Source organism: Diceros bicornis, chromosome 21 (genome assembly GCF_020826845.1).
Source record: "Diceros bicornis minor isolate mBicDic1 chromosome 21, mDicBic1.mat.cur, whole genome shotgun sequence".
Lineage (NCBI taxonomy): Eukaryota > Metazoa > Chordata > Mammalia > Perissodactyla > Rhinocerotidae > Diceros > Diceros bicornis.
Genome location: NC_080760.1, coordinates 5818918 through 6395633, shown reverse-complemented (window position 1 = coordinate 6395633; position 576716 = coordinate 5818918). Strand labels below are relative to the sequence as shown.

The window sequence follows — 576716 nt, the reverse complement described above, 5'->3', positions numbered from 1 at the left end:
AAACACTGTATATCAAGTTTGTCTTCTTATACAAGTGTTTTATTACAGAAAATTTCTGTTTTATTACAGAACAATATCTGAGAGCATTCTGCTCTGTGGATGCCAGAAAAATTTAAACAATATACAAAAAAACAAAATAGCATAGTAGGCCCATCACCCAGCTTCAACAACTACTAATCATCTGCCATTTTTGTTTCATCCACACTCCATCCCATTCCCACCTCACTTTATTATTTTTTTAGTCTTTTGTGTGTGTGTGGAGGTAAGATGTACAGTGAAAGGCACAAATCTCAATTCTACAGTTTTGGCAAATAAACATGCCCATATAACCTTCACCCCTTTAAGAATAGAATGTTTCCAACACCCCCAGAAAACTCCTTCCTGTTCATTCTCAGGCAATTTTTTCCTTCCCCTGAGGCAACCACTGTTCTGGTTTTTTCACCATAGGTTCATCTTGGCTGAAATCATCCCACGTGTATTGTTTTCTGTCCAGCTTGCCTCCCTCGGCACGAGGTTGATGAGACTCACCCAGCATGTGTGTGTCAGCGTTTGCTCCTTGGCACGGCTTAGGGCGTTCTGCTCTGTGGATGCCCCGCAGTGTGCTCGTCTTCCTCCTGGGGACTTGCAGGTCATCTCCTGCGAATATTCTTGTACAAAAGCTTTTTGTATGCTGTTTGATTCCTTTATTAGCATTTAAGTGACACACATTTTGCACTTTTTAGTGGTTGTTCCAGATTACAATATACATCTTTAACATATCACAGCCTACCTAGACTTAATAGTGCACCAATTTAATCAATGTAAAATATAGAAGCCTTGCTACAGAACAGTTCCACTTAACTCTGTCTGACCTTTGTGCTATTGTTTTCATAAATTTTACATCTACTCATGTTATAAATCCCACAATACAGTGTTATAATTTTTGCTTTAAATAGTCATAGGACTTTTAAATAAATTAAGAGAAAAAAGTTAAGTATTTGGAGGTAGATGCTTTGAGGTTCTGCAAATGTACTGTTTCTTCTTTAAGTTTCACGCACAGTTTTTGCATTCACCAGTCAGTCTTGCCCACAGTAATTATTACTGTGGTGTTCTAGTGGCAATTTTCTATTTCACGCTATCCAGCTGCGGTTATTATTTGGAATTCTGTGAGGAAGATTCCCCTCCTCCCTCTCCCTTCCTCCTTCCTCTCTTTCTCTCTTTCTTTCATTCTTTTTTTCCCCCTTTTTTCTTTCTTTCTTATTTAATCTTTTTTATATCAGTATAGACTCATGGATATTTATTTTATTCTCTGGGTAATAATCCAATGCTACCATTATTTATTTTGTTGCTCACAGTTTTCCAACTTGAGCCATTGGGAAGTCTTTCAGATTCATTACTTTTGACACATCTCATCATTTTCTGTGTTTTTTTTTTAAAGCACTTTCAGACTTCCTGACACTACAAGATGCTCCAGGCTTATCTTGTATTTTCCATCTCCAGCCCTAGAAGTACCCATTTCTCCAAGAAAACCTGCTTATTTTTATTGGAAAATGATATTTAGAAACCAAGATCTAGGAGCTAGGTGTGCTCATTGATACTAGGGTGTCACTGCTTCTAGACCCTCTCAGCAGAGCTTGGAAATGTATGTATGAATATAAACTCAGGTATACACATCTATCAATCGATCTATCAGTCTATCTATCAATCTGTCTATCTGGATAGATATATTAAAAGAGACATGGATTCATACTGATAATTCCAACTCCAATCCAGCATCACAGAGTTTATTCTAGCATTCTCCTTTTGCTTATTTGTAACTTCTTTCACCAACAGTGAGAAACTTAACTCCAGTTAGCTACAATATATTTACTAATGTGTCAATTACTTTCAGAATTGCTAATCCATACCCTTATGAAAAACAAACTTACCACCTAGAGTACAGTGTTTGTGTCGAGTACATTAGTTTTACAGTATCCCGTCAAAACATTGTCTTCCACAGTTACTCAGGTCAGGACCTTTCATCTCCACACCTTCAGTGTGGTTATGTCACATGCTTATAATACAGTGAGATTCATTTGTCACTTCATTCCATCTGAGTTCCCTAGCATCCTGATTGATTTTTAAAATTTGCAGAGTAAAATTCACTCTTTGTGGTGTACAGTTCTATGGATTTTGACAACTTTATGGTCGTATATCCACCCCCACAGTACCATACAGAGCTGTTTTATTCACCCCCAAATTTCTCTCATGCTGTCACTTTGTAGTCAACCCCTTCCCCCACTCCATCCCTTGGCAACCACTGATCATTTTCCATCCCTGTATTTCTGCCTTTGATAGAATGTCATATAAATGGAATCATATACTATATAGCCTTTTGAATCTGGCTTCCTTCCCTTAGAGAAATGCATCCAAGATTCATCCATGTTGTTGTGTGAATTAAGAGTTTATCCTTTTTATTGCCAAGTAGTATTCTAATGTACCGATGCACCAAAGTTTCTTTCTCCATTCACCTTATGAAGGACATTTAGTTTGTTTCCATCTTTGACAGTTATGAATAAAATGGCTATGAAGATTTACACAAGGATTTTTCCTTAAACATTAGTTTTCAATTTGTTTCACTAAATACTTAGGTGTGGGATATCTGTCATATAATAAGTATATGTTTAACTTTATAAGAACCTGCTAAACTGTTGTCTGAATGCAACTATCATGTTGCATTCCCAGTTCTAGTTGCTCCTAGTCCTCACCAGCACTTTGTAGTTGCAATTTTATTGGTATTTGCAATTTTATTTTTTTATTTTAGCCATCTAATTGGTGTGTGGTATCTTGTTGTGGCTTCTGCTTCCTTTATGAAAGTGAGTTCTGCTAAATATAGGATCCTGTGTTGACTTTTGGGTTTTCTTTCTGTACTTGAAAGATGTGAATTTGTTGTTGATTTGTCTATTTTTTTTTTTATAATATATCATCCTTCATTCACGTTATTTCTCCTTCTATGTAATGTCTTCCCTGGTATGTATGTATTTCCCTGAATGCTTTCAGGATTTTCTTTTTATCTTTGGATTTTAACAGCTTGACTATCATGTGCCAAGGTATGGTTTTATTTTGTATTTTATTTTGTGGGTTTGTTGACTTTCTTAGATCTAAAATTTTAGATTTTCCACCAAATTTTGGAAGTTTTATGTTATTACTTATTGATTTGCCTTTCTGTCTCATTTAATTTTCCTGTCATTCCTCTCTCTGCTGGGGACTCAATCATCTCACAGGTTGTAAGGCTCTCTTCATTTTCCTTCAAAAATTTTACATTCTTTTCTTCAGACTGGATAATTTCTATTGCTCTGTCTTCATGTTTCTTCTACTGTTTCTAATCTACTGGTAAACTCATAAGTACTTTTTTTAATTTCATCTTCCTATTTGGTTCGTTTTTATAATTCCCATTTCTCTGCTGAGTTTCCACATCTGTTCATTCATTATGAGAATATTTTTCTTTACCACCATTATCATCTTTATAAAAGCTAATTTCTTATCCTTGTCTGCTAATTGCAACAACTTGGGGATAGTTTCTACTGCCTGCTTTTGGTCATATATGGATTACATTTTCCTATTTCTTCAAATCTCATGCTTTTTTAAATTGTGTACTGGAAATCATGTATGATAGTTATAGAGACTTTGGATTCTATTGTATTCCTCTAAAGAATGTTGTTATTTTTCTAGCAGGGAGTTAACTTGGCTGGACTGAAACTCCAATCCTATCTCCTTTACAGTGGGCATAGCTGAAATCTTCAATCAGATCTTTCATCTTCCAACTGTTGTTTTTACAATAGTCCCTCTGGGACCTACCCTGCATGTGTGTTGTTCAAAGATCTGCCAATTTGGTGTGTGTGGGGGGGAGACTTTCATACATATTTTGAGATTTTCCTCTTAGTGGCTCCCTCCTTTCCAGAATTTCTCCCCTAACTTTCCAGCTACTCTGGCAGCCCCAAAATACATCCTCTAACATTACAAGTAAGACTGTATTTTCTCCCCTGTCTGGGCCACGTACAGATTTTGGAATGCTTTGAGTTAAAAGCCTCAAGCTTGCAAATATCTCCTGGTGCAATTCCCATCATTCAAGGGAAGACTCCCTCTCAGTTCTGCTTGCTTTGGAAGAGATTTATACATACACACATATACACATTTATTGTATGTGTATTACATATAGATACATGAGTCTATGTAAATATATATATATAAAGTATATATATATACTATATATATACAATATGTATATACTATATATATATACACAATATGTATATACAATAAATATATAAAATATTTTATGCAGATTTCATCACTGTTATCTGTGAGAGTGTTAGTTCAACAAGCTACTCCACCATTACTGGAAGCCAGACCTCAGTTTTGTTTCTTTTTTGGATTTTATATAAATGGAATTATACAATATATAGCCTTTTGAATATAATTTCTTTTATGTATCATTATGGTTGTGATATTCATCCATGCTATTGCATGTAGCTAGTGTTCGTTCATTTGTTGAAAATAATTAATTATTTAATGGTCATAAAATATGCATAACATAAAATTGACCATTTTAACCATTTTTATGTGTACAGTTCAGTGATATTCAGTACATTCACATTATTGTGTAGCCATAACTTCCAACCATCCACAGAACTATTTTCACCTTGCACTGAAACTCTGTGCCCATTAAGCAACAACTCCCTGTTATCCCTCCCTCTTGCCCCTGGGAACCACCATTGTCCTCTCTATTCCTATGAATTTGACTTCTCTAAGTACCTTATATGAGCGGAATCATACAGTATTTTTCCTTTTGTGGCTGGCTTTATTTCACTTAGAATAAAGTCTTCAAGGTTCATCCATGTCATAGCATACGTCAGAATTCCTTCCTTTTTTTTTTGTTTTTTGGTGAGGACTATCGGCCCTGAGTTAACATCTGCCAATCCTCCTCTTTTTGCTGAGGAAGACTGGCCGTGGACTAACATCCATGTCCATCTTCCTCCACTTTATATGGGAAGCCGCCACAGCATGGCTTGCCAAGCAGTGCATCAGTGCGTGTCCATTATCCGAACCGGTGAACCCCTGGCCACCGCAGCAGAGCGCACGCACTTAACCGCATGCACAACCGGGCCGGACCCAGAATTCCTTCCTTTTTAAGGGTGATTGGTATTCCATTATGTTATAAACCACATTTTTTTTTTTTGTCAATTCATCCTTTGATGGACACCTGGCTTACTTCAAGCTTCTGGTTATTTTGAGTAATGCTGTTAAGAACACGGGTGTACATATATGTCTTTATACCTCTGCATTCACTTCTTTTGGATGTATACCCATAAATGGTGTTTGAGATTCATTTTTTCACATGGGGGAGGGTTCCCCACACCTCCAACAAGAAATACTTGGAATGGCAGCTGGTCGTCAGATAATTCAACTCAATTTGATGCTGTCAACCCAGAGATACATCCGATTCCACAGGTTGAGGGCTCAGTCCTATAAGACTGCACACCCACCCAACCTCACTTCAACTTCATATGTTAGTTAGAAGCCCAGGCTGTTTCCTGTACATCTGACTGACTGGCTGTAAACCAGAGCTTCCCACAATCTCCTCCTTGGGTTTGATTAATTTGCTAGAGTGGCTCACAAAACTCAGAGAAACATTTACTAGATCACCAGTTTATTATACAAGGATATAACTCAAGAATAGCCTGATGGAAGTGGTACATAGGGAAAGGTATGTGAGAAGGGACACAGAGCTTTCATGCAATCTCCAGATGCACCACTCTCCAAGCACTCCTTGTCATTGTCAACCTGGAAGCTCTCTGAACCTCCTTCTATTGGGATTTTTATGGAGGCTCCCTCACGTAGGCGTGATCAATTATTAACTCAGTTTCCAGCCCCTCTCCCCTCTCTGGAGGATAAGGGGTAGGGCTAAAAATTCCAAACTTCTAATGAGGGCTTGGTCTTTCTGGTGACCAGCCCCCATCCAAGAGCCCACCCAGAGTTGCCTCAATAGAACAAAAGATTCTCCTAGTGTTCTTATCACTTAGGAAATTACAAGAGTTTTAGGAGCTCTGTGTCAGGGAATGGGTCAAAGACAAATATTAGAACAAGAGATGCTCTTAGTGTTCTTATTGTTTAGGAAAGTAAAAGGTTTTCAGTAGCTCTGTGCCAGGAATTGGAGGCAGACATCAATAAATATATTTTCTATTATTTCAGAACCCATAAGTGGAAATTCTAGATCATATGGTAATTCTATTTTTAATTTTTGAAGGAACTGCCATACTGTTTTCCAGTTTTATATTCTCACCATCAAAGTATAAGGGTTCCAATTTCTCAACATCCTTACCAACACATGTTATTTTCTTATTTTGTGATAGTAACTATCCTAATGGGTGTGAAGAGGTATCTCATTGTGGTTTTATTTTTGCATTTTCCTGATACTTTGTGATGTTGAGCATCTTTTCATGTGTTTATTGGCCATTTTATATCTTCTTTGGAGAAATGTGTATTCAAGTCCTTTGTGCATTTTTAAATTGGTTTTTTTTTATTGTTGAGTTGTAGGAGTTCTTTATATATTCTAGTTATTAATCCCTTATCAGATATGTGATTTGCAAATATTTTCAGCCATTCTGTGTGTTGCCTTTTTACTCTGTTGATTTTATCTTGTGATACAGAAAACCTTTGCATTTTAATGAAGTCCAATTTGTTTTTTTGTTGTTGCTTATGTCTTTGGTGTCATATTGAAGAAATCATTGTTGGCAATGGCATTTGGACCCAATGACATGCAGCTTTTTCTCTGTGTTTTCTTCTAAAGATTTTATAGCTTCAACTGTAACATTTATATCTTTGATCCATTTTGAGTTAATTTTTAGATATCGTGTGAGATAAGGGTCCAACCTCATTCTTTTGCATGTGGGTATCCAGTTTTCCCAGCACCATTTGTTGAAAAACTTATCCTTTCTCCAGTGAATAGTCTTTGCACTCTTGTCAAAAATCATTTGACCGTATATGTAAAAGTTTATTTCAGGGCTCTGTATACTACTTCGTTAGTATATTGTGTTTATTTATGCGAGTACTACACTGTTTTGATTACTTTGTAGTAAGTTTTGAAATCAGAAAGTGCGAGTTCTCCAAATTTGTTCTTCTTTTTCTAGATTGTTTTGTCTATTCAGGGTCCCTTGAGAGTCCATATGAATTTTAGGATAGATTTTTCTATTTTTGTAAAAAACATCATTGGAATTTTTACCTCCTTGTGTAAGTTGATTCTTAAGTATTTTACTCTTTCTGATGCTATTGTAAATAAAAATATAATGATTGTAAATTTCTTTTTCAGATTACTTATTATTAATGTATAGAAGAACAACTATTTTTTTCATGTTGATTTTGTGTTCCACTAGTCTGCAGAATTTATTAGTTCTAACAATTTTTTTTGTGGAATTTTTAGGGGTTTCAACGTATATTATTTGTAAACAAATATAATATTACTTCTTCCTTTCCAATTTGGATGTTATTTCTTTTTTTATCTTGCCTAATTGCTTTGGCTAGATCTTCTAATATCATGTTGAATAGAAGTGGTGAAAGTGGGCATTCTTGCCTTTTTCCTGATCTTAGAGAAAAAGCTTTCAGTCTTTCACCCATGAGTTCGATGTTATCTGTGGATTTCTATATATGGTTTTTATTATGTTGAAGTAACTTCCTTTTACTCTGAGGGTTTTCTAGTGTTTTTAACATGAAAGCGTGTTTACTTTTGTCAAACACTTTTTCTGCATCCATCGAGATGATCAGGTGTTTTTTTCCTTCATTCTGTTAATGTGGTTTATTACATTGATTCATTTTCATATATTGAAACATCCTTGCATTCCAGGAATAAATCTCACTTCAAAATGATGTATAATCCTTTCAATATGCTGCTGAATTTGGTTTGCTAATGTTTTATTGAGGATTTTTGTATCACTATTCATCAAAGATATTGACATGTAGTTTTCTTTTCTCTTAGTGTCTTTGGCTTTGATATCAGGGTAGTGCTAACACCCTAGGGTGACTTTAGAAGCATTCTCTCTTCTTCAACTTTTTGGCATAGTTTGAAAAGGATTGGTGTTAGTGAATTAAAAGAAAGTCTTTGGGCCCAGGAATAAATTCAACATAAAGTAATATAAATAAATATTTTTTTAATGTGAAAAATTTTTTTCCTAAAAAAAATTAAAAATTAAGCAAGAACATCACTTATCACTTTATTTCTAAAAAGATTTCTTAACCTAATAGTAAGCATAAACAAATCGTTAGAATTAAAATGACTCAAGTGTTAATTTTCTTCATTGCAAATTTTCTGACAGGAGTATATGATGCCATCATGTATGACGTCTTTTACGAAAAAATGGTCATTTTTTTGTAGTATTTGAGAACACTATGAATTTTCCCAGTGGCCTCTGACAATACTCTGATATGCAAAGTTATCTTTTCAACATGTCATATCATCATCCTTACCAAATTAACAAACTCTGTCAGGTGGTAATTAATCAACTACTTTTCATATGATTCAGGTTCTCTGCCATCAACTTCCCTAACCAACCAGGAAATTCTACAACTTCTGCAAGATTAACAATTTCAGCTTACACTGTATTTGTCTCATATTGTTTAAAACATCCAAAAATCATTGATAAACTGACCCTGCCCAAACTAATGCATGGTGAATTATAAAAGATGGTCTCTGTTAAGTGGGGAGGGATTTCAGGTTGAACTTAATTTTATAAGTGGTCAATTTATGACAGTGTATTGTTCTGTTATGTATTTCACTTTTTTAAAAAGAGTGATAGGGCCGGCCCCGTGGCTCAGCGGTTAAGTGCGCGCGTTCCACTGCTGGCGGCCCGGGTTTGGATCCTGGGCGCGCGCCAACGCACCGCTTCTCCGGCCATGCTGAGGCCGCGTCCCACGTGCAGCGACTAGAGGGATGTGCGGCTATGACATACAACTATCTACTGGGTCTTTGGGGGGAAAAATAAATAAATAAAATTATTAAAAAAAAGAGTGATAGTTGAGGCCACTTAGATAATCAAAAGTTGAGAAAATAAGGAACTGATATACTCTGTAAGCTTCAAATATTTTCAAGCATAAGATACAATAAGAACTAAAACTAACAAAATGGTAGAGGAGATAGAGATAAGAGGATGAAATTGCAAAACTGAATCTATGATAATATCACAATGGCTAGCGTTGCGGTGCCAAGAAGGTGGTGAAGTCAAAGAACTCGTAAAGATGATAATAAACAGACTGCAAAGAAAAAGACTAAAATTTTTATAGAGAGAATTTTACAGCGATATTACAGATAGAGAACAGGGAAGAGAAGTTGGATTAAGAGACAATCTGCTTCTTAAATTACTTCCACAGTAGAGAACAAAAAATCAATTTGCTGAAATACTTATTCCCCTCTATGACCCTATCTTTATCTGCAAAATCTCAGCCCTGGATCAATGTCACAATCCTCCTTTTCCATACTTGGGGAACAGAGCAATTAAGCTCATCTGAAACTTCAACTGCCCAGCCTGTGAAATAAGGCCGGCCATCCATTCTCACAGAGAAGCCAACTGGAGGTAGGATTTTTGCTTCTGAATTCAGCTAAACATCTTCAAAGAATTGTATCTGGCCTTCCTTATCCAGGGCTATCAGTGAAGGGCTGGCTGGCTTTCAGAGAAGAGCAATTCACAGTCAGCTGAGACATTTTCTGGTGAGCTCTCCAGAGAAGGCTGCGGGGCTTGTCAGTAAGAGTTGATTTCTATACAGGTTATAATTTTTATTTATTCAGAGATTAATAAAGAAATTTACATGATAAGTATTACTTGTTATCAAGAACCAATATTGTCTATTCTCTGGTCAGTTATGCAAAATCCTCCTCTCAGGGTCCACCCATGGACAAAGCCCAGATTTAATCTCCAACTGTCTGCCAGGCACTCTGTGGTCCGTGGGAAGCCCTCAAGTTGGCAGCCTCTTCCCTTGTGTCCTGTGCTGGTGTTTAATCTTCCATCTCTTCAGGGTGCAACTAGACAGAGGCCTATCAGATCCTCAAGGGACTTGACATTGGAGAAAGGTACTTTTCATTATCTTTAGATTTCTACACTTTTCAAAAAGTCTTTCAGCATTTCCAGTAATTGTGCAGCAGTTTACCCAACACTAAGGTTCTCACTATTGAAAATTAAAATAAATAAATTTTGTAAAGCAAAAAAATGATCTTTGCAATTTTGTACAGAATCTATGTAATGGGTGCATCCTTATAAATGGAGGAAAGATAACAAATTTAACTATTTTGGTTAGTTAACACAGTAAGTAATATACTTTATATATTATCAATTTTGAGATTATTTGTATTTAAAAATACTGCTTCAAACCCCTAAATCATTGTAAGTGGTAGAGTCTGCCATCTGCTTTGGCTGAACAGTTATATACAACAAGTCAGCCAAAATTCCTCCATTCCTGTATAATCTTATATATGGGTGGTAATGGTTAGTTCTTATAGATTGTTCGAACAAGTGCATACCACAAAACACAAGTGGCCATTAAAAATTAAAATATTCACCAAATACAAGGTTATCTGATTCCCAGAAAAAGAAAATATTACTGTAACATTAAGGCTAAAACTGTCAAAAAGGAAGCCAAGATACACTCAAGTCAAGCTTTTGCTGAAAAGTTAATTGTCTCATCTTTGAAACTTTATCATGTTTATTATGTAAGCAAGATATTTTCAGAGCTTAGAATATAGAAAGTCATTATTGGTAAGTCAACATTGTGATCATTTATTTTGTAAATGTTAATGTGAGAGATGTAATTCATTTTCCACTATATTAGGATTATCAAGTTCCGCTAAATCTAAAGCCACGTTACTGGCAAGTTGGGATACCTCTAGACATCTGAAAAATATGAGTCCTACACAGAAGCTTATACATTCTCTATTCATCAGGTTCTAAATTCTAAAACCTTCTAAGGTTTTGGAACAAACCAATGGCATTCCAAATTGACAGTAGGGCATACATGATCCTATAGGAAGAGAAATTCAGATTTTGTTTTTTTTTAAATTTTATTTATTTATTCATTTTTCCCCCAAAGCCCAAGTAGATAGTTGTATATCATGGCTGCACATCCTTCCAGTTGCTGCATGTGGGAAGCAGCATCAGCATGGCCGGACAAGTGGTGTGTCGGTGTGCACCTGGGATCAGAACCTGGGCCACCAGCAGCAGAACACGTGCACTTAACTGCTAAGACACGGGGCCGGCCCAAAAATCCAGATTTTAAATAGAGGAGCTTGTGCACAAAAATAAAGTACGTATTCAAGTCTGAAAGGGGATTTCAAGAAGGAAGGGACTCTCAGAACATGTGGTAAGTGATAAATAACTTACCAAGGGCTCTCTAAAGGAGAACATATTGTGAACAAAACAGCTTCACAGGCAGAGAGCTAAAATGGCATCTCTGGAACCCTTAAAATGAAACAGACGCTAAACTATTTTTTCCTAAAACTTAAAATGCGTCTTATCCTCCAAACAAATACCACCTCCCTGCCTTGCGGCTTACCTGGGCATGGTGACGTGTTGGAATCATTTCTTTAATTCCCTGGCTCTTAAACTTGATGGGCACCAGAAGCACTGGGAGGCCTTGTTGAAACCCAGATTGCCAGGCCCCACCCCAGAGTTTCCAGTTCAGAAGGTCTGCAGCAGCACCTGAGATTTTGCATTTCTACCCAGTTCCCAGGTGATGCTAATGCTGCTGGTCCAGCGACCCCACTTTGAGAACCACAGCCTAACTTACACCCTATATATGGTTACCAAATCCATTATTTCATCCTTTGGCTGCTACTTTTCATTTATCACATCAACACCTTAGCTCTGAATCTCCTCACCTAACAATGGGAATACTTGGAGAGTTTCACAGCTGGTTCTCCTTTCTGGCTCAGTTCTCCCTCTTCCTCTCAATACTACATTCTCTTGCCAGGTAATTGTTCCTTAAACATCAGTTCATCATAGTTCTTCCTTGCTCAAAAACTCATGGCTAGGGGCCAGCCCCATGGCGTAGCAGTTAAGTGCTCACGCTCTGCTGCTGGCAGCCCAGGTTCGGATCCCAGGTGCACACCAATGCACCACTTGTCAGGCCATGCTGTGGCGGCGTCCCATATAAAATGGAGGAAGATAGGCACAGATGTTAACTCAGGGTCAGTCTTCCTCAGCAAAAAGAGGAGGATTGGTCATAGATGTTAGCACAGGGCTGATCTTCCTAACCAAAAAAAAAAGAAAAAATTCATGGCTCTTATGGTGAGCACAAGACATTTTAAATTCTCTACTTGGCTCATAAGGTCTTTAATAGCCTTACTTGAATAGTAAAATGTGGACACCCTGTTCCCTACCTATCTACTATAAAGGAGTATGTGAGGATTACATAAGATACAGTCAGTTTTCATTATGCACAGTGTGACATTCTATAAATTCACTGTGAACACTGAATCAGTGAATATGCTCCTACGGGAACACTGCTCCTACGGGAAATGCAGGGTTAGGTTCCTGCAAGCTTTAGTCACATTTTCTTCAACTGATCAATACATAACTTTGTTTTCTGTGTTTCTCTTTAAAGTCACCTTATTTAATATATATTGTTGATATATTAACATTGAACTCACACCAACAGCACTGTAACTCGTGACTGAAAGAAGCTTGTCTAACACACATACTTTCTCTGTAAAGGCACGTCACAGCCTCTTGCCCTGAGGAACACCAGGCAGCATTGCAGCACTACACATGGGGGACATATTAAACAGCAAAGTCACCAACACAACGCACAAAAAGATAAGAAATGGGGCACTAAATAGACTGCAAGAAGGACACTTGTTTACAGTATGGGCTGAAACAAGAGGGCAGAGCGTCACCTTGTTCCCCTCAGCTGGGAACATGCACGTCGAGTGAATCAAATTTTTCAACACATTGTGCATATCTACAAATGGACATGAAAGCCCTGAGAGTGTTGATTTGGGGGCTGCCAGTTCATTTTAGCTAGTGGGCAAGTGTGCAAACCCGGAATCCACAGATAATGAGGATCAACTATATTATGAAAGCATCTTTTCAAAACCAGAGTATTGCTCAGAAATAAGAGCAATAATGATAACATAACAGCTAACATTTAAGTGCCTACTATGTGCCAGGAGCTCTTCTAAGCACTTTATATTAGTTAATGCATTTCAATCTCACTAAAACCCTATGAGACAGGAGTTATCAGTAGCCCCATTTTATAGATGAGGAAACTAACGCTCAGAGAGTAAATATTTTGCACAGATTCCCCAGTTAAAAGTGGAATAACTGGGATTGGTGCCCAGACAAACTAGTCCAAAGCCCACAGCCTCAACTACTATGGTAGGAATGTGAGTGAATTTTCTACCACTCCCCAAAAAAGCCCCTTCTGCTCCACCAAGTGTGGTCTCCCACATACTTATTCACTCATCAAACATTTTCTGAGTGCCCCAAATGTGTCAGGTACTGTGTTTAGATACTGGAGGGACAAATAGAATGTCAATGCAAATAATCTATAACCAATATATAAATCAAAATTGGGTTGAGTTTATTATGAGCCAACCTTTGAGAACCATACAGCCCGGGGGAGTCCTTTCATGAAGAATGGGAGCACTCCAAAGAAGTGGGGTGTACAGAGTGCTTATATACCATCAAAGAGCATGTACCACATGTGATTGCAATGTCCCTTTTACAATAGCCACGACATTGACCTGTTGGCACGTTGATTGATGGACACAGTGGGTATCAGGTCTGCTGTCTCCATGGGCGTGGCTGTTGTCTCAAGTTGGGTGGTCACAAGATGAGCACAGCAATCAAATCCTAGCCTAGGGAGAAATGCTTATCCTTAAGGAAATGCCAATGTGGGGGAAGTTGCATTTACATCTTAAGGGCATTGTTCTTGTCTTTGGGACATGTTAATTGCTTAAAGTGGGTATATAATGGATGAACAGAGGCTACAGGCCCCTTTTGGAAAAAAAAAAATGGTCAAGCCCAAATAGTTTTACACCAAATTGTTTCCTCATGTGCTCCAATATATCCTATCACTGGCCATTTATTTATCATTTTCCCCCTTTTGATGTATAATCTTTCAACAGAAAGCATTGATGATCAAAATATTGTCCCTCAGAGCCAGGGTGGTTCCTGCATGCCCTGGGTCTATCATGTCCCTCAGTGCCAGGCTTTTATCTCGTCTATTTGCCCAGTTGTTCACGTTGGGTGGAATTAGTTGGATATTGTGGACAAGCAAAGAGGTATATATATATATATATATATATATATATATATATATCTATATATATAAACAGAGGAAGCATTTCATGGGTTTTGGATTAATTTTAGGTTGTTGCACAAACATTGTATGTGCACTTTTTTTATATTTTACATTATATTTATTTTTATTTTATATTAAAAAAATATATTTTTAAATATATATAGCCCCTTATGTTACATTGTGCACAATTATATAACAAGTACGGTAACAATGATAATAATTAAACATTTTTTTAAAAGATTAGTTTAAAATGAGTTTTTAGGCATAGTCCTTATCAGAAAAGGAAATTTGTCCAGGGTTATAAGATTGATTGGCCATCTCAAGTCACTGAGCCACCATTACTCTAGTTTGCATGCCAGTCTTACAACACTAAGTAAAGAAAACAATAATCAGTTTGAATATTATGATTAGTACAAGAATTCCAAGAAGTAATAGAAATAGGAATTGCAATCCAGTTCAAAAAAGGGAACCAATACCAGGAGGGAGCCAACCAAACAAATCAAGGCTGGGTATAGGATCGCTTAAAGCATTCACCTGTTTTTTCATGTGCTTTAGTAGAGATGACGCATTGGAAGACTCGTCAGGTATAAACATACAGCATTCAGTTTGAATGATCGCACGTGTACCACCTTGGGTTGCTGTAAGAATATCTAAGGCCATTCTATTTTGAAGGACGGCTTTTCTCATTAAAGACATTTCAGTATATAAGAAAGCTATTCTTGCCTGACTATGGTTAAGGACTTGTTGAGTAAATTTTGTCAGAGCCTCTATATGTGATATGACGTCTTCCAGCCCCAAGGAAGGAGCAAATATAGCTGCTAGGTGGTCATACCAGTGGAACACTGAACGAGCCCATCTGGCCTTAAGGAAAGGCAGATTGGCCACAGATATTAGCTCTGGTCGAATCTTTCCCTGTATCCAAGAGAAGCCAAGAGTGCAGCGCCCAAGCCATCCTGGTGGCAGCCAAGGCTAGAGATTTGTTCCACATAACCATTGAGTTCCATTAGGAGCCATCCAATAGATGCCTGGTCTTCGAGACCAGTCTGTTCCAAACCAATCACTTTTTTTATGTATAATAGTATTCTGACATTACTCGGGGGATATCCAGCCCATCTTTAGAGTGTAATTTGGTAGATTTTGTTTGGAATGATTTCTCTGTTCCCAACATAAAGGTGCTGGTATGTTTAAAGATCCATGGCTAGGAGTAAGCCAAACATACCCATCCAAATTTGTGTGAAACCTTCCATAGTTTTTACTGTAATGTCTGGTTTCTTTTGTTTATCTGCAATTTGTTCGGATAATTGAATGGTTTGAGTAACAGAAAAAGAATAACCGTGTCCTGTATTATTAATAGTATGGGCTATTGACCATGTTTCAGGATCATAATTAGTAATATCAGATGAACTGTGAACATTAGAACTAGATCTTTCTATCACAATAAATTGCTTTAGAGCTTTCCAATCTGTGCCTTGAAAGGGAAAGACCCACCAAGGCAACCCAGAGGTGTTAGAAAGCGGAAGTTGGCCACATAGCCAACAATTGGACTGATTTTTGTGAGTAGCAAAGAAATGTGCCCATTGCAGAAAAACATTGCCATCAGAGGTCCATTCAGATGTAGACTAGAAAAACAAAGCATTAGGGAAACCTTGAATGGCATTTTTTTTTTTTGTAATCAACAAAAGGTTTTGTAATTAGGTTCTGATCTATCTTATAAAGTTGAAGGGTAAAGCATTGGTGTAGGAAAATGGTAAGGCAATCTAGAAATTGATTATTTTAGCAATTACATAAAGCTTAAACACTACAAGGGTTTAAATGAGGAGATATAAGGTTAGGAATACGGGCCTGGTCCAGAGTCTCGGGACAGCTGTCTTCAACAGATGTCATCTTCTTCTCATCATGGTTTGGAGATATTCGTCTTGGTCAGTCGAAGTTGGGTGTCAGAGACTGGAGTTGAAGTCCATTCAGGTGGAGAAGACTATGTTAAATGAGAAATGTGAATCCATGAGTCTACACCTTTTAATTTTGCAGCACATGGATTGGTTAAAAGCACCTGACATGGTCCTTTCCAACGGGGCTGCAAAGAGTCCTTTATCAGGTGTCTTTTCCAATAAAGAAAATCTCCAGGTTGTAATCCATGATCCTTAAGGTCTTCGTCTCCCGGGAGCTTACTGTGAAAAGAATTAGCTACAGTTTCTCATTTCTTTTAAGACCCTCAATGAGACCTTGACAATAATGTAAAATATCTCCTTTAAGTAAAGTTGGTTCATACATTTCTTCATCTAATTGCATAGGTCGTCCAGTTATTATTTCGAAAGGAGACAGTCGATATTTAACAAATGATGTAGATCTAAGACTGAGGAGAACTAACGGAAGACCTTTTGACCATGAGAGATTAAATGCTTCTGAAAGCTTTGCCAATTGAAGTTTGATCCTGCTATTAGTTCTTTCCACCAATCCTGAGGATTGGGGATGGTAAACACAGTGGAAATGCTGCATTATTGGCCAAATATTACAAATAGATTTAATTATTTGTCCGGTGAAATGAGTTCCCTTGTCACTATGTAACTCGGTAGGAATTCCTCAAGCAGGAATTATTCTCTCTAATAGTAATTTACCTACTGTTAGAGCCGTTGCTCTTCTGCAAGGAAGGGCCTCAACCCAATGTGAGAACATACAGATCATTACCAAGATGTATTTATATCCTTGAGGTGGTGGCATTTAGACAAAGTCCAATTGCCATACCTCAAAGGGTCCCTTAGGAAGGGGAAAGTGACCTTGTGACCCATGAAGTGGTTTCCCTGGATTCTGCTTTGGGCATATAACACAACGAATATAAGTTGTATGGGCCACTGTGGGAGAAAGTTTCCAAAAGTATTGTTTTCCCCATAAAATCATCTTTTCAGGTGCCCAGTGGGTTAGTTGGTGTATATGTTGGAGCAGGGGCAATTGTGCTCCAACAGGTACTATGGGTTTCCTATTGGGCCCAAACCACATCTGTGAGGGGGGTCTAAAATTCCCCCTTTTGACTGCCATATCTGTTTTTCTTCTTCCGTGGCCACTTCTTGGGCCTGTAGAAGGAAGTCTTTTCCTGGGTTAGCAGAGTTACTAGGAAGCAGCAGGCATTCTCGAGGCTGGGTAGGGCAAGCCTTCAAGGCTGCTTGTTTAGCAGCTGCATCAGCAAGCCGGTTTCCTTTAGCTTCCAAAGTATCAGATTTGGAATGCCCTAGTATTTTAATAATCGCTAGTTGTCTCGGCAGCTGTATAGAATGTAATAATTCTGCAACCTGTTTCTCCGTCTTTATAGGCTGATCTGAAGAGGTTAAAAACCCTCGTTGTTTCCACAGCATTCCAAAGTCATGTGCTACTCCGAAAGCATAACGGCTGTCAGTGTCGATATTTGCTACCTGATCTCTGGCCAATTGACAAGCTCGAGTTAAAGCAATTGACTCGCCTTGCTGTGCTGACTTTATCTCTGGTAAATTACGTCTACTGAGGACGTTACTGCATATCCAGCCCGATAACACCCTTGTTCATCCTTTGAGTAAGATCCATCTGTAAACCAAATTAGATCAGCATTATCAATGGGAGTTTCTTGCAAATCATTCCTAGGAGTAAGTAGGTAATTAGTTAATAAATGTAGTAGTGGGCATCTTCTTCTTGTGATGCTGGAAGTAAAGTTGCAGGGTTAAGATTATTACACCGGGCTAAGGTAATATTAGGAGCAGAGAGCAACAGAGCTTCATAGGAGGCTAGTCAGCTGACAGAGTAATGCTGAGTGTGATGAGATTTTAGGAGAGATTAGACTGAGTGAGGAACATAGATAGTCAAAGGAGACCCCATCACTATTTCTTCAGTGGTCTTGCATAAGAGCGCTGCTGCTGAAATGGCTCTCATACAAGGCGGAAGCCCTTTTGCCACTGAGTCTAACTGCTGACTATAATACCCTATAGGTAGACGTCGACCTCCGTGTTTTTGAGTTAAGATACCTAAAACATTTCCTTTATCTTCATGTACGAAGAGGAAAAATGGCAAGCTGTAATTAGGATGTCCTAAGGCTGGTGCTTGGGCCAAAACAGACTTAAAGGTAGTTACTGCCTTCTCTCCTTCTGGTGTCCATTCAATTACATCAGGCTGGTCAGACTTTAGTAATGTATATAAGGGCTGGGCAATAATTGAAAAGTTAGGTACCCAGTTCCTGCAATATCCAGTTAGTCCTAGGAATCCTCAACTGTTTCTTTGTCTTAGGGAGAGAAAAAGCCAGGATTCCTTTAATCCTTTCAAAATCAATCAACAGTCCATCCTTAGATATCAAGTGTCCTAGATATTTTACAACAGGCAGGCAAAAATGCAATTTGTCCTTGGACACTTTATGCCCCTTAGATGCTAGCTGTTGCAGCAGATAAATTGTGTCCTTCTCAGAATCCAACTTAGTGTTTGAACACAAGAGAAATCATCCACATATTGAATTAAAGTGGAGTCATTAGGGAATTCTATATTCACTAAATCAGCCTGGCGTATCCGGGAAAAATAAGTGGGCATCTCAGTATAGCCCTGTGGCATAACTGTCTAGGTATCCTGACGATCTTCCCACGTGAAGGCAAAAAGATATTGACTATTATTTTCTACGGGAATGTTGAAGAAGGCACTGCATAAATCAGTGACTGAGAAATAGCAGCTGTTAGTTGGAATGGCCTAGAGCAAAGTGTGTGGGTTAGGAACCACAGGATGTCGGGGAATCACGATGTTATTTATAGCTCTGGGATCTTGAACAAATCTCCAGCCTTTCCCATTTGGCTTTTTACAGGCAAGATAGGTGTATTACAGGGACTAGTACAAGGAATTATATGTCTCTTTTCAAGAAATCCTGAATGATAGGGTTTATCCCATTTAATGCCTCTGGTCTAAGTGGATATTGCCGAATATTAGATAGAGGCTTAGGGTTGTCAACAGTCACCTTAATAGGAGTGGCTGATTTAATTTTCCCAATATCTGAAGAGGATGATGACCATAATTCTCTAGGCACTTGTAATAACAGGTCATCAATTTTCTCTTTTATTTGAGTCATTGATTTCACAATCATCAACCTTTCAGCAATTACAGTCTGGTCAGCATCCCGATTTTCTGAATCTAGAATCATTTTGCCCTTTCGTGAAAAGGCAATATGGACGTTGTATGGTTCTAGAAGATCTCGTCCAATCAAATGAATTGGAGCACATTTAACCAGGAGAAACACATTTTTACTGTGATGGTTCTTAATTGAAAAATTATTGGTTCTGATTTAAAAACCTACATTGGAAAATTCGAAACCTCTACCATTTCAACGGCCCGTTTACTCCGAGGGAGAGGGCAATGAATAAGGGTAGGGTTGAGGACAGATAAGGTAGCCCCGGTATCTACAAGGACCTTTAAAGTTTCTCCTCCATTATTTATCTAATTTCCCCTAAGGCATTTGTGAGGAGGAGGGGAAATGCCCTCTCGTAATCCTTGGAGCAGCCCTATTCCTGTGTTTTGTTGTCACCCCCTAAATCCCATTTGAGTTTATGGCAGTCTTGTTTGAAATGACCGGGATTTTTGCAATAGTAACAAACACGGTGATTTCGTTTCTGGTCAGATTTTAAAAGGATGGCGTTTGTTGGGCCACTAAGCTGTTGTAGCTGTATACTCATAACCTCAGTGGCCTTTTTTTTTTGCTGGAGGGTTTTAAAGATTTTATTTATTTATTTTTTCCCTCCAAAGCCCCAGTAGATAGTTTATGTCATAGCTGCACATCCTTCCAGTTGCTGTATGTGGGATGCATCTCCAGCATGTTCCGGAGAAGTGGTGCGCGCCTGGGATCCGAACCCGGGCTGCCAGCAGCGGAGCGCGTGCCCTTAACCTCTAAGCCACGGGGCCGGCCCTCTGGAGGGTTTTAGATAGTTTATCTGTAATAGTGACAAGAGCACTAGTGTGCATTAAAGTCCAATCCAGTTCATGTCTCTTAACTAATTTTGCTAATTCCTCATCTAATCCTTCCAAGGAAATTGAATTGAAAATTGAATCATTTTAATGATTCTCAGAACATTCAGGAGCCGCCCCAGAGTGCTGTTTGAAGGCTTTCTCAAGCCTTTCGAAATAATCAAAGATAGAGTCCTCGGATCTATGCTTACATTGATGGACTTTAGCCCAATCTATCCTCCTGGGAAAAACTACTGGAATGGCTTTGTGTAAGTTTCGAGCAATATTCCTACACTCCTTAAGGTGGTGAGGCTCATGCTTATGGAAATCCTCCAGGGGGTCTCTCCAATCTGCCTCTTTTATCCATTCATTTGCTTTGTTCTCAGACACCAGCAAATGCACATGCTGATATAAATCTGAATATCCTGTGCATATGTTCTAACAATAAAATCAAATTCTTGAGCAAACTCTAAAGGATCTTGCAAAGGGCCTGGGAAGTCCTTCGTCAAATTCTTAAATTCAGTTCTAGTCCAAGGAGTATACACAAGAGCAGGCTCACCTCACCCAGTAACAGTTTTCTCCTTAAAGGCAGCCACTATAACTTTAGGACTTTCAGTATCTGCTCCCTGAGAGTTACTTCTTGTTTTCTCTAGGGGTGGAGGAGGAGGGGAAGGTGAAGGAGGAGGAGGAGGAGAGGGAGGAGTAGAGGGAGGAAGAGGAGTTGAGGGAGGAGGAGGAGGTGAAGGAGGAGGAGAAGGTGAAGGAGGAGGAGTAGGTGAGGGAGGAGGAGGAGAGGAAGGAGGAGGAGGTGTGGGAGGAGAGAGAGGAGGAGGAGGTGAGGGAGGAGGAGGAGGTGAGGGAGGAGGAGGAGGTGAGGAAGGAGGAGGAGGTGAGGGAGGAGGAGGAGGTGAAGGAGGAGGAGGTGAGGGAGGAGGAGGAGGTGAAGGAGGAGGAGGAGGAGGTGAAGGAGGAGGACGAGGAGTTGAGGCAGGAGGAGGTGAAGGAGAAGGAGGAGGTAAGGGAGGAGGAGGAGAGGTAGGAGGAGGAGGAGAGGGAGGAGGAGAGGGAGGAGGAGAAGGAGGTGAAAGAGGAGGAAGAGGTGAATTAGGAGGAGCAGGTGAGGGAGGAGGAGGAGAGGAAGGAGGAGGAGGTGTGGGAGGAGGAGGAGGTGAGGGAGGAGGAGGTGAGAGAGGAGGAGGAGGTGAGGGAGGAGGTGAAGGAGGAGGAGGACAGAGAGGAGGAGGAGGTGAGGGAGGAGGAGGAGGTGAGGGAGGAGGAGGAGGTGAGGGAGGAGGAGGAGGTGAGGGAGGAGGAGGAGGTGAGGGAGGAGGAGGTGAAGTGGATAGGTCAGGGTACGGAAGCTCAGAAAGGAAAGGATACACGGGTGCTGAGGGAGAAGGAGATGAGCTCTGAGGTGCTGAAAGCGGCGGTGGTGGAGGAGGTAGAGGAGGTGAGGGGGGTGGACAGCTTCTGACTTCTTATCTCTCTTTAATTCAGAAATGGTCTCAGTCAGTTTACGGTTAGTCTCCTGTAAAGAGGTCATTTTATCATTATTACACTTTGAAGCCTCTAAATGCCAATCGTAATAATCTTCCCCTTCTTTTGTTTTGGTTTTATTGCCGGCTTTTTCAACATGGGCGCGCAAATACAGTAGTTTTCAGAGGTCAAACGTTCACCATTTTGGCCATTTACGACCTAAGTCATCCTTAGTTAAACTTTCCCATTTAGTTAAATACTTGCAAGCATTGTTTCCGTCTGCAGTATACGTGAAACCAGCGGGAGTCCCCGTCGGGGGTTGTCCATCTGGAAGCCAGCAGGCTTTTGAAGCACAGTTTCCCATTTTTAGTTCTGTTTGTTCGTTTGTTTTTTCTAAAGTCTGAACAACTTCTCGAACTGTGTAGTGGGTCACAAGTGTGCTGCTTTGAGTGTTATTCCCTAAAGGAATGTCGTAATCACTGTCTTATTTGTCTAGGTTTCTCCCCCTGGCAGTCTAGGACCACTGTGGCGGTTCGGAGCGCGGGTGACCAACCCTCATGTGCGCATCCCCGGACGAAGCTATAATTAATTAACGTGAATGATAATGGAATGCCTTATAGGACGGCTACACATCGTGAGGTTCACCTCTGACACGCCTACTGAGGTTTTTCAGTCACGTGTAAAACGCCTTTTCAGCCGGGAGGAGCCATGTCTCTTTTCTTCATAGCTGAACAAGTTCAGACTCTCATTTCTCTATCAAGCAGTTTTATTCAGACCTTATAAACATAATTCTTTCCAATTTTAAAGCCAAATTAAAAGGACAACCAACCCAGTTTACTCCAAGCTTCCCCTAAGGTTTCTTGGCCTGGAAAATTCCCCCTAGGTTTTTCTCCACCTAGGAAATGTACTGGTACCCCTCAAAGCCTCTAGTCTTAATATCTTAAAACAGCTCAAATAAACTCTTGGACCATCAACTTAAAATAAAGAGGTCCAGGATTCAGGAGAACTCACCAGGGTCACCTGAAGAATGCAGTGATCCGGGTGGGGCTCAAAGTGCCCCTGCGGTACCAACTGTCGGTTCAGTGTAGAATCCAGGTGGTATCCGGTGGGTTTCTCTGAAATCCTGCCGCAATTACACCAAGAAATGTCGATGCAAATAACCCATAACCAATCTATAACTCAAAATTGGGGTGAGTTTCTTACAAGCCAACCTTTGAAGACCATATAGCCCAGGAGAGTCCTTTGATGAAGAAATGGAGCACTCCGAAGATGTGGGGTGTACACAGTGGTTATATACTATCAAAGAGCATGTATCACATGTGATTGCAACGTCCCTTTTACAATAGCCACGACATTGACCTGTCAGCACCTCGATTGACGGACACAGTGGGTATCAGGTCTGCTGTCTCCATGGGCGTGGCTGTTGTCTCGAGTTGGGTGGTCACAGGATGAGCACAGCAATCAAATCCTAGCCTAGGGAAAAATGCTTATCCTCAAGGAAATGCCAATGTGGGGGAAGTTGCATTTACATCTTAAGGGCATTGTTCTTGTCTTTGGGACATGTTAATTGCTTAAAGTGGATGTACAATGGATGAACAGAGTCTACAGGCCCCTTTTGGAAAAAAATTATAAAAAACTAGGTCAGGCCCAATTAGGTTTACACCAAATGGCTTCCTCATATGCTCCAATGTATCCCACTGCTTGCCATTTATTTATCAAGAAGAAGGATAGTCTCAGCATGAAGGAGCTCACTGTCTATGAGACATGAATAAAACAACAGTTATGTAAAAGTAGATAAGTACAAGGTCCCAGAGTGGGGACATCAAAAGGAGTCTCTAGATGGAGACCTCTCAGGAAAAGTGTCCAAGAGGAAGGAACATTTGACATGAGTTTAGATTAAGAAATAGGAATTAAGTTGATTAAACAATGGGTAGGAATGCAGTAGACACACATAAAAAAGGCAGATATAAAGGATGCTAAAGCTTTCAGAATATGGGGGTATTTTTAAGGCTGGAACAAAGCGAACATGTAGCAAACAGTGGGTGATGAGGCTAAAGATGGGGACAGCAAGGGAAAGCCTGCATGTGCAGCTCAGGAGTCTGAATGTTCTCTCCAATGCTCTGAGCAGTCATTGAAATAGTATAAGCAGATGTCACATTTAAACAAATTTAGATTCTAGAAGGTAACTCTGGAGGCATTGTGGAGGAAAGATTAGAAGAAATTAAGACTGGAAGTAAAGGGACCTGTTGGGAGATTAGGCAGTGATCCAGATAAGATAGGCCTTGGCTCAGGCGGGGGGTCTGCAGGTGGAGGAGGCCAGGAGGTGGGAAGCAGTGCTTGGCTCCTGGAGGAGGAAGCTGAGCTGCCTCTCAGTCACGGGAAGACTGTGCCTGTCATGGCCTCTCCACCCCCATGCCCAAACGCCATGTTCCTTTCTACGTCTGTACCTTTCCTCTCTTCCCCCATCTGAAATCCTCACATTTTCTTCCCTCCACCTGCCCAAAAGTGGTCCCTTTGAGGACTTGATGTAGTCCACCTCTCCTAAGAAGCTGTCCTTGATTACAATTTCTCCATAACATTCCCATTTTTTTTAGGTTCTCTAATACAACATACACTAAATACCTTGGCAGAATCAAGTGACATCTTGCAAGCCATGTCATGTATGTGGAGGAGCTTGGAACCTTATAATTCTTTGTATTTCCTTCAATACCTACCACAAATACCTTGCACTTATAGGTTATGCCTTTAGATTAGCTCCTTGAACCATTTGTCTTTCTCCGCAGGTCAACAGTGTTGCCCAGAACAAATGAATTTTACACCTTCTCAAACTCAATAGAGCCAAGATGGAATTTCATTCCCCCTGCAAGCCTTACTGCCCTAGAGAAAAGCAAAAACAACTGTGACATCTAATTCTTTCTCCACATTCTTATCTCAAATTGCAACTGTTTTCCAGATGCTAACTGGTTTTCGTTCTTAAAACTGACAGAAAATTTTCTCATTATTTCCTTTTCTTTCTTTTTTTGTGAGGAAGATCAGCCCTGAGCTAATTTCTGATGCCAACATTCCTCTTTTTGCTGAGGGAGATTGGCCCTGGATTAACATCTGTGCCCACCTCCCTCTAATTTATATGGGATGTTACCACAGCATGGTTTGACAAGCGGTATGTCGATGCGCACCAGGATCCGAACCTGTGAACTGGGGCTGTCACAGTGGAGCACGGGCACTTAACCACTGTGCCACAGGGCTGGCCTCTCTCTTTATTTCTAAAGCTGAAATGTCTCAATCTTTCCCTGGGCTAGTTGGAATTTCCATAAAATGAAAATGTACATTCCAGAAAAATCCTTAACTTTCCAGAATAATCCTTAATATATTATGGTAAACATCTTGGCAAAATGTCACTGATTTTCAATGTCAGTGCCTCCACAAGGGTATCCTCGCATTGTCTCCCTTCCCAACCCCCTCTCACTTTGCCCCTCCCCAGGCTCATGGGCTCAAAGTGTTTACTGAGCACTAAGAATGATCAGACTCTGAGGGAGACTTCAAGGATGACTAAGCCATGTTTTCTGACCCCAACCATCTCTCTCCATCTCTCCTTTAACCTCTATTTTTCTTATTCTGGTTTCTACTTTAGTTGTTTACTTGTCTTGTGAATTGTTGTTTTGTGGTTTATAATTACCATGTAAATTCATATTACTTTTTGCCTTAGAGTTTAGAAAGAACTTACATTAAACAAGGTTTTCTCCCAGCCCTTTGATGTGTCTAATACCTTCCAATGCAATTCAAGTGGCTTCTTGTTTTTACGTTTCCATAATTATCCCTTCAGAATTGTGTTCACCCCACACTTTTGATCTGACCAATGCTGCTTTACTCTTTAAATTTTTCTATGCTGAGACTCACGTGAAGAATCCCTCAAGCACCTTCAACTAGGCTACCCCACATTCCTCACATCTGTTTCCTTGATTTGTTCCTAAATAAAGATATTTCTCTTTTTTTGTGAGGAAGATCAGCCCTGAGCTAACATCCATGCTAATCCTCCTCTTTTTTTTTGCTGAGGAAGACCAGATCTGAGCTAACATCTATTGCCAATCCTCCTCCTTTTTTTCCCCCCAAAGCCCCAGTAGATAGTTGTAAGTCATAGTTGCACATCCTTCTAGGTGCTGTATGTGGGACGCAGCCTCAGCATGGCCAGAGAAGCGGTACGTCAGTGCGCGCCCGAGATCAGAACTCAGGCTGCCAGTAGCGCAACGCGCACACTTAACCACTAAGCCACAAGGCCGGCCCAAGATGTTTCTGAAACTAATAATAAATTGTACCGAGTGGTCATTGTATAAAAAGCACTATCACAGATACCTTAAAGAGAACAAATGGAAAAGAATATTCAATTCCTCAGATAGGTTTGCAATCAAATGAGACATTGAGGGGACCAGGGCGCACTGATCAGAGCAGGATCCTAAGATAAGAGTTTTAAGTCAATTTCAAATGAGGTTAAAACTGGAATGAGATAGTATTTTACCAGTTAGCTGAAATCATAAGCATTTTCCTGACCTTTGAGAGTTTATTTGCATATAAACTCTGCATGTGGGGTAAGAGAAGGCTGATATTGTTTAATTTCTTTTTATTATTCAGCTCTTTGTAATAGATGTGGCTATTCACAATTAATAAATATCATAATGTGGAGAGACCCAACTTTCAACTGCCTGATATTATCAATTCTTACACAACGCTAGAGTTTTAAAGATCAAATTTCATTCTAGTTACCTGTCAACTAGTCTATTTATATCAGAAAGTTGCTGAGTTTTAGGAAAATACTTCACAACACAAATTTTATATGTAATTTCAAAAGCAAAAAATTAGTTAAAAACTGGGTGGTAACCAGTTTTGCTATCATATATTAATCTTTAACATGGGAGCAAACATTTTTAGAGAATATAATTGATATTTGCCTGTTTGTATATTGTAGAATGTTAAAGGAGTTACAGTTTTAATAGTATTTCAAATACCAGAGAATAAAAAACAGAATTGTTTCAGTTTTATGAAATAGTTTCTTAGACATAGCAGATTTTCACAGCATATTACTTGAAAATAAAATAATCGGTTAGTGAGGTTTAAGCAATGTGGTTTTATTTTAAACTTGCTCATTCCATAGGAGCATCAATAAAAGCCCTCCAGGAGTAGCTGACGCTCTTTCCCTCCACATGAGCACCAGCTGCGTTTGCTTTAAGCATCAGACTCTCGGGCAGCACCATAGCCCTCAACACCATTTAGTTGAGAAAAGGCTTTATGAGTCGTGTGTTTTTTCTAGGGGTATGGATCTCCCAGACTTATTAACTACAGGGAGAGAGTAAGAGTCAGAACGCATTCAATAAACTCCAGTGTGCTCAGGCGAGAGGGTAAGTGCCTGAACTCACATCTGAAGAAGAACTTAGAGGATGCTTTCTCACTCTGCTTCGTGCCCCTGACTGAGCAGTCCTGGACATCCCCGTTACGGCCACGGAATAACACAGGCCGCCTTGATGGACCAGAAATCCTCCTATGTCCATCATTTGTACAGAGCAAACTGGCTTAAGACCTCTCGTTTCCTGCTGCAGTGGTAATTTACAGACATACAGAACTGCCATCTAGTGACTAAGAAGAAAACAGCAAGGTGCTTTACATGGAAAATGAAATTGTGTTTTAAAAAAGAACAGTGAAGCACTAAAGTTGGTAAAGTTGACACAAAGTTGACACAATGTGGCACAACAAAGTTATAATAAAACTGAAAAATGTGTAGGTGAAGTAATCAGTTGTTCTCTATGCCTCTAAAATATGACTTGACATTTGACTCATAAATAGTACAGTTTAAATATAATAGAATAACTTTGGAAGTAAACTTCTCATCTCATCTCATCCAATGATGTTGGCAGGAGCTGGTATTAAATAGCCAGATGGTGAGTACCCATGTTGAAGCACTGTTTTTATCACAGTGGAGAGAATAGGGGGCATAAAACCCAACATACTGATGTTCAGATCTTCCCTCTTACCCTTGATCAATTTTGTAAACATGGTCTTTTTTATTTTTTTTTTGTGAGGAAGATCAGCCCTGTGCTAACTTCTGCCAATCCTCATCTTTTTTTGCTGAGAAAGACTGACCCTGGGCTAACATCCGTGCCCATCTTCCTCCACTTTATACGGGACGCCACCACAGCATGTCTTGCCAAGCAGTGCATTGGCGCGCGCCCAGGATCAGAACCGGTGAACCCCAGGCTGGCGCAGCGGAGTGCGTGTGCTTAACCACTTTCGCCACAGGGCAGGCCCCTAAACGTGGTTTTGTTTATCAGTTAAATATGAATTATAATAGTTACTTTAAAGGATTACTGTAAGAATTGCATGAGGTAATATAGTAAAGGAACTGGTGTAGAGTGATAGTTAATTCTCCTGCCCTGTCTCTCTTCTATGAAACATACACAAATCATTCAAGGAGAGAACTCGTCTATACAATAAACTTATGACAAAGAGTCAATGGCTCCAGAAGTAAGGGCCACCATTGTTGAGGGCTTAACCTCAACTGCTTCCAAATACTCTTAACTCTCAATTAATTTTATGTGTTTTCGGTCTTCCAGACACTTCACTGGCTACAAGGAAAGCAGAAGGTGTGATATTTAAATTGATCTATTTCAATCTTGATTGGCCAAGCTGTAACATCAGGTGTTTTAAATCAGCTAGTTCATCAGGTTTTCTGCTTATTACCATATATTTTACCATGGTTCATGGCCTGAGAAAAATAGAAAATCATTATAATTTTACACACATGAATATATATCTTAACTATTACAGCTGGAATCTTAATATATAGAGCAACGTCGTACATGTTTTGTCCTTGTTGATAGTACAGAATACTTTTGTCCAGGTCTTCTTTGGCATTATCATATTTAATGAAGAACTCAGTAATATACGCCCTGGAGATAAGGATTTAGAAAAATCTAACATACTATCCTAGTTATGCCTCAAAAAAAATGCTATAAAAATAATGAGAGGATATTTTGAAGGCACTATTTTTCCTAATTATTTCCAACTTTATGTCCCTTTACTTCTTTTTAATCATTCTGCATCTTATTTGCTATTGGCTAATCATCTCACAGTAATTAAATAACCCTCAGCTGGGTCCACCATGCCTCTTCAAGTGCCCCAGGCTGATGTCGGTCTCATCTCTGACAAAAAGAAGCTGGGAAAACCCGTTGTGTGGCAATATTCTCAAGGATATCTTTACTCTTACAATAATAGTTATATTTTTGAAAGGCCCCAGTGGATTATAAAATCAAGTACTCGACCAATGTTGTATCCTCATTTTCCCTCCAGGGGGAGCACAACTTTCATGTGTAATGCAGGGCTGCTGCTTCATTGTTTTTCCTTTCAAGATATCACTTGTAAAACATGTCGACGTAAATAATCTATAATCAATCTATAAATCAAAATTGGGGTGAGTTTATTATGAGCCAACTTTTGAGGACCATGGCTCAGGGCCTTCTTTCCCTAAAGAAGTAAGGACACCAAAGAAGTGGAGTGTACAGAGTGGTTATATACCATCAAAGAGCATGTATCACATCAGATTGCAATGTCCCTTTCAAAATAGCCACAAGATCGCCCTGCCAGGTTGCTCTGCCAGAATAGCTATTGATGGACACAGTGGGGAGGGCGTGGCTGGTGTCAGGTCTGTTGTCTCCAGCTGGGTGGTCACAGGATCAGTGCAGCAGTCAAATCCCAGCCTAGGGAGAAATGCTTATCCTTAAGGAAATGCCAAGGAGGGGGAAGTTGCATCCTTATCTTAAGGACATTTATTCTCTTTGGGACATGGCAAAGCAGATACACGATGCAGGCGACAGGCCCTTCTGGAAAAACAAACCCAGGCCAAATTTGTTTTACCCCAAACGGCTTCCTCATATGTTCCAATATATCCTATTGCTTGCCATTTATTTATCATTTTCTCCCTTTTGATCTATAATCTTTTGATAGAAAGCATTGATGATCAAAATATTGTCCCTCGGCCCCAGAGTGGTTGCTGCCTGCCCTGGGTCCCTCATGTCCCTCCGTGCCAGGCTTTTATCTCATTTATCTGCCCAATTGTCCACCTTGGGGGGAATTAATTGGATATTGTGGACAAGCAAAGAGGGATATATATATATTAATAGAGGAAGCATTTCATGGGTTTTGGATTAATTTTAGGTTGTTGCACAAATATTGTATATGTGCTTTTTATGAATCCTTGTATTTACGCTATTCACAATTATAGAACAAGTACAGTAACAATGATAATAATTTAACATCTTTGAAAAGATTAGTGTAAAATGAGTCCTTATCAAAAAAGGAAGTTTGTCCAAGGTTATAAGCTCAATCGACCACCTCAGCTTTCATTACTCCAGCTTACATGACAGTCTCACAGCACTGAGTAAAGAAAACAGCAATTAGTTTAAATATTATGGCTAGTACAAGATTTCCAAGAAGTAATAGAAATAGGAATTGCAATCCAGATGGAAAAAGGGAGCCAATACCAGAAGGGAGCCAACCGAACAACTCAAGACCGGGTGCAGGCTCGCTTCAGGCATTCACCTGCTTTTTCATGGGCTTTAGCAGAGACGACACATTAGAAGACTCGTCAGGTATAAAAACACAGCATTCAGTTTGAATGATTGTACATGTACCACCTTGGGATGTAGTTAAAATATCTAAGGCCATTCTATTTTGAAGGACAGTCTTTTTATTAAAGACATTTTAGTATTTAATAAGGCAATTCCTGCTTGACTGTCATTAAGGGCTTCTGTATGTGATGTGACATCCTTTAGCCCTAAAAAAGGAACAAATATAGCTAGCTGCTCGTTGGTCATACCAGGGGAACACTGAATGAGCCCGTCTGGCCTTAAGCAGTGGCAGGTTGGCAGCAATTGTCACTGTGAATCCTTCGCTGCATTTACGGGAAGATCGGGTGCAGTGTTTTAGCCATCAGGCCAGTAGTCAAGGCCAGAGATTTGTTCTATACAACCATTAAGTTATATTAGGAGCCACCCGATAAATGCCTGGACTTTAAGACCAGTCTGTTCCAAATCAATCACTTTCCTTAAGTATGATAGTATTCTGAAAATCTTAAATGTAACAATTATAAAATAGGTATACAGTTTAAACAAAGGTTTAAATTAGTTGATGTAAAGTTGGGAATACAGTCCTGGTCTGGAGTCTTGGGACAGCTGTCTACAACTGATGTTGTCTTCTTCTCATCCTATTTTGGAGATATTTGCTCTCTTCCTATAAGGAGGAAGATACTAAACTTATTAGGCTTACTCAGTATGTTAAACTACATGGGAAGCATTGTCAGACAAGTGATGATAAACCTGCTTAGGTGGTAGTTTGTGGGCAAATGTTATTGATATAGGCATTTTAAAATTGTATAACATTACTGAAATTCTGATCTGTCCTGGTTATCAGTCATAACTCTGGTTATTATTATTTTAAAGTGTCGTATGTCACAAAATTAACCAAATTTCTTTGTCAATTGCCATTTTGAGGTCTTGTTTGCAGACTTATTTCTTTGCTCTAATGCTTTTGCAAAATGTTTCAACTTCAGAAAAATTCATGGAAAGGACTGTGACAGTTACACTGGAGTACAGGCTTCTGATAAACTTGCTGATCATAAAACTGAACTGGGTAAGAAATTACAGAAATCTGATGGAGAAACTGATGACTTCATGAAGCCACTAACAAAAAGATTGGGATCAAAAATGGATTACACAAGACTGAATGAACTGATAAGGATGATTATAATTTTTATGATTTTTTATTTGAAGTATTGTGGAATTTTTAATGTTTTGTTTTTTCAGATTTAAGGAAAACTTTTTCTCTTTTCTCCTGAGCTAGCTATGACTTATAGCAATTTGCTAAATGATACTTTTGTAAGCAATATTAAAATATTTCTCTTTTTCTCTCTACCTGATCCCTCCAGAATTTAAAAACTCTTAGTAAGTAAGTATTGTTGTTTTCATGGCAATATAGTTATTTGCATAAGTTCAATAAGAATCTGTTCTCCTCATAACAGGACACAATTGGAAACACTGGTTATATTACCAAGGTTGTGACTGAAACATCATATTTGCGATATAGCCATACAGATTAGAGGAATGAAGATTGGACTTTATGGAATAAAGCCATGTGGAAATATTGGCCTGGTACCTTATGTTCAATGTTCCAAGCAGCATTTACTGGATAAGTAAAGAATGTCACTTATGTAGCAGGTACAAGGAAACTCGAAATATTTTGGGGGAATCTCGGAAGAGAGGAATTCACCCAAATGTGCAGGTATTGCAGGTGTGGGGAGAGAGGGAGAATCCCCCTCTGCCCTTTTCCTTAAGGATGTTATGGCTGCCCAAATACTCAACAAGACAGGTTAGCAGGAGAAAATAATACCAAGTTTAATAACATGTATACATGGGAGAAAGCAGGGACACTGCGTTTCTCAACACAATAGCAGAAATTCTCGTCTTAAATACCATGTTGAGCTAATGACAAAGGAGGATGTTGGGGGTGGGGGGAGTCAGTTACAGGAGATTACCACTAAAGCACAGTAAACAAGAGTAAGGCTGTTATGCAGATTTAAGGCCTCACTTTTCACATTGATAAGTTTCTAGGAATGAGGTCATCCCCCCTCTTCCCAAATACAGAGAGGGAGATACCTTTACAAATGGAGATTTCCCCTATAAATGTAAATGTCTGTCTGGCAACTCCTTGCAGGGCCATCCAAAGAGTGTGGCCGGAGACAGAACTTTTGATAAGATGGGCTTGTTGGCGCCTTTTCTATTGTAACATCTATTTTACATTATATTACAGCCATCAGACAGAAGATCTGTTCCAGGAAGGAGTTACTACGTCAAATTCTTTAGGCAGTTAGTGGGGGAGGTCAAATGTCTTCAGAGAAAACAACCAAGGTAAAGAGATAGATTTCAGGGTGGCCAAATCTTGATCTCTCACATTATGAACTATAGTCCCTAGATTAAGGGTCACTCTTTATGTTGTACAGTTCCATGGGTTTTGACACACATATAGTGACATGTAGCCACCATTATGTACAGAACAATCTCATCAACCTAAAAATCCTCTGAGCATCAGATGAGCTCTTACTGGCTTTTTAAAATATTAACAGTTGTCAGAATGATGTAAATTTTTACGACGAAAAATGTTCCACAGGTGCTAAGTTTTGTTAGTCTCACTATTATGATCACTATTAGAAATAATGAAAAAAATGAACCCCTATATAAATAGCAAAAATCACAGAATTTTAAAAATAAAAAAGATCTGGAAGTTTAGGAAATCCTACATTCTTCAAGACCCTGCCCTCCAGTCTCTCAACTTTCTGTGTCATTTATCTGCTGACTCCGCTGAGCAGAAAGAAAGAAATCAATAAAGAAAAACAAAGCAAAAAACAAATTTTGGTCCTAAGTAGTCCTCTTGAGCCCAAGTTAATCAAGCGTGGATTCTTTTTTACTTCCTGTTTGCATCAGGAACATAATTACTAGCTAGAGCCTAATTTGAGAATATTCATTAGAAATGAAAGATGTCATATTTAAGAACAGAATGGAATTCACTGAGGCTTTATTCTTGGGATATTTGTAGGATTAAGTCAGGACATGCTGTGAGAGTGACAAATAAGTTCTATATATTTTTCTTCTCCAAGACCATGGATTTCAGACACATTTTATACCCGTGTACTTTACAACAATGAAAAACAATTAAACACTGACCTTGAATATTTTGCCCTCAGATTCATTAGTCTTTAAAATATAAATTGAGAAATTTTATCTAGATGAGTGAAAGACTATGGAGACTTCTGGAATGTCACGTTAGGTTCTTTAGAAGTGAAGAATTGACTTTGTCAGGGGAAGAGGGAGAATCTCCCTCTGCCCTTTCCCTTAAGGTTCTTCTGGCTGGCCAAATAATTAACAAGACAGGTTAGCAGGAGAAAATAATACCAAGTTTAATAACATGTATACATGGGAGAAACTCAGAAATGAGCAACTCGTCCCTCTGTCTAAGCTGCTTGCTTAAGTATTGCAGCTAAAGGCGAGGAGCGTGTTGGGGGTGGGTAGTGGTCTGGGACTTCAGAGGGCAGGAGGACAATTCTTTTTCGGGTCATCTATAGATAATGTGGTCAGGGAGAGATAGAGTTTTTTTTGATAAAAGGGGCTTGGTGCCCCTCCTATTGTAACATCTATTTTACATTATCTTTATAACCGTCATGATAGAAGATCTGTTCCAGGAAGGAGCCACCATGTCAAATTCTTTAGGCAGTTAGTGGGGGAGGTCAAATGTCCTTCAGAGAAAACAATCAAGGTAAAGAGATATGTTTCAGGGTGGCCAAATCTTGATCTCCCACAACTTTATAAAGTATTTCTATTCCTTCTCATACTTTAACAGTACTGCTACTGTGACTCTGTTTTAAAGAGGATAATGGCAGGCTTTAGTTTGATTTGCACCTTTTTGTTTTAAGTACATTTACTTAACATTTCTCAGCCTCTTTAAAAGTTTATCATTAAGCTCAACCTTCATTTAAATCACCAGACCTATTTGATGAAGGCGACGTGAATATTTACTTGCAAACTCCTCAGAAATTACTAATTTAACCTTACTTCAGATGATCCATTGTAGAACTCAAACTGGATTTCCCAGGCCCCTCAAAACGGCTCATAACTGTGTGTTTGTACATTTATCTGGGAAGATATTATCCAAGGGTAATTGTTCTTCCCAAATGCTTTCTTTACCTCAAACAGCAATACTTCCAAAGTTTTAATGAAAACGTGGCCAATTTGGTGAAAACCAAGTGACTTGTTTGTTTTAGCATGACAATGAGATTAAGAAAATAAGTATTTTAACTATTGTTATTGATTACAAAAATCAGAAATTAAGAAAACAAACTTCTTTGTCCAAAGACATTTCTGCAAGTGAAATCGTTGGAAAAACTGACAGCTAGCCTCCCATTTTAACCACTCAACCATGAGAAATGTAATATGGTGGGCAAACATGTGAGTGTTGTCACCTGCACGAGTCCCCGACGCTGTGGCCCCATCACGGCCACAGATCAGGGGAAGGAGCCGGCAGAGGGGAGACAGCTGTGCCCTCAGTGTCCTTCCTTCCTATGTCAGAACTCAGCCCCAGCTGCTCACTGTCTAGTCTTCTGGGGAAGCAGAGAATTCTTCTGGGGACACGACACATCAGGTGTTAAGGATGTCATTGTTATTTTTTAAACAAATGTTAGATCATGTAACATGCTTCTCAGGACAGGAGGAGCCGCCTCAAGGGAAGGCAGATCTTCTCCAGGAACTGATGGTCATCCAGGGAGAGCAGAGTCAAGGACTGCAGAGAGCCAGCCCGCTCCCGCTCTCCCTCTCAGGGACACCTTGGACCCCACACCCCCAACCCCCTCCCGGTGCCCCCCAGAGTTTCCCATTGTAGCCTTGGAGGCCCGCACATGCGCAGGACTGGCTCTCAGAGCTGCAGAGGGGTTGGCGAGCTGGAGAGCCCCGGGGAGCGTGCACTGGAGGCGGGGCCCCTGGTGCGGAGGTGGCTGCCTCGGAGGTTTGTGTGGGGGGATGGGCGGTTTCTGGATCCTTCCTCCAGGATTTTCAGCGCTGGGGAGCTCTCCTTTCTGCAGTGTGGAGGAGCGCTGGGCAGGAGGCGGCGCTGAGGTAGGCGGTGGACGGTGGGCTCGGCGTGGAGATCTCCGCCGCAGATGGCGGGAGCGCGGTGGGGGGGTTGGCGGATGGGGCCGGGGGACGGGGTTGCTGGCGGGCTGCCCCAGGCGGGGGAGCCCAACTCTGTCCCTTGGAGGAGCAGAGGAGCGCCGCCTGGCCAGCGGGTCCCTCTGCCTTGGCGGGGCTCCACCCCGGCGGGGCCTCCTGCCCACCCAGCGGAGGTGCAGGGGGCGGCAGGGAGTCGCCTGCCCTCTGCGCGAGCCCTTGAGTTCGTGCCCCCGGGGGCCCGTCTAGGCCAGGTCTCGACATCCCTGGGTGAACACTTTCCTTCAGAAGATGGACTGTGGTCAGCGCTCCTCTGCCTGACTCCGCGCAGGCTATTGGGCTCCTCATTGCGTTCTTGAAACAAATAAGCGTTCCTACTTCCTTGGGACCACCTTTATAGAAAAGCCTAATCCCATTAATGGTTTCTGATAATTGACTGTATATTTGCAAGGGGAACTTTGAAGCCTGTGAATTGTTGTAAACTGCATTTAATGAAAGGAGCTTTAAACAGTCTTTGGTGAAAATTATGTAGCTTCCTAATAATAACTCACCTTCTGTTAACATAGACTGATGACTGATCAATTGGTGATTGACATAATGTGTACGGAATTTTGGTTTCAGTGGAAAGGTTTTTCTTGGCAGTTGGTGCTAAATTTAAAATCGGATAAGGAGGAGGTTTTTAGAAGTAGTATGTAGTGTGTGTTTTGTCTCCATACTCATTTAGAATTGTAAGAATTTAGATTTGGAGAGCTCATAGAATAAGAATTTTCAAATTTTGATTTGACTGAGAGAGTGAAAGGTTAAAAGGCCAAATACGGTAGGATTTCATTTATATGATATTCTAGAGAAGATAAACTATAGGGAAAGACAACAGATCGTTAGTTGCCATTAGTTTTAATATTTAGTTAATCATTTAGTTTATAGTTTAATCATTAGTTTTAATATTTCTGATTAAAAAAATACATTTTATTGATAGTATCCTAATTATAGTTTTGGATGATACCAGAATTTAACTACCTATTAAATTCTGCAGGAGGAACAAATGACATGTTGGTTATTGGTGTCTTTGAAGTGTAAGTATTGTTGGTAATGAATCTAAATAAGCATTTTTGGATTGTGAACTACTGATTTTTTACTAGATCCTGTTGGACATGGCATATTACAAGTTTCAAAAGGCTCTTTAAATTATTGTAGCAGGCTGAAGCTATTAAATTGTAATGTAAGATCTTTATAGGTGAAACAGGCAAAAATACAAAAAGCCATTTATCATTTTATCTTTGTTAAAAAATGAAGTAAATCTTACCATATACATGAATGACTTTTGGCTAGACAGACCTGAACTTGACAAGATGGACTCATTAGTATGATGAATTTGTTTTGGAATGTTAAAATGGGAGAGGACATATGTTTTACCTGAGGGTGACCCAAGTCAATATGGTAGGTTTCACTGTTTATACACTCTTTCTGAGTTACGATCTTGATTAAACAGCTTGTCATAGACGTACCAAGAAATTTGAGCCATTTTATGTATCAATATTTTAAGATATCCTATTTCCCTGATAGTTTCTAATTTCAGGATGTCTGGGAAAAACAGTTTCTGAACATAAGTACTTTGGAACATAATTTTTGATTGTTGACTTATTGAATCATAGAATTGTGGAGTTGGAAATAATTTTAGTGGTTGTAGAGCCTAAACTCTTCATTTTCTAGGAAATGGAAAGTGAGGTTTCTCAAGTTAAGTCATCCATAGTCTCACTGCTACTTAGTGGCAGAGTTGGAACTAAATGCTCAGATGCTTGTCTCCAGATTCCTAGTATAGTGCTCTCTGTGCTACGTACTATTCAGCAGACAAACCAGTGAGTTACCTTCCCAGATCATATATGTAGCCAGCAGGGTTCATTCTTACCCATATGCATTTTTTCCTTTCTTTTTTAAATAACTACTAACCACAATTAATTCATTCCCATACCATGTTTAATGACTATACTTGTGTGTGTCTCCTCTAGCACATGTGGATTCCCTAGAATGGACACCTGCCTGTGAGTGGATTGCTGGACCAGAGGCTGATGTGCATCTGCAACTTGACGAGCTGCAGCCAAATCACCCTCTGAAGTTTTAACAATTTCCATTTCCGCCAACAGTGTCTGAGTCATCCTTGCCCTGGGAATTGTCAGATCGGCATTGTCAGATTTTTAAAGTTTTGCCAATCTGATGCCTTAGAAATGATGTATTTGTTTTCCTCTTTGTACATCTGTTTTGACAAATGCATAAAGCTGTGCCACTACCAAAATCAAGATACAGAACAGTTCCAGCACCCAGAACTCCCTTCAGCTGCTCTTTTGTAGTCAACTCTTTCCGCATCCTTAGCCCCTGGCAACTAATGATCTGTTGTCTTTCCCTATGGCTTGTCTTTTCTAGAATATCATATAAATGGAATCCTACAGTATTTGGGCTTTTGAGTCTGGTTTCTTTCATTTAGCAAAATACATTGATTTGAGTGTTCATCCATGTTGTTGACTGTATCAGCAGTTCCTTCTGTTTTTTTGTTTGTTACTTATTTATTTTTCCCCCCAAAGCCCCAGTACATAGTTGTATGTCATAGCTGCACATCCTTCTAGTTGCTGTACGTGGGATGCGGCCTCAGCATGGCCGGAGAAGCGGTGCGTTGGTGCGCACCCGGGATCCGAACCCGGGACGCCAGCAGCAGAGCGCGCGCACTTAACCTCTAAGCCACGGGGCCGGTCCCAGTTCCTTCTGTTTTATTGCTGAATGTAGTATCCATTGTGTGACTGTACCACAGTTTATCCATCCACCAGTTGAAGGACATTTGAGTTATTTTCAGTTTTGTCTTTTTTGACTATGAATAAAGCTGCTATAAATCTTTGCAAAAAAGTTTTTGTGTGAGCATTAGTCTTCTTCTCTTGGGTAAGCACCTAGAAGTGGAATTGCTGGGTCACATGGTATGTGTATGTTTAACTTTATTTTAAAAACTCTTTGTGGTAGTAAAGTCATGGCCCAGAAAGATGTCCTAATCCCTGGAACCTGGGAATACATTAGTTTACTTGGCAAAGGTGAATTAAATTTGCAGATGTAATTAAGGTTGCTGATCAACTGACTTTAAAATAGGGAGATTATCCTGGATTATCCAGGTGGGCCCAGTGCATCACAAAGGCCCTTAAAAGGGAAAGAGAAGCAGGCAAGTAGAAAAAAGATGCAACAAGGGAAGCAGGGCCAGAGAGATGCAGAGTTCTTGGTTTTGAGGGTGAAGGAGGGGGGCCATAAGCTAAGGAATGTTGTGGTCTCTAGAAGCTGGAAAAGGCTAAGAAATGGATTAACCTTTAGAGTCCCCCCAAAAGAACCTAGCTCTGCCAACATCTTGATTTTAGCCCAAGGAGACCCATGTCAGACTGCTAACCTACAGAACTGTAAAACAATAAATCTGAGTTGTTTTAAGCCATGAAATTTGTGTTAATTTGTTACAGCAGCATAACAAACTCCACTTTAAAACTGTTTTCCAGGGGCCATCCCTGTTGCTTAGCGGTTAAATGCGTCCGCTCCACTACGGGAGACCCGGCTTCAGATCCCGGGCGTGCACCGATGCACCGCTTCTCTGGCCATGCTGAGGCCGTGACCCACATACAGCAACTATAAAGATGTGCAACTATGACATACAACTATCTACTGGGGCTTTGGGGAAAAAAAAAAAGGAGGAGGATTGGCATGGATGTTAGCTCAGGGTTGATCTTCCTCAATAAATAAATAAATAAATACATACATACATACATACATACTGTTTTCCAAAGAGGCTGAACCACTTTGTGTTCCCACCGGCAATGTAGGAGTGTTCCAGTTACTTTCCATCCTCATTAACACTTGGTATGGTCATCCTCTTTAATTCTAGTCATTCCAATAGGTACGTAGCAGTATCTCAATGTGGTTTTTATGTGCATTTTTCTCACGATTAATGACTTCAAGCATCTTTAGATGTGCTTATTTGCCATCTGTGTATCTTCTTTGGTGAAGTGTCCAAATCTGTTGCCCATTTTAAACTTGGATTTTCTTATTGCTGAGTTTTGAGAGTTCTTTATAGTCCTGTCAGATATGTGATTTGCAAAGGTCTTCTCCCAGTCTGTGGCTTGCCTTCTCCATCCTCTCACCAGTGTCTTTGGAAGGTCTGTTTTACATAACTCAAGAGGTTCCACATGACCTTATTTTCCTTTGTTGAGAAACAGAGTGAGGTTGGAGAGCCTGAGTCCAATCAGACATTGATCAGAGTTGGGGCTGGGTCTCACTTTTAGTAAACCCAGCCCTTCCACTTTCCCCCTGTTCCTGTTTGCTCTGCTCCCCTCCCCTGCACAGGGGTCTGGTTCTAAGTCTGGTAGATCTCTGTCTCTTCAGATTTGGGAGCCCATAGAAAATTCAGCTACGCCCTTCAGATATCTCAGCGCAGCTCTCCAGCCTCCTACCTTACATGGCTTCAAAATATGGCAAATTCCCTGAAGGTCAGACTAGCAGTATGTTGGACTCAGCCCACTTCCACCACTTCTGGAGGTTTCACTTTGGTTTGTGGAAGCTTGTGGCCTAGTTCCCCAGATTCCTGTGTGGCACCAAAACTTAGCACAGGTGCTGTGATAAGAGCAGTTGTGTGTTTGCAAGCCCTCAGGTTTCCTCTGCCACACCAGTCCTGCAGAATCACTACAAGTTTGGCTAGTTTCTCTTTTCCCTAGCCGAGGCTCTGACTGAGCAAGCCAGATCCTCAGCAGGCACCCAGAATCAGAAAACGCCTGCAGGAGAAACAAAGATAAAAATCCTTGCTCACATAAAAGACTTTTTCTTCTTTCTGGAATTTTAGTTGGTTGATTCTGAAGTTCTCTCACGCTCTAAAAATATATTTATGATTTATCTGGCTTTGTCCAGTTTTGCAGCAAGAATGCTTTCCTGTCCTAGTCTCCTCTAAAACAGAAGTTCCCTTGTCATTAGTTTTTAACTGCATCAGTTATACATTGTCAATATTATTATTGTTTCATAAAGTCATGCTTTCAATGATTTATTCAGATGTTTACCTTTTTTTATCCTCACGATCCGAATTACCTCTTAGCATTTCTTCTTCTATCAGTTTCTTTCTTCTTAAAGTACATTCTTTTTTACTTTTTAAGTTTTTTCCTTGAGGAAGATTAGCCCTGGTCTAACATCTGTGCCAATCATCCTCTATTTTGTATGTGGGGCACCACCATGGCATGGCTGATGAGTGGTGTAGATCCACACCTGGGATCCAAACCCACGAACCCAGGCCTTGGAAGCGGAGTGTGCTGAACTTAAACCACTACACCAGGTGGCTGGCCCCCTTAAAGTACATTCTTTAGAAGTTCCTTAATGAGCATTTGTTGGTGGTAATACTCTTAGTAAATGTTTGCATAAAAATATCTTTAAGTCACCCTAGTTCTGGAGATATGGTTTGATTGGATATACACTGAAAGTTATTTTCTCTCTGTACCTTGAAGATTTAATCCAACTCTCTCTTGTCTTCCATTGTTAAGAAATGTATCATAGGTCTAAATGTAAGTCTCCGTAAGTGTTCTGTTCCTCTGTGGGGCTTTGAATATCTTCTTTTGTATTTAGTGTTCTTTGGTTTCCCTGGATGGATCTGGCTCTAGAATTTTTTTTTTTTTAATTGTACTTGAGATGTATTCAGCTGCCTGAATCTAGAGTAGAAGTCTTTTATCAATTCTGTGAATTTCTGTTATTATGTCTGAATATTCCTTTAAATCATATACATATATTTATATTATTTAATTCAAATATATATAAACATACACATTCATTATATATTCATTAAAAATATATTTATATTATTTAATTCAATATATTATATTACTCAATATAGTGATTTGTATTATTCAAAAAATATACATATCTTATTTATATATATAGTTTCCTGTACTTGACCAATCTCAAGGCAGGCTTCTTTGAGCCCTATTCCTGTCTAGGCCTCGATCTTGGCCTATAATAACTACAGCCTCTCAGCACAAATGATTTCACCCCCACACACACACATTATAAGACTTAAACACTGACATAGTTTCTAACAGCTCACATCCACATCCCTAGGATGACCCCTGCCCCCTTAAAGTGCCTGCCTGAGAAAGCTCAAGGCAGCCAAAAGAATTGACTGTTCTGGCCAACACTCGATCCTTGGCCCCAGACATCCCTTTCTTAGAGCATTTACCCAAAAGTGCTTACAACTGTGAATCTTTCCTCTGTCCTTTTGAGTTGTATGTGTGTCTCCTCTAACTCAGGAGTGCATTTCTCAAGGTCCTGAGAGCCATTCCTTGAGCCGAGGACAGGGTGTCTGTCTCCCAGACTCTGTGAGAGGAGAGAAGTGAAACCTGGATCATTTCCAACTAGTAGACATAATTGGCCAGATCACGCTGCACTGACCAAAACTCTGCAACTTTTCCCTCCCTGAGTCTACTGAGCCCCTGCTCACCCCTCTGTCTGCTCCCTCATTCTCCCTTCCAAATGCCCAGTCATCTCTGTACAAATCAAATTGAGTTCAGTTCACCCTATTCCCTCTTCCCTATTGCAGTGGTATATGCCTGATTAAAATCTGTCCTGACCACTTTAACTAGAGTCTGGCTTTGTGTATACTCTACATTTAACACACATACAGATAATCTCATGCATATGCATAGATGTGCGTATACCAACTTAACCATGGGCCCTCCAGGACCAGTTCAACTGACCCCATCTTATCAACAGAGTAGTTAAGAGTTTTTTTCCGGGAACTGAGGCACCTCGTCCAGTTCAGACTAGTGGAGACCACCAACTCATCAACTGGGAGTTCACAAATGCTTTGTATGTGGCCTTTTTGACATCAAGGAGCTAAAAACTCCAATCTCCGATCATGGTAACACTGCCAATTTGTGAACGCACATCCGATGAAGAGCCATGCAGCTTGACTTTGCTTGCACAGATCATCAGTTACCTCACTTCTCCTCACTTCCAATCATGTACTTCCACACTTCAGACTACCCTTCCCTTCATCCCATAAATTGTGCCCCAAGACCTGGATCAGGGAGACAGATCTGAGACAGACACATGCCCCCTGTCTCCTTGTAGATCAATCTCACAAAATATAGCTACACTTCATTTCCCAAAAGCTGATGCCAGAATAATTGGCTTTTTTAATGTGCATTGGGCAAGAGAACCCCAATATTGTGCCGTAACATCAATACATATATATATACACTTACTGGTTGTTTTATCTTTTTTATTTTCTTTGCTGAAGAGGATTCCCCCTGAGCTAACATCTGTTGCCAATCTTCTTATTTTGCTGGGGAAGATTCACCCTGAGCTAACATCTGTGTCAGCCTTCCTCTATTTTGTATGTGAGTTGCCACCACAGCCTGGCCACTGATGAGTGGTGTAGGTCCACTTGCAGGAACTGCACCTGGACCACTGAAGTGGAGTTCTTTGAACTTAATCATCAGGCCATGGGACCGGCACATCTCTAAATGTTTTGAAGATGTTACTAGATATGCAGTTGAAGTTTCACTATGATCTCTGGATTTCCCTGCTGCTCCTTTAGTCCCTCACTTCAGTGTATGTGTTTCTTGCTCCATCTTTCATGCTAGAGGAATTGCTCAAATATCAACTGGTCCTTGACTACCTGTTCATATTTCTGTGATGGGAAGAAAACAGCTGAGTAGGATCTCTGTGGGCCTGATGGGGCCTGTGAATGTCTGGACTCAATGTTTCTTCAGGGGTGTTGAGTGTTGAACTAGTAACAGGCAACCAATGTTGGTGCCCACACTGATCTCTAACAACATACTTATTCCACACATTCCCACAATAACAGACATCCTCTGAACACGTGGAAATGCTGACAACACACACCCACACTCACATACATACTATTTGCAAATGACCATCCGCATTCAGACTGTAAACTACACATGATAATGCACACTGATACTCAGAACATACACACAAACTCACACACACATACAGACTACTCACTGTCTCAGAGCCCACAGTGACTTGAACTCTCTAAACACACACATGTCAACAAAACACACCTTCACATAGATGCCATAATAGCCATGCACCCTGTGGCCATACAGAATTGCTGAACACACACACATCCACACAACAAGGAACGTGGTCATGCACGTGTGGGCTTGATCAGGAGGTTTTTCACACCTCAGCATCAACATGGACACCCCGGGGCGAGAGGGAAAGGCAGAGGGCACAGGGACAAAATGTGGGGAGCAGTCAGGAGGCACTTGCAGGGCCAGCCCCGTGGCTTAGCGGTTAAGTGCGCGCACTCCTCTGCTGGCAGCCCGGGTTCGCATACCCGGCGCGCAACGACGCACTGCTTCTCCGGCCATGCTAAGGCCACGTCCCACATACAATAACTAGAAGGATGTGCAGTTATGACATACAACTATCTATTGGGGCTTTGGGGGAAAAAATAAATAAATAAAATTAAAAAAAAAGAAAGAAGGCACTTGCATAAAGCAAATAGGATACCTGCAAGGCTGGTTGCTAAGTGACATATGACTCAAGGGTATGAAGAGCCAAGAGGATCTGAAATGGTACAAAGAAGGTGACTGTAGATAGTTGTATGTCATAGTTGCACATCTTTCTAGTTGCTGTATGTGGGACGAGGCCTCAGCATGGCCGGAGAAGCGGTGTGTCGGTGCATGCCCAGGATCCGAACCTGGGCCGCCAGTGGTGGAAGGCGCACACTTAACCGCTAAGCCCAGGGGCCGGCCCCGACCAGGAGCTTTCAAAGGGTTACAATGCGACATTTTGAACCTCATCCCTTGGGAACACCCTGTAAGAAAAAGGCCAGATGAATCGCTTGGCACTTGTGAGTTATCCTCTCCTTTCTGATGGCTGCGAGTGTCACCCAGACACACAGGCTGGACTCTGCCAGGGAGACCTTCTCAGGAGAGCCAGAAGCTGAGGATGAGTCCTGGTTCCCAGCATCCCAGGCCCTTCCTGACACGGGACCGCCATGCAACAAAGAACAGAAAAATGCAGATCTAGAAGTAGATATCTTATTTGAGAACATAGACATAAAAGCGCTTTTGAAACAGTATTTTGGAATCTATTGAATATTACACAAAAGGATTATCCACTTTAAGTAGGTTTTACTGTGACTCTGAGGGCAAAACTTGAATCATCCCATGACATTGATGACTCCCTGCTGACTTTAAAGTACAAATAAATAATGTGCATAGTAAAGGAAAAGGAGAGAACAGCATGAAAAAGGAAGATCTCCCTTTTCTCCTCACCTGAAACCCAACATTTCACCTCAGAAAGAAACCTCTATCTATATTTTCTATGTCATGCAGCGGAGTTCAATGAAAGAAAAGTATTGGTATATTTTAAAGTTTCAAGAGCTCAAAGCAAGGAAACATTAGGGACGCTGCAAAGAGACCTCAGTGAGGTGCCTGCTCCATTTCATCTGCTCTCTGGACGTCATTCTTGGCCCCTCACTTTCTCTGCCTCGCTAGCAAGTCTGTCCGCCATCAGTGCTATCACCAGTCTCTCTCCTGTGCTCCTCACTGCCCTTTCCTCCTTCCTGATACCTTCCTCAGTCGCCAGAAATTGTTGGCAGTGGAGCTGTGGAATGCCCAGCTCGGCTCCTGGAATCATCTCTGCCAAATCTGAAAACCGGCAGGAGTGGGCATGGGACCTGGAGTGCAGACCACCTGCGAGCACACCTGGCAGGGATTCACCTGTGTGACTAGGTGCAAGTTTTTACAACATCGAAAGGACTTACTAGTTGTCCTGCACTGCTGCAGGCCTGGAGTCCTTGCGGTCTCTTGGACCAGCAGGCTTTGTGGGGCTGGTCCAAGATGTCCGCCCAGAGACCTGTCACTGCCAGGATGGGATGGGATTCTACTAACCGGCCTCTTGAATATGTCACTGGACATCCTCAAAGGGATGAAGATGCTTAAACCAGGCTTTGGTTTGGACTGGTTCCCACAGTCACGCTGCTTCCTCTGTGAAGACGTGGCTATCATCCTTCTTTTCCTCTTACCCTACAAAAATAAATCATGAAATTGGGTCAAATGATAAAGGAAGCCTGACTTTTTAGGACAATTATCCTGGCTGTTTTGTACTTCCACCCCCCCCATCCTCTGGGGATAGATCTGACCTGTGTCCTGGGATGTCATCAGGCAGATTAGCATCAAGAACAGAAAGCTCAAGGTGAAAACTCAAGGCTACTCCAGATCATTTCCCCCTCCATCTTGTTAACACCCCTCCTTGTTTGAGTGTGATTCTATTCTTTTCTTACCTTTGTCACTTTCAACCGCACAAGTCCTGGCACTCCCTCTCAGGACAGTCGGTCCCCAGTCCTTTACTAAATCCCAAATCCTACCATTTCTGTGTTTTCTGACTACTCATTTGCTTAATCCATTGACCACTTTGAGTTCATAGAAGTTAAATCAATAGTGACATTATCAACCACCTCCTTTCAGCGACTTACTCCCATGTCCCGGATGTTCACATAATCCAAGTGGTTATGTTCAAAAGTAAATAATTCAGAAAACATATTCACCCACCACAATTTCCTGATCTCTAATATTTTTATTCAAACACTCATGCAGTAGATATCTGTCCCTCAAGATCAGAAGTAATGCCAGATCACCAACCCTCACCTTAATTTCCTCCTACACCTACCAATCCTGGATTCCATGGACTATGATCTCAATAATTTCCTTGGAATAATAAAAAATGCCCTACCACTAATTTATGTTGTACACCTCTAAACCCAGAAGATCCTGATCATCTGCCATGTCTCAGCTACTGCTGGTCTTATAACAAGCTGAAGAAAAAGCACGAAACATGATCTTTTGGTACCACTGTAAATACAAAACCATCTGTATTAACTGGGAAGCACCCATAATGCCTGGAAATTTTGTTCTCTTTTTTTGTGTTGGCTCAATAGGAAAAAGACAAATCAATTTAAAAAATGGGCAAGGGACCAGAATAGACTTTTTCCAATGAAGACATACAGGGGCCAACAGGTGTATGAAAAGGTGTTTGGCATCACTAATCATCAGGGAACGCAAATCAAAACCACAATGAGCTATCACTTCACACCTGTTAAGATGGTGATTATCCAAATAACTAAAGATGACAAATATTGGTGAGGATGTGGACAAAAGGAACCCTTGTGGGAATGTAAACTAGTACAGCCATTATGGAAAACAGTATGGAGGTTCCTCCAAAAATTAAAACTAGCATGTGATCCAGCAATCCCACTTCTCGTATATACCCACAGGAATTGAAATCAGGGTCTCGAAGAGATACCTGCACTCTAATGTTCATTGCAGCTAATTCACAATAACCAAGATACGGAACTAACCTAAATGTCACTGATGGATGAAGCATAAAGAAATGGAATATTAGTCAACCTTGAAAAAAGAAGGAATTCTTGCCATTTATGACAACATGGATGGACCTAGAAGACATTATGCTAAGTGAAATAAGGCAGACAGAGAAAGGCAAATACTCATTTGTATATGGAATCTTAAATAGTCAAACTCATACAAGCAGAGGTTAGAATGGTGGTTGCCAGGGGCTGGGGGATGGAGAAATGGGGAGCTGATGGTCAAAGGATACAAAGTTTCAGTTATCAAGATAAATAAGTTCTGGAGATCTAGGATACGGCATAGTGCCTACAGCTAACAAGACTGTATTGCACACATCACATTTGCTAATAGAGTAGATATTATGTTAAGAGTTCTTACCACAGAATAATAGTAATAAAGGAGGTGAGAGAAAACTTTGGGAGGTGATGGATATGTTTGTGGCCTTGATGGTGGTGACAGTCTCAAGCGTGTATACTTATGTCCAAACTCATTAAGCTGTATATGGAAAAGTATGACATCATCGTTGATTCTTCTGCACCTTGAAATACGCCATGTCCTCATCACAAGAGAAAAAAAATTGTAACTGTGTATGGGGATGGATGTTAACCGGACTTATTATGGTGATCATTTCAACATATATACAAACATTGAATCATCATGTTGTACCCCTGAAACTAATATAATGTTGTATGTCAACTTTACCTTAATAAAAAAAACACAACAGACAAAACCATTTGAATATTGTAAATGAGTTCAGTGAATCCCTGAAACTGCCCCATTCCTATATGGGAGTGACAGGAAGCAGAGAGGATGAAGTAAGATGGAAGAAAGTTGTACAAAACAGTATCCAAATTAAAATCATTTAAGTTGCTATCAGCTCCTTGTGGCAGAGTTCTGTGAGCACTGATCTTCTTTCACATTTTTCCTGGAAAAGCATACTTTCAGATCCAACCCATAATAGTTTCATCGTTGGCTCTAATGAGAAAATTTCAACTTAATAAATAAAACCAAAAGCACCCCTTATGTATGAATAAAGTTAGTGAACTTTACAGAGAAAAGAGCCTATTTGCACAATCTCAATAAAAGAAACAGAAAAACTGAATGATGATCGAGTCTCATTCAAGCTTATCTTTGAAAGCCAGTAAGACCAGGTTATCTTTTCAAGGATGTGTGTAGAGCTGTCAGCCTTGGAAGATAGAAATAGTGGCCTCCTCTGGAGCAAAGGGCAGGCTTGCTTACTGCCCAGTATAATAAAACTAACACCCCCCCCCGCCCCGGGGCAAAGTTCAGCAGATTTCCTGCCCGTTATCAAAGATTTGAGTTCCTTCAGCTCTGAGTTCTTGCAACCCTCTGCATGTCACCTTGCCCACTGTGTATCACCCTGTAGGAAGTGGGACTTAGTGAACTGGTGCAAATGCTGATACTCTGGCCACTGCCATTGCTGTGTCATTAAGTCCTTTGTCTCTGACCCATGGGTCTCATGTCTTTTGCCAGCATCTATAAGACCATGGTAGGCTAACTTATTGGTTTGCAGGCAAGGGAAAATATCAGGCCTTTACAGCTCCTGACAAGCCCTTAAAGTAACTAGTAGTCTTAGGAACAGAGAGCTATCCAGAACTTATGCATGGGTGGTCTTCATAGAAGACTTCATAAGTCTCTGAAACTTCAGTAAGTCTCTCTGACCTCCTTTATTTTGACCCCAAGTAGAAGGAAAGGCACCAAGCTATTACAGACCTAGGGCTTGTGCAAGCCACCTGGAGACCTAGTGACCAGAAACTTCCCATGGGGAGCAAAGACAGATGGGCATATTTCCAAATTGACCCATGTGCCTGTCATCCACCAGATAGTACATTATCTTAATTTATGATGATTTGATTCATTAAAATCTTGTGATGGGCCAAAGATACACTTCTAAGAGGAGTGAGGCACATGGCAATTGTAAGCAGATTAACACATTTGATGAATATCCAACTCTGAAGTAAACTTAGTGTTCTAATCAATTAAATGGTACCACAAATTTAATTAGCTCAATTAAATGATATTTAATGGTATGCCTGATTATTACTCTGCAATAATGAACAAGCAGCTCATATAAATAACTATAATTGGTCTTTAAAATATGATAGTCAAGACTGTTTGAGATAAGCTGGAGAGAAGGAAGGGGAGAAATAGATAAAAGTTAGCTGCTCTGACGCCACTCTCAAGACCCCTGGATCTACATGTAACCCAGGAGATCGAGGCAGATGGCTGTGTGCCTAGATCCTCCTGCACTGTGGTTCTCAAGGATGTCACGGGGCTGAAGCAGCTTCCTGAATCGTGGTTACACGTCCATGTGTACAATACCTCTGACCATGGGGGTGAACCACCATTCAATCATCACTTACACCCCTCTAATTAACAATTAGATTTCAGAATCATTGTATCACTACATGATAATTTATTCTTCAAACCTGTAGGGTGCCGAGCTAAAAGAAAATCAAATTTCAATGGCTTCTTTTCTTTGAAGGACCAAGATGTTCTTTCACACTTGGAATCCGGATTAGAGGATAAATCCATCAAATCAATGGAAACAACTTAAGAAATGGACAAAGGGATATTTCATTCATATGTATACAGTTTGCACTGTGGCAAAAGTAGAGTTATATTTTAAAAAATTAGAATTTTTTGAAATTTTATTGATATTAAAGACTTTGTTCTGCTTATACTCTTTGGTTTACCAAATCAAACTCACTCATTAACAGGCATTTCTAGCATTGAGTGCTAATAACAGCAGCTTTTTAAAATTCTTAAATTTCCCAGGTCAAAGACCAAGGGCAGAGGTCGTCGAGAGGTCAAGTCTAATCTACCTATGGATGTGGCAGCCTTAACTATGGATGTTCAAGCCAGACATTGCCAGCAGAGCCACATCTCATCACCCACAGGTGAGTTTTTACTAGTAATCACAGATACTTGAGGATATCAAAGGAAATTCTTTATTAAGAACCAAAGGTATAGATTCCTATCTTGGGTTCATTACTTTGAATTTCTGACCCAAATCATATATATCGATTAGACCATGTTCAATTCTATGATCTTTAGAAAATGCAGCCTACAGCTGAAGAGAAACAGATACGACACCAATATCTTATCCTCTCCGAAGCCCAACTGAGAGCCCCTGGAGTCAGAAGTTTTCAAGACAAGAAAAAGTCATCCTTCTACGGAACAGAGAGAGTAGAGGCTAGTCAAACATTCAACTTTAAATTGTTAACATGACTTGTTAGAATGTGATGGAACAAGCAGAATACCTTCTAAGTTTCATGATTTTTCTCCAGAATACTGAGATGGATGACTTTGAAGGCCAGTTTCCCTATAAATGTCTTTATTCAGTGAAAAAATTAATTTCCCTATAAAGTAATTCCCATAAAAATGTTGAAAATATCATAGTCTCTGACTAAAAGGAAACAAAACAAATTGAGCAGTTGAATAGCAGTGTAAAAAATTCCATATAAGGATCTTACTGCAGCATTATGTATAATAGTGAAACTGGATGTAATCTCAACTCTATCTAAGAAGAAATAAACAGATCATGGTATTCCTGTTCTTTGGAGTACCTCTAAAACATCTAAAAAGCTAAGTTAGAGTGACGTGCACGGATAAGGAGAGACATCTATGATATATGGTTTGAGAAACAGGAAATTGCAAAACAATGTAGTTATGTAATTTATGTTAAAAAAAACTTTGTGTATTTATAAATTCATAGGAAATGTCCAGAAGAATAAGCTGCAACCTCTTAACAATATTTCCTTCTGAGTAGAGGAGTTTGCAGGGAAGGGGATGGAAGGGGAAGGTTTCACTTTACTCTACATAGATCTGTGTAATTTGACTTTTTTTACAGTATGTATTTCTTTCATAATTAGAAAAATGAGTGATGTGACCATTTGGTGCAGGGCAACAATATTATGTTCACCAGTCTCTGTACTGTATGTTACTGCACAGCATGGACTATAGGAGAAGCCCAGAGGAGCAATGAAGACAAAGAAGACAGGACACCTGCAAAAAGTCAGTGGAGTATTTCTAAGTAACAAACCTTCCAGGTGAATGACGGTCAGTATCTTCCACTGCTCCAGCTCTCACAATAAACCTAGAACCTGCCCAGGGTAAGCTGGAGGACCACGGCCCACTAGTCCACTCCCTGCCCAGAGCCTGTTTGTGCAGGGTGACTTCCATCAAGCAGACAATGGACTCAGGATGGGGCATGTGCCTTTGGAGAGGCTGGCAGAGAGGCGCAAAGTGGAACACCAGCCAAGTGCACACACCTGAGAGGCAGAGTTCCAGGAGGAGACTCAAAATGTACCAAGAAACTGTGTGAAGTGAAGGAAGCTACTCGACCTCTCTGAACCTCAGTGTCCTCCCCTGTAAAATGGGTGTCACAGGCCTACTTCACAGAGCTGTTGGGAAAGACACATAAAAGTGCCTGTGACAGCCAGTGTCCACATTATTAACAAAGTCGTATCCGACTTCAGAATAATGGATGAAAAGAATAATGTTGATGAGACCAAAGATGAGATACCCAGCTTCGTAAGCAGCCCCAGCAGCATGAGAATGAGAGGACCTCTGAGTAAGCAGGGTTCTTCACAGCTCCACTGGAGGGGACGAACACAGGCTACAACAGTATACGTGGGTGTTGTGTAGTGACTCGTTTAGAGATCGTGGGTCCCTAAAGACACTGTGAAATACAGTTACACACAGTGGCTCCTAGGAAACAACTACAAAGCAATGAATGAAACAGATAGGAATGGGAAGGGGGTGAGCAGAGGAGGGTCAGAGGCACAAAATATGATGGAAGACACTGAACCACGATGAACGCCCAGCTCTCAACAGCTGCTGTGGTTGCGCCAGGAGATCAAACGTCTGAGACAGCCATTGTGGGGACTGCTGGGAGCACAGTGGTCACTGCAGCCACACCCCAACAGCAGTGCATCAGAGCACACAGACCCTGAGACTTTGCTCTATATTAATCCTTGTTTCAAGATGATGAATATCCTCATGTTACAATGTCTCCTTCCAACCCTTGTGGAGGAGCGTCATCAGAACCCCCTGAAGAGGGCACAGGCCAGAGTAGGATGCAACACTGGGGACTGGGGGAGCGGCGCTGCACCTGACTACACGGACTATCACCTGGGCCTATTGAACATGAGAGAAGAACCCGAGGATGTGGTCTAACGAGACTTCCCCGTCTTGCCACGTTCAGAGACACTACAGAGTTTCTTGTCCTTTCTTTACAAAAATAGTAAGGAATTCATGTGTCATTAATTCATGAAGAGGCAAATTCTTGACAAAGTGACAGAGTCCAGTTTCCACGACCAGGTTTTTCAGTTGTTTTGATAATATCCCACATTCAGGAATTGGAAATGTAACCTATTGGGACATGTAATATAAACAAGGATTTTTCTCATGTGGATCAACGCCCAGATTTTTAGAGACGACATAAATCATGAAAGCTGCTAACCATTCCTCCACAGGTTTCAATAAAACTTTTAAGTTAGTTTATTGATCTCAGGAAAAGAGAATTTGGCAATTCAAGTTTTCTGATTCTGCATTCAAACATACAGTACAGCCAAGAGAATGAGCAGAAAAAAATTAACAGGAAAGTCTTGCTTGCATTTTATCTTTTGCAAATAAGCAAGATATTTTATGCTCTGTTCCTTTCACTACTCTAATCAATTTTTAAAGAAATATGGTACAACTGACTATCCCTAGGTGTGTTTATCCTGGAACCTTGCCAGAATCCAAAGCAGAGGTGTTAAAGCTGACGGGTTTCAAATGCTGGCCAAGTGCTGTCTACTTTGAACATCCCTCTCCCAAAGCTGGACCACTGGTCTCTTCCTGAGGGATCAGAGTCACCATCTGTGTCCCTGAGAGACTGGCCACTCACACCTGGGCTGAGATTAGGCAATCAATCTAAAGGGCAAAATACTTAAGCTATTATCATCTTAAGGTTGCTGTTTCGGAGGCCTCTGCACTGGAATGGGTTGGTGAAAACAGCCTACTAGATACTTGCCTGGGAATTGGGCCATTCTTCTCTGCTCTCAGTGGCTCCTGGGGAAACCAATCATTAACATCAGGGATGCCTCAACTTCCACATCTGCGAAAAAGGCAAGCAACAGCCAATGATACCACCCTGCAAAGCTCTTAAGTTGTGCTAGCAAGAGGGGCCACAGGAGCGAATTTCTCCCAGAGGCTGATGAAATGATGGCACTTTGGCTGGAGAAGGCAGAGGGCAACAGGCAAAGTGGAAAGTTTCTGGGATGTCAAACCAGTTCCCATAAGCAGTTTAGAGAAGTACCTGGCCCTGGACTAGGTAGGAGGCTGTGGAAAGACCCACAGGCACGCAGGTGGGAGGAAGAATCAAGCAGAGGAGGGAGTAGGTGGGGAAGAGGCACGAGCCCGGCTTCAATTTTGGACAAAAGCAGTTGCACGCTGCACGCCCGCAGCTGCCCATGCAGCCACCACACCCTCCTAACTCTCTGGTCCCCGTGTGCCCGTCACATCCCTCCGGGACTCAGTCCACGTGGAGCGGTGCAGGACCAGAGTCCCGAGTCAAGGGCGGTTTGGCCCTCGGCCAAGCGCACACCGCCCTTTTCCTCCCCCCAGGGCTAGGCATCGCCCCGTGCCCAGGGCATCCTGGGAGTTGTAGTCCTCCAGCCCTGCGGGCTGCCAGCTGTGAGTGGTTAAGAGACAACAGGTGCGGTCCCAGCATGTGCAGCGAGGGGCCCCGCCTCCCGCCACTTCGCCCCTTCTCTCCACCACGCCCACTTTCCACGCCCTGCCCCGCCCCCCCGGGCCGGGCTGCGCAAGTTGAGGCTGGCACCTAGGTGGGGCTAGCCAGCCTAGTGGAAGCCCACGTAGAAACTCCCTGGCCGGTCTGTGAAAGGTAAGTTCACGACCTAAAATGGAAATCCTGGGTGCCTGGGAACCTGGATCTTGCCTTCTCAAAGCCACCTGTCTCGCCATCCCCTCCATCCCTCTGGCTGCCAAGATCCTCCCTCTGGACCCCGTGGTCAGGGTCGCTGCAGAGCGCCTCTTGGAGCCTGCCCGCCTGAAGCGCCCATACTTTGGTCAGGCCTCTTAGCCATGACATTCATTTATTTGCTGTTGTTTTCCTAGTTTCCTAAAATGGAAGCTTAGATTATTGATTTTAGATCTTTCCTGTTGTCTAATACATGCATTCAATCTTACAGATGTCCATCTTAGCCCACCTTTGGCTGCATCCCACACATTTTGATAAGCTGCGTTTTAATTTTTATTTATTCAAAACATTTTAAAATTTTTATTGAAATTTCTTCTTTGACTTGTGTTATTTATATGTGTGGGGTTTTTTTTGGGGGGGGGTCGCAGAGGTCAGCAAACTTTCTGGAAAGGGCCAATGAGTAAATATTTTAGGTTCGAGAGTGATGTGGTCTCTGTCTTTACCACCCAGCTCTGACACTAGCACAAAAGCAGCCATAGAGAATATTTAAATGAATGAGCATAGCTGTGTTGCTCTAAAACGTTATTTAGGGATGCTGAAATAGTCTTCCTCTTTTGCTTTTTTCTTCCAACTATTTAAAACTGTAAAAACCATTCTTAGCTTGGGGCCATACAAAAACAGGCAGCAGGCCAGATTTGGCACTGGGCAGAATGTAGTTTGAGAGAAAAAAAAACTCTGTTGTTTAATCTCCAAGTATTTTGGGATTTTCCGGCTATCTTTCTTTTATTGATTTTTAGGTTAATTCCATTGCAGTCGGAGAGCAAATATTGCATGATTTCTATTCTTTTAAATTTCTTCAGGGTATGTTTTATAGTGTCTATCCTGGTCAGTGTCCTAGGTGAGTTGAGAAGAATGTGTAATCTGTTGTTATTGGAGGACTTAGTCCATAGATGTCAACTGTGTCCAGTTGCTGTCCATGTTGCTGTTGATCCAGCTGTGTCCTCACTGCCTTCTGCCTGCTGGATCTGTCCATTTCTGTTAAAGGTGTGCTCAAGTTTTCAACTGTGATACTGGACTCATCTATTTCTCTTTGCAGTTCTATCAGGCTTTGCCTCACCTTGTTGTCAGGCATGTACCCATTTAGGCTATCCACGTCTTCTTTGAGCATGGACCCCTTTATCATTACATAATGTTCCCCTTTATCCCTGATAGATTTCCTTGCTCTGGAGTCTACTCTGTCTGAAACTAATATAGCTACTCCTACTTTCCTTTGATTAGTGTTAGCATGGTATATCTTTCTCTATACCTTTACTTTTAATCTATATGTGTCTTTATATTTAAAGTGGGTTTCTTGTAGACAACATATAGCTGGGTCTTGTTTTTTGATCCACTCTGACAATCTCTGTCTTTTAATTAGTGTATTTTGACCATTGACATTTACAATGATTATTGATATGGTTGGATTAATACCTGTCATATTTGTTACCATTTTCTATTTGTTGCCCTTGTATTTTGTTCCTATTTTCATATTTGACACTTTTTCTGACTTGTGGTTTTAACTGAGCATTTTATGAGATTCCATTTTGTCTTATTTCTTAGCATATCAATTATATATATTTTTTAAACATGTTAGTGGTGCTATAATGTTTGCTTTATACATTTACAACTAATCTAAGTCCGTGTTCAAATAACACTATAATGTTAGACAGGTAGTGCAAATACCTCATAACAACAAATATTCTTAATTCCGTCCTCCTGTCTTTTTTTTTTAATAAATTTTTATTTATTTATTTATTTTCCCCCAAAGCACCAGTAGATAGTTGTATGTTGTAGTTGCACAGCCTTCTAGTTGCTGTATGTGGGACGCGGCCTCAGCATGGAACTCTTCTAGTGAATTTTTCAATTCAATTATTATATTCTTCAGTTCCAGAATTTCTGTTTGGTTCTTTTTTATAGTTTTTATCTCCTTTTTGATATTTTTCACTTTGTTCATGTATCATTTTCCTGATTTTCTTAGTTGTCTGTCTTCTCTTTTACCTTGTTCATCATTTTTAAGATGGTTATTTTGAATTCCTTGTCAGGTAATCCCTTGTTCTCTGTTTCTTTAGGGTCAATTTCTGGAAATTTGTTTTGGTCTCTTGATTGGGCCATGTTTCCCTATTTCTTTGTATGCCTTGTGATCTTTTGTTGAGACATTGCCATTTGAAAAACAGCCACCTCTTCTAGTCTTTATAGACTGGCTTCATGTAGGGGAAGACTTTCACCAGTCAGCCCACTAGAGATTCTGGGACCTCTCAGAATTTCTCTGGGACGTGTCTTCTCTGGGCTTGTGCATGTGATTTCCCAGTTAAATAGGCTTGCCCCCGTTTCTTCTCACGAGCCTGTCCTCTCTCTTTCCCTGGTGTCTGAGATACTGCAGTCTCCCTGCTGCTGCAGCATCTTGACGCCTCACTTTGTTCTCAGTGGCCCCCAACCTGGCAAGCAACTATGCCACCGGTTCTCCTCAGCACTCTTAGTCAAGTGAGACAGAATATTCCCTCAGGGAGCCCCACAAAAACTTGTTCCACTCTTCTCTTTTCTTCCTGCAGGAGAAGCTGGGCATTGGGAGTTTTCTCCCAACCGCGACATGCTACGGGGAATGGGGGGGAAAGCTAGAGCAGGCAAAATGCAACAAGCTTTTCTACCTGCTTCAATGTGGCTCTCTTGGCTTTGTATTAGCCTGGGTGCTGCAGCCTCTTAACTGGTTTCTGGAAGTCTGACAAAGGCAATTTGGTCTGTATGTTGTTAAGTTGGTGTCTCTATGGGGCAACAAGGGCCTGGGTCTTCCTATTCTGATATCTTGCTGATGTCCCACCCTCTAAAGCTCTATTTTTAAATGTAATACACTATACTCCTTTGAACCGAGAACTGATTTTTCTGACTTTGCTGCAACTGAAAATTTACTTAACCATTTCAATTGCAAATAAGTGTTTGAATTGGGATATTGTCATTCAGCTTCACAGTGGTCATGAAAAGTCATTATCTTAATACTAAAGATACACTAAGAAAAATCCAAGGGGACAAAGCGTATAGTCCTATGTCTGTGTTGTTGTTGCTGCTGCTGTTTTACAGTCATTTAGACTGTGAGCACAGACTCCATAGTCAGACTTCCTGGGCTTTTATCCAAGCTCTACCACTTACTAGCTGAATGTCCTTGAGCAGGTCATGTAATCTCTCCTGCCACAGCTTCCTCCTCTACAAAAAGGGAAGAACAAAATTACCTACCTTATAGGGTTGAGGATTAAATTATATGCTTAGAAAAGTACCTGACAGAGGGCAAATACTTGTTATTGTTGTTCCTACTATTGTTTTGATTCACACAGAAAAAAATCATTACCTGAGAAAATGAATTTAAAATTGATTTTTAACTTGGCGAGAAAAAAAATGAGAATTTATGAAATCCACTGTTGTTCTTTTCTCATGAATTCTTCGTTTCCCATTCATATTAACAGAAGGAATAATAGTATAAATAGAATAGTAAAGCATCTGTGAATACCCAATTATATTTTATTTAAGCTAATCTTGAAGTTAGTTTACTTTGCTTAGTATAGGTCAGTGGAATGGATTAGCCAAACACGATGTGTGGCAGGGAAGGAAGTGGATGGGTCAGATGGTGTGAAACACTGGTTGCAAATTGGCAGATGTTAATAACTGTTGACATCCATTGGGTGTTCAGTCACTGCTCTAAGCACTTCACTTGTAGTTACTCTTTCAAGTCTGACAACACATTCAGGAGTAGATATTAGTATTATCTCCATTCTGAGGTGAAGAAACTGAGGCCCTGAGTGGGTAAACAACTTGTCCAAGATCATACAACTAGTCATTGGCAGAACCAGAATAATCCACGCATGTATCATTGAGAATTAACTTTACATGGTGAAGAAAATAAGAATGTCATTAAATATCATATAATCTTAATTTGAAGGAATTTACATATAATCTCTTTGAATCACTAGGATATTGGTGCCAATTTGATATCAGATGATATTTTTCTTAAAGTTCAAGTACATAAATAACTGTATGTGTAAAATTAATGCAGAACTATTTCAAAGAGTGTTTTTTTTACATGGTATGGTTTTTTCCCCCCAGAACTCAGTTAATATTGTCAAGATAACTAGCCATTTTTCTGGAAATTGAGGCACATAGTCCTACTTCTTAAATTAGTCTCTCCTTTGAATTGATGTGTTACTAGTAATTTAGCATTTGAATGATATGATCTATCTCTTGTAAGAGTCCCTGTAATTGTTTCTTAAGAGTCTTAACTTTGTGTGTGTTGTTCTCAACTGGGGACAGTCCCCTCACCCAGGGAATACCAGGCAGTGTCTGGAGACATTTTTGATCATCACAACTTGGAGGAGAGTGAGGTGCTACTGGCATTTAGTGGGTTGAGGCCAGAGATGCTGCTAAACCTCCTACAGTGCACAGTAAGCAAAGAATGTTAATAGTATCAAGGTTGAGAAACCCTGGTGTGTGTGTGTGTCTATCAATGTCATTCTAAAACATAGGGATACAAAAAGAAATTAATTTTTAGATGGTACTTTGTTATCAAATGCAAATGTTTATTCTTTATCATTCAGTTATAATTGATCACTTCCAAACAACTGTCACTTGATAAGATTCTATAAATGTGTATTGAGCACTTCTTCTTTGCCAGGCACCATGCTAGACACTAGAGGTAGACACCATTCCCGCCAGCATGAATCTTAGTATATCCTTCTAAAGGGACCTGAACATTAAGTTTTGTATCAGCTTAGATTAGACTATTTCACAGTATGATATTTTCCCAAAAAAGAAGAAAGGAAATTGGCTGTTGACTTTCTCAACTCAAGATAGAAATATAAAAGTAAATTAAATGAAAATAAATGGAATCAATGAAACTGGTCATTGTTGGCTTGAGTAAGTTGATGGAAAGTGTTGGCGATGTCAAACCACTGATTTTTCTTTCTTTCTTTTTTTTTTTTAATTTTATTTATTTATTTATTTTCCCCCCAAAGTCCCAGTAGATAGTTGTATGTCATAGCTGCACATTCATCTAGTTGCTGTATGTGGGACACGGCCAGAAGTGGTACATCTGTGCACGCCCGGGATCCGAACCCCGGGCCGCCAGCAGCGGAGTGCACACACTTAACCGCTAAGCCACGGGGCAGGCCCAAACCACTGATTTTTCTTCTGTCCTTTAGGGAGTAAAGTTTCACAGATACCATTGCTCTTACTAAAAGGAGCTGTCTCTTAGGACATAGTGAAAATGACATTTGGAATTTTTAAAATGGTCTCTTCTAGTCCTACTCTTCCTGTTTAGTGACACTGTTAGTGTTATGCATAATCTGGCAGAGCTAACTTTATGCAGGAATGAAATGAGTATAGCCACGTAAAAGCACTCAAAATATTTATCCCCATTATGCCTGAAATTGCAGCACTTGAGAATAATTCCTTTGGGCAGGCATTATGTCTTCAAGAGTTTTGTATTAAAATGCAGATACTCCAGAGAGAAAAAGAGGGAGAACATAACAAAAAGTAAAGTTTGTGAAAGATTTTATTTTAAATTTTCCTACTTTGGGGATTTAGAAAAGATACTAACTTGGAAAAATCCGAGGGGAGAAAAGCAGATTACAATTTACAAAATAGCAGGTACAATGTAAGATACGTATTATACGCTTCGTGTATAATATGTGACATATAATACACTCTCAGTGGTGTGATTGTAGGGGATTTTTATTATTTACTTGTTCACACACACACATATTTTGTTTCTTTTCCAGTTAACGTGTCCTATTTATGTCAGTTTTTTATAAAGTTAATTATTTAGGTCAAAAAGAAAGCACTGAGTCCTCAGGTAGGTTTAAGCTCAAACTACACAAAGTGTTCTGGAGATCTGGAGGGGGTGGGGCACATTTGGGCACACGAGAACATGTGCAGTCCATGAAGGACCTGGGATGGAATCGCAGAGATCTAACTCTTGACACAGCTCCTGTCGAAGTTGAGCATGTTTCCACTGAGCAGGCCATTGAGCTTACACAGGATATAACGCACACTGGAGACCGCGGTGTGACTTTGTCTTGGGTCGGGAAGGGATGAGAATATTTCCTTGGCAGTTTACAGTTACATTCTGCTCAGCGTGAGCTGTAAAGACACAAGCCCTTTTTCAAAATCTGTGACACACTGACAAGATTTCATGCTCAACATAAGCAACCAAACCAAATGCACAGACTTGTGCCAAACAGTCTGCCACCATCCTCAAAGGAAGGCTGCAGACAGACACACTTCTAACTAAACCACCACATCTAATGGCTGAGAATTCTGCTAATGACATAGTTGATTCAAAGAAATGCAATATCAGAACTTCAGAATATAGAAGTGTTTAAGTTACAGCCAGTGTTTGCAGGTTAACAGCTTGTAAAATACTCTGAAATCAACAGTGAAGATTGTTCTCTGTTGCAGTGTGATTATGTGCAATGTTTCCATTTGTTTCACCAAGCATATGTTGAATACCCGCTGTGTTTCATCTGTGCTAAGTTTGAAGCTAGAAAGATGAATAAGCTATGATCTGTGCACACAGGGCTTAGAGTTCAGTGAGGGGCACCAGCCCGTATGGTGTGTGTATGATGCCATGGAGCACAGAGGAGGGATGCTGGGGGCATGGGGGTGCTGGGAAGGTTTGGGAGGAGATGATGCTGGAACTGAGCCTTGCCAGACAGACAGGGTGGAAAGGAAAGAAGTTTCGAACTGACATAAAAGCACAGAGACATGCAAGAGCCCAGAGTTCTAAAAATCTGCAAATAGGGGCTGGCCAGTGGCGTAGTGGTTAAGTGAGCACACTCTATTTCGGTGGCGCGGGGTTCACAGGTTCGGATCCCAGGCACGCACCGATGCACCGCTTGTAAAGCCATGCTGTGGCAGCGTCCCATATAAAGTAGAGGAAGATGGGCACCAATGTTAGCCCAGGGCCAATCTTCCTCAGCAAAAAAAGAGGAAGATTAGCATCGGATGTTACCTCAGGGCTAATCTTCCTCACACACACACACACACACACACACAAGAAAATGGCAAGTAGTTCCAAAAGATTGAATTGTACTTCCACTTCTGGCCAAGATGGAGTAACATGGACTGGGTTTACCCTCCCATCAGAAACAACTTAAAAAACAGGCACAATGTAGAAAACTCTTGTTTTCAGACCCTGCACACCAGGCAGTGAGGACAGTGACCCCTGAGAGAGGGGAAACCAATGAGGGGAGCCCTGTGGTCATCCTAGCTCACTGCCTAGAGAGAGTCTCCAGGGTGCAGCTTAGAGAGTGGGAGCCCATGTGGAGCCTGAGTGTCCGGGGAGGCCATGGCATCTTCAGTTCTCAGGAAGAGAAGCAGGGAGGGGAGCGCTGCACAGGGAGAGAGCTCCAGAGACCCGCAGAGGCCCCCAGAGTCTTCAGGGGAGTACTGATCACCTGAGGGTGGGGGAGCTACCCGAGGCTCAAGAAAGAACCGTTGGATAGGAGCAGAGGGAATAGTCCTTGAATGAAAAACCTGGTAATTCACAGGGCATCAGATAGAGTATTTAAAGAACATTGCTTCAGTAGTGTGGCAAAATTAGCTCTAGAATAAAGGCCACTCTCATCCTGCCTATCAAAGCTTAAAAGAAGCTTCAAAAAGATGACACTGTTTCCAAGTTTTTTTAACTGCTTCCCAGAAGAAAGCTCAAGAAAATATTTATAGGAATAGAAAAATATCCAGCACCTAAGACGGTAAAATTCACAATGTCTGGTATCCAGTGAAAAATGACAAGGTGTCCAAACACGCAGGAAAATACGATGAATAATGAGGAGAAAAATCAGTCAATAGAAACATACCCAGAAATGACACAGACATTAAATTAGACAAAGATAGAATTAGTAGATAAAGACATTAAACAGTTATTATAACTATATTCCATTTCTTTAAGAATCTAAAGGAAAGATTGAGCATATTAAGTAAAGAAATGGAAGATATTAATAAACAAACTGAACTTGTGGACATAAAAAATACAATATCTATGGTGAAAAATATACTGGATGGGATTAACAGCAGATTAGACACAATAGAAGAAAAGAATAGTAAAGTTGAATGTGTAGCAGTAGAAACTATCCAAAATGAAACACACAGAGAACAAAAGTTTAAAGCAAAATGAGCAGAGCGCCAGTGAGCTATGGGACTTCAAGTTGCTTACACTGTAACCCTGTACCTGAGGCCAAAGCTGATTGATTTATAGGTGGACACCTTGACCATGGCTGGGCCCGTGACTTTCTTCCTTGGGACTGTGAATTTAGGACCCAGAGAGAATCAAGCCAGTGTCACTCTGTGTGACTGAAGCAGGAACACAGAAATCTCCATTGTTTCCCACCAGGTAGACTGAGAAGCAGAAGAAGTTAGTCTATAACAATGGGAGGAAAGAAACAGACATATAGAGGAAAGTAGAGGTGTGATATGGAGGGAGGAATCATGGAGTTTTCCAGGTCCTGGTTCCAGTTGCTTCTGAGCTTAATTGTACCCCTGTCCTGTTCAGCTTCTTCTTAGAGTCCATGAAATATGGTTTTTTGTCACATATAATGAAAAAGGCCTTAAATTATATAGAGGTGATGCTTTTGATTTTGGACTCATGATGGGAGTGTTTATGGGATATCAACATGGAAATGTCCAATAGGCAGGTGAACAGACCTCTCTGAAGTTCAGAGAACAAGTATGCACCCCAAATTTACATTTTTATTCTATCCATCTATAGAATAAATAGACTCCCTAAATCTGTAGGAGTATATGAAATTGACAATGGAGAAGGTATAGAGGAAAACAAAAATAAAGCCAAGGATGGGACCTGGAAAACAGCCACATTAAAGAGGCAAAAAGTGTATCCAGAGAAAGACTGAGAAGGAACATTTATCAAGGTAGGATGAGAGCATAAAGTTGAGGAAATCAAAAGAAGGCAGAATCTAAAGAAAAGGGAAATTGATAATATTGTCAAATTCCTAAAGGACCTAAGACATTCCTAAGCTTTGATTGGCAACCACCAACTTCCTATATTTCTAAGCTTACTTCCTTTTTTCTGCCCATATTTACCATACTTGAGTTTATATTTCCGTTTCTCATCTCAACGTGCTAAGATAACCATAGTTATTCATCTCTTTAGGATAGTTTGACTTTGGCAATCTTAACCCTACATTATTTACAATACCTGACAAGGATCCGATCAAAGCAGATCCACAGAGAAGAGCTGAGCCCTTCTCACCAGAAAAACAATTGCATGCCAGTAGGATTGGGGGAGGCAAGGAAGGAGCTGGAGGAGAGCGTATGGTTTCCATAAGAGGAAATCAGACCTCATCAATCTATGAAAGCTCTTTTGGGAGGCATATATGCATATGGACAAAAGCCCATCAATGGTGTCTATTTAGATTTCCAAAAAGCCTTTCACAAAGTTCCACACAAAAGGCCATTTTAAAAATGGAGTTATCCTGGTATGATGGAGACTGGTGCAGTGCACAGGGAGGTTGCTTAGAGACAAGAAACAATGGTTTAGGATAAAAGGGCACTTCTTGGAGGAAGAAGCGTGAACACGGGCATTCCCCTATGACTACCTTTGTTTAGTATTTTTATGACTTATTTGCAGGAGAGAAGGCACAATGAAAAGCCCAAGGATATGGGAATAAATTGATGTTAGTATGAGGCTATGTGAGAAGGCAGAAAATATTGAATTGTTCTTTATAGGGGCAAAAATAAAATATTGAACTTAGGGAAAAATAATCTCAAGTATACTTAGAAGTTTCTTTACTCATTCATTCATTACACAGTTATTGAGGATCCACTATGTGGCCAGATATTGTGCTACAAGTTGGAGAGAAAATAATTGAGAAGGGGTTTCTCCCTGCTGTGAGAGAGCTTAAATGGAACAAGAAGATATTTCTGAATCTTGAGAAAAGTAAATTAAAGGTGAATAAAAGGATGTAGCTCACAGAATAGGAAACACATGGAGCTTAGTTTTCTAAGAGTTAAGCTAAGGTTGCAAAATGTAAATATACTCAAAATATTTAGATAATTCCTAAAAGGCACTGATATGCTAGCTCTGTTAAGGGAAGCTAGAATATTTGGGGCTGCATCCATAATATCTCTATACATCAGGACCATTTTTTGTTGCAAGGGACAAAAACCCAATTCAAAACCAACTGAAAAAGAGGTAAGCCTGACTTCAGGCATAGCTGGGTGTGGAGAGGCAGGAGATGTCAGGAGAGCCTGGTGTGGCTCCCTCGCTCTCCAACTCTCAGCTCTCTGTTATTCTATGTGGGTTTCATTCTAAGAGTTTTTTCACAGGGAGTAAAGGCGGCTTACATATGGGTATGGAAGGTGGAAAAAATTCCAGTTTTCTGTGTTGCACAGCACCTGTGACCCTTTTTTTCCCAGCACCCACGTCAATTCCTGAAAAAGGACAGTGAATGGCCCAGCCCTGAACCACTCACTGTGGCCAGAAAGTTGAAGTATCATTACTGGCCAGGCCAGGGACAGCACAGCTGCCAACCCGAAGAGCCAGGGCGAGGGGGAGCAGTCAGCCTCCCAGAACCACAGACTGAGAATGAGGAAGAAGTCATTTCCCAAGTAGATGGTCGGCAGACAAGAAGTAAGAGAGAACAACTATCTGCTTCCTCTCTATAAGTCATCATAGACTGATTATGGTTGGGGGAGGAGCCTCTAAGATAATCCCCCTCTCATTCCTGCCTCCTGCTATTCACACCCCTGTATAATCCCCTCCCTTTCAAGGTGGGGGATTTAGTGACTCACTTCTTTTTTTTTTTTTAATGATTTTATTTATTTATTTATTCCCCCCCCCAAAGCCCCAGTAGATAGTTGTACGTCATAACTGCACATCCTTCTAGTTGCTGTATGTGGGACGCGGCCTCAGCATGGCCGGAGAAGCGGTGCGTCAGTGCACTCCCGGGATCCGAACCCGGGCCGCCAGCAGCGGAGCGCGCGCTCTCAACCGCTAAGCCACGGGGCCGGCCCTTAGTGACTCACTTCTAAAGAAAAGAATGTGGTAGAAGCATGGAACGTCACTTCTGAGATTCGGTTATAAAAGACTGGGCGTTCCAGGGGCCAGCCCCATGGCCTAGTGGTTGAGTTCAGTGTGCTCCGCTTTGGTGGCCTGGGTTCACAGGTTTGGATCCCAGGCGTGGACCTACACCACTTGTCAGCTATGCTGTGGCAGCATCCCAGATACAAAATAGAGGAAGATTGGCACAGATGTTAGCTCAGGGCCAATCTTCCTCAAGCGAAAAAAGAGGAAGATTAGCTCAGGGTGAATCTTCCTTGGCAAAAAAAAAAAAAAAAAAAAAGACTGCAGGTTCCATCTTGGATGCCCTCTTTCTAGCTCTCTCTTGGATTGTTCACTCTGGGGCAGCCAGCTACCATGCTGTGAGTCAGTCCTATGCAGAGGCCCAGCTAAATGAGCTTGGAAGTGGACTTTCTGAGACTGATAATAACCAGGTTTATGAGCTTGGAAGTGGATCCCCCCCACGCCAGTCTTTAGATGAGACTGCAGACCTGGCTGACAGCTCAACTGCAGCCCCATGAGAGAATTGGAGCCAGAGGCACCCAGCTAAGCTGTCCCCAGATTCCTGACCCAGAGAAACTGAGAGATCATACATTTTTATCATTATAAGCCACTAAGCTTTGGGACAATTCATTAAACATCAATAAATAACTAATACACTGGGGTTGGTACTGTCGGGGGAAGAGGGAGAATCTCCCTCTGCCCTTTCCCTTAAGGTTCTTCTGGCTGGCCAAATAATCAACAAGACAGGTTAGCAGGAGAAAATAATACCAAGTTTAATAACATGTATACATGGGAGAAAGCAGGGACACTGCGTTTCTCAACACAATAGCAGAAATTCTCGTCTTAAATATCATTTTCAGCCAATGACAAAGGAGGATTTTGGGGGTGGGGGGAGTCAGTTACAGGAGATTACCACTAAAGCACAGTAAACAAGAGTAAGGTTTATTATACAGCCCCAAGGCCTCATCTTCCACATTGATAAGTTACTAGAAATGAGCTCACCCCCCCCTTTTTCTCAATACAGAGAGGGAGATACCTTTACAAATGGAGACTTTCCTTGTAAATGATTGTCTGACAACTCCTCGCAGGGCCATCCAAAGAATGTGGCCAGAGAGACAGGACTCCCGATAAGATGGGCTTGTTGGTGCCTTTTCTATTGTAACCTCTATCCTAAATTATCTTTTATAGCAGTCATGATAATAACCCCTTCCTAAAACAGATTTTTTGGTTTTAAATTCTTTAGGCAGTTTGGGAGGGGAAACTCAAATATTTTTCCTGAGCTCTCTCTCTGAGTCCTTATTGTCTTCAGCTCGAAATAATCCGCATACCAGAGTGGTGCTTCCTGGGGCAGCTTGCCCTGAGCACCATCAGTTCCCTCCTCTGAAACTTCCCTAGAAGTTTCACATATTAAAAGTTGAGCTGGTGACTGTGGAGAGAGAAATCGTGTTAGTACCCGGGTGATAAGAAGTCTGCAAAGAGAGAAAAGAACATAGATTAGAATGAGGATGAACAGGCAGAAAAGAACAAATCGGAGGACATTTCCCCACACTCCATTAAACCAGTCCCCCAATCCTGGAAATAAGTCAGTCCAATAAAATGTGTGAGCTTCGTTTATCTGATGAAAAATGTCAATCTTCTCTTTTAATAGATTTAAGTTAGATATTACTTGACCTGTTTGATTCACATAAAAGCAACATTTTTCTCCAATGATTGCACATGCTCTTCCTTGCTGGGCAGTGAGTACATCCAGAGCACGTCGATTTTGGAGCACCACAGATGCTAGGCTGTTAATCTCTGACTGGAGTATGTTTAAGGTTTGCATGGTGGTGTTGAACTCTTGTTCCATTACCATAGAGAGATTTAATATTGCTTTTTCCAACTCATAATCTCCAAAGCCGGGGAATAGGACTCTCAAGGCTGAAAAGAACTTGGAGTTGTGATACACAAGTGGATTTTCCACGATTTCTCGACTGGCACGTTTATGTGGCACAATCTTATGAACAAACGAACCCAAGTTTGTAATTTGGCTAGCATTTAAGGTGGAGTGTTTGGTGACAGAAGGAGCCAGGTATCCAAGTCCGCGTCGTCCTGACCAATTAGGTGGGAATCCTTTATACACTTTGTTGCCGCATAAAATGAAAAGACCAGTGTAGTTTAAAGACAAGGTTAGAATTGAGTCTGTAGTTCCCAGGATCTGGACTATTTCATGATCTGTGCCACTTGCACTGTTACTACCTAAACATCTCCATTTCCCATGAGCTCCTGTCAGTCTGCGAGAACAGAATAGATTGCGGAATAGCTGGTACAGGAGGCCTGCAGTCTGATTTTGGCAGCTATAAAGCCTGGTCTTGTCACCTGACCAGGTGAGTCCAGATTTTTGATCCACCCATATATAGTCTGTGGCATTGGGCAGCTTAACCATGCGGATAGCTGCTATACCCCAAGTTGCACACGGGTGGCTCGTAAGCCATCCAGAGCACTTGGTGATTTGGCAAATGTTTGTGCCAGAGGGAGTCACTTACAATTTCCTTGAGAGTTCTGAAGATGCCACCTGCAGAATCAAACCACAGCGTTTGACGGCAATATTGTCTCGGTATATCACCCAGGAAAGGTCCAGTGCCATGTTTACTTTCAATGCAGAGGGAAAAACTTTCACTTATTGTTTGTGCTTGGGCAAGGGACAGTCCTTGACATTCTAAGTAATCTTTCTGGGGCCCAAGTGACTCACCAGGAGAAGAAGCAGAGTGAAGTTTCCCTTGTTGCGGATACCATACTCTGTTATTTATCCATTTTCCATACTTAGTCTACCAGGTGTTCATATCAGCAGGAACAAAGACTAGTTCAGGTTCTTTTGCACTATCTAGCTGTTGACATAACCAACAGTCAGATTGATTAGTTAGCGTGGCTAGGGCTTGGTAAACTGGCATAAGGGGGTGTTTGGTCTGTGCCTGGCCTGTTGAAAAGGAGAGAGTTAGTAAAAGCAAGACACAGATTGGAAAAGAGCCCATAGCGGAGACTTAGAGAGGGGAAGAGGGACAGATAGAGACCAGGACTCTCCAGTCAGCTTTCTATTAAATGATTAAAAAAAAAAAAATATATATATATATATATATATCCACTAATAGTTTGTGTGTGTGAGTGTGTATATATATAGGGAGTTTTGAAGCAAGGGGGAGGAAATGGGTCAAAGTAGGTTTTCTTGATCCGTGATCTTGGGAAAAGCTGTCTACTTCGTGATGTCGGCTGCTTCTGGGGCCTGGGTTTTGGCCCTGGAAATCCTTAGTTTAAGGTCTCCTGTGGGGATTATCTCCCAGTTGTCTTGAGAGCGATGTTCTGGGTCTATTTTGGCGTGGCTCGCATGGATCCAGGAAAATTTTTCCTTTATTTTGATGGCAGTGCAGGTCATCAGTAAGACTTCATAAGGTCCTTCCCAGCGAGGTGACAGTGCGTGTTTTCTTCTAAAGACCTTGATGTACACCAGGTCTCCTGGTCGAAAGGGATGGCAAGGCTTGTCAGAAGGTGGTGGCCATGCCTCTTTTACCTGTTGACGATATGCTTCAAGTATACTAGTTAATTTTTGTATATAACAAGTCATAGCATCAAATTGTTCACTTAAGTTCCCATAATATTCATTTACTCCAGGAATTGAAGGTTTAGAGACGCCAGTAGGCATCGGACGTCCAAAAACTATTTCAAGAGGAGTCAGACCATGCCTTCTATTTGGAGTATTTTGAATCTTCATAAGGGCCAAGGGCAGAGCCTCTGGCCATTTAAGTCCAGTTTCTTGACAGACTTTTCCTAGAGTTCTTTTTATATCTAGATTTTTACGTTCCACTTGCCCTGATGACTGAGGGTGATATGGGGTATGAAATTTTAATGAATACCCCAGAGTTTTTGCAAGCAAGTGGTTTATCTCTGCTGTAAAATGAGTTCCTTGGTCTGATTCAATCCATAAAGGAATGCCAAAGCGAGGAATAACTTCAGTTATTAATTTCTTTACCACTGTTGTGGCATCTGCATGTCTGGTCGGATAGCATTCAGTCCATCCACTAAACATGCAGACAATAACCAAACAGTGAGAGTAACCTAAAGCTGAAGGCATGTCTATAAAATCCATTTGGAGTGCCGCAAAAGGCAGCGTGGGCCTGGGAGGACTTCCTGGATCACACTGATTTCTCCCAGAGACTTGGTAAGATTTGCAAGTTGTGCACTGGGAGGGGATTTGGTCAGAAATTTTATGGATGCCAGGGCAAAACCAATTGTCTTTTAGTTCCTTAACTATCCCCCTTTTGCACATATGTCCCATTTGGTGGGAGATAAGTGCAAGCCAAAAAGTCAAAAGAAAAGGAGCTACTGGAAGTCCATTTGGTCCAATGTATAATCCATCTGATAATTGTTTGGCACCCTTTTGTATCCAATTGTCTTTTTCAGATTGTGGGGCATTTGCCTGATAGTTAATAACATCAGTCAGGGATAAAGGCAGGTTTAAGAATTGGGTGGAAAATGGATAAGGGGGTCCATAGTGAGCTGCATGTTTAGCAGCTCTGTCAGCCCTGTCATTCCCTAAAGATATGACATCAGTCTCCTTAGTATGGGCTGAACAATGAACAATGGCAATTTTTGAAGGAAGGTGAATAGCTTGTAATAAGGCTGCAATTAAGTGTCCATTAGCAATAGGAGTTCCTGCAGAAGTTAAGAATCCACGGGATTTCCAAATTGTGCCAACAGCATGGCAGACTCCAGAAGCATATTTGTGTAAACGAAAGAAAAACAAGATTAATGGTTAGAGCAAATTGTAAACCAGTTTTTGAGTTCAGAGGACAGCCAGTGAAGAAGAATTTTAGATGTCAGCGTCAAAGTATCTTTTGCAGTTTAAAATGTCTCTGATGGTGTCGTCAGGTCATCTCTTAAGTTTATATCAAGTTCATCAGCTTCAGTTTGTAAGGCTTCAGGAAAAAGGGCAGGTTTAGTTCTCAGTGATTTTAAATGAAAATGATGGAAAAAATCAAAAACGTTAGTTTGGACATCTGTAGCCAGATATTTTAGGAGACTAGAAGAAATCAGGATCCAGTCCAGTCAACAGATATAAAACAAAAACCTCAAAAGACAACAAAACTAGGATCTAATATCTGCAAACTTATACTGAAATAGTTTTTACTGAAATATAATTTTTCTCTCTAAAATCACCCTCATTTTTATTAAGATAGCAAAATTAAAACTAGTTTGCAAAATAAATCTAGTTCCAATAGAGTTGGCCCAATTATTTACATAGGTACAGCAAGAATAGCAGTTGATCACATAGGCTCTTTTAAATCTGCTTTGCTGGAACTTTTTATAAGGAATCTCAGATTGAACTTTAAAGGTCTCTCGAGGCCAGGAAAGCCAAGCCAAGGATTTTGTCATCAGACTTTGCCTGTAATACCTACAGATTTGGGTGAATCCCTCTCTTCCGAGGTTCCCCCCAAATATTTCGAGGTTCCTTGTACCTGCCAGATAAGTGACATTCTTTACTTATCCTGGTAAGTGCTGCTTGGAACATAAGGTACCAGGCCAATATTTCCACGTGGCTTTATTCCATAAAGTCCAATCTTCATTTTTTAAAAGCTGTATGGTTATATGGCAAATATGATGTTCCAGTCACAACCTTGGTAATATAACCAGTGTTTTCAATTGTGTCCTGTTATAAGGAGAACAGATTTTTACCGAACTTATGCAAATAATTATATTGCCATGAAAACAACAATACTCACTTACTAAGAGTTTCCAAATCCTGGAGGGATCAGGTAGAGAGAAAAAGATAAATATTTCCATTTTACTTACAAAAGTATCATTTACCAAATTGCTATAAGTCATAGCTATCTCGGGAGAAAAGAGAAAAAGTTTTCCTTAAATCTGAAAAAACAAAACATTAAAAATTCAGCAATACTTCAAATGAAAAATCATAAAAATTATAATCATCCTTATCAGTTGGTTCAGTCCTGTGTAATCCATTCTTGATCCCAATCTTTTTGTTAGCAGCTTTATGAAGTTATCAGTCTCTCCATCAGATTTTTATAATTTTTTACCCAGTTCAGTTTTATGATCAGAAAGTTTGTCAGAAACCTGTACAGTTCCAGTGTAAATGTCAGAGTCCTTTCCATGAATTTTTTTGAAGTCGAAACATTTTGCAAAAGCATTAGAGCAAAGAAATAAGTCTGTAAACAACAAGACCTCAAAATGGCAATTGACAAGGAAATTTGGTTAATTTTGTGACATACAACACTTTAAAATAATAATAACCAGAATTATGACTGATAACCAGGACAGATCAGAATTTCAGTAATGTTATACAATTTTAAAACACCTATGTCAATAACATTTGCCCACATAATAGCACCTAAGCAGGCTTATCATCACTGTTCTGACAATGCTTTCCATGTAATTGAACATATTGAATAAGCCTAATAAGTTTAGTATCTTTCCCCTTATAGGAAGAGAGCAAATTTCTTTGAGAAGTTTCAGGGCCCTTTGAAAATTCCCAAAGAAATAAAAGTTAAAAAAAAGACTTTAAGATATGAATTTTGGGGGAGCTTGTCAAAAATATGAACAATCAAAGCAAACAGAGCATTAACAGTCCAAAAGTCTTAATAGAGAGACCTCAGTCTTTTGAACGTAGGAAATTATTTTAACAGTTTTTTTTTTTTTCTGTCTTTTAGGTAGACTTACTCAAAGGTAAAGAAAAATCTTTTGTAACCTCTTTATCAAGTTTAAGCAAATTATCCTTTTAAGAGACAGAAGACCAAATTTTAATTTTGCACCAGCTTATTTCTGCTATTAAAACTCATTTACTTAATTAAATTCATTTCAATCTTAGCCAATTTGACCATGCATAAAACTTTTTTTCCAGAATTCCTCTTCCACAAACATTCTATAACTTTCTTTTAACATTCAGAATTTGTCCCATGTCTTTCTTTTCCCTCCTAGTACTTGAGGACAAATTTATCTTTCTTAACCAAACAAAATATTTCCATTCTTTGTACCTTTATACATCTTACTTTCCTTGTACACAGACATATTTTTTTTAATTTTTTTAGTAGCTTCAATCACATATATTAATTAGAAATTTTAACCCTTAGAAACCTTAATTTGTAAGTAAAAACTAAACAATTATAAACTTTCTTTTATATTAGTATCTTGTGGCTTGGAAAATTTATAAACACTTCATAACTTCTAGAAACATGTTACTTTATAGTACAATCTTTTAATAAAACACATGTTTACCAATAGAGCCAAAACACCTTTTAGTTTTCCTGTAATGAAAAGCCAAAAGTAGACAAATGTACATTTAGCAATCAAAGTCTAATATCTTATCTTATTTGGAAATGATGATACTCAGAGAATTTTTATCACAAAACTTATCAAAACTCTCAAGTTTTAAGTCACCAAAAAGAGTTTGGAAGCTGTAACCACCATAACACATAATTATTGTTTAAAGTTCATCCAACATTCATCTTCTTTACAACTATTTAGTTACTTATTCCCAATAACTATTTAGATTGCCTATAAGACTTCATAAGACTTCAGATAAAATTAGCCATCATTTAAATTACTATTTTTGTGAACCAGTTCTGTAATAGAAATAACATCAGTTTTTTTCTTACAAAATTTCATGTAAATTTCATCACCTCTTATACCTTTAAACATAGTTATCATTAAAATTTTTATCAATAGGTCTTGGTCTTCTAATTTTGGACAAGGGAAGCATTCCCAGTCAGACATTTTAAAACATACTCAGGCAAAGTTGATGTAACCTCTTTATATAAAATTAGCTCAAACATTCTAACCTTTATAATCTTATTAACACTTACACTTTTACATGTTCTCACTTCAATTGTAACCTGAGTCAAGGTCTTAAGGCTAGTCAAATTTTTCCCTTCCTTTTTCTGGTCTTTTTTTAGGTACCAAATAAATAATTATGTGAGAGCTCTCAAAACATTTTTTTTTTTTTCCCAATTTAGAAGTTTTTCCAATTCAAAGGATCCGTTGTCTGGCCATTGACGAGTAGGATCTTCACTTGTATATTTATTCCAATAGTGACTCGAACCAATAAGCCTTTTTAAGGAAAGACCCGGAGGTAACTTTCCACGCTTAGAATAAATCTTCACCGTGGACGCAAGAGGCGTCCCTGGTGATGGCGCAGATGATGTAGCCCCCATGATCCACAGAATTCACTCCCAAAGATATTCAGAGAAAGTAAAGACCTTCATTGCACAGGCGGTAAGGATCTCCGGTCTCCCATAATAGTGTGGGACGCCTCCAGTCACAGACCCGCTAATCTGTGACACCGGGCGGGCGATACTGGAATGGGATTTTTCCAGCACTAACAAGCAACAAAGGTTAAGACGACAAAAGCCCTTATGGACTGGGCCCTTTATGACAAACTCCCCTGAGAGCTTGGCACAGCCGGACAAAGAGATAGTTCAGAACCCCAGTCTACTCGACTGGCCACCAAGGTGCACCCCGGTAAATGCACCTTCCGTATGGTGGAGACCAAGGAGAATATTCTCACTGGTCACAAAGCCAAGTTTTCTCAGGACACAGACAAGACAGAAGGAAAAACTTCATCCGGTTTTTTTTTTTTTTTTTATGTGCACAATGACAGCTTTAGTCACGCCTTAGGTCTTTTGGAGCCAGAATAATACCTGGGGGGGAGGTGCCGCAGGGTTGGGGACTGTGTGCTTTACAGAGTACCTCGTCGTTGCACGGACATTTTCTTGCAGTTGGCGGGGGACCTGTGTCATCTACCCCGTTCCGTGATCCAACTTATCCTGTCACGGGAGTCTTCTGAAAGTGGCGAGCGCCCTAATGGCTCTTAACTGCTCGACCCGCGCCCACTTAAATTTGCGGCCTTTTTGGCTTCCAAGATGCCCTTGGCAATGACCTTCACTTCATGTGCATAATAACCCACAGCAAAGTTTGTAGACGCAGGTCTGGTGAGACCCGCAAACTCACCAGTCTGTGGGGCCGGCCCGGACAGCAGGCTTATAGGGCCTATGCCTGTGTCCTACCCTATGGTATTTCCTTCTTATGACAAAAGACACAGACAAAAGAGAAAAACAGAGACTATCTCTGGGAGGAAAAGGAATCAAGATCAAAAACCAAGAGTACTCTACCAAATTTAAACCAAGAGTCACTAAAAGCCCAAGATACTAGTTTCCCAAATATTTTCTCCTGCCAATCTAAATTTAGAAAGAGAAAAAATTCTCACCACTTCCTTCCGCCGGACTCCGCAGATAGAGATTCCGGGAGGCTGACGTGGTAAGAAGTCTTACCTTTTGCCGGCTTTCGTCAGGCGTTCCCGGATCTCATCATCTGCAGTAGTCCAGGGAGAAGGCAGGTCTTCCAGCCAGAGAAGGCAACTTACCAGCCAGTGCTTCTCCTGGCTGGCTCGCCAAAACTGTCGGGGGAAGAGGGAGAATCTCCCTCTGCCCTTTCCCTTAAGGTTCTTCTGGCTGGCCAAATAATCAACAAGACAGGTTAGCAGGAGAAAATAATAGCAAGTTTATTAACATGTATACATGGGAGAAAGCAGGGACACTGCGTTTCTCAACACAATAGCAGAAATTCTCGTCTTAAATATCATTTTCAGCCAATGACAAAGGAGGATTTTGGGGGTGGGGGGAGTCAGTTACAGGAGATTACCACTAAAGCACAGTAAACAAGAGTAAGGTTTATTATACAGCCCCAAGGCCTCATCTTCCACATTGATAAGTTACTAGAAATGAGCTCACCCCCCCTTTTTCTCAATACAGAGAGGGAGATACCTTTACAAATGGAGACTTTCTTTGTAAATGATTGACAACTCCTCGCAGGGCCATCCAAAGAATGTGGCCAGAGAGACAGGACTCCCGATAAGATGGGCTTGTTGGTGCCTTTTCTATTGTAACCTCTATCCTAAATTATCTTTTATAGCAGTCATGATAATAACCCCTTCCTAAAACAGATTTTTGGTTTTAAATTCTTTAGGCAGTTTGGGAGGGAAAACTCAAATATTTTTCCTGAGCTCTCTCTCTGAGTCCTTATTGTCTTCAGCTCGAAATAATCCACATACCAGAGTGGTGCTTCCTGGGGCAGCTTGCCCTGAGCACCATCAGTACAATAAGGTAATATTTATGTTCTTATGTGCAAATGACCAAAAATAGGTAAATACATACAAGATCAGATAAACAAATCTGTTAAAATATCATATGTGATTCTGTCATGTTTGAATATTTTCTGTGTTGAATGTGAAGAAAATGAACTTTTCCCCCATAGATGAAACTATTGGGTATTATTTTTATCAATAAATAGACTGAATATATAGCAGCTGCATTGTATCTTATTAAATACAAATCTTAAATCAAGATACAGTAATTACAGCATTCTGTAGCTAGTTAAAGTCTAGACTACATTATTTGGCTGTGTTCTGGACTGTTCCTCTAATTTTTTTGTGGTTCCAATGAGATTTTCAATTGTAATTGGAGGTTAAAAAGAATCATTTTGCCAAGTTTCCTTTGACTCCTTGTTTAAAAGATCTGACACGGATCACCATGAGGGAAAGGTCCGTATGAGGTCAATATGACTTTGTCTTTGAGATCTGTTTACGTCTTCGTGTTGGTAGTTACCTAAGTACCTCTTCCTGATGAAAAGTCTAAAAAAATCTCAAGGGAAAAAGAAAGAGGACTGAGTCCAATATCAAAAGGATGTTTATTAAAGCCAATTTTCTTTAGCAGCAGCCTTGCAATAAAATAAAATATATTTTTAAATGTATAAATTCATAAGCCTGGGTATAAACCTAGACTGATGTAGTTCCATAAAAATTATCAAGTTGTAACCTCTAAAAGCTAAGTAGGTAATAGAACTGTTGATTAACCTCAACTGAAGTGCTTATACCTGCTACTATATTCAGAAGTTAATAGCTACCCAGGGGCATTTTTAACTTACATGTGATGTTGAGTAGGGTTTTCCTCTGATGATCGCCCTAGTATTTCAGAAAATTCTAATTAGCAACTAATTACCATTGCACCCTGTCATTACACAACCCTCATGTTGCTGCTGTAACTTTATTTCTTCAAATAAGACAGAGGGAGGCTCCAACAAGTTCTGAAGCTGCTTTTGATAATTATATAACACAGAGAACAACACTACCTTTGCTATTATTTCTGTAAGATATAACTGTCTCCAGACAACCAGTGCACTCAATGTAGAGCCAAAACAATGTTGGTCTGCTTGTGTATTTGGGAGACCAGTGTCTCACAGTGAGCCTGTTATATGTTTCCCACCGTCTCATAGGGAAAGTTATATGTCTTCAGGTTTTCTTGCAAGGCACTGGAAGCAGGGCCCTTTACTTGGGATTCATTGGAATTCAATGAATACTTAGAATTCATTACTCATTACCAGTTAACTCATTTTATGGTGCAAATTTCTTCATCCTAACCAATTCTCACTCACGTGCATAGAAAATTCCATGTTTTAACATATAGTATTACATTTGGTTGAGTTTTTTTTTTCTTTTCCTTCCTTATATAACTTTCAACTACTGTAGAGGACTGTTTTGAAACTATTTAATTGTTGTTGTTCAGTCCTCTGAAGCTTAATGAGGAAAGTCGTATGAATATACACATAGTAATGCAAACATACTCCCTTATTGCCTAGGTGCTAGGTAATGCCCAAAGTTATTGAGCCCAAGGAACTGAAGTCGTGTTTGTGATGATGGATGCTTTGCAGAGAGCCAAGTCTATAGAAGCTGGAGAAGAAACAGAACTGATGGTTCCATCTTCTCTTCCAGAGACAAGAACTTCGACACCCCAGGGCCCTGAGAGGTTTAGATCACCCTGGAGCTGTTGCAAAGCTAATCTGGTGCCATTATGTGGAAATGGAGGGATTCTGTGCACCACCACCCTGATTTCACATTGGAAAGCCAAGGGTTTTTTATTCCAACTCCAGACAATTCCACAGAGAAGTGGTTATTATGTATGATTATTTGTCTACTTAAACTATAAAAGTTTTCTATATATAATAGCAAAGAAAAAAACCATAAAGGAAAGACTGATAGATTTTGCTACAAAAAAGGGAAAACATTTCCAAGTAAAAAAAAAAAAAATACAGTAAATAAAACTAAAAGGCAAATGAAAATAATGGAAGGTATTGGCAAAATGTATGACAAAGGATTAGGGCTAATGTTTTTAATACACAGTTCTTTTTAATCTCTATAAATACAATTAAGTTTCTTTTTCTTTTCCTTTTCTGGGGATAGTGTCTAGAGGCATTCAAAATGGTCCAGCACTTGACATACTGTTGTAGGCTATCTTACAATACAGCTTCCAGCAATGCCAGGCTGTCCTGAGCCCCTGGTATTAGAATTGTCTATCTTTATACCAAGAAGGGAGGGACAACACCAGAATCCACATGTCGCGTGTGCCCAGGTCAGCTTCAAGGAGTTCATGCCATGAGACCTAAAGTTCTTATGAGATTGTCTAAAACAAAAAAACTTATCATCTGGGCCTGTGGTGCCTCCATGGTTGCTAAATGTGTCTGTGACAGGATCAAGTATGCTTTTCTAAAGGAGGAACAGAAAATCATTGTGAAAGTGTCGACGGCACAAGCACAGTCAGAAAGCTAGATTTAAAAATGGAGATTTTTTTGAATAATAAAAATAAAATCAAAAGCCTTCTAAAAATTTAAGTTTCTTCTGTTCCTACATCATGGGAAAATGGATGGGCATATTTTCACCAAATTGGGAGATATATTTGGGGTGACCTGACTTAAAATATAGCCTATGTGTTGTACAAGAGGTCCATTTGGGAGGACCCTGGGGAAAACCAAGGGAGTTGGGCAGTGCTGCGTTAGAGCAGCTGGACCTGAGGCTCAAAGCAAGGTCCTTGGGAGTGTCCATTGGGTCAGACATACTAGCTGAAGTATCAATGGTATTAACACTGGCTAAAGCATAGAGTGTTATGAGGACTCAATGAGATCATCCATGTAAAGTGCTGAACTCAATGCCTGGCACATTCACTCACTGATTCATTTGCTCAGTAAATTTTTATTGAGTGACTGCTGTAAACCAGGTGCTCTGTTGGGTGCTAGGGATACAGCAGTGATCAAAACAGACAGCCATCTCCATCCTCTTGGGGCTTACATTCTGCTTAGGTTCCTTTTTTTCTAAATTATCCAATTTGCTGGCATGTAATTGTTCATAGCAGTCTCTGATAATCCTGTGTATTTCTGTGATATCAGTTGTAATGCCTCCTTTTTAGTTTAAATTTTACCTATTTGAGTCTTGTCTCTTTTCTTGGTTAGTCTAGCTAAAGGTCTGTCTATTTTATCTTTTCAAAAAACCAACTCGTATTTTTGGTGATCTTTTCTATTGTCTTTCTAGGCTCTATTTCATTTATTTATGCTCTAATCTTTATTATTTCTTTCCTTCTGCTAACCTTTGGGTTCGTTTGTTCTCCTTTTTCTAGTTTTTATAGCTTCTTGAGGCATAAAGCTAGGTTGTTTGAGATTTCTTTTTTCTTAGTGTAGCCATTTGTCACTTTATATTTCCCTCTTAGAACTATTTTTGCTGCATCCCATACGTTTTTGTATGTTGTGTTTCCATTTTCTTTGACTCAAGGTATTTTTTGATATCTTCTTTAAACTATTGATCGTTCAGAAGTATGTTGTGTAATTTCCACATATTTGTGAATTTTCCAGTTTTCCTCCTGTTATTGTTTTCTCGTTTCACACCTTTGTGTTTGGAAAAGATAGCTGGGATGATTTCAGTTTTTTAAAATTTGTTAAGATTTGTTTTGTGGCCCAACATTTTGTCTATCCTGGAGAATCATCCATGTGTAAGGAAGGAAAAGAAAAATGTGTATTGTGCTGCTCTTGGATGGGATGTTCTAGACAAGACTTGTGGTTCCTTTTGGTCAATAGTGTTTTTTCACTTCTGCTGTGTCCTCACTGATTTTCTGTCTCAATGATCTATCCATTGTTGATAGTGGGGGAATGAAGTCCCCTCCTACTATTTTATTACTCTCGATTTCTCCTCTCATTTCTGTTAATTTTTACTTTATATAGTTAGGTGCTCCGATGTTGAGTGCAGTATATTTACAGTTTTTATGTCCTCTTGATGAACTGCCCCTGTATCAATATATAGTGACCTCCTTGTCTTTGGTGAACAGATTTTGACTGAAAGATTATTTTGTCTGACATAAGTATAGCCACTCCTGCTCTCTTTTGGTTACCATTTGCATGTTATTTAGTTCAATTCCTTCATTATTACTCTATGTATGTCCTAAAAGCTAAAATCAGTCTTTCGTATGTAGTACAATGTTATATCTTGTTTATTTTGTCTGTTCAGCCATCCTGTGTCTTTGATTGGAGAATTTAATCCATTTACCATTAAAGTAGTTATTGGCGGGTTAGGACTTACTATTGCCCTTTTGTGTGTGTGTGTGTGAAGATCAGCCCTGAGTTGACACCTGCTGCCAATCCTCCTCTTTTTTACTGAGGAAGATTGGCCCTGGGCTAACATCCGTGCCATCTTCCTCTACTTTATGTGGGATGTCTGCCACAGCGTGGCTTGATGAGCAGTGTGTAGGTCCACGCCCAGGATCTGAACCTGCTAACCCCGGGCCACCAGAAGCAGAGTACACGAACTTAACCACTACGCCACCAGGCCAGCTCCACTATTGCTCTTTTTTGGATTTTCTGGTGGTTTTGTAGTTTCTTTCTTCCTCTCGCTGTCGTCTCTTGTGATTTGTTGATTTTTTTGTAGTTCTATGATTTGATTCTTTTCTCATTATCTATTGTGTATCTACTAGAGAATTTTTCTTTGTGGTTTCCATGAGGCTTATGTAAAATATCTCCTACCTATAGAAGTCCAACTTAAAGTGATAACAACTTGACTTTAATTGCATACAAATCTGTATACTTTTATTTCTCCCCTCATTCACATTTTATGCTATTGATGTCACATTTTACATATTATTATATTGTGTATCCACTAACAATAGCTATAGTTATTTTAATATTTTTGCTTTTAACATTCATACCATAGTTAAAAGTGTTATGCACCATCATTACAGTGTTGGAATATTCTCAATTTAACTATATGTTACCTTTACCAGTTAGATTTATACTTTCATATGCTTTCATGTTGCTACTTAGTGTTTTTTCATTCAACTTGAAGAACTCCCTTGAGAATGTCTTGTAAGGCAGGTCTTGTATTGATGAATTCCCTCAGCTTTTGTTGGTCTGGGAATGTCTTCATCTTATCTTCATTTCCGAAGGACAGCTTTACTGAATAAGGTGTTCTTGATTTGCAGTGCTTTTCTTTCAGCACTTGGGATAGGTCACCCCACTCCCTCCTGGCCTGCAAGGTTTCTGCTGGGAAAACTACAACCCCTTTAAATGTGATGAGTCACTTCTCTCTTGCTGATTTCAAAATTTTCTTTTTGTTTTTGACTTATGACGATTTGATTATAATGTGTCTTGGGGTAATATGCATCATATTGAACTTGGTGGGGTCCTTTGAGCTTCAAGAACCTGAATATCTATATCCCTCCCGAGATTTAGGAACTTTTCAGTCATTATTTCTTTAAATAAGCTTTCTGCCCATCTCGCTCTCTCTCTTCTCCCTCTGGGACTTCCTAGTATGCATATTCCTTCCCATGGTGGTGTCCCATAGATCTCATACACTTTTTCACTCTTTTTCATTATTTTTTCTTTTTGATCTCCTAACTGGATGATTTCAAATGATGTTTTTGAGTTTGCTTATTTTTTCTTCTGCATGATAAAATCTGCTGTTGAAGCTCTCTCGAATTTTTGGTGTTGTCATTATACTAGGATTTCTGTTTGATTCTTGTTTATGATTTCTATTTCTCTATTAATCACCTCATTTTGTTCATTCATTATTCTCCTGCATTTGTTTAGTTGTCTGTCTGTGTTCTCTTGCATCTTATTCAGCTTCTTTAAGATGACTATTTTGAATTTTTTGTCAGGCAGTTTGTAGATCTCCATTTCTTTGAGTTAGGTTACTGGAACTTTGTTACTTTTGATGGTGTCATGTTTTCCTGATTCTTTATGATCTGTGTAGCTCTGTACTGTTGTTAGTACATGTGAAGAAGCAAATACTTCTTCAAGCCTTACAGACTGGGTTCCACTGGTAAAAATTCTTCTCCTGTCAGGTCCGTGGTCTGATGAGTTTGCCTCCAAGGTCACAGTCAAGCCTACTGGAGATGGGTCACGTGGTTGTGGCTGGGTCCACAGTGGTGTCCATGATTTGTGGGCCTGTTACTAGGGGCTTGGGCAAGCTGAATCCTGTCTGGCCCCTCAGTGGATAGGACTGCATCCAGGACCTTGGTCAATAGGGCTGGCTGGGACAAAGGTTCACTTCAGGGTTCACATTTGAGTCTGCAGAAGGTGGACCTGTTTCCAGGTGTGTGGATGGTTAAATGGTAAATCTCTTGTCAGATTCCTGGGATGGCCCCACCAGGACACTAGGTGGATCCCTGGGTGGCAGGACTAGCCCAGTGCCACAGCTTAGAGGTGTTCTAAATAAGTCACAGGGCTCCTTCGGATCTGCAGCCAGATTGAGGTCTGCAGGTCCTCCTTAGAAGGCACAGATGGGGTGCCTCCTACCAGGTCCCTGGGTGGGCATGTCTGCTCCCTCACTGCTGCTGAGAGGGGCTGGCGCCACGTTACAGGACTGCTTCAGAACCCATGGTTGGACCTAGGTTAGTGGACCTGCCTCCAGGGGCACAGATGGGCGTGTCTCCCAGCAGGTCCCTGGACAGGCATAACTGCTACTGGAGTGTGGCTTGGATGGATGGGAGCCAGGTTACAGGGCTGATTCAAGATCCACTTTTGGAATGATGTCCGTGGGCCATCCTCTGGGGACATGGATGTGTGTGTCTCCCACTGGGTCTCTGTAGAAACTTGTCTGCTCCTGGAACGTGGCTGAGAGAAGCTGTAGCTTGGTCATAGGCCACTTCAGGGTCCACAGCAAGGACCAAGGCAGACAGGCCTGTTACCTAAGACACAGAGAGGCGTAACTCCCTCTGGGTCTCTTGGTGGTTGGTGCTGATGGCAGGACCAAAGCCAAATGGGGCTGTAGCCAATTCAACAAGGAAACGAGGCTTTTAACATGGCTGCAGCCAGGGATATGGTCAGCAAGCCTGAGACCTGGCTGTGGGGTTGCCTTCTCAAAGAAAAGTCCCTCCCCGGTCTTGGGCTCCACCAGTGTTTCACAGCTGCCTACTTGGATCTCGAAGCTCCCAAAAAGGCACTTTTGTCCGTAGATGGCTGCCAAATTATTGTTCCTATGGGGAGACAAGAGGAGGAAACGTCCTATCCACTGTCTTGCTGTCATCCCCATAGGTATGATCCTTTCGGTTACTGTGGGGATTACATAAAACATCTTACACTGATAACAATCTATTCTAAATGGATAACAACTTAACTTCAATTGCATACAAAAACATTACTCCCTTACATTTCCACCACACACTTTATGTTATCACTTTCAAAGTGACAAAAAATAAAAAAAAAATATTTTTATATTTTGTATCTATTAACATAGTTTTATTGTTATAGTTACCCTCTGTGCTTTTACCTTTTAAATGGTATGCGAGAATTTTAAGTGATTTTTGTTACCGTTATCACAGGATTCTGTATTTGTCTATATGTTTACCCTACCAGAGAGCTTTCTATTTTCATGTTTTCATTTTGGTTTCTAGTGTCCTTGTGTTTCAAGATGAAGGACTCTTTTACAATTCTCGTAAGGCAGTTCTGTTGGTGATGCTCTTCCTCAGGTTTGTTTATCTGGGGAGGTCTTTATCAAGCCTTCATTTTTGAAGGACAGTTCTGCTTGATATAGTATGCTTGGTTGGCAGGGTTTTTAAAATCTGACTGCACTTTGAATATATCATCCCACTCCCCTCTGGCAGGCCTGTAATGCTCCTGCTGAGAAATTGCAGATAGTTTTATAGGTCTTCGCTTGTATCTGATAGGTCCCTTTCATGCTGCTTTCAAGATTCTCTCTCGTCTGGGACCTTTGTCAGTTTGACTATAACTTGTTTAGCTGGAGCCTTTTAAGCTTCTTGAGTTTGGATGTTCATTTCCTTCTTCAGATTTGGGAAGATTTCAGCCATTATTTCTGCAAAGAAGCTCTCTTCCCCTTTCTCTCTCTTTTCTCTTTCTGGGACTCCCATATGTGTATTGATCTGATTGATGAAGTTGCAAAAATCCCTTATGCTTTCTTCATTTTTCTTTATTCTTTTTGTTCCTGTGACTCAAGGATTTCAAATGACTTACCTTCAAGTTCACTGATTATTTCTTCTGCTTGATGAACTCTGGTGTCCAACCACACTTGTGAATTGTCCAACTCAGTTATTATATTGTTCAACACAAGAATTTTTTGAGGTAATTTTTTATTTCTTTACTTGTTGGATATTCTGATTTTGTTCATGAATCATTTTCTTGATTTAATTTGTGTCTTTCTATGTTCTGATGTAGCATGTTGAACTTCTTTAAGGCAATTATTTTGAATTTTTGGTCAGGCAATTCATAGATCCCTGTTTCTTTAGGATCAGTTTCTGGAGATTTATTTTATTACTTTAATTGGGCTTTTTCCTGCAGCCAAACCTGGACACAGTTCACAAGCAGAAGCCTTGTGCTCTCTTTAACAGTTAGGGGCAAAGGAGGGAATGTGGAATTGTAGGGTTTCCACTTCAGCTGTCTGTCTGTGCTGGCCCTTCATCCTTGGCAGGTTCCTAGGTGTGATTTATGGTCTCTGAGAGAGGGTGGGACAGAGCTTCAGGAGTGGGTTCTGGAGCCAGACTGCCTGCCAGACTTCCAAATCCCGGCCCCACCCATTAGAGCACTGTGACCATGCATAAACTCACTCATCATCTAGGAACCTTGCAAATAATTGTGCTACTTCAAAGAGGAAACAATACTACTTGGCAGATGGTAATTCTTTCTGATTCATTCATTCAAAGCCATTCACTCATTGAGCAAGCAATATGAGGATAAAGAGATGTCTCCATAGGACGTGCTGTGACAAGCTCACAGTCACTGGAGCCACAGACACAGACATGTAGACTCCAGAGGGTGTGAAAAGATTATAGGAGAAACACAAATAATGAGGAAGGAGAGGCAGGGTGGTGGATGAGAAGCAGGAGGTAACTCAACTGCAGATGGGACATTTGGGCTGAGGTCAGTAGGATGGTAGGATTGCTACAGTTAGAGATGAGGAGAGAGCCCCCACTGTGCAGATGAAGACAGGAAGGCAGGGCATGTTAGAAGAAGAGAGGGGATCTAATATGGTGGCCATGTAGTGGCCTTAGATGATCAGGGGCAGGGAGTGGGCACAAAGCAACAAGGCCAGATCAGCCCCTCTGTAAGAGGACCCATAAACTAAGGATAAAATTTGGGCTTTTATCCCATAGGCAACAGGATACCATGTGATCAGGTGGTCATTTGGGAAGTTTCCTCTGGAGGACTTGAGCAGTTCCAGCTGGGGGCAGGTCACTGTTACAACACACAGTGGGAAAGCCACAGTCTTTATAACAACAAAACCAGCTGTAACCACGTGAGATTTCTTATTGTACAAGAAACTTCAAAACCCAAGGATCCCAAGATATGTTACAGTCCCTGCTAACATTTGTCCTGCTTAGCACCCTCTACACTGTGTCTGAGTCGGTCCTCACACCAGTGCTGTGAGGTGGGGACAATCAGCTCCTGCTTAGAGCACGAGGTCACACAGCTAGGATATGGGACAGTTAGGATTTGAGCACTAGTCTGGGGAGGTCCTGAGCCGGCCTGCCTCGCCGTCTTCTCATAAGAAAGGGTGCTGCCCCTTCACAGGAAAGTGTTCCACAGCTGCAACTACTTCGCATTCTACAGCGTGCTGCTGGGCCTGGGCGCCTGCCTCTCCAGGCTGCTCAGCAGCTGCCTCGAGGGCACGTGGCTGACTGCCCGCCTAGACAAGGCCATCATGCAGAATGGCTGTGAGGGAGCAGACGTGGGTAAGTGGCCCATCCCAACTGGCCACACGTCTGGGGAGGGCTGGTCTTGCACCTTTGTAGAAGCTGCCTGGAGGTCAGGTATCAGCAGTTCACAGTTCACACTCTTCACTTGTGCTCAGAGCTTATCTTCCCGTGGAGGCTATAAAGCTGAGTGGGAAAAACATTCAACCCAGTGGTTAGAAGGGAGTTTAAGTCTACTAAGTAACCAGCACTTTTGACAGACCTTTGAAGTGTAATGGAGGGCAGAGAGAGGTAGCGGGATTCTATCTGAACAATTAGAAGTTTAATTTATGGATGCATGGCTTAGAAATTTTTGAGAAAGAATGCCTCTTAGATTTAATGGTGTCAGTTGGAAACTTATTTAGTCAAGAAAAATGGTCTGTTCAGTTGAAATACTTCAAAATCAGCCATTTCTGTGCAGCAAAAGGTAGTTTTTCTACTTCGGGCCCACGTCTATTCATGCAGTCATCCATTTGTCATGTGACTGATGCCTTCTCTCTATTAGCCACAGCAGCTCCCAGCCCCTTTGAGATTCAAATTCCTCACAAGATGGATGGACTAGAATGTGATCTCTATGAGCCCTTCCAGCTTTTTGTACCTCATTTTCTAGATTCTCAGCAAAGACACAGGCACCATTTAGGAACAAATTGATGCTGGGCCAGCCTGTGACCTACTGCCTGGCTTGACTTGCCTTTGGGATTTTGGGGGCTCTATGTGGACCATTATCACACCAACCCATGCTCATCAGCTTTTCTCGCATCCTGACCACAGGCCACAGGCTGTCAAATACTGGGGCCTAAATCAGTCAGCAGTAATGCCTGCTGTTTGAATCCACACTGGGGTTGAACTCCAGGACACAAGCACGCTGACTTCCCTGGTATCCCTGAGATGCTTCAGGTTCCCCCTCCCCTGCCCCCTTTCTCCACACTCCACGCCCTGGGAGCCCTTCTACCTGGGAGATCAGGAGGCTTAGCCCCCTGTCAGCCTGGCCATGGGACCCCTGAAGCCTTGTGTCCTTGCCCTTCCAAATAGGCCCTTCTCTTTTTCCTGGAAATGAACTCTACCTCTGCTAGCTGAGTCCTCCATCCCCCATTTCTTGGAGTCTCTGTCCATATTCCAGGCTGCAGGCCTGCTGCCCTCCAAGATGGGGCTCAGTTTTGCCTAATCTGCCCTGTTGCTCACCAGAAGCTCTCTAGGTCACCAACTCCTGCCCCCTCAAGGCTCTATACTGTCTACTCCCACCCCTTCCACCCCTATTCCTCTGCTCTGACTTCTCCTTGGAAGCCCATAGCCATGTCTTATCTGTGGACATTCAGTGCCAGTCAGGACTCAGCTCATTTCTGTTCCTAACACTGTAGATACCCAGCTCTGTGGGACAACCTCAGATCCCTCCAGCCTTCTTCATGTCCCCGGGAGTCCTGGTCCAGCTTCTCCTTTCACATGTCACACCACCCAGAAAGCTTTTCCAACAGCCTCTGAGAAGAACAGAGACAAGCTGCCCCTTCCCCTGGTCCATCTACTCTGATTCTATCTTAGGTTCCTGCCTCTCAGCTAGGTCCAGGATGAGGTGGCTCCTGCTGCAGACTTTGATCCATAACCCTAGACTGGTCATCCTCAGAAAATCAAAACCAGGCCATGGTTCCTGTGAATTTACCCAGATTCTGCAGACATGGTTCAAGAGTTGACACTGTCCTCCAGCATCTGCTCCAAGGCCACTCCAGGATGTCTGCCCCCTAGAGAAGATGCAGACTACCCAGAAGTTGTCCCCTGCAGTGTGATAGAACGGCACAACCACTGTCCATGCAGATGGCATACAGCACTGACTACTCGGGGCTGGCCACGAGCTGAGCTCAGCTGGGCTGAGTGATCAAGTCTTAGGTCTATTTCACTCCCTTGGCAAAAAGATCAGTACTAGTGAAGAGTTCTGTTGATCAAACTTTGCCCAATGATTTCCACCATTCATGGGTAGGAGCAGCCTCAGGGAGTTGCATGTTAAGAAGCACTTAGTTTGACTACATGGCAGAACTTTGTTTTACTGAAGAAGGTGATAAATTATCTACATCAGGGCCTTTTAACTGTGTGGCTCTATTTTTCTCTGGAAGAAGTATGGCCTCAACCCAACAAGATTCCCATTGCTTCCTCCTTTCTATGTCTTATAGTGCATGGGATAGAACATAATTTATGATCCCATCCTCCAATCTGGTAGGGCAAGCAGGAATACACTGAGCTCTCTCTCCCTTTGCCATTGGGATGATGAAAGGATCAGAAGTGACCTGGCCTTGGTCACGTGGAAGACACACAGATTCTCTCTGACAGGGTGGAGTCACCTAGGAAATCCACCTGTCTGAGGAGGCAGAGATGGGGTGGATAGGCATTCTATGTGGGGGACAAGAAGAGCAGAGGTGTGGGAGGAGGAAAGCCCTGGGCATGTTTGAGGAGGGTGATCCATCTGGTGTGTTGAGTTTAAGAGTGTTGGAGGCTGGTTAGGCCATTCTGAGAAGGCCAGAATGCCAGGCTGGGAGGCCCAGGGCTTACCCAAATTCTTCACATTTCAAGCATAAGGTCTGTGATGTCCTGGGACCTGTTCAATGTCTGACCATTCAAAGTCACTCACAAAGCTTGCGCAAGAGCTATGAGGACCCACCAACACGATGAGGGAAGTCCTGTCCACCTCGTGAGTCCCACAGCCACTGAAATTCAGTAATCATTAGTGAGCACCTATTGTAAACTCAGTCGTGTTGCTAGGTGTGTTTTCCTCTTTTAACTTAATCCGCACAACTAAGCTTTGTCATTCTGCTTTCAGAAACTGAGGAAACTGGGACTCAGAGTGTTGGGATCCCCACACCACCAATTTCTAGTTGTGTGACATCCGCCAAACTACTTTGCCTTTCTGTGCTCCTTTTACCATATATATAAATAGGGAGTGATACCTACCACATCCAAAATTCTTCTGAGGACAAAACGAGTTTATGCATTCAAACACTGTCAATCTAGTATGTGACATGTCCTACACTCCCCATAAATATCAGTTATTGTTTTTTGTAATGTGACACTTTGTGGTGATCTGATGACTGTCTTCGCACCTCTCACTGTTCTCCCAGATCCATGAAGAAAGAGGCCTTCTCCAGTTTTACTCACCATTACCAAGTACGTGCCTGTAACGTGGTAAGATCTTGGAATGAGTAAAAGAACAAGGCTATGATGAATGAGTCTTTCAGCCATGAATTCAATACTGAAATCACTACTGGCATCACGGACAAGTGAGAACGAGAAGAAGATCAGGAACACGAGGTTCTGGTCTGAGCTCTGCCACTAGCACAAATCTCAGTTTCCCTGAATGAGAACTAGTGCTGCCATCACAGTCAGTGCTCCTCACTTGCATCCAGCCAGTGCTTACTGAGCACGTGCTACATGCATTTGCCATTCCAGGGACACAGGACACCTAAGGAGATGAGGTCCTGCTGCAGCACGTGGCACAGGCCTCTCTTGCAGCTCCTGCTGTGATGGTCTCTCAGTCTCTTCCCTGGACTGCTTGTGAGTTCCTCAAGGGAAGCGATCAGGTCTCTCTCATTCATGATGGCATTATGTATTGATAAAAGGTACAATCCATCAAGACGATGTCACAATTTTAAACACACATATCTAACAGCAGAGCTCCCAAAACATATGAAGCAAAATCGACAGAATTGAAAGGAGAAATAGACGGTTCTCCAACAATAATGGAGATTTCAATACTCCACTTTCAAAAAAGGATATTACAACCAGACAGAAAATCACTAAGGAAATAAAGAACTTGAACAACACCATAATCTACTAGACTTAACCTTCCACCCAAAACAGCAGAATATGTATTCTTCTCAAGTGCATATGGAACATTCCCCAGGATAGACCATATTTTAGGCCCCCAAACAAGTCTTAGCAAATTTTTAAAACATTGAAATCAAATAAAATATAATTTCTAATCACAGTGGGGTGAAATTAGAAATCAAGAACAGGAAGAAAACTGGAAAAAATCATAAATACATAAAAATTAAACAATACAGCATTAACACCCAGTGGATGAAAGTTGAAAATATGAGGGACACTAGAAAACACCTTGAATAAAATGAAAATGAAAATACAACCTACCAAACTCATGGGATGCAGAAAAAGAAACGCTCACCGGGAAATTTATAGTTGTAAATGCCTACATTAGAAGAAGAAAGATCTCAAAACCATAACCTAACTTTACACCTTGAAGAGTAGAAAATGAAGAGTAAACCAACCCTGAAACCAGCAAAAAGAGGCTTATAATAAATATAAGAGCAGAGGTGAAATAAAGAACAGGAAAACAAGAGGGAAAATCAGTCAAATCAAAAGTGTTTTCTAGGAAAAAAGCAATAAAATTGGCAAACTTTTAGCTAGACTAACCAGCAAAAAAGAAAATGGATAAAATTATTATAACCAGAAATGAAAGTTGGATATTACTACCGACTCTATGGGAATAAAAATGATTATAAGATTGTACAGTCTTCTTTGCCAACAAAGAAGCCCTCCCAGCCCTGCGTGAGGGGGTGAACTGTGCTTTTCCTAAGGACTCGGTAATGGTCTCCCCTGGGAAGCTGCGTTGCAAGTACTGCTGATTCTCCTGAGGACCTACACCCACCAGCCCCATTTGCTACTAGACCTAGTAGCCTCAATTCCCAGCATGTCCCAGAGACTGAAGTGTAAAATATGACCCATGAGGAGTTGTGCTACGTTCCAAAATAGCTGCATCCTTTCCCCAGTGTATACAGAAACAAATCTAGGAAAACGGTGTGCAAATGGCTATTAAGGGGTTTGGATAATGGTGGAAGGAACATAAAGTTGGATCCGGTCTAATTTATTGATATGGGCCCACTAAGCAGAGATTCTCTACTCTTTGCTGTGTCTTGAGAGGGCACAAAGAGTTCCAGCAGTGTCATTGGTTACCGGGAATACACTAAGTGAGGCTGACCTTCCTTGGTCTCCTATAGAAGAAGGTATCCAAGGCTTAGGTGATTGGAACGTTAGCGTGTATTTATCATGTAAGACATGCCTACCCACCCCAACAGGGTCCAGAGGACACACTTGCACTACTACTGTGGAAATAAATTCATGAGGGCAGCCCCAGAGTCCGTGAAGAGCTCTGTGGCCACTCTCCTCTTTAGGGCAGACATTACAGTGGAACTGCTGCCAGTGACCTGGGATCTTGATATGCAGTGAGGACACTTGGATCCCGGGGCAGCAGAGACCAAGCAGAGGCACTGAATCTCAAGAGACAAGGTGGTTATGGTTTCTGTAATGGATAGTGGAGTCAAGGCAATAATGAGAATCCATTTGACTCACAGAAACCTATGGTGGTAGCTAGTTGATCTGAGTGTCTGTAGAGGGAAAGAGAAGGCAGTCGATGAAATTCTTGATCTGTGTAAGAATGGTTCTAGATCAAGTGAACAGAAGTCTAACTTGAATCACTGAAACAGTCATGGCCCTTCAATCATTTCCCACCCCTGAGCCACTTGACAGATACAGGATCCCTGGTGTGAAGGGGAGGCTGATTCCCTTGAGTAAGGATCTAGATATACTATTTAAAATTAAAACGGTTAATCTCTTCCCAACCTTCCCCCAAAGGATGTACAGCCTTTTGTGATGGTGACCATACATTAGGGAAAAGGAAATAATCAGAATTATAGGGATTATTGAATACAGGTTCTGAAGTGACACACTAATTCCAGGAGACCCAAAACATCACTGTGCTCCATGAATCAGAGTAGGGCTTATAGGATCAGGTGATCAATGTAGGTTAACCCAGATCTGTCTCATAGTGGGTCCAGTGGGTCCCTGAGCCCATCCTATAGCTTTTCCCCCAGTCTCAGAATGCTTAGTGGTAATTGACACAGTCAGCAAATGGCAGAATCATGAGACTGGTTCCCTGACCGGTGGAGTGAGGGCAATTACGGTAGGGAAGGCCAAATGGAACCCACTAGAACTGCCTCTACTTAGGAGAATAGTAAAATAAGAGAAATACCGCATTCCTGGAGGGGCTGCAGAGATTAGGACCACCACCGAGGACTGAAGGACGCAGAGGTGATGAATCCCACTATATCTGCATTCAGGTCATCTCATGGCTTGTGTATAAAACAGATGAATCTTGGAGAAGGATGGAGGATTGTCATAACTTAACCAGATGGTGACTACAACTACAGCTGCTTTCCCACATATACTTTCATTACTTGAGTCCTGATACCTCGTATGCAGCTTTTGATCTGGTAAATGGTATTTTCTTTATCTGTTAGGAAAGACATTAGAAATAGTTTGCTTTGGCCTGTCAAGGCCAGCAATAAACCTTCAATGTCCCACCTCAGGGTGTAGCAGCTCTCAAGCTCTATGTCATAACTTAGTCTACAGGGACCTTGATCACCTTTCTCTTCCATGAGGCATAACACTGTTCTGTTACTTTTCTGTTTTTTGGAAGCTTTTTTGGTGAGGAATATTGGCCCTGAGCTAACATCTGCGCTCATCTTCCTCTATTTTATATGTGGGATGCCATCACAGCATGGCTTGATGACCAGTGCGTAGGTCCACATCCGGGATCCGAACCCGCAAACCCCAGGCCAGCAAAGCGGAGTGCGTGAACTTAACCACCCACCACCAGGCCAGCCCCTGTTCCGTGACATTTTTGACATCATGCTCATTCAACCTAGTCAGCAAAAGTAGCAGCTGTTTTATTGGAAGACACTTGCATGTCAGAAGGTGGGAAATAAATGAAATGAATCAGGGGCCTCTCGCCTCTGTGACACGTCTGCGAGTCTAGTGGTGTCAGGCATTTTGAGGTGTCACTTTTAGGGTTAAAGATAAGTTGCGGCATCTGGCCCTTCCTACAAATGAAGAAGAGGCATACTGCCTAGTGCGCCTTTGTGTATTCTGGAGGCAACATATTGCTTATTTTGGTGGGCAACTCCGGCTCTTTTACCGCATGATCCAAAAAGCTGCTAGTTTTGAACAGGGCGCAGAGCAAAGAAGGCCCTGGGGCAGGTGCAGGCTGCTATGTAAGCTACTCTGGCAATAGGGCCGTGTGATCCAGCAGATCCAATGGTGATTGAAGTGTTGGTGGCATTTGGAGATGTTGTTTGGTGCCTTTAACAGCCCCCTAAGATGAATCACAGCACAGACCCTTAGGATTTTGGAGCAAAGCCCTACTGTCCACTGAAGACAACTGCTCAGCTTTTGGCTTGCTGCTGAGCGCTAGGAGAACTGAATGCATAACCATGGGCCACCAACTTACCCCGTGACCTGGGATGCCCGTCATGAACTAGGTGAGGCAGCACCCCACCGTCCCATGAAGTGGTGTCTACGAGGTCAGGCTGGAGCAGGGCCTCAGGCACAATCAAGTCACATGAGTGTGTGTACCCAATGTCCGTGACCCCAGCCCTGACACATTCCCTTCACTCTCCCAGACCACATCTATGGCCTCACGGAGAATACCTACAATAAGTTGACTGAGGAAGAGAAGACTCAGGTCTGCTTTATATATGGTTCTATGTGATAGGCAGGCACCACCCAAAAGTGGACAGCTGAAGCATTACAGTGTCTGTGTGGGACATCCCTGAAAGAAAGTGACAAGCTACAATCCTCCCAGGGGGCCCAGACTTAAGCAATGCACCTGGTGGTTTATTTTGCTTGGAGGGAGAAATGGCCAGAGATAACGAGTCAATTTCAGTTCACAGAGGCACGATTTGGCTGGCTGGTCAAGAGCTTGGAAGGAATGTGAGAGGAACATTGGTGGCAAGGAGGTGTGGAGAAGAGGCATGTGCCTATACTTCTCTGAATGGGCAAAAAAGGTGAATTTCTTTGTTTCCTATAAGAATGCGCACCAAAGGGTAACCTCAGCAGAGGAGGATTCTAATAGTCAAGTGGACAAGATGACCTGTTGTGTGGGTACTGCCCAGCTTCTCTTCCCAGCCACTCCTGTCGGCGCCCAAGGGGGCCATGAACAAAGTGGCTGAGAGGCAGGAATGGAGGTTATGCATGGGTTTAGCATCGTGGACTTCCACTCATCGAGGCTGATCTGTCCACAGCCACTGCTGAGTGCCAAATCTGCCAGGAGCCTAGACCAAAACAGGGTCCCTGATAGGGCACTATTCCCCAGGGTGATCAGAAAGCAACCAGCTGGCAGGTGATTACAATGCAGCTCTTCTACCATAGAAGGGGCAGTGTTTTGCTCTTAGTGTGTTAGACACCTACGCTGATACAGATTTGCCTTCCCTTCACACAATGTTCCTGTTAACTACCATCTGTAGACTCACAGAATGCCTTATCCACCACCTTGGTATTCCACTCAGCATGGCTTCTGATTAAGGAACTCACTGCCCATAAATGAAGTGCAGCAGTGGACCCATGCTCATGGAATTCACTGGTCTTTTCCTGTTCCCCACCATCTGAAGCCGCTGACTTGAGAGAAGAATAGGCGTGGGAAGACGGAGTTACAGTACTACTACCTAGGTGGCAATATCTTGCAGGTTTGGGGCGGTGTTCCCCAGGAAGCTGCTTATGCTCTAAATCAGCGTCCATTATATAGCACTGATTTTCTCATAGCCGGGATTCACAAGTCCAGCAATCAGGGGTGGAAATGCGAGGGGCACCGTTCACTACTACCACTGTTACCCCTCATGATCCACTAGCATAATTTTTTTTCATGTTCATGTGACCTTATGCTCTACTGGTTTAGGGATCTTCATTCCAAAGGGAGAAAACACATTGATTTCATTGGACTGGAAATTAAGACTGCCACCCAGCCCCTTACGGCTCCCCTTGCCTCTGACTCTACAGGCAAAAGGAAGAGAGTTTCCATGCAGGCCGCGGTGATTGATCCTGATTACCAAGAGGAAACTGGACTGCTGCTCCACAATGGAGGTAAGGAATACAGGAGATTCCTTAGGGTTTTCTTAGTATCACATGCCCTGTGATTAACGTCAATGGAAAACTACAAGAAACCAGTCCAGGCAGGACTAGGAATGGCTGTGACCCTTCAGGAATGAAGGTCAGGTTCTACCACTGAAATTGAAAAGGGTTTGCAAAGAACCACAACCAGCTGAGGTGCTTGCTGAGGCAAAGGGAATATGAAGTGGGTAATGGAAGAAGGTAGTTATAAATACCAGCTATGAAAGGGTGACTACCTGCAAAAACATGGAGTGATTGTTATATTTCTTCCTTATTCAGGTATGAATAAGTTTGAGTACTTTTGTGTATTTTGTACATTAGTTAAATTTACATAAGTTTAAAAAAGCAGTAAAAGATTGAGTGATATGTACCATTGTGCAAACGTGATTCTCTTATGGATGACTGTAAGTGCACTTTTGACAAATGGATGCCCAAAGGTGCAATAAATTGTCGCCCTTCTGCTATATCATTGGGCACAAGGGTTATTAAATGTTGCTACATGCAGGATCAGTTCTCAGGAGCCTCATAGTCCTGCAGTAGAAACCCTGCGGGCACCCTTGACTACCTCCTCATCCTGATTAGACATGGGAGCTGGCGCTTCTCTTTCTATTTGGAGGTAAAGTATAGTCTTCCCTATCTTTCCTTTAGCAAATCACTTTCCTGGATGGCTGTGCCATGTCAGGAAGGGCCTGGGCTGCTGGGAACCAGGATGTATGCTCAACACCAGCTTGCACTGTAAAGGCCTCCCTGGCAGAGTCCAGCCTGCTGTGTGTCTGAAGGACAATTGCAGCCTTCTGATGGAGGAGGATAGCTCAGAACTGCCAAGCAGTTCATCTGGGCCTTGTCTTACAGGGTGTTTCCAGACGTGATGTTCAAAAAGCCACGTGGGAACCCTTTAGTTCCTGGTCATGGGGTGGGTTCTCAGGGTGAGCTCAGAGCAGTGTCTGTTCACCACCAGATGGGAAGCACTTCAGTATTTTGATTGGTAAGACTGTGTCCATTCATGGCCATGGATCATCAGTGTGGTGGCATTCCCTCAATGGACCTGCCTACACCCTCCCCTCTCATGCCTCATCTTTCAAAGCTCCCAACAGGAAAGGTTCACAGCCCCCATGACACATAACCACAGCACAAGGCTGTGGAAAATAACACAGCCATCCCAGGGGGCTACAAAATCTATGGGTTCAGGCCCATCTAGCCCTTTAGGACACGTCAGTAAAATCATGACTGAGTGTGTAAACTGGCGAATGTCAGAGACCATGGACTTCAGAACCACACAAACCCAGAAGTCACCTTGGCATGCAACGGAGAGGGTGGCAGTTTTCTGTGGCCAAATAGAGGGACCCATAGCCTGGGAAATGAAAACCCGTCCCTGATCCACCAGATCAACTCCCTCAGGGAAGAGTGGCCACAATGTACCTGACAGAGGCTGGGGCCTCCAGGACATTTCCTCCTGAAACAGCATTACATAAGTACGTGCAGGGATACTGGAGAGCCTAGTGTGTAGGCAGCATAGACATGATGGAAGGAGGCCCAGATGTAGCCTTAAAAGCTGCATCACAAATCTTCGCCTGTGGATAGAAAACAAGCAGGAAAAGGAAGTCAGAGACCTGGACAAGGATCCCAGGAGGATTCAAATCTAGGTCAGGGGTGAACACGGAGCCCCTAGAGGGGCCTGAGGAGGGAATGTCCTGCCTGCCTTTAGACCATTTACAAGTGACCTTCCTCGGGTCTTGTCCTCTCCCCGTGCACGTTTGTCTTGACATGAGTACAGCCATGTTTGGCCGCTCCATTGATCTATAGCCACCAGCACACAAAGAAATACAAAGCTGCTTTCTGTGCGGTGGGAACTGGCCTTTTCCCGGGAACTGGCCTTTCTCCCACGGAGGGAGTTGCAAGTTGTAACAGTTCAAGGCTCTTGGAGCGTCGTAGCACGGGAGGGACTGGCCATCTGTGCCGGGCTAAGACGATAACCAAAGAAAACAATGCACGTACACAACCACTGGGCTGGGACGTTAGCCAAGGGGCTCAGTGCACGTACGCCACTGATAACTGTTTTGTGCATGGGAACACTAGATGCTTGCTCTGTAAACTCTGTAACTGCTTATATAAATTGCTGGAAGCTGAGACCTGGTGAGCGTTCCACCTGTGGAAGTGACGCCTTGCCCAGGATGTGTGATCCTTGCCCAGCCGTGTCGATTGACAGGACTCTCCCGGCAGTGGGGCGTGGATGTTGTGAGTAATTGATTTACTGTGAAGTAACTGATTTGATGTGTTCTCTTTTCGGTCAACCTGGTGTTTCTCTTTCCGGTTGATTTGTGTCATTTCCCTTCAGTCGATCTGGTGTTTCCCTTTCCGATCGATCTGATGTTTTTCCCTCTTATTATATGACCTATTCGGATCTGCTGCTATCTCAGCCGATGTGGATGTTTTCCCTTTCCAGTCGAGCTGGTGTTTTTTCCCTCTTATTATTTGACCTATTGGGATCTGTTTGCGGACTATCGCCTTTACTATCCTCTATATAATAAAATATACCTTCAGTCCATTTGTTTGGAGTGGAAAGTGTCTTTTACGTCTCCGATCTAATCCCCGAACCTCTCATAACATAATTGGCGCTGTGAGCAGGATTCGATTAAGGAGATGCCTTTCCTATTCAAACGAAAGGTAACTGAAGCCAAGGTGGAAGAAATTCCAGGATGGGAGGACCCTCCCTTTTGCACTCTGGCTGGGGAGTGGGCTCGCAGGTCAGGGTTATGTGAAGCTTGGGATGCTCGTCTGAGACGATTTGAACCGTTGGATGTGACCAAAGCTTTGCAGATGGTGGAAAGGAAAAAGAAAGATGATGTTTCTTTTTTGGCACGGCGAGGTTGGTGTTTGCTGACTGCTTATCGTCGGGCTATAGAAGATAGGGATAAGATACAGAAAGAGAAGGCACTCTTGGAAAAAGAAAATTCAGATTTGCAGTTTTGCTTGGCTATGATTCAATGTCAATATCATGCACTGGGAGATCAGGCTCGTAACTACCAAGCTATAGCAGAAAAGGCTGCTGTAAGAGTTGCCAAATATAAATATAGAAAGAGGAGAGGAAAGGTAAATGAACGAAAAGTTCATATGGCCATAGCATCGGCCGGTCCTAAGTGGGACCCGGACACATGGGATGGTGATATCTGGGATGATGATTCTGAAACTGATTATGAGGAAGAGGAAAAACCGCCCAAACGCACAGAGGCACGTCCTCTTCGCCGTCGGCGGATGGAAATGGATGGTAATCATTCTGTAAGGAAAGATGTGATTGAGGATTTTAACCAACAAGAAATTTCTGATATTTTAGCCCGGGCTACACAAAAGCCTGGAGAAGCCATTATAACCTGGCTTGTTCGCCTATATGATATGGGCGCTACAGGAATTAATCTGGATGCAGGAGATGCTTTTAAATTTGTAATTTTGTCCAATGATCCAGTAATACGGGGAGCTTCCAGAGATTGGAGCATGAATGCTCACTCCCCAAATGATCGTGGACAAGGCACTGATGGTACAACTTTATTGGCTCTTGCAGTAAAAGGAGCTCAAGATAAATACCCCACGGAGGATATGTGGCCAGACACTAATAGATCGTGGTATACTTTAAAATATTGTGTCCAAAAGATGAGAGAAGAAACCATGAAACGGGCTGTGTTTCTGGGGTGTGGTGAAGCTTTAAATGAAATGACTTTAAGTGTCCAGGTGCGACACAAGTTAATAAAAACTGCACCTCCGGCATACAAGCAAATACTTACAACCCTTCTCATAAATGAAACTGAAAACCCTATAGCAACACTAGCAGATAAGATTATGCAGCTAGCAGACTTGGGAGACTGGCAGACAACTGAAAACTCTCCAGGAAGGGAAAAAAGGAAAACATTCTTTAAAAAGGATAAAATGACTTGAGGTGATATGTTTTTGGCCCTACTCCGGGCAGGAGTACCCAAAGACCAGATTGATGGAGTTGACACTAAAGAATTATGGAAACTATATAAAGAAAAAGGGCTGAATGTAAAACAAGTGAACAGAGGGGACAGTATAAAGAATGCTTCCAACCCAGTGCCTGCTGCACCTAGTGCACTGCCTCCTCCCTCGGATCCTCTTTTTGCTGACTTATGTGATTGAGGGGAAGGCCAAACCTCTGTATCGATTAGTGCCACTATAAGAAAAGATATTAGACCACATGTACCAATTAAAATATTTTGGAAGAATGGATCTACAACTAGTGTGCAGGCACTTATAGATACAGGGGCGGAGGCCACCCTTATCTATGGGAATCCAACTAAGTTTCAAGATACATCAATTCTGATAACTGGATTGAGAGGAAAAGAAATCCAGGCAGTTACCACTAATCTTTCTATGCAAATTGGGCAACTACCCCGGCGCACATATCTAGTTATGATTGTGCCAATACCAGAATATGTAATTGGGATTGATATTCTGAAAGGATTGACATTAAATTTGGCTGATGGACAATACCAATTTGCTATTAGAGCTTTGTCTTTTCATATTAATGCTGTAATTGTGGGATGTTTGCATCATGAAGTAGAAATTCCACCTGCCACGCAAGTGGTCAATCAAAGACAATATCGCATCCCTGGAGGACAACAAGAAATATCTGAGACCACAGAAGATTATTTGGCTGTAAAAGTCCTTCGCAGAGTAACTACAGCCTGGAATAATCCTATCTGGCCTGTTAAAAAAGGTGATGGGACATGGAGAATGACTGTAGATTACAGAGAGCTAAACAAAGTGACTCCGGCTATTCAAGCGGCCGTCCCTGATTTGATTACTGATATAACAGAATCTCCTGTTAAATGGGGTGTCTCATATGACCAATTGACTGAAAAACAACAAAAACATACCTGGTTTATGGATGGTTCTGCCAAAATGATATCGGGCTCACGGAAATGGAAAGCAGTTGCCTATAACCCATCCACCCAACAAACAATTGTCACCACCGGAGATAATATGAGTAGCCAATATGCTGAACTTTATGCTGTGTATCAGGCACTTCAACAAGAACAGGGCCAACAATGTCATATATATACTGATTCATGGGCAGTGGCACAAGGTTTGGCAACGTGGATGCCACAATGGAAAAAATATGATGGGAAAATTAATGATAAAGAAATATGGGGAAAGAAATTATGGGAAGACATATGGTTATGGTGTCAAAACACAATTGTTACTGTATTTCATGTTGATGCTCACAGTTCTTTAATTTCTGCAGAACGAAAGCATAATTCTCATGCTGATGAGCTGGTGCAGATTCGTGCAACGCACAACCCAGGCTTAGCACAATGGGTCCACGAAAAGAGTGGACAATTGGGAGAACAAGCTTCATACAGGTGGGCACAACAAAGGGGAATCCTTGTCACCCATGATGATATTGCCACTGCAGTACAACAATGTCAGTTATGCCAACAATTAAAAAAACAGGGAGTTCCACATCCCTACCAAGGTCATATCCAAAAGGGATTATTTCCCGCCCATACCTGGCAAATAGATTTTATTGGACCATTGCCAAATTCTTGTGGATATACTTATGTCTGCACTGCTGTTGATACATATTCTGGTTATTTATTGGCTATGCCAGCTAAAGTGGCCACCCAACAGAGTGCCATAAAATTATTAGATACAATTAAGTTATATTATGAAACACCAAGGCAAATTCAGAGTGACAATGGTTCCCACTTTACAGGTAAGTTGATTCAAACCTATACCAAGGAAAATTATATAGAATGGATTTATCATATACCTTATTACCCCCAAGCTGCAGGCCTCATAAAACGAATGAATGGATTGCTTAAACAACAATTGAGGAAACTTGGTCATGGCTCATTAAAGGGGTGGCACAACCATCTAAGTACTGCTCTAAATATGTTAAATAACAGGCCACTAGGCCCTAATGAGACTCCTCTGTCAAGGTTGTTACCAGCAAAGATTACAGAAGTGGCAGCCGCCACCCATGAGCTTATGACCTTAACCTATTGGCCCCTGACGCAGTCTGCTAAACCGCCTTTTCGTGCCACGGCCGAAGCGGCTGGATTGGATTTATCTACTGTTCATTCTATTCAATTGCCCCCTAAGAAGCAGTCTATAGTCCCTACTGGGATAGGGGTACAATTTCCCAAAAATACCTTTGGTTTGTTAAAAGGACGCTCTGGACTGGCAGCAAAAGGTATTGATGTACTGGGAGGAGTCATTGATCCAGATTACCAAGGAGAAATAAAATTTATATTATATAATGGTAGTGACACAGTACTAACTGTAGAGTCTGGGGAACGAGTGGGACAATTATTGGTGCTTCCCCTCTTGACTCCAAATGTGTCACAAGGACAGCCTCCAAGTGAATTAACTAAAAGAGGAATGCAAGGATTTGGGTCTACAGATGGATGGAAATCTGGAGCAAAGGTGTGGGTGACACATCCACCCAATGTGGCTCCCCATGCCGCAGAAGTAGTGGCCCAAGGGCCCACTGCAACACTCATAGTTATGTATCCAGGAAATGAACAGTTATATCATGTTCCTAAAGATTCTGTTTCTTTGCGTAAATAGATATTCCTGCTGTGTTCACTATGCTGTGCTGCACCTCCATGTCTGCTGCAGACCTACACACCAACTAATGCCTCTGTAGGACAACCTTTGACCCTCTACTGTTAGACCAACTGCTCTACACCAGTGGGACCTATAACCTGGACTATGAATGGCCGAGAAATTTGGTCTCAGAAACATCAAACAATCTCTCGGTACAAGCCTATATCTGATCAGTCACACAAAACTAGTTATAATTTCTCTATTACCCTGCCTTCTGTTACCCTCCGTGATGGGGGCTGGTCTGGACTTCTGCAAGCTAGTTTGTTATGCCTAAGTGTTACCTTATCTAATGTTATCTTTGATGCTGTATATGATTTGCAAGATCAAGTTAATAACATTTCATATTCTAAGGGGTTATTTGATTGGCTACCTTGGGGTTTGGGTCCTTTATTGCGAGATAGTTTTATAATTGTTGTAGTCATTGGATTTTGGATTCTTGGATGTGCCTTATGTGCTTGTGTACAAAGTTCATTGTCTGTGCATATGGTGTCTTATGGTTAATGGAGACGGCCACGGCCGAATATATCTTGACATGAGTACAGCCATGTTTGGCCGCTCAATTGACCTACAGCCACCAGCACACAAAAAAATACAAAGCTGCTTTCTGTGTGGTGGGAACTGGCCTTTTCCCGGGAACTGGCCTTTCTCCCATGGAGGGAGTTGCAAGTTGTAACAGTTCAAGGCTCTTGGAGCGTTGTAGCACGGGATGGACTGGCCATCTGTGCCGGGCTAAGATGATAACCAAAGAAAACAACGCACGTACACAACTACTGGGCTGGGATGTTAGCCAAGGGGCTCAGTGCACATATGCCACTGATAACCATTTGTGCAGGGGAACACTAGATGCTTGCTCTGTAAACTCTGTAACTGCTTATATAAACTGCTGGAAGCTGAGACCTGGTGAGCGTTCCACTTGTGGAAGGGACGCCTTGCCCAGGATGTGTGATCCTTGCCCAGCCGTGTCGATTGACAGGACTCTCCCGGCAGTGGGGTGTGGATGTTGTGAGTAATTGATTTACTGTGAAGTAACTGATTTGATGTGTTCTCTTTTCGGTCAATCTGGTGTTTCTCTTTCCGGTTGATTTGTGTCATTTCCCTTCAGTCGATCTGGTGTTTCCCTTTCCGATCGATCTGATGTTTTCCCCTCTTATTATATGACCTATTCAGATCTGCTGCTATCTCAGCCGATGTGGATGTTTTCCCTTTCCAGTCGAGCTGGTGTTTTTTCCCTCTTATTATTTGACCTATTGGGATCTGTTTGCGGACTATCGCCTTTGCTATCCTCCATATAATAAAATATACCTTCAGTCCATTTGTTTGGAGTGGAAAATGTCTTTTACATCTCTGATCGAATCCCCGAACCTCTCATAACAACGTTTTGATATTTTTACATCGTTTTCCCCACTTACAGCTGATGCAATTCCAGAGGTTGAACTAGAAAACTACAAGTTCCTAAAATATGATCAAAAGAAACCTCACAAGAGAATCAGAAACTATTCCCTCTTCCTCCAGAATGTAGAAAGGCAGCCCCTGCCTGTGGCACGACATGGTCCTGGGTAGTGCTGTTTTAAAGACACCCACATTTCAGTGGTTGTTGCTCTGCCTATGAAAGTACCTTCAACCTTTAAATCCCAAGAGAATGGGCAGCGGGCCGTGTCTGCTCCTGGAGCAGCTCAATGATACTGAAATGAACTTGTCCTCTGACTTAGGGGGACTTGGGAGTGTCCCCACTGGCCAGGGAAGGGGCTGGTCCTTCTCCCACATACAATAAGCTGATGACCCAGAAGAGTTCTTGATTCAAGGAGAAATGTGAGATTCTATGCCTCCCTTACATGCCTACAGAAAGCGACAGAACCACACCACAACTCCCAGGCTATTAAAGGGAACAGGACTTTAATATAATATTCAAATATGGCATTTATTATTTACAACATATAACTACTGTCCCTCCCCAATGGGTGACTAGATGCTGGGGTAGACATGTCAGGGAGCTGGGGGGGGGGTCGTCCCCGCTCTCTTGGGCTTCACGGGGCCCCAGGAATCAGCTTGCAATGCTCCCCTACCCATCAGGTGGGAGGAGCCGGCCCGGTGCATCGCAAGCGTCCCAGCTGTGTCCTCGCTGCTGAGGATGCGGCTGTGATTGGCTACTGGTACGGGGCTCGGTGTTGGGGCCTGGGGGCTGAGTAGAAGAGTCGGGTTATCTTGGGGTCCTCCCTCAGAACCATGGCGCCACACCCTGTCCCCACTGCACTGGGTGCTCCAGTCCCTGTGCTCAGTGCTGTCAGCCACCAGTACCCCATTTGTCCCTGTCACATGAGCGATCATTTAGTATCACCTATTTTATAGAGGAGGAAACAGAGTCTCAGGAAGCTGGAGAGAGTCACCCCAGTCACAGGACTGCTCAGTAGTGGAGCTGGGATCCCAGTGCCAGCTGTCCGACTCCCAAAGGCCACGCTTAGCCCGAAGCTTTACTGAACCCCTAGGAGTCAGTCACCCCGGCCCAGACACTCACTCACCCCTGACCTTGATGATAGCCGGTTCTTCTTGGCCTTGAGTATTCTGCTGGCCAATTAGGCCTGGGGCCATAGCTGGCAGGACAGGCTGTAGCTACAGGACACAGAAGCACCTGTGAGCCTACCAGGAGCCACACCACAGGTGACCCCCCACTGCCTGCCCAGCAGCTGGAGTCTGGGTGTCCCAGAGGTTGCAACACGATAAGGCCTGGGGCTGACCAGGGGGCCACGGAGACAGGCTCTCTGGAGGGAGGGTCCACCTCTGCCCTCAGCCAACTCCTGCCCGGCCTCACCTATCATTCTCATTGAGCAGCTCCATGTCCTGGAACCAGGCCCCAAATCGCTCCTCGGGCTCTAGGTTGTAATTCTTTGCAGCCACCTGGAGCAGCAGGATCTCCCTCATGACTCGGTATTCCTGGGGCCAGAGGGAAGGAGAGGATGCAGACAGGGCCTGTGGGGGATGCTGCAGCGGCCTTGTCGGGGGTGAGAAGTGGGGCAGGGGACCAGTCCTGGGAACCCTCCTTCCCTCCAGTCGCATCCAGGCTCTACCTGTTCTCAGAATGGGAATAATCAGCCCCTCCTCCAGGAAGTTTTCCTTGACGCCATCCTCCCCTCAACCCACCCGCCAATTGGATGGCTCTCCCTTTTCTCTGTTATCAAACTCTTCCTCTCAATCTAAGATACAGGGGGGTGGAGCCAGGGACTGTTCTGCCCAGAGGGTCTCTGATTTCCACCTCCTTCCCCTCCCCTGCAGGGAGTGCCACAGCTGCTCACCTCAGTCCTTTTCTGAAGGTTGATCTCATTCCCCTGGAAGGCAGACAGCCAGAGTCCATCAGACAGAGCCCCCCCAGCCTGACTAGCCCTCTATGCCCACCCCTTCTCATGGTGCACGACTGCCAGGTCCCCAGAGGGGCCGGGCATGCAGAGAAAACAGGACTTGGACCTAGGCTGGGCTCTGGGCTCCAGAGGAGGAGGACAGGGGGGTGAGGCTGAGGGACCTGGCAGCACAACCCTCTCTGATGACAGACTTGGAGGCTGAGGCCTCAGGCAGAGGGAACTGCTCAGCCACTTATGTGCTGCCTGACTTGGGGGGACCCGACTCCTCTCTCCCTCCATGGGCAGCATGGGAGTTAGAGGCTGAATCCAGCTCAGATAAAACTTCACGCAGCTGTGCCATCAGGCAGCTCTGAGCTTCCCCAGCCTGGGGAACCAGAATGAGTGTCTCAGGCGGAGCCTGTGTTCACTCATCCCTAAGATGGGCCTGCTGCCCCAGCTCCCAGGGGCGGCTGCGAGGCTCTCATGAGAGATGTGCCAAGTGCTGAGAGCTCAGAGGTTAGTTCGGGGGCTCCTGCATCCCCAGGCTCAGGATCCTGGTCTTCCCTGCCTGGTCCCCATGTTCACCCACCTCGAGATAATCACCCATCGCCAGGTGCAGCATCAGCAGGTCACCGAGGAAAGTGCCAAGATAGGGGACGACACCCTGTCACGTGGGGGTTTGGGTGAGATGAGCCCTTGCTCTCAAGTCGTCCCTGTGCAGACCCTCCCCTGAAAAGTCCTCAACCTCAGCCTCCTGGCCCACCCCAGGGTTCCCACGGGGAGCAGCCTAGGACCCTCAATTCCTCCTCCCTTCACACCGCAAGAACACCCACACTCCTCCTCCTCACCTCCCAGGGCTGGCTTCTGGCAAATCACAGGGTGTGCGGTCCCTGGCCCTCCCCACAACCCATCCTGCACCAGCTCTTCCAGGGCCCCCTCCTGGTCACTTCTACTGGGGGACTCAAGCACTGTGGCACCAGGAGGAAGGGCCCTCCTCTCTTGATTTGAGGCCTCCAGCTGGGAGGGCAGAGCCCCTCCCGCACAGGCACACTCACCTGCTGCTGCTGCTGCTGCTGCTGCTGCTGCTGCTTCTCCTGCACTCTCTGGGGGATGATCTCCGGGGGGGCAAACGTGGAGGGCCCCTCCTGCCAGGGTCGATGACAGTGTCAGCGGGCCATACTCCCCTCACCCCATTTCTCTCCAGCACCACTGGCCTCTGACCCTGGACATCTGACTCGAGTCAACTGGTACAATTGCCACTCCATCCTCCAAGGTCTTGTGATTCTAGAACAAACCCAGCTCCAACTCACACTCTAGGTGTGAGCTTGGGCCTGTGGCCTGGCCTCCTCGAGCCTGTTTCCTCATCTGGAAAGTGTGAGAACTCCAGCTACGTCAGAGGTTCTCCTGAGGACTCAGTGACATATGACTGTCATCGTTGTCCTCGCCCTCACCCCTCCGTGTGGAGCAGGCAGAAAGCTCCCACATTCCTTTCCTCCCTCTTATCTCATCACCACCGTATGAGGCCTGCACCACACAATCACCATCCCTCCACTTCCGTGATGAGGAGGCAGAGGCCCAAACAGGGGCAGTGAGTTGCTCAGGGGCCCACAGAGGAGAGGCCACTTGCCCCTCCCAGCCAGAGGCCCTGTTCCAATGTCCTCACCTAACCCCCGCCCCACCACTGACCACAGTACTGTCCCCTGAGCTCTCAAAGCATGGTCCTGGGCCGAGCTGTGGATGGAGAAGACGAGGTGTCTTGGGAGTCCGGTTGAGTGGCTCTTGCCTGCCCCAGTCCCATGGAGTGTCTGGCCCCCAGGTTGGGACAGAGGCCGTGCCAAAGCCTACTCCTCCCCAAGGAAGCCCTCAGGACATTCCCCTGCAATGAACTCTTTCTTTATCCACTCAGGAACTGGACCGCCAAGGTGCCACCTCCAATCAACAAGGAAGGGGGTGACAGGATGCTTTGCTTCCTCGTTTACATGAAGCTTCCAAGGTCCTTTCAGAAAGATCCACTAAGAATCCGTCAGTTGCCTAGACGCTTCACATAAGCCACCTGGGGCATATGTCATTGCCAACCGGGCACTCAGGTGAGACTCCTGTGGTTGGCTCCAGTGACTGCTCTAGGGGTTCGGGGGGGGGTCCCAGAATGCACACACATCTGTCTCTGGTCCAGACGTTCAGAACCAAGGCTGAGCAGCCTGTTGGTCCACCTGGGCCACGGGAATCCCCTGCCATGCCCGAACCTGGGGCAGGCAGGGTGGCCTCCCCTTGGAGACATGGTGAAGACAGAAGGAGCGGCAGGGGCCTGGCTTCTTGAGGACAGGTTTAGGCTGAGGGCTAAACCCACCCCAACCACCCAACAGCCTGGAAGAAGCTACATCCAGCAGGATGGACGTGCTTGGAAGCCAGAGACCTGCTGATGGTGCCAGCTCGGCAACTCCTCCTGGAACAGCCCAGCCAACACCACCGAGTCCCAGGAGCACGGCCTCATGCCCACAAACGGCACCCCACCCGCCCGTGGAGGAAACAGATCCCTCTGCTTGTTAATCTGGACAAGACAGACGGGAATGTTTCAGAGAACGTTCAAGTGAGAAACTATCAAAACCACAGCCTGCCCAGTCCCCCTTTCCCCCTCGCCCCTCCTCTCTTTCCAGACCCCCAGCCTCCACTCTACCTTGGTCATCAATTCTCTTCTCAAGGACTTGTCATGGCTACAGAGCTCCTTAAGTTTTTCTGAGCTCTCCCTGAGGGGAGTGGAAAGAAGGAAGGATAAATTGGGGGATAAAGTGAGGGGTCTGAGTGCAAATCCCTTTTCTTTGCAAACCCAAGAGATGCAACCTGCCTGGAGGAGTGTTCTCACTGGACTCCTCTGAGCGCTAAGGTCTCGTGGGACTGGGCGGGGGCTCTCCTGTTGGTCACTGGGGTCTCCATTCCCCAGCTCTACAGAGCACCTCTGTTTTGACCACTTTGAGTTTCAACTGGGTGTAGATTTCTGTTGCCATAAACATTTGAAAATCTCCAATGTGGCTCAACCCTGGCATTTAGGGAAACTGAGTCCTGAAGCAGAACTGGTGCACTAAGGACCCAGGGAGGCTTAGAGACCCCCCACCGAGGCCCAGGCCCTGTCCCCAGCATTTGCTGCCTCCCAGGAGTTCCCACGTGACTGAGGGAGCAACGGCAGACATACGAGAGATCCCCCATCCACCTTGATCCTCCTATGGAGAGGGGCCTACCCACCAGGAAACATCCGCCCACGTGTTCTTCAGGTGGCTTATGGAGGTTTTCTGCAGAGCAGAGATGACAGCACGGAGCGAGGAGAAGTTCTTCAGGATCTCGCACTCCTGGGGAAGGGAAGAGAATGAGCTGTGAGGTGGGGCACTGGAGACCCGCTTGCTCTAGCTTCAGTCCCCTTCTATTTAAATCTTCCCTCCTGGATGAGACAGATGCTCAGGGAGCCCCAGAAGGGCACATTTAGGACCCAGAGAATAACACTCACAGGGAGGAGGATTTTAGCTCAACCCAGGGAAGGAGCCAGGGAGGAAGTGAGCATCCTCCCACTGGGACCTGGAGTCAAGGTCAGCGGGCCCCTGGCAGGAAGGGCCTAGGGACTGTGCAGGGGCTTAGACTACACACTGCAATCCTGGGAGCTGATAAAGGTGGAGAGGCGGTTCCCAAGGCTCCAGAGAGGGGCTCCACTGGGCCTCCCGCAGCACACCTGGGCCACCTGGATCCAGTGCTCCACCACCCTCGCCCTGTCCTGGGCTGCCATGCTCGGGTCCCCGAGGCAGGTGGTGACGACGAGGCTGACCACCCTTCTGAAGTGGTCGACAGTGGCCTGGACGGTGGGTGCCAGGTGCTCATTGCCGGGCTTGTTCCTCTTGCCCCAGGTGGAGCCCAGGCACTGAGAGGGCACCACTTTCCGGAAGAGCTCCTGGGGAACAGGGGGAGTGTCACCCAGCCCTGCCACACCCCAGCTCCGTGTCTACTGCCCCCAAAGTGCCGCACAGGGGTCACGGTTTAGAGCTGGAGCTCAGGAAGCTCAGGATGTGGTCTGAGCCTTGTGAGAGTCCCTGGGTTTTCTTCTCTGTCCACTGCGGACACCCAGCACAGGATGACCCAGAACCCAATACTGGCAGGGAAGGGAGGGGGCATTTGCACCCAGCCCGTCCTGGCTAACTCCAAGCTCCAGATGGTGGCTCAACTAGGCTTATCCCAAGGGGGCATCTTCCACCACCCTGATGCCCGCTCTGGTCCCACTCCGATTCTGATGCACATTCCCCTGTGGCAGCTACAACCACAGGCTCTGTCTGTCTCCCTTGTAGTGAAGTACACATCAGGTCTCTAATAAATGCTGAGGCTGTTGAGCCTCCTGAGCAGTCGGTTGGGCCACCAGGGACCTGGCTGCACACAGTGAGTTCCCCTCCCCCACTGATGGGCCAGGCCCCACGCAGCTTTCTGTCTCTTCTACCTCATGGAGCCGGCACAGCCACTCTGTGCAGCAGGTCCTGTTAGTGTCCACCTCTACCCTCTGCAGGTGGACAGCAAAGCCTTGGGGGTTCAGAAAGTTGCCCAGGTCGTACGGTTGGTAAGGGGGAGCGCCAGGATTTGGGCCCAGGTCATAGGAGTCCGGATCAGGTCTGGGGCACTGATGGCAGAGGGAAGGCCTGCCCCTCCGCCCTGAGAGCCCAGCTGCTCACCGCATCCATCACGGTCAACTGCTCCGCCACCAGCTTAGGAGGGAAGGCCGTGAGGTTAGGCTTCTTCTCACCCTCCTTAATGGCCACAGGTGGAGATGGACTTCCCACTAGAAGTGATGGTCCAGGTGACTCCAGCTCAGCAGCTCCCACTCCTGCTGCAGCCGACGTGGGCCCTTGCTCCAGCTCCAACACTGCTGAGGGAGGGGACGCTGGCTCCAGCGCTAGAGGGGGTGGTATTGACAGAGCTGGAGCCAGCTCTACCTCCACCACTGTCCACTGCCCTGCTTCTGCCGCCGGCTGGAGCTCTGCAGCTGGCGCTGCAGCGGGATAAAGGGAAAGGTTCACCCACATAGCTGACTTTCCACGTGTCCTTCCAAACACAGGAAAGATCCCACTTCCCTTCCGGGAATACCCAGCCTGCAGGCCGCCTTACCCTCTGGCTCTGCCTCAGTGGCCTCCAGAAGCTCACACCGGGCAAGGGAAAGAGGGTCACGGCAGCTCAGCTCCGAACCAGGCAAGGTGACCTGCATGTACATCCCCTTTAGCTTGAAAAAGGGACAGCCCCAGCCTGGTCCCGCCCTAGTTCTGGTCCCAGCCCGGCGTCTCAAGGTCCTGAGTGTGGAGACCCTCTGCTCCTGCTCTCATCTCAGAGCAGCACTGGATGGTGCGGGTGGGCTCGTGCACCTGCCCCTTGTCTAGTGAGTTGGTGGAGTCGAAACCATTGGGCAGCTCCTCGACCACCTCCTGAGAGGAGTTCTGCAAAGACTGCCCGGGAGCTGGGCCAGAAGGAATCAGGGGCTGCCTGCACACTGCCACTGGGGCCGACGCCCAAGAGAAAGTCTGCTCCTCAGTTCAGGCACAGAGGGGCATCCCTGCAAAGAACTGTGGTCAAGGAGGGAAAGAGATGAAACCTCTAGGGCTCCGTAACATATGAGTAGAGGAGCTCACCTTCTCACGCTGCCAGCCATGACCCTGTATGAACATGACAGACCCACCAGGCTTCCGACACCTAACTACCAGCTCCTGCCTAGGAATGACTCACCCCTCATGCCCTGCCTTCCCCCCTCCACACAGACACATGCGCGCGCACACACACACACACACACACACACACACGAAGAGGGGCAAGGAGTGTGGGGCTGATCAGGTGGGATCACAGTTGTGTCCTGGCCTGCACTAGCCTTTCCTGGGCTGCCCCGTTGTTACCTTTCGCTGCCTCCTGCCAGATGCCCAGAGGCATCGGGGATGAGGGCTGAGCCAACGTCGGCAATGACGAAAAAGATTCTCTTTCTGGGCTTTCTTGAGCCCAGATCTTCCAAAAATCGGGACACAACAACTAAACATCTTTGTCTGTTGACCGTCGCCAGTCAAGTGAGCTGGATGGGGGTCTGTGGGTGCCTGGTTACCAGAGTTCTAAGATCTGTTGAGGTCTATGACCAAAGAAGTGAGGTCATTTTTCAAGATTCCATTACCTGGGTCCCTTCCCTCAATCAGACTTGCCCAGAGCTGCTCCCTGCCCCTGGGCTGCTCACCCTCCTCCCCCATGTCATCTCCTGAACTGTACACAAGGAGCCCACACAGCCCTAGCCACAGCTCCCTGGAAACCTCACTAGGGTCCTAGCTTTGAGGAGACAGAGATGAATGCAGACCTTCTTTTTCTTACCAGTTCTGCATCCTGGGAAAGTCACTGTGCCTCTCAGGTCCTCCCCAGTCTCCAAACCTGTACCATGGGGATCAGGCTAGAATCTACTTCCTAGGGACGTCACCCAGTGTATATGAGATAATATCTATTACCCCTGTGGGCTGGTGTCACATGTACCTAAGGCCCAAACTTAGAGATGGAAGAATAATAATGAGGGGTGACACGCAGCACAGAACACCACTCAAAACAGGCCTGGGTTCCAGGAATGTGATTTTGGGACAGTCACATCCAACTTGGCCTCATTTTCAGGTCAGCATCATGAGGGGGTTGAAACTAATGGAAATTCAGATATTGCCATACTGTGGCATAAAACCATTCAATTGTTTGCTGCTTTATGTAGAATCAGACCCAAGTGCCTCATCTTGGCCTATGAGGTGGATAGCCTCCACAGGGGTACCCAGTAAGCCCCACCCATGTTATACACCTCCCCGTGGAACCACTAAGTGGTTAGTCACTGGCTTCTGAACATAATAACAGCCAAGGTGACAGGATGTCTTGTCTAGATTTTAACTAAAAAAGTCTCTCACTTCCTCTTACTCCGTGTCTCTCTCTCACTCTGTCGAATCCCTGGAACTGAGGAATCAAATACTGGTGTTTTGGGGCTGCCCAATGTGGAGGCCCATCGAGGAGAGAAACAAGGGAGTGCCCAGGCCAACAGACAGAAGGGAACTCAGGCTCTCAGTCCAAACTGAACCCTGAAGGCTGAGAGTGAACTTGGGGGCCAGTCCTTCCCCCGTTGAGCCTCAGTTGAGGCCACAGCCCCAACCTGTTAAACTCATTGAGGCAGAGGCGCCCAGCTAAAACGTGCCTGATTGCTGATCCACACAAATTGTGAGATAGTCAACGTTTGTAGTTTTGAAATGCAAGGTTGGGGCAATGAAGTCAGAGAGGGAAAGGTAACTGACACAGCCCACCAGGCCCTGGCCCTACCTTCCACCCCAGCTCCTGTTCTCTCCTCCCAGCCTCCCTCCAGCCACACTGGCCACCTTTCTAACCTCTTCCGGCCAAACTCACTCTTGCCTGCAAGACTCTGCATCAGTCGCACCTTCTCCCTGACACACTGCTACCAGGCTCGTGCAGGGCTGGCTCCCCCCTGTCATTCTGGTCCCAGCAAATGTCACCCCAGTGAGGCCTTTCAGACCCTCCTACCAGTGACCCCCAGCCCTCCCTCACAACCCCCTGCTGTGTTTCTCTACAGCACTTGCTCTTTTCTTTCTCATGTCTTTGCTTTTGTCTCTTTCCCCTCTAGATTGTGAGCTCCTGGCGGGCAGGGACCACTTGGTCATTTTCATCCTGCACTTCGGCCCACCAGGGCACCCGGCACAGGGTGAGGGCTCAGTGCACAGCTGCTGAATGAGTACATGGGAAGCTCTTGCACCCCTCCCCCTGCTTATGACCAACTTTGATTGTGGAGATGAACACTAGTAAGAGGAGGTACAAGTTGTTTCTGAGGCAGGGGGACAGCCAGAAAGACCTCTGCTTGACTCTTCGCTGCTCCAGGTGCTCAAGAAAAGTTCAGTGGACACTGTGTAAATTCCAGGTTTACAGCAGAATGACTTGATATATATATTATGTAATGGTTACCAAAATAAGGTTAGTTAACATCCATCACGACACAGAAATAAAAGCTTTTATCCTGGTGATGAGAAATTTTAGGATCTACTCTCTTGGCAACTTTCAAATATACCACACAGCAGTGTTAACTTGCACAGTGCTGTATATCAAGTATGTCTCAGTAGACCTGAAAAAACATAAAAACAAAAACTCACTGGCAACCACTGACACAAGAGGCTGCCCGCCCCCTGGTGGCCAGCACTAGTGCTGCAGCCCTTGCCAAAACTCCACCCAACAGAAACGAACTTTTCTTCAGGTGTCCTCAAGGCAGAGGCTCTCCAGGGTCCCAGGGGTAAAGGAGCAGGACCTGTTGGCTTCGAGGGAGTGGGAGCAATCTCGGAAGCCTACCTTTCCCCCCATCTTGCTGTCCTGCACCAGGTGTCCTCTTCACTCCTGAGGCATCCAACCTCAACCAGGACAATGAATCTCCCCTCCCTCCAGATGAGGGCCCCGACGGTCCAACAAGGACTGGTCTTCTCCCTGGACTCTGGACTTGGTGTCCAGTGCTCTAGCATCTTCTTCCTTATACCCAGTTCTCATCCACCCAAGCCCCCAAGCCTCCTCAGTTCTAAAGGATCTCCAGGGGGTGGAAAGCATTTTCTCAGCATTGATGACAGTAGGTCATCGACAGAGAACCCAGTCCAACAGACATGTTGCAAGCACATGGAACGCTTGGAGTCACCTGCTGGATGCACTCCACTTTATATAGAAGGACCCTCACTGAGGTCTTCTCTCCTGCTCCCACTGCCTACACTAGGGGAGGATGGGCTCATCACAGTTCTCGGTGCCCACAGAGGTGGACTGCAGGACCCCAGTCCTGTGCTCCCCAGGCTGGGCCAGGGATGGGTCTGGAACAGGTAGACACCTAGGAACCTTAGGGATTCCTCTGCCCATCTCTGCGCCCCTGGACACGTATCTAGGAGAACGGATGTTACTGCCCCGTGGGAGAGCTGCCTGCAACCTCTCTCCCTCCTGCCTCTTGTCACTTCCCTGGTGTCGGCTCTTTCTTGACTGCACCTCCGTGGTCCCCACATGAGAAGTCAGTGAGAGTGGGTGTGCCAGTGCACATGCGATGATGAGGGGAAAATGACCCGATATGGAGGGGGTGGGCAGCAATCCCCTAGAATCTTAATGCCTCTCATTGCCAAAGGAAACCTGAGGGAAGGGGTGGAGCCTTGGCCAAGGAAGCTGGAGCTCTCTATAGTCTTCGGGACCCTGACCACCTCCTGTGGTCTGGGCCAGTACCTGCCTCTTCCTGGGCCAGTTTACCAACTGTACAGTGAGGGGTAAGATGTGCAACAGCACAAGCATGTGCTCGGCCAGGACAAGTCATCAGGCCCCATAGATACATTAAGTATGCTTTAAGTGTATTGAAGACATTAATATTGCTGTGCAATCATCACCATGATCCATCTTCAGAACTCTTCTCATCTTGCAAAACTGAAACTCTATACCCATTCATGAATAACCCCCCATTCCTCCCCCTCCCAGCCCCTGGCAAACACCATTCTACTTTCTGTCTCTCTGAATCTAGCGATTTCAGGAACCTCATAGAAGGGAAATCACACAAGGTTGTATTTTTGTGAATGGCTTATTTCATTTAGAGTAATATCATGAAGGTTCATCCACCGTGTGCTGTATCTTAGAATTTCCTTCCTTTTTTAAGGATGAATAATATGCCATTGTATGTATATTCCACATTTTGCTTATCCATACAACCCTGGACAGAAACCATAACTGGGCCCAAAAGCAAGCCCAAAATAAAATGGGGCCCCAGCCAGATTTTTATCAACTGTCCCCTGGAGACTCCTTTCTTAAGCCACGTCTCATATGATGTTTACTAAGGATCTAATCTTGGGCCGTGAGTTGTTTTTCAGAAACTCTGTTTTTGCTCCTTGAGCAAGTTTCAACTGGTTTGAGCCAATGAGACCACAAGATGGCTGGCAAGACTCAAACCACGAGTGTACAAGTGACTGGAGAATGACCTGGGGGACCAAGAACTCCCCTGTTGATGATGTTAAGGACACCACCTTTTGAACGGGGGATGTGTGACAGAACATGAAAATCTTCTGCGCTTGCAGAAAATGCCTAGGACTGCCCCCAACCTTCCTGCACCTGCTGCTTTGCCCTTAAAAAGCCCTTTTCAACAGCCCATCGGGGAGAAAGATTTAACCTTTGTCTCCTGTCTCCTTGCTGGCCAACCACGTAATAAAGCTTTTTCCCTTCTACAAGAGTGGGTATCCCATGTTTGGCTTAAGGGGTGCATTGTGCAGCGAGCCCTTCTTCGGTTACAATACTTGGGTGGCTTCCATGTTTTAGCTGTTGTGAATAATGATGCTATGAACATGGGTGCTGAAATATGTCCTTGAGAACATGCTTTCAACTGTTTTGGGCGGGGGTATATGCCCACAAGTGGAATTGCTGGATCCTATATATTTTTAATTTTTTTTAGGAATTGTTATACTGATTTTTACTGCAACTATATATTTTATATTCCTACCACAGTGCACAAGGGTTCCAACTTCTCCACATCTTGGCCAACACTGGTTCTACTCTTTTTCTTCTTTTTTTGATAGATATCATCCTAATGAATGTGAGGTGGTCTCTCACTGTGTTTCTGCTTTGCATTTCCCTAATGATTACTGATGTTGGGCATCTTTTCATATGCTTATCGGTCACTTGCAGATCTTCTTTGAGGAAATGTCTATTCAAGTACTTTGTTCATTTCTGATTTGTGTTGTTTGTTTTTTATTGTTGAGTTTAGGAGTTCCCTATTTATTCTGGATAGTAAGCCCTTGTCAGATACATGGTTTGCAAATATGGTCTCCCATCCTGTGGCTTGTGCTTTTACTCTGTTGATAATGTCTTTTGAGGCACAAAACATTTTAATATTCATGAAGTCCAGCATGTGTATCTTCTTATTTTATTGCCTGCTCCTTGGGTGTCATATCCATGAAATCATTGCCAAATCCTATTTTGTCAAGTTTTGTCTTATGTTTTCTTCTAAGGCTATTATAGTCTTACATTTAGGTCTTTGATCCACTGGGAATTAAGCTTTGTATATGGTGTTAGATAAGGGTCCAAGTTGATTCTTTTGCATGTAGATATCCACTTTTTCCAGCACAAGTTGTTGAAAAGACTGTCTTTTCCCCATTGAATAATCTTCGCACCCTTGTCAAACATCATTTGGTCATATGGGTGAGGGTTAATTTCTGGGCTCTCAATTCTGTTTCCATTGGTCAACATGTCTGTCTTTATGCCATGACAATGTTGTTTCGATATTGTAGATTTGTAGTAAGTTTTCAATCAGGAAAGAATGAGTCCTCCAACTTAGTACCTCCTTTCAAGATTGTTTTGGGTATCTGGACTTACTTGAGATTCCATAAGAATTTTTGGATGGGTTTTTTTCTATTTCAGCACAAAATGTCCTTGAGATTTTGATAAGGACTGCACTGCACTTGTTGATCTCTCTGGATAATGTTGACACCATCACAATAAGGAGTCTTCCAATCCATGGTGATGGGATGTCTTTCAGTTCTGGTAGTGCCGGGCGGTTGTTCAGGTTGACGAGTGCTCGAGGTAGTCATGCAGAAACCCACAATTCCACCATTTCCTTAGAACCCATCGACAGTCAACAGAAGGCAAAATGCATGTAAAATGCACGTGGGAAGTTTTCAAGGACTGGGTGTGCATGGAGCACACATTTCTTCCACTCCTCTCCATTAGCAAGAACCACGGACTGAACTAGCAGACCCTAACACAAGGGGCCAGCAGACTCAACCAGCAGACCCCAACAAATGGGGACTGTGGACTAACCAAGGGCTAAGACTGATGCTCTCTTAGAGCATCTTGTCAGTCTAGACTGACCCATTGACCCTGGACTGGAAAGCCAGTTAGATCGGGAGCTCAACACAAAGACAGTGGATCTCAGATCCGAGAAGAACTTACTCACGGCCCTCAGAAACAGCGAAAAAGATGGAGAACTCAAAGGTTTTGTGGGTACCAATGCCTGTGTTTCTCATCTCCGAAGCCATCAGATGAGTCCTTTGAATCCCACTGCTGCCACCAAACTGTTACAAAACAAAATTTGAGTAAATTTTAAACATCTTATTGGCTTTATTCAACAATTCATGAATCAGGCAGCATCCAGTCTAGCAGAGAGAAAGGAGCGCCAAGGAGGTGGACAACATGAAAGACTTTTATAGGCAGAAGGGAGCAGGAACAAGGAAGTTACACTAGACACAACAGCGGGTTGGTTACTGCAAGGTTACCTTCCTTTAGGGGATGGCAGGGCTCCATCAGGAAGATGACCTACCTGCTGCTCATCAGGCGATTCCCCACTGACTGGTTTAAGATTCCATTCCTGGGAGGGCCAAAAGTCTAATTAAGTCTCAGCTTGTTGACATGGGGCTTAGCCTAAGCGGCTCCATTTGGGCCTGGTGTCTTGTTTTAAACACATGACTTCTGCTGGTCCCTGCTTTCCCCAGTTACCCCCTGGCTGTCCCCTCACTGACCATTGTTGGTCACACACCCACTGCACCTGCCTCCAGTCCTTCCCCCTCAACACCGTAATCTCACACACAGCTCCTCCCGACAGTATTATGACGTCTCCCACGACACGTCCCCTATACCTTCCACACTGCCAGCAAGATGCTTCAGAAACACCACCACCATTTATGTCCAATGGGCTGAGAGGGCTGCCCGTGCACTGGGAATCAGGAGTCGCAGGGTCTGTCACTTGGCCTCCAATCACCTATTGTACCCCAGCTGAAGTGCTTACCCTGCGGAGAGACTCAGTTGTAGCCAACTCCATCGAACAACATCATCTTTGCCCCAGGCTTTCTTCAAAATGCTCCACCCACTTTCTGCCCCAACTGCTCCTTGAGGGGTCATTTTGGGGTAGCCTTCGAGGCCACCTTGGGGATTTTGTGCCCAGGCACAAACATCCCTCGGCCCACAAACACTTTAACCATACCCCCTGAAATCATATAGCACAGGTAACCAGTCAATGGACGCAAATTACTGGTTTTACCTCCAAGACCGCTAATGAATATTTGACACCAGGAGCATCCACTTTTGGGTTTCACTGTGGGCTGATATCACAAGGCTCTCACTCAGTGAGCGTCTCTCTTCCCCAGCCCTCTGAGCAGCTTGCTCCAGGCTGTATTCTGCAATGCATCACTGTCTCTCTTTCAACCTGCTTCCCTCAGGTCGCAGGAAACTTCCCCTGAGTTTCCTGCCCTGACTGGCTACCACCAACCCATATAGACACTGTCAGTCCTATAGCACTGGGTGTTCAGTTCTACTAGGACTGACTGACTGGACTGGGCACAGGTGCGGTGGCCCTACCCACACAAAATCAGGTAACTGAGGCAACCAAGAAGTATCGACAACCTTAACCCAACATGGACAACAACTCCGTAAGACCCTATCCTAGCCCTTGTACAACAGTCTCATGAGTCTCTTGCCTAAATGGTTTTAGAAAACGGCCTGGCTCTAGAGTGTCTATACCAGCTAAGGAAGGAGGGGTTTGTGCCTTTCCTGGAACCACTTGCTGAATGTACATCAATACACAAGTCCAAACCTACCACCACCAGATGGCCCAAGAGGTTAAAATATTGCATAATATTACCCACATCTTGAACAGATACCCAAGGCCCCTGAGATCACTGACCTACTTTCATGGCTGGTCTCTCCAAGTTGGGGACAATGGAAACGGACTGGATTTTAGACTGTTGCTTGTACAATTATAGGACTTGTTTCTATAGCCCTCATGGGATGTTTACTCTCTTGGCTACAAGATGCCCTACCCCTAATAACTCCATTAATTACCCTTATTAAATATCCCAACCAACTTAAAATTAACTAAATTAAAATTAATCAATACCCTGATTAATTTAAAAACTTTAAAATTTTTATCGAGGAAAATCTGCTTAACACAGAATACACCGTCGAGAGCATTTTAAAGTATACAGTTCAGTGGCTTTTAGTACAATGATTATGTCATGTGGCTATCCCCACTATCTAAATCCAGAACATTTTCAACACCCCCAAACAAACCCATACTCATTCGCACTATTTTCTCCTAACCCAAGCCCATGGAAACAACTCATCTGTTTTCTCCCCCTATGGATTTGCCTATTCTGGACAGTGCATTCAAATGGCATCATGCTATCTGTGGCCTTTGTGGATGGCTTCAGTGAGCACACGTTTCAAGGTTCATCCATGGCTGAGCATGTAGCAGTACCTTATTCCTTTCTATGGCTCTATAATATCCTATATTATGAATAGGCCACATTTGGTTTATGCAGTCATAACTGGATAGAAATTTGGGTTTGTTTCACCTTTGGACCATTGTGAATAATGTTGCTTTGAATGTCCATGGACAAGTTTTTCTTTGAACATATGTTTCCAATGCTCTTTTGGACATACCTACCATGTGACTCTCCAGGTTAATGGTAATTCTAGGTTTAAGATTTTAAAAAATGCCAAGCTGTTTTCTGCAGTGGCTGCATCATTTTACTTTCCCACCAGTAATGTTATGTGGGTTTCCCTTTCTCCACATCTTTATCAACACTTGTTATTTTCCACTATGTTGAGTATAGCCTTCATTTTGAGTGTGAAATAGTATCATACTATGCTTTGAATTTGCGTTTTCCTAATAATTTATGATACTGAACATCTACCTAGTGCTTATGGGCCATCTGTGTATCTCCTAGAGACATGTCTATTCCAGTTGGTTACCCATTTTCATTGGCTTCTTTGTTTCTTATAATTGAGTTCTAAGAGATCTTTATATAGTCTCAATATTAGAGCCTTCTCAGTTACATAACTTGCAAATAGAGGACACATCAGTACTCCACTTTTAACAATGGATAGAATATCCAGACAGAAAATCAGGAAACAGCAGACATGAAAACACTAATGGACCTATCAGACATACACAGAACATTTTACTGAACAGCAACAAAATGCACTCTCTTCTCAAGGGCACACGGACTATTTTCCAGAACAGATCAAGTGTTAGGTCACAAAACAAGTCTTAACAAAATTAAGAAGACTGAAACCATACCGAGTAACTTTTCCAAATACAATGGCATGAAACTAGAAGTCAGTAACAGAAGGAAAACTGGAATATTCATAATGCATGGAAATTCAACAACAAACTCTTAAACAGCCACTAGATCAAAGAAGAAATCAAAAGGGACATTAGAAAATAGCTCCAGACATACAAAAAGAAAAAATAAAAACACCAAAACTTACAGGATGCAGCAAAAGTAGTACTAAGAGCCAAGTTTGTAGTGATAATCTTGTACATTACAAGAGAAGAAAGATGTCAAAGAAACAACCTGACTTACAACGCACAGCATTAGACAAAGAAAAAATGAAAGCCAAAGTTAGCAGAAGGATGGAAGTCACGAAGAAGAGAGAGGGAAAAAATGAAAGAGAGTATGAAAGATCAATAAAAGTAAGAGTTGATTTTTTGAAAAAAAAATAAAATTGACAAACCCTTAGATAGAATATCGAGGAAAAAGAAGAGAGATGACTCAAATAAAGTAAATCAGAAATGAAAGAGGAGGCATTACAACTGATGCTTCAGAAAGAAAAAGATCAGAAGAGACTATTCTGAACTACTGTACATTCACAAATTGGGTAACCTAGACAAAATAGATAAATTCCTAGAAACAACCTATGAAGGCTAAATCAAGGAGAAACAGAAATCTTGAACAGACCAGTAACAAACAAGCAGACTGAATCAGTAATCAAACACCTCCCAACGAGAGGAGTGTAAAGTGAATGCCTGACTTCACCACAGACCCCTGAGCCAGCCTGCCCCAGCCCCAGGCTGACTCCCATGGACCTAGCTGGCTCCCTGCAGGCTTCTGCAAATCCAGGCCCCTGGCTCACCCTGGAGCATGCCAGCTCTGGCGGCCCCAAGCAGCATCCCTGACACCAGGCTCCCACCAGGCTCCTGGGAACCCAGGCCCCATCTCAGCCTAGGGGCTGCCATCTTCAGCAGCCCAAGGTGGTTCCTGTGACCTCAAGTGGTGTCCTTGGCACCAGGCTCCTGGTGGGCTCTGGTGAATCCAGACCCTGGCTCACCCAAGGTCCTGCCTACTCCAGGCAGCCACAGGCAGCACCCACAGCCAGAGGCAGCTTCCGCAACAGGGCACGCAGTGGGCTCCCACAAACCCAGGACCCCAGGTCACTGCAGCACTTACCGGCTCCAGCAACCCAGGTAGATTCCATGGCATCAGGCTCTCTCGGGGCTACTGGAAACTCAGGCCCATGGCTCACCACACCACCTGCCAGTTCCAGCAGCTGTAGACAGCTCTCATGGAACCAGGCTCCTGGCAGGCTCCCACAAAACCAGGCCCCCCGCTCACCCAGGTGCTTGCTGACTCAGGCAGCCCTAGGCAGCTCCCATGGCACCAGGCACCAGCAGGCTCCCATGAACCCAGGCTTCCATCTTGACCCAGCACCTGCTGGCTCCTGCAGCCTCAGGCAGCTCCTGTGGCCCCAGGCCCCCAGCAGGCTCCCAGGAATCCAGACTTCTGGCCTACCTCAGCACAAGCTGTCTCTCATGGCGCCAGGGTCCTGGCAGGCTCCCGTGAACCAAGGCTCTTAGCTCATCCCAGCACTGGCCAACTCCCATGGCCCTGGATGACTCCTGTGGCTGCAGGCTCTCAATCAGGACCTGCCAAACCAGGCGCCAGTGGAGCTACTCATGAACTCAGGGTCCCAGCTGTGCCCAGGGCCAGACACAATACCGTGGACCCAAGCTCTCCGCTCACCCCAGTACCAGGCTGCCCAAGGACTCCAGCAGCAAGCCTGCCCCTGGACACCACCAGATGGCCTACCCAGGACCCCTAGATGGGCTGACTGTGAAGGCTTTGGTTTGCTAAAGCCAGTCTGTAAAGAGTGGAAGAGATGCCTACTTCTTCAAATTTGCAGACACCAATGGAGGCCACAAGGATCATGAATACTCAAAGACCCATGACACCACCAAAGAAAAAGAATAAAACTCCAATGACCGACCAAGAAATGGAGATATAGGAACTATGTGACAAAGGCTTCAGAACAACCCTCTTTGAGAAATTCATAAAACTATAAGGAAACACAGATAGACTACTAAATGAAATAAGGAAACAGTGCATGAGCAAGTGAGAAGTTCAACACAGAAACAGAAATCTTTAAGGAAAAACAAACAGAAATTCTAGAGTTGAAGAACACAATGACTGAACTGAAAAATTCAATAGCAAGCTTCGAAATCAGATTCAACCACGTACAAGAAATAATTAGTGAACTAGAAGATGTGTCATTTGAAATCATCCAGTCAAAGAAGCAAAAAGTAAAAAAGGAATGGATGGGAACGGGGAAAGGCAGTGTGAATTACGGGATACCGTGAAAAGAAACAGATAAGCATTATTAAAGTACCAGAGGAGAAGACAGGGAGAAAGGAAAAGAAAGTTTACTTAAAAAAATAGCAGCTGGGCCGGCCCCAGGGCTTAGCGGTTAAATGCGTGTGCTCTGCTACCGGTGGCCCAGGTTCGGATCCCGGGTGCGCATCGACACACCGTTTGTCCGGCCATGCTGAGGCCGCGTCCCACATACAGCAACTAGAAGGATGTGCAATTATGACATGCAACTATCTACTGGGGCATTGGGGAAAAAAAGGAGGAGGATTGGCAATAGATGTTAGCTCAGAGCCAGTCTTCCTCAGCAAAAAAAGAGTAGGATTAGCCCGGATGTTAGCTCAGGGCTGATCTTCCTCACAAAAAAAAAAAAAAAAAAGATCTAAAACAAACAAAAAAAAATAGCAGCTGACATCTTCTCAAATCTGGAGAGAGATTTAGACATCCAAGGTCCTGAAGTCGATCTGTCACCCTAAAATTTCAAACTAAAACTTTCTTCTCCAAGACACATTATAACAAAACTATCTAAACTCAAAAAAAGGGTCAAACAACACGATCAAGTTCAACATGATGCAAATCAATGAATGTGACACACCGCATTAATAGAATGAAAGATAAAAATCATAAAATAATCTCAGTCGATGCAGAAAAAGCAGTTTGACAAAATTCAACACCCCTTCATGATAAAAACTCTCAATCAAGGGTTACAGAAGGAACATAATAAAAGGTTTACATGACAAACCCACAGCTAACATCATATTGAACAGTGAAAGGCTGAAAGCTTTCTTGCTAAGACAAAGAACAAGACAAGAGTGCCCAGTCTCAATACCACTCTTCAACATACTCCTACAAGTCTTAACCAGAGACATTTGGCCAGAGAAAGAAATATAATGCATCCAAATTGGAAAGGGAGAAACAAAGTGGTCTCTGTTTGCAGATGATATGATTTTATATAGAGAAATACCTAAGGACTCTCCCCCAAACTGTTAGGACTAATAAACAAATTCACTCAAGCTGCAGGAGACAAAATCAACATATAGAAATCTGTTGCCTTTCTGTACACTAACAATGAACTATTTAAAAAAGATATAAAGAAAAAAATCCTATTTACAATAGCGTCAAAAACAGTAAAATACTCATAAATAAATTTAACCAAGAAGGTGAAAGGTCTACACACTGATAACTATAAGACATTGATGAAAGAAACCAAAGGCACAAAGAAATGAAAAGATATCTTATGTTCGTGGATCAGAAGAATTAATACTGTTAAAATGTCCATGCTACCCAATGCCATCTCAAGATTCAATGCAATTCCTATTAAAATTCCCATGGCTTTTTTCACAGAAATAGGACAAACAATGCTAACATTCATATGGATCCACAAAAGACCTCAAATAACCAATGCAACGCTGAGAAAGAAAAAGCTGAAGGCATCACAATTGCATTTCAAACTTTATTACAAATCTATAGTAATAAAAACGGTATGATACAGGTATAAAAAGAGACACATAGACCAAGAGAACAGAATCAAGGGCCCAGAAATAAAACCACACACATACAGTTTGCTAACAATTGACGAGTCAGCTAAGAAGATTCCATGGGGAATGGATAGTTTCTACAATAAATGTTGTTGGGAAAACTGGATAACCACATGCAGACAAATGAAATTGGATCCCTATTTTACACCACTCTAAAAATGATACCAAATTGAATAAAAGACTTAAATGTAAGACAGCAAATATGAAACAACTAAAAGAAAATATAGAGAAAAAAACCCCATGAAACCGGTCTTGACAATGATTTTTTTGGATGTAACATCAAAAGTGCAAGCAACAAGTGCAAAACTTAACAAGTGGGATGACATCAATCTAAAAAGCTTCTGCACAGCAAAAGAAACAATCGGCAAACTAAAGGGGTTAATATCCACAATATATAAGAAACTCTTACAACTCAAAAGCAAAGAAACCAAGGAAACAATGCGAAAATGGTCAAAGACCTGAATAGATACTTTTCCAAAGAAGACATAAAACTGGTCAAGAGGTACATGAGAAGATGCTCGTAATCACTCATCATCAGGGAAACAAAATCAAAACTACAATGAGATATCACCTCACACCTGCTAGAATGGGTATTCTCAAAGAGACAACAGACAACAAGTGTTGGCGAGGCTGTGTAGAAAAGAGAACCCTGTGCACTTTTGGTATGAATGTAAATTGCTACAGTCACTATGGAAAAAATATGGAATTTTCTCAAAAAAATAAAAACAGAAATACTACATAAATGAGCAATTCCACTTCTGGTTGTATATCCAAAGGAATTGAAATCACTATTCTGAAGAGATATCTGCACCCCCATGTTCATTTCAGCATTATTCACAAACTGAGGACATAGAAACAATCCATGTGTCCATCAATGGATAAACAGATAAAGAAAATGTGAGATATATGTATATATACACGAAATATATAATGGAACATTATTTAGCCACGCGAGAGAATGAAATCCTGCATTTTGCGACAACATAGATGGACCTTGAGGCATTATGCTAAGTAATATAAGTTAGACAGAGAAAGATAAATACTATATGTTCTCACACATATGTGAAATCTAAAAAAGCCCAACTCAAAGGAATAGAGACTCGGGGCCGCCCGGTGGCACAGCGGTTAACTGCACGCGCTCTGCTGCGGCGGCCCGGGGTTTGCAGGTTCGGATTCCGGGCATGCACCGACGCGCCGCTTGTTAAGGCATGCTGTGGCGGCGTCCCATATAAAGTAGAGGAAGATGGGCACGGATGTTAGCCCAGGGCCAGTCTTCCTCAAGAAAAAAGGGGAGGATTGGCATCGGATGTTAGCTCAGGGCTAGTCCTCCTCACAAAAAAAAAAAAAAAAAGGAATAGAGACTAGAATGGTGTTTGCCAGGGCCTCGCGGGTGGGGAAAATGGGGAGATGTGAGTCAAAGTGTGCAAATTTCTAACTGTGAAATGAATAAGTTCTGGGGATCTAATGTATAGCATGATGACCATAATTAACAAGACTATATTATATACTCAAGAGTTGTTAAGAGAGTAGATCTTAAAAGTAATGACTAGACGGGGGCCAGCCCCGTCGCCTGGCGAGTAAGTGCATGTGCTCCGCTACTGGCAGCCCGGGTTCTGATCCCAGGCGCGCACGACGCACCGCTAGTCTGGCCATGCTGAGGCGGCGTCCCACATACAGCAACTAGAGGGATGTGCAACTATGATGTACAACTATCTACTGGGGCTTTGGGGAGAAAAGGGGAAAAAAAACCAAAAAGAAAAAAAGGGATGACTAGAAGAAAGAAGTTAATTATGGGAGGGAATGGAGGTGCTAACTCACCGTACTGTGGTAATCCTTTCACAAATCATCATCTTGAACACGAAAACTTACATATGTTATATGTCACTAATATTTCAAGAAATCTAAAAAAAAATCTCTCAACAAAGTACAACCCAGGACCAGATGACTGCACTGGTGAATTCTACCAAACATATAAAGAAGTATTAAAAACAAGCCTTCTTACGCTCTGTCAAATGTTGAAAAAGAGGGAACACTTCCAAACTCATTTTACGATGCCAGCATTACCCTGATACCAACACTAGACAAGGACACTAAAAGAAAATAAAATTACAGACCATTACACCCAATGAATATAGATGCAAAAATCCTCAACAAAGTACTAGCAAACTGAATGGAACCGCGTATTAAAAGAATTATACACTACGACCAAGTGAAATTTATTCCTGGTATACAACGGGAGTTCAACATACAAAAATTGATCAGTGTAATATGCCACATCAATAAAATGAAGGGGAAAAAAACATGACCATCTCAATGGATGCAGAAAAACCATTTGACATAATTCAACACCCTTTCATGATAAAACACTCAACAAACTAGAAAAGGAGAAAAGTGCCTCACCATAATAAAAGCCATATATGAAAAACACACAGCAAACATAATACTCAATGACGGAAGGCTGAAAGCTTTTCCTCTAAGATCAGGAACAAGGCAAGGATGCCCACTTTCACCATTTCTATTCAACACAGTACTGAAAGTTCAAGCCAGAACCATGAGGCAATAAAAATAAATAAATAAAAGGCTTCCAAATTGGAAAGAAAAAAGTAAAATGGTCTCTGTTGGAAGACGATATCATCTCATATGTAGAAAACACGAAAGACTCCACAAAAAAGCCGTTTGACCTAACACGAATTCAGGAAAGTAGCAGGATACAAAGTCAACACAAAAATCAGTTGCATTTCTATACACGAACCATGAGCTCTCTGAAAAGGAAATTACAAAAACAATTCATTTATAATAGTATCAGAAAGAATAACATGCTTAGGAATTAACTTAACCAAGGAGGTGAAAGGCTTGCACCATAGAAACTACAAAACATTTCAGAAAGAAATTAAAGAAGACATACATAAATGGACACATATCCCATGTTCATGGATTGGAAGGCTTACTATTGGTAAAGTGTCAATATTACCCAAAGCAATCTACAGATTCAATGTAATCCCTATCCAAATCCTAATGATGTATTTTGCAGAAATAGAAAAACCCATCCTAAAATTCACATGAAATCTCAAGGGACTCATAATAGCCAAAACAATCCTGAAAAAGAACAAAACTGGAGGACTCACACTTCCTGATTTCAAAACTTACTACAAAGCTACAGTAATCAACAGTATGGTATTGGCGTAAAGACAGACATAGAGACCAATGGCATAGAATAGGGAGCCGAGCAACAAAGCCTCACATATACGGTCAAGTGATTTTTCACAAGGGTGCCAAGACCACGCAACAGAGAAAGGTTTCTTTTCAACAAATGGTGCTGGGAAAACTGGATATCTGCATGCAAAAGATTGAAGCTGGACCCCATCCAACACCATATACAAAAATTAACTGAAAATGGATCAAGGACATAAATGTAAGACCTCAAACACGAAAACTCTTAGAAGAACACATAGGACAAAATCTTCACGACACCGGACTTGGCAATGATTTCTTGGATATGACACCAAAGGCACAGGTAACGAAAGAAAAACAATGGACAAATTGGACTCCATGAAAATTTTATAAGTTGGTACATCAAGAGGCACTGTCCACAGAGTAAAAAGGCAACCCAAGAGAGGGAGAAAATATTTGCAAATCATGTTTCTGACAAGAGACTGATATCCAGAATATACAGAGAAGTCCTAAAACTAAACAACTAAAAAACAAGCCAATTCAAATATGGGCAAAGGACTTGAAGAGACATTTCTCCAAAGAAGACTTACAAATGGCATATAAGCACATGAAAAGATGCTCAACACCACTAATTATTAGGGAAATGAAAATCAAAACCACAATGAGACACCACCTCACACCCACTAAGATGAGTGCTATGGAAAAGACAGAAAACAACAAGTGTTGGCCAGGGTGCGGCAAAATTGGAAACCTGGTACACTGTTGACAGGAACCTAAAATGGTGCAGCCGCTATGGAAAACAATATGGACGTTCCTCAAAAAATTGAACATAGAATTATCACGTGATCCAGCAATTCCACTTCTGGAGATACATCCAAAAGATCTGAAAGCACAGCCTTGAAGAGATATTTGTACATCCATGTTCATAGCAGTATTGTTCACAATAGAAAACGTGGAAGCAACCCAAGTGTCCACTGACGCATGAATGGATACACAAAATGTAGTATATCCACACAATGGAATATTATTCAGCCTTAAAAAGGAAGCAAATTCTGCAATATCCCACACATGGATTAACCTTGGGGACATTATGCTAACAGAAATAAGCCAGTCACAAAAAGACAAATACTGTATGATTCCACTTACACGAGGAACTGAGAGTAGTCAAAATCATAAGAGATGCAAAGTGGAATGGTGGCTGCCAAGGGCTGGGGGGAGGGGAGAAGGGAGAGTTATTGTTTAATAGGTATAGAGTTTTATAAGATTTATAAGAGTTATGGGGATGAATGGTGGTGATGACTGTACAATAGTGTAAATGTATTTAACGCCACTGAAGTGTACACTTAAAAATGGTTAAGATGGCACACTTTTTTGTTATGTATATTTTAACTCAATATACAAAAAGGGGAAAAAAAAAAAGAAATGAGCTATTGGGCCACAAAAAGACATAGTGGACCCTTAAATACATATTGATAAGTGAAAGAAGCCAACCTGAAAAGGATATATACTCTGTTCCATAGTTTTCATGTATTCCAATTACACGACATTCTAGAAAAGGCAAAAGTATGGAAACACTATAAAGATCAGTGTTGCCAGGAGTTGGGAGGCAAGGGACGAAAAGGTAGAGCACAGGGATTTTTAGGGCAATCCAACTCTTCTGTAGGATACTGTCGTGGTGGACACATGAGATTATGCATTTGTCAAAATCCAAGTACATGACAGCGAGACAGCGAACCTTAACGTAAACTACGGACTTGGTTACAAACACTGTAGCAGCATCAGCTCCTCACCTGTGAGCAATGAACCGCACTACCACAGGTGGTCATGCAAGATGTTAACAGTAGGGGAAACTGCGGGGGAGGAGGGAGAAATGCTCTGCACTATCTGCTGAATTTCTCTGTCCATCTAAAACTTTCCTAAAAAACAATCTATTAATTAAAAATTAATCAATGGAAAGTACGGAGTGGGTAGAAATAGGGATGAAACAAGAATATCTGAATATTGACAAATGTTGAAGCTGGGTAATAGGGACATGGGGGGCTATCACACTTTTCTGTTTAATTTGTGAATGTTCAAGGTTTTCCACAATAAAACATTTTTTTTTATTGATGTTTTAATGGTTTCTAACATTGTGAAATTTTAGGTTGTACATTTTTGTTTGTCCATCACCACATATATGACTCCCTTCACCCCTTGTGCCCGCCCCCCACCCCCACTGCCCAGGTAACCACAGTCCAGTTTTCTCTGTCCATGTGTTGGTTTATATTCCACATATGAGTGAGATCATACAGTGTTTGTCTTTCTCTTTCTGGCTTATTTCACTTAACGTAATACCTTCCAGGTCCATCCATGTTGTTGCAAATGGGACGGTTTTGTCTTTTTTTATGGCTGAGTAGTATTCCATTGTATATGTATACCACATTTTCTTAATCCAATCGACAGTCGAGGGACACTTAGGTTGCTTCCACTTCTTGGCTATGGTGAATAATGCTGCAATGAACATAGGGGTGCATAAGCCTCTTTGGATTGTTGATTTCAGGTGCATTGGATAGATTCCCAGTAGTGGGATGGCTGGGTCATAGGGCACCTCTATTTTTAATTCTTTGAGGAATCTCCATACCGTTTTCCATAGAGGCTGCACCAGTTTGCATTCCCGCCAGCTGTGTATGAGGGTTCCTGTTTCTCCACATCCTCTCCAACATTTGTTGTTTTTGTCTTGGTGATTATAGCCATTCTAACGGGTGTGAGGTGATATCTTAGTGTTGTTCTGATTTGCATTTCCCTGATGATTAGTGATGTTGAACATCTTTTCATGTGCCTGTTGGCCATCTGTATATCGTCTTTGGAGAAGTGTCTGTTCATTTCCTCTGCCCATTTTTTGATCGGGTTGTTTGTTTTTTTGGTGTTCAGTTGTGTGAGTTCTTTATATATTATGGAGATCAACCCCTTGTCAGATGTATGTTTTGCAAATATTCTCTCCCAGCTGGTGGGTTGTCTGTTCATCTTGATTCTGGTTTCGTTTGTCTTGTAGAAGCTCTTTAATCTGATCAAGTCCCACTTGTTTATTTTTTCTTTAGTTTCCCTAGTCTGGGTAGGCATGTCATCCAAAAAGATTCCTCTATGACCAATGTCAAATAGTGTGTTCCCTATATTTTCTTCTGCGAGTTTTATAGTTTCAGGTCTCACCTTCAGGTCTTTGATCCATTTTGAGTTAATTTTTGTGAATGGCAATAGCAGATGGTCCACTTTCATTCTTTTGCATGTGGCTGTCCAGTTTTCCCAACACCATTTATTGAAGAGACTTTCCTTTCTACATTGTATGTTCTTAGCTCCTTTGTCGAAAATTAGCTGTCCATATATGTGTGGTTTTATTTCTGTGCTTTCAATTCTGTTCCATTGATCTGTGTGTCTGTTTTTGTACCAGTACCATGCTGTTTTGATTACTATTGCTTTGTAGCATGTTTTGAAGTCAGGGATTGTGATGCCTCCTGCTCACAATAAAACATTTTTAAAGCTCCAGATTAAATCTAGATTATATATACAAGGAATCAAAGAATGTGAAGAAAGCAGATATTTTTGAAGCAAGTATTCAAGGGGTACACTGAGGGAACGTGCAATCACACTGGATAGAGAGTGAATGTCCTGGTTCCACCAGGAAGGTTTGGAGCTCAGTGAGCAAGGCAGGCGACAGCACAGTCAGGGAAGTGACTGATAATGAACACGGAAAATGTTCGCCCTCACTGGTCACAGAAATGCCAACGATGGGCCCTGACAGAACTGCCCCAGGATTTACAACGTCGAGACACCCAGAGTTAGAGCGGGCTCAGGGACAGAGCACCACGTCCTGTGAGAATGCCAATCAGCACCGGCTTTCTGGAGGGCAAACCCCCCGAACCCTGGAACCCGCAGGCCACTGGCCCGGCTGCTCTGTTGTACGGACTCTGTCCAAAAACAAAGTGATTGGGTAAAGATGATGGACTGAATAAACATATGTAGAGCCCCTTTGACATAAAATCCCTAAAAAATGACCCAAAGATTCCTTCATTGATGAACAAATTCATAATAGCCCTGGGAACCATCAAGAGAGCCGACATTTTGAGGAAGACATCAAAGAGAGACAACAGCTGGTGACCGGGGACGCCAGTGGGGGGCTCCGGGTGGGCCATGGAGACCCAGCCAGGGCGCCCTCTCTTCCTCCCCCTCTTCCCCCTGCCGCTCACCTAACACTTCCTGCATCGCTCCTCCACTCCCAGCCACTGCCCACCTCACGCTCCAGTAATACAGGAGCAGAGGCGCAGGGCGCCCTTTCCACCAGCACAGCTGTCCTCTTGCTCTCTGCGCCTCCCCAGGCAGCGGAGCCCAGCCCTGCACCTCCTCAGGGCCCAGCACGCTCCTCCCGGGCCCTCAGCCTCCTCCTCTCCATCTGGTCCTCCCTGCAGCACCTGCTAGATCATCTCCACCTTACAAACAAACTCTCCCTTGGACCCATGCTCCCTTTTGGCTACTGTCCACTTGCCCGACTCCCCTTCATGGCGAAACCTCTTAAGTAAAGTGCCTCATCCCTACTGCCCTCCCATGGCTCCCCTTCCCCCACTCCAGACCCAGCTTCATTCCCACCCTCTCAAGGAGACTGAGGTCACCAGTGATCCCACGTGGCCGAGTCCAGCCATCTTCTCTCCATTCTGATCGGAGCTGTATCCCACCCAGCTGAGCACCCCTCCTTTCTGCAATACCCTTTTCCCCTCGTGGCTCCTGCAACCTCATGCTCCACCATTTCAGTCCCCTTTCCTGGACCCTCTTCAGCTACACCTCTGCAAACACTGCCTGCTCCTAGGCTGGGCCAGGGGCCCTTCCACAGATGCAGTGTCTCCAGGAAACCTCATTCAATTCCACGTTTTTAAACATCTCTGACCTTATCCTCACTCTGCAGACACACCGATGCAACTTTAAGAGCTTAGGTGCTAGCTCCCCAGCATCGGCACCTAAGAAGTATCTCAGACTCGATTCCTCTCAAAATTTCACTGTCATATGAGTTCCAAAATAGCATCAAATATTTCCAAAACGGAGGAAAAATTTGCATACAATAAATAGTGGTGAACAAAGTAACCGATAAAACGTATACTTACATCCAATCGTGGTTGCTTGATGGGGAAAATAAGAACACAGAACTGAGATCAGACAGTCTCAAGCTGGGGAGTGGAAGGTGAGGAGCTGAGAGTGTAGAACACAGGAACTGATCAACTCTAAGCATTTCCAGAAAGAAAGGCAGAAACTGTTGTTCCTAAAAGCTGAAAGACACCCACTAGAAGAATAGAAAAACCATGAGAAAGCCTAACAAATTAAAAATTAAATTAAATGGTAGACTCAACTTCCAATTTATCAATAATCACAATTGTGAATGGATGAAATTGCTCTATAAAAAGACGAAGGCTCTCAAGTTGAGTTGAAATATAGTTATAAAATAAAGGGATATAATGTGGTTGAAAATGAGGAGATAAAGAAATAAGACTTTAAACAGACAAAAAGGGGTTTTCTGTGTTGATAACTGTCAGGAACACTTATGCACCTAACAATATGGTCTTGAAACATAAAGCAAAACTGGACAAACAAGAAGACACAGGCACCTCCAGAATCACAGGGAAACCTACCTTACCTCTCTTAGAAATCCACAGGTCATGGGGCGGCCCCATGGCTTAGCGGTTAAGTGCGCGCGCTCCGCTGCTGGCGGCCCAGGTTCGGATCCCGGGCGCGCACCGACGCACCGCTTCTCCGGCCATGCTGAGGCCATGTCCCACATGCAGCAACTAGAAGGATGTGCAGCTATGACATACAACTATCTACTGGGGCTTTGGGGGAAAAAGAAATAAATAAAATTAAAAAAAAAAAAGAAATCCACAGGTCAAGTGATACAGTAAGTTAGGAAACAGATCTGCTGATGAACACAAAAAAGCTAGATCTGGCCTCAGCCCGAGGGACAACAACGTAAGCAACTAGTGGAGAGGATGCATTCTCCTCAAACCACAATGAAACAATCACCACAATGGACTGTGTGCTAAGCCACAATGAAATCTCTAAATTGTCCACAAAGCAGAAATCTATAAGTGACCATATTACTGGACCTTCAAGCAATAAAAGTAAAAAATAATCACAAAATATTGGCTCCCCTCCCCCAACCTATCCACTTGAAAATCTGTCCACACTCTTCTAAATCTCTCAGGTTAAAGGGGGGATCCACGCAGACAGACAAACTCTTTAGAAATGAACAGCAAGGAGAGCAGCATGAGGCAAATCCATGGTGTGGGGACAAAGGGACAGACGAAGGGACACAGCCTCCACTGCAGGTATCAGGGAATATCACCTGTACACAAAGAAGCTCAGCAGTTCCCTCCAGGAGCCAGAACAACACCACAATAAAACCAAAGACAGAAGAACGAAGCGAGGATTCACGAGGCAGGAACAACAACGTAGACCTGAGCAATGGAGTCAAGGGCTGGCTGTCTGGAAAGACCTGTAACACTGAGAAACCTTCACAGTCTGACCAAGAGGAACAGACAAAGGCACCAAACTGTACCATCAGGTACGACAAATTACAGAAACAGCTTTAACGTGATAGGAGACCATAGCAGATAACTCTGACCAGGACATCAGCGGTCCTCAGCTGGAGCTGTCCTTACCCCAGGATGCATCTGGAAACACGCGGGATGGGTTTTGTTTCTTGCTTTGTCTTGTCTTAATGGTTGTTGCCCCGGGGGTCCAGGAGGTCCTGAACAACCTGTCACATAGAGCCATTTCCCACCTGAAGTGTTACTGACATCTGGAAAGACAAGCACTGATCCAGATTAAATGAACAATGTGGCTGAGCGGCCCAGTGGCGTAGGGGTTAAGTGCACGCACTCTGCTGTGGTGGCCTGGGGTTCGGATCCCGGGCGCGCACCGACGCACTGCTTATCAAGCCATGCTGTGGTGGCATCCCATATAAAGTGGAGGAACATGGGCATGGATGTTTGCCCAGGGCCAGTCTTCCTCAGCAAAAAGAGGAGGATTGACAGATGTTAGCAAAAAAACAAAGAAAGAAAGAAACAAACAAATGAATAAATAAATAAACAATGTGGTAGGGAAATGTTTTCCATGGATGTATAACAGGCAAAAGATGGTACCCTCAGTATGTAAGGAATATCGAGAAACCAATGTTTACAACTACTAAACTGTAAAAGAGCTGGAAAATCAGAAACATAGCCAATAAATACACCAAAAATATATCCAACCTATTTGTACAGGTGGAGAAATATGTATGTAAAGCACAGGAAACAGTCTAGGAGATGACACACCAAATTTTACCATGGACAAGGACAAAAGTTGGGAGATAGGTGAGAAATAGGAGTTTTTACACTTCATAGTTTATATATTTCTGTAGTTTTAATTTTTACAAAAGTGAACGTATTCTACTCAAACAGATATTTAAAATTTTAAAGAAATTATTAAAATATTCAAAATGACTTCAGTTCAAGGATATTCATTAAAACATGAATGGGAGGAGTGACGTCAGCGTCACGGCAGAGTGAGCTTTCCCATAAACTCTTCCCCCGATAAGATACAACAAAAGGAACAGTCACAGACCAACAACAGAATCCTAGACAATGAAAAGCAAGATCAGAAAGATCCACTGCTGCACATCTGAGAGAGGAACGTGCTAGGCCCCCCGAGGAAGTGAGGAGAGGTAAGGAGAACTCCTCTCCCTCCCCATCAGATCAGCGATCCCAGTCCACATGGCTGCCAGTGAGGGGGTAGGGGCGGCCCTCTGCGGGGAAACCATAGCCCTTCCGGCTCTCTCCACCAATGGGAAACTCCCACACAGAGCACTCAGAACTGCTACGGGGTACCATCAACATCTGAGCACCCCAGGAGAGCGGATACCGAGGGGCGAACGAGAAGCCCCCCACGCCACGGACCCAGCGGGCAAAAGAGAGAGCACCTCCCCCGCCCACAAGCCGGACCCTGCGGATCACAGCAAACAGCTAGGGCAGAGTGCAGGGGGCACAGATTACACAGCCCTTTACCCCCACACAGTGGCGGCGGGTGGAAATTGCAACCAGATATTTCCAGGATGAGGAAAAACAAAGCCAATACAGGAACCACAATGCAATGGTACATGAAATCACCAGACCAGAAGGAAAATGACAAGCACCCAGAAACCAACGCTGAAGACACAGAAATCCATAACCTAAACGACAGAGATTTCAAAATAGCTATCATTAAAAAACTCAATGAAATACAAGACAGCACAAACAATTCAATAAGATTAGGAGTTTCTTCACAAGAGAGATTGAAATAATAAAGAAAAACCAATCAGTGCTGATGGAGATGAAGAACACAATGGAGGAGATAAAGGAGAACCTGGAATCTTTAAAGAACAGAGCTGACAACATGGAGGAAAGAATTAGCATTATAGAGGATAGGAATACAGATATGCTCCAGATGGAAGAGGAGAGAGAACTAAGACTAAAAAGAAATGAAGAAAGTCTCCGAGGAATATCTGACTCTATTAGGAAATGTAACATAAAAATTATAGGCATTCCTGAGGGAGAAGAGAGGGAAAGAGGAAGAGAGCCTATTCAAGGAAATAATAGCTGAGAACTTCCCAAATCTGGGGAAGAAGCACGAAATACCAGTAAGCGAAGCCAACAGATTACCTAAATACGTCAACAGGCAAAGGCCCACTCCACGATATCTAGTGGTAAGGCTAGCCAGAGTCAATGACAAAGAAACAATATTAAGGGCAGCTAGACAAAAACAAAAGATAACGTACAAAGGAACTCCCATCAGGCTCTCAGCAGATTTCTCAACAGAAACTTTACAGGCTAGGAGAGACTGGAATGATATATTCAAAATACTGAAAAACAAATACTTTCAGCCAAGAATACTCTTATCCAGCAAAAATATCCTTCAAATATGATGGAGAAACAGTAACTTTCCCAGATAAACAAAAGCTAAGGGAGTTCATGGCCACGAGACCCCCCCACTACAAGAAATACTCAAGAAGGCCCTCAGGCCTGAAAAAAAAAAGAGAAAGGGAATACAAAGCTTGGAGCAAGGAGAAAAATAGGTAGACAAACTCAGAAAAATAGTAGATCTTTACCGGAATAGGTTAGCAACCACTTAAACACCAAAATCAAAGATCAAAGGAAGGAATTCACCAAAAATAAATTTAACCTTATCACTGTAAACACACACCCACAACACAAGATAGAATAAGGTATAACAAGAACGACTTAGAAGGCAAAGAGGAAAGTGATTGAATTGACTTAGTATAAGGAAATAGGAGGCTATCAGATAATGGACTATCTCATACACAAGATTTTTTATACAAACCTCAAGGTAACCACTAAACAAATAATCAACACAAAATCACATATGATAAACAATGAGAAAACTAGAAGAGTCATAAGACAGAAGAACCAAACTGAATTGGCAGTCCGAAACAAATGGGACAAGAAACAAAGGAAATGCAAAAGAACCAGAGAATAAGTGACAAAACAGCAACACTAAGCCCTCATATATCAATAATTACTCTAAATGTAAATAGACTGAACTCTCCAATCAAAAGATACAGAGTGGCAGGATGGTTTAAAAAGCAAGACCCAACAATATGCTGCCTCCAGGAAACACATCTCAGCTCTAAAGACAAGCACAGGCTCAGAGTGAAAGGATGGAAGACAATAATCCAAGCTAATGACAAACGAAAGCAGGTGTTGCCATACTCATATCAGAGAAAGTAGACTTCAAGATAAAACAGGTTAAGAGAGACAAAGAAGGGAAATATATAATGATAAAAGGGACACTCCACCAAGAAGACATATCACTTATAAATATATATGCACCCAACATAGGAGCACCAATGTACATAAAGCAACTATTAACAAACCCAAAAGGAGACACTAACAACAACACAATAATAGGAGGGGATCTTAATACCCCACTTACATCAATGGATAGATCATCCAGACAAAAAGTCAATAAAGAAATAGTAGACTTAAATGAAAAACTGGATGAGATGGACCTAGTAGACATATACAGAGCACTCCATCCAAAAACAGCTGACTACACATTCTACTCCAGCGCGCATGGAACATTCTCAAGGATAGACCATATGTTGGGAAACAAAGCAAGCCTCAATAAATTTAAGAAGATTGAAATCATAACAAGCATCTTTTCAGACAATAATGCTATGAAACTGGAAATCAACCATGAAAAAAAAACTGGGAAAGTGACAAAAATGTGGAGATTAAACAACATGCTACTGAACAACCAATGGATCATTGATGAAACTAAAGGAGAAATCAAAAAATATCTGGAAACAAAGGAAAATGAAAATATGCCATACCAAACCATATGGGATGCAGCAAAAGCGGTCCTGAGAGGGAAACTCATAGCGATACAAGCCCACCTTAACAAACAAGAAAAAGCCCAAATAAGCAACCTTAAATTGAACTAGAAAAAGAACAAAGCCCAAAGTCAGCAGAAGGAGAGAAATAATAAAAATCAGAGCAGAAATAAATGAAATTGAGACCAAAAAAACAGTAGAAAGGATTAATGAAACAAAGAGTTGGTTCTTTGAGAAGATAAACAAAATCGACAAACCCTTAGCCAGGCTTACTAAGAAAAAAAGAGAAAGGGCTCAAGTAAATAAAATTAGAAATGAAAGAGGAGAAATTACAATGGATACCACGGAAATACAGAGGATTATAAGAGAATACTATGAGAAATTATATGCCAACAAATTGGACAATCCAGAAGAAATGGATAAATTCTTAGACTCATACAACCTCCCAAAACTGAACCAAGAGGAAATGGAGAATCTGAATAGACCAATCACAAGTAAAGAGACTGAAATAGTAATCAAAAACCTCCCAAAAAATAAAAGTCCAGGACCAGATGGCTTCTCCGGTGAATTTTACCAAACATTCAAAGAAGATTTAATACCCATCCTTCTCAAACTACTCCAAAAAATAGAGGAAGATGGAACACTTCCTAAATCATTCTACGAGGCCAACATCACCCTGATACCAAAGCCAGACAAAGACAATACAAAGAAGGAAAATTACAGGCCAATATCGCTGATGAACATAGACGCAAAAATCCTCAACAAAATATTGGCAAACAGAATACAGCAATACATTGAAAAGATCATACACCATGATCAAGTAGGATTTATACCAGGGACGCAGGGATGGTTCAACAACCACAAATCAATCAACGTGATACATCACATCAACAAAACAAAGAATAAAAACCACATGGTCATCTCAATAGACGCAGAGAAGGCATTTGACAAGATAAAACATCCATTTATGATAAAAACTCGCAACAAAATGGGTGTAGAAGGAAAGTACCTCAACATAATAAAGTCTATTTATGACAAACCCACAGTCAACATCATACTCAATGGGGAAAGACTGAAAGCCGTTCCTCTGAGAACAGGACTGAGGCAGGGCTGCCCACTCTCACCACTCCTATTCAACATCGTACTGGAGGTTTTGGCCAGAGAAATTAGGCAAGAAAAAGGAATAAAAGGAATCCAAATAGGTTACAAAGAAGTGAAACTCTCACTACTTGCAGATGACATGATTTTATATATAGAAAACCCTAAAGAATCCATTGGAAAACTATTAGAAATAATCAACAACTACAGCAAAGTTGCAGGGTACAAAATCAATCTACAAAAATCTGTTGCATTTCTGTATGCTAATAATGAACTAACAGAAAGAGAATTCAAAAAGATGATACCATTTACAATTGCATCAAAAAGAATAAAATACCTAGGAATAAATCTTACCAACGAGGTGAAAGACCTATACAATGAGAACTACAAGACATTATTGAAAGAAATCGATAACGACATAAAGAAATGGAAAGATATCCCATGCACGTGGACTGGAAGAATAGACATAGTTAAAATGTCTATATTACCTAAAGCAATCCACAAATTCAATGCAATCCCAATCAGAATCCCAATGACATTCTTCACGGAAATAGAAAAAAGAATACTAAAATTCATATGGGGCAACAAAAGACGCGAATAGCTAAAGCAATCCTAAGAAAAAAGAACAAAGCTGGAGCCATCACAATCCCTGACTTCAAAATATACTACAAAGCAATAGTAATCAAAACAGCATGGTACTGGTACAAAAACAGACACACAGATCAATGGAACAGAATTGAAAGCACAGAAATAAAACCACACATATATGGACAGCTAATTTTCGACAAAGGAGCTAAGAACATACAATGTAGAAAGGAAAGTCTCTTCAATAAATGGTGTTGGGAAAACTGGACAGCCACATGCAAAAGAATGAAAGTGGACCATCTGCTATTGCCATTCACAAAAATTAACTCAAAATGGATCAAAGACCTGAAGGTGAGACCTGAAACTATAAAACTCGCAGAAGAAAATATAGGGAACACACTATTTGACATTGGTCATAGAGGAATCTTTTTGGATGACATGCCTACCCAGACTAGGGAAACTAAAGAAAAAATAAACAAGTGGGACTTGATCAGATTAAAGAGCTTCTACAAGACAAACGAAACCAGAATCAAGATGAACAGACAACCCACCAGCTGGGAGAGAATATTTGCAAAACATACATCTGACAAGGGGTTGATCTCCATAATATATAAAGAACTCACACAACTGAACACCAAAAAAACAAACAACCCGATCAAAAAATGGGCAGAGGAAATGAACAGACACTTCTCCAAAGACGATATACAGATGGCCAACAGGCACATGAAAAGATGTTCAACATCACTAATCATCAGGGAAATGCAAATCAGAACAACACTAAGATATCACCTCACACCCGTTAGAATGGCTATAATCACCAAGACAAAAACAACAAATGTTGGAGAGGATGTGGAGAAACAGGAACCCTCATACACAGCTGGCGGGAATGCAAACTGGTGCAGCCTCTATGGAAAACGGTATGGAGATTCCTCAAAGAATTAAAAATAGAGGTGCCCTATGACCCAGCCATCCCACTACTGGGAATCTATCCAACGAACCTGAAATCAACAATCCAAAGAGGCTTATGCACCCCTATGTTCACTGCAGCATTATTCACCATAGCCAAGAAGTGGAAGCAACCTAAGTGTCCCTCGACTGTCGATTGGATTAAGAAAATGTGGTATATATATACAACGGAATACTACTCAGCCATAAAAAAAGACAAAACCGTCCCATTTGCAACAACATGGATGGACCTGGAAGGTATTATGTTAAGTGAAATAAGCCAGAAAGAGAAAGACAAACACTGTATGATCTCACTCATATGTGGAATATAAACCAACACATGGTTTATTGTGTTACCAGGGGCAATGGGGGTGGGGGGTGGGCACAAGGGGTGAAGGGAGACATATATATGGTGATGGACAAACAAAAATGTACAACCCCAAACTTCACAATGTTATAAACTATTAAAACATCAATAAAATAAATTAATTAATTAAAAACATGAATGGAAAGAACCTCCCCATCACTTTAAGAGTCTCCTATAACTTTTCTAATAGTTTATTATGTCGATATTATTTCACATTTAGATCCTAACTCACTGGAATTTACATTTGCGTGAGAGATGCAACAGAAGCTGACTTCCTCCTGTTCAAGTGGAAAACCAACCATCCAGGCACCATTCATTGGGTAGGTCTGGCTTTCACAGCTGACCTGCAATGCCTCCTTCCTCACCTGCTAAACCCCGACAGCTACCGCTGCCTCTCGAGTGCCCTAGAGCGAGCCGGGTGAGCTCTGCAACCTGGGCTCCCTGTCTGCGAGGGGCGGCTACCAGCAGAGCCTTCTCCCAAGACAGCAGCAGGCATGCTGCACACACAAGTGCTCAGGGGCCGTCTGCTGCGGAGCAGGAAACCCCTCATGATGAGCAGGCAGTGGGGGAGCCCCGAGCCCTGGGACTGACCTTGGCTGGGGGCAGCAGGCTGCTAAGGCAGGGAGCCCCCTCCCTTCAGCTCGTCCAGCTCCTCCTGCAGCATGTGCACCTGGCTGTCGGCGGCTGCCCCTCTTCAGCTCGCTGTCCTTCTCCACCTGCTCCTGCAGGTGGCACCCGTGCTCCTGTTCCCCCGGGAGCAGAAGCAGTAGGAGTGCAGCGAGTCGAGGAGATCTTGGGCCCCCAGTGCTGACAGGATGAGCCCGCTGAGGGACGTGGGGCCGGTGTCGCTGTGCTCGCCCTGCACAGCTTCTGCAGCTGGCTTCGGGGTGACGTCTGTTGGAGTGGAGGGGCTCTGGGAGGGTTTCTGAGGCATCATTGTGAATGATGAACTTGGGGGCTCTGGGCCAAGCCCTCGTCAGGCCTCAGGCTGGTCCCACTGCAGCTGGGCTCCACATCTCTCTTCAGCCTCCTTCGCTTGACAAGCTCTGGGGGACAGATGGCCTCTCTCGAGTGTACACTGAGGAGAAACTGTAAGAAGGAAACCAGCCAATAAATCTGCACGCCCCAGATCCTGGGGGTAAAGTCACCCACGGAAATGCCACTCTTACCCAGCAGCCCCTCGCTGGGAAGAGGGTGTTTCATCGCCAGCATCTACAGCAGACGTGTTTGCATCTCCCTGGCTGCCTGATGCTGTGGAGGCCACACTGTCTCCTGGGGTTCCTTCCAGAGACTCTGCGCCCAATCCTGACTGGCGGCTTCCTGGGCAGCCCTGGCTGCGGGTTCACCCTGCAGAGGGGCTCGCTTCAACTTGCGGGACCCCGGCTAGGCCCTCAGGTTTTCCCTCGAGGACAACGATGAACCTGCAGCTCTTTTCCCATCTGCCTCACTCGCATGTTCCCTCAGGTCCCCGGCGGCCTTCCTGGTGTCCTTCCTCTTGGGGCGGCCAGGGCCTTCAGCCCCCTCTTCTCAGTCAGGTGGAAGATGGAGGGCACGGCCGCGGGTTTGAGCACGTAGTACTGATCCTCCAGCCTTTCCGAGAGCTTTTTTTTGGTGAAATGTTCACTACAGATGAAAGAATGCTTAGTGGGGTCCAGTCATCCCTGTGAACAGCTTTTAACCACTGGACCACACATTTTGAGCTCTTTATGCAAAGCCTGCAAGGATAAAGGAAAAGTAATTAGAAAGAAAGAATTAAATGTCTCGCCCTAAAATGATCAACTATAAAAGCAAAACAAGTGTTTCTGCGGACACCCAAACCTGTAGCAACTTTGCCCATTAAACCTTTAGTAAAGATTTAAGGAATCTTTAGTAAAGATTAAGGCACCTTCTGCTTGCAAGTTATTACTGGAATAGAAAGATGAAAGACCTACTGTCTACCTTAAGGAGCTCACCGTCTGTAGGGCAGAGAAGAAAGGAAGGGGAGGACCTCCTCCCAGGCTGTGGTAAGTGCCCTGTAGGGACACAGACGCTCGGGCAGAGAGCACAGGATGGCATCAAGACAACAGGAAAGGCTTCAGGAAGCCCCGGACATAGTTCCCAGAAGCTCATGGCTGCCCAACCCTCCTGCTGTCCCTGGGATGCAGGACTTGGGGTGTTAAAACAGAGACGGTTGGTCCCCCCATTTCAAAGCCAGGCCAGGTGTTGGCCAGCAGAGCCTCCCAGGCACTCAGCAGGGCGCCTGGCCCCAGCTCTGCGCAAGCAGCTGAGGATGCAAGACCGCCACCAAGAGGAGGTCAGCCCCAAGAGCTGCAGTTCCGTGTTCCTCCTGTCCTTCCACTACCAGGAGAAAAGCTGCTCCCTGTACAAAGCAAGCAGCCCCTGCAAGACACCGACCAAGACACTTCATCATCTCTTCTCATTAAGGTAAAATCTCTATTTAGACCAAACTGTGCACATGGGCGGGGGCGGGGGAGGGTGGAGGGGGTCTCTCCCGAGGGCTGTCTGCTCCACCTGAGGTCATCTAGCCCCCTGAGGCCGCTGTGGACCAGACCAGGTGGATACTAGGTCCTCAGGGAGTTTCAAGCAACATGACCTTCTAACCTTTCTCAATGCTTTGTGACTAGTTACCAAAGGACCCCCACCTCCTTTGCCCCCAGACCACGTTAGACCACCACACGTGCCAAGAGCAGCCTTCTCTGCAGTGCTTTGCCTCATTCTCAAAAACAGTAACAAAACTTTTGGGACACAGGCTCTGAAGGAAACTGTCAAGAAAGCATGGTGGCTGACCTCTGAAACAAGCTCATGTTACTAGTTCTTTGGATAGATTGTAACAACTTCCGACTTAGAACAAACCACTGTAAACTTTCAATAAGATTACAGACAACAAGTGCCATTCAAGTCTTTCAAACTTCAATAACAACCTGCAACACGAAACAAAAGGATCTGCCAGGAGGTTTTCAAAGTAGAATGTCTTCAGTGCACTGTTCTGGGACCTCCAGTGTGGAGTCCAAAGGACTCGCTGAACTGGCTGAATTCCAGAAGCCCTCCTGAAGGGAGTCAGGCCAGGGGGAAGGCAAACCCCTCACCCCGCTGTGGGAGCCCAAGGAAGACAGTGGAGAGAGAAGCCCCTTCCCTGAGCCCCCAGGGTAAGTCTCCCTGTGAGGAGTGGGCTGCGCCCGGCTCTACCCAGGATGCTGTCAGATGCCCAGTCTGCAGGGTCAGCCTCCCCGTAAGGAGTGGGCCGCGCCCTCCTCCACCCAGGATGCTGTCAGACGCTGAGTCCGAGTCCGCATGGTCAGCCTCCCCGCGAGGAGTGGGCTGCGCCCTGCTCCACCCAGGATGCTGTCACATGCAGAGTCCGAGTCCACAGGGTCAGCCTGGCCTGCAGGGTCAGCCTTCCCGTGAGGAGTGGGCAGTGCCCTCCTCCACCCAGGATGCTGTCACATGCAGAGTCCCAGTCCACAGGGTCAGCCTGGCCAGCAGGGTCAGCCTCCCCTTGAGGAGTGGGCTGCGCCCTGCTCCACCCAGGATGCTGTCAGATGCCTCTCCAGGACTCACCTCCAGCACAGAGTCACCTTTCCCTGCACTGCCAGGACCCTTCTAGCAACAGAGCGTCTGGGAGGCACGTCCATCAAAGAGGCACAAGCTGCATTTGCTCAGCCGCATTCCTGATCGCAGAGATCAAGGCAGGCTCCATGCCATCAGAAGAGCAGAAAAGTCACAGCAAATGCAAAAAGATAGTGACCTAAGGAAGAACGTTTCCAGAACACCCTGTTTCTCGACATTGTTGGCCCCAGCCCGAATCAGTGGAGACCAGGGTGGCCGCGGGGTAGGGGTGAGAGGGTGGTGGAGGCCATAAAGTGGGCGCCAGTGGCCGTGGTGGCCCGAGGCGCCCGGACTAGAGATGGTGGCACAGACAAGGCCACACAGCGCCCGGCGCTGACTCACGCGCTGGACCGGCCCGAGGACAAAGTGCCGCACGCCTCGAGCTGGACCGCGCGGCGGTGCTGACTGGGCGGCAGCTGCGGGTTACCTGTGGAAGGAGACGGCGGTTTATCCTGCTGCCCGGCGATGGGAGCAGTTCGCGGCCGCGCAGCGATCACCATCCCGGGCCTCAGACTATCGCGCCGCCATGCTCCGGCCCCCTCCTCGCCACCCCACAGCGGGACCGCCACAAGGGTAAGGGCTCCCGGCGACACTCTGTGGGACGTGGAGCTGATCCCCGCGGCCTGCAGGACGGCAAGATGGCGGCGCGCGCCTGCCCGTCGGCCGCAAAGCAAGATGGCTGCGCCCATGAGCCTAGGCAAAATGCCGGCCGACGCGCCCGCCCAGGGTCGCGCTGCCCAAACGCGTCTGTTCCGCTGCCCCGATGGGTCGCTGCTGCGGTGATCGGAGCGAACGACCCAGACCGCGGGGGAGCTGACTGTGCGGGCAGGCCCTCTGCGCAGGGACCCGCCGTACGCCAAGATGGCGACCCACGCACTTCTGCCTGCACTTCCGGCCTGGCCCGCGTTGCTCGGCCGGATTGGCCCCAGCGGCTGCCCGTCGCGTGGCGCTCATTCTCCCGGGCAGCGGAAAGAAGAACGCGGGTGAGGGCGTGCCTGGGCGGGGCGGCCTGGGAGGCTGCGCTCGCCTGGGCCCTCGGCCGCCAGGACTGGCCGGCGCGGTTTGGGGCAGGGCCGCGGGGCGGAGCATGGTCCTCGAGCGGAGAGGGTGGCGGCGCCTGTGGTGAGACCGGCGCCTCTGACAGCTCGCTCCCTGCGGGTCTGGACGCTCTTCCGCTCCGCTCGCTGTGCTCGGGCGCCGGCCTGACAGGCCAAGGCCGCTGGGGCGTGGGGGGCGGCGGGGGGCAGCGGGGCGTTGGGGAGGGCAGCGGAGGGGAGGGGGTGCGCCGGTGGGGCTGGGGCGCCGGCCTGACAGGCCAAGGCCGCTGGGGCGTGCGGGGGGGGCGGGGGCAGCGGGGCGTTGGGGAGGGGAGGGGGTGCGCCGGCGGGGCTGGGGCGGGGGCAGCGGGGCGTTGGGGAGGGGAGGGGAGGGGTGCGCTGACGGGGCTGGGGCGCCGGCCTGACAGGCCAAGGCCGCTGGGGCAGAGGGCAGCGGGGCGTTGGGGAGGGGAGGGGGTGCGCTGGCGGGGGTGGGGCGTCGGTCTGACAGGCCAAGGCCGCTGGCGCGTGGTGGGGGCGGGGGCAGCGGGGCATTGGGGAGGGGAGCGGAGGGGTGCGCTGGCGGGGCTGGGGCGCTGGCCACTGGAGCAGGGGGCAGTGGGGCGTTGGGGAGGGGAGGGGAGGGGGTGCGCTGGCGGGAGGTGGGGCGCCGGCCTGACAGGCCAAGGCAGCTGGGGCGTGGGGGGGGCGGGGGCAGGGGGGCGTTGGGGAGGGGAGGGGGTGCGCTGGCGGGGCTGGGGCGCCGGCCTGACAGGCCAAGGCCCCTGGGGCTTGGGGGGCGGCGGGGGGCAGCGGGCTGTTGGGGAGTCTGTGGCTCTTTTCCGCAAGAAGAGAGCAGAGAATGGCTGCCTGGAATCCTTCGTATGAAATCCCTGAGCCCCTCCCAGGTTCTCTTCTGGCACAGACATCCTATGGAAGGCCTTGGAGTGGAGGTTCCTCTGTGCAATCTTTCTTGGGTGTTCTGGCCTGTCAGCACTGCCCCTCCCTGGGTTTGTCACCTTGAAAAGATTTACTCACTTAGTGGAGCCTCAGGTTTTCAAAAGTTAAAGTTTATATAATCAGTGGCCTTGAAAAGCAGTATAAAATATTTCCAGAGGCAAGAAATAGGTACTTCAGAAAAAAAGATTCTAATATTACATTGAATGTGTTAAAAATTCTTGTTTCCCCCTTGAGAGTGTGTAGTCCTGTTCTGAGGTCAGTTCTTTTCTTTGGGATGGGGTGTTCCAAATGGAATTCCAGAGCTTACATTTGAACAGCAAAAGTGTTAAGTATGATTAATTGTTTATAAAACAGTGTTTTGCCATGGAAATAACAATTAATTAATATTATTTTCTGAAAGTAATAATTACATGTGGTTTTTCTCATTGTACCAGAAAAATGCTTTATAACTTTCTTCCCTCCTTTCCACATAAACTGGGTTTGTGTGACTTTGCTGGATTCTTCAAACACTGGGTTGTGCCATTTACAAGATCACTGTGGTCCAAAGCGACGTGACTGGGAGCAGAAGCCTGGGGTCAGGGTCTCTAAGCTAAGCCCCTTTGAGCCTGCACAGGGAAGTACTTGAGGGCCCACTCGTTCTTCCTGGGTGTCCTCCTTGGTCATACCCACTGCAGAAGGAGCCTTTCTGCTGAGAGAAGCTGCAGAGCCCTGGAAAGCTGGGAAGGCACCTGCACAGGGGGAGGGAGTTGCTGCCCTTCGTGAGGTTGTCCCTGTGCTCCCCTTGGGCCTGTGTCTACACGTAGGGTGGAGTTTTGCACCCACAGTGCAGGTGCCTGCAGAGGGTAATTTATGCACATTGGGAAAGTCTGTGAAATCAGGAGTTCTGTGTCTGGATTAGGGTTTATGAATTTAGGGTTCATTTGGGTCACGACCTTAACTGCATCCTGCCGAGAGTCTCCTCACTTGTGAGAGTGGAAGCTGAGAGAGGGAGCCCTTCTCTTCCTCCCCCGGCAGAGGAGGGTGTGTGAGCTCCCAGAGTCCATTCCTGTGGCTGCTCAGGTTTCCCCACCCTCCTGCACCAGGAACTGACCGACTCAGGGCTTCTGTCCCCACCAGGAGAGTTTAGAATGTGTAACTTTCTGAATGTGGCTTTCCTTCTGTCCCTGGGAAGCAGGCTGCTTATCTGTGCTGATTCCAATATTTGTGTTTCTTTGCTTTCGATTCCTGTATCGATTGAACAGTGCAGCCCTGTGCCTCTGGTTTCCCTTAGCACCTTGTAATTTTATTTCCTGTATAACAAATAACATTTCGAGTTTCTTGGGCTTAAAAATGTGAATTGATGGAGAGATCTAACGTCAGTAAGGCAAGAAAATTGTGGAACTAAATAGAATTTTTGTCCCTTTTAGGCAAGAGACTCTCAAGATGTGAAATGAATGTGTTGAAGTTTTCAGGTGCAGTTCTCATCTTTACATCAGTGTTTGCGTGTGCATGTCCCTAGAGAACACTGAGATTTAAAAAGCTAAAGCAATGGAATTTGTATTTTAATTGATGTGAAAAAAACTAATCAAACTAATCCTACTATGTTTAAGGAGCTAAACCCAAACCCCTGTTGCGTTATAATATGCCACTGATTCCTGAAAATACTGCCTGTGTGAGATACAGTGGAAGGACAAACTAGGATGCACCTTGCCCTTTTAGTTAGCAAGCGATATGAAATTTCATTTCCTCTGGTTTACTCTTTTGTAACCGTTAGTGTGCTAAAGGAATTAAATCTTAGAATGGTTTCCTATGTACAAAAGTTAAAATTAAAGAAAAACTATTAAATGGGAAAACATGGTATGTGTAAATTTCTGTTTATATTAGATAAATCTGTAAGATAGAAAAGTCTAACTTCAGAAGAGTCACTGCCAATACTTCTGGGTCCCCTCCAGCACTGTTACTCCAGCCACCCCCAGTACACAGTTCTGATCATTCTTGAGCTTCCTGTTGGTGTTTCTTTATATAAAAACAAGCCATTGTGAATGCTTATATGAAAACCAAAAAAAATGTTTATATAAAAACAAGCCATTGAGAATGCATATTTTTGTACGCATGTTAGTCCTTGTAATGAGCGGTCAGACTCCACACGTTTTGATGTGTGCTGACAGCTTACGCCTCTCCTCTCCCTCTTCCCCTCGTGTCCACACCTGGACAAGCTGAGGAGAAAGTCCAGAGGCTCCCTTCTCTGGCATTGGCTTTGGATCCAACCACACAATCCCCTGTCTGTGTGCAGAACTCTTGCCCTGGTCTCACCCCTGGCAAAGATTTCTTGCTTTGACCAAACTTTAGTCAGGCTCCTGAACCTTCTTGTAGGCCTGTCTGTGCACTTCCTTGTAAAATCCAGTTTTAGCAAGAACCTTGCTAAGTCAGTTTAACCAGAACACCCACCCGTATGTCTGATCACCATCGAGATCTGCTCAGGCTCCTCCTCCATCTCCACCATCCCTCAGGTGGTGTCTGATCACTCTGGCCTCTCTTTGGTAAGAATCCTGTTAGGTCAGGTTAGCCAGTAACCCAACACTTGTTTTTTCTCTTAGTAATTTTCCATCCTCTGACCCCCACCATGCTGCCTCCGCCGTGAATTCCCACTCGCCCATGCTGCATTCAGAGTCGAGCCCAATCTCGTTTCTCCCCCACTGTAAATCCCATCATGGTGGTCTCTACGTATCACAGTGGTTCTGAATAAAATATGCCTTACCATCTTTGACAAATGTCATTGAATATTTTTCTTTAAAACCCCCAACCACAATAAAAACCCAGGCCAGGCTCCTTTCCTTGCTCCCTCAAGCCATTTCAGAGCTGCTTGAGATTCTGGACCTGCTCTCCTCGGAGACCTCTATTATGTGAGTCATAAGACGTTTCCTAACTTCTGTGTGTGTGGAGGGGGGCGCACACCAGCATCAGTCTCTACATGGGAACCACAGCACTTGCCAGTGAGCAGTCATATTTTGAAAGGAAGCTCTTTCTCTGAGTGGTAGGTCTCAACAGTGGGCTCAAAGTATTCAGTGAACCATGTTATAAACAGATGTCCTGTCATCCAGGCTTTGTTGTTCCATTTGAGCATTGACTTTAACTTAAAGTCATCAGATGCATCACACCTAACAAGAGAATAAGCCTGTAGAAAGGCCCGGGGTGGGGGTAGGGGGTGGATTGGAGGGGGAGGGGAGAGAACAGGATCAGTTAGAGGACCAGAGGTCAGAATGTGAGACAGGAGTTGGAGAAGGGGCCAGAGCAGTCGGTAACAGCACAGCAGCCAGGTCAAGGCCCTGTGCACCATGTCTGGGAGTCAGGACCATCTCCTAATTGCAGTCAGTGGGGGAGCCCCATTTCTGGTTGGATCCCTGGGGGACAAGAAGGCAGTGTCTTACCACGTCTGTCTGTCCACAGCTCCCAGACCCTGGCCAGGGAGCATGAAGCACTGATGCAGAAGTACCTGCACCTGCTGCACATTGTGGAGACGGAGAAGACAGTGGCCAAGCAGCTACGGCAGCAGATGGAGGATGGGGAGATCAATATCAAGCGGCTGAAGGCAGAGGTGACTGCTGGCTAGGGGTGCAGAGGAGGCTGGCCAGGGGGCCCAGGGCACAGGCCCAACACCTCGCACTCCAGGCTCCTGCAGGATCGGGGGGGGCACATGACAGGCAGTGGGACCAGCTTCCAGTCACAGCTAGGCCAGCCTCCAAACTTAAAGTTAGTGATGCTGGCAGAGTGGGAAGGGCCTTAGTCAGATCTGAGTTCAGATCCTACCTCTGCCACTTGACAGTTGCAACCTGGAGTAGGTCCCCCCATCCTCTGTGCCTCCATTCCTTCATCTATAAAACAGCCTTTCTCTGCTTGCCTGACAAGAGTATGAGGATTGAGTGAGGTTATTTATGGGCGAGCTTTTAGTTACTCTGCTGATGACCACATTGACTAAGCATTCCCACATTATCAGCTGAAGTGTCCGAGGACACAGGGTCCTGGTAGGTCATCATAATGTGGGCTCCTGGCTCAGTTCCAAGCAGTCGTTCCCTCTGCCTGTTGTAAGAGCTCCTACAAGGGCTCCCCGGACATCAGTCTGGAGGCCACACTGTTGCTAGGTTAAGCCTTCTAGAACTTCACTACTCAAAATGTGGCCCATGAAGCAAGGGCATGTTAGAAATGCAGAATCTCAGGCCCTGCCCAGACCTCCAGAATCAGAATCTGCACTTTCACAACATCCCAGTTGATTGCCATTTACATTAAAGCTTGGGAGGTGCTGGCTCTCTGTCCCTTAGACGCCCCTCACCAGCTGTCTACCCCAGCACCGAATGATCTGATTGCCTCTCCCGCCTCATCTCACCATGCTCACCAGATGCTCAGAGCCATTTGGCCATGTCACACGAGGACCGTGGATGCTGAGCTGAGGACGGGAAAATGGAAACATAGATTTTAACCAGGTTCAGCTGCATGATTTGTAGGGCCTGAGGCAAGGGAAAAATGCAAGGCCCTGGGTGGAGTCAGGGAAGTCGACCTCCCCTTCTCACAGCCCACCAACCCACCCATGGCAGACAGGCGACCCCCCAATATCAACCTCCAACCTCCTCTAACCTCTGTGCCATGATACACTTGGTACCTAGATGAGGGGTGGGCAAGATGCCCATGCTGAGTCACCCACCTAGTGCCCAGGTATTGTCTCCTCCCCCTGCTCTGAGACAGCATTGGGTGTGCACTGCACCCACCCTTTCTGCACCTACCCCGAGGCCCCTGCAGAGGGTGGAGGGTGACTCACGGTGGGATGTGAGTCTTCCTGGCTGACTCAACCCATTTGCTCCCAGACAGAGGGTAGAGGAGGTCATGGGTTCTGGGGTGCCAGCATGTGGGGAGCGAGCAGCTGAGAAACAATCCCAGGGAGGCAGCAGGAGGCAGGAACACATGAAGGCTGAGTCCCACTACCCTGGGGCGTGCTCAATTGTTCCATCAGATGTTACTCCTGAAACAAATTCAAAGAGAAATGGTTAAGAACTTCAAGGTGGCAACCGCAGAACTTGAAGCCCCAAGCATGGGGCCTTCTGAGCATAGGACCCCATCACACGCCCTTGAAGCCAGCTCTGCCTGGAATGTTCGAAGATCTGAAATTGCCAATTCCACCTTATGGTGCCGCTGCCAAGCTCTGAACTATGGTCACATTAGCTTGGAACTTGAGGTTGAACAATAGTTTCAGATTGCACACACCTCTTCTACTCTGCACCAGGCTCTGTCAGACATACTTCCTTAGTCAGTCCCCACAACCATCCTCATAGGATCGAACGAGGAAGCAGGCTCAGAGAACTCAAGTCACCTGCCCAAGCTCACACAGCTGGGAGGTGGCAGAGGCAGGACTAGAACCCAGGTCTGCGTGTCTACTTGCCAGTCTTCCCACTCTACTTGTAGCCTCTTCCCACATGGCTCCTGGGATGGGGGCTTGTCCCATGTCTAAACCATCTGGTTCATTCTGAGATCTAGCCTAGCCCTACACATATCCCTGAAACCAAGCTGAGTCCTTGCTAGGGACCAGGGAATAGGTCTAGGGACCAGTATCAAGTTAGTGGCTTCATGATCAAGGGTGTTATTCACTCACTCACTTGTTCACTAACTGCCTAAGATCAGCTGACCACTGCCTAATCCTGTTCCCCAGGCTCCTCTTCCCTCATCACTCGGGGCTCCAGCCAGTGATCCCTGGTCATGAGCTGAGCACCTCTTGGCCTTTGCATATGGTGGGGCTTCTGTTTGGAGTGCCCCTGCCATCCCTAGGCTTCCCTGCCTAGTGGAATCCTACCAAGCTCGAATGCCTCCTCCTGGGGACTCTCATCCCAGAATGTGCTCCATGCCCCCTGCTCCAATGGCTTTCCCACTCTAAGCATGCCACATCAAAGCCAGCTCCTTGGGTTTCTGTACCCCACCAGGCATGGTGGGACCTCCATGAAGGCAGAGTCATTTATCACTCTGTTCCTTCTGCCTCGCACATAGTGGGTACTCTGTAAGGGCTTGATGAATGAATGGACATCAGGCTCTGTGGTAGACAGTAAAGAGATGGAAGTTTCTACCCTTAAGGTCTGATTGTGGTAGAGTGTGCTTGGTGACATATTAGAGCTTGAGGTGTGAATCCAGGTAGATAATGAGTCATTTTATGGCCAAAGAGGGTATGGGTTCATGTCGCGTATGGCCTTGAAAGATTTTGGGGGTTGGTAGGCCAGAGAAGGGGTGGGTGCAAAGGGCAGGGCCCTCTCTGGTGCTGGGGAGCACAAAACTGGTCAGTTTTGACTGAAAGTGTGTGTGTGCGTGTGTGTGTGTTTGTCAGTGTGGCAGCAGAGGCCTGTTTGGTGGGAATTTGGAGCAATGTTTCCAACTAAGTGCATTACTCTCCAGGGCAAATAAATTTTTTAAAGAAGACTTTGAAAGATCAGCTTGGTAAAGCTTTCTGGCTGTAGTCTGTCTCTCCCTCCCTCCTTCCCTCCTTTTCTCTCTTTGTCTCTCTGTCTCTCTCTCACACACACACACAGAGACATATCCTGCAGGGCAGAGGGCACCTGTGTGCTCTGGAGGGGCTCCAGGATGGTGAAACAGAGCCCATTTGCCAGGAAGTAGGCCATCAGGTAGTCAGGAGGCGCTGATGAGCCAAGTAAGTGAGGAGTGATGCCCGTGACAAAGACAGAGGGTCTTAGAACGTCAGAGCTGGGAGGGATCTGAGAACTCTGAGGTCCACAGAAGAGGAAGGGACTTATGTAAGGTCACTCTAAGGTCACTTCCAGCACTGGAATCCAGGCTTAACCTTGGGTCTCCTGGTGTAGATCCTTGGCCTGTGGCTGACCCACAACTTATTCCTTTCTTGCTGGGGAGACGGGCCAGATAAAAGGTGCATGTTCGGGAACCACTGTGTCACCTGGATGGCTTCAATCTCTCTTGGGCCACATTTCCTCTGATAGCCAGAAAAATTCCTCAGGCACCATCCCACATATTCCTGAGGATTTTCTAGGGTCTTCCATTTTCCTGGCCACATCTGGCTTCCAATTCTACTCTCCTGACTTCTTGTATCACTTCTCACAATGGCTGTCTTCTCTCAGTCTTGACTGCTCCTTACCCCCGTGTGGTCACTCCATGTGTCCGTCAGGTGGAGCTAGATTCTACTGCAATTACAAACAACCCCCAAGTCTCAGTGGTTTAAAACAACAAAGATTGCTTTCTCTCTCACACTGTGTTCATTGTGGGTTCTGCTCCACAACATTCTCAGAGACAGGGACACAGGCTGACGGGGCTCCACCATCAGGAAATTCACTAATCCCATGGCAGGGGAAGCAATGTGGCAAATGGTGCCTGACAGCTCTGCTCACATTTCATTGGACAAAGCGAGTCACATGACCACACCCGACTTCAGGGTCCTGGGCAGTACAGTCCTGCCCTGTCCCAGGAGGAGAACCAGAGTATCCACGAAAGCCCTAATGACATCCGACTGGCTCCTCCTTCAGTCCCCAAGACCCCGACACTGGCAAGTATGGACCAGACTCTCTGAAAGGCTTAGATACAGTAGAGGGGGTTTCCAGTACTGAAACAGAAAATGGCTTACAGGTGAATAGAAGTCATCCTTGCCCTCCTGTGTCACTCAGCCTTTCCTGCTACAGGGATTTCTTGCTGACCTCCTCTCCTCACACTGGCCTCTCTCCACATGCTTCCAACTGCCATTTTATTGGTGGTGGGGGTGTTCATAATCCCTTTATCTGCCAAGACCCTCGCCCCCATCCAGTGATGTGCCAGAGCTGGCTCATACCAACTTGCAAGTTGGTTGTGAAGTTTTCAAGAATCTTGCAAGCTTGTTATTCACCCTTTGGTAGCTTAAAATGGGCCAAGGTAAGAATGTTTACACCATGGAAATTGGCCAGTGCTACCAGTCAGAGTTTTTCTTTCAGAGAGCTGGTCCTTAATCCTTTACCAATATACCCTTGTCTACACCTTTTTTCAGGACCAACTAAATACTTTGCTGGGCCCAGTGCAAAATGAAAATGCAGGGCTCTTAAGAATTTCAAGGCAACAACAGCAGAGCCCTAAACCAGGCATTAGGCCCTTCTAAGCAGGCTGTGCACAGGTCACCCATCGAGGACACTGGCCCTGTCTCTACTCCTTCTATACTCTCCACCTCCAGAGCCCCCACCCGCAGCCATCTCTCCCTAGAGGTAACGGGAGATCACACCCAAACAAAAGTCTGCACAAAATTTATTAAGCAAAACTATCCAGCTCTGTTCAGTCTCTTCTCTCCCATCTAAACAGCCCTCTTGGGCCCCATCCTTGGTAATCAAAAAGCTCCAAGGACCATCTAAAACAACGGGAGCATCCTCCTCTAGGAAGACTCCTCCGCTTCTCTAGAATCCTCAGTTTGCCACCATTTCATTGTTTTAATAGCTATTTTTCTCCCATTTATGATTGGAAGTAAGTTGGGATGGCTTAGGCAGCCCTAAAGGGCAGGGTAGGAGTTTAGAGACGGTCGTGGTATTTTCCTGGCTTGGGAGCACTCAGAATCCTGGAAGGCTGACTCTGCAATAAACTGCAGAGATCTTAATTCATGGTTTAAGGTAAAACTGTAGCCATGGAATCAGGGTTGCAAACCAACTTTGACATAGAGAGGTCCGCCTTGACCCCTTCCGAGGCAGCCCCTCTGCAGGGCCCACTCTATGCCTTGAGTCCTGTTTCCCATGTTCCTCCTGCCATCCACACCCCTGCTGCCCTGCACTCAACACCCTGTCATACCCTGCATCTTTGTTCACACCATCCCCTCTGCTCCAATTCCTTCCATCCTATAGCACACCTATTGGGCACCTTTTTTTTTTTTTGTGAGGAAGATCAGCCCTGAGCTAACATCCATGCCAATCCTCCTCTTTTTGCTGAGGAAGACTGGCCCTGGGCTAACATCTGTGCCCATCTTCCTCCACTTTATATGGGACGCCACCACAGCATGGCCCGACAAGCGGTGCATCGGTGCAGGCCCGGGATCCAAACCTGGGCCGCCAGCAGCGGAGCGTGTGCACTTAACTTCTACACCACGGGTCCAGCCCAGTTGGGCTCCTTTTTTGTCCTGCAAAACCTCTGGGTAGCGCTTGTGGCTTCCATGGTGAGACCCTCCCACTGCAGTAGGAGCACACCTCTATTCTGGCCTCACCTTGTTGGAGTATAAGTTACCTCTGTGGGTATCTGACACCCTTCTTAGGCTGGAAGCTCCTCCAGGGAAGGGATCTGACATCCACCTCCGGCTGTGTCTCACCCATGCCCAACATGGTGCCCACCACAGAGACTCCATCAGGACATGCTGACAGGATTGACACAAAGGGAGACAGAGATGGGCATCTCTTAGGCTTGGAAGAGGCCAGAGGGAATGGAGAATGAAGGAGAGAGAACTGAGTTGTGTGGCAGCTGTTGGAAAAGCAAGAAGTACAGAGATCTTTAGCAAAACCTTGACTGCTAACAAACAAGAGAAAACCCTGGACTAATTCCCCCATCAATGACTGCACTGACTAAATGCATTCTGGATTAAAGACACTGTCTCCAGAGAGGGGACTGGGGTGTGGCAGGAGCCAATGAGCAGTGCTGCTAATGGGTGTGGCAAACGAGGATTTGCCTCTGATGGGCCAAGAAGGCCAGACTGTTGGATGGTAAGTGGGCAGGGCTCAGCTGAGATGCCAGGCATTGAGCCAGGTTGGGTAGCCAGAGCTGGACTCTAGCAGGCGAGTTGGGGTGTAAGCCCGAGTCCCAACTCTCCATCGCCATCGTTGACAAGGGTCAACTGAACCGGCCTTGGACGTCAGCCAAGCCAACCCGGATCCAAAGCAAATGCATCCCCAGAAGGGACCTGCAGGGTAAGAGAAAGGCAGCCCCTGCGAGCCCAGCAGGGCTGGGGCTCTTGCCTCCATCCTGACACTGGTTCATAGCAGGGATGGGCTGTGGCCCAAGGCTTCTGCAGGGTCCCCAGGCTCACAGCTCTCCAGAGCTTTGCCCACCTGGCCCGATCTTTAAATCCAACTCCCAGACTACTGGTGTTGCCTGTGCAGGGAGCAGAGCGCCTGACCTGACTGTGTCTGGTTTTTGCTCTGGTCCCTGGGGAGTAGATGTCCTGTAGATGTCTCTGAGAAGAGCGCCATCAGTTTTACATACAGACTACTTTTACCCACACACACACACACACCCCACCTAAAGAGAAAAGGATACCACGTGCAAATCCCAGAACTGGCAAAGAGAGCAGACTGGCATGGGGGTGATGACATCAGGGCAGTGAGGGTGCTGACTGGGCATCCACATGTCTCTGAGCTCTGCACAAGCCTGTGTGTGTAAGTCTCTTAGCTCTTTAGAGGTCAGATCCAACAACAGCCATTATTTCATGTGCCAAGGTTCTCAGAGAATCGAAAAAATAGAAAAGCCTGCATCGGCCCTGAATATTTCTCCATTAAATATTTTCAGCCGCTCTTCAAGCACAGGCTGGGGTAGTTTTAGCAACCCGGAAGTGGAGAGCGGGTAACTGTCCCATTTTGCTTTTAAAGTGCTCCATTCGCTCAATTGTCAGAGCCCATTCATCCTGCGGTTCAGCAAGTGGCCTTGAGGAGACAAAGCCACATGCCCTGAAAAGGGAGCAGAGCTGGCTCTGTGGCACATTTGTGATTTCCTGAGCTACTATCTTTGGATGTATGCCACTTAGCTCAGAGGTGTCTCTGCGCCCACTCAGCACTTTCCACCCCCTGCTCTTGTTGTACTGAGCGAGTGAGACCCCAAGGTGGGGGTTTGCCCTCAGGGCACAAACTGCTGGGAGAGGGCACAGCCCCCTGTGACAGCTCCCCTTGGAGGACAACACTAGGGGCCTCCAACAGCCAAAGTGCTGAGTTATCACAGAGAGATGGAACAGAGAGCACACATGGAGAATGGGACCAGGGAGGGGCATCTGATGTGGCAGAGAAAGACAGAGACCACTGCAGGGAGATGGGGACAGGCTCCTAGGCTGGGGCTACCCTGACTCCTGGAGGGGTTCACTCTTTCTCTCTGGGCCTGTTTTCCTGTCCACAAATGGAGTGCATGACAGAGTCCCTTTGGCTTCCCCTCTGTCATTCAGCTCAAACCCCAGACACATTGGGGAGGTTCCCAGGTCTCCAGGGTGGTAGGAGCTGGGAGTGATGAGCAGGGGCAGAGGAGGAACAGTTGGGAGGGGAAGGGGCTGCAGGAAGTAGCAGAAGTCTCTCTGGCATCCTTACAGCTCATCCTGGGAGAGGAGACTCGGGCTGTGTTCTGGAGCTGGCTGGCTGGGGAGTATGGGCGGGGAAGAGGATGCTGGGAGGGGAGCCATGGCAAATGTGGCTGCCAGGGGTGCTCAGGGGCCCCTTACCCAGCCTGGTGCTAAACTGACAGTGAGAAGGCATGTTCCCCAGGGCTCTTTAGGTGGTGACAGAGCAGGTGCTTGGGAGAATCCGGGTGTTTTTGCTTTTCTAAGTTTCCCCCCAAAAGGGAGTGGTGGAGAGCTAGCATTTACCGAGCACCTCCTCTGCACCAGGCCCTGTTTTGAGAGGTTCAGGGGATTCGATTGGAGATGTAAAAGAAACTTGTCACTCCAAACAAATGCACTGAAGGTATATTTTATTATACAGAAGAGAGTAAAGGCGATAGTCCGCAAACAGATCCGAATAGGTCAAATAATAAGAGGGAAAAACACTAGCTCAATTGGAAAGGGAAACATCGACATCGACTGAAGGGAAATGACACAAATCAATCAGAAATTCAGACACCAGGTTGACTGAAAAGAGTACACATCAGATTGGTTACTCACAACATCCACGCCCCACTGCTGGGAGAGTGCCTTCAATTGACATGGCTGGGCGGGAATCCAATCATCAAAGGTCCTGGGCCAGGTGTCCCCTTCACAGGTGAGACTCTCACCAGGCCTCAGTCTCCAGCGGTTTATATAGCGTCAGTAGTTTTCAGAGTAAACAGTTACAGAGTTTACAGAGCAAGCATTCAGTGTTCCCATGCACAAATGGTTATCAGTGGCATATGTGCACTGAGCCTCCTGGTTATTGTCCCAGCCTGGCAGTTGTGCACGTGCATTTTTCCCTGGTTATGGTCCCAGCCCAGCACAGATGGCCAGTCTGTCCCAGGCTACAATGCCCAAAGGACCTTGAGATGTTACAAATTGCAACTATCTCCGTGGGAGAAAGGCCAGTTCCCACCACACAGAAAGCAGCTTTATATTTCTTTGTGTGCTGGTGGCTGTAGGTCAATGGAGCGGCCAAACATGGCTGCACTCATGTCAAGACAGGCCCTCAAATTGTCCCATTACTTGCAGGAGTGACCTCATTTCACTTTCATATTTTACAGAAAAGAGGTTTTCTGAGGTTTAGACATGTTAGGCATCTTGCTAGAGGTCACACAGCTGAGAAGCAGCTGCAGAAGCAGAAGCAGCATAGGGCAGATTTGAGCCTGCTCTGTGTGGGTCTCAAGCCCTAGCTCTTTTCACATCATCAGTGGCATTTACTCTGAATTCTCCAGAGCCCTGAGTTCCTCTAAGATCCCTCAGGGTCACCCTAGCAGGTGGGCACTGAGGGTGCCAGGAAGGCTGGCAGTGAGAGCAGCTCCTGTCCTCTGCCAGCTTCTGGGGCGTGTGACCATGTTTAGAAAAGCTTGTGTTTGGTTTAGTGCTCTGCTGTCACCATCTTGAAATTTTGTCATTTTTTAAAAAGGGGTCCTGCTTATTTGCTCTGCACTGGACCCCACAAGTTACATAGTGTATCCCGCTGATGGAGTTTTCACATAAGGTGTCACATGAGAAAGACATTTGCTGCTAGAGTCCCACGGGTGGTGGCAACCCCTGCCCTCTCCCTGGGCCCCTCAGCTCTGCTGGACTTGGGGGAGGGGGACCCTTGGAGGGGCAGGAACTCCATGGCCGGAGCTTACCCTGTGCCTCCTCTGTCAGTGAGGCCATCGTGTGTTTGCACCAGATCTCTACCAAGGCCTGAAGGCCTGCATCTCCAGCTGGCCCACTGGGGCCTGGGTGAGCAGGAAGCCTTGGCAGAGGTCCCCAGCCCCACCTGCACCCAAATCCACCTGAGAAGTCCCTCTCCAGGGCCCACTCCTCCAGGCTGGCGGCACTTCCATCCTCCAGGGGTGTAACAGCGGCCCCTTAAAAACACACAGAATCCCTCAGAGGGAGCAGAAGAGAAAAGACAAGTTGGCAAGCTGTTTTTCTAGGACGAAGCGAGATATTTTTAGTTTCTTATCTACTTTTCCCCTTTTAAAAATTATATATATGAAGCCATTTGAGAAAATTTGACAATCTAGAAAAGCAGAAAATGTTAAAAGCTATAACAGCCATAGTTCTGCTTCCCAAAGATAACCACTGTAAAGACTTTGGTGTGTTTTCTTCAAAATTTTTTCTGTGCACAGGTCTTGGGGTTTTTACCCCCATTTTATTTACATAATGTCACAGGGGCCGGCCCGGTGGCGCAAGTGGTTAAGTGCATGCACTCTGCTGCGGTGGCCTGGGGTTCGCTGGTTCGGATCACGGGTGCGCACCGACTCACCGCTTGTCGAGCCATGCTGTGGCGGCATCCCATATAAAGTGGAGGAAGATGGGCATGGATGTTACCCCAGGGCCAGTCTTCCTCAGCAAAAAAAGAAAAAAAAAAGAGGATTGGCAGATGATAGCTCAGGGCTGATCTTCCTCACACACACAAAAAAATAATAATAATGTCACACATGAATATTGAATTTGAATCTTGATGTGTTTTTTTTTACTTAACATTATAGCACAAATGTTTTCTCATGCTGAAAGTATGCTTTTTGATGGCTGTATGATGCTCCAGTACCTGTGAGCATGCCCTCATCCATGCAGCCATCTCCCATCATTGGCTCTTAACGTTGTTGCAACTTCTTGCTACTAGAAACACTCATCTCTGCATCTGAAATGTTCATATGAGAGAGCATCTCCTTGGGACAGGTTTCCAAAAGTAGAATGACTGAAACAAAAGGTAGAAGCACAGTCAAGGCTCCCACTCCGTCCACCCTGTGTCACTGCTCTCCGAGCTGGCTGTACCGCCATGACAGCCCCGAGGGCTGCACAGCAGGACCCCTGCATCGCGCCTCTCCCATACTGAGTGTGACATTTTGTTGTTCACTTCCCTAAGTCAGAGAGCCCCGCTTTTCCCCAAGGTCACAATGAGAAGAGGCCCTAGAAAGACGAGGTCTGCACTTCCTGTAGTTGCGTGGTTGAAGGTGCTGTCCCTTGGGTAGTGGAATGCCCTATGTAAGCTCCCACTTAGAGTTCATCGCAAAGAAAGCACATTTTTCTTTTTTAATGGAGTTTATAAGCAGAGGTTTCAGTGGGTCCATCCCTGTCAATCAAATACTGAAGGGCAGGTTTGGGGAGATTGGCTGGTGTTTCAGGGGCTGGAAGGCAGGGTGTTGTGTATCCAGGAGATTGGGACAGAGCAGGCCAGCAGCAGACCCAAGTTGCTGAACCTGGGGAGGCATGGAAGGACAGGGACACATGGATAAAGGGACAGACAGCTGAAGGGACGTGACTCGGGAGGGCATGTCATATGGGGGAAGCCCTGGAATGGCGGACTCAGGAGACCTGGTTCCAGACCAGCTACTGACTCGCCTTATGACCACGGATGGGTCACTTCTGTCACTGGTGGGGCACTCTGGGAGGGAGGCCTCTTGGGAGAGCCAGGGCCAAGGGGGATGTGGAGCTGCAATTCAGTTACCACAGAGGCCTCAGCCGAACCCCCAAAGCTCCAGAGCTGGGTGGCCCTTCAGACCCTCAGGCGGCGAGGCACACCACAGCACCCACAACAGCCCTCTCTGACCTTCCAATACACAGGTGTTGGACTAGACAGGGCCCCATCTCTATAAAGATCTGTGACTCTGATGTTGTCCTGATGCCTGGGGCCACCTATCTGGCCTTGGATAGGGCAGTGGTGCCAGAGTCATCCACAAAGGCAAGGGTGTCTCTGGGTGGGAGCTCTGAACCTGGACCTGACCTCCGTGGGTGGGGCTGGGTGACCGAGGGCTTGTGGGGCATCTCCCGAGCAGGCCCGTTGGCCATCCTGCTGCCGATGGTCAATTTCTATCAGGAGTTGGTCTCCAGCCACCAGTACAGCCTGCAGATCCTGACCCACTGCAAGCAGAACAGTGACTTTGACAAGCTGCTGAAGCACTATGACGCCAAACTGACTGCAAGGAGAGGGTGCTGGAGGCCTTCCTCACTGACCCCATGTTCCAGCTGGCACCTAGCCCTGTCCTTGAGGGCGCATGCCTGGGGAGCCTACTGGGGACCATGGCAGTGAGGGCCCCAGCTGGGAGGAAGCCACACCTGGGGGCACCAGGGGGCCATGGCCGGGACAGCCCAGGCCCTAACAGGCCCCAGCTCTGGGCTGCCTGGAGAATGAGGTTAGAGCCAGACCCTGACCCAGCGGATGGCAGGCCTGTCCAGCTCCACAGAGCAGGCAGTGTGGGAAGGTGAGGGGGAGCTCCTGGTCCTGAGCCCACTTCCAGGCCCTTCCTACTGCTATCTTAGAGCCTCAAGCTCTGGGCTCTTGGCCCAGACAAGACCCTGGAAGAGGCTCCACGTTAGAGTCTGAGATCAAAAATGCTGTGGGTGTCTATCCTCAGCCCTGCTGGTGGGAGTGCTGGGAGCTGAGAGAACCATTCTCTGTCTCCTTTGTCTCTCTCTCCCTCGCTACGTTGCTGCTCTGTCTCTCACTTGCTTCATCACTGTCTCTCTCCTTGCCTCTGTCTCCCTGTCCCTCTGTCCTTCCCCATCCTTGCCTCTGTCCCTGACCCCTGCCTCTCCCTGCTGCAGATTCCCAACACATTCTGACACTGCACGAGCTCCTGGCCCACTTTTCACAAGCACATCGAGCCAACAGCCTGGACGACGCCAGGGCTAAACTGGGGGGGCTGTCTGGGTGAGCCCGGCTCCCAGGTGCCCCCACCAGTGGACAGGCCAGGACTGAGGATGCTCCCCAGTGGGAGTTTGCTGAGCCCCAGGTGGTAAAAATCTCATGTTCAGGTTAGGATCCCAAGGGGTGGTGGTTGGGGGACCCCCAGCCTGCCCCACCTGGAAGCAGGGCCCCTGGAGCAATCTGAGGAGTTCACAGCTCAAGCCCAGGGGAAAGTTGGTGGGATGGTGTGGGTGGTGTGCTGTCCCTGGCACAGATGGGGTTCGAGGAAGGGCCCTGGGCACTCACGTGGGCCCATCTGCCAGGACAGGGATCCGCCCAGTGACTCGCAGGCACTCTGCCAACTTCCCCTGTTCTCCAGTGTCAGTGTGTCACAACGTGTGGTATAGGAGCCCCAGAGGGGGGCCTGGGTGATGGGCCTTCATGTAGCCAAGGCTGCAGTCAACAGCATGCAGTGTCATGGGTGGACAAGCCAATGACTTGTCCAGTGTCAGAGGCCCCAGCCCTCTGGTCAAGGCCCCTCTGCTGCCCCTCTTTCTGTTTCCAAAGCCCAGGGGGAACCTTCCTCTGCCAGGGCAGAAATAGAGGGACCAGGGAGGAGGGGCCTACAACAGCCCAGGCAGCAGCTGACGGTGGCCTGCACCAGGTGGTGGCAGTGGAGGTGAGGAGGAGGTTCAGATTCTGGGTGTGTTTTGAAGATGGAACCAACAGGAGTTTCTGATGCATTAGATGTGAGGAGAGAGAAGATGGGACTCAAGGGTGATTCCAGAGTTTTTGGCTGAGCAAGTAGAAGGTTGGAGTTGCTGCTAACCGAGATGGAAAAACTGGCAGGATGGGCAGGTGTGGAGGGGGAGTCTTTCTTGCTTCACTGGAGCTTGACTGGGGGCATGTTGAACTTGAGATGGACAACAGTGCTGGAGAGGACAAGAAGGGAGGAGGGTGTTTGAGTCTGGAGTGTAAGGGAGCGAGCCATTTGGGAGCCATCAGCTCGGAGATGGTATTTAAAGTCATAAGACTGGTGAGATCACCAGAGGAGTGAGTTTAGGCAGGATTGAGATGTGTACCAAGAGCTGAGCCCTGGGGTCTCCACTTTGTGCAAGCCAAGAGATGATGAGCAACCTTGTAGTCAGTGATGGGCTGCCAGAAGCTGCAAAGGAGGGTCGGTCTGCAGCATGTGGGGTCTAGTCCCCAGCCTTGCCAACCACTCAGTGCCCTAAATGGCTTCCTGAGTCCAGCAAAAGGCAGCCAGTAGGGCCACATCTCCCAGCTGGGCAGAGGGAGGACCAGGCTGGACCAGGGCAGGGCACAGGCCCCAGAGTGGAGGTTCATTCAGGGAGCAGATGTAATCAGAGCGTGATTGCAGACTAAAAAAAGCATTGTGGGGTGGGGACCCCAGTCCTCTCGTGCCCCAAGGAGCCAAATCCTGTACACTTCCCCAAGGAGAAGACTTGGGGCTCCAACGAGGCTCCTTGTCCCTGCGGGATGCCCTATCCCGGTGTGGGCAGTGGTGAAGAAGGCACATGGGTGCCAAGACGTTTGTCCCAAGACCCTGATCCCCTTTCCAGAAGCCTACTCGTCTTTTGTCCCACCTGATCACCTGCACCTGGCCTGAACACAGCCCTAGTGGCACAGAAGGGGGTTTTCCTGTCGCCCTGACAGCAGCCCTTTCATCCTCCTCTCTCCCTCCCTTGGGGGACTTAGGAAAGCTCCCAGCCCAGCAGGAAGCCATCAGATAACAAACCCTCCCTGGCTCTGCTCAGAAACACTCCTCCTCTGGGGCTGACTCTCTCCTACCTCTGTCCTTTGTCCCGCTTTTTCTCCTGAACCTCATCTCTTGGGCTCACTGTAACCCAGGTCGTCAATTCCAGCTCCGCCGGCAGACTGCGGCCCTGGGCACTCCTCCCCAGCTGCGGTAACAGTGTGGCTCTCAGCACAAACCCCAGCCGGGGCTGGCAGCAGTCCTGAGCAGCTACATCTGGCACTTGTCTAACAGTGAAACTCGTGTTGCTACTGTGGGATCGCCCCCTTGTTTGTAGCAAATACAGCCCTCCTCAGCAAAATCCCCACCCTTGTCAAAAGAAATGGTTCTGCTTACCTTTGCTAACCTGCAAAAATGAGTCCATATCCAGGGAACTAGCATATCCTTGAAAGGTGGCTCCCTGTACCCTGTCCCTTCCAGAAGAGTGCTAGGGCCTGGGCTGCTGAGAAGAGAATTGCTGGGATGGAGGGACTGAGGCTCCTAAGAAAGAGACCCCATCTCCATGCTTCAGTCTGATAACCAGAAAACAACGATAATAGTAGTGTTATAATGACACCTTTGCAACCAGTGATACTAGAAACAGTGATCACTGCCCTTTACTCAAGCACCTGCCATATGCTGGGCCTGAGGTCAGCACGTGAAATGCATTCTCTTCCATCCTCACTCCGACCTTCTACAGATGAGCAAACTGAGGGTCAGAAGGGCCCAGTCATTTGCTCATCACGCTGAGTTCGTTAATCACAGATCCAGCTCGACCAGTGTCATCTCTCATTGCTGGGAGAGTTAAGTTGGACAGTGTCTACTAGAGAACTTCGTAAGCCACGCATATTAACCAGCCCTCTTGGTGATCTGGTCGTGGTTGTAGAATTTGAGGCATCAGTAGACAAATAAGGGGTTTTGTACTTTTCTTGGAGTAGGTGGAGTACTTTTTCCAGACGCTCCTCCCACCAAAGTTACTAACTTCCTAAGACTCCTGAAAACCCATCAAGGCTCTTAGCAAAGTTGGCAACTCAAACGCCTCTTTTCCCAGCAATGCTAGTTTTAAAAAGCAGTTAAATGGCGCCACCTTCTGGAGGAGGGGTGTTGTGGCAGTCAGAAGATGACAAATAAGAGTGTTGTCATTATTCTCAGATTGAGGGGCAAGGTGTGTCCTCCTCCCCCCAGACGTGCTGGAGCCTACTGGAGTCAGTCTTTCTGTGAGCCAGTGGGATTGCCAGGTGTTCCAAAACTAAGCCATTCCAGGGCCTGAACATTAAGGAAGCAACTGTATAAAGTGCATTGGGGGAGGGATGGAGACAGTAAGTGCAAAGGCCCTGAGGCAGGATGGGTGGGTGGAGTTCTATGGATGGAGATAAGGCCAGTAGTGGTGTGGGGGGCAGAATAGTGAAAAAAGGTTCTTTCCTCTACTCCGGTCCTCCTCCTAGTTTTTCCATCTCTGTTCCACGTGGTTTAGACTTTTAAATCAGACCTGTTTTCTAGCTATTAATCTCCATTTCCTTCACTCTGAAATAAGAACACCTTTCTCTTTGGGCTGTCAGAAGGATGATGTGAGCTCATGCCCATAGAGTGCCCAGCACAGTGGGCATTCAATATGCATTCTCTCTCCCTCTTCGTGACCACAGGCTCCACCTGAGAATCCTGGGTGCCAGGCCTTCTTCCTAGGTCTGGCCAGAGGCCCGGCATTCCCTTCTCCCTGAGAGACGGGGGCAGCCTGTCTCTGACTTATTTTCTGTCCCCACAGGATAATGCACAATGAAGTAAAGGAGACAGAGAGCATCCAGGAAAACATAGCCATGGAGGGCATGATTGTCGAAGACTGTGAGACCCTCCTGGACACTGGCCAGACTTTTGTGAGATGGGGCATGGCACCCTGCCTCCCCCGAACATCAAGGTAGGCCCCAGCAGTGGTGGCATTCGGGGACACCACCAGTTGGTTTGGCTCCCATGTGCCAAAACCTGCCAGCGTGATTATGGAGTATTCCGGGGCTGCTGGAGGAACGTGACAGCTGTATGTAGATGTCGGTATCTGCACACATGGATGCAGATATTACTGGTTTTCACAGTTCCCTTCTCTCCAGATGTACACATGATTCTTCCCAGATGCCCTTGCTGTGTCTGTGGATGTCATAGTAAACACTGACATGTCCTTTTGGGGAGAGAGGAGTGGAGGATGAAGACAGATACTAATTGGCCCCATGAATCACAAGCATGTTCAGCATCTGAGGGGAAGTCGTGTGGGTCAGTCCCTCTGTCCCTTGCACATCATCCTTGGCCCCTTGCAGGAGGCTGTGATCACAGCGGTTCTCACGGGTAGGAGGTTGCCTTCACCCTCAGCCTCCACTCTCCTTGGGAGCGGTGTTTGAGAGGCACATCCCTGTGAGGGGGCAGCTAGAGGCTGTGACTGAGGGGACTGACTTCCAACTCGGAGACGTTAGAGCTGCAAGACATTTGAGGGTCACCTCTTCAGATTCCACTTGCTGTGGGACCCTCAGCTTCTGCTTGCATGCCCCCGAGGTGACCACCTCAGATGGGCCTCCTGAGTTCCTTCTATCCAGCCCTGGGACTCTCTGAGCAGATGAAAGGCTCAAAGGCTGTGCAGCTGCCTTTGGCCCCTGCTGCCCTTAGCAAGGGTATCGTCGACTTGAAGTTTTGTCCTGAACCCCTGTGTGTGGCCCCCTGTGCCTTTTCCCTAGGCCGACCCTGTGACCTGCTGGGCCCAGAGCCAGCCTCCCTGTGTCCTGGCTCTCCCTGAGCTGCATTGGGCCTAAGCTGGATGTGACCAAAGAATGACCTCTCCTGGGGTGGGCAGTGTCACCACAGTCTAGGAATCTGCTCCATTGCCCTGAACCTAAGCATTTCCTCCCCTCCTGATGGGCTGGGCTGGATGTGGATAACAGACAAGGGAGCCCACAAGGTGCCAGGCAGTGATGGACGTGGGCAGAAGGCAGAGTGGTGGCTCAGAGCAGGCCTGGGGAGATGGAGCGTCAGGGAGGGCTTCCCGAGGAGGCATCACTGGAGTCGAGTCTTGAAAGGTAAGTAGGAGTGCACAGGGTGGATGGGGTGAAGGAAGGGCCCTTCCAGGCCAAAGAGCAGCACTCAGGAGCCACAGGTAACTTGCCCTGGAACTAGAGTGGAAGCAGAGAGGGGAGGCAATGGTAAGGAAGGAGAAGTGCTGGAGCAGCCTGCTGGCGGCTTGAAGGCCTGAGTCCCAAGGACAGTGAGGAGCTGGCAGAGTAAGTGGGGAGAGGAGGCCTGGAGCACGTCTTAGGGGAGCTGGGCCGGCAAATGGGTTCATCACAGTCCCCTGCTCTGCCCGCGAGTGGCTTCGGAGTGCACATTGTCGAGGACTGGGGGCTCTGCAGCCCAGCACGTCGTGACTGATTGGTGATGTCTGCTGCGTCTGTGTGTGGCAACAGGTGCCCTGTGTCTCTTGCTCATCCCTCTGGGACAGAGCCAGGTCCACACTTGTTCAGCCTCCTGCTCACCCCGACCCAGCCCTAAAGAGGTACAGCCTTTTAGATACAGGATACAACCTTCCTTAGAGAGGGAGTACAAACAATACCCTAGTTGGCCTAAATTCAGCTACAAATTAAGAAAGCCTTCAGGTTCAACAATATACTTATCTTAATTTCAATCACAGAAACTAACTCCTAATCTAATGCTGCATTAATCTATTAATTCATAAAAGTAGTACTGTTACTATGAGGAACAAGAATTATTTCTCCTTGCATAATCTTATATCAGAACAGATAATCACCGAAAGTTGACAATAAAATAAATTCAACCCAATAATTATTTATTACATTAATCGTTAACCCAACACAGGTAGGCATTCAAGGAAAGATTTCAAAAAGTAAGAGAAATTCGGCAAACACAGCCCCCACCTGTTTACCAAAAGCATCTCCTCTGGCATTTCTGGTGTTACAGGCACTGCTTGCCCAGTGACACGGTGTAAAGGCCGCAGTGACTGGACCCTGCAAAGGCAGCATCATCATTTGTTGTCTAAATGAGGGCTTGTATGAACGGCCACTCGAGGGTTTTACTCTCTCTTACTTTTAATCAGTGATATTGACCTTTCCCTGAAGAGGCGGGAATGAGAAAATAAGAAGAGAAGACCCTATGGAGCTTCAATTAATTAAAAAAAAAAAAAAAGGTAAGCCAAATCAAGGGATAACAAAACTTAAATGGACTAACAATTTTGGTTGGGGTGACCTCAGAGAAGAAAATAACCTCTGAGCCATTAAAATCTAGACGAGCTAATCAAAATATTTTATCACTTATTGTTCCAAAATGTTGATCAACAGAACAAGTTACCCTCGGGATAACAGAACAATCCTATTCTAGAGTCCATATCCACAATAGGGTGTATGACCGCGATGTTGCATCAGGAAATCCCAGTGGTGTAGCCACTATTACTCGCTCATTTGTTGAACGATTCAAGCCCTACGTGATCTGAATTCAGACCAGAGTAATCCAGTCGGTTTCTATCTATTCCATATTTCTCCCAGTACGAAAGTGCAAGAGAAACAAGGCGTACTTTTAAAAAGCACATTCAAACTAATAGATGATGTAATCTTAATCTAATATATATGTGTATATAGCCCTGCCTATGAACGGGGTTTGTTAGGGTGGTTGATTAATTGCATAAAACGTAAACCTTTATAGCCTTTATGTGTATATAGCCCTGCCTATGAATGGGGTTTGTTAGGGTGCCTGATTAATTGCATAAAATGTAAACCTTTATAGCCAGAGGTTCAATATTTCTCCCTAAGAACATGTTCAGAATCAATCTTCTTTTATTAATTGTCCCCAATCTACTTTCCATAGCATTCCTTACACTAATTGAATGAAAAGTATTAGTTTATATATGACTCTGTAAAGGACCACATCATTGGCCCCATGATCTGTGGAGACACCAGTATTTACATCAGTGTCACAAGGCCATCAGCTGGAGTTCACATTGGAAAATGTACCCAGGAAGACACCCTACAAAGGACCCACTAGCACACAACAGAACAAGTAATGTGGACTTTTGTCAATGAGCATGTGAAAACGTACCCGGGAAGGCACCCTACAAAGGACCCACTAGCACACAACTTAACGAGTAATGTGTACTTTTGTTGATGACCATGTGAAAATGTACCTAGGAAGACACCCTACAAAGGACCCACTAGCACACAACTGAACAAGTCATGTGGACTTTTGTCGATGACCTAGTATTTAAAATGGTAGGATAAAGATGCAGGACTCTAAAGTGTTCATGGAAATGCTGAATGCACAATTCAGAAACAAAGAATAATCAACAAGGCAAACCAACTACAATAGATTTATAATTGCTTACATGTACACAGTAAGAGATTTTGCTGAACAATTAAGTATTCAGGAATTTGTCTTGATGAAAACGTGAAACTTTATGTTGAATAAAAATGGGCCATTTTCCTGTATTAGTACATTACCACTCATCACTTAGCCAGTTGCTATAGTTAATGGAGTTATAAACATAATTACAAAGGCATGTATCTATCTGGAAATTGTAGGGCCAAAAATAATGTTTTCAATATTATGTATTAGAATATGTATATACATAACAAGGATGAGAGAAAACTTTGATTAAAGCAGATTAAAATGTAATCTAATCTTAAAAGAGTAAAAAGGGTCTCAGTCCTGGGAGACTGGGGATAGGCAGTAAAATTTCATAGAATTCTGAGACTGGAAATGGGCTATTCCCTACTTTCATTTTTTTGTTGTCATTGCCAAGGGAATTTTTCCACCAAGAACAGAGAGATGGAGGGGAAAGAGGACATGGAAGGATATTGCAGACATGGGAAGGATTCCATTTTCAGGACACCTTAGAGCAGCCGGCTGTCCATATTCATTCTTTCTTTCTTTCTTTCTTTTCTTTTCTTCTCTTCTCTTCTCTTCTCTTTTCTTTTCTTTCTTTCTTTCTTTCTCTCTTTCTTTCTTTCTCTCTTTCTTTCTTTCTCTCTTTCTCTCTCTCTTTCTCTCTCTCTTTCTCTCTCTCTTTCTCTTTCTTTCTTTCTCTCTTTCTCTCTCTCTTTCTTTCTCTCTCTCTCTTTCTCTCTCTCTCTCTCTCTCTTTCTTTCTTTTCTTTCTTTTCTTTCTTTATCTATCTATCTATCTATCTATCTATCTATCTATCTATCTATCTATCTATCTATTTTTGTGAGGAAGATCAGCCCTGACCTAACATCCATGCTAATTCTCCTCTTTTTGCTGAGGAAGACCAGCTCTGAGCTAACATTTATGGCCAATCCTCCTCCTTTTTTTCCCGCAAAGCCCCAGTGGATAGTTGTATGTCATAGTTGCACATCCTTCTAGTTGCTGTATGTGGGACGCGGCCTCAGCATGGCCAGAGAAGTGGTGTGTTGGTGCGCGCCCGGGACCTGAACCCTGGCTGCTGATAGTGGAGCGTGCACGTAACCACTAAGCCAGGAGGCCGGCCCAGGTTATCCATATTCTAGGTCATGTAACCACAAAGAATTTCCCCTGGGAGGTGCCGTCTGTAGTTCTTCCCTCCCAATTTCCACTCATTGCTCTTGGTGAGATCATCCTAAATGAGAACAGGCTGGGAGGAAGACAGAGCTGCCTGGAGGAAAGCCCATCTTGTAAATTGACCCTGCTCTGGAGCTGGCTGGGCAGAGGACAGGAGCTGCATGATGGATACCGGCCCCTCTTCAGTTCAGGGACTTTCCTTTATTGCCCAAAGCACTGGCTGTTAACACTGAGGTTCACTGAAGGCTAATGGGATGAGGTGTGAGACTAAGGTGTCAATAAATCACTTGATGCAACATGTTTTCATGTGTATCAATATGTGCATAACTACAAAGAAGGGCCCTAATGTCTTCATGATCCTTAAGTGAAATCTGACTCACACCCATTCAGGAATCATTGGCAATAATGCGTCATGTAGAAGAAGGATCGTCAATCTAAATGAACTTATCCACACACTCAGTGTCCTAGTCAGTATGAGATGCTGTAACAAAAATACCATAGACTGGGTACTTTATTTTTTTTGCTGAGGAAGATTCACCATGAGCTAACATCTGTGCCAGTCTTCCTCTATTTTGTATGTGAGTCACCCCCACAGCATGGCTGCTGATGTTGGTGTAGGTCTGTGTCCAGGAACCAAACCCAGGCTACCGAAGAGGAGCTCACTGAACTTAACCACTAGGCAGTGGGGCAGGCCCCTAGACTGGGCACTTTTGGGGTTTTTCTTTTTTTTTTGTGAGGAAGCTCAGCCCTGAGCTAAGATCCGATGCCAATCCTCCTCCTTTTGCTAAGGAAGATTGGCCCTGGGCTAACATCTGTGCCCATTTTCCTCTACTTTTTATATGGGATTCCACCACAGCATGGCTTGACAAGCGGTGCGTCAGTGTGCATCCGGAATCCAAACCTGTGAACCCTCTGGCTGCCAAAGTGGAGCATGCACACTTAGCCACTGAGCCACGGGGCCGTCCCTAGACTGGGCATTTTTAACAACAGAAATGCATTCCTCACAATTCTGAAGACTGGAATGTTCAAGATCTAGGTTCAAGCTGATTTGTTTTTGGCGAGAGCTTTCTTCCTTTTTTGCAGAAGGACAGCTTCTTGCTCTACCCTCATCTGGCAGAGAGAGCTCTGGCCCTCCATCTCCTTGTAAGGGCACTAATCCCATCATGGGGGCTTCACACTCATGGCCTCATCTAAGCTAATTAACTCCCAAAGGCCCCAATTCCAAATACCCTCACATCGAGGATTAGGATTTTAACGTATGAAATTGGGTTACATAGACATTCAGTCCATAGCATTCATGAAACCAACAATTAACAAATATTTATAGAAGTCATACAGCCCCAACTGAAGAATGTTCTGGAGATCATGTGGCAAATGATACAATGGCCTTCCCTTCACAGAGTCTTCTAGTGGAGGCAATAAAAATTAACATCCAAACAAAGCTTGTGACATTAAAAAGCTAACATAGATCAATTATGACAGATTATACTTTTAATTGTTTTTCTGGGAAGACAGGTTTCATTATCAGAGTCCAGATTAAGCAAATTCCCCTGGGTGAGGGCATGTGTGGCAATCTCACCTAAAAAGGCTCTTCCCTTTTTGAAATTTTATTTCATATAGTCCTGTTTGCTTCCACATCCCTTTGGTGTTTTCAAACATACAGTATTTATTAAATCAATGTTTAACTGTTGCTCTGCCTTTACCACATCTGACTGGAAGCAGAAGTTACTGGACTTGGCTGGAACCAAATTTCAATTCATTTTTCCTCCTTTTTCTGCTCAGACTCTCTTCTCTCGCTGTGGAAATAGCAAATGCCTTAGGGGAGAAGCTGCATGGAGCTGGTGCTCACAATCTTGTGCTTCCCTCGTCTCAGAGATTATAGACCCCCAAGTCCTGTCTGCACAGGATGTTCTCTGACCCTTCACACAGCTGTTCTGTGTGCTTTGTCCTGCTTTTCTAGCTGCCCAAGGAAAGCTACTCAGTAAAAGTGGAACCTGCAGTTATTTTACCCTGAAATGTTTTAAATGTTTTAAACCAATGAATATTTGTCATTTTTCAATGAGTATTTCTATAATTTTATAAGAAACATTTAAATAGGAATTTTAACAGCAGTATGGCTGTTCTTTGGCCAGAATTCCATGTCATTCATTGTTTGGAATTATATCTAAGCTTTGATGGACTCTCCTCAGTGCCTTTTAAAATATCACTGTTCCTTACATTTAAATATCTTGTGATGGGTTTGTATCAGTCACCTCCTTTGTACCATTTCAGATCCTCTTGGGTCCTCATAGCCTTGAGTCACACGTCATTTAGCAACCAGCTTTACAGTTATCATATTTGCTTTAGGCAGTTGTCTCTTGACTGCTCCCCACATTTTGTCCCTGTACCCTCTGCCTCTCCATCTCGCCCCGGGGTGTCCATGTTGATGCTGAGGTGTGAAAAACCTCCTGATCAAGCCCATACGTGCACAGCCACGTTCCTTGTTGTGTGGATGTGTGTGTGTTCAGCAATTCTGTATGGTCACAGGGTGCATGTCTATTATGACGTCCATGTGAAGGTGTGTTTTGTTGATGTCTGTGTGTGTTTAGAGAGTTCAAGTCACTGTGGGCTCTGAGACAGTGAGTGGTCTGTATGTGTGTGTGTTTGTGTATATGTTCTGAGTATCAGTGTGCATTATCAGGTGTAGTTTACAGTCTGAATGCTGCTGGTCATTTGCGAATAGTGTGTATGTGGGTGTGGGTGTGTGTTATCAGCATTTCCACGTGTTCAGAGGATGTCTGTCATTGTGGGAATGTGTGGAATAAGTATGTTTTTAGAGATCAGTGTGGGCTCCAACACTGTTTGCCTGTTAATAGTTCAACACTCTACACCACTGAGGAAACACTGAATCCAGACAGACACAGGCCCCATCAGGCCCACAGAGATCCTACTCAGCTGTTTTCCTCCCCATCACAGAAATATGAATGGGTAGCCAAGGACCACTTGATATTTGAGGAATTCCTCTAGCATGAAAGATGGAGCAAGAAACACATACACTGAAGTGAGGGACTAAAAGAGCAGCAAGGAAATCCAGAGATCATAGTGAAACTTCAACTGCATATCTAGTAACATCTTCAAAACAATTAGAGATGGACCAGTCCCATGGCCTAGTGGTTAAGTTCAGAGAACTCCACTTCAGCAGCCCAGGTTCAGTTCCTGGGCATGGACCTACACCACTCATCAGTGGCCAGGCTGTGCCGGCAACCCACATACAAAGTAGAGGAAGACTGACACAGATGTTAGCTCAAGGTGAATCTTCCTTAGCAAAAAGAAGCAGCTTGGCAACAGATGTTAGCTCAGGGTGACTCCTCCTCAACAAAGAAAAAAAAAAAGATAAAACATCCATTAAGTGTATATATATGTATTGATGTTACCACACAATATCGAGGTTCTCTTGCCCAATGCACATTAAAATAGCCAATTATTCTGGCATCAGCTTTTGGGAAAAGAATTGTAGTTTTATTTTGTGAGATTGATCTGTAAGGAAACAGGGGGCATGTGTCTGTCTCAGATCTGTCTCCCCGATCCAGGGCTTGGGGCACAATTTATGGGATGAAGGGCAGGGTGATCTGACATGTGGAGGTAGATGATTGGAAGTAAGGAGAAGTGAGGTAATTGATTTTCTTTTTTTACAATGTATTAAGATTTATTATAAAGCAGTTTAATCAAATATTAAGATATTGGCTTAGGGGTGAAGGTATTTTTTTGTTTGTTTTTTTAATTTTTTGTTTATTTCAGCAACATTGGTTTATAACATTGTATAAATTTCAGGTGTACATCATTATACTTCTATGTCTGCATAGATTACATCATGTTCACCACCCAAATACTAATTACAACCCATCACCACACACATGTGCCGAATTATCCCTTTAGCCCTCCCTCCTCCCCTTTCCCCTCTGGTAACCACCAATCCAATCTCTGTCTCTATGTGTTTGTTTGTTGTTATTATCTACTACTTAATGAGTGAGATCACACGGTATTTGACTTTTGCCCTCTGACTTATTTCACTTTGCATAATACCCTCAATGTCCATCCATGTTGTCACAAATGGCTGGATTTCATCTTTTCTCATGGCTCAGTAGTATTCCATTGTGTATATATACCACATCTTTATCCATTCATCCCTTGATGGGCACTTAGGTTGCTTCCAAGTCTTGGCTATTGTGAATAATGCTTCAGTGAACACAAGGGTGCATGTATCTTTACGCATTGGTGTTTTCAAGTTCTTTGGATAAATACCCAGCAGTGGAATAGCTGGATCATATGGTAGTTCTATCCTTAACTTTTTGAGGAATCTCCACACTGTTTTCCATAGTGGCCGCATCACTTTGCACTCCCGCCAGCAGTGTATGAGAGTTCCCTTCTCTCCACATCCTCTCCAACACATGTTGTTTCCTGTCTTGTTAATTATAACCATTCTGACGGGAGTGAGGTGATATCTCATTGTAGTTTTGATTTGCATTTCCCTGGTAGTTAATGATGTTGAACATGTTTTCATGTGCCTGTTGGCCATCTGTATATCTTCTTTGGAGAAATGTCTGTTCAGGTCTTTTGCCCATTTTTTAATTGGGTTGTTAGTTTTTTTGTTGTTGCGATGCATGAGTTCTTTATATATTTTGGAGATTAACCCCTTATCAGATGTATGGTTTGCAAATATCTTCTCTCAATTTTTAGGTTGTCTTTTCGTTTTGTTGATGCTTTCCTTTGCTGTGCAGAAGCTTTTTAGTTTGATGTAGTCCCATTTGTTTATTTTTTCTATTGTTTCTCTTGCCCCGTCAGACATGGTGCTTGAAAATATGTTGCTAAGACTGATGTCAAAGAACGTACTGCCTATGTTTTCTTCTAGAAGTTTCATAGTTTCAGGTCTTACATTTAAGTCTTTAATCCATTTTGAGTTAATTTTTGTGTACAGTGTAAGGTAATGGTCTACTTTCATTTTTTTGCATGTGGCTGTCCAGTTTTCCCAACACCATTTGTTGAAGAGACTTTCTTTTCTCCATTGTATGTTCTTGGCTCCTTTGTTGAAGATTAGCTGTCCATAGATGTGTGGGTTTATTTCTGGGTTTTCGATTCTATTCCATTAATCAATGTGTCTGTTTTTGTGCCAGTACCATGCTGTTTTGGTTACTATAGCTTTGTAGTATATTTTGAAATCAGAGAGTGTGATACCAGAAGTGAGGTAATTGATGATCTGTGCAAGCATAGTCAAGGTTCATGGCTCTTCATTGGATAAGTGTTCACAAATTGATAGCGTTACCATGATCTGAGGATGGAGTTTTTAGCTCCCTGATGTTAAAGAGGTCACTTATCAAGCATTTGTGCAGGCCCAGTTGATAGGTTGGTGGTCTCAACGGGCCTGAACTGGATGAGGGATCTCAGTTCCTGAAAGAAAACTCTTAACTACTCTGTTTATAAGATGAGGTCAGTTGAACTCGTCCTGGAGGGCCCATGGTTACGTTGGTATATGCGTATATATGCATATGCATGACATTATCTGTATATGTGTTAACTGTAGAGTATACACAAAGCCAGACTGTAGTTAAAGTGGTCAGGACAGATTTTAGTCAGTAATATACCACTGCAATAGGGAAGAGGGAACAGGGTGAACTGAACTCAATTTTGTTGTACAGAGGTGACTGAGCATTTGAAAGGGAGAGTGAGGGAGCAGGCAGGGGGTGAGCATGGGCTCAGAAGAGCCAGGGAGGGAAAAGTTACAGAGTGTTGGTCAGTGCAGTGTGATCTGGCCAGTTGTGTCTGCTAGTTGGAAATGATCAAAGTTTCACTTCTCTCCTCTCACTGAGTCTGGGAGACAGACACCCTGTCCTCTTCTCAAGGAATGGCTTTCAGGACCTTGAGAAATGCAGTTATAGGAGACACATATACAACTCGAAAGGAGAGAGGAAAGATTCACAGTTGTAAGCACTTTTGGGTAAATGCTTTAAGAAAGGGATGGCAGGGGCCAATGATCAAGTGTTGGCCAGAACAGTCAATTCTTTTTGCTGCCTTGAGCATTCTCAGGCAGGCACTTTAAGGCGGCAGGGGTCATCCTAGGGATGTGGATTTGAGGTGTTAGAGACTATGTCAGTGTTTAAGTCTTATAATGTGTATGTGTGGTGAAATCATTTGTGCTGAGAGGTCGTAGTTATTATAGGCCAAGATTGAGGCCTAGTCAAGAAGAGGGCTCAAAGGAGCCTGGCTTGAGTTTGGTCAAGTACAGGATCATATATATAAATAAGATATGTATATTTTTTGAATAATATAAATCTTTATATTGAGTAATATAATATATTGAATTAAATAATATAAATATATATGTAATGAATATATATTGAATGTGTACAAATAACATAAGTATGTGTATATATATTTGAATTAAATAATATAAATATATATATGATTTAAGGAATATTCAGACATAATAACAGAAATTTCCAGAATTAATAAAAGAATCCTATTCTGGATTCAGGCAGCTGAATACATCTCAAGCACAATTAAAAAAACAATCTAGAGCCAGATCCATACAGGGAAAGCAAAGAACACTAAATACAAAAGAAGATATTCAAAGCCCCACAGAGGAACAGAACACTTATGGAGACTTACATTTAGAGTATGATACATTTCTTAACAATGGAAGGCAAGAGAGTGTTGGATTAAATCTTCGAGGTACAGAGAGAAAATAACTTTCAGTGTATACCCAATCAAACCATATCTCAAGATCTGGGGTGAATTAAAGATATTTTTATGCAAACATTTACTAAGAGTATTACCACCAACAAATGTTCATTAAGGATCTTCTGAAGAATGTACTTTAAGGGGGCCAGCCACCTGGTGTAGTGGTTTAAGTTCAGCACATTCCACTTCAGACGCCTGGGTTTGTGGGTTTGGATCCCAGGCGTGGACCTACACCACTCATCAGCCATGCCATGGTGGTGACCCACATACAAAATAGAGGAAGACTGGCACAGAAGTTAGCCCAGGGCTAATATTCTTTGAGGAAAAAACTTAAAAAGTAAAAAAGAATGTACTTTAAATAGAAAAAAATTGATAGAAGAAAAAATGCTAAGATGTAAAAATGGATTGTGAGGATAAAAAAGGGTAAACATCTGAATAAATCATTGAAAGCATGACTTTACCAAATAATAATAATATTGACAATGTATAACTGATGGAGTTAAAAACTAATGACAAGGGAACTTCTGTTTTAGAGGAGACGAGGACAGGAAAGCACTCTTTCTGCACAACTGGACAAAGACAGATAAATTATATGTTTAGAGCATCAGAGAACTTCAGAATCAACCAACTAAAATTCCAGAAAGAAGAAAAACTCTTTTATGTGAGCAAGAGTTTTTATCTTTCTTTCCCCTGCAGGCGTTTTCTAATTCTGGGTGCTTGCCAAGGATCTGGCTTGCTCAGTCAGAGCCTCGGCTAGGGAAAAGAGAAACTAACCAAACTTGTAGTGATTCAGCAGGACTGGTGTGGCAGAGGAAACCTGAGGGCTTTCAGACACACAGCTGCTCTTCCTCACAGCACCTGTGCTACGTTTTGGTGCCACACAGGAATCTGGGGAACTAGGCCAAAAGCTTCCACAAAGCAAAGTGAAACGTCCAGAAGTGGTGGAAGTGGCCTAAGTCAAACATACTGCTAGTCTGACCTTCAGGGAATTGGCCATATTAAGGTAGGAGGCTGGAGAGCTGCGCTGAGATATCTGAAGGGCGTAGCTGAATTTTCTGTGGGCTCCTAAACTTGAGGAGACAGAGATCTACCAGACTTAGAACCAGACACCTGTGCGGGGGAAGGGAGCCCAGCAAACAGGAACAGGGGGAAAGCGGAAGGGCTGGGTTTACTAAAAGTGAGACCCGGCCCCAACTCTGATCAAGGTCTGATTGGACTCAGGTGCTCCAACCTCACTCTGTTTCTCAACGAAGGAAGACAAGGTCATGTGGAGCCTCTCGAGTTACATTACACAGACCTTCCAAAGACACTGGTGAGAGAATGGAAAAGGCAAGCCACAGACTGGGAGAAGACCTTTGCAAATCATATATCTGACAGAACTATAAAGAACTCTCAAAACTCAGCATAAGAAACTCCAAGTTTAAAATGGGCACAGATTTGGATACTTCACCAAAGAAGATACACAGATGGCAAATAAGCACATGTAAAGATGCTCAACATCATTAATCTTGAGAAAAATGTACATAAAAACCACATTGAGATACTGCTACGTACCTATTGGAATGACTAGAATTAAAGAGGATGACCATACCAAGTGTTAATGAGGGTGGAAAGTAACTGGAACACTCCTACATTGCTGGTGGGAACACAAAGTGGTTCAGCCTCTTTGGAAAACAGTTTTAAAGTGTAGTTTGTTATGCTGCTAACAAATTAGCACAAATTTCATGGCTTAAAACAACTCAGATTTATTGTTTTACAGTTCTGTAGGTTAGCAGTCTGACATGGGTCTCCTTCAGCTAAAATCAAGGTGTTGGCAGAGCTAGGTTCTTTTGGGGGGACTCTAAAGGTTAATCCATTTCCTAGACTTTTCAAGCTTCTAGAGACCACCACATTCCTTAGGCTGTGGCCCCCCTCCTCTACCCTCAAAACCAAGAACTCGACATCTCTCTGGCCCTGCTTCCCTTGTTGCATCTTTTTTCTACTCTACTGCTTCTCTTTCCCTTTTAATGTGCTTTGTGATGCACTGGGCCCCTTGGATAATCCAGGATAATCTCCCTATTTTAAAGTCAGTTGATTAGCAACCTTAATTTCATCTGCAAATTTAATTCACCTTTGCCAAGTAAACTAATGTATTCCCAGGTTCCAGGGATTAAGACATCGTTGTGGGCCATGACTTTGCTACCACAAACAGTTTTTAAAATAAAGTTAAACATACACATACCATGTGACCCAGCAATTCCACTTCTAGGTGCTTACTCAAGACAGGAAGACCTATGTTTACACAAAAACTTGTTTGCAAAGATTTATAGCAGCTTTATTCATAGTCAAAAAAGACAAAACTGAAAATAACTCAAATGTCCTTCAACTGCTGGGTGGATAAACTGTGGTACAGTCACACAATAGATACTACATTCAGCAATAAAACAGAAGGAACTGCTGATACAGGCAACAACATGGATGAACACTCAAATCAATGTATTGTGCTAAATGAAAGAATCCAGACTCAAAAGGCCAAATACTGTAGGATTCCATTTATATGATATTCTACAAAAGACAAACCATAGGGAAAGACAACAGATCATTAGTCACCAGGGGTTAAGGGTGGGGGAAGAGATGACTACAAAAGAGCAGCTGAAGGGAGTTCTGGGTGCTGGAACTGTTCTGTATCTCAATTTTGGTAGTTGCACAGCTCTATGAATTTGTCAAAACAGTTGTACAAAGAGGAAAACAAATACATCATTTCTCACTCATCAGATTGGCAAAACTTTAAAAATCTGACAATGCTGACCTGACAATTCCCAGGGCAAGGATGACTCAGACACTGTTGGCGGGAATGGAAATTGTTAAAACTTCAGAGGATGATTTGGCTGCAGCTCGTCAAGTTTCAGATGCACGTCAGCCTCTGGCCCAGCAATCCACTCAGAGGCAGGTGTCCATTCTAGGGAGTCCTCCACACGTGTGCTTGAGGAGACACGCACAAGGATAGTCATTAAATATGCTAGGGGAATCAATTAATTGTGGTTAGTAGTTATTTAAAAAAGAAAGGAAAAAACACATATGGGAAAGAATCAACCCTGCTGGCTACATATATGATTTGAGAAGGTAACTCACTGCTTTGTCTCCTTAATAGTATATAGCACAGACAACATTGTACTAGGAATCCTGAGACAAGCATCTGAGCATTTAGTTCCAACTCTGCCACTACATAGCATTCAGACTATGGACAACTTAACTCGAGAAACCTCACTTTCCATTTCCTGGAAAATGAAGAGTTTAGACTCTACAACCACTAAAATTATTTCCAACTCAACAATTCTATGATTCAATAAGTCAACAATCAAAAATTATATTCCAAAGTACCTATGTTGAGAAACTGTTTTTCCCAGACACCCTGAAATCAGAAACTATCAGAGAAATAGGACATCTTAATATATTGATACATAAAATGGTCCAAATTTCTTGGTATGTCTATGATGAGCGTTTTAATCAAGATCGTAACTCAGAAAGAGCGTATAAACAGCTAAACCCACCATATTGACTTGGGTCACCCTCAGGTAAAACTTATATATCCTCTCCCACTTTAACATTCCAAAACAAATTCAGCATACTAATGAGTCTATCTTGTCAAGTTCAGGTCTGTCTAGCCAAAAGTCATTCATGTATATGGTAAGATATTAACAAAGATAAAATGATGAAGGGCTTTTTGTATTTTTGCCTGTTTCATCTATAAAGATCTTACATTATAATTTAATAGCTTCAGCCTGCTACAATAATTTAAAGAGCCTTTTGAAACTTGTAATATGCCATGTCCAACAGGATCTAGTAAAAAAAATCAGTAGTTCAGAATACAAAAAAGCTTATTTAAAAATTTCATTACTGCCAATACTTACACTTCAAAGACACCAATAACCAACATGTCATTTCTTCCTACTGCAGAATTTAATAGGTTATTAACTTCTGGTATCATCCAAAAGCATAATTAGGATGGTATCATTAAAATGTATTTTTTAAATCAGAAATATTAAAACTAATGATTAAACTATTAAACTAAATGATTAACTAAATATTAAAACTAATGACAACTAACAATCTGTTGTCTTTCCCTATGGTTTATCTTGTCTAGACTATCATATAAATGATAGCCTTCCGTATTTGACCTTTTGACTTTCACCTTGTCAGTCAAATCAAAATTTCAAAATTCTTTTTCCTTGGGCTTTCCAAATCTAAATTCTTACATCTAAATGACTACGGAGACAAAACACACACTACACACTACTTCTAAAATCCTCCTCCTGATCCGATTTTAATTTTAGCACCAACTGCCTAGAAAATCCTTTTGACTGAAACCAAAATTCCGTACACATTATGTCAATCATCAATTGATCAGTCATCAGTCTATGTTAACAGAAGGTGAGTTATTAGGAAGTTACATAATTTGCACCAAAGATTGTTTAAAGCTTCTTTCATTAAATGCAGTTTACAACAATTCACAGGCTTCAAAGTTCGCCTTGCAAATATAGAGTCAATTATCAGAAACCATTAATGCCATTAGGCTTTTCTATAAAAGTGGTCCCAAGGAAGTAGGAACGTTTATTTGTTTAATGAAGGCAATGAGGAGCCCAATAGCCTGAGCCAGAGTTGGGCTCCCACCGCCTGGGGCAGCCTGCCAGGAGCCCCGTGGCCCGCCCCCGACACCGCGCTCCCGCCGTCAGCGGCGGAGATCTCCAAACCGAGCCCGCCGTCCACCACCTACCTCAGCGCTGCCTCCTGCCCAGCGCTCCTCCACACTGTAGAAAGGAGAGCTCCCCAGCGCTGAAAATCCTGGAGAAAGGATCCAGAAACCGCCAATTCCCACCACACAAACCCCTGCAGCACCACCTCCCCACCAGGGACCCCGCCTCCAGTGCGCGCGCCTGGGGCTCTCCAGCTCGCTGGCGCCTCTGCTGCTATGAGCGCCGGTCCTGCGCATGCGCGGGCCTCCGAGGATACAATGGGAACCGCTGGGGGCCAGCCGGGAGGGGGAGAGGGGTTGGAGACCGACTTGTCCCTGAGATGGAGAGCAGTGGCGCTCTGCAGCCCTAGACTCTGCTCTCCTTGGATGAACTTCAGCTCCTGGAGAAGATCTGTCTTCCCTTGAGGCGGCTCCTCCTGTCCTGAGAAGCACGTCACGTGATCTAAAATTTGTTTAAAAAAGGACAATGACATCCTTAACACCCGATGTGTGTTGTGTCCCCAGAAGAATTCTCTGCTTCCCCAGAAGACTAGACAGCGAGCAGCTGGGACCAAGTTCTGACCCGGGAAGGAAGGATGCTGAGTGCGCAGCTGTCTCCCCTACCCTGACTCCTTCCCCTGATCTGTGGCCCTGATGGTGTTGGGGGTGCGTGTAGGTGATGACTCTCAAGTGTTTGCCCATGGTATTACATTTCTTATGGTTTAGTGGTTAAAACGGGAGGCTAGCTGTCAGTTTCTCAGAGGATTTCACTTGCAGAAATGTCTTTGGACAAAGTTTGTTTTCTTCATTTCTGATTTTTAAATTCAATAATAATCAAAATACTTATTTTCTTAATTTCATTGGCATGCTAAAACAAACTTAAGTCATTTAGTTTTCACCAAATTGCCCACATTTTCCTTAAAATTTTGGAAGTATTGCTGTTTGAGGTAAAGAAAGTGTTTGGGAAGAACAATTACCCTCAGATAATATCTTCCCAGGTAAAGGTACAAACACATAGTTAAGAGCCATTTTGAGGTGGCTGACGAATACATCCAGTTTGAGTTCTACAATGGATCGTCCAAAGTAAAGGTTAAATTAGTAATTTTCTGAGGAGTTTGCAAGTAAATGTTCATGTCGCCTTCACCTAATAGGTCTGCTGATTTAAATGAAGGTTGAGCTTAATGATAAAAGTTTTCAAGAGACTGAGAAATATTAAGTAAATGTACTTTAAAAAGAAAAAGTACAAATTAAAGTAATGCCCGCCATTATCCTCTTTAAAACAGAGTCACAGTAGCACTATTGTCAAGGTATGAGAAGGAATAGAAATGCTTTATAAAGTCAATTCTTCACTTCTAAAGGACCTAATGTGATATTCTAGAAGTCTCCATAGTCTTTTAGTCATCTACATTTAAATTGCTCAATTTATGTTTTAAAGACTAATGAATCTGAGGGCAAAATATTCAAGGTCAGTGTTTAATTGTTTTTCGTTGTTGCAAAGTACATGGGTATAAAGTGTGGCTGAAATCCATGGTCTTGGAGAAGAAAAATATACAGAACTTATTTATTACTCTCACAGTGTGTCCTGACTTAATCCTACAAATGTCCCAAGAATAAAGCCTCAGTGAATTCCATTCTGTTCTTAGATATGACATCTTTCATTCGTAATGAATAGTCTCAAATTAGGCTCTAGCTAGTAATTATGTTCCTGATGCAAATAGGCAATAAAAAAGAAGCCGTGCTTGATTAAATTGGGCTCAAGAGGAATACTTAGAACCAATATTTGTTTTTGGCTTTGTTTTTCTTTATCAATTTCTTTCTCCTCAGCAGAGTCAGCAGATAAATGACACAGAAAGCTGAGAGACTGGAGGGCAGGGTCTTGAGGAATATGAGATTTCCTAATCTTCAAGATCCTTTTTATCTTTAAAATTCTATGGTTTTTGCTATTTATGTAGGGGTTCATTTTTTTCATTATTTCTAATAGTGATCATAATAGTGAGACTAACACAACTTAGCACCTGTGGAACACTTTTCAACGTAAAAATTTAAGTTATTCTGACAATTGTTAATATTTTAAAAAGCTGTTAAGAGCTAATCTGATGCTCAGAGGATTTTTAGCGTAGTGAGACTGTTCTGCACGTAATAGTGGCTACATGTCACTATATGTGTGTCAAAACCCATGGAACTGTACAATACAAAGAGTCCTTAAACTAGGGACTGTAGTTCATAATAATGTATTAATAGTATGTCAACAGAAAATAACTTTAAGCAAGGGGCATTGACTGATGGAATTGTGGACTTAAATTTAGTTATACAGATAGCCAACAGGCACATGAAAAGATGTTCAACATCAATAACTGTCAGGGAAATGCAAATCAAAACTACAATGAAATATCACCTCACACCTATCAGAATGGCTATAATTAACAACACAGGAAACAAGTGTTGGAGAGGATGTTAAGAGAAGGGAACTCTCGTACACGGCTGGTGGGAGTGCAAATTAGTGCAGCCACTATGGAAAACAGTATGGAGATTGTTCGAAAAATTAAGACTAGAACTACCATACAATCCAGCTCTTCCACTGCTGCGTATTTATCCAAAGAACATGAAAAAACTAATGTGTAAAGATACATGCATTCATTCATTGTGGGTTTCTGCACTACTACCTCAAGGAGTGCCGCCCCCTCAACCTGAACAGCCACCTGGCACTACTAGAAATGAAAGACATCCCTTCACCATGGATTGGAGGACTCCTTATTCTGACGATGTCAACATTATCCAAAGAGATCAACAAATCCAGTGCAGTCCTTATCAAAATCCCAAGGACATTTTGTGCTAAAATAGAAAAAAACCCATCCTAAGATTCTTATGGAATCTCAAGTAAGCCCAGATACCAAAAATAATCTTGAAAGGAGGTAGTAAGTTGGAGGACTGATTCTTCCTAATTGAAAACTTACTACAAATCTACTGTATCAAAACAGCATTGTCATGGCATAAAGACAGACATATTGACCAATGGAAACAGAATTGAGAGCCCAGACATTAACCCTCACCCATGCGATCAAATTATGTTTGACAAGGGTGACAAGATTATTCAATGGGGAAAAGTCTTTTCAACAAGTTGTACTGGAAAAAGTGGATATCTACATGCAAAAGAATCAACTTGGACCCTTACCTAACACTGTATACAAAACTTTATTCCCAGTGAATCAAAGACCTAAAGGTAAGAGCTAACACTATAATACCCTTAGAAGAAAACATAAGACAAAACATTACAAGATAGGACTTGGTAATGATTTCATGGATATGACACCCAAGGAGCAGGCAATAAAATAAGAAAATACACATGCTGGACTTCATGGATATTAAAAAGTTTTGTGCCTCAAAAGTCATTATCAACAGAGTAAAAGCACAGCCCACAGGATGGGAGACCATATTTGCAAACCATGTATCTGACAAGGGCTTAATATCCAGAATAGATAGAGAACTCCTAAACTCAACAACAAACAACAATCTAAATAAAAATTGAACAAAGTACATGAATAGACATTTCCTCAAAGAAGATCTGCAAATGACCAATAAGCATATGAAAAGACACTCAACATCAGTAATCATTAGGGACATGCAAATCAGAAACATAGCGAGAGACCACCTCACCTTCATTAGGATGGCATTTATCCAAAAAAAAAAGAAGAAGAAAAATACTAGGACCAATGTTGGCCAAGATGTGGACAAAAAGGAACCCTTGTGCACTGTGGAGGGAATATATAATATATAGTTGATGTAGAAATCAATATAACAATTCCTAAAAAAAAAATTTAAAATATAATTATATAGGATCAAGCAATTCCAATTCTGGGTATATACCCCCCAAAGAGTAGAAAGCATGTTCTCAAAGGCGTAGTTCAACACTCATGTTCATAACATCATTATTCATAATAGCTAAAACATGGAAACCACACAAGTATTGTAACTGACGAAGGGCTCACTGCCCAAACACCCCTTAAGCCAACCATGGGCTACCCACTCTTTGTAATAAAGGGAAAAATCTTTATTAAGAAGTTGGCCAGCAAGGAGACAGGAGACAAAGGTTAAATCGTTCTCCCCGATGGGCTGTTGAAAAGGTCTTTTTAAGGAAAAAGGAGCGGGTGCGTGAAGGTTGGGGGCAGTCCTAGGCATTTTGTGCAAGTGCAGAAGATTTTAATGTTCTGTCATACATCCTATGTTCAAAAGGTGGTGTTCTTAACATGATCGGCAGGGGAGTTCTTGGTCTCCCAGGTTATCCGCCAGTCACTTGTGCAGTAGCGGTTTGAGTCTTGCCAGCTGTCTTGTAGTCTCACTGGCTCAGAGCTGTTGAAATTTGCTCAAGGAGGAAAAACGGAGTTTCTGAAAAACAACTCACGGCCCAAGATTAGATCCTTAGTAAATATCACATGGGACATGGTTTAAGAAAGTAGTCTCCAGGAGACCGTTGATAAAAATCTGGCTGGGGCCCCATTTTATTTTGGGCTTGGTTTTGAGCCTGGCTATGGTATCAGTCCAGGCATGTATGGATGAGCAAAATGTGGAATATACATACAATGGCATATTATTCATTATTAACAAAGGAAGGAAATTCTAAGATATGGCACACCGTAGATGAACCTTCATGATATTACTCTAAATGAAATAAGCCAGTCACAAAAATACAACCTTGTGTGATTTCCCTTCTATGAGATTCCTGAAATTGCCAGATTCAGAGAGACAGAAAGTAGAATGGTGTTTGTCAGAGGCTGGGGCGAGGCGGAATGGGGAGTTTTTCATGAATGAGTGTAGAGTTTCAGTTTTGCAAGATGAGAAGAGTTCTGAAGATGGATCGTGGTGATGATTGCACAGCAATATTAATGTCTTCAATACACTTAAAACGTACTTAATGTATCTATGGGGCCTGATGACTTGTCGTGGCCAAGCACATGCTTGTACTGTTGCACATTTTACCCTTCACTGTACAGTTGGCAAACTGGCCCAGAAAGAGGCAAGTACTGTCCCAGACCACAGGAGGTGGTCAGAGTCCTGAAGACTAGAGAGATCTCCAGCTTCCTTGGCCAAGGCTCCACCCCTTCCCTCAGGTTTCCTTTGGCAATGAGAGGCATTAAGATCCTAGGGGATTGCTGCCCACCCCTCTCCATATGGGGTCATTTTCCTCTCCTCATCATCGAATGTGCACAAGCACACCCACTCTCACTGACTTCTCATGTGGGGACCACGGAGGTGCAGTCAAGAAAGAGCCAACACCGGGGAAGTGACAAGAGGCAGGAGGGAGAGAAGTTGCAGGCAACTCTCCCACGGGGCAGTAACATCTGTTCTCCTAGATTCGTGTGCAGGGGCCCAGAGATGGGCAGAGGAATCCCTAAGGTTCCTAGGTGTCTACCTGTTCCAGACCCATCCCTGGCCCAGCCTGGGGAGCACAGGACTGGGGTCCTGCAGTCCACCTCTGTGGTCACCCAGAACTGTGATGAGCCCATCCTCCCCCTTGTGTAGGCATTGGGAAGAGGAGAGAAGACCTCAGTGAGGGTCCTCCTGTATAAAGTGGAGTGCATCCAGTGGGTGACTCCAAGTGTTCCATGCACTCACAACATGTCTGTTGGACTGGGTTCTCTGTCGATGACCTACTGTGCTCTGAAACCCTGAGTAAATGCTTTCCACCCCCTGGAGATCCTTTAGAACTGAGGCGGCTTGGGGGCTTGGATACATGAGAACTGGGGATAAGGAAGAAGATGCCAGAGCACTGGACACCAAGTCCAGAGTCCAGGGAGAAGAGTAATTCTTGTGGGAACCTCAGGGTCCTCATCTGGAGGTAGGGGGAATCATTGTCCTGGGGGAGGTTAGGATGCCTCAGGAGTGAAGAGGACACCTGGTGGGGGACAGCAAGAGTGGGGGAAAGTAGGATCCCGAGATTGCTCCCACTCTCTCGAAGCCAACAGGTCCTGCTCCTTTAACCCTGGGACCCTGGAGAGCCTCTGCTTTGAGGATACCTGAAGAAAGGTTCCTTTCTGTTTGGTGGAGTTCCTCCCTGGGTTGCAGTGGTAGTGCTGGACACCAGGGGGTGGGCAGCCTCTTGTGTCAGTGGTGGCCAGTGAGTTTTTTGATTTTTTTCTTTTCCGGTTGTATTGAGATATACTTGATATACAGCACTGTGCAAGTTAACACTGCTGTGTGGTATATTTGAAAGTTGCTAAAAGAATAGATGCTAAAACTTCTCATCCCCAAGAAAAAATGTTTTATTTCTGTTTGGTGATTGATGTGAACTAAACTTATTTTGGTAACCATTGCATAATATATATACATCAAGTCCTTCTGCTGTAAACCTGGAATTTACACGGTGTCCACTGAACTTTGCTAGAGCTCCTGGAGCAGTGATGAGTCAAACAGAAGTCTTTCTGGCTGTTCCCCTGCCTCAGAAACAACTTGTACCTCCTCTTACTAGTGTTCATCTCCACAATCAAAGTTGGTCATAAGCAGGGGGAGGGGTGCAAGATGTTCCCATGTACTCATTCAGCAGCTGTGCACTGAACAGTCACCCTGTGCCAGGTGCCCTGGTGGGGTGAAGTGTAAGATGAAAATGACCAAGTGGTCCCTGCCTGCCAAGAGCTCACAGTCTAGAGGGGAAAGGGACAAAAACAAAGACATGAGAAAGAAAAGAGCAAGTGCTGTAGAGAAACACAGCAGGGGGCTGTGAGGGATGGCTGGGGGTCACTGGGTAGGAGGATCTGAAAGGCCTCACTGGGGTGACATATGATGGGACAAGAATGACAAGAGGGAGCCAGCTCTGCATGAGTCTGGGAGCAGTGTGTCACGGAGATGGCACCACTGGTCCTAAGTCTCACAGGCAGAAGTGAGTTTGGCCAGAAGAAGTTAGAAAGATGGCCAGTGCGGCTGGAGGGAGGCTGAGAGGAGAGAACAGGAGCTGGGGTGGAAGGTAGGGCCAGGTCCTGGTAGGCTGTGTCAGTTACCTTTCTCTTTCTGACTTTATTGCCCCTAACCTTGCATTTCAAAACTACAAATGTTGACTATCTCACAATTTGTGTGGATCAGCAATCAGGCATTTTAGCTGCGCGCCTCTGCTTCAATGAGTTTAACAGGTTGGGGCAGTGGCCTCAACTGAGGCTTGACTAGAGGAAGACTGGCCCCCAAGGTCACTCTCAGCCTTCAGGGTTCAGTTTGGACTGAGAGCCTGAGTTTCTTTCTGTCTGTTGGCCTGGGCACTCCCTTGCTTCTCCCCTCTATAGACCTCCACATTGGGCAGCACCAAAACACCAGTATTTGATTCCTCACTTCCAGGGATTCGAAAGAGTGAGAGAGAGAGAGAGATGGAACATGAGAGAGGGAGTAAAAGGAAGTGAGAGACATTTTTAGTTAAAATTTAGATGAAACATCCCATCACTTTGGTTGTTATTATGTTCAGAAGCCAGTTACTAACCACCTAGTGGTTCCACAGGGATGGCTATATCATAGGTGGGGCTTACTGGGTACCACTGTGGAGGCTGCCCAACTCATAAGCCAAGATGAGGCACTTGGCTCTCATTCTACGTAAAGCAGCAAACGATTGAATGGTTTTATGCCACAGTATGGCAATATCTGAATTTCCATTAGTATTAAACCCCTCATGATGCTGACCTGAAAATGAGGCCAAGCTGGAAGTCACTGTCCCAATATCACATTCCTGGAACCCAGGCCTATTTTGAGTGGTGTTCTGTGCTATCTCCCGCCCCTCCTTGTTATTCTTCCATCTCTAAGTTTGGGCCTTAGGTACATGTGACACCAGCCCAAAGGGGTAACAGATATTATCTCATATACACTGGGTGACGCCCCTAGGAAATAGATTTTGCCTGATCCCCATGGTGCCGATTTGGAGACTCAGGAGGACCTGAGAGACACAGTGACTTTCCCAGGATGCAGAACTGGTAAGAAAAAGGAGATCTGCATTCATCTCTGTCTCCTTAAAGCTAGGACCCTAGTGAGGTTTCCAGGGAGCTGTGGCTAGGGCTGTGTGGGCTTCTTGTGTACAGTTCAGGAGATGACATGGGGGAGGAGGGTGAGCAGACTGGGGGCAGGGGGCAGCTCTGGACAAGTCTGATTGAGGGAAGTGGCCCAGGTAATGGAATCTTGAAAAATGACCTCACTTCCTTGGTCATAGACCTCAACAGATCTTAGAACTCTGATAACCAGGCACCCACAGACCCCCATCCAGCCCACTTGACTGGAGACAGTCAACAGACAAAGATGTTTTGTTGTTGTATCCGAACTTTTGGAGGAGCTGGGCTCAAAAAAGCCCAGAAAGAGAATCTTTTTCGTCATTGCCGACGTTGGCTCAGCCCTCATCCCCGATACCTCTGGGCATCTGGCAGGAGGCAGCGAAAGGTAACAACGGGGCAGCCCAGGAAAGGCTAGTGCAGGCCAGGACACAACTGTGATCCCACCTGATCAGCCCCACACTCCTTGCCCCTCTTTGTGTGTGTGTGCGTGTGTGTGTGTGTGCATGTGTCTGTGTGGAGGGGGGAAGGCAGGGCATGAGGGGTGGGTCATTCCTAGGCAGGAGCTGGCAGTTAGGTGTCGGAAGCCTGGTGGGTCTGTCATGTTCATACAGGGTCATGGCTGGCAGTGTGAGAAGGTGAGCTCTTCTACTCATATGTTACGGAGCCCTAGAGGTTTCATCTCTTTCCCTCCCTGACCACAGTTCTTTGCAGGGATGCCCCTCTGTGCCTGAACTGAGGAGCAGACTTTCTCTTGGGGGTCAGCCCCAGTGGCAGTGTGCAGGCAGCCCCTGATTCCTTCTGGCCAAGCTCCCGGGCTTTGCAGAACTCCTCTCAGGAGGTGGTCGAGGAGCTGCCCAATGGTTTCGACTCCACCAACTCACTAGACAAGGGGCAGGTGCACGAGCCCACCCGCACCATCCAGTGCTGCTCTGAGATGAGAGCAGGAGCAGAGGGTCTCCACACTCAGGACCTTGAGACGCCGGGCTGGGACCAGAACTAGGGCGGGACCAGGCTGGGGCTGTCACTTTTTCAAGCTAAAGGGGATGTACATGCAGGTCACCTTGCCTGGTTCGGAGCTGAGCTGCCGTGACCCTCTTTCCCTTGCCCGGTGTGAGCTTCTGGAGGCCACTGAGGCAGAGCCAGAGGGTAAGGCGGCCTGCAGGCTGGGTATTCCCGGAAGGGAAGTGGGATCTTTCCTGTGTTTGGAAGGACACGTGGAAAGTCAGCTATGTGGGTGAACCTTTCCCTTTATCCCGCTGCAGCGCCAGCTGCAGAGCTCCAGCCGGCGGCAGAAGCAGGGCAGTGGACAGTGGTGGAGGTAGAGCTGGCTCCAGCTCCGTCAATACCACCCCCTCTAGCGCTGGAGCCAGCGTCCCCTCCCTCAGCAGTGTTGGAGCTGGAGCAAGGGCCCACGTCGGCTGCAGCAGGAGTGGGAGCTGCTGAGCTGGAGTCACCTGGACCATCACTTCTAGTGGGAAGTCCATCTCCACCTGTGGCCATTAAGGAGGGTGAGAAGAAGCCTAACCTCACGGCCTTCCCTCCTAAGCTGGTGGCGGAGCAGTTGACCGTGATGGATGCGGTGAGCAGCTGGGCTCTCAGGGCGGAGGGGCAGGCCTTCCCTCTGCCATTAGTGCCCCAGACCTGATCCGGACTCCTATGACCTGGGCCCAAATCCTGGCGCTCCCCCTTACCAACCGTACGACCTGGGCAACTTTCTGAACCCCCAAGGCTTTGCTGTCCACCTGCAGAGGGTAGAGATGGACACTAACAGGACCTGCTGCACAGAGTGGCTGTGCCGGCTCCATGAGGTAGAAGAGACGGAAAGCTGCGTGGGGCCTGGCCCATCAGTGGGGGAGGGGAACTCACTGTGTGCAGCCAGGTCCCTGGTGGCCCAACCGGCTGCTCAGGAGGCTCAACAGCCTCAGCATTTATTAGAGACCTGATGTGTACTTCACTACAAGGGAGACAGACAGAGCCTGTGGTTGTAGCTGCCGCAGGGGAATGTGCATCAGAATCGGAGTGGGACCAGAGCGGGCATCAGGGTGGTGGAAGATGCCCCCTTGGGATGAGCCTAGTTGAGCCACCGTCTGGAGCTTGGAGTTAGCCAGGACGGGCTGGGTGCAAATGCCCCCTCCCTTCCCTGCCAGTATTGGGTTCTGGGTCATCCTGTGCTGGGTGCCCACAGTGGACAGAGAAGAAAACCCAGGGACTCTCACAAGGCTCAGACCACATCCTGAGCTTCCTGAGCTCCAGCTCTAAACCGTGACCCCTGTGCGGCACTTTGGGGGTGGTAGACACGGAGCTGGGGTGTGGCAGGGCTGGATGACACTCCCCCTGTTCCCCAGGAGCTCTTCCGGAAGGTGGTGCCCTCTCAGTGCCTGGGCTCCACCTGGGGCAAGAGGAACAAGCCCGGCAATGAGCACCTGGCACCCACCGTCCAGGCCACCGTCGACCACTTCAGAAGGGTGGTCAGCCTCGTCGTCACCACCTGCCTCGGGGACCCGAACATGACAGCCCAGGACAGGGCGAGGGTGGTGGAGCACTGGATCTAGGTGGCCCAGGTGTGCTGCGGGAGGCCCAGTGGAGCCCTTCTCTGGAGCCTTGGGAACCGCCTCTCCACCTTTATCAGCTCCCAGGATTGCAGTGTGTGGTCTAAGCCCCTGCACAGTCCCTAGGCCCTTCCTGCCAGGGGCCCGCTGACCTTGACTCCAGGTCCCAGCGGGAGGATGCTCACTTCCTCCCTGGCTCCTTCCCTGGGTTGAGCTAAAATCCTCCTCCCTGTGAGTGTTACTCTCTGGGTCCTAAATGTGCCCTTCTGGGGCTCCCTGAGCATCTGTCTCATCCAGGAGGGGAGTTTTAAATAGAAGGGGACTGAAGCTAGAGCAAGCGGGTCTCCAGCGCCCCACCTCACAGCTCATTCTCTTCCCTTCCCCAGGAGTGCGAGATCCTGAAGAACTTCTCCTCGCTCCGTGCTGTCATCTCTGCTCTGCAGAAAACCTCCATAAGCCACCTGAAGAACACGTGGGCGGATGTTTCCCGGTGGGTAGGCCCCTCTCCATAGGAGGATCAGGGTGGATGGGGGATCTCTCGTATGTCTGCCATTGCCCCCTCAGTCACGTGGGAACTCCTGGGAGGCAGCAAATGCTGGGGACAGGGCCTGGGCCTCGGTGGGGGGTCTCTAAGCCTCCCTGGGTCCTTAGTGCACCAGTTCTGCTTCAGGACTCAGTTTTCCTAAATGCCAGGGTTGAGCCACATTGGAGATTTTCAAGTGTTTATGGCAACCGAAATCTACGCCCAGTTGAAACTCAAAGTGGTCAAAACAGAGGTGCTCTGTAGAGCTGGGGAATGGAGACCCCAATGACCAACAGGAGAGTTCCCTCCCCATCCCACGAGACCTTAGCGCTCAGAGGAACCCAGTGAGAACACTCCTCCAGTCTGTTTGAAACTCTCAGGTTTGCAAAGAAAAAGAGTTTGCACTCAGACTCCGCACATCATTCCTAAATTTATCCTTCCTTCTTTCCCCTCCCCTCAGGGAGAGCTCTAAGAAACTTAAGGAGCTCTATAGCCAAGACAAGTCTTTGAGCAGAAAACTGATGACCAAGTTAGAGTGGAGGCTCGGGGTCTGGAAAGAGAGGAGGGAGGTGGGAGGAGGGGGATTGGAAATTCTGTGGTTTTGATTGTTTCCCGCTTGAACGTTCTCTGAAACATTCATGTCTATCTTGTCCAGATTAACAAACAGAGGGATCTGTTTGGTCCATGGGTGGGCGGGGTGTGGTTTGTGGGCAGGAGGCCCTGGTCATGGGACACAGTGGTGTTGGCTGGGCTGTTCCAGGAGGAGTTGCTGAGCTGGCGCCATCAGCAGGTCTCTGGCTTCCATGCACATCCATCCTGATGGATGTAGCTTCTTCCAGGCTGTTGGGTGTTTGGGGTGGGTTTAGCCCTCAGCCTAAACCTGTCCTCAAGAAGCCAGCTCCCTGCCGCTCCTTCTGTCTTCACCAAGTCTCAAAGTGGAGGGCACCCTGCCTACCCCAAGTTTGGGAACGACAGGAGATTCCCATGGCCCAGGTGGACAAACAGTCTGCTCATCCTTGGGTCTGAACATCTGGACCAGAGAAAGATGTGTGTGCATTCTGTGACTCCCCATTGGACCCCTAGAGCAGTCACTTGAGTCAATCACAGGAGTCTCACCTGAGTGCCCAGTTGGCAATGACATATGCCACAGGTGGCTTATGTGAAGAGTCTAGGCAACTGATGGATTCTTAGTGGATACTGCTGAAAGGACCTTGGGATCTGACGTAAATGAGGAAACAGAGCCTCCTGTCACTCCCCTCCCTGTGGATCAGAGTATGCACCTTGGGTGTCCGGTTCCCGAGTGGATAAAGAAAGAGTTCAGGGCAGGGGAATATCCTGAGGGGTTCCTTGGGGAGGAGAAGGCGTTGGCATGGCCTCTGTTCCACCGCGGGGGCCAGACACTCCATGGGACTGGGGCAGGCAGGAGCCACTCAACCAGACTCCCAAGACACCTCTTCATCTCCATCCACGGCTTGGCCCTGGATCACGCTTTGAGAGCTCAGGGGACAGTACTGTGGTCAGTGGTGGGGCGGGGGTTAGGTGAGGATGTTGGAACAGGGCCTCTGGCTGGGAGGGGCAAGCGGCCTCTCCTCTGTGGGCCCCTGAGCTACTCACTGCCCCTGTTTGGGCCTCTGCCTCCTCATCAGGGAAGGGAGGGATGTTGATTGTGTGGTGCAGGCCTCATAGGGTGGTGATGAGATAAGAGGGAGAAAAGGAATGTGGGAGCTTTCCGCCTGCTCCACACGGAGGGGTGAGGGCGAAGACAACGATGACAGTCATATGCCACTGAGTCCTCAGGAGAACCTGTAGGGTAGCTGGAGTTCTCAGACCTTCCAGATGAGGAAAGAGGATTGGGGAGGCCAGGCCACAAGCCCAAGCTCACACTCAGAGTGAGAGTTCGAGCTGGGCTTGTTCTAGAATCACAACACCTTGGAGGATGGAGTGGCATTGCTACCAGTTGACTCGAGTCAGATGTCCAGGGTCGGAGGCCAGTGGTGCTGGAGAGAAATGGGGTGAGGGGAGTATGGCCCGCTGACACTGTCCTCGACCCTGGCAGGAGGGGCCCTCCACGTTTGCCCCCCCGGAGATCATCCCCCAGAGAGTGCAGGAGAAGCAGCAGCAGCAGCAGCAGCAGGTGAGTGTGCCTGTGGGGGAGGGGCTCTTCCCTCCCAGCTGGAGGCCTCAAATCAAGAGAGGAGGGCCCTTCCTCCTGGTGCCACAGTGCCTGAGTCCCCCAGTAGAAGTGACCAGGAGGGGGGCCTGGAAGAGCTGGTGCAGGATGGGTTGTTGTGGGGAGGATCGGGGACCGCATACCCTGTGATTTGCCAGAAGCTGGCGCTGGGAGGTTAGGAGCAGGAGTCTGGTTTTATTGGGCTGTGAAGGGAGGAGGAATTGAGGGGAGGCTGCTGAGGGTCCTAGGCTGCTCCCCGTGGGAACCCTGGGGTGGGCCAGGAGACTGAGGGTGAGAACTTTTCAAGGGAGGGTCTGCAGAGGGTCGACTTGACAGCAAAGGCTCATCTCACCCGAACCCCCATGTGACAGGGTGTCGTCCCCTATCTTGGCACTTTCCTCGGTGACCTGCTGATGCTGCACCTGGCGATGGGTGATTATCTCGAGGTGGGTGAACATGGGGACCAGGCAGGGAGGAGCAGGATCCTGAGCCTGGGGATGCAGGAGCCCCCGAACTGAGCTCTGAGCTCTCAGCAATGGGCACTTCTCTCACGAGAGCCTTGCAGCTGCCCCTGGGAGCTGGGGCATCAGGCCCATCTTAGGGATGAGTGAACAGAGGCTCCGTCTGAGACACCCATTCTGGTTCCCCAGGCTGGGGAAGATCAGAGTTGCCTGATGGCAGAGCTGCGTGAGGTTTTATCTGAGCTGGACTCAGCCTCTCCGTCCCATGCTGCCCATGGTGAGAGAGATGTCGGGTCCCCCCAAGTCAGGCAGCACATAAGTGGCTGAGCAGTCCCCTCTGCCTGAGGCCTCAGCCTCCAACTCTGTCATCAGAGAGGGTTGTGCTGCCAGGTCCCTCAGTGTCACGCCCCTGTCCTCCTCCTCTGGAGCCCAGAGCCCAGCCTAGGTCCAAGTCCTGTTTTCTCTGGATCCCCGGCTCCCTCTTGGGACCTGGCAGTAGTACAACATGATAAGAGGTGGGCATAGGGGGCTACTTAAGCTAGTGGGCTCTGTCTGATGGACTCTGGCTGTCTGCCTTCCAGGGGAATGAGATCAACCTTGAGTAAAGGACTGAAGTAAGCAACTGTGGCACTCCCTGCAGGGGAAGGGAAGGAGGTGGAAATCAGAGACCCTCTGGGCAGAACAGCCCCTGGCTCCACCCCCTGTATCTTACATTGAGTGGAAGAGTTTGATAAGGGAGAAGTGGGAGACCCATCCAATTGTCGGGTGGGTTGAGGGGAGGATGGCTTCAAGGACAACATCCTGGAGGAGGGGCTGATTATTCCCATTCTGAGAACAGGTAGAGCCTGGATGGGACTGGAGGGAAGGATGGTTCCCAGGACTGGTTCCCTGCCCCACTTCTCACCCCCCACAAGGCCCCTGCAGCATCCCCCACGCAGGCCCTGTCTGCATCCTCTCCTTCCCTCTGGCCCCAGGAATACCGAGTCATGAGGGAGATCCTGTTGCTCCAGGTGGCTTCAAAGAATTACAACCTAGAGCCCGAGGATCGATTTGGGGCCTGGTCCCAGGACATGAAGCTGCTCAACGAGAGTGAAAGGTGAGGTAGGGCAGGAGTTGGGTGAGGGCAGGAGTGGACTCTCCCTGTTGGCCAGTCCAGATAGCATGTGTCTATGGCTCCCTGGTCAGCCCCAGGTCTTATTGTGTTGCAACCTCTGGGACACCCAGACTCCAACTGCTGGGCAGGCAGTGGGGGGACACCTGAGGTGTGGCTCCTGGTAGACTCACAGGTCCCTCTCTCTCCTGTAGCTACAGCCTGTCCTGCCAGCTGGACCCCCAGGCCTAGTTGGCCTGCAGAATACTCAAGGCTCAGAAGAACCGGCCACCATCAAGGTCAGGGGTGAGTGAGTGTCTGGGCTGGGGGGACTACTCCTAGGGTTTCAGTAAAGTGAGCTAAGCGTGGCCTTGGGAAGTTGGACAGCTGGCACTGAGATCCCAGCTCCACTACTGAGCAGTCCTGTGACTGGGGTGACTCTCTTCAGCTTCCTGAGACTCCGTTTCCTCTTCTGTGAAATAGATGATACTAAATGATCGCTCATGTGACAGGGACAAATGGGGTACTGGTGGCTGACAGCACTGAGCACAGGGACTGGAGCACCCAATGCAGTGGGGACAGGTTGCAGGGCCATGATTCTGAGGGACGCCCTTCGAAGATAACCCGACTCTTCTACTCAGCCCCCAGGCCCCAACACCGAGCCCTGTACCCGTGGCCGATCACAGCCCCATCCTCATCAGCATGGACACAGCTGGGACGCTTGCGATGCACCGGGCCAGCTCCTCCCACCTAACGGGAAGGGGAGAATTGTAAGCTGATTCCTGGGGCCTCCTGAGGCCCAAGAGAGTGGGGACGAACCCACCCCAGTTCCCTGATATCTCTACCTCAGCACCTCATCACCCATTGGGGAGGGACAGTAGTTATGTGTTGTAAATAATAAATGCCATATTTGAATATTGTATTAAAGTCCTGTTCCCTTTACAGCCTGGGAGTTGTGGTGTGGTTCCATTGCTTTCTGTAGGCATGTAAGGGAGACACAGAAACTCACATTTCTCCTTGAATCAAGAACTCTTCCGGGTCATCAGCTTATTGTACGTGGGAGAAGGGAGAAGGGCCAGGCCCTTCCCTGGCTAGTGGGGACACTCCCAAGTGCCCCTAACCCAGAGGACAAGTTCATTTCAGTATCATTCAGCTGCTCCCAGAGCAGACACAGCCCGCTGCCCGTTCTCTTGGGATTTAAATGTTGAAGGTACTTTCACAGGCAGAGCAACAACCACTGAAATGTGGGTGTCTTTAAAACAGCACTACCCAGGACCATGTCATGTCACAGGCAGGGGCTGCCTTTCTACATTCTGGAGGAAGAGGGAATAGTTTCTGCTTCTCTTGTGGAGGTTTCTTTTGAGCAAATTTAGGAACTTGTAGTTTTCTAGTTCAATCTCTGGAATTGCATCAGCTGTAAGTGGGGAAAACAATGTAAAAAGATCAAAACTTGCACAGGGAGAGGACAAGGTCCGAGGAAGGTCATTTGCAAATGGTCTAAAAGCAGGCAGGACTCTCCCTCCTCAGGCCTCTCTAGGGTCTCCGTGTTCACCACTGACCTAGGTTTGAATCCTGCTGGCATCCTTGTCCAGGACTGTGAATTCCTTTTCCTGCTCGTTTTGAATCCATAGGGAAAGATTTGCGACACAGCTTTTAAGGCTACCGCAGGGCCTTATTCCATTCACATGACTGCTTTCTGTGAACTAGGATTTTCAGCACCCTTGCCTTCCTTATGCAATACCCTTTAGGGCAGAAATTCCCCAGAAGGTCTCCAGCCTCTCTCTCAGGTTCATCCTGGCTCCTCCTCCCTGGCTTGGCCTGATGGTCATGGGTGAGCTCTGCTTTGACAGGATAAGGGACCACAATCCTGGACTGTGAGTGACCCTACACTCTCTCTTGCTGTCCAGGGTGACTTCTGATCCCATGTCATTCTGAGGTCCATGGTCTCAGACAATCTTCCAGTTTATGCACTCAGTGTTGGTGTTACCATCTCGTCCAAAAGGGGCAATTGGGTCCGAGCCCTTGAAGTGTGTCATCCCTGGGTTGCTCTGTTTTTTTCCCCACTCGTGCTGTGGTTACATCACAACCACCTGTTGGGGTGTGATTTCTGTTGGGAGCTTTGAAAGATGAAGCATGAGAGGGGTGTGGGGTGTCCAGCAGGGAATGCCACAGCACTGATGATCCATGGACATGCATGAACAGCCTTATCAATTAAAATACTGAAATGTTTCCCATCTAGTGTTGAACAGACACTGCTCTGAGCTCACACCGAGAACCCACCCCATGACTAGGAACTTTCAAAGGGTTACCACGTGGCATTTTGAACCTCATCCCTTAGGAACACCCTGAAGACAAGGGCCAGATGAATTGCTTGGCACTTGTGAGTTATCCTCTCCTTTCTGATGCCTACAAGTGTCACCTAGACACACAGGCTGGATTCCTCCAGGAAGCTTCTCAGGACAGCCAGAAGCTGAGGCTGAATCCTGGTTCCCAGCATCCCAGACCCTTCCTGACATGGCACAGCCATCTAGTAAAGTCTTTTGGTAACAGAAAGACTGGGAAGGCTGTAATTCCCTCCAAAGAGAAAGAGAAGAGCCAATAGTGAAAGCTTGATCCCTCACATAGAAAATTAAATCCCAACAAGCAGTGGGTTCTTCACAGATTACTGATGCTGAAAAGGTCTCTTTTGATGACAGCTCGATCCCCCAACTGCCATGTCCATCTTCATGAATCAAATTTCCAACACATATGGATCTAAAAACCTGAGGGAAATCTGGTATTTCCTTAGATGCAACTCTGAATTAACATGCAACAAAGAACATAAAAATGGAGACCTAGAAGTAAATATCTAATTTGAGGACATAGACATAAAAGCAATTTTGAAATAATATTTTGTAATCTATTGGAATATTACACAAAAAGAATAATCTACTTTAAGTAGGTTTTACTGTGACTGTGAGGGGAAAAACTGAATAATCCCCTGACGTTGATAACTCGCTGCTGACTTTCAAGTACAAATAAATAACGTAAATAGTAAAGGAAGAGGAGAGAACAGCATGAAAAAGGAAGATCTTGCTCTCCTCACCTGAAACCCAACCTCTCACCTCAGAAAGAAACCGCTGTCAATATTTTCTGTGTCACGCAGTGGAGTTTAATAAAAGTATTGGTATATGTTAAAATTTCAAGAGCTCAAAGCAAGGAAACATTAGGGAAGCTGCCAAGAGACCTCACTGAGATGCCTGCTTCATTTCATCTGCTCTCTGGACGTCCTCCTTGGCCCCTCACTTTCTCTGCCTCGCTAGCAAGTCTGTCTGTCATCAGTGCTATCACCAGTCTCTCTCCTGTGCTCTTCACTGCCCTCTGCTCCTTCTTGATACCTTCCTCAGTCACCAGAAATTGTTGGCAGTGGAGCTGTGGAATGCCCAGATCAGCTCCTGGAATCATCTCTGCCAAATCTGAAGACCGGCAGGAGTGGGCATGGGACCTGGAGTGCAGACCATCTATGAGCACACCTGGCAGGGATTCACCTGTGTGACTAGGTGCAAGTTTTTGCAACGCTTTGGCAAGATTGAAAGGACTTACCAGTTGTCTTGCACTGCTGCAGGCCTGGAGTCCTTGTGGTCTCTCGGGCCAGCAGACCTGGTGGGGCTGGTCCAAGGTGTCCTCCCAGAGATCTGTCATTGCCAGGATGGGATAGGATTCTAGTAACCGGCCTCTCGAATATGTCACTGGACAGCCTCAAAGGGATGGAGATGCTTAAACCAGGCTTTGGTTTAGACTGGTTCCCACAGTCACGCTGCTTCCTCTGTGAAGACTATCATCAGTGACTATCATCCTTCTTTTCCTCTTATTCTACAAAAATAAATCATGAAAGTGGGTCAAATGATAAAGGAAGCCTGCCTTTTTAGGACAATTATCCTGACTGTTTTGTACTTCCACCCTCCCTCTATCCTCTGGGGATAGATCTGACCTGTGTCCCGGGATGTCATCAGGCAGATTTGCATCAAGAACAGAACGCTCAAGGTCAAAACTCAAGGCTACTCCAGATCATTTCTCCCCCTCCATTCTGTTAATACCCCCTCCTTGTTTGAGTGTTATTCTATTCTCTTCTTGTCTTTGTCAATCTCAACTGCACAAGTCTTGGCACTCCCTCTCAGGACAGTCGGTCCTCAGTCTTTTACTAAATCCCAAATCCTACCATTTCTGTGTTTTCTGACTACTCATTTGCTTAATCCATTGACCACTTGGTGTTCATAGAAGTTAAATCAACAGTGACATTATCAACCACCTCTTTTCAGCGACTTACTCCCATGTCCCAGATGTTCACATAATCCAAATGGTTATGTTCAAAAGTAAATAATTCAGAAAACATATTCACCCACCACAAATTACTGATCTCTAACATTTTTATTCAAACACTCATGCAGTAGATACCTGTCCCTCAAGATCAGAAGTAATGCCAGATCACCAATCCTCACCTTAATTTCCTCCTACACCTATCAATCCTGGATTCCATGGACTATGATCTCAATAATTTCCTTGGAATAATAAAAAATTCCTTACCACTAATTTATGTTGTAAACCTCCAAACCCAGAAGATCCCGATTATCTGCCATGCCGTAGCTACTGCTGGCCTTATAACAAGCTGAAGAAAAAGCACGAAACATGATCTTTTGGTACCCCTGTAAATACAAAACCATCTGCATCAACTGGGAAGCACCCATAATGCCTGGAAATTTTGTTCTCTTTTTTTGTGTTGGCTCAATAGGAAAAAGACAAATCAATTAAAAAAATCGGCAAGGGAACAGAATAGACTTTTTCCAATGAAGACATACAAATGGCCAACAGGTGTATGAAAAGATGTTCAGCATCACTAATCATCAGAGAAAGCAAATCAAAACCACAATGAGCTATCACTTCACACCTGTTAAGATGGCGATTATCAAAAAAACTAAAGATGACAAATGGTGGTGAGGATGTAGAGAAAGGAACCCTTGTGGGAATTTAAACTAGTACAGCCATTATGGAAAACAGTATGGAGGTTCCTCCAAAAATTAAAACTAGAATATGACCCAGCAATCCCACTTCTGGTGTATACCCACAGGAATTGAAATCAAGGTCTAGAAGAGATACCTGCACTCTAATGTTCATTGCAGCTAATTCACAATAGCCAAGATACGGAAGTAACCTAAATGTCACTGATGGATGAAATGGATAAAGAAATGGAATATTCGTCAACCTTGAAAAAAGAAGGAATTCCTGCCATTTTTGACAACATGGATGGACCTAGAAGACATTATGCTAAGTGAAATAAGGCAGACAGAGAATGGCAAATATTTCTATGTGAAATCTAAAATAGTCAAACTCATAGAAGCAGACGTTAGAATGGTGATTGCCAGGAGTTGGGGGGATAGAGAAATGGAGAGCTGATGGTAAAAGTTTACAAAGTTTCAGTTATCAAGATAAATAAGTTCTGGAGATGTAGGATATGGCATAGTGCCTACAACTAACAAGACTGTATTGCATATGTCACATTTGCTAATAGAGTAGATATTATGTTAAGAGTTCTTACCACAGAATAATAGTAATAAAGGAGGTGAGAGAAAACTTTGGGAGGTGATGGATATGTTTGTGGCCTTGATGGTGGTGACAGTCTCAAGGGTGTACACTTACGTCCAAATTCATCAAGTTGTATATGGAAAAGTATGACATCATCATTGATTCTTCTTCACCTTGAAATACGCCATGTCCTCATCACAAGAGAAAAAAAATTGTAACTATGTATGGGGACGGATGTTAACTGGATTTATTGTGCTGATCATTTCAACATATACTCAAACATTGAATCATTATGTTGTACCCCTGAAACTAATTTAATGATGTATGTCAACTTTACCTCAATAAAAAAACACAACAGACAAAACCATTTGGATTTTGTAAATGAGTTCAGTGAATCCCTGAGACTGCCCCATTCCCATATGGGAGTTACAGGAAGCAGAGAGGATGAAGGAAGATGGAAGAAAGTTGTACAAAACAGTATTCAAATTAAAATCATTTAAGTTGCTATCAGCTCCTTGTGGCAGAGTTCTGTGAGCACTGGTCTTCTTTCACATTTTTCCTGGAAAAGCATACTTTCAGATCCAACCCATAATAGTTTCATCATTTGCTCTAATAAGACACTTTCAACTTAATAAATAAAACCAAAAGCATCCCTTATGTATGAATAAAGTTAGTGAACTTCACAGAGAAAAGAGCATATTTGCACAATCTCAATAAAGGAAACAGAAGAATGATGATCGAGACTCATCCAAGCTTCTCTTTGAATGCCAGTGAAACCAGGTTATCTTTTCAAGGATGTGTGTAGAGCTATCAGCTTTGGAAGATAGAGAGAGTGGCCTCCTCTGGAGCAAAGGGCAGGCTCGCTTACTGCCCAGTATAATAAAAATAACAACCCCCAGGCCAAAGATCAGCAGACCTCCTGCCCATTATCAAAGATTTGAGTTAGTTCCTTGAGCTCTGAGATTGTGCAACCTTCTGCATGTCACCTGGCCCACTGTGTATCACCCTGTAGGAAGTGGGATTTAGTGAAATGGTGCAAATTCTGATACTCTGGCCACTGCTATTGCTGTGTCATCAAGTCCTCTGTCTCTGACCCATGGGTCTCGTGTCTTTTGCCAGCATCTGTAAGACCATGGTAGGCTAACTTATTGGTTTGCAGGTAAGGTAAAATATCAGACCTTCCACAGTTCCTGACAAGCCCTTAAAGTAACTAGTAGTCTTAGGAACAGAGAGCTTATCCAGAACAATATGCATGGATGGTCTTCATAGTAGACGTCATAAGTCTCCAAAACTTCAGTAAGTCTCTCTGACTTCTTTTATTTCTACCCCAAGTAGAAGCAGAGGCACCAAGCTATTACAGACCTAGGGCTTGTGCAAGACACCTGGAGACCTAGTGAACAGAAACTTCCCATGGGGAGCAAAGACAGATGGGCATATTTCCAAAATGGACCCATGTGCCTCCCGATCATCCAAAAGCTAGTACATAATCTTAATTTATGATGATTTGATTCATTAAATTTTTGTGATGGGTCAAAGATACACTTCTAAGAGGAGTGAGGCACATGGCAGTTGTAAGCAGATTAACACATTTGGTGAATATCAAACTCTGAACTAAATTTAGTGTTCTAATCAATTATAAGGTACAATAAATTTACTTAGGTAGATTAAATGATATTTAATGGTATGCCTGATTATTACTCTGCAATAATGAACAAACAGCTCATGTAAATAACTATAATTGGTCTTACTTTAAAATATGATAGTCAGGGGCCTGCATCGTAGCTTAGCGGTTAAGTGCACGCACTCCACTACTGGCGGCCCAGGTTCGGATCCTGGCGCACACAGACCCACCGCTTCTCCGGCCACGCTGAGGCCGCGTCCCACATACAGCAACTAGAAGGATGTGCAACTATGACATACAACTATCTACTAGGACTTTGGGGAAAAAAAGGAGGAAGATTGGCAATAGATGTTAGTTCAGAGCCAGTCTTCCTCAGCAAAAAGAGGAGGATTAGCATGGATGTTAGCACAGGGCTGATCTTCCTCACACACACACACAAAAATGATAGTCAAGACTGTTTGAGATAAGCTGGAGAGAAGGAAGGGGAGAAATATAAAAGGTAGCTGCTCTGAAGCCACTCTCTAGACCCCTGGATCTACATGTAACCCAGGAGATCGAGGCAGATGGCTGTGTGCCTAGATCCTCCTGCACTGTGGTTCTCAGGGATGTCACGGGGCTGAAGCAGCTTCCTGAATCGTGTTTACACATCCATGTGTACAATACCCCTGACCATGGGGATGAACCACCATTCAATCATCCCTTACACCCCTGTAATTAACAATTAGATTTCAAAATCATTGTATCATTACATGATAATTTATTCCTCAAACCTGTAGGAGGCCGAGCTAAAAGAAAATCAAATTTCAATGGCTTATTTTCTTTGAAGGACCAAGATGTTCTTTCACACTTGGAATCCGGATTAGAGGATAAATCCATCAAATCAATGGAAACAACTTAAGAAATGGGCAGAGGGATATTTCATTCATATATAGACAGTGTGAACTGTGGCAAAAATAGAGTTATATTTTAAAAAAATTAGAATTTTTTGAAATTTGTAGATATTAAAGACTTTGTTCTGCTTATACTCCCTTTGGTTTACCAAATCAAAATCACTCTTTAATGGGCATTTCTAGCATTGAGTGCTAATAACAGCAGCTTTTTAAAATTCTTATTTTTCCCAGGTCAAAGACCAAGGGCAGAGGTCTTCCAGAAGTCAAGTCTAATCTACCTATGGATGTGGCAGACTTAGCTATGGGTATTCAAGGCAGACATTGTCAGCAGAACCACATCTCTTCACCCATAGGTGAGTTTTTACTAGTAATCACAGAGACTTGAGGCTATCAAAAGAAATTCTTTATTAAGAACCAAAGTTATAGATTCCTATCTTGGGTTCATTACTTTGAATTTTTGACCCAAATCATATATATCTATTGGACCATATTCAATTCTATGATCTTTAGAAGATGCAGCCTACAGCTGAAGGAAACAGATACGACACCAATATCTTATCCTCTCTGAAGCCCAACTGAGAGCCCCTGGAGTCAAAAGTTTTCAAGACACGAAAAAGTCATCCTTCTTCTGAACAGAGAAAGTAGAGGCTATTCAAAGACTCAACTTTAAATTGTTAACATGACTTGTTAGAATGTGATGGAGCAAGCAGAATACCTTCTAAGTTTCATGATTTTTCTCCAGAATACTGAGATGGATGACCTTGAAGTGCAGTTTTTCCATAAAAGTCTTTATTCAGTGATAAAATTAATTTCCCTATAAAATAATTCCCATAAAAATGTTAAAAATATATCATAGTCTCCGACTAAAAGGAAACAAAGCAAATTGAGCGGTTGAATAGCAGTGTAATAAATTCCATACAAGGATCTTACTGCAGCATTATGTATAATAGTGAAACTGGATATCATCCCATCTCTATCGAAGAAGAAATAAACAGATCATGGTATTCCTGTTCTTTGAATACCTCTAAAACGTCTAAAAAGCTAAGTTAGAGTGACGTGCACGGATAAGGAGAGACGTCTATGATATATGGTTTGGGAAACAGCAAATTGCAAAAAGATGCAGTTATGTAATTTATGTTAAAAAAATCTTTATGTGTATTTATAAATTCATAGGAAATGTCCAGAAGGATAAACTCCAACCTCTTAACAATAGTTCCTTCTGAGTAGGGGAGCCAGTTTGCAGGGAAGGGGATGGAAGGGGAAGGCTTCACTTTACTCAACAAAGATCTGTGTAATTTGACTTTTTTTACAGAATATATTTCTTTCACAATTACAAAAATGAGTGATGTGACCATTGGTGCAGGGCAACTGTATTATGTTCACTAGTCTCTGTAATGTATGTTATTGCACGGCAGGGACTGTAGGAGAAGCCCAGAGGAGCAATGAAGACAAAGAAGACATGACACCTGCAAAAAGTCGGTGGAGTATTTCTACATAACAAACCTTCCTGGTGAATGACAGTCAGTATCTTCCACTGCTCCAGCTCTCGCAATGAACCTAGAACCTGCCCAGGGTAAGCCTGAGGACCACGCACCGCTAGTCCACTCCCTTCCCAGAGCCTGTTTGTGCAGGGTGACTGCCATCAAGCAGACAATGGACTCAGGATGGGGCGTGTGCCTTGAGGGGGTCTGGCAGAGAGGCACAAAGTGGAACACCAGCTAAGTGCACACTCCTGAGAGGCAGAGTTCCAGGAGGAGACTCAAAATGTACCAAGAAACTGTGTGAAGTGAAGGAAGCTACTTGACGTCTCTGAGCCTCAGTGTCCCCCCCTGTAATATGTGGATCACAGACCTACTTCACAGAGCTGTTGGGGAAGATACATAAAAGTGCCTGTGACAGCCAGTGTCCACATTATTAACAAAGTCGTATCCGAATTCAAAATAATCGATGAAAAGAATAATCTTGATGAGACCAAAGACGAGATGCCCAGCTTCGTAAGCAGCCCCAGCAGCGTGAGAATGAGAGGAGCTCCAAGTAAGCAGGGTTCTTCACAGCGCCACTAGAGACGATGAACACAGGCTACACCAGGATAAGGGGCTGTTGTACAGGGACTCATGTAGTGAGGGTGGATCCCTAAAGACGCTGTGGAATACAGTTACACACAGTGGCTCCTAGGAAACAACTACAAAGCAATCAACACAGCAGATAGGAATGGGAAGGAGGCAAGCAGAGGAGGGTCAGAGCCATAAAATATGACCGAAGACACTGCACCATGATGAGCGCCCAGCTCTGTCAACAGCTGCTGTGGTTGTGCCAGGATATCAAACGTCTGAGACAACAATTGTGGGGACTGCTGGGAGCACAGTGGTCACTGCAGCCACACCCCAACAGCAGTGCATCGGAGCACACAGACCCTGAGACTTTCCTCAACATTAATCCTTGTTTCAAGATGATGCATATCCTCATCTTACAATGTCTCTTTCCAACATTTGTGTAAGAGTGTCATCAGAACCCCCTGAAGAGGGCACAGGCCAGTGTGGGATGGAACACTGGGGACTAGGGGAGTGGCACTACACCTGACCACATGGACTATCAGTTGGGCCTATTGAACATGAGAGAAGAACCCGAGGATGTGGTCTAACGAGAATTCCCCGCCTTGCCACATTCAGAGACACTACAGAGTTTCTCTTCCGTTCTTTACAAAAATGTTAAAGAATTCACTTGTCACTAATTCATAAAGAGGCAATTCTTGACAAAGTGACAGGGTCCAGTTTCCATGACCAGGTTTTTCAGTTGTTTTTTTTTTTTTTTTTTTTTGTGAGGAGATCAGCCCTGAGCTAACATCCGCCAATCCTCCTCTTTTTTTTTTTTTTTTTGCTGAGGAAGACGGCCCTGGGCTAACATCGGTGCCTATCTTCCTCCACTTTATATGGGACGCCGCCACAGCATGGCTTGCCAAGCAGTACTTCGGTGCGCGCCCGGGATCCGAACCAGCGAACCCCGGGCCGCCGCAGCGGAGCGCGCGCACTTAACCGCTTGCGCCACCGGGCCGGCCCCTTCAGTTGTTTTGATAATATGCCACATTCAGGAATCGGAAATGTAACCCATTGGGCTGTGTAATATAAACAAGGACTTTTTTCATGCAGATCAACGCCCAGATTTTTAGGGAGGACGTAAATCATGAAAGCTGCTAACCACTCCTCCACACCTTTCACTAAAACTTTTAAGTTAATTTACCAATATCAGGAAAAGAGAATTTGGCAATTCAAGTTTTTTGTTTCTGCATTCAAGCATACAGTACAGTCAAGAGAATGAGCAGAAAAAAATTAACAAGAAGGTCTTGGTTGCATTTCATCTTTTGCAAATAAGCAGGATACTTTATGCTCTGTTCCTTTCACCAATCTAATCAATTTTTAAAGAATACGGTACATCTGACTATCCCTAAGCATGTTTATCCTGGAACCTTGCCAGAATCCAAAGCAGAGATGTTAAAGCTGACGGGTTTCAAATGCTGCCCAAGTGCTGTCTACCTTGAACATCCCTCTCCCAAAGCTGGACCACCGGTCTCTTCCTGAGGGATGAGAGTCATCACCCGTGTCCCTGAGAGACTGGCCACTCATGCCTGGGCTGAGATTAGGTGATCAATCAAAAGGGCAAAATGCTTAAGCTATTCTCATTTTAAGGATGCTGTTTCAGAGGCCTCTGCACTAGAATGTGTTGATGAAAACGTTCTACTGGATACTTGCCTGGGAAATGGGTTGTTCTCCTCTGCTCTCAGAGGCTCCTGGGGAAACCAATGATTAACCTCATGGATGCCTCAACTTCCACATCTGCAAAAAAGGCAAGCAACAACCAATGTTACCACCCTGCACAGTTCTTAAGTTGTGCTTGCAAGAGGGGCCACAGGAGCGAATTTCTCTCAAAAGCTGATGAAATGATTGCACTTTTGCTGGAGAAGGCAGAGGGCAGCAGGCAAAGTGGAAAGTTTCTGGGATGTCAAACCAGTTCCCATAAGCAATTTAGAGAAGCACCTGGCCCTGGACTAGGTAGGAGGCTGTGGAAAGACCCACAGGCATGCAGGTGGGAGGAGGAATCAAGCAGAGGAGTGAGGCGGTGGAGAAGAGGCACGAGTCCAGCTTCTATTTTGGACAAAAGCAGTTGCACTCTGCAGGCCCGAGGCTGCCCATGCAGCCACCACAGCTTCCTAACTCACTGGTCCCGCTCGTCCCATCACATCCCTCTGAGACTCAGTCCACGTGGAGCAGGTGAAGAACCAGAGTCCTAAGCCCAGGGCAGTTTGGCCCTTGGCAAAGAGCACACTGCCCTCCTCCTCTCCCCAGGGCTAAGCACCGCCCCATGCCCAGAGCATCCTGGGAGTTGTAGTCCTGCAGCCCTGCAGGCTGCTGGCTGGGAGCGGTTAAGAGACAAAAGCTCCCAGCATGCACAGCTAGGGGGCCCAACTCCCTCATTGTCCCTCCACCACTGGGCCCCACTCTGCTTCTCCACCCCACCCTCTACCCTGCCTCTTCTCTATACCATGCCCACCCTCCATGCCCTGTCCACCACCCAGAGTATGTGCAGGGTGGTTGGGCCGCATCCCTTGAGACAGTACTCAGGTAGGGGTGGGGCTCACCAGCCTGGCTCTTGCTGACGATGCTTGCAGCCCTCGTGGAAGCTCCCTGGCCGGTATTTGAAATGTAAATTCAATATCTAAAATGGAAATACAGGGTGACTGGGATCCTGGAATTTGCCTTTTCAAGGCCACCTGTCCTATCATCCCCTCCATCCCTCCAGGCTGCCGTGATCCTCCCTCTGGACTCCATGGTCAGGGTCGCTGCAGAGATCCTCTTTGGAACTCGCCTGCAAGAAGGGCCCATACCTTGGTCAGGCATCTTAGAAGGACTGCCCTGAGCCATGTTATAAAAAGGAGAAAACATCACAGTGGGCAGCCCCAATTCCTGCATTATACAGACAGGAAACTCAGGTGCACTTGTAAGTGACCCCTAAGCCACTTCAGGGGACCACACGCATGTCCCTTCTCCGACGATGCACGCAGGCTTGTTCACTGGACTTCCTTATCCAAGTGTGGACCTCTTGTTCTCGTTAACACAGGCAACAACACCGAAACTTCCCGTTGGTCCTTCCCACAACGTTAGGCAAGTTTGTGTAGGAAGGTAATATGCAATTTCTGCTCTACTATAGGGCTGGCTCCTTGGGAACCAGTTTTAATATCCCTTTTTAAATATACCCTCAGAATCACAAAATAATTAAGAAAAATAATTTGTTGCTCTTGGGCGTTATGGTGATAATTCTCCTAAGTCATTTTTCCATTTAGCTTCTCTGATTGACTCTAAATATTACAGGACCACACCCTTCTCAGACTGGGATGCACAGCTCCACTAGTTTGCAGAGAGGACGCACAACAGCAGAATATCCGTGGTCCAACTTCTGAAGCATCAGTATTACCACAAGATTTGGAAGAAGCAAAGTTATGTCATTTCCAAGGTAAGGAATTAAAAACTTAAAACTAATATGAGGTGGGAAAGTCATATGCCATTAATAGTTGTCAGTAATCTGTGCTTGAAATGTCAGACTTTCTCTGAGAAAGAACTCTGAGACTCTATTTCCCATTGTTTTAAATAGGAAAAATTAGAAGGCATAGCAAGTCTATCGAAAAATCCTACCAATTTCCTAAGTCACGATATGGCACCTAGATATGAGTTACGAACATCGTTGCTCCTCGTTTTGTTCCTCATTCAACCCAGTCCCACAGGTTTTGAGTGCATGCTGTGAACAAGGCACTGTGCTAGGTGTCAAGGCCTTGGTGAGCATCATCGTGGGGGTGGACCTTGCTGGGAAAAGATTGCATCATAAAAACTCAAAGCCACACCACTTGCCAAATTGAGGCAAAAATGGAAAGACCCAGGGCGCCACGCAAGGGTGAGGGCATTAATATATACTTGGGAATATTAAAATCCATCTGATAACGTCATGAGTGAATGTGTTCCACTTTAAAACAAAACACTGCTGTTATTCTGAGATATTGAGTTAGTATCTTTGTGCAAATATGCAGGATTTAAAATATTTGTTGATGTATAACATGAGTACAGAAATATATGCAGAAGTCATCCATGTAAACCTCAAAGAATTATTACAAAGTGAACACACTCCTGTGACCAAGAACTAGCACCAGCTTCACTCAGGCCACAACAATCCCTTGTTCCCTCCTTCCTCCCCAAAGGTAACCGATATCTTACCAGCGAACACTGTATATTGAGTTTGTCTTCTTATACAAGTGTTTTATTACGGAAAAATTTAAACAGTATACAAAATAAACAAAATAGCATAGTAGGCCCATCACCCAGCTTCAACAACTACTTATCGTCTGCCATTTTTGTTTCATCCACACTCCTTCCCATTCCCACCTGACTTTATTATTCTTTTAGTCCTTTTTGTGTGTGTGGTGGGGTAAGATGTACGCACACTGAAAGGCACAAGTCTCAATCATAAAGTTTTGGTAAATAAACATGCCCATATAACCTTCACCCCTTTAAGAATAGATTATTTCCATCACCCCCAGAAAACTCCTTCCTGTTCCTTCCCAGGCAATTTTATCCTTCCCCCGAGGCAACCACTGTTCTGGTTTTTTCACCATAGGTTCATCTTGGCTGAAATCATCCCACGTGTATTGTTTTCTGTCCAGCTTGCCTCCCTCGGCACGAGGTGGAAGAGACTCACCCAGCATGTGTGTGTCAGCGTTTGCTCCTCTGCACGGCTGAGGGCTTTCTGCTCTGTGGATGCCCCGCAGTGCGCTCGTCTTTCTCCTGGGGGTGTGCAGGTCATCTCCTGCAAACATTCTTATACAAACCCTTTTTGTATGCTGTTTAATTCCTTTATTAGCATTTAAGTGACACACCTTTGCAGTTTTTAGTGGTAGGTCCAGATTACAGTATGCATCTTTAACATAGCACAGCCTACCTAGACTCAATAGTGCACCAGTTTAATCAATGTAAAATATAGAAGCCTTGCTACAGAACAGTTGCATTTACCTTTGTCTGTCCTTTGTGCTATTGTCATAAATTTTACATCTACCCATGTTATAAATCCCACAATACAGTGTTATAATTTTTGCTTTAAATAGTCATAGGTCTTTTAAAGAAATTAAGAGAAAAAAGTTAAGTATTTGGAGGGAGATGCTTTGAGGATCTGCAGATGTACTGTTTCTTCTTTAAGTTTCACTCACAGTTTTTGCATTCATCAGTCAGTCTTGCCCACAGTAATTGTTACTGTGGTGTTCTAGTGGCGATTTTCTATTTCATGCTATCCAGCCGCATTTATTATTTGGAATTCTGTGAGGAAGATCCCCCACCCCTTCTTCCTTTCTTTCTCTCTTTCTCTCATTCTATTTTCCCCCTTTTTTTCTTCTTTTCTTCCTTTCTTATGGAGTCTTTTTTATATCAGTATAGACTCATGGATATTTATTTTATTCTCTGGGTAATAATCCAATGCTACCATTATTTATTTTGTTGCTCACAGTTTTCCAACTTGAGCCATTGGGAAGTCTTTCAGATTGATTCCTTTTGACACATCTCATCACTTTCTGTGTTTTTTCTTAAAAGAACTTTCCTACTTTCTGGCACTACAAGATGCTCCAGGCTCATCTTGTATTTTCCATCCCCAGCCCTAGTATTAGCCATTTCTCCAAGAAAACCTGGTTCTTTTTGTTGGAGAATGATATTTAGAAACCAAGATCTGGGAGCTAGATGTGCTCATTGATACTAGGGTGTCACTGCTTCTAGACCCTCTCAGCAGAGCTTGGAACTGTATATATGAATATAAACTCTATCTATCAATCTATCTATCTATCTGGATAGATATATGAAAAGAGATATGGATTCATACTGATACTTCCAACTCCAATACAGCACCACAGAGTTTATTCTAGCATTCTCCTTTTGTTTATTTGTAACTTTTTTCACCAACAGTGAGAAACTTAACTCCAGTTAGCTACAATATATTTACTAATGTGTCAACTAGTTTCAGAATCGCTAATCCATACCCTTATGAAAAACAAATTTACCACCTAGAGTACAGTGTTTGTGTCCAGTACTTTAGTTTTACAGTATCCCATCAAAACACTGTCTTCCAAAGTTACTTAGGTCAGGACTTTTCATCCCCACCCCTTCTGTGTGGTTATGTCACATGTTTGTAATACAGTGACGTTCAATTGTCACTGCATTCCATCTGAGTTCCCCAGCATGCTGATTGATTTTTAAAATTTGCAGAGTAAAATTCACTCTTTGAGGTGTACAGTTCTATGGGTTTTGAAAATTTTATGACCATGTCTCCAAGTCCACAGTGCCACACAAAGCTGTTTCTTTCACCCCCAAAATTCTCTCATACTGTCTCATTGTAGTCAACCCCTTCCCCCACTCCATCCCTTGGCAACCACTGATCATTTTCAATCCCTGAAATTCTGCCTTTTCTAGAAAGTCATATAAATGGAATCATATACTATATAGCCTGTTGAATCTGGCTTCCTTCATTTAGAGATATGCATCCAAGATTCATCCATGTTGTTGTGTGAATCAAGAGTTTATCCTTTTTATTGCCAAGTAGTATTCTAATGTACTGATGCACCACAGTTTCTTTCTCCATTCACCTGATGAAGGACATTTAGTTTATTTCCAGCTTTTGGCAATTATGAATAAAATGGCTATGAAGATTCACACAAAGATTTTTGTTTAAACATTAGTTTTCAATTTGCTTCAGAAAATATGTAGGAGTGGGATATCTGAGTCATATAATAAGTGTATGCTTAAATTTATAAGAACCTGCTAAACTGTTTTCCAAATGCAACTATCATGTTGCGTTCCCAGTTCTAGTTGCTCCTAGTCCTCAACAGCACTTGGTGTTTGCAATTTTATTTTTTATTTTAGCCACCTAATAGGTGGGCAGTCTCTTATTTTGGCTTCTGTTTTGTTTTTGAAAGTGAGTTCTGCTAAATATAGATTTCTGTTTTGACTTTTGGGTTTTATTTCTGCACTTGAAAGATGTCATTTTGTTGTTGATTTGTCTCTTTTGTTTTTGATAATATATCATCCATCAGTCACATTATTTCTCCCTGTATGTAATGTCTTCCCCTGTATATATGTATTTCCCTGACTGCTTTCAAAATTTTCATTTTATCTTTGGATTTTAGCAGCTTGACTATCATGTGCCTGGGTATGGTTTTATTTTGTATTTTATTTTGTGGATTTCCTGACTTTCTTGGATCTAAAATTTTAGATTTTCCACCAAATTTTGGAAGTTTTGTGCTATTACTTATTGATTTGCCTTTCTGCCTCATTTAATTTTCTGTCTCTCCTCTCTCGGCTGGGGACTCAATCATCTCACAGGTTGTAAGGATCTCTTCGTTTTTCTTCAAAATTTTTACTTTCTTTTCTTCAGACTGGATAATTTCTATTGCTCTATATTCATGTTTCTTCTACTGTTTCTAATCTATTGGTAAACTCAAAAGTATTTTTTTATTTCATCTTCCTATTTGGTTCTTTTCTGTAATTTCCATTTCTCTGCTGAGTTTCCAGATCTGTTCATTCATTATGAGAATATTTTTCTTTATAAAAGCTGCTTTCTTATCTTTGTCTGCTAATTGCAACACCTTGGAGATAGTTTCTACTGCCTGCTTTTTGTCATGTATGGATTATATTTTCCTATTTCTTCAAATCTCATGATTTTTTAAATTATGTACTGGAAACCATGGATGATAGATATAGAGACTCTGGATTCTATTGTATTCCTTTGAAGAGTGTTGTTATTTTGCTAACAGGGATTTAACTTGGCTGGACTGCAACTCCAATCCTCTCTCCTTTACAGTGGGCATAGCTGAAATCCTCATTCAGTTCTTTCATATTCCAACTGCTGTTTTTACACTAGGCCCCCTGGGGCCTACACTGCATGTGTGTTCTTCAAAGATCTGCCAATTTGGTGTTTGTGTGGGACAGACTTTCATACATATTTTAACATTTTCTGGTTGTGGCTCCCTCCCTTGCAGAATTTCTTCCCTAATTTTCCAACTACTCTGCCAGCTCCAAAATACATCCTCTAACATTACAAGTAAGACTGTAGTTTTTCCCCTGTATGGGCTATGCACAAATTTTGGAATGCTTTAAGGCAAAAAACTCAAGCTTGCATATATCTCCTGGTGCAATTCCCATCATTCAAGGGAAGACTCCCTCTCAGTTCTGCTTCCTTTGGAAGAGATTTATACATACACACATATACACATTTATTATGCCATCAACTTCCACAACCATCAGGAAATTCTATAACTTCTGCAAGATTAACAATTTTACCTTACACTATATTTATCTCATGTGGTTTAAAACATCCAGAAATCATTGATAAACTGACCCTGCCGAAACTAAAGCCTGTTGAATTTTAAGAGATGGTCTCTGTTAACTAGGGAGGGATTTCAGATTGAACTTAATTTTATAAGTGGTCAATTTATTACAGTGTATTGTTCTATTATGTATTTCACTTCTTTTTTAAAAAAAGTGATAGTTGAGGGCACTTAAATAATAAAACGTTGAGAAGATAAGGAACTGATATACTCTGTAAGCTTCAAATGTTTTCAAGCATAAGATACAATAAGAACTAAAACTAAGAAATGGCAGAGGAAATAGAGATAAGAGGATGAAATTGCAAAACTGAATCTATAGTAATATCTCAATGGCTAGCGTTGTGGTGCCAAGAAGGTGGTGAAGTCAAAGAATTCATAAAGATGATAATAGACTGCAAAGAAAAAAGACTGAAATTTTTGTAGAGGGAATTTTTACAGCGATAGTACAGATAGAGAACAGGGAAGATAAGTTGGAGTGAGAGACTATTTGTTTCTTAAATTACTTCCACTGTAGAGAACAAATAAACAATTTTCTGAAATCTTTATTCCTCTCTATGACCCTATCTTTACCTGCAAACTCTCAGCCCTGAATCAATGTCACAGTCCTCCTTTTCCATCCCTGGGGAATAGGGCAAATAAACTCATCTGAAACCTCAACTGCCCAGCCTGTGAAATAAGACCAGCCATCCATTCTCACAGAGGAGCCAACTGGAGGTAGGATTTTTAGTTCTGAATTCCGTTAAACATCTTCAAAGAATTGTATCTGGCCTTCCTTATCCAGGGCTATCAGTGAAGGGCTGGCTGGCTTTCAGAGAAGACCAATTCACAGTCAGCTGAGACATTTTCTGTTGAGCTCTCTAGTGAAGGCTGTGGGGCTTGTCAGTAAGAGTTGATTTCTATATGGGTTATAATTTTTTTATTTTATTCATAGATTTATAAAGAAATTTACATAGTAAGTATTACTTATTATCAAGAATAAAGGTTGTCTATTCTCTAGTCATTTAGGCAAAATCCTCCTCTCAGGCCCCACCCATGGACAAAGCTCAGATTTAATCTCCAAGAATCTGCCAGGCACTCTGTGGTCCATGGGAAGCCCTCAAGTTGGCAACGTGTCCCCTTGTGTCCTGTGCTGGTACTTAATCTTCCATCTCTTCAGGGTACAACTAGACAGAGACTCAAAGGACTTGACATTGGATAAATGTACTTTGCATTATCTTTAGACTTCTACACTTTTCCAAAAGACTCTCAACATTTCCAGTAATTGTGTAGCAGTTTACCCAACATCAAAGTTCTCACTCTATTAAAATAAATAAATTTTGAAAAGGAAAAAAGTGATCTTTGCAATTTTGTACAGAATCTATATAATGGATGCATCCTTATAAATGGAGGAAAGATAACAAATTTAACTATTTTGGTTAGTTAACACAGCAAGTAATATACTTTATATATTACCAATTTTGAGACTATTTGTATTTAAAAATACTGCTTCAAACCCCTAAATCATTGTAAGTGGTAGAGTCTGCCATCTGCTTTGGCTGAACAATTATATACAGTAAGTCAGCCAAAATTCCTCCATTCCTGTATAATCTTATATATGGGTGGTAATTGTCAGTTCTCATAGATTATTTGAACACGTGTATGTCACAAAATACAAGTAGCCATTAAAAATTAAAATGTTCACCAAATACAAGATTATCTCATTCCCAGGAAAAGAAAACATTACTGTAACATTAAAGCTAAAACTGTCAAAAAGGAAGGCAAGATACACTCAAGTAAAGCTTTTGTTGAAAAGTTAATTGGCTCCTCTTTGAAACTTTATCATGTTTATTATGTAAGCGAGATACTTTCCGAGCCTAGAATATAGAAAGTGCTTATTAGTAAGTTAACATTGTGATCATTTATTTTGTAAATGTTAATATGAGAGACATAATTCATTTTCTACTATATTCATATTTTCAAGTTCTGCTAAATCTAAGGCCACATTAATTGGAAGTTGGGATACCTCTAGACATCTGAAAAATATGAGTCCTACACAGAAGCATATAAATTCTCTAATCAGCAGGCTCTAAATTCTAAAACTTTCTAAGGTTTTGGAACAAACCAATGGCATTCCAAATTTACAGTAAGGTTGTATGTGCCATACATGATCCTATAGGAAGAGAAATCCAGATTTAAAATAGAGGAGACTGTGCACAAAAATAAAGTACATTTTCACGTCTGAAAGGGGATTTCAAGAAAGAAGGGACTCTCAGAACATGTGGTAAATGGTAATTAACTTACCAAGCGCTCTGTAAAGCAGATCATATTGTGGACAAAAGAGCTTCACACGCAGAGAGCTAAAATGGCATCTCTGGAATCCTTACGATGATACAGACACTGAACTACTTTTTCCTAAAATTTTTTTGTGTGTGTGTGTGTGAGGAAGATCAGCCCTGGGCTAACATCCATGCTAATCCTCCTCTTTTTGCTGAGGAAGACCGGCTCTGAGCTAACATCTATTGCCAATCCTCCTCCTTTTTTCTTTTTTGCCCCTGTAGATAGTTGTATGTCATAGTTGCACATCCTTCTAGTTGCTGTATGTGAGATGCAGTCTCAGCATGGCCGGAGAAGCGGTGTGTCGGTGAGCGCCCAGATCCGAACCCTGGCCGCCAGTAGCAGAGTGCCCACACTTAACCGCTAAGCCACGGGGCCAGCCCATTTCCTAAAATTTAAAATGCATCTTATCCTCCAAACAAATACCACCTCCCTGCCTTGCAGCTTACCTGGGCATGGTGATGTGTGGGAATCATTTTCTAATTCATTGGCTCTTGAACTTGATGGACACCAGAAGCACCTGGTGGCCTTGTTGAAACCCAGATTGCCGGGCCCCACCCCAGAGTTTCCAGTTCAGCAGATCTGCAGCAGAACCTGAGAATTTGCATCTCTACCCAGTTCCCAGGTGATGCTGATGCTGCTGGTCCAGGGAACTCACTTTGAGAACCACAGCCTAACTTACACCCTATGTATGGTTACCAAATCCATTATTTCATCATTTGGCTCCTACATTTTCTTTATCACATCAGCACCTTAGCTCTGAATCTCCTCACTTAGCAATGGGAATACTTGGAGAGTTTATAAGCTGGTCCTCCTTCCCGGCTCAGTTCTCCCTCTTCCTCTTGATACTACAATCTCTTACCAGGTAATTCTTATTTAAACATCAGTTCATCATAGATCTTCCTCGTTCAAAAACTCATGGCTCTTATGCTGAGCACAAGGCATTTTAAATTCTCTACTTGGCTCATAAGGTCTGTAATAGCCTGTAGAATGTGGACACCCTGTTCCCTACCCTGCCTACTATAAAGGAGTATGTGAGGATTACACAAGATACGCACAGTGATGCTCGTTATGCACAGTGTGACATTCTATAAAGTCACTGTGAACACTGAATCGGTGAATATGACCTACTGCTCCTATGAGAAATGCAGGGTTAGGGTCATGCAAGCCTTAGTCACATTTTCTTCAATGGATCAAAACATGACTTTGTTCTCTGTTTCTCTTTAAAGTCACATTATTTAATATATATTATTGATATGTTAACATTGAACTCACACCAACAACACTGTACCTCGTGTCTGAAAGAAGCTTGTCAAACACACACACTTTCTCCGTAAAGGCACGTCACAGCCTCTTGCCCTGAGGAACACCAGGCAGCATTGCAGCACTACACATGGGGGACATATTAAACAGCAAAGTCACCATCACCAACACAAGGCACAAAAAGATAAAACATGAAGCACTAAATAGACTGCAAGAAGGACACTTGTTTACAGTATGGGCTGAAACAAGGGCAGAACGTCACCCCCTCAGCTGGGAACGTGCACGTCCAGTGAAATGTCCAGTGCACGTTCAAATTTTTCACCACTTTGTGCATATCTGCAAATGGACATGAAAGCCCTGTGAATGTTGATTTGGGGGCTGCCAGTACATTTTAGCTAGTGTGCAAGTGTGCAAACACGGAATCCACAAATAATGAGGATCAACTATATTATGAAGACATCTTTCCAAAACCAGAGTATTGTTCAGATATAAGAGCAATAATGATAACATAACAGCTAACATTTTAGTGCCTACTATGTGCCAGCAGCTCTTCTAAGCACTTTAAATAAGTTAATGCATTTAAATCTCACTAAAACCCTATGAGACAGGAGTTATCAGTAGCCGCATTTTATAGATGAGGAAACTAAGGCTCGGAGAGTAAATACTTTGCACAGATTCCCCAGTTAAAAGTGGAGTAACAGGGATTGGTGCCCAGACACACTGGTCTAAAGCCCACAGCCTCAACTACTATGGTAGGAATGTGAGCGAATTTTCTACCACTCCCTGAAATGCCCCTTCTGCTCCAGCAGAAGTGCCCCTAAGGTGTTAAGTACTGTGTTTAGATACTGGAGGGACAAATAGAATGTCGACGCAAATAATCCATAACCAATCTATAAATCAAAATTGCAGTGAGTTTATTATGAGCCAACCTCTGAGGACCATATAGCCCGGGAGAGTCCTTTCACGAAGAAATGGAGCACTCCAAAGACGTGGGGCGTACAGAGTGGTTCCATACCATCAAAGAGCATGTACCACATGTGTTTGCAATGTCCCTTTTACAATAGCCACAACATCGACCTGTTGGCAGGTCGATTGATGGACACAGTGGGTATCAGGTCTGCTGTCTCCATGGATGTGGCTGTTGTCTTGAGTTGGCTGGTCCCAGGATGGGTGCAGCAATCAAATCCTAGCCTAGGGAGAAATGCTTATCCTTAAGGAAATGCCAATGTGGGGGAAATTGCATTTACATCTTAAGGGCATTGTTGTTGTCTTTGGGACATGTTAATTGCTTAACGCGGATATACAATGGATGAACAGAGGCTACAGGCCCCTTTTGGAAAAAAACAAACAAGGTGAGGCCCAATTAGTTTTACACCAAATGGCTTCCTCATGTGCTCCAAGGTATCCTGTTGCTCGCCATTTATTTATCAAGAAGAAGGATAGTCTCAGCATTAAGGAGCTCACTGTCTATGAGACATGAAGAAAACAACAGTTATGGAAAAGTAGATAAGTACAGGGTTCCAGAGTGGGAACATCAAAAGGGGTCTCTGGATGGAGATCTCTCAGGAAAAGTGTCCAAGAGGAAGAAACATTTGACATGAGTTTAGATTAAGAAATAGGAATTAAGCTGATCAGAAAAGTGGGTAGGAGGACAGAAGAAACACATATCAAAATACAGATATAAAAGATGCTGAAGATTTTGGAAAATGGTATTTTTAAGGCTGGAACAAAGTGAACATGTAGGAGACAGTGGGTGATGAGGTTCAAGATGAGGACAGCAAGACAAAGCCTGCGTGTCCAGCTCAGGAGTCTGAATGATCTCTCAGATGCTCTGAGCAGTCATTCAAGGAGTCTAAGCAGATGTCAGATTTAAGCAAATTTGGATTCTAGAAGGTAACTCTGGAGGCATTGGGGAGGAAAGATTAGAAGAAATTAAGACTGGAACTAAAGGGATCTGTTGGGAGACTAGGCAGCGATCCAGATAAGATAGGCCTTGGCTCAGGCATGGGGTCTGCAGGTGGAGGAGGCCAGGGGGTGGGAAGCAGTGGTCCCTTTGAGGACTTGATCTAGTTCACCTCTCCTAGAAGCTGTCCTTAATTACAATTTCTCCGATGACATTACCATTTTTTTAAGTTCTATAATACAACATACACTAATACCTTGGCAGAATCTAATTACATCTTGAAAACAATTTCATGTATGTGGAGAGCTTATAATTCTTTGTATTTCCTTCAATGCCTACTACAAATACCTTGCACATATAGGTCAATAGACGTCCAGTAAAGTTCAGTAAAGAAGAAGCACCCTTTATTAGCTAAAAACTTTTGTGAGCTCAGTTATTCCTTTAGATCAGCTGCTTGAACCATTTGTCTTTCTCCATAGGTCAACAGTGTTGCCCAGAACAAATGAACTTTACACCTTCTCAAACTCAATAGAGCAAAGATGGGACTTCATTCTCCCTGCAAGCCTTACTGCCCCAGAGAAAAGCAAAAACAACGTGTGACATCTAATTTTTTTCTCCACATTCTCATCTCAAATTGCAACTGTTTTCCAGATGCTATCTGCTTTTCATTCTTAAAACTGACAGAAAAGTTTCTCATTATTTCCTTTTCTTTTCTTTTTGTGAGGAAGATCAGCCATGAGCTCACATCCGATGCCAATCTTCCTCTTTATGCTGAGGATGATTAGCCCTGGATTAACATCTGTGCCCATCTTCCTCTACTTTATATTGGATGTTACTACAGCATGGCTTGACAAGTGGTACGTTGGTGCGAGCCAGGATCTGAACATGTGAACTTGGGGCAGCCGCAGCATAGCACGTGCACTTAACTGCTGTGCCACAGGGCTGGCCCCTCTCTTTATTTCTAAAGCTGAAATGTCTAAATCAGTCTCTGGGCTAGGTGGAGTTTCCATAAAATGAAAATGTACATTCCAGAAAAGTCCTTAAGTTTCCAGAATCATCCTTAATATATTATGGTAAACACCTTGGCAAAATGTCACTGATTTTCAATGTCAGTGCCTCCACAAGGGTATCCTTGCATTGTCTCCCCTCCCAACCACCTCTCACTGTGCCCCTCCCCAGGCTCATGGGGTCAAAGTGTTTACTGAGCACTAAGAATGATCAGAATCTGAGGGAGACTTCAAGGATGACTAAGCCATGTTTTCTGACCCCAACCATCTCTCTCCATCTCTCCTTTAACCTCTATTTTTCTTACTCTGGTTTCTACTTTTAGTTATTTACTTGTCTTGTGAACTGTTGTTTTGTGGTTTATAATTACCATGTAAATTCATATTATGTTTTGCCTTAGAGTTTAGAAAGAACTTACATTAAACAAGGTTTTTTTCCCAGCGCTTGATGTGTCTAATACCTTCCAATGCAATTCAAGTGGCTTCTTGTTTTTATGTCTCCATCATTATTCCTTCAGAATTATGTTCACTCCACACTTTTGATCTGACCAATGCTGCCTTACTCTTTAAACTTTTCTATGCGAAGACTCACGTGAGGAATCCCTCAAGCACCATCAACTAGGCAACGCCACATTCCTCACATCTGTTTCCTTGATTTGTTCCTATATAAAGATGTTTCTTTTTTCTTTTTTGGTGAGGAAGATGAGCACTGAGCTAACATCCATGCTAATCCTCCTTTTCTTTTTTTGCTGAGGATGACTGGCTTTGAGCTAACATCTATTGCCAATCCTCCTTCTTTTTTTTCCCCCAAAGCCCCAGTAGATAGTTGTATGTCATAGTTGCACATCCTTCTAGGTGCTGTATGTGGAACGCGGCCTCAGCATGGCCAGAGAAGCAGTATGTCAGTGCGCACCTGGGATCCGAACCCGGGCTGACAGTAGCTGAGCGCACTTAACCTCTAAGCCACGAGGCCGGCCCAAGATGTTTCTGAAACTAATAATAAATTGTACCAAGTGGTCATTGTATAAAAAGCACTATCACAGATACCTTAAAGAGAACAAATGGAAAAGAATATTCCATTCATCAGATAGGTTTGCAATCAAATGAGACATTGAGGGGACCTGGGGACACCGATCAGAGCAGGATCCTAAGAGAAGAGTTTTAAGTCAATTTCAAATGAGGTTAAAACTGGAATGAGATAGTATTTTACCAGTTAGCTGAAATCATAAGCATTTTTCTGACCTTTGAGAGTTTATTTGCGTATAAACTGTACATGTGGGATAAGAGAGTGCTGATATTGTTTAATTTCTTTTTATTATTCAGCACTTTGTAATAGATGTGGCTATTCACAATTAATAATTATCATAATGTGGAGAGACCCAACTTTCAATTGCCTGATATTATCAATTCTTACACAAAGCTAGAGTTTTAAAGATCAAATTTAATTCTAGTTACCTTTCAACTAGTCCATTTATATCAGAAAGATGCTGAGTTTTAGGAAAATACTTCAAAACACAAATTTTATATGTAATTTCAAAAGCAAAGAATTAGTTAAAAACTGGGTGGTAACTCGTTTTGCTACCATATATTAATCTTTAACATGGGAGCAAACATTTTTAGAAAATATAATTGATATTTGCCTGTTTGTATATTGTAGAATGTTAAAAGATTTAAGTTTTAATAGTATTTCAAATACCAGAGAATAAAAAACAGAATTGTTTCAGTTTTATGAAATAGATTTTTAGACATAGCAGATTTTCAGAGCATATTACTTGAAAATAAAATAATTAGTGATGTTTAAGCAATGTGGTTTTATTTTAAACTTGCTCATTCCATAGGAGCATCAGTAAAAGCCCTCCAGGGGTAGCTGACGCTCTTTCCCTCCACATGAGCACCAGCTGCGTTTGCTTTAAGCATCAGACTCTCGGGCAACACCATAGCCCTCAACTCCGTTTAGTTGAGAAAAGGCTTTATGAGTTGTGTGTTTTTTCTAGGGGTATGGAGCTCCCAGACTTATTAACTACAGGGAGAGTGTAAGAGTCAGAATGCATTCAATAAACTCCAGTGTGCTCAGGTGAGAGGGTAAGTGCCTGAACTCACATCTGAAGAAGAACTTAGAGGATGCTTTCTGAGTCTGCTTCCTGCCTCTGACTAAGCAGTCCTGGACATCCCCGTTACAGCCACGGAATAACACAGGCAACCTTGATGGACCAGAAGTCCTCCTATGTCCATCATTTGTACAGAGCAAACTGGCTTAAGACCTCTTGTTTCCTGCTGCAGTGGTAATTTACAGAGATACAGAACTGCCATCTAGTGACTAAGAAGAAAATAGCAAGGTGCTTTACATGGAAAATGAAATTGTGATTTTTTTAAAAAAGAACAGTGAAGCACTGAAGTTGGTAAAGTTGACACAATGTGGCACACGAAAGTTATAATAAAACTGAAAAATGTGTAGGTGAAGTAATCACCTGCCTCTAAAACATGACTTGACATCTGACTCGTAAAGAGTATAGTTTAAGTACAGTAGAATAATTTTGGAAATAAACTTCTCATCTCATCTCATCCAATGATGTTGGTAGGAGCTGATATTAAATAGCCAGATGGTGAGTACCCATGTTGAAGTACCATTTTTATCACCGTGGAGAGAATATGAGGCATAAAACCCAACATACTGATGTTCAGATCTTCCCTCTTACATTTGATCAATTTTGCAAACATGGTCTTTTTTTATTTTATTTTTGTGAGGAAGGTCAGCCCTGTGCTAACATCTGCCAATCCTCATCATTTTTTGCTGAGGAAGACTGGCCCTGGGCTAACATCCGTGCCCATCTTCCTCCACTTTATACAGGACACCATCACAGTGTTGGGGGAAGAGGGAGAATCTCCCTCTGCCCTTTTCCTTAAGGTTCTTATGGCTGGCCAAATAATTAACAAGACAGGTTAGCAGGAGAAAATAATACCAAGTTTAATAACAAGTATACATGGGAGAAACTCAGAAGTGAGCAACTCGTCCCTCTGTCTAAGCTGCTTGCTTAAGTATTGCAGCTGAAAGCGAGGAACATGTTGGGGGTGGGTAGTGGTCTGGGACTTCAGAGGCCAGGAAGACAATTCTTTTCAGGGTCGTCTATAGATAATGTGGTCAGGGAGAGACAGAGTTTTTGATAAAAGGGTCTTGGTGCCTTTCCTATTGTAACCTCTATCCTACCTTATCTTTACAGCCATCATGATAATAACTCCTTCATGAAACAGATCTTTTGTTTTAAATTCTTTTGGCAGTTTGGGAGGGGAAACTCAAATATTCTTCCTGAGTTCTCTGAGTCCTTATTGTCTTCAGCTCGAAATAATCCGCATACCAGAGTGGTGCCTCCTGGGGTAGCTTGCCCTGAACACCATCAACAGCATGGCTTGCCAAGCCGTGCGTCGGCGCGCGCCCTGGATCCGAACCTGCGAACCCCAGGCCACCACAGCGGAGCGCACGCACTTAACCGCTTGCACCACTGGGCAGGCCCCTAAACATGGTTTTCTTTATCAGTTAAATATGAATTATAATAGTTACTTTAAAGGATTACTGTAAGAATTGCATGAGGTAATACAGTAAAGGAACGAGTGTAGAGTGATAATTAATTCTCCTGCCCTGTCTCTCTTCTATGAAACATACACAAATCATCTAAGAAGAGAAGTCGTCTATACCATAAACTTATGACAAAGAGTCAATGGCTCCAGAAGTAAGGGCTACCATTGTTGAGGGCTTAACCTCAACTGCTTCCAAATACTGTTAACTCTCAAATAATTTTATGTGTTCTCGGTCTTCCAGACACTTCGCTGGCTACAAGGAAAGCAGAAGGTGTGAAATTTAAATTGATGTATTTCACCCTTGAATATCCAAGCTGTAACATCAGGTGTTTTAAATCACCTAGTTCCTCAGGTTTTCTGCTTATTACTATATATTTTACCATGGTTCACAGCCCGAGAAAAATAGAAAATCATTATAATATTACACACATGGATATATTTCTTGACTATTACAGCTGGAATTTTAATATATAGAGCAATGTTGTACGTTTTATCCTTGTTGATAGTACAGAATACTTTTGTCCAGGTTTTCTTTGGCATTATCATATATAATGAAGAACTCAGTAACATATGCCTTGGAGATAAGGATTTAGAAAAATCTAACATACTATCCTAGTCATGCCTCAAAAAAAATGCTATAAAAATAATGAGAGGATATTTTGAAGGCAAAATTTTTCTTAATTATTTCCAACTTTATGTCCCTTTACCTCTTTTTAATCATTCTGCATCATATTCGCTATGGGCTAATTATCTCACAGTAATTAAATAACCCTCAGCTGAGTCCACCATGCCTCATCAAGTGCCCCAGCCTGATATCGGTCTCAGCTCTGACAAAAAGAAGCTGGGAAAACCTGTTTTGTGGCACTATTCTTAAGGATATCTTTACTCTTACAATAATAGTTATATTTTTGAAAGGCCCTAGTGGATTATAAAATCAAGTACGCGACCAATGTCGTATCCTCATTTTCCCTCCGGGGGGAGCACAACTTTCATGTGTAATGCAGGGCTGCTGCTTTATTGTTTTTTCCTTTCAATATATCACTTGTAAAACATGTCAGCATAAATAATCTATAATCAATCTATAAATCAAAACTGGGGTGAGTTTATTATGAGCCAACTTTTGAGGACCATGGTCCAGGGCCTTGCTTCCCTAAGGAAGGAAGGGCACCAAAGAAGTGGAGTGTACAGAGCGGTTATATACCATCAAAGAGCATGTATCACATGAGATTGCAATGTCTCTTTCACAATAGTCACAAGATCGCCCTGCCAGTTTGCCCTGCCAGAATAGCTATTGATGGACACAGTGGGGAGGGTGTGGCTGGTGTCGGGTCTGTTGTCTCCAGCTGTGTGGTCACAGGATCAGTGCAGCAGTCAAATCCCAGCCTAGGGAGAAATGTTTATCCTTAAGGAAATGCCAAGGAGGTGGAAGTTACATCCTTATCTTAAGGGCTTATATTCTTCTCTTTGGGACATGGCAAAGCAGATACACAATGCAGGTGACAGGCCCTTCTGGTAAAACAAACCCAGGCCAAATTTGTTTTACCCCAAATGACTTCCTCATATGCTCCAATATATCCTATTGCTTGCCATTTATTTATCATTTTCTCACTTTCGATTAATAATCTTTTGATAGAAAGCATTGAATGATCAAAATATTGTCCCCCGGCCCCAGAGTGGTTGCTGCCTGCCCTGGGTCCCTCATGTCCCTTGGTGCCAGGCTTTTATCTCATTTATTTGCCCAGTTGTCCACCTTGGGGGGAATTAATTAGATATAGTGGACAAGCAAAATGTATATATATATTAATAGAGGAAACATTTCATGGGTTTTGGATTAATTTTAGGTTGTTGCACAAACACTGTGTATGTGCTTTTTATGACTCCTTGTGTTTACGCTATGCACAATTATAGAACAAGTACAGTAACAATGATAATCATTTAACACCTTTGAAAAGATTAGTGTAAAATGAGTTCTTAGGCATAGTCCTTATCAAAAAAGGAAGTTGGTCCAAGGTTATAAGATCAATCGACCACCTCAGCTTTCATTACTCCAGCTTACAGGACAGTCTTACAGCACTGAGTAAAGAAAACGGCAATTAGTTTAAATATTACGGCTAGTACAAGAATTCCAAGAAGTAATAGAAATAGGAATTGCAATGCAGATGGAAAAAGGGAACCAATACCAGAAGGGAGCCAACCAAACAACTCAAGACTGAACGCAGGATCGCTTAAGGCATTCACCTGCTTTTTCATTTGCTTTAGCAGAGATGACACATTGGAAGACTCGTCAGGTATGAAAACACAGCATTCAGTTTGAATGATTGTACATGTACCACCTTGGAATGTAGTTAAAATATCTAAGGCCATTCTATTTTGAAGGACAGTCTTTTTATTAAAGACATTTTAGTATTTAATAAGGTAATTCCTGCTTGACTGTCATTAAGGGCTTCTGTATGTGATGTGACATCCTTTAGCCCTAAAAAAGGAAGAAATATAGCTAGCCGCTCGGTGGTCATACCAGGGGAACACTGAATGAGCCTGCCTGGCCTTAAGCAGAGGAAGGTTGGTAGCAGTTGTCACTGTGAATCCTTCCCTGCATTTAAGGGAAGATCGGGTGCAGTGTTTTAGCCATCAGGCCAGTAGTCAAGGCCAGAGATTTGTTCTATACAACCATTAAGTTATATTAGGAGTCACCCGATAAATGCCTGGACATTAAGACCAGTCTGTTCCAAATCAAGCACCTTCCTTAAGTATGATAGTATTCTGAAAATCTTAAATGTAACAATTATAAAATAGGTATACAGTTTAAGCATAACAAAGGTTTAAATGAGTGGATTTAAGGTTGGGAATACAGGCTTGGTCAGGAGTCTTGGGACAGCTGTCTACAACTGATGTTGTCTTCTTCTCATCCTGGTTTGGAGATATTCTTATTGGCCAGTTGAAGTCAGGATTCAGAAATAGGAACTGAAAAACACTCAGGTGGAAAGACCTCTTTTTAAAACGAGAAATGTGAATCCACGAGTCTATGTCTTTTGATTCTGCAGCGCACAAACTGGTTAAAAGTACCTGGTATGGTCCTTTCCAATAGGGCTGTAGTCTTTTATTTGATGTCTCTTCTGACAAATAAATTTTCTAGGTTATAATCCTTAAGGTCTGAGAGCGCTCTGTAAAAAGAATTGGCTACCAACTTCTCATGTATATATATTTTTAAGTGTCTCAATGAGACCTTGGCAGTAATTAAGATATTTTCTTTATGTGAAGTTGATCCATACATTTCTTTATCTCATTGCATAGGCTTTACAGTTATTATCTCAAAAGGAGACAGCCGATGTTTAGCAAAGGGCGTAGATGTAAGATTGAGGAACAGTAGTGGAAGAGCTTTCAGCCATGAGATGAAATGTTCCTGAAAGCTTTGCCAATTGAGTTTTGAATGTGCCGTTAGTTCTTTCCACCAATCCTGAGGATTGGGAATGTTAAGCGCAGTGGAAATGCTGTCTCATTGGCCCAATATTACAAATAGACTAGTTATTTGTCCAGTGAAATGTGTTCCCTGGTCACTATGTAACTCAGCAGGAATTCCCCAAACAGGAATTATTCTCTCTAAGAGTAATTTACCTACTATTAGAGCCATTGCTCTTCTGCAAGGAAAGGCCTCAACCCAATGTGAGAACACGCAGTCATTACAAGATATATTTATCCTTGAGATGGTCGCATTTGGACAAAGTCCGATTGCCATACCTCAAAGGGTCCCTTAGTAAAGGGAAAGTGGCCTTGTGATTCATTGAGTAGTTTCCCTAGATTATATTTTGGGCATATAACACAATCAGTATAGCTTTATGAGCCACTGTGGGAGAAGGTTTTTAAAAGCCTTGCTCTTCCCACAAAATTATCTTTTCAGGTGCTCAATGGGTTAATTGGTGTATATGCTGGAGCAGTGGCAATTGTGCTCCAATAGGTACTATGGGTTTTTTTACTGGGTGCAAACCACATCTGTGAGGGGCTGTCAAAAACTCCCCCTTTTGACTGCTATATCTGTTTCTCTTCTTGGGTGGTGATTTCTTTCAAGCCTGTGGAAAGAAGTCTTTTATTGGGTTAGCAGTTAATAGGAATTAGCAGGTGTGGGAGATCAAGATTTGGCCACCCTGAAATATATCTCTTTACTTCGATTGTTTTCTCTGACGGACATTTGACCCCCCCCCCAACTGCCTAAAGAATTTGACATAGTAACTCCTTCCTGCAACAGATCTTCCATCTGATGGCTGTAATATAATGTAAAATAGATGTTACAATAGGAAAGACACCAACAAGCCCATCTTATCAGAAGTTCTGTCTCTCTGGCCACATTGTCTGGATGGCCCTGCCAAGGAGTTGCCAGACAAACATTTACATTTATAAGGGAAATCTCCATTTGTAAAGGTATCTCTCTCTCTGTATTGGGAAGAGGGGGTATGACCTCATTTCTAGAAACTTATCAATGTGGAAGGTGAGGCCTTAAATCTGCATAATAACCTTACTCTTTTTTACAGAACTTTAGTGGTGATCTGTTAACTGACACCCCCCACCCCCAACATCCTCCTCTGTCTTTATGTAAAGACGGTATTTAAGATCAGAATTTCTGCTATTGTGTTGAGAAATGCAGTGTCCCTGGTTTCTCCCATGTATACATGTTATTATACTTGGTATTATTTTCTCCTGCTAACATGTCTTGTTAATTATTTGGCCAGCCATAAGAACCTTAAGGGAAAGGGCAGAGGGGGATTCTCCCTCTTCCCCCACACAGGCATTCTCGAGGCTGGACAGCATATCCAGCTTGGTAATATCTTGCTTATCATTTAAGTAAGACCCATCTGTAAACCAAATTAAATAGAATGCAGTCGTGGTCCTTCCTCTTATAATATAGGAAGCAAGATAGCAGGGTTAAAATAGTGAGTAATATTACCTACGCAGTATAACCTAAGAAGTTTTATCATTCACTTGACAATGCTTCCCATGCAATTTAGCATACCAAACCTACTTAGTTTAGTATCTCTCTCTTTATAGGAAGAGATAAAATTTGCTTGAGAATTGCCAGGGCCCTTTGCAAATTCTCAAAGGAAAAAGTTATAAGAAAGACTTTATTTAGGATATGAATTTTGGGGAGATTGTCAAAAATATAGAAGAGTTTTAAACCCTTGGTCAGACAAGATCAATGAGTTGCTGCTCTTGTCGCAGTGAAACACGCTTTGTTAACAAACAGCATTTAAACAGTCAAAAAGACCTTAATAGAGAGACCTCAGTCTTTTGAACATAGGAAATTACCTTAACAAAACAGATCTCTGTTCTTGAGATAAACTGAACTCAAAGGTAAAGAAAAACCTTTTTACATAATAACCTCTATCAAGAGTAGATTAAGACTAGGATAAAATTATCCTTTTAAAAGGAAGAAGACCAAATTTAAATTTTGTCCTAGCCTACTTTTGATATTAAATATCATTTACTTAATTGGATTTAGTTTAATCTTAGCCACCTTGATGACATATAAAACTCCTCAGGGTTTCTCTTCAACAAACCTTCTATAACTTTTTGTTTACATTCAGAATTTGTGCGATGCCTTCCTTTTTTTTCCTTCTAGTACTTTTTAGGGCAAATTTACCTTTCTTAACCAAATAAAAATACTTCCATTTTTCATATCTTCTTAATGATAACATACATCTTACTCTCCTTGAATACAAACATATGTTTCTTAAGTTTTTAGTAGCTTAATCACATATTAGAAATTTTTAACCCTTAGAAACCTTAATTTTTAAGTAAAAACTAAGTAAGCAATTATAGAGTTTCTTTTACATTAACATTTCGTGGCTTGACAAATTTATATGGACACTTTTTTTTTTTTAATTTTTATTTATTTATTTTTCCCCCCTAAGCCCCAGTAGATAGTTGTATGTCATAGCTGCACATCCTTCTAGTTGCTGTATGTGGGACACGGCCTCAGCATGGCCGGAGAAGCGGTGTGTCGGTGCGCGCCCGGGATCCGAACCCGGGCCGCCAGGAGCGGAGCGCGTGCACTTAACCACTAAGCCAAGGGGCCGGCCCCTATGGACACTTTTTATAATTTTTGGAAACATGTTACTTTATTAGTACAATCTTTTAAATAAAACACATGTTTACCAATAGACCCAAAACACCTTTTAGTTTTTCTGTAATAAGCCAAATGTAGATAAACCTATATTTAGCAATCAATGTCTAATATCTTATCTTATTTGGAAGTGATCTAGATACTCAATGAATTTTTATCATAAAATTTAGCAAAACCCTAAAATTTTAAGTCACCAAAAAGAGTTTAGAAGCTATATACACTATAACATATGATTATTGTCTAAAGTTCACTTAATACTCAGTTTTTTCACATCTATATAGTTACCTGTTCTCAATAATTATTTAGATTGCCTACAAGACTTTATGAGACATTAGATAATATTAGCCATCACTTATTGTTTTTGAGACCAGTTTTGTAATAGAAATAACATCAGTTTATCTGACGAATAAAGGCTGCACATCGGCATTATATCCAATGCTGAAAACTAAAGAGCTTAAATAAGCTTTTATTTACCAAAGATTATTTCATATCACGTTAACTGGAAAAACATTTGGATTTAGAAATAATTTTTGTAAGTGCTTACTTCAAGTTAATTGAATAGAGCTCTTGATTTTGACCCGACCCTCCGGAGGTAAAATACCTTGCACATATAACATACATGTAGAGACACACACGTAAAGAACAGACAGATGCAACAAAGATTTTATAGCCGCTGTTTTAGAAAATTTAGCAGTTTCCATCTGCAGAAAGCTCCTTTCCCATTTTTTTTTCTTTCAGTCTTAGGCCCCCTGCTGTCTTAACACTTGTGCAAGTCTCCTGGGTTCAGAGGCCAGACTGCCCAGCTGGGAATGGGCGAGCAAACTCAATTTCCTGCTTTTCTTTTCTTTTGCTACAAAGTCTGAACAATTTCTAGGGACTGTGTAGTGGGTCAGGAGTGTGCTGCTTGTGAGTTTACTCGCTAAAGAAAGGTCGTAATCACTCTCTTACGTGCCTCAGTCTCTTCCGCCCGCAGTCTAGGTACTGCCGTGGAGGTTTGGAGTGCGGGTGACCAACCCCCCCCCCCGCTCGTCCCTGGAAGAACCTGTGATTAATTAATGTGAATGATAGTGGAGCTCCCTATAGGAAGGACTGTTACACGTGGTTGGGTTTGTATCTGACACCCCCGATGAGATTCTCAGTTGCATGAGAATTCCCGAAATGTCGGGAAGAGCAATGTCCCTTGTCTTCAGAGCTGAACAGATTCAGTCTCTCATTTCTCTATCAAGCAGTTTTGTTCAGACCTTATAAACATAATTCTTCCCAATTTTAAGCCATATTAAAAAGTCACCCTGCCCCATTCACTCCAAAAGTTCTCCCTAGGCTCCCCTGGCCTAGAAAATTCCCTCTACATTTCTCTTTCCTAGGAATTCCTCTCTAGGTTCCTCTGACCTAGGGATTGTAGCAGTACCCCCTTAAGACACCTAGCCTTAAGCCTTGAAAACAGCTCAAATAAACTCTGGCCCATTGACTTAAAATAAGAAGGTCAGCTTTCAGGAGAACTCACTGGGGTCTCCTGAAGAATGCAGTGATCTGGGGGGCACAACGGGCCCCTATGGGTACCCAAAGCCAGTTCAGTGTAGATTCCAGGTGGTCTCTGGTGGGTTTCTCTGAAATCCTGCCAGAACTACACCAAGAAATGTCTATGTAAATAATCCATAACCAATCTATATCAAAATTGGGGTGAGTTTATTATGAGCCAACTTTTGAGGATCATGGCCAGGGCCTTCCTTCCCTAAGGAAAGAAGGGCACCGAAGAAGTGGGGTATACAGAGCAGTTATATACTTTCAAAGAGCATGTATCACAGAGGATTGTAATGTCTCTTTTACAATAGCCACAAGATCGCCCTGCCAGGTTGCCCTGCCAGAATAGCTATTGATGGACACAGCAGGGAGCAGGTCTGCTGTCTCCATGGGCGTGGCTGGTGTCAGGTCTGTTGTCTGGAGCTGGGGGGGTCACAGGATGACTGCAGCAGTCAAATCCCAACCTAGGGAGAAAGGTTTATCCTTAAGGCAATGCCAATTATGGGGAAGCTGCATCCTTATCTTAAGGGCATTTACTCTTCTCTTTGAGACATGGCAAAGCAGATACACAATGCAGGCGACAGGCCCTTGTGGAAAAACAAACTCAGGCAGAATTAGATTTACCCGAAATGGCTTCCTCATATGCCTCAATATATCCTATTGCTTGCTATTTATTTATCAAGCTCAGGTTGTGTCTTTCAAACAGAAATCATCGAGACTAGCATGAAGTAGTCACTTACCAACAGACATCACTGTGGCAACAGAATATTAACAAGTGGCCTTCAAATATAACCATTTTCCCAAATATTGTATTTCACTGAGCTAATCCAAAAGGGACTCTTCTCTCTTATACTGACAAATCTCCACTCTGAACTTAGCACTAGAGGTAGCCAATTTTGAATAAAGACCTTTAACATCAAAGCCAGCCAATAGATCTTGTTAAAGCAAATCCAAACTCAGGAACACTTTTGTTTTCAGTCACATGCAAACCCTTTCAAACTCAAGATAAGGCCCCGGCTTTGTGCAGATGGAGAAAAGCTTCTCTTCCTCTTTTTCTATTCAGATAGTGCAAGGAAGAGACCAAAGGTCTCCTGGTGGAACATGAACAGTTCTTTACATTAGAAACGCAGGCAGTGTTTCCTAGCTTCTTTTCTATAGGCCGAGCGAGACCTGCTGACCTGCCCAGAGGAGCAAATTTCTGGGCTCCAACAGTAAATAAGACCATGTGCAGTTTACCACAACAATGAACTACAAAGATGTATCAGGAAATATTTTGAACACCCACACCTAAGCTCTCAGTTTCCCTCTGTCTAATTCCATGGTTACCTGAACTGAATTCATTCTCCATCCCCATCCCTTTCGTGATAGTTTTTATCTCCTTGAATCAGCATGTTATAATATCTAAGAGAAATTTATCAAAACACTTTCTTCAAAATAGGTAGCTGAAGTATAAGAGTTGTAGAGGGTCAAGATTTTAAGATGAACGTGATGTACAGAGTAACTGTACAAAATAAAAAGAAAATGAATGAGAACAATAAGAGAAGAAAGAAAAAAATGCTAAGGAGAAGGAATATAATAGAAAGTAAAAGTAAGCAAGAGAGAAGAAAGAAGGCATAGGAAAGAGAAAGAGTCAGGAGAAGCATGAGAAATGGCAAAAAGGGGCACGAGCAGAGGGACGACACCATGCTCAGAGCGAATGACAAGTCAACTGGCTTCTGAGCAGGGCTCAGGTCTAGAGTCACTGGGCTGCGTTTGAAAACTCCACTCAGTTCTAACATCCAGAGAATGACCACGCCTCATCCAAACTCTGATGACACTGATTACCAGCGCTGTCCTCTCCCAGGACCTGCTGGAGCTTTGGGACCTGCCTTTCTCAACTCTGGGACTGACAGAGTCCCCATTAAATATTCATGAACTAGAATGGTAGCTTTTTTCTTAATTACTTTTTTAAAAAATTTTATTTATTTATTTTTTCCCCCAAAGCACCAGTAGATAGTTGTATGACATAGCTGCACATCCTTCTAGTTGCTGTATGTGGGACGAGGCCTCAGCATGGCCAGAGAAGTGGTGCGACCGTGCGCGCCTGGGATCCGAACCAGGGCAGCCAGCAGCGGAGCGCATGCACCCAACTGCTAAGCCACGGGGCCGGCCCAGGATGGTTGTTTTGAAAGAGTAACTCAGAGAGAGATCTCTCAAGGGTACATTTAATTCTGCCAACTCCTTCACTCACCCAGCTGAAGAATTAAGAAACTAAACTTTTTTTTTTTTTAATTACTGTGAATCAAAGTAGGAGAAAACTTTCCTGGCAGAACTTTAAATGTTCCAGGTTTTTTGAAGTTGCCTCACAAAATTCTGAGCATAATCTAAAATTCTGGGCTCCCTACTATTCCAAATATGTTTCAGAAATGATCTCTTTATCATCACAACGTAAGACTATGCCTTAGAAAACAAAATAAACTTGGATGAGTTTTCTCTTGTAGAGAAGGGCAGCAAGAAAAAGAGTAGGATGTGCCTCTCTGCTATGAAGGAAAACAAATAAAATCAAAAATGTACAAAATATGCCTCTAAAACCGAATGAAGTGGTCTCTAAAGAGGATTACATTTTAAGTAAAAATGCACCTATATAAAATTATACATCAGTTTGACTAAAATCTAGTCAACATAATAGAAGAAGAATTCATTCAATTTCATTTAAATAGCATAACTAATGATTAGCTGCATAATAAATGGCAGATATTTTAATTCTGGTATACCATGTCCTTCCACCAATGAAGGTGGGGTTAAACCTGTAATTTTCCTAAAAGGGCCAACCAGATGTTCTGCTTATTTGATTACTTAATAGTATGGATCTGCTCCTCATTGTCAATGAAGGATGTCTACACACAGGCTTTAGCCTGCATATGTAAGGGGAAATGTGGGCTGAGTTTTCAAAAAGGAAAATTGAAAATGGAGCATTGTCTTTAGGAGATGTGGTCAATCTGTTCAAGACCATTTTCTCCCTTGGTCAAGTGAGAAGCTGAGAGAGAATGCTGTCAGCCTCTTCCTTGTCCCCTTATAGAATTATGCATTACCTCAATTGAACATGTCCTAAGTATTTGAACTAAACTTGGAAATGAGTTAATGATACTGTATTTGCATTATGTCACACAGAATCTCTTTCATTAGGCACCATTCAAAACACTTTTTGGGACATTAGAGGCCAGAAAAGTTTTGCTTCTCTGAGAGACTGTTGCTTTTAATCTCATGGACATGAGATGATAGAGAATTGTTCCCATTTCCCTTTCTACTTTAAACCTGAGGGATACATTTCCAACTACCTTTAAAAACTGCAGGTCCTTCTGAAACACATTTCAGTGCACTGGCTTACTTCAGCTTCATTTCATTGTTCCATCCTAAATTCCTTTCAGTTTGATCTGTTTTCCTTTGTAATCCTTTTGTATTCCTAGATATTTAAAAGCTGCTCAAATCTATATTGGAGAAAAGTTGGGTTACAGTTCTTTCAGACAGCATGTAAACCCAATTTTTAGGGTTTCTACACAAAAAGTGTCTGCTGTGTTTCTACCAGCTCTCCTTCTATATTTTTTCCTCCAGGATTTCCTGTGACAAAATTGCCTTTCTAAAAGCCAGTCCTCTGTTCACTGTCTTGGCCAGTCACATTTCCATAGAAAGATAAAGGACTGGATTTTCCAAAGATGCAACAAGAATGATCAAGTCCTGATTCACACCTAGATATCCTGCTCCTGTTCTCCATAAATTTTAAAACTAAAGTTAATTATCTCTTTCATTTTGTCTAAGTCTATTGAGTAACCTTGGCACTGAGCCTCTAAACTGGTCCACAGGCTGCTTCAGCAGACAGAAAACTCTCTCTCAAATGCTTGCATTCATGTGCTGAGTAAGTATTTTCTTTATTTAGATCTTATTCAACAAAAGACCTTCATTGATTCACTCAAACACTTAAGTATATACTACGTGCCCAAAGGTCTTGAAATGTTGGGGGTCTGCAACGAAGATAGATATGTATAAACAGGTAAATTACAATAGAGAAATAATTTGAATGAAAGATGGCCGGCCCCGTGGCTTAGCGGTTAAGTGCGCGTGCTCCACTGCTGGTAGCTCAGGTTCACATCCCAGGCGTACACCGAGGCACTGCTTTCCCAGCCGTACTGAGGCCACATCCCACATACAGCAACTAGAAGGATGTGCAGCTATGACATACAACTATCTGCTGGGGCTTTGGGGGGATAATAAATAAATAAATAAATAAATAAATAAATAAATAAAATTAATTTGAATGAAAGAGATATGAATAAACTGCCGTGGGACTCCAGGAAAAGAACCACCATGGGTTGACCTACAACTAAGATATACAGCTCTGTATTGGGGCTCTGAGGAGAAAAACAACCACCATGGGGGGTGGACAGGCTTTGCACCATCTAAGTAAAGGAAAATGAAGGGAGAGAAGATAAAGAGAAAACAAGATAAACAGAAAGGTTTTCTTCTTCTGAATGTTTCTGCCACCAACTTTTGGAGCACACTGCTTGCTGATGTCGTTTCTAGCCAGTCTTATCCTTCAGCCGGCTTCTATAGACTTCAACAATTCGATTGTAACAAGCAGGGCTCCTCCGTGCAGACAATGCCAGCTATATAGGGAGCCAGGAGGGGAGCAAAAGATTCACAGGACTCTGCAGCCCTTCTGCAGCTGACTGGTGGGGAGGGGCACCGAGGCTTCACCTTGGCCTCTGTCTCCAAGTTCACATAAAGGAGGGTCGGTTCCTTCCTCAATATATGAAGGTGGAGATAAACTTTTTTCACTGAAGGAATTATGGAAAAATTAAAGTGAGAGCCATGATAACGGCAGAAGAGGTAGCACCATGAATCTGAAGTAACTGGACATGTGAATTAGTAACCAATATAAAGAAGAGCTGAAGACAAAAAAAAAAAGGCAAAAAACAAGTTCTCAATTTTCTAAGATGGAAATGCAAGTCTTTCTTCTTCAAAAAGAAAAAAGTCATTGAACTCTTTCCTTTAAAATAAAATTGAAAGGGGCCACATGTTGCAAATAATGGTTTTAACCATGAGGTCACTACACAATCACGTGTAGCAAACAGTTGTTAAGTGCACTGCAAATAGTTCATTACTTAATACTTATGTTATCAGTTTGCAATTGATATATATATTTTAGTAAATAGTAGACTGTGTGTAAAGTTGTCACTATATTATTGACAATGTCACTCTTTTACAACTGAAAACATAACTAGGAGGGAAAAGATGGTGTGACCTCAGATTGCTAGAGTCACAGGAAGAAAACTCAAGAAAGTGACATCAGGTCATTTGGACAAAAGGATACTATATGGCTGTTGGGTTTATAACAGGTTAACTGGAGAAAAACAAGTCACTACATTAAATTATTTTCTACTTATCTCCATCATCCTCTCCAAGAACACATATTTTAAAATGAGACAAGTTATTATATTAAAAATTACTTGCTCTGTCATTTTGAAAACTACATCAAATAATGAAGAAAAAAACAGGTTACAAACATTCTGGTATCAATTCCAACTACCATCTTTTACCAAACTAAAACTCTAATGATCACTAATTCACTTGAAATCTAGTGCTCCTCCCCTATGCAAAATCAATAACTTAAAATGTTTCATAACTTTTTTTAAATTGCCCTAAAATTTTAGCGGATAAATATATCTCTTGGAAAAGTTGAGAAAGATAAAGATACTAGGAAAGGAAAAGATGAAAATATTACCCTAATCAATGATGTAAAACACAAGATATGAACAACTGTTAAAAAGAATTCTCTATGAAAAAACAGTAAGAACAAAAAAAAAAACAAACAAAAAGAATTCTCTATGAAATTGATCAATTCTACTATCGCTACACTTGACTATTTCCTATCAGTGATTTGATGCATAAACAAATAGAATAGTGTATTTAATGGGATCAATTCTTTTAGTTGTGTACTTTTCCTTTTAAAACTACATATGCTTTTATGTTCTTGCATTATTTTCAGGTGGTGGCACATTAGGACACCCTTATCTCTGAAGATCTTTGCATTAAGGTGTGGAGCTTTGACCTCAGGCAGTGGCTACAGCTGGACGCCAGCAGCAGTGCTTCTCAAACGTCAGTCTACACGATAATAACTGGACAAGTCCACTGTCCCCTTCCCCGGAATTCAAACTCAGCATATTTGAAGTTGGGACGTGAGAATTTTCCATTTAACAAGCCTACCAGTGATTTTCCTTGAGTTATCTGCAGATTATGATCAAAGGCATACATTGAAGAGAAGCACAAACTCACTACCCAGTATGCACTGCACAGATACTTTGTGTCACACACTCTCAGAACATTCCCTGCTCCAGGGGTCCCACCTACTTCAGCACCCTTGGGCCTGTGTTCTTCATCAGCAGGTTCTGATGGTGGCAAAACAGACAGGACTCACCTGGGAAACTGCCCTTCTGTGTAATTCAGTGAGTGCGTGGGCTGCCTGCAGCCCAGGTGTAAAGCTGGTCTTGCTATATTTAAAAATAAATTTCTTTTTAATTTTATTGAGGTCATATGGCTTATAACTGTGTAAATTTCAGGTGTACATTACTATATTTCAGTTCTGTATAGACTGGATCATGTTCACCACCAATAGTCTTGTTTTTATCTGTCACCATACATATGTGAACGTTTACACCTTTCCCTCTTTCCCTCTGGTAACCACAATCTGTACTCCTTAGCTATGTGTTTGTTTATTTTCCACATATAAGTAAAATCAATCAGTATTTTTCTTTCTCTATCTGACTTGTTTCACTTAGTATAATACCCTCAATGTCCATCCATACTGTCACAACTGGCAAGATGTTGTCTTCTTTATGGCTGAGTAGTATTCCATGGTATATATGTATATATATCAAATCTTTATTCATTCATCCATTGATAAGTACTTGAATTGCTTCCCAGTGTTGGCTATTGTGAATAATGCTGTGAAGAACATAGGGATGCATATATTTTTTTGAATTACTGACTTCATAATCTTTGGATAAATATGCAGAGGTAGAATAGCTGGATCTTATGGTATTTTTATTTTTAATTTTTTGAGTAATCTCCATCCTTTTTTCCATAGTGGCTGCAGCAGTTTGCGTTCCCACCAGCAATGTATGAGGGTTCCCTTTTCTCCACATCCTATCCAACACATTATTTCTTGCCTTTTTAATAATAGCCACTCTGATGTGTGTGAGGTGATATCTCGTTGTAGTTTTGATTTCCGTTTGCCTAATAATTAGTGATGTTGAACATCTTTCATGTGCCTGTTGGCCATCAATATAACTTCTTTGGAAAATGTCTTTTCATAACTTCTGCCCATGTTTGGATCAGCTTGTTCATTTTTTTGTTGTGGAGTTGCATGAGTTCTTTATATATTTTGGAAATTAACCCCTTGTCAGATATATGATTTGAAAATATTTTCTGCCAGTTGGTAGGTTGTCTTTTCATTTTGTTGACAGTTTCTTTTGCTGTGCAGAAACTTTTTAGTCTGATGTAGTCCCATTTGCTTATTTTTTCTTTTGTTTCCCTTGCCTGACAAGAGACAAAGACAGACATTATATAAGGATAAAAGGGACATTCCACCAAGAAGACATAATACATTAATATACATGCACCTAACACAGGAGCAACAAACTATATAAAGCAACTATTAACAGACTTAAAGGGAGAAATTGACAGCAACACAATAATTGTAGGGGACTTCCACACCCAACCCACATCAATGGATTGATCATCCACACAGAAAGTCAACAAGGAAACAGTGGCTTTAAATGAAACATCATACCAGATGATCTTAATAGATATATATAGAACATTTCATCCCAAAACAGCAGAATACACATTCTTCCCAAGTTCACAGGGAACATTCTCAAAGATAGACATATGTTGGGAAACAAAGTGAGCCTCAATAATTCTAAGAAGACTGAAATCATATCACACATTTTTCTGACCACAATTGTATGAAACTAGAAATAAACTACAAGAATAAGTTGGAGAAGTCACAAATATTTGGACACTAAACAACATGCTACTGAACAACTATTGGATCAATGAATAAATCAAAGGAAAAATCAAAATATACCTAGAGACAAATGAAAATGAAAAACAACATATGAAAACTTATGGGATGCAGCATAAGTAGTACTGAGTGAAATTTATAACAATACACCTACCTCAAGGAATGAGAAAAATTCAAAATAAACAATATAACACTGTACCTAAAAGAACAAGAAAAAGAAGAATAAACAAAGCCTAAAGTCAGTAGAAGGACAGAAATAACAAAAATCAGAGCAGAAATAGATGAAAGAGAGGCTAGAAAAAGAATAGAAACGTTCAATGAAACTAAGAGTTGTTTCTTTGAGAAGATAAGTCTCTTTCTTTAGAGGTAGAGATGGCATATGGGCAGAGATTATAAGATCAGAAAATCCAGACACTCAATCGGAGAACTCCTTGAACTTTAAGCATCTTTTAAGCAATTTTTTAGCATATTTAATACATTCGAATATGCTGTCCCTTTAACATCTGTTTAAATACGTGTGGCAAAGTCAAAAGACAGGCTGTACTAGGCACCACAGGATGATAATAGCTTCTCTGCCTTCAACAACAAAAGGTCCAGGAAACTGACTTATCTTGTGTCCAAGTTGGGAAGTTTTTTGGGGAAATATAGTGAAAAAGTAAATAAACCAGACAAGAATAAAAGAATTGGACAGAGATCTGCTGGCAAAGAAAACTTTTCCCAGCTACAGACCAATAGAATGTGGACAGAATGAGAAAGCTCATAACTACACCTGGCACCAGGTAGTAAAGTGGAAATCTCACAAAGGAGGCCACTTTGAGGCCTATAAACACCTTGCAAAACTACTCATTAAGATTTCAGAAAAACAACATATTTAGGATGTGTGTGTTCAATATATGCATGTCCTGGGTTCTCCTCATGTTATTTTCCTTATTTATATGTATATTTCCCTAAACCTTTGTGGATTATAAAGCAAAGCGAAGAGAATAAGAGTGTGGCAGAGGTAAAGAGCAAATTAAAAACAAAAAACATACCGTAGTCATCATGTTGAGACTATAAAGTAAACTGAATTAATTGATGGACGGGAGATGCTCCTTCTGTAATTTTTTTAACAAATTAATAAATTCTTAAAATATTATTCAGCATTGATGGTAACATACAACGCACAAATCAGTTAGTTCAAGCTTTACCTTCAGGGACAGTCATTGACCCTAATAGAGAATTCAGATTCCAGGGGTCAGCTAGTCTCGTATCAGAAAGTGTCACATTTCAGACCTGGCTGTGCGTTTCAGCTATTCACGTCTCTTTAAGCTAGTCATATCTTGATAAGCACCAGAGGCTTTGCTACTTAGCTTACTGAATATCAGAAATAACTTTTCATTGGTGAAATGAGTGGTTCGTTTAATTAACATGAATTTAGAAATAAGCTCTCCTTGGTGAAACTGAAGTGATTCCGTATATGTGGATTGGCCAAAACATCAGAGAATATCCTCATACTTAGAAGAAGAAGGTAAGACTCGGGCAAGGGAGGATGTCAGGCATGATGTCCTGACAGTGCTGCGCCAGCTGCTGGTTTAGGATAATGTCTCCTTGCCTGTTGCCAGACATTAGGCACAGGATCCTGCCTCCTTCATATCTGTATCATGTGAAACTTTCATGGAAGGTGTAGCCAGGCATCTATCCGGGTAGCAAGCTGCACATCCCCTGATGAAGAGACTCTTGCCTATAGCGCTTCATCATCCTAATAGAATGCCACTCAGTCTTGGATTTCACTGGCTCCATATAAAACAGGCAGCACCAACAGCCGAAGGGATAAGTGGTTTCACTTCGGATTCCACGTTCACCCCAATACAAATTATGCTATAAGCACTCTATACAACCCCATATAAACTATATATATATGGAAAGTTCAGTTGGTCCTCCAGGCTTTCAGCCACACCCCAGGGCTCTCACACATTACAGTGCTGTGATATAATCTCAAAACCTCTTCTTCACTGCATGCCTCCAGAAGCAGATAATAAGGAAAACACAATTTCTTTCATGGCTTTTTAGTGTCTACAGATGCCATCCCTTCAACCAAACTATCACTTAAATTTTTCTACATGTCTCCCGTCCACCCCCCAAATTCGTCTCTCTCTGTTTCCTGAGTCAAGCTCCACTCCACTAGAAGGCCCTCCCTGGTCCTCCCCTCACAGAGTCTCATCAATCACTAAAGTCGGGTTGAAGCCCCAGCTCACCTGGACCCCTCTGGAATCAACACACAGACACGGCACACCTGTACCCCTTGTTCTGACAATAATGTTGTGCTGTCTGGAAGGGTGGAGGCTTAAGACTTTCCTGAGTGTATCTCATCTTCCCTCAAATGCACTGAGAGCCTCCTCAGCATGAGAAGTGTGCACACTTGTCCTGTCAATCCCCCCACTCTTGACAATGGCATGATGACTGCATAACAGCCACTTAATGTCTATTGAATGAACACGCTTGTCAGGTAGAAAAATAAAGGAGATGGCTTGTCACTATGAGCAGCAGCTGTAGCTGGTAATCTCATTTTCCTCATTTGCTTAACAAGGTACCAAAAGATACCGACAATCTTTGTGGGTTTCGTTTGAAAAACCAAGGTAGCAATTTATCTGTTATATCCAAACCTAATGGCAATTACGGAAAATAAAGAAAAATACTAAGTAGACAAAACTCCTAGTATATCATCAATATTGGCGCCCAGACAGATCTCCTAACTTTACAAGGCCTCAGCGTTCTCATCAGGAAATCAGAAATAATACCCGCCCTGGCCCTGTTCATAGGGCTGGTGTGAGGCAGGAGCAAACACTATGAGGAAAGAGCTAAGACGATGACAGCTGTTATTCAGAAATAACACACCAGGACTACCACTCATTTTGACATTTTAGAAATCTATGTTTAGTTAGAATAATCACACATTATTTCCTGTGTTTAAAAAAATCCTCTTCAGAGGAATTCAAAGTCATCACCATATGTCCACATCAAGGTCTCTCCAGAAACAGTGCTGAATCTTTGCTTTATTGTGAGAAGCTAGTTGAGCAAACTTGAGACTCCAGAGCTTTCTTGGCATTTGTGCTGATTGTCGCTGTTTTGCATTCAATTAATAACTTTGTTGTGACATTTCCTCGACCATGGAGGCTCGTATTTTTCTCTTCTATATTTCTGCTTAGCATTTCAGAAATTTAGTTATTTTCCAAGTAAGGTTATAAGCTCCTTGCCTCCAGACATCATATCCTATAACCCCTGTTTTCCCCAGGGTATTACATATTCTGTATACATAACAGACACACAATGAGTACTAAGGAGCTACAAGGTCAAGATCAATAAAAAGTATCTTTAACAAAGCAAATCATAGTTTTATATCTGGGTCAAAACAGGAATATGTGTTCCACAGCCCCACCCCACCTCCTTAAATTCTCAAGGTATATTTTGACTTCTGTTGAACTGAATCATTTATTCCTATTAATGAAACAAATACAAGCTTTCTACCATAGACAGATCAGAAGATTTAAAATCACAACCTAAAAGTGGCATAAACAGACCATGGGCATGCAATCTCAAAACAAAAAAAAAAAAGAAAAAGTGTTACTTTTAGCAGATATTGCCCCATCTTTTAACTGACTTATAAATAATAATCCCCAAAATAACTCAGAGCTAGAATCCAGAAATAGTTCATTTTAGAGGGTGCACTAGAAAATAATAATGCTCAAAGTTAGGCATTCTAATTGGGCTTCATGGAGATTTTTCTAACCACGATGAGGCTTTGGTTGTCACTTCACACTATTTTAGGTGAACCTCTTTCTTACAGTACTATATGCAAGAAAACATCATTGCCCATTAGCCTGTATATTAAAGCAGAATGTAAGTTACTTTCTAAGAGGATTGTTGCCCTTCCCACTGATGTTCCTATGACTCCTCAGTGAGGGGAGACTGAATGTCCACACATGTGGGAATAAATCTTAGTTTGGGTTTCTCACTTCTTCTTTTTTTTTTTTAAATAGTTGTATGTCATAGATGCACATCCTTTTAGTTGCTGTACATGGGACGTGACCTCAGCATGGCCAGAGAAGTGGTACATCGGTGCGCACCCGGGATCCAAACCCAGGCCACCAGCAGCAGAGCGCGCGCACTTAACCACCAAGCCACTGGGCCGGCCCTGGTTTCTCACTTCTTAAGAAGCTCTTGGCACCACCCCTGCTCAAGTGTCCATCAAGGCCAAGAAAATCTCTATTTGAATGATAAAGTATCATCGAGGAAGAGGCAGAATCCCCCTCCACCCTTTCCCTTAAGGTTATTATGTGTGGCCAAATAATTAAAAGACAGGTTAGCAGGAGAAAATGTTACTAAGTTTAATAACATGTATACATTGGAGAAACCAGGGAAATTAAGTTTCTCAACAAAGTGGCAGAGATTCTCATCTTAAATACCATCTTCATGTAAAGACAAAGGAGGATGTGGGGGTTGGGGAGGGAGACAGAAGGAAGACAGAAATCATAGTAATCAAGGGCTTGCAGATTTAAGTCTTCTTCTTCCATACTGATAAGAGTTTCCAGAGATAAGACCAACCCCCCCTCTTCCCAATACAGAGAGGGAGATACCTTTACAAATGGAGATTTCCTTTATAAACGTAAATATTTGTCCAGCAACTCTTTGTATGGCCACCTAGAGAATGTGGCCTGGAAGACAGAATTTTTGATAAAATGGGCTTGTTGGTGCCTTTCCTATTGTGAAATCTATTTACATTATATTGTAGCCATCATGTGATAATAACTCCTTCCTGAAACAGGACTTCTATGTTAAATTCTTTAGGCAGTTAGTGGGGGAGGTCAAATGTCCATCAGAGAAAAAAATCAAGGTAAAGAGATGTATTTCAGCATGGCCAATTTTGATCTCCCACAGTATAGTAACTGTATCTCACACATTCTAGGTAGTGCAATCTCCCGCCAAATATCAACAGTTCAACTGAGGGGAAAAAATGTAAAAATTTCCCCAAAGTACACAGCTCCTCAATTTCTTTACATCTACTCAATCTACCCATAGAAACAGAGATAAAATCTATCCCAGGCCAGCAGAGGGCTCTTCACCTGGGCCTGATCACACTGGCCTCAAGAATGGCCTCAACTCAACTGTGCTTGGGGGTGACCTCTAAGAAAAGAATGCTGGGTCCAGTGGAGGAGGCTGCTGCAGTGTCCGCCCCATCACACAAAAGCTGCTGTAGGAGGTTCTGAAGATAAATGTATTTCTGATCTTAGAATGTTACAGCTTCACCTGAAGAATTAAATAGCTGGATGATATTTAGAGTTTATTTGTGTTTTTTTAATCTTATGGACCACTGTGTTGATCAGATTTACTTTTCCTTTTGGCTATTAGAAAATTTGAAATAAGTATACCACTCACCTGCCACATGTTTTGGGTTCCAGAATATATGTTTTTGATTAGCCTCATTCCTGGCACCATTTTATGTTCCTCCCCAGTTTTGTTTTATCTTTTCTTTGCTTTTCACTGATAGCTAATTTTTTTTATCTTATAGTATCTTACTGTTCTTATTAATTTTGTAAATACTTTTTAGAATAAAGGGGCAATAAACACATAATTAGTATTAGGAAAATGATGGAAAATCCATTTATTTATTTATTGAAACTATTTTTGGTGAAGAATATAGGCCCTGAGCTAACATCTATGCCAATCTTGCTCTATTTTTTTTTTTTTTTTTGTATGTGGAATGCCACCACTGCATGGCTTGATGAGCACTGTGCAGGTCCATGCCTGGGATCTGAACCCATGAACCCTGGGCTGCAGAAGTGGAGCATGCAAACTTAACCACTATGCTACTGGGCCAGTCCCTCATAACTTTTTATAAGATAACTTGTTGGTTAAAAGGTAGATCCATTGATAGTAGACTGAACTGTACTCACAATATTTGGGTTTGCATTGATCTTTTAACTATAAAAAAACAGCAGCACAATGCAAACTGCTTTGAAACAGGTGAAATAATAAAAACAACTAATCAGAACCACAACAGTGCCCACTGGGTATATTATTTTCTGATCTTTCTTTGAATGTTCTGTGTAGCTGTAATCACAGTGCACATGCTTTTGTAAATGACATACGATAGATATTTTTTAAATCATTGCACCATCTTCACACTTATAATTTATATTTCTGTCATTATCTTGACCCAATTAACATTATTATACAGCCATTTCATTGGCTCTAGACAGAACATGTGAATGCGAGTGCCCAAAGCACCTCTGGTTCACATTCAATAAGAAGTTATAAACTTGGAAGGGTATATAAAAATGACAAATGCAAAAAGATAATAAGGGTGACATCAAGAAGACTAAATCTAAAGCTGAGCTGAGGTCTTTGGAAATGTTCCAGGATAATATAAAGCAACGTTTTCTTAACTATGTTCAAAAGAAGCAGTGACATTACTAGCAGTGAGATTACAAATTGGTGCAAAACTTTTGGAGGGAAATTGAATATCAAAAGAATATAAAAACTGATCTCTTTGGAACCAGCAATTCTATTTATAGAAGTTTTCCCTAAAAGGAAAATAAATCAGTGATATGCAAAAATATTCATATACTAGAATACATTTATTCCAGTGTTATTTATGTTTAAAATAAAGAAAAAAGCAGAATTTCCAAAAATAGCAATATGAAGAAAAATTATACTATGTGCAAGTAACCAGGAGCTTTTAAATCATATCACATCAAATTACCTGTAAAATTCTGTTCATATTTTGAAGGTGAAAGTAACTGGCTATAAACTGTACGTTGTTAAAATCATTCACAAGGTAATGACAGAAGAGGTCGTTAGAACCAACCCTTCTGCTGGAGGCTAAAAAAGATGGAATGAATATAAATATAGTTATCGGTATATATCTATATTATATATATAATTATCTATCTATAATATAATATATATTATATACATATAATCTTCTTAAAGGCCAAGGAAAGGGGACTAGTAAATTAAGGAAAAATTGTCAAGCCAGAATCCATTGGAGGATATACATCAAGGGAGCAGAAGCTCATGGGTCACTTTCTCTCCTGAGGTTCCTGTGAGAGTCTGAGTGCACTTTATCAGGGGATGATTGGAGGGTGGTGCCCTCTAAAGGGGCGTAGCCTTAGTGACACCTTAGGCTTTGCGTTAGGAACCAAAGGACAATCACTCTAGGACTAAAGGTAAACTAGAAGTAGATAGGCCTTCTCAGGGCTGGAATTCAACTCCAAATCATGTAAATCCCTGAATGTACTTCAAGTTAATCCTGGAATGTTAGTGCCCCAGGTCCTGGCAAAAGCAAACATAAATCCTATCTGGAAAAAGATTCCATCAATATAGGCATCTGCACAGCATAAAATAAAAAATAAATAGAAACATGGAGACACAAATCAAAAATAAAAGAAAATCAATAGAACAATAGACAACAAACAAGACTCACAGGTGCCTTAGATATTGATATTACTAGACTCACTTTAAAATAATTATGTTTAATCTCCTCAAGAAGATAAAAGATAAAATACAGAATTTCAATACAAAACTGTAAAAAAAAAAAAAACTGAAAAATTCTCGAACTGATAAATAAAACAACCAAAATTAAAATACTCAATAGATGTGTCTAATGGTAGATTAAAAGCAGCTGAATAGAGAATTAGTGCATTGGAAGGGAGATCAAAAGAAACTGTCTAGAGGCACAGAGTCAAAAGGATGGGAAAAATTGCAGACAGAAAAAGAGACATAAAGGATACAGTGAGGAAATCTAACCTATGTATAACTGGAGTGCCAGAAGGAGAGGAGAACAGAGAAGGAGTAACATAGAAGCATCGTTTGAAGAGAGGGCATGGCTGATGATGGAAAATGAGAGAAGGCATCAAGCCACTGATTTCAGAAGCCCTATGAAACCTAGAAGAATAAATATAAAGAAAACAATACATAGGTGCATGTAGTAATACTTTTAAGAAAAAAAAGTTAAAAAGAAAATCTTAAAAGCAGCCACAAAAAATACATCACCATCATAGAAGAAATAAATAGACTATTTTTATTAAGAAGTCAGTCTCAATGGAATCTAGAAGATAGTGGAATGATCTTTTTTAAATGCTGAAAACAACTCACTAGAATTCTACACCCTGTAAAAATATCTTTCAAGAAGGAAAATGAAAGAAATCTATTTTAAGACAGAAAAGACTAAATAATTTGTCAACTAGCAGACCTTTACTTAAAGGAAACACAAAAAAGTGCTCTTCAGGCAGAAAGAAAATAATCCCAAATAGAAACCTAGAGTTACAGGAAAAAAGGAAAGGAAGCAAAGAAAAATGATTTCATAAAGACTGATAGTATAAACAATAATATTAATATCTTATGAGGTTTAATAGAGAGAGAGAATTAATATAAAAGAACAACATGACACTCAGGGGTGGAATAAATTAAGTTAAAAAATTTGCTTGATTTGTCTGGAAACAGGTAAAAGTACCAAAATAGAGCAAAAATGAGTGTTGTTTTTAAAGATAGTCAGTCACTAAAAGAATGGTAAACATATATAATTTTCAAACTACTAGAGGGAAAAATGTAATAGTAAAAAATACTTGATGAACCCAAAAGAAACAGAAGAAAAAGGAATATAGAACAGATGAAACAAGAAGTACATAATAAAGTAGTATTTAATTCTGACCATTGAAACAATTGTATTAAATGTAAATGGACTTAATATTTCAATAAAAAATAAAAGACTGTTGGACTGGGTAAAAAATGAACTCCAAATGTATGCTTTTTATAAGAGACAAAATATTAAAAATAAGGCTATATAAAAGGTTATGATTACTAGGAAGGAAAATGATATAACTTGTTAATGTTAACTAAATAAAGCAAGCATAGCTATATGAACATCAAATAAGAAAGCTTTAAGGCAAAAAAGCATCTGAAGAAATAAAGAAGAAACATTACTGATAAAACTTTAACTCGTAAGGAAAATATATAATTCTAAAGTGTATGACAACAACATGGCCTCAAAGTACAGAGAGCAAACGAGGCAGAGTTCCGGGGAAAAGGACACACTCACAAGTGGAGTGGAGATAACTTTCCACAGCTGCTGGAGTGAAAGGAATAAACTCAGTAAGGATATGAAAATCACGGTCAGCAAGCTTACCTAATGGACTTATGTAGAACATTTAACCCAAATCATTCTTTTCAAGCACACACAGCACATTTACGAATATTGACAACTTCTTGGGCTCTACGTAAATCTCAACAGATAGCAACATACTGAAATATGAAGAGTATGTTCTCTTAACACAATGCAAAGAAATTAAAAATCAATAATAAAAAATAAATGAAAATCTCCTTAGGTTTTGAAATTAAGCAATACAATTCTAAATCACCAATTATTTAAAGAAGACAATAGAATAAAAATTAGAAAATATTTTTGAAGTGAATGGTAAGGAAAACACTATACATCATAACTATTGGGATGGAGTTAGTAATGTTTAGGGAGCAATTTTTAGGTTTAAATGCATATATTAAAAAGATAAAAGCCTGATAAATCAACAAGTTAAATATCCTTCTCAAGAATTTAAAGGGAGAAATCCCCCAGCAGTTTAGTCCAAAGAAGAGAGAAGGAAGGAAATAGATAAAAGTACTAATAAAATAACCTCAAAAGAAATCCTCTAAAAAGCTAACAAAATCGAAAACCTCTAACAAGTATTGTTAAGTAGACATACAATTAACCCATGTCAGAAATGAAAAAGGAAACATTATACAGATCCTACAGATATTAAAAAATAGTAAGATATTAAAATAACTTTATACCAAACATTTTAAAATACTAGATAAAATGGATGAATTCTCTAAAAAAAAATGCAACTAATTGACAAACAAATAGAAAAATATGAATAGTCCTATAACTGAAATTAAATTCAAAACTAAAAACTGTCTCACAAACAACATTCCAGATTCAGGAGGCTAGATAGACAAATTCTCCCTAAACCCTTAAGGAAGTTTTAACACAAATCTTACACCAATTCTTCCAAAGAACAGAAGAAAAGGAAACACTCCCCAACTTATTTTATTAGACCAACATAACAGAGGGACCAAAATCTGGAATGGACCTTATGAGACAGGAAAATTATGAGACAAGCACCTTCCTGAATGTGGAAGAAAAAATCTCAAACATAATACTAGCAAACTGAAATCAGCAGATTATTAAAAGAATGATATATCACAAGCAAGTTGAGTTGATTCCAGGAAAATAAAGTAGGCTTAAACTTTGAAATTAAACCCATGTAATATTCCATATTAACAGAATAAAGGAGAAAAAATATTCTTATTGGAGATAATCAGAAAAGTATTTGATAAAATATATCACCTATTCATGACAGAAACTCTCAGGAAAGTAAGAATGAAAGAAAGAAAACATGCTCAATCTGATAAAATGGTGAAATGTTGAAGGTGTGTCCTTGTAAGTTTGGGAATGAGAAAACAGTGCCACTATCACCACTTTGTCTTCTACTTAACAATTATTCCTAGTCAGTCTAGAAGTTCTTGAATAAACAAAAGAAACAAGAGATTGGAAAAGAAATAAAACTGCCACTCATAATGACATGATGGTATACATAAAAATTTCAAATAAATGTACAGATTACTAGAAATAATAAATTTTGCATGGTTGTTGAATAAAAAAATCAATGTACAAAAATCAGCTGTATTTCTCCATCAGCAAACACAAAATAAACTTTTAAAGATGCTTAAAAAATAATACTTTTACGGGCCGGCCCCGTGGCTTAGCGGTTAAATGCTCACGCTCCGCTGCTGGCGGCCCGGGTTCGGGTCCCGGGTGCGCACCGACGCACCGCTTCTCCGGCCATGCTGAGGCTGCGTCCCACATACAGCAACTAGAAGGATGTGGAACTATGACGTACAACTATCTACTGGGGCTTTGGGGGAAAAATAAATAAATAAATAAAATTAAAAAAAATAATACTTTTATGATATTGCCATAAAAATAGACACATAGACCAATGGAACAGAATAGAGAACCCAGAATTCAATGCCCAAACATGGTCAACTAATATTTGATAAGGGAGCTAGAAATGTCCAGTGGGAAAAGGATAGTTTCTTTAACAAATGGTACTGGGAAAACTGATTAACCGCATGCAGAAGAATACAATTAAAACCCTATCTTATACCACTCACAAAAATTAACTCCAAATGGATCAAAGACTTAAACATAAGACCTGAAGCTGTAAAACTGCTAGAAGAAAACATAGGGAAGAGGCTCCTCGACATTGGTCTTGGCAATGATTTTGTGGATATCCCACCAAAACTGCAAACAACAAAAGAAAAAATCAACAAATGGGACTACATCAAACTTAAAAGCTTCTGCCCAGCAAAAGAAACAACCAACAAAATCAGAAGGCTGGGAGAAAATTTTACAAACCATGTATCACATAAGGGGTTAAATATCCAAAATTTATAAAGAACTCATACAACCCATAACAAAATTTATAAAGAACTCATACAACCCAATAACATAATAGCAATCCAATTGAAAAATGGGCAAAGGACGAAGTAAACATTTGTCCAAAGTAGACATCCAAATGGCCAACACGTACATGAGAAGGAGCTCAATGTCACTAATCATCAGGGAAATGCAAATCAAAACCACAAAGAGCTATCACCTCACATCTACAAGTATGGTGATCATCAAAGAGACAAGAGATAATAAATGTTGGCAAGGATGTGAAAAAAGGGAACCCTTGTGTGCTGTTCATGGGAATTTAAATTGGTGTAGCCACTATGGAAAAGACAGTGGAGGTTCCTGAAAAAATTAAAAATAGGTACACTTCTGTGTATTTATCCAAAGAAAATGAAAAGACTAACTTGAAAAGATATATGCACCCCTATGATCATTGCAGCATCATTTATAATAGCCAAGATATGGAAACAACCTAAATGTGCATCAATAGATGAGTGGGTAAAGAAAATGTGGCATAGGCCAGCTGGGTGGCATAGTGGTTAAGTGCTTGCGCTCTGCCGTGGTGGCCCAAGGTTCGGATCCCAGACGCGCACCGATGCACCACTTGTCAAGCCACGTTGTAGCAGAGTCTCATATAAAGTGGAGGAAGATGGGCACGGATGTTAGCCCAGAGCCAGTCTTCCTCAGCAAAAGGAGGAGGATTGGCACATGTTAGCTCAGGGTTGATCTTGCTCACACACAAAAAATGGAAAGAAAATTTGGTATATATATATATATATATATACACAATGGAATGTTATTCAGCCATAAAAAAGAAAAATCTTGGGCCGGCCCCGTGGCTTAGCGTTTGAGTGCGTGCGTTCCGCTGCTGGCAGCCTGGGTTCGGATACCGGGCACGCACCGACGCACCGCTTCTCCGGCCATGCTGAGGCTGTGTCCCACATGCAGCAGCTGGAAGGATGTGTGACTATGACATACAACTATCTACTGGGGCTTTGGGGGGAAAATATAAATAAAATCTTAAAAAAAAATATTCTTGCCATTTGTAATGTCATGGATGGACCTTGAGGTCATTATGCTAAGTGAAATAACTGAGACAGAGAAAGACAAATACCATTTGATCTCAGTTATACATACAATCTGGCTCTGCAGTTTCTTGCCAAACTGCCACTGGCAGGCCGAGTTGAGTACTGGCTGTCTTTAGTGAATCCGAGGGAGTGACTTTCGGAACAGGCTTGTAACTGCAGTGTGTCTTGGAATTTATGTGTGAGAGAGCCTTAATTCCTAGAGCTGAGAGAGGTTCAGCACAGTCTCAGTTCCAGGAATGGAAGACAGGGATAGTTTGGCTCGGCTCTAGGTACAAGCCTCTAAGGGCTCTGCAGTTTCTTGCCAAACTGCCACTGGCAGGCCGAGTAGAGAATGGGTGCTCTTTATTGAATCCGAGGGCATGCCTCTTGGAAAGGCTTGTCGCTACACTGTGTTTTTGGAGGTGATGTGTGAGAGAGCCTTAACACATAGAGCTGAGGGAGGTTCTGCACCGTCTCAGTTTCCAGAGTGGAAGAGAAGGGTAGTTTGCTTCGGCTCTAGGGACAAGCCTCGAAGGGCTCTGCAGTCCTCTTGCCAAACTGCCACTGGAAGGCCGAGTACAGAAAGGTCATTCCATAGTGAATCTGAGGGCTTGCCTCTCGGAACAGGCTTGTAACTGCAGTGTGCCTTGGAATATATGTGTGAGAGAGCCTTAATTCCTAGAGCTGAGGGAGGTTCTCCACAGTCTCAGATCCAGAAATGGAAGACAATGATAGTTTGGCTCAGCTCTACGGACAAACCTCTAAAGGCTCTGCTGTTTCTTGCCAAACTGCCACTGACCAGCAGAGTAAAGAACTGGTGTTCTTTAGTAAATCTGAGGTCATGACTCTCGGACCAGGCTTGTAAGTTCAGTGCATCATGGAAGTTATGTGCGAGAGAGCCTTAAGACCTAGAGCTGAGGCAGGTTCTGTACAGACTCAGTTTCAACAATGGAAGACAGGAATAGTTTGGCTCAGCTCTAGGAGCAAGCCTGTAAGTGCTCTGCAGTCTTCCTGCCAAACTGCCACTGCCAGGCCAAGTGGAAAATGGGCGTTCTTTAATGAATCCGAGGACATGCCTCTCAGCAAAGGCTTGTAACTGCAGTATTAGTGGTGGCTGTGTGCCTTGATAGTTCTGGTGAATGGCTGAAATTCAGTGTTCAGATTATTCAATGTCATGATTTGGGATGTTCAAACAGAAATGGAGCCCCGTGTTCTGTGGCCAGATGGGAATTTATAGAGCTATCATGAAGCAAAATGCAAATTCATTATACAAAATTCAGTTGATTTTCTATATACCAACAAATAATTGGAATATGAAACAATACCATTAACAATACACACACACGCACAAAGAAATCCTCAAGTGTAAATCCAATAAAATATTTACAGATATCTGTGGAAAAAAATATGAGACACTCTTAGAAACAATAAAGGAAAAAATAAATCAATTGAGATATATTCCTTGCTCATGATCAAAAGTCACAATATTATTTAGATGTCAATTCTTCTTAAATTGATCTAAAGATCCAGTGCAATTCCAATAAAAATCTCACCAAGCTATTTTGTAGATATTGACCAATTCATTTGAAACCTTGAGTAGTCTAGACAATCCTGATGAAGAACAAATTGATGAACTCACACTTCTCAATTTCAAGATTAATTACAAAGTTAAGAGACTGTGATTTTTTCAATACTACAATAATCAAGAGACTGCGATATTTTAAAATGAATAGACACAGAGGTAAATGAAAAAGCATGGAAAGTCCACACATAGACCTCTGCAAATACAGACAACTTGACCTTTGTCAAGACAATAAATGCACTCCAACATAAAAAAAATTGTCTTTTAGTCTTTAGTCTTTTAGTCTCTAGTCATCATCAACCAGTGGTGATGATACAAAAGGACGACCCTATGGAAATAAGTGAACAAAGACACAAACTTTGCCCCTTAGACATAAATTTATTCAAAATCACTCATCAACTTAAATATAAAATGCAAAACTGTAAAAATCATACTGGGAAACATAGGAGAAAATCTTCATTATTTATAGTTTGATGATTAGTTTTCATATACAACACAAAAAGCACAATCCATGAAGAAAACAATTGATCATCTGGACTTGGTTAAATTTAAACTGTCCAATCTGGGAAAGACAACATTCACAGAGTGGAAAGGCAAGCTCCTGACTAGGAGAATACATTTGTAAAACACATATCTGAAGAAAGACTTGCATGCAAAATATTCAAAGAACCAGTCAAACTCTGCAACAAGAAAAGAAACTCCCCAAATTAAAATAAATAGACCAAAATATGAATAGACAAGTTACCAATAAAATATATATACATGGGAAATAAGCAAATATAAATTGCTCAACAACAAGAAATTTTTGGAAAATAAAATACATTGTGCATTAAGAAAAAGCAAATTAAAACATCAATGAGATACTCTACTCTTCCAGTAGAATAGCTAAAAACCAAAAACTGACAAAAGCAATTAATGGTGAAGATGTGGGACAATAGCAAAGCTCATTCATTGCTGATAGGAATACGCACAGTACAACCTCTTAAGAAGACACCTTGCTAATTCTTCTGAGGCTTAGTACCACCATATGGTGCACCAATTGTGCACCAGTGTATTTCTCCAACTACCGTGAAAATACACATCCACACACAGGCCACTAAGAACACCTAAAAAGCAGCTTTATTCACAATGGCCAAAACCTAGAAGGAATAAAGATGTCCTTTAACAGGTGAATGACACCCAAGAGTGTGAAACTGGGTGAAGACACTTGAGGCAAACATGGGCTACAGGCACAGGATAAGGGAACACAGGAGTGCAGACAGGGGCTAGAGGAAGAGTAAATGAAAACACTGGTTGTCTAGATGGGCTGGAGGCACAGATAATGTAGACAAACACAAGCTGGCATGGACTGAAGCACAGCGGACAGGCACACTCAGGGATGGAAAGGGATGCAGACACATGGAGTGAAAGAGACGTGAGGTCTGGCATCAAATGTGGGCACAGGAGATAGAGACACTCGAGGAAAGATACATGCTGCAGGTAAGTGAGAGAATGACATTAGTTGTCTGACATGGGTTTTAGAGAGAGCAGATGGAGACTCTATGGGTTGGCCTGGGCTACAGGAACAAAGAATGGAGACTTTTGAGAGATGATATAGACTGAGGGGAGATAAAATGTTGACAATACAAAAGGGCAGACATGGGCTGCAGTTATATGAGATGGTGACACTGGACAGAAGATATGAGCTTCAGGTAGAGGGATGGAGACACACAAATGTTGGCATGGTGGCAGACTCATGGGCTGGAGACACTATGGGGCAGACATGGCTTGCAGCACAGAGTTTAGAAATATGCTAGAGAAGACAAGAGATACCAGCTACATCTGTGCTTAGAAGGCAATGGTGTGTGGCCTTAAATGAATGTATGAGTATGGAAGAAAGACAGGAAATCCACAATCTCAGCTTCTGTCTCAAGAATTAAAAGAGAATCACACTGGAAAAATACAGAATGGAAACAATAATAAAGATAAGAATCAATGAAATAGAAAAATACCAAGGAAACAAATCAGGCTAAAAGTTTTATTTGTGTTAATTAAGTTAATAAACCACTAGCAAAACTGATTAAGGAAAAGAAAAAGAAATGAAAGACAAATGACCGGTATCAGAAATCAAACAAGAAGTATTCTCTACAGAGTGCTTAGATCTTAACGAGATACAGCATTTTGTGAAATACTTAGGACTACGAATTAGACAACAAAGGTCAAAATTCACTTTATAAAAAACCAATATACTGAAACTAACACAAAAAAATAACATAAAATAGGAAAACTCACATATCTACTAAATAAATTGATTTGTTAAAACGTCAAGCCAACTAACCAACAAAAACAACAAACACTTTCCAGAAACAAAACTCTAGGTCTGGGATTATTAACTATTCCAGACAATAGAGAGAGGAAGGAAGGAAAGGTTCAGCTTCCAGATAAGACTGAACACAAAGCTAATAGAGATTTTATTCACATTGAATACAGTACAAAGATGATTCTTTACCACACAAGACCTCTGAAGTCATCTTTCCACTATACTACCAAATAAATTGAACCTAGAGAAGAACTGGAGGAAAAAAGCACAACACTTATTAAATATTTTTAATGCAGTAAAGAAACTGAGGTTATCTAAACTGAAGAGGAAAATACTAATAGGTGACAATTACCATCTTTAATGTATGAAGAAGTCCATAGAAGGCTAAATTTATTTATTTATTTATTTAATAATTTAATCTATTTATTTTCCCCCAAAGCCCCAGTAGATAGTTGTATGTCATAGTTGCACATCTTTCTAGTTGCTGTATGTGGGATGCAGCCTCAGCATGGCCCGAGAAGTGGTGCGTCAGTGCGCACCCGGGATCCGAACCTGGGCCCCCAGCAGTGGAGTGCGTGCACTTAACCGCTAAGCCACGGGGCCGGCCCGAAGGCTAAATTTAAAAAGTGGATATAAAGTCGAAATTATTTAACTGAACACAAAGAAAAATTTTATTATATGGCAAAGTAATATAGCAGACAATCAACCAATCAATAAAAAACCAATTAATTAATGTATATCATTGATTAGAGATATTCATAATCAACAGAACTGGTTTCTGAAGGTTGTGGAGTTTTTGTCCCTGGATACTTCTCAGAAACAAACATTAAGCCATTTGTCCTGGATAGACTTTAGACCTTCTCCTGCTGGGGCTCAAGGCCCCTTCAAGTTTCTTCTGTAATTTTAATCTAATGCTAAATTAAATGAGAGAAGGCATGGTGAGGTCCAATGTGAGTGTGCTCTTGGGGGTTCATTTGAGGAGTGGTGGAGAAACAATAAACACACCCGGGATGCCATAGGGTTCTGAGAAGCAGAGCAATAAAAGTCTGTAAAGGGCTTAAGACATATTAAGTCCTCAGTAAATAACCATTGTTATCACTAATAATTCATTTCCAATAGTGTAGATAAAAGAAAGTTGGCTATTCTGTCAAAAAAATCTTACTCAAAAATGTCTTAATTGACTGAGGATTAAATAATCAAAGCTGGCTTTGTTTTTAATGTTCTTTCCTAGCCAGTAGGGGTCGACGGAAGCAAACAAAGGAATTGGGCAACCCTTAGGAGAGTGTCGGGAGAAGAGGGAGAATCTCCCTCTGCCCTTTCCCTTAAGGTTCTTATGGCTGGCCAAATAATTAACAAGACAGGTTAGCAAGAGAAAACAATACCAAGTTTAATAACATGTATACACGGGAGAAAGCAGGGACACTGCGTTTCTCAACACAATAGCAGAAATTCTCATCTTAAATACCATGTTCAGCCAATGACAAAGGAGGATGTGGGGTGTGGGGGGAGTCAGTTACAGGAGATTACCACTAAAGCACAGTAAACAAGAGTAAGGTTATTATACAGCTTTAAGGCCTCACCTTCCACATTGATAAGCCTCTAGAAATGAGGCCATCCCCCTCTCTTCTCAAAACAGAGAGGGAGATACCTTTACAAATGGAGATTTCCCTTATAAATGTAAATGATTGTTTGCCAACTCCTCGAAGGGTCATCCAGAGAATGTGGCCAGAGAGACAGAACTTCTGATAAGAGGGGCTTGTTGGTACCTTTTCTATTGTAACCTCTATCCTACATTATCTTTACAGCCATCATGATAGATCTGTTCCAGGAAGGAGTTACTATGTCAAATTCTTTAGGCAGTTAGTGGGGGAGGTCAAATGTCCCTAGAGAAAGCAACCAAGGTAAAGAGATAGATTTCAGGGTGGCCAAATCTTGATCTCCCACAAGAGTCATGATGGTGCTCAGGGCAAGCTGCCCCAGGAAGCACCACTCTGGTATGCGGATTATTGCGAGCTGAAGACAATAAGGATATTTGACCTCCCCCACTAACTGCCTAGAGAATCTGGCATGGTGGCTCATTCCTGGAACAGATCTTCTATCATGATGGCTATAAAGATAATGTAAAATAGATGTTGCAATGGGAGGGGCACCAAGCCCCTTTTATCAAAAAACTCTATCTCTCCCTGACCAAATTATCAATAGATGACCCTGAAAAGAATTGTCCTTCTGCCCTCTGAAGTCCCAGGCCACTACCCACCCCTAACACGTTCCTTCACCTTTAGCTGCAATACTTAAGCAAGCAGCTTAGACAGAGGGAACAGTTGCTCATTTCTGAGTTTCTCCCATGTATACATGTTATTAAACTTGGTATTATTTTCTCCTGCTAACCTGTCTTGTTGATTATTTGGCCAGCCAGAAGAACCTTAAGGAAAAGGGCAGAGGGTGATTCTCCCTCTTCCCCCGACAGTTTTGGCGTAGTCGCCAGGAGCCACACTGGCTGGCAAGTTGCCTTCTCTGGCTGGAAGACCTGCCTTCTCCCTAGACTACTGCAGATGATGAGATACGGGAACGCCTGACGAAAGCCGGCAAAAAGTAAGACTTCTTACCATGTCAGCCTCCCGGAATCTCTATCTGCGGAGTCCGGCGGAAGGAAATGGTGAGAATTTTTTCTCTTTCTAAATTTAGATTGGCAGGAGAAAATATTTGAGAAACTAGTTTCTTGGGCTTTTAGTGACTCTTGGTTTAAATTTGGTAGAGTACTCTTGGTTTTGATCTTGATCCCTTTTCCTCCCAGAGGTAGTCTCTGTTTTTCTCTTTTGTCTGTGTCTTTTGTCATAAGAAGGAAATACCATAGGGTAGGACGCAGGCATAGGCCCTATAAGCCTACTGTCCGGGCCGGCCCCACAGACTGGTGAGTTTGCGGGTCTCACCAGACCGGCGTCTACAAACTTTGCTGTGGGTTATTATGCACATGAAGTGAAGGTCATTGCCAAGGGCATCTTGGAAGCCAAAAAGGCCGCAAATTTGGTGGGCGCGGGTCGAGCAGTTAAGAGCCATTAGGGCGCTCGCCACTTTCAAAAGACTCCCGTGTCAGGATAAGTTGGGTCACGGAATGGAGTAGATGACACAGGTCCCCTGCCAACTGCAAGAAAATGTCCGTGCAATGACGAGGTACTCTGTAAAGCACACAGTCTCCAACCCCGCGGCACCTCCCCCTCTAGGTATTATTCTGGCTCCAAGAGACCTAAGGCGTCGCTAAAGCTGTCATTGTGCACAGAAAAAAAAAAAAAAACAGGATGAGGTTTTTCCTTCTGTCTTGTTCTGTGTCCTGAGAAAACTTGGCTTTGTGACCAGTGAGAATATTCTCCTTGGTCTCCACCATACGGAAGGTGCATTTACCGGGGTGCACCTTGGTGGCCAGTCGAGTAGACTGGGGTTCCGAACTGTCTCTTTGTCCGGCTGTGCCAAGCTCTTAGGGGAGTTTGTCATAAAGGGCCCAGTCCATAAGGGCTTTTGTCGTCTTAACCTTCGTTGCTTGTTAGTGCTGGAAAAATCCCATTCCAGTATCGCCTGCCCAGTGTCACAGATTAGCGGGTCTGTGACTGGAGGCGTCCCACACTATTGTGGGAGACCGGAGACACCGTTTTCACTACACCATCCTTACCGCCTGTGCAACGAAGGTCTTTACTGTCTCTGAATATCTTTGGGAGTGAATTCTGTGGATCATGGGGGCTACATCATCTGCACCCTCACCAGGGACGCCTCTTGCGTCCATGGTAGATTTATTCTAAGCGTGGAAAGTTACCTCCGGGTCTTTCCTTAAAAAGGCTTATTGGTTCGAGTCACTATTGGAATAAATATACAAATGAAGATCCTACTCGTCAATGGGCAGACAACGGATCCTTTGAATTGAAAAAACTTCTAAATTGGGGGAAAAAATTTTTTTTGAGAGCTCTCACATAATTGTTTAATTGGTACCTAAGAAAAAAGGCCAAAAAAAAGGAAGGAAAAAATTTGACTAGCCTTAAGACCTTGACTCAGGTTACAATTGAATTGAGAACATGTAAAAGCGTAAGTGTTGATAAGATTATAAAGGTTGGCATGTTTGAGCTAATTTTATATAGAGGTTACATTAACTTTGCCTGAGTATGTTTTAAAATGTCTGACTGGGAATGCTTCCCTTGTCCAAAATTATAAGACCAAGACCTATTGATAAAAATTTTAATGATAACTATGTTTAAAGGTATAAGAGGTGATGAAATTTACATAAAATTTTGTAGAAAAAAACTGATGTTATTTCTATTACAGAACTGGTTAACAAAAATAGTAATTTAAATGATGGCTAATTTTATCTAATGTCTTATGAAGTCTTACAGGCAATCTAAATAATTATTGGGAACAAGTAAATAGTTGTGAAAAAGATAAATGTTGGATGAACTTTAAACAATAATTATGTGTTATGGTGGTTACAGCTTCCAAACTCTTTTTGGTGACCTAAAACTTTAGAGTTTTGCTGAATTTTATGATAAAAATTCTCTGAGTATCATCATTTCCAAATAAGATAAGATATTAGACATTGATTGCTAAATGTACATTTGTCTACTTTTGGCTTTTCATTACAGGAAAACTAAAAGGTGTTTTGGGTCTATTGGTAAACATGTGTTTTATTAAAAGATTGTACTATAAAGTAATGTGTTTCTAGAAGTTATGAAGTATTTATAAATTTTCCAAGCCACAAGATACTAATGTAAAAGAAAGTTTATAATTGTTTACTTAGTTTTTACTTACAAATTAAGGTTTCTAAGGGTTAAAATTTCTAATTAATATATGTGATTGAAGCTACTAAAAAAATTAAGAAAAATATGTCTGTGTACAAGGAAAGTAAGATGTATAAAGGTACAAAGAATGGAAATATTTTGTTTGGTTAAGAAAGATAAATTTGTCCTCAAGTACTAGAAGGGAAAAGAAAGACATGGGACAAATTCTGAATGTAAAAAGAAAGTTATAGAAGGTTTGTGGAAGAGCAATTCTGGAAAAGGAGTTTTTGCATGGTCAAGTTGGCTAAATTGAAATGAATTTAATTAAGTAAATGAGTTTTAATAGCAGAAGTAAGCTGGTGCAAAATTGAAATTTCTCGTAAAAGGATAATTTGCTTAAACTTGATAAAGAGGTTATAAAAGATTTTTCTTTCCCTTTGAGTAAGTCTACCTAAAAGACAGAGAAAAAAAAAAAACCTGTTAAAATAATTTCCTACGTTCAAAAGACTGAGGTCTCTCTGTTAAGGCTTTTTGGACTGTTAATGCTATGTTTGCTTTGACTGTTTATATTTTTGACAAGCTCCCCCAAAATTCATATCTTAAAGTCTTTTTTTTAACTTTTATTTCTTTGAGAATTTTCAAAGGGCCTTGGAACTTCTCAAAGAAATTTGCTCTCTTCCTATAAGGGGAAAGATACTAAACTTATTAGGCTTATTCACTATGTTCAATTACATGGAAAGCATTGTCAGACAAGTGATGATAAGCCTGCTTAGGTGCGATTATGTGGGCAAATGTTATTGACATAGGTGTTTTAAAATTGTATAACATTACTGAAATTCTGATCTGTCCTGGTTATCAGTCATAATTCTGGTTATTATTATTTTAAAGTGTTGTATGTCACAAAATTAACCAAATTTCCTTGTCAATTGCCATTTTGAGGTCTTGTTGTTTACAGACTTATTTCTTTGCTATAATGCTTTTGCAAAATATGTTTCAACTTCAGAAAAATTCATGCAAAGGACTCTGATATTTACACTGGAATACAGGTTTCTGACAAACTTTCTGATCATAAAACTGAACTTGGTAAAAAAAAATTACAGAAATCTGATGGAGAAACTGACTTCATGAAGCTACTAACAAAAAGATTGGGATCAAAAATGGATTATACAGGACTGAATGAACTGATAAGGATGATTATAATTTTTATGATTTTTCGTTTGAAGTATTGCTGAATTTTTAATGTTTTGTTTTTTTCAGATTTAAGGAAAACTTTTTCTCTTTTCTCCTGAGCTAGCTATGACTTATAGCAATTTGGTAAATGATACTTTTGTAAGTAAAATTGAAATATTTATCTTATTCTCTCTACCTGATCCCTCGAATTTAAAAACTCTTAGTAAGTGAGTATTGTTGTTTTCATGGCAATATAGTTATTTGCATAAGTTCAATAAGAATCTATTCTCCTTATAACAGGACACAATTGGAAACACTGGGTCTATTACCAAGGTTGTGACTGGAACATCATATTTGCAATATAACCATACAGCTTTTGAGGAATGAAGATTGGACTTTATGGAATAAAGCCACGTGGAAATATTGGCCTAGTACCTTTATGTTCCAAGCAGCACTTACTAGGATAAGTAAAGAATGTCACTTATCTGGCAGGTACAAGGAAACTCGAAATATTTGGGGGAACCTCGGAAGAGAGGAATTCACCCAAATCTGTAGGTATTGCAGACAAAGTCTGATGACAAAATCCTTGGCTTGGCTTTCCTGGCCTCGAGAGGCTTTTGAAGTTCAATCTGAGATTCCTTATATAAAAAGTTCCAGCAAAGCAGATTTAAAAGAGCCTATGTAATCAATTGCTATTCTTGCCGTACTTATGTAAATAATTGGGCCAACTCTATTAGAACTAGACTTATTTTGCAAACTAGTTAGTTTTAATTTGGCTATCTTAATGAAAATGAGGGTGATTTTAGAGAGAAAAAAATTATATTTCAGTAAAAACTATTTCAGTATAAATTTGCGGATATTAGATCCTAGTTTTGTTAATTGTCTTTTGAGGTTTTTGTTTTATATCTGTTGACGGGACTAGATCCTGATTTCTTCTAGTCTCCTGAAATATCTGGCTACAGATGTCCAAACAACCTTTTTTGATTTTTTCCATCATTTTCATTTGAAATCACTGAAAACTGAACCTGCCCTTTTGCCTGAAGCCTTACAAACTGAAGCTGATGGACTTGATACAAACTTAAGAGATTACTTGATGACATCATCAGAGACATTTTAAACTGCAAAAGATGCTTTGACGCTGACATCTAAAATTCTTCTTCACTGGCTGTCCTCTGAACTCAAAAACTGCTTTACAACTTGCTCCAACCATTAACCTTGTTTTTCTTTTGCTTACATGGAAATGCTTCTATTAAATACTTGATTGCTTGCTTCCATAGTATAGGCGTAACCTTGAGAGCCCACCTGCATCACCACCTTCCAAAATGAACTTAATTGAACTGATCTATTATCAGGACTAAGAAATGTGTTCAGTGAGATGAAACAATCTACCAACTCAGCTTCTGTACTATGAAACTTCTTTAAGTTTCAAAAGGACTGTGAAACTTGTAGTTTCAAAGGCGGGACTGTGGGAGATCAAGATTTGGCCACCCTGAAATCTATCTCTTTACCTTGGTTGTTTTCTCTAGGGACATTTGACCTCCCCCACTAACTGCCTAAAGAATTTGACGTGGTGGCTCCTTCCTGGAACAGATCTATCATGATGGCTGTAAAGATAACGTAGGGTAAATGTTACAATAGGAAAGGCACCAACAAGCCCCTCTTATCAGAAGTTCTGTCTCTCTGGCCACATTCTCTGGATGAAGAATCATTTACATTTATACAGGAAATCTCCATTTGTGAAGGTATCTCCCTCTCTGTTTGGGGGATGAGCTCATTTCTAGTGACTTATCACTGTGGAAGGTGAGGCCTTGAGCTACATAATAAACCTTACTCTTGTTTACTGTGCTTTAGTGGTAATCTCCTGTAACTGACTCCCCCCACCCCTAAAATCCTCCTTTGTCATTGGCTGAAAATGATATTTAAGACGAGAATTTCTGCTATTGTGTTGAGAAACGCAGTGTCCCTGCTTTCTCCCATGTATACATGTTATTAAACTTGGTATTATTTTCTCCTGCTAACCTGTCTTGTTAATTATTTGGCGAGCCATAAGAACCTTAAGGAAAAGAGCAGAGGGAGATTCTCCCTCTTCCCCCGACACAGGCAAAAATATAAAAAGCCATTCATCATTTTATCTTTGTTAAAAAATCAAGTAAATCTTATGTCGGGGGAAGAGATATCTTTACAAATGGAGATTTCCCTTATAAATGTAAATGATTGTCTGGCAACTCCTCGCAGAGGCAGGGTCATCTAGAGAATGTGGCCAGAGAGACAGAACTTCTGAAGTGGAGTTCTCTGAACTTAACCACTAGGCCATGGGACTGGCCCATCTCTAATTGTTTTGAAGATGTTACTAGATATGCAGTTGAAGTTTCACTATGATCTCTGGATTTCCTTGCTGCTCCTTTAGTCCCTCACTTCAGTGTATGTGTTTTTTGCTCCATCTTTCATGCTAGAGAAATTCCTCAAATATCAAGTGGTCCTTGGCTACCTGTTCGTATGTTTGTGATGGGAAGAAAACAGCTGAGTAGGATCTCTGCGGGCCTGATGGAGCCTGTGAACGTCTGGACTCAATGTTTCTTCAGGGGTGTTGAGTGTTGAACTAGTAACAGGCAAACAATGTTGGTGCCCACACTGATCTCTAACAACGTACTTATTCCACACATTCCCACAATGACAGACATCCTCTGAACATGTGGAAATGCTGACAACACACACCCACACCACATACACACTATTTGCAAATGACCAGCAGCATTCAGACTGTAAACTACACGATAATGAACACTGATACTCAGAAGACACACACAAACACAGACACATACAGACCACTCACTGTCTCAGAGACCACAGTGACTTGAACTCTCTAAACACACACAGACATCAGCAAAACACACTTTCACATAGATGCCATAATAGCCATGCACCCTGTGACCATACAGAATTGCTGAACACACACACATCCACACAAGGAATGTGGTCGTGCACGAGTGGGCTTGATCAGGAGTTTTTTCACACCTCAGCATCAACATGGACACCCCGGGGCAAGAGGGAGAGGCAGAGGGCACAGGGAAAAAATGTGGGGAGCAGTCAGGAGGCACTTGCATAAAGCAAATATGATACCTGCAAAGCTGGTTGCTAAATGACATACGACTCAAGGGTATGAGGACCCAAGAGAATCTGAAATGGTACAAAGGAGGTGACTGATACAAACCCATCACAAGATATTTAAATGTAAAGAACAGTGATATTTTAAGAGACACTGAAGAGGGGCCGGCCCCGTGGCTTGGCGGTTGAGTGCGCGCGCTCCGCTGCTGGCGGCCCGGGTTCGGATCCTGGGCCCGCGAGGCACTGCTTCTCTGGCCATGCGGAGGCTGCGTCCCACATACAGCAACTAGAAGGATGTGCAGCTATGACATACAGCTATCTACTGGGGCTTTGGGGGGAAAATAAATAAAATCTTAAAAAAAAAAAAAAAGAGGCACTGAAGAGAGTGCAGCAAAGCTTAGATATAATTCTAAACAATGAATGACATGGAATTCTGGCCAAGGAACAGCCATTATTGCTGTTAAAATTCCTATTTAAATGTTTCTTATAAAATTATAGAAATGCACCTTGAAAAATGACAAATATTCATTGGTTTAAAATATTTAAAACATTTCAGGATAAAATGACTGCAGGTTCCACTTTTATTGAGTAGCTTTTCCTGGACAGCTATAAAAGCTGAACAAAGCACACAGAACGGCTGTTTGAAGGGTTGTAGAAAATCCTGTGCAGACAGGACTTGAGGGTCTATAATCTCTGAGACGAGGGAAGCACAAGATTGTGAGCACCAACTCCATGTGGCTTCTTCCCTAAGGCATTTGCTATTTCAACAGTGAAAGAAGAGAGTCTGAGCAGAAAGAGGAGGAAAAATGAACTGAAATTTGGTTCCAGCCAAGTCCAGTAACTTCTTTTTTTTTTTTAAGATTTTATTTATTTATTTATTTTCCCCCCAAAGCCCCAGTAGATAGTTGTATGTCATAGCTGTACATCTTTCTAGTTGCTCTATGTGGGTCGAGGCCTCAGCATGGACGGAGAAGCAGTGCGTCGGTTCCCCTCCCGGATCCGAACCCAGGCCGCCAGCAGTGGAGTGTGCACACTTAACCGCAAAGTCACGGGGCTGTCCCTAATTCCAGTAACTTCTGCTTCAAGTCAGATGTGGTAAAGGCAGAGCAACAATTAAACATTGATTTAATAAATACTGTATGTTTGAAATAATACCAAAGGGATGTGGAAGCAAACAGGACTAGATGAAATAAAATTTCAAAAAGGAAAGAGTCTTTTTAGGTGAGATTGCCACACAGGTTCTCACCCAGGGGAATTTGCTTAATCGGGACTCTGATAATCCGACCTGTCTTACCAGAAGACAATTGTAAGTACAGTCTATCATAATTGATCTATGTTAGCTTTCAAATATTACAAGTTTTGTTTGGCTGTTAATTTTTACTGCCTCCACTAGGAGACTCTATGAAAGGAAAGACATTGTATCATCTGCCACGTGATCTCCAGAACATTCTTCAGTTTGGGCTGTATGAATTCTATAAATATTTGTTAATTGTTGCTTTCATGAATGCTATGGACTGAATGTCTATGTAATCCAATTTCATATGTTCAAATCCTAATCCCCGACGTGAAGGTATTTGGAATTGGGGCCTTTGGGATTTAATTAGCTTAGATGAGGCCATGAGTGTGAAGCCCCCATGATGGGATTAGTGCCCTTACAAGGAGATGGAGGGCTAGAGCTCTCTCTGCCAGATGAGGGTAGAGCAAGCTGCTGTCCTTCTGCAAAACAGGAAGAGAGCTGTCACCAAAAGCAAGTCAGCTTGAACCTAGATCTTGAACATCCCAGTCTTCAGAACTGTGAGGAATGCACTTCTGTTGTTAAGAATGTCCAGTCTATGGATGGCACGGTGGTGCAGTGGCTAAGTGTGGGTGCTCCGCTTCGGTGGCCCCAGGGTTCACAGGTTCAGATCCCGGTCACGCACCGATGTACTTCTTCTCAAACCATGCTGTGCCGGCATCCCATATAAAAAGTAGAGGAAGGTGGGCACAGACGTTAGCCCAGGGCCAATCTTCCTCAGCAAAAAAGAGGAGGATTGGCATCAGATGTTAGCTCAGGGCTGATCTTCCTCACGCACACACACACACAAAACCCAAAAATGCCCAGTCTAGGGGTCTGCCCCATGGCCTAGTGTTTAAGTTCAGTGAGCTCCTCTTTGGTGGCCTGGGTTCGGTTCCTGGACACAGACCTATACCACTCATCAGCAGCCATGCTGTGGGCATGACCCACACACAAAATAGAGGAAGACTGGCACGGATGTTAGCTCATGGTGAATCTTCCTCAGCAAAAATATAAATAAATAAAGTGCCCAGTCTATGATATTTTTGTTACAGCATCCCATACTGACTAGGACACTGACTGTGTGAATAAGTTCATTTAGATTGACGATCCTTCTTCTACATGATACGTTATTGCCAATGATTCCTAAATTGGTGTGAGTCAAATTTCCCTTAAGGATCATAAAGATGTTAAGGCCCTTCTCCCTAGATATGCACATATTGATACACATGAAAACATGCATCAAGTGCTTTTTTGACACCTTAGTCTCACACCTGATCCCATTGGCCTTCAGTGAACCTCAGTGTTACAGTCAGTGTATTCCCCAAAGGGCAATAAAGGAAAGTCCCTGGACTGAAAAGGAGTCGGTATCTATCGTGCAGCTCCTGTCCTCTGCCCAGTCAGCTCCAGGGCAGGGTCAATTTACAAGATGGGCTTTCCTCCAGGCAGCTCTGTGTTTCTCCCAGCCTGTTCTCATTTAGGATGATCTCACCAGGAGGAATGAGTGGAAATTTGGAGGGAAGAGCTACAGAAGGCGTCTCCCAGGGGAAATTCTTTGTGGTTACATGACCTAGAATATGGACACCTGGCTGCTCTAAGGTGTCCTGAAAATGGAACCCTTCTCACGTCTGTAATATCCTTCCATGTCCTCTTTCCCTACCATCTCTCTGTTCTTGGTGGAAAAATTCCCTTGGCAATGACAATAAAAGAATGAAAGTAGGGAATGGCCCATTTCTAGTCTCAGAATTCTGTGAAATTTTACTGCCTATCCCCAGTCTCCCAGGACTGACACTCTTTTTATTCTTTTAAGATTAGATTACATTTTAATCTCCTTTAATCATAGTTTTCTCTCATTCTTGTTATGTATATACATGTTCTAATACATAATATTGAAAACATTATTTTTGGCCCTACAATTTCCAGATTCACTCATAGTTATTTTCTGATGGATGCATGCCTTTGTAATTATGTTTATAACTCCATTAACTATAGAAATTGACTAAATGATGAGTAGTAATGTACTAATACAGGAAAATGGCCCATTTTTATTCAACAGAAAGTTTCATGTTTTCATCAAGACAAATACATGAATACTTAATTGTTCAGCAAAAACTCTTACTGTGTACATGTAAGCAATTATAATTCTAGTGGAGTTGGTTTACCTTGTCGATTATTCCTTGTTTCCGAATTGTGCATTCAGCATTTCCATGAACACTTTAGAATCCTGCATCTTTATCCTACCATTTTATTTTTTTATTTTAATTTTTTATTATAATTTTTATTTATTTTCCCCCAAAGCCCCAGTAGATAGTTGTATGTCATAGCTGCACATCCTTCTAGTTGCTGTATGTGGGACACGGCCTCAGCATGGCTGGAGAAGCAGTGCGTCGGTGCGTGCCTGGGATTCGAACCCAGGCCGCCAGCAGCTGAACGCGCCCACTTAACCACTCAGCGACGGGGCCGGCCCTATCCTACCATATTAAATACTAGCCATCGACAAAAGTCCACATTACTCGTTCAGTTGTGTGCTAGTGGATGCTTTGTAGGGTGTCTTCCCAGGTACGTTTTCACATGGTCATCAACAAAAGTCCACATTACTTGTTCAGTTGTGTGCTAATGGGTCCTTCGTAAGGTGTCTTCCCGGGTACGTTTTCCAATGTGAACTCCAGCTGATGGCCTTGTGACACTGATATAAATACTGGTGTCTCCACAGATCATGGGGCCAATGATGTGTGGTCCTTTACGGAGTCATATATAACCTAATACTTTTCATTCAATTAGTGTAAGGAATGCTATGGAAAGTAGATTGGGGACAATTAATAAAAGACGATTGATTATGAACATGCTATTAGGGAGAAAAAATGAACCTCTAGGTATAAAGGTTTACTTTTTATTCAATTAATCAGTCACCCTAACAAACCCCGTTTATAGGCAGGTCTATATATATATATATATTAGATTAAGAATATATCATCTATTAGTTTGAATGTTCTTTTGTAAAGTGTGCCTTGTTTCTCTTGCCCTTTCGTACTGGGAGAAATATGGAATAGCTAGAAACTTACCGGATTACTCTGATCTGAACTCAGATCGCGTAGGGCTTGAATCATTCAACAAATGAGTGATTAATGGCGGCTACACTACTGGGATCTCCTGATCCAACATCACAATCATGCACCCTATTGTGGATATGGACTGTAGAATAGGACTGTGCTGTTATCCCGAGGCTAACTTGTTCTGTTGATCAATATTTTGGATCAATATGTGACAAAATGTTCTGACTAGCTGGTCTAGATTTTAATCACTCAGAGGTTATTTTCTTCTCTGAGGTCACCCCAACCAAAATTGTTAGTCCATTTAAGTTTTGTTATCCCTTCATTTGGCTTACCTTTTTTTTTTGAATTAATTGAAGCTTCACAGGGTCTTCTCATCTTATTTTGTCATTCCTGCCTCTTCAGGGAAAGGTCAATTTCACTGATTAAAAGTAACAGAGAGTAAAACCCTCGAGTCCGTTCATACAAGTCCTCATTTAGACAACAAATGATGATGCTGTCTTTGCAGGGTCCAGTCACTGTGGCCTTTACACTGTGTCACTGGGCAAGCAGTGCCTGTAACACCAGAAATGCCAGAGGAGATGCTTTTGGTAAACAGGTGGGGGCTGTGTTTGCCGAGTTTCTTTTACTTTTTTAAATCTTTCCTTGAATACCTACCTGTGTTGGGTTAACAATTAATGTAATAAATAATCGTTGGGTTGAATTTATTTTATTGTTAACTTTCGGTGATTATCTGTTCTAAGATTGTGCAAGGAGAAATAATTCTTGTTCCTCATAGTAACTGTAGTACTTTTATGAATTAATAGATTAATGCAGCATTAGATTAGGAGTTAGTTTCTGTGATTGAAATTAAGAGAAGTATATTGTTGAACCTAAAAGCTTTCTTAATTGGTAGCTGAATTTAGGCCAACTAGGGTATTGTTTGTACTCCTTCTCTAAGGAAGGTTGTATCCTGTATCTAAAAGGCTGTATCTCTTTAGAGTTGGGTCTGGGGAAGGCAGGAGTCTGAACAAGTGTGGACCTGGCTCTGGCCCAGAGGGATGAGCAAGAGACACAGGGCACCTCCTGCCACACACAGCCGCAGCAGACATCACCCATCAGTCACGACATGCTTGGCTGCAGAGCCCAGAGAGCCCCCAGTCCTCAACAATGTGCACTCCAAAGCCACTCCTGGGCAGAGCAGGGGACTGTGATGAACCCATTTGCCATCCCCGCTCCCCTAAGACTTGCTCCAGGCCTCCTTTCCCCACTTACTCCACCAGCTCCTCACTGTCCTCGGGACTCAGGCCTTCAAGGCCCGCCAGCAGGCTGCTCCAGCACTTCTCCTTCCTTACCACCGCCTCCCCTCTCTGCTCCCACTCTAGTTCAAGGGCAAGTTACCTGTGGCTCCTGAGTGCTGCTTCTTGGCCTGGAAGGGCCCTTCCTTCACCCCATCCACCCTGTGCACTCCTACTTACGCTTCAAGACTCGATTCCAGTGATGCCTCCTCAGGAAGCCCTCCCTGACACTCCATCTCCCCAGGCCTGCTCTGGGCCACCACTCTGCCTTCTGTCCATGTCTGTCACTGCATGGAACCTTGCTGGGCCCGGTTATCTGGTCTTCACGTGTACCCCAGCCCATCAGGTGGGAAGGAAATTTTTAGCCTCAGGGCAATGGAGCAGACTCCTGGACTGTGGTGACACTGCCCATCTCAGCAGAGGTCATTCTTTGGGCCTCTTCCAGCTTTGGCCCATTGCATCTCCGCTGGAGCCAGGACACAGGGAGGCTGGTTCTGGGCTCAGCAGATCACAGGGTGGGCCTGGGAAAAGGCACAGGGGCCCACACACAGAGACTCGGGACAAAAGTCCAAGTCGACGATACCCTTGCTAAGGGCAGCAGGGGCCAAAGGCAGCTGCACAGGCCGCAGGACGTGCTGGCGAGCTTTTCATCTGCTCAGAGAGTCCCAGGGCTGGATAGAAGGAACTCAGGAGGCCCATCTGAGGTGGAGGTCACCTCGGGGGCATGCAAGCAAAAGCTGAGGGTCCCAAACAAGTGGAATCTGAAGAGGTGACCCTCAAACTCCTTGCGGTTCTAACGTCTCTGAGTTGGAAGTCAGTCCCCTCAGTCACAGCCTCTAGCTGCCCCCTCACAGGGCTGTGCCTCTCAAACACCGCTCCCAAGGAGAGTGGAGGCTGAGGCTGAAGGGAAACTCCTACCCATGAGAACCGCTGTGATCACAGCCTCCTGCAAGGGGCTAAGAATGATGAGCAAGGGACAGAGGGATTGACCCACACGACTTCCCCTCGGATGCTGAACATGCTTGTGATTCATGGGGCCAATCAGTATCTGTCCTCCTCCTCCACTCCTGTCTCCCCAAAAGGTCATGTCAGTGTTTACTATGACATCCACAGACACATCAAGGGCATCTGGGAAGAGTCATGTGTACATCTGGAGAGAAGGGAACTGTGAAATCCAGTAATATCTGCATCCATGTGTGCAGATACCGACATCTACATACAGCTGTCACATTCCTCCAGCAGCCCTGGAATACTCCACAATCATGTTGGCAGCTTTTGGCACATGGTAGCCAAACCAACTGGTGATGTCCCCAAGTGCCACCACTGCTGGGGCCTACCTTGATATTGGGGGGAGGCAGGGTGCCATGCCCCATTTCACAAAGTCTGGCTGGTGTCCAGGAGGGTCTCACAGCCTTTGACAATCATGCCCTCCATGGCTATGTTTTCCTGGATGCTCTCTGTCTCCTTTACTTCATTGTGCATTATCCTATCAGGACAGAAAATGTCAGAGACAGGCTGCCCCCATCTCTCAGGGAGAAGGGAATGCCAGGCCTCTGGCCAGACCTAGGAAGAAGGCCTGGCACCCAGCATTCTCAGGTGGAGCCTGTGGTCACAAATGGGGAGAGAACATTCATACTGAATGCCCACTCTGCTGGGCACTCTATGGGCATGATCTCACATCATCCTTCTGACAGCCCAAGGAGACAGGTGTTGGAAATGGAAATGGAGATTAATAGGTAGAAAGCAGGTCTGATTTAAAAGTCTGAACCACGTGGAACAGAGATGGCAAAACTGGAAGGACAGGAGGACAGGAAACAACCTTTCTTCATTACTCTGCCCCCCACACCACTACTGGCCTTATCTCCATCCATATAACTCCACCCACCCATCCTGCCTCAGGGCCTTTGCACTTACTGTCTCCACCCCTCCCCCAATGCACGTTATACAGTTGCTTCCTTAATGTTCAGGTCCTGGAATGGCTTAGTTTTGGAGCACCTGGCAATCCAGCTGGCTCAGGGAAAGTCTGACTCCAGTAGGCTCCAGCACATCTGGTGGGAGCAAGACACACCTTGCCCCTTAATCTGAGAATAAGGACAACTCTCCTATTTGTCCTGTTATGACTGCCGCAACACCCCTCCTCCAGGAGGTGGCGCCATTTAACTGCTTTTTAAAAATAGCATTGGTGGCCCCGTGGCTTAGCAGTTAAATGCGCACGCTCCGCTACTGGCGGCCTGGGTTTGGATCCCGGGCGCGCACTGACACGTCGCTTTTCCGGCCATGCTGAGGCCACGTCCCACTTACAGCAACTACAAGGATGTGCAACTATGACATACAACTATCTACTGGGGTTTTGGGGAAAAAAAGGAGGATTGGCAATAAATGTTATCTCAGAGCCTGTCTTCCTCAGCCAAAAAAAAAAAAAAAAAGGATTAGCGTGGATGTTAGCTCAGGGCTGATCTTCCTCACACAAAAAAAATAGCATTGGTGGGAAAAGAGATCTGTGAGTTGCCAACTTTGCTAAGAGCCTTGGTGGGTTTTCAGGAGTCTTAGGAAGATAGTAATTTTGTGGGGAGGAGCATCTGGAGAAAGTACCCCACTTACTCCAAGAAAAGCACAAACCTCTTATTTGTCTGCTGATGCCTCAAATTCTACAACCATGACCAGATCACCAAGAGGGCTGCTTAATATGCATGGCTTCCAAAGTTCTCTAGTAGACACTGTCCAATTTAACCCTCCCAGCAAAGAGAGATGATACTGGTGGAGCTGGATCGGTGATTAACGAACTCAGCGATGAGCAAATTACTGGGCCCCTCTGACCATCAGTTTGCTCACCTGTAGAATGTCGGAGTGAGGATGGAAGAGAATGCATTTCATGTGCTGACCTCAGGCCCAGCACACGGCAGGTGCTTGAGTAAAGGGCTGTGACCACTGTTGCTAGTATCACTGGTTGCAAGGGTGTTATTATCCAACTATTATTACCCGTTGTTTTCTGGCTATCAGACTGTGGCATGGAGACGGGGTCGCTTCCTTAGGAGCCTCAGTCCCTCCTTCCCAGCAATGCTCTTCTCAGCAGCCCAGTCCCTAGCCCTCTTTTGGAAGGGATCGGGCACAGGGAGGCACTTTTCAAGGATATGCTAGTTCCCTGGATAGGGATTCATTTTTGGAAGTTAGCAAAGGTAAGCAGAACCATTTCTTTTGACGAGGGTGGGGATTTTGCTGAGGAGGGCTGTATTTGCTACAAACAAGGGGGCGATCCCAGAGTAGCAACACTAGTTTCACTGTTAGACAAGTGCCAGCTGCAGCTGCTCAGGACTCCTGCCAGCCCCGGCTGGGGTTTGTGCTGAGAGCCACACCGTCCACGCAGCTGGGGAGGAGTTCCCTGGGCCGCAGGTTCCCGGGGGAACTGGAAGTGACCACCTGGGTTACATTGAGCCCAAGAGATGTGGTTCAGGAGAAAAAGTGGGACGAAGGCCAGAGGTAGGAAAGAGCCAGCCCCAGGGGAGGAGTGTTTCTGAGCACAGCCAGGGAGGATAGGTTATCTGATGGCTTCCTGCCGGGCTGGGAGCTTTCCTCAGTCCCCCAAGGGAGAGAGAGAGGAGGATGAAAGGGCTGCTGTCAGGGCGATAGGAAAACCGTCTTCTGTGCCACTAGGGCTGTGCTCAGGCCAGGTGCAGGAGATCAGGTAGGACAAAGGATGAGTAGGCTTTGGGAAAGGGGATCAGGGTCTTGGGAAAAATGCCTTGGCACCCATGTGACTTCCTCGCCCCTGCCTGCACCGGGACAAGCCATCCCGCAGTGACGAGGAGCCTCATTGGAGTCCCAAGTCTTCTCCTTGGGGAAGTGTGCAGGATTTGGCTCCTTGGGGCACAAGAGGACTGGGGTCTCCACCCCACAATGGTTTTTGTTAGTCTGCAATCACGCTCTGATTACATCTGCTCCCTGAATGACCCTCCACTCCGGGGCCTGTGCCCTGCCCTGGTCCAGCCTGGTCCTCCCTCTGCCCACCTGGGAACCGTGTCCCTACTGGCTGCCTTTTGGTGGACTCAGGAAGCCATTTAGGGCACTGAGCAGGGCTGGAGACTGGACCCCACATGCTGCAGACTGACCTTTGCAGCTTCTGGCAGCCTATCACTGAGTACCAGGCTGCTCATCATCTCTTGGCCTCCATAACGTGCCGACCCCAGGGCTCAGCTCTTGGTGTGCATCTCGTTCCTGCCTAAACTCACTCCCTTGGTGATCTCACCAGTCTTGTGACTTTAAATACCATCTCCGAGCTGATGGCTCCTAAATGGCTCGCTCCCTTACACTCCAGACTCAAACGTCCTCCTCCCTTCTTGTCCTCTCCACCACTGTTGTCCATCTCAAGCTCAACATGCCCCCAGTCAAGCTCCAATGAAACAAGAAAGACTCCCCCTCCACACCTGCCCCTCCTGTACCTTTCTCTATCTCGGTTAGCAGCAACTCCAACCTTCTGCTTGCTCAGCCAAAAACTCTGGAATCACCCTTGACTCCTATCTTCTCTCTCCTCACATCTAATGCATCAGAAACTCCTGTTGGTTCCATCTTCAAAACACACCCCGAATCTGAACCTCCTCCTCACCTCCACTGTCACCACCTGGTGCTGGCCACCGTCAGCTGCTGCCTGGGCTGTTGTAGGCGCCTCCTCCCTGGTCCCTCTGCTTCTGCCCCGGCAGAGGAAGGTTCCCCCTTGACTTTGAGGACTGAAAGAGGGGCAATGGAGGGGCCTTGACCAGAGGGCTGGGGCCTCTGACACTGGACAAATCATGGGATTCTCCACCCATGACGATGCCTGCTGTTGACTGCAGCCTAAGACACATGAAGGCCCATCACCCAGGACACCGTCTGGGGCTCCTATACCACAGGTTGTGAGACACTGACACTGGAGAACAGAGGAAGTTGGCAGAGTGCCTGCGAGTCCCCTGGCAGATCCCTGTCCTGGCAGATGGGCCTTATGTGAGTGCCCAGGACCCTTCCTCGAACCACAACTGTGCCAGGGACAGCACACCACCCACACCATCCCACCAACTGCCCCCTGGGCTTGAGCTGTGAACTCAGATTCCTCTGAGGAACCTGCTTCCAGGTGAGGCAAGCTGGGGTCCCCCAACCCCCACCCCTTGAGATCTTAACCTGAACATGAGATTTTACCATCTGGGGCCCAACAAACTCTCTCTGGGGAGCATCCTCAGCCCTGGTCTTTCCACTGGTGGGGGCACCCAAGTGCCGGGCTCACACAAACAGCACCCCCAGTTTAGCCCTGGCGTCGTCCAGGCTGTTGGCTTGATGTGCTCGTGAAAAGTGGGCCAGGAGCTCGTGCAGTGTCAGAGTGTGCCTGGGAATCTGCAGCAGGCAGAGGCAGGGGGACAGGGACAGAGGAAAGGATGGGGAAGGACAGGGAGACAGATGCAAGGAGAGACAGTGATGAAGCAAGTCAGAGAGAAAGCAGTAATGTAGAGAGGGAGAGAGAGACAAAGTGGATGGAGAATGGTTCTCGCAGCTCCCAGCACTCCCACCAGCAGGGTTGAAGATGGACACTCACAGCACTTCTGATCTCAGACTCTAACGTGGAGGCTCTTCCAGGGTCTTGTCTGGGCCAAGAGCCCAGAGCTTGAGGCTCTAAGCCGGCAGGAGGAAGGGCCTGGAGGTGGGCTCAGGACCAGGAGCTCCCACTCACCTTCCCACACTGCCTGCTCTGTGGAGCTGGACAGGCCTACAGTCAGCTGGGTCAGGGTCTGGCTCTAACCCCATTCTCCAGGCAGCCCAGAGCTGGGGTCTGTTATGGCCTGGGCCCTCCCGGCCATGGCCCCCCGCTGCCCCCTTCTGTCCCAAGCTGTGGCTTCCTCCCTGCTGGGGCCCTCACTGCCGTGGCCCCCCAGCAGGCTTCCCAGGCATGCGCCCTCAAGGACAGGGCTAGGTGCCAGGTGGAACATGGGGTCAGTGAGGAAGGCCTCCAGCACCCTCTCCTTGCAGTCAGTTTGGCCTCATAGTGATTCAGCAGCTTGTTAAAGTCACTGTTCTGCTTGCAGTGGGCCAGGATCTGCAGGCTGTACTTGTGGCTGGAGACCAACTCCTGATAGAAATTGACCATGGGCAGCAGGATGGCCAACAGGTCTGCTCGGTGGGATACCCCACAAACCCTCGGTCACCCAGCCCTACCCACAGAGGTCAGGGCCAGGCTCAGACCTCCCACCCAAAGACACCCTTGCCTTTGGGGATGACTCTGGCACCACTGCCCTATCCAGGGCCAGATAGGTGGCCCCAGGCTTCAGGACAACAGAGTCACAGATCTTTATAGAGATGGGGCCCTGTCTAGTCTGACATCTGTGTATCGGAATGTCGGAGAGGGCTGTTGTGGGTGCTGTGGTGTGCCTCGCCGCCTGAAGGGTCTGAAGGGCCACGTGCTCCGGAGCTTTGGGGGGGTTGGCTGAGACCTCTGTGGTAACTGAATTGCAGCTCCACATCCCCCTCAGCCCTGGCTCCCACAAGAGGCCTCCCTCCCATAGTGCCCCACCAGTGACGGAAGTGACCCATCCGAGGTCATAAGGTGAGTCAGTAGCTGGTCTGGAACCAGGTCTCCTGAGTCCACCATTCCAGGGCTTCCCCCATATGACATGCCCTCCCGAGTCACATCCCTTCAGCTGTCTGTCCCTTTATCCATGTGTCCCTGTCCTTCCACACCTTCCCAGGTTCAGCAAGGTGTGTCTGCTGCTGGCCCGCTCTGCCCCAACCTCCTAGATATACGATATCCTGCCTTCCAGCCCCCAAAATTCCAGCCAATCTCCCCAAACCTGCCCTTCAATACTTGATTGGCAGGGATAGGCCCTCTGAAACCTCTGCTTATAAACTCCATTAAAAAAGAAAAATGTGCCTCCTTTGCGATAAACTCCAAGTGGGAGCTTACACAGGGCATTCCACTACCGAAGGGACGGCACCTTCAACCACGCAACCACAGGAAGTGCAGACCTCGTCTTTCTAGGCCCGCTTCCCATTGTGACCTTGGGGAAAAGTGGGGCTCTCTGACTTAGGAAAGTGAACAACAAAATGTCACACTCAGTGTGGGAGAGGCACGATGCAGGGGTCCTGCTGTGCAGCCCTCGGGGCCATCAGGGTGGTGTAGCCAGCTCGGAGAGCAGTGATGCAAGGTGGACAGAGTGGGAGCCTTGACCCTGCTTCTACTTTTTGTTTGTCATTCTACTTTTGGAAACCTGTCCTAAGGAGACGCTCTCCCATATGAACATTTCAGATGCAGAGATGAGTGTTTCTAGTAACAAAAAGTTGCAACAAATTTAAGAGCCAATGATGGGAGATGGCTGCAGGGATGATGGCATGCTCACAGGTACTAGAGAATCATACAGCCATCAAAATCATACTTTCAGCATGAGAAAACAGTTGTGCTACAATCTTAAGTAAAAAACAAAAAACATCAAGATTGAAATTCAATATTCATATGTGTGACATTATGTAAATAAAAAGGGGGGAAAAACCCAAGATCTGTGCATAGAAAAAAAATTTGAAGAAAACACAACAAAATGCTTACAGTGGTTATATTTGGGATGTAGAACTATGGTTGATATAGCTTTTAAATTTTTCTGCTTCTCTAGATTGTCAAATTTTCTCAAATGGGTTCATATATATTATTTTTAAAAGGGAAATGTAGATAAGAAACTAAAAATATATCACTTCCTCCTAGAAAAACAGCTTCTGCAAACTTGTCTTTCCTCTTCTGCTCCCTCTGAGGGATTTTGCGGGTTTTAAGGGGCTGCTGTCACACCCCAGGAGGATAGAAGTGCCGCCAGCCTGGAGGAGAGGGACTTGGAGAGGGACTTCTCAGGTGGAGGCAGGGAAAGGTGGGGCAGGGGGCCTCTGCCAGGACTGCCTGCTCACCCAGGCCCCAACGGACCAGCTGGAGATGCAGACCTTCAGGCCTTGGCAAAGATCTGGTGCAAACACACGATGGCCTCACTGACAGAGGAGCCACAGGGTAAGCTCCGGCCACGGAGTTCCCGCCCCTCCAAAGCCCTGCCCCCCAGTCCAGCAGAGCTGAGGGGCCCAGGGAGAGGGCAGGGGCTGCCACCACCGGTGGGACTCTAGCAGCAAATGCCTTTCTCAAGTGACACCTTATGTGAAAACCCCATCAGCGGGATGGACTATGTAACTTGTGGCCCAGTGCAGAGAAAATATGCAGGATCCCTTGTTAAAAAATGATAAAATTTCAAGATGGTGACAGCAGAGCACTAAACCAAACATAGACTTTTGTAAATGCATCACACACCCCAGAAGCTGTCAGAGGATGGGAGCTGCTCTCGCTGCCAGCCTTCCTGGCACCTTCAGTGCCCACCTGCTGCGGTGACCCTAAGGGATCTTAGAGGAACTCAGGGCTCTAGAGAATTCAGAAGAAATGCCACTGATGATGTGAAAAGAGCTAGGGCTTGAGACCCACACAGAGCAGGCTCAAATCCGCCTTATGCTGCTTCTCAGTTGTTTGACCTTCAACAAGATGCCTAACATCTCTGAACCTCAGGTCTTTCCCGTAAAATATGATGACCTCTTGCAAGTAATAGGACAATTTGAGGGCCTGGTGCAGAGGAGGTGCTCAGTAAATGCTAGCTCTCCACCACCCCCTTTTGGGGGAAAACTTAGAAAAGCAAAACACCCAGATTCTCCCAAGCACCTGCCCTGTCACCACCTAAAGAGCCCTGAGGAACATGCCTTCTCACTGGCAGCTTAGCACCAGGCTGCTTAATGGGCCTCTGAGCACCCCTCGCAGCCACATTTTCCATGGCTCCCCTCCCAGCACCCTCTTACGCGCCCATGTTCCCCAGCCAGCCAGCTCCAGAACACAGCTCGGGTCTCCTCTCCCAGGATGAGCTGTAAGGATACCAGAGAGACTTCTGCTACTTCCTGCAGCCCCCTCCCCTCCCAACTGTTCCTCCTCTGCCCCTGCTCATCACCCCCAGCTCCTAAAACCCTGGAGACCTGGGAACCACCCCAATGTGTCTGGGGTTTGAGCTGAACAACAGAGGGCAAGCTAAAGGGACTCTGTCGTGCACCCCATTTGTGGACAGGAAAACAAGCTCAGAGAGAAAGTGTGAAACCACCGGGAGTCAGGGCAGCCCCAGCCTAAAAGCCTGTCCCCCTCTCCCTGCAGTTGTCTCTGTCTTTCTCTGCCACATCAGATGCCCCTCCCTGGTCCCATTCTCCACGTGTACTCTCTGCTCCCTCCATCTGTGATGACCCAGTACTTTGGCTGTTGGAGGCCCCTGGTGTTGTCCTTCTCGGGGAGCTGTCACAGGGGGCTGTCCCCTCTCCCAGCAGTTTGTGCCCTGAGGGCAAACCCCCACCCTGGGGTCTCACTCTCTCAGTACATAAGAACAGGGGATAGAAGGTGCTGAGTGGGCGCAGAGACATCCCTGAACTGTGTGGCACAAGTCCAAAGATAGTAGCTCAGGAAATCACAAACATGCCACAGAGCCAGCTCTGCTCCCTTTTCAGGGCACGTGGCTTTGTCTCCTCAAGCCCACTTGCTGAACCACAGGAAGAATGAGCTCTGACAATTGAAGGAATGGAGCACTTTGAAAGCAAAATGGGACAGTTATCCCCTCTCCACTTCCGGGTTGCTAAAACTACCCCGGCCTGTGCTTGAAGAGCGGCTGAAAATATCTATTGGAGAAATATTCATTGCCAATGCAGGCTTTTCTATTTTTTCGATTCTCTGAGAACCTTAGCACTTGAAAAAATGGCTGTTCTTGGATCTGAACTCTAAAGAGCTAAGGGATTCACACAGAGGCTCGTGGAGAGCTCAGAGACACGTGGATGCCCAATCAGCACCCTCACTGCCCTGATGTCATCACCCCCATGCCAGTCTGCTGTCTTTGCCAGTTCTGGTATCTGCACGTGTTATCCTTTTCTCTTTAGGATGGCGGTGTGTGTGTGTGTGTGTGTGTGTGTGTAAGAGTAGTCTGTATGTTAAACTGATGGCGCTCTTCTCAGAGACATCTACAGGACATCTACTCCCCAGGGACCAGAGCAAAAACCAGATGCAGTCAGGTCAGGCGCTCTGCTCCCTGCACAGGCAGCACCGGCAGTCTGGGAGCCTGATTTAAGGATTGGGCCGAGTGGGCAAAGCTCTGGAAAGCTGTGAGCCTGGGAACCCTTCAGAAGCCTTGGGCCATGGCCCAACCCTGCTACAAACCAGTGTCAGGATGGCGGCAGGAGCCCCAGCCCCACTGAGTTCGCAGACGCTGCCTTTCCCTTACCCTGCAGGTCCCTTCTGGGGATGCATTTGCTTTGGATCTGGGTTGGCTTGGCTAACGTCCAAGCCTGCTCAGTTGACCCTTGTCAACGATGGCAATGGTGAGTTGGGATTTTGGCTTATACCCCAACTCTCCGGCTAGAGTCCAGCTCTGGCTGCCCAACCTGGCTCAATGCCTGGCATCTCAGCTGAGCCCTGCCCACTTGCCACCCCACAGTCTGGCCTTCTTGGCCCATTACAGGCAATCCCTCGCTTGCCGCACCCCTTAGGGGCACTGGTCATTGGCTCCTGCCCCAACCAACTCCCCTGTCTGGAGACAGTGTCTTTAATCCAGAATGCATTTAGTCAGTGCAGTCATTGATGGAGGAATTAGTCCATGGTTTTCTCTCTTTTGTTAGCAGTCAAGGTTTTGCTAAAGATCTCTGTACTTCTTGCTTTTCCAACAGCTGCCACACAACTCAGTTCTCTCTCCTTCCTTCTCCATTCCCTCTGGCCTCTTCCAAGCCTAAGAGATGCCTATCTCTGTCTCCCTTTGTGCCAATGCTGTCAGCATGTCCTGATGGTGTCTCTGTGGTGGGCACCATGCTGGGCACGGGTGAGACACAGCTGGAGATGGATAAGTCAGATCCCTTCCCTGGAGGAGCTTCCAGCCTAAGAAGGGTGTCAGATACCCACAGAGGTAACTTATACTCCAACAAAGTGAGGCCAGAACAGAGGTGGGCCCCTACTGCAGTGGGAGGGTCTCACTGTGCAAGCCACAAGCTCTACCCAGAGGTTTTGCAGGACAAAAGGGGAGCCCAATTGGGCTGGCCCCGTGGTGTAGCAGTTAAGCGCATGCGCTCTGCTTCTGGAGGCCCAGGTTCGGATCCCGGGTGCGCACTGATGCACCGCTTGACCCGGAGTGCTGTGGTGACGTCCCATATAAAAGTGGAGGAAAATTGGCACAGATATTAACCCACAGCCAGTCTTCCTCAACAAAAAGAGGAGGATTCGCATGGATGTTAGCTCAGGGCTGATCTTCCTCACGAAATAAAAATAAAAAGGAGCCCAACAGTTGTGCTATAGGATGGAAGAAATTGGAGCAGAGGGGATGGTGTGAACAAAGATGCAGAGTTCGACAGGGTGTTGAGTGCAGGACAGCAGGGGTGTGGATGGCAGGAGGAACATGGGAAACAGGACTCAAGGCACAGAGTGGGCCCTACAGAGGGGCTGACTGTGGAGGGGTCAAGGCGGCCCTCTAAATGTCAAAGTTGGTTTGCAAACCTGATTCCATGGCTACAGTTTTACCTTAAACCCTGAAGTAAATATCTCTGCAGTTTCTTGCAGAGTCAGCCTTCCAGGATTCTGAGTGCTCCCAAGCCAGGAAAATACCACGACCATCTCTAAATTCTTACTCTGCCCTTTAGGGCTGCCTGAGCCGTTCCAACTTACTTCCAATCATAAATGGGAGAAAAATAGCTATTAAACCAATGAAATGGTGCCAAACTGAGGATTCTATAGGAGGGGAGGATTCTTCTCAGAGGAGGATGCTCCCTTTGTTTTAGATGGTCCTTGGAGCTTTTTGGTTACAAAAGATGAGGCCCAAGAGGGCTGTTTAGATGGGAGAGAAGAGAGTGAGCAGAGCTGGATAGTTTTGCTTAATAAATTTTGTGTAGACTTTTGTTTAGATGTCATCTCCCATTACCTCTAGGGAGACATGGCTGTGGGTGGAGCCTCCGGGAGTAGAGAGTATACAGGGAGTAGAGACAGGGCCGGTGTCCTCGAAATGTTACCTGTGCACAGCCCACTTAGAAGGGCCTAATGCCTGGTTTAAGGCTCTGCTGTTGCTGCCTTGAAATTCTTAAGAGCCCTGCAATTTTATTTTGCACTGGGCCCAGCAAAGTATTTAGCTGGTCCTGAAAAAATGTGTAGACAAGTGTATATTAGTAAAGGATTAACGACCAGCTCTCTGAAAGAAAAACTCTGACTGGTAGCACTGGCTGATTTCCATGGTGAAAACATTCCTACCTTGGCCCATTTTAAGTTACCAAAGTGTGAATAACAATCTTTCAAGATTTTTGAAAATTTCATAACTGACTTGCAAGTTGGTATGAGCCAGCTCCAGCATATCACTGGACGAGGGTGAGGGTCTTGGCAGATAAAGGGATTATGAACACCCACACCACCAACAAAATGGCAGTTGGGAGCATGTGGAGAGAGGCCAGTGTGAGGAGAGGAGGTGAGCAAGAAGTCCCTATAGCAGGAAAGGCTGAGTGACAGGAGGGCAAGGATGTCTTCTATTCACCTTTAAGCTGTTTTCTGCTGCAGTAGTGCAAACCCCCTCGACTGTATCTAAGCATTTCAGAAAGCCTGGTCCATACTTGGCTGGTGTTGGGGGCTTGGGGAGTGAAGGAGGAGCCAGTTGGGTGTCATTAGGGCTTTCCTGGATACTCTGGTTCTCCTCCTGGGACAGGGCAGGACTGTACTGCCCAGGACCCTGAAGGCCGGTGTGGTCATGTGACTCACTTTGTTCAATGAAACGTGAGCAGATCTGTCAGGCACCATTTGCCATGATCCATCCCCTGCCATGGGACTGGTGAATTTCCTGATGGTGGAGCCCCATCAGCCTGTGTCCCTGTCTCTGAGTGAGAATGTTGTGGAGCAGAACCCACAATGGACACACAGTGTGAGAGAGAAAGCAATCTTTGTTGTTTTAAGCCACTGAGATTCGGAGGCTGTTTGTAATTGCAGCAGAATCTAGCTCCACATGACGGACACATGGAGCGACCACACGGGGTAAGGAGCAGTCAAGACTGAGTGAAGACAGGCACTGTGAGAAGTGATACAAGAAGTCAGGAGAGCAGAATTGGAAATCAGATGTGGCCGGGAAAATGGAAGACCCTGAAAATCCTCAGGAGTATGTGGGATGGGGTTTGAGGAATTTTTCTGGCTATCAGGTGGACCATGAGAGCTTGAGGCCATCCAGGTGACACAGTGGTTCCCAAACATGCACCTTTTATCTGGCTCGTCTCTCCAGCAAGGAAGGAATAAGTTGTGGGGCAGGCACATGCCAAGCATCTACAGCCAGGAGACCCAAGGTTAAGCCTGAATTCCAGCGCTGGCAGTGACCTTGGAGTGACCTTAGTTAAGTCCCTTCCTCTTCTGTGGACCTTTGAGTTCTCAGATCCCTCCCAGCTCTGATGTTCTAAGACCCTCTGTCTTTTTCAAGTGCGTCACTGATCACTTACTTGGCTCCTCAGCTCCTCCTGCCTACCTGATGACCTATTTCCTGGGAAATGGACTCTGTTTCACTTTCCTGGAGCCCCTCCAGAGCACACAGCTGCCCTCTGCCCTGCAGGATGTGTGTGTGTGAGAGAGACTGAGTGAGAGAGAGAGAGAAAGAGAGAGAGCGAGCAAGCTAGAAACTACAACCAGAAAGCTTTACCAAGCTGATCTTTCAAAATCTTCTTTAAAAAAACCATTTGCCCTGGAGAGTAATGCACTCAGTTGGAAACGTTGCTCCAAGTTCCCACCAAAATGGCCTATGCTGCCACACTGACACACACACACACACACAGACACACACAAATACTTTCACTCCAAACCGACCAGTTTGGTGCACTCCAGCACCAGAGAGGGCCCTGCCATTTGCACCCACCCCTTCTCTGGCCTATCAACCCCCAAAATCTTTGAAGGCCATATGCGAGATGAACCCACCCCCTCTTGGCAATAAAATGACTCATTTTCTACCTGAGTTCACACCGCAAGCTCTATTATGGTGCCAGTCACACTCTACCACAATCAGACCTTAAGGGTAGAAACTTCCATCTCTTTACTGCCTACCCGAGAGCCTGATGTTCATTCATTCATCAAGCCCTTACAGAGTAACTACTATGTGTGAGGCAGAAAGGACAGAGTGATAAAGGATACCACTGCCTTCAAGGAGGTCCCACCAGGTCAGGTGGGTACAGACTTGAGGAGTCGGCTCTGATGTGGTATGCTGAGGGTGAGAAAGCTGTGGGAGCAGGGGGCATGGAGCACATTCTTGGATGAGAGTCCCCAGGAGGAGACATTGGAGTTTGGTAGGATTCCACCAGGCAGGGAAGCGTGGGGGTGGCAGGGGTACTCCAAACAGAAGGCCAGGAGGTGCACAGATCTTGACCAGGGAGCACTGGCTGGAGCCCCATATGATAGGGGGAAGAGGAGCCTGGGGAAGAGGATGAGGCAGTGTTCAGCTGATCTTAGGCAGTTAGTGAACAAGTGAGTGAATCACACCCTGGATCATGAAGCCACTAATCTGGTTCTGGTCCCTAGACCTATTCCCTGGCCCATAGCAAGGACTCAGCTTGGTTTCAGGGATATGTGTAGGGCTAGGATAGATCTCAGAATGAACCAGATGGTTTAGACACGGGACAAGCCCCCATCCCAGGAGCCACGTGAGAAGAGGCTACTAGTGGCAAGCCTGGCAAGTAGACACTCAGACCGAGTTCTAGTCCTGGTTCTGCCATCTCCCAGATGTGTGAGCTTGGGCAGGTGACTTGAGTTCTCTGAGCCTGCTTCCTCATTCGATCCTATGAGGGTGGTTATGGGGACTGACTAATGAAGCATGTCTGACAGTGCCTGGTGCAGGATAGAGGAGGTGTGTGGAATCTGAAATTTTTGTTCAACCTCAAGTTCCAAGCTGATGTGACCGTTAGTTCAGAGTTTGGCAACGGCACCGTAAGGTGGAATTGGCAACTTCAGATCTTTGAACGTTCCAGGCAGAGCTGGCTTCAAGGACATGTGATGGGGTCCTATGCTCCCAAGACCCCATGCTTGGAGCTTAAAGTTCTGCAGTTGCCACCCTGAAGTTCTTAATCATTTCTCTTTGAATTTGTGTTTCACGAATAACATCTGATGGAACAATGGAGCACACCCCAGGGGCGTGGAGCCTCATCCCCCATGTGTTCCTGCCTCCTGCTGCCTCCCTGGGATGGTTTCTCAGCTGTTGGCTCCCAACACGCCAGCACCCCAGAACCCATGACCTCGTCTATGCTCTGTCTGGGAGCAAATGGATTGAGTCAGCCAGGAAGATTCACATCCCACCATGAGTCACCCTCCACCCTCTGCAGGGACCTCGGTGTAGGTGCAGAAAGGGTGGGTGCAGTGCACTCCCGATGGTGTCTCAGGGCATGGCAAGGAGACAATACCTGGGCACTAGACGGGTGACTCAGCAGGGGCATCTTGCCCACTCCTCATCTAGGTACCAAGTGTATCCTGGCACAGAGGTTAGAGGAGGTCGGATGTTGAAATAGAGGGGTCGCCTGTCTGCCATGGGTGGGCTGTGAGAAGGGGAGGTCGACTTTCCCAACTCCACCTAGGGCCTTGCATTTTTCCCTTGCATCAGGCCCTACAAATCATGTAGCTGACCCTGGTTAGAATCTATGTTTCCATTTTCCCGTCTTCAGCTCAGATTCCACGGTCCTCGTGTGACGTGGCCAAATGGCTCTGAGCATCTGGTGAGCACTGGTGAGATGAGGGGGGAGAGGAAATCAGATCATTTGATCAGATCATTGTCCCTTAGATGGGCATCTAAGGGACAGAGAGCCAGCACCTCCCAAGCTTTAATGTAAATGGCAATCAACTAGGATGTTCTGAAAGTGCAGATTCTGATTCCGGAGGTCTGGGCAGGGCCTGAGATTCTGGATTTCTAACATGCTCTTGCTTCATGGACCACATTTTGAGTAGTTAAGTTCTAGAAGGCTTAACCTAGCAACAGCGTGACCTCCAGACCGATGCGCAGTGAGCCCCAGTAGGAGCTTTTATGACAGGCAGAGGGCACGACTGCTTGGAACTGACCCAGGAGCTCACACTGTGATGACCTACCAGGGACTCTGTGTCGCCGGACTCTTCAGCTGATAATGTGGGAATGCTTAGTCAACGTGGTCATCAGCAGAGTAACTAAAAACTCACTCACAAATAACCTCACTCAATCCTCACACTCTTGTCAGGCAAGTAAAGAAAGGCTGTTGTATAGATGAAGGAATGGAGGCACAGAGGATGGGGGGTCGTACTCCAGGTTGCAACTGTCAAGTGGCAGAGATAGGATCTGAACTCAGATCTGACTAAGGCCCTTCCGACTCTGCCAGCATCACTAAATTTAAGTTTGGAGGCTGGCCTCGCTGTGGCTGGAAGCTGGTCCCCCTGCCCATTATGTGCCCCCTGGTGCTCCCTGCAGGAGCCCGGAGTGTGAGGTGTTGGCCCTGTGCCTTGGGCCCCCTGGCCAGCCTCCTCTGCACCCTTAGCCAGCAGTCACCTCTGCCTTCAATCACTCAATATGGATCTCCCCATCCTCGATCTGCTTCCGTAGCTGCTTGGCCACTGTCTTCTCATCTCCACAATCTGCAGCAAGTGCAGGTACTTCTGCATCAGTGCTTCACACTCCCTGGCCAGGGTCTGGTAGATGTGGACAGACAGACGTGGTAAGACACTGTCTTCTTGTCCCCCAGAGATCCAAGCAGAAGTGGGGCTCCCCCACTGACTGCAATTAGAAGATCCTGACTCCCAGACATGGTGCACAGGGCCTTGACCTGGCTGCTGTGCTGTTACCGACTGCTCTGGCCCCTTCTCCAACTCCTCTCTCACACTCTGACCTCTAGTTCCTCTAACCGATCCTGTTCTCTCCCCTCCCCCTCCAATCCACCCCCCGGGCCTTTGTACAGGCTCACTCTCTTGTTAAGGGGAATGCATCTAGTGACTTTAAGTTAAAGTCAATGCTCAAATGGAACAACAAAGCCTAGATGACAGCACATCTGTTTACAACATGGTTCACTGAATATTTTGAGTCCACTGTTGAGACCTACCACTCAGAGAAAGAGATTCCTTTCAAAATCTGACTCCTTACTGGCAAGTGCTGTGATTCCCATGCAGGGGCTGATGTGTGCCCCCCTCCACACACACACAGAAGTTAGGAAAAGTCTTATGACTCACATAATAGAAGTCTCCGAGGAGAGCAGGCCCAGAAACTCAAGCAGCTCTGAAATGGTTTGAGGGAGCAAGGAAAGGAGCCTGGCCTGGGTTTTTATTGTGGTTGGGAGTTTTAAACAAAAAATATTCAATGACATTTGTCCAAGATTGTAAGGCATATTTTATTCAGCAACACTATGATACGCAGAGACCACCGTCATGGGATTCACAGTGGGGGAGAAATGAGGTTTGGCTCGACTCTGAATGCAGCATGGGCAAGTGGGAATTCATGGCCAGGCAGCATGGTGGGGGTCAGGGGATGGAAAATTACTAAGAAAAACTCAAGTGTTGGGGTTTCTTGCTAACCTGACCTAACAGGATTCTTACCAAAGACAGGCCAGAATGATCAGACACCACCTGAGGGATGGTGGAGGAGGAGGAGGAGCCTGAACAAATCTCAAGTGTGATCAGACATAGGGGTGTGGGTTCTGCTTAAACTGACTTAGCAATGTTCTTGCTAGAACTAGATTTTACAAGGAATTGCACAGACAGGCATACAACAAGGTTCAGGGGCCTGACTAAAGTTTGGTCAAAGCAAGAAATCTTTGCCAGGGCTGAGACCAGGGCAAGACTTCTGCACACAGACAAGGACTTGTGTCATTGGATCCGAAGCCAATGCCAGAGAAGGGAGCCTCTGGACATCCTCCTCAGCTTGTCCAGGTGTGGACACGAGGGGAAGAGGGAGAGGAGAGGCATAAGCTGTCAGCACACATCAAAAATGCGGAGTCTGACCACTCATTGCAAGGACGAACATGCGTAGAAAAATATGCATTCACAATGGCTTGTTTTCATATAAAGAAACACCAACAGGAAGCTCAAGAATGATCAGAACTGTGTACTGGGGGTGGCTGGAGTAACAGTGCTGGAGGGGACCCAGAAATGTTGGCAGTGACTCTTCTGAGGTTAGACTTTTCTATCTTACAGATTTATCTAATATAAACAGAAATTTACACATACCATGTTTTCCCATTTAATAGCTTTTCTTTAATTTTAACTTCTGTACATAGGAAACCATTCTAAGATTTAATTCCTTTAGCACACTAACGGTTACAAAAGAGTAAGCATACGAAATCAAATTTTTATATCTCTCACTAACTAAAAGGACAAGCTGCATCCTAGTTTGTCCTTCCACTGTATCTCACACAGGCAGGATTTTCAGGAATCAGTGGCACATTATAATGCAATATGGGGTTTGGGTTTAGCTCCTTAAACATAGTAGGATTAGTTTGATTAATTTTCTTCACATCAATTAAAATAGAAATTCCATTGTTTTAGCTTTTTAAATCTCAATGTTCTCTAGGGACATGCACATGCAAACACTGATGTAAAAATGAAACATGCACCTGAAAACTTTAACACATTCATTTCACATCTTGAGATTCTCTTGCCTAAAAAGAATAAAACTTCTATTTAGTTCAAAAATTTTCTTACCTTGCTGACATTATATCTCTCAATCAATTCACATTTTTAAGCCCAAGAAATTCAAAATGTTATTTCTCATACAGGAAATAAAATTACAAAGAACTAAGAGAAATCAGAAGCACAGGACTGCAGTGTTCAATCGATACAGGAATCCAAAGGAAAGAAACACAAATACTGGGATCAGCACAGATAAGCAGCCTTCTTCCCACAGGACAGAAGGAAAGCCACATTCAGAAAGTTAAACATGGGGGCCAACCCTGTGGCTTAGCAATTAAGTGCACGCACTCTGCTACTGGAGGCCTGGGTTCAGATCCCGGGCACACAACAACGCACCGCTTCTCCAGCCATGCTGAGGTCGCATCCCATATATAGCAACTAGAAGGAGTTTCCCCTCCCAAACTGCCTAAAGAATTTAACAGAAGACCTGTTTCAGGAAGGAGCCAATATCATATGATGGCTGTAATATAATATAAAATAGATGTTACACTAGGAAAGGCACCAACAAGACCATTTTATCAAAATTTCTGTCTCTCCCTGGCCACATTCTCTATAGCCTGCCCTGAAAAGAGTTGTACAAACATTTGCATTTCTATCTCCATGTGAATTGTCTTCTTCCCCTCTGAAATCCCAAACCACTACCCCTCGAACACCTTCCACACCTTTAGCTACAATACAATACTTAAGCAAGCAGCTTCGACAGAATGACGAGTTTCTCCCATGTATACATGTTATTAAAGTTGGTATTATTTTCTCCTGCTAGCCTGTCTTTTAATTACTTGGACAGCCATAAGAACTTTAAGTGAAAGGGCAGCGGAGGATTCTCCCTCCTGCCCAACACTAGCATTGACCAAAGCACCAATGCCCCACCCCTGCCCCCCAACACATTGTATTCGGACCCCAATAAGTTAAGGCCCAATGAGATGCATTGTTTCTCTTTCTCATCATAGAAAAAGAAGTTGGAATGATCTATCAGTCAACAAAATCATTCTTGTGTTGTGAGCATTGGAGTAGTTTCCTCCCCTCCAGCCTACAACATAACTTCAAAGGAGTTGGAGAGCTTCGACTTCTTAACTCTTGGAGGGGAAGAAAAAAGCCTCCCAAGAACCAGCTCTCTAGCCCCACCCAAGGCCCCACCTACCCTCCCTGATGCCCCACTGCCCCTCCCACCTCAGCAGCCTTGAGTCTGTCAGGCTGGCGCCCCAGCCCCACCCAGCACCACCCTTTCCTTCCCCGACCCCCCACTGCCCCTCGGCCGTAGGCCTGTCAGGCCGGTGCCCGAGTGCCAAGGGTGGAGGGAAAGAGTGTCCAGAGCTGCAGGGATCGGGCTGTCAGACATGCAAGTCTCACTACAGGAGCCACCACCGCCCACTCTGCACGAAGACCCGCTCCACCCAGCAGTCCCACCCCAAACTGCGCCTGCCAGTCCAACGGCCAATGGCCCAGGCGAGCGCAGCTTCCCAGGCCTCCTGGCGCGAGCATGCCCTCACCCATGTCCCTCTTCCCACTGCCCTGGAGAATGAGTGCAACGCGATGAGCAGCCGCTGTGGCCAATCCGGCTGAGCGATGCAGGCAGGGCTGGAAGTGTGGGCGGAAGTGCATCATTTGCCATGTGGGTGTATGGCGGGTCCCCTTGTGGAGGGCCAGCCACACTTTCGCTCCACCACGGTTTGCTTCCTTCACTCTGAACACTGCAGCAGCGACCCATTGGGGCAGCAGAACAGACGAGTTTGGGCAGCGCGACCCTGGGGTGGGCGCGTCAGTCGGCATTTTGCCTAGGCCCACAGTCATGGTCATCTTGTTTTACGGAGGACGGACGGGTGCATGCCACCATCTTGCAGTCCTGCGGGGTGTGGGGAGCAGCTCCCATGTGCTTCATAGTGTTGCTGCAAGCCCTTATCCTTGTGGCAGTCCTGCTGCGGGGCAGTGAGAAGTGGGGAAAAGCCTGGCAGCTCAACAACCTGAGGCCCAAGATGGTGATCGCTGCACTGCCGTGAACTGCTCCCACTGCCGGGCAATGAGGAGAAACGGCTGTCGCCTTCCACAGGTAATTGGCCATTGCCGCCTGGTCAGCCCCTGTCGCGGTCCAGCCTGAGGCAGGTGGCACTCTGTGCTCGGGGCCTCAGGGCCGGTCCAGTGAGTGAGTCAGCGCCAGGCACTGTGTGGCCTTGGTCTGTGCCACCATCTCTGCTCCGGGCGCCTCGGGTCACCGCGGCCCCCCCATGGCCACCAGCGCCCACCTTATGGCCTCCACCACCTTCTCACTCCCACCCCATGACCACCCTGTCCTCCACTGATTCGGGCTGAGGCCAACAATGTCGAGAAACGGGGCATTCTGGAAACTCTCTTCCTTAGGGTTACTATCCTCTTGCACTTGCTGTGACTTTTCTGCTCTTTTGATGGCAGGGAGCCTGCCTTGATCTCTGTGATCAGGAATGTGGCTGAGCAAATGGAGCTTGTACCTCCAGGATGGACGTGCCTCCCAGATGCTAGTTGCTAGAAGAGTCCTGGCAGTGGAGGGAAAGTTGGCTCTGCACTGAAGATGAGTCCTGGAAAGGAATCTGACAGTGGACTATGCACTCTGTATCTGACAGCATCCTCGGTGGAGGAGGGTGCGGCCCCTCCTCATTGGGAGGCTTACCCCAGGGACTCGGGGAAGGGGCTCCTCTCTTCACTTCTTCCTTGGGATCCCATAGCATGGTGAGGCGTTTGCCTTTCCCCTGGCCTGGCTCCCTTCATGAGGGCTTCTGGAATTCAGCCAGTTCAGCCAGTCCTTTCCTGCGGACTCCGCACTGGAGGTCCCAGAACAGTGCACTGAACACATTCTACTTTGAAAACCTCCTGGCAGATCCTTCTGTTTTGCATTGCAGGTTCTTGATGAATTTTGAAAGACCTGAATGCCACTTGTCTGTAGTCTTATTGAAGGTTTACAGTGGTTTGTTCTAAGTCGGAAGTCGTTACAATCTATCCAAAGAACTAGTAACATGAGCTTGTTTCAGAGGTCAGCCGCCATGCTTTCTTGACAGAACTTTCAGAGCCTATGCCCCAAAAGTTATGTTACTGTTTTTGAAAATGAGGCCAAGCATTGCAGAGAAGGTTGCTCTTGGCATGTGTCATGGTCTAACGTGGTCTGGGGGCAAAGGAGGTGGAGGTCCTTTGGTAACTAGTCACAAAGCATTGAGGAGGGTTAGAAGGACATGTTGCTTGGAACTCCCTGAGGACCTAGTATCCACCTGGTCTGGTCCACAGCAGCCTCAGGGGGTTAGATGACCTCAGGTGGAGCAGAAAACCCTCGGGAGAGACGACCCCAACCCCCCACGTGCACAGTTTGGTCTAAATAGAGATTTTACCTTAATGAGGAGAAGAGATTATGAAGTGTCTTGGTCAGTACCTTGCAGAGCCTGGTTGCTCTGCACAGGGAGCCGCTTTCCTCCTGGTAGTGGGAGGACAGGAGGAACATAGATCTGAAGCTCTTGGGGCTGACCTCTTGGCAGCAGTCTCGCATCCTCAGCTGCTTGAGCAGAGCTAGGGCCAGGTGCACTGCTGGGTGCCTGGGAGGCTCTGCTGGCCGACACTTGGCCTGGCTTTGAAATAGGAGGACCAACCCTCCCCATTTTAGCACCCCAAGTCCTGCATCCCAGGGACAGCAGGGGGTTTGGGCAGCCATGAGCTTCTAAGAACTATTTCTGAGACTTCTTGAAGCCTTTCCTGTTGTCTTGATGCCATCCTGTGTTATCTGCTCAAGCGTCTGTGTCCCTACAGGGCACTTACCACAGCCTGGGAAGAGGTCCTCACCTTCATTCCTTCTCTGCCCTACAGATGGTCAGCTCCTTAAGGTAGACAGTGGGTGTTTCATCTTTCTATTCCAGTAATAACTTGCAAGCAGAAGGTGTTCCTTAAATCTTTACTAAAGGTTTAAATGGGCAAAGTGGCTACAGGTGTGGATGTTCACAAAAACACTTATTTTGCTTTTATAGTTGATTATTTTAGGGGGACACATTTAATTCTTTCTAATTACTTTTTCATTTATTCTTGCAGGCTCCACATAAAGGGCTCAAAACGTCTGATTCAGTGGTTAAAAGCTGTTCACAGGGATGACTGGAACCCACTAAGCATTCTTTCATCTGTAGTGAACATTTCACCAAAAAAAGCTCTTGGAAAGGCTGGAGGGTCAGTACTACGTGCTCAAGCCATGGCCGTGCCCTCAATCTTCCACCCAACTGAGAAGGGAGGGCTGAAGGCCACGGCCACCCCAGGAGAAAGGACACCAGGAAGGCCGCCGGGGACCTGAGGAACATGCGAGTGAAGCAAATGGGAAAGGAGCTGCAGGTTCATCGTCGTCCTTGAGGGAAAACCTGAGGGCCCAGCCGGGGTTGCGCAAGTTGAAACGAGCTGCTCTGCAGGGTCAACCCACACCCAGTGCTGCCCAGGAAGCCGCCAGTCAGGATTGAGTGCAGAGTCTCTGGAAGGAACTCCAGGAGACAGTGTGGTCTCCACAGCGTCAGGCAGCCAGGGAGATGCAAACACTTCTGCTGTAGATGCTGGTGATGAGACTCCCTCTTCCCTGCCAGGGCCTGCTAGCTAAGAGTGGCATTTCTTATCCCTCAGAATCTGGGATATGCAGATTTATTGGCTGGCTTCCTTCTTGCAGTTTCTTCTCAGAGCACACATGAGAGAGGCCATCTGTCCCTTGAGAGGCTGTTGACTGAAAGAGGCTGAAGAGAGATGTGGAGCCCAGCTGCAGCGGGACCAGCCTGGGGCCTGATGAGAGCTTGGCCCAGAACCCCCAAGTTCATCATTCACAATGATGCCTCACAAAGCCTCCCAGAGCCCCTCCACCCTCCAACAGATGTCACCTTGAAGCCAGCCACAGAAGCTGTGCAGGGCGAGCACAGCAACACTGGCCCCACGTCCCTCAGAAAGCGACCCAAGAACTCCTCGACTCACTGCACTCTTACTGCTTCTGCTCCCGGGGGAACAGGAGCACGGGTGCCACCTGCGGGAGCAGGTGGAGAAGAACGGCGAGCTGAAGAGGGGCAGCCGCCAACAGCCTGGTGCACACGCTGCAGGAGGAGCTGGACGAGCTGAAGGAAGGGTGCTTCCTGACTGAGCAGCCTGCTGCCCCCAGCCGAGGTCAGTCCCGGTGCTTGGGGCTCTCCCACTGCCTGCTCATCATGAGGGGTTTCCTGTTCCACAGCAGACGGCCCCTGAGCACTTGTGTGTGCAGCCTACCTGCTGCTGTCTTGGGAGAAGGCTCTGCTGGTAGCTGCCCCTTGCAGACGGGGAGCCCAGGCTGCAGAGCTCACCTCGCTCTCTTTAGGGCGCTCGACAGGCAGCGGTAGTTGTCAGGGTTTAGCAGGTGGGGAAGGAGGCATTGCAGGTCAGCTGGGAAAGCCAGACCTACGCAATGAACGGTGTCTGGATCGTTGGTTTTCCACTTGAACAGTAGAAAATCAGCTTCTGTTGCATCCCTCACACAGATGTAAATTCCAGTGAGTTAGGATCTAAATGTTAAATAAAGTGGACATAGTAAACTATTAGAAAAGTTATAGGAGACTCTTAAAGTCATGAGGACGTTCTTTCCATTCATGTTTTAATGAATATCTTTGAACTGAAGTCATTTTTAATATTTTAACAATTTCTTTAAAATTTTAAACATCTTTTTGAGTAGAATACATTCTCTTTTGTAAAAATTAAAACACTACAGAAATATATAAGCTAAGAAGTGGTAAAAACTCCTATTTCTCACCTACCTCCCAACTTTTATTCCTTGTCAGTAGTAAAATTTGGTGTGTAATCTCCTCCACTGTTCCCTGTGCTTTACATGCATATTTCTCCACCTGTACCAATAGGTTGGATATATTTTTGGTGTGTTCATTGGCTATGTTTATGATTTTCCAGCTCTTTTACAATTTAGTACTTGTAAACATTGGTTTCTCGATATTCCTTACATGCTGAGGGTACCATCTTTTCCCTGTTATACAGCCATGGAAGACATTTCCCTACCACGTTGTTCATTTAATCTGGATCAGTGCTTGTCTTCTCAGATGTCAGTAACACTTCAGGTGGGAAACGGCTTTATGTGACAGGCTGTTCAGGACCTGCGGGACCCCTAGGGCAACAACCATTAGGACAACACAAAACAAGAAACAAAACCTATCCTGCGTGTTTCCAGATGCATCCTGGGGGAAGGACAGCTCCAGCTGAGGACTATTGATGTCTTGGTCAGAGATATCCACTATGTTCTCCTATCACGTTAAAGCTGTTTCCATAGTTTGTTGTACTTGATGGTACAGTTTGGTGCCTTTGTCTGTTCCTTTTGGTCAGACTGTACAAGGTTTCTCACTGTTACAGGTCTTTCGGGAGAGCCAGCCTTTGACTCTATTGCTCAGGTCTACGTTGTTGTTCCCGCCTCGTGAATCCTCACTTCATTCTGCTGTTGTTGGTTTTATTGTGGTGTTGTTCTGGCTCCTGGAGGGAAGTGCTCAGCTTCTTCGTGTACAGTTGATATTCCCTGATACCTGCAGTGGAGGCTATGTCCCTTCTTCTGTCCCTTAGTCCCCACACCATGGATTTGCCTCATGCTGCTCTCACTGCTGTTCATTTCTAAAGAGTTTGTCCTGTCTGTCTAGATCCACTCTTTAACCTGAGAGATTTAGAAGGGTGTGGACAGATTTTCAAGTGGATAAGTTGGGGTAGGGGAGCCAATATTTTGTGATTATTTTTTACTTTTATTGCTTTAAGTTCCCGTAATATGGTCACATAGATTTCTGCTTTTTGGACTCTTTAGAGATTTCATTGTGGCTTAGCACACAGTCCATTGTGGTGACTGTTTCATTGTGGTTTGAGGAGAATGTATCCTCTCCACTAGTTGCTTATGTTGTTGTCCCTCAGGCTGTGGCTAGATCTAGCTTTTTTGTGTTTGTCAACAGATCTGTTTCCTAACTTACTGTATCACTTGACCTGTGGATTTCTAAGAGAGGTAAGGTAGGATTCCCTGTGATTCTGGAGCTGCCTGTGTCTTCTTGTTTGTCCAGTTTTGCTTTATGTTTCAAGACCATATTGTGAGGTGCATAAGTGTTCGTGACAGTTATCAACTCAGAAAACCCCTTTTTGTCCCATTTAAAGTCTTATTTCTTTGTCTCCTTATTTTCAACCACATTATATCCCTTTATTTTATAACCATATTTTAACTCAACTTGAGAGCCTTCATCTTTTTGTAGAGCAATTTGATCCATTTACAATTGTGATTATTAATAAATTGGAATTTGAGTCTACCATTCAATTTAATTTTTAATTTGTTATGCTTTCTCATGATTTTTCTATTCTTCTAGTGGGTGTCTTTCAGCTTTTAGGAACAATCATTTCTGCCTCTCTTTCTGTAAATGCTTAGAGTTGATCAGTGCCTGTGTTCTACACTCCCAACTCATCACCTTCCACTCCCTGGCTCGAGACTGTCTGATATTTGTTCTGTGTTCTTATTTTCCCCATCAAGCAGCCATGATTGGATATATGTATACATTTTATTGGTTACTTTGTTCACCACTATTCATTGTATCCAAATTTTTCCTCCTTTTTGGAAATATTTGATGCTATTTTGGAACTCATATGACAGTAAAATTTGGAGAGGAATCAAATCTGAGATACTCCTTAGATGCTGACACTGGGGAGTTAGCACCTAACCTCTTAAGTTGCATCTGTGTGTCTGCAGAGTCAGGATGAGGTCAGACATGTTTAAAACCATGCAATTGAATGAGGTTTCCTGGAGTCACTGTAGCTGTAGAAGGGACCAGGGCCCAGCCTAGGAACAGGCAGTGTTTGCAGAGGTGCAGCTGAAGAGGGTCCAGGAAAGGGGACTGAAACGGTGGAGCATGGAGTCGCAGGAGTCATGAGGGGAAAAGGGCTTTGTAGAAAGGAGGGGTGCTCAACTGGTTCGGGTACAGCTCTGATCAGAAAGGAGAAAAGATGGTTGGACTCGGCCACGTGGGATCACTGGTGACCTCAGTCTCCTTGAGAGGATGAGAATGAAGCTGGGTCTAGAGTGGCGGAAGGGGGCCATGGGAGGGAAATAAGGATGAGGCACCTTACTTAAAGAGGTTTAGCCATGAAAGGGAGTTGGGAAAGTGGACAGTAGCCCAAAGGGAACATGGGTCCAAGGGAGAGTTTTGTATATAAGGTGGAGATGAGCTAGCAGGTGCTGCAGGTAGGACCAGATGGAGAAGAGGAGCCTGGGGGCCCAGGAGGAGCGTGCTGGGCCCTGAGGAGGTGCAGAGCTGGGCTCTGCACCCTGGGGAGGCACAGAGAGCAAGAGGACAGATGTGCTGGTGGAAAGGGCGCCCTGTGCCTCTGCTCCTGTAATCCTGGAGCGTGAGGTGGGCAGTGGCTGGGAAAGGAGGGGCGATGCAGAAGGTGTTAGGTGAGAAGCAGGGGGAGGAGGGGGAGGGAGAGAGGTCACCCTGGCTTGGTCTCCATGGCCAACACGGAGCTCCCCATTGGGATCCCCGGGCACCAGCTGCTGTCTCTCTTTGATGTCTTCCTCAAATTTTGGCTCTCTTGATGGTTCCCAGGGATATTATGAATTTATTCGTCAATGAAGGAATCTTTGGGTCATTTTTTAGGGATTTATGTCAAAGGGGCTCTACCTGTGTTGATTCAGTCCATCATCTTTATCCAGTCCCTTTGCTTTTGGACAGATTCCGTACAACAGAGGAGCCATGCCAGTGGCCTGCAGCTTCCAGGGTTCGGGAGGTTTGCCCTCCAGAAAGCCGGTGCTGATTGGCATTCTCACAGGACGTGGTGCTCTGTCCCTGAGCCTGCTCTAACTGTGGGTGTCAAGACATTGTAAATCCTGGGGCAGTCCTCTCCGGGCCCATCGTTGACATCTCTGTGACCAGTGAGGGTGAACACTTTTCTGTGATCATTATCTGTCACTTCCCTAACTGTGCTGTCGCCTGCCTTGCTCACTGAGCTCTTAACCTTCCTGGTGGAACCAGGACGTTCACTTTCTATCCAGTGTGATTACACGTTCCCTCAGTGTGCCCCTTGAGTACTTGCTTCAAAAATATCTGTTTTCTTCACATTCTTTGATTCCTTGTACATATAATCTAGATTTAATCTGGACCTTTAAAAATGTTTTATTGTGGAAAACCTTGAACATACACAAATTAAACAGAAATGTGTGATAGCCCCCCATGTCTCTATTACTCAGCATCAACGTTTATCAATATTGTGATATTCTTGTTTCCTCCATATTTCTACCCACTCCCTACCTTCCATTGATTACTTTTTAATTAATAGATTGTTTTTTAGGAAAGTTTTAGATGGACAGAGAAATTCAGCAGATAGTGCAGAGCGTTTCTCCCTCCTCCCCCACAGTTTCCCCTACTGTTAACATCTTGCATGACCAACCTGTGTTAGTGCGGTTCATTCCTTACAAGTGAGGAGCTGATGCTGCTATAGTGTTCGTAACCAAGTCCGTAGTTTACATTAAGGTTCACTCTCTTGTTGTCATGTACTTGGATTTTGACAAATGCATAATCTCATGTATCCACCATGATGGTATCCTAAGAGTTGGATTGCCCTAAATTCCCTGTGCTCTGCCTCATCATCCCTTGCCTTCCAACTCCTGGCAACACTGATCTTTATACTGTTTCTATGATTTTGCCTTGTCTACAATGACGTGTAATTGGAATATATGAAAACTATAGAACAGAGTATATAGCCTTTTCCTGTTGGGTTCTTTCACTTAGCAATATGTATTTCAGAGTTCACTATGTCTTTTTGTGGCTTGATAACTAATTTCTGTGTTTTTTTCCTTTTTGTATATTGAGTTAAAATATACATAACAAAAAGTGTGACGTCTTAATCATTTTTAAGTGTATACTTCAGTGGCGTTAAATACATTTATGCTGTTGTACAGTCATCACCACCATTCATCCCCATAACTCTTGTAAATCTGAAACTCTATACCTATTAAACAATAACTCTCCCTTCTCCCCTCCCCCAGTCCTTGGCTTTCCATCTCTATGATTTTGACTACTCTCAGTTCCTCATGTTAGTGGAATCATACAGTATTTATCTTTTTGTGATTGGCTTATTTCTGTTAGCATAATGTCCCCAAGGTTAATCCATGTGTAGCATATTGCAGAATTTGCTTCCTTTGTAATGCTGAATAATATTCTGTTGCATGGATATACTGCATTTTGTGTATCCATTCATGCGTCAATGGACACTGGGGTTGCATCCACGTTTTAGCTATTGTGAATAATACTGCTATGAACATGGGTGTACAAATATCTCTTCAAGGCTCTGCTTTCAGATCTTTTGGGTGTATATCCAGAAGTGGAATTGCTGGATCATGTGATAATTCTATGTTCAATTTTTTGAGGAACATTCATACTGTTTTCCATAGCGGCTGCACCATTTTACATTCCTATCAACAGTGTACACAGGTTCCCATTCCACCGCATCCTGGCCAACACTTGTTTTCTGTCTTTCCCGTAGCACTCTTCGTAGTGGGTGTGAGGTGGTGTCTCATTGTGGTTTTGATTTACATTTCCCTAATGATTAGTGGTGTTGAGCATCTTTTCATGTGTTTATATGTCATTCATAAGTCTTTGGAGAACTGTCTCTTCAAGTACTTTGCCCATATTTGAATCAGCTTGTTTTTTAGTTGTTTAGTTTTAGGACTTCTCTGTATATTCTGGATATCAGTCTCTTGTCAGAAATATGATTTGCAAATATTTTGTCCCACTCTGTGGGTTGCATTTTTAGTCTATGGACAGGGCCTCTTGATGTACTAACTTACAAAATTTTCATGGAGTCCAATTTGTCCATTGTTTTTCTTTCGTTACCTGTGTCTTTGGTGTCATATCCAAGAAATCACCGCCAAGTCTGATGTCATCAAGATTTCGTCCTATGTTTTCTTCTAAGAGTTTTCTTATTTTAGGTCTTACATTTATGTCCTTGAGTTAATTTTTGCATGTGGTATTGGATGATGGTCCAAGTTCATTCTTTTGCATGCAGATATCCAGTTTTCCCAGCACCATTTGTGGAAAAGAAACCTTTCTCCATTGCATTGTCTTGGCACTCTTGTCAAAAATCACTTGACCATATATGTGAGGGTTTATTTCTGGGCTCGCTATTCTATGCCATTGGTCTCTATGTCTATTTTTATGGCAGTACCATACTGTTGATTACTGTGGCTTTGTATTAAGTTTTTCCTCAAGTTTTGTTCTTCTTTTCCAGGATTGTTTTGGCTATTCTGAGTCCCTTGAGATTCCATGTGAATTTTAGGACGGGTTTTTCTATTTCTGCAAAAAACATCATTAGGATTTGGTTAGGGATTACATTGAATCTGTAGACTGCTTTGGGTAATATCGACACTTTAACAATAGTAAACCTTCCAATCCATGAATATGGGATGTGTGTCCATTTATGTATGTCTTCTTTAATTTCTTTCTGAAATGTTTTGTAGTTTTTATGGTACAAGCCTTTCACCTCCTTGGTTAAGTTAATTCCTAAGCATGTTATTCTTTCTGATATAAATGAATTGTTTCTGTAATTTCCTTTTCAGAGAGCTCCTGGTTTGTGTATAGAAATTCAACTGATTTTTGTGTATAGACATTGTATCCTGCTACTTTCCTGAATTCATCTGTTAGATCAAACGGCATTTTTTATGGAGTCTTTCGGATTTTCTACATATGAGATGATATCATCTTCAAACAGAGACCATTTTACTTCTTTCTGTCTAATTTGGATTTCTTTTATTTATTTATTTTTATTGCCTCATGGTTCTGGCTTGAACTTTCAGCTGTGTTGAATAGAAGTGGTGAAAGTGGGCATCCTTGCCTTGTTCCTGATCTTAATGTTTTCAGGAAAAGCTTTCAGTCTTCCATCACTGAGTCTTATGTTTGCTGTGTGTTTTTCCTCCTATTCTTTGTTTATTGAGTGTTTTATCATGAAAGGGTGTTGAATTTTGTCAAATGGTTTTTCTGCATCAACTGAGATGATTCTGTTTTTTCCCCTTCATTTTCTTGATGTTGCATATTACATTGATAGATTTTTTTATGTTGAACTACACTTGTATATCAGGAATAAATTTTATTTGGTGATAGTGTATAATTCTTTTAATACGCTGTTGAACTTAGTTTGCTAGTATTTTGTTGAGGATTTTTGCATCTATGTTCATCAGGGGTAATGGCCTGTAATTTTATTTTCTTTTAGTGTCCTTGTCTAGTGTTGGTATCAGGGTAACGCTGGCATCGTAAAATGTGTTTGAAAGTGTTCCCTCTTTTTCAATATTTGACAGAGTGTAAGAAGGCTTGTTTTTAAAACTTCTTTATATGTTTGATAGAATGCACCAGTGCAGTCATATGGTCCTGGGTTTTACTTTGTTGAGAGATTTTTTTTTTTACATTTCTTGAAATATTAGTGACATATAATGTATGTAAGTTTTAGGTGTTCAAGATGATGATTTGTGAAAGGATTACCACAAAATGTTGAGTTAACACCTCCATTCCCTCACATAATTAACTTGTTTTTTCTAACGATCACTTTTAAGATATACTCTCTTAACAAATTTCAAGTCTATAATATATTATTGTTAATTATGGTCACCATGCTGTACATTAGATTCCCAGAAATTATTCATTTTACAGCTAGAAATGTGTGCACTTTGACTCACATCTCTCCCTTTCCCCCACCCCCAAAGTCCTGGCAAACCCCATTCTAGTCTCTATTCCTTTGAGTTGGGCTTTTTTAGATTTCACATATGGGTGAGAATATATAGTATTTGTCTTTGTCTGTCTGACTTATATCACTTAGCGTAATGCCTCAAGTTCCCTCTGTGTTGTTACAAAATGCAGGATTTCATTCTCTTGCATGGCTAAATAATGTTCCATTATATATTTCATGTATATGTACATATGTCTGACATTTTCTTTATCTATTTATCCATTGATGGACACATGGATTGTGTCCATGTCCTCAGTTTGTGAATAATGCTGAAATGAACATGGGGGTGCAGATATCTCTTCAGAATAGTGACTTCAATTCCTTTGGGTATACAACCAGAAGTGGAATTGCTCATTTGTATAGTATTTCTATTTTTATGTTTTTGAGAAAATTCCATATTTTTTCCATAGTGACTATAGTAATTTACATTCATACCAAAAGTGTACAGGATTCTCTTTTCTACCCAGCTTCGCCATAATTTGTTGTGTGTTGTCTCTTTAAGAATAACCATTCTAGCAGGTGTGAGGTGATATCTCATTGTAGTTTTGATTTCATTTCCCTGATGATGAGTGATTACGAGCATCTTCTCATGTACATGTTGACCATTTTTATGTCTTCTTTGGAAAAGTATCTATTCAGGTCCTTTGACCATTTTCATATTGTTTTGTTGGTTTCTTTGCTGTTGAGTTGTAAGAGTTTCTTATATATTGTGGATGTGAACCCCTTTAGTTTGTCGATTGTTCATCTGCTGTGCACCAGCTTTTTAGATTGATGTCACCCCACTTGTTAAGTTTTACATTTGTTGCTTGCACTTTTGATGTTATATCCAAAAAAATCGTTGTCAAGACCAGTTTCATGGGGCTGTTTTCTCTATATTTTCTTCTAGTTGTTTTATATTTGGTGTCTTACATTTAAGTCTTTAATTCAATTTGGGATCTTTTTTAGAGTGGTGTAAAATAGGGGTCCAATTTCAGTTTTCTGCATGTGGTTATCCAGTTTTCCCAACAACATTTATTGTAGAAACTAGTCGTTCCCCATGGAGTTTTCTTGGCTGACTCATCAAATGTTAGCAAAGTGTATGTGTGTGGTTCTATTTCTGGGCCCTTGATTCTGTTCTATTGGTCTATGTGTCTCTTTTTATACCTGTATCATACCGTTTTTATTACTATAGATTTGTAATAAAGTTTGAAATCAGGAATTGTGATGCCTTCAACTTTTTCTTTCTCAGGGTTGCTTTGGTTATTTGAGGTCTTTTGTGGATCCATATGAATATTAGGATTGTTTGTCCTATTTCTGTGAAAAATGTCATGGGAATTTTACTAGAAATTGCATTGAATCTTGAGATGGCATTGGGTAGCATGGACATTTTAACAATATTAATTCTTCTGATCCATGAACATAAGATATCTTTTCATTTCTTTGTGTCTTTGATTTCTTTCCTCAATGTCTTATAGTTGTCAGTGTCCAGATCTTTCACCTTCTTGGTTAAATTTATTTATGAGTATTTTACTGTTCTTGATGCTATTGTAAATCTGATTATTTTCTTTATATCTTTTTTAGATAGTTCATTGTTAGTGTACAGAAAGGCAATAGATTTCTATATGTTGATTTTGTCTCCTGCAGCTTAAGTGAATTTGTTTATTAGTCCTAACAGTTTCGGGGGCAGTCTTTAAGTATTTCTCTATATAAAATCATATCGTCTGCAAACAGAGACCACTTTGTTTCTTCATTTCCAATTTGGATGAATTTTATTTCTTTTTCTTGCCAAATGTCTCTGGTTAAGACTTGCAGCAGTATGTTGAAGAGTGGTGTTGAGACTGGGCACCCTTGTCTTGTTCTTTGTCTTAGCAAGAAAGCTTTCAACCTTTCACTGTTCAATATGATGTTAGCTGTGCGTTTTGTCATGTAAACATTTTACTATATTCAGGTATGTTCATTATATAACACTTTATTGAGGGTTTTTATCATGAAGGGGTGTTGAATTTTGTCAAACTGCTTGTTCTGCATTGATTGAGATTATTTTATGATTTTTATCTTTCATTCTATCAATGCAGTGTTTCACATTCATTGATTTGCATCATGTTGAACTTGATCATGTTGTTTGATCCTTTTTTTGAGTTTAGGTAGTTTTATAATGTGTCCTGGAGAAGAAAGTTTTAGTTTGAAATTTTAGGTTGACAGATCGGCTTCAGGACCTTGGATGTCTAAATCTCTCCCCAGATTTAAGAAGGTGTCAGCTGCTGTTTTTTTTTAAGTCAAATTTCTTTTCCTTTCTCCCTGTTTTCTCCTCTGATACTTTAATAATGCTTATCTATTTCTTTTCATGGTATTCCATAACTCACACTGCCTTTCCCTGTTCCAATCCATTCCTTTTTTTCTTTTTGCTTCTTTGACTGGATGATTTCAAATGACACATCTTCTAGTTCACTAATTATTTCCTGTACATGGTTGAATCTGATTTCGAAGCTCTCTATTGAATTCTTCAGTTCAGTCATTGTGTTCTTCAACTCTAGGATTTCCGTTTGTTTTTCCTTAATGATTTCTGTTTCTATGATGAACTTCTCACTTGTTCATGCACTCTTTCCTTATTTCATTTAGTAGTCTATCTGTGTTTCCTTATAGTTTTATGAATTTCTCAAAGAGGGTTGTTCTGAAGCCTTTGTCACATAGTTCCTATATCTCCATTTCTTCGTCGGTCATTGGAGTTTTATTCTTTTTCTTTGGTGGTGTCATGGGTCTTTGAGTATTCATGATCCTTGTGGCCTCCATTGGTGTCTGCAAATTTGAGGAAGTAGGTACCTCTTCCACTCTTTACAGACTGGCTTTAGCAAACCAAAGCCTTCACAGTCAGCCCATCTAGGGGTCCTGGGTAGGCCATCTGGTGGTGTCCAGGGGCAGGCTTGCTGCTGGAGTCCTTGGGCAGCCTGGTACAGGAGTGAGTGGAAAGATTGGGTCTATGGTATTGTGTCTGGCCCTGGGCACAGCTGGGACCCTGAGTTCATGAGTAGTCCCACTGGAGCCTGGTTTGGCAGGTCCTCATTGAGAGCCTCCAGCCACAGGAGTCATCCAAGGCCATGGGAGTTGGCCAGTGCTGGGATGATCTGAGATCCTTGGTTCACGGGAGCCTGCCAGGAGCCTGATGTCATGAGAGACAGCTTGTGCTGGGGTAGGCCAGAAGTCTGGATTCCTGGGAGCCTGCTGGGGTCCTGGGGTGACAAGAGCTGCCTGAGGCTGCAGGAACCAGCAGGCATTGGGTCAAGATGGAAGCCTTGGTTCATGGGAACCTGCTGGTGCCTGGTTCAATGGGAGATGTCTGTGGCCACCTGAGTCATCAAGCACCTGGGTGAGCTGAGGGTCTGGTTTTGTGGGATCCTGCCAGGAGCATGGTTCTGTGAGAGCTGTCTATGGCTGCTAGAACTGGCAGGTGGTGTAGTGAGCCAGGGGCCTGAGTTCCCAGCAGCCCCCGAGGAGCCTGGTGCCACGGAATCTACCTGGAGTTGCTGGAGCCAGCAAGTGCTGGAGTGACCTTGGGTCCTGGGTTTGTGGGAGCCCACTGGGTGCCCTGGTACAGAAGCTGCCTGTGGCTGTGGGTGCTGCCTGTGGCTGCCTGGAGTAGGCAGGAACTTGGGTGAGCCAGAGTCTGGATTCACCAGAGCCCACCAGGAGCCTGGTGCCAAGAACACCACTTGGGGTCACAGGAACCACCTTGGGCTGCTGAAGATAGCAGCCTGTAGGCTGAGATGGGGGCCTGGGTTCCCAGAAGCTGGTGTGAGCCTAGTGTCAAGGATGCTGCTTGAGGCCACCAGAGCTGGCATGCTCCAGGGTGAGCCAGGGGCCTGGATTTGCAGAAGCCTGCAGGGAGCCAGCTAGGTCCACGGGAGTCAGCCTGGGGCTGGGGCAGGCTGGCTCAGGGGTCTGTGGTGAAGTCAGGCAGAGTGGAGAAGTCTCTTCTTGTTGGGAGGTATTTGATTAATGATTCAGTCTGATTATTTGTTACGGGTCTGTTCAAGAATTCTATTTCTTCATGATTTAGCTTTCATAAGTTGTTTCTAGGAATATATCTATTTTGTCTAGGTTATCCAATTTATGAGTGTACACTAGTTCAGAATAGTCTCTTCTGATCTTTTTCTTTCTGAAGCCTCAGTTGTACTGCCTCTTCTTTCATTTCTGATTTAGTTTATTTGAGTCATTTCTCTTTTTTTCTAAATATTTTATCTAAGGTTTTATCAATTATATTGTTTCAAAAAATCAACTTTTACTTTTATTGATCTTTCATACTCTCATTTTTTTCCACTCTCCTCTTGGTGCCTTCCATCCTTCTGCTCACTTTGGGTTTCATTTTTTCCTTTTCTAATGCTGTGTGTTGTAAGTCAGGTTGTTTCTTTGACATCTTCTCTTATAATGTACAAGTTTATCACTATAAACTTTTCTCTTAGTACTACTTTGGTGCATCCTATAAGTTTTGGTGTGTTTATTGTTTCTTTTTGTATGTCTTGAGATATTTTCTAATTTCCTTTTTGATTTATTCTTTGATATACTTTTAAGTTTAAGAGTTTTGTTGTTGAACTTCCACGTATTATGAATGTTCCCGTTTTCCTTCTGTTATTGACTTCTGGTTTCATGCCATTGTGTTTGGAAAAGATACTTGGTATTATTTCAGTTTTCTTAATCTTTCTTGTTAAGAGTTGTTTTGTGACCTAACACGTGATCTGTTCTTTAAAATAGCCCATGTGCTCTTGAGAAGGGTGTGCATTTTGTTGCTGTCCAGTAAAATATTCTGTGTATGTCTCATAGGTCCATTTAGTATTTAATGTTTTCATGTCTGCTATTTCCTGATTTTCTGTCTGGATACTCCATCCATTGTTAAAAGTGAGGTATTGAAGTCTCCTACTATTTGCAACTTATATAACTGAGAAGACTCTAATATTGAGAATATTATAAAGATCTCTTAGAATTCAATTACAAAAGACAAGTCAATGAAAAGGGGTAACCAACTGGGATAGACGTGTGTCCAGAAAATACATAGATGGCCAATAAGTACAAGATAGATGCTCAGTATCATTAATAATTAGGAAAATGCAAATTCAAAGCACAGTGTGATACTATTTCATGCTCAAAATGAAGGCTATATTCAACATAATGGAAAATGACAAGTGTTGGTAAAGATGTGGAGAAAGGGAAACCTACATACATTACCGGTAGGAAATTAAAATGATGCAGCCACTGGAGAAAACAGCTTGGCATTTTTAAAAATCTTAAAGCTAGAATAACCATTGACCTGGACAGGCCCATGGTATATGTCTAAAAGAGCAAACTTGCCCATGGACATTCAAAGCGGCATTGTTCACAATGATCGAAAAGTGGAACAAACCCAAATTTCTATCCAGTTATGGCTGCATAAACAAAATGTGGCCTATTCATACTATAGGATATTATAGAGCCATGAAAAGGAATAAGCTACTGCTACATGCTAGGCCATGGATGAACCTAGAAACATGTGTGCTCATTGAAGCCATCCACAAAGGCCACAGATAGCATGAAACCATTTGAATGAACTGTCCAGAATAGGCAAATCCATAGGGGGAGAAAACAGATGAGTTGTTTCCATGGGCTTGGGTTAGGAGAAAATAAAGTGTGAATGAGTATGGGTTTGTTTGGGGGTGTTGAAAATGTTCTGGAATTAGTTAGTGGTGATAGCCACATGACTTAATCATTGTACTAAAAGCCACTGAACTGTATACTTTAAAATGCTTACAACGGAGTCTTCTACGCTAAGCAGATTTTCTCCCATAAAAATTTTGAATTTTTTAAATTAATTAGAGCATTGGTTAATTTTAAGTTGGTTGGGGTATTTAATAAGGGTAATTAATAGAGTTATTAGGGGTAGGGCAGGTTGTAGCCAAGAGAGTAAACATCTGATGAGGGCTGCAGTAACAAATCCTATGATTATACAAGCAACAGTCTAAAATCCAGTCCATTGCCATTGTTCCCAGCTTGGAGAGACCAGCCATGAAAATAGGTCAGTGATCTCGGGGGCCTTGGGTATCTGTTCAAAGATTTGGGTAATATTATGCACTATTTTAACCTCTTGGGCCATCTGGTGGAGGTAGGTTTGAACTTGTGTGTTGACGTACATTAAGCAAGTGGTTCTAGGAAAGGCACGATGCCTTCTTTCCTTGGCCAGTATAGACAGTCTAGGGCGAGGCCATTTTATAAAACCATTTAGGCAAGAGACTCATGAGACTGTTGTACAAGGGCTAGGATAGGTTCCTATGGAGTTGTTGTCCATGTTGTGTTAAGGTTGTCGATACTTCTTGGTTGCCTCAGTTTGCTGATTATGTGTGGGTAGGGCCACCGCACCTGTGCCCAGTCCAGTTAGTCAATCCTAGTAGAACTGAACACTCAGTGCTATAGGACTGACAATGTCTCTATGGGTTGGTGGTAGCCAGTCAGGGCAGGAAACTCAGAGGACCTGCGACCTGAAAGAAGCAGGTTGAAAGAGAGACAACGATGCATTGCAGAATATAGTCTGGAGAAAGCTGCTCAGAGGGCTGGGGAAGAGAGACGCTCACTGGGTGAGAGCCTTGTGATATCAGCCCACAGTGCAACCTAAAAGTGGATGCTCCTGGTGTAAAATATTCATTAGGAGTCTTGGAGGTAAAATCAGTAATTTGCACCCATTGACTGGTTACTTGTGCTATATGATTTCAGGGGGTATGGTTAAAGTGTTTGTGGGCCAAGAGCTGTTTGGGCCTGGGCACAAAATCCCCAAGGTGGCCTCGAAGGCTACCCCAAAATGACCCCTCAAGGAGCAGTTGGGGCAGAAAGTGGGGAGAGCATTTTGAAGGAAGCCTGGGGCAAAGATGGTGTTGTTCGATGGAGTTGGCTACAACTGAGTCTCTCCGCAGGGTGAGCCCTTCAGCTGGGGTATAATAGGTGATTGGAGGCCAAGTGACAGACCCTGTGACTCCTGATTCCCAGTATATGCGCAGCCCTCTCAGCCCATTGGACATAAATGGTGGTGGTGTTTCTGAAGCATCTTGCTGGCAGTGTGGAAGCTATATGGGACATGTGGTGGGAGATGTCATGATAGTGTCGGGAGGAGCTGTGTGTGAGATTACGGTGTTGAAAGGGAAGGACTGGAGGCAGGTGCAGTGGGTGTGTGACCAACAATGGTCAGTGAAGGGACAGTCAGGGTGAACTGGGGAAATCAGAGACCAGCAGAAGTCACGTGTTTAAACAAGACACCAGGCCCAAATGGAGCCGCTTAGGCTAAGCCCCACGTCAACAAGCTGAGACTTAATTAGACTTTTGGCCCTCCCAGGAATGGAATCTTAAACCAGTCAATGGGGAATCGCCTGATGCGCAGCAGGTAGCTCATCTTCCTGATAGAGCCCTGCCATCCCCTAAAGGAAGGTAACCTTGCAGTAACTAACCATCTTTTTTGTCTAGTGTAACTTCCTTGTTCCTGATCCCTTCTGCCTATAAAAGTCTTTCATTTTGTACAGCTTCTTGGAGCTCCTTTCTCTCTGCTAGACTGGATGCTGCCTGAATCATGAACTGTTGTATAAAGCCAACAAGATGTTTAAAATTTGCTCACTTTTATTTTGTTTTGTACCAGTTTGGTGGCAGCAGTGGGATCCAAAGGAGACATCTGATGGCTTAGGGGATGAGAAACACAAGCATTGGTACCTGCAAAACCTTTGAGTTCTCCATCCTTTTTGCTGTTTCTGAGGGCCGTGGGTAAGTTCCTCTCGGATCTGAGATCCACTGTCTTTGCGTTGAGCTCCCGATCTAACTGGCTTTCCAGTCTAAGGTCAATGGGTCAGTCTCAATTGACAAGATGCTCTATCAGAGCATCAGTATTAGCCCTTAGCTAGTCCGCTGTGCCAGACAAAGGCTTAGCAGGTCAGCTTGAGTTGGCAGATGATTCTACCAGGATCCTGATTCCCTGGCCCTTGCTTAGTCAACAGTCCCTATTTGTTGGGGTCTGCTGGTTGAGTCTGCAGTCTCCATGTGTTAGGGTCTGCTGGTTCAGTCTGTAGTTTTTGGTAATGGAGAGGAGTGGAAGAAATGTGTTCTCCATGCACACCCAGTCTTTGAAAACTTCCCACGTACATTTTACATACATTTTGCCCTCTGTTGACTGTAGATAGGTTCTAAGGAAATGGTGAAGCACAGTGAAGAGGAATTGTGGATATCTGCATGACTATCTTGAGGAGTGCCGCCCCCTCAACCTGAACAGCCACCCAGCACTACTAGAAATGAAAGACATCCCATCACCATGGATTGGAAGACTCCTTATTGTGACGATGTCAGCATTATCCCAAGAGATCAACAAATCCAGTGCAGTCCTTATCAAAATCCCAAGGACGTTTTGTGCTGAAATAGAAAAAAAAAATCCTAAAATTCTTATGGTATCTCAAGTAAGCCCAGATACCAAAAATAATCTTGAAAGGAGATACTAAGTTGGAGGACTGATTCTTCCTTGTTGAAAACTTACTGCAAATCTACAGTACCAAAACAGCATTGAAATGGCGTAAAGACAGCCATATTGACCAATGGAAACAGAATTGAGAGCCCAGAAATTAACCCTCACCCGCGTGATCAAATGATGTTTGACAAGGGTGCCAAGATTATTCAATGAGGAAAAGTCTTCTCGACAAGTTGTCTTGGAAAAAGTGGATATCTACTTGCAAAAAATCAACTTGGACCCTTACCTAACACCACATACAAAGCTTAATTCCCAGTAAATCAAAGACCTAAATGTAAGAGCTAAAACTATAATACCCTTAGAAGAAAACAGCAGGGTGACAGGAGACAAAGGTTAAATCCTTCTCCCCAATGGGCTGTTGAAAAGGGCTTTTTAAGGGCAAAAGAGTGGGTGCGGGAATGTTGGGGGCAGTCCTAGGCATTTTGCACAAGAAGATTTTCATATTCTGTAATACACCCCACATTCAAAAGGCAGTGTCCTTAACATGATCGGCAGAGGAGTTCTTGGTCTCCCAGGTCATCCTCCAGTCACTTGTGCAGCCACAGTTTGAGTCTTGCCAGCCGTCTTGTGGTTTACTGGCTCAAACCAGTTGAAACTTGCTCAAGGAGAAAAAACGGAGTTTCTGAAAAACAACTCATGGCCCAAGACTAGATCCTTAGTAAATATCATATGGAATGTGGCTTAAGAAAGTAGTCTCCAAGGGACCATTGATAAAAATCTGGTTGGGGCCCCATTTGATTTTGGACTTGGTTTTGGCCCTGGCTATGGTATCTGTGCAGGGATGTATGGATATGCAAAATGTGGAATATACATACAATATCATATTATTCATCCTTAACAAAGGAAGGAAATTCTAAGATATGGCACACCATGGGTGAACCTTCAGGATATTGCTCTAAATGAAATAAGCCAGTCACAAAAATACAACCTTGTGTGATTTCCCTTCTATGAGTTTCCTGAAATCGCCAGATGCATAGAGACAGAAAGTAGAACGGTGTTTGCCAAGATCTGGGAGGAGAAGGAATGGGGGGTATTCATGAATGGGTATAGAGTTTCAGTTTTGCAAGATGAGAAGAGTTCTGAAGATGGATCATGGTGATAATTGCACAGCAATATTAATGTCTTCAATACACTTAAAGCATACTTAATGTATCGATGGGGCCTGATAACTTGTCCTGGCTGAGCACGTGCTTGTGCTATTGCACATCTTACCCCTCACTGTACAGTTGGGAAACTGGCCCAGACCACAGGAGGTAGTCAGAGTCCCGAAGACTAGACAGAGCTCCAGCTTCCTTGGCCAAGGCTCTGCCCCTTCCCTCAAGTTTCCTTTGGTAATGAGAGGTATTAAGATCCTAGGGGGTTGCTGCCCACTCCTGTCCATATGGGGTCATATTCCTCTCCTCATCATCGCATGTGCACAGGCACAGCCACTCACACTGATTTCTCATGTGGGGGCCATGGAGGTGCAGTCAAGTAAGAGCCGACACCGGGGAAATGATAAGAGGCAGGAGGGAGAGAGGTTGGAGGCAGCTCTCTCACGGGGCCATAGCATCCGTTCTCCTAGATATATGCCCAGGGCCCCATAGATGGGCAGAGGAATCCCTATGGTTCCTAAGTTTCTACCTGTTCCAGACCCATCTCTGGCCCAACTTGGCGAGCACAAGACTGGAGTCCTGCAGTCCACCTCTGTGGGTACCCAGAACTGTGATGAGCACATCCTCCTCTTGTGTAGGCATTGGTAACAGAAGAGAAGATCTCAGTGAGGGTCCTCCTGTATAAAGTGGAGTGCATCCAGCCGGTGATTCCAAGGGTTCCATTCACTCGCAACGTGTCTGTTGGACTAGGTTCTCTGTTGATGACCTACTATGCTCTGAAACGCTGAGAAAATGCTTTCCACACACTTGAGATCATTTAGGCTTGGGGGCTTGGGCGGATGAGAAGTTGGGATAAGGAAGAAGATGACAGAGCACTAGACACCAAGTCTAGAGACGAGAGAGAAGACCAGTCCTTGTTCTCATCTGCAGGTCCAGAGGTCCTCATCTGGCAGCAGGGTCATTGTCCTGGTTGAGGTTGGATGTCTCAGGAATGAAGAAGACACCTGGTGGGGGAAAGCAAGATGGGGGAAAAGGTAGGCTCCCGAGATTCCTCCAACTCCCTCGAAGGTGACAGGTCCTGCTCTTTTACCCCTAGGAGTCTGGGCATCCTCTGTCTTGAAGACACCTGAATAAAGGTTCTTTTCTGTTTGATGGCATTTTGGCAAGGGCTGCAGTGCTAGTGCTTGCCACCAGGGGACGAGCAGCCACTTGTGTTAGTGGTGGCCAGTGAGTTTTTGTTTTTATTTTTTTTCAGTTGTATTGAGATATACTTGATATACAGCACTCTGCAAGTTAACATTGCTTTGTGGTATATTTGAAAGTTGCTAAGAGAGTAGATTCTAAAACTTCTCATTACCAGGAAAAAACCTTTTATTTTTGTTTGGTGATTGACGTTAAATGAACTTATTTTGGTAACAATTACATGGTTATTACATAACATATATTACATATTACATACAAATTACATAATATATATATACATCGAGTCCTGCTGCTGTAAACCTGGAATTTACATGGTGCCCACTGAACTTTACTTGACTCCTGGAGCAGTGAAGAGTCAAGCAGAGGTCTTTCTGGCTGTCCCCTTGCCTCAGAAACAACTTGTACCTCCTATTACTAGTGTTCATCTCCACAATCAAAGTTGGTCAGAAGCAGGGGGAGGGGTGCAAGATCTTCCCATGTACTCATTCAGCAGCTGTGCACTGAGCACTCACCCTGTGCTAGGTGCCCTGGTGGGCCAAAGTGCAGGATGAAAATGACCAAGTGGTCCCTGCCTGCCAGGAGCTCACAGCCTAGAGGGGAAATGGACAAAAGCAAAGACATGAGAAAGAAAAGAGCAAGTGCTGTAGAGAAACACAGCAGGAGGCTGTGAGGGAGGGCTGGGCGTCACTGGGTAGGAGGGTCTGAAAGGCCTCACTGGGGTGGCATTTGCTGGGACCAGAATGACAAGAGGGAACCAGACCTGCACGACTCTGACAGCAGTGTGTCAGGGAGATGGCACCACTGGTCCTGAGTCTCACAGGCAGAAGTGAGTTTGGCCAGAGGAGGTTAGAAAGGTGGCCAGTGTGGCTGGAGGGAGGCTGGGAGGAGAGAACAGGAGCTGGGGTGGAAGGTAGAGCCAAGGCCTGGTAGGCTGTGTCAGTTACCTTTCCCTCTCTGACTTCATTGCCCCTAACCTTGCATTTCAAAACTACAAATGTTGACTATCTCACAATTTGTGTGGATCAGCAATCCGGCATATTTTAGCTGGGTGCCTCTGCTTCAGTGAGTTTAACAGGTTGGTGCTGTGGCCTCAACTGAGGCTCAACTGGGGGAGGACTCGCCCCCAAGTTCACTCTCAGCCTTCAGGGTTCAGTTTGGACTGAGAGCCTGAGTTTCTTTCTGTCTGTTGGCCTGGGCACCCCCGTGCTTCTCTCCTGTATAGGCCTCCACATTGTGCAGCCCCAAACACTGGTATTTGATTCCTCAGTTACAGGGAATCGATAGAGTGTGTGTGAGAGAGAGAGATGGAACATGAAAGAAGGAGTAAGAGGAAGTGAGAGACTTTGTTAGTTAAAATTTAGACTAGACATCTCATCACTTTGGCTGTTATTATGTTCAGAAGCCAGTTACTAACTACTTAGTGGTTCCACGGGGATGGCTATACCATGAGTGGGGCTTACTGGGTACCACTGTAGAGGTTGCCCACTTCATAGGCCAAGATGAGGCACTTGGGTCTCATTCTCCACAAAACAGTAAACAATTGAATGGTTTTATGCCGCAGGATGGCAGTATCTAAATTTCCATTAGCTTCAACCCCCTCATCATGCTAACCTGAATATGAGGCCAGGTTGGAAGCGACTGTTCCAATATCATATTGCTAGAACCCAGGCCTGTTTTGAGTGGTGTTCTGTGCTACATATCACCCCTTCTTATTATTATTCCATCTCTAAGTTTAGGTACATGTGACACTAGCCCACAGGGGTAATAGATATTATGTTATATACACCGGGTAACGTCCCTAGGAAGTAGACTCTAGCTTGATCCTCATGGTGCAGGTTTGGAGACTGGGGAGGACCTGAGTGGCACAAGGACTTTCCCAGGATGCAGAACTGGTAAGAAAAAGAAGGTCTGCATTCATCCCTGTCTCCTCAAAGCTACAACCCGACTTAGGTTTCCAGAGAGCTGTGGCTATGGCTGTGTATGCTCCTTGTGTACAGTTCAGGAGATGATATGGGGGAGGAGGCTGAGCGGCCCGGGCCCAGGGGCAGCTCTGGACAAGTTTGATTGAGGGACGGGGCCCAGGTAAAGGAATCTTGAAAAATGATCTACTTCCTTGGTCATAGACCCCGACAGATCTTAGAACTCTGGTAACCAGGCACCCACAGGCCCCCATCCAGCTCACTTGATTGGAGACAGTCAACGGGCAAAAATATTTTGTTGTTGTATCCCAACTTTTGGAGAATCTGGACTCAAAATAGGCCAGAAAGAGAATCTTTTTGACATTTCCGACGTTGGCACAGCCGTCATCCCCGATGCCTCTGGGCATCTGGCAGGAGGCAGTGCCGGCCAGGACACAATTGTGATCCCACCTGAGCATCACCACACCCCTTGCCCCTCATCGTGTGTGTGTGTCTGTGTGTCTTTGAAGAGGGGGGAAGGCAGGGCATGAGGGGTAGGTCATTCCTGGGCAGGAGCTGGTGGTTAGGTGTCGGAAGACTGGTGGGTCTGTCATGTTCATACCCCAGGTCGTGGCTGGCAGCATGAGAATGTGAGCTCCTCCACTCATATGTTACCGAGCCATGGAGGTTTGATCTCCTTCCCTTCCTGACCACAGTTCTTTGCAGGGATGTCCCTCTGTGACTGAACAGAGGAGCAGACTTTCTCTTGGGTGTCGGCCCCAGTGGCAGTGTGCAGCCAGCCCCTGATTCCTTCTGGCCCAGCTCCCGGGCAGTCTTTGCAAAACTCCACTCAGGAGGTCATCGAGGAGATGCCCAATGGTTTCAACTCCAACTCACTAGACAAGGGGCAGGTGCATGAGGCCACAAACACCATCTAGTGCTGCTCTGAGGTGAGAGCAGGAGCAGAGGGTCTCCGCACTCAGGACCTTGGGATGATGGGGTTGGACCAGAACTTGGGGAGGACCAGACTGGGGCTGTCCCTTTTTCAAGCTAAAGGGGATGTACATGCAGGTCACCTTGCCTGATTCGGAGCTGAGCTGCCATGACCCTCTTACCCTTGCTCAGTGTGAGCTTCTGGAGGCCACTGAGACAGAGTCAGAGTGTAAAGGGGACCGCAGCCTGGGTGCCCCTGGAAGGGAAGTGGGATCATTTCTGTGTTTAGAAGGACACATGGAAAGTTAGCTATATGGGTGAACCTTTCTCTTTATCCAGCTCCAGCGCCAGCTACAGAGCTCCAGCCACAAGGAGTGGCTGTGCCAACTCCATGAGGTAGAAGAGATGGAAAGCTGGGCAGGGCCTGGTCTATCAGTAAGGAGGGGAACTCACTGTGTGCAGCCAGATCCCTGGTGGCCCAACTGTCTGCTCAGGAGGCTCAAGAGACTCAGGACCTGATGCGTACTTCACTACAAGGGAGACAGACAAGGATAGTGGTTGTAGCTGCCATGGGGGAATGTGCATCAGAATGGGGAGTGGGACCAGAGGGGGTATCCCGGTGGTGGAAGATGCCCCCTTGGGATGAGCCGAGTTGAGCCACCGTCTGGAGCTTGGAGTTATCCAGGACAGGGTGGGTGCAAATGACCCTCTCCCTTCCCTGCCAGTATTGAGTCCTGGGTCATCCTGTGCTGGGTGTCCTCGGTGGACAGGGAAGAAAACCTAGGGATTCTCGTAAGGCTCAGGCCACATCCTGAGCTTCCTGAGCTCCAGCTCTAAACTGTGACCCTGTGTGGGACTTTGGGGGCTGTGGGCACAGAACTGGCATGTGGTAGGGCTGGGTGACACTCCCCTTGTTCCCCAGGAGCTTTTCCGGAAGGTGTTGCCCTCTCAGTGCCTGGGTTCCACCTGGGGCAAGAGGAACAATCCCAGCAATGAGCACCTGGCACCCACTCTCCAGGCCACCCTCGACCACATCAGAAGGGTGGCCAGTCTCGTCATCACCCCCTGCCTCGGGGACCCGAGCATGAGTGTGCCAGACAGGGCTAGGGTGGTGGAGCACTGGATCCAGGTGGCCCAGGTATGCTGTGGGTGGCCTAGTGGAGCCCCTCTCTGGAGCCTTGGGAACTGACTCTCCACCTTTATCAGCTCCCAGGATTGAAGTGTGGTCTAAGCCCCTGCACAGTCTCTAGGCCCTTCCTGCCAGGGGCCCACTGATCTTGACTCCAGGTCCCAGTGGGAGGATGCTCACTTCCTACCTGACTCCTTCCCTGGGTTCAGCTAAAGTCCTCCTCCCTGTGAGTGTTACTCTTTGGGTCCTAAATGTGCCCTTCTGGGGCTCCCTGAGCATCTGTCTCATCCAGGAGAGGAGATTTAAATAGAAGGGGACCGAAGCTAGAGCAAGCGGAACTGCAGCGCCCCACCTCACAGCTCACTCTCTTCCCTTCCCCAGGAGTGCAAGATCCTGAAGAACTTCTCCTCGCCCTGCACTGTCATCTCTGCTCTGCAGAAAACCTCCACAAACCACCTGAAGAACACACAGCGGAAGTTTCCTGGTGGGTAGTGCCCCTCTCCATAGGAGGATCAGGGTGGATGGGGGATCTCCTGTATGTCTGCCATTGGCCCCTCAGTCAGCTAGGAACTCCTGGGAGGCAGCAAATGCTGGGGACAAGGCCTGGGCCTCGGCAGGCAGTCTCTAAGCCTCCTGGTGTCCTTAGTGCACCAGTTCTGTTTCAGGACTTGGTTTCTCTAAATGTCAGGTACTGGGTTGAGCCACATTAGAGATTTTCAAGTGTTCATAGCTACAGAACTCGACTCCCAGTTGAAACTCAAAGTGGTCAAAAGAGAGCTGCTCTGTAGAGCTGGGGAGTGGAGACCCCAATGACCAACAGGAGAGTCCCCTCCCAGTCCCACGAGACCTTAGCGCTCAGTGGATCCCAGTGAGAACACTCTTCCAGGGAGGTTGAATCTCTCGGGTTGTCAAAGAAAAGGGATTTGCATTCAGACCCCTCACATTATCCCTACATTTATCTTTCCCTCTTTCCCCTCCCCTCAGGGAGATCCCTGAAAAACTTAAGGAGCGCTATAGCCAAGACAAGTCCTTGAGCAGAGAACTGATGACCAAGGTAAAGTGGAGGCTAGGGGACTGGAAAGAGAGGAGGAGTAGGGGGAGAGGGACTGAGCAGGCTGTGGTTTTGATAGTTTCTGACTTGAACTTTCTCTGAGACATTCCCGTCTATCTTGTCCAGGTTAACAAGCAGAGGGATCTGTTTGGCCCATGGGCCGGTGGGGTGCTGTTTTTGCGCAGGAGGCCCTGGTCACGGGACACAGTGGTGTTAGCTGGGTTGTTCCAGAATATGTTGCCGAGCTGTTGCCATCAGCAGGTCTCTGGCTTCCATGCACGTTCATCTTGATGGATGTAGCTTCTTCCAGGCTGTTGGGTGGTTGGGGGGGTTAGCCCTCAGCCTTCCTGAGGACAGGAAGCCAGGCACCAGCAGCTCCTTCTGTCTTCACCATGTCTCCAGGGGTGGGTACACTGCCTGCCCCAGGGACGGGCACAGCAGGGGATTCCCCTGGCCCAAGTGGACAAACAGGCTGCTCAGCCTTGGGTCTGAGTGGCTGCACCAGAGACAGATGTGTGTGCATTGTGGGACTCCCCACTGGACGCCTAGAGCAGTCACTCAAGTCAACCACAGGAGTCTCACCTGAGTGCCTGGTTGGCAATGACATAGGCCCCAGGTGGCTTATGAGAAGCGTCTAGGCAACTGATGGATTCTTAATGGATCCTGCTGAAAGGACGTTAAGAGCTTCATGTAAACGAGGGAGCAAAGCGTCCTGTCACCTCCTTACTTGTGGATCAGAGGTGACACCTTGCGGGTCCAGTTCCCGAGTGGATAAAGAAAGAGTTCAGTGCAGGGGAATATCCTGAGTGGTACTTTGGCGAGGAGAAGCCTTTGGCATGGCCTCTGTCCCAGCCTGGGGGCCAGACACTCCACGGGACTAGACAGGAGCCACTCAACCAGACTCCAAAAACGCCCCATCCTCTCCATCCATGGCTCGGACCAGGACCCATATTTGAGAGCTCAGGGGAAAGGACACTTGTCAGTGGTGAGGATGGGGGTTAGGTGAGGATGTTGGAGCAAGGCCTGTGGCTGGTAGGGGCAAGTGGCCTCTCCTCTGTGGGCCCCTGAGCAACTCACTGCCCCTGTTTGGGCCTCTGTCTCCTCATCAGGGAAATGGAGGGTCATCATGTGGTGCAGGCCTCACAGGGTGGTAATGAGGCAAGAGGGAGGAAAGGAATGTGGGAGCTTTCTGCCTGCTCCACCTGGAGGGGTGAGGGTGAGAAAAATGGTGACAGTCATGTGACATTGAGTCCTCAGGAGAACTGTGAGGTAGCTGGAGTTCTCACACATTCCAGATGAGGAGACAGGCTCGGGGAGGCCAGACCAAAAGCCCAAGCTCACACCCAGAGTAAGAGTTGGAGCTGGGCTTGTTCTGGAATCACAAGACTTTGGAGGGTGGAGTGGCATTGGTACCAGTTGACTCGAATCAGATGTCCAGAGTCAGAGGCCAGTGGTGCTGGAGAGAAATGGGGCAAGGGGAGTATGGCCCGGTGACACTGTCCTCGACTCTGGCAGGAGGGGCCCTCCACGTTTGCCTCCAGGAGAGCAACCCCCAGAGAGTGCAGGAGAAGCAGCAGCAGCAGCAGCAGGTGAGTGTGCCTGTGGGGGAGGGGCTCTGCGCTCCCAGCTGGAGGCCTCAAATCAAGAGAGAGGGACCCTTCCTCTTGGTGCCACAGTGCCTGAATCCCCCAGTAGAAGTGACCAGAAGGAGGGCCTGGAAGAGCTGGTGCAGGATGGGTTTGTTGTGGGGAGGGCCAGGGACCACATACCCTGTGATTTGCCAGAAGCCGGCCCTGGGAGGTGAGGAGGAGGAGTGTGGTGTTCTTGGGGTGTGAAGGGAGGAAGAATTGAGGGGAGGCTGTTAAGGGTCCTAGGCTGCTCCTCGTGGGATCCCTGGTGTGGGCCAGGAGGCTGAGGGTGAGGATTTTTCAGGGGAGGGTCTGCAGGGAGCTGACTTGAGAGCAAGGGCTCATCCCACGTGTACCCCGGTGTCACAGGGTGACGTCCCCTATCTTGGCACATTCCTTGGTGACCTGTTGATGCTGTGTCTGGCGATGGGTGATTATCTCCAGGTGGGTGAACCTGAGGACCAGGCAGGGGACTAGGTTCCTGAGTCTTGGGATGCGGGATACCCCGCACTGAGCTCTGAGCTCTCAGCACTTGGCACATCTCCTCTCATGAGAGCCTCGCAGCTGCCCCTGGGAGCTGGGGCATCAGGCCCATCTTAGGGATGAGTGAACAGAGGCTCCGCCTGAGACACCCATTCTGGTTACTCAGGCTGGGGAAGCTCAGAGCTGCCTGATGGCACAGCTGCATGAGGTTTTATCTGAGCTGGACTCATCCTCTCCCTCCCATGCTGCCCATGGAAGGTGAGAGAAGTTGGGCCCCTCCAAGTCAGACAGCACATAAGTGGCTGAGCAGTCCCCTCTGCCTGAGGCCTCAGCCTCAAAGTCTGTCATCAGAGAGGGTTGTGCTGCCAGGTCCCTCAGCCTCACCCCCATGTCCTCCTTCTCTGGAGCCCAGAGCCTGGCCTAGGTCCAAGTCCTCTTTTCTCTGCATGCCCCACCCCCTCTGGGGACCTGGCAGTAGTGCAACATGAGAAGGGGTGGGCATAGGGGCCTAGTCAGGCTTAGGGGGCTCTGTCTGATGGACTCTGGCTCTCTGCCTTCCAGGGGAATGAGATCAACCTTGAGAAAAGTACTGAGGTGAGCGGCTGTGGCTCTCCCTGCAGGGGAGGGGAAGGAGGTGGAAATCAGAGACCTTCTGGGCAGAACAGTCCCTGGCTCCACCCCCTGTATCTTACATTGAGTGGAAGATTTTGATAACAGAGAAGTGGGAGACCCATCCAATTGGCGGGTGGGTTGAGGGGAGGACGGCCTCAAGGAAAACTTCCTGGAGGAGGGGCTGATTATTCCCATTCTGAGAACAAGTAGAGCCTGGGTGGAACTGGAGGGAAGGAGGGTTTCCAGGACTGGTCCCCTGCCCCACTCCTCACCCCCCACAAGGCCCCTGCAGCATCCCCCACACAGTCCCTGTCTCCATCCTCTCCTTCCCTCTGGTCCCAGGAACACCGAGTCATGAGGGAGATCCTGCTGCTCCAGGTGGCTGCAAAGAATTACAACCAGAGCCCGAGGACCGATTTGGGGCCTGGTTCCAGGACATGGAGCTGCTCAATGAGAATGATAGGTGAGGGTGGGCAGGAGTTGTGTGAGGGCAGGGGTGGATTCTCCCTGTTGGCCAGTCTAGAGAGCCTGTTTCAGTGGCCCCCCAGTCAGCCCTAGGCCTTATTGCGTGGCGACTTGTGGGACATCCAGAATCCAGCTGCTGGGCAGTCAGTGGGGGGACACCAGAGGTGTGGATCCTGGTAGGCTCACAGATGCCTCTCTGTCCTGTAGCTACAGCCTGTCCTGCCAGCTAAGGCCCCAGGCCTAGTTGGCCAGCAGAATACTCAAGGCCAAGAAGAACCGGCTGTCATCAAGGTCAGGGGTGAGTGAGTGTCTGGGCCGGGGTGACTGACTCCTAGGGGTTCAGTAAGGCTTTCAGGCTAAACGTGGCCTTGGGGAGTCGGACAGCTGGCACTGGGATCTCAGCTCCACTACTGAGCAGTCCTGTGACTGGGGTGACTCTCTTCAGCTTCCTGAGACTCCGTTTCCTCCTCTGTGAAATAGGTGATACTAAATGATCACTCTCGTGGCAGGGACGAATGGGGTACTGGTGGCTGACAGCACTGAGCACAGGGTCTGGAGCACCCAGTGCAGTGGGGACAAGGTGGGGGGCCATGATTCTGAAGGAGGCCCCCCAAGATAACCTGACTCTTCTACTCAGACCCCAGGCCCCAACACCGAGCCCCATACCAGTGGCCGATCACAGCCCCATCCTCAGCAGCGGGGACACAGCTGGGAGGCTTGCGATGCACAGGGCCAGCTCCTCACACACGACAGGAAGGGGAGTATTGTAAGCTGATTCCTGGGGCCCCCTGGAGTCCAAGAGAGAGGGGATGACCCCACCCCAGCTCCCTGACATCTCTACCCCAGCACCTATTCACCCATTGGGGAGGGACAGTAGTTATTTGTTGTAAATAATAAATGCCATATTTGAATATTATATTCAAGTCCTGTTCCCTTTACAGCCTGGGAGTTGTGGTGTGGTTCTGTCGCTTTCTGTAGGCATGTGAGAGAGACACAGAATCTCACATTTCTCCTTGAATCAAGAACTCTTCTGGGTCATCAGCTTATTGTATGTGGAGAAGGGAGAAGGGCCAGCCCCTTCCCTGACTAGTTGGGACACACCCAAGTCCCCCTAACTCAGAGGACAAGTTCATTTCAGTATCATTCATTTCCTCCAGGAGCAGACACGACTCCCTGCCCATTCTCTTGGGATTTAAAGGTTGAAGGTACTTTCACAGGCAGAGCAACAACCACTGAAATGTGGGTGTGTTTAAAACAGCACTAGCCAGGACCATGTCGTGCCACAGGCAGGGGCTGCCATTCTACGTTCTGGAGGAACAGGGACTGTATCCTACTTCTCTTGTTGAGGTTTATTCTGACCAAATTTTAGGAACTTGTAGTTTTCTAGTTCAATCTCTGGAATTGCATCAGCTGTAAGTGAGGAAAACAATGTAAAAAGATCAAAACATGTATGTGGAAAGGACAAGGCTCGAGGAAGTTCATTTACAAATGAACTAAAGGCAGGCAAGATTTTCCCTCCTGAGGCCCCTCTAGGGGCTCCGTGTTCACCTCTGACCTAGATTTGAATCCTGCTGGGAACCTTGTCCAGGACTCTGAATTCCTTTTCCTGCTTGTTTTGTATCCAAGGGGAGAGTTTTTGACGCAGCTTTTAAGGCTACAGCTGGGCCTCGTTCCATAAACATGACTGCTCCCTGTGAACTAGGATTCTCAGCACCCCTGCCTTCCTTATGCAATTCCCTTTAGGGCAGAAATCCCCTAGAAGGCCCCCAGCCTCCTCCCTGGCTTGGCCTGATGGATCCCGGGTGAGCTCTACTTTGCCAGGATAAGGGACCATAATCCTGGCCAGTCAGTGACTCTACACTGTCCCTTGCTGTCCAGGGTGACTTCTGAGCCCGTGTCATTCTGAGGTCCATGGTCTTGGACCATCCTCCAGTTTACACACTCAGTGTTGGTGTTACCAACTCGTCCAAATTGGGCAATTTGGCCCAAAACTTTAAAGTGTGTCGCCCCTGAATGGTTGTGTTTTTTTCCCCAGTCTTGTGCTGTGGTTACATTACAACCACCTGCTGGGGTGTGAACCCTGTTTGGAGCTTTGAAAGATGAGGCATGACAGGGGTGTGGGGGTGTCCAGCAGGGAATGCCACGGAAATGATGATCCATGGACGTGCATGAACACAGCCTTACCAATTAAAATGCTGAAATGCTTCCCATCTGGTTGTGAACAGAAACTGCTCTGAGCCCACACCAAGAAACCTCCCCATGACTAGAAGCTTTCAAAGGGTTACTAAGTCGCATTTTGAACCTCATCCCTCCAAAACACCCTGTAAGACAAGCGCCAGAGGAATTGCTTGGCACTTGTGAGTTATCCCCTCCTTTCTGATGGCTGCAAGTGTCACCCAGACACAGAAGCTGAACTCTGCCAAGGAAGCCTTCTCAGGACAGTCAGAAGCTGAGGATGAATCCTGGTTCCCAGCATCCCAGGCCCTTCCTGACATGGCAGAGCCACCCAGGAAAGTGATTTGGCAATGGAAAGAATGGGAAGGCCGTACTTTCCCTCCAAAGAGAAAGAGAAGTGCCAACAGCAAAAGCTTGATCCCTCAAATAGACAATTAAATCCCAACAGGCAGTGGGTTCTTGTCAGATTACTGATGCTGAAAAGGCCTCTTTTGATAATAGCATGATCCCCCAACTGCCATGTTCATCTACATGAATCAAATTTCCAACACATATGGATCTAAAACCTGAGGGAAATCTGGTATTTCCTTAGATGCAACTCTGAATTAGCATGCAACAAATAACATAAAAGTGGAGACTTAGAAGTAAATATCTAATTTGAGAACATAGACATCAAAGTGCTTTTGAAATAATATTTTGGAATCTATTGGAATATTACACAAAAAGAATAATCCACTTTAAGTAGATTTTACTGTGACTGTGAGGGGAAAAACTGAATCATCCCGTGACGTTTATAACTCGCTGCTGACTTGAAAGTAGAAATAAATAATGTATGTAGTAAAAGAAAATGAGAGAACAGCATGAAAAAGGAAGATCTTTCTCTCCTCACCTGAAACTCAACCTCTCACCTCAGAAAGAAACCACTGTCTATATTTTCTATGTCACGCAGCAGAGTTTAACAAAAGAAACGTATTGGTATGTTTTAAAGTTTCAAGAGCTTAAAGCAAGGAAACATTAGGGACGCTGTCAAGAGACTTCACTGAGGTGTCTGCTCCATTTCATCTGCTGTCAGGACGTCCTTCTTGACCCCTCACTTTCTCTGCCTCGCTAGCAAGTCTGTCCACCATCAGTGCTATCACCAGTCTCTCTCCTGTGCTCTTCACTACCATTTCCTCCTTCCTGATACCTTCCTCAGTCACCAGAAATTGTTGGCAGTGGAGCTGTGGAATGCCCAGATCAGCTCCTGGAGTCATCCTTGCCAAATCTGAAGACTGGCAGGAGTGGGCATGGGACCTGGAGTGCAGACCACCTGCGAGCACACCTGGCAGGGATTCACCTGTGTGACTAGGTGCAAGTTTTTGCAACGCTTTGGCAAGATTGAAAGGACTTACTAGTTGTCCTGCACTGCTGCAGGCCTGGAGTCCTTGTGGTCTCTCAGGCCAGCAGACCTGGTGGGGCTGGTCCAAGATGTCCTCCCAGAGACCTGCCATTGCCAAGATGGGATGGGATTCTAGTAACCTGCCTCTTGAATATGTCACTGGACATCCTCAAAGGGATGAAGATGCTTAAACCAGGCTTTGGTTTGGACTGGTTCCCACAGTCACACTGCTTCCTCTGTGAAGACGTGACTATTATCCTTTTCCTCTTGCCCTATAAAAATAAATCATGAAATTGAGTCAAATGATAAAGGAAGCCTGCCTTTTTAGGACAATTATCCTGGCTGTTTTGTACTTCCACCCTCCCTCTATCCTCTGGGGATAGATCTGACCTGTGTCCTGGGACATCATCAGGCAGATTTGCATCAAGAACAGAAAGCTCAAGGTCAAAACTCAAGGCTACTCCAGATCATTTCTCCCCCTCCATCCTGATAACACCCCCTCCTTTTTTGAGTGTGATTCTATTCTCTTCTTGTCCTTGTCACTCTCAACCGCACAAGTCCTGGCAATCCCTCTCAGGACTGTCGGTCCCCAGTCTTTTACTAAATCCCAAATCCTACCATTTCTATGTTTTCTGACTACTCATTTGCTTAATCCATTGACCACTTGGTGTTCATAGCTCCTTTAGAAGTTAAATCAATAGTGACATTATCAACCAGCCCCTGTTAGTGACTTACTCCCATATCTCAGATGTTCACATAATCCAAATGGTGATATTCAAAAGTAAATAATTCAGGAAACATTCACCCACACAAATTCCTGATCTCTAATATTTTTATTCAAACACTTATACAGTAGATACCTGTCTTTCAAGTTCAGAAGTAATGCCAGATCACCGATCCTCACCTTAATTTCCTCCTACACCTATCAATCCTGGATTCCATGGACTATGATCTCAATAATTTCCTTGGAATAATAAAAAATTCTCTACCACTCATTTATGTTGTAAAACTCCAAACCAAGATGATCCTAATTATCTGCCACGCCGTAGCTACTGCTGGTCTTATAACAAGCTCAAGAAAAAGCACGAAACATGATCTTTTGGTACCACTGTAAATACAAAACCATCTGCATCAACTGGGAAGCACCCATAATGCCTGAAAATTTTGTTCTCTTTTTTTGTGTTTGCTCAATAACAAAAAGACAAATCAATTTAAAAAATGGGCAAGGGACCAGAATAGATTTTTTCCAATGAGGACATACTAGTGGCCAAGAGGTGTATGAAAAGGTGTTTGGCATCACAAATCAGGGAATGCAAATCAAAACCACAATGAGCTATCACTTCACACCTGTTAAGATGGCGATTATCAAAAAACTGAAGATGGCAAATGTTGCTGAGGATGTGGAGAAAAGGAACCCTTGTGGGAATGTAAACTAGTATAGCCATTATGGAAAACAGTATGGAGCTTCCTCCAAAAGTTAAAACTTGCATGTGATCCAGCAATGCCATTTCTGGTATATACCAACAGGAATTGAAATCAGGGTCTCAAAGACATACCTGCACTCTAATGTTCATTGAAGCTAATTCACAATAACCAAGATACAGAACTAACCTAAATATCACTGATGGATGAAGCATAAAGAAATGGAATATTAGTCAACCTTGAAAAAAGAAGGAATTCCTGCCATTTTTGACAACATGGATGGACCTAGAAGACATGATGTTAAGTGAAATAAGGCAGACAGAAAAAGACAAATACTCACTTATATGTGGAATCTAAAATAGTCAAACTCATAGAAGCAGAGATTAGAATGGTGCTTACCAGGGGCTGGGGGGATGGAGAAATGAATAGCTGATGGTCAAATGATACAAAATTTCAGTTATCAAGATAAATAAGTCCTGGAGATGTAGGACAAGCATAGTGCCTACAGCTAACAAGACTGTATTGCATACGTCACATTTGCTAATAGAGTAGACATTAAGAGTTCTTACCACAGAATAATAGTAATAAAGGAAGTGAGAGAAAACTTTGGGAGGTGATGTATATGTTTTTGGCCTTGATGGTGGTGACAGTCTCAAGGGTATATGCTTATGTCCAAATTCATCAAGCTGTATATGGAAAAGTATGATATAATCGTTGATTCTTCTGCATCTTGAAATACACCTTGTCCTCATCACAAGATAAAAAATTTGTAACTATGTATGGGGACGGATGTTAACTGGACTTATCGTGGTGATCATTTCAACATATATACAAACATTGAATCATTATGGTGTACCGCTGAAACTAATATAATGTTGTATGTCAACTTTACCTCAATAAAAAAAATATAACAGAGAAAACCATTTGAATATTTTAAATGGGTTCAGTGAATCCCTGAAACTGCCCCATTCCCATATGAGAGTTACAGGAAGCAGAGAGGATGAAGTAAGATGGAAGAAAGTTGTACAAAACAGTAATCAAATTAAAATCATTTAAGTTGCTATCAGCTCCTTGTGGCAAAGTTTTGTGAGCACTGATCTTTCACATTTTTCCTGGAAAAGCATACTTTCAGATCCAACCCATAATAGTCTCATCATTTGCTCTAATAAGACAATTTCAACTTAATAAATAAAACCAAAAGCATCCCTATGTATGAATAAAGTTAGTGAACTTTACAGAGAAAAGAGCATATTTGCACAATCTCAATAAAGGAAAGAGAAGAACTGTATGATGATCGATTCTCATTCAAGCTTATCTTTGAAAGCCAGTAAAACCAGGTTATCTTTTCAAGGATGTGTGTAGAGCTGTCAGCCTTGGAAGACAGAAATAGTGACCTCCTCTGGTGCAAAGGGCAGGCTTGCTTACTGCCCAGTAAAATAAAAATAACACCCCTCCCTGGGGCAAATGTCAGCAGACTTCCCGCCCATTATCAAAGATTTGAGTTCCTTAAGCTCTGAGTTCTTGCAACCCTCTGCATGTCACCTGGCCCACTGTGTATCACCTTGTAGGAAGTGGGATTTAGTGAAATGGTGCAAATGCTGATACTCTGGCCACCGCCATTGCTGTGTTATTAAGTCCTTTGTCTCTGACCCATGGGTCTCATGTCTTTTGACAACATCTATAAGACTATGGTAGGCTGACTTATTAGCTTGCAGGTAAGGTAAAATATCAGACCTTTCATAGTTCCTCACAAGCCCTTTAAGTAACTAGTAGTCTTAGGAACAGAAAGCTAACCAGAAGAATATGCATGGATGGTCTTCATAGAAAACTTCATGTAAACAAAACTTTAATAATTCTCTCTGACCTCTTTTATTTCTACTCCAAGTATAAGGAGAGGCACCAAGCTATTACAGACCTAGGGCTTGTGCAAGCCACCTGGAGACCTAGTGACCAGAAACTTCCCATGGAGAGAAAAGACAGATGGGCATATTTCCAAAATGGACTCATATGCCTACCGATCATCCAAAAGACAGTACATTATCTTAATTTATGATGATTTGATTCATTAAAATCTTGTGATGGGCCAAAGATACACTTCTAAGAGGAGTGAGGCACATGGCAGTTGTAAGCAGATTAACACGTTTGGTGAATATCAAACTCTAAACTAAACAGTGTTCTAAACAATTATAAGGTACAACAAATTTAATTAGGTCAATTAAATGATAATTAATGGTATGCCTGATTATTACTCTGCAATAATGAACAAGAAACTCATGTAAATAACTATAATTGGTCTTACTTTAAAATATGATAGTCAAGACTGTTTGAGATAAGCTGGAGAGAAGGAAGGGGAGAAATAGATAGCTGCTCTGAAGCCACTCTCAAGACAGCTGGATCTACATGTTACCCAGGAGATCGAGGCAGACAACTGTGTGCCTAGATCCTCCCTGAACTGTGGTTCTCAGGGATGTCACGGGGCTGAAGCAGCTTCCTGAATCGTGTTTACATGTCTATGTGTATAATACCCCTGACCATGCGGATGAACCACCATTCAATCATCCCTTACACCCCTCTAATTAACAATTAGGTTTCAAAATCATTGTATCATTACATGATCATTTATTCCTCAAACTTGTAGGATGCCGAGCTAAAAGAAAATCAAATTTAAATGGCTGCTTTTCTTTGAATGACCAAGATTTTCTTTCACACTTGGAATCCGGATTAGAGGATAAATCCATCAAGTCAATGGAAACAACTTAAGAAATGGACAGAGGGATATTTCATTCCTATATACACAGTTTCCACTGTGGCAAAAACAGAGTTCATTTTAAAAAATTAAAATTTTTTGAAATTTTATAGATATTAAAGACTTTGTTTTGCTTATATTCCCTTTGGGTTACCAAATCAAACTCACTCTTTAATGGGCATTTCTAGCATTGAGTGTTAATAACAGCAGCTTTTTAAAATTCTTATTTTTCCCAGGTCAAAGACCAAGGGCAGAGGTCATCAAGAGGTCAAGTCTAATCTACCTACGGATATGGCAGGCTTAACAATGGATGTTCAAGCCAAACATTGCCAGCAGAAACACATCTCTTTACCCATAGGTGAGTTTTTACTAGTAATCACAGAGACTTAAGAATATCAAAGGAAATTCTGTTTGTTTGTTTGTTTTTTGTGAGGGGGACCCGCCCTGAGCTAACATCCAATGTCAATCCCCACCTTTTTTACTGAGGAAGACCGGCTCTGGGCTAACATCCGTGCCCATCCTCCTCTACTTTATATGGGACGCTGCCACAGCATGGCTTAACAAGCAGTGCATCGGTGTGTGCCTGGGACACGAACCGGCAAACCCTGTGCCGCCACAGTGGAGTGCGCGCACTTAACCGCTTGCACCACCGGGCAGGCACTCAAAGGAAATTCTTTATTAAGAACCAAAGTTATAGATTCCTATCTTGGGTTCATTACTTTGAATTTTTGACCCAAATCATATATATCGATTGGACCATGTTCATTTCTATGATCTTTGGACCATTCAGCCTACAGCTGAAGAGAAACAGATACGACACCAATATATCTTATCCTCTCTGAAGTCCAACGGAGAGCCCCTGGAGTCAGACGTTTTAAAGACAAGAAAAAGTCATCCTTCTGAACAGAGAGAGTTGAGGGTATTCAAACATTCAACTTTAAATTGTTAACATGACTCGTTAGAATGTGATGGAGCAAGCATAATACCTTCTAAGTTTCAAGATTTTTCTCCAGAATACTGAGATGGATGACCTCGAAGGCCAGTTTCCCCATAAATGTCTTTATTCAGTGATAAAATTAATTTCCCTATAAAATAATTCCCATAAAAATATATCATAGTCTCTCACTAAAAGGACACAAAGCAAATTGAGCAGTTGAATAGCAGTGTAATAAATTCCATACAAGGATCTTACTGCAGCGTTATGTATAATAGTGAAACTGGATGTAATCCCATTTCTATCAAAGAAGAAGTAAACAGATTATGGTATTCCTGTTCTTTGGAATACCTCTAAAACATCTAAAATGGTAAGTTAGAATGATGTGCACTGATAAGGGGAGAGGTCTATGATATATGGTTTGGGAAACAGCAAATTGCAAAACGATGTAGTTATGTAATTTATGTTAAAAAACTTTATGTGTATTTATAAATTCATAGGAAATGTCCAGAAGAATAAACCCCACCCTGTTAACAACAGTCGCCTCTGAGTAGGGGAGTGAGTTTTCAGGGAAGGGGATGCAAGGGGAGGGTTTCACTTTATACAGATCTGTGTAATTTCACATTTTTAACAGTATGTATTTCTTTCATAATTAGAAAAATGAGTGATGTGACCATTTGGTGCAGGCCAACAGTATTATGTTCACCAGTCTCTGTACTGTATGTTACTGCACAGCATGGACTGTAGGAGAAAGCCCAGAGGAGCAATGAAGACAAAGAAGACACGACACCTGCAAAAAGTCAGTGCAGTATTTCTACATTACAAACTTTCCAGGTGAGTGATGGTCAGTATCTACTGCTCCAGCTCTCGCAATAAACCTAGAACGATCCCAGGGTAAGCAAGAGGACCAAGCCCCACTAGTCCACTCCCTGCCAGAGGTCTGTTTGTGCAGAGTGACTGCCATCAAGCAGATAATGGACTCAGAATGGGGCGTGTGCCTTTGGTGAGGCTGGCAGAGCGGCACAAGTGGAACACCAGCTAAGTGCACACACCTGAGAGGCGGAGTTCCAGGTGGAGACTCAAAATGTACCAAGAAATTTTGTGAAGTGAAGGAAGGTACTCAACCTATCTGAGCCTCAGTGGTTCCCCCCTGAAAATGGGGATCACAGGCCTACTTCACAGAGCTGTTGGGGAAGATACATAAAAGTGCCTGTGACAGCCAGGCACTTTATTAACAAAGTCGTATCTGACTTCAAAATAATCGATGAAAAGAATAATGTTGATGAGACCAACGACGAGATGCCCACCTTCGTAAGCAGCCGCATCAGCATGAGAATGAGAGGAGCTCTGACTAAGCAGGGTTCTTCACAGCTCCACTCGAGAGGACGAACAGGGGATACCCCAGGATAAGTCGCTGTTGTACAGTGACTCGTGTAGTAAGGGTGTGTCCCTAAAGACACTGTGAAATACAGTTACACACAGTGGCTCCCAGGAAACAACTACAAAGCAATCAACACAGCAGATAGGAATGGGAAAGGGGCGAGCAGAGGAGGGTCAGAGCCACAAAATCTGATGGAAGACATTGAACCACGACAAGAGGCCAGCTCTGTCAACAGCTGCTGTGGTTGCGCCAGGAGATCAAACATCTGAGAAAGCCATTGTGGGGACTGCTGGGAGCACAGTGGTCACTGCAGCCACACCACAACAGCAGTGCGTCAGAACACACAGACCCCGAAACTTTCCTCTCCATTAATTCTTGTTTTAAGATGATGAATATCCTCATGTTACAATGTTTCCTTCCAACCCTTGTGGACGAGTGTCATCAAAATCCCCTGAAGAGGGCACAGGACACAGTAGGATGGAACACCGGGGGATGGGGGAGCAGCGCTGCACCTGACCACACGGACTAGCACCCAGGCCTATTCAACACGAGAGAAGAACCCAAGGATGTGATCTAATGAGAATTCCCTGTCTTGCCACATTCAGAGTCACCACAGAGATTCTTGTCCATTCTTTACAAAAATGTTAAAGAATTCATGTGTCATTAATTCATAAAGAGGCAAATTCTTGACAAAGTGTCAGGGTCCATTTCCATGACTAGGTTTTTCAATTGTTTTGATAGTACCCCACATTCAGGAATCGGAAATATAACCTATTGGGATGTGTAATATAAACAAGGACTTTTTTTCATGTAGATCAATGCCTAGATTTTTAGGGAGGACATAAGTCATGAAAGTTGCTAACCCTTCCCCCACAGGTTTCAATAAAACTTTTAAGTTAATTTACCAATCTCAGTAAAAGAGAATTTGGCAATTCAAATTTTTTGTTTCTGCATTCAAGCGTATAGTACAGCCAAGAGAATGAGCAGAACAAAATTAACAAGAAGATCTTGCTTGCATTTCATCTTTTGCAAAGAAGCAGGATATTTTATGCTCTGTTCCTTTCACTATTCTAATCAATTTTTAAAGAATACGGTACACCTGACTATCCCTGGGCATGTTTTATCCGGGACCTTTGCCGGAATCCAAAGCAGAGATGTTAAGGCTGACGGATTTCAAATGCTGCTCAAGTGCTGTCTACCTTACACATCCTTCTCCCAAAGGTGGACCACCAGTCTCTTCCTGAGGGATCAGAGTGGTCACCTGTGTCCCTGAGAGACTGGCCACTCAGGCCTGAGCTGAGATTAGGCGATCAATCTAAGAGGCAAAATGCTTAAGCTAGTCTCATCTTAAGGATGCTGTTTCAGAGGCCTCTGCACTGGAATGTGTTGGTGAAAGCGGCCTACTAGATACTGCCTGGGAATTGGGTTGCTCTCCTCCACTCTTAGCAGATCCTGGGGAAACCAATGATTAACCTCAAGGATGCCTCAACTTCCACATCTGCAAAAAAGGCAAGCAACAGCCACTGTTACCACCCTGCAAAGCTCTTAAATTGTGCTTGCAAGAGCCGCCACAAGGGGGAATTTCTCCCAAAAGCTGATGAAATGATGGCACTTTGGCTGGAGAAGGCAGAGGGCAGCAGGCAAAGAGGAAAGCTTCTGGGATGTCAAACAAGTTCTCATAAGCATTTTAGAGAAGAACCTGGCCCTGGACTAGGTAGGAGGCTGTGGAAAGACCCACAGGCATGCAGGTGGGAGGAGGAATCAAGCCACGGAGGGAGGCGGTATGGAAGAGGGGCGAGTCCAGCTTCAGTTTTGGACAAAAGCAGTTGCACGCTGCAGGCCCTCAGCTGCCCATGCAGCAGCCACACCCTCCTAACTCCCTGGTCCCGCTCGTTCTGTCACATCCCTCCGGGACTCAGTCCACGTGCAGCGGGTGCAGGACAAGTGTTCGCAGCCAATGGCGGTTTGGCCCTTGGCCAAGCGCACACCACACTGTTCCTCCCACCCAGGGCTTGGCACCGCCCCATGCCCAGAGCATCCTGGGAGTTGTAGTCCTGCAGCTCCTAAGAACTAGCACCAGCTTCATCACACCCTGACAATCCCTTTCTCCCTCCTTCCTCCCCAAAGATAACCAGTATCTTACCAGTCAACACTGTATGTCAAGTTTGTCTTCTTACACAAGGGTTTTATTACAGAACAATTTAAACAATATACAAAAATAAACAAAATAGCATAGTAGGCCCGTCACCCAGCTTCAACAACTGCTAATCATCTGCCATTTTTGTTTCTCCATGCTCCATCCCATTCCCACCTCACTTTGTTATTCTTTTAGCCCTTTGTCTGTGTGTGTGTAGGGTAAGATGTATGCACACTGAAAGGCAGAAATATTAACCGTACAGTTTTGGCAAATTAACATGCTCATGTAACCTTCACCCCTTTAACAATAGAATATTTCCATAACCCCCAGAAAACTCCTTCCTGTTCCTTCCCAGGCAATTTTTTCCTTCCCTCGAGGCAACCACTGTTCTGGTTTTTTCACCATAGGTTCATCTTGGCTGAAATCCTCCCACGTGTATTGTTTTCTGTCCAGCTTGCCTCCCTCTGCACGAGGTTGATGAGACTCACCCAGCATGTGTGTGTCAGCGTTTGCTCCTCGGCACGGCTGAGGGCGTTTCTGCTCTATGGATGCCCCGCAGTGCTCTCATCTTCCTCCTGGGGATGTGCGGGTCATCTCCTGTGAACGTTCTTGTATAAACACTTTTTGTATGCTGTTTGATTCCTTTATTAGCATTTAAGTGACACACCTTTGCAGTTTTTAGTCGTTGATCAAGATTATAATATGCATCCTTAACATATCACAGCCTACCTAGAATTAATTGTGCACCAGTTTAATCAATGTAAAATATGGAAGCCTTGCTACAGAACAGTTCCATTTACCTCTGTCTGTCCTTTGTGCTATTGGTGTCATAAATTTTACATCTACCCATGTTATAAATCCCACAGTACAGTGTTATAATTTTTGCTTTAAATAGTCATAAGTCTTTTAAAGAAATTAAGAGAAAAAAGTTAAGTATTTGGAGGGAGATGCTTTGAGGCTCTGCAAAGGTACTGTTTCTTCTTAAGTTTCACCCACAGTTTTTGCATTCATCAGTCAGTCTTGCCCACAGTAATTATTACTGTGGTGTTCTAGTGGCGATTTTCTATTTCCTGCTATCCAGCCACATTTATTATTTGGAATTCTGTGAGGAAGATTCCCCCCCTCCCTCTCCCTTCCTTCTTCCTTTCTTTCTCTCTTTCTCTCATTCTTTTTTTCCCCTTTTTTTCTTTCTTTCTTCCTTTCCTTCCTTTCTCATTTAATCTTTTTTATATCAGTATAGACTCATGGATATTTATTTTATTCTCTGGGTAATAATCCAATGCTATCGTTATTTCTTTTGTTGCTCACAGTTTTCCAGCTTGAGCCACTGGGATGTCTTTCAGATTGATTCCTTTTGACACATCTCATCATTTTCTGTGTTTTTTTAAAGCACTTGCCTACTCTCTGGCACTACAAGATGCTGCAGGCTCACCTTGTATTTTCCATCTCCAGCCCTAGAATCAGCCATTCCTCCAAGAAAACCTGGTTCTTTTTATTGGAGAACGATATTTAGAAACCAAGATCAGGGAGCTAGGTATGCTCATTGATACTAGAGTGTCACTGCTTCTAGACCCTCTCAGCAGAGCTTGGAAATGTATGTATGAATATAAACTCAGGTATACACATCTATCTATAGATCTTTCAATCTATCTATCTATCTGGATAGATAGATTAAAAGAGATGTGGATTCATACTGATACTTCCAACTCCAATCCAGCACCACAGATTTTATTCTAGCATTGTCCTTTTGTTTATTTGTCACTTCTTTCACCAACAGTGAGAAACTTAACTTCAGTATTCTACAATATATTTACTAATGTGTCAACTAGTTTCAGAATTGCTAATCCATACCCTTATGAAAAACAAATTTACCACCTAGAGTACAGTGTTTGTGTCCAGTACTTTAGTTTTACAGTATCCCATCAACAAAGTTACTTAGGTCAGGACATTTCATCCCCACCCCTTCTGTGTGGTTATGTCACGTGCTTGTAATACAGTGAGATTCATTTGTCACTGCATTCCATCTGAGTTCCCCAGCATCCTGATCGATTTGTAAAATTTGCAGAGTAAAATTCACTCTTTGTGGTGTACAGTTCTACGGGTTTGGACAACTTTATGGTCATATATCCACCTTCACAGTACCATACAGAGCTGTTTTATTCACCCCCAAAATTCTCTCATACTGTCTCTTCATAGTCAACCCCTTCCCCTACTCCATCCCTTGACAACCATTGATCATTTTCCATCCCTGTAATTCTACCTTTTCTAGAAAGTCATATAAATGGAATAATAGTATATAGCCTTTTGAATCTGGCTTCCTTCACTTAGAGAAATGCATCCAAGATTCATCCATCTTGTTGTGTGAATCAAGAGTCTATCCTTTTTATTGCCAATTTGTATTCTAATGTCCGGATGCACCACAGTTTCTTTCTCCATTCACCTGATGAAGGACATTTAGTTTATTTCCAGCTTTCGGCAATTATGAATAAAATGGCTATGAAGATTCACACAAAGATTTTTTTTTTTTTTTTTGTGAGGAGATCAGCCCTGAGCTAACATCCGCCAATCCTCCTCTTTTTTTGCTGAGGAAGACGGCCCTGGGCTAACATCGGTGCCTATCTTCCTCCACTTTATATGGGACGCCGCCACAGCATGGCTTACCAAGCAGTACTTCGGTGCGCGCCCGGGATCCGAACCAGCGAACCCCGGGCCGCCGCAGCGGAGCGCGCGCACTTAACCGCTTGCGCCACCGGGCCGGCCCTCACACAAAGATTTTTGTTTAAACATTAGTTTTCAATTTGCTTCAATAAATCCCTAGGAGTGAGATATCTGAGTCACATAATAAGTGTTTGTTTAATTATAAGAACCTACTAAACTGTTTTCCGAATGCAACTATGTTGCATTCCCAGTTCTAGTTGCTCGTAGTCCTCACCAGCACTTGCTATTTGCAATTTCATTGGTATTTGCAATTTTATTTTTTATTTTAGCTACCTAATAGTTGTGCAGTATATTATTGTGGCTTCTGCTTCCTTTTTGAAAGTGAGTTCTGCTAAATATAGAATCCTGTGTTGACTTTTGGGTTTTCTTTCTGCACTTGAAAGATGTCATTTTGTTCTTGATTTGTATCTTTTGTTTTTGATAATATATCATTCATCATTCACATTATTTCTCCCTGTATGTAATGTCTTCCCCTGTATTTCCCTGACTGCTTTCAAGTTTTTCTTTTTATCTTTGGATTTTAGCAGCTGGACTATCATGAGCTTATGTATGGTTTTATTTTGTATTTTATTTTGTGGGTTTGCTGACTTTCTTCGATTTAAAATTTTAGATTTTCCACCAAATTTTGTAAGTTTTATGCTATTACTTGTTGATTTGTCTTTCTGCCTCATTTAATTTTTCTGTCTCTCCCCCCTCTGCTGGAGAGGCAATCATCTCACAGGTCGTAAGGCTTTCTTTATTTTTCTTCAAAATTTTTACATTCTTTTCTTCAGGCTAGATAATTTCTATTGGTCTATCTTCATGTTTCTTCTACTGTTTCTAATCTACCAGTAAACTCAAAAGTATTTTTTTATTTCTTCTTCCTGTTTGGTTCGTTTTTATAATTTCCATTTCTCTGCTGAGTTTCCACATCTGTTCATTCATTATGAGAATATTTTTCTTTACCACCATGATCATCTTTATAATAGCTGCTTTCTTATCCTTGTCTGCTAATTGCAACACCTTTGGGATAGTTTCTACTGCCTGTTTTTGGTCATATATGGATTACATTTTCCTATTACTTCAAATCTCATGATTTTTTAAATTGTGTACTGGAAACCATGAATGATAGTTATAGAGACTCTGGATTCTATTGTATCCCTTTGAAGAATGTTGTTATTTTTCTAGCAGGGAGTTAAGCCGGCTGGACTGAAACTCCATTCCTATCTCCTTTACAATGGGCATAGCTGAAATTCTCATTCAATTCTTTCATCTTCCATCTGCTGTTTTTACACTAGGCCATCTGGGGCCTACTCTGCATGTGTGTTGTTCAAAGATCTGCCAATTTGATGTGTGTGTGTGTGAGACTTACACACATATTTTGAGATTTTCCTCTTTGTGGCTCGCTCCCTTCCAGAATTTCTCCCCTAACTTTCCAGCTACTCTGCCAGCCCCAAAATACATCCTCTAACATTATAAGTAAGACTGTAGTTTTTCCCCTGTCTGGGCCACGTACAGATTTTGGAATGCTTTGAGGAAAAAGACTCAAGCTTTCAAATATCTCCTGGTGCAATTCTCATCATTCAAGGGAAGACTCCATCTCAGTTCTGCTTGCTTTTGGAAGAGATTTATACATACACACATATACACATTTATTGTATCTGTATTACATACAGATACATGATTCTATATAAATACATATAATATTTTATGCAGATTTTATCATTGTTATCTGTGAGAGTGTTAGTTCAACAAGCTACTCCACCACTACTGGAAGCTAGACCTCAATTTTGTTTCTTTTTTGGATTTTATATAAATGGAATTATAAAATATATCCTTTTGAATATAATTTCTTTTATGCAGCATTATGGCTGTGATATTCATCCATGCTATTGCATGTAGCTAGTGTTTGTTCATTTCTGGAAATAATTAATATTTTTAATGGTCATAAATTATGCATAACATAAAATTGACCATTTTAACCATTTTTAAGTGTACAGTTCAGTGACATTCAGTACATTCACATTATTGTGTAGCCATAACCTCCAACCATCCACAGAACTATTTTCACCTTGCACTGAAACTCTGTGCCCATTAAGCAACAACTTCTTGTTGTCCCTCCCTCTTGCTCCTGGGAACCACCAGTCTCCATTCTATTCCTATAAATTTGACTACTCTAAGTACCTTATATGAGTGGAATCACAATATTTTTCCTTTTGTGGCTGGATTTATTTCACTTAGCATAAAGTCCTCAAGGTTCATCCATGTCATAGCATGTGTCAGAATTCCTTCCTTTTTAAGGGTGAATGGTACTCCACTGTGTTTTACACCACATTTTTTTTTGTCAATTCATCCATTGCTGGACACCTGGCTTGCTTCCAGCTTTTGGTTGTTTTGAATAATGCTGTCAAGAACACGGGTGTACATGTATGTCTTTCTACCTCTCTGTTAAATTCTTTTGGGTGTATACCCAAAAATGGTGTTCTGAGATTCATTTTTTTCACATGTGGGAGGGTTCTGCACACCTCCAACAAGCAATTCTTGGAATGCCAGCTGGTCATCATATAATTCAGCTCAATTTGATGCTGTCAACCCAGAGATACATCCGATTCCACAGGTTGAGGGCTCAGTCCTATAAGACTGCACACCCACCCAACCTCACTTCAGGTGCCAGTTACAAGCCCAGGCTGTTACCTGTACTTCTGACTAACTGTCTATAAACCAGAGGTTCCCACAACCTCCTCCTTGGGTTTGATTAGTCTGCTAGAGTGGCCCACAAAACTTAGAGAAACATTTACTAGGTCACGAGTTTATTATAAAAGGATATAACTCAAAAACAGCCTGATGGAAGTGGCGCATAGGGAAAGGTATGTGAGAAGGGGCAGAGAGCTTTCATGCCATCTCCAGGTGCACCACTCTCCAGTCACTCCTTGTCACGGCCAACCTGGAAGCTCTCTGAACCTCCTTCTATTGGGATTTTTATGAAGGCTGCTTCACATAGGCATGATCAATTATTAACTCAGTTTCCAGCCCCTCTCCCCTCTCTGGTGGATAAGGGGTAAGACTAAAAATTTCAACCTTTTAATCAGGGCTTGGTCTGCTGGTGACCAGCACCCATCCAGGAGCCATCCAGGAGCCCACCCAGAGTTGCCTCAATAGAACAAATGATTCTCCTAGCATTCTTATCACTTAGGAAATTACAAGGGTTTTAGGAGCTCTGTCAGGGATGGGGTCAAAGACAAATATTAGAACAAGAGATGTTCCTAGTGTTATTATTGTTTAGGAAAGTACAAGGGTTTTAGTAGTTCTGTGCCAGGAATTGGAGGCAGAGACCAATAAATATATTTTCTATTATTTCAGAACCCATAATTGGAATTGCTAGATCATATTGTAATTCTATTTTTAATTTTTGAAGGAACTGTCATACTGTTTTCCACAGTTTTATATTTTCACCATCAGAGCACAAGGGTTCCAATTTCTCAACATCCTTGCCAATCCTTATTATTTTCTGATTTTTGATAGTAACTATCCTAATGGGTGTGAAGAGGTATCTCATTGTGGTTTTACTTTGCATTTTCCTGATACTTAGTGATGTTGAGCATCTTTTCAGGTGTTTACTGGCCATTTTATATCTTCTTTGGAGAAATGTCTATTCAAGTCCTTTTTGCATTTTTAAATTGTGTTTTTTTTTTATTGTTGGGTTGTAAGTGTTCTTTGTATATTCTAGCTATTAATCCCTTATCAGATATGTGATTTGCAAATATGTTCAACTGTTCTGTGGGTGGCCTTTTTACTCTGTTGATAGTATCTTGTGATACAGAAAACCTTTGCATTTTGATGAAGTCCAATTTGTTATTTTGTTGTTGTCGTTGCTTACGTCTTTGGTGTCAGATGAAAGAAATCATTGTTGGCAATGACATTTGGACCCAATGACATGCAGCTTTTACACTGTGTTTTCTGCTAAGGATTTTATAGCTTCAACTCTAACATTTAGATCTTTGATCCATTTTGAGTTAATTTTTGTATATGGTATAGGGTAAGAGTCCAACCTCATTCTTTTGCATGTGGGTATCCAGTTTTACCAGCACCATTTTTTGAAAAACTTATTCTTTCTCCAATGAATGGTCTTTGCACCCTTGTCAAAAATCATTTGACCATATATGCAAAGGTTTATTTCTGGGCTCTCTATACTATTTCATTAGTATATTGTGTGTATTTATGCCAGTACCGCACTGTTTTGTTTACTTTGTAGTAAGTTTTGAAATGAGAAAGTGTGAATTCTCCAACTTAGTTCTTCTTTTTCTAGATTGTTTTGGCTATTCAGGGTCCCTTGAGAGTTCATATGAATTTTAGGATAGATTTTTCTATTTTTGCAAAAAACATCATTGGAATTTTTACCTCCTTGAGTAAGTTGGTTCTTAAGTATTTTACTCTTTTTGATGCTATTGTAAATAAAAATGTAAAGTTTTTAAATTTCTTTTTCAGATTACTTATTATTAATGTATAGAAGAACAACTAATTTTTGCATGTTGATTTTGTGTCCTACTAGTCTGCAGAATTTATTACTTCTAAAAATTTTTTTGTGGAATTTTTAAGTGTTTCAACATATAAGATATTATGTGTGAACAAATACAATATTATTTCTTCCTTTCCAATTTAGATGCTATTTCTTTCTTTGTCTTGTCTAATTGCTTTGTCTATAACTTCTAATACTCTGTTGAATAGAAGTGGTGAAAGTAGACCTTCTTGCCTTGTTCCTGATCTTAGAGGAAATGCTTTCACTCTTTCACACTTGAATACAATGTTCTCTGTGGATTTCTATATATGGCTTTTATTATGTTGAAGTAGTTTCCTTTTACTATGAGGGTTTTTTAGTGTTTTTAACATGAAAGCATGTTTACTTTTGTCAAACACTTTTTCTGCATCCATTGAGATGATCATGTGTCTTTTTCCTTCATTCTGTTAATGTGGTTTATTACATTGATTCATTTTCATATATTGAAACATCCTTGCATTCCAGGAATAAATCCCACTTAAAAATGGGCCGGGCCCATGGCTTAGTGGTTAAGTGCGCACACTCTGCTGCTGGCGGCCCGGGTTTGGATCCCGGGCGCACACCGACACACCGCTTCTCCGGCCATGCTGAGGCTGCATCCCACATAGAGCAACTCGAAGGATGTGCAGCTATGACATACAAATATCTACTGGGGCTTTGGGGGAAAAAATAAGTAAATAAACAAAATTATTTTTTTTAAATGATGTATAATCCTTTCAATATGTTGCTGAATTTGGTTTGTTACTATTTCATTGAGCATTTTTGTATCACTATTCACCAAAGATATTGACCTGTAGTTTTCTTTTCTTTTAATGTCTTTGGCTTTCATATCAGGGTAATGCTAACACCATAGGATGACTTTAGAAGTATTCTCGCCTCTTCAACTTTTTGAAAAAGTTTGAAAAGAATTGGTGTTAGTTATTTAAAAAAAAAAGTCTTTGGGCCCAGGAATAAATTCAGCATAAAATAAATACAAATAAATATTTTTCTAAAATGTGAAAAAGTTTTTTCCTAAAAAAAATTAAAAATTAAGCAAGTACATCACATCACTTTATTTCTAAAAAGTTTTCTTAACCTAATAGTACGCATAAACAAATTGTTAGAATTAAAATGACTCGTGTTAATTTTCTTCATTGCAAATTTTCTGACAGAAGTATATGATGCCATCATGTATGACATCTTTTATCAAAAAATGGTCATTTTTTGTAGTATTTGAGAACATTATGAATTTTCCCAGTGACATCTGACAATACTCTGATATGCAAAGTTATCTTTTCAACATATACGTCTTTACCAAATTAACAAACTCTGTCAGGTGCTAATTAATCAACTACTTTGCATATGATTCAGGTTCTCCACCATCAACTTCCTTAGCCATCAGGAAATTCTACAACTTTTGCAAGATTAACAATTTTACCTTACACTGTACTTATCTCATGTGGTTTAAAACATCCAAAAATCATTGATAAACTGATCCTGCCCAAACTAAATCATGGTGAATTATAAAAGATGGTCTCTGTTAAGTGGGGAGGGATTTCAGGTTGAACTTAATTTTATAAGTGGTCAGTTTATTACAGTGTATGGCTCGGTTATGTATTTCACTTCTTTTTTAAAAAAGTGATAGTTGAGGGCACTTAGATAACAAAAAGTTGAGAAAATAAGGAACTGATATACTCTGTAAGATTCAAATGTTTTCAAGCATAAGATACAATAAGAACTAAAACTAAGAAATAGCAGAGGAAATAGAGATAAGAGGATGAAATTACAAAACTTAATCTATAATAATATCTCAATGGCTAGCGTTGTGGTGTCAAGAAGGTGCTGAAGTCAAAGAATTCATAAAGATGATAATAAACAGATTGCAAAGAAAAAAGACTGAAATTTTTATAAAGAGAATTTTTACAGCTATATTACAAATAGAGAACAGGGAAGAGAAGTTGGAGTGAGAGACTATCTGCTTCTTAAACTACTTCCACTGTAGAGAACAAAAAAACAATTTGCTGAAATCTTTATTCCCCTCTATGACCTTATGTTTATCTGCAAAATCTCAGCCCTAAACCTCCTTTTCCATCCCTGGGGAACAGAGCAATTAAGCTCATCTGAAACCTCAACTGCCCAGCCTGTGAAATAAGGCCGGCCATCCATTCTCACAGAGGAGCCAATTGGAGGTAGGATTTTTGGTTCTGAATTCAGCTAAACATCTTCAAAGAACTGTATCTGACCTTCCTTATCCAGGGCTATCAGTGAAGGGCTGGCTGGCTTTCAGAGAAGACCCATTGACAGTCAGCTGAGACATTTTCTGTTGAGCTCTCTAGAGAAGGCTGTGGGGTTTGTCGGCAAGAGTTGATTTCTATATGGGTTATATTGTTTTATTTTATTCAGAGATTTATAAAGAAATTTACATGGTAAATATTACTTATTGTCAAGCAAAAAGGTTGTCTATTCTCTGGTCATTTAAGCAAAATCCTCCTCTCAGTGCCCACCCATGGACAGAGCCCAGATTTAATCTCTAAGCATCTGCCAGGCACTCTGTGGTCCGTGGGAAGCCCTCAAGTTGGTGTTCTATTCCCTTGTGTCCTGTGCTGGTACCCAATCTTCCATCTCTTCAGAGTACAACTAGACAGAAACTCAAAGGACTTGACATTGGAGAAATGTACTTTTCATTATATTTAGAGTTCTACACTTTTCCAAAAGGCTCTCAGCATTTCCAGTAATTGTACAGCAATTTACCCAACACTAACCTTCTCACTATTAAAAGGTAAAATAAATAAATTTTACAAAGGAAAAAAGGGATCTTTGCAATTTTGTACAGAATCTATATAGTGGGTGCATCCTTATAAATGGAGGAAAGATAACAAATTTAACTCTGGTTAGTTAACACAGTAAGTAATATATTTTATATATTACCAATTTTGAGATTATTTGTATTTAAAAATACTGCTTCACACCTCTAAATCATTGTAAGTGGTAGAGTCTGCCATCTGCTTTGGCTGAACAATTATATACAATAAGTCAGCCAAAATTCTTCCATTCCTGTATAATCTTATATGTGGGTGGTAATGGTTAGTTCTTATAGATTGTTTGAACACGTGCATATCACAAAATACAAGTGGCCATTAAAAATTAAAATGTTCACCAAATACAAGATTATCTGATTCCCAGAAAAAGAAAACGTTAATGTAACATTAAGGCTAAAACTGTCAAAAAGGAAACCAAGATACACTTAAATCAAGCTTTTGCTGAAAAGTTAATTGGCTCCTCTTTGAAACTTTATCATGTTTATTATGTAAGCAAGATACTTTCAGAGCCTACAATATAGAAAGTGCTTATTGGTAAGTTAACATTGTGGTCATTTATTTTGTAAATGTTAATATGAGATATGTAATTCATTTTCTACTATATTCAGATTTTCAAGTTCTGCTAAACCTAAGGCCACATTACTGGCAAGTTGGGATACCTCTAAACATCTGAAAAATATGAGTCCTACACAGAAGGTTATACATTCTCTATTCATCAGGTTCTAAATTCTAAAACATTCTAAGGTTTTGGAACAAACCAATGGCATTCCAAATTGACAGTAAGGCTGTATGTTACATACATGATCCTATAGGAAGAGAAATCCAGATTTTAAATAGAGGAGCTTGTGCACAGAAATAAAGTACGTATTCAAGTCTGAAAGGGGATTTCAAGAAAGAAGGGACTCTCAGAACATGTGGTATGTGGTAAATAACTTACCAAGGGCTCGGTAAAGGAGAACATATTGTCGACAAAAGAGCTTCACAGGCAGAGAGCTAAAATGTCATCTCTGGAATCCTTACGGTGAAACAGACGCTGAACTACTTTTTCCTAGAATTTAAAATGCATCTTATCCTCCAAACAAAAACCACCTCCCTGCCTTGCAGCTTACCTGGGCATGGTGACATGTTGGAATCATTTTTCTAATTCATTGGCTCTTAAACTTGATGGGCACCAGAAGCACCTGGGGGCCTTGTTGAAACCCAGATTGCCAGGCGCCACCCCATAGTTTCCAGTTCAGCAGGTTTGCAGCAGCACCTGAGAATTTGCATCTCTACCCAGTTCCCAGGTGATGTTGATGCTGCTGGACCAGCGACCCCACTTTGAGAACCACAGCCTAATTTATACTCTATGTATGATTACAAAACCCATTATTTCATCCTTTGGCTTCTACTTTTCCCTTATCACATCAGCACCTTAGCTCCAAATCTTCTCACCTAGCAATGCGAATACTTGGAGAGTTTCACAGCTGGTCCTCATTTTCGACTCAGTTCTCCCTCTTCCTCTCAATGTTACATTCTCTTGCCAGGTAATTGTTCCTTAAACATCAATTCATCGTAGTTCTTCCTTGCTCAAAAACTCATGGCTAGGGGCCAGCCCTGTGGTGTAGCAGTTCAGTGCTCATGCTCTGCTGCTGGCAGCCCAAGTTTGGATCCCAGGTGCGCACCAATGCACTGCTTGTCAGGCCATGCTGTGGCGGCGTCCCATATAAAATGGAGGAAGATAGGCACAGATGTTAGCCCAGGGCCAGTCTTCCTCAGCAAAAAGAGAAGAATTGGCCATAGATGTTAGCTCAGGGCTGATCTTCCTCACCAAAAAAAAAAAAAAAATTCATGGCTCTTATGCTGAGCACAAGACATTTTTAATTCTCTACTTGGCTCATAAGGTCTTTAATAGCCTTACTTGAATAGTAAAATGTGGACACCCTGTACCCTACCCTACCTATTATAAGGGAGTATGTGAGGATTACATAAGATACAGTCAGTTCTCATTATGCACAGTGTGACATTCTATAAATTCACTGTGAACACTGAATCAGTGAATATGACCCACTGCTCCTACGGGAAATGCAGGGTTAGGTTCCTGCAAGCCTTAGTCACACTTTCTTCGACTGATCAATACATAACTTTGTTTTCTGTGTTTCTCTTTAAAGTCACCTTATTTAAGATATATTGTTGATATATTAACATTGAACTCACACCAACAGCACTGTAACTCGTGTCTGAAAGAAGCTTGTCTAACACACATACTTTCTCTGTAAAGGTGCCTCACAGCCTCTTGCCCTGAGGAACACCAGGCAGCATTGCAGCACTACACATGGGGGACATATTAAACAGCAAAGTCACCAACACAACGCACAAAAAGATAAGAAATGGGGCACTAAATAGACTGCAAGAAGGACACTTGTTTACAGTATGGGCTGAAACAAGAGGGCAAAGCGTCACCTTGTTCCTCTCAGCTGGGAACGTGCACATCGAGTGAATCAAATTTTTCACCACTTTGTGCTTATCTGCAAATGGACATGAAAGCCCTGAGAGTGTTGATTTGGGGGCTGCCAGTACAATTTAGCTAGTGGGCAAGTGTGCAAACCCGGAATCCACAAATAATGAGGATCAACTATATTATGAAAGCATCTTTTCAAAACCAGAGTATTGCTCAGAAATCAGAGCAATAATGATAACATAACAGCTAACATTTTAGTGCCTACTATGTGCCAGCAGCTCTTCTAAGCACTTTACATTAGTTAATGCATTTCAATCTCACTAAAACCCTATGAGACAGGAGTTATCAGTAGCCTCATTTTATAGATGAGGAAACTAAGGCTCAGAGAGTAAATACTTTGCACAGGTTCCCCAGTTAAAAGTGGAATAACTGGGATTGGTGCCCAGACAAACTGGTCCAAAGCCCACAGCCTCAACCACTATGGTAGGAATGTGAGGGGATTTTCTACTACTCCCCAAAAACCCCCTTCTGCTCCAGCCATTGTGGTCTCCCACATACTTATTCACTCATCAAACATTTTCTGAGTGCCCCAAAGGTGTCAAGTACTGTGTTTAGATACTGGAGGGACAAATAGAATGTCGACGCAAATAATCCATAACTAATCTATCAATCAAAATTGGGGTGAGTTTATTATGAGCCAACCTTTGAGGACCGTATAGCCCAGGAGAGTCCTTTCATGAAGAAATGGAGCACTCCAAAGAAGTGGGGTGTACAGAGTGGTTATATACCATCAAAGAGCATGTACCACATGTGATTGCAATGTCCCTTTTACAATAGCCACGACATTGACCTCTCGGCAGGTTGATTGATGGACACTGTGGGTATCAGCTCTGTTGTCTCCATGGGCGTGACTGTTGTCTCTTGTTGGGTGGTCACAGGATGGGTACAGCAATTAAATCCTAGCCTAGGGAGAAATGCTTATCCTTAAGGAGATGCCAATGTGGGGGAAGTTGCATTTACATCTTAAGGACATTGTTCTTGTCTTTGGGACATGTTAATTGCTTAAATCGGATATACAATGGATGAACAGAGGCTACAGGGACGTTTTGGGAAAAAAAAAACAAGGTCAGGCCCAACTAGTTTTACACCACATGGCTTCCTCATATGCTCCAATATATCCTATCGCTGGCCATTTATTTATCACTTTCCCCCTTTTGAACTATAATCTTTTGATAGAAAGCATTGATGATCAAAATATTGTCCGTTGGTGCCAGGGTGGTTGCTGCTTGCCCTGGGTCTATCATGTCCCTCGGTGCCAGGCTTTTATCTCATCTATTTGCCCAGTTGTTCACGTTGGGTGGAATTAGTCAGATATTGTGGACAAGCAAAGATATATATATATATATAAACAGAGGAAGCATTTCACGGGTTTTGTATTAATTTTAGGTTGTCGCACAAACATTGTATATGCACTTTTTTAAAAAATATACATAGCCCCTTATGTTACATGGTGCACAATTATAGAACATGTATGGTAACAATGATAATAATTAAACATTTTTTTAAAAGATTAGTTTAAAATGAGTTTTTAGGCCCTAGTCCTTATCAGAAAAGGAAATTTGTCCAGGGTTATAAGATTGATCGGCCGTCTCAAGTCGCCAAGTCACCATTACTCTAGTTTGCATGCCAGTCTTACAACACTGAGTAAAGAAAACAACAATCAGTTTGAATATTATGATTAGTACAAGAATTCCAAGAAGTAATAGAAATAGGAATTGCAATCCAGATCGAAAAAGGGAACCAATGCCAGAAGGGAGCCAACCAAACAAAGCAAGCCTGGGTGTAGGATCTCATAAGGCATTCATCTGTTTTTTCATATGTTTTAGTAGAGATGACACATTGGAAGACTCGTCAGGTGTAAACACTCAGCATTCAGTTTGAATGATCGCACATGTACCTCCTTGAGTTGCTGTAAGAATATCTAAGGCCATTCTATTTTGAAGGACAGCTTTTCTCATTAAAGACATTTCGGTATTTAAGAAAGCTATTCTTGCCTGACTATCATTAAGGCCTTGTTGAGTAAATTTTGTCACAGCCGCTATATGTGATATGACATCTTCCAGCCCCAAGGAAGGAGCGAACATAGCTGCTAGGTGATCATACCAGTGGAACACTGAACGAGCCCTTCTGGCCTTAAGGAGAGGCAGATTGGCCACAGATGTTAGCTCTGGACGAATCTTTCCCTGTATCCAAGAGAAGCCCAGAGTGCAGCGCCCTAGCCATCTTGGTGGCAGCCAAGGCCAGAGGTTTGTTCCACATAACCATTGAGTTCCATTAGGAGCCATCCAATAGACGCCTGGTCTTTGAGACCAGTCTGTACCAAACCAATCACTTTTTTTACACATAATAGTATTCTGACATGACTCGGGGGGTATCCAACCCATCTTTAGAGTGTAATTTGGTAGATTTTGTTTGGAATGATTTCTCTGTTCCCAACATAAAGGTGCTGGTATGTTTAAAGATCCATGGCTAGGAGTAAGCCAAACATATCCATCCCAAATTTGTGTGAAACCCTCCATAGTTTTTACTGTAATGTCTGGTTTCTTTTGTTTATCTGCAATTTGTTGGGATAATTGGATGGTTTGAGTAATAGAAAAAGAATAACCGTGTCCTGTATTATTAATAGTATGGGCTATTGACCATGTTTCAGGATCATAATTAGTAATATCAGACGAACTGTGAACATTAGAACTAGATCTTTCTATCACAATAAATTGCTTTAGAGCTTTACAATCTGTGTCTCGAAAGGGAAAGACCCACCAAGGCAAGCCAGAGGTGTTAGAAAGTGGAAGTTGGCCACATAGCCAACTCTTGGACTGATTTTTGTGTGTAGCAAAGGAATGTGTCCATTGCAGAAAAACATTGCTATCAGAGGTCCATTCAGATGTAGATTGGAAAAACAAACATAGCATTAGGGCAAACTTAAATGGCATTTTTTTTTGTAATCAACAAAAGATTTGTAATTAGGTTCTAATCTATCTTATAAAGTTGAAGGGTAAAGCATTGGTGTAGGAAAATGGTAAGGCAATCTAGAAATTGATTATTTTAGCAATTACATAAATCTTAAACACTACAAGAGTTTAAATGAGGAGATATAAGGTTAGGAATACAGGCCTGGTCCAGAGTCTCGGGACAGCTGTCTACAACAGGTGTCATCATCTTCTCATCCTGGTTTGGAGATATTCGTCTTGGTCAGTCGAAGTTGGGTGTCAGAGACTGGAGTTGAAGTCCATTCAAGTGGAGAAGCCTTTTTTAAATGAGAAATGTGAATCCATGAGTCTACGCCTTTTAATTTTGCAACACATGGATTGGTTAAAATCACCTGATATGGTCCTTTCCAACGGGGCTGCAAAGAGTCCTTTATCAGGTGTCTTTTCCAATGAACAAAATCTCCAGGTTATAATCCATGATCCTTAAGGTCTTTGTCCCCCGGGAGCTTACTGTGAAAAGAATTAGCTACCAATTTCTCATTTCTTTTGAGACCCTCAATGAGACCTTGACAATAATGTAAAATATCTCCTTTAAGTAAAGTTGGTTCATACATTTCTTCATCTAATTGCATAGGTCATCCAGTTATTATTTCGAAAGGAGACAGTCGATATTTACCAAAGGATGTAGATCTAAGACTGAGGAGAACTAGAGGAAGAGCTTTTGGCCATGAGAGATTAAATGCTTCTGAAAGCTTTGCCAATTGAATTTTGATCATGTTATTAGTTCCTTCCACCAATCCTGAGGATTGGGGATGGTAAGCGCAGTGGAAATGCTGCGTTATTGGCCAAATATTACAAATAGATTTAATTATTTGTCCAGTGAAATGAGTTCCCTGGTCACTATGTAACTGGGTAGGAATTCTCCAAACAGGAATTATTCTCTCTAATAGTAATTTACCTACTGTTAGAGCCGTTGCTCTTCTGTAAGGAAGGGCCTCAACCCAATGTGAGAACATACAGATCATTACCAAGATGTATTTATATCCTTGAGATGGTGGCATTTGGACAAAGTCCAATTGCCATACCTCAAAGGGTCCCTTAGGAAGGGAAAAGTGGCCTTGTGACCCATGAAGTGGTTTCCCTGGATTCTACTTTGGGCATATAACACAACGAGTATAAGTTTTATGGGCCACAGTGGGAGAAAGTTTCCAAAAGTATTGTTTTCCCCATAAAATCATCTTTTCAGGTGCCCAGTGGGTTAGTTGGTGTATATGTTGGAGCAGGGGCAATTGTGCTCCAACAGGTACTATGGGTTTCCTATTGGGCCCAAACCACATCTGTGAGGGGGGGTCTAAAATTCCCCCTTTTGACTGCCATATCTGTTTTTCTTCTTACGTGGCCGCTTCTTGGGCTTGTAGAAGGAAGTCTTTTATTGGGTTAGCAGAGTTACTAGGAAGCAGCAGGCATTCTCGAGGCTGGGTAGGGCAAGACTTCAAGGCTGCTTGTTTAGCAGCTGCATCAGCAAGCCGGTTTCCTTTAGCTTCCAAAGTATCAGATTTGGAATGCCCTAGTATTTTAATAATCGCTAGTTGTCTCGGTAGCTGTGTAGAATGTCATAATTCTGCAACCTGTTTCCCCTTCTTTATAGGCTGATCTGAAGAGGTTAAAAACCCTCGTTCTTTCCACAGCATTCCAAAGTCATGTGCTACTCCGAAAGCATAACGGCTGTCAGTGTCGTTATTTGCTACCTGGTCTCTGGCCAATTGACAAGCTCGAGTTAAAGCAATGAACTCGGCTTGCTGTGCTAACTTTATCTCTGGTAAATAAGAACTCTCGATTACGTCTACTGAGGACGTTACTGCATATCCAGCCCGATAACATCCTTGTTCATCCTTTGAGTAAGATCCATCTGTAAACCAAATTAGATCAGCATTATCAATGGGAGTTTCTTGCAAATCGTTCCTAGGAGTAAGTAGATAATTAGCTAATAAATGTAGTCGTGGGCATCTTCTTCTTGTGATGCTGGAAGTAAAGTTGCAGGATTAAGATTATTACACCGGGCTAAGGTAATATTAGGAGCAGAGAGCAACAGAGCTTCATAGGAGGCTAGTCGGCAGACAGAGTAATGCTGTGTGATGCGAATTTAGGAGAGATTAGACTGAGTGAGGAACATAGATAGTCAAAGGAGACCCCATCACTATTTCTTCAGTGGTCTTGCATAAGAGCGCTGCTGCTGAAATGGCTCTCATACAAGGCGGAAACCCTTTTGCCACTGAGTCTAACTGCTGACTATAATACCGTATAGGTCAATGTTGACCTCCGTATTTTTGAGTTAAGATACCTAAGACATTTCCTTTATCTTCATGTACGAAGAGGGAAAATGGCAAGCTGTAATTAGGATGTCCTAAGGCTGGTGCTTGGGCCAAAACAGACTTTAAAGTAGTTACTGCCTTCTCTCCTTCTGGTGTCTATTCAATTACATCAGGCTGGTCAGACTTTAGTAATGTATATAAGGGCTGGGCAATAAGTGAAAAGTTAGGTACCCAGTTCCTGCAATATCCAGTTAGTCCTAGGAGTCTTCTTAACTGTTTCTTTGTCTTAGGGAGAGAAAAAGCCAGGATTCCTTTAATGCTTTCAGAATCAATCAACAGTTCATCCTCAGATATCAAGTGTCCTAGATATTTTACAACAGGCAGGCAAAAATGTAATTTGTCCTTGGACACTTTATGCCCCTTAGATGCTAGCTGTTGCAACAGATAAATTGTGTCCTTCTGAGAATCCAACTTCGTGTTTGAACACAAGAGAAATCATCCACATATTGAATTAAAGTGAAGTCATTAGGGAATTCTATATTCACTAAGTCAGCCTTGATTATCTGGGAAAAATAAGTGGGCGTCTCAGTATAGCCCTGTGGCATAACTGTCCAGGTATACTGGCGATCTTCCCACGTGAAGGCAAAAAGATATTGAGTATTCTTTTCCACGGGAATGTTGAAGAAGGCACTGCATAAATCAGTGACTGAGAAATAGCGGCTTTTGGTTGGAATGGCCGAGAGCAAAAAGTGTGTGGGTTAGGAACCACAGGATGTCGGGGAATCACGATGTTATTTATAGCTCTCGGATCTTGAACAAATCTCCAGCCTTTCCCATTCGGCTTTTTTACAGGCAAGATAGGTGTATTACAGGGACTAGTACAAGGAATTATAAGTCTCTTTTCAAGAAATTCCTGAATGATAGGGCTTATCCCATTTAATGCCGCTGGTCTAAGTGGATATTGCCGAATATTAGATAGAGGCTTAGAGTTGTCAACAGTCACCTTAATAAGAGTGGCTGATTTAATTTTCCCAATATCTGAAGAGGATGATGACCATAATTCTCTAGGCACATGTAATAACAGGTCATCAGTTTTATCTTCTATTTGAGTCATTGATTTCACAACCATCAACCTTTCAGCAATTACAGTGTGGTCAGCATCCCGATTTTCTGAATCTAGAAGCAATTCACCCTTTTGTGAAAAGGCAATACGGACGTTGTATGCTTCTAGAAGAGCTCGTCCCATCAAATGAATTGGAGCACATTTAACCAGGAGAAACACATTTTTTCCTGTGATGGTTCTTAATTGAAAAATTATTGGTTCTGATTTAAAAACCTGCATTCGAATATTCGAAACCCCTACCGTTTGAACTGTCCGTTTACTCCGAGGGAGAGGGCAATGAATAAGGGTAGGGTTGAGGACAGATAAGGTAGCCCCGGTATCTACAAGGACCTTTAAAGTTTCTCCTCCATTAGTTATCTCAATTTCCCCTACGGCATTTGTGAGGAGGAGGGGAAATGCCCTCTCATAATCCTCGGAGCAGCCCTATTCCTGTTTATTGTTGTCACCCCCTAAATCCCATTTGAGTTTATGGCAGTCTCGTTTGAAATGACCAGGCTTTTTGCAATAGCAACAGGCACGGTGATTTCGTTTCTGGTTAGATTTTAAAAGGATGGCGTTTGTTGGGCCACTAAGCTGTTGTAGCTGTATACTCATAAGCTTAGTGGTCTTTTTTTTTCTGGAGGGTTTTAGATAGTTTATCTGTAATAGTGACAAGAGCACTAGTGTGCATTAAAGTCCAATCCAGTTCACGTCTCTTAACTAATTTTGCTAATTCCTCATCTAATCCTTCTAAGGAAATTGAATTGAAAATTGAATCATTTTAATGATTCTCAGAACATTCAGGAGCCACCCCAGAGTGCTGTTTGAAGGTTTTCTCAAGCCTTTCAAAATAATCAAAGATAGATTCTTCGGGTCTATGCTTACATTGATGGACTTTAGCCCAATCTATCTTCCTGGGAAAAACTACTGGAATGGCTTTGTGTAAGTTTTGAGCGATATTCCTACACTCCTTTAGGTGGTGAGGCTCATGCCTATGGAAATCCTCCAGGGGGTCTCTCCAATCTGCCTCTTTTATCCATTCATTTGCTTTGTTCTCAGACACCAGCAAATGCACAAGCTGATATAAATCTGAATATCCTGTGCATATGTTCTAACAATAAAATCAAATTCTTGAGCAAACCCTAAAGGATCTTGCAAAGGGTCTGGGAAGTCCTTCGTTAAATCCTTAAATTCAGTTCTAGTCCAAGGAGTACAAACAAGAGCAGGCTCACCTCACCCAGTAACAGGTTTCTCCTTAAAGGCAGCCACTATAACATTAGGACATTCAATACCTGCTCCCTGAGAGTTACTCCTTGTTTTCTCTAGGGGTGGAGGAGGAGGGGAAGGTGAAGGGGGAGGAGGAGGAGAGGGAGGAGGAGGAGGTGAGGGAGGAGTAGGTGAGGTAGGAGGAGGTGAGTGAGGAGGAGGAGGTGAGGGAAGAGGAGAAGGTGAAGGAGGAGGAGAAGGTGAAGGAGGAGGAGGAGGTGAGGGAGGAGGAGGAGGTGAGGGAGGAGGAGGTGAGGGAGGAGGAGGTGAGGGAGGAGGAGGTGAGGGAGGAGGAGGAGGTGAAGGAGGAGGAGGAGGTGAGGGAGGAGGAGAAGGTGTGGGAGGAGGAGGTGTGGGAGGAGGAGGAGGTGAGGGAGGAGGAGAGGGGGGAGGAAGAGGTAAGGGAGGAGGTGAGGTAGGAGGAGGAGGTGAGGGAGGAGGAGAGGGAGGAGGAGGAGGTGTGGGAGGAGGAGGAGGTGAGGGAGGAGGAGGAGGTGAGGGAGGAGGAGGTGAAGTGGATAGGTCAGGGTACGGAAGCTCAGAAAGGAAAGGATAGACGGGTGCTGAGGGAGAAGGAGATGAGCTCTGAGGTGTTGAAAGCGGCGGTGGTGGAGGAGGTAGAGGAGGTGAAGGGGGTGGACAGCTTCTGACTTCTTATCTCTCTTTAATTCAGAAATGGTCTCAGTCAGTTTACGGTTAGTCTCCTGTAAAGAAGTTATTTTATCATTATTACACTTTGAAGCCTCTAAATGCCAATTGTAATAGGCTTCCCCTTCTTTTGTTTTGGTTTTATTGCCGGCTTTTCCTTTTTCCTTTTTTTTTAAATAATTTTATTTATTTATTTTTTCCCCCAAAGCTCCAGTAGATAGTTGTATGTCATAGCTGCACATCCTTCTAGTTGCTGTATGTGGGACGCAGCCTCAGCATGGCTGGAGAAGCGGTGCATCAGTGCACGTCCGGGATCGAACCCAGGTCGCCAGCAGCAGAGCGCGTGCAGTTAACCGCTAAGCCCTGGGGCCGGCCCAGGTTTCCCATTTTTAGTTCTGTTTGTTCATTTGCTTTTTATAAAGTCTGAACAACTTCTATGAACTGTGTAGTGGGTCACAAGTGTGCTGCTTTGAGTGTTATTCCCTAAAGGAAAGTTGTAATAACTCTCTTACGTGTCTTGGTTTCTCCCACTGGCAGTCTAGGACCACTGTGAGGGTTTGGAGCATGGGTGACAAACCCTCATGTGCCTGTCCCCAGACGAAGATATAATTAATTAACGTGAATAATAATGGAACACCCTATAAGATCACTATACGTCATGAGATTCACCCCTGATGCTCCTACTGAGGTTTTTCAGTCACCTGTAAAACGCCTTTTCAGCCAGGAGGAGCCATGTGTCTTTTTTTCATAGCTGAACAAGTTCAGACTCTCATTTCTCTATCAAGCAGTTTTGTTCAGACCTTATAAACATAATTCTTTCCAATTTTAAAGCCAAATTAAAAGGACAACCAACTCAGTTTACTTCAAGCCTTCCCTAAGGTCCCTTGGCCTAGGAAATTCCCTCTAGGTTTTTCTCCACCTAGGAAATGTACCGGCACCCTTCAAAGCCTCTAGTCTCAAGACCTTAAAACAGCTTAAATAAACTCTTGGACCATCAACTTAAAATAAAGAGGTCCAGGATTCAGGAGAACTCACCAGGGTCACCTGAAGAATGCAGTGATCCGGGTGGGGCTCAAAGTGCCCCTGCGGTACCAAGTGTCTGTTCAGTGTAGATTCCAGGTTTTCTCCGGTGGGTTTCTCTGAAATCTTGCCGCAACTATGCCAAGAAATGTCGATGCAAATAACCATAACCAATCTATAAATCAAAATTGGGGTGAGTTTATTATGAGCCAACCTTTGAAGACCATATAGCCCAGGAGAGTCCTTTCATGAAGAAATGGAGCACTCCGAAGATGTGGGGTGTACACAGTGGTTATATACTATCAAAGATCATGTATCACATGTGATTGCAAAGTCCCTTTTACAATAGCCGAGACATTGACCTGTCAGTACCTCGATTGATGGACACAGTGGGTATCAGGTATGCTGTCTCTATGGGCGTGGCTGTTGTCTCGAGTTGGGTGGTCACAGGATGAGCACAGCAATCAAATCCTAGCCTAGGGAGAAATGCTTATCCTTAAGGAAATGCCAATGTGGGGGAAGTTGCATTTACATCTTAAGGGCATTGTTCTTGTCTTTAGACATGTTAATTTCTTAAAGTGGGTGTACAATGGATGAACAGAGGCTACAGGCCCCTTTTGGAAAAAAAAAAAACTAGGTCAGGCCCAATTAGTTTTACACCAAATGGCTTCCTCATATGCTCCAATGTATCCTACTGCTCGTCATTTATTTACGAAGAAGTATAGTCTCAGTTTTAAGGAGCTCACTGTCTATGAGACATGAATAAAACAACAGTTACGGAAAAGTAGATAAGTACAGGGTCCCAGAGTGGGGACATCAAAAGGGGTCTCTAGATGGAGACCTGTCAGGGACAGTGTCCAAGAGGAAGGAACATTTCACATGAGTTTAGATTAAGAAATAGGAATTAAGTTGATTAAACAAAGGGGTAGGAGTGCAGAAGAAACACATATAAAAAGACAGATATAAAGGATGCTAAAGCTTTCAGAAAATGGGAGTATTTTTAAGGCTGGAACAAAGCGAACATGTAGGAGACAGTGTGTGATGAGGCTAAAGATGAGGACAGCAAGCGAAAGCCTGCATGTCCAGCTCAGGAGTCTGAATGTTCTCTCGGATGCTCTGAGCAGTCATTGAAAGTGTCTAAGCAGATGTCAGATTTAAACAAATTTGGATTCTAGAAGGTAACTCTGGAGGCATTGGGGAGGAAAGATTAGAAGAAATTAAGACTGGAAGTAAAGGGACCTGTTGGGAGACTAGGCAACGATTCAGATAAGATAGACCTTGGCTCAGGTGGGGGTTCTGCAGGAGGAGGAGGCCAGGAGGTGGGAAGCAGTGCTGGGCTCCTGAAGGAGGAAACTGAGCTGCCTCTCAGTCACGAGAAGACTGTGCCTGTCATGGCCTCCACACCCCCATGCCCAAATGCCATGTTTCGTTCTAGTTCTGTACTTTCCTCTCTTCTCCCGTCTGAAATCCTCACACTTTCTTCCCTCCATCTGCCCAAAAGTGGTCCCTTTGAGCACTTGATGTAGTCCACCTCTCCTAAGAAGCTGTCCTTAATTACAATTTCTCGATAATATTCCCATTTTTTTTTAGGTTCTCTAATACATCATACACTAAATACCTTGGCAGAATCAAGTTACATCTTGTGAACCATGTCATGTATGTGGAGGAGCTTGGAACCTGATAATTCTTTGTATTTCCTTCAATATCTACCACAAATACCTTGCACATATAGGTCAATGGATGTCCAGTAAAGTTCAATAAAGAAGAAGCACCCTTTATAAGACAAGAACTTTTGTGAGCTCTGTTATTCCTTTAGATCAGCTGCTTGAACCATTTGTCTTTCTCCACAGGTCAACAGTGTTGCCCAGAACAAATGAATTTTACATCTTCTCAAACTCAATAGAGCAAAGATGGAACATCATTCCCCCTGCAAGCCTTACTGCCCTAGAGAAAAGCAAAAACAACGTGAGACATCTAATTCTTTCTCCACATTCTCATCTCAAATTGCAACTGTTTTCCAGATGCTAACTGGTTTTCATTCTTAAAACTGACAGAAATTTTTCTCATTATTTCTTTATCTTTCATTTTTTGTGAGGAAGATCAGCCCTGAGCTAACTTCTGATGCCAATCTTCCTCTTTGTGCTGAGGAATATTGTCCCTGGATTAACATCTGTGTCCATCTTCCTCTACTTTATATGGGATGCCACCAAAGCATGGTTTGACAAGAGGTATGTCAGTGCGCGCCAGGATCTGAACCTGTGAACCCCGGGGCTGCCGCAGTGGAGCATGCGCACTTAACCGCTGTGCCACAGAGCTGGCCCCTCTCTTTATTTCTAAAGCTGAAATGTCTAAATCGTTCTCTGGGCTAGGTGGAGTTTCCATAAAATGAAAATGTACATTCCAGAAAAATCCTTAACTTTCCAGAATAATCCTTAATATATTATGGTAAACACCTTGGCAAAATGTCACTGATTTTCAATGTCAGTGCCTCCACAAGGGTATCCTCGCATTGTCTCCCCTCCCAACCACCTCTCACTTTGTCCCTCCCCAGTCTCATGGGCTCAAAGTGTTTACTGAGCACTAAGAATGATCAGAGTCTGAGGGAGACTTCAAGGATGACTAAGCCATGTTTTTTGACCCTAATCATCTCTCTCCATCTCTCCTTTAACCTCTATTTTTCTTATCATGGTTTCTACTTTAGTTGTTTACTTGTCTTGTGAATTGATGTTTTGTGGTTTATAATTCCCATGTAAACTCATATTACTTTTTGCCTTAGAGTTTAGAAAGAACTTACATTAAACAATGTTTTTTCCCCAGCCCTTTGATGTCTCTAATACCTTCCAATGCAATTCAAGTGGCTTCTTGTTTTTATGTCTCCATCATTATTCCTTCAGAATTATGTTCACCCCACACTTTTGATCTGACCAATGCTGCTTTACTCTTTAAACTTTTCTATGCCAAACTCACGTGAAGAATCCCTCAAGCACCATCAACTAGGCGACCCCACATTCCTCACATCTGTTTCCTTGATTTGTTCCTAAATAAAGATGTTTCTTTTTTGTGTGTGTGAGGACGATCAGCCCTGAACTAACATCCATGTTAATCCTCCTCTTTTTATTTTTGCTGAGGAAGACCAGCTCTGAGCTAAAATCTATTGCGAATCATCCTCCTTTTTTTCCCCCAAAGCCCCACTAGATAGTTGTATGTCATAGTTGCTCATCCTTCTAATTGCTGTATGTGGGACGCAGCCTCAGCATGGCCAGAGAAGCGGTACGTCAGTGCGAGCCCGACATCCGAACTCAGGCTGCTGGTAGCACAATGCGCACACTTAACCGCTAAGCCACGAGGCCGGCACAAGATGTTTCTGAAACTAATAATAAATTGTACCAAGTGGTCATTGTATAAAAAGCACTATCACAGATACCTTAAAGAGAACAAATGGAAAAGAATATTCAATTCCTCAGATAGGTTTGCAATCAAATGAGACATTGAGGGGACCAGGGGGCACTGATCAGAGCAGGATCCTAAGAGAAGAGTTTTAAGTCAATTTCAAATGAGGTTCAAACTGGAATGAGATAGTATTTTACCAGTTATCTGAAATCATAAGCATTTTTCTGACCTTTGAGAGTTTATTTGCATATAAACTGTACATGTGGGGTAAGAGAGGGCTGATATTGTTTAATTTCTTTTTATTATTCAGCACTTTGTAATAGATGTGGCTATTCACAATTAATAAATATTGTAATGTGGAGAGACCCAACTTTCCACTGCCTGATATTATCAATTCTTACACAAAGCTAGAGTTTTAAAGATGAAATTTCATTCTAGTTACCTGTCAACTAGTCCATTTATACCAGAAAGATGCTGAGTTATAGGAAAATACTTCAAAACACAAATTTTATATGTAATTTCAAAAGCAAAAAATTAGTTAAAAACTGAGTGGCAACCCGTTTTGGTACCATATATTAATCTTTAACATGGGAGCAAACATTTTTTGAGAATATAATTGATATTTGCCTATTTGTATATTGTAGAATGTTAAAGGATTTACAGTTTTAATGTTATTTCAAATACCAGAAAATAAAAAACAGAATTGTTTCAGTTTCATGAAATAGTTTTCTAGACATAGAAGATTTTCACAGCATATTACTTGAAAATAAAACAATCAGTTAGTGATGTTTAAGAAATGTGGTTCTATTTTAAACTGGCTCATTCCATAGGAGCGTCAATAAAAGCCCTCCAGAAGTGGCTGACGCTCTTTCCCTCCACATGAGCACCAGCTGCGTTTGCTTTAAGCATCAGACTCTTGGGCAACACCATAGACTTCAGCTCCGTTTAGTTGAGAAAAGGCTTGTGTTTTTTCCAGGGGTATGGAGCTCCCAGACTTATTAACTACAGGGAGAGAGTAAGAGTCAGAACACATTCAATAAACTCCAATGTGCTCAAGTAAGAAGGTAAGTGCCTGAACTCACATCTGAAGAAGAGCTTAGAGGATCCTTTCTGACTCTGCTTCGTGCCCCTGCCTAATCAGTCCTGGACATCCCCGTTACGGCCACAGAATAACACTGGCAGTCTTGATGGTCCAGAAATCCTCCTATGTCCATCATTTGTACAGAGCAAACTGGCTTAAGACCTCTCGTTTCCTGCTGTAGTGGTAATTTACAGAGATACAGAACTGCCATCTAGTGACTAAGAAGAAAACAGCAAGGTGCTTTACATAGAAAATGAAATTGTAAGTGTTTTAAAAAAGAACAGTGAAGTGCTAAAGTTGGTAAAGTTGACACAAAGTTGATACAATGTGGCACACGAAAGTTATAGTAAAACTGGAAAATGTGTAGGTGAAGTAATCAGTTCTCTATGCCTCTAAAATATCACTTGACATTTGACTCATAAATAGTATAGTTTAAATATAATAGAATAACTTTGGAAATAAACTTCTCATCTCATCTCATCCAATGCTGTTGGCAGGAACTGGTATTAAATAGCCAGATGGTGAGTACCCATGTTGAAGTACCATTTTTATCACAGTGGAGAGAATAGGAGGCATAAAACCCAACAGACTGATGTTCAGATCTTCCCTCTTACCCTTGATCAATTTTGTAAACGTGGTCTTTTTTTATTTGATGTTTGTGAGGAAGATCAGCCCTGTGATAACATCTGCCAATCCTCATCCTTTTTTTGCTGAGGAAGACTGACCCTGGGCTAGCATCCGTGCCCATCTTCGTCCACTTTATATGGGATGCCACCACAGCATGGCTTGCCAAGCGGTGCATTGGCACGCGCCCGGGATCAGAACTGGGTAACCCCAGGCTAGCGCAGCGGAGCGCGCGCACTTAACTGCTTGCGCCACCGGGCAGGCCCCTAAACATGGTTTTCTTTATCAGTTAAATATGCATTATAATAGTTACTTTAAAGGATTACTGTAAGAATTGCATGAGGTAATACAGTAAAGGAACCGGTGTAGAGTGATAGTTAATTCTCCTGCCCTCTCTTCTATGAAACATACACAAATCATCTAAGAAGAGAAGTCGTCTATACAATAAACTTATGACAAAGAGTCAATGGCTCCAGAAGTAAGGGCCACCATTGTTGAGGGCTTAACCTCAACTGCTTCCAAATACTGTTAACTCTCAATTAATTTTATGTGTTTTCTATCTTCCAGACACTTCATTGGCTACAAGGAAAGAAGATGTGAAATTTAAATTGATGTATTTCACCCTTGAATGGCCAAGCTGTAACATCAGGTGTTTTAAATCACCTAGTTCATCAGGTTTTCTGCTTATTACTATATATTTTACCATGGTTCACAGCCCGAGAAGAATAGAAAATCATTATAATTTTACACACATGAATATATATCTTGACTATTACAGCTGGAATCTTAATGTATAGAGCAATGTTGCACATGTTTTGTCCTTGTTGATAGTACAGAGTACTTTTGTCCAGGTTTTTTTTGGCATTATCATATATAATGAAGAACTCAGTAACATATGCCCTGGAGATAAGGATTTAGAAAAATATAACATACTATCCTAGTCATGTCTCAAAAAAAATGTTCTAAAAATAATGAAAGGATATTTTGAAGGCACTATTTTTCTTAGTTATTTCCAACTTTATGTCCCTTTACCTGTTTTTAATCATTCTGCATCTTATTCGCTATGGGCTAATTAACTCACAGTAATTAAATAACCCTCAGCTGAGTCCCCCATGCCTCTTCAAGTGCCCCAGGCTGATGTCGGTCTCATCTCTGACAAAAAGAAGCTGGGAAAACCCGTTTTGTGGCACTATTCTCAAGGATATCTTTACTCTTACAATAATAGCTATATTTTTGAAAGGCACCAGTGGATTATAAAATCAAGTACTCGACCCATGTTGTATCCTCATTTTCCCTCCAGGGGGAGCACAACTTTCTTGTGTAATGCAGGGCTGCTGCTTTATTGCTTTTTCCTTTCAAGATATTACTTGTAAAACATGTCGACGTAAATAATCTATAATCAATCTATAAATCAAAATTGGGGTGAGTTTATTATGAGCCAACTTATGAGGACCATGGCCCAGGGCCTTCCTTCCCTAAAGAAGGAAGGGCACCAAAGAAGTGGAGTGTACAGAGAGGTTATATACCATCAAAGAGCATGTATCACATCAGATTGCAATGTCCCTTTCACAATAGCCACAAGATCGCCCTGTCAGATTGCCCTGCCAGAATAGCTATTGATGGACACAGTGGGGAGGGCGTGGCTGGTGTCAGGTCTGTTGTCTCCAGCTGGGTGGTCACAGGATGACTGCAGCAGTCAAATCCCAGCCTAGGGAGAAATGCTTATCCTTAAGGAAATGCCAAGGAGGGGGAAGACGCATCCTTATCTTAAGGGCATTTATTCTTCTCTTTGGGACATGGCAAAGCAGATACACAATGCAGGTGACAGGCCCTTCTGGAAAAACAAACCCAGACCGAATTAGTTTTACCCCAAACAGCTTCCTCATATGCTCCAATATATCCTATTGCTTACCACTTATTTATCATTTTCTCCCTTTTGATCTATAATCTTTTGACAGAAAACATTGATGATAAAAATATTGTCCCTCGGCCCCAGAGTGGTTGCTGCCTGCCCTGGGTCCCTCATGTCCCTCGGTGCCAGGCTTTTATCTCATTTATTTGCCCAGTTGTCCACCTTGGGGGGAATTAATTGGATATAGTGGACAAGCAAAGAGGGATATATATATTAATAGAGGAAACATTTCATGGGTTTTGGATTAATTTTAGGTTGTTGCACAAACACTGTGTATGTGCTTTTTATGACTCCTTGTGTTTACGCTATGCACAATTATAGAACAAGTACAGTAACAATGATAATCATTTAACATCTTTGAAAAGATTAGTGTAAAATGAGTTCTTAGACATAGTCTTTATCAAAAAAGGAAGTTTGTCCAAGGTTATAGGATCAATCGACCACCTCAAGTTTCATTACTCCAGCTTACATGACAGTCTTACAACACTGAGTAAAGAAAACAGCAATTAGTTTAAATATTATGACTAGTACAAGAATTCCAAGAAGTAATTTGCAATCCAGATGGAAAAAGGGAACCAATACCAGAAGGGAGTCAACCAAAAAACTCAAGACTGAACGCAGGATCACTTAAGGCATTCACCTGCTTTTTCATGTGCTTTAGCAGAGATGACACATTGGAAGACTCGTCAGGTATGAAAACACAGCATTCAGTTTGAATGATTGTATATGTACCACCTTGGGTTGTCGTTAAAATATCTAAGGCCATTCTATTTTGAAGGACAGTCTTTTTATTAAAGACATTTTAGTATTTAATAAGGCAATTCTTGCTTGACTGTCATTAAGGGCTTCTGTATGTGATGTGACATCATTTAGCCCTAAAAAAAGGAACAAATATAGCTAGCTGCTCGGTGGTCATACCAGGGGAACACTGAATGAGCCCGTCTGGCCTTAAGCAGAGGCAGGTTGGCAGCAGTTGTCACTGTGAATCCTTCCTTGCATTTAAGAGAAGATAGGGTGCTGTGTTTTAGCCATCAGGCCAGTAGCCAAGGCCAGAGATTTGTTCTATATAGCCATTAAGTTATATTAGGAGCCACCCGATAAACGCCTGGACTTTAAGACCAGTCTGTTCCAAATCAATCACTTTCCTTAAGTATGATAGTATTCTGAAAATCTTAAATGTAACAATTATAAAATAGGTATACAGTTTAAGCATAACAAAGGTTTAAATAAGTGGATTTAAGGTTGGGAATACAGTCCTGGTCCGGAGTCTTGGGACAGCTCTCTACAACTGATGTTGTCTTCTCATTGTAGTTTGGAGATATTTGCTCTCTTCCTATAAGGAGGAAGATACTAAACTTATTAGGCTTACTCAGTATGTTAAACTACATGGGAAGCATTGTCAGACAAGTGATGATAAACCTGCTTAGGTGGTAGTTTGTGGGTAAATGTTATTGATATAGGCGTCTTAAAATTGTATAACATTACTGAAATTCTGATCTGTCCTGGTTATCAGTCATAATTCTGGTTATTATTATTTTAAAGTGTTGTATGTCACAAAATTAACCAAATTTCTTTGTTAATTGCCATTTTGAGGTCTTGTTTACAGACTTATTTCTTTGCTCTAATGCTTTTGCAAAATGTTTCAGCTTCAGAAAAATTCATGGAAAGGACTGTGACAGTTACACTGAAGTACAGGCTTCTGATAAACTTGCTGATCATAAAACTGAACTGGGTAAGAAATTACAGAAATCTGATGGAGAAACTGATGACTTCATGAAGCCATTAACAAAAAGATTGGGATCAAAAATGGATTACACAGGACTAAATGAACTGATCAGGATGATTATAATTTTTATGATTTTTCATTTGAAGTATTGTGGAATTTTTAATGTTTTCTTTTTTCAGATTTAAGGAAAACTTTTTCTCTTTTCTCCTGAGCTAGCTATGACTTATAGCAATTTGGTAAATGATACATTTGTAAGCAAAATTAAAATAGTTCTCTTTCTCTCTCTACCTAATCCCTCCAGAATTTAAAAATTCTTAGTAACTAAGTATTATTGTTTTCATGGCAATATAGTTATTTGCATAAGTTCAATAAGAATCTGTTCTCCTTATAACAGGACACAATTGGGAATACTGGTTATATTACCAAGGCTGTGACTGGAACATAATATTTACGATATAGCTATACAGATTTGAGGAATGAAGATTGGACTTTATGGAATAAAGCCATGTGGAGATATTGGCCTGGTACCTTATGTTCAATGTTCCAAGCAGCATTTACTGGATAAGTAAAGAATGTCACTTATCTAGCAGGTACAAGGAAACTCGAAATGTTTTGGGGGAATCTCGGAAGAGAGGAATTCACCCAAATGTGTAGGTATTGCAGGTGTGGGGAGACAGGGAGAATCCCCCTCTGCACTTTTCCTTAAGGTTGTTATAGCTGGCCAAATAATCAACAAGACAGGTTAGCAGGAGAAAATAATACCAAGTTTAATAACATGTATACATGGGAGAAACTCAGACACGAGCAACTCGTCCCTCTGTCTAAGCTGCTTGCTTAAGTATTGTAGCTAAAGGTGAGGAAGGTGTTGGAGGTGGGTAGTGGTCTGGGACTTCAGAAAGCAAGAAGACAATTCTTTTCAGGGTGATCTATAGATAATGTGGTCAGGGGGAGATAGAGTTTTTTTTGATAAAAGGGGCTTGGTTCCCCTCCCATTGTAACATCTATTTTACATGATCATTACAGCCATCATGATAGAAGATCTGTTCCAGGAAGGAGCCACCATGTCAAATTCTTTTTTTTTTTTTTTAAGATTTTATTTATTTATTTTTTCCCCCAAAGCCCCAATAGGTAGTTGTCTGTCATGGCTGCACATCCTTCTAGTTGCTGTATGTGGGACGTGGCCTCGGCATGGCCAAAGGAGCGGTGCATCGGTGCACACCCGGGATCTGAACCCAGGCCGCCGGCAGCGGAGCACCCGTACTTACCCGCTAAGCCACGGGGCTGGCCCCATGTCAAATTCTTTAGGCAGTTAGTGGGAGAGGTCAAATGTCCCTCAGAGAAAACAATCAAGGTAAAGAGATATATTTGAGGGTGGCCAAATCTTGATCTCCCACACAGGAAATGTCTGATGACAAAATCCTTGACTTGGCTTTCCTGGCCTCGAGAGGCCTTTAAAGTTCAATCTGAGATTCCTTATAAAAAGTTCCATGGCTTAGCGGTTAAGTGCGCATGCTCTGCTGCTGGTGGCCCGGGTTCGGATCCTGGGCGTGCACCAATGCACCACTTCTCCAGCCATGCTGAGGCCGCATCCCATGTACAGCAACTGGAAAGATGTGCAGCTATGACATACAACTATCTACTGGGGCTTTGGGGGAAAAATAAATAAATAAAATTAAAAAAAAAAAAGTTCCAGGGCCCGGCCCTTGGCTTAGTGGTTAATTGCATGCGCTCCTCTGCTGGCGTCCTGGGTTCGGATCCCAGGCGTGCACCGACGCACCGCTTCTCCGGCCACGCTGAGGCCGCGTCCCACATACAGCAGCTAGAAGGATGTGCAACTATGACATACAACTATCTACAGGGGCTTTGGGGGAAAAATAAATAAATAAATAAAATTAAAATTCTCTTAAAAAAAAAAGTTCCAGCAAAGCAGATTTAAAAGAGCCTATGTGATCAATTGCTATTCTTGATGTACTTATGTAAATAATTGGGCCAACTTTATTGGAACTAGACTTATTTTACAAACTGGTTAGTCTAAATTTGGCTATCTTTGATAAAAATGAGGGTGATTTTAAAGAGAAAAATTATATTTCAGTAAAAACTCTAGTATACATTTGTGGATATTAGATCCTAGTTTTGTTAATTGTCTTTTGAGGTTTTTGTTTTATATCTGTTTACTGGACTGGATCCTGATTTCTTCTAGTCTCCTGAAATATCTGGCTACAGATGTCCAAACTAACGTTTTTGATTTTTTCCATCATTTTCATTTGGAATCACTGAGAACTAAACCTGCCCTTTTTCCTGAAGCCTTACAAACTGAAGCTGATGGACTTGATATAAACTTGAGAGATGACCTGACGACATCATCAGAGACATTTTAAACTGCAAAAGATGCTTTGGTGCTAACATCTAAATATCTTCTTCACTGGCTGTCCTCTAAACTCAGAAACTGCTTTACAACTTGCTCCAACCATTAACCTTGTTTTTCTTTTGTTTACATAGAAATGCTTCTATTAAATACTTGATTGCTTGCTTCCACAATATAGGTGTAACCTTGAGAGCTCACCTGCATCACCACCTTCTAAAATGAACTTAATTGAACTGATCTATTATCAGGACTAAGAAATGTGTTCAGTGAGATGAAACAATCTACCAACTCAGCTTCTGGACTATGAAACTTCTTTAAGTTTCAAAAGGACTGTGAAACTTTTAGTTTCAAAGGCAGGACTGTGGGAGATCAAGATTTGGCCACCCTGAAATATATCACTTTGCCTTGTTTTCTCTGAGGGACATTTGACCTCCCCCACTAACTGCCTAAAGAATTTGACATGGTGGGTCCTTCCTGGAACAGATCTTCTATCATGATGGCTGTAATGATCATGTAAAATAGATGTTACAATGGGAGGGGAACCAAGCCCCTTTTATCAAAAAACTCTATCTCCCCCTGACCACATTATCTATAGATGACCCTGAAAAGAATTGTGTTCTTGCATTCTGAAGTCCCAGACTACTACCCACCTCCAATACCTTCCTTGCCTTTAGCTACAATACTTAAGCAAGCAGCTTAGACAGAGGGACGAGTTGCTCATGTCTGAGTTTCTCCCATGTATACATGTTATTAAATTTGGTATTATTTTCTCCTGCTAACCTGTCTTGTTGATTATTTGGCCAGCCATAAGAACCTTAAGGAAAAGTGCAGAGGGGGATTCTCCCTCTCTCCCCACAGTACTATGGGTTTTTTTACTGGGTGCAAGCCACATCTGTGAGGGGGTGACAAAAATTCCCCCTTTTGACTGCTATATCTGTTTCTCTTCTTCCGTGGTGATTTCTTTCAAGCTTGTGGAAAGAAGTCTTATATTGGTTTAGCAGAGTTATAGGAATTAGCAGGTGTGGGAGATCAAGATTTGGCCACCTTGAAATATATCTCTTTACCTCAATTGTTTTCTCTGACGGACATTTGACCTCCCCCACTAACTGCCTAGAGAATTTGACATAGTAACTCCTTCCTGCAACAGATCTTCTATCTGATGGCTGTAATATAATGTAAAATAGATGTTACAATAGGAAAGGCACCAACAAGCCCATCTTATCAGACGTTCTGTCTCTCTGGCCACATTCTCTGGATGGCCCTGTGAGGAGTTGCCAGACAAACATTTATATTTATAAGGGAAATCTCCATTTGTAAAGGTATCTCTCTCTCTCTGTATTGGGAAGAGGGGGGATGACCTCATTTCTAGAAATTTATCAATGTGAAAGGTGAGGCCTTAAATCTGCATAATAACTTTACTGTTGTTTACAGTGCTTTAGTGGTGATCTCCTGTAACTGACTCCCTGCCACCCCCAACATCCTCCTCTGTCTTTATGTAAAGATGGTATCTAAGATGAGAATTTCTGCTATTGTGTTGAGAAACGCAGTGTCCCTGGTTTCTCCCATGTATACATGTTATTATACTTGGTATTATTTTCTTCTGCTAACCTGTCTTATTAATTATTTGGCCAGCCATAAGAACCTTAAGGGAAAGGGCAGAGGGGGATTCTCCCTCTTCCCCCACACAGCCATTTTCTGGACTGCATATCCAGCTTGGTAATATCTTGCTTATCATTTAAGTAAGACCCATCTGCAAACCAAATTAAATAGAATGCAGTCGTGGTCCTTCCTCTTGTAATGTTGGAAGCAGGATGGCAGGGTTAAACTAGTGAGTGATATTTACCTACTCAGTGTAACCTAAGAAGTTTTATCATTTACTTAACAATGCCTCCCGTGCAATTTAGCATACTTAACAAACCTAATTACTTTAGTATCTCCCTCTTTATAGGAAGAGATCAAATTTCCTTGAGAATTGCCAGGGCCCTTTGAAAATTCTCAAAGAAAAAAGTTATTAGACAGACTTTATTTAGGATATGAATTTTGGGGAGATTGTGAAAAATACAGAGGGGTTTCAAACACTTGGTCAGACAAGATCAAGGAGTTGCTGTTCTTGTCGCAGTGAAACCATGCTTAGTTAACAAATAGCATTTAAACAGTCAAAAAGACCTTAATAGAGAAACCTCAGTCTTTTGAACATAGAAAATTACTTTAACAAAACAGATCTCTGTTCTTTAGATAAACTTAACTCAAAGGTAAAGAAAAATCTTTTTACGTAATAACCTCTATCAAGAGTAGATTAAGAGTAGAATAGGGCCAGCCGCGTGGCTTAGCGGTTGAGTGCGTGCCCTCTGCTGCTGGCGGCCCTGGTTTGGATCCTGGGCGCGCACCGACGCACCGCAGCGCTTCTCCGGCCGTGCTGAGGCCACGTCCCACATACAGCAACTAGAAGGACGTGCAATTATGACGTACAACTATCTACTGGGGCTTTGGGGGGAAAAAAAAGAGTAGAATAAAATTATCCTTTTAAAAGGAAGAAGACCAAATTTGAATTTTGTACCAGCTTACTTTTGATATTAAAAATCATTTACTTAATTGGATTTAGTTTAATCTTAGCCAACTCGATCATGTATAAAACTCCTCAGGGTTTCTCTTCAACAAACCTTCTATAACTTTTTGTTTACATTCAGAATTTGTGCCATGAGCTCCTTTTTTTTTTTCCTTCTAGTACTTTTCAGGGCAAATTTATCTTTCCTAACCCAACAAAAATATTTCCATTTTTCATATCTTCTTAAAGAAAACACAGATCTTACTCTCCTTGAATACAAACTATTGTTCTTAAGTTTTTAGTAGCTTAATCACATATTAGAAATTTTTAACCCTTAGAAACCTTAATTTTTAAGTAAAAACTAGGCAAGCAATTATAAAATTTCTTTCACAGTAGCATTTCGTGGCTTGACAAATTTGTATGGACACTTTTTATAATTTTTGGAAACATGTTACTTTATAGTACAATCTTTTAAATAAAACACAAGACGTGTTTACCAATAGACCCAAAACACCTTTTAGTTTTTCTGTAATAAGCCAAAAGTAGATAAACCTATATTTAGCAATGTCTAGTATCTTATCTTATTTGGAAATGATCTAGATACTCAATGAATTTTTATCATAAAATTTAGAAAACCCTAAAGTTTTAAGTCACCAAAAACAGTTTAGAAGCTATATACACTATAACATATGATTATTGTTTAAAGTTCTCTTAATACTCATTTTTTCCACATCTATTTAGTTACCTGTTCTCAATAATTATTTTTTTTAAAGATTTTATTTATTTATTTTTTCCCACCAAAGCATCAGTAGATAGTTGTATGTTATAGCTGCACATCCTTCTAGTTGCTGTATGTGTGACTCGGCCTCAGCAGGGCTGGAGAAGCGGTGCCTTGGTGCGCACCCGGGATCCCAACCCGGGCCACCAGCAGCGGAGCGTGTGCACTTAACTGCCAAGCCACAGGGCTGGCCCCTCAATAATTATTTAGATTGCCTACAAGATTTTATGAGACATTAGATAATATTAGCCATCATTTACTATTTTTGAGACCAGTTTTGTAATAGAAATAACATCAGTTTATTTGATGAATAAAGGCTGCATATCTGCATTATATCCAATGCTGAAAACTAACAAGCTTAAATAAGCTTTTATTTCCCAAAGATTATTTCATATCACATTAACTGGAAAAATATTTGGATTTAGAAATAACTTTTTTTCTTTTAAAGATTTTATTTATTTATTTTTTTCCCCCAAAACCCCAGTAGATAGTTGTATGTCATAGCTGCACATCCTTCTAGTTGCTGTATGTGGGACACGGCCTCAGCATGGCCAGAGAAGCGGTGCGTCGGTGCGCGCCCGGGATCCGAACCCGGGCCACCAGCAGCGGAGTGCGCGCACTTAACCGCTAAGCCACCGGGCCGGCCCTAGAAATAACTTTCTTAAGTGCTTATTTCAAGTTAATTGAATAGACCTCTTGATTTTGACCATAACCTCCAGGCGTAAAACACCGCACAAATATAACATACATTTAGAGACACACACATAAAGAACAGACAGATGCAACAAAGATTTTATAGCCGCTGTTTTAGAAAATTTAGCAGTTTCCATCTGCAGAAAGCTTCTTTCCATTTTTTTTTTCTTTCAGTCTTAGGCCCCCTGCTGTCTTAGCACTTGGGCAAGTCTCCTGGGTTGAGAGGCCAGGCGGCCAAGCCGGGAATGGTCGAGCAAACTCAATTTTCTGCTTTTCTTTTATTTTATTTTACTACAAAGTCTGAACAATTTCTAGGGACTGTGTAGTGGGTCAGGAGTGTGCTGCTTGTGAGTGTTACTCGCTAAAAAAATGTCGTAATCACTCTCTTACATGCCTCGGTTTCTCCCTCCCGCAGCGTGGGGAATGCCATGGGGGTTTGGAGTGCAGGTGACCAACCCTCCTGTGCGTATCCCCGGATGAACCTGTGATTAATTAACATGAATGATAGTGGAGCTCCCTATAGGAAGAACCGTTACACGTCGTGGTGTTCGCCTTTGACACCCCCGTTGAGATTCTCAGTTGCCTGAGAATTCCTGAAAGGTCGGGAGGAGAAACGTCCCTTTTCTTCAGAGCTGAACAAATTCAGTCTCTCATTTCTCTATCAAGCAGTTTTGTTCATACTTTATAACCATAATTCTTCCCAATTTTAAGCCATATTAAAAAGTCACCCTGCCCTATTCAGCCCAAAAGTTCCCGCTAGGCTCCCCTGACCTAGGAAATTCCCTCTACATTTCTCTTTCCTAGGAATTCCTCCCTAGGTTCCTCTGACCTAGGGAATGTACCAATACCTCCTTAAAACACTTAGCCTTAAGCATTGAAAACAGCTCAAATAAACTCTGGACCGTCGACTTAAAATAAAGAGGTCCAGGTTTCATGAGAACTCACCGGGGTCACCTGAAGAATGCAGTGATCTGGAGGGCACAATGGGCTCCTATTGGTACCCAATGCCAGTTCAGTGTAGATTCCAGGTGGTCTCTGGTGGGTTTCTCTGAAATCCTGCCATGACTACACCAACAAATGTCTACATAAATAATCCATAACCAATGTATAAATCAAAATTGGGGTGAATTTATTATGAGCCATGTTTTGAGGACCATGGCCCTGGGCCTTCCTTCCATAAGGAAGGAAGGGCACTGAAGAAGTGGAATGTACAGAGCGGTTATATACCATCAAAGAGCATGTATCACATAGGATGGTAATGTACCTTTTACAATAGCCACAAAATTGCCATGCCAGGTTGCCCTGCCAGAATAGCTATTGATGGACACAGCAGGGAGCAGGTCAGATGTCTCGATGGGTGTGGCTGGTGTCAGGTCTGTTGTCAGGAGCTGGGGGTCACAGGATGACTGCAGCAGTCAAATCCCAGCCTAGGGAGAAATGTTTATCCTTAAGGCAATGCCAATGAGGGGGAAGACGCATCCTTATTTTAAGGGAATTTACTCTTCTCTTTGAGACATGGCAAAGCAGATACACAATGCAGGCAACAGGACCTTTTGGAAAAACAAACTCAGGCCGAATTAGATTTACCCCAAATGGCTTCCTCATATGCTCCAATATATCCTATTGCTTGCCATTTATTTATCAAGCTCAGGGTGTGTCTTTCAAACAGAAATCATCGAGAATAGCATGAAGTAGTCACTTAGCAACAGATGTCACTGTGGCAAAAGAATATTAACAAGTAGCCTTCAAATATCACCATTTTCCCAAATATTGTATTTCACTGAGTTAATCAAAAAGGGAATCTTCTTTCTTATACTGACAAATCTCAACACTGAACTTAACACTAGAGGTACCAATTTTGAATAAAGACCTTTAACATCAAAGCCAGCCAATAGATCTTGTTAAAGCAAACCCAACTCAGGAACACTTTTGTTTTCAGTCACATGCAAATCCTCTCAAACTCAAGATAGGGTCCCGGCTTTGTGCAGATGGAGAAAAGCTTCTCTTCCTCTTTTTCTATTCAGATAGTGCAAGGAAGAGCCCAAAAGATCTCCTGGTGGAACACGAGCAGTTCTTTACATTAGAAATGCAGGCAGTGTTTCCTAGCTTCTTTTCTATAGGCCGAGCGAGACCTGCTGACCTGCCCAGAGGAGCAAAATTCTGGGCTCCAACAGTAAATACGACTGTGTGCAGTTTACCACAACAATGAACTACAAAGATATATCAGGAAATATTTTGAACACCCAACCCTAAGCTCTCAGTTTCCCTCTGTCTAATTCCATGGCTACCTGAACTGAATTCATTCTCCATCCACATCCCTTTCATGACAGTTTTTACCTCCTTGAATCAGCATGTTATAACATCTAAGAGAAATTTATCAAAATACTCTCTTCAAAATAGGTAGCTGAAGTATAAGAGTTGTAGAGGGTCAAGATTTTAAGATGAAAGTGATGTACAGAGTAACTGTACTACAAAATAAAAAGAAAATGAATGAGAAAAATAAGAGAAGGAAGAAAAAAATGCTAAGGAGAAGGAATATAATAGAGAGTAAAAGTAAAAAAGAGAAAAAAATAAGAAAGAAGGTGTAGGAAAGAGAAAGAGTCAGGAGAAGCATGAGAAATGGCAAAAAGGGGCATGAGCAGAGGGAAGACACCATGCTCAGAGCAAATGACAAGGCAACTGGCTTCTGAGCCGGGCTCAGGTCTAGAGTCACTAGGCTGCGTTTGAAAACTCCACTCAGTTCTAACATCCAGAGAATGACCACTCCTCATGCAAACTCTGATGCCGTTGATTACCAGCGTTGTCCTCTCCCGGGACCTGCTGGAGCTTTGGGAACTGCCTCTCTCAGGAGCTCTGGGACTGACAAAGTCCCCATTAAATATTCATCAACTAGGATGGTGGTTTTTTTTAAATTACTTTTTTATTTAAATTATTTTATTTATTTATTTTTTCCCCCAATGCCCCAGTAGACAGTTGTATGTCATAGCTGAACATCCTTCTAGTTGCTGTATGTGGGACGCGGCCTCAGCATGACTGCAGAAGCAGTGCATCGGTTCGTGCCTGGGATTCGAACCAGGGCCGCCAACAGTGGAGTGCGTTCACCTAACCACTAAGCCACGAGGCTGGCCCAGGATGGTTGTTTTGAAAGAGTAACGCAGAGAGAGATCTCTCAAGGGTACATATAATCCTGCCAACTCCTACACTCACGCATCTGAAGAATTAAGAAACTAAACTTTTTTTTTTTAATTACTGTGAAGAAAAGTAGGAGAAAACTTTCCTGGCAAAACTTTAAATGTTCCGTCTTTTTTGAAGTTACCTCACAAAATTCTGAGCATAATCTAAAATTCTGGGCTCCCTTCAGTTCCAAATATGTTTCAGAAATGATCTCTTTATCATCACAACGTAAGACTATGCCTTATAAAACAAAATAAACTTGGATGAGTTTTATCTTGTAGAGAGAGGGCAGCAAGAAAAAGAGTAGGATGTGCCTCTCTGCTATGAAGGAAAATAAATAAAATCACCAAAATATACAAAATATGCCTCTAAAACTGAATGAAGCAGTCTCTAAAGAGTTTTACATTTTAAGTAAAAATGCACCTATATAAAATTACACATCAGTTTGACTAAAATCTAGTCAACTTAATAGAAGAATTCATTTAGTTTCATTTAAAGAACATGACTTATGATTAGCTGCATAATAAATCATAGATATTTTAATTGTGGTAGACTATGTCCTTCCAACAATGTAGGTGAGCTTAAACCTGTAATTTTCCTAAAAGGGGCCAACCAGATGTTCTGCTTATTTGATTACTTAATAGTATGGATCTGCTCCTCATTGTCAACGAAGGATGTCTACACACAGGCTTTAGCTTGCATATGTAATGGGAAATGCAGGCTGAATTTACAAAAAGAAAAATTGAAAATGGAGAATTTTCTTGAGGAGACGTGGTCAATCTGTTCAAGAACGTTTTCTCCCTTGGTCAAGTGAAAAGCTGAGAGAGAATGCTGTCAGCCTCTTCCTTGGCCCCTTATAGAATTCTGCATTACCTCAAGTGAACGTGTCCTAAAGTGTTTGAGCTAAACTTGGAAATGAGTTGATGACACTGTATTTGCATTATGTTACACAGAATCTCTTTCATTAGGCACCATTCAAAACACTTTTTGGGACATTAGAGGCCAGAAAAGTTTTGCTTCTCTGAGAGACTGTTGCTTTTAATCTCATGGACATGAGATGATAGAGAATTATGCCCATTTCCCTTTCTACTTTAAACCTGAGGGATACATTTCCAACTACCTTTAAAAACTGCAGGTCCTTCCGGGCCGGCCCCGTGGCTTGGTACTTAAGTGCACGCGCTCTGCTGCTGGCGGCCCTGGTCTGGATCCCGGCCGCGCACCGGCGTACCACTTCTCTGGCCAGGCTGAGGTCGCGTCCCATGTACAGCAACTAGAAGAATATGCATCTATGACATACAACTATCTACTGGGACTTTGGGGAAAAAAATGAATAAAAAGAAAAAAGAAAACTGCAGGTCCTTCGGAAACACATTTCAGTGCACTGGCTTACTTCAGCTTCATCTCATTGTTCCATCCTAAACTCCTTTCAGTTTGATCTATTTTCCTTTGTAATCCTTTTGTATACCTAGATATTTAAAAGCTGCTCAAATCTATATTGGAGAAAAGTTGGGTTACAATTCTTTCAGCCAGCATATAAACCCAATTTTTAGGGTTTCCACACAAAAAGTTTCTGCCATGTTTCTAGCAGCTCTCCTTCCATATATTTTCCTCCAGGATTTCCTGTGACAAAATTGCCTTTCTAAAAACCAGCCCTCTGTTCATTCTCTTGGCCAGTGACATTTTCATAGAAACATAAAGGACTGGATTTTCCAAAGATGCAACAAGAATGATCAAGTCCTGATGCACACCTAGATATCCTGATCCTGTTCTTCATGAATTTTAAAACTGAAGTTAATTATCTCTTTCATTTTATCTAAATCTATTGAATAACCTTGACACTAAGCCCCTAAACTGATCCACAGGCTGCATTAGCAGCCAGAAAACTCTCTCTCAAATGCTTGCATTCATGTGCTGAGTAAGTATTTTATTTATTTAGATCTTATTCAACAAAAGAGCTTCACTGATTCACTCAAGTACTTAAGTATATATTATGTGCCCAAAGGTCTTGAAATGTCGGGGGTCTGCAAGGAAGACAGATATGTCTAAACAGATAAATTACACTACAGAAATAATGTGAATGAAAGAGATATGAATAAAATGCTGTGGGACTCCAGGAAAAGAACCACCATGGGTTGACCTACAACAAAGATATCCAGCTAGGTACTGGGGCTTTGAGGAAAAAAACAACCACAATGGGGGGGTGGACAGGCTTTGTACCATCTAAGGAAAGGAAAAGGAAGGGAGAGAAGATAAAGAGAAAACAAGATAAATGGAAAGGTTTTCTTCTTCTTAATGTTTCTGCCACCAACTTTTGGAGCACACTGCTTGCTGATGTCCTTTATAGCCAGTCTTATCCATCAGCCAGCTTCTATAGACTTCAACAATTCGATTGTAACAAGCTGGGATCCTCTGTGGAGACAATGCCAAATATGTAGGGAGGCAGGAGGGGAGCTAAAGATTCACAGGACTCTGCAGCCCTTCTGCAGCTCACTGGTGGGGAGGGGCACCGAGGCTTCACCTGGGCCTCTGTCTCCAAGTTCACATAAAGGAGGGTCGGTTCCTTCCTTGATATATGAAGGTGGGGAGAAACCTCCTTCACAGAAGGGATTATGGAAAAATTAAAGTGAGAGCCATGAAACAGGCAGAGGAGGCAGCACCATGAATCTGAAGTAACTGGACATGTGAATTAGTAACCAGTAGGACGAGGAGCTGAAGACAAAAAAAAAAAGGCAAAAAGCCAGTTCTCAATTTTCTAAGATGGAAATGCAAGTCTTTCTTCTTCAAAAAGAGAAAAGTCATTGAACCATTTCCTTTAAAATAAAATTGAAAGGGGCCACATGTTGCAAATAATAGTTTTAACCATGATGTCACTACACAATCATGTGTAGCCATCAGCTGTTAAGTGCACTGGAAATAGTTCATTACTTAACAATTATGTTATCAAGGTTTGCAATTGATATATATATTTTAGTAAATAGTAGACTGTGTGCAAAGTTGTCACTATATTATTGACAATGTTACTCTTACAACTGAAAACATGACTAGGAGGGAGATGGTGGTGTGACCCTAGATTGCTAGAGTCACAGCAAGGAAAGTGAAGAAAGTGCCATCAGGTCATTTGGACAAAAGGATGCTATATGGCTGTTGGGTTTATAACAGATCAACTGGAGAAAAACAAGTCACTACATTAAATTATTTTCTACTTACCTCCATCACCCTCTCCAAGAACACATATTTTAAAATGAGACAAGTTATTATATTAAAAATTACTTGCTCTGTCATTTTGAAAAATACATCAAAAAATGAAGAAAAAACTAGGTTACAAACATCCTGGTATCAATTCCAACTACCATCTTTTACCAAACTAAAACTCTAATTATCACTAATTCACTTGCAATCTAGTGCTCCTCCAATATACAAAATGAATAACTTAAAATATTTCATAACTTTTTTTAAATTGCCCTAAAATGTTAGAGGATAATATAAATATATCTCTTGGAAAAGTTGAGAAAGATAAAGACACTAGGACAGGAAAAGATGAAAATATTACCCTAATCAATGATGTAAAACACAAGATATGAACAACTGTTAAAAAGAATTCTCTATGAAATCGATCAATTCTACTCCCTCTACACTTGGCTATTTCCTATCAGTAATTTGATGCATAAACAAATAGAATAGTGTATTTAATGGGATCAATTCTTTTAGTTGTGTGCTTTTCCTTGTAAAACTACATATGCTTTTATGTTCTTGCTTTATTTTCAGGTGGTGTCACATTAGAACACCCTCATCTCTGAAGATCTTTGCATTACGGAACTCTACCTTGGCCCTTGATCAACTGTACTCTGTGTTATGATAAACTCAGAGACCTACATGGAACAATGTTTCCTACATCTTATCTCCCATGAGTTGCTCATGTAAGGGAGTATAGTCCACCAAGTAAACACTAAGCAGTGTTTCAAAAGCATCGGATATCAAAAGGAGGACATGCAGGGCTGGGTGTGGGCCCCCATTCAGTGCCTCAGTGCAAAGAAGAAAGAGATAAATGCATCCCTCCAGAGACTGGGATAAAAACAGGAGGTTGCAAGCACGAGGCTCCCTTTGCAGGTCTTTAAGCAGGGACCTGGAATAAAACTGTTGACACTGTGGATCATTGTTGGTTTTACAGGGAACTCATGAGGAAGATAAGGAGATGAAATAATGATAATTATAATAACAGCAGCAAACACTTCTACTGAACCAGACACTGCACTCTGAATGTTAATTCTGTGCTTGAACATACATGAACTCCTATATCCCTCAAAATATTCTGATGTAGTAGATGTTGTTCTTCTCATCATTTTATAGATGAAGAGACTGGGTACAGTGGCTGGAAAACTCAGCCAGGTTACAAAGCTGATACATGGCCGAGCCCAAGCTCAGTGCTCTTCTGTGATGCTCTTGGACTACAACTCCAAGTGAAGTCTCTAATCACTATATTTCTCTCTATAACCCAATGGGGGAAACATCAAAATTCTTAACTCTAACACCCATGTTTTCATTTAGGAAGAGTTGGTGAGGGAGAGATTTCTGAATAGTAACAATGCCCTTCTATTAACTCTTCACTTATAGATCAGACATCAATATTCCTCATCAGTCTACCAAGAAGAAACTGGGACTTTATTATGCCAAAAAGAAGAAAAAACAAGGAATAAAACAACCAAATTCCTTTATACATCATTACACAAATGTGATTCTTAATTCCGTATGACTTATATAAAATGCTTTCCTGGTTTATAGCTCCATATAAAGCTGATGTTAATCTCATGCTATCTTCCCAGCCAATAACACAAAATACTTTAAAACAACAAAAGGCACAAAGACAAAAAACAACCCAACAGAAAAATAAATATTACATCTGAATGCTGTACAATTTTTTAAAGATTACCTAAAAGTTAGATTTAGTAAAAGTTGTATCTCTATCTTGCCTCTCCCAGTTATCTCTGAAGGTAAAGAAAAGGACTAAGAAAGGCACAAGGAAGCCAGTTAGGGAAGCGAGCTGGCGGGAAGAGGTGAGGTGGCCGCCCCTCTGCAGACGACAGACAGAAATCTCCCATGGGAGCCGTCTCAGGCCTCACAAGATGTGGAGCTTTGACCTCGGGCAGTGGCTACAGCTGGACGCCAGCAGCACTGCTTCTCAAACTTCAGTTTACACGATAATAACTGGACAAGTCCAGTGTCCCTTCCCCGGAATTCTAACTCAGCAGCTTTGAAGTTGGGACACAAGAGTTTTCCATTTAACAAGCCTAAGAGTGATTTTCCTTGAGTTATCTGCAGATTATGACCAAAGGCACACCTTGAAGAGAAGCACAAACTCACTACCCAGTATGCACTGCACAGATACTTTGTGTCACACACTCTCAGAACATTCCCTGCTCCAGGGGTCCCACCTGCTTCAGCATCCTTGGTCCTGTGTTCTTCATCAGGAGGTTCCGATGGTGGCAAAATAGACAGGACTCACCTGGGAAACTGCCCTTCTGTGTAATTCAGTGAGTGCGTGGGCTGCCTGCAGCCCAGGTGTAAAGTGGGTCTTGCTATATTTAAAAATAAATTTCTTTTAAATTTTATTGAGGTCATATGGCTTATAACTGTGTAAATATCAGGTGTACATTACTATATTTCAGTTCTGTATAGACTGGATCATGTTCACCACCAATAGTCTTGTTTTCATCTGTCACCATACATACGTGCCCCTTTACACCTTTCCCTCTTTCCCTCTGGTAACCACAATCTGTACTCCTTATCTATGTGTTTGTTTATTTTCCACATATGAGTGAAATCAATCAGTATTTTTCTTTCTCTGACTTGTTTCGCTTAGTATAATACCGTCAATGTCCATCCATACTGTCACAAATGACATGATGTTGTCTTCTTGATGGCTGAGTAGTATTGCATGGTATATATGTATATATATCACATCTTTATTCATTCATCCATTGATAAGCACTTGAGTTGCTACTCAGTGTCGGCTATTGTGAATAACGCTGTGAAGAACATAGGGGTGCATACATTTTTTTGAATTACTGACTTCATATTCTTTGGATAATTATGCAGAGGTAGAATACCTGTATCTTATGGTATTTTTATTTTTAATTTTTTGAGAAATCTCCATCCTTTTTTCCATAGTGGCTGCACCAGTTTGCATTCCCACCAGCATTGTATGAGGGATCCCTTTTCTCCACATCCTCTCCAACACTTATTATTTCTTGCCTTTTTAATAATAGCCATTCTGATGGGTATGAGGTGATATCTCATTGTAGTTTTGATTTGCATTGCCCTAATAATTAGTGATGTTGAACATCTTTCATGCCTGTTGGCTATCTGTATAACTTCTTTGGAAAAATGTCTTTTCATATCCTCTGCCCATGTTTTGATCAGGTCGTTCACTTTTTTGTTGTGGAGTGGTATGAGTTCTTTATATATTTTGGAAATTAGCCCCTTGTGAGACATATGATTTGCAAATATTTTCTCCCAGTTGGTAGGCTGTCTTTTCATTTTGTTGACAGTTTCCTTTGCTGTGCAGAAACTAGTTTATCTGTAATAGTGACAAGAGCACTAGTGTGCATTAAAGTCCAATCCAGTTCATGTCTCTTAACTAATTTTGCTAATTCCTCATCTAATCCTTCCAAGGAAATTGAATTGAAAATTGAATCATTTTAATGATCCTCAAAACATTCGGGAGCCGCCCAGAGTGCTGTTTGAAGGCTTTCTCAAGCCTTTCGAAATAATCAAAGATAGAGTCCTCGGGTCTGTGCTTACATTGATGGACTTTAGCCCAATCTATCCTCCTGGGAAAAACTACTGGAATGGCTTTGTGTAAGTTTCGAGCAATATTCCTACACTCCTTAAGGTGGTGAGGCTCATGCTTATGGAAATCCTCCAGGGGGTCTCTCCAATCTGCCTCTTTTATCCATTCATTTGCTTTGTTCTCAGACACCAGCAAATGCACAAGCTGATATAAATCTGAATATCCTGTGCATATGTTCCAGCAATAAAATCCAGTTCTTGAGCAAACCCTAAAGGATCGTGTAAAGGGTCTGGGAAGTCCTTTGTCAAATTCTTAAATTCAGTTCTAGTCCAAGGAGTATACACAAGAGCAGGCTCACCTCACCCAGTAACAAGTTTCTTCTTAAAGGCAGCCGCTACAACTTTAGGACTTTCAGTATCTGCTCCCTGAGAGTTACTCCTTCTTTTCTCAGGGGGTGGAGGAGGAGGGGAATGTGAAGGAGGAGTAGGTGAGGGAGGAGGAGGAGGTGAAGGAGGAGGACGAGGAGTTGAGGCAGGAGGAGGTGAAGGAGGAGGAGTAGAGGGAGGAGGAGTAGGAGAGGGAGGAGGAGAAGGAGGTGAAAGAGGAGGAGGAGGTGAATTAGGAGGAGTAGGTGAGGGAGGAGGAGTAGAGGATGGAGGAGGAGGTGAGGGAGGAGGAGGAGGTGAGGGAGGAGGAGGAGGTGTGGGAGGAGAGAGAGGAGGAGGTGAGGGAGGAGGAGGTGAAGGAGGAGGAGGACAGAGAGGAGGAGGATGCGAGGGAGGAGGAGGAGGTGAGGGAGGAGGAGGTGAAGTGGATAGGTCAGGGTACAGAAGCTCAGAAAGGAAAGGATACACGGGTGCTGAGGGAGAAGGAGATGAGCTCTGAGATGTTGAAAGCGGCGGTGGTGGAGGAGGTAGAGGAGGTGAAGGGGGTGGACAGCTTCTGACTTCTTATCTCTCTTTAATTCAGAAATAGTCTCTGTCAATTTACGGTTAGTCTCCTGTAAAGAGGTCATTTTATCATTATTACACTTTGAAGCCTCTAAATGCCAATCGTAATAATCTTCTCCTTCTTTTGTTTTGGTTTTATTGCCGGCTTTTTCAACATGGGCGCGCAAATACAGTAGTTTTCAGAGGTCAAACGTTCACCATTTTGGCCATTTACGACCTAAGTCATCCTTAGTTAACCTTTCCCATTTAGTTAAATACTTGGAAGCATTGTTTCCTTATGCAGTATACGTGAAACCAGCGGGAGTCCCCGTCGGGGGTTGTCCATCTGGAAGCCAGCAGGCTTTTGAAGCACAGTTTCCCATTTTTAGTTCTGTTTGTTCGTTTGTTTTTTCTAAAGTCTGAACAACTTCTCGAACTGTGTAGTGGGTCACAAGTGTGCTGCTTTGAGTGTTATTCCCTAAAGGAATGTCGTAATCACTGTCTTATTTGTCTAGGTTTCTCCCCCTGGCAGTCTAGGACCACTGTGGCGGTTCGGAGCGCGGGTGACCAACCCTCATGTGCGCATCCCCGGACGAAGCTATAATTAATTAACGTGAATGATAATGGAATGCCTTATAGGACGGCTACACATCGTGAGGTTCACCTCTGACACGCCTACTGAGGTTTTTCAGTCACGTGTAAAACGCCTTTTCAGCCAGGAGGAGCCATGTCTCTTTTCTTCATAGCTGAACAAGTTCAGACTCTCATTTCTCTATCAAGCAGTTTTGTAGAGACCTTATAAACATAATTCTTTCCAATTTTAAAGCCAAATTAAAAGGACAACCAACTCAGTTTACTCCAAGCTTTCCCTAAGTTCCCTTGGCCTAGGAAATTCCCACTAGGTTTTTCTCCACCTAAGAAATGTACCAGTACCCTTCAAAGTCTCTAGTCTCAAGACCTTAAAACAGCTCAAATAAACTCTTGGACCATCAACTTAAAATAAAGAGGTCTGGGATTCAGGAAAACTCACCAGGGTCACCTGAAGAATGCAGTGATCCGGGTGAGGCTCAAAGTGCCCCTGTGGTACCAAGTGTCGGTTCAGTGTAGATTCCAGGTGGTCTCTGGTGGATTTCTCTGAAATCCTGCCACAACTACGCCAAGAAATGTCGATGCAAATAACCCATAACCAATCTATAAATCAAAAATGGGGTGAGTTTATCATGAGCCAACCTTTGAAGGCCGTATAGCCCAGGAGAGTCCTTTCATGAAGAAATGGAGCACTCCGAAGAAGTCGGGTGTACACAGTGGTTATATACTATCAAAGAGCATGTATCACATGTGATTGCAGTGTCCCTTTTACAATAGCCGCGACATTGACCTGTCAGCACCTCGATTGATGGACACAGTGGGTATCAGGTCTGCTGTCTCCATGGGCGTGGCTGTTGTCTTGAGTTGGGTGGTCAAAAGATGAGCACAGCAATCAAATCCTAGCCTAGGGAGAAATGCTTATCCTTAAGGAAATGCCAAAGTGGGGGAAGTTGCATTTACATCTTAAGGGCATTGTTCTTGTCTTTGGGACATGTTAATTGCTTAAAGTGGATGTACAATGGATGAACAGAGGCTACAGGCCCCTTTCGGACAAAAAAAAAAAAAAAAACTAGGTCAGGCCCAAATAATTTTACACCAAATGGCTTCTGCATATGATCCAATGTATCCTACTCCTTGCCATTTATTTATCAAGAAGAAGTATAATCTCAGCTTTAAGGAGCTCACTGTCTATGAGACATGAATAAAACAACAGTTATGTAAAAGTAGATAAGTACAGGGCCCCAACATGAGGACATCAAAAGGGGTCTCTAGATGGAGACCTCTCATGAAAAGTGTCCAAGAGGGAGGAACATTTGACATGAGTTTAGATTAAGGAATAGGAATTAAGTTGATTAAACAAGGGGATAGGAGTGCAGAAGAAACACATATAAAAAGACAGATATAAAGGATGCTAAAGCTTTCAGAATATTGGGGTATAGTTAAGGCTGGAACAAAGCGAACATGTAGGAGACAGTGTGTGATGAGGCTAAAGATGAGGACAGCAAGAGAAAGCCTGCGTGTCCAGCTCAGGAATCTGAATGATCTCTCAGATGCTCTAAGCAGTCATTGAAAGAGTATAAGCAGATGTCACATTTAAACAAATTTGGATTCTTGAAGGTAACTCTGGAGGCATTGTGGAGGAAAGATTAGAAGAAATTAAGACTGGAAGTAAAGGGACCTGTTGGGAGATTAGGCAGCGATCCAGATAAGATAGGCCTTGGCTCAGGCGGGGGGTCTGCAGGTGGAGGAGGCCAGGAGGTGGGAAGCAGTGCTGGGCTCCTGGAGGAGGAAACTGAGCTGCCTCTCAGTCACAGGAAGACTGTGCTTGTCATGGCCTCCCCACCCCCATGCCCAAATGCCATGTTCCTTTCTACGTCTGTACCTTTCCCCTCTTCCCCCATCTGAAATCCTCACACTTTCTTCCGTCCACCTGCCCAAAAATGGTCCCTTTGAGCACTTGATGTAGTCCACCTCTCCTAAGAAGCTGTCCTTAATTACAATTTCTCGATAACATTCCCATTTTTTTTAGGTTCTCTAATACAACATACACTAAATACCTTGGCAGAATCAAGTTACATCTTGCAAACCATGTCATGGATGTGGAGGAGCTTGGAACCTTATAATTCTTTGTATTTCCTTCAATACCTACCACAAATACCTTGCAAATATAGGTTATGCCTTTAGATCAGCTGCTTGAACCATTTGTCTTTCTCCACAGGTCAACAGTGTTGCCCTGAACAAATGAATTTTACATCTTCTCAAACTCAATAGAGCAAAGATGGAACTTCATTCCCCCTGCAAGCCTTACTGCCCTAGAGAAAAGCAAAAGCAACGTATGACAACTAATTCTTTCTTCACATTCTCATCTCAAATTGCAACTGTTTTCTAGATGCTAACTGGTTTTCATTCTTAAAACTGACAGAAAATTTTCTCATTATTTCCTTTTCTTTCTTTTTTTGTGAGGAAGATCAGCCCTGAGCTAACTTCTGATGCCAACCTTCCTCTCTTTGTTGAGGAAGATTGGCCCTGGATTAACAACTGTGCCCATCTTCCTCTAATTTATATGGGATGTTACCACAGGATGGTTTGACAAGCCGTATGTCAGTGCACAACAGGATTCGAACCTGTGAACCGGGGCTGTCGCAGTGGAGCGCACGCACTTAACCGCTGTGCCACAGGGCTGACCCCTCTCTTTATTTCTAAAGGTGAAACGGCTCAATCGTTCTCTGGGCTAGTTGGAGTTTCCATAAAATGAAAATGTACATTCCAGAAAAATCCTTAACTTTCCAGAATAATCCTTAATATATTATGGTAAACACCTTGGCAAAATGTCACTGATTTTCAATGTCAGTGCCTCCACAAGGGTATCCTTGCATTGTCTCCCTTCCCAACCCCCTCTCACTTTGCCCCTCCCCAGGCTCATGGGGTCAAAGTGTTTACTGAGCACTAAGAATGATCAGAGTCTGAGGGAGACTTCAAGGATGACTAAGCCATGTTTTCTGACCTCAACCATCTCTCTCCATCTCTCCTTTAACCTCTATTTTTCTTATTCTGGTTTCTACTTTAGTTGTTTACTTGTCTTGTGAATTGTTGTTTTGTGCTTTATAATTACCATGTAAATTCATATTACTTTTTGCCTTAGACTTTAGAAAGAACTTACATTAAACAAGGTTTTTTCTCCCAGCCCTTTGATGTGTCTAATACCTTCCAATGCAATTCAAGTGGCTTCTTGTTTTTAGGTCTCCATAATTATCCCTTCAGAATTGTGTTCACCCCAACTTTTGATCTGACCAATGCTGCTTTACTCTTTAAACTTTTCTATGCTGAGACTCACATGAAGAATCACTCAAGCACCATCAGCTAGGCTACCCCACATTCCTCACATCTGTTTCCTTGATTTGTTCCTAAATAAAGATGTTTCTTTTTTTTTTTTGTGAGGAAGACCAGCTCTGAGCTAACATCTATTGCCAATCCTCCTCCTTTTTTTCCCCCAAAGCCCCACTAGATAGTTTATGTCATAGTTGCACATCCTTCTAGGTGTTGTATGTGGGATGCAGCCTCAGCATGGCCAGAGAAGCGGTACGTCAGTGCGCGCCCAAGATCCGAACTCAGGCTGCCAGTAACGCAACGCACACACTTAACCGCTAAGCCACAAGGCCGGCCCAAGATGTTTCTGAAACTAATAATAAATTGTACCAAGTGGTCATTGTATAAAAAGCACTATCACAGATACCTTAAAGAGAACAAATGGAAAAGAATATTCAAATGCTCAGATAGCTTTGCCATCAAATCAGGCATTGAGGGGACCAGGGGGCACTGATCAGAGCAGAATCCTAAGAGAAGAGTTTTAAGTCAATTTCAAGTGAGGTTAAAACTGGAATGAGATAGTATTTTACCAGTTAGCTGAAATCATATGCATTTTCCTGACCTTTGAGAGTTTATTTGCATATAAACTCTACATGTGGGGTAAGAGAGGGCTGATATTGTTTAATTTCTTTTTATTATTCAGCACTTTGTAATAGATGTGGCTATTCACAATTAATAAATATCATAATGTGGAGAGACCCAACTTTCAAGTGCCTGACATTATCAATTCTTAGACAAAGCTAGAGTTTTAAAGATCAAATTTCATTCTTGTTACCTGTCAACTATTCCATTTATACCAGAAAGATGCTGAGTTTTAGGAAAATACTTCAAAACACAAATTTTATATGTAATTTCAAAAGCAAAAAAATTAGTCAAAAACTGGGTGATAACCCGTTTTGCTACCATATATTAATCTTTAACATGGGAGCAAACATTTTTTGAGAATATAATTCATATTTGCCTGTTTGTATATTGTAGAATGTTAAAGGATTTACAGTTTTAATAGTATTTCAAATACCAGAGAATAAAAAACAGAATTGTATCAGTTTTATGAAATAGTTTTTTAGACATAGCAGATTTTCACAGCATATTACTTGAAAATAAAATAATCAGTTAGTGAGTTTTATGCAATGTGGTTTTATTTTAAACTTGCTCATTCCATAGGAGCATCAATAAAAGCCCTCCACGGGTGGCTGACTCTCTTTCCCTCCACATGAGCACCAGCTGCGTTTGCTTTAAGCATCAGACTCTCAGGCAACACCATAGCCCTCAACTCCGTTTAGTAGAGAAAAGTCGTTATGAGTCGTGTGTTTTTTTCTAGGGGTATGGAGCTCCCAGACTTATTAACTACAGGGAGAGAGTAAGAGTCAGAACACATTCAATAAACGCCAGTGTGCTCAGGTGAGAGGGTAAGTACCTGAACTCACATCTGAAGAAGAACTTAGAGGATGCTTTCTGATTCTGCTTCGTGCCACTGACTAAGCAGTCCTGGACATCCCCCTTATGGCCACGGAATAACACAGGCAGCCTTGATGGACCAGAAATCCTCCTATGTCCATCATTTGTACAGAGCAAGCTGGCTTAAGACCTCTTGTTTCCTGCTGCAGTGGTAATTTACAGAGATACAGAACTGCCATCTAGTGACTAAGAAGAAAACAGCAAGGTGCTTTACATGGAAAATGAAATTGTAAGTTTTTTAACAAAGAACAGTGAAGCACTAAAGTTGGTAAAGTTGACACAAAGTTGACACAATGTGGCACAACAAAGTTATAATAAAACTGAAAAACGTGTAGGTGAAGTAATCAGTTGTTCTCTATGCCTCTAAAATATGACGACATTTGACTCATAAATAGTATAATTTAAATATAATAGAATAACTTTGGAAATAAACTTCTCATCTCATCTCATCCAATGATGTTGGCAAGAGCTGGTATTAAATAGCCAGATGGTGAGTGCCCAGGTTGAAGTACCATTTTTATCACAGTGGAGAGAATAGGAGGCATAAAACCCAACAGACTGATGTTCAGATCTTCCCTCTTACCCTTGATCAATCCTGTAAACATGGTCTTTTTTATTTTTGTTTTTGTGAGGAAGATCAGCCTTGCGCTAACTTCTGCCAATTCTCATCTTTTTTTGCTAAGGAAGACCGACCCTGGGCTAACATGCGTGCCCATCTTCCTCCACTTTATACGGGACGCCACCACAGCTTGTCTTGCCAAGCAGTGCATTGGCGCGCGCCCAGGGACAGAACCGGCAAACCCCGGGCTGGCGCAGCGGAGAGCGCGTGCTTAACCGCTCGTGCCACTGGGCAGGCCCCTAAACGTGGTTTCCTTTATCAGTTAATATGAATTATAATAGTTACTTTAAAGGATTACTGTAAGAATTGCATGAGGTAATACAGTAAAGGAACCGGTGTAGAGTGATAGTTAATTCTCCTGCCCTGTCTCTCTTCTATGAAACATACACAAATCATTCAAGGAGAGAACTCGTCTATACAATAAACTTATGACAAAGAGTCAATGGCTCCAGAAGTAAGGGCCACCATTGTTGAGGGCTTAACCTCAACTGCTTCCAAATACTCTTAACTCTCAATTAATTTTATGTGCTTTCGGTCTTCCAGACACTTCACTGGCTACAAGGAAAGCAGAAGGTGTGAAATTTAAATTGATCTATTTCAACCTTGATTGGCCAAGCTGTAATATCAGGTGTTTTAAATCACCTAGTTCATCAGGTTTTCTGCTTATTACTATATATTTTACCATCGTTCATGGCCTGAGAAAAATAGAAAATCATTATAATTTTACACACATGAATATATATCTTAACTATTACAGCTGGAATCTTAATATATAGAGCAATGTTGTACATGTTTTGTCCTTGTTGATAGTACGGAATGCTTTTGTCCAGGTTTTCTTTGGCATTATCATATTTAATGAAGAACTCAGTAATATATGCCCTGGAGATAAGGATTTAGAAAAATCTAACATACTATCCTAGTCATGCCTCAAAAAATAATGCTATAAAAATAATGAAAGGATATTTTGAAGGCACTATTTTTCTTAATTATTTCTAACTTTATGTCCCTTTACCTGTTTTTAATCATTCTGCATCTTATTCGCTATTGGCTAATCATCTCACAGTAATTAAATAACCCTCAGCTGAGTCCCCCATGCCTCTTCAAGTGCCCCAGGCTGATGTCGGCCTCATCTCTGACAAAAAGAAGCTGGGAAAACCTGTTTTGTGGCAATATTCTTAAGGATATCTTTACTCTTACAATAATAGCTGTATTTTTGAAAGGCACCAGTGGATTATAAAATCAAGTACTCGACCCATGTCGTATCCTCATTTTCCCTCCAGGGGGAGCACAACTTTCATGTGTAATGCAGGGCTGCTGCTTTATTGTTTTTTCCTTTCAAGATATTACTTGTAAAACATGTCGACGTAAATAATCTATAATCAATCTATAAATCAAAATTGGGGTGAGTTTATTATGAGCCAACTTATGAGGACCATGGCCCAGGGTCTTCCTTCCCTAAAGAAGGAAGGGCACCAAAGAAGTGGAGTGTACAGGGCGGTTATACCATCAAAGAGCATGTATCACATCAGATTGCAATGTCCCTTTCACAATAGCCACAAGATCGCCCTGCCAGATTGCCCTGCCAGAATAGCTATTGATGGACACAGTGGGGAGGGCGTTGCTGGTGTTGGGTCTGTTGTCTCCAGCTGGGTGGTCACAGGATCAGTGCAGCAGTCAAATCCCAGCCTAGGGAGAAATGCTTATCCTTAAGGAAATGCCAAGGAGGGGGAAGTTGCATCCTTGTCTTAAGGGCATTTATTCTTCTCTTTGGGACATGGCAAAGCAGATACACAATGCAGGTGACAGGCCCTTCTGGAAAAACAAACCCAGACCGAATTAGTTTTACCCCAAATGGCTTCCTCATATGCTCCAATATATCCTATTGCTTGCCATTTATTTATCGTTTTCTCCCTTTTGATCTATAAATTTTTGATAGAAAGCATTGAATGATCAAAATATTGTCCCTCGGCTCCAGAGTGGTTGCTGCCTGCCCTGGGTCCCTCATGTCCCTCGGTGCCAGGCTTTTATCTCATTTATTTGCCCAGTTGTCCACCTTGGGAGGAATTAATTGGATATAGTGGACAAGAAAAGAGGGGTATATATATTAATAGAGGAAACATTTCATGGGTTTTGGATTAATTTTAGGTTGTTGCACAAACATTGTATATGTGCTTTTTATGAATCCTTGTATTTATGCTATTCACAATTATAGAATAAGTACAGTAACAATGATAATCATTTAACATCTTTGAAAAGATTAGTGTAAAATGAGTTCTTAGGCATAGTCCCTATGAAAAAAGGAAGTTGGTCCAAGGTTATAAGATCAATCGACCACCTCAGCTTTCATTACTCCAGCTTACATGACAGTCTCACAGCACTGAGTATAGAAAACAGCAATTAGTTTAAATATTATGGCTAGTACAAGAATTCCAAGAAGTAATAGAAATAGGAATTGCTATCCAGATCGAAAAAGGGAACCAATACCAGAAGGGAGCCAACCGAAGAACTCAAGACCGGGTGCAGGCTCGCTTAGGGCATTCACCTGCTTTTTCATGTGCTTTAGCAGAGACGACACATTGGAAGACTCGTCAGGTATGGAAACACAGCATTCAGTTTGAATGATTGTACATGTACCACCTTGGGATGTAGTTAAAATATCTAAGGCCATTCTATTTTGAAGGACAGTCTTTTTATTAAAGACATTTTAGTATTTAATAAGGTAATTCCTGCTTGACTGTCATTAAGGGCTTCTGTATGTGATGTGACATCATTTATCCCTAAAAAAGGAACAAATATAGCTAGCTGCTCGGTGGTCATACCAGGGGAACACTGAATGAGCCCGTCTGGCCTTAAGCAGAGGAAGGTTGGCAGCAGTTGTCACTGTGAATCCTTCCCTGCATTTAAGGGAAGATTGGGTGCAGTGTTTTAGCCATCAGGCCAGTAGTCAAGGCCAGAGATTTGTTCTATACAACCATTAAGTTATATTAGGAGCCACCCGATAAATACTTGGACTTTAAGACAAGTCTGTTCCAAATCAAGCACCTTCCTTAAGTATGATAGTATTATGAAAATCTTAAATGTAACAATTATAAAATAGGTATACAGTTTAAGCATAACAAAGGTTTAAATGAGTGGATTTAAGGTTGGGAATACAGTCCTGGTCTGGGGTCTTGGGACAGCTGTCTACAACTGATGTTGTCTTCTTCTCGTCCTGGTTTGGAGATATTCGTATTGGCCAGTTGAAGTCAGCTTTCAGAAATAGGAACTGTAACACGCTTAGATGTAAAAGCCTCTTTTTAAAACAAGAAATGTGAATCCATGAGTCTATGTCTTTTGATTCTGCAGCTCACGAACTGGTTAAAAGTACCTGGTATGGTCTTTTCCAATAGGGCTGTAGAGTCTTTTATTTGATGTCTCTTCTGATAAATAAATTTTCTAGGTTATCATCCTTAAGGTCTGGGAGGGCTCTGTAAAAAGAATCGGCTACCGACTTCTCATATATATATATTTTTAAGTGTCTCAATGAGACCTTGGAAGTAATTAAGATATTTTCTTTACGTGAAGTTGATCCATACATTTCTTTATCTAATTGCATAGGCTTTACAGTTATTATCTCAAAAGGAGACAGCCGATGTTTAGCAAAGGGCGTGGATCTAAGATTGAGGAGCGGTAGTGGAAGAGCTTTCAGCCATGAGATGAAATGTTCCTGAAAGCTTTGCCAATTGAGTTTTGAATGTGCCGTTAGTTCTTTCCACCAATCCTGAGGATTGGGAATGTTAAGCACAGTGGAAATGCTGTATCATTGGCCCAATATTACAAATAGACTAATTATTTGTCCAGTGAAATGAGTTCCCTTGTCACTATGTAACTCAGCAGGAATTCCCCAAACAGGAATTATTCTCTCTAATAGTAATTTACCTACTATTAGAGCCATTGCTCGTCTGCAAGGAAAGGTCTCAACCCAATGTGAGAACATGCAGTCTTTACAAGATATATTTATCCTTGAGATGGTGGCATTTGGACAAAGTCCGATTGCTATACCTCAAAGGGTCCCTTAGTAAAGGGAAAGTGGCCTTGTGATTCATGTAGTAGTGTCCCTAGATGATATTTTGGGCATATAACACAATCAGTATAGCTTTATAAGCTGCTGTGGAGAAGGTTTTTAAAAGCATTGGTCTTCCCACAAAATTATCTTTTCAGGTGCCCAATGGGTTCATTGGTGTATATGCTGGAGCAGTGGCAATTGTGCTCCAATAGGTACTATGGGTTTTTTTACTGAGTGCAAACCACATCTGTGAGGGGGTGTCAAAAACTCCCCCTTTTGACTGCTATATCTGTTTCTCTTCTTCGGTGGCGATTTCTTTCAAGCCTATGGAAAGAAGTCTTTTACTGGGTTAGCAGAGTTAATAGGAATTAGCAGGTGTGGGAGATCAAGATTTGGCCACCCTGAAATATATCTCTTTACCTCGATTGTTTTCTCTGATGGACATTTGACCTCCCCTATTAACTGCCTAAAGAATTTGACATAGTAAATCTTTCCCGCAACAGATCTTCTATCTGATGGCTGTAATATAATATAAAATAGATGTTACAATAGGAAAGACACCAACAAGCCCATCTTATCAGAAGTTCTGTCTCTCTGGCCACATTGTCTGGATGGCCCTGCCAAGGAGTTGTCAGACAAACATTTACATTTATAAGGGAAATCTCCATTTGTAAAGGTATCTCCCTCTCTGTATTGGGAAGAGGGGGTATGACCTCATTTCTATAAACTTATCAATGTGGAAGGTGAGGCCTTAAATCTGCATAATAACCTTACTCTTGTTTACAGAGCTTTAGTGATGATCTCCTGTAACTGACACCCCCACCCCCAACATCCTCCTCTGTCTTTATGTAAAGATGGTATTTAAGATCAGAATTTCTGCTATTGTGTTGAGAAACGCATTGTCCCTGGTTTCTCCCATGTGTACATGTTATTATATTTGGTATTATTTTCTCCTGCTAACCTGTCTTGTTAATTATTTGGCCAGCCATAAGAACCTTAAGGGAAAAGGCAGAGGGGGATTCTCCCTCTTCCCCCACACAGGCATTCTCCAGGCTGGACAGCATATCCAGCTTGGTAATATCTTGCTTATCACTTAAGTAAGACCCATCTGTAAACCAAATTAAATAGAATGCAGTCGTGGTCCTTCCCCTTGTAATGTTGGAAGCAAGATGGTAGGGTTAAAATAGTGAGTAATATTTACCTACGCAGTATAACCTAAGAAGTTTTCTCATTTACTTGACAATGCTGCCGTGCAATTTAGCATACTTAACAAGTCTAATTAGTTTAGTATCTCCTTCTTTATAGGAAGAGATAAAATTTGCTTGAGAATTGCCAGGGCCCTTTGAAAATTCTCAAAGAAAAAAGTTATTAGACAGACTTTATTTAGGATATGAGTTTTGGGGAGATTTTCAAAAATATAGAAGGGTTTTAAACACTTGGTCAGATAAGATCAAGGAGTTGCTGCTCTTGTCGCAGTGAAACCATGCTTAGTTAACAAACAGCAGTTAAACAGTCAAAAAGACCTTAATAGAGAAACCTCAGTCTTTTGAACATAGGAAATTACCTTAACAAAACAGATTTCTGTTCTTTAGATAAACTTAACTCAAAGGTGAAGAAAAATCTTTTTATGTAATAACCTCTATCAAGAGTAGATTAAGAGTAGAATAGGGCCAGCCCTGTGGCTTAGCAGTTGAGTGCGCACGCTCCACTGCTGGCAGCCCTGGTTTGGATCCCAGGCGCGCACCGACGCACTGCTTCTCCAGCCATGCTGAGGCCACGTCCCACATACAGCAACTAGAAGGATGTGCAACTATGACGTACAAGTATCTACTGGGGCTTTGGGGGAAGAAAAAAAAGAGTAGAATAAAATTATCCTTTTAAAAGGAAGAAGACCAAATTTGAATTTTGTACCAGCTTACTTTTGATATTAAAAATCATTTACTTAATCGGATTTAGTTTAATCTTAGCCAACTTGACCGTGTATAAAACTCCTCAGGGTTTCTCTTCAACAAACCTTCTATAACTTTTTGTTTACATTCAGAATTTGTGCCATGTGCTCTTTTTTTTTTCCTTCTAGTACTTTTCAGGGCAAATTTATCTTTCCTAACCAAACAAAAATATTTCCATTTTTCATATCTTCTTAATGAAAACACACATCTTACTCTCCTTGAATACAAACATATTTTTCTTAATTTTTTAGTAGCTTAATCACATATTAGAAATTTTTAACCCTTAGAAACATTAATTTTTAAGTAAAAACTAAGTAAGCAATTATAGAATTTCTTTTACTTTAGCATTTTGTGGCTTGACAAATTTATATGGACACTTTTTATAATTTTGCGAAACATGTTACCTTATAGTACAATATTCTAAATAAAACACAAGACATGTTTACCAATAGACCCAAAACACCTTTTAGTTTTTCTGTAATAAGCCAAAAGTAGATAAACCTATATTTAGCAATCAATGTCCAATATTTTATCTTATTTGGAAATGACCTAGATACCTAACGAATTTTTTTTTTTCTGAGGAAGATCAGCCCTCAGCTAACTTCCATGCTAATCTTCCTGTTTTTGCTGACGAAGACTAGCCCTGGGCTAACATCTGTGCCTATCTTCCTCCACTTTATATGGGACGCCGCCATAGCATGGCCTGACAAGTGGTGCATCGGGGCGCACCCGGGATCTGAACCCGAGTCACCAGCAGCGGAGCGCGCGCACTTAACTGCCAAGCCACGGGGCGGCCCCTCAAGAATTATTTAGATTGCCTACAAGACTTTATGAGACATTAGATAATATTAGGCATCATTTACTATTTTTGAGACCAGTTTTGTAATAGAAATAACATCAATTTACTTGACGAATAAAGGCTGCATATCTGCATTATATCCAATGCTGAAAACTAACAAGCTTAAATAAGCTTTTATTTACCAAAGATTATTTCATATCACATTAACTGGAAAAATATTTGGATTTAGAAACAACTTTTGTAAGTGCTTACTTCAAGTTAATTGAATAGACCTCTGGATTTTGACCATAACCTCCGGAGGTAAGATATCACACACATACAACATACATGTAGAGACACACACATAAAGAACAGACAAATGCAACAAAGATTTTATAGCCGCTGTTTTAGAAAATTTATTAGCTTCTATCTGCAGAAATCTTCTTAACGTTTTTTTTTTCTTTCAGTCTTAGTCCCCCTGCTGTCTTAGCACTTGGGCAAGTCTCCTGGGTTCAGAGGCCAGGCCGCCCAGCCGGGAACTGTCCAGCAAACTCAATTTCCCGCTTTTCTTTTCTTTTATTTTGCTACAAAGTCTGAACAATTTCTAGGGACTGTGTAGTGGGTCAAGAGTGTACTGCTTGTGAGTGTTTCTCGCTAAAGAAAGGTCGTAATCACTCTCTTACGTGCCTCAGTTTCTTCTGCCCGCAGTCTAGGTACTGCCATGGGGGTTTGGAGCCCGGGTGACCAACCCTCCTGTGTGCGTCCCTGGACGAACCTGTGATTAATTAACATGAATGATAGTGGAGCTCCCTATAGGAAGGACCGTTACAAGTCGTGGTGTTCGCCTCTGACACCCCCGTTGAGATTCTCAGTTGCCTGAGAATTCATGAAAGGTTGGGAGGAACAATGTCCCTTTTCTTCGGAGCTGAACAGATTCAGTCTCTCATTTCTCTATCAAGCAGTTTTGTTCATACTTTATAAACATAATTCTTCCCAATTTTAAGCCATATTAATAAGTCACCCTGCCCCATTCACTCCAAAATTTCCCCCTAGGCTCCCCAGGCCTATGAAATTCCCTTTACATTTCTCTTTCCTAGGAATTCCTCCCTAGGTTCCTCTGACCTAGAGAATGTACAAAACACCCCCTTAAGACTGTGGGAGATCAAGATTTGGCCACCCTAAAATATATCTCTTTACCTTGATTGTTTTCTCTGAAGGACATTTGACCTCCCCCACTAACTGCCTAAAGAATTTGACATGGTAGCTCCTTCCTGGAACAGATCTATCATGACGGCTGTAAGGATAATGTAGGATAGAGGTTATAATAGGAAAGGCACCAAGCCTCTTTTATCAAAAACTTTGTCTCTCCCTGACCACATTATCTATAGATGACCATGAAAAGAATTGTCCTCCTGCCCTCTGAAGTCCCAGGCCACTACCCACCCCCAACACGTTCCTCGCCTTTAGCTGCAATACTTAAGCAAGCAGCTTAGACAGAGGGGCGAGTTGCTCATTTCTGAGTTTCTCCCATGTATAAATGTTATTAAACTTGGTATTATTTTCTCCTGCTAACCTGTCTTGTTAATTATTTGGCCAGCCATAAGAACCTTAAGGAAAAGGGCAGAAGGAGATTCTCCCTTTTCCCCCGACAAGACATCTAGCCTTAAGGCTTGAAAACAGCTTGAATACACTCTGGAGAGTGGACTTAAAATAAAGAGGTCTAAGTTTCAGGAGAACTCACTGGGGTCACCTGAAGAATGCAGTAATCTGGAGGACACAATGGGCCCCTATTGGTACCCAATGACAGTTCAGTGTAGATTCCAGGTGGTCTCTGGTGGGTTTCTCTGAAATCCTGCCATGATTACACCAAGGAATGTCTACGTCGATAATCTGTAACCAATGTACAAATCAAAATTGGGGTGAATTTATTATGAGCCAAGTTTTGAGGACCATGGCCTTGGGCCTTCCTTCCATATGGAAGGAAGGGCACTGAAGAACTGGGATGTATAGAGCAGTTATGTATCGTCAAAGAGCATGTATCACATAGGATTGTAATGTACCTTTTACAATAGCCACAAGATCACCATGCCAGGTTGCCCTGCCAGAATAGCTATTGATGGACACAACAGGGAGCAGGTCTGCTGTCTCCATGGGCATGGCTGGTGTCAGGTCTGTTGTCTGGAGCTGGGTGGTCACAGGATGAGTGCAGCACTATAATCCCAGCTTAGGGAGAAATGCTTATCCTTAAGACAATGCCAATGAGGGGGAAGCTGCATCCTTATCTTAAGGGAATTTACTCTTCTCTTTGAGACATGGCAAAGCAGATACACAATGCAGATGGCAGGCCCTTTTGGAAAAACAAACCCAGGCTGAATTAGATTTACCTCAAATGGCTTCCTCATATGCTCCAATATATCCTATTGCTTGCCATTTATTTATCAAGCTCAGGGCGTGTCTTTCAAACAGAAATCATCGAGAATAGCATGAAGTAGTCACTTACCAACAGATGTCACTGTGGCAACAGAATATTAACAAGTGGCCATCAAATATAACCATTTTCCCAAATATTGTATTTCACTGAGTTAATCAAAAAGGGATTCTTCTTTCTTATACTCACAAATCTCAACTCTGAACTTAACACTAGAGGTAGCCAATTTTGAATAAAGACCTTTAACATCAAAGCCAGCCAATAGATCTTGTTAAAGCAAATCCAAACTCGGGAACACTTTGTTTTCAGTCACATGCAAATCCTCTCAAACTCAAGATAAGGTCCCGGTTTTGTGCAGATGGAGAAAAGCTTCTCTTCCTCTTTTTCTATTCAGATAGTGCAGGGAAGAGCCCAAAAGATCTCCTGGTGGAACAGGAACAGTTCTTTACATTAGAAATGCAGGCAGTGTTTCCTAGCTTCTTTTCTATAGGCCGAGCGAGACCTACTGACCTGCCCAGAGGAGCAAACTTCTGGGCTCCAACAGTAAATAAGACTGTGTGCAGTTTACCACACCAATGAACTACAAAGATGTATCAAGAAATATTTTGAACACCCACACCTAAGCTCTCAGTTTCCCTCTGTCTAATTCCACGGCTACCTGAACTGAATTCATTCTCCATCCCCATTCCTTTCATGATAGTTTTTATCTCCTTGAATCACCATGTTATAACATCTAAAAGAAATTTATCAAAACACTTTCTTCAAAATAGCTAGCTGAAGTATAAAAGTTGTAGAGGGTCAAGATTTTAAGATGAACGTGATGTACAGAGTAACTGTACTACAAAGTAAAAAGAAAATGAATGAGAACAATAAGAGAAGGAAGAAAAAATTGATAAGGAGAAGGAATATAATAGAGAGTAAAAGTAAGAAAGAGAGAAAAAATAAGAAAGAAGGTGTAGGAAAGAGAAAGAGTCAGGAGAAGCATGAGAAATGGCAAAAAGGGGCACGAGCAGAGGGAAGACACCATGTTCAGAGCGAATGACAAGTCAACTGGCTTCTGAGCCGGGCTCAGGTCTAGAGTCACTGGGCTACATTTGAGCACTCCACTCAGTTCTAACATCCACAGAATGACCACGCCCCATCCAAACTCTGACGACACTGATTACCAGCGCTGTCCTCTCCCGGGACCTGCTGGAGCTTTGGGAACTGCCTCTGTCAGCAGCTCTGGGACTGACAGAGTCCCCATTAAATATTCATCAACTAGGATGGTGGTTTTTGTTCTGAATTACTTTTTTTTAAATTTTGTTTATTTATTTTTTCCCCCAAAGCCCCAGTAATAGTTGTATGTCATAGCTGCACATCCTTCTAGTTGCTGTATGTGGGATGCAGCCTCAGCATGGCCAGAGAAGCCATGCGTCGGTGCACGCCCGGGATCTGAACTGTGATATTTTAAAAAGAATAGGGCCGGCCCCATGGCTTGGCGGTTGGGTGCGTGCTCTCTGCTGCAGGCGGCCCGGGTTCGGATCCCAGGGGCACCCCTATGCACTGCTTTTCCGGCCATGCTGGGGCGGCGTCCCATGTGCAGCAACAGGAAGGATGTGCAGCTGTGACATACAACTATCTACTGGGGCTTTGGCGGAAAAATAAATAAATAAAAATTAAAAAATAAATAAAAAATAAAAAAAAAAATGAATAGACACAGAAGTAAATGAAAAAGCATGGAAAGTCCTCACATAGACCTCTGCAAATACAGACAACTTGATCTTGGTCAAGACAATAAATGCACTCCAACATAAAAAATAATAGTCTTTTAGGTCTTTAGTCTTTTAGTCTCTAGTCATCATCAACCATGGTGATGATACAAAAGGATTACCTTATGGAAATAAATGAACAAAGACACCAACTTTGCACCTTAGACATAAATTTACTCAAAATCACTCATCAACTTAAATATAAAATGCAAAACTGTAAAAATCATACTGGGAAACAGGAGAAAACCTTCATGATTTATAGTTTGATGATTAGTTTTCATATACAACACAAAAAGCACAATCCATGAAGAAACTAATTGATCAGGTGGACTTGGTTAAATTTAAACTGTCCAATCTGGGAAAGACAGCATTCACAAAGTGGAAATACAAACTCCTGACTAGGATAATACATTTGTAAAACACATATCTGCAGAAAGACTTGCATACAAAATATTCAAAGAACCAATCAAATACTGCAACAAGAAAACAAACTCCTCAAATTAAAATAAATAGACCAAAATATGAATAGACAAGTTACCAAAAATATATATATACATGGGAAATAAGCAAATATAAATTTCTCAACAACAAGAAATTATTGGAAAATAAAATCCATTGTGCATTAAGAAAAAGCAAATTAAAACACCAATGAGATACTCTACTCTTCTAGTAGAATAGCTAAAAACCAAAAACTCACAATACCAATTACTGGTGAGGATGTAGGACAATAGGAAATCTCATTCACTGCTGATGGGAATACACACAGTACAACCTCTTAAGAAGACATCTTGCTAATTCTTGTGAAGCTAAATATAGTATCACTATACGGTGCACCAATTGTGCAGCAATGTATTTCTCCAACTACTGCGAAAATATACATCCACATACAGACCCCTAAGAACATCTAAAAAGCAGCTTTATTCACAATGGCCAAAACCTAGAAGGAACCAATATGTCCTTTAACGAGTGAATGACAACCAAGCGTGGGACCTTGAGTGAAGACACTTGAGGCACACATGGGCTAAAGGAACAGGGTAAGGAAACACACGAGTTCAGACTGGGGCTAGAGGAACAGTAAATGAAAACACTGGTTATCTAGATAGGCTTCAGGCACAGAGAACGTAGTCAAACACGAGCTGGCATGGGCTGAAGCACAGCGGACAGGCACACTCAGGGATGGAAAGGGATGCAGACACATGGAGTGAGAGAGACATGTGAGGTCTGGTATAAAATGTGGGCACAGGAGATAGAGACACTCGAGGAAAGTATACGCGCTGCAGGTAAGTGAGAGAATGACATTAGTTGTCTGACATGGGTTTTAGAGAGAGGGGATGGAGACTCATATGGGTTGGCAAGGGCTACAGGAACAAGGAATGGAGACTTTTGAGAGGTGATATGGACAGAGGGGAGAGAAAATCTTGACAAAACAAAAGGGCAGACATGGGCTGCAGTCATATGAGATGGTGACACTCGACACAAGATATGAGCTTCAGGTAGAGGGATGGAGACACACAAAGGCTGGCATTGTTGCAGATCACGGGCTGGAGACGCTATGGGGCAGACATGGCTTAGCAGCACAGAATTTAGAAATACACTAGGGAAGACAAGAGATACCAGCTACATCTGTGTGTAGCCTTAAATGAATGTATGAGTATGGAAGAAAGACAGGAAATCCACAATCTCAGCTTCTGTCTCAAGAATTAAAAGAGAATAACACTGGAAAAAATACAGAATGGAAACAATAATAAAGATAAGAATCAATGAAATAGAAAAATACTAAAGAAACAAAGGCTAAAAGTTATTTTTAAAATATTAATAATGTTAATAAACCACTAGCAAAACCGATTAAGGAAAAGAAAAAGAAATGAAACACAGATGACCAGTATCAGAAATCAAATAAGAAGTATTCTCTACAGAGTGCTTAGATCTTAACGAGATACACCATTTTGTGAAATACTTAACACTATGAATTAAACAGCAAAGGTCAAAATTCACTTTATAAAAAATCCATATACTGAAACTGACACACACAAAAAAACATAAAATAGGAAAACTTACATATCTACTAAATAAATTGAATTGTTAGATGGTCAAACCATCTAACCAACAAGAACAAGAAACACTTTCCACAAACAAAACTCTAGGTCTGGGATTATTAACTATTCCAGACAATAGAGGGAGGAAGGAAGGAAAAGTTCAGATTCCAGATTAGACTGAACACAAAACTAATATAGATTTTATTCACATTGAATACAGTACAAAGATGATTCTTTACCACACAGGACCTCTGAAGTCATCTTTCCACTATACTACCCAATAAATTGAACCTAGAGAAGAACTGGAGAAAAAAAGCACAAACATTAAATATTTATATATATTTTTTATAATTTTATTTATTTATTTTTTCCCCCAAAGCCCCAGTAGATAGTTGTATGTCATAGCTGCACATCCTTCTAGTTGCTGTATGTGGGACGAGGCCTCAGCATGGCCGGAGAAGCTGTGCGTTGGTGCGTGCCCGGGATCCGAACCCGGGCCACCAGCAGCGGAGCACACGCACTTAACCGCTAAGCCATGGGGCCGGCCTTATTAAATATTTTTAATACAGTAAAGAAACTGAGGTGATCTAAACAGAAGAGGAAAATGCTAATAGGTGACAATTACCATCTTCAATGTATGAGGAAGTCCAGAGAAGGCTAAATTTAAAAAGTGGATATAAAGTAAAAATTATTTAAATAACACACAAAAAAATTTTATTATATGGCAAAGTAATATAGCAGACAATCAACCAATCAGTAAAAAACCAATTAATTAATGTATATCATTGATTAGAGATATCAGAACTGATTTCTGGAGGTTGTGGAGTGTTCGTCCCTGAAACTTCTCAGAAACCAACATTAAGCCATTTGTCCTGGATAGACTTTAGACCTTCTCCTGCTGGGGCTCAAGACCCCTTCAAGTTTCTTCTTTAATTTTAATCTACTGCTAAATTAAATGAGAGAAGGCATGGTGAAGTTAAATACGTGTGGTCTGGGGGGTTCATTAGAGGAGTGGTAGAGAAACAGTAAACACACCTGGGATGCCATAGGGTTCTGAGAAGCAGAGCAATAAGTTTGTAAAGGGCTTGAGACATATTAGGTCCTCAATAAATAACCATTGTTATCACTAATAATTCGTTTCCAATAGTGTAGATAAAAGAAAGTTGGCTATTCTGTCAAAGAAATCTTCCTCAAAAATGTCTGAATTGACTGAAGATTAAATAATCAAAGCTGGCTTTGTTTTTAATATTCTTTCCTAGCCAAGTAGGGGTCGAGGGAAGCAAGCAAAGGAATTGGGCAACACTTAGGAGAGTCATAAACCTTGAACTCAGAGTAATCTTTGCTTTAGCCCCTGAAAATTCAGGAGCCTCTAGATCCAAATGCCAACTCATTGAAGTTGTTTGTGAATCTTGATTAAGATTTTGATAGTTTTGGCTGTCTGTTCAAGCAAAGCATCCTTTGAAACCTAAGGTTTCTAAGCCGGTGGTTCTCAATGTGTAGCTGGTCAGCAGTATCACCTGGGAAATGATCAGAGATGTAAATTCTTGTGTCCGCCATCCTACTGGATCACAAATTGTGGGATGGGCTCAGCATTCTGTGTTGTAGGGAACCTCCACACAGTTCTAATGCACACTGGAGTTCGAGAACCACTGTCTTAGGAGAAGCCAGTCCTAGGTACAACATAGGGTTAGCAAGGATTCCTCTCTCACGAGGGCTTCTCCTGAGGCCCCATGGACAAAATAAGGATTCTTTTTTATGGCCATAGGAAGAACTATCCGCTCAACTCCAGGCAGCCTTCTTCAGGAATTTTTCCAACACAACCAGGAGCTCTGAAATTTTGATTCGAAAAAGAAAAAAATATAAAAAATTGGTTCAACGTCCAAGAAATTTTCCTGCTTCAGATTGAGGGTGGAGAAATAGCTGAAATAGAGAAAATTTTCCCAGAACATTGATCTATCATTTCTTGATGGAAACCACTGAGTTCCTTCAGTGGAACTAAACAATGACCAGGAAGGTTATGGTTAGTCTGATGTGTTAGAGGAGAAAGAAACACAAAGATAAAGAAAAAAAAAATAGGAGAAAGGAAGAGTAAGGAAGGGAGATAGAAACAGCGACCATCAGTCAGAGGTGGTGAGAGGAGGGGGAAGGAATAGAAGATGCAGAGGGAGAGAAGCAGGTGCCGCTCGGTAGGAAACACACCTGTTGACACTGTGCACGTGTGGCTTTCATAGAAAGGTGTAAGGTTTCTAAAAAGCAAAGAAAATAAAAACAAATCCATCCAATATAGTAACTTGTCCTAAACATTAATTGATCAGCTCTGATCATGCTGATGTCTTCCTTCTCCTTTATTTCATTCCTGTCTCAAATTCTATGTCCTGCCCTTGTCTAAGGCTTCAGAAACACACCACAATTCAAACTGTCACAAGGTGAACTTTTTAAATCATTTCAACTTCTTCTTCCTTGCCCTTCTGCACAAAATAGATGCCCTACAGTGTTAGCTCACCTTTTGGTGCCTTTCAAAAAATCTTTAAACACTTTATTCTTAACAATACTGTTTTAGATTCACAGAGAATTGAACAGATAGCATGTCGGGGGAGGGAGAGAGTCTCCCTCTGCCCTTTTCCTTAAGGTTCTTATGGCTGGCCCAATAATTAACAAGACAGGTTAGCAGGAGAAAATAATACCAAGTTTAATAACGTGTATACATGGGAGAAACTCAGAAATGAGCAACTCGTCCCTCTGTCTAAGCTGCTTGCTTAAGTATCGCAGCTAAAGGCGAGGAGCATGTTGGGGGCGGGTAGTGGCTTGGGACTTCAGAGGGCAGGAAAACAATTCTTTTCAGGGTCATCTATAGATAATGTGGTCAGGGAGACACAGAATTTTTGATAAAGGAGGCTTGGTGCCTTTCCTATTGTAACCTCTATCCTACATTATCTTTACAGCCATCATGATAGAAGATCTGTTCCAGGAAGGAGCCACCATGTCAAATTCTTTAGGCAGTTAGTGGGGGAGGTCAAATGTCCCTCAGAGAAAACAATCAAGGTAAAGAGATATATTTCAGGGTGGCCAAATCTGGATCTCCCACAGTACATAGAGCTCCATACACCCACCGTACTGCCTCTCCCTTCTCTCCCAAGCTCCATCTCCCCTGTTATTAACACCTTGCATTAGTGTGATACGTTTGTTACAATGAATGAACAATATTGAAACATTGTTATTGTTGGGGAAGTGAGAGAGAATCTCCCTCTGCCCTTTTCCTTAAGGTTCTTATGGCTGCCCAAATAATTAACAAGACAGGTTAGCAGGAGAAAATAATACCAAGTTTAATAACATGTATACATGGGAGAAAGCAGGGACACTGCGTTTCTCAACACAATAGCAGAAATTCTCGTCTTAAATACCATGTTCAGCTAATGACAAAGGAGGATGTTGGGGGTGAGGGGAATCAGTTACAGGAGATTACCACTAAAGCACAGTAAACAAGAGTAAGGTTATTATGCAGATTTAAGGGCTCATTTTTCACATTGATAAGTTTCTAGGAATGAGGTCATCCCCCCTCTTCCCAAATACAGAGAGGGAGATACTTTTACAAATGGAGATTTCCCTTATAAATGTAAATGTCTATCTGGCAACTCCTTACAGGACCATCCAAAGAATGTGGCCAGAGACAGAACTTCTGAGAAGATGGGCTTGTTGGTGCCTTTTCTATTGTAACATCTATTATACATTATATTACAGCCATCAGACAGAAGATCTGTTCCAGGAAGGAGTTACTATGTCAAATTCTTTAGGCAGTTAGTGGGGGAGGTCAAATGTCCTCAGAGAAAACAACCAAGGTAAAGAGATAGATTTCAGGGTGGCCAAATCTTGATCTCCCACATTATGAACTACAGTCCCTGGATTAAGTGTCACTCTTTGTGTTGTACAGTTACATGAGTTTTGACACACATATAGTGACATGTAGCCACCATTATGTACAGAACAATCTCACCACCCTAATAATCCTCTGAGCATCAGGTTATCTCTTAGTGGCTTTTTAATATATTAACAGTTGTCAGAATGACATAAATTTTTACGACGAAAAATGTTCCACAGGTGCTAAGTTTTGTTAGTCTCACTATTATGATCACTATGAGAAATAATGAAAAAAATGAACCCCTATGTAAATAGCAAAAATCACAGAATTTTAAAGATAAAAAAGATCTGGAAGATTAGGAAATCCTACATTCTTCAAGACCCTGCCCTCTAGTCTCTCAGCTTTCTGTGTCATTTATCTGCCGACTTCACTGAGGAGAAAGAAAGAAATCGATAAAGAAAAACAAAGCAAAAAACAAATTTTGGTTCTAAGTAGTCCTCTTGAGCCTGAGTTAATCAAGCATGGATTCTTTTTTACTGCCTATTTGCATCAGGAACATAATTACTAGCTAGAGCCTTATTTCTCATTCATTAGAAATGAAAGATGTCATATCTAAGAACAGAATGGAATTCACTGAGGCTTTATTCTTGGGATATTTGTAGGATTAAGTCAGGACACACTGTGAGAGTGATAAATAAGTTCTATATATTTTTCTTCTCCAAGACCATGGATTTCAGCCACACTTTATACCCATGTACTTTGCAACAATGAAAAGCAATTAAACACTGACCTTGAATATTTTGCCCTCAGATACATTAGTCTTTAAAATATAAATTGAGCAATTTTAATCTAGATGAGCGAAAGACTATGGACACTTCTAGAATGTCACGTTAGCTCCTTTAGAAGTGAAGAATTGACTTTATAAAGCATTTCTATTCCTTCTCGTACCTTGACAATAGTGCTACTGTGACTCTGTTTTAAAGAGGATAATGGCGGGCTTTACTTTGATTTGCAACTTTTTGTTTTTTAAGTACATTTACTTAATATTTCTCAGTCTCTTGAAAACTTTTATCATTAAGCTCAACCTTCATTTAAATCACCAGACCTATTTGATGAAGGCGACGTGAATATTTACTTGCAAACTCCTCAGAAAATTACTAATTTAACCTTACTTCAGATGATCCATTGTAGAACTCAAATTGGATTTCCCAGGCCCCTCAGAACGGCTCATAACTGTGTGTTTGTACATTTATCTGGGAAGATATTATCCAAGGGTAATTGTTCTTCCCAAATGCTTTCTTTACCTCAAACAGCAATACTTCCAAAGTTTTAATGAAAATGTGGCCAATTTGGTGAAAACCAAGTGACTTGTTTTAGCATGCCAATGAGATTAAGAAAATAAGTATTTTAACTACTGTTATTGATTATAAAAATCAGAAATTAAGAAAACAAACTTCTTTGTCCAAAGACATTTCTGCAAGTGAAATCGTCAGAAAAACTGACAGCTAGCCTCCCATTTTAACCACTCAACCATGAGAAATGTAATATGGTGGGCAAACATGTGAGCGTTGTCACCTGCACGAGTCCCCAACGCTGTGGCCCCATCACGGCCACAGATCAGAGGAAGGAGCCAGCAGAGGGGAGACAGCTGTGCCCTCAACGTCCTTCCTTCCTAGGTCAGAACTCAGTCCCAGCTGCTCACTGTCTAGTCTTCTGGGGAAGCAGAGAATTCTTCTGGGGACACGACACATCAGGTGTTAAGGATGTCATTGTTCTTTTTTAAACAAATGTTAGATCATGTAACGTGCTGCTCAGGACAGGAGGAGCCACCTCAAGGGAAGGCAGATTTTCTCCAGGAGCTGCTGGTCATACAGGGAGAGCAGAGTCAAGGCCTGCAGAGTTCCAGCCAGCTCCCGCTCTCCCTCTCAGGTACACCTTGGTCCCCGCACCCCCATCCCCCTCCCGGTGCCCCCCAGCGTCTCCCATTGTATTCTTGGAGGCCCGCGCATGCGCAGGACTGGCTCTCAGAGCGGCAGAGTGGTTGGCGAGCTGGAGAGCCCCGGGGAACGTGCACTGGAGGCGGGGCCCCAGGTGCACAGGTGGCTGTCTCGGAGGTTTGTGTAGGCGGATTGGCGGTTTCTGGATCCTTCCTCCATGATTTTCAGCACAGGGGAGCTCTCCTTTCTGCAGTGTGGAGGAGCGCTGGGCAGGAGGCGGCGTTGAGGTAGGTGGTGGGCGGCGCGCTCGGCGTGGAGATCTCCGCCGCAGATGGCGGAAGCGCGGTCGGGGGGTCGGCGGATGGGGTCAGGGGACTAGGCTGCTGGCGGGCTGCCCCAGGCGGGGCAGCCCAACTCTGTCCCTTTGAGGAGCAGAGGAGCGCCGCCTGGCCGGCGGGTCCCTCTGCCTTGGCGGTGCCCCACCCCGGCGGGGCCTCCTGCCCACCCAGCGGAGGTGCAGGGGGCGGCAGGGAGTCGCCTGCCCTCTGCGCGAGCCCTTGAGTTCGTGCTCCCCGGGGGCCTGTCTAGGCCAGGTCTCTGCATCCCCGGGTGAACACTTTCCTTCAGAAGATGGACTGTGGTCAGCGCTCCTCTGCCTGACTCCGCGCAGGCTATTGGGCTCCTCATTGCGTTCTTTAAACAAATAAGCGTTCCTACTTCCTTGGGACCACCTTTATAGAAAAGCCTAATGGCATTAATGGTTTCTGGTAATTGACTCTATATTTGCAAGGCGAACTTTGAAGCCTGTGAATTGTTGTAAACTGCATTTAATGAAAGGAGCTTTAAACAGTCTTTGGTGCAAATTATGTAGCTTCCTAATAATAACTCACATTCTGTTAACATAGACTGATGACTGATCAATTGGTGATTGACATAATGTGTACGGAATTTTGGTTTCAGTGGAAAGGTTTTTCTTGGCAGTTGTTGCTAAAATTAAAATCGGATAAGGAGGAGGTTTTTAGAAGTAGTATGTAGTGTGTGTTTTGTCTCCATACTCATTTAGAATCGTAAGAATTTAGATTTGGAAAGCTCATAGAGCAAGAATTTTCGAATTTTGATTTGACTGTGTCGGGGGAACAGGTGGGATCTCCCTCTGCCCTTTTCCTTAAGGTTCTTATGGCTGGCCAAATAATTAACAAGACAGGTTAGCAGGAGAAAATAATACCAAGTTTAATAACATGTATACATGGGAGAAAGCAGGGACACTGTGTTCCTCAACACAATAGCAGAAATTCTCGTCTTAAATAGCATGTTCAGCCAATGACAAAGGAGGATGTTGGGGGTGGGGGAGTCAGTTACAGGAGATTACCACTAAAGCACAGTAAACAAGAGTAAGGTTATTATGCAGATTTAAGGCCTCACCTTTCACATTGATAAGCCTCTAGAAATGAGGCCATCCCCCCCTCTTCCCAAAACAGAGAGGGAGATACCTTTACAAATGGAGATTTCCCTTATAAATGTAAATGATTGTCTGGCAACTTCTCGCAGGGCCATCCAGAGAAGGTGGCCTGAGAGACAGAACTTCCGATAAGATGGGCTTGTTGGTGACTTTCCTATTGTAACATTTATCCTACATTATCTTTACAGCCATCATGATAGATCTGTGCCAGGAAGGAGTTACTATGTCAAATACTTTAGGCAGTTAGTGGGGGAGGTCAAATGTCCCTAGAGAAAACAACCAAGGTAAAGAGATGGATTTCAGGGTGGCCAAATCTTGATCTCCCACAACTGAGAGGGTGAAAGGTTAAAAGGCCAAATACGGTAGGATTTCATTTATATGATATTATAGAAAAGATAAACCATAGGGAAAGACAACAGATCGTTAGTTGCCATTAGTTTTAATATTTAGTTAATCATTTAGTTTAATAGTTTAATTATTAGTTTTAATATTTCTGATGAAAAAAATACATTTTATTGATAGCATCCTAATTATACTTTTGGATGATACCAGAATTTAACAACCTATGAAATTCTGCAGGAGGAACAAATGACATGTTGGTTATTGGTGTCTTTGAAGTGTAAGTATTGTTAGTAATGAATCTAAATAAGCATTTTTGGATTGTGAACTACTGATTTTTTTACTAGATCCTGTTGGACATGGCATATTACAAGTTTCAAAATGCTCTTTAAATTACTGTAGCAGGCTGAAGCTATTAAATTGTAATGTAAGATCTTTATAGATGAAACAGGCAAATACCATTTATCTTTTTATCTTTGTTAAAAAATGAAGTAAATCTTACCATATACATGAATGACTTCTGGCTAGACAGACCTGAACTTGACAAGACGGACTCACTAGTATGGTGAATTTGTTTTGGAATGTTAAAGTGGGAGAGGATATATGTTTTTCCTGAGGGTGACCCAAGTCAATATGGTAGGTTTCGCTGTTTATACGCTCTTTCTGAGTTACCATCTTGATTAAACAGCTTGTCATAGACGTACCAAGAAATTTGGGCCATTTTATGTATCAATTTTTTTTTAATAATTTTATTTATTTATTTTTACCCCAAAGCCCCAGTAGATAGTTGTATGTCATAGCTGCACATCCTTCTATTTGCTGTATGTGGGACACGGCCTCAGTATGGCCAGAGAAGCGATGCGTCAGTGCGCGCCCGGGATCCGAACCCAGGCCGCCAGCAGCAGAGTGCGCGCACTTAACCGCTAAGCCACGGGGCCGGCCCTACGTATCAATATTTTAAGATATCCTATTTCCCTGATAGTTTCTAATTTCAGAGTGTCTGGGAAAAACAGTTTCTGAACATAGGTACTTTGGAATATAATTTTTGATTGTTGACTTATTGAAGCATAGAATTGTGGAGTTGGAAATAATTTTAGTGGTTGTAGAGCCTAACCTCTTCATTTTCCAGTAAATGAAAAGTGAGGTTTCTCAAGTTAAGTCATCCATAGTCTGACTGCTACTTAGTGGCAGAGTTGGAACTATATGCTCAGATGCTTGTCTCCAGATTCCTAGTACAGTGTTGTCTGTGCTACGTACTATTAAGTAGACAAACCAGTGAGTTACCTTCCCAGATCACATATGTAGCCAGCAGGGTTGATTCTTTCCCATATGCATTTTTTCCTTTCTTTTTTAAATAACTACTAACCACAATTAATTCATTCCCATACCGTGTTTAATAACTATACTTGTGTGTGTCTCCTCGAGCACATGTGGATTCCCTAGAATGGACACCTGCCTGTGAGTGGATTGCTGGGCCAGAGGCTGATGTGCATCTGCAACTTGATGAGCTGCAGCCAAATCATCCTCTGAAGTTTTAACAATTTCCATTCTTGCCGACAGTGTCTGAGTCATCTTTTCCCTGAGAATTGTCAGGTCAGCATTGTCAGATTTTTAAAGTTTTGCCAATCTGATGACTGAGAAATGATGTATTTGTTTTCCTCTTTGTACAACTGTTTTGACAAATGCATAGAGCTGTGCCACTACCAAAATTGAGATACAGAAAAGTTCCAGCACCCAGAACTCCCTTCAGCTGCTCTTTTGTAGTCAACTCTTCCCCCACCCTTAACCCCTGGCAACTAATGATCTGTTGTCTTTCCCTATGGTTTGTCTTTTGTAGAATATCATATAAATGGAATCCTACAGTATTTGGCCTTTTGAGTCTGGATTCTTTCATGCAGCACAATACATTCACTTTAGTGTTCATCCATGTTGTTGCCTGTATCAGCAGTTCCTTCTGTTTTATTGGTGAATGTAGTATCTATTGTGTGAATGTACCACAGTTTATCCATCCACCAGTTGAAGGACATTTGAGTTATTTTCAGTTTTGTCTTTTTTGACTATGAATAAAGCTGCTATAAATCTTTGCAAACAAGTTTTTGTGTGAACGTTAGTCGTCTTCTCTTGGGTAAGCACCTAGAAGTGGAATTGCTGGGTCATATGGTATGTGTATGTTTAACTTTATTTTAAAAACTGTTTGTGGTAGCAAAGTCATGGCCCACAAAGATGTCCTAATCCCTGGAACCTGGGAAAACATTAGTTTACTTGGCAAAGGTGAATTAAGTTTGCAGATGGAATTTAGGTTGCTAATCAACTGACTTTAAAATAGAGAGATGATCCTGGATTATCCAGGTGGGCCCAGTGCATCACAAAGGCCCTTAAAAGGGAAAGAACAGCAGGCGAGTAGAAAAAAGATGCAACAAGGGAAGCAAGGCCAGAGAGATGCCTAGTTCTTGGTCTTGAGGGTGGAGGAGGGGGGCCATAGGCTAAGGAATGTGGTTATCTCTAGAAGCTTGAAAAGGCTAGGAAATGGATTAACCTTTAGAGTCCCCCCAAGAGAACGTAGCTCTGCCAACACTTTGATTTTAGTCCAAGGAGACCCGTGTCAGACTGTTAACCTACAGAACTGTAAAACAAATCTGAGCTGTTTTAAGCCATGAAATTTGTGCTAATTTGTTACAGCAGCATAACAAACTCCATTTGAAAGCTGTTTTACAAAGAGGCTGAACAACTTTGTGTTCCCACCAGCAATGTAGGAGTGTTCCAGTGACTTTCCATCCTCATTAACACTTGGTATGGTCAACATCTTTAATTTTAGACATTCTAATATGTACATAGCAGTATCTCAATGTGGTTTTCATGTGCATTTTTCTCATGATTAATGACGTTGAACATCTTTTCATGTGCTTATTTGTCATCTGTTTATCTTCTTTGGTGAAGTGTCCAATTCTGTGCCCATTTTAAACTTGGATTTTTTTATTGCTGAGTTTTGAGAGTTCTTTATAGTCCTGTCAGATATGTGATTTGCAAAGGTCTTCTCCCAGTCTGTGGCTTGCCTTCTCCATCCTCTCACCAGTGTCTTTGGAAGGTCTGTGTAACGTAACTCGAGAGGCTCCACGTGACCTTGTCTTCCTTCGTTGGGAAACAGTGAGGTTGGAGCACCTGAGTCCAATCAGATGTTGATCAGACTTGGGGCTGGGTCTCACTTTTAGTAAACCCAGCCCTTCCCCTTTCCCCCTGTTCCTGTTTGCTCTGCTCCCCTCCCCCGCACAGGCGTCTGGTTCTAAGTCTGGTAGATCTCTGTCTCCTCGGGTTTGGGAGCCCACAGAAAATACAGCTACGCCCTTCAGACATTTCAGTACAGCTCTGCAGCCTCCTACCTTACATCGCTTCACAATATGGCAAATTCCCTGAAGGTCAGACTAGCAGTATGTTTGACTTAGGCCATTTCCACCACTTCTGAAGGTTTCACTTTGCTTTATGGAAACTTTTGGCCTAGTTCCCCAGATTCCTGTGTGGCACCAAAACTTAGCACAGGTGCTGTGAGGAAGAGCAGTTGTGTGTCTGAAAGCCCTCAGGTTTCCTCTGCCACACCAATCCTGCAGAATCACTACAAGTTTGCCTAGTTTCTCTTTTCCCTAGCCGAGGCTCTGACTGAGCAAGCCAGATCCTCAGCAGGCACCCAGAATCAGAAAATGCTTGTTTGGGAAAGAAAGGTAAAAATTCTTGCTCACATAAAAGAGTTTTTCTTCTTTCTGGAATTTTAGTTGGTTGGTTCTGAAGTTCTCTGATGCTCTAAAGATATATCTATAATTTATCTGTCTATGTCCAGTTTTGCAGCGAGTGCTTTCCTGTCCTAGTCTACTCTAAAACAGAAGTTCCCTTGTCATTAGTTTTTAACTCCATCTGTCATACATTGTCAATATTATTATTGTTTCATAAAGTCATGCTTTCAATGATTTATCCAGATGTTTACCCTTTTTTATCCTCATGATCCATTTTTACATCTTAGCATTTCTTCTATCAATTTTTTGTTAAAGTACATTCATTTTACTTTTTAATTTTTTTCCTTGAGTAATATTAGCTCTGTGCTAACCTCTGTGCCAGTCTTCCTCTATTTTTGTATGTGGGTCACCACCATGTCATGGCTGATGTGTGGTGTAGGTCCACCCCTAGGATCTGAACCCATGAACCCAGGCCTTGGAAGCAGAGCGTGCTGAACTTAAACCACTACACCGGGTGGCTGGCCCCCTTAAAGTACATTCTTTAAAAGATCCTTAATGAGCATTTGTTGGTGGTAATACTCTTAGTAAATGTTTGCATAAAAATATCTTTAATTCATCCCAGTTCTTGAGATATGGTTTGATTGGGTATACACTGAAAGTTATTTTCTCTCTGTACCTTGAAGATTTAATCCAACTCTCTCTTGCCTTCCATTGTTAAGAAATGTATCATAGGTCTAAATGTAAGTCTCTGTAAGTGTTCTGTCCCTCTGTGGGGCTTTGAATATCTTCTTTTGTATTTGGTGTTCTTTGGTTTCCCTGGATGGATCTGACTCTAAATTTTTTTTTTAAATTATGCTTGAGATGTGTTCAGCTGCCTGAATCTAGAATAGAAGTCTTTTATTAATTCTGGAAATTTCTTTTTTGTGTGTGTGAGGAAGATTAGCCCTGAGCTAACATCCATGCTAATCCTCCTCTTTTTGCTGAGGAAGACTGGCTCTGAGCTAACACCTATTGCCAATCCTCCTCCTTTTTTTGTTTGCCTCAAAGCCCCAGTAGATAGTTGTATGTCATAGTTGCACATCCTTCTAGTTGCTGTATGTGGGACGCCACCTCAGCATGGCCAGAGAAGCAGTGCGTTGGTGCTCACCTGAGATCCGAACCCGGGCCATCAGCAGTGGAGCGCACGCACCTGACTGCTAAGCCCCGGAGCTGGCCCTGGAAATTTCTATTATGTCTGAATATTCCTTTAAATCATATATATATTTATATTATTTGTGAATAGCTTCTGTTGGACTATGAATGTCCTTTTTATTGTGTCTTAGAGGAGGAGAGTTCAATAGGGGAAGCTCACTCCGCCATGATGTTGATGTCACTCTCTTCTATATATTTATATTATGTAATTCAAGTATATGTACATATACTTATTTATACACATTCAATATATATTCATTATATATATTATTTAATTCAATATATTATTCAATATAATGATTTATATTATCCAAAAAATGTACATATCTTATTTCTATATATGATCCTGTACTTGACCAAACTCAAGCCAGGCTCCATTGAGCCCTCTTCTTGACTAGGCCTCAATCTTGTCCTATAATAACTACAGCCTCTCAGCACAAACGGTTTCACACCCCCACACGCATTATAAGACTTAAACACTGACACAGTTTCTAACAGCTCAAATCCACATCCCTAGGATGACCGCTGCCCCCTTAAAGAGTGTCGGCCTGAGAAAGCTCAAGGCAGCCAAAAGAATTGACTGTTTGTTCTGGCCAACACTCAATCATTGGCCTCTGACATCCATTTCTTAGAGCATTTACCCAAAAGTGCTTACAACTGTGAATATTTCCTCTGTCCTTTTGAGTTTTATGTGTCTCTAATAACCAAGGAATGCATTTCTCAAGGTCCTGAGAGCCATTACTTGAGATGAGGACAGGGTGTCTGTCTCCCAGACTCTGTGAGAGGAGAAAAGTGAAACTTTGATCATTTCCAACCAGCAGACACAACTGGCCAGATTACACTGCACTGACCAACACTCTGTAACTTTTCCCTCCCTGACTCTACTGAGCCCCTGCTCACCCCTCTGCCTGCTCCCTCATTCTCCCTTTCAAATGCCCAGTCACCTCTGTACAAATCAAACTGAGTTCAGTTCACCCTGTTCCCTCTTCCCTATTGCAGTGGTATATTACTGATTAAAATCTGTCCTGACCACTTTCACTAGAGCCTGGTTTTGCATATATTCTACATTTAACACACATATAGATAATCTCAGGCATATGCATATATATGCATATACCAACATAACCATGGGCCCTCCAGGACCAGTTCAACTGACCCCATCTTATCAACAGATTAGTTAAGAGTTTTCTTTCAGGAACTGAGACCCCTAGTCCAGTTCAGGCCAGTTGACACCACCAACCCATCAGCTACACCTGCGCAAATGCTCGATAAATGACATTTTTGACATCAAGGAGCTAAAAGCTCCATCTTCAGATCATCGTAACACTGCCAATTTCTGAACACACATCCGATGAAGAGCCACAAAGCTTGACTTTGCTTGTGCAGATCATCAATTACCTCACTTCTCCTTACTTCCAATCATGTACCTCCACATGTCAGACGGCCCTGCCCTTCATCCCATAAATTGTGCCCCAAGCCCTGGATCGGGGAGACAGATCTGAGACAGACACATGGCCCCTGTCTCCTTGCAGATAAATCTCACAAAAATAAAGCTACAATTCTTTTCCCAAAAGCTGATGCCAGAATAACTGGTTTTTTAAATGTACATTGGGCAAGAGAACCCCAATATTGTGCAGTAACATCAATACATATATATATACACTTAATGGATGTTTTATCTTCTTTTTTTTTTTCCTTTGCTGAGGAGGATTCACCCTGAGCTAACATCTGTGCCAGTCTTCCTCTATTTTGTATGTGGGTTGCCACCACAGCCTGGCCACTGATGAGTGGTGTAGGTCCACACCCAGGAATGGAGCCTGGGCTGCTGAAGTAGAGTTCTCTGAGCTTAACCACTAGGCCATGGGACCGGCCCATGTCTAATTGTTTTGAAGATGTTACTATATATGCAATTGAAGTTTCACTATGATCTCTGGATTTCCTTGCTACTCCTTTAGTCCTTCACTTCAGTGTATGTGTTTCTTGCTCCATTTTTCATGCTAGAGGATTTTCTCAAATATCAAGTGGTCCTTGGCTACCTGTTCATATTTCTGTGATGGGAAGAAAACAGCTGAGTAGGATCTCTGTGGGCCTGATGGGGCCTGTGAATGTCTGGACTCAATGTTTCTTCAGGGGTGTTGAGTGTTGAACTAGTAACAGGCAAAAGGTGTTGGTGCCCATGCTGATCTGTAACAACATACTTATTCCACACATTCCCACAATGACAGACATCCTCTGAACACATGGAAATGCTGACAACACACCCACACACACATACACACTATTTGTAAATGACCATCAGCATTCAGACTGTAAACTACACCTGATAATGCACACTGATACTCAGAACATACACACAAAGTCACACACTTACAGACCACTCACTGTCTCAGAGACCACAGTGACTTGAACTCTCTAAACACACACAGATATCAACAAAACACACCTTTCACATAGATGCCATAATAGCCGTGCACCGTGTGACCACACAGAATTGCTGAACACACACACATCCATACAACAAGGAGCATGGCCGTGCATGTGTGGGCTTGATCAGGAAGTTTTTCACACCTCAGCATCAACATGGACACCCCAGGGCGAGAGGGAGAGGCAGAGGGCACAGGGACAAAATGTGAGGAGCAGTCAGGAGGCACTTGCGTAAAGCAAATATGATACCTGAAAAGCTGGTTGCTAAATGACATATGACTCAAGGGTAGGAGGACCCAAGAGGATCTGAAATGGTACAAAAGAAGTGACTGATACAAACCCATCACAAGATATTTAAATGTAAGGAACAGTGATATTTTAAAAGGCACTGAGGAGAGTCCATTAAAGCTTAGATATAATTTCAAACAATGAATGACATGGAATTCTGGCCAAAGAACAGCCATTATTGCTGTTAAAATTCCTATTTAAATGTTTCTTATAAAATTAGAGAAATACTCATTGAAAAATGACAAATCCTCGTTGGTTTAAAACATTTCAGAGTAAAATTACTGCAGCTTTCACTTTTATTGAGTAGCTTTCCTGGGGCAGCTAGAAAAGCTGTACAATGCACACAGAACAGCTGTTTGAGGGGTCTTAGAACATCCCGTGCAGACAGGACTTGGGGGTCTACAATCTCTGAGACGAGGGAAGCAGAAGATTGTGAGCACCAGCTCCACGTGGCTTCTCTCTTAAGGCGTTTGCTATTTCAACAGTGAGAGAAGAGAGTCTGAGCAGAAAGAGGAGGAAAAATGAACTGAAATTTCATTCCAGCCAAGTCCAGTAACTTCTGCTTCCAGTCAGATGTGGTAAAGTCAGAGCAACAATTAAACGTTGATTTAATAAATACTGTAAGTTTGAAAACACCAAAGGGATGTGGAAGCAAACAGGACTAGATGAAATAAAATTTCAAAAAGGAAAGAGCCTTTTTAGGTGAGATTGCCACACATGCCCTCATCCAGGGGAATTTGCTTAATCTGGACTCTGATAATCAGACCTGTCTTACCAGAAAACAATTGTAAATACAATCTGTCATAATTGATCTATGTTAGCTTTTTAATATCACAAGCTTTATTTGGCTGTTAATTTTTATTGCCTCCACTAGAAGATTCTGTAAAGGGAAAGACATTGTATCATTTGCCACATGATCTCCAGAACATTCTTCAGTTGGGGCTGTATGACTTTTATAAATATGTGTTAATTGTTGGTTTCATGAATGCTATGGACTGAATGTCTACGTAATCCAATTTCATACGTTAAAATCTTAATCCCCGAAGTGATTGTATTTGGAAGTGCAGCCTTTGGGAGTTAATTAGCTTAGATGAGGCCATGAGTGTGAAGCCCCCATGATGGGATTAGTGCCCTTATAGGGAGATGGAAGGCCAGAGCTCTCTCTGCTAGATGAGGGTAGAGCAAGAAGCTGTCCTTCTGCAAAACAGGAAGAGAGCTCTCACCAAAAACAAATCAGCTTGAACCTAGATCTTGAACATCCCAGTCTTCAGAACTGTGAGGAATGCACTTCTGTTGTTAAAAGTGCCCAGTCTACAGATGGCCCGGTGGTGCAGTGGCTAAGTGTGGGTGCTCCGCTATGGTGGCCCAAGGGTTTGCAGGTTCAGATCCTGGGCACACACTGATGCACAGCTTGTCAAGCCATGCTCTGGCTGCGTCCCATATAAAAAGTAGAGGAAGATGGGCACAGATGTTAGCCCAGGGCCAATCTTCTTCAGCAAAAAAGAGGAGGATTGGCATCAGATGTTAGCTCAGGGCTGATGTTCCTCACACACACAAAAGGAACCCCAAAAGTGCCCGGTCTAGGGGCCTGCCCACAGCCTACTGGTTAAGTTCAGTGAGCTCCTCTTGGTAGCATGGGTTCAGTTCCTAGACACAGACCTATACCACTCATCAGCAGCCATGCTGTGGGGGTGACCCACACACAAAATAAAGGAAGACAGGCATGGATGTTAGCTCATGGTGAATCTTCCTCAGCAAAAAAAATAAATAAAGTACCCAGTCTATGGTATTTTCGTTGCGACATCCCATACAGACTAGGACACTAAGTGTGTGAATAAGTTCGTTTAGATTGACGATTCTTCTTCTACATGACACATTATTGCCAATGATCCCTAAATTGGTGTGAGTCAAATTCCCCTTAAGGATCATAAAGACGTTAGGGCCCTTCTCCCTAGTTGTGCACATATTGCTACACATGAAAACATGTTGCATCATGTGTTTTATCGACACCTTAGTCTTACACCTCATCCCATTGGCCTTCAGCGAACTTCAGTGTTACAGCCAGTGCTTTGGGCAATAAAAGAAAGTCCCTGGACTGAAGAGGGGTCGGTATCCATCGTGCAGCTCCTGTCCTCTGCCCAGTCAGCTCCAGCGCAGGGTAAATTTACAAGATGGGCTTTCCTCCAGGCAGCTCTGTGTTTCTCCCAGCCTGTTCTCATTTAGGATGATCTCACCAGGAGCAATGAGTGTAAATTTGGAGGGAAGAGCTACAGAAGGCATCTGCCAGGGGAAATTCTTTGTGGTTACATGGTCTAGAATATGGACACCTGGCTGCTCTAAGGTGTCCTGAAAATGGAAACCTTCTCACGTCTGTAATATCCTTCCATGTCCTCTTTCCCCTCCATCTCTCTGTTCTTGGTGGAAAAATTCCCTTGGCAACAACAATAAAAAAATGAAAGTAGGGAATGACCCATTTCCAGTCTCAGAATTCTGTGAAATTTTACTGCCTATCCCCAGTCTCCCAGGACTGACACCCTTTTTACTCTTTTAAGATTAGATTACATTTTAATCTCCTTTAATCAAAGTTTTCTCTCATCCTTGTTATGCATATACATGTTCTAATACATAATATTGAAAACATTATTTTTGGCCCTACAATTTCCAGATTCATTCATAGTTGTTTTCTGATGGATGCATGACTTTGTAATTATGTTTATAACTCCATTAACTATAGAAATTGACTAAATGATGAGTAGTAATGTACTAATACAGGAAAATGGCCCATTTTTATTCAACATAAAGTTTCATGTTTTCATCAAGACAAATACACGAATACTTAATTGTTCAGCAAAAACTCTTCCTGTGTACATGTAAGCAATTATAAATCTATTGAAGTTGGTTTACCTTGTCGATTATTCCTTATTTCTGAGTTGTGCATTCAGCATTTCCATGAACACTTTAGAGTCCTGCATCTTTATCCTACCATTTTAAATACTAGGTCATTGACAAAAGTCCACATTACTTGTTCTGTTGTGTGCTAATGGGTCCTTTGTAGGCTGTTTTCCTGGGTACGTGTTCCAGTGTGAACTCCAGCTGATGGCCTTGTGACACTGATGTAAATACTGTTGTCTCCACAGATCATGGGGCCAATGATGTGTGGTCCTTTACGGAGCCATATATAACCTAATACTTTTCATTCAATTAGTGTAAGGCATGCTATGGAAAGTAGATTGGGGACAATTAATAAAAGATGATTGATTATGAACATGCTGTTAGGGAGAAAAATTGAACCTCTGGCTATACAGGTTTACGTTTCATTCAATTAATCAGCCAGCCTAACAAACCCCGTTCATTGCCAGGGCTATATACATATATATATTAGATTAAGATTATATCATCTATTAGTTTGAATGTGCTTTTGTAAAGTACGCCTTGTTTCTCTTGCCCTTTCTTACTGGGAGAAATACGGAATAGATAGAAACTGACTGGATTACTCTGGTCTGAACTCAGATCACATAGGACTTGAATCATTCAACAAATGAGACATTAACAGTGGCTACACCACTGGGATTTCCTAATCCAACATCGCAGTCATACACCTTATTGTGGATATGGACTCTAGAATAGGATTGTGCTGTTATCCCGAGGCTAATTTGTTCTGTTGATCAATATTTTGGATCAATAAGTGATGAAATATTTTGACTAGTTGGTCTAATCACTCAGAGGTTATTTTCTTCTCTGAGGTCACCCTAACCAAAATTGTTAGTCCATTTAAGATTTGTTATCTCTTGATTTGGCTTACCTTTTTTTTTTTTTGTGAATTAATTGAAGCTCCACAGGGTCTTCTCATCTTATTTTGTCATTCCTGCCTCTTCAGGGAAAGGTCAATTTCACTGATTAAAAGTAAAAGAGAGTAAAACCCTCGAGTGGCCGTTCATACAAGTCCTCATTTAGACAACAAATGATGATGCTGCCTTTGCAGGGTCCAGTCACTGCAGCCTTTACACCATGTCACTGGGCAAGCAGTGCCTGTAACACCAGAAATGCCAGAGGAGATGCTTTTGGTAAACAGGTGGGGGTTGTGTTTGCCGAGTTTCTTTTACTTTTTTAAATCTTTCCTTGAATGCCTACCTGTGTTGGGTTAACAATTAATGTAATAAATAATTATTGGGTTGAATTTATTTTATTGTTAACTTTTGGTGATTATCTGTTCTGATATAAGATTATGCAAGGAGAAATAATTCTTGTTGCTTATAGTAACAGTACTACTTCTATGAATTAATAGATTAATGGCAGTATTAGATTAGGAGTTAGTTTCTGTGATTGAAATTAAGATAAGTATATTGTTGAACCTGAAGGCTTTCTTAATTGGTGTCTGAATTTAGGCCAACTAGGGTATTGTTTGTACTCCCTCTCTAAGGAAGGTTGTAGCCTGTATCTAAAAGGCTGTACCTCTTTAGGGCTGGGTCTGGAGGAGGGAGGAGTCTGGACAAGTGTGGACCTGGCTCTGGCCCAGAGGGATGAGCAAGAGACATAGGGCACCTGCTGCCACACACAGCCGCAGCAGACATCACCAATCAGTCACGACATGCTTGGCTGCAGAGCCCAGAGAGCCCCCCAGTCCTCAACAATGTGCACACGGAAGCCACTCCTGGGCAGAGCAGGGGACTGTGATGAACCCATTTGCCGACCCAGCTCCCCTAAGACGTGCTCCAGGCCTCCTTTCCCCACTTACTCCGCCAGCTCCTCACTGTCCTCGGGACTCAGGCCTTCAAGGCCCGCCAGAAGGCTGCTCCAGCTCTTCTCCTTCCTTACCACCGCCTCCCCTCTCTGCTCCCACTCTAGTTCCAGGGCAAGTTACCTGTGGCTCCTGAGTGCTGCTCCTTGGCCTGGAAGGGCCTTCATTCACCCCATCCACCCTGTGCACTCCTACTTATCCTTCAAGACTCGACTCCAGTGATGCCTCCTCGGGAAGCCCTCCCTGACGCTCCATCTCCCCAGGCCTGCTCTGGGCCACCACTCTGCCTCCTGCCCACATCCATCACTGTTGAGAACCTTTCTGGGCCCCCTTGTCTGGTCTCCACATCCAGCCCAGCCCCTCAGGATGGGAGGAAATGCTTGGGCTCAGGACAATGGAGCAGATTCCTGAACTGTGGTGACACTGCCCACCCCAGGAGAGGTCATTCTTTGGGGCACTTCCAACTTGGACCCAATGCAGCTCAGGGGGAGCCAGGACACAGGGAGGCTGGCTCTGGGCCCAGCAGGTCACAGGGTCAGCCTAGGGAAAAGGCACAGGTGCCACACAGAGGGGCTCAGGACAAAACTCCAAGTCGACAATACCCTTGCTAAGGGCAGCAGGGTCCAAAGGCAGCTGCACAGGCCACAGGAGGTGCTGGCGAGCTTTTCATCTGCTCAGAGAGTCCCAGGGCTGGATAGAAGGAACTCAGGAGGCCCATCTGAGGTGGAGGTCACCTCGGGGGCATGCAAGCAGAAGCTGAGGGTCCCACAGCAAGTGGAATCTGAAGAGGTGACCCTCAAACTCCTTGCGGCTCTAACGTCTCCGAGTTGGAAGTCAGTCCCCTCAGTCACAGCCTCTAGCTGCCCCCTCACAGGGCTGTGTCTCTCAAACACCGCTCCCAAGGAGAGTGGAGGCTGAGGGTGAAGGGAAACTCCTACCCATGAGAACCGCTGTGATCACAGCCTCCCGCAAGGGGCCAAGGATGATGAGCAAGGGACAGAGGGACTGACTCACACGACTTCCCCTCAGATGCAGAACATGCTTGTGATTCACCAGGCCAATCAGTATCTGTCCTCATTCTCCAGTCCTCTCTCCCCAAATGGACCTGTCACTGTTTACTATGACAGCCACAGACACAGCAAGGGCATCTGGGAAGAACCATGTGTACATCTGGAGAGAAGGGAACTGTGAAAACCAGTAATATCTGCATCTATTTGTGCAGATACCAACATCTACATACAGCTGTCATGTTCCTCCAGCAGCCCTAGAATACTCCGCAATCACACGTGCCGGTTTTTGGCACAAGGTAGACAAACCAACTGGTGGTGTCCTCGAATGCCACCACTGCTGGGGCCTACCTTGAGGTTGGGGGGAGGCAGAGTGCCATGCCCCATCTCACAAAAGTCTGGCTGGTGTCCAGGTGGGTCTCATAGCCTTTGATGATCATCCACTCCATGGCTGTTTTCCTGGATGCTACTTTATTGTGCATTATCCTGTGGGGACAGAAAATAAGTCAGAGACAGGCTGCCCCCACCTCTCAGAGAGAAGGGAATGCCAGGCCTCTGGCCAGACCTAGGAAGAAGGCCTGGCACCCAGGGTGCTCAGGTGGAGACTGTGGTCACGGAGGGGGAAAGAGCATGCCTATTGAATACCTGCTGTGCTGGGCACTCTATGGGCATGAGCTCACATCACCCTTCTGACAGCCCAAGGAGACAGGTGTTCTTATTTCAGAGAGAAGGAAATAGAGATTAATAGCTAGAAAGCAGGTCTGATCTAAAAGTCTGGACCACGTGGAAAAGAGACGGCAAAACTGAGAGGAGGACGGGAGTACAGAAAAAAACTTTTCTTCATTACTCTGTCCCCCACACCACTACTGGTCTTATCTCCATCCATCGAACTCTATCCACCCATCCTGCCTCAGGGCCTTTGCAGTTACTCTTTCCACCCCTCCCCCAATGCACTTTATACAGTTGCTTCCTTAATGTTCGGGCCCTAGAATGTCTTAGTTTTGGAGCACCTGGCAATCGTGCTGGCTCATGGAAAGACTGACTCCCGTAGGCTCCAGCACGTCTGGGGGGGAGCAGAACACACCTTGCCCCTTAATCTGAGAATAAGGACAACTTTCCTATTTGTCCTGTTCTGGCTGCCGCAACACTCCTCCTCCAGGAGGTGGCGCCATTTAACTGCTTTTTAAAAATAGCATTGGTGGGAAAAGAGGCCTGTGAGTTGCCAACTTTGCTAAGAGCCTTGGTGGGTTTTCAGGAGTCTTAGGATGTTAGTAATTTTGTGGGGAGGAGCGTCTGGAAAAAGTACCCCACCTACTCCAAGAAAAGCACAAAACCTCTTATTTGTCTGCTGATGCCTCAAATTCTACAACCACGACCAGATCACCAAGAGGGCTGGTTAATGTGTGTGGTAGTAGACACTGTCCAGTTTAACCCTCCCAGCAATGAGAGATGACACTGGTCGAGCTGGATCCGTGATTAATGAACTCAGCATGACGAGCAATTACTGGACCCCTCTGACCCTCAGTTTGCTTACCTGTAGAAGGTCATAGTGAGGATGGAAGAGAACGCTGATGGTGCTCAGGGCAAGCTACCCCAGGAAGCACCACTCTGGTATGCGGATTATTTCGAGCTGAAGACAATAAGGACTCAGAGAACTCAGGAAGAATATTTGAGTTTCCCCTCCCAAACTGCCTAAAGAATTTAAAACAAAACATCTGTTTCAGGAAGGAGTTATTATCATGACTGCTATAAAGATAATGTAGGATAGAGGTTACAATAGAAAAGGCACCAACAAGCCCATCTTATCGTAAGTTCTGTCTCTCTGGCCACATTCTCTGGATGGCCCTGGGAGGAGTTGCCAGACAATCATTTACAAGAGAAGTCTCCATTTGTAAAGGTATCTCCCTCTCTGTATTGGGAAGAGGGAGGATGACGTCATTTCTAGAAACTTATCAATGTGGAAGGTGAGGCCTTAAAACTGCATAATAAACCTTACTCTTGTTTACAGTGCTTTAGTGATAATCTCCTGTAACTGACACCCCCACCCCCAACATCCTCCTTGTCTTTGGTTGAACATGGTATTTAAGACAAGAATTTCTGCTATTGTGTTGAGAAACGCAGTGTCCCTGCTTTCTCCCATGTATACATGTTATTAAACTTGGTATTATTTTCTCCTGCTAACCTGTCTTGTTAATTATTTGGCCAGCCTTAAGAACCTTAAGGAAAAGGGCAGAGGGAGATTCTCCCTCTTCCCCCGACAACGCATTTCACGTGCTGACCTCAGGCCCAGCACACACGGCAGGTGCTTGAATAAATGGCAGTGATCACTGTTGCTATTATCACTGGTTTCAAAGTTGTTATTATAAAACTATTATCACCCGTTGTTTTCTGGTTATCAGATTGGGGCATGGAAATGGGGTCTCTTCCTTAGGAGCCTCAGTCCGTCCCTCCCAGCAATGCTCTCAGCAACCCAGGCCCTAGCCCTCTTCTCGGGAGGCACCTTTCAAAGATATGCTAGTTCCCTGGATATGGACTCATATTTGGAAGTTAGCAAAAGTAAGCAGAATCATTTCTTTTGAAGAGGGTGGGGATTTTGCTGAGGAGGGCTGTATTTGCTACAAACAAGGGGGCGATCCCAGAGTAGCAACACTAGTTTCACTGTTAGACATGTGCCAGCTGCAGCTGCTCAGGACTCCTGCCAGCCCCGGCTGAGGTTTGTGCTGAGAGCCACACCGTCCACGCAGCTAGGGAGGAGTTCCCTGGGCCGCAGGCTCCCAGGGGAACTGGAAGTGACAACCTGGGTTACATTGAGCCCAAGAGATGAGGTTCAGGAGAAAAAGCGGGACAAAGGCCAGAGGTAGGAGAGAGCCAGCCCCAGGGGAGGAGTGTTTCTGAGCACAGCCAGGGAGGGTTTGTTATCTGATGGCTTCCTGCTGGGCTGGGAGCTTTCCTCAGTCCCCTGAGGGAGAGAGGAGCATGAAAGGGCTGCTGTCAGGCCGATAGGAAAACTCTCTTCTGTGCCAGTAGGGTTGTGTTCAGGCCAGGTACAGGTGATCAGGTGGGACAAAGGACGAGTAGGCTGCGGGAAATGGGATCAGGATCTTAGAATAAATGTCTTGGCACCCATGTGCCTTCCTCACCCCTGCCCGCACCAGGACAGGGCATCCCGCAGGGATGAGGAGACTCGCTGGTGTCCCAAGTCTTCTCCTTGGGGAAGTGTGCAGGATTTGGCTACTTGCGGCACGAGAGGACTGGGGTCCCCACCCCACAATGGTTTCTGTTAGTCTACAATCACGCTCTGATTACATCTGCTCCCTGAATGAACCTCCACTCTGGGGCCTGTGCCCTGCCCTGGTCCAGCCTGGTCCTCTCTCTGCCCAACTGGGATCTGTGGCCCTACTGGCTGCCTCTTGCTGGACTCGGGAAGCCATTTAGGGCACTGAGTCGTTGGCAGAGCTGGGGACAGCACCTCACACGCTGCAGACTGACCGTGCTTTGCAGCTTCTGGCAGCCCATCACTGAGTACAAGGCTGCTCATCATCTCTTGGCCTCCATAAGGTGCAGAGCCCAGGGCCTAGCTCTTGGTGCGCATCTCATTCCTGCCTAAACTCACTCCTCTGGTTATCTCACCAGTCTTGTGACTATAATACCATCTCCGAGCTGATGGCTCCCGAATGGCTCGCTCCCTTACACTCCAGACTCAAATGCCCTCCTCCCTTCTTGTCCTCTCCACCACTGTTGTCCATCTCAAGTTCAACACGCCCCCAGTTAAGCTCCAATGAAACAAGAAAGATTCCCCCTCCACACCTGCCCCTCCTGCACCTTTCTCCATCCCGGTTAGCAGCAACTCTAACCTTCTGCTTGCTCAGCCAAAAACTCTGGAATCGCCCTTGACTCCCATCTTCTCTCTCCCCACATCTAATGCATCAAAAACTCCTGTTGGTTCCATCTTCAAAACACACCCCGAATCTGAACCTCCTCCTCACCTCCACTGCCACCACTTGGTGCAGGCCACCGTCAACTGCTGCCTGGGCTGTTGTAGGCGCCTCCTCCCTGGTCCCCCTGCTTCTGCCCCCACAGAGGAAGGTTTCCCCCTGGGCTTTGGAGACTGGAAGAGGGGCAGCGGAGGTGTCTTGACCAGAGGGCTGGGGCCTCTGACACTGGACAAGTCACGGGCTTGTCCACTCGTGACACTGCCTGCTGTTGACTGCAGTCTTGGGCTCATGAAGGCCCATCACCCAGGCTCCCCTCTGGGGCTCCTATACCACAGGTTGTGAGACACTGACACTGGAGAACAGAGGAAGTTGGCAGAGTGCCTGTGAGTCCCTGGGCTGATCCCCATCCTGGCAGATGGGCCCACGTGAGTGCCCAGGGCCCTTCCTCGAACCACAACTGTGCCAGGGACAGCACACCACCCACACCATCCCACCAACTGCCCCCTGGGCTTCAGCTGTGAACTCAGATTGCTCCTGGGACCCTGCTTCCAGGTGGGGCAGGCTGGGGGTCCCCCAAACACCACCTCCTGGGATCCTAAACTGAACATGAGATTTACCGTCTGGGGCTCAGCAAACTCCCGCTGGGGAGCATCCTCAGCCCTGGCCTGTCCACTGGCGGGGGCACCCGGGAGGCGAGCTCACCCAGACAACCCCCGCAGTTTAGCCCTGGCGTCGTCCAGGCTGTTGGCTGGATGTGCATGTGAAAAGTGGGCCAGGAGATCATGCAGTGTCAGAATGTGCCTGGGAATCTGCAGGAGGGACAGGCAGGGGGAGAGGGACAGAGGCAAGGATGAGGAAGGAGAGAGACTGTGATGACGCAATCAGAGAAAGCAGCAAGTTAGAGAGGGAGAGAGAAAGCAGATGGAGGATGGTTCTCTGAACTCCCAGCACTCCCATGAGCAGGGCTGAGGACGGACACCCACAGCACTTCTGATCTCAGACTCTAATGTGGAGACTTTTCCAGGGTCTTGTCTAGGGCAAGAGCCCAGATCTTGAGGCTCTAAGCCAGCAAGAGGAAGGGCCTGGAGGTGGGCTCAGGACCAGGAGCTCCCCCTCGCCTTCCCACACTGCCTGCTCTGTGGAGCTGGACAGGCCTGCCGTCCTCTAGGTCAGGGGCTGTCTCTAACCCCATTCTCCAGGCAGCCCAGAGCTGGGGCCTGTTAGGGCTTGGGCTCTCCCGGCCATGGCCCCCTGGTGCCCCCAGGTGTGGCTTCCTCCCAGATGTGGCCCTCACTGTCATGGCCCCCAGTGGGCTCCCCATGCATTTGCCCTCAAGGACAGGGCTAAATGCCAGCTGGAACATGTGGTCAGTGAGGAAGGCCTCCAAAACTCTCTCCTTGCAGTCAGTTTGGCCTCATAGTGCTTCAGCAGCTTGTCAGTCACTGTTCTGCTTGCAGTTGGCCAGGGTCTGCAGGCTGTACTGCTGGCTGGATACTAGCTCCTGATAGAAATTGAACACGGGCAGCAGGATGGCTAACATGTCTGCTCGGTGAGATGCCCCACAAACCCTCGGTCACCCAGCCCCACCCACGGAGGTCAAGGCCAGGCTCAGACCTCCCACCCAGAGACACCCTTGCCTTTGGGGATAACTCTGACACCACTGCCCTATCCAGGGCCAGATAGGTGGCCCCAGGCATTGGGACCACATCAGAGTCACAGATCTTTATAGAGATGGGGCTCCATCTACTCTGACACCTGTGTATTGGAAGGTCGGAGAGGGCTGTTGTGGGTGCTGTGGTGTGCCCCACTGCCTGAAGGGTCTGAAGGGCCACCCAGCTCCGGAGTTTTGGGGGTTCAGCTGAGGCCTCTGTGGTAACTGAATTGCAGCTCCACATCCCCCTCAGCCCTGGCTCCCCCAAGAGGCCTCCCAGAGTGCCCCACCAGTGACAGAAGTGACCCATCCGTGGTCATAAGGTGAATCAGTAGCTGGCCTGGAACGAGCTCTCTTGAGTCCCCCATTCCAGGGCTTCTCCGCACATGACATGCCCTCCCGGGTCATGTCCCCTCAGCTCTCTGTCCCTTTATCTGTGTGTCCCTGTCCTTCCATGCCTCCCCAGGTTCAGCAAGGTGGGTCTGTTGCTGGCCCGCTCTGTCCCAACCTCCTGGATACACAATACCCTGCCTTCCAGCCCCTGAAAGCCCAGCCAATCTCCCCAAACCTGCCCTTCAATACTTGATTGGCAGGGATGAACCCACTGAAACCTCTGCTTATAAACTCCATTAAAAAAGAAAAACGTGCTTCCTTTGCGATAAACTCTTAAGTGGGAGCTCTTACACTACCCAAGGGACAACACCTTCAATGACGCAACTACAGGAAGTGCAGACCTTTTCCTTCTAGGTAGTCTTCTCATTGTGACCTTGGGGAAAAGCGGGGCTCTCTGACTTAGGAAAGTGAACAATAAAAGGGTCACACTCAGTGTGGGAGAGGCGCGATGCAGGGGTCCTGCTGTGCAGCCCTCGGGGCCATCAGGATGGTGCAGCCAGCTCGGAGAACAGTGACGCAGGGTGGACGGAGTGGGAGCCTTGACCGTGCTTCTACCTTTTCTTTGTCATTCTACTTTTGGAAACCTGTCCCAAGGAGACGCTCTCTCATATGAACATTTCAGATGCAGAGATGAGTGTTTCTAGTAGTTGCGACAACTGTAAGAGCCAATGATGGGAGATGGCTACATGGATGAGGGCATGCTCACAGGTACTGGAGCATCATACAGCCATCAAAAAGCATGTGCTAATCTTAAGTAAAAAAAAAACCACATCAATATTCAAATTCAATATTCATATGTGTGACATTATGTAAATCAAATGGGGGGGGAATCCCAAGATCTGTGTGTAGAAAAGTTTGAGGAAAACACATCAATGTGTTTACAGTGGTTATCTTTGAGAAGGAGAGCTATGGTTGATATAGCTTTTAACATTTTCTGCTTTTCTAGATAGTCAAATTTTCTCAAATGCGTTCATATATATTATTTTTAAAAGGGAAAATAGATAAGAAACTAAAAATATCTCTTCCTAGAAAAACAGCTTTTGCCAACTTGTCTTTCCTCTTCTGCTCCCTCTGAGGGATTATGTGAGTTTTTAAGGGGCTACTGTTACACTCGGGGAGGATGGAAGTGCCGCCAGCCTGGAGGAGTGGGCCTTGGAGAGGGACTTCTCAGGTGGTGGCTGGGGACCTCTGCCAGGGCTGGCTGCTCACCCAGGCCCCAGTGGGCCAGCTGGAGTTGCAGGTCTTTGGGCCTTGGTAAAGATGTGGTGCAAACACACGATGGCCTCACTGACAGAGGAAGCACTGTATAAGCTCCGGCCATGGAGTTCCTGCCCCTCAAAGGGCCTCTGCCCCCAAGTCCCAGCAGAGCTGAGGGGCCCAGGGAGAGGGCAGGGGCTGCCACCGTCCGTGGGACTCTAGCAGCAAACACCTTTCTCAAGTGACACCTTATGTGAAAACCTCATCAGCGGGATAGACTATGTAACTTGTGGGGCCCAGTGCAGAGCAAATATGCAGGATCCCTTCTTTAAAAAATGACAAAATTTCAAGATGGTGACAGCAGAGCTCTACACCAAACACAGGCTTTTCTAAACATGGGTCACACTCCCCAGAAGCCGGCAGAGGATGGGAGCTGCTCTCGCTGCCAGCCTTCCTGGCACCCTCAGTGCCCACCTGCTGGGGTGACCCTAAAGGATCTTAGAGGAACTCAGGGCTCTAGAGAATTCAGAGGAAATGCCACTGATGGTGTGAAAAGAGCTAAGGCTTGAGACCCACTCAGAGCAGGCTCAAATCCGCCTTATGCTGCTTCTCAGCTGTGTGACCTCCAGCAAGATGCCTAACATCTCTTAACTTCAGGTCTTTCCTGGAGAATCTGAAGGTGAAATGAGGTCACCCCTGCAAGTAATGGGACAATTTGAGGGCCTGATGCAGAGAAGGTGCTCAGTAAATGCTAGCTCTCCACAACCCCATTTTGAGGGAAAACAGAAAAGCAAAAACACCCAGATTCTCCCATGCAAGTGCCCTGTCACCACCTAAAGAGCACTGGGGAACATGCCTTCTCACTAGCAGCTTAGCACCAGGCTGAGTAGTGGCCCTCTGATCACCCCTGGCAGCCACATTTGCTGTGGCTCCCCTCCCAGCATCCTCCTCTCCACCCATGCTCCCCAGCCAGCCAGCTCCAGAACACAGCCTGAGTCTCCTCTCCAGGGTGAGCTGTAAGGATGCCAGAGAGACTTCTGCTACTTCCTGCAGCCCCCTCCCCTCCCAACTGTTCCTCCTCTGCCTCTGCTCATAACCCCCACCTCCTACCACCCTGGAGAACTGGGAACTTCTCCAGTGTGTCTGGGGTTTGAGCTGAACGACATAGGGGATGCCATAGGGACTCTGTCGTACACCCCATTTGTGGACAGGAAAACAGGCCCAGAGAGAAAGTGTGAACCCCCCCGGGAGTCAGGGCAGCCCCAGCCTAGGAGCCTGTCCTCATCTCCCTGCCGTGGTCTCTGTCTTTCTCTGCCACATCAGATGCCCCTCCCTGGTCACATTGTCCACGTGTGCTCTCTGCTCCCTCCTCTGTGATGACCCAGCACTTTGGCTGTTGGAGGCCCCTGGTGTTGTCCTCCTCGGGGATGTGTCACAGGGGGCTGTCCCCTCTCCCAGCAGTGTGTTGCCTGAGGGCAAACCCCCACCCTGGGGTCTCACTCCCTCAGTACAACAAGAGCAGGAGTGGAAGGTGCTAAATGGGTGGAGACATCCCTGAGCTGTGTGGCAGACGTCCAAAGATAGTAGCTCAGGAAATCACAAACACGCCACAGAGCCAGCTCTGCTCCCTTTTCAGGGCACGTGGTTTTGTCCCCTCAAGGCCACTTGCTGAACCGCAGGATGAATGGGCTCTGACAATTGAGTGAATGGAGCACTTTGAAAGCAAAATGGGACAGTTACCCTCTCTCCACTTCTGGGTTACTAAAACTGCCCCGGCCTGTGCTTGAAGAGCGGCTGAAAATATCTAATGGAGAAATATGCATTGCTGATGCAGGCTTTTCTATTTTTTCGATTCTCTGAGACCCTTGGCACATGAAAAAATGGCTGTTCTTGGATCTGAACTCTAAAGAGCTAAGGGACTCACACACAGGCTCGTGGAGAGCTCAGAGACACGTGAATGCCCAGTCAGCACCCTTACTGTCCTGATGTCATCACCCTCATGCCAGTCTGCTGTCTTTGCCAGTTCTGGTATCTGCACGTGGTACCCTTTTCTCTTTAGGCTGGAGGGATGTGTGTGTGTGTGTGTGTGTGTGTGTGTGTGTGTGTGTGTGTGTGTAAGACTACTCTGTATGTAAAACTGATGGCGCTCTTCTCAGATACGTCTACAAGACATCTACTCCCCAGGGACAAGAGCAAAAACCAGAGGCCGTCAGGTCAGGCACTCTGCTCCCTGCATAGGCAACACTGGCAGTCTGGGAATCTGATTTAAGGATTGGGCCAGGTTGGCAAAGCTCTGGAAAGCTGTGAGCCTGGGGACCCTGCAGAAGCCTTGGACCATGGCCCAACCCTGCTACAAACCAGTGTCAGGATGGTGGCAGGAGCCCCAGCCCCACTGAGATCGCAGAGGCCTCCTTTCCCTTATCCTGCAGGTCCCTTCTGGGGATGCATTTGCTTTGGATCTGGGTTTGCTTGGCTGACATCAGGGCCTGCTCAGCTGACCCTTGTCAACGATGTCCATGGAGAGTTTGGAATTTGGCTTACACCCCAACTCGCCAGCTAGAGTCCAGCTCTGTCTGCCCAACTGGGTCAATGCCTGGTGTCTCAGCTGAGCCCTGCCCACTTTCCACCCCACAGTCTGACCTTCTTGGCCCATCAGAGGCAAACCCTCATTTGTCACACTCCTTAGCAGCACTGCTCATCGGCTCCTGCCACACCCCAGTCCCCTCTCTGGAGACAATGTCTTTAATACAGAATGCATTTAGTCAGTGCAGTCATTGGTGGTGGAATTAGTCCTGGGTTTTCTCTCTTTTGTTAGCAAAGTTTTGCTAAAGATCTCTGTATTTCTTGCTTTTCCAACATCTGCCACACAACTCAGTTCTCTCTCCTTCATTCTCCATTCCCTCTGGCCTCTTCCAAGCCTAAGAGATGTCCATCTCTGTCTCCCTTTGTGCCAATCCTGTCAGCATGTCCTGATGGAGTCTCTGTGGTGGGCACCATGCTGGGCATGGGTGAGACACAGCCAGAGGTGGATAAGTCAGATCCCTTCCCTGGAGGAGCTTCCAGCCTAAGAAGAGGGTCAGATACCCACAGAGGTAACTTATACTCCAACAAGGTGCACACCTCCTGCAGTGGGAGGGTCTCACCATGGAAGCCACAAGCGCTACCCAGAGGTTTTGCAGGACAAATAGGAGCCCAACTGCACTGGCCCCGTGGTGTAGCAGTTAAGTGCACTAGCTCTGCTGCTGGCGGCCTGGGGTTCTCATCCCGGGCCTGCACCGATGCACCTCATGTCAGGCCATGTTGTGGTGTCATCCCATATAAAAGTGGAGGAACATGGGCACAGATGTTAACCCAGGGCCAGTCTTCCTCAACAAACAGAGGAGGATTGGCATGGATTTTAGCTCAGGGCTTATCTTCCTCACAAAGAAAAAAAGGAACCCAGCAAGTGTGTTATAGAATGGAAGGAATTGGAGCAGAGGGGATGGTGTGAACAAAGATGCAGAGTACGACAGGGTGTTGAGTGCAGGGCAGCAGGGGTGGGGATGGCAGGAGGAACATGGGAAACAGGACTCAAGGCACAGAGTGGGCCCTGCAGAGGGGCTGACTGGGGAGGGGTCAAGGCGGCCCTCTCCATGACAAAGTTGGTTTGCAAACCTGATTCCTCGGCTACAGTTTTACCTTAAACCCTGAATTAAGATCTCTGCAGTTTCTTGCAGAGTCAGGCTTCCAGGATTCTGAGTGCTTCCAAGCCAGGAAAATACCACGACCATCTCTAAACTCCTACCCTGCCTTCTAGGGTTGCTTGAGCAGTCCCAACTTACTTCCAATCATAAATGGGAGAAAAATAGCTATTAAAACAATGAAATGGTGCCAAACTGAAGATTCTAGAGGAGGGGAGGATTCTTCTCAGAGGAGGATGCTCCCTTTGTTTTAGATGGTCCTTGGAGCTTTTTGGTTACAAAAGATAAGGCCCAAGAGGGCTGTTTAGATGGAAAAGAAGAGACTAAGCAGAGCTGGATAGTTTTGCTTAATAAATTTTGTGCAGACTTTTGTTTGGGTATGCTCTCCCGTTACCTCTAGGGAGACATGGCTGTGGGTGGGGGCTCCAGGGATGGAGAGTATACATGGAGTAGAGACAGGGCCAATGTCCTTGATGTGCGACCTGTCCACAGCCCGTTTAGAAGGGCCTAATGCCTGGTTTCAGGCTCTGTTGTTGTTGCCTTGAAATTCTTAAGAGCCTTGCATTTTCATTTTGCACTGGACCCAGCAAAGTATTTAGCTGGTTCTGAAGAAAGTGTATACAAGGGTATATTGGTAAAGGATTAATGACCAGCTCTCTGAAAAAAAAACTCTGACTGGTAGCACTGGCTGATTTCCATGGTGTAAACATTCCAACCTTGGCCCATTTTAAGCTACCAAAGGGCGAATAACAAGCTTGAAAGAGTCTTGAAAATTTCACAACAAACTTGCAAATTGGTATAAGCCAGCTCCAACACATCACTGGACGGGGGCGAGGGTCTTGGCAGATAAAGAGATTATGAACACCCCCACCACCAACAAAATGGTGTTGGAAGCATGTGGAGAGAGGCCAGTGTGAGGAGAGGAGGTCAGCAAGAAATCCGTGTAGCAGGAAAGGCTGAGTGACAGGAGGGCAAGGATGTATTCTATTCACCTTTAAGCCATTTTCTGTTTCAGTACTGCAAACCCCTTCTACTGTATCTAAGCCTTTCAGAAAGTCTGGTCTATACTTGGCTGGTGTCAGGGGCTTGGGGACTGAAAGAGGAGCCAGTTGGGTGTCATTAGGTCTTTCCTGGATACTCTGGTTGTCCTCCTGGGACAGGGCAGGACTGTACTTCCCAAGCCCCTGAAGTTGAGTGTGTTCAAGTGACTCACTTTGTCCAATGAAATGTGAGCAGTGCTGTCAGGCACCATTTGCCACATTGCTTCCCCTGCCATGGGACTGGTGAATTTCCTGATTGTGGGAGACCCATCAGCCTGTGACCCTGACTCTGAGTGAGAATGTTGTGGAGCGGAACCCACAATGGACACACAGTGTGAGAGAAAAAGCAATCTTTGTTGTTTTAAGCCACTGAGACTTGGGGGCTTTTTGTAATTGCAGCAGAATCTAGCTCCACCTGATGGACACAAGGAGTGCCCATACGGGGGTAAGGAGCAGTCAAGACTGAGTGAAGACAGCCACTGTGAGAAGTGATATTAGAAGTCAGGAGAGCAGAATTGGAAACCAGACATGGCTAGGAAAATGGAAGACCCTGAAAATCCTCAGGAATATGTGGGATGGGGTTTGAGGAAGTTTTCTGGCTATCAGGTGGACCATGAGAGCTTGACGCCATCCAGGTGACACAGTGGTTCCTGAACATGCACGTTTTAGATGGCCCATCTCCCCATCAAGGAAGGAATAAGTTGTGGGGCAGGCACAGGCCAAGCAGCTACAGCCAGGAGACCCAAGGTTAAGCCTGGATTCCAGCGCTGGAAGTGACCTTGGAGTGACCTTGGATAAGTCCTCCCTCTTCTGTGGACCTCTGAGTTCTCAGATCCCTCCCAGCTCTGACTTTCTAAGACACTCTATCTTTGTCACGGGCGTCACTCATCACTTACTTGGCTTCTCAGTGCCTCCTGCCTACCTGATGGCCTACTTCCTGGGAAATGGGCTCTGTTTCACCCTCCTAAAGCCCCTCCAGAGCACACAGCTGTCCTCTGCCCTGCAGGATGTGGATGTGTGTGTGTGAGTGAGAGTGAGTGAGAGTGAGAGACAGTGAGAGACAGTGAGAGAGAGAGACTACAGCCAGAAGGCTTTACCAAGCTGATCTTTCAATCTTCTTAAAGAAATCCTTTGCCCTGGAGAGTAATGCACTCAGTTGAAAACGTTGCTCCAAATTCCCACCAAACAGGCCTCTGCTGCCACACTGACAAACACACACACACACACACACACACTTTCACTCAAAACTGACCAGTTTTGTGCTCCCCAGCACCAGAGAGGGCCCTGCCTTTTGCACCCACCCCTTCTCTGGCCTACCAACCCCTGAAACCTTTCAAGGCCATATGCGACATGAACCCACACCTTCTTTGGCCATAAAATGACTCATTTTCTAGCTGGGTTCACACCACAAACTCTATTATGGCACCAATCACACTCTACCCCAATCAGACCTTAAGGGTAGAATCTTCCATCTCTTTACTGCCTGCCACAGAGTCTGATGCCCATTCATTCATCAAGCCTTTACAGAGTACCTACTATGTGTGAGGCAGAAGGGACAGAGTGATAAAGGACACCCCTGCTTTCAAGGAGGTCTCACCAGGCCGGGTTGGGGACAGACACCCAAGGACCTGGCTCTGACATGGCATGCTGAGGGTGGGAAAGCCGTGGGAGCAGGGGGCAAGGAGAACATTCTGGGATGAGAGTCCCCAGGAGGAGGCATTCGAGCTTGGTAGGATCCCACCAGGCAGGGAAGCGTGGGCGTGGCAGGGGCACTCCAAACAGAAGCCCCAGCATGTGCAAAGGCCAAGATGTGCACAGCTCATGACCAGGGAGCACTGGCTGGATCCCCAAGTGATGAGGGAAGAGGAGCCTGGGGAAGAGGATGAGGCAGTGGTCAGCTGATCTTAGGCAGTTAGTGAATGAGTGAGTGAGTGAATGAATGACACCCGACACCCTTGATCATGAAGCCACTAACCTGGTGCTGGTCCCTAGACCTATTCCCTGGTCCCTAACAAGGACTCAGCTTGGTTTCAGGGATATGTGTAGGGCTAGGATAGATCTCAGAGTGAACCAGATGGTTTAGACTCGGGACAAGCCCCCATCCCAGGAGTGACATGGGAAGAGGCTATGAGTAGAGTGGCAAGACTAGCAAGTAGACAAGGAGACGTGGGTTCTAGTCCTGGCTCTGCCACCTCCCAGCTGTGTGAGCTTGGGCAGATGACTTGAGTTCTCTTAGCCCCCTTCCTCATTCAATCCTATGATTATAGCTATGGGGACTGACTAAGGAAGCATGTCTGACAGTGCCTGGTGCAGGGTAGAGGAGGTGTGTGGAATCTGAAACTTTTGTTCAACCTCAAGTTCCGAGCTGACGTGACCATCAGTTCAGAGCTTGGCAGCGGCACCATAAGGTGGAATTGGCAACTTCAGATCTTTGAACATTCCAGGCAGAGCTGACTTCAAAGTCATGTGATGGGGTCCTATGCTCAGAAGGCCCCATGCTTGGGGCTTCAAGTTCCGCAGTTGCAACCTTGTAGTTCTTAACCATTTCTCTTTTAATTTGTTTTCATGAGTAACATCTGATGGAACAATGGAGCATACCCCAGGGGCTTGGAGCCTCAGCCCCCATGTGTTTCTGCCTCCTGCTGCCTCACTGGGATGGTCTCTCAGCTGCTTGCTCCACACACGTTGGCACCCCAGAACCCATGACCTCCTCTACCCTCTCTCTGGGAGCAAATGGGTCTAGTCAGCAAGGAAAACTCACATCCCTCCGTGAGTTACCCTCAACCCTCTTCAGGAGCCTCGGTGTAGGTGCAGTAAGAGTGGGTGCAGTGCAATCCCGATGGTGTCTCAGGGCAGGGTGAGGGACAATGCCTGGGCACTAGGTGGGTGACTCAGCAGGGACATCTTGCCCACCCCTCATCTAGGTACCAAGTGTATCATGGCACAGAGGTTAGAGGAGGTTGGAGGTTGAAATTGGGGGGGCGCCTGTCTGCCATGGGTGGGTTGGTGGGCTGTGAGAAGGGGAGGTCGACTTCCCCGACTCCACCCAAGGCCTTGCATTTTTCCCTTGTCTCAGGCCCTACAAATCATGCAGCCGACCCTCGTTAGAATCTATGTTTCCATTTTCCCGTCCTCAGCTCAGAGTCCACGGTCCTCGTGTGACGCGGCCAAATGGCTCTGAGCATCTGGTGAACATGCTTGGATCTCTGGGGGACAAGAAGGCAGTGTCCTTCTTGAGGGGGGAGAGGCAATCAGATCATTCGGCGCTGGGGTAGACAGCTGGTGAGGGGCGTCTAAGGGACAGAGGGCCAGCGCCTCCCAAGCTTTAATGTAAATGGCAATCGACTGGGCTGTTGTGAAAGTGCAGATTCTGATTCCGGAGGTCTGGGCAGGGCCTGAGATTCTGCATTTCTAACATGCTCTTGCTTCATGGACCACATTTTGAGTAGTGAAGTTCTAGAAGGCTTAACTTAGCAACAGCATGGCCTCCAGACCGATGAGCCTGGAGCCGGTGAGCCCCTGTAGGAGCTCTTATGACAGGCAGAGAGAACGACTGCTTGGAACTGAGCCAGGAGCCCACACTATGATGACCTACCAGGGACTCTGTGTCCCCGGACTCTTCAGCTGATAATGTGGGGATGCTTACTCAATGTGGTCATCAGCAGAGTAAATAAAAACTCGCCCATAAATAACCTCACTCAATCCTCACACACTTGTCAGGCAAGTATAAAAAGGCTGTTTTATAGATGAAGGAATGGACGCATAGAGGAAGGGGGGGGCGCACTCCAAGTTGCAACTGTCAAGTTGCAACTGTCAAGTGGCAGATCTGAACTCAGATCTGACTAAGGCCCTTCCTTCTCTGCCAGCATCACTAAATTTACTTTTGGAGACTGGCTTAGCTGTGGCTGGAAGCTGGTCCCCGCTGCCGGTCATGTGCCCCCCCCGATCCTGCTGAAGCCTGGAGTGTGGGGTGTTGGGCCTGTGCCCTGGGCACCCCGGCCACCCTCTTCTGCACCCCTCGTCAGCAGTCACCACTGCCTTCAGCCACTCGATATTGATCTCCCCATTCTCGATCTGCTGCCGTAGCTGCTTGGCCACTGTCTTCTCGTCTCCACGATCTGCAGCAGGTGCAGGTACTTCTGCACCAGTGCTTCGTGCTCCCTGGCCAGGGTCTGGGAGCTGTGGACAGACAGACGTGGTAAGACACTGCCTTCTTGTCCCCCAGAGATCCAAGCAGAAGTGGGGCTCCCCCACTGACTGCAATTAGAAGATCCTGACTCCCAGACATGGTGCACAGGGACTTGACCTGGCTGCTGTGCTGTTACTGACTGCTCTGGCCCCTTCTCCAACTCCTGTCTCACACTCTGACCTCTGGTTCCTCTAACTGATCCTGTTCTCTCCCCTCCCCCTCCAATCCACCCCCCCGGGCCTTTGTACAGGCTCGCTCTCTTGTTAGGGGTAATGCATCCGGTGACTTTAACTTAGAGTCAATGCTCAAATGGAACAACAAAGCCTGGATGACAGCACATCTGTTTAGTACATCGTTCACTGAATATTTTGAACTCACTGTTGAGACCTACCGCCCAGAGAAAGAGATTCCTTTCAAAATATGACTGCTCACTGGCAAGTGCTCTGGTTGCCATGGAGAGACTGATGCTGGTGTGTGTGCCCCTCCACACACACACAGAAGTTAGCAAAAGTCTTATGACTCACATAATAGACGTCTCTGAGGAGAGCAGGGCCAAAATCACAAGCAGCTCTGAAATGGCTTGAGGGAGCAAGGAAAGAAGCCAGGCCTGGGTTTTTATCGTGGTTGGAGGTTTTAAAGAAAAAATATTCAATGACACTTGTCAAAAATGGTAAGGCATATTTTATTCAGAACCACTGCAATATGTAGAGACCACTGTGATGGGATTCACAGCTGGGGAGAAATGAGATTGGGCTCGACTTTGAATGCAGCATGGGCAAGTGAGCATTCACGGCCAGGCAGCATGGTGGGGGTCAGGAGATGGAAAATTACTAAGAGAAAAAACAAGTGTTGGGGTTTCTAGCTAACCTGACCTAATAGGATTATTACCGAAGCCAGGCCAGAGTTATCAGACACCACCTGAGGGATGGTGGGGGACGTGGAGGAGCCCAAGCAGATCTCGAGGGTGATCAGATCTACGAGTGTGGGTTCTGCTTAAACTGACTTAGCAAGGTTCTTACTAAAACTGGATTTTACAAGGAAGTGCACAGACAAACCTAGGAAAAGGTTCAGAATCCTGACTAAAGTTTGGTCAAAGCAAGAAATCTTTGCCAGGGTTGAGACCAGGGCGAGAGTTCTGCACACATACAGGGGCTTGTGTGGTTGGATCCGAAGCCAATGCCAGAGAAAGGAGACTCTGAACTTGCTCTTCAGCTTGTCCAGGTGTGGACATGAGGGGAAGAGGGATAGGAGAGGCGTAAGCTGTCAGCACACATCAAAAAGTGCGGAGTCTGACTGCTCATTACAAGGACAAACATGCAAAGAAAAGCATGCATTCGCAATGGCTTGTTTTTATATAAAGAAACACTAACAGAAGCTCAAGAACGATCAGAACTGTGCACTGGGGGTGGCTGGAGTAAGTGCTGCCATCTTGCTGTCCTGTAGGCCACGGGGACCAGTTCCACATCCCATAGAGTGTTGCCCAGAGCTCTACCCTCGTGGTGGTCCCACTCAGGGGTGGTGAGGAGGGGGACGGAGCCTGGCGGTGCAACAGCCTGAGGCCTGAGATGGTGTTCGCTGTGCGGCCACGATCTGCTCCCATTGGCCAGGCAACGAGGAGAAACCACCGTCTCCTTCCACAGGTAACTGGCCGCCACTGCCCAGTCAGCCCCCCATGAGGTCCAGCCCGAGGTGGGCAGCACTTTGTGCTCGGGGCCTGTCCAGCAGGTGAGTCAGCGCTGTGTGCTGTGTAGCTGTGGTCTGCGCCACCGTCTCTGCTCGGGGCACCTCGGGCCACCATGGCCACCCCACAGCCACCAGCGTCCACCTTATGGCCTCCACCATCCTCTCACCCCCACCCTGCAGCCACCCTGCTCTCCACTGATTTGGGCTAGTGCCAACAATGTCAAGTAACAGGATAGTCTGGAAACGCTCTTCCTTAGGTCACTATCTTCTTGGACTAGCTGTGACTTTTCTGCTCTTTTGATGGCAGGGAGCCTGCCTTGATCTCTGCAATCAGGAATGTGGCTGAGCAAATGCAGCTTGTAACTGCTGGATGGATACACCTCCCAGATGCTCTGTTGCTAGAAGGTTCCTGGCAGTGCAGGGAAAGGTGGCTCTGCAGGTGGAGGTGAGTGCTGGAGAGGTGTCTGACAGCATCCTGGGCAGAGCAGGTCAAGGCCCACTCCTCATGGGAAAGCTGACCCTGTGGACTTGGACTCAGACAGTATCCTGGGAGGAGCAGGGTTCAGCCCACTCCTCAAGGGGAGACTTACACTTGGGACTCTGCATCTGACAGCATCCTAGGTGGAGCAGGGCGAGGCCCACTCCTCACGGGGAGGCTGACCCTGCAGACTGGGCATCTGACAGCATCCTGGGGGAGCAGGGCACAGTCCACTCCTCATAGGGAGGCTGACCATGTGGACTTGGATTCTGCATCTGACAGCATCCTGAGTGGAGGAGGGCATGGCCCACTCCTCACTGGGAGGCTTACCTCGGGGACTCGGTGAAGGGGCTCCTCTCTACACATCGTCCTTGGGCTCCTACAGCAGGGTGAGGGGTTTGCTTTCCCCCTGGCCTGGCTCCCTTCATGAGGGCTTCTGGAATTCAGCCAGTTCAGCCAGTCCTTTCCTGCGGACTCCGCACTGGAGGTCCCAGAACAGTGCACTGAACACATTCTACTTTGAAAACCTCCTGGCAGATCCTTCTGTTTTGCATTGCAGGTTCTTGATGAATTTTGAAAGACCTGAATGCCACTTGTCTGTAGTCTTATTGAAGGTTTACAGTGGTTTGTTCTAATTCGGAAGTTGTTACAATCTATCCAAAGAACTAGTAACATGAGCTTGTTTCAGAGGTCAGCCACCCTGCTTTCTTGATGGTTTCCTGCAGAGCCTGTGTCCCAAAAGTTTTGTTACTGTTTTTGAGAATGAGGCAAAGCCCTGCAGAGAAGGTGGCTCTTGGCATGTGTCATGGTCTAATGTGGTCTGGGGGCAAATGAGGTAGGGGTCCTTTGGTAAATAGTCACAAAGCATTGAGAAAGGTTAGAAAGTCATGTTGCTTGGAACTCCCTGAGGACCTAGTATCCACCTGGTCTGGTCCACAGTGGCCTCAGGGGGGTTAGATGACCTCAAGTGGAACAGAAAGCCCTCGGGACAGACCCCCCCCAACCCCCCACGTGCAGTTTGGTCTAAATAGAGATTTTACCTTAATGAGGAGAAGAGATTATGAAGTGTCTTGGTCAGTACCTTGCAGGGGCTGGTTGATTTGTACAGGAAGCAGCTTTCCTCCTTGTAGTGGGAGGACAGGAGTAATACAGATCCACAGCTCTTGGGGCTGACCTCCCCTTGGCGGTGGTCTCGCATCCTCAGCTGCTTGAGCAGAGCTGGGGCCAGGCGCCCTGCTGGGTGCCTGGGAGGCTCTGCTGGCCAACACCTGGCCTGGCTTTGAAATAGGGGGACCAACCCTCCCCGTTTTAGTACCCAAAGTCTTGTATCCTAGGGACAGCAGGAGGATTGGGCAGCCATGAGCTTCTAAGAACTATTTCTGAGGCTTCTTGAAGCCTTTCCTGTTGTCTTGATGCCATCCTGTGTTATCTGCCAGAACGTCTGTGTCCCTACAGGGCACTTACCACAGCCTGGGAGGAGGTCCTCACCTTCCTTCCTTCTCTGCCCTACAGACGGTCACCTCCTTAAGTTAGACAGTGGGTCTTTCATGTTTCTATTCCAGTAATAAGTTGCAAGCAGGTGTTCCTTAAATCTTTACTAAAGGTTTAAATGGGCAAAGTGGCTACAGGTGTGGGTGTTCCCAAAAACACTTGTTTTGCTTTTATAGCTGATTATTTTAGGGGGAAACATTTAATTCTTTCTTTCTAATTATTTTTTCATTTATCCTTGCAGGCTCCACAAAATGGGCTCAAAACATCTGGTCCAGTGGTTAAAAGCTGTTCACAGGGGTGACTGGACCCCACTAAGCATTCTTTCGTCTGTAGTGAATATTTCACCAAAAACAGCTCTAGGAAAGGCTGGAGGATCAGTACTATGTGCTCAAGCCATGGCCACGCCCTCCATCTTCCACCTGACCGAGAAGTGGGGGCTGAAGGCCACGGCCGCCCCAGGAGAAATGACACTAGGAAGGCCACCGGGGGCCTGAGGAGCATGCGCGTGAAGCAGATGGGAAAGGAGTGTCAGGTTCATTGTGGTCCTTGAGGGAAAAGCTGAGGGCCCAGCTGTGGTCCCGCAAGTGGAAGTAACCCGCTTTGCAGGGTGAACACGCACCCAGTGCCGCCCAGGAAGCTGCCAGTAAGGATTGGGCGCAGTCTCTGGAAGGAACTCCAAGAGACAGTGTGGCCTCCACAGCATTAGCCAGCCAAGGAGATGCAAACACGTCTGCTGTAGATGCTGGTGATGAGACCCCCTCTTCTCAGCCAGGGCCTGCTGGGTAAGAGTGGCATTTCCGTGGATGACTTTATCCCTCAGGATCGGGGCGTGCAGATTTATTGGCTGGCTTCCTTCTTACAGTTTCTTCTCAGAGCACACTCAAGAGAGGCCATCTGTCCCTTGAGAGGCTGTTGACCAAAAGAGGCTGAAGAAGGATGTGGAGCCCAGCTGCAGCGGGACCAGCCTGGGGCCTGATGAGAGCTTGGCCCAGAGCCCCCAAGTTCATCATTCACAATGATGCCTCAGAAACCCTCCCAGAGCCCCTCCACCCTCCGACGGATGTCACCCTGAAGCCAGCCGCAGAAGCTATGCGGGGCGAGCACAGCAACACCAGCCCCACGTCCCTCAGCTGAGTCATCCTGTCAGCACTGGGGGCCCAAGATCTCCTCGACTGCTGCACTCCTACTGCTTCTGCTCCCGGGGGAACAGGAGCACGGGTGCCGCCTGCGGGAGCAGGTGGAGAAGAACAGCGAGCTGAAGAGGGGCAGCTGCCGACAGCCAGGTGCACAAGCTGCAGGAGGAACTGGACGAGCTGAAGGGAGGGGCTCCCTGCCTTAGCAGACTGCTGCCCCCCGCCGAGGTCAGTCCCGGTGCTCGGGGCTCCCCCACTGCCTGCTCACCATGAGGGGTTTCCTGCTCCGCAGCAGACGGCCCCTGAGCACTTCTGTGTGCAGCATGCCTGCTGCTGTCTTGGGAGAAGGCTCTGCTGGTAGCCGCCCCTCGCAGACAGGGAGCCCAGGTTGCAGAGCTCACCCCGCTCGCTCTAGGGCGCTCGAGAGGCAGCGGTAGTTGTCAGGGTTTAGCAGGTGGGGAAGGAGGCATTGCAGGTCTGCTGGGAAAGCCAGACCTACGCAATGAATGGTTCCTGGATGATTGGTTTTCCACTTGAACAGGAGAAAATCAGCTTCTGTTGCATCCCTCAAACAAATGTAAATTCCAATGAGTTAGGATCTAAATGTGAAATAAAATCGACATAGTAACTATTAGAATAGTTACAGGAGACTCTTAAAGTCATGGGGGGGTTCTTTCCCTTCATGTTTTAATGAATATCCTTGAACTGAAGTCATTTTGAACATTTTAATAATTTCTTTAAAATTTGAAACATCTTTTTGAGTAGAATACATTCTCTTTTGTAAAAATTAAAACACTCCAGAAATATACAAGCTAACAAGTGGTAAAAACTCCTATTTCTCACATACCTCCCAACTTTTATTCCTTGTTGGTAGTAAAATTTGGTGTGTAATCTCCTAGACTATTTCCTGTGCTTTACATACATATTTCTCTACCTGTACAAATAGGTTGGAATATTGTTGGTGTGTTTATTGGCTACATTTCTGATTTTCCTGCTCTTTTACAATTTAGTCCTTGTAAACATTGGTTTCTCGATATTCCTTATGTATTGAGGGTACCATCTTTTGCCTGTTATACACCCATGGAGAACATTTCCCTACCGCATTGTTCATTTAATCTGGATCAGTGCTTGTCTTCCCAGATGTCAGTAACACTTCAGGAGGGAAACGGCTCTATATGACAGGCTGTTCAGGACCTCCCGGACCCCCAGGGCAACAACCATTAAGAAAACACAAAGCAAGAAACAAACCCATTCTGCGTGTTTCCAGATGCATCCCGGGGGAAGGACAGCTCCAGTTGAGGACCGCTGATGTCCTGGTCAGAGTTATCCCCTATGTTCTCCTATCACGTTAAAGCTGTTTCTGTAGTTTCTCGTACCTGATGGTACAGTTTGGTGCCTTTGTCTGTTCCTCTTGGTCAGATTGCACAAGGTTTCTCACGGGTACAGGTCTTTCCAGACAGTCAGCCCTTGACTCCATTGCTCAGGTCTACATTGTTGTTCCTGTCTTGTGAATCCTCACTTCATTCTGCTGATGTTGGTTTTATTGTGATGTTGTTATGGCTCCTGGAGGGAAGTGCTCAGCTTCTTCGTGTACAGTTGATATTCCCTGATACCTGCAGTGGAGGCTGTGTCCCTTCTTCTGTTCCTTTGTCCCCACGCCATAGATTTGTCTCATGCTCCTCTCATTGCTATTCATTTCTAAAGAGGTTGTCCTGTCTGTCTGGATTCCCTCTTTAACCTGAGAGATTTAGAAGGGTTTGGATAGATTTTCAAGTGGATAGGTTGGAGGAGGGGAGCCAATATTTTGTGATTATTTTTTACTTTTATTGTTTTAAGGTCCAGTAATATGGTCACATAGATTTCTGCTTTTTGGACTCTTTAGAGATTTCACTGTGACTTAGCACACAGTCCATTGTGGTGACTGTTTCATTGTGGTTTGAGAAGAATGTTTCCTCTCCACTAGTTGCTTATGTTGTTGTCCCTTGGGCTGAGTCTAGATTTAGCTTTTTTGTGTTCATCATCAGATCTGTTTCCTAACTTACTGTATCACTTGACTTGTGGATTTCTAAGAGAGGTAAGGTAGGTTTCCCTGTGATTCTTGAGGTGCCTGTGTCTTCTTGTTTGTCCAGTTTTGCTTTATGTTTCAAGACCATATTGTTAGGTGTATAAGTGTTCCTGACAGTTATCAACACAGAGAACCCCTTTTTGTCCCATTTAAAGTCTTATTTCTTTATCTCCTTATTTTCAACCATATTATATACCTTTATTTTATAACTATATTTTAACTCAACTTGAGAGCCTTCATCTTTTTATAGAGCAATTTGATCCATTTACAATTGTGATTATCAATAAATTGGAATTTGAGTCTACCATTTAATTTAATTTTTAATTTGTTAGGCTTTCTCATGATTTTTCTATTCTTCTAGTGGGTGTCTTTCAGCTTTTAGGAACAACGATTTCTGCCTCTCTTTCTGTAAATGCTTAGAATCGATCAGTTCCTGTGTTCTACACTCCCAACTCATCACCTTCCACTCCCCAGCTCGAGACTGTCTGATCTTACTTAGTTCTATGTTCTTATTTTCCTCATCAAGCAACGATGGTTATATGCAAGTAGACGTTTTATTGGTTACTTTGTTCACTACTATTTATTGTTGCCAAATTTTTCCTCCTTTTGGAAATATTTGATGCTATTTTGGAACTCATATGACAGTAAAATTTTGAAAGGAATCGAGTCTGAAATACTTCTTAGGTGCTGACACTGGGGAGCCAGCACCTATCCTCTTAAAGTTGCATCAGTGTGTCTGCAGAGTCAGGATGAGGTCAGAGATGTTTAAAACCATGGAATTGAATGAGGTCTCCTGGAGACACTGTAGCTGTAGAAGGGATGAGGGCCCAGCCTAGGAGCAGGCCGTGTTTAGAGAGGTGCAGCTGAAGAGGGTCCAGGAAAGGAGACTGAAAGGTTGGAGCATGGAGTCGCAGGAGCCACGAGGGGAAAAGGGTATTGCAGAAAGGAGGGGTGCTCTGCTGGGTGGGATACAGCTCTGATCAGAATGGAGAAAAGATGGCTGGACTTGGCCACATGGGATCACTGGTGACCTCAGTCTCCTTGAGAGGGTGGGAATGAAGCTGGGTCTAGAGTGGGTGAAGGGGGGCCATGGGAGGGCAGTAGGGATGAGACACTTTACTTAAGAGGTTTAGCCATGAAGGGGAGTCAGGAAAGTGGACAATAGCCAAAAAGGAGCATGCGTCCAAGGGAGAGTTTTGTTTGTAAGGTGGAGATGAGCTAACAGTTGCAGCAGGTAGGACTGGATGGAGAGGAGGAGCCTGAGGGTCAGGGAGGAGCATGCTGGGCCCTGAGGAGATGCAGGGCTGGGCTTCACCGCCTGGGGAGGTGCAGAGAACAAGAGGACAGATGTGCTGGTGGAAAGGGCACCCTGTGCCTCTCTTCCTGTGTTCCTGGAGTGTGATGTGGGCAGTGGCTGGGAGTGGAGGGGCGATGCAGGAGATGTTAGGTGAGCGGCAGGGGGAGGAGGGGGAGAGGGAGAGGGCGCTCTGGCTTGGTTTCCATGGCCCACCAGGAGCTCCCCACTGGGGTCCCCGGTCACCAGCTGCTGTCTCTCTTTGATGTCTTCCTCAAAATGTCAGCTCTCTTGATGGTTCTCAGGGCTATTATGAATTTGTTCAACAATCAAGGAATCTTTGGGTCATTTTTTAGGGATTTTATGTCAAGGGGGCTCTACATGTGTTTATTCAGTCTATCATCTTTACCCAATACCTTTGTTTTGGGACCGATTCTGTACAACAGAACAGCCGGGCCAGTGGCCTGCAACTTCCAGGGTTTGAGAGGTTTGCCCTCTCAAGCCGGTGATGATTGACCTTCTCACAGGACGTGGTACACTGTCCCTGAGCCCGCTCTAACTGTGAGTGTCACAACGTTGTAAATCCTCTGGCAGTTCTGTCAGGGCCCATCGTTGGCATTTCTGTGACCAGCGAGGGCGAACATTTTTCCGTGTTCATTATCTGTCATTTCCCTGACTGTGCTGTCGCCTGCCTTGCTCACTGAGCTCTGAACCTTCCTGGTGGAACCAGGACGTTCACTCTCTATCCAGTGTGATTGCACGTTCCCTCAGTGTACCCCTTGAGTACTTGCTTCAAAAATATGTTTTCTTCACAGTCTTTGATTCTTTGTACATATAATCTAGATTTAACCTGGAGCTTTAAAAATGTTTTATTGTGGAAAACCTTTAACATACACAAATTAAACCGAAAAGTGTTATAGCCCCCCATGTCCCTATTATCCAGCTTCAACACATTAATATTCTGATATTCTTGTTTCCTCCATATTTCTACCCACTCCCTACCTTCCATTGATTAATTTTTAATTAATAGATTGTTTTTAGGAAAGTTTTAGATGGACAGAGAAATTCAGCAGACAGTGCAAAGCGTTTCTCCCTCCTCCCCTACAGTTTCCCCTACTGTTAACATCTTGCATGACCACCTGTGTTAGTGCGGTTCATTCCTTACAAGTGAGGAGCTGATGCTGCTACAGTGTTCGTAACCAAGTCAGTGGTTTACATTAGGGTTCACTGTCTCACTGTCACGTACTTGGATTTTGACAAATGCATAATCTCATGTATCCACCATGACAGAGCCTACAGAAGAATTGGATTGCCCAAATTCCCTGTGCTCTGCCTCTTCATCCCTTGCCTTCCAACTCCTGGCAACACTGATCTTTATACTGTTTCTATGGTTTTGCCTTGTCTAGAATGTCGTGTGATTGGAATATATGAAAACTATGGAACAGAGTATATAACCTTCTCCAGTTGGGTTCTTTCACTTAACAATATGTATTTAAAAGTCCACTATGTCTTTTTGTGCCTTGATAGCTAATTTCTTTTTTTTTCTTTTTGTATATTGAGTTAAAATATACATAACAAAAAGCGTGACATCTTAACCATTTTTAAGTGTATACTTCAGTGGCGTTAAATACATTTACGCTGTTGCACAGTCATCGCCACCATTCATCCCCATTACTCTTATAAATCTGAAACTCTATACCTATTAAAGAGTAAGTCTCCCTTCTCCCCTCCCCCAGCCCTTGGCAGCCACCATTCCCCTTTCCGTCTCTGTGATTTTGACTAATCTCAGTTCCTCGTGTTAGTGGAATCATACAGTATTTTTCTTTTTGTGACTGGCTTATTTCTGTTAGCATAATGTCCCCAAGGTTAATACACATGTAGCATATTGCAGAATTTGCTTCCTTTGTAATGCTGAATAATATTCTGTTGTATGGATATACTACATTTTGTGTATCCATTCATGTGTCAGTGGACACTGGGGTTGTTTCCACGTTTTAGCTATTGTGAATAATACTGCTATAAACATGGGTGTACAAATATCTCTTCAAGGCTCTGCTTTCAGATCTTTTGGGTGTATATCCAGAAGTGGAATTGCTGGATCATGTGATAATTCTATGTTCAATTTTTTGAGGAACATTCATACTGTTTTCCATAGCGGCTGCACCATTTTACATTCCTATCAACAGTGTACACGGATTCCCATTTCACCGCATCCTGTCCAACACATGTTGTTTTCTGTCTTTCCTGTAGCACTCATCTTAGTGGGTGTGAGGTGGTGTCTCATTGTGGTTTTGATTTGCATTTCCCTAATGATTAGTGGTGTTGAGCATCTTTTCATGTGCTTATATGCCATTCATAAGTCTTTGGAGAACTGTCTCTTCAAGTCCTTTGCCCATATTTGAATTGGCTTGTTTTTCAGTTGTTCAGTTTTAAGACATCTCTGTATATTCCGGATACCAGTCTCTTGTCAGAAATATGATTTGCAAATATTTTCTCCCACTCTGTGGGTTGCCTTTTTACTCTATGCACAGTGCCTCTTGATGTACCAACTTATAAAATTTTCGTGGAGTCCAATTTGTCCGTTGTTTTTCTTTCGTTACCTGTGCCTTTGGTGTCATATCCAAGACATCATTTGCAAGTCCGGTGTCATAAAGATTTTGTCCTGTTTTCTTCTAAGAGTTTTCTTATTTTAGGTCTTACATTTATATCCTTGAGTTAATTTTTGTATATGGTGTTGGATGAGGGTCCAAGTTCATTCTTTTGCATGCAGATATCCAGTTTTCCCAGTACCATTTGTTGACAAGAAACCTTTCTCCATTGCACTATCTTGGCACCCTTGTCAAAAATCACTTGACCATATATGTGAGGGTTTGTTTCTGGGCTAGCTATTCTATGCCATTGGTCTCTATGTCTGCCTTTATGCCAATACCATACTGTTGATTACTGTGGCTTTGTAGTAAGTTTTGAAATCAGGAAGTGTGAGTCCTCCAGTTTTGTTCTTCTTTTTCAGGATTGTTTTGGCTATTCTGAGTCCCTTGAGATTCCATGTGAAATTTAGGACGGGTTTTTCTATTTCTGCAAAATCATCATTAGGATTTGGATAGGGATTACATTGAATCTGTAGACTGCTTTGGGTAATATTGACACTTTAACAATACTAAACCTTCCAATCCATGAATATGGGATATCTGTCCATTTATGTATGTCTTCTTTAATTTCTTTCTGAAATGTTTCGTAGTTTTTATGGTGCAAGCCTTTCACCTCCTTGGTTAAGTTAATTCCTAAGCATGTTATTCTTTCTGATATAAATGAATTGTTTTTGTAATTTCCTTTTCAGAGAGCTCCTGGTTCATGTATAGAAATGCAACTGATTTTTGTGTATTGACTTTGTATCCTGCTACTTTCCTGAATTCTCTGTTAGATCAAACGGCTTTTTGTGGAGTCTTTCCGATTTTCTACATATGAGATGATATCATCGTCAAACAGAGATCGTTTTACTTCTTTCTTTCCAATTTGGATGACTTTTATTTATTTATTTTTATTGCCTCATGGTTCTGGCTTGAACTTCAGTACTGTGTTGAATAGAAGTGGTGAAAGTGGGCATCGTTGCCTTGTTCCTGATCTTAGCGCTTTCAGGAAAAGCTTTCAGTCTTCCATCACTGAGTTTTGTGTTTGCTGTGTGTTTTTCCTCCTATTCCTTGTTTCTCGAGTGTTTTATCATGAAAGGGTGTTGAATTTTGTCAACAGGTTTTTGTCCATCAATCGTGATGGTCCTGTTTTTTCCCCTTCATTTTCTTGATGTTGCATATTACATTGATCGATTTTTGTGTGTTAATCTACCCTTGTATATCAGGAATAAATTTCACTTGGTGGTAGTGTATAATTCTTTTAATACTCTGTTGAATTCAATTTGTTAGTATTTTGTTGAGGATTTTTGTATCTATGTTCATCAGGGGTAATGGTCTGTAATTTTATTTTCTTTTAGTGTCCTTGTCTAGTGTTGGTATCAGGGTAATTCTGGCGTCGTAAATTGAGTTTGGAAGTATTCTCTCTTTTTCAATATTTGACAGTGTAAGAAGGCTTGTTTTTAAAACTTCTTTATATGTATGGTAGAATTCACCACTGCAGTCATATGGTCCTGGGTTTTAATTTGTTGAGAGATATTTTTTTATATTTCTTGAAATATTAGTGACATATAACACATGTAAGTTTTAGGTGTTCAAGATGATGATTTGTGAAAGAATTACCACAATACAGTGAGTTAGCACCTCCATTCCCTCACATAATTAACTTGTTTTTTCTAGCGATCACTTTTAAGATCTACTCTCTTAACAACTTTCAAGTCTATAATATATTATTGTTAATTATGGTCACCATGTTGTACATTAGATCCCCAAAGCTTATTCATTTTACAGCTAGAAATTTGTGCACTTTGACTTACCTCTCCCCATTTCCCCCACGCCCAAGGTCCTGGCAAACACCATTCTAGCCTCTATTCCTTTGAGTTGGGCTTTTTTAGATTCCACATATGGGTGAGAATATATAGTATTTGTCTTTGTCTGTCTGACTTATATCACTTAGCGTAATGCCTCAAGTTCCATCTGTGTTGTTACAAAATGCAGGATTTCATTCTCTTCCATGGCTAAATAATATTCCATTATATATTTCATGTATATATACATATGTCTGACATTTTCTTTATCTATTTATCCATTGATGGACACATGGATTGTGTCCACGTCCTCAGTTTGTGATTAATGCTGAAATGAACATAGGGGTGCAGATATCTCTTCAGAATAATGACTTCATTTCCTTTGAATATACAAGCAGAAGGGGAATTGCTCATTTATATAGTATTTCTATTTTTATTTTTTTGAGAAAATTCCAAATTTTTTCCATAGTGACTGTAGGAATTTACATTCATACCAACAGTGCACAGTGTTCTCTTTTCTACACAGCCTCGTCAACACTTGTTGTCTGTTGTCTCTTTGAAAATAACCATTCTAGCAGATGTGAGGTGATATCTCATTGTAGTTTTGATTTTATTTCCCTGATGATGAGTGATTACGAGCATCTTCTCATGTACCTGTTAACCATTTTTATGTCTTCTTTGGAAAAGTATCTATTCAGGTCCTTTGACAATTTTCATATTGTTTTGTTGGTTTCTTTGCTGTTGAGTTGTAAGAGTTTCTTATATACTGTGGATATTAACCCCTTAATTTGCCAATTATTTTATTTGCTGTGCAGAAGATTTTTAGATTGATGTCATCCCACTTGTTAAGTCTTACATTTGTTGTTTGCACTTTTGATGTTATATCCAAGAAAATCATTGTCAAGATGAGTTTCTTGGGGCTGTTTTCTCTATATTTTCTTCTAGTTGTTTTATATTTAGTGTCTTGCATTTAAGTCTTTAATTCAATTTGGGATTACTTTTATTTATTTTTTTTTAATTATTTATTTATTTATTTATTTATTTTTCCCCCAAAGCCCCAGTGGATAGTTGTGTCATAGCTGCACAGAGAAATCTTTCTAGTTTCTGTATGTGGGACACAGCCTCAGCATGGCCAGAGAAGCTGTGCGTCAGTACGGGCCAGGGATCCGAACCCGGGACGCCAGCAGCGGAGCTCATGCACTTAACCGCTAAGCCACGGGGCCGGCCCTGGGATTACTTTTAGAGTGTTGTAAAATAGGGGTCCAATTTCAGTTTTCTGCATGTGGTTATCCAGTTTTCCCAACACCATTTATTGTAGAAACTATCTGTTCCCCATGGAGTCTTCTTAGCTGACTCATCAACTTTTAGCAAAGTGTATGTGTGTGGTTTTATTTCTGGGCCTTTGATTCTGTTCTAATGGTCTATGTGTCTCTTTTTACACCTGTATCATTACCGTTTTTATTACTATAGATTTGTAATAAAATTTGAAATCAGGAATGTGATGCCTTCAACTTTTTCTTTCTCAGGGTTGTTTTGGTTATTGGAGGTCTTTTGTGGATCCATATGAATATTAGGATTGATTGTCCCATTTCTGTGAAAAATGTCATGGGACTTTTACTAGGAATTGCATTGAATCTTGAGATGGCATTGGGTAGCATGGACATTTTAACAATATTAATTCTTCTGATCCATGAACATAAGATATCTTTTCATTTCTCTGTGTCTTTGATTTCTTTCATCAATGTCTTATAGTTGTCAGTGTCTAGATCTTTCACCTTCTTGGTTAAATTTATTTATGAGTATTTTACTGTTTTTGATGCTATTGTAAATCTGATTATTTTCTTTATATCTTTTTTAGATAGTTCATTGTTAGTGTACAGAAAGGCAACAGATTTCTACATGTTGATTTTGTCTCCTGCAGCTTGAGTGAATTCGTTTATTAGTCTTAAAAGTTTGGGGGGGAGTCCTTACGTATTTCTCTATATAAAATCATATCATCTGCAAACAGAGACCACTTTGATTCTTCATTTCCAATTTAGATGTATTTTATTTCTTTTCGTTGCCAAATGTCTCTGGGTGAGACTTGCAGCAGTATGTTGAAGAGTGGTGTTGAGACTGGGCACCCTTGTCTTGTTCTTTGTCTTAGCAAGAAAGCTTTCAACCTTTCACTGTTCAATATGATGTTAGCTGTGGGTTTTGTCATGTAAACCTTTTATTATGTTCAGGTATGTTCTTTCTGTAACCCTTTATTAAGAATTTTTATCATGAATGGCTGTTGAATTTTGTCAAACTGCTTTTTCTGCATCGATTGAGATTATTTTGTGATTTTTATCTTTCATTCTATTAATGTGGTGTATCACATTCATTGATTTGCATCATGTTGAACTTGATCATGTTGTTTGATCCTTTTTTTGAGTTCAGATAGTTTTGTTATAATGTGTCTTGGAGAAGAAAGTTTTAGTTTGAAATTTTAGGTTGACAGATTGGCTTCAGGACCTTGGATATGTAAATCTCTCTCCAGATTTGGGAAGGTGTCAGCTGCTATTTTGTTTAAGTAAACACTCTTTTCCTTTATCCCTGTCTTCTCCTCTGGTACTTTAATAATGCTTATCTATTTCTTTTCATGGTATCCCATAATTCACACTGCCTTTCCCCATTCCTATCCATTCCCATTTTTCTTTTTGCTTCTTTGACTGGATGATTACAAATGACACATCTCCTTGTTCACTAATTATTTCTTGTTATAGTTGAATCTGATCTAGAAGCTCTCTATTGAATTCTTCAGTTCAGACATTGTGTTCTTCAACTCTAGGATTTCTGTTTGTTTTTCCTTAATGATTTCTGTTTCTATAGTGAATTTCTCACTTGTTCATGCACCGTTTCCTTATTTCATTTAGTAGTCTATCTATGTTTCCTTAGAGTTTTATGAATTTCTCAAAGAGGGTTGTTCTGAAGTCTTTGTCACATAGTTCCTATATCTCCATTGCTTGGTCAGTCATTGGAGTTTTATTCTTTTTCTTTGGGGGTGTGATGGGTTTTTGATTATTCATGATCCTTGTGGCCTTCCATTGGTGTCTGCAAATTTGAGGAAGTAGGCACCTCTTCCACTCTTTACAGACTGGCTTTAGCAAACCAAAGCCTTCACAGTCATCCCATCTAGGGGTCCTGTATAGGCCATCTGGTAGTGTTCAGGTGCAGGCCTGCTGCTGGAGTCCTTGGGCAGCCTGGTACTGGGGTGAGTGGAAAGCTTGGGTCTATGGTATTGTGTCTGGCCCTGGGCACAGCTGGGACCCTGAGTTCATGAGTAGCCCCACTGGAGCCTGGTTTGGCAGGTCCTCAATGAGAGCCTGCAGCCACAGGAGTCATCCAGGGCCATGAGAGTTCGCCAGTGCTGGGATGAGCTGAGAGCCTTGGTTCATGGGAGACTGCAAGGAGCCTGGCACCACGAGAGACAGCTTGTGCTGTGGTAGGCCAGATGTCTGGATTCCTGGGAGCCTGCTGGGATCCTGGGGCCACAGGAGCTGCCTGAGGCTGCAGAAGCCAGCAGGCACTGGGTCAAGATGGAAGCCTGGGTTCATGGGAACCTGCCGGTGCCTGGTGCCATGGGAGCTGCCTGGGGCCGCCTGAGTCAGCAAGCACCTGGGTAAACTGGGGGCCTGATTTTGTGGGAGCCTGCCAGGGGCCTGGTTCCATGAGAGCTGTCTATGGCTCCTGGAACTGGCAGGTGGTGTGGTGAGCCATGGGCCTGAGTTCCCCAGCAGCTCTTGGGGAGCCTGGTGCCATGGAGTCTACCTGGGGTTGCTGAAGCCAGCAAGTGCTGGAGTGACTTGGGGTCTTGGGGGTGTGGGAGCCTACTGGGTGCCCTGGTACAAAAGCTGCCTGTGGCTGAGTGTTGCCTGTGGCTGCCTGGAGTACGCAGGAACTTGGGTGAGCCAGCATCTGGATTCACCAGAGCCCACCAGGAGCCTGGTGCCAAGGACACCACTTGTGGTCACAAGAGCCACCTTGGGCTGTTTAAGATGGCAGCTCCTAGGCTGAGATGGGGCCTGGGTTACCAGGAGCCTGGTGGGAGCCTGGTGTCAAGGATGCTGCTTGGGGCCACCAGAGCTGGCATGCTCCAGGGTGAGCCAGGGGCCTGCATTTGCAGAAGCCTGCAGGGAGCCAGCTAGGTTCACAGGAGTCAGCCTGGCGCTGGGGCAGGCTGGCTAAGGTCAGGCAGAGTGGAGAAGTCCCTTCTCATTGGGAGGTGTTTGATTACTGATTCAGTCTGCTTATTTGTTACTGGTCTGTTCAAGATTTCTATTTCTTCATGATTCAGCTTTCATAGGTTGTTTCTAGGAATTTATCTATTTTGTCTAGGTTACCCAATTTATGAGTGTACACTAGTTCAGAATAGTCTCTTCTGATCTTTTTCTTTCTGAAGCATCCGTTGCAATGCCTCCTTTTTCATTTCTGATTTAGTTTGAGTCATCTTTCTTTGTTTTCCTAGATATTTTTTCTAAGGGTTTCTCAATTTTATTTTTTCCAAAACTCTACTTTTACTTTTATTGAACTTCCATACTGTCTTTCAATTTTTTTCCACTCTCCTCTTGGTGACTTCCGTCCTTCTGCTAACTTTGGGTTTCATTTTTTTCTTTTGTTAATGCTGCGTGTTGTAAGTCAGGTTGTTTCTTTGACATCTTTCTTCTCTTATAATGTACAAGTTTATCACTATAAACTGTCCTCTTACTACTACTTTTTCTGCATCCTAGAAGTTTTGGTGTGTTTATTGTTTCTTTCTTTCTTTCTTCTTTTTTTGTTTTTTGCTGAGGAAGATTGGCCCTGTGCTGACATCTGCCAATCCTCTTTTATTTTATTTTATTTTATTTTTTTTGCTGAGGAAGACTGGCCCTGGGCTAACATCCGTGCCCATCTTCCTCGACTTTATATGGGACGCTGCCACAGCATAGCTTGCCAAACGGTGCGTCGGTGCACACCCGGGATCTGAGCCGGCGAACCACGGGCCGCCACAGTGGAGCACACACACTTAACCACTTGCGCCACTGGACCGGCCCCTATTGTTTCTTTTTGTATGTTTTGAGCTATTTTCTAATTTCCCTTTTGATTTTTTCTTTGATCTACCTTTTTTTTGTGCGAGGAAGATCAGCCCTGAGCTAACATCCATGCCAATCCTCCTCTTTTTGCTGAGGAAGACCGGCCCAGAGCTATCATCCTTGCCCATCTTCCTCCACTTTATGTGAGATGCCACTACAACATGGCCTGACAAGCATGCATCGGTGCGTGCCCAGGATCCGAACCCGGGCCACCAGCAGCGAAGCACATGCACTTAACCGCTACAGCACCTGTCAGCCCCCGATCTACTTTTAAGTTTAAGAGTTTTTGTTGAACTTCCACGTATTACGAATGTTCCAGTTTTCCTTCTGTTATTGACTTCTGCTTTCATGCCACTGTGTTTAGAAAAGTTACCTGGTATTATTTCAGTCTTCTTAATCTTGTTAAGACTTGTTTTGTGACCTAACACGTGATCTGTTCTGGAAAATAGTCTGTGTGCCCATGAGAAGAGTGTGCATTTTGTTGCTGTCCAGCAAAATGTTCTGTGTGTGTCTGATAGCTCCATTTAGTATTTAATGTTTTCATGTCTGCTATTTCCTGTTTTCTGTCTGGATATTCTATCCATTGTTAAAAGTGGGTCTTTGATGTCTCCTACTATTTGCAACTTATATAAGTGAGAAGGCTCTTATTTTGAGAATATATAAAGATCTCTTAGAACTCAATTATAAAAGACAAGTCAATGAAACGGGGTAAGCAACTGGAATAGGAAATACATAGATGGCCAATAAGCACAAGATAGTTGCTCAGTATCATTAATTATTAGGAAAATGCAAATTCAAAGCACAATGTGATACTATTTCATGCTCAAAATGAAGGCTATATTCAACATAATGGAAAATAACAAGTGTTGGTAAAGATGTGGAGAAAGGGAGACCCACATACATTACTGGTGGGAAAGTAAAATGATGCAGCCACTGCAGAAAACAACTTGGCATTTTCTAAAATCTTAAACCTAGAATTACCATTGACCTGGAGAGGCCCGTGGTAGATATGTCCAAAAGAGCAAACTTGCCCATAGACATTCAAAGCAACAGTGTTCACAATGGTCCAAAAGTGAAACAAACCCAAATTTCTATCCAGTTATCACTGCATAAACCAAATGTGGCCTATTCATAATATAGGATATTATAAGCCATAAAAAGGAATTAAGTACTGCTACATACTAGGCCATGGGTGAACCTTGAAACATGTGTGCTCACTGAAGCCATCCACAAAGGCAATAGATAACTTGATGCCATTTCAATGAACTGTCCAGAATAGGGAAATCCATAGGGGGAGAAAACAGATGAGTTGTTTCCATGGGTTTGGGTTAGCAGAAAATAGAGTGTGAATGAGTATGGGTTTGTTTGGGGGCGTTGAAAATGTTCTGGAATTAAATAGTGGTGATAGCCACACGACATAATCATTGTGCTAAAAGCCACAGAAATGTATACTTTGAAATGCTTAAAACGGTGTATTCTACGTTAAGCAGATTTTCCACATAAAAATTTTGAATTTTTAAAGTTAATCAGGGTATTGGTTAATTTTAAGTTGGTTAGTATATTTAATAAGTGTAATTAATGGAGTTATTAGGAGTATGGCAGGTTGTAGCCAAGAGAGTGAACATCCGACGAGGGCTATAGTAAGAAATCCTATGATTATACAGGCAACAATTTAAAATCCAGTCCATTTCCATTGTCCACAACATGGAGAGACCAGCCATGAAAATAGGTCAGTGATCTCGGGGGCCTTTGGTATCTATTCAAAGATTTGGGTAATATTATGCAATATTTTAACCTCTTGGGCCATTTGGTGGAGGTAGGTTTGAACTTCTCTGGTGATGTACACTCAGCAAGTGGTTCTAGGAAAGGCACCAACCCCTCCTTCCTTGGCCAGTATAGACAGTCTAGGGCCAGGCCATTTTCTAAAACCATTTAGGCGAGAGACTCATGAGACTGTTGTTCAAGGGCTAGGATATGTTCTTATGGAGTTGTTGTCCATGTTGTGTTAAGGTTGTTGATACCTCTTAGTTGCCTCAGTTTCCTGATTTTGTGTGGGTAGGGCCACCACACCTGTGCCCAGTCCAGTCAGTCAATCCTAGTAGAACTGAACACCCAGTGCTATAGGACTGACATTGTTTCTATGGGTTGATGGTAGCTAGTCAGAGCAGGAAACTCAAAGGACCTGCGAAATGAGAGAAGCAGGCTGAGAGAGAGACAATAATGCATTACACAATACAGCCTGGAGAAAGCTGTTCACGGGGTTGAGGAAGAGAGAAGCTCACTGGATGAGAGCCTTGTGATATCAGCCCACAGTAAAACCCAAAAGTGGATGCTCCTGGTGTGAAATATTCCTTAGGTGTCTTGAGGTAAAACCAGTAATTTGCACCCATTCACTGGTTACCTGTGCTATATGATTTCAGAGGTTATGGTTAAAGTGTTTGTGGGCCAAGAGCTGTCTGGGCCTGGGCACAAAATCACCAAGGTGGCCTCAAAGGCTGCCCCAAAATGACCCCTCAAGGAGCAGTTGGGGCAGAAAGTGCGGGGATAATTTTGAAGGAAGCCTGGGGCAAAGATGTTGTTGTTCGATGGAGTTGGCTACTAGTGAGTGTCTCCGCAGGGTAAGCCCTTCATCTGGGGTACAGTAGGTGATTGGAGGCCAAGTGACAGACCCTGTGACTCATGATTCCCAGTGCACAGGCAGCCCTCTCAGCCCACTGGACATAAATGGTGATGGTGTTTGTGAAGCATCTTGATGGCTGTATGGAAGGTATAGGGGACGTGTGGTGGGAGATGCCATGATAGTGTCGGGAGGAGCTGTGTGTGAGATTACGGTGTTGAAGGGGAAGGATTGGAGGCAGGTGCAGTGGGTGTGTGACCAACAATGGTCAGTGAAAGGACAGCTGGGGTGTAACTGGGGAAATCAAGGACCAACAGAAGTCATGTGTTTAAAACAAGACACCAGGGCCTGCCCAGTGGCTTAGCGGTTAAGTGCGCATGCTCCGCTACTTTGGGCCCGGGTTCAGATCCTGGGTGCGCACTGACTGGCACACCCAGTCCTTGCAAATTTCCCACATGCATTTTACATGCATTTTCTCTTCTGTTGATGGTCCATGAGTTCTAAGGAAATGGTGAAGGCACAGTGAGGAGGAATTGTGGGTTTCTGCACGACTACATCTAGGAGTGCCGCCCCCTCAACCTGAACAACCACCCGGCACTGCTAGAAATGAAAGACATCCCATCACCATGGATTGGAAGACTCCTTATTGTGACGATGTCAACATTATCCAAAGAGATCAACAAATCCAGTGCAGTCCTTACCAAAATCCCAAGGACGTTTTGTGCTGAAATAGAAAAAAACCCATCCTAAAATTCTTATGGAATCTCAAGTAAGCCCAGATACCAAAAATAATCTTGAAAGAAGGTACTAAGTTGGAGGACTGATTCTTCCTGATTGAAAACTTACTACAAATCTACAGTATCAAAACTGCATTGTCATAGCATAAAGACAGACATATTGACCAATGGAAACAGAATTGAGAGCCCAGAAATTAACCCTCACTCGTGATCAAACGATGTTTGACAAGGGTGCCAAGATTATTCAAAGGGGAAAAGCCTTTTCAACAAGTTGTGCTGGAAAATGTGGATATCTACATGCAAAAGAATCAACTTGGACCCTTACCTAACACCATATACAAAGCTTAATTCCCAATAGATCAAAGACCTAAATGTAAGAGCTAAAACTATAATACTCTTAGAAGAAAACATAAGACAAAACTTTACAAGATAGGATTTGGTAATGATTTCAAGGATATGACCCCCAAGGAGCAGCCAATAGAATAAGAAAATACACATGCTGGACTTCATGGATATTAAAAAGTTTTGTATCTCAAAAGACATTATCAACAGTAAAAGCACAACTCACAGGATGGGAGACCATATTTGCAAACCATGTGTCTGACAAGGGCTTAATATCCAGAATAGATAGAGAACTCCTAAACTCAACAACAAAAATCAAACAACCCAAATCAAATTTGAACAAAGTACATGAGTAGACGTTTCCTCAAAGAAGATCTGCAAATAACCAATAAGCCTATGAAAAGACGCTCATCATCACTAATCATTAGGGAATGCAAATCAGAAATACAGTGAGAGACCACCTCACATTCATTGATCAAAAAAAAAAAAAAAAAGATGGCGTCCAAAAAAAAAAAAAGAAGAAGAAGAAGAAAAAGAATAGAACCAGTGTTGGTCAAGATGTGGAGAAGTTGGAACCCTTGTGCACTGTCTTGGGAAGATAAAATATATAGTTGCTGTAGAAATCAGTATAGCAATTCCTAAAAAAAAATTAAAAATATAATTATATAGGACCCAGCAATTTCAATTCTGGGTATATACGCCCCCAAAGAGTTGAAAGCATATTCTTCAAAACATATTTCAACACCCATATTCATAGCATCAGTATTCATAATAGGTAAAACATAGAAGCCACCCAAGTATCATAACCGAGGAAGGGCTCGCTGCCCAATGCACCCCTTAAGCCAACCATGAGATACCGCTCTTGTAGAAGGGAAAAAGCTTTATTACGAGGTTGGCCAGCAGGGAGACAGGAGCCAAAGGTTAAATCCTTCTCCCCAATGGGCCGTTGAAAGGGCTTTTTAAGGGCAAAGGAGTGGGTGTGGGAGGTTGGGGGCAGTCCTACGCGTTTTGCGCAAGTAGATTTTCATGTTCTGTCATACATCCCACGTTCAAAAGGCAGTGTCCTTAACATGATTGGCAGCTGAGTTCTTGGTCCCCTACGTCATCCTCCAGTCACTTGACTCAAACAGCAGTGATGGTTTGTGTCTTGCCAGCCGTCTTGTGGTCTCACTGGTTCAAACCAGTTGAAACTTGCTCAAGGAGGAAAAACGGAGTTTCTGAAAAACAACTCATGGCCCAAGACTAGATCCTTAGTAAATATATGGAACGTGGCTTAAGAAAGTAGTCTCCAGGGGACCGTTGATAAAAGTCTGGTTGGGGCCCCATTTGATTTTGGGCTTGGTTTTGGGCCCGGCTAGGCTATCTGTCCAGGGATGTATGGATATGCAAAATGTGGTATATACATAAAATGGCATATTATTCATCCTTAACAAAAGAAGGAAAGTCTAAGATATGGCACACCATGGATGAACCTTCAGGATATTACTCTAAATGAAATAAGCCAGTCACAAAAATACAACCTTGTGTGATTTCCCTTCTATGATGTTCCTGAAATCGCTAGATTCAGAGAGACAGAAAGTAGAATGGTGTTTGCCAGGGGCTGGGAGGAGGAGGAATGGGGGGTTATTCATGAATGGGTATAGAGTTTCAGTTTTGTAGGATGAAAAGACTTCTAAAGATGGATCGTGGTGATGATTGCACAGCAATATTAATGTCTTCAATACACTTAAAACATACTTAATGTATCTATGGGGCCTGATGACTTGTCCTGGCTGAGCACACGCTTGTGCTGTTGCACATCTTACCCCTCACTGTGCAGTTGGGAAAATAGCCCAGAAAGAGGCAAGTACTGGCCCAGACCACAGGAGGTAGTCTGGGTCCCAAAGACTAGACAGAGCTCCAGCTTCTTTGGCCAAAGCTCCGCCCTTTCCCTCAGGTCTCCTTTGGCAATGAGAGGCATTAAGATCTTAGAGGATTGCTGCCCACCCCTCTCCATATGAGATCATTTTCCTCTCCTCATCATAGCATGTGCATAGGCACCCCCACTCACACTGAATTCTCATGTGGGGGCCATGGAGGTGCAGTCAAGAAAGAGCTGACCCGGAGGAAGTGACAAGAGGCAGGAGGGAGAGAGATGGGAGGCAGCTCTCCCAGGGGACCATGGCATTCGTTCTCCTAGATACATGCCCAGAGATGGGCAGAGGAATCCCTAGGGTTCCTAGGTTTCTGCCTATCTGTCTGTTCCAGACCCATCCTTGGCCCAGCCTGGGGAGCACAGGACTGGGATCCTGCAGTCCACCTCTGTGGGCACCCAGAACTGTGATGAGTCCATCCTCCCCTTGTGTAGGCATTGGGAACAGGAGAGAATACCTCAGTGAGGGTCCTCCTGTATAAAATGGAGTGTATCCAGCAGGTGACTCCAAGTGTTCCATGCACTCGCAATGTGTCTGTTGGACTAGGTTCTCTGTTGGTGACCTACTGTGCTCTGAAATGTTGAGAAGATGCTTTCCACCCACTTGAGATCATTTAGAACTGAGGAGACATGGGGGCATAGGTGGATGAGAACTGGGTATAAGGAAGAAGATGCCAGGGCACTGGACACCAAGTCTAGAGATGAGGGAGAAGACCAGTTCTTGTTGGATCTTCGGGGTCCTCATCTGGAGGCAGGGGGGAGTCATTGTCCTGGTTGAGGTTGGATGCCTCAGGAATGAAGAAGACACCTGGGGGGGGACAGCAAGATGGGGGGAAAGGTAGGCTCCCAAGATTCACCCCACTCTCTCGAAGCTGACAGGTCCTGCTCCTTTACCTCTGGGACCCTGGAGAGCCTCTGCCTTGAGGACATCTGAAGAATGGTTCCTTTCTGTTTGGTGGAGTTTTGGTGAGGGCTGCAGTGCTAGTGCTGGCCACCAGGGGGCGGGCAGCCTCTTGTGTCAGTGGTGGCAAGTTAGATTTTGTTTTTATTTTTTTCAGTTGTATTGAGATATACTTGATATACAGCACTATGCAAGTTAACATTGCTGTGTGGTACATTTGAAAGTTGCTAAGAAAGTAGATCCTAAAACTTCTCATCACCAGGAAAAAATCTTTTATATTTTCTTGGTGATTGATGTTAACTAAACTTATTTTGGTAACCATTACATAATATACATATACATCAAGTCCTTTCCTTCTCCTGTAAACCCGGAATTTACACGGTGTCCACTGAACTTTTCTTGACCTCCTGGAGCAGAGAAGAGTCAAGCAGAGGTCTTTCTGGCTGTCCCTCTGCCTCAGAAACAACTTGTACCTCCTATTTCTAGTGTTCATCTCCACAATCACAGTTGGTCAGAAGCAGGGAGAGGGGTGCAAGATCTTCCCATGTACTCATTCAGCAGCTGTGCACTGAGCACTCACCCTGTGCCAGGTGCCCTGGTGGGCCAAAGTGCAGGATGAAAATGACCAAGTGGTCCCTGCCTGCCAGGAGCTCACAGCCTAGAGGGGAAATGGACAAAAGCAAAAACAGGAGCAAGAAAAGAGCAAGTGCTGTAGAGAAACACATCAGGGGGCTGTGAGGGTGGGCTGGGCATCACTGGGTAGGAGGGTCTGAAAGGCCTCACTGGGGTGACGTTTTCTGGGACCAGAATCACAAGAGGGAGCCAACCCTTCAGGGGTCTGGGAGCAGTGTGTCAGGGGGATGGCACCACTGGTCCTGAGTCTCACAGGCAGAAGTGAGTTTGGCCAGAGGAGGTTAGAAATGTGGCCAGTGCAGCTGGAGGGAGGCTGGGAGGAGAGAACAGGAGCTGGGGTGGAAGGTAGGGCCAGGGCCTGGTAGGCTGTGTCAGTTACCTTTCCCTCTCTGACTTCATTGCCCCTAACATTGCATTTCAAAACTACAAATGTTGACTATCTCACAATTTGTGTGGATCAGCAATCAGGCACGTTTCAGCTTGGTGCCTCTGCCTCAGTGAGTTGAACAGGTTGGTGCTGTGGCCTCAACTGAGGCTCAACTGGGGGAGGACTAGCCCCAAAGTTCACTCTCAGATTTCAGGGTTCAGTTTGGACTGAGAGTCTAAGTTTCTTTCTGTCTGTTGGCCTGGGCACACCTGTGCTTTTCTCCTCTATAGGCCTCCACATTGGGCAGTCCCAAAACACTGGTATTTGATTCCTCAGTTACAAGGATTCGACAAAGAGAGAGAGAGAGATGAAACATGAAAGACGGAGTAAGAGGAAGTGAGAGACTTGTGTAGTTAAAATTTAGACAAGACATCCCATCACTTTGGCTGTTATTATGTTCAGAAGCCAGTTACTAACTACTTAGTGGTTCCACGGGGATGGCTATACCATGGGTGGGGCTTACTGGGTACCACTGTGGAGGCTGCCCACCTCATAGGCCAAGATGAGGCACTTGGGTCTCATTCTCCATAAAACAGTAAACAATTGAATGGTTTAATGCCACAGGATGGCAGTATCTAAATTTCCATTAGTTTCAACCCCCTCATGATGCTGACCTGAAAGTGATGCCAAGTTGGGAGTGACTGTTCCAATATCACATTGCTAGAACCCAGGCCTGTTTTGAGTGGTGTTCTGTGCTACCTGTCACCCCTTCTTGTTATTCTTCCATCTCTAATTTTGTGCCTTATGTACATGTGACACCAGCCCACAGGGGTAATAGATATTATCTCATATACACCAGGTGAGGTCCCTAGGAAGCAGATTCTAGCCTGATGCCCCTGGTGTAGGTTTGGAGACTGGGGAGGACCTGAGAGGCACAAGGACTATCCCAGGATGAAGAACTGGTAAGTTAAAGGATGTCTGCATTCATCTCTGTCTCCTCAAAGCAAGGACCTGAGTTAGGTTTCTAGGGAGGTGGGGCTAGGGCTGTGTAGGCTCCTTGTGTACAGTTCAGGAAGTGACATGAGAGAGGAGGGTGAGCAGCCCGGGCTCAGGCGGCAGCTCTGGAGAAATCTGATTGAGGTAAGGGGTCCAGGTATAGGAATCTTGAAAAATGACCGCATCTCCTTGGTCCTAGGCCTCAACAGATCTTTGAACTCTGGTAACCAGGCACCCACAGTCCCCCATCCAGCTCACTTGATGGGAGACAGTCGAGGCAAAAATGTTTTGTTTTTGTATCCCAACTTTTGCAGGATCTGGGCTCAAAAAAGCCCAGAAAAAGAATCTTTTTGATTGTTGCCTACATTGGCTCAGCCCTCATCCCTGACGCCTCTGGGTGTCTGACAGGAGGCAGTGAAGGGTAACATAGGGCAGCCCAGGAAAGGTTAGTGCAGACCAGGACACAACGGTGATCCCACCTGATCAACCCCAAAATCCAGGCCCCTCATCGTGTGTTTGTGTGTGTTTGTGTGTCTGTGTGGTGTGGGGAAGGCAGGGTATGTGGGGCAGGCCATTCCTGGGCAGGAGCTGGTTGTTAGGTGTCGGAAGTCTGGTGGGTCTGTCATGTTCATACCCAGTCATGGCTGGCAGCATGAGAAGGTGAGCTGCTCAACTCGTATGTTATTGAGCCCTAGAGGTTTCATCTCCTTCCCTTTCTGACCAGAGTTCTTTGCCAGGATGTCCTCTGTGCCTGAACTGAGGAGCAGACTTTCCCTTGGGGGTTGACCACAGTGGCAGTGTGCAGGCAGCCCCTAATTCCCTCTGGCCCAGCTCCCAGGCAGTCTTTGCAGAACTCCACTCAGGAGGTCATCGAGTAGCTGCCCAATGGTTTCAAGTCCACCAACTCGCTAGACAAGGGGCAGGTGCATGAGGCCACCCACACCATCCAGTGCTGCTCTAAGATGAGAACAGGAGCAGAGGGCCTCCACACTCAGGACCTTGAGATGATGGGGTTGGACCAGAACTAGGGTGGGACCAGTCAGGAGCTGTCTCTTTTTCAAGCTAAAGGGGATGTACATGCAGGAAACCTTGCCTGATTCAGAGCTGAGCTGCTGTGACCCTCTTTCCTTTGACTGGTGTGAGCTTCTGGAGGTCACTGAGGCAGAGCCAGAGGGTAAGGGGGACTGCAGGCTGGCTATTCCTGGAAAGGAAGTGGGATCTTTCCTGTATTTAGAAGGACACATGGAAAGTCAGCTATGTGAGTGAACCTTTCTCTTTATCCCGCTCCAGCGCCAGGTGCAGAGCTTCAGCCAGCAGCAGAAGCAGAGCAGTGGGCAGTGGTGGAGGTAGAGCTGGCTCCAGCTCCGTTGACACCACCCTCTCTAGCACTGGAGCCAGTGTCCCCTCCATCAGCAGTGTTGGAGCTGGAGCAAGGGCCGACATCGGCTGCAGCAGGAGTGGGAGCTGCTGAGCTGGAGTCACCTGGACCATCATTTCTAGTGGGAAGTCCATCTCCACCTGTGGCTAAGAAGCATGAGAAGAAGCCCAACCTACGGCCTTCCCTCCTAAGCTGGTGGTGGAGCAGTTGACCGTGATGGATGTGGTGAGCAGGTGGGCTCTCAGGGTGGGTGGGGTAGGCCTTCACTCTGCCATCATTGCCCCAGACCTCATCCAGTCTCCTATGATCTGGGCCCGAATCCTGGCTCCACCCCTTACCAACCATACGACCTGGGCAACTTTCTGAACCCCCAACATTTGCTGTCCACCTGCAGAGGGTAGAGGTGGACACTATCAGGACCTGCTGCACAGAATGGTTGTGCCGGCTCCATGAGGTAGAAGAGACGGAAGGGTGAGCAGGGCCTGGCACATCAGTGGTGGAGGGGAACTCACTGTGTGCAGCCAGGTCCCTGGTGGCCCAACCTTCTGCTCAGGAGGCTCAACAGCCTCAGGAATTATTAGACACCTGATGTGTACTTCACTATGAGGGAGACAGACAAGGCCCGTGGTGTAGCTGCCACAGGGGAATGTGCATCAGAATGGGGAGTGGGACCAGAGGGGGGATCAGGTTGTTGGAAGATACCCCCTTGGGATGAGCCAAGCTGAGCCACCATCTGGAGCTTGGAGTTAGCCAGGACGGGATGGATGCAAATGCCCCTCTCCCTTCCCTGCCAGTATTGGGTCCTGGGTCATCTTCTGCTGGGTGCCTGCAGTGACAGAGAAGAAAAGCCAGGGACTCGAACGAGGCTCAGGCCACATCATGAGCTTCCTGAGCTCCAGCTCTAAATTGTGACCCCTGTGTGGGACTTTGTGGGCTGTGGACACAGAGCTAGGGTGTGGTAAGGCTGGGTGACACTCCCCCTGTTCCCCAGGAGCCCTTCCAGAAGGTGGTGCCCTCTCAGTGTCTGGGCTCCACCTGGGGCAAGAGGAACAAGTCCGGCAATGAGCACCTGGCACACACCGTCCGGGCCAATATCGACCACTTCAGAAGGGTGGCCAACCTCGTCATCACCACCTGCCTCGGGGTCCCGAGCATGATGGACCAGGACAGGGCGAGGGTGGTGGAGCGCTGGATCCAGGTGGCCCAGGTGTGCTGTGGCAGGCCCAGTGGAGCCCCTCTCTGGAGCCTTAGGAACTGCCTCCACCTTTATCAGCTCCCAGGATTGCAGTGTGTGGTCTAAGCCCCTGCAAGTCCCTAGGTCCTTCCTGCCAGGAGCACGCTGATTTTGACTCCAGGTCCCAGTGCGGGGATGCTCACTTCCTACGTGACTCCCTCCTTGGGTTGAGCTAAAATCCTCCTCCTTGTGAGTGTTACACTTTGGGTCCTAAATGTGCCCTTCTGGGGCTCCCTGAACATCTGTCTATTCCAGGAGGGGAGATTTAAATAGAAGGGTACTGAAGCTAGAGCAAGCAGGGCTCCAGCGCCCCACCTCACAGCTCATTCTCTTCCCTTCCCCAGGAGTTCGAGATCCTGAAGAACTTCTCCTCGCCCCGCACTGTCATCTCTGCTCTGCAGAAAACATCCATATGCCACTTGAAGAACACATGGGGGAAGTTTCCTGGTGTGTAGTGCCCCTCTCCATAGGAGGACCAGGGTGGATGGGGGATCTCCTGAATGTCTGCCATTGGCCCCTCAGTCAGGTGGGAACCCCTGGGAGGCAGCAAATGATGAGGACAGGGCCTGGGCCTCAGCAGTGGGTCTCTAAGTCTCCCGGGGTCCTTAGTGCACCAGTTCTGCTTCAGGACTCGGTTTCCCTAAATGCCAGGTACTGGAGTGAGCCACATTGGAGATTTTCAAGTGTTTATAGCAACAGAACTCTGTGCCCAGTTGAAACTCAAAGTGGTCAAAAGAGAGCTGCTCTGTAGAGCTGGGGAATGGATACCCCAGTGACCAACAGGAGAGCCCCCTCCCAGTCCCACGAGACCTTAGCGCTCAGAGGAGCTCAGTGAGAGCACTCCTCCAGGCAGTTTGAATCTCTCAGGTTGTCAAAGAAAAGGATATGCACTTAGACCCCTCACATTATCCCTAAATTTATCCTTCCATCTTTCCCTTCCCCTCAGGGAGAGCTCTGAAAAATTTAAGGAGCGCTATAGCCAAGACGTGTCCTTGAACAGAGAACTGATGACCAAGGTAGAGTGGAGGCTGGGGGTCTGGAAAGAGAGGAGGGGCCGGGGGGGAGGGGGACTGAGCAAGCTGTGGTTTTGATAATTTCTCACTTGAACTTTCTCTGAAACGTTCCCGTCTATCTTGTCCAGATTAACAAGCAGAGGGATCTGTTCTGCCCATGGGCAGGTGGGGTGCCATTTTTGGGCAGGAGGCCTTGGTCATGGGACACAGTGGTGTTGGCTGGGCTGTTCCAGGACGAGTTGCCGAGCTGGCGCCATCAGCAGGTCCCTGGCTTCCACTCACGTCCATCCTGCTGGATATAGCTTCTTCCAGGCTGTTGGGTGGTTGGGTGGGTTTATCCCTCAGCTTAAACCTGTCCTCAGGAAGCCAGGCCCCTGCTGCTCCTTCTATCTTCACCATGTCTCCAAGGGGAGGGCACACTGCCTGCCCCAGGGACGGGCACAGCAGGGGATTCCCCTGGCCCAGGTGGACAAACAGGCTGCTCATCCTTGGATCTGAACAGCTGGACCAGAGACAGATGTGTGTGCATTGTGGGACTCCCCCCTGGACCCCTAGAGCAGTCACTCGAGTCAACCACAGGAGTCTCACCTGAGTGCCTGGTTGGCAATGATATAGGCCCCAGGTGGCTTATGAGTAGCGTCTAGGCAACTGGTGGATTCTTAGTGGATCCTGCTGAAAGGACATTAGGAGCTTCATGTAAATGGGGAAGCAAAGCATCCTGTCACCCCCTTCCCTGTTGATCAGAGGTAGCACCTTGTGGGTCCAGTTCCTGAGTGGATAAAGAAAGAGTTCAGTGCAGGCGAATATCCTGAGTGGTTCTTTGGGGAGGAGAAGGGTTTGGCATTGCCTCTGTCCGGCATGGGGGCCAGGAAAAGAATGTGGGAGCTTTCTGCCTGCTCCACCTGGAGGGGTGAGGGCCAGAACAATGATGACAGTCATGCGACAGTGAGTCCTCAGGAAAACCTGTGAGGTAGCTGGAGTTCTCACACTTTCTAGATGAGGAAACAGGCTCGGGGAGGCCAGGCCAAAAGCCCGAGCTCACACCCAGAGTGAGAGTTGGAGCTGAGCTTGTTCTGGAATCATAAGACCTTGCAGGGTGGAGTGGCATTGGTTCCAGTTCACTCGAGTCAGATGTTCAGGGTCAGAGGCCAGTGGTGCTCGAGAGAAATGGGGTGAGGGGAGTATGGTCTCGCTGACACTGTCCTCGACTCTGGCAGGAGGGGCCCTCCACGTTTGCCCCCCGGAGAGCAACCCCCAGAGAGTGCAGGAGAAGCAGCAGCAGCAGCAAGTGAGTATGCCTGTGGGGGATGGGCTCTGCCCTCCCAGCCGGAGGCCTCAAATCAAGAGAGGAGGTCCCTTCCTCCTGGTGCCACAGTGTCTGAATCCCCCAGTAGAAGTGACCAGGAGGGGGGCCTGGAAGAGCTGGTGTAGGATGGATTTGTTGTGGGGAGGGCCAGGGACCGCATACCCTGTGATTTGCCAGAAGCCGGCCCTGGGAGGTGAGGAGGAGGAGTGTGGTGTTCTTGGGGTGTGAAGGGAGGAAGAATTGAGGGGAGGCTGCTAAGGGTCCTAGGCTGCTCCCCGTGGGAACCCTGGGGTGGGCCAGGAGGCTGAGGGTGAGGACTTTTCAGGGGAGGGTCTGCAGGGGGCCGACTTGAGAGCAAGGGCTCATCCCACCCGCACCCCGATGTCACAGGGTGTTGTCCCCTATCTTGGCACTTTCCTCGGTGACCTGCAGATGCTGCACCTGGAGATGGGTGATTATCTCGAAGTGGATGAATCTGAGGACCAGGCAGGAAGGACCAGGATCCTGAGCCTGGGGATGCGTGAGCCCCCGAACTGAGCTCTGAGCTCTCAGCACTTGGCACATCTCCTCTCATGAGAGCCTCGCAGCCGCCCCTGGGAGCTGGGGCATCAGGCCCATCTTAGGGATGAGTGAACAGAGGCTCCGCCTGAGACATCCATTCTCGTTCCTCAGGCTGGGGAAGCTCAGAGCTGCCTGATGGCACAGCTGCGTGAGGTTTTATCTGAGCTGGACTCTGCCTGTCCCTCCCATGCTGCCCGTGGAGGGAGAGAGAAGTTGGGACCCCCCAAGTCAGGCAGCACATAAGTGGCTGAGCAGTCCCCTCTGCCTGAGGCCTCAACCTCCAAGTCCGTCATCAGAGAGGGTTGTGCTGCCAGGTCCCTCAGCCTCCCCCCATGTCCTACTACTCTGGAGCCCAGAGCCCATCCTAGGTCCAAGTCCTGTTTTCTCTGCATGCCCCGCCCCCTCTGGGGACCTGGCAGTAATGCCACATGAGAAGGGCAGGGCATAGGGGGCTAGTCAGTCTAGGGGGCTCTGTCTGATGGACTCTGGCTGTCTGCCTTCCAGGGGAATGAGATCAACCTTGAGAAGAGGACTGAGGAGCAGCTGTGGCACTCCCTGCAGGGGAGGGGAAGGAGGTGGAAATCAGAGACCCTCTGGGGAGAACAGTTTCTGGCTCCACCCCTTGTATCTTACATTGAGTGGAAGATTTTGGTAGAAGTCGAGACCCATCCAGTTGGCGCCTGGGTTGAGGGGAGGATGGCATCAAGGATATCTTCCTGGAGGAGGGGCTGATTATTCCCATTCTGAGAACAGGTAGATCCTGGATGGAACTGGAGGGAAGGAGCGTTCCCAGGACTGGTCCTCTGCCCCAGTCCTCACCCCCCACAAGGCCCCTGCAGCATCCCCCACCCAGGCCCTGTCTGCATCCTCTCCTTCCCTCTGGTCCCAGGAATACCGAGTCATGAGGGAGATCCTGCTGCTCCAGGTCGCTGCAAAGAATTATAACAAGACCCCAAGGAGTGATTTGGGGCCTGGTTCCAGGACATGGAGCTGCTCAACGAGAATGAGTGAGGCCGGGCAGGAGTTGGGTGAGGGCAGGGGTGGATTCTCCCTGTTGGCCAGTCCAGAGAGCCTGTCTCAGTGGCCCCCTGGTCAGCCCCAGGCCTTATGGCATGGCGACCTCTGGGACACCCAGACCCCAGCTGCTGAGGTTTCTTTTGACCAAATTTTAGGAACTTTTAGTTTTCTAGTTGAATCTCTGGAATTGCATCAGCTCTAAGTGGGGAAACCAATGTAAAAAGATCAAAACATGCATGTGGAGAGGACAAGGCCCGAGGAAGATCATTTGAAAATGGACTAAAGGCAGGCAGGACTTTCCCTCCTGAGACCCCTCTAGGGGCTCCGTGTTCACCCCTGACCTAGATTTGATTCCTGCTGGGATCCTTGTCCAGGACTCTGAATTCCTTTTCCTGCTTGATTTGTATCCAGGAGGAACGATTTCTGATGCAGCTTTTAAGGCTACTGTTGGGCCTTGTTACATAAACATGACTGCTCCCTGTGAACTAGGATTCTCAGCACCCCTGCCTTCCTTATGCAATTCCCTTTAGGGCAGAAATCCCCTAGAAGGCCCCCAGTCTCCTCCCTGGCTTGGCCTGATGGATCCCGAGTGAGCTCTGCTTTGCCAGGATAAGGGACCATAATCCTGGCCAGTCAGTGACCCTACATTGTCCCTTGCTGTCCAAGGTGAATTCTGAGCTCGTGTCCTTCTGAGGTCCAAGGTCTTGGGCACTCCTCCAGTTTACACACTCAGTGTTGGTGTTCTGAACTCGTCCAAATGGGGAAATTGGGCCCAAGTCATTAAAGTGTGTCACCCCTGAGTGGTTGTGTTTTTTTCCCTAGTCTTGTGCTGTGGTTACATTACAACCAGCTGCTGGGGTGTGACCCCTGTTTGGAGCTTTGAAATATGAGGCATGACAGGGGTGTTGGGAGGTCCAGCAGGGAATGCCACGGAACTGATGATCCATGGTCGTGCATGAACACAGCCTTACCAATTAAAATACTGAAATGTTCCCCATCTGGTGGTGAATAGACACTGCTCTGATCTCACACCAAGAACCCGACCCATGACTAGCAGCTTTCAAAGGGTTACCAAGTGGCATTTTGAACCTCTTCCCTTGGGAACACCCTGTAAGACAAGGGACAGATGAATCGCTTGGCACTTGTGTGTTATCGCCTCCTTTCTGATGGCTGCAAGTGTCACCGAGACACACAGGCTGGACTCTGCCAGGGAAGCCTTCTCAGGACAGCCAGAAGCTGAGGATGAATTCTGGTTCCCGGCATCCCAGGCCCTTCCTGACATGGCACAGCCACCCAGGAAAGTGATTTGGTAATGGAAAGACTGGGAAGGCCGTACTTTCCCTCCAAAGAGAAAGAGAAGTGCCAACAGTGAAAGCTTGATCCCTCAAATAGACAATGAAATCCAACAAGCAGTGGGTTCTTGTCAGATTACTGATGCTGAAAAGGCCTCTTTTGATAATAGCACGATCCCCCAGCTGCCATGTCCATCTTCATGAATCAAATTTCCAACACATATGGATCTAAAAAACTGAGGGAAATCTGGTATTTCCTTAGATGCAACACTGAATTAGCATGCAACAAAGAACATAAAAATGGAGACCTAGAAGTAAATACCTAATTTGAGTACATAGGCATCAAAGTGCTTTTGAAACAATATTTTGGAATCTATTGGAATATTACACAAAAAGAATAATCCACTTTTAGTACGTTTTACTGTGACTGTGAGGGGAAAAACTGAATCATCCCGTGACGTTGGTAACTCGCTGCTGACTTGAAAGTAAAAATAAATGATGTACATAGTAAAAGAAAATGAGAGAACAGCATGAAAAAAGATCTTTCTCTCCTCACCTGAAACTCAACCTCTCACCTCAGAAAGAAACCGCTGTCTATATTTTCTATGTCACACAGCAGAGTTTAATAAAAGAAATGTATTGGTATGTTTTAAAGTTTCAAGAGCTCAAAGCAAGGAAGCATTAGGGACGCACCCATGAGACCTCACTGAGGTGCCTGCTCCATTTCATCTGCTGTCAGGACGGCCTTCTTGGCCCTTCGTTTTCTCTGCCTCGCTAGCAAGTCTGTCCGCCATCAGTGCTACCACCAGTCTCTCTCTTGTGCTCCTCACTGCCCTTTCCTCCTTCCTGATACCTTCCACAGTCACCAGAAATTGTTGGCAGTGAAGCTGTGGAATGCCCAGATCAGCTCCTGGAATCATCTCTGTCAAATCTGAAGACCGGCAGGAGTGGGCATGGGACCTGGAGTGCAGACCACCTGCGAGCACACCTGGCAGGGATTCACCTGTGTGACTAGGTGCAAGTTTTTGCAACGCTTTGGCAAGATTGAAAGGACTTACCAGTTGTCCTGCACTGCTGCAGGCCTGGAGTCCTTGCGGTCTCTCGGGCCAGCAGACCTGGTGGGGCTGGTCCAAGGTGTCCTCCCAGAGACCCGTCACTGCTAGGATGGGATGGGAGTCTAGTAACCCATCCCTTGACTATGTCACTGGACATCCTAAAAGGGATGGAGGTGCTTAAACCAGGCTTTGGTTTGTACTGGTTCCCACAGTCACTCTGCTTCCTCTGTGAAGACACGACTATCATCCTTCTTTTCCTCTTACCCTACAAAAATAAATCATGAAATTGGGTCAAATGACAAAGGAAGCCTGCCATTTTAGGACAATTATCATGGCTGTTTTGTACTTCCACCCTCCCTCTATCCTCTGGGGATCTGACCTGTGTCCTGGGATGTCATCAGGCAGATTTGCATCAAGAACAGAAAGCTCCAGGTCAAAACTCAAGGCTACTCCAGATCATTTCTCTCCCTCCATCCTGTTAACACCCCCTCCTTGTTTGAGTGTGTTTCTATTCCTTTCTTGTCCTTGTCACTCTCAACTGTGCAAGTCCTGGCACTCACTCTCAGGACAGTCGGTCCCCAATCTTTTACTAAATCCCAAATCCCACCATTTCTGTGTTTTCTGACTACTCATTTGCTTAATCCATTGACCACTCGGTGTTCATAGAAGTCAAATCAATAGTGACATTGTCAACCAGCCCTTGTTAGCGACTTACTCCCACATCCCAGATGTTCACATAATCCAAATGGTTATGTTCAAAGTAAATAATTCAGAAAACATTCACTCACCACAAATTCCTGATATCTAATACTTTTATTCAAACACTCATACAGTGGATACCTGTCCCTCAAGATCAGAAGTAATGCCAGATCACCGATCCTCACCTTAATTTCCTCCTACCCCTATCAATCCTGGATTCCATGGACTATGAACTCAATAATTTCCTTGGAATAATAAAAAATTCCTTACCACTTAGTTATGTTGTAAACCTCCAAACCCAGAAGATCCCGATTATCTGCCATGCCGCAGCTACTGCTGGTCTTATAACAAGCTGAAGAAAAAGCAGGAAACATGATCTTTTGGTACCACTGTAATTACAAAACCATCTGCATCAACTGGGAAGCACTCATAATGCCTGAAAATTTTGTTCTCTTTTTTTGTGTTGGGTCAATAACAAAAAGAAAACTCAATAAAAAAATGGACAAGGGACCAGAATAGACTTTTTCCAAAGAAGACATACAAGTGGCCAATAGGTGTATGAAAAGGTGTTTGGCATCACTAATCAGGGAATGCAAATCAAAACCACAATGAGCTATCACTTCACACCTGTTAAGATGGCGATTATCAAAAAAACTAAAGGTGGCAAATGTTGGTGAGGATGTGGAGAAAAGAAACCCTTGTGGGAATGTAAACTAGTACAGCCATTATGGAAAACAGTATGGAGCTTCCTCCAAAAATGAAAACTAACATATGATTCCAGCAATCCCACTTCTAGTATATAGCCACAGCAATTGAAATCAGGGTCTCAGCGAGATACCTGCTCTCTAATGTTCATTGCAGCTAATTTACAATAGCCAAGACACTGAAGTAACCTAAATGTCACTGACGGATGAAAGGATAAAGAAATGGAATATTAGTCAACCTTGAAAAAAAGCAATTCCTGCCATTTTTGACAACATGGATGGGCCTGGTAGACATTATGCTAAGTGAAATAAGGCAGACAGAGAAAGGCAAATACTTATATGTGGAATCTAAAATAGTTAAACGCATACAAGCAGAGATTAGAATGGTGGTTGCCAGGGGATGGGAGGATGGAGAATTTGGGATCTGACGGTCAAAGGATACAAAGTTTCAGTTATCAAGATAAATAAGTTCTGGAGGTGTAGGCTACGGCATAGTGCCTACAGGTAACAAGACTGTACTGCATACATCACATTTGCTAATACAGTAGATATTAAGAGTTCTTACCAGAGAATAATAGTAATAAAGGAGGTGAGAGAAAACTTTGGGAATTGATGGATATGTTTGTGGCCTTGATGGTGGTGACAGACTCAAGGGTGTATACTTATGTCCAAATTCATCAAGCTGTATATGAAAAAGTATGACATCATCGTTGATTCTTCTGCATCTTGAAATATGCCAAGTTCTCATCACATGAGAAAATTTTGTAACTATATATGGGGACAGATGTTAACTGGACTTATTGTGCTGATCCTTTCAACATATATTCAAACATTGAATCGTTAAGTTGTACCTCTGAAACTAATATAATGTTGTATGTCAACTTTACCTCAATTAAAAAAACACAACAGACAAAATGATTTGAATATTGTAAATGAGTTCAGTGAATCCCTGAAACTGCCCCATTCCCATATGGGAGTTACAGGAAGCAGAGAGGATGAAGTAAGATGGAAGAAAGTTGTACAAAACAGTATTCAAATTAAAATCATTTGAGTTGCTATCAGCTCCTTGTGGCAGAGTTCTGTGAGCCCTGATCTTCTTTCACATTTATCTTGGAAAAGTATACTTTCAGACACAACCCATGAAAGTTCATCATTTGCTCTAATACGAAAATCTCAACTTAATAAATAAAACCAAAAGCATCCCTTATGTATGAATAAAGTTAGTGAACTTTACAGAGAAAAGAGCATATTTGCACAATCTCAATAAAGGAAACAGAAGAACTGAATGATGATCGAGTCTCAGTCAAGCTTATCTTTGAAAGCCAGTGAAACCAGGATATCTTTTCAAGGATGTGTGTAGAGCTGTCAGCCTTGGAAGATAGAAATAGTGGCCTCCTCTGGAACAAAGGGCAGGCTTGCTTACTGCCCAGTATAATAGAAATAACACCCCTCCCTTGGGCAAAGGTCAGCAGACTTCCTGTCCATTATCAAAGATTTGAGTTCCTTAAGCTCTGAGCTCTTGCAACCCTCTGCATGTCAGCTGGCTCACTGTGTATCACCTTGTAGGAAGTGGGATTTAGTGAACCAGTGCAAATGCTGATACTCGGGCCACTGTTATTGCTGTGTCGTTAAGTCCTTTGTCTCTGACCCATGGGTCTAGTTTCTTTTGCCAGCATCTATAAGACCATGGTAGGCTGACTTATTAGCTTGCAGGTAAGGTAAAATATCATACTTTTCACGGTTCCTGACAAGCCCTTAATGTAACCAGTACTCTTAGGAACAGAGAGCTATCCAGAACAATATGTATGGATATTCTTCATCGAAGACTTCATGCAACCAAAACTTTAATAAGTCTCTCTGATCTCTTTTATTTCTACCCCAAGTAGAAGGAGAGGCACCAAACTATTACAGACCTAGGGCTTGTGCAAGCCACCTGGAGACCTAGTGACCAGAAACTTCCCATGGGGAGCAAAGACAGATGGGCATATTTCCAAAATGGACCCATATGCCTCCTTATCATCCAAAAGACAGTACATTATCTTAATTTATGATGATTTCATTCATTAAAATCTTGTGATGGGCCAAAGATACATATCTAAGAGGAGTGAGACACATGGCAGTTGTAAGCAGATCAACACATTTGGTGAATATCAAACTCTGAACTAAACTTAGTGTTCTAATCAATTATAAGGTACGACAAATTTAATTAGGTCAATTAAATGATATTTAATGGTATGCCTGATTATTACTCTGCAATAATGAACAAGAAACTCATGTAAATAACTATAATTGGTCTTACTTTAAAATATGATAGTCAAGACTGTTTGAGATAAGCTGGAGAGAAGGAAGGGGGGAAATAGATAAAAGTTAACTGCTCTGAAACCACTCTCAAGACCCCTGGATCTACATGTAACCCAGGAGATCGAGGCAGATGGCTGTGTGCCTAGATCCTCCTGCACTGTGGTTCTCAGGGATGTCACGGGGGTGAAGCAGCTTCCTGAATCGTGTTTACACATCCATGTGTACAATACCCCTGACCATGGGGATGAAACACCATTCAATCATCCCTTACACCCCTCTAATTAACAATTAGATTTCAGAATCGTTGTATCATTACATGATAATTTATTCTTCAAACCTGTAGGATGTCGAGCTAAAAGAAAATCAAATTTCAATGGCTTCTTTTCTTTGAAGTACCAAGATGTTCTTTCACACTTGGAATCCGGATTAGAGGATAAATCCATCAAATCAATGGAAACAAGTTAAGAAATGGACAGAGGGATATTTCATTCATATATACACAGTTTGCACTGTGGCAAAAATAGAGTTATATTTTAAAAAATTAGAATTTTTTGAAATTTTAGAGATTTTAAAGACTTTGTTCTGCTTATACTCCCTTTGGTTTACCAAATCAAACTCACTCTTTAATGGGCATCTAGCATTGAGTGCTAATAACAGCAGCTTTTTTAAATTCTTATTTTTCCCAGGTCAAACACCAAGGGTAGAGGTCTTCAAGAGATCAAGTCTAATCTACCTACGGGTGTGGCAGGCTTACCTATGGATGTTCAAGCCAGACATTGCCAGAAGAACTACATCTCTTCACCCATAGGTGAGTTTTTACTAGTAATCACAGAAACTTAAGGATATCAAAGGAAATTTTTTATTAAGAACCCAAGTTATAGATTCTTCTCTTAGGTTCATTACTTTGAATTTTTGACTCAAATCATATCTATCAATTGGACCATGTTCAATTCTATGATCTTTAGAAGATGCAGCCTACAGCTGAAGAGAAACAGATACAACACCAATATCTTATCCTCTCTAGCCAAACTGAGAGCCCCTGGAGTCAGCAGTTTTCAAGAAAAGAAGAAGTCATCCGTCTTTGGAAGAGAGACAGTAGAGGCTACTCAAACATTCAACTTTAAATTGTTAACATGACTTGTTAGAATGTGATGGAGCACACCTTCTAAGTTTCATGATTTTTCTCCACAATATTGAGATGGATGACCTTGAAGTCCAGTTTCCCCATAAATGTATTTATTCAATGATAAAATTAATTTCCCTATAATTACCATGAAAATCTTATGTCATAGTGTCTGACTAAAAGGAAACAAAGCAAATTGAGCAGTTGAATAGCAGTGTAATTAATTCCACACAAGGATCTTACGGCAGCATTATGTATAATAGTGAAACTGGATGTAATCCCATTTCTATCAAAGAAGAAGTAAACAGATTATGGTATTCCTGTTCTTTGGAATACCTCTAAAACATCTAACATGGTAAGTTAGAATGATGTGCACTGATAAGGGGAGACGTCTTTGATATATGATTTGGGAAACAGCAAATAGCAAAACGATGTAGTTATGTAATTTATGTTAAAAAACTTTATGTGTATTTATAAATTCATAGGAAATTTCCAGAAGAATAAACCCCACCCTGTTAACAGTAGTGGCTTCTGAGTAGGGGAGTGAGCTTTCAGGGAAGGGGATGAAAGGGGTGGGTTTCACTTTATACAGATCTGTGTACTGTGACTTTTTTTACAATATGTATTTTCATAATTAGAAAAATGAATGATGTGACCATTTGGTGCAGGACAACAGCATTATGTTCACCAGTCTCTGTACTGTATGTTACTGCACAGCACGGACTGTAGGAAAAAGCCCAGAGGAGCAATGAAGACAAAGAAGACACGACACCTGCAAAAAGTCAGTGAAGTATTTCTACACAACAAACCTTCCAGGTGAGTGACGGTCAGTATCTTCCACTGCTCCAGCTCTCGCAAGAAACCTAGTACCTTCCCAGGGTAAGCTGGAGGACCACGGCCCACTAGTCCACTCCCCGCCCAGGGCCTGTTTGTGCAGGGTGACTGCCATCAAGCAGACAGTGGACTCAGGATGGGGCCTGTGTCTTTGGGGAGGCTGGTAGAGAGGCACAAAGTCGAACACCAGCTAAGGGCACACACCTGAGAGGTGGAGTTCCAGGTGGAGACTCAAAATGTACCAAGACACTGCATGAAGGAAGCTACTCCACCTCCCTGAGCCTCAGTGTCCCCCCCTGTAAAATGGGAATCACAGGCCTACTTCACAGAGCTGTTGGGGAAGATACATAAAAGTGCCTGTGACAGTCAGTGTCCACATTATTAACAAAGTCGTCTCCAACTTCAGAATAATTGATGAAAAGAGTAATGTTGATGAGACCAAAGACGAGATACTCAGCTTCATAACAGCCCCAGCAGCATGAGAATGAGAGGAGCTCCGAGTAAGCAGGGTTCTTCACAGCTCCACTGGAGAGGATGAACATGGGCTACACCAGGATAAGTCGCTGTTGTACAGTGACTCGTGTAGTGAGGGTGGGTCCCTAAAGACACTGTGAAATACAGTTACACACAGTGGCTCCTAGGAAACAACTAAAAGCAATCAACGCAGCAGATAGGAATAGGAAGGCGGCGAGCAGAGGAGGGTCAGAGCCACAAAATCTGAAGGAAGACACTGAACCACAAGAGCCCAGCTCTGTCAACAGCTGCTGTGGTTGCACCAGGAGATCAAACGTCTGAGACAGCCATTGTGGGGACTGCTGGGAGCACAGTGGTCACTGCGGCCACACCCCAACAGCAGTGCATCGGAGCACACACACCCTGACATTTTCCTCTCCATTAATCCTTGTTTTAAGATGATGAGGGCCGGCCCCGTGGCTTAGCAGTTAAGTGCTCGCGCTCCTCTGCTGGTGGCCCAGGTTCGGATCCTGGGCGCGCACCAACACACTGCTTCTCCAGCCATGCTGAGGCCGCGTCCCACATACAGCAACTAGAAGGATGTGCAGCTATGACATAAAACTATCCACTGGGGCTTTGGGGGGAAAATAAATAAATAAATAAAATCTTTAAAAAAAAAAAAGGGCCAGCCCCGTGGCTTAGCGGTTGGGTGCGCGCACTCTGCTGCTGGCAGCCCGGGTTCGGATCCCGGGCACGCACCGCTTCTCCAGCCATGCTCAGGCCGCATCCCACATACAGCAGCTAGAAGGATGTGCAGCTATGACAGACAACTATCTACTGGGGCTTTGGGGGGAAAAAAATAAATAAAATCTAAAAAAATAAAATAAAATAAGATGATGAATATCCTCATGTTACAATGTCTCTTTCCAACCCTTGTGGACGAGTGTAATCAGAACCCCCTGAAGAAGGCACAGGCCAGAATAGGATGGAACACTGGGGGCTGAGGGAGTGGCGCTGCACCTGACCACACAGACTATCATCCGGGCCTATTGAACACGAGAGAAGAACCCAAGGATGTAGTCTAATGAGAATTCCCCGTCTTGCCACATTCAGAGACACTACAGAGTTTCTCTTCCGTTATTTACAAAAATGTCAAGGAATTCATGCGTCATTAATTCATAAAGAGGCAAATTCTTGACAAAGTGACAGAGTCCAGATTCCATGACCAGGTTTTTCAGTTGTTTTGATAATATCCCACATTCAGGAATCAGAAATGTAACCTATTGGGATGTGTAATATAAACAAGGACTTTTTTTGATGTAGATCAATGCCCAGATTTTTAGAGATGACATAAATCATGAAAGCTGCTAACCATTCCTCCACAGGTTTCAATAAGACTTTTAAGTTAATTTACCAATCTCAGGAAAAAAGAATTTGGCAATTCAAGTTTTTTGTTTCTGCATTCAAGCGTACAGTACAGGCAAGAGAATGAGCAGAAAAAAATTAACAAGGAGGACTTGTGCCTGCCCGGTGGCTTAGCGGTTAAGTGTGCACGCTCTGCTATTGGTGGCCCGGGTTCGGATCCGGGCACACACCGATGCACCGCTTGTCTGGCCATGCTGAGGCCACGTCCCACATACAGCAACTAGAAGGATGTGCAACTATGACATACAACTATCTACTGGGGCTTTGGGGAAAAAAAAGGAGGAGGATTGGCAATAGATGTTAGCTCAGAGCCGGTCTTCCTCAGCAAAAAGAGGAAGATTAGCATGGATGTTAACTCAGGGCTGATCTTCCTCAAAAAACAAAAGAAAAAAACAAGGTCTTGGTTGCATTTCATCTTTTGCAAATAAGCAGGATATTTTATGCTCTGTTCCTTTCACTACTCTAAACAATTTTTAAAGAATATGGTACATCTGACTATCCCTGGGTGTGTTTATCCTGGAACCTTACCAGAATCCAAAGCAGAGATGTTAAAGCTGATGGGTTTCAAATGCTGCCCAAGTGCTGTCTACCTTGAACATCCCTCTCCCAAAGCTGGACCACCAGTCTCTTCCTGAGGGATCAGAGTCGTCACCCGTGTCCCTGAGAGACTGGCCACTCAGGCCTGAGCTGAGATTAGGCTATCAATCTAAATGGCAAAATGCTTAAGCTATTTTCATCTTAAGGATGCTGTTTCAGAGGCCCCTGCACTGGAAGGTGTTGGTGAAAATGTTCTATTAGATACTTGCCTGGGAATTGGGTTGTTCTCCGATGCTCTTGGCGGATCCTGGGGAAACCAATGATTAACCTCATGGATGCCTCAACTTCCAAATCTGCGAAAAAGTCAAGCAACAGCCACTGTTACCACCCTGCAAAGCTCTTAAGTTGTGCTTGCAAGAGGGGCCACAAGGGCGAATTTCTCCCAAAAGCTGATGAAATGATGGCACTTTGGCTGCAGAAGGCAGAGGGCAGCAGGCAGAGGAAAGTTTCTGGGATGTCAAACTAGTTCCCATAAGCACTTTAGAGAAGCACCTGGCCCTGGACTAGGTAGGAGGCTGTGGAAAGACCCACAGACATGCAGGTGGGAGGAGGAATCAAGCAACGGAGGGAGGCGGTGTGGAATACACGTGAGTCCGGCTTCAATTTTGGACAAAAGCAGTTGCACGATGCAGGCCCGCGGCTGCCCATGCAGCCGCCACACCCTCCTAACTCCTTGGTCCTTCTCGTCCCATCACATCCCTCTGAGACTCAGTCCACGTGGAGCAGGTGCAGGACCACAGTGCAGAGCACACCTCCTTGCTCCTCCCCTCAGGACTAGGCACTGCCCCGTGCCCAGAGCATCCCGGGAGTTGTAGTCCTGTAGTCCTGCAAGCTCCCAGCCGGGAACGGTTGAGAAACAAAAGCTCCCAGCATGCACTGCTAGGGGCCCCAACTCCCTCCTTGTCCCTCCACCCCTGGGCCCCACTCCTCTCCTTGTCCACCCCACCCTCTATCATGCCTCTTCTCTCTACCTTGCCCACCCTCCATGCCCTGCCCACCGCCTGGAGTATGCGCAGCGTGGTTGGGCTGCATCCCTTGAGGCCGGTACTCAGGTAGGGGTGGGGCTCACCAGCCTGGCTGTTGCTGAGGATGCTTGCAGCCCTCCTTGAAGCTCCCTGGCCAGTATTTGAAATGTAAATTCAATATCTAAAATGGAAATACCGGGTGACTGGAATCCTGGAATTTGCCTTTTCAAGACCACTTGTCCTACTATCCCCTCCATCCCTCCAGGCTGCCATGATCCTCCCTCTGGACCCTGTGGTCAGGGTCGCTGCAGAGATCCTCCCTTTGGACCCCGCCTGCCTGAAGGGCCCATACCTTCGTCAGGAGTCTTAGAAGGACTGCCGTGAGCCATGTCATAAAAAGGAGAAAACATCACATTGGACAGCCCCAATTCCTGCATATACAGACGGGAAACTTAGGTGCACTGGTAAGTGACTCCTAAGCCACTTCAGGGGACCACACGCACGCCCCTTCTCCAACGCTGCACACAGGCTTGTTCACTGGACTTCCTTATCCCAGTGTGGACCTCGTGGCCTCATTAACACAGGCAACAGCACTGAAACTTCCCGTTGGTCCTTCCCACAATGTCAGGGAAGTTTTTGTAGGAAGGTAATATTCAATTTCTGCTCTACTATAGGGCTGGCTCCTTGGCCACCAGTTTTAATATCCCTTTTTAAATATAACCTCAGAATCACAAAATAATTAAGCAAAATACTTTGTTGCTGTTGGGGGTTATGGTGATAACTCTCTGAAGTTATTTTTCCATTTAGCTACTCTGACTCCAAATACTACAGCACCACATGCTTCTCAGACTGGTGGATGCACAGCTCCACTTCTTTGCAGAGAGGATGCACAACAGCAGAATATCCGTGGCCCGACTTTCTGGAGCATCAGTACTACTACAAGATTTAGAAAAAGCAAAGTTAGGTCATTTCCAAGGTAAGGAATTAAAAACTTAAAACTAAGATGAGGTGGGAAAGTCATATACCATTAATAGTTGTCAGTAATCTGTGCCTGAAATGTCAGACTGTCTCTGAGACCCTATTTCCCATTGTTTTAAATAGAAAAAATTAGAAGGCATAGCAAATCTATCGAAAAATCCTACCAATTTCCTAAGTCACGATATGACACTTAGACATAAGTTATGAACATCATTGCTCCTTGTTTTCTTCCTCATTCAACCCAGTCCCACAGGTCTTGAGTGATTGCTGTGAACACTGCACTGTGCTAGATGTCAAGGCCTTGGTGAGCATCATTATGGGGGTGGACGTTGATGGAAAAAGATTGCATCATAAAAACTCAAAGCCATGCCACTTGCCAAATTGAGGCAAAAATGGAAAGACCTAGGGCGCCAAGGAAGGGTGAGGGCATTAATAGATACTTGGGAGTATTAAAATCCATCTAATGGTGTCATGAGTGAATGTGTTCCACTTTAAAACAAAACTCAGCTGTTGTTCTCAGATATTGAGTTTATCTTTGTGCAAATATGCAGGATTTAAAGTGTTTATTGATGTATAACATGCATACAGAAATATATGCAGAGGTCATCCGTGTAAACCTCAAAAAATTATTACAAAGTCAACACACTTGTGTGACCAAGAACTAGCACCAGCTTCATTCAGGCCCCGACAATCCCTTTCTCCCTCCTTCCTCCCCAAAGGTAACCAATATCTTACCAGCAAACACTGTATATCGAGTTTGTCTTCTTATACAAGTGTTTTGTTACAGGAAAATTTAAACAATATACAAAATAAACAAAATAGCATAGTAGGCCCATCACCCAACTTCAACAACTATTAATCATCTGCCATTTTTGTTTTATCCAGACTCCATCCCATTCTCACCTCAGTTTATTATTCTTTTAGTCCTTTTTGCGTGTGTGGGGAGGTAAGATGTACACACACTGAAAGGCACAAATCTCAATCGTACAGTTTTAGCAAATAAACATGCCCATATAACCTTCACCCCTTTAAGAATAATGTATTTCCTTCACCCCCAGAAAACTCCTTCCTGTTCCTTCCCAGGCAATTTTTTCCTTCCCCTGAGGCAACCACTGTTCTGTTTTTTTCACCATAGGTTCATCTTGGCAGAAATCAGCCCACATGTATTGTTTTCTGTCTAGCTTGCATCCCTCGGCACGAGGTAGATGAGATTCACCCAGCACGTGTGTGTCAGCGTTTGCTCCTCAGCACGGCTGAGGGCGTTCTGCTCTGTGGATGCCCCGAAGTGGGCTCGTCTTCCTCCTGGGGAAGTGCAGATCATCTCCTGTGAACATTCTTGTACAAACCCTTTTTGTATGCTGTTTAATTCCTTTATTAGCATTTAAGTGACACACCTTTGCAGTTTTTAGTGGTTGATCCAGATTACAATATGCATCTTTAACATATCACAGCCTACCTAGACTCAATAGTGCACCAGTTTAATCAATGTAAAATATGGGAGCCTTGCTACAGAACAGTTCCATTTACCTCTGTCTGTCCTTTGTGCTATGTTGTCATAAATTTTACATCTACCCGTGTTATAAATCCCACAATACAGTGTTATGATTTTTCTTTAAATAGTCATAGGTCTTTTAAAGAAATTAAGAGAAAAATGTTAAGTATTGGGAGGGAAATGCTTCGAGGATCTGCAAATGTACTGTTTCTTCTCTAAGTTTCACTCACAGTTTTTGCATTCATCAGTCAGTCTTGCCCACAGTAATTATTACTGTGGTGTTCTAGTGGCGATTTTCTATTTCATGCTATCCAGCCGCGTTTATTATTTGGAATTCTGTGAGGAAGATTCCCCCCTCCCTCTCCCTGCCTTCTTCCTGTCTTTCTCTCTTTCTTCTCCCCCCCTTTTCTTCTTTCTTCCTTTCTTATTTAATCTTCTTTATATCAGTATAGACTCATGGATATTTATTTTATTCTCTGGGTAATAATCCAATGCTACCATTATTTATTTTGTTGCTCCCAGTTTTCCAGCTTGAGCCGTTGAGAAGTCTTTAAGATTGATTCCTTTTGGTTTTTTTTTTAAAGATTTTATTTATTTATTTTTTCCCCACAAATCCCCAGTAGATAGTTGTATGTCATAGCTGCATATCTTTCTAGTTGCTGTATGTGGGACGTGGCCTCAGCATGGCCAGAGAAGTGGTGCGCGCCCGGGACCAAACCCAGGCTACCAGCAGCGGAGCACGCTCACTTAACCGCTAAGCCACAGGGCCAGCCCAGATTGATTCCTTTTGACACATCTCATCATTTTCTGTGGTTTTTTTTGAAAGCACTTTCCTACTTTCTGGCACTACAAGAAGCTCCAGGCTCATATTGTATTTCCCATCCCCAGATTTGAATTAGCCATTTCTCCAAGAAAACCTGGTTCTTTTTATTGAAGAATGATATTTAGAAACCAAAATGTGGGAGCTAGGTGTGACCATTGATACGAGGGTGTCACTGCTTCTAGACCCTCTCAGCAGAGCTTGGAAATGTATGTATGAATGTAAACTCAGGTATACACATCTACCTATCGATATATCAATCTATCAATCTATCTATCTATCTGGATAGATATATTAAAAGAGACATGTATTCATACTGATACTTCCAACTCCAATCCAGCACCACAGAGTTTATTCCAGCATTCTCCTTTTGTTTATTTGTAACTTCTTTCACCAACAGTGAGAAACTTAACTCCAGTTATCTACAATATATTTACTAATGTGTCAACTAGTTTCAGAATCGCTAATCCATACCCTTATGAAAAACAAATTTACCACCTAGAGTACAATGTTTTTGTACAGTACTTTAGTTTTACAGTATCCCATCAAAACACTGTCTTCCAAAGTTACTTCGGTCAGGACCTTTCATCCCCACCCCTTCTGTGTGGTTATGTCACATGCTTGTAATACAGTGAGGTACATTTGTCACTGCATTCCATCTGAGTTCCCCAGCATCCTGATTGATTTTTAAAATTTGCAGAGTAAAATTCACTCTATGCGGTGTACAGTTGTATGGGTTTTGACAACTTTACGGTCATGTATCCACGTCCACGGTACCACACAGCGCTGTTTCTTTCACTCCCAAAATTCTCTCATACTGTCTCTTTGTAGTCAACCCCTTCCCCCACTCCATTCCTCGGCAACCATTGATCATTTTCCATCCCTGTAATGCTGTCTTTTCTAGAAAGTCATGTAAATGGAATCATATACTATATAGCCTTTTGAATCTGGCTTCCTTCACTTAGAGATATGCATCCAAGATTAATCCTTGTTGTTGTGTGAATCAAGAGTTTATCCTTTTTATTGCCAAGTAGTATTCTAATGTACTGATGCACCACAGTTTCTTTCTCCATTCACCTGATGAAGGACATTTAGTTTGTTGCCGGCTTTTCACAATTATGAATAAAATGGCTATGAAGATTCATGCAAAGAGTTTTGTTTAAACATTAGTTTTCAATTTGCTTCAGTAAATCTCTAGGAGTGGGATATCTGAGTCATATAATAAGTGTATGTTTAACTTTATAAGAACCTGTTAAGTGTTTTCCGAATGCAACTATCATGTAGCATTCCCAGTTCTAGTTACTCCTAGTCCTCACCAGCACTCTGTAGTTGCAAATTTATTTTTTATTTTAGCCACCTAATAGGTGTGTGGTATCTTATTGTGGCTTCTGCTTCCTTTTTGAAAGTGAGTTCTGCTAAATATAAAATCCTGTGTTGACTTTTGGGTTTTCTTTCTGCACTTGAGAGATGTCATTTTGTTGTTGATTTGTCTCTTTTGTTTTTGATAATATATCATCCATCAGTCACATTATTTCTCCCTGTATGTAATGTCTTCCCCTGTACATATGTATTTCCCTGACTGCTTTCAAGATTTTCTTTTTATCTTTGGATTTTAGCAGCTTGACTATCATGTGCCCAGGTACGGTTTTATTTTGTATTTTATTTTGTGTGTTTCCTGACTTTCTTGGATCTAAAATTTTAGATTTTTCACCAAATTTTGGAAGTTTTATGCTATTACTCATTGATTTGCCTTTCTGCTTCATTTAATTTTTTGTCTCTCCCCTCTCTGATGGGGACTCACTCATCTCACAGGTCGTAAGGCTGTCTTCATTTTTCTCAAAACTTTTATGTTCTTTTCTTCAGACTGGATAATTTCTATTGCTCTATATTCATGTTTCTTCTACTGTTTCTAATCTACCAGTAAACTCAAAAATATTTTCTGTATTTCATCCTCCTATTTGGTTCTTTTTTGTAATTTCCATTTCTCTGCTGAATTTCTACATCTGTTCATTCATTATGAGAATATTTTTCTTTACCACCATGATCATCTTTATAAAAGCTGTTTTCTCATCCTTGTCTGCTAATTGCAACACCTTGGGAATAGTTTCTACTGCCCACTTTGGTCGTATATGGATTATATGTTCCTATTTCTTCAAATCTCATGATTTTTAAAATTATGTACTAGAAACCATGGATGATAGTTATAGAGACTCTGGATTCTATTGTATCCCTGTGAAGAGTGTTGTTATTTTTCTAGCAGAGAGTTAACTTGGCTGGACTGAAACTCCAATCCTATCTCCTTTACAATGGGCATAGCTGAAATCCTCATTCAGTTCTTTCATCTTCCAACTGCTGTTTTTACACTACGCCCTCTGGGGCCTACCCTGCAAGTGTGTTGTTCAAAGATCTGCCAATTTGCTGTGTGTGTGGGGGGCAGACTTTCATACATATTTTAAGATTTTCCTCTTTGTGGTTCCCTCCCTTCCAGAATTTCTCCCCTAACTTTCCGGCTACTCTGTCAGCCCCAAAATACATCCTCTAACATTACAAGTAATATTATAGTTTTTCCCGTCTGGGCCATGTACAGATTTTGGAATGCTTTGAGGCAAAAAACTCAAGCTTGCAAATATCTCCTGGTAAAATTCCCATGATTCAAGGGAAGACTCCCCTTCAGTTTTGCTTGCCTTTGGAAGAGATTTATGCATACATACATATACACATTTATTATATGTGTATTACATATAGATACATGATTCTATATAAATATATATAATATTTCATGCAGATTTTATCATTGTTATCTGTGAGAGTGTTAGTTCAACAAGCTACTCCACTAGTACTGGAAGCTAGACCTCGCTTTTGTTTCTTTTTTGCATTTTATATAAATGGAATTATAAAGTATATAGCCTTTTGAATATAATTTCTTTTATTCAGCATTATGGTTGTGATATTCATCCATGCTATTGCATGTAGCTAGTGTTAGTTCATTTGTTGAAAATAATTAATGTTGTTAGATGGTCATAAAATATGCATAACATGAAATTGACCACTTTATCCATTTTTAAGTGTACAGTTCAGTGACATTCAGTACATTCACATAACTGTGTAGTGATAACCTCTAACCATCCACAGATCTATTTCCACCTTGCACTGAAACTCTGTGCCCATTAAGCAACAACTCCCTGTTGTCCCTCCCTCTTGACCCTGCCTGGGAACCACCATTCTCCTTTCTATTCCTATGAATTTGACTACTCTAAGTACCTTATATGAGTGGAATCATGCAGTATTTTTCCTTTTGTGTCTGGCTTTACTTCACTTAGCATAAAGTCCTCAAGGTTCATCCATGTCATAACATGTGTCAGAATTCCATCCTTTTTAAGGGTGAATGGTATTCCACTGTGTTTTACACAACAATTTTTGTCAACTCATCCATTTATGGACACCTGGCCTGCTTCCAGCTTCTGCTTATTTTGAATAATGCTGTTAAGACCACGGGTGTACGTATATGTCTTTATATATGCGTTCAGTTCTTTTGGGTTTATACCCATATATGGTGTTCTGAGATTCATTTTTTCACATGTGGGAGGGTTCCCCACACCTCCAACAAGCAATTCTGGGAATGCCAGATGGTTGTAAGATAATTCAACTCAATTTGATGCTGTCAACCCAGAGATACATCAGATTCCACAGTTTAAGGGCTCAGTCCTATAAGACTGCACACCCACCCAACCTCACCTCTACTTCAGATGCCAGTTACAAGCCCAGGCTGTTACCTGTACTTCTGACTGAGTGACTGTAAACCAGAGATTCCCACAACATCCTCCTTGGGTTTGATTAATTTGCTAGAGTGGCTCACAAAACTCAGAGAAACATTTACTAGATCACCAGTTTATTATAAAAGGATATAACTCAAGAACAGCCTGATGGAAGTGGTGCATAGGAAAAGGTATGGAGAAGGGGCACAGAGCTTTCATGCCATCTCCAGGTGCACCACTCTCCAAGCACTCCTTGTCATTGCCAATCTGGAAGCTCTCTGAAACTCATTCTATTGGGATTTTTATGGAGGCTCCCTCACGTAGGCATGATCAATTATTAACTCAGTTTCTAGCCTCTCTCCCCTCTCTGGAGGATAAGGGATAGGACTAAAAATTCCAAGCTACTAATCGGGGCTTGGTCTTTCCGGTGACCAGCCCCCATCCAGGAGCCATCCAGGAGCCCACCCAGAGTTGCCTCAATAGAAGAAATGATTCTCTTAGTGTTCTTATCACTTAGGAAATTACAAGGGTTTTAGGAGCTCTGTGTCAGGGATGGGGTCAAAGACAAATATTAGAACAAGAGATGCTCCTAGTGTTCTTACTTATCATTTAGGAAATTACAAGGATTTTAGGAGCTCTGTGCCAGGAACTGGAGACAGAGATCCATAAATATATTTTCTGTTATTTCAGAACCCATAGGTAGAATTTCTAGATCATATGGTAATTCTATTTTTCATTTTTGAAGGAACTGCCATACTGTTTTCCACAGTTTTATATTCTCACCATCCAAGCACAAGGGTTCCAATTTTTCAAAATCCTTGCCAACACTTGTTATTTTCTGATTTTGTGATAATAAAACTATTCTAATGTGTGTGAAGAGGTATCTCAATGTGGTTTTATTTTGCATTTTCCTGATACTTAGTGATGTTGAGCATCTTTTCACGTGTTTACTGGCCATTTTATGTCTTTGGAGAAATGTCTATTCAAATCCTTTGTGCATTTTTAAATTGGATTGTTTTTTTATTGTTGAGTTGTGGGAGTTCTTTATATATTCTAGATATTAATCCCTTATCAGATATGTGATTTGCAAATATTTTCAACCATTCTGTGGGTTGCCTTTTTACTTTGTTAATAGTATCTTGTGATACAGAAAACTTTTGCATTTTGATGAAGTCCAATTTGTTGGTTTTTTTTTGTTGCTTATGTCTTTGGTGTCAGATGAAAGAAATCATTGTTTGCAATGGCCTTTGGACCCAATGACATGCAGCTTTTACTCTGTGTTTTCTTCTAAGGATTTTATAGCTTCAGCTCTAACATTATATCTTTGATCCATTTTGAGTTAATTTTTGTATACGGTGTAAGGTAAGGGTCCAATCTCATTCTTTTGCATGTGGTCATCTAGTTTTCCCATCACTATTTGTTGAAAAACTTATCCTTTCTCCAATGAATGGTCTTTGCACCCTTGTCAAAAATCATTTGACCATATATGCAAAGGTTTATTTCTGGGCTCTCTATACTATTTCATTAGTATATTGTGTGTATTTATGCCAGTACCACACTGTTTTGATTACTTTGTAGTAAGTTTTGAAATCAGGAAGTGTGACTTCTCTAAATTGTTCTTCTTTTTCTACATTCTTTTTGCTATTTAAGGTCCCTTGAGAGTCCATATGAATTTTAGGATAGATTTTTCTATTTGTGCAAAAAACATCATTGGAATTTTTACCTCCTTGAGTAAGTTGATTCTTAAGTATTTTTCTCTTTTTGATGATATTGTAAATAAAAATGTAAAGTTTTTAAATTTCTTTTTCAGATTACTTATTATTAATGTATAGAAGAACAACTAATTTTTTCATGTTGATTTTGTGTTCCACTACTCTGCAGAATTTATCAGTTCTAAAAATTTTTTCGTGGAATTTTTAGGGGTTTCAACATATAAGATATTATTTGTAAACAAATATAATATTACTTCTTCCTTTCCAATTTGGATGCTATTGCTTTCTTTTTCTTGCCTAATTGCTTTGGCTAGAACATCTAATACCATGTTGAATAGAAATGGTGACAGTGGGCATTCTTGCCTTTTTCCTGATCTTAGAAGAAAAGCTTTCAGTCTTTCTCCCTTGAATACGATGTTCTCTGTGTATTTCTATATCTGGCTTTTATTATGTGGAAGTAGCTTCCTTTTACTCTAAGAGTTTTCTCGTGTTTTTAACATGAAAACATGTTTAGTTTTGTCAAGTCTTTTTCTGCATCCATTGAGATGATCCTGTGTTTTTTTCCCTCTTTCTGTTAATGTGCTTTATTACATTGATTAATTTTCATATATTGAAACATCCTTGTATTCCAGAAATAAATCCCACTTAAAATGATGTATAATCCTTTTAATATGCTGCTGAATCTGGTTAGTTATTATTTTATTGAGGATTTTTGTATCAATATTCCTCAAAGATACTGACTTGTAGTTTTCTTTTCTCTTAGTGTCTTTGGCTTTCATATCAGGGTAGTGCTAACTCCATAGGATGACTTTAGAAGTATTCTCTCCTCTTCAACTTTTTGAAAGAGTTTGAAAAGAATTGGTGGTAGTTAATTAAAAAAAGGCTTTGGGCACACAAATAAATTCAGCATAAAATAAATACAAATAAATATTTTTTTAAAATGTGAAAAAGACTTTTTCTTAAAAAAAAATAAAAATTAAGCAAGTACATCCCTTATCACTTTATTTCTAAAAGGGTTTTTTAACCTAATAGTAAGCAGAAACAAATAGTTAAAATTAAAATGACTCAAGTCTTAATTTCTTTCATTGCAAATTTTCTGACAGAAGTATATGGTGCCATCATGTATGACATCTTTTATGAAAAAGTGGTCATTTTTTGTGGTATTTGAGAATATTATGAATTTCCCCAGTGGCCTTTGACAATACTCTGATATGCAAAGTTATCGTTTCAACATTTATGTCTTATTATTGTCCTTACCAAATTAACAAATTCTGTCAGGTGCTAATTAATCAACTACTTTTCATATGATTCAGGTTCTCCGCCACCAACTTCCATAACCATCAGGATATTCTACAACTTCTGCAAGAGTAACAATTTTACCTTACACTGTATTTGTCTCATGTGGTTTAAAACATCCAGAAATCATTGATAAACTGACCCTGCCCAAACTAAAGCATGGTGAGTTATAAAAGATGGTCGCTGTTAAGTGGGGAGGGATTGCAGGTTGAACTTAATTTTATAAGTGGTCAATTTATTACAATATATTGTTCTATTATCTATTTCACTTCTTTTTTAAAAAAAGTGATATTTGAGGGCACTTAGATAATAAAAAGTTGAGAAGATAAAGAACTGATATACTCTGTAAGCTTGAAATGTTTTCAAGCATAAGATACAATAAGAACTAAAACTAAGAAATGGCAGAGGAAATAGAGATAAGAGGATGAAATTGCAAAACTGAATCTATAATAATATCTCAATGGCTAGCGCTGTGGTGCCAAGAAGGTGGTGTAGTCAAAGAATTCGTAAAGATGATAATAGACTGCAAATAAAAAAGACTGAAATTTTTGCAGAGAGAATTTTTACAGCGATATTACAGATAGAGAACAGGGAAGAGAAGTTGGAGTGAGAGACTATCTTCTTAAATTACTTCCTCTGTAGAGAACAAAAAACCAATTTGCTGAAATCTTTATTCCCTTCTATGACCCTGTGGAAGATCAAGATTTGGCCACCCTGAAATCTATCTCTTTACCTTGGTTGTTTTCTCTGAGGGCATTTGACCTCCCCCACTAACTGCCTAAAGAATTTAAAACAAAACATCTGTTTCAGGAAGGAGTTATTATCATGATGGCTGTAAATATAATGTACAATAGATATTACAATAGAAAAGACACCAACAAGCCCATCTTATCAGAAGTTCTGTCTCTGACCATATTCTTTGGATGGCCCTGCAAGGAGTTGCCAGACAGACATTTACATTTATAAGGGAAATCTCCATTTGTAAAGGTATCTGCCTCTCTGAATTGGGAAGAGGGGGAATGACCTCATTTCTAGAAACTTATCAATGTAAAAGGTGAGGCCTTAAATCTGCATAATAACCTCACTCTTGTTTACTGTGCTTTAGTGGTAATCTCCTGTAACTGACTCCCCCCACCCCCAACAACTTCCTTTGTCATTGGCTGAACATGATATTTAAGATGAGAATTCTGCTATTGTGTTGAGAAACGCAGTGTCCTTGCTTTCTCCCATGCATACATGTTATTAAACTTGGTATTATTTTCTCCTTCTAACCTGTGTTGTTAATTATTTGGCCAGCCATAAGAACCTTAAGGAAAAGGGCAGAGGGAGATTCTCCCTCTATCCCGACAACACTATCTTTACGTGCAAAATCTCAGCCCTGAATGAATGTCACATTCCTCCTTTTGCATCCCTGGGGAACAGGGCAAATAAGCTCATCTGAATCCTCAGCTGCCCAGCCTGTGAAATAAGGCCGGCCATCCATTCTCACAGAGGAGCCAACTGGAGGTAGGATTTTTGCTTCTGAATTCAGCTAAACATCTTCAAAGAATTTTATCTGCCCTTCCTTATCCAGGGCTATCAGTGAAGGGCTGGCTGGCTTTTAGAGAAGACCAATTCACAGTCAGCTGAGACATTTTCTGTTGGGCTCTCTAGAGAAGGCTGTGGGGTTTGTCAGTAAGAGTTTATATCTATATGGGTTATATATTTTTATTTTATTCAGAGATTTATGAAGAAATTTACATGGTAAGTATTACTTATTATCAAGAAAAATGGTTGTGTATTCTCTGGTCATTTAAGCAAAATCCTCCTTTCAGGGTCCACCCATAGACAAAGCCCAGATTTAATCTCTGTGGGAGATCAAGATTTGGCCACCCTGAAATCTGTCTCTTTACCTTGGTTGTTTTCTCTAGGGACATTTGACCTCCCCCACTAACTGCCTAAAGAATTTGACATGGTGGCTCCTTCCTAGAACAGATCTATCATGACTGCTATAAAGATAATGTAGGATAGAGGTTACAATAGAAAAGGCACCAACAAGCCCATCTTATCGGGAGTTCTGTCTCTCTGGCCACATTCTTTGGATGGCCCTGCGAGGAGTTGCCAGACAATCATTTACAAGGGAAGTCTCCATTCGTAAAAGTATCTCCCTCTCTGTATTGGGAAGAGAGGGGGATGAGCTCATTTCTAGTGACTTATCAATGTGGAAGATGAGGCCTTGAGCTACATAATAAACCTTACTCTTGTTTATTGTGCTTTAGTGGTAATCTCCTGTAACTGACTCCCCCCACCCCCAAAATCCTCCTTTGTCATTGGCTGAAAATGGTATTTAAGACGAGAATTTCTGCTATTGTGTTGAGAAACGCAGTGTCCCTGCTTTCTCCCATGTATACATGTTATTAAACTTGGTATTATTTTCTCCTGCTAACCTGTCTTGTTGATTATTTGGCCAGCCATAAGAACCTTAAGGGAAAGGGCAGAAAGAGATTCTCCCTCTTCCCCCGACATCTCCAAGCGTCTGCCAGGCATTCTGTGGTCAGTGGGAAGCTCTCAAGTTGGCAGCCTGTTCTCTTGTGTCCTTTGCTGGTACTTAATCTTCCATCTCTTCAAGGTACAACTAGACAGAGGCTCAAAGGACTTGACATTGGAGAAATGTACTTTACATTCTCTTTCGACTTCTACACTTTTCCAAATGACTCTCAGCATTTCCAGTAATTGTGCAGCAGTTTACCCAACACTAAGATTCTCACTATAAAAATTAAAATAAATAGGGGAGTGACGTCAGCATCATGGCGGAGTGAGCTTTCCCGTGAATTCTTCCCCCAAAAAATACAACAAAAGTAACAGCCACAGACAAACAACGGAATCCCAGACAGTCAAAAGCTGGAGCGGAGGGATCCACACTGCCGCACATCTGAAAGCGGAACGTGCTGGGCCCCCGGAGGAAGTGGGGAGAGGTAAGGAGAACTCCGCTCCCTCCCCATCAGATCAGCGATCCGGTCCGCGCGGCTCCCAGAGAGGGGGGAGGGGCGGCCCTCGGCGGGAAACTGCAGCTCTTCGGGCGCTCTCAACCAGTGGGAAACTCCCGCACAGAGGGCTCAGAGGAGCCACAGGGCTACCATCAACATCTGAGCAACCCAGAGAGCGGATAAAGAGGGGCAAACGAGAAGCCTCCCACGTCAGGGACCCAGAGGGCAAAAGAGAGAGCTCCCCCCTCCCCACAACCCGGAGTCTGCAGCTCAACCAGATCTAGCGGTCCGAGGCAGACCTGAATAAATTGGACTGGACCCGTGGATCGCAGTGGGGAAAAGAAACAAAACAAAACAAAACAAAACTGCGGATCGCAGCAGAAAAACTGGGGCAGAGCGCAGGGGGCTTAGACTACACAGCCCTTCACCACCACACAGTGGCGGCAGGTGGAAAGTGCAACCAGAGACTTCCAGGATGAGGAAAACCAAAACCAACACAGGAACCACAATGCAAAAATATATGAAATCACCAGACCAGAAACAAAATGACAAGCAACCAGAAATCAACCCCGAAGACACAGAAATCCATAAACTAAATGACAGAGATTTCAAAATAGCTATCATAAAAACACTCAACGAAATACGAGACAACACAGACAAACAATTCAATGAGATTAGGAGTTTCTTCACAAAAGAGATTGAAATCATAAAGAAAAACCTATCAGGGCTGATGGAGATGAAGAACACAATGGAGGAGATAAAGGAGAATCTGGAATCTTTAAAGAACAGAGCTGACAATATGGAGGAAAGAATTAGTACTTTAGAGGATAGGAATACAGATATACTCCAGATGGAAGAAGAGAGAGAACTAAGACTAAAAAGAAATGAAGAAAGACTCCGAGAAATATCGGACTCTATTAGAAAATGTAACATAAGAATTATAGGTATTCCTGAGGGAGAGGAGAGGGAAAGAGGAACAGAGAGCCTATTCAAGGAAATAATAGCTGAAAATTTCCCAAATCTGGGGAAGGAGCAGGAAATACCAGTAAGCGAAGCCAACAGGACTCCTATATATATTAACAGACAAAGGCCTTCACCACGACACCTAGTGGTAAGGCTAGCCAGGGTCAACGACAAAGAAACAATATTAAGGGCAGCTAGACAAAAACAAAAAATAACGTACAAAGGAACTCCCATCAGGCTCTCAGCGGATTTCTCAACAGAAACTTTTCAGGCTAGAAGAGACTGGAATGATATATTCAAAATACTAAAAGACAAAAACTTTCAGCCAAGAATACTCTATCCAGCAAAAATATCCTTCAAATATGATGGAGAAATAGTAACTCTCCCAGATAAACAAAAGCTAAGGGAGTTCATGGCCACGAGACCGCCACTACAAGAAATACTCAAGAAGGCCCTCAGGCCCGAAAACAAGAAGAGAAAGGGAACACAAAGCTTGGAGTAAGGAGAAAAGTAGGCAGACAAAATCAGAGAAATAGTAGATCTTTACCGGAATAGGTTAGCAACCACTTAAATACTAAACTCAAAGATCAAAGGAAGAAATTCACCAAAAATAAATTTAACCTCATCACTGTAAACACACAGCCACAACACAAGATAGAATAAGGTATAACAAGAGCAACTTAGAAGGGGAAGAGGAAAGTGACTGAATTGACTTAGTATAAGGAAATAGGAGGCTATCAGATAATGGACTATCTCATACAGAAGATTTTTTGCCCAAACCTCAAGGTAACCACTAAACAAATAATCAAATTAAAACCACATATGATAAACAAAGAGAAAACTAGAAGAATCATAAGACAGAACAACCAAACTGAATTGGCAGTCCAAAACAAATGGGACAAGAAACAAAGGAAATGCAAAAGAACCAGAAAATAAGTGACAAAACAGCAACATTCAACCCTCATATTTCAATAATTACCCTAAATGTAAATGGATTGAACTCTCCAATCAAAAGATACAGAGTGGCAGGATGGATTAAAAAGCAAGACCCAACAATATGCTGCCTTCAGGAAACACATCTTAGCACTAAAGACAAGCACAGGCTCAGAGTGAAAGGATGGAAGACAATACTCCAAGCTAATGGCAAACAAAAGAAAGCAGGTGTTGCCATACTCATATCAGACAAAGTAGACTTCAAGATAAAACAGGTTAAGAAAGACAAAGAAGGGAAATATATAATGATAAAAGGGACACTCCATCAAGAAGACATATCACTTATAAATATATATGCACCCAACATAGGAGCACCAATGTACATAAAACAACTATTAACAAACCTAAAAGGAGAAATCAACAACAACACAATAATAGTAGGGGATCTTAACACCCCACTTACAGCAATGGATAGATCATCCAGACAAAAAGTTAATAAAGAAATATTAGACTTAAATGAAAAACTGGACGAGATGGACCTAGTAGACATATACAGAGCACTCCACCCAAAAACAGCTGACTACACATTCTTCTCAAGCGCGCATGGAACATTCTCTAGGATAGACCATATGTTGGGAAACAAAGCAAGCCTCAATAAATTTAAGAGGATTGAAATCATAACAAGCATCTTTTCAGACCATAAGGCTATGAAACTGGAAATGAACCAGGAAAAAAAAACTGGGAAAGTGACAAAAATGTGGAGATTAAACAACATGCTACTGAACAACCAATGGATCATTGATGAAATTAAAGGAGAAATCAAAAACTATCTGGAAACAAACGAAAATGATAACATGCCATATCAAACCATATGGGATGCAGCAAAAGCGGTCCTGAGAGGGAAACTCATAGCGATACAAGCCCACCTTAACAAACAAGAAAAAGCCCTAATAGGCAACCTTAAATTACACCTAACAGAACTAGAAAAAGAAGAACAAACAAAGCCCAAAGCCAGCAGAAGGAGAGAAATAATAAAAATCAGAGCAGAAATAAATGATATTGAGACCAAAAAAACAGTAGAAAGGATTAATGAAACAAAGAGTTGGTTCTTTGAGAAGATAAACAAAATAGACAAACCCTTAGCCAGGCTAACTAAGAAAAAAAGAGAAAAGGCTCAAGTAAATAAAATTAGAAATGAAAGAGGAGAAATTACAACGGATACCATGGAAATACAGAGGATTATAAGAGAATACTATGAGAAATTATATGCCAACAAATCGGACAATCTAGAAGAAATGGATAAATTCTTAGACTTATACAACCTCCCAAAATTGAACCAAGAAGAAATGGAGAATCTGAATAGACCAATCACAAGTAAAGAGATTGAAATAGTAATCAAAAACCTCCCAAAAAATAAAAGTCCAGGACCAGATGGCTTCTCCAGTGAATTTTACCAAACATTCAAAGAAGATTTAATACCCATCCTCCTCAAACTATTCCAAAAAATAGAGGAAGATGGAACACTTCCTGAATCATTCTACGAGGCCAACATCACCCTGATACCGAAACCAGACAAAGACAATACAAAGAAAGAAAATTACAGGCCAATATCGCTGATGAACATTGATGCAAAAATCCTCAACAAAATATTGGCAAACCGAATACAACAATATATTAAAAAGATCATACACCATGATCAAGTGGGATTTATACCAGAGACGCAGGGATGGTTCAACATCCGCAAATCAATCAACGTGATACATCACATCAACAAAACAAAGAATAAAAACCACATGATCATCTCAATAGACGCAGAGAAGGCATTTGACAAGATACAACATCCATTTATGATAAAAACTCTCAATAAATTGGGAATAGAAGGAAAGTACCTCAACATAATAAAGGCCATATATGACAAACCCACAGCTAACATCATACTCAACGGGGAAAGACTGAAAGCCATTCCTCTGAGAACAGGAACAAGGCAGGGCTGCCCACTCTCTCCACTCCTGTTCAACATAGTACTGGAGGTTTTGGCCAGAGCAATTAGGCAAGAAAAAGGAATAAAAGGAATCCAAATAGGTAACGAAGAAGTGAAACTCTCACTATTTGCAGATGACATGATTGTATATATAGAAAACCCTAAAGAATCTGTTGGAAAACTGTTAGAAACAATCAACAACTACAGCAAAGTTGCAGGGTACAAAATCAATCTACAAAAATCAGTTGCATTTCTATATGCTAATAATGAACTAACAGAAAGAGAGCTCAAAAAGATAATACCATTTACAATTGCATCAAAAAGAATAAAATACCTAGGAATAAATCTTACCAAGGAGGTGAAGGACCTATACAATGAGAACTACAAGACATTATTGAGGGAAATCAACGATGACATAAAGAAATGGAAAGATATCCCATGCACGTGGATTGGAAGAATAAACATAGTTAAAATGTCTATATTACCTAAAGCAATCTACAGATTCAATGCAATCCCAATCAGAATCCCAATGACATTCTTCACAGAAATAGAAAAAAGAATACTAAAATTTATATGGGGCAACAAAAGACCCCGAATAGCTAAAGAAATCCTAAAGAAAAAGAACAAAGCAGGAGGCATCACAATTCCTGACTTCAAAACATACTACAAAGCAATAGTAATCAAAACAGCATGGTACTGGTACAAAAACAGACACACAGATCAATGGAACAGAATTGAAAGCCCAGAAATAAAACCACACATATACGGACAGCTAATTTTCGACAAAGGTGCTAAGGACATGCAATGGAGAAAGGAAAGTCTCTTCAATAAATGGTGTTGGGAAAACTGGACATCCACATGCAAAAGAATGAAAGTGGACCATGTGCTATCGCCATACACAAAAATTAACTCAAAATGGATCAAAGACCTGAAGGTGAGACCTGAAACTATAAAACTCATAGAAGAAAATATAGGCAACACACTATTTGACATTGGGTTTAAAGGAATCTTTTCGGATGACATGCCTACCCAGACTAGGGAAACTAAAGAAAAAATAAACAAGTGGGACTTTATCAGACTAAAGAGCTTTTATAAGACAAATGAAATCAGAATCAAGATGAACAAACAACCAACCAGCTGGGAGAGAATATTTGCAAAACATACATCTGACAAGGGGTTGATCTCCATAATATATAAAGAACTCACACAATTGAACAACAAAAAAACAAACAACCCGATCAAAAAATGGGCAGAGGAAATGAACAGACACTTCTCCAAGGAAGATATACAGATGGCCAATAGGCACATGAAAAGATGCTCAACATCACTAATCATCAGGGAAATGCAAATCAAAACAACACTAAGATACCACCTCACGCCCGTTAGAATGGCTATAATCACCAAGACAAAAAACAACAAATGTTGGAGAGGATGTGGAGAAACAGGAACCCTCATACACAGCTGGTGGGAATGCAAATTGGTGCAGCCTCTATGGAAAACGGTATGGAGATTCCTCAAAGAATTAAAAATAGAGATGCCCTATGATCCAGCCATCCCACTACTGGGAATCTATCCAACGCACCTGAAATCAACAATCCAAAGAGGCTTATGCACCCCTATGTTCATTGCAGCATTATTCACCATAGCCAAGAAGTGGAAGCAACCTAAGTGTCCCTCGACTGACGATTGGATTAAGAAAATGTGGTATATATATACAATGGAATACTACTCAGCCATAAAAAAAGACAAAATCGTCCCATTTGCAACAACATGGATGGGCCTGGAGCGTATTATGTTAAGTGAAATAAGCCAGAAAGAGAAAGACAAACACTGTATGATCTCACTCATATGTGGAATATAAACAAACACATGGACAGAGAAAACTGGACTGTGGTTACCCGGGAAGTGGGGGTGGGGGGTGGGCACAAGGGGTGAAGGGAGTCATATATGGGGTGAAGGACAAACAAAAATGTACAACCCAAAATCTCACAATGTTAGAAACCATTAAAATATCAATAAAAATGTAAAAAAAAAAAAAAAAAAAAAAAAAAAAAAAAAAAATTAAAATAAATAAATTTTGAAAAGGAAAAAAGTGATCTTTGCAATTTGTACAGAATCTGTATAATGGGTGCATCCTTATAAATGGAGGAAAAATAACAAATTTAACTATTTTGATTAGTTAACACAGTAAGTAATATACTTTATATATTACTGATTTTGAGATTATTTGTATTTAAAAATACTGCTTCAAATCCCTAAATTATTGTAAGTGGTAGAGTCTGCCATTATATACAACAAGTCAGCCAAAACTCCTCCATTCCTGTATAATCCTATATGTGGGTAGTAATGGTTAGTTCTTATAGATTGTTTGAACACGTGCATATCACGAAATACAAGCGGCCATTAAAAATTAAAATGTTCACCAAATACAAGATTATCTGATTCCCAGAAAAAGAAAACAATATTGTAACATTAAGGCTAAAACTATCAAAAAGGAAGCCAAGATACACTCAAGTAAAGCTTTTGCTGAAAAGTTAATTGGCTCATCTTTGAAACTTTATCATGTTTATTATGTAAGCAAGATACTTTCAGAGCCTAAAATATAGAGAGTGCTTATTGGTAAGTTAACATTGTGATCATTTATTTTGTAAATGTTAATATGAGAGAAGTAATTCATTTTCTACTATATTCAGATTTTCAAGTTCTGCTAAATCTAAGGCCACATTACTGGCAAGTTGGGATACCTCTAGACATCTGAAAAATATGAGTCCTACACAGAAGCTTATACATTCTCTATTCATCAGGTTCTAAATTCTAAAACATTCTAAGGTTTTGGATCAAACCAATGGCATTCCGAATTTACAGTAAGGTTGCACGTGCAATACATGATCCTATAGGAAGAGACATCCAGATTTTAAATAAAGGAGATTGTGCACAAAAATAAAATATATTTTCACGTCTGAAACGGGATTATAAGAAAGAAGGGACTCTCAGAATATGTGCTAAGTGGTAAATAAGTTACCAAAGGGTCTCTAAAAGAGAACATATTGTGGAAAAAAGAGCTTAAACGCAGAGAGCTAAAATGGCATCTCTGGAATCCTTACGGTGAAACAGACACTGAACTACTTTTGCCTAAAATTTAAAATGCATCTTATCCTCTAAACAAATACCACGTCCCTGCCATGCAGCTTACCGGGGCACGGTGACGTGTTTGAATCATTTTCTAATTCATTGGCTCTTAAACTTGATGGGCACCAGAAGCACCTGGAGGCCTTGTTGAAACCCAGATTGCCAGGCCCCACCCCAGAGTTTCCAGTTCTGCGGATCTGCAGCAGCACCTGAGAATTTGCAATTATACCCAGTTCCCAGGTGATGCTGATGCTGCTGGTCCACGGACCCCACTTTGAGAACCACAGCCTAACTTACACCCTATATATTGTTACCAAATCCATTATTTCATCCTTTGGCTGCTACTTTTCCTTTATCACATCAGCACCTTAGCTCCGAATCTCCTCACCTAACAATGGGAATACTTGGAGACTTTAACAGCTGGTCCTCCTTTCCGGCTCAGTTCTCCCTCTTCCTCTCAAAACTACATTCTCTTGCCAGGTAACTGTTCCTTAAACATCAGTTCATCATAGATCTTCCTTGCTCAAAATCTCATGGCTCTTATGCTGAGCACAAGACATTTTAAATTCTCTACTTTGCTCATAAGGTCTGTAATAGCCTATAGAATGTGGACACCCTGATACTTACCCTGCCTACTATAAAGGAATATGTGAGGATTACATAAGATACAGTCAGTTCTCGTTATGCACAGTGTGACATTCTGTAAAGTCACCGTGAACACTGAATTGGTGAATATGAACCACTGCTACTACAGGAAATGCAGGGTTAGGTTGCTGCAAGCCTTAGTTACATTTTCTTCGACTGATCAATACATAACCTTATTTTCTGTGTGTTTCTCTTTAAAGTCACCTTATTTAAGATATATTGGTGATATATTAACATTGAACTCACACCGACAGCACTGTACCTCGTGTCTGAAAGAAGCTTGTTGAACACACATACTTTCTCTGTAAAGGCTAAGCCTCTTGCCCTGAGGAACACCAGGCAACATTGCAGCACTACACATGGGGGATACATTAAATAGCAAAGTCACCAACACAAAGCACAAAAGATAAGAAACGAGGCACTAAATAGACGTTTACAGTATGAGCTGAAACGAGGGCAGAGCGTCACCTGGTTCCCCTCTGCTGGGAACGTGCTCATCCAGTGAATAAATTTTTCACCATTTTTTGCATATCTGCAAATGGACATTAAAGCCCTGTGAGTGTTTATTCGGAGGCTGCCAGTTCATTGTAGTTAGTGGACAAGTGTGCAAACACAGAATCCACAAATAATGAGGATCAACTATATTATGAAAGCATCTTTTCAAAACCAGAGTATTGCTCAGATATAAGAGCAATAATGATAACATAACAGCTAACATTTTAGTGCCTACTATGTGCCAGCAGCTCTTCTAAGCACTTTACATAAGTTAATGCATTTAAATCTCACTAAAACCCTATGAGACAGGAGTAATCATTAGCTGCATTTTATAGATGAGGAAACTAAGGCTCAGAGAGTAAATACTTTGCACAGGTTCCCCAGTTAAAAGTGGAATAACTGGGATTGGTACCCAGACAAACTGGTCCAAAGCCCACAGCCTCAACCACTATGGTAGGAATGTGAGCGTATTTTCTACCACTCCCTGAAAAGCCCCTTCTGCTCCAGCCAGTGTTGTCTCCCACATATTCACTCATCAAACATTTTCTGAGTGACCCAAAGGTGTCAGGTACTGTGTTTAGATACTGGAGGGACAAATAGAATGTCAATGCATATAATCCATAACCAATCTATAAATCAAAATTGGGTTGAGTTTATGATGAGCCAAACTTTGAGGGTCATATAGCCCAGGAGAGTCCTTTCACAAAGAAATGGAGCACTCCAAAGAAGTGGGGTGTACAGAGTGGTTATATACCATCAAAGAGCACGTATCACATGTGATTGCAATGTCCCTTTTACAGTAGTCATGACGTTGACCTCTCGGCATGTCGATTGATGGACACAGTGGGTATCAAGCCTGCTGTCTCTATGGGCGTGGCTGTTGTCTCGAGTTGGGTCATCACAGGATGAGCACAGCAATCAAATCCTAGCCTAGGGAGAAATGCTTATCCTTAAGGAAATACCAATGTGGGGAAAGTTGCATTTACATCTTAAGGGCTTTGCTTTTGTCTTTGGGACATGTTAATTGTTTAAAGCAGATATACAATGGATGAACAGAGGCTACAGGCCCCTTTTGGGGAAAAAAAATAAAAACAAGGTCAGGCCCAATTAGTTTTACACTAAGTGGCTTCCTCATGTGCTCCAATATATCCTATTGCTCGCCATTTATTCATCAAGAAGTAGGATAGTCTCCGCTTGAAGAAGCTCACTGTCTATGAGACATGAATAAAACAACCGTTATGGAAAAGTAGATAAGTACAGGGGCCCAGAGTGGGGACATCAAAAGGGGTCTCCAGATGGAGACCTCTCAGGAAAAGTGTCCAAGAGGAAGGAACATTTAACATGAGTTTAGGTTAAGAAATAGGAATTAAGTTGATCAAAAAAGTGGGTAGGAGGACAGAAGAAACACATATAAAAATACAGATATAAAGGATGCTAAAGCTTTCACAAAATTGGTGTATTTTTAAGGCTGGAACAAAGCAAACATGTAGGAAACAGTGGGTGATGAAGCTAAAGATGAGGACAGCAAGAGAAAGCCTGCGTGTCCAGCTCAGGAATCTGAATGATCTCTCAGATGATCTGAGCAGTCATTGAAAGAGTCTAAGCAGATGTCACATTTAAACAAATTTGGACTCTTGAAGGTAACTCTGGAGGCATTGTGGAGGAAAGATTAGAAGAAATTAAGACTGGAAGTAAAAGGTCCTGTTGGGAGACTAGGCAACGATCCAGATAAGATAGGCCTTGGCTAAGGCGGGGGGTCTGCAGGTGGAGGAGGCCAGGAGGTGGGAAGCAGTGCTGGGCTCCTGGAGGAGGAAACTGAGCTGCCTCTCAGTCACAGGAAGACTGTGCCTGTCATGGCCTCCACACCCCCATGCCCAAATGCCATGTTCCTTTCTATGCCTGTACCTTTCTCCTCTTCCCCGATCTGAAATCCTCACTCTTTCTTCCCTCCACCTGCCCAACAGTGGTCCCTTTGAGGACTTGATCTAGTTCACCTCTCCTAAGAAGCTGTCCTTAATTACAATTTCTGGATAACAGTCCCATTGTTTTAAGTTCTATAATACAACATACACTAATACCTTGGTAGAATCTAATTACATCTTGCAAACCATTTCATGTACGTGGAGGAGCTTGGAACCTTATAATTCTTTGTATTTCCCTCAATACCTACCACAAATACTTTGCATATATAGGTCAATAGATGTCCAGTAAAGTTCAATAAAGAAGCACCCTTTATTAGCTAAAAACTTTTATGAGCTCAGTTATTCCTTTAGATCAGCTGCTTGAACCATCTGTCTTTCTCCACAGGTCAACAGTGTTGCCCAGAACAAATGAATTTTACACCTTCTCAAACTCAATAGAGCAAAGATGGAACTTCATTCCCCCTGCAAGCCTTACTGCCCTAGAGAAAAGCAAAAACAACGTGTGACATCTAATTTTTTCTCCACATTCTCATCTCAAATTGCAACTGTTTTCCAGATGCTAACTGGTTTTCATTCTTAAAACTGACAGAAAAGTTTCTCATTATTTCCGTTTCTTTTTTTTTTTTGTGAGGAAGATCAGCCCTGAGCTAACTTCCGATGCCAATCTTCCTCTTTTTGCTGAGGAAGATTGGCCCTGAGTTAACATCTGTGCCCATCTTCCTCTACTTTATATTGGATGTTACCACAGCATGGCTTGACAAGCGGTGCATCAATGCGCGCCAGGATCTGATCATGTGAACCTGGGATCCCTGCAGCGGAGCGCATGCACTTACCCGCTGTGCCACAGGGCTGGCCCCTCTCTTTATTTCTAAAGCTGAAATGTTTAAATCATTCTCTGGGCTAGTTGGAGTTTCCATAAAATGAAAATATACATTAAAGAAAAATCCTTAACTTTCCAGAATAATCCTTAATATATTATGGTAAACACCTTGGCAAAATGTCACTGATTTTCAATGTCAGTGCCTCCACAAGGGTATCCTTGCATTGTCTCCCTTCCCAACCACCTCTCACTTTGCCCCTCCCCAGGCTCATGGGCTCAAAGTGTTTACTGAGCACTAAGAATGATCAGAGTCTGAGGGAGACTTCAAGGATGACTCAGCCATGTTTTCTGACCCCAACCATCTCTCTCCATCTCTCCTTTAACCTCTATTTTTCTTATTCTGGTTTCTAATTTAGTTGTTTACTTGTCTTGTGAATTGATGTTTTGTGGTTTATAATTACCATGTAAATTCATATTACTTTTTGCCTTAGAGTTTAGAAAGAACTTACATTAAACAAGGTTTTTTCCCAGCCCTTTGATGTGTCTAATATCTTCCAATGCAATTCAAGTGGCTTCTTGTTTTTATGTCTCCATCATTATTCCTTCAGAATTATGTTCATCCCACACTTTTGATCTGACCAATGCTGCTTTACTCTTTAAACTTTTCTATGCCGAGACTCACGTGAGGAATCCCTCAAGCACCATCAACTAGGCGACCCCACATTCCCACATCTGTTTCCTTGATTTGTTCCTAAATAAAGAGTTTCTTTTTTGTGTGTGTGAGCAAGATCAGCTCTCAGCTAACATCCATGCTAATCCTCCTCTTTTTCTTTTTCTGAGGAATACCATCTCTGAGCTAACATCTATTGCCAATCCTCCTCCTTTTTTTCTCCCCAAAGCTCCAGTAGATAGTTGTATGTCATAGTTGCACATCCTTCTAGGTGCTGTATGTGGGACTTGGCCTCAGCATGGCCAGAGAAGCGGTACGTCAGTGCGCGCCCGGGATCCGAACCCGGGCTGCCAGTAGCTCAGCTTGCGCACTTTAGCGCTAAGCCACGAGGCTGGCCCAAGATGTTTCTGAAAATAATAATAAATTGTATAAAAAGCACTATCACAGATACCTTAAAGAGAACAAATGGAAAAGAATATTCAATTCCTCAGATAGGTTTGCAATCAAATGAGGCATTGAGGGGACCAGGGGGCACTGATCAGAGCAGGATCCTAAGAGAAGAGTTTTAAGTCAATTTCAAATGAGGTTCAAACTGGAATGAGATAGTATTTTACCAGTTATCTGAAATCATAAGCATTTTTCTGACCTTTGAGAGTTTATTTGCATATAAACTGTACATGTGGGGTAAGAGAGGGCTGATATTGTTTAATTTCTTTTTATTATTCAGCACTTTGTAACAGATGTGGCTATTCACAATTAATAAATATCATAAAGTGGAGAGACCCAACTTTCAACTGCCTGATATTACCAATTCTTACACAAAGCTAGAGTTTTAAAGATCAAATTTCATTCTAGTTACCTGTCAACTAGTCCATTTATATCAGAAAGATGCTGAGTTTTAGGAAAATACTTCAAAACACAAATTTTATATGTAATTTCAAAAGCAAAAACTTAGTTAAAAACTGGGTGGTAACCCGTTTTGCTACCATATATTAATCTTTAGCATGGGAGCAAACTTTTTTTGAGAATATAATTCATATTTGCCTGTTTGTATATTGTATAATGTTAAAGGATTTACAGTTTTAATCGTATTTCAAATACCAGAGAATAAAAAACAGAATTGTATCAGTTTTATGAAATAGTTTTTTAGACATAGCAGATTTTCACAGCATATTACTTGAAAATAAAATAATCAGTTAGTGAGGTTTAAGCAATGTGGTTTTATTTTAAACTTGTTCCTTCCATAGGAGCATCAATAAAAGCCCTCCAGGGGTAGCTGTCGCTCTTTCCCTCCACATGAGCACCAGCTGCGTTTGCTTTAAGCATCAGACTCTCAGGAAACACCATAGCCCTCAACTGCGTTTAGTTGAGAAAAGGCTTTATGAGTCGTGTGTTTTTTCTAGGGGTATGGAGCTCCCAGACTTATTAACTACAGGGAGAGAGTAAGAGTCAGAACACATTCAATAAACTCCAGTGTGCTCAGGTGAGAGGATAGGTGCCTGAACTCACATCTGAAGAAGAACTTAGAGGATGCTTTCTCACTCTGCTTCATGCCTCTGAGTAAGCAGTCCTGGACATCCCCGTTACGGCCACGGAATAACACAGGCAGCCTTGATGGACCAGAAATCCTCCTATGTCCATCATTTGTACAGAGCAAACTGGCTTAAGACCTCTCGTTTCCTGCTGCAGTGGTAATTTACAGACATACAGAACTGCCATCTAGTGACTAAGAAGAAAACAGCAAGGTGCTTTACATGGAAAATGAAATTGTGAGTTTTTTAAAAAAGAACAGTGAAGCACTAAAGTTGGTAAAGTTGACACAAAGTTGACACAATGTGACACACGAAAGTTATAGTAAAACTGAAAAATGTGTAGGTGAAGTAATCAGTTGTTCTCTCTGCCTCTAAAACATGTCTTGACATCTGACTCATAAATAGCATAGTTTAAATATAATAGAATAACTTTGGAAATAAACTTCTCATCTCATCTCATCCAGTGATGCTGGCAAGAACTGGTATTAAATAGCCAGATGGGGAGTACCCATGTTGAAGTACCATTTTTATCACAGTGGAGAGAATAGGAGGCATAAAACCCAACAGACTGATGTTCAGATCTTCCCTCTCACCCTTGATCAATTTTGTGATCATGGTCTTATTTTGTTTGTGAGGAAGATCAGCCCTGTGCTAACATCTGCAAATCCTCATCTTTTTTTGCTGAGGAAGACTGGCCCTGGGCTAACATCCATACCCATCTGGTTCCACTTTATACGGGATGCCACCACAGCATGCCTTGCCAAGCGGTGCGTTGGCGTGCGCCCAGGATCCGAACCGGTGAACTCCAGGCCGGTGCATCGGAGCGAGCACACTTAACCGCTTGCGCCACCGGGCAAGCCGCTAAACATGGTTTTCTTTATCAGTTAAATATGAATTATAATAGTTACTTTAAAGGATTACTGTAAGAATTGCATGAGGTAATACAGTAAAGGGACGGGTGTAGAGTAATAGTTAATTCTCCTGCCCTGTCTCTCTTCTATGAAACATGCACAAATCATCTAAGAAGAGAACTTGTCTATACAATAAACTTATGACAAAGATTCAATGGTTTTAGAAGTAAGGGCCACCATTGTTGAGGGCTTAACCTCAACTGCTTCCAAATACCGTTAACTCTCAATTAATTTTATGTATTTTGTGTCTTCCAGACACTTCACTGGCTAGAAGGAAATGAGAAGGTGTGAAATTTAAATTGATGTATTTCACCCTTGAATGTCCAAGCTGTAAAATCAGGTGTTTTAAATCACCTAGTTCATCAGGTTTTCTGCTTATTATTATATATTTTACCATGGTTCACAGCCCGAGAAAAATAGAAAATCATTATAATTTTACACACATGAATATATATCTTGACTATTACAGCTGGAATCTTAATATATAGAACAATGTTGTACATGTTTTCTCCTTGTTGATAGTACAGAGTACTTTTGTCCAGGTTTTCTTTGGCATTATCATATACAATGAAGAACTCAGTAATATATGCCCTGGAGATAAGGATTTAGAAAAATCTAACATACTATCCTAGTCATGCCACAAAATATGCTATAAAAATAATGAGAGGATATTTTGAAGGCATTATTTTTCTTAATTATTTCCAACTTTATGTCCCTTTACCTGTTTTTAATCATTCTGCATCTTATTCACTATTGGCTAATCATCTCACAGTAATTAAGTAACCCTCAGTTGAGTCCACTATGCCTCTTCAAGTGCCCCAGCCTGATGTCGGTCTCAGCTCTGACAAAAGAAGCTGGGAAAACCTGTTTTGTGGCACTATTCTTAAGGATATCTTTACTCTTACAATAATAGCTATATTTTTGAAAGACACCAGTGGATTATAAAATCAAGTACTCGACCCATGTTGTATCCTCATTTTGCCTCCAAGGGGAGCACAACTTTCATGTGTAATGCAGGGCTGCTGCTTTATTGTTTCCTTTCAAGATATTTTATTACTTGTAAAACATGTCGATGTAAATAATCCATAATCAATCTATAAATCAAAATTAGGGTGAGTTTATTATGAACTAACTTTTGAGGACCATGGCCCTGGGCCTTCCTTCCCTAAAGAAGGAAGGGCACCAAAGAAGTGGAGAGTACAGAGTGGTTATATACCATCAAAGAGCATGTATCACATAGGATTGTAATGTAACTTTTACAATAACCACAAGATCGCCCTGCCAGGTTGCCCTGCTAGAATAGCTATTGATGGACACAGCAGGGAGCAGGTCTGCTGTCTCGATGGATGTGGCTGGTGTCAGGTCTGTTGTCTGGAGCTGGGCGGTCACAGGATGAATGTAGCAGTAAAATCACAGCCTAGGGAGAAATGCTTATCCTTAAGGCAATGCCAATGAGGGGGAAGCTGCATTCTTATCTTAAGGGCATTTATTCTTCTCTTGGAGACATGGCAAAGCAGATACAGAATGCAGGCGACTAGACCTTTTGGAAAAACAAACTCAGGCCGAGTTAGATTTACTCCAAATCGCTTCCTCATATGCTCCAATATATCTTATTGCTTGCCATTTATTTATCAAGCTCAGGGCGTGTCTTTCAAACAGAAATAATCGAGAATAGCATGAAGTAGTCACTTACCTACAGATGTCACTGTGGTAACAGAATATTAACAAGTAGCTTTCAAATATAACCATTTTCCCAAATATTGTATTTCACTGAGTTAATCAAAAAGGCATTCTTCTGTCTTATACTCAGAAATCTCAACTCTGAACTTAACACTAGATGTAGCCAATTTTGAATAAAGACCTTTAACATCAAAGCCAGCCAATAGATCTTGTTAAAGCAAATCCAAACTTGGGAACACTTTTGTTTTCAGTCACATGTAAATCCTCTCAAACTCAAAATAGGGTCTCGGCTTTGTGCAGATGGAGAAAAGCTTCTGTTCCTCTTTTTCAATTCAGATAGTGCAGGGAAGAGCCCAAAAGATCTCCTGGTGGAACACGAACAGTTCTTTACATTAGAAATGCAGGCAGTGTTTCCTAGCTTCTTTTCTATAGGCCGAGACATGCTGACCTGCCCAGAGGAGCAAACTTCTGGGCTCCAACAGTAAATAAGACCATGTGCTGTTTACCACAACAATGAACTACAAAGATGTATCAGGAAATATTTTGAACATCAACACCTAAGCTTTCAGTTTCCCTCTGTCTAATTCCATGGCTACCTGAACTGAATTCATTCTCCATCCCCATCCCTTTCATGATAGTTTTTATCTCCTTAAATCAGCATGTTATAACATCTAAGAGAAATTTATCAAAACACTTTCTTCAAAATAGCTAACTGAAATATAAGAGTTGTAGAGGGTCAAGATTTTAAGATGAACGTGATGTACAGAGTAACTGTGCTACAAAATAAAAAGAAAATAAATGAGAACAATAAGAAAAGGAAGAAAAAAAATGATAAAGAGAAGGAATATAACAGAGAGTAAAAGTAAGAAAGAGAGAAAAAAGAAGAAAGAAGGTGTAGGAAAGAGAAAGAGTCAGGAGAAGCATGAGAAATGGCAAAAAGGGGCACGAGCACAGGGAAGACACCATGTTCAGAGGGAATGACAAGTCAACTGGCTTCTGACCAGGGCGCATGTCTAGAGTCACTGGCCTGCATTTGAGAACTCCACTCGGTTCTAACATCCACAGAATGACCACTCCTCATGCAAACTCTGACGACACTGATTACCAGCGCTGTCTTCTCCCAGGACCTGCTGGAGCTTTGGGAACTGCCTCTGTCAGCAGCTCTGGGACTGACAGAATCCCCATTAAATACTCATAAACAAGGATGGTGGTGTTTTTTTTAATTACTTTTTTTAAAAAATTTTATTTATTTATTTTTTCCCCCAAAGCCCCAGTAGATAGTTGTATGTGATAGCTGCACATCCTTCTAGTTGCTGTATGTGGGACGTGGCCTCAGCATGGCTGGAGAAGCGGTGCGTCGGTTCCCGCCTGGGATCCGAACCAGGGCCGCCAGCAGCGGAGCACGTGCACCTAACTGTTAAGCCACGGGGTCGACCCACAATGGTTGTTTTGAAAGAGTAACCCAGTAAGAGCTCTCTCAAGGGTACATTTAATCCTGCCAACTCCTGCACTCACCCATCTAAAGAATTAAGAAACTAAACTTTTTTTTTTTAATTACTGTGAAGAAAAGTAAGAGAAAACTTTTCTGGCAAAATTTTAAATGTTCCATCTGCTTTGAAGTTACCTCACAAAATTCTGAGCATAACCTAAAATTCTGGGCTCCCTACAGTTTCAAACATGTTTCAGAAATGATCTCTTTATCATCACAACGTAAGCCTATGCCTTATAAAACAAAATAAACTTGGATGAGTTTTATCTTGTAGAGAGAAGGCAGCAAGATAAAGAGTAGGATGTGCCGTTCTACTATGAAGGAAAATAAATAAAATCATCAAAATATACAAAATATGCCTCTAAAACTGAATGAAACGGTCTCTAAAGAGTTTTACATTTTAAGTAAAAATGCACCTATATGAAATTATACATCAGTTTGTCTAAAATCTATTCCACTTAATAGAAGAAGAATTCATTCAGTTTCATTTAAATAGCATGACTTATGGTTAGCTGCATCATAAGTGGTAGATATTTTAATTCTGATATACCATGTACTTCCACCAATGAAGGTGGACTTAAATTTGTAATTTTCCTAAAAGGGGCCAAACAGATGTTTTGCTTATTTGATTATTTAATAGTATGGATCTGCTCCTCATTGCCAACGAAGGATGTCTACACACAGGCTTTAGCTTGCGTATGTAATGGGAAATGCAGACTGAGTTTACAAAAAGAAAAATTGAAAATGTAGCATTGTCTTTAGGAGATGTGGTCGATCTGTTCAAGAACATTTTCTCCCTTGGTCAAGTGAGAAGCTGAGAGAGAATGCTGTCGGCCTCTTCCTTGGCCCCTTATAGAATTCTGCGTTACCTCAATTGAACGTGTCCTAAAGTGTTTGAACTAAACTCGGAAATGAGTCGATGATACTGTATTTGCATTACGTCACACAGAATCTCTTTCATTAGGCACCATTCAAAACACTTTTTGGGACATTAGAGGCCAGAAAAGTATTGCTTCTCTGAGAGACTGTTGCTTTTAATCTCATGGACATGAGATGATACAGAATTGTTGCCATTTCCCTTTCTACTTGAAACCTGAGGGATACATTTCCAACTACCTTTAAAAACTGCAGGTCCTTCTGAAACACATTTCAGTGCACTGGCTTACTTCAGCTTCATTTCATTGTTCCATCCGAAATTCCTTTCAGTTTGATCTATTTTCCTTTGTAATCCTTTTGTATACCTAGATATTTAAAAGCTGCTCAAATCTATATTGGAGAAAAGTTGGGTTACAGTTCTTTCAGACAGCATGTAAACCCAATTTTTAGGGTTTCTACACAAAAAGTTTCTGCCGTGTTTCTACCAGCTCTCCTTCTATATTTTTTCCTCCAGGATTTCCTCTGACAAAATTGCCTTTCTAAAAGCCAGTCCTCTGTTCATTCTCTTGGCCAGTCACATTTTCATAGAAAGATAAAGGACTGGATTTTCCAAAGATGCAACAAGAATGATCAAGTCCTGATCCACACCTAGATATGCTGTTCCTGTTCTCCAAGAATTTTAAAACTAAAGTTAATTATCTCTTTCATTTTATCTAAATCTATTAAGTAAACTTGGCACTGAGCCTCTAAACTGGTCCACAGGCTGCTTCAGGAGACACAAAACTCTCTCTCAAATGCTTGCATTCATGTGCTTAGTAGGTATTTTATTTATTTAGATCTTATGCCACAAAAGAGCTTCATTTATTCACTCAAATACTTAAGTATACACTATGTGCCCAAAGGTCTTGAAATGTTGGCAGTCTGCAAGGAAAACAGATATATATGACCAGATAAATTATACTACAGAAATAATTTGAATGAAAGAGATATGAATAAACTGCCGTGGGACTCCAGGAAAAGAACCACGATGGGGGGTGGACAGGGTTTGTACCATCTAAGTAAAGGAAAATGAAGATAGAGAACATAAAAAGAAAACAAGATAAACGAAAAGATTTTCTTCTTCTTAATGTTTCTGCCACCAACTTTTGGAGCACACTGCTTGCTGATGTCCTTTCTAGCCAATTTTATCCTTCAGCAGGCTTCTATAGACTTCAAAAATTCGATTGTACCAAGCTGGGCTTCTCCGTGGAGTCAATGCCAACTATGTAGGGAGTCAGGAGGGGAGCAAAAGATTCACAGGACTCTGCAGGCCTTCTGCAGCTCACTGGTGTGGAGGGGCACCAAGGCTTCACCTTGGCCTCTTTCTCCAAGTTCACATAAAGGAGGGTCCGTTCCTTCCTTGATATATGAAGGTGGAGATAAGCATCTTTCTCAGACGGGATTATAGAAAAATTAAAGTGAGAACCATGAAAAAGGCAGAAAAGGTAGCACCATGAATCTGAAGAAACTGGACATGTGAATTAGTAACCAGTAGGAAGAAGAGCTGAAGACAAAAAAACAGGCAAAAAGCAAGTTCTCAATTTTCTAAGATGGAAATGCAAATCTTTCTTCTTCAAAAAGAAAAAAGTCATTGAACCTTTTCCTTTAAAATAAAATTGAAAGGGGTCACATGTTGCAAATAATGGTTTTAACCATGATGTCACTACACAATAATGTGTAGCAATCAGTTGTTAGGTGCGCTGCAAATAGTTCACACCTTAACAATTATGTTACCAAAGTTTGCAATTGATATATGTATTTTAGTAAATAGTAGACTGTGTGCAAAGTTGTCACTATATTACTGATAGTGTCACTCTTACAACTGAAAACATGACTAGGAGGGAAAAGATGGTGTGACCTCAGATTGCTAGAGTCACAGCAAGAAAAGTCAAGAAAGTGCCATCAGGTCATTTGGACAAAATGATGCTATATGTCTGTTGGGTTTATAACAGATCTACTTGAGAAAAACAAGTCATTACATTAAATTATTTTCTAGTTACCTCCATCACCCTCTCCAAGAACACATATTTTAAAATGAGACCAATATATTACATGAAAAATTACTTGCTCTGTCATTTTGAAAACTACATCAAATAATGAAGAAAAAACTAGGTTACAAACATCCTGGTATCAATTCCAACTACCATCTTTTACCAAACTAAAACTCTAATTATCACTAATTAACTTTCAATCTAGATCTCCTCCAGTATACAAAATCAATAACTTAAAATGTTTGATAACTGTTTTTAAATTGCCCTAAAATTTTAGAGGATAATATAAATATATCTCTTGGAAAAGTTGAGAAAGATAAAGACACTAGGAAAGGAAATGATGAAAATATTACCCTAATCAATGATGTAAAACACAAGATATGAACAACTGTTAAAAAGAATTCTCTATGAAATTGATCAATTCTACTATCTCTACATCTGGCTATTTCCTATCAGTAATTTGATGCATAAACAAATAGAATAGTGTATTTCATGGGATCAATTCTTCTAGTTGTGTGCTTTTCCTTTTAAAACTTCATATGCTTTTATGTGCTTGCTTTATTTTCAGGTGGTGTCACATTAGAACACCCTCATCTCTGAATATCTTTGCATTAAGGGACTCTACCTTGGCCCTTGATCAACTGTACTCAAAGTTATGATAAACTCAGAGACCTACATGGAACAATGTTTCCTACGTCTTATCTCCCATGAGTTGTTCATGTCAGGGAGTATGGTCCACCAAGTAAACACTAAGCAGTGTCTGAAAAGCATCGGATACTAAAAGGAGGACATGCAGGGCTGGGTGTGGGCCCCCATTCAGTGCCTCAGTGCAAAGAAGAAAGAGATAAATGCATCCCTCCAGAGACTGGGATAAAAACAGGAGATTATGAGCACGAGGCTCCCTCTGCAGGCCTTTAAGCAGGGACCTGGAATAAAACTGTTGACACTGTGGAATATTGTTGGTTTTACAGGGAACTCATGAGGAAGATAGGACATGAAATAATGATAATTAAAATAACAGCAGCAAACACTTCTACTGAAGCAGGCACTGCACTCTGAATGTTAATTCTGTGCTTGAACATACATGAACTCCCATAATCCTCAAAATATCCCGACGTAGTAGACCTTGTTCTTCTCACCATTTGCTAGATGAAGAGACTGGGTACAGTGGCTAGAAAACTCAGCCAGGTTACAAAGCGGATACATGGTCGAACCCAAGCTCAGTGCTCTTCTGTGATGCTCTTGGACTACAACTCCAAGTGAAGTCTCTAACGACTATCTTTCTCTCTATAATCCAATGGGGGAAACATCAAAATTCTTAACTCTAACACCCATGCTATCATTTAGGAAATGTTAGTGAGGAAGAGATTTATGAATAGTAATAATGCCCTTCTATTTACTCTTCACTTATAGATCAGACATCAATATTCCTGATCAGTCCATCAAGAAGAAACTGGGACTTTATTATGCCAAAAAGAAGAAAAAACAAGGAATAAAACAACCAAATTCCTTTAAACATCATTACACAAATGTGATTCTTAATTCCATATGACAAATATAAAGTGCTTTCCTGGTTTGGGGCTCCATATAAAGCTGATGTTAATATCATGTTATCTTCCCAGCCAATAACACAAAATACTTTAAGACAACAAATGGGAGAAAGACAAAAAACAACCCAACAGAAAAATAAATATTACATCTGAACGCTGTACAATTTTTTAAAGATTACTTAAGTGTTAGATTTAGTAAAATTTGTATCTCTATCTTGCCTCTCCCAGTTATCTCTGAAGGTAAAGAAAAGGACTAAGAAAAGCACAACGAAGCCAGTTAGGGAAGCGAGTCAGCGGGAAGAGGTGAGGTGGCCGCCCCTCTGCAGACGACAGACAGAAATCTCCCCTGCGAGCCATCTCAGGACTCACAAGATGTGGAGCTTTGACCTCGGGCAGTGGCTACAGCTGGACACCAGCAGCAGTGCTTCTCAGACTTCAGTCTACACGATAATAACTGGACAAGTCCAGTGTCCCTTCCCCGGAATTCTAACTCAGCAGCTTTGAAGATGGGACACGAGAATTTTCCATTTAAGAAACCTAAGAGTGATTTTCCTTGAGTTATTGGCAGATTATGACCAAAGACATACCTTGAAGAGAAGCACAAACTCACTACCCAGTATGCACTGCACAGATACTTTGTGTCACACACTCTCAGAACATTCCCTGCTCCAGGGGTCCCACCTGCTTCAGCATCCTAGGGCCTGTGTCCTTCATCAGGAGGTTCCGAGGGTGGCAAAGCAGACAGGACTCACCTGGGAAACTGCCCTTCTGTGTAATTCAGTGAGTGCGTGGGCTGCCTGCAGCCCAGGTGTAAAATGGGTCTTGCTATATTTAAAAATAAATTTCTTTTAAATTTTATTGAGGTCATATGGCTTATAACTGTGTAAATTTCAGGCGTACATTACTATATTTCAGTTCTGTATAGACTGGATCATGTTCCCCACCAATAGTCTTGTTTTCATCTGTCACCATACATATGTGCCCCTTTACACCTTTCCCTCTTTCCCTCTGGTAACTACAATCTGTACTCCTTATCTATGTATTTATTTTCCAAATATGGGTGAACTCAATCAGTATTTTTCTTTGTCTATCTGACTCGTTTCACTTAGTATAATACCTTCAATGTCCATCCATACTTTCACAAATGGCATGATGTTGTCTTCTTTATGGCTGAGTAGTATTTCATGGTATATATGTATATATATCACATCTTTATTCATTCATCCATTGATAAGTACTTGAGTTGCTTCCCAATGTTGGCTATTGTGAATAATGCTGTGAAGAACATAGGGGCGCATACATTTTTTGAATTACTGACTTCATATTCTTCAGATAAATATCCAGAGGTAGAATAGCTGGATCTTATGGTATTTTTATTTTTAATTTTTTGAGTAATCTCCATCCTTTTTTCCATTGTGGCTGCAGCAGTTTGTATTCCCACCAGCAATGTATGAGAGTTCCCTTTTCTCCACATCCTTTTCAACATTTATTATTTCTTGCCTTTTTAATTATAGCCATTCTGATGGGTGTGACGTGATATCTCATTGTAGTTTTGATTTGCATTGCCCTAATAATTAGTGATGTTGAACATCTTTCATGTGCCTGTTGGCCATCTGTATAACTTCTTTGGAAAAATGTCTTTTCATATCTTCTGCTCATGTTTTGATCAGGTCGTTCATTTTTTTGTTGTGGAGTTGTTTGTGTTCATTATATATTTTGGAAATTAACCCCTTGTCCGATATATGATTTGCAAATATTTTCTCCCAGTTGTTAGGTTGTCTTTTCATTTTGTTGACAGTTTCCTTTGCTGTGCAGAAACTTTTTAGTCTGATGCAGTCCCACTTCCTTATTTTTTCTTTTGTTTCCTTTGCCTGACAAGAGACAAAGACAGACATTACATAAGGATAAAAGGGACATTTCACCAAGAAGACATAATACATTAATATACATGCACCTAACACAGGAGCAACAAACTATATAAAGCAACTATTATCAGACTTAAAGGGAAAAATTGACAGCAACACAATAATTGTATGGGACTTCAACACCCCACCCACATCAATGGATTGATCATCCACACAGAAAGTCAACAAGGAAACAGTGGCCTTATATGAAACATCAGACCAGATGGTCTTAATAGATATATATAGAACATTTCATCCTAAAACAGCAGAATACACATTCTTCTCAAGTTCACATGGAACATTATCAAAGATAGAAATACGTTGGGAAACAAAGCAAGCCTCAATATTTCTAAGAAGACTGAAATCATATCACGCATTTTTCTGACCACAAGTGTATGAAACTAGAAATCAACTAGAAGAAAAAATTGGAAAAGTCACAAATATTTGGACAGTAAACCACATGCTACTGAACAACTATTGGATCAATGAATAAGTCAAAGGAGAATTCAAAATATACCTAGAGACAAATGAAAATGAAAAACAACATATGAAAACATATGGGATGCAACAAAAGTAGTACTAAGAGTGAAATTTATAGCAATACAAGCCTACCTCAAGGAATGAGAAAAAGCCCAAATAAACAATCTAACACAGTATCTAAAAGAACTAGAAAAAGAAGAATAAACAAAGCCTAAAGTCAGTAGAAGGACAGAAATAAAAATCAGAGCAGAAATAGATGAAAGAGAGGCTAGAAAAAGAACAGAAAAGTTCAATGAAACTAAGAGCTGATTCTTTGAGACGATAAGTCTCTTTCTTTAGAGGTAGAGATGGCATGTGGGCCGAGATTATAAGATCAGAAAATCCAGACACTCAATCGGAGATCTCCCTGAACTTTAAGCATCTTTTAAGCAATTTCTTAGCATCTTTACTACATTCAAATATGCTGTCCCTTTAACATCTGTTTGAATACGTGTGGCAAAGTCAAAGGACAGCGTATACTAGGCACCACAGGATGATAATAGCTTCCCTGCCTTCAACAACAAAAGGTCCAGGAAACCGAGTTATCTTGGGTCCAAGTTGGGAAGTGTTTTGGAGAAATATAGTGAAAAAGTAAATAAACCAGACAAGAATAAAAGAATTGGACAGGGATCTGCTGGCAAAGAAAACTTTTCCCAGCTACAGACCAATAGAATCTGGACAGAATGAGAAGGCTCACAACTACACCTGGCACCAGGGAGTAAAGTGGAAATCTCACAAGGGAGGCCACTTTGAGGCCTATAAACACCTTGCAAAGCTACTCATTAGGGTTTCAGAACAACAACATGTTTAGGGTGTGTGCTCAATATCCGCATGTCCCGGGTTCTCCTCATGACATTTGCCTTACCTATATGTAGATTCCGCTAAACCTTTGTGGATTATAAAGCAAAGCGAAGAGAGTAAGGGTGTGGCAGAGGTAAAGAGCAAATTAAAAGCAAAAAACATACTGTAGTCATCATGTTAAGACTATAAAGTAAACTGAATTAACTGATGGACAGGAGATGCTCTTTCTGTAATTTTTTTTAATAAATTAAGAAATTTATAAAATATTCTTCAACATTGACGGTAATATACAACGCATAGATGAGTTAGTTCAAGCTTTACCTTCAGGGACAGTCATTGACTCTAATAGAGAATTCAGATTCCAGGGGTCAGCTAGTCTTGTATCAGAAAGTGTCACATTTCAGACCTGGCTGTGCGTTCCAGCTATTCACGTCTCTTTAAGCTGTTTAGTCATATCTAGGGCCGGCCCCATGGCTTAGCGGTTGGGTGCGCGCGCTCCGCTGCTGGCGGCCCGGGTTCGGATCCCGGGCGCGCACCAACGCGCCACTTCTCTGGCAATGCTGAGGCCGTGTCCCACATGCAGCAGCTGGAAGGATGTGCAACTATGACATACAGCTATCTACTGGGGTTTTGGAGGGGAAAAAATAAATAAATAAAATCTTTAAGCTAGTCATATCTTGATAAGCACCACAGGCTTTGCTACTTAGCTTACTGAATATCAGAAATAGCTTTTCATTGGTGAAATGAGTGGTTCGTTTAATTAGCATGAATTTAGAAATGAGCTCTCATTGGTGAAACTGAAGGGATTCTGTATATGTGGATTGGCCAAAACATCAGAGAATATCCTCATACTTAGAGGAAGAAGGTAAGAGTCGGGCAAGCGAGGATGTCAGGTGTGATGTCCTGACAGTGCTGCGCCAGCTGCTGGTTTAGGAAAATGTCTCCCTGCCTGTTGCCAGCCATTAGGCACAAGATCTTGCCTCCTTCATATCTGTATCATGTGAACCTTTCACGGAAGGTGTAGCCGGGCATCTATCCGGGTAGCAAGCTGCACATCACCTGATGAATGGACTCTTGCCTAGAGTGCTTCATCATCCTAATACAATGCCACTCAGTCTTGGACATCTCTGCCTCCATGTAAAACAGGCGGCACCAACAGCCAAAGAGATAAATGGTTTCACTTAGGATTCCACGTTCACCCCAATACAATGTATGCTATAAGCACTCTATACAACCCCATATAAACTATATATATATGGAAAGTTCAGTTGGTCCTCCACGCTTTCAGACACGCCCCAGGGCTCTCACACATTACAGTGCTGTGATGTAATCTCAAAACCTCTCCTTCACCTCATGGCTCCAGTAGCAGAAAATAAGGAAAACACAATTTCTTTCATGGCTTTTTAGTGTCTACAGATGCCATCTCTTCAAGCAGACTATCACTTATATTTTTCTACATGCCTCCCGTCCACCCCCCAAATTCGTCTCTCCCTGTTTCCTGAGTCAAGCTCCACTCCACTAGAAGGCCCTCTCTGGTCCTCCCCTCACAGAGTCTCATCAATCAGTAAAGTCAGGTTGAAGCCCCAGCTCACCTGGACCGCTCTGGAATCAACACACAGACACGGCACACCTGCATCCCTCGTTTTGACAATAATGTTGTGCTGTCTGGAAGGGTAGCGGCTTAACACTTTCATGAGTGTATCTCATCTTCCCTCAAGTGCAATGAAAGCCTCCTCAGCATGAGAAGTGTGCACACTTGTCCTGTCAATCCCCCCACTCTTGACAATGTGATGATGACTGCATAACAGCCACTTAATGTCTATTGCATGAACACGCTTGTCAGGTAGAAAAATAAATGAAATGGTTTGTCAATATGAGCAGCAGCTGTAGCTGGTAATCTCATTTTCCTCATTTGCTTAATAAGGTACCAAAAGATACCCACAAACTTTGTGGGTTTCATTTGAAAAACCAAGGTAGCAAGTTACCAATTATATCGAAATCTAATGGCAATTACAGAAGATAAAGAAAAATACATAGTAGATAAAAATCCTAGGATATCATCAATACCGGCGCCCAGACAGATCTCCTAACTTTATAAGGCCTCAGCGTTCTCATCAGGAAATCATGAATGATACCCGCCTTGGCCCTGTTCATAGGGCTGGTGTGAGGCAGGAGCAAACACGATGCGGAAAGAGCTAAGACAATGACAGCTGTTCTTCAGAAACAACACACCAGGAGTACCACTCATTTTGACATTTTAAAAATCTATGTTTAGGGCCAGCCCCGTGGCTTAGCGGTTAGGTGTGCGAGCTCCACTGTTGGTGGCCTGGGTTCGGATCCCGGGCGCGAACCGACGCACCGCTTCTCTGGCCATGCTGAGCCCGTGTCCCACATACAGCAACTAGAAGGATGTGCAACTATGATATACAACTATCTGTTGGGGTTTTGGGGGGGGGGAGGAGGAGGATTGGCAATAGATGTTAGCTCAGAGCCAGTGTTCCTCAGCAAAAAGAGGAGGATTACCATGGATGTTAGCTCAGGGCTGATCTTCCTCACAAAAAAAAAGAAAGAAATGTAGTTATTTTCCAAGTAGGGTAATAAGCTTCTTGTCTACAGACACTATATCCTATAACCCCCGTTTTCCCCAGGATATTACATATTCTGTATACATAACAGACACACAATGAGTACTAAGGAACTGATAAATAAATGGCAAGCAATAGGATATATTGGAGTACATGAGGAAGCCATTTGCGGTAAAACTAATTTGGCCGGAGTTTGTTTTTACAAAGGGGCCTGTCGCCTGCATTGTGTATCTGCTTTCCCATGTCCCAAAGAGAAGAGAATATGCCCTTAAGATAAAGATGCCCTCACTGGCAGAACCTTAAGGATGAGCATTTCTCCCTAAGCTAGGACTTGGTTGCTGCAGTCATCCTGTGACCACCCAGTTTGAGACAACAGACCTGACACCAGCCAAACCCATCAAGACAGCAGACCTGCTCCCTGCTGTGTCCATCAATTGCTATTCTTGCAGGGCAATCTGACAGGGTGATCTTGTCACTATAGTAAAAGGGACATTACAATTCTATGTGATACATGCTCTTTGACAGCATATAACCGCTCTGTACACCCCACTTCGTTGATGCCCTTCCTTCCTTAGGGAAGGAAGGCCCTGGGCCATGGTCCTCAAAAGGTGACTCATAATAAACTCTAATTTTGATTTATACATTGATTATGGATTATTTACGTAGACATTTGTTGGTGTAGTCATGGCAGGATTTCAGAGAAACCCACCAGAGACCACCTGGAATCTACACTGAACTGGCATTGGGTACCAATAGGGGCCCATTGTGCCCTCCAGATCACTGCATTCTTCAGGTGAACCCAGTGAGTTCTGAAACCTGGACCTCCTTATTGTAAGTCAACAGTTCAGAGTTTATTTGAGCTGTTTTCAAGGCTTAAGGCTAGCTGTCTTAAGGGGGTACTGGTACATTCCCTAGGTCAGAGGAACCTAGGGCGGAATTCCTAGGAAGGAGAAATCCAGGGGGAATTTCCTTGACCAGGGGAGCCTAGGGGGCACTTTTGGAGTGAATGGGGGAGGCTGACCTTTTTAATTTGGCTTAAAATTGGAAAGAATTGTGTTTATAAGGTCCAAACAAAACTGCTTGATAGAGAAATGAGAGACTGAATCTGTTCAGCTCCGAAAAAAAGGGACATTGCTCCTCCCGGCCTTTTGGGCATTCTCAGACCTGAAGCTGTAAAACTGCTAGAAGAAAACATAGGGAAGAGGCTCCTCCACATTGGTCTTGGCAATGATTTTGTGGATATCCCACCAAAACTGCAAACAACAAAAGAAAAAATCAACAAATGGGACTACATCAAACTTAAAAGCTTCTGCCCAGCAAAAGAAACAACCAACAAAATCAAAAGGCTGGGAGAAAAGTTTTACAAACCATGTATCAGATAAAGAGTTAAATATCTAAAATTTATAAAAAATGTATACAACCCATAACAAAATTTATAAAGAACTCATACAACCCAATAACAAAAAAGCAATCCAATTGAAAAATGGGCAAAGGACTAAGTAGACATTTGTCCCAAGAAGACATCCAAATGGCCAACACGTACATTAGAAGGAGCTCAATGTCACTAATCATCAGGGAAATGCAAACCCAAAGCACAAAGAGCTATCACCTCACACCTGTAAGGGTGGTGATCATCAAAGTGACAAGAGATAATAAGTGTTGGCAAGGATGTGAAGAAAAGGAAACCCTTGTGTGCTGTTCATGGGGATTTAAACTGGTGCAGCCACTATGGAAAAGACAGTGGAGGTTCCTGAAAAAATTAAAAATAGATACACTTCAGTGTATTTATCCGAAGAAAATGAAAACACTAACTTGAAAAGATATATACACCCCTGTGATTATTACAGAATTATTTATAATAGCTAAGATATGGAAACAACCTAAATGTCCATCAATAGATGAATGGATAAAGAAAACGTGGTATGGGCCGGCCTGGTGGCATAGTGGTTAAGTGTGTGTGCTCTGCTGTGGCAGCCCGGGGTTCAGATCCCTGGCGCGCACTGCCTCACCGCTTCTCAGGCCATGTTGTGATGCAGTCCCATATAAAGTGGAGGAAGGTGGGCACGGATGTTAGCACAGGGCCAGTCTTCCTCAGCAAAAAGAGGAGGATTGGCACATGTTAGCTCAGGGCTGATCTTCCTCACAAAAAAAAAAGGAAAGAAAATGGGGTATATATTTACAATGGAATATTATTCAGCCATAAAAATGAAAAAATCTTGCCATTTGCAATGTCATGGATGGACCTTGAGGTCATTATAGTAAGTGATATAACTGAGACAGAGAAAGACAAATACCATTTGATCTCAGTTATACATACAATCTGGCTCTGCAGTTTCTCACCAAATTGCCACTGGCAGGCCGAGTCAAGTACCGATTTTCTTTAGTGAATCCAAGGGGATGCCTCTCAGAAAAGGCTTTTAACTGCAGTGTGTCTTGGAATTTATGTGTGAGACAGTCTTAATTCCTAGAGCTGAGAGAGGTTCTGCACGGTCTCAGATCCAGAAATGGAAGACAGAGATAGTTTGGCTCAGCTCTAGGGACAAGACTCTAAGGGCTCTGCAGTTTCTTGCCAAACTGCCACTGGCGGGCCGAGTTGAGAACTGGCTTTCTTTAGTGAGTCCGAGGGAATGACTCTCAGAAAAGGCTTGTAACTGCAGTGTGTCTGGGAAGTTATGTGTGAGAGAGCCTTAATTCCTAGAGCCGAGGGAGGTTCAGGTCAGTCTCCATTTTAGGAATGGAAGACAGGGATAGTTTGTCTCAGCTCTAGGACCAAGCCTGTAAGGGCTCTGCAGTCTTCCTGCCAAACTGCCACTACCAGGCTGAGTGGAAAATGGGCGTTCTTTAATGAATCCGAGGGCATGCCTCTCAGAAAAGGCTTGTAACTGCAGTGTTAGTGGTGGCTGTGTGCCTTGGCAGTTCTGGTGAATGGCTGAAATTCAGTGTTCAGATTATTCAATGTTATGATTTGGGATGTTCAAACAGAAACGGAGCCCCCTGTTCTGTGCCCAGATGGGAATTTATAGAGATATCATGAAGAGAAGTTCAAATTCAGATACAAAATTCAGTTGATTTTCTATATACCAACAAATAATTGGAATATGAAACAATACCGTTAACAACACACACACATACACAAAGAAATCCTCAAGTGTAAATCCAATAAAATATTTACAGATATTTGTGGAAAAAAATATGAGACACTCTTAAAAACAATAAAGGAAAAATAAATCGATTGAGATATATTCCTCGCTCATGATCAAAAGTCACAATATTATTAAGATGTCAATTCATCTTAAATTGATCTAAAGATCCAGTGCAATTCCAATAAAAATCTCACCAAGCTATTTTGTAGATATTGAAGAACTCATTTGAAACCTTGAGTGGTCTAGACAATCCTGATGAAGAACAAATTGATGAACTCACACTTCTCAATGTCAAGATTAATTACAAAGTCAAGAGACTGTGATATTTTACAATACTACAATAATCAAGAGACCGTGATTTTTTTTTTATAATTTTATTTATTTATTGTTTTCCCCCAAAGAACCAGTAGATAGTTGAATGTCATAGCTGCACATCCTTCTAGTTGCTGTATGTGGGATTCAGCCTCAGCATGGCCGGAGAAGCCATGCATTGGTGCACGCCCGGGATCCAAACTGTGATATTTTAAAATGAATGGGGCTGGCTCCATGGCTTGGCGGTTGGGTACGCGCACTCCGCTGCTGGCGGCCCGGGTTCGGATCCCAGGCGTGCACCGAAGCACTGCTTCTCTGGCCATGCTGGGGCAGCGTCCCACGTGCAGCAGCTGGAAGGATGTGCAGCTGTGACATACAACTATCTACTGGGGTTTTGGGGGAAAAATAAACAAATAAAAATTAAAAAATAAATAAAAAATAAAATGAATAGACATAGAGGTAAATGAAAAAGCACGGATAGTCCACACACAGACCTCTGCAAATACAGACAACTTGATCTTGGTCAAGACAATAAATGCACTCCAACATAAAAAATAATAGTCTTTTAGGACTTTAGTCATCATCAACCATGGTGATGATAAAAAAGGACGACCCTATGGAAATAAATGAACCAAGACACCAACTTTGCACCTTAGACATATATTTTCTCAAAATCACTCATCAACTTAAATATAAAATGTAAAACTGTAAAAATCATACTGGGAAACAGGAGAAAATCTTCATGATATACAGTTTGATGATTAGCTTTCATATACAACACAAAAAGCACAATCCATGAGGAAAATAATTGATCATGTGGACTTGGTTAAATTTAAACTGTCCAATCTGGGAAAGGCAGCATTCACAGAGTGGAAATACAAACTCCTGACTAGGATAATACATTTGTAAAACACATATCTGCAGAAAGACCTGTATGCAAAATATTCAAAGAACCAATCAAATGCTGCAACAAGAAAACAAACTCCCGAAATTAAAATAAATAGACCAAAATGTGAATAGACAAGTTACCAAAAATATATATATACATGGCAAATAAGCAAATAAAAATTGCTCAACAACAAGGAATTATTGGAAAATAAAATCCATTGTGCATTAAGAAAAAGCAAATTAAAACACCAATGAGATACTCTACTCTTCTAGTAGAATAGCTAAAAAACAAAAACTGACAATACCAATTACTGGTGAGGGGTTAGGACAATAAGAAATCTCATTCACTGCTGATGGGAATACACACAATACAACCTCTTAAGAAGACATCTTGCTAATTCTTGTGAAGCTAAATATAGTGTCACTATATGGTGCACCAATTGTGCACCAGTGTATTTCTCCAACTACTGTGAAAATATACATCCACACACAGACCCCTAAGAACATCTAAAAAGCAGCTTTATTCACAGTGGCCAAAACCTAGAAGGAACCAATATGTCCTTTAACAAGTGAATGACACCCAAGCGTGGGACACTGAGTGAAGACACTTGAGGCACACATGGGCTACAGGCACAGGGTAAGGAAACACACGAGTTCAGACAAGGGCTAGAGGAACAGTAGATGAAAACACTGGTTGTCTAGATAGGCTGGAGGCACAGAGAATGTAGACAAACACGAGCTGGCATGGGCTGAAGCACAGCGGACAGGCACACTCAGGGGTGGAAAGGGATGCAAACACATGGAGTGAGAGAGACGTGAGGTCTGGTATAAAATGTGGGCACAGGAGATAGAAACACTGGAGGAAATGTATGCGCTGCAGGTACATGAAAGAATTACATTAGTTGTCTGACATGGGTTTTAGAGAGAGGGGATGGAAACTCATATGGGTTGGCAAGGGCTACAGGAACAAGGAATGGAGAATTTTGAGAGGTGGTATGGACAGAGGGGAGAGAAAATCTTGACAAAACAAAAGGGCAGACATGGGCTGCAGTCATATGAGATGGTGACACTCGACACAAGATATGAGCTTCAGGTAGAGGGACGGAGACACACAAAGGCTGGCATGGTTGCAGACCATGGGCTGGAGACGTTATGGGGCAGACATGGCTTGCAGCACAGAGTTTAGTAATACACTAGGGAAGACAAAAGATACCAGCTACATCTGTGTGTAGCCTTAAATGAATGTATGAGTATGGAAGAAAGACAGGAAATCCACAATCTCAGCTTCTGTCCCAAGAATTAAAAGAGAATAACACTGGAAAAAATACAGATAGGAAACAATAATAAAGATAAGAATCAATGAAATAGAAAAATACTAAAGAAATAAATCAGGCTAAAAGTAGTTATTTTTAAAATATTAATAATGTTAATAAACCACTAGCAACACTGATTAAGGAAAAGAAAAAGAAGTGAAACACAAATGACCAGTATCAGAAATCAAATAAGAAGTATTGTCTACAGAGTGCTTAGATCTTAACGAGATACATCATTTTGTGAAATACTTAGCACTACGAATTAGACAGCAAAGGTCAAAATTCACTTTATAAAAAACCCATATACTGAAACTGACACACAAAAAAACATAAAATAGGAAAACTGACATATCTACTAAATAAATTGAATTGTTAGAACGTCAAGCCAACTAACCAACAAGAACAACAAACACTTTCCACAAGCAAAACTCTAGGTCTGGGATCATTAACTATTCCAGACAGTAGAGGGAGGGAGGAAGGAAAGGTTCAGATTCCAGATTAGACTGAACACAAAAGTAGTATAGATTTTATTCACGTTGAGTACAGTACAAAGATGATTCTTTACCACACAGGACCTCTGAAGTCACCTTTCCACTATACTACCCAATAAATTGAACCTAGAGAAGAACTGGAGAAAAAAAGCACAACACTTAATAAATATTTTTAATACAGTAAAGAAACTGAGGTTATCTAAACAGAAGAGGAAAAGGTTAATAGGTGACAATTACCATCTTCAATATATGAGGAAGTCCAGAGAAGGCTAACTTTAAAAAGTGGATATAAAGTGAAAATTATTTAAATAACATGAAGAAAAATTTTATCATATGGCAAAGTAATATAGCAGACAATCAATCAATCAATAAAAAACCAATTAATTAATGTATATCATTGATTAGAGGTATTAATATTCAACAGAACTAGTTTCTGGAGGTTGTGGAGTTTTTGTCCCTGGAAACTTCTCAGAAACAAACATTAAGCCATTTGTCCTGGATAGACTTTAGACCTTCTCCCGCTGGGGTTCACGACCCCTTCAAGTTTCTTCTGTAATTTTAATCTACTGCTAAATTAAATGAGAGAAGGCATGGTGAAGTCAAATATGAGTGTGGTCTGGGGGGTTCATTAGAGGAGTGGTGGAGAAACAGTGAACACACATGGGATGCCATAGGGTTCTGAGAAGCAGAGGAATAAAAGTATGTAAAGGGCTTGAGACATATTAGATCCTCAGTAAATAACCATTGTTATCACTAATAATTTGTTTCCAATAGTGTAGATAAAAGAAAGTTGGCTATTCTGTCAAAAAAAATCTTACTCAAAAATGTCTTAATTGACTGAAGATTAAATAATCAAAGCTGGCTTTGTTTTTAATATTCTTTTCTAGCCAGGTAGGGGTCAAGGGAAGCAAGCAAAGGAATTGGGCGACACTTAGGAGAGTCATAAACCTTGAACTTAGCGTAATCTTTGCTTTAGTCTCTTACAATTCAGGAGCCTCTAGATCCAAATGCCAACACATTGAAGTTGTTGGTGAATCTTGATTAAGATTTTGATAGTTTTGGCTGTCTGCTCAAGGAAAGCATCCTTTGAAACCTAAGGTTTCTAAGCCGGTGGTTCTCAATGTGTAGCTGGTTCAGGAGCATCACCTAAGAAATGGTCAGAGACGTAAATTCTCGGGTCCGCCATCCTACTGGATCACAAACTCTGGGATGGGCTCAGCATTCTGTGTTGTAGGGGACCTCCACACAGTTCTAATGCACACTGGAGTTCGAGAACCACTGTCTTAGGAGAAGCCAGTCCTAGGTACAACATAGGGTTAGCAAGGATTCCTCTCTCACGAGGGCTTCTCCTGAGGCCCCATGGACAAAATAAGGATTCTTTTTTATGGTTCTTTTTATAGGAAGAACTATCCGCTCAACTCCAGGCAGCCTTCTTCAGGAATTTTTCCAATACAACCAGGAGGTCTGAAATTTGGATTCAAAAAAGAAAAAAATATAAAAAATTGGTTCAACGTTCAAGAAATTTTCCTGCTTCAGATTGAGGGTGGAGAAGTAGCTGAAATAGAGAAAATTTTCCCAGAACACTGATCTATCATTTCTTGATGGAAACCACTGACTTCTTTCAGTGGAACTAAACAATGACCAGGAAGGTTATGGTTAGTCTGATGTGTTAGAGGAGAAAGCACAAAGAGGAAAAAAAAAAAAAAAGGAGAGAGGGAGAGTGAGGAAGGGAGATAGAAACAGCGACCATCAGTCAGAGGTAGTGAGAGGCGGGGTAAAGGAATAGAAGATGCAGAGGGAGAGAAGCAGGTGCCGCTCGGTAGGAAACACACCTGTTGATACTGTGCACATGTGGCTTTCATAGAAAGGTGTAAGGTTTCTAAAAGGCAAAGAAAATAAAAACAAATCCACCCAATATAGTAATTTGTCCTAAATATTAATTGATCAGGTCTGATCACGCTGATGTCTTCCTTCTCCTTTATTTCATTCCTGTCTCAAATTCTATGTCCTGCCCTTGTCTAAGGCTTCAGAAACACACCACAATTCAAACTTTCACAAGGTCAACTGTTTAAATCATTTCACCTTCTTCTTTCCTTGCCCTTCTGCACAAAATAGATGCCTTACACTGTTAAATTACCTTTCAGTGCCTTTCAAAAAAACTTTAAAAAATTTGATTCTTAAAAGTACAGTTTTAGATTTACAGATAATTGAACAGAGAGTACATAGCGTTCCATACACCCACCGCACTGCCACTCTCCTCTCCTCCAAGCCCCATCTCCCCTATTATTAACACCTTGCATTAGTGTGATACATTTGTTATAATGAATGAACAATATTGATACATTGTTATGAACTACAGAGCCTAGTTTGAGGGTCACTCTTTGTGTTGTACAGTTCCATGGGTTTTGACACACATATAGTGACATGTAGCCACCATTATGTACAGAACAGTCTCACTACCCTAAAAATCCTCTAAGCATCAGATTAGTTGTTAATGGCTTTATAAAATATTAAGTTGTCAGAATAACGTAAATTTTTACGATGAAAAATGTTCCACAGGTGCTAAGTTTTGTTAGTCTCACTATTATGATCGCTATTAGAAATAATGGAAAAAAAATGAATCCCTATATAAATAGCAAAAATCATAGAATTTGAAAGATAAAAAGATCTTGAAGATGAGGAAACCCCATATTCTTCAAGACCCTGCCCTCCAGTCTCTCAGCTTTCTGTGTCATTTATCTGCCAAATCCACTGAGGAGAAAGAAAGACATCGATAAAGAAAAACAAAGCAAAAAACAAATTTTGGTTCTAAGTGGTCCTCTTGAGCCCAATTTAATCAAATACGGATTCTTTTTTATTGCCTATTTGCATCAGGAACATAATTACTAGCTGGAGCCTAATTTGAGAACATTCATTATGAATGAAATGTCATATCTAAGAACAGAAGGGAATTCACTGAGGCTTTATTCTTGGAACATTTGTAGGATTAAGTCAGGACACACTGTGAGAGTGATAAATAAGTTCTGTATATTTTTCTTCTCCAAGACCATGGATTTCAGCTACACTTTATACCCATGTACTTTGCAACAATGAAAAACAATTAAACAATGACCTTGAATATTTAGCCCTCAGATTCATTAGTCTTTAAAACATAAATTGAGCAATTTAAATGTAGATGACTGAAAGACTATGGAGATTTCTAGAATGTCACATTAGGTCCTTTAGAAGTGAAGAATTGACTCTATAAAACATTTCTATTCCTTGTCATACCTTGACAATCGTGCTACTGTGACTCTGTTTTAAAGAGGATAATGCCAGGCTTTAATTTACACGTTTTTAAGTACGTGTACTTAATATTTCTCAGTCTCTTGAAAACTTTTATCATTAAACTCAAACTTCATTTAAATCACCAGACCTATTTGATGAAGTCAACATGATGATTTACTTGCAAACTCCTCAGAAAATTACTAATTTAACCTTACTTTGGATGATCCATTCTAGAACTCAAACTGGATTTGCCAGGCCCATCAAAATGGCTCATAGCTCTGTGTTTGTACATTTATCTGGGAAGATATCAACTAAGGGTAATTGTTCTTCCCAGATGCTTTCTTTACCTCAAACAGCAATACTTCCAAAGTTTTAATGAAAATGTGGACAATTTGATGAAAACCAAGTGACTTGTTTGTTTTAGCATGCCAATGAGATTAAGAAAATAAGTATTTTAATTATTGTTATTGATTATAAAAATCAGAAGAAAACAAACTTCTTTGTCCAAAGACATTTCTGCAAGTGAAATTGTCTAAAAAACTGACAGCTTGCCTCCTCTTTTAACCACTAAACCATAAGAAATGTAATACCGTGGGCAAACACTTGAGTACTGTCACCTGCACAAGTCCCCAGCGCTGTCACCCCATCAAGGCCACAGATCAGGGTGAGGAGTTGGCGGAGGGGAGACGGCTTCGCACTCAGCGTCTTTCCTTCCTGGGTCAGAACTCGGTCCCAGCTGCTCGCTGTCTAGTCTTCTGGGGAAGCAGAGAATTCTTCTGGGGACACGACACACTTCAGGTGTTAAGAATGTCATCATTCTTTTTTAAACAAATGTTAGATCATGTGACGCGCTTCTCAGGACAGGAGGAGCCGCCTCAAGGGAAGGCAGATCTTCTCCAGGAGGTGACGGTCATCCAGGGAGAGCAGAGTCAAGGGCTGCAGAGCGCCAGCCAGCTCCTGCTCGCGTCTCACGGACACCTCGGTAACCACGCGCCCATGCCCAGGCCGTGCCCCCCGCCAGCCGTTCTCATTGTAGCCTCAGAGGCCCGCGCATGCGCATAACCGGCGCTCAGAGCGGCAGAGGGGCCGCGAGCTGGAGAGCTGCGTGACGCGTGCACTGGAGGCAGGGTCCCTGGTGCGGAGGAGGCGGCTGCGCTGGTTTGTGTGTGGGGATTGGCAGTTTCTGGATCCTTCCTCCAGGATTTTCAGCGCTGTGGAGCTCTCCTTTCTGCAGTGTGGAGGAGCGCTGGGCAGGAGGCGGCGCCGAGGTAGGCGGTGGGTGGTGGGCGGCGGGCTCCGCGAGGAGATCGCCGCCGCTGATGGCGGGAGCGCGGTGGGGGGGGGGGTCGGCGGATGGGGCCGGGGCTGCTGGCGGGCTGCCTCAGGCGGGGGAGCCAAACCTCTGTCCCTTGGAGGAGCAGAGGAGCGTCGCCTGGCCGGCGGGCCCCTTTGCCTTGGCGGGGCCCCACCTCGGCAGGGCCTCCTGCCCACCCAGCAGAGGTGCAGGGGGCGGCAGGGAGTCGCCTGCCCTCTGTGTGCGCCCTTGAGTTCACGCTCCCCCAGGACCCCTTCTAGGCCAGGTCGCGACATCCCGGGGTGAACACTTTCCTTCAGAAGACAGCCAGTGGTCAGCGCTCCTCTGCCTGACTCCGCGCAGGCTATTGGGCTCCTCACTGCGTTCTTTAAACAAATAAGCCTTCCTACTTCCTTGGGACCACCTTTATAGAAAAGCCTAATCCCATTAATGGTTTCTGATAATTGACTCTATATTTGCAAGGCGAACTTTGAAGCCTGTGAATTGTTGTAAACTGCATTTAATGAAAGGAGCTTCAAACAATCCTTGGTGAAAATTATGTAACTTCCTAATAATAACTCACCTTTGGTTAAGATAGATTGATGACTGATCAATTGGTGATTGACATAATGTGTATGGAATTTAGGTTTCAGTGGAAAGGTTTTTCTTGGCAGTTGGTGCTAAAATTAAAATCGGATAAGGAGGAGGTTTTTAGAAGTAGTATGTAGTGTGTGTTTTGTCTCCGTACTCATTTAGAATCGTAAGAATTTAGATTTGGAAAGCCCATAGAACAAGAATTTTGAAATTTTGATTTGACTGACATGGTGAAAGGTCAAAAGGCCAAATACTGTAGGATTTCATTTATATGATATTCTAGAAAAGATAAACCATAAAGAAAGACAACAGATCGTTAGTTGCCATTAGTTTTAATATTTAGTTAATTATTTAATTTAATAGTTTAATCATTAGTTTTAATATTTCTGATTAAAAAAATACATTTTAATGATAACTTCCTAATTATGCTTTTGGATGATTACAGAAGTTAATAACCTATTAAATTCTGCAGTAGGAACAAATGACTTGTTATTGGTGTCTTTGAAGTGTAAGTATTGGTGGTACTGAAATTTTTAACTAAGCTTTTTGGATTCTGAACTACTGGTTTTTTTACTAGATCATGTTGGATGTGGCATATTACAAGTTTCAAAAGGCTCTTTAAATTATTGTAGCAGGCTGAAGCTATTAAATTGTAATGTAAGAGCTTTATAGATGAAACAGGCAAAATACAAAAAGCCATTCATCATTTTATCTTTGTTAAAAAATCAAGTAAATCTTATCATATACATGAATGACTTTTGGCTAGACAGTCCTGAACTTGACAAGATGGACTCATTAGTATGGGGAACTTGTTTTGGAATGTTAAAATGGGAGAAGATATATTAGTTTTACCTGAGGGTGACCCGAGTCAATGTGGTGGGTTTAGCTGCTTATATGCTCTTTCTGAGTTACGATCTTGATTAAACAGCTGGTCATAGACATACCAAGAAATTTGGACCATTTTATGTATCAACATATTAAGAAGTCCTATTTCTCTGATATTTTCTGATTTCAGGGTGTCTGGGAAGAACAGTTTCTCAACATAGGTACTTTGGAATATAATTTTTGATAGTTGGCTTATTGAATCATAGAATCGTGGAGATGGAAATAATTTTAGTGGTTGTAGAGCCTAAACTCTTCATTTTCCACGAAATGGAAAGTGAGGTTTCTTGAGTTAAGTCATCCATAGTCTGACTGCTACTTAGTGACAGAGTTGGAAGTAAATGCTCGGATGCTTGTCTCCAGATTCTTAGTACAGTGCTCTCTGTGCTGTATGCATACTATTAAGGAGACAAACTAATGAGTTGCCTTCTCAGATCATATATGTAGCCAGCAGGGTTGATTCTTTCCCATATGCATTTTTTCCTTTCTTTTTAAAATAACTACTAACTACAATTAATTCATTCTCCTACCATGTCTATTGACTATCCTTATGTGTGTCTCCTCGAGCACACATGGATTCCCTAGAATGGACACCTGCCTGTGAGTGGATTGCTGGGCCAAAGGCTGATGTGCATCGGCAACTTGACGAGCTGCAGCCAAATCATCCTCTGAAGTTTTAACAATTTCCATTCCCACCAACAGTGTATGGGTCATCCTTGCCCTGGGAATTGTCAGATTGGCATTGTCAGATTTTTAAAGGTTTGCCAATCTGATGGGTGAGCAATGATGTATTTGTTTTCCTCTTGTTACAACTGTTTTGACAAATGCAGAGAGCTGTGCCACTACCACATTCAATATACAGAACAGTTCCAGCACCCAGAACTCCCTTCAGCTGCTCTTTTGTAGTCAACTCTTCCCCCACCCTTAACCCCTGGAGACTAACGATCTGCTGTCTTTCCCTATGGTTTGTCCTTTCTAGAATATCATATAAATGGAATTCTACAGCATTTGGCCTTTTGAGTCTGGATTCTTTCATTTAGCACAATACATTCATTTTAGTGTTCATCCATGTTGTTGCCTGTATCAGCACTTCCCTCTGTTTTATTGCTGAATGTAGTATCCATTGTATGAATGTACCACAGTTTATCCATCCACCAGTTGAAGGACATTTGAGTTATTTTCAGTTTTGTCTTTTTTGACTATGAATAAAGCTGCTATAAATCTTTGCAAACAAGTTTTTGTGTGAACATAAGTCTTCTTCTCTTGGGTAAGCACTTAAAAGTGGAATTGCTGGGTCACATGGTATGTGTATGTTTAACTTTATTTTAAAAACTGTTTGTGTAGCAAAGTCATGGCCCACAAATGTGTCTTAATCCCTGGAACATAGGAATATATTAGTTTACTTGCCAAAGGTGAATTAAATTTGCAGATGGAATTAAGGTTGCTAATCAACTGACTTCAAAATAGGGCGATTATCCTGGATTATCTAGGTGGGCCCAGTGCATCACAAAGGCCCTTAAAAGGGAAAGAGAAGCAGCAGAGTAGAAAAAGATGCAACAAGGGAAGCAGGGCCAGAGAGATGCAGAGTTTCTGGTTTTGAGGGTGGAGGAGGGAGGCCACAGCCTAAGGAATGTGGTTGTCTCTAGAAGCTTGAAAAGGCTAGGAAATGGATTAACCTTTAGAGTCCCCCAAAAAGAACCCAGCTCTGCCAACACCTTGATTATAGTCCAAGGAGACCCGTGTCAGACTGTTAACCTACAGAACTGTAAAACAATAAATCTGAGTTGTTTTTAAGCCATGAAATTTGTGCTAATTGGTTACAGCAGCATAACAAACTCCACTTTAAAACTGTTTTCCAAAGAGGCTGAACCACTTTGTGTTCCCACCAGCAATGTAGGAGTGTTCCAGTTACTTTCCATCCTCATTAACACTTGGTATGGTCAACCTCTTTAATTCTAGTCATTCTAATAGGTACGTAGCAGTATGTCAATGTGGTTTTTATGTGCATTTTTCTCATGATTAATGACATTGAGCATCTTTTCATGTGCTTATTTGCCATCTGTGTATCGTCTTTAGTGAAGTCTCCAAATCTGTGCCCATTTTAAACTTGGATTTTCTTATTGCCGAGTTTTGAGAGTTCTTTATAGTCCTGTCAGATATGTGATTGGCAAAAGTCTTCTTCCAGTCTGTGGCTTGCCTTCTCCATCCTCTCACCAGTGTCTTTGGAAGGTCTGTGTAATGTAACTCGAGAGGCTCTACATGAACTTGTCTTCCTTCCTTGGGAAACAGAGTGAGGTTGGAGCACCTGAGTCCAATCAGACGTTGATCAGAGTTGGGGCCGGGTCTCACTTTTAGTAAACCCAGCCCTTCCGCTTTCCCCTGTTCCTGTTTGCTGTGCTCCTCTCCCTCTGGTTCTAAGTCTGGTAGATCTCTGTCTCCTCTGGTTTGGGAGCCCACAGAAAATTCAGCTATGCCCTTCAGACATCTCAGCGCAGTTCTCCAACCTCCTACCTTACATCGCTTCACAATATGGCACATTCCCTGAAGGTCAGACTAATAGTATGTTTGGCTTCGTCCACTTCCACCACTGCTGGAGGTTTCACTTTGCTTCGTGGAAGCTTTTGGCCTAGTTCCCCAGATTCCTGTGTTGTACCAAAACTTAGCACAGGTGCTGTGAGGAAGAGCAGTTTGTGTGTCTGAAAGCCCTCAGGTTTCCTCTGCCACACCAGTCCTGCAGAATCACTACAAGTTTGGCTAGTTTCTCTTTTCCCTAGCCGAGACTCGGGCTGAGCAAGCCAGATCCTCGGCAAGCACTCAGAATCAGAAAACGCCTGCAGGAGAAAGAAAGATAAAAATCCTTGCTCACATAAAAGTGTTTTTCTTCTTTCTGGAATTTTAGTTGGTTGATTCTGAAGCTCTCTGATGCTCTAAAAATATATCTATAATTTATCTGGCTGTGTCCAGTTTTGCAGCAAGTGTGCTTTCCTGTCCTAGTCTACTCTAAAACAGAAGTTCCCTTGTCATTAGTTTTTAACTCCATCAGTTATACATTGTCAATATTATTATTGTTTGGTAAAGTCATGCTTTCAATGATTTATTCAGATGTTACCCTTTTTTATCCTGATGATCCATTTTTACATCTTAGCATTTCTTCTATCAGTTTCTTTCTTCTTAAAGAAGAAAGTTTTCACTTTTTAAGTTTTTTTCCTTGAGGAAGATTAGCCCTGGGCTAACATCTGTGCCAGTCTTCCTCTATTTTGTATGTGGGTCACCACCATGGCATGGCTGATGAGTGTTGTAGATCCACTCTTGGGATCCAAACCCACGAACCCAGGCCTTGGAAACGGAGCGTGCTGAACTTAAACCACTACACCAGGTGGCTGGCCCCCTTAAAGTATATTCTTTAGAAGATCCTTAATGAGCATTTGTTGGTGGTAATACCCTTAGTAAATGTTTGCATAAAAATATCTTTAAGTCACCCTAGTTCTTGAGGTATGGTTTGATTGGATATACACTGAAAGTTCTTTTCTCTCTGTACCTGGAAGATTTATTCCAACTCTCTTTTGCCTTCCGTTGTTAAGAAATGTATCATAGGTCTAAATGTAAGTCTCTGTAAGTGTTCTGTTCCTCTGTGGAGCTTCGAATATCTTCTTTTGTATTTAGTGTTCTTTGGTTTCCCTGGATGGATCTGGCTCTAGATTTTTTTTTTTTTTTTTAGTTGTGCTTGAGATGTATTCAGCTGCCTGTATCTAGAGTAGGAGTCTTTTATCAATTCTGTAAATTACTGTTATTATGTCTGAATATTCCTTTAAATCATATATATATTTATATTATTTAATTCAAATATATATAAACATACTTATACATATTCATTATATATTCATTAAATATATATTTATATTATTTAACTCTATTATTCAGTCTAGTGATTTGTATTATTCAAAAAATATACATATATTATTTATATATGTAGATTCCTGTACTTACTGTTTGTACTGGGAGAAACACAGAAGAGATAGAAACAGACTGGATTAGTCTTGTCTGAACTCCTATCACGTAGGACTTGAATCATTCAACAAATGAGCCATTAATGGTGGTATAGCCGCCACTATACACAGGATCACTTCTCCTTCCTTACCATCGCCTCCCCTCTGTGCTCCCACTCTAGTTCCAGGGCAAGTTACCTGTGGCTCCTGAGTGCTGCTCCTTGGCCTGGAAGGGCCTTCCTTCACCCCATCAACCCTGTGAGCTCACCTTACCCTTCAAGACTCGACTCCAGTGATGCCTCCTTGGGAAGCCCTCCCTGACGTTCTATCTCCCCAGACCTGCTCTAGGCCACCACCCTGCCTCCTGCCCACGTCCATCACTGCCTGGCACCTTGCTGGGCCCCCTTGTCTGGACTTCATGTCCAGCCCAGCCCCTCAGGAGGGGAGGAAATGCTTAGGCTCAGGGCAATGGAGCAGATTCCTGGACTGTGGTGACACTGCCCACCCCAGGAGAGGTCATTCTTTGGGCCTCTTCCAGCTTGGGCCCAATGCAGCTCAGGGGGAGCCAGGACACAGGGAGGCTGGCTCTGGGCTCAGTAGATCACAGGGTGGGCCTAGGGAAAAGGCACAGGGGGCCACACAGAGGGGCTTGGGGCAAAACTCCAAGTCGACGATACCCTTGCTAAGGGCAGCAGGGGCCAAAGGCAGCTGCGCAGGCCGCAGGACGTCCTGGCGAGTCTTTCATCTGCTCAGAGAGTCCCAGGGCTGGATACAAGGAACTCAGGAGGCCCATCTGAGGTGGAGGTCACCTCGGGGGCATGCAAGCAGAAGCTGAGGGTCCCACAGCAAGTGGAATCTGAAGAGGTGACCCTCAAACTCCTTGCGGCTCTAACGTCTCCGAGTTGGAAGTCAGTCTCCTCAGTCACAGCCTCTAGCTGCCCCCTCACAAGGCTGTGCCTCCCAAACACCGCTCCCAAGGAGAGTGGAGGCTGAGGGTGAAGGCAACCTCCTACCCCTGAGAACCGTTGTGATCACAGCCTCCCGCAAGGGGCCAAGGATGATGAGAAAGGGACAGAGGGACTGACCCACACGACTTCCCCTCGGATGCTGAACATGCTTGTGATTCACCAGACCAATCAGTATCTGTCCCCATCCTCCACTCGTCTCTCCCCAAAAGGACATGTCAGTGTTTACTATGACATCCACAGACACATCAAGGGCATCTGGGAAGAATCATGTGTACATCTGGAGAGAAGGGCACTGTGAAAACCAGCAATATCTGCATCCATGTGTGCAGATACTGACATCCACATACAGCTGTCACATTCCTCCAGCAGCCCTGGAATACTCTGCAATCACGCTGGCAGATTTTGGCACATGGTAGCCAAACCAACTTGTGGTGTCCCCAAGTGCCACCACTGCTGGGGCCTACCATGAGGGTGGGAAGAGGCAGGGTGCCATGCCCCATCTCACAAAAGTCTGGCTGGTGTCCAGGAGGGTCTCACAGCCTTCGACAATCATGCCCCCCATGGCTATGTTTTCCTGGATGCTCTGTGTTTCATTTACTTCATTGTGCATTATCCTGTGGAGAGAGAAAATGTCAGAGACAGGCTGCCCCACCTCTCAGCGAGAAGGTAATGCCAGGCCTCTGGCCAGACCTAAGAAGAAAGCCTAGGATTCTCAGGTGGATCTTGTGTTCACAAAGGGGGAGAGAGCATGCATATTGAATGCCCGCTCTGCAGGGCACTCTAGGGGCATGATCTCCCATCATCCTTTTGATAGCCCAAGGAGACAGGTGTTGGAAATGTAAATAGAGATTAATAGCTAGAAAGCAGGTCTGATTTAAAAGTCTGAACCACGTGGAACAGAGATGGCAAAACTAGGAGGACAGGAGTACTGGAAACAACCTTTCTTCATTACTCTGATCTCCACAACACTACTGGGCTTATCTCCATCCATAGAACTCCACCCACCCATCCTTCCTCAGGGCCTTTGCACTTAATGTCTCCACCCCTCCCCCAATGCACTTTATACAGTTGCTTCCTTAATGTTTGGGCCCTGGAATGACTTAGTTTTGGAGCACCTGGCAATCCAGCTGGCTCACGGAAAGACTGACTCCATTAGGCTCCAGCACGTCTTGGGGGGAGCAAGACACACCTTGCGTCTTAATCTAGAAAGAAGGACAACTCTCTTATTTGTCCTGTTCTGACTGCCGCAACACCCCTCCTCCAGGAGGTGGCGCCATTTAACTGCTTTTTAAAAATAGCATTGGTGGTGGGGCCGGCCGTGCCTTAGCGGTTAAGTATGCAAGCTCTGCTACCAGTAGCCCGGGTTCGGATCCCCGGTGCTCACCAATGCACCGCTTCTCCAGCCATGCTGGGGACGCGTCCCACATACAGCAACTAGAAGGATGTGCAACTATGACACACAACTATCTACTGGGGCTTTGGGGAAAAAAAGGAGGAGGATTGTCAATAGATGATAGCTCAGAGCTGGTCTTCCTCAGCAAAAGAAAAAAAGGAGGATTACCATGGATGTTAGCTCAGGGCTGATCTTCCTTACCAAAAAAAAAAAAAATAGCAGTGGTGGGAAAAGAAGCCTGTGAGTTACCAACTTTGCTAAGAGCCTTGGTGGGTTTTCAGGAGTCTTAGGAGGTTAGTAATCATGTGGGGAGGAGCTTCTGGAGAAATTACCCCACCTACTCCAAGAAAAGCACAAAACCTCTTATTTGTCTGCTGATGCCTCAAATTCTACAACCACGACCAGATCACCAAGAGGGCTGGTTAATGTGTGTGGTAGTAGACACTGTCCAGTTTAACCCTCCCAGCAATGAGAGATGACACTGATCGAGCTGCATCCCTAATTAATGAACTCAGCGTGATGAGCAAATTACTGGGCCCCTCCGACCCTCAGTTTGCTCACCTGTAGAAGGTCGGAGTGAGGATGGAAGAGAATGCATTTCACTTGCTGACCTCAGGCCCAGCACATGGCAGGCGCTTGAGTAAAGGGCCGTGATCGCTGTTGCTAGTATCACTGGTTGCAAAGGTGTTATTATAAAACTATTATTATCTGTTGTTTTCTGGTTATCAGACTGGGTCATGGAGATGGGGTCTCTTCCTTAGGAGCCTCAGTCTGTCTCTCCCAGCAATGCTCTTCTCAGCAGCCCAGGCCCTAGCCCTCTTCTGGAAGGGACGGGGCACAGTGAGGCACCTTTCAAGGATATGCTAGTTCCCTGGATAGGGATTCATATTTGGAGGTGAGCAAAAGTAAGCAGAACCATTTCTTTTGACGAGGGTGGGGATTTTGCTGAGGAGGGCTGTATTTGCTACAAACAAGGGGGCGATCCCAGAGTAGCAACACTAGTTTCACTGTTAGACAAGTGCCAGCTGCAGCTGCTCAGGACTCCTGCCAGCCCCAACTGGAGTTTGTGCTGAGAGCCACACCGTCCAGGCAGCTGGGGAGGAGTTCCCAGGGCCACAGGCTCCCGGGGGAACTGGAAGTGACGACCTGGGTTACAGTGAGCCCAACAGATGAGATTCAGGAGAAAAAGCGGGACGAAGGCCAGAGGTAGGAGAGACCCAGCCCCAGGCGAGGAGTGTTTCTGAGCACAGCCAGAGAGGGTTGGTTATCTGATGGCTTCATGCCTGGCTGGGAGCTTTCCTCAGTCCCCCAAGGGGAGAGAGGAGCATGAAAGGGCTGCTGTCAGGGCGATGGGAAAACTCACTTCTGTGCCATTAAGGTTGTGTTCAGGTCAGATGCAGGTGATCAGGTGGAACAAAGGATGAGTAGGCTTTGGGAAAGGGGATCAGAATCTTAGGATAAATGCCTTGGCACCCATGTGCCTTCCTCGCAACTGCCCGCACCGGGACAGGGCATCCCACAGGGATGAGGAGCCTCGCTGGAGCCCCAAGTCTTCTCCTTGGGGAAGTGTGCAGGATTTGGCTCCTTGGGGTATGAGAGGACTGGGGTCCCCACCCCACAATGGTTTCTGTTAGTCTACAATCACGCTCTGATTACATCTGCTCCCTGAATGAACCTCCACTCCGGGGCCTGTGCTCTGCCCTAGTCCAGCTTGGTCCTCCCACTGCCAGGCTGGGAGACATGGCCCTACTGGCTGCCTTTTGCTGGACACGGGAAGACATTTAGGGCACTGAGTGGTTGGCAGGGCTGGGGACTGTACCCCACATGCTGCAGAACCACACTCCCTTGCAGCTTCTGGCAGCCCATCACTGCGTATGAGGCTGCTCATCATCTCTTGGCCTCCATAAGGTGCAGACCCCAGGGCTCAGCTCTTGGTACGCACCTCGTTCCTGCCTAAACTCACTCCCCTGGTGATCGCACCACTCATGTGACTTTAAATACCACCTCTGACCTGATGGCTCCTGAATGGCTCACTCCCTTACACTCCAGACCCAAACGTCCTCCTCCCTTCTTGTCCTCTCCACCACTGTTGTCCATCTCAAGTTCAACACGCCCCCAGTAAAGCTCCAATGAAGCAAGAAAGACTTCCCCTCCACACCTGCCGCTCCTGCATCTTTCCCCATCTTGGTTAGCAGCAACTCCAACCTTCTGCTTGCTCAACCAAAAACTCTTGAATCACTCTTGACTCCCATCTTCTCTCTCCCCACATCTAATGCATCAGAAAATCCTGTTGTTTCCATCTTCAAAACACACCCAGAATCTGAACCTCCTGCTCACATTCATACCACCACCTGGTGCAGGCCACCGTCAACTGCTGCCTGTGCTGTTGTAGGCGCCTCCTCCCTGATCCCTCTGCTTCTGACCCGGCAGAGGAAGTTTCCTCCTGGGCTTTGGGGACTGAAAGAGGGGCAGCAGAGGGGCCTTGACTAGAGGGCTGGGGCCTCTGACACTGGACAAGTCATGGGCTTGTCCACCCATGTCACTGCCTGCTGTTGACTGCAGCCTTTGGCACTTGAAGGCCCATCACCCAGGACCCCCTCTGGGGCTCCTATACCACAGGTTGTGACACACTGGCACTGGAGAACAGAGGAAGTTGGCAGAGTGCCTGTGAGTCCCTTGGCGGATCCCCACCCTGGCAGGCGGGCCCACGTGAGTGCTCATGGCCCTTCCTCGAACCCCATCTGTGCCAGGGACAGCACACCACCCACACAATCCCACCAAGTGCCCCCTGGGCTTGAGCTATGAACTCCTCAGATTGCTCCGTGTCCCTGCTTCCAGGTGGGACAGGCTGGGGGTCCCCCAACACCCACCCCTTGGGATCCTAACCTGAACTTGACATTTTACCATCTGGGGCTCAGCAAACTCCCACTGGGGAGCATCCTCAGCCCTGGCCTGTCCACCAGGGGGGGCACCTGGGAGCTGAGTTCACCCAGACAGCACCCCCAGTTTAGCCCTGGCGTTCTCCAAGCTGTTGGCTCGATGTGCTCGTGAAAAGTGGGCCAGGATCTCGTGCAGTGTCAGAATATGCCTGGGAATATGCAGCAGGGAGAGGCAGGGGGACAGGGACAGAGGCAAGGATGGGGAAGGACAGAGGGACAGGGAGACAAAGGCAAGGAGAGAGACAGTGATGAAACAAGTCAGAGATATAGCAACAATGGAGAGAGGGAGAGAGAGACACCAAGTGGATGGAGAATGGTACTCGCAGCTCCCAGCACTCCCATGAGCAGGGCTGAGGACGGACACACACAGCACTTCTGATCTCAGACTCTAACGTGGAGGCTCTTCCAGGGTCTTGTCTGGGCCAAGAGCCCAGAGCTTGAGGCTCTAAGCTGGCAAGCAGAAGGGCCTGGAGGTGGGCTCAGGACCAGGAGCTCCCCCTCACCTTCCCACACTGCCTGCTCTGTGAGGCTGGACAGGCCTGCGGTCCACTGGGTCAGGGGCTGGCTGTAACTTCATTCTCCAGGCAGCCCAGACCTGGGGATTGTTAGGGCCTGGGGCCTCCTGGCCATGGCCCCCTGGTGCCCCCAGTTGTGGCTTCCTCCCAGCTGGGGCCGTCACTGCCATGGCCCCCCAGCAGGCTCCCCAGCCATGCGCCCTCAAGGACAGGGCTAGGTGCCAGCTGGAGCATGGGGTCAGTGAGGAAGGTCTCCAGAACTATCTCCTTGCAGACAGTTTGGCCTCATAGTGCTTCAGCAGCTTGTCAAAGTCACTGTTCTGCTTGCAGTGGGCCAGGATCTGCAGGCTGTACTGGTGGCTGGAGACCAACTCCTGATAGAAATTGACCATGGGCAGCAGGATGGCCAACAGGTCTGCTCGGTGGGATGTCCCACCGAGCTGTCACCCAGCCCCACCCACGGAGGTCAGGGCCAGGCTCAGACCTCCCACCCAGAGACACCCTTGCCTTTGGGGATGACTCTGGCACCACTGCCCTATCCAGGGCCAGATAGGTGGCCTCAGGCAACAGGACAACATCAGAGTCACAGATCTTTATAGAGATGGGGCCCCGACTAGTCTGACTCTTGTGTATTGGAAGGTCGGAGGGGGCTGCTGTGGGTGCTGTGGTGTGCCTCGCCGCCTGAAGGGTCTGAAGGGCCACCCACCTCTGGAGCTTTGGGGGGGTTGGCTGAGGTCTCTGTGGTAAGTGAATTGCAGCTCCACATCCCCTTTGGCCCTTTCCCCCCCATGGAGGCCTCCCTCCCAGAGTGCCCCGCCAGTGACAGAAGTGACCCATCCAAGGTCATAAGGTGAGTCAGTAGCTGGCTTGGAGCCAGGTCTCCTGAGTCCCCCATTCCAGTGCTTCCCCCACATGACATGCCCTCCCGAGTCTCGTCCCCTCAGCTGCCTGTCCACTTATCCACGTGTCCCTGTCCTTCCATGCCTCCCAAGGTTCAGCAACTTGGGTCTGCTGCTGGCCTGCTCTGTCCCAACCTCTTGGAAACACAGTCCCCTGCCTTCCAGCCCCCGAAAGCCCAGCCAATCTCCCCAAACCTGCCCTTCAGTACTTGATTGGCAGGGATGGGTCCACTGAAACCTCTGCTTATAAACTCCATTGAAAAAGAGAAGCATGCCTCCTTTGCGATAAACTCTAAGTGGGAGCTTACACAGGACATTCCACTACCCAAGGGACGGCACCTTCAACCACGTAACTACAGGAAGTTCAGACCTCGTCTTTCTAGGGCCACTTCCCATTGTGACCTTGGGGAAAAGCGGGGCTCTCTGACTTAGGGAAAGTGAACAACAAAATGTCACACTCAGTGTGGGAGAGGCGCAATGCAGGGGTCCTGCTGTGCAGCCCTCGGGGCCGTCAGGGCGGTTCACCCCGCTCGGAGAGCAGTGACGCAGGGTGGACGGAGTGGGAGCCTTGACCGTGCTTCTACCTTTTGTTTCAGTCATTCTACTTTTGGAAACCTGTCCCAAGGAGACGCTCTCTCATATGAACATTTCAGATGCAGAGATGAGTGTTTCTAGTAACAAAAATTTGCAACAACTTTAAGAGCCAAGAATGGGAGATGGCTGCATGGATGATGGCATGCTCACAGGTACTGGGGCATCATACAGCCATCAAAAAGCATACTTTCAGCATGAGAAAACAATTGTGCTACAATCTTAAGTAAAAAAAAAAAACACATTACGATTCAAATTCAATATTCATATGTGTGACATTATGTAAATAAAACGGGGAAAAATCCCAAGATCTGTGCATAGAAAAAATTTGAAGAAAACACAACAAAGTGTTTACAGTGGTTATCTTTGAGAAACAGAACTATGGTTGATACAGCTTTTAACATTTTCTGCTTCTCTAGATTGTCAGATTTTCTCAAATGGGTTCATATATATTATTTTTAAAAGGGAAATGTAGATAAGAAACTAAAAATATATCTCTTCCTCCTAGAAAAACAGCTTTTGCCAACTTGTCTTTCCTCTTCTGCTCCCTCTGAGGGATTCTGTGTTTTTAAGGGGCCATTGTTACACTCGGGGAGGATGGAAGTGCCGCCAGCCTGAAGGAGTGGGCCCTGGAGAGGGACTTCTCAGGTGGAGGCGGAAGCAGGAGGCCTGGGGACCTCTGCCAGGGCTGCCTGCTCATCCAGGCCCCAGTGGGCCAGCTGGAGACGCAGGCCTTCAGCCCTTGGTAGAGATCTGGTGCAAACACACGATGGCCTCACTGACAGAGGAGGCACAGGGTAAGCTCTGGCCACGGAGTTCCTGCCCCTCCAAGGGGCCCTCACCCCCAAGTCCAGCAGAGCTGAGGGGACCAGGGAGATGGCAGGGGCTGCCACCACCAGTGGGACTCTAGCAGCAAACACCTTTCTCAAGTGACACCTTATGTGAAAACCCCATCAGCGGGATGGACTATGTAACTTGTGAGGCCCAGTGCAGAGAAAATATGCAGGACCACTTCTTTAAAAAATGACAAAATTTCAAGATGGTGACAGCAGACCACTAAACCAAACACAGACTTTTGTAAACATGGGTCACATGCCCCAGAAGCTGGCAGAGGGCGGGAGCTGCTCTCACTGCCAGCCCTCCTGGCACCCTCAGTGCCCACCTGCTGGGGTGACCCTAAGGGATCTTAGAGGAACTCAGGGCTCTGGAGAATTCAGAGGAAATGCCACTGATGATGTGAAAAGAGCTAGGGCTTGAGACCCACGCAGAGCAGGCTCAAATCCTCCTTATGCTGCTTCTCAGCTGTGTGACCTCCAGCAAGATGCCTAACATCTCTGAACCTCAGGCCTTTCCCGTAAAATATGAAGGTGAAATGAGGTCACCCCTGTATGTAATGGGAAAATTTGAGGGCTTGGTGCAGAGAAGGTGCTTAGTAAACGCTAGCTCTCCACCACCCCCTTTTGGGGGAAAACTTAGAAAAGCAAAAACACCCAGATTCTCCCAAGCACCTGCCCTGTCACCACCTAAAGAGCCCTGGGGATCATGCCTCCTCACTGGCAGCTTAGCACCAGGCTGGGTAATGGGTCTCTGAGCACCCTCCAGCCACATTGCTGTGGCTCCCCTCCCAGCACCCTTTTCCCCGCCCATGCTACCCGGCCAGCCAGCTCCAGAACACAGCCCGAGTCTCCTCTCCTAGGATGAGCTATAAGGATGCCAGAGAGACTTTTGCTACTTCCTGCAGCCCCCTCCCCTCCCAACTGTTCCTCCTCTGCCCCTGCTCAACACCCTCAGCTCCTACCACCCTGGAGACCTGGGAACCTCCCCAATGTGTCTGGGATTTGAGCTGAACGACAGAATGGAAGCCAAAGGGACTCTGTCATACACCCCATTGGTGGACAGGCAAACAGGCTCAAAGAGAAAGAGTGAAACCCCTGGGAGTCAGGGCAGCCCCAGCCTAGAAGCCTGTCCCCCTCTTCCTGCAGTGGTCTCTGTCTTTCTCTGCCACATCAGATGCCCCTCCCTGGTCCCTTTCTCCACGTGTGTTCTCTGCTCCATCTCTCTGTGATGACCCAGCACTTTGGCTGTTGGAGGTCCCTGGTGTTGTCCTCCTTGGGGAGCTGTCACAGGGGACTGTGCCCTCTCCCAGCAGTTTGTGCACTGAGGGCAAACCCCCACCCTGGGGTCTCACTGAGTACAATAAGAGCAGGGGGTGGAAGGTGCTGAGTGGGCACAGAGACAACCCTGAGCTGTGTGGCAGACGTCCAAAGATAGTAGCTCAGGAAATCACAAACATGCCACAGAGCCAACTCGCCTCCCTTTTCAGGGCATGTGGCTTTGTCCCCTCAAGACCACTTGCTGATCTGCAGGATGAATGGGCTCTGACCATTGAGCCTATGGTGCACTTTGAGAGCAAAATGGGACAGTTACCCAATCTCCACTTTCGGGTTGCTAAAACTACCCCGGCCTGTGCTTGAAGAGCTGCTGAAAATATCTAATGGAGAAATATTCAGGGCTGATGCAGGCTTTTCTGTTTTTTCAATTCTCTGAGAACCTTGGCACATGAAATAATGGCTGTTCTTGGATCTGAACTCTAAAGAGCTAAGGGACTCACACACACACGCTTGTGGAGAGCTCAGAGACTCGTGGATGCCCAGTCAGCACCCTCACTGCCCTCATGTCAGCACCCCCATCCCAGTCTGCTCTCTTGGCCAGTTCTGGGATTTGCACGCGGTATTCTTTTCTCTTTAGGATGGCAGGGTGTGTGTGTGTGTGTGTGTAAATGTAGTCTGTATGTTAAACTGATGGCGCTCTTCTCAGAGACATCTACAGGACACCTACTCCCCAGGGACCAGAGCAAAAACCAGATGCAGTCAGGTCAGGCTCTCTGCTCCCTGCAAAAGCAGCACTGGCAGTCTGGGAGCCTAATTTAAGGATCGGGCCGGGTGGGCAAAGCTCTGGAAAGCTGTGAGCCTGCGGACCCTGCAGAAGCCTTGGGACACGGCCCACCCCTGCTACGAGCCAGTGTCAGGTTGGCGGGAGGAGCCCCAGCCCCACTGACATCACAGAGGCTGCCTTTCCCTTATCCTGCAGGTCCCTTCTGGGGATGCATTTGCTTTGGATCTGGGTTGGCTTGGCTAACATCCAAGCCTGCTCAGTTGACCTTTGTCAACGATGGTCATGGAGAGTTGGGACTTTGGCTTATACCCCAACTCTCTGGCTACAGTCTAGCTCTGGCTGCCCAACCTGGCCCAATGCCTGGCATCTCAGCTGAACCCTGCCCACTTGCCACCACACAGTGTGGCCTTCTTGGCCCATCACAGTCGAACCCTCGTTTGCCACACCCCTTAGGTGCACTGCTCGTTGGCTCCTGCCCCACCTCACTCCCCTCTCTAGAGACAGTGTCTTTAACCCAGAATTCATTTAGTCAGTGCAGTCATTGACGGAGGAATTAGTCCATGGTTTTCTCTCTTTTGTTAGCAGTCAAGGTTTTGCTAAAGATCTCTGTACTTCTTTCTTTTTAAACAGCTGCCACACAACTCAGTTCTCTCTCCTTCATTCTCGATTCCCTCTGACCTGTTCCAAGCCTAAGAGATGCCCATCTCTGTCTCCCTTTGTGCCAATCCTGTCAGCATGTCCTGATGGAGTCTCTGTGGTGGGCACCATGCTGGGCACGGGTGAAACACAGCCAGAGGTGGATAAGTCAGATCCCTTCCCTGGAGGAGCTTCCAGCCTAAGAAGCGGGTCAGATACCCACAGAGGTAACTTATACTCCAACAAGGTGAGGCCAGACCAGAGGTGCACACCTCCTGCAGTGGGAGGGTCTCACCATGGAAGCCACAAGCGCTACCCAGAGATTTAGCAGGACAAAAAAGGAGCCCAATTGGGCTGGCCTTGTGGTGTAGTGGTCAAGTGCACACGCTCTGCTGCTGGCGGCCTGGGGTTCTCATCCCGGGCCTGCACCCATGCACTGCTTGTCAGGCTATGCTGTGGTGGCATCCCATATAAAAGTGTAGGAAAATGGGCACAGATGTTAGCCCAGGGCCAGTCTTCCTCAGCATCAAGAGGAGGATTGGCGTGGATATTTGTTGAAGGCTGATCTTGCTCACACACACAAAAAGGAGCCCAGCAGGTGTGTTATAGAATGGAAGGAATTGGAGCAGAGGGGATAGTGTGAACAAAGATGCCGAGTACGACAGGGTGTTGAGTGCAGGGCAGCAGGGGTGGGGATGGCAGGAGGAACATGGGAAACAGGACTCAAGGCACAGACTGGGCCCTGCAGAGGGGCTGACTGGGGAGGGGTCAAGGCGGCCCTCTCCATGACAAAGTTGGTTTGCAAACCTGATTCCTCGGCTACAGTTTTACCTTAAACCCTGAACTAAAGATCTCTGCAGTTTCTTGCAGAGTCAGGCTTCCAGGATTCTGAGTGCTTCCAAGCCAGGAAAATACCACGACCATCTCTAAACTCCTACCCTGCCTTCTAGGGTTGCTTGAGCAGTCCCAACTTACTTCCAATCATAAATGGGAGAAAAATAGCTATTAAAACAATGAAATGGTGCCAAACTGAAGATTCTAGAGGAGGGGAGGATTCTTGTCAGAGGAGGATGCTCCCTTTGTTTTAGATGGTCCTTGGAGCTTTCTGGTTACAAAAGATGAGGTCCAAGAGGCCTGTTAGGTGGGAGAGAAGAGACTGAGCAAAGCTGGATAGTTTTGCTTAATAAATTTTGTGCAGACTTTTGTTTATGTGTCATCTCCCATTACCTCTAGGAAGAGATGGCTATGGGTGGAGGCTCCAGGGCTGGAGAATATAGAGGGAGTAGAGACAGGGCCAATGTCCTCGAAGTGTGACCTGTGAACAGCCCGCTTAGAAGGGCCTAATACCTGGTTTAAAGCTTCGCTGTTGCTGCCCTGAAATTCTTAAGAGCACTGCACTTTCATTTTGCACTGGGCCCAGCAAAGTATTTAGCTGGTCCTGAAAAAAGGTATAGAGAATCGTATATTGTTAAATGATTAACCACCAGCTCTCTCAAATAAAAACTCGGACTGGTAGCACCGGCCGATTTCCATGGTGTAAACATTCCTACCTTGGCCCATTTTAAGCTACCGAAGGGTGAATAACAAGCTTGCAAGATTCTTGAAAATTTCACAAGTGACTTGCAAGTTGGTATGAGCCAGCTCCAGCACATCACTGGACGGGGACGAGGGTCTTGGCAGATAGAGGGATTATGAACACCCCCACCACCAACAAAATGGCAGTTGGGAGCGTGTGGAGAGAGGCCAGTGTGAGGAGAGGAGGTCAGCAAGAAATCCCTGTAGCAGGAAAGGCTGAGTGACAGGAGGGCAGGTATGTCTTCTATTCACATTTAAGCTGTTTTCTGTTTCAGTACTGGAAAACCCCTTGACTGTATCTAAACCATTCAGAAAGTCTGGTCCATACTTGGCTGGTGTCAGGGGCTTGGGGACTGAAGGAGGAGCCAGTTGGGTGTCATTAGGGCTTTCCTAGATACTCTGGTTCTACTCCTGGTGCAAGGCAGGACTGTACAGCCCAGGACCCTGAAGTCCGGGTGTGGTCATGTGACTCACTTTGTCCAGTGAAACATGAGCAGAGCTGTCAGGCATGATTTGTCATGATCCTTCCCCTGCCATGGGACTGGTGAATTTCCTGATGGTGGAGCCCCATCAGACTGAGTCCCTGTCTCTGAGTGAGAATGTTGTGGAGCAGAACACACAATGGACACACAATGTGAGAGAGAAAGCAATCTTTGTTGTTTATGCCACTGAGATTCGGAGGCTGTTTGTAATTGCAGCAGAATCTAGCGCCACCTGATGGGCACGTGGAGTGACCACACGGGGGCAAGGAGCAGTCAAGACTGAGTGAAGACAGCCACTGTGAGAAGTGATATTAGAAGTCAGGAGAGCAGAATTGGAAACCAGACATGGCTAGGAAAATGGAAGACCCTGAAAATCCTCAGGAATATGTGGGATGGGGTTTGAGGAAGTTTTCTGGCTATCAGGTGGACCATGAGAGCTTGACGCCATCCAGGTGACACAGTGGTTCCTGAACATGCACGTTTTAGATGGCCCATCTCCCCAGCAAGGAAGGAATCAGTTGTGGGGCAGGTACAGGTCAAGGATCTAAAGCCAGGAGACCCAAGGTTAAGCCTGGATTCCAGCGCTGGAAGTGACCTTGGAGTGACCTTGGATAAGTCCCTTCCTCTTCTGTGGACATCAGAGTTCTCAGATCCCTCCCAGCTCTGATGTTCTAAGACACTCTGTCTTTGTCATGGGCGTCACTCATCACTTACTTGGCTTCTCAGTGCCTCCTGCCTACCTGATGGCCTACTTCCTGGGAAATGTGCTCTGTTTCACCTTCCTGGAGCCCCTCCAGAGCACACAGCTGCCCTCTGCCCTGCAGGATGTTTATGTGTGTGTGTGTGTGTGTGTGTGTGTGTGTGTGTGTGTTAGAGAGAGAGAGAGAGAAAGAGAGAGACTATAGCCAGAAAGCTTTACCAAGCTGATCTTTTAAAGTCTTGTTTAAAGAAATCGTTTGCCCTAGAAAGTAATGTACTCAGTTGGAAACGTTGTTCCAAATTCCCACCAAAAAGGCCTCTGCTGCCACACTGACACACACACACTCACACACACACACTTTCACTCAAAACTGACCAGTTTGGTTCTCTCCAGCACCAGAGAGGGCCCTGCCCTTTGCACCCACCCCTTCTCTGGCCTATCAACCCCCGAAACTTTTCAAGGTCATATGCGACATGAACCCGCACCCTCTTTGGCCATAAAGTGACTCATTTTCTACCTGGGTTCACACCAAAAGCTCTATTATGGTGCCAGTCACACTTTACCACAATCAGACCTTAAGTGTAGAAACTTCCATCTCTTACTGCCTACCACAGAGCCTGATGTCCATTCATTCATCAAGCCCCTACAGAGTACCTACTATGTGCGAGGCAGAAGGGACACAGTGATAAAGGACACTCCTGCCTTCAAGGAGGTCCCACCAGGCTGGATGGGGGACAGACACCCAAGGACCTGGCTCTGACGTGGCATGCTGAGGGTGGGAAAGCCGAGGGAGCAGGGGACGTGGAGCACATTCTGTGATGAGAGTCCCCAGGAGGAGGCATTCAAGCTTGGTAGGATTCCACCAGGCAAGAAAGCGTGGGGGTGGCAGGAGCACTCCAAACAGAAGCCCCAGCATGTGCCAAGGCCAAGAGGTGCACAGCTCATGACCAGGGACACTGGCTGGAGCCCAAAGTGATAGGGAAAGAAGAGCCTGGGGCAGAGGATGAGGCAGTGGTCAGCTGATCTTAGGCAGTTAGTGAACGAGTGATTGAGTGAATGAATGACACGCTTGATCATGAAGCCACTAATCTGGTGCTGGTCCCTAGACCTATTCCCTGGTCCCTAACAAGGACTCAACTTGGCTTCAGGGATATGTGTAGGGCTAGGATAGATCTCAGAATGAACCAGATGGTTTGGACATGGGAGAAGCCCTCATCCCAGGAGCCATGTGACAAGAGGCTACGAGTGGCAAGACTGGCAAGTAGACACTCAGACCTGGGTTCTAGTCCTGGCTCTGCAACCTCCCAGCTGTGTGAGCTTGGGCAGGTGACTTGAGTTCTCTGAACCTGCTTCATCTTTTGATCCTATGAAGATGGCTATGGGGACTGACTAAGGAAGCTTGTCTGACAGTGCCTGGTGCAGGGTAGAGGAGGTGTGTGGAATCTTAAACTTTTGTTCAAGCTCAAGTTCCAAGCTGATGTGACCATTAGTTCAGAGCTTGGCAGCGGTACCATAATGTGGAATTGGAAACTTTGGCTCTTTGAACATTCCAGGCAGAGCTGGCTTCAAGGGCGTGTGATGGGGTCCTATGCTCAGAAGGCCCCATGCTTGGGGCTTCAAGTTCTGCAGTTGCCACCCTGAAGTTCTTAATCATTTCTCTTTGAATTTGTTTTCACGAGTAACATCTGATGGAACAATGGAGCACTCCCCAGGGGCGTGGAGCCTCAGCCCTCATGTGTTACTGCCTCCTGCTGCCTCCCTGGGATGGTTTCTCAGCTGCTCGCTCCCCAAACGCCGGCACCCCAGAACCCATGACCTCGTCTACCCTCTGTCTGGGAGGAAATGGGTTGAGTCAGCCAGGAAGACACACCTCCCACTGTGAGTCACCCTCCACCCTCTGCAGGGGCCTCGGGGTAAGTGCAGAAAGGGTGAGTGCAGTGCACACCCGATGGTGTCTCAGGGCAGAGTGAGAAGACAGTGTCTGGCACTAGGTGGGTGACTCAGCACGGGCATCTTACCCACCCCTCATCTAGGTACCAATTGTATCATGGCACAGAGGTTAGAGGAGGTTGGAGGTTGAAATTGGGGGGTCGCCTGTCTGCCATGGGTGGGTTGGTGGGCTGTGAGAAGGGGAGGTCGACTTCCCCGACTCCACCCAGGGCCTTGCATTTTTCCCTTGCATCAGGCCCTACAAATCATGCATCCGACCCTCGTTAGAATCTATGTTTCCATTTTCCCATCCTCAGCTCAGAGTCCACGGTCCTCGTGTGATGTGGCCAAATGGCTCTGAACATCTGGTGAGCATGGTGAGATGAGGGGGGAGAGGCAATCAGATCATTCCGTGCTGGGGTAGACAGCTGGTGAGGGGCGTCTAAGGGACAGAGAGCCAGCGCCTCCCAAGCTTTAATGTAAATGGCAATCGACTGGGATGTTGTGAAAGTGCAGATTCTGATTCTGGAGGTCTGGGCAGGGCCTGAGATTCTGCATTTCCAACATGCTCTTGCTTCATGGACCACAGTTTGAGTAGTGAATTTCTACAAGGCTTAACCTAGGAGCAGCGTGGCCTCCAGACTCATGTGCGGTAAGCCCCTGTAGGAGCTCTTACAACAGGCAGAAGGAACGAATGCTTGGAACTGAGCCAGGATCCCACACTATGACGACCTACCCGGGACTCTGTGTCCCTGGACTCCAGCTGATAATGTGGGAATGCTTAGTCAATGTGGTCATCAGAAAAGTAACTAAAAACTCGCCCATAAATAACCTCACTCAATCCTCACAACCTGGCCAGGCAAGTATAAAAAGGCTGTTGTATAGATGAAGGAATGGAGGCACAGAGGATGGGGGGATGTACTCCAGGTTGCAACTGTCAAGTGGCAGAGGTAGGATCTGAACTCAGATCTAACTAAAGCCCTTCCCACTCTGCCAGCATCACTAAATTTAAGTTTCGAGGCTGGCATAGCTGTGACTGGAAGCTGCTCCCCCTGCTCGTCATGTGCCCCCTGGTCCTGCAGGAGCCTGGAGTGTGAGGTGTTGGGCTTGTGCCCTGTGTCCCCTGGCCAGCCTCCTCTGCACCCCTAGCCAGCAGTCACCTCTGCCTTCAGCCGCTCGATATTGATCTCCCCATCCTCCATCTCCTGCCGTAGCTGCTTGGCCACTGTCTTCTCGCCTCCACGATCTGCAGCAGGTGCAGGTACTCCTGCATCAGCGCTTCATGCTCCCTGGCCAGGGTCTGGTAGCTGTGGACAGTCAGACGTGGTAAGACACTGTCTTCTTGTCCGCCAGAGATCCAAGCAAAAGTGGGGCTCCCCCACTGACTGCTATTAGAAGATCCTGACTCCCAGACATGGTGCACAGGGCCTTGACCTGGCTGCTGTGTTGTTACCGACTGCTCTGGCCCCTTCTCCAACTCCTCTCTCACACTCTGACCTCTGGTCCCTCTAACTGATCCTGTTCTCTCTCCTCCCCATCCAATCCACCCCCAGGCCTTTGTACAGGCTCACTCTCTTGTTAAGGGTAATGCATCTGGTAACTTTAAGTTAAAGTCAACTCTCAAATGGAAGAACAAAGCCCAGAGGACAGCACATCTGTTTACAACACGGTTCACTGAGTATTTTGAGCCCACTGTTGAGACCTACTACTCAGAGAAAGAGATTCCTTTCAAAATATGACTGCTCACTGGCAAGTGCTGTGATTCCCATGGAGAGACTGATGCTGGTGTGTGCCCCCCTCCACACACACACAGAAGTTAGGAAAAGTCTTATGACTCACATAATAGAGGTCTCTGAGGAGAGCAGGGCCAGAATCACATGCAGCTCTGAAAAGGCTTGAGGGAGCAAAGAAAGGAGCCTGGCCTGGGTTCTTATTGTGGTTTGGGGTTTTAAACAAAAAATCTTCAATGAAGTTTGTCAAAGATGGTAACGCATATTTTATTCAGAACCACTGTGATACGCAGAGACCCCTGTGATGTGATTCACAGCGGGGGAGAAATGAGGTTGGGCTCGACTCTAAATGCAGCATGGGCAAGTGGGTTTTCACAGCCAGGCAGCATGGTGGGGGTCAGGGGATGGAAAATTACTAAGAGAAAGTCAAGTGTTGGGGTTTCTGGCTAACCTGACCTAATAGGATTCTTACCAGAGACAGGCCAGAGTGATCAGACACCACCTGAGGGATGGTGGAGGAGGAGGAGGTGCCTGAGCAGATCTCAAGTGTGATCAGACATTCGTGTGTGGGTTCTGGTTAAACTGACTTTGCAAGGTTGTTGCTAAAACTGGATTTTACAAGGAAGTGCACAGACAGGCATACAAGAAGGTTCAGGGGCCTGACTAAAGTTTGGTCAAAGCGAAAAATCTTTGCCAGGGCTGAGACCAGGGCAAGACTTCTGCACACAGACAGGGATTGTGTGGTTGGATCCAAAGCCAATGTCAGAGAACAGAGCCTCCGGACTTGTTCCTCAGCTTGTCCAGGTGTGGACACGAGAGGAAGAGGGAGAGGAGAGGCGTAAGTTGTCAGCATACATCAAAAAGTGCGGAGTCTGACCGCTCATTACAAGGACAAACATGCGTACAAAAATATACATTCACAATGGCTTGTTTTTATAGAAAGAAACACCAACAGGAAGCTCAAGGATGATCAGAACTGTGCACTGGGGGTGGCTGGAGGGGACCCAGAAGTGTTGGCAGTGACTCTTCTGAGGTTAGACTTTTCTATCTTACAGATTTGTCTAATATAAATAGAGAAATTTACACATACCATGTTTTCCCATTTCATAGCTTTTCTTTAACTTAAACTTCTGTACATAGGAAACCATTCTAAGATTTAATTCCTTTAGCACACTAACGGTTACAAAAGAGTAACCATACGAAATGACATTTTCATATCTCTCGCTAAGTAAAAGGACAAGCTGCATCCTAGTTTGTCCTCCACTGCGTCTCACACAGGCAGGATTTTCAAGAGTCAGTGGCACATTATAATGCAAGAGGGGTTTGGGATTAGCTCCTTAAACATAGTGGGACTAGTTTGATTAATTTTCTTCACATCAATTAAAATAGAAATTCCATTGTTTTAGCTTTTTAAATGTCAATGTTCTCTAGGGACAAGCACATGCAAATACTGATGTAAAAATTAAAATGCACCTGAAAACTTCAAGACATTCATTTCACATCTTGAGATTCTTTTGCCTAAAAACAAAAACTCTATTTAGTTCTACAATTTTCTTGCCTTACTGACATTATATCTCTCCATCAATTCACATTTTTAATCCCAAGAAACTCAAAATGTTATTTCTCATACAGGAAATAAAATTACAAAGAGCTAAGGGAAACCAGAAATATAGGACTGCACTGCTCAATCGATACAGGAATCCAAAGCAAAGAAACACAAATATTGGGATCAGCACAGATAAGCTGCCTGCTTCCCACAGGACAGAAGGAAAGCCGCATGCAGAAAGTTAAACACATTCTAAACTCTCCTGGTAGAGACAGAAGCCCTGGAGTGGGTCAGTCCCTGGTGCAGAAGGGTGGCGATACCTGAGCAGCCACAGGAATGGACTCTGGGAGCTCATACACCCTCCCCTGCCTGGGAAGGAAAAGAAGGGCTCCCTCTCTCAACTTCCACTCTCACAAGTGAGGAGACTCTCGACAGGATGCAGTTTAATGTTGTAACTCAAATGAACCCTAAATTCATAAACTCTAATCCAGACACAGAACTCCTGACATTCACAGACTTTCTCAATGTGAACAAATTACACTCTGCGGGGCCCCTACACTGTGGGTGCAAAACTCCACCCTACGTGTAGACACAGGCTCAAGGGAAGCAAAGGGACAACCTCAGGAAGGGCAGCAACTCCCTCCCCCTGTGCAGGTGCCTTCCCAGCTTTCCAGGGCTCTGTAGCTTCTCTCAGCAGAAAGCCTCCTTCTGCAGTGAGTATGAGCAGGGAGGACACCCAGGAAGAACGTGTGGGCCTCAAGTACTTCTCAGTGCAGGCTCAAGGGGGGCTTATCTTAGAGACCCTGACCCCAGGCCTCTGCTCCCAGTCATGTTGCTTTGGACCACAGTGACCTTGTAAATGGCAAACCCAGTGTTTGAAGAATCCAGCAAATTCACACAAACCTACACTTTAATGGAAAGGAGAGAAGAAAGTTGTAAAGCATTTTTCTAGTTCAACAAGAAAAGCCACATGTATTTATTACTTTCAGAAAATAATGTTAATTAACTATTTCCGTGGAAAGACATTGTTTTATAAAAAATTAATCATATTACAACTTGCTGTGCAATTGTAAGCCCTGGAATTCCATTTGAAAATACTGCATCACAAGGAAAAGAACAGAACTAACAATATGACTACACACGCTCAGGGGAGGCAGAAAGGGAAACAAGAATTTTTAACACATACAATGTAATACTAGAATCTTTTTTTTTCTGAAATTTACCTATTTCTTGCATCTTTGGAAATATTTTATACTGCTTTTCAAGCCCACTGATTACATAAACTTTAACTTTTGAAAACCTGAGGCTCCACTAAGTGAGTAAATCTTTTCAAGGTGACAAACCCAGGGAGGGGCAGTGCAAACAGGCCAGAACACCCAAGAAAGTTGGCACAGAGGAACCTCCACTCCAAGGCCTTCCCATAGGATGTCTGTGCCAGGAGGGAGCCTGGGAGGGGCACAGGGACTTCATACGACAGATTCCAGGTGGCCATTCTCTGCTATCCTCTCGTGGAAAAGAGCCACAGACAAACTATAAATCTCAGAGTAAACTCAGCCAAAACCAAACTCCCACAGCTCCCCACCAAGCAGGACCTCTCCAAGTCTCCCCAGCTAAGTTTCTTGACTCAGGCCATAAACTCAGCACCGACTTCAAGTCCTCCCTCCCCAGCCCCACCCCTCACCACTTCCCATCTGTACACAGTCCTACTGTCTCGATCTCCAAACACACCCAGAATTCAACCTCCTCTCCCCACCCTGACCTACATCTCCAAGGCCTCTTGCCTGGCTTATTGCAACAGCACCCTAACTGGTCTCCTTGCCTCTGCCCCGGCCCCTCTGTGGTATGTTCTCAACAGAGCAGCCAGATCAAGTCTGCTAAACCTATGTCCAGCCATGTTACTCCTGCTCTCAAAACCTTCCAAAGGGTCACCATCTCATTCAGAATAAATCAATGCCCGAGTCCTCGTTATGACCAACAAGGGCCGACGATTGGGCCAAAATCACAACTCTGCTTTCAGCTCCTGCTGCCGTCACCGGCTGTGCCCTGGCCACACTGGCCTCCTTGCTGCTCCCAGAGCAGGCCACTTGCTCTTCCTCCTGCATTGCTTTTGGAGCTTGTTCAAAATCTACCTCTGCAGTGAGACCTTTCCTGGCCCTCCTGGCTACAACTCCACCCCCCTCCAGCCTGGCACACATCACTCTCCCACATGAGCCACACCATTGGTGTCACATCTAGAACGTCACCCAGGGCATGCTTTTTGTGTTTTGCTCACTTCTCTGGCACCAGGGTCTAGGACAATGCATGAACCAAACCTTGCGCTCAATAAGAAATGTAGCTTAATGAATGGATAACTATAAAAACTACCAGGAACTGCCTAACCCTTGGGCAAGGGAGGCCGAATCTGTAAGAACACCAGGGGCCAGGAGAGGCTGATCCATTAATCAGCCCTAAAAGGACGCACAGCATCATGTTAGAAAGAAAACTCCCCACCCCATCCTACAAATACCATACATGTTCTTATCAGCATCAACAGAGGCCTTCAAACACAAACACCTTTTCTACTTTGAAGCAGCCTTCCGTGTCTCATTACCACTCATCGCATGTCTTTTCCTGACTTTACCATGATGACTTTCATATCTAAGGTAATATGACTGATATTAAACTGTGTTTTCTACCTTAACCAAGTCTCTCCTGGGAATGGTCATAGGTATGTAAGCGGTAATAACCTGAGAACAGATGGAGAAGTAAATAATTCTATTCCTTCCCCCACCGTGTGCCCCCAGCAAACAGTGCATCACTGTCTGATTCTTTATCTTTTTTAAACAAACGTCACCAGAAATACATCTGCTGAACATGCTCCTTTGGAAGTCAGCCACCTCACGTTTAAGTGGCCAGATGCCACAAACCATTGAAATATTGCCTACTAGTCTACTGTACCGTTCCCAAACTGAGATTTCAGTAAACTTACGTTGCAGCTGCCAGGAAAAGAAAAAGGAATTAAAAACAATGCCATCCTGCCGCCTGGTCAGCCTGCTTCGAGGTTCAGCCTGAGGCAGGCGGCACTCTGTGCTCAGGCCCTCCGGGCCGGTCCAGCAGGTGAGTCAGCACCGGGCACTGTGTGGCCTTGGTCTGTGCCACCATCTCTGCTCTGGGTGCCTCGGGCCACTACGGCCTCCCCATGGCCACCAGCACCCACCTTATGGCCTCCACCACCCTCTCAGTCCCACCCCATGACCACCGTGCTCTCCATTGATTTGGGCTGAGGCCTACAATGTCGGGAAACAGGGTATTCTGGAAACGCTCTTCCTTAGGTCACTATCTTCTGGCATTTGCTGTGACTTTTCTGCTCTTTTGATGGCAGTGAGCCTGCCTTGATCTCTGTGATCAGGAATGTGGCTGAGCAAAAGCCGCTTGTACCTCCGGGATGGACGCACCTCCCAGATGCTCTTGCTAGACGGGTCCTGGCAGTGCAGGGAAAGGTGGCTCTGCACTGGAGGTGAGTCCTGGAGAGGCATCTGACAGTGGACTCTGCATTTGACAGCATCCTGGGTGGTGGAGGGCGTGGCCCACTCCTCACCCGGGGGTTTACCCTGGGGACTCGGGGAAGGGGCTCTCTCTTCACTTCTTCCTTGGGCTCCAACAGCATGGTGAGGAGTTTGCCTGTCCCCTGGCTTGGCTCCCTTCATGAGGGCTTCTGGAATTCAGCCAGTTCAGTGAGTCCTTTCCTGCGGACTCCGCACTGGAGGTCCCAAAACAGTGCACTGAACACATTTTACTTTGAAAATCTCCTGGCAGATCCTTTTGTTTTGCATTGCAGGTTCTTGTTGAATTTTGAAAGAGCTGAATGCCACTTGTTGTCTGTAGAATTATTGAAGGTTTACAGTGGTTTGTTCTAAGTCGGAAGTTGTTACAATCTATCCAAAGAACTAGTAATGTGAGCTTGTTTCATAGGTCAGCCACCCTGCTTTCTTGACAGTTCCTTCAGAGCCTGTGTCCCATAAGTTTTGTTACTGTTTTTGAGAATGAGACAAAGCACTGCAGTGAAGGTTTCTCTTGGCATGTGTCATTGTTTAACGTGGTCTGGGGGCAAAGGAGGTGGTGGTCCTTTGGTAACTAGTCACAAAGCATTGAGAAAGGTTAGAAGGTCATGTTGCTTGGAACTCCCTGAGGACCTAGTATCCACCTGGTCTGGTCCACAGCGGACTCAGGGGGGCTAGATGACCTCAGGTGGAGCAGAAAGCCCTTGAGAGAGACCCCCCAAACCCCCATGTGCAGAGTTTGGTCTAAATAGAGAATTTACCCTAATGAGGAGAAGAGATGATGAAGTGTCTTGGTCAGTACCTTGCAGGGGCTTGTTGCTTTGTACAGAGAACAGCTTTCCTCCTGGTAAGGGGAGGACAGGAGGAACACGCAACCACAACCCTTGGGGCTGACCTTCTCCTGGCGGCAGTCCTGCATACCTCAGCTACTTGAGCAGAGCTGGGGCCAGACGCCCCGCTGAGTGCCTGGGAGGCTCTGCTGTCCGACACCTGGCCTGGCTTTGAAATAGGGGGACCAACCCTCGCTGTTTTAGCACTGCGTCCCATGGACAGCAGGAGGGTTGGGTAGCCATGAGCTTCTAGGAACTATTTCTGAGGCTTCCTGAAGCCTTTCCTGTTGTCTTGATGCCATCCTGTGCTATCTGCCCGAGTGTCTGTGTCCCTACAGGGCACTTACCACAGCCTGGGAGGAGGTATTCACCTTTCTTCCTCCTCTGCCTTAGATGGTCAGTTTCTTAAGGTAGACAGTGGGTCTTTCATCTTTCTATTCCAGTAATAACTTGCAAGCAGAAGGTGCTTCTTAAATCTTTACTAAAGGTTTAAATGGGTAAATTGGCTACAGGTGTCGGTGTTCCCAAAAACACTTGTTTTGTTTCTATACTTGATTATTTTAGGGGTAGACATTTAATCCTTTCTTTCTAGTTACTTTTTCATTTATCCTTGCAGGCTCCACATAAAGGGCTCAATGTCTGGTTCAGTGGTTAAAAGTTGTTCACAGGGATGACTGGACCCCACTAAGCATTCTTTCATCTGTAGTGAACGTTTCACCAAAAAAAAGCTCTTGGAAAGGCTGGATGGTCAGTATTACATGCTCAAGCCATGGCCGTGCCCTCCATCTTCCACCTGATTGAGAAGGGGGGGCTGAAGTCCGTGGCTGCCCCAGGAGAAAGGACACCAGGAAGGCCACCGGGGACCTAAGGAACATGCGAGTGAAGCAGATGGGAAAGGAGCTGCAGGTTCATCGTTGTCCTTGAGGGAAAACCTGAGGGCCTAGCAGGGCTCCCGCAAGTTGAAGCGAGCCACTGTGCAGGGTGAACCTGCACCCAGGGCTGCCCAGGAAGCCGCCAGTCAGGAGCAGGTGCAGAGTCTCTGGAAGGAACTCCAGGATACAGTGTGGCCTCCACAGCATCAGGCAGCCAGGGAGATGCAAACATGTCTGCTATGGATGCTGGCAATGAGACCCGCCTCTTCCCTGCCAGGGTCTCTTAGGTAAGAGTGGCATTTCCGTGGGTGACTTTATCCCTCAGGATCTGGGGTGTGCAGATTTATGGGCTGGCAACTTTCTTACACTTTCTTCTCAGAGCACACTCGAGAAAGGTCATCTGTCCCCCACGAGGCTGTTGACCGAAAGAGGTTGAAGAGAGATGTGGAGCCCAGCTGCAGAGGGACCAGCCTTGTGCCTGACTAGGGCTTGGCCCAGAACCCTCAAGTTCATCATTCACAATGATGCCTCAGAAAGCCTCCCAGAGCCCCTCCACCCTCCAACAGATGTCACCTTAAAGCCAGACACAGAAGCTGTGCAGAGCAAGCACAGCAACACCGGCCCCACGTCTCTCAGAAAGGTCATCCTGTCAGCACTGGGGGCCCAAGAACTCCTCAACTCGCTGCACTCCTACTGCTTCTGCTCCCAGGGGAACAGGAGCACGGGTGCCACCTGTGGGAGCAGGTGGAGAAGAATGGCGAGCTGAAGAGGGGCAGCTGCCGACAGCCAGGTGCACAGGCTGCAGGAGGAGCTGGACGAGCTGAAGGGAGGGGGCTCCCTGCCTTAGCAGCCTGGTGCCCCCCGCCGAGGTCAGTGCCCGTGCTCGGGGCTCCCCCACTGCCTGCTCATCATGAGGGGTTTCCTGCTATGCAGCAGACTGCCACTGACCACTTCTTTGTGCAGCATGCCTGCTGCTGTCTTGGGAGAAGGCTCTGCTGGTAGCTGCCCCTTGCAGACAGGGAGCCCAGGCTGCAGAGCTCACCCCGCCAGTTCTAGGGTGCTCGAGAGGCAGCGGTAGTTGTCAAGGTTTAGCCGCTGGGAAAGGAGGCATTGCAGGTCTGCTGGGAAAGCCAGACCTACACAATGAACGGTGCCTGGATCCTTGTTTTTCCACTTGAACAGGAGAAAATCAGCTTCTGTTGCATCCCTCACACAAATGTAAATTCCAATGAGTTAGGATCTAAATGTGAAATAAAATCGACATAGTAACTATTAGAAAAGTTATAGGAGACTCTTAAAGTCATGGGGAGGTTCTTTCCATTTGTGTTTTAATGAATATCCATGAACTGAAGTCATTTTGAACATTTTAATAATTTCTTTAAAATTTTAAACATCTTTTTGAGTAGAGTACATTCTCTTTTGTAAATATTAAAGCACTACAGAAATATATAAGCTAAGAAGTGGTAAAAACTCCTATTTCTCACCTACCTCCCAACTTTTATTCCTTGTTGGTAGTAAAATTTGGTGTGTAATCTCCTCAACTCTTCCCTGTGCTTTACATGCATATTTCTCCACCTGTACGAATAGATTGGATATATTTTTGGTGTGTTTATTGGCTATGTTTCTGATTTTCCCGCTCTCTTACAGTTTAGTAGTTGTAAACATTGGTTTCTCAATATTCCTTATGTATTGAGGGTACCATCTTTTGCCTGTTATACATCCATGGAAAACATTTCCCTACCACATAGTTCATTTAATCTGGATCAGTGCTTGTCTTCCCAGATGTCAGTAACACTTCAGGAGGGAAACGGCTCTATGTGACTGGCTGTTCAGGATCTCCGGGACCCCCAGGGCAACAACCATTAGGACAACACAAAACAAGAAATAAAACCCATCCTGCGTGTTTCCAGATGCATTCTGGTGGAAGGACAGCTCCAGTTGAGGACCGCTGATGTCTTGGTCAGAGTTATCCACTATGTTCTCCTATCACGTTAAAGCAGTTTCGGTAGTTTCTTGTACCTGATGGTACAGTTTGGTGCCTTTGTCTGTTCCTTTTGGTCAGACTGCGCAAGGTTTCTCACTGGTGCAAGTCTTTCCAGAGAGCCAGCCGTTAACTCCATTGCTTAGGTCTGCATTGTTTTTCCTGCCTCGTGAATCCTCACTTCATTCGGCTGTTGTTGGTTTTATTGTGGTGTTATTCTGGCTCCTGGAGGGAAGTGCTCAGCTTCTTCATGTAGAGTTGATATTCCCTGATACCTGCAGTGGAGGCTGTGTCTCTTCTGTCCCTTAGTCTCCACGCCATGGATTTGGCTCATGCTGCTCTCAGTGCTGCTCATTTCTAAAGAGTTTGTCCTGTCTGTCTGGATCCCCTCTGTAACCTGAGAGATTTAGAAGGGTGTGGACAGATTTTCAAGTGGATAGGTTGGGGGAGGGGAGCCAATATTTTGTGATTATTTTTTATTTGTATTGCTTTAAGGTCCCATAATATGGTTACTTATAGATTTCTGCTTTTTGGACTCTTTAGAGATTTCACTGTGGCTTAGCACACAATCCATTGTGGTGACTGTTTCATTGTGGTTTGAGAAGAATGTTTCCTCTCCACTAGTTTCTTATGTTGTTGTCCCTCAGGCTGAGGCTAGATCTAGCTTTTTTGTGTTTGTCAACAGATCTGTTTCCTAACTTATTGTATCACTTAAGGGGAAGAGGAAAGTGACTGAATTGACTTAGTATAAGGAAATAGGAGGCTATCAGATAATGGACTATCTCATACACAAGATTTTTTGCCCAAACCTCAAGGTAAACACTAAACAAATAATCAAAGCAAAACCACATATGATAAACAAAGAGAAAACTAGAAGAATCATAAGACAGAACAACCAAACTGAATTGGCAGTCCAAAACAAGTGGGACAAGAAACAAAGGAAATGCAAAAGAACCAGAAAATAAGTGACAAAACAGCAACATTAAGCCCTCATATATCAATAATTACCCTAAATGTAAATGGATTGAACTCTCCAATCAAAAGATACAGAGTGGCAGGATGGATTAAAAAGCAAGACCCAACAATATGCTGCCTTCAGGAAACACATCTTAGCACTAAAGACAAGCACAGGGTCAGAGTGAAAGGATGGAAGACAATACTCCAAGCTAATGGCAAACAAAAGAAAGCAGGTGTTGCCATACTCATATCAGACAAAGTAGACTTCAAGATAAAACAGGTTAAGAAAGACAAAGAAGGGAAATATATAATGATAAAAGGGACACTACATCAAGAAGACATATCACTTATAAATATATATGCACCCAACATAGGAGCACCAATGTACATAAAGCAACTATTAACAAACCTAAAAGGAGAAATCAACAACAACACAATAATAGTAGGGGATCTTAACACCCCACTTACAGCAATGGATAGATCATCCAGACAAAAAGTTAATAAAGAAATATTAGACTTAAATGAAAAACTGGACGAGATGGACCTAGTAGACATATACAGAGCACTCCATCCAAAAACAGCTGACTACACATTCTTCTCAAGCGCGCATGGAACATTCTCTAGGGTAGACCATATGTTGGGAAACAAAGCAAGTCTCAATAAATTTAAGAAGATTGAAATCATAACAAGCATCTTTTCAGACCATAAGGCTATGAAACTGGAAATGAACCATGAAAAAAAAACTGGGAAAGTGACAAAAATGTGGAGATTAAACAACATGCTACTGAACAACCAATGGATCATTGATGAAATTAAAGGAGAAATCAAAAACTATCTGGAAACAAACGAAAATGATAACATGCCATATCAAACCATATGGGATGCAGCAAAAGCAGTCCTGAGAGGGAAACTCATAGTGATACAAGCTGCTATTTTTTTTTTAAGTAAACACTCTTTTCCTTTATCCCTGTCTTCTCTGGTACTTTAATAATGCTTATCTATTTCTTTTCATGGTATCCCATAATTCACACTGCCTTTCCCCATTCCTATGCAGTACCTTTTTCTTTTTGTTTCTTTGACTGGATGATTTCAAACGACACATCTTCTAGTTCACTAATTATTTCTTGTACATGGTTGAATCTGATTTAGAACCTCTCTATTAAATTCTTCAGTTCAGTCGTCGTGTTCTTCAATTCTAGGATTTCTGTTTGTTTTTCCTTAATGATTTCTGTTTCTATAATGAACTTCTCACTTTTTCATGCACTGTTTCCTTATTTCATTTAGTAGTCTATCTATGTTTTCTTAGAGTTTTATGAATTTCTCAAAGAGGGTTGTTCTGAAGCCTTTGTGTCATAGTTCCTATATCTCCATTGCTTGGTCGGTCATTGGAGTTTTATTCTTTTTCTTTGGTGGTGTCATGAGTCTTTGATTATTCATGATCCTTGTGGCCTTCCATTGGTGTCTGCAAATTTGAGGACGTAGGCACCTCTTCCACCCTTTACAGACTGGCTTTAGCAAACCAAAGCCTTCATAGTCATCCCATCTAGGGGTCCTGGGTAGGCCATCTGGTGGTGTCCAGGGGCAAGCTTGCTGCTGGAGTCCTTGGACAGCCTGGTACTGGGGTGAGTGGAAAGCTTGGGTCTATGGTATTGTGTCTGGCCCTGGGCACAGCTGGGACCCTGAGATCATGAGTAGCCCCACTGGAGCCTGTTTTGGCAGGTCCTCTTTGAGAGCCTGCAGCCACAGGAGTCATCCAGGGCCATGAGAGTTCGCCAGTGCTGGGATGAGCTGAGAGCCTTGGTTCAAGGGAGACTGCCAGGAGCCTGGCACCACGAGAGACAGCTTGTGCTGTGGTAGGCCAGAAGTCTGGATTCCTGGGAGCCTGCTGGGATCCTGGGGCCACAGGAGCTGCCTGAGGCTGCAGAAGCCAGCAGGCACTGGATCAAGATGGAAGCCTGGGTTCATGGGAACCTGCCGGTGCCTGGTGCCATGGGAGCTGCCTGGGGCCGCCTGAGTCAGCAAGCACCTGGGTAAACTGGGGGCCTGGTTTTGTGGGAGCCTGCAAGGAGCCTCGTTCCATAAGAGCTGTCTACAGCTGCTGGAACTGTCAGGTGGTGTGGTGATCCATGGGCCTGAGTTCCCAGCAGCCCCCTGGGAGCCTGGTGTCATGGAATCTACCTGGGTTGCTGGAGCCAGCAAGTGCTGGAGTGACCTGGGGTCTTGGGTTTGTGGGAGCCCACTGGGGTCTTGGGTTTGCCCTGTTACAGAAGCTGCCTGTGGCTGTGGGTGCTGCCTGTGGCTGCCTGGCATACGCAGGACCTTGGGTGAGCCAGGGTCTGGATTCACCAAAGCCCACCAGGAGCCTGGTGCCAAGGACACCTCTTGTGGTCACAAGAGCCACCTTGGGCTGTTGAAGATGGCAGCTCCTAGGCTGAGATGGGGGCCTGGGTTCCCAGGAGCCTGGTGGGAGCCTGGTGTCAAGGATGCTGCTTGAGGCCGCCAGAGCTGGCATGCTCCAGGGTGAGCCAGGGGCCTGGATTTGCAGAAGCCTGCAGGGAGCCAGCTAGGTCCACGGGAGTCAGCCTGGCGCTGGGGCAGGCTGGCTAAGGTCAGGCAGAGTGGAGAAGTCCCTTCTCATTGGGAGGTGTTTGATTACTGATTCAGTCTGCTTATTTGTTACTGGTCTATTCAAGATTTCTATTTCTTCATGATTCAGCTTTTGTAGGTTGTTTCTAGGAATTTATCTATTTTGTCTAGGTTACCCAATTTGTGAGTGTACACTAGTTCAGAATAGTCTCTTCTGATCTCTTTCTGAAGCATCAGTTGTAATGCCTCCTCTTTCATTTCTGATTTAGTTTGAGTCATCTTTCTTTGTTTTCCTAGATATTTTATCTAAGGGTTTCTCAATTTTATTTTTTCCAAAACTCAACTTTTACTTTTATTAATCGTCCATACTGTCTTTCATTTTTTTTTCCACTCTCCTCTTGGTGACTTCCATCCTTCTGCTAACTTTGGGTTTCATTTTTTCTTTTTTTAATGCTGTGTGTTGTAAGTCAGGTTGTTTCTTTGACATCTTTCTTCTCTTGTAATGTACAAGTTTATCACTGTAAATTTTCCTCTTAGTACTATTTTGCTGCAGCCTATAAGTTTTGGTGTGTTTATTGTTTCTTTTTTTTTTTTTTAAAGATTTATTTATTTATTTTCGCCACAAAGCCCCAGTAGATAGTTGTATGCCATAGTTGCACAGCTTTCTAGTTGCCGTATGTGGGACGCGGCCTCAGCGTGGCCGGAGAAGCGGTGCGTCGGTGTGTGCCCGGGATCCGAACCCGGGCCACCAGCATCAGAGAGCACGCACTTAACCGCTAAGCCACAGGCCGGCCCATATTGTTTCTTTTTGTGTGTGTGTGATGAAGATTGGCCCTGTGCTAACATCTGCCAATCCTCTTTTATTTTATTTTATTTTATTTTTTGCTGAGGAAGACTGGCCCTGGGCTAACATCCGTGCCCATCTTCCTGCACTTTATATGGGATGCTGCCACAGCATAGCTTGCCAAGCGGTGCGTTGGTGTGCACCCGGGAACTGAGCCGGCGAACTACGGGCCGCCGCAGTGGAGTGCACGCACTTAACCGCTTGTGCCACCCGGCCGGTCCCTATTGTTTCTTTTTGTATGTTTTGAGCTGTTTTCTAATTTCCCTTTTGATTTCTTCTTTGATCTACATTTTTTGTGTGTGAAGAAGATCAGCCCTGAGCTAACATCCATGCCAATCCTCCTCTTTTTGCTCAGGAAGACCGGCCCTGAGCTATCATCCTTGCCCATATTGCTCCACTTTATATGGGATGCCACTACAGCATGGCCTGACAAGCATGGGTTGGTGCGTGCCCAGGATCCGAACCCAGGCCGCCAGCAGCGGAACACATGCACTTAACCGCTACAGCACCTGTCTGCACCCTGATCTACTTTTAAGTTTAAGAGTTTTTGTTGAACTTCCACATATTATGAATGTTCCAGTTTTCCTTCTGTTATTGACTTCTAGTTTCATGCCATTGTGTTTAGAAAAGTTACTTGGTATTATTTCAGTCTTCTTTAATCTTGTTAAGACTTGTTTTGTGACCTAACATGTGATCTGTTCTGGAAAATAGTCTGTGTGCCCTTGAGAAGAGTGTACATTTTGTTGCTGTCCAGTAAAATATTCTGTGTGTGTCTGATAGGTCCATTTAGTATTTAATGTTTTCATGTCTGCTATTTCCTGATTTTCTGTATGGATATTCTATCCGTTAAAAGTGGTCTTTGAAGTCTCCTACTATTTGCAACTTATATACGTGAGAGGGCTCTTATATTGGGTATATATAAAGATCTCTTAGAACTCAATTATAAAAGACAAGTCAATGAAACGGGGTAAGCAACTGGAATAGACATGTCTCCAGGAAATATATAGACGGCCAATAAGCACAAGATAGTTGCTCAGTATCATTAATTATTAGGAAAATACAAATTCAAAGCACAATGTGGTACTATTTCACACTCAAAATGAAGGCTATATTCAACATAATGGAAAATAACAAGTGTTGGTAAAGATGTGTAGAAAGGGAAACCCACATACATTACTGGTGGGAAAGTAAAATGATGCAGCCACTGCAGAAAACAGCTTGGCATTTTCTAAAATCTTAAACCTAGAATTACCATTGACCTGGAGAGGCCCATGGTAGATATGTCCAAAAGAGCAAACTTGCCCATAGACATTCAAAGCAACAGTGTTCACAATGGTCCAAAAGTGAAACAAACCCAAATTTCTATCCAGTTATCACTGCATAAACCAAATGTGGCCTATTCATAATATAGGATATTATAAGCCATAAAAAAGAATTAAGTACTGCTACATGCTCGGCCGTGGGTGAATCTTGAAACATGTGTACTCACTGAAGCCATCCACAAAGGCAATAGATAACAGGATGCCATTTGAATGAAATGTCCAGAATAGGAAAATCCATAGGGGGAGAAAACAGATGAGTTGTTTCCATGGGTTTGGGTTAGCAGAAAATAGATTGTGAATGAGTATGGGTTTGTTTGGGGGTGTTGAAAATGTTCTGGAATTAGATAGTGGTGATAGCCACACGACATAATCATTGTGCTAAAAGCCACAGAAATGTATACTTTGAAATACTTAAAACGGTGTATTCTATGTTAAGCAGATTTTCCACATAAAAATTTTGAATGTTTTAAGTTAATCAGGGTATTGGTTAATTTTAAGTTGGCTGGTATATTTAATAAGTGTAATTAATGGAGTTATTAGGGGTAGGGCAAGTTGTAGCCAAGAGAGTAAACATCCGACGAGGGCTATAGTAACAAATCCTATGACTATACAAGCAACAGTCTAAAATCCAGTCCATTTCCATTGTCCCCAACTTGGAGAGACCAGCCATGAAAATAGGTCAGTGACCTCGGGGGCCTTTGGTATCTATTCAAAGATTTGGGTAATATTATGCAATATTTTAACCTCTTGGGCCATTTGGTGAAGGTAGGTTTGAACTTCTCTGTTGATGTACACTCAGCAAGTGTGGTTCTAGGAAAGGCACCAACCCCTCCTTCCTTGGCCGGTATAGACAGTCTAGGGCCAGACAATTTTGTAAAACCATTTAGGCGAGAGACTCATGAGAGTGTTGTTCAGGGGTTAGGATATGTTCCTATGGAGTTGTTGTCCATGTTCTGTTAAGGTTGTTGATACTTCTTAGTTGCCTCAGTTTCCTGATTTTGTGTGGGTAGGGCCACCGCACCTGTGCCCAGTCCAGTCAGTCAATCCTAGTAGAACTGAACACCCAGTGCTATAGGACTGACATTGTTTCTATGGGTTGGTGGTAGCCTGTCAGGGCAGGAAACTCAGGGGACCTGCGACCTGAGGGAAGTAGGCTGAGAGAGAAACAATAGTGCGTTGCACAATATAGCCTGGAGAAAGCTGCTCAGAGAGCTGGGGAAGAGAGACGCTCACTGGGTGAGAGCCTTGTGATATCAGCCCACAGTGAAACCCAAAAGTGGATGCTCCTGGTGTGAAATATTCCTTAGGTGTCTTGAGGTAAAATAATTTGCACGCATTCACTGGTTACCTGTGCTATATGATTTCAGGGGGTATGGTTAAAGTGTTTGTCGGCCAAGAGCTGTTTGTGCCTGGGCACAAAATCACCAAGGTGGCCTCGAAGGCTACCCCAAAATGACCCCTCAAGGAGCAGTTGGGGCAGAAAGTGGGTGGAGCATTTTGAAGGAAGCCTGGGGCAAAGATGTTGTTCGATGGAGTTGGCTACAACTGAGTCTCTCTGCAGGGTAAGCCCTTCAGCTGGGGTACAGTAGGTGATTGGAGGCCAAGTGACAGACCCTGTGACTCCTGATTCCCAGTGCACGGTTAGACCTCTAAGCCCATTGGACATAAATGGTTGTGGTGTTTGTGAAGCATCTTGCTGGCAGTGTGGAAAGTATAAGGGACGTGTGGTGGGAGACGTCATGATAGTGTCGGGAGGAGCTGTGTGTGAGATTACGGTGTTGAAGGGGAAGGACTGGAGGCAGGTGCAGTGGGTGTGTGACTAACAATGGTCAATGAAGGGACAGCTGGGGTGTAACTGGGGAAATCAGGGACCAGCAGAAGTAATGTGTTTAAAACAAGACACCAGGGCAGGCCCAGCTGTTAAGTGCGCACGCTCCACTACTGGTGGCCTGGGTTCGGATCCCGGGCGTGACCGACGCACCTCTTCCCCAGCCATGCTGAGACTACATCCCACATACAGAAACTAGAAGGATGTGTAACTATGACATACAACTATCTACCTGGGCTTTGGGGAAGGAAAAATGAGGAGGATTGGCAATAGATGTTAGCTCAGAGCTGGTCTGCCTCAGGAAAAAGGAAGAGGAGGATCAGCATGGATGTTAGCTCAGGGCTGATCTCCCTCACAAAAAAAATAAATAAATAAAATAATAAAACAAGACACCAGGCCCTAATAGAGCCACTTAGCCTAAGTCTCACATCAACAAGCCGAGATTTAATTAGACTTTTTGCCCTCCCAGGAATAGAATCATAAACCAGTCAATTGGGAATCGCCTGATGAGCAGCAGGTAGGTCACCTTCCTAATAGAGACCTGCCATCCCCTAAAGGAAGGTAACCTTGCAGTAACCAACCCTCTTTTTGGTGTAGTGTAATTTCCTTGTTCCTGCTCCCTTCTGCCTATAAAAGTCTTTCATTTTGTACAGCTCCTTGGAGCTCCTTTCTCTCTGCTAGACTGGATACTGCCTGATTCATGAACTGTTGAATAAAGCCGATAAGATGTTTAAAATTTACTCAGTTTTATTTTGCTTTGTACCAGTTTGGTGGCAGCACTGGGATCCAAAGGAGACATCTGATGGCTTAGGGGATGAGAAACACAGGCATTGGTACCCGCAAAACCTTTGAGTTCTCCATGTTTGTCACTGATTCTGAGAGCCGTGGGTAAGTTCCTCTCAGCAAGTGCTATAGAGAAACACAGCAGGGGGCTGTGAGGGAGGGTTGGGCGTCACTTGGTAGGAGGGTCTGAAAGGCCTCAATAGGGTGACATTTGCTGGGACCAGAATGACAAGAGGGAGCCAGCCCTTCAGGGGTCTGGGAGCAGTGTGTCAGGGAGATGGCACCACCGGTCCTGAGTCTCACAGGCAGAAGTGAGTTTGGCCAGAGGAGGTCAGAAATATGGCCAGTGCAGCTGGAGGGAGGCTGGGAGGAGAGAACAGGAGCTGGGGTGGAAGGTAGGGCCAGGGCCTGGTAGGCTGTGTCAGTTACCTTTCCCTCTCTGACTTCATTGCCCCTAACCTTGCTTTTCAAAACTACAAATGTTGACTATCTCACAATTTGTGTGTATCAGCAATGAGGCACGTTTTAGCTGGGCGCCTCTGCCTCACTGAGTTGAACAGGTTGGGGCTGTGGCCTCAACTGAGGCTCAACTGGGGGAGGACAAGCCCCCAAGGTCACTCTCAGCCTTCAGGATTCAGTTTGGACTGAGAGCCTGAGTTCCTTTCTGTCTGTTGGCCTGGGCACTCCCGTGCTTCTCTCCTCTATAGGCCTCCACATTGGGCAGTCCCAAAACACTGGTATTTGATTCCTCAGTTACAGGGATTCGACAGAGTGAGAGAGAGAGATGGAACATGAGAGAGGGAGTAAGAGGAAGTGAGAGACTTGTGTAGTTAAAATTTAGACAAGACATCCCATCACATTGGCTCTTATTATGTTCATAAGCCAGTTACTAACTACTTAGTGGTTCCACGGGGATGGCTATGCCATGAGTGGGGTTTACTGGGTGCCATTGTGGAGGCTTCCCACCTCATAGGCCAAGATGAGGCCCTTGGGTCTCATTCTCCATAAAACAGGAAACAGTTGAATGGTTTTATGCCACAGAAGGCAGTGTCTAAATTTCCGTTAGTTTCAAACCCCTCATGATGCTGACCTGAAAATGAGGCCAAGTTGGAAGTGACTGTTCCAATATCACATTGCTAGAATCCAGGCCTGTTTTGAGTGGTGTTCTGTGCTACATGTCACCCCTTCTTGTTATTCTTCCATCTCTAAGTTTGTGCCTTAGGTACATGTGACACCAGCCCACAGGGGTAATAGATATTATCTCATATACACCGGGTGAGGTCCCTAGGAAGTAGATTCTAGCCTGATCCCCATGGTGCAGGTTTGGAGACTAGGGAGGACCTGAGAGGCACAGGGACTTTCCCAGGATGCAGAACTGGTAAGAAAGAGGAGGTCTGCATTCATCTCTGTCTCCTCAAAGCTAGGACCTGAGTTAGGTTTCCAGGGAACTGTGGCTAGGGCTGTGTAGGCTCCTTGTGTACAGTTCAGGAAGTGACATGAGAGAGGAGGGTGAGCAACCCGGGCTCAATGGGCAGCTCTGGAGAAATCTGATTGAGGTAAGGGTCCCAGGTAAAGGAATCTTGAAAAATGACCCCATCTCCTTGGTCCTAGGCCTCAACAGATCTTAGAACTCTGGTAACCAGGCACCCACAGCCCCCCATCCAGCTCACTTGAATGGAGACAGCCAAGAAGCAAAAATGTTTTGTTGTTGTATCCAAACTTTTGCAGGATCTGGCCTCAAAAAAACCCAGAAAGAGAATCTTTTTGATTGTTGCCGATGTTGGCTCAGCCTTCATCCCTGACGCCTCTGGGTGTCTGACAGGAGGCAGTGAAGGGTAACATGGGGGAGCCCAGGAAAGGCTAGTGCAGGCCAGGACACAACGGTGATCCCACCTGATCAACCCCACACTCCAGGCCCCTCATAGTGTGTGTGTGTGTGTGTTTGTGTGTCTGTGTGGAGTGCGGAAGGCAGGGTATGTGGGACAGGCCATTCCTAAGCAGGAGCTTGTTGTTAGGTGTCGGAAACCTGGTGGGTCTGTCACGTTCATACCCCAGATCATGGCTGACAGCATGAGAAGGTGAGCTCCTCTACTCGTATATTATTGAGCCCTAGAGGTTTCATTTCCTTCCCTCCCTGACCAAAAATCTTTGCCAGGATGCCCTCTGTGCCTGAACTGAGGAGCAGACTTTCTCTTGGGGGTTGGCCTCAGTGGCAGTGTGCAGGCCACCCCTGATTCCCTCTGGCCCAGCTCCCAGGCAGTCTTTGCAGAACTCCACTCAGGAGGTCGTCGAGTAGCTGCCCAATGGTTTCAACTCCACCAACTCACTAGACAAGGAGCAGGTACATGAGGCCACCCACACCATCCAGTGCTGCTCTGAGATGAGAGCAGGAGCAGAGGGCCTCCACACTCAGGACCTTGAGATGATGGGGTTGGACCAGAACTAGGGTGGGACCAGTCAGGGGCTGTCTCTTTTTCAAGCTAAAGGGGACGTACATGCAGGTAACCTTGTCTGGTTCAGAGCTGTGCTCCCTTGACCCTATTTCCCTTGTCTGTTGTGAGTTTAGGAGGCCACTGAGGCAGAGCCAGAGGCTAAAGGGGACTGCAGGCTTTCTATTCCTGGAAGAGAAGTGGGATCTTTCCTGTATTTAGAAGGACACATGGAAAGTCAGCTATGTGAGTGAACCTTTCTCTTTATCCCGCTCCAGAGTCAGCTCCAGAGTTTCAGCCAGCAGCAGAAGCAGAGCTGTGGGCAGTGGTGGAGGTAGAGCTGGCTCCAGCTCCGTTGACACCACACCCTCTAGCACTGGAGCCAGTGTCCCCTCTACCAGCAGTGTTGGAGGTGGAGCAAGGGCCAACATGGGCTCCAGCAGGAGTGGGAGCTGCTGAGTTGGAGTCACCTGGACCATCATTTCTAGTGGGAAGTCCATCTCCACCTGTGGCTAAGAAGTGTGAGAAGAAACCCAACCCTACGGCCTTCCCTCCTAAGCTGGTGGTGGAGCAGTTGATCGTGATGGATGCAGTGAGCAACTGGGCTCTGAGGGTGGGGTGGGGTAGGCCTTCCCTCTGCCATCGTTGCCCCAGACCTCATCCAGTCTCCTATGATCTGGGCCCGAATCCTGGCTCCACCCCTTACCAACCATACGACCTGGGCAACTTTCTGAGCCCCTAAGCCTTTGCTTTCCACCTGCAGAGCGTAGAGGTGGACACTAACAGGACCTGCTGCACAGAGTGGCTGTGCCGGCTCCTTGAAGAGAAGGAAGGGTGAGCAGGGCCTGGCACATCAGTAGTGGAGGGGAACTCACTGTATGCAGCCAGGTCCCTGGTGGCCCAACCGTCTGCTCAGGAAGCTCAACAGCCTCAGGACTTATTAGACACCTGATGTGTACTCCACTACAAGGGAGACAGACAAGGCCCGTGGCTGTAGCTGCCAGGGGAGAATGTGCATCAGAATGGGGAGTGTGACCAGAGGGGGATCAGTGTGTTGGAAGATGCCCCCTTGGGATGAGCCGAGGTGAGCCACCATCTGGAGCTTGGAGTTAGCCAGGACGGGCTGGATGCAAATGTCCCTCTCCCTTCCCTGCCAGTATTGGGTCCTGGGTCATCCTCTGGGTACCCTCAGTGGACAGAGAAGAAAAGCCAGGGACTCTCACAAGGCTCAGGCCACATCATGAGCTTCCTGAGCTCCAGCTCTAAACTGTGACCCCTGTGTGGGACTTTTGTGGATGTGGACACAGAGCTGGGGTGTGGCAATGTTGGGTGACACTCCCCCTGTTCCCCAGGAGCTCTTCCGGAAGGTGGTGCCCTCTCAGTGCCTGGGCTCCACCTGGGGCAAGAGGAACAAGCCCAGCAATGAGCACCTGGCACACACCGTCCGGGCCACCATCGACCACTTCAGAAGGGTGGCCAGCCTCGTCGTCACCACCTGCCTCGGGGACCCGAGCATGATGGCACAGGACAGGGTGAGGGTGGTGGAGCGCTGGATCCAGGTGGCCCAGGTGTGCTGTGGGAGGCCCAGTGGAGCCCCTCTCTGGAGCCTTGGGAACTGCCTCCACCTTTATCAGATCCCAGGATTGCAGTGTGTGGTCTAAGCCCCTGCAAGTCCCTAGGCCCTTCTTGCCAGGGGAATGCTGACCTTGACTCCAGGTCCCAGTGCGGGGATGCTCACTTCCTACCTGGCTCCCTCCCTGGGTTGAGCTAAAATCCTCCTCCTTGTGAGTGTTACTCTTTGGGTCCTAAATGTGCCCTTCTGGGGCTCCCTGAGCGTCTGTCTCATCCAGGAGAGGAGATTTAAATAGAAGGGGACTGAAGCTAGAGCAAGCAGGGCTCCAGCGCCCCACCTCACAGCTCATTCTCTTTCCTTCCCCAGGAGTGCAAGATCCTGAAGAACTTCTCCTCGCCCTGCACTGTCATCTCTGTTCTGCAGAAAACATCCATATGCCACCTGAAGAACACATGGAGGAAGTT

General features: G+C 43.8%; 3 protein-coding genes, 4 long non-coding RNA genes and 1 pseudogene across 30 annotated transcripts; 5 read left to right on the top strand and 3 right to left on the bottom strand.

The window, feature by feature from the left end:
* The first annotated feature begins 76955 nt into the window (after positions 1 to 76955).
* Positions 76956 to 77793, top strand: LOC131419438 (large ribosomal subunit protein eL34-like; annotated as a pseudogene).
* A 7144-nt stretch (positions 77794 to 84937) lies between these two features.
* Positions 84938 to 140366, bottom strand: LOC131419427 (ral guanine nucleotide dissociation stimulator-like). 4 transcript variants are annotated; one of them, XM_058564487.1, is made up of 9 exons: positions 139928 to 140366; positions 116151 to 116198; positions 115784 to 115905; positions 109726 to 111962; positions 108520 to 108740; positions 107538 to 107753; positions 107060 to 107163; positions 95292 to 95443; positions 84938 to 85082 (listed from the first exon to the last, which is right to left on the bottom strand). In XM_058564487.1, the coding sequence occupies exons 4-9, from the start codon at positions 109757 to 109759 to the stop codon at positions 85075 to 85077; spliced, it is 735 nt and encodes a 244-aa protein (XP_058420470.1). In that variant the 5' UTR covers positions 109760 to 111962; positions 115784 to 115905; positions 116151 to 116198; positions 139928 to 140366; the 3' UTR covers positions 84938 to 85074. The 4 variants fall into 4 exon arrangements, 2 of the variants coding, with proteins under 2 accessions (XP_058420470.1, XP_058420468.1); XM_058564485.1 differs by lacking the exon at positions 84938 to 85082 and having other exon boundaries at positions 93560 to 95443; positions 115839 to 115905; XR_009223215.1 differs by lacking the exons at positions 84938 to 85082; positions 95292 to 95443; positions 107060 to 107163; positions 107538 to 107753; positions 108520 to 108740 and adding exons at positions 108753 to 108836; positions 108953 to 109043.
* Positions 102499 to 107039, bottom strand: LOC131419436 (ral guanine nucleotide dissociation stimulator-like). 2 transcript variants are annotated; one of them, XR_009223242.1, is made up of 7 exons: positions 106497 to 107039; positions 104878 to 104967; positions 104412 to 104486; positions 103781 to 103813; positions 103300 to 103421; positions 103010 to 103100; positions 102499 to 102672 (listed from the first exon to the last, which is right to left on the bottom strand). XR_009223242.1 is itself a non-coding variant. In XM_058564519.1 (6 exons), the coding sequence occupies exons 1-6, from the start codon at positions 106503 to 106505 to the stop codon at positions 103064 to 103066; spliced, it is 366 nt and encodes a 121-aa protein (XP_058420502.1). In that variant the 5' UTR covers positions 106506 to 107039; the 3' UTR covers positions 102709 to 103063. The 2 variants fall into 2 exon arrangements, 1 of the variants encoding a protein (XP_058420502.1); XM_058564519.1 differs by lacking the exon at positions 102499 to 102672 and having other exon boundaries at positions 102709 to 103100.
* Positions 140367 to 178342: 37976 nt separating the features above from the next.
* LOC131419441 (uncharacterized) lies at positions 178343 to 183683 on the bottom strand. 3 transcript variants are annotated; one of them, XR_009223248.1, is made up of 3 exons: positions 183329 to 183683; positions 180638 to 181058; positions 178343 to 178845 (listed from the first exon to the last, which is right to left on the bottom strand). It is a non-coding gene; the product is annotated as an uncharacterized LOC131419441 (long non-coding RNA). The 3 variants fall into 3 exon arrangements; XR_009223247.1 differs by lacking the exon at positions 183329 to 183683 and having other exon boundaries at positions 180638 to 181289; XR_009223246.1 differs by lacking the exons at positions 180638 to 181058; positions 183329 to 183683 and adding an exon at positions 179775 to 179995.
* Positions 183684 to 188735: 5052 nt separating this feature from the next.
* LOC131419429 (ral guanine nucleotide dissociation stimulator-like) lies at positions 188736 to 492610 on the top strand. Of its 18 annotated transcripts, none has more exons than XM_058564498.1 (8): positions 188736 to 188992; positions 189663 to 189753; positions 189870 to 190186; positions 317229 to 317331; positions 317832 to 317901; positions 476576 to 476697; positions 477651 to 477828; positions 482094 to 482355. In XM_058564498.1, the coding sequence occupies exons 1-5, from the start codon at positions 188855 to 188857 to the stop codon at positions 317879 to 317881; spliced, it is 699 nt and encodes a 232-aa protein (XP_058420481.1). In that variant the 5' UTR covers positions 188736 to 188854; the 3' UTR covers positions 317882 to 317901; positions 476576 to 476697; positions 477651 to 477828; positions 482094 to 482355. The 18 variants fall into 18 exon arrangements, 13 of the variants coding, with proteins under 13 accessions (XP_058420481.1, XP_058420483.1, XP_058420485.1 ...); XM_058564500.1 differs by lacking the exon at positions 482094 to 482355 and adding an exon at positions 481552 to 481634; XM_058564492.1 differs by lacking the exons at positions 317229 to 317331; positions 317832 to 317901; positions 476576 to 476697; positions 477651 to 477828; positions 482094 to 482355 and adding exons at positions 191543 to 191646; positions 193736 to 193813; positions 195285 to 195406; positions 195616 to 195706; positions 203702 to 203764 and having other exon boundaries at positions 188840 to 188992.
* On the top strand, positions 203799 to 210293 carry LOC131419448 (uncharacterized). Its single transcript, XR_009223259.1, has 3 exons — positions 203799 to 203823; positions 208834 to 208975; positions 210128 to 210293. It is a non-coding gene; the product is annotated as an uncharacterized LOC131419448 (long non-coding RNA).
* LOC131419447 (uncharacterized) lies at positions 274757 to 291897 on the top strand. Its single transcript, XR_009223258.1, has 3 exons — positions 274757 to 275789; positions 291273 to 291408; positions 291768 to 291897. It is a non-coding gene; the product is annotated as an uncharacterized LOC131419447 (long non-coding RNA).
* A 79642-nt stretch (positions 492611 to 572252) lies between the features above and the next one.
* Positions 572253 to 576016, top strand: LOC131419444 (uncharacterized). The gene is made up of 3 exons (XR_009223254.1): positions 572253 to 572355; positions 574958 to 575271; positions 575443 to 576016. It is a non-coding gene; the product is annotated as an uncharacterized LOC131419444 (long non-coding RNA).
* Positions 576017 to 576716: the final 700 nt, after the last annotated feature.

Excerpts from the sequence above, each read along its gene's own strand:
- LOC131419436 (XM_058564519.1), bottom strand. Across the intron at positions 104,487-104,877 it reads AGCAGCAGCAGCAGCAGCAG|GGTGTCGTCCCCTATCTTGG; the intron begins GTGAGTGTGCCT and ends CCCACGTGACAG. Across the intron at positions 103,814-104,411 it reads CGATGGGTGATTATCTCGAG|GGGAATGAGATCAACCTTCA; the intron begins GTGGGTGAACAT and ends TCTGCCTTCCAG.
- LOC131419427 (XM_058564485.1), bottom strand. The coding sequence starts at position 109,759 with ATGCCTCTGGGCATCTGGCAGGAGGCAGCGAAAG. Across the intron at positions 107,754-108,519 it reads AGTTGACCGTGATGGATGCG|GAGCTCTTCCGGAAAGTGGT; the intron begins GTGAGCAGCTGG and ends CCTGTTCCCCAG. Across the intron at positions 95,444-107,059 it reads ACGTGGGCGGATGTTTCCTG|GCGAAGATTTGTGATGCAGC; the intron begins GTGGGTAGGCCC and ends TTCTATCCACAG.
- LOC131419429 (XM_058564490.1), top strand. The coding sequence starts at position 188,855 with ATGTTTTGTTGTTGTATCCGAACTTTTGGAGGAGCTGGGCTCAAAAAA. Across the intron at positions 189,754-189,869 it reads CACTGAGGCAGAGCCAGAGG|CGCCAGCTGCAGAGCTCCAG; the intron begins GTAAGGCGGCCT and ends ATCCCGCTGCAG. Across the intron at positions 191,647-193,735 it reads ACGTGGGCGGATGTTTCCCG|GAGGGGCCCTCCACGTTTGC; the intron begins GTGGGTAGGCCC and ends CGACCCTGGCAG.